This window comes from Canis lupus, chromosome 30 (genome assembly GCF_011100685.1).
Source record: "Canis lupus familiaris isolate Mischka breed German Shepherd chromosome 30, alternate assembly UU_Cfam_GSD_1.0, whole genome shotgun sequence".
NCBI classification, from domain to species: Eukaryota; Metazoa; Chordata; class Mammalia; order Carnivora; family Canidae; genus Canis; species Canis lupus.
Genome location: NC_049251.1, coordinates 5,712,927 through 6,214,220, shown reverse-complemented (window position 1 = coordinate 6,214,220; position 501,294 = coordinate 5,712,927). Strand labels below are relative to the sequence as shown.

The following is a 501,294-nucleotide window of genomic DNA, read 5'->3' as shown; positions in this document are numbered from 1 at the left end:
CAATTCATATACATTGCCATATGTATCTGGCTCTCTCTATAGGAATTCCAGGCTTTGGAGCCAGTGAGTGAGGAAGCTACCTTTGTTTGGAAGAACGACGCTGATATCATTTTGTTATGTGTCCACTTGGATTATAACACTGGCATCCTGGAAAGAAAACAATTCTCCAAACTTCTGTCCCCAGCCACGTGCTCCTGAGCTATGGCAACAAAGCCTTTGCCCTGCCCAGGTGGCGTACCATTGCTCCACCAGCAGGAGATGGATGGGTGGGCTGGGTTAGCTGAGAGCTGGAAGAGGCTTTGAAACTATGAAAGGCCATATAATATCTGGAAGTAGAAATACCCAAATAATGTGGGAAGGGGTCATCCCTGTGGACAAAGAACACGAGACATCCACAAATGTAGTCTGTTTTGGAATAGTATCCATTCGGAACACCATAGTCAGTGAAAGCAGGTATGTGGTGTCCATGTCTATTATTTTAAATCAACCTCAGGGGAATTAGACAATTTGTCAGCATCAGAGAAAGAAGAAAAAATAATAAGAAAGATTCTACTAACTAGAACAAAAGCTCCTGGAGGAGTTTGTCCGTGTTCTCCCTAAAATTTAGTTGTTGGATTGAGTTTTTTTCCTCATTGCCAGAGTCAGGAATATAATACTGGCCTCTTATTCTAAGTCACAAACCTCAAAACACATTTTATTAGCCCCAACTATGAAAACGCAAGAATAACTATCTCAGAAATTCTATTCTGATGGGTCCCATTTTTTATTCTGCTAGAGCTCTTAATACTTCTGATGAAGTTACATGGGCCTCGATCCTCCCTCTCTGTTTTTTTTTTATGCTGCAAAGTCTCTCTTTACTTAACTTCCAGATTCCGAGGTTATTTCTTTCCTCTTTTCTGTGGGTAATTTCAGTTGCCCTTGCTCCCTTCCCTGGGTCTGCTTCCTTAAACTCCTTCAGTATTGAACATCTATCATCACAGCACACACACCTGCATGGGTGCACACCCTCAGAAACACAAAAACACATGAACCTGACAGACTCATGCATTTGAGGACCACACTCAAATCCCAGAGGTTGAGATTGCCCTTGGAAATTATGCTTCAAACAATCCCTCCAAACCTTACAACATTACAACATCTGGTTAAACTTCTCAAGTTTGGACCAATTGTTATGAAGAAGGCCAATGTCATATTAAAAAAAAAAAAAAAGTCTCACGTATAAAATGTCTTTAAGGATATGGAGTTTTGTGTAATTTTTATTTTTTAACTCCACAGGACATATATTAATTGAATATTCTTCTAGAATGGTGCTCTACTTTGTTCAACTTCTCCATAATTAGTAGCCACAGCCTTTAAAAAGTATTTGGATCTTCAAAGAGTTTTCTTCTTAGCAGTTGAGCTTTTTGCTCCTACAATCATATTCTTAGGCTTAATAAACAGTTTCTCCATGTGAATGTTTTTTAAAATAGTAAGTTCATCGCACACCTCTGGAATTACTAATCTCTAAAAGGATTGAGTCTGGATTAATGATGTTTTACCGTACCATTATCTAACTGAAGAGCATGGAGTGCAGTCAAGATTAATAAGATAGAAGTTATCACAGATGCTACTCACTACAGCACTGCTGGGAAGACCAGGATTTCAGGAATGACCTGTCTAGTGTGCAAAGCAAAGAAACAAAGAACCGAATTAACAACCTAACACTATTCACTTAAAAGCTGAAGAAAACTCTATAAAACTCAAAGTCTGATGGCCCCTGACCTCTTTGGAAACTAGTTTAAGGGTGTCCTGGCTGGTGCAGCTCCAGAGAAAGAAAATGGAGAAGAGTATACCTTGAGGCCATCTAGTCCCCTTCAGAAATTCATCATATTTCTGATCAATCTTCTTAGGGATCTTTTTCTCAGCAAAACAAGCTATGAAATTCCACGATTTTTGACATTTATGTTCATAGTAAAAATGAATGTATGCTTTTTATGCATGCATTTTTAGCTTATATATACAAGTCCCTATTAAAAAACAAAAATGACATATTCAAGGTCAATACTAACATTGCTCTTAGGCATTGAGCTGAGTCTTTGCTTCCCTAAACTACAAGCACATGTGTAACACAGAGCAAGAGCTACAGCTGGGATGGTTTCCCTGGATATAGACAATCTTGGTATGTCACTTTTCTTTTTTATTACATGGAGTTCTGCCTTTTTAAATGAATCAAACAACTCAGCAGAGGAGGAGCATATAAAAATAAAATTGCGTACTGCGGATCAATTATGAAGGCTCACCAGACTTTTCAAATAATACCTGATAGAAACCAGGAAACAGAAATGAGATGAAAAGGCAAAGACCAATGCTTTACCACCTGTGACTTAATCTTTTCAAGAAAGACTCAATGCTGTTTTGGTCAAGAGGCCAAGTTAGGCTTTAAAGACATGATGCAATTCTCAGGTTGTTAATGACTAACCTGCAGCCCAGGACAAGTCACTTATCTCTGTGCCTTGGGACTCTTGTGAGTTTAAGACACAAAAATGAAAAGTCTTCTATGAATTAAGTGACACCCCCCATCTACTGAAATCCCAGGAAAAAATCAGGAAGTTTTGGGATTCCTGGCCTTTCAGCCCTGAAAGTCTACAACTGCTCTGTGTTAGTATCCAGTCATGAAGACTGAGTTTAGCAGGTTTCCAGGAGACCCCCACCACCCTTAATCTCTCCCAGCAAAGCAGTCATCTTAAATGTCCATAGGGCCCATGGAGGTCTCAGAGTGCTGGGCTGTCCAGCCATGCCAAGAACAGGGTTCATCTCCTAATGTCAACATTACAATTGGTAAGACCCTTCTGAGTCCCCCAGATCAACACTGGCTGAGATCTGCGTTAAACCTCCTTAAGAAACAACTAGACTGTGCTCGCTTCGGCAGCACATATACTAAGAAATAATTAGACTTCAACAGCTTTCAAAAGGAGTTTTTTAAAAAATGGGAAGAAGGAACCTGGGTAACTAGCAACCATTTCCCTGAGTTCTATTCTGTTTTGGAATGATCCTGCTTTGTTTGATATGTACCTGTAACTATAGCCATGGCCCTCACGGAGCACAGGATAAGAATACGTGCAGAGAAGACAGGTGAAACGTCTGCAAAGCAATGAGCCCTTCCTATCTGTAAGTGGTGGCTGGCCTGCCAATCTACATGCACTTGGAGTCCAGCTAGCATGGTGCCCATGCTTGCTCCCTGCAAAAGGAGCAGCCTTGCTACAGTGAAGGATGAGACCCTAAATACCGGGGGACCAAAAGATTGTCTGAAACAATCTTTTGAAAGATTGTTTCAAAATCTTCTTTTGAAGATTGTTTTAGACAATCTTTTGAAAGCCTAATTTTCTTTAGCTCTGGCCTTTTTCATGTCACTTAACAAAGCTTTAACATTCAGGTACAGCTGCATCTGCCAAATGCAGTGGGCCTTGACTCCATGAGTCAGAAGTCATCTCTGACTCTCAGAAGCCTGTTGCAGGTTTGGGATATATGACCTTAGTAAAGTTGTGGCATAAAAAATATGAAGACTATTGCAGTCTCAGGGAGTTCAACTCCCCGTCTCCAAGGGACAAGGGCAAGAACACAAATATGAGCAGAAGAAAAAACTTTGCCCCAGAGGATGAAGTAGCATGGACATGGTTAAGCAATTTTTCAGGAACATGGACCTATCATTACTCTTTGTAGCAAAAGCTAGAAAGTAGGTGAGCCATCCTACTGGCTGAATCTCCATATAGATGTATGTCTAGCCCCTGTCTGTGTTATAAGTATCCTGGGTAGTTTATCGTCTGACTCTACCTTCATGTACCCCAGGGTTTTAAGAGCCCGATTTGCACCCTTGCAGCTGGCAGAGATGCCAGGCATCATATCAAGTAGAACATAACATAAAAAGTGGTCCTCAAATGTCCTGGAAGAGTAAAAGGAAAAGCAAGGCACTAATGGAAAAGGCATTTTGTGTATCACCTGTGGGTCTTCCAGAGAAGCTGGGGACCAGGAAGAAAAGCAGAAGGCTGAATCAGGAACTTTCTAGCATGGGATATGCTCTGATTTGAGAGCAAGGCAAGAGATGGACACTTTTTCTTTAGAACCAGGTCTGGACCAGAAGCTATAAGTGGGCTGGGTATGACAACAAGGTAGGAAGATACCAAGAGCACTGGATTTCTGGGATGTTCCAGGAAAGGATGGTCCAGGCTGGACTGGACAAAATAATCCAAAAACCCAGAAAAGTAAAAAATCAGTCTTCACTCCTAATTTATCAGGTTAAAAACAAATATCTATATTTGTATTGACACCTCAGGAGGATATTCACACTGGTTGAGAGAGATTTTAATGTTAGAATGCAATTCCATTAATAGCTCAGTCAGGAGAACTTAAAAAAAAAGTGTGACAACAGCTAAAACTCTTTTCACATCAATAAACAAACAAATCAAACCTCTGTGGTTGCAGCAAGAAAGCCCTAAGGAATTAATGCTTTAATCACTTGATCTAATAATCCTCCACTTCTTAAAGATAAAATTGAAGCCCTTAAAAAAAAAAAAAAAAAAAAAAAAAAGGAATCATGGAAAAGAGACCATAGCGGGAATCATGTTTTAGCCCAATCTATTCAGGAACCATTCACATGTCTAGACACACACACACTCAGGAGGTGCCTGTCACGTAAGAACTGATATATAAAGGTAACCAATATAGTAGTAGCACATTGACAAGGTTAGACTTTCCTTTTTCAAATAACTTAGACTGAAACCTTGGGTTAGGGCCTGAAGAAGGCCTAAATCAGAGGTTTTCCCTCCCCACATCAATGGCCAACTCTTTTTAGGGACAATTCTAGCTTGGGCTGGGTCAGGGAGCAGCTGTAACCAGATCAAAATTCTGATCCCTGTGATGCTCTGGTTTATAACTTCTGGTTGATAAGACAGCTGAAAGGTAGTGCTTCCCTGAGGCCATCAACGATATAGGTAATGCTAATGCTGATTACTTATTCAGAATTTCATAATGAGTCATAGACAACAAACTCAACTCTTTGGGGGTGCAAAATCTAATATAATGTGAGTGGGCAGTGTAGCAAATGATGATAAGCTCCAGAATCACATTGTTTTGTAACCCAGATTCACCTTTCACTAGCAGTGTGTCCTTGGGTAAATCACCTAACCTTTCTGAGCCTTAAATTCCCAGGTATAAAGTAGGGACAACAAAGATAAATCATAAAGGTTTATTTGGTGGGCATGAAATAAAATAATGTATATTTATTTCTTGGTAGAGTGGTTGACATGTAGGAAGTACTCACCAGGTTGGTTCATATAATCGTCGTTAGGAATTGAGGGTAAACTGAAAATATGGAGGAAAAAGTAAAAAGCATTCTATTTGATCATATAGGATCTAGCTCAGCATAGCTTCACATGTAAGTTGGCCCTTTTTGGTCTGCTGGTTTATTTCTGCTGCCTACTAGTTGTGCCCAGTGGTGGAGTCCCACCTTCTGCGGTAGCTCAGGGGCTATCAGGCCCTTCCTGGCTGGGCTTCAGGTACAAGAGCCTCGAGTTCAAGTCTGACAGGGAAGCAAGAGGTACTTACATTCTGGTTTAGGACAATGATTCCTTTGTCCCTAAGCTAGTTGGTCAGTAAGTACTACTGTTTTGGTCCTTCTGGATCCTCTGGCCTTGAGTGAGCCTTAGAGCCCCTCATTTTACCTCTCCATCCCAGGCTAGCCTTCACTTCCCATCCCATTTCTCACTTTTCTGCTCTCCAAGTAATCTTTCCTGTACTTTCCTACTGCGTGTCCAAAAGGGACAAACGGAGCGCCTCCTAAAGCTCACTTTGTCCCTTATTTTACACCGACATTTTTCAACAGCCAGAAGCCACTAAAGCTCCTGTAGCGAAGAAAGAGCACTTGGTCCTTCATGAAGGAGCCCGCATAACTCCCAGGGCCAACTAACACAGGAAGTGCTGTGCCCAGAGCCCACAGCACGTAAGCCCATGAAAATGTTTTAATTTCATTTCTTTCAAAATCAAAAGGAAAAAAATGATAAGAATGATATCATAAAATGATAAAATGATAAGTATATAATAATAAATCCAGCCCGGACTATATTCATCTTTATGCTAATGCAATCATAAAATACATTTTAAAAATATAAAAAATATATTTGTATGGAGGAAGGGGCCCACAAATATCAAAATATGACCCCTAATCTGGGGAAGGCCTGAGGCAAACTCACCCACCTTCCATCCCCACCTCCAACTCAACCCATTACCTCCCCTCTGGCTGGTATAGGACAAAAGTTGCAATGACTCGGATTTTTAAGAGGACTTGCTAAACAACTGCCAACATTGATTATATATGACTTGTCTATTTCCATCATAAGTCTAACCTAGATTCCTCACCCTACCCCCCCCCCCATACAAACTTATGACGTCAAAGCAATAATACTAGAGCGAGATCACACCTGCCAGGGTTAAATTAAGACTCAGCATGTGGTAACCTTTCTCAGAGGGCAAAGCCTCACTTCTGGGATGCTTGAAAAATCACACATAAGTGAGCACTGCCTGGATTTATCACAACATATGGCAGTGCTTTTCATTGATTAATTTAAAATCAATTAAGCTGAACACCCAGTTGACTATCTCATTTGACAGTGTGGTCTCTACCCCTACTTAGGAAGCCGTAAGGGAGACTTGTCCAGCTGCACACTTTGTTAGAGTTCAAAGTATCCTCAGTTTGATGCAAGGTACAGGAAAAAGAAAATAAAAAGCAATACGAGACAAAAAAGACAGTTTTTTTCTTTAAAGTAAATTTTGGCTATCATTTCAATGGATGCTGAGGAATTACTTTGACCAAAATGTTTGTGTTAGCGGCCAATTAGACATGGAGACAGATCAGTCCCATCAATACTTGCAGCAAATTTAAGCTTTGAGCTTTGTTTTTTAATCAGTGCATTTCTAATTGTCAGGATGCTCTCCTGGGTGTGACTTTGTTATTCTTGAAACGCACACACTCTGCACTCAGGGAACACAGCTACCCATAAGGTTAAAGATACACCCTTCTTAGTGGGGGCTGCCAGAGACTCTCCTCCCACTTCCAAAACCAGAGGAACCCAGAAGACAGAGTCTTCTGGCTCAGTTTATACTTTCCTAAGGCTGCTCTCTCCCCAGAGGAGCTTTACTCCCTACTCCCACAACAAAGAATCAGACTGAATAAAAAGATACTTCCCATGTGGGGTGGGGAAGCCTGGGCCTTGGCACAGAGCCATGGGAAGGGGTGTTAGAACCCCACCTACTACTGGTAAGTTGTGTGTGAGATAAGTTACATTAGTATTACTTAAATATGAGTAAAGGATGACTTCTTTTAAAGGGAAAACAATTTTTCTTCTAGATTCCTAAGTCTGTGTGCAGATAATCCCAGTTGGAGAAGCATTCACCCGGACTAATTTAGAATGATTTTCTCCACTGCTCACATGCAAGTGCATCTATGAATATTTAGGAGTCTTCACTTCAATACTATACTTATTACAGTACTTTTTTGAGTGCATATTAAACAGTTTTTGTACTCAGAAAACCACATCCTTTGACTGGTCCAGGCCACTTGAATCTTTCTATGAACTTTTTTTTTTTTTTTTTTTTCCAGCTTTCGCCCATGTGTCTTTGTACATGTTAAATTATTAAGTTGCATTATTGCTGGTATGGTGCTGGGTGTACAATAGGAGTTTTAAAAATAGTGGCTACATTACAAAACTAGTTTTAGCATTTAGGTTATTGCCATTCTGTTTGCAATGCCAGCCATTTGAAAAGGGGCCCAGTGTTGGATTTTAATGAACTCTGGGTCCTTCAACAGTTCATGTCAAGCACCCAAAGGCAGACTTGAGGAGTAGTGCTAATTGAATCACACTGAAAGTGGAGGGGATTTAAGGAGCTCACAGGGAACTCTTCAAGGTGTGAAGCCTCTCAGATTCTGCCAAGGTAATAAGATTAAGTCAGACTTGAAAACCTGATTTATGCACTGGCGGAGGTGGGGAGAGTCAGAGTAGGCTCCTGAGTGTTGTAGTTCAGCAAAGCACTAGTTGTTCCTCCTCCTTACTTCCACATCTTCCTTTTCTCTGAAAGACTCTCCCTCCCCATCCCTCCTCCCCCCTCCCCACTCTTCCTTCCTTCCCCCTTGTTCCCACCCCCTTCCTCCCCTTCTCTTCTGTTGGCTCACTATTCAGCTTACCTTTTGCATATTAACCTAGACCTCACTTCCTCTGAGAAGTTGGCTCCCCGTCAATCAAGAGCTTTTGTGTGATCCCTTAGCCCTTACTAGGTTCTCAAAGCATTCACTCTGCGTGCCCGCACCTTGGCACAGAGTCATCACTCAAAACAGTATGTCCTAAAAAAAAAAAAAAAAAAACAGTATGTCCTCAGTGGTTTCTATATGCCAGGCATAGACCATGTCACATCATCCTTCGCAAAATTCCAGGAAGTAGGCCCTGTTTGTACCCATTTTTACAGACATGAAAACTAAGCCTTAGAAAAGTAAACTTGCTCAGGATTACGTTGCCAGGGAGCATGAGGGCTGAAATGCAAAACCAGTGGAACTCCAGAGTTATACTTCCAACTACCATGCCATTCTGCTTCCCAAATACTTGTAAAAAAACATTGTTCGATTTTTTTTCATAAGCCACAACAGAACAGATTCACTGGCAACTCGCCATTGTTGGCCCCAGTCTCGTGTTTGAAAGCCGTGCAGCATGGTCAGAATCTGAAAGTAAGGTCTCTGCCAGAATGATCCAAAATAGGATTTATTTATTGAATAGGTGCTTGTACATAATACAAAAATAAAAGCTATAAAAGGAGAAATGATGAAAATTAAGATTCCCACCCCCCCCCCCATACTCAGAGCCAGCCAGTAAGTTCCCTTTTCCAGAGGTAACTATCAAAATCTATTGTTATCATGACAAGTGGGCTTAAAGCTGTATTTGTAAACTACAATCCCATCCCAGTAATGGATAGATTTAGTGGGTCCTGACCAGAATCCATTTTTTAATGTCATTAAAAATATGTATATTTGAAAGAATGATGTTTCACACAGCTTGTGTTTTGGTTTTACATATAGTGTTAATGTACATCTGAGTCACAGAGTGTAAAATGTTATTTTACACTTCTCATCATGAGGTAATGTCCAAAGCACTTTGAAAGCCCCCGACCTAGTAGACCTAGAAGTTGGAAATTATAAAGGCCACTTTCATAGAAAACCTTCCATAGTTACTTCTCATGAGTCACTCTGGAACTCAGCAACCTGAGTGACCCCATTAAAATGGAAGCCCAATCCCATTCCTCCTCTATTCAAAGCCCTTCAGGGGCACCCAACTGAAGAGAGTAAAAGCCATGAGACAACATGTATTTCTATTTGTTTGCTCTGTCAGTGGCCTAAAAAAATCTACAATCAGAAATACAGGCTGTGTGATATAAACAAATATGACTCTGTGGGCGAGGGGCTCTGGGAAGGGATTTCCCAGAGATGGGCAGCATCCTTCAAAGCAGCTGAAATTAAGAGTGGATACTCACAAATAGGGTCTGTTTTGGGGATGAGCTATACTAAGGATATTCACAAAATCTCCCTTGGAGAATTCTGGGGGGGGTACCACAAGGAGTCCGAATACTGTCCAGGACAGCAGGCGCATAGACAGAGGGGCCCCCCCCCATGCTGCTGCATCCAGGAGAAGATGCCAGGGAGAAAGAAACTAGCAGGAGTCCCACCACAAGCCCCAACTTATAGGCACGGAGGAGCAAAAGGAGCTGCTTTTTGTGTGGGCAATTCCTCCAGCCTTGGTCCAAGGTGAGCAGCAGCAGGAATTTACAGTGTTCGGCGTCCTGTTGTATGGGACAGCCAGTAGCAACATAATGAGGCCAGTTCTCCGTGTCTCAGAAACAGCATCAGCACTCAGCAGGAGAGTCAAGGATGGCTCCCCATTGGCTCCTTCCTTTCCCTCTCCATCCCTCATCACTCTCCTCTGGAGCTGTACACTCCTAAATGTGGCAGCTGTCTCTTCACAGGTCCACATGGGAGCCTCAGCTGGGACACTTCATGGTGTCCCCATCAGAATACGGGTAAGCCAACTCTGAAGTGGCAGCTCCTGGAGATCAAGAGTGTAAAATCGTGGTGTATTCGTTCACTTGTTGACTTGATTACGGTCTGTTAGATTTGTAAGCTCCTGTGAATAAAGATCTTGTCCGTCTTGATTTCTACCAGATTCTCGAGGTCAAGAACAGCACCTGACACCAAGCAGGCAACCAGTGAGTATCTTAAATGGATGAATAAATGTTAGGCAACAGAGTAGAAGCTGAGGTAGCCAATCGGTTCTCCAAGTACACCCAGGCAGATTGTGAAAGGTGGGTTCATAACCCTCTGCACCTGGGAGGTAGCCCCACACGTGCCCTTTTAGGGTGACTTGCCAGTTTGACATGCTTTTGGTAAAACGGTGCCTTTGTGTGTTTACCAGGTGAAAAGAGATGGTAGGCGGAAGGAAGTACACAAGCAAAAGCACCCAGGCTTGCAAGGGCACAGGGCACGGCGATTACTAAGAGTGCCAAGGTGCAACCTAAGAGGTCAGGTGCCTGGGAGGGCATGGCCAGAGGCTAGGCTAAACAGATGAGCTCCAGCTGTGAAGAGGCACAAGGTTAGCAAGTTTGCACTTTATTCTGAAGGCAACTGGGGAGTCCTTGGCAGTTTGGAAGCAGAGAGATGATATGATCAGGTAACTGAAAGCGATACGAAAGAAGGATCAGAGAAGAGGAGGTTGTATAATTGGGGAAGCTAATTATGAGCCTATTACACAAGCCCAGATTCAGAGGTAATGAGGGCCAAGACCAATACATAGCCATGGAGATGGAGAGGAAGCCCTCTGGGACAATTAAAGGAGGTGACCAGTTGGAAGTGTGGCTGTGAATGTAGCTATCAGGGTTGGATATTCAGACTGAGAGGCATATGGGTCCTGCTGAAGTCATGGAAGAAAATAAAAACACCTAATTTGAATAATGTATCATTTAGAAAATCTGATGAAAGCACGTGTTTTTAGTTTCAGAGGCTTTACAGATACCTACCAAGAAGCCAAGTAAAAAGTTCATGGACATCAGTGAAGAATATCTGATTGAAAAACGGAAGAATGACAGAGTCCCAAGGAATGACCTCACCCAAAAAGTGGGCAGTGAAAGACAATGGTCCCCAACCCTTCTCATCTACTTGAGAGACATTGACTATTGCCCATCAGACAGGGAGGAGAAGCAGAAGAGAGAACAAGAGAAAAGGAGAACTTTGTTCTTGAGGTCAGAGGTGCCTCAGACGACATCAGGAAGACTAACCACATGGCAGCAGATGAAGAAGATAGAGCTAACTTCTAATTTTTTTTAGATGTTTGGAAAAGACAAAGTGCTTAAGTAGGAATAGCTAGAAAGCCTCATCAAAGACCTCAGGGTGGGCCCAGACATGGGGTTAGGTGCAAGCAGAATGCAGCACGCTCAGGAAGCCAGAGACAAAGATGCTTTTCAGGCAACAGTAGGACTCTTTGTTTAGAAAAATTCAACGAGGCTCATTTACTGAATGAGTAACTAATAATTTCTAGACTTATATACATAATGGACTCAGATGTGTGCAACTGCCTGCATGTGTGTTGACTACTGTGTGTGTACACCAAATAGCCAATCTGTCTATACATGTAGTTAATATGAACATATTAATATGCATAAAATTTTGCATTAACATAAAGGTATGTTTATCCATTTAACACATATACATATATAGTCTAGAAGAGCTTTATAATTTAATATTTATTAAAAATCCACATGCTCCTTCTATATAATATGGCTGTGACTAGGACTTGGTTCTATTGCCCAATGTTCATGAGGATCCTCTGGAAACATTTCTTAGTGGTCTTACTATTAGGAAGAGTTGATATTCTCTTGAAAAACTGTGTCTGTTTGCTTTGCATGTAACAGAAATTGAATCTTATACAAAGCTCCCTTTTGAACAGGACTGCTAGAAACCTGGGAGACAAGTTATGGTCCCACTTGTAGCCAAGTGTATTGGACTCTATGGGGTGCATTTAAAAAGAAATGACTCCCTTCTGGCTCCATTTTACATGCCTTATTTTTCACTTTTTCTTTCACACACTTCTTGTCGTAGGTTGTGTACCTTTGTAAGTTACCTTGGTGAGCTGCTTCTTCTAGGAGATGGCATATAAACATGAGGGAATTTTACAGAAACACAGAAATCACAGAGGTCCGGAAACATCCCGGCTGGGAAGAGACGGATTATTGCGGCCGGAGTTAAGGCATGTGGCAGTGACAATGGGTGTGATACCAGGACGGCCCCGCGCGACCCATTACAGGGAGTCAGACAGATGTCAGGCCAGGCCACGGTTCCCTCTGCTGTTTCCTAGTTGTGTGACGGGAGGCATGTTCTTCTCTAAACCATCATTTTCTCATCTCGATAACAGTAACCCCTTGAGGCTTAGGGGGGATGGCTCGCATGGGGTAACGTACGGAGGCACCTAGCTCAGCGCGCTCCACCAGTTGGGTGGTGTCATCCAGCCTCCGTTCCGGGCTCGCTGGGCTGGGCCGCCGCGCCTGCCCCGGCGCCCGAGGGCAGCGCTCCCGGGCCTCCCCGCACCTCCCACCCCCGCAGGCCGGGCCGCCTCCCGCCGGGGCTGACGGCGCCTCCAGCGGGCGTGCTGCGGGAGGGCGTGCTGCGGGAGGGCGTGCTGCGGCCGGGCGTGCTGCGGCCGGGTGTGCTGCGGGAGGGCGTGCTGCGGCCGGGTGTGCTGCGGGAGGGCGTGCTGCGGGAGGGCGTGCTGCGGGCGGGCGTGCTGCGGGAGGGCGTGCTGCGGGCGGGCGTGCTGCGGCCGGGCGTGCTGCGGGAGGGCGTGCTGCGGGCGGGCGTGCTGCGGGCGGGCGTGCTGCGGGCGGGCGTGCTGCGGCCGGGCGTGCTGCGGGAGGGCGTGCTGCGGGCGGGCGTGCTGCGGGAGGGCGTGCTGCGGCCGGGCGTGCTGCGGGAGGGCGTGCTGCGGGAGGGCGTGCTGCGGGCGGGCGTGCTGCGGCCGGGTGTGCTGCGGGAGGGCGTGCTGCGGGAGGGCGTGCTGCGGGCGGGCGTGCTGCGGGAGGGCGTGCTGCGGGCGGCGTGCTGCGGCCGGGCGTGCTGCGGGAGGGCGTGCTGCGGGCGGGCGTGCTGCGGCGTGCTGCTCTGGGCGGGCTGCGCCGGCGTGCTGCGGGAGGGGGGCGTGCTGCGGGCGGGGCGTGCTGCGGGAGGGCGTGCTGCGGGCGGGTGTGCTGCGGGGAGGGCGTGCTGCGGGAGGGCGTGCTGCGGGCGGGCGTGCTGCGGGAGGGCGTGCTGCGGGCGGGTGTGCTGCGGGCGGGCGTGCTGCGGGAGGGCGTGCTGCGGGAGGGCGTGCTGCGGCCGGGCGTGCTGCGGGAGGGCGTGGCTGCGGGAGGGCGTGCTGCGGCCGGGCGTGCTGCGGGAGGGCGTGCTGCGGCCGGGCGTGCTGCGGGAGGGCGTGCTGCGGGCGGGCGTGCTGCGGGAGGGCGTGCTGCGGGCGGGCGTGCTGCGGGAGGGCGTGCTGCGGCCGGGCGTGCTGCGGGCGGGCGTGCTGCGGGAGGGCGTGCTGCGGCCGGGCGTGCTGCGGGAGGGCGTGCTGCGGGAGGGCGTGCTGCGGCCGGGCGTGCTGCGGGCGGGCGTGCTGCGGGAGGGCGTGCTGCGGCCGGGCGTGCTGCGGGAGGGGCGTGCTGCGGGAGGGCGTGCTGCGGCCGGGCGTGCTGCGGGAGGGCGTGCTGCGGGAGGGCGTGCTGCGGCCGGGCGTGCTGCGGGAGGGCGTGCTGCGGGAGGGCGTGCTGCGGGAGGGCGTGCTGCGGGCGGGCGTGCTGCGGGAGGGCGACCCCCGCGGCCAAGGTGCCCGCACACTGCCGGGAGGCCGAGGCCGAGGCGCACCCACGCCGCGTGGGGCTCCCTGCCCGCCCCGGCGGCGCTCGGACGTGCCCAAAGGGCCCCGCGAAGGGCCGGGGACTGAGACGCGGGGTCCCCTCCGCGAAGCCCACGCCCTCGGGCTCCCGCCTGCGCCGCGGCGCCCCCAGCCTCGGGGTCGGACCTGGCCCGCGGCCGGGGCGGGGGCGGGGGCGGGGGCGGGGCGGGGCGGGGCGGGGCGGCGCCGCGGGGCGCTGGCGAGTGGCGGGGCGGGTTTCGCAGCGGAGCCCGAGGGCGCCCCACGTCTCCTCCCGCGGGAGCACCGCGCGAGTCAGGTGGCGGGTGCGGCGAGTGCGCGCGCGGGCCGGAGGGCGCGCTCACGGGAACTCTGCCTGCGGGTGCGCCGCGGGCGGGCTCGGCGGCTCGGAGCGCGGCGGGGGCGGCCGGGCGGAGGGGCCCCGCGGGCGGCGGCGGCGGCGATGTGCCGCGCCCCGCCGAGCCCGGCCCGCCGAGCCAGGTGAGGCTGCCGCGGGAGCGCCGGCCGCGGCCATGGGCACCCTGGGCAAGGCGAGAGAGGCCCCGCGGTGAGTAGGGCCCGGGCCCGGGCGGCGCCGCTTCCTCCCTCGGGGCGGGCGGCCCCGGGCGCTCCCGGGCGTGGGGAGCGGAGCGGGGCGGGCGGCGCGGGCGCCTCCGTCTACGGGAAGTCGCGGAGCCGGGGCGCGGGCGGCGGCAGGCGGGGGGCTCGGCTCAGATCCGGGGCGGGGGCCTGCGCTGTGCGCCGGCCGCCCTCCTGCCCGGCCTGGGTGGCGGGCGCCCGGGGCTCCCACTCGCGGACTTTCCGCCGGGTCCGCACCTGCGGCGGGCGCGGGGCCCGGGCAGCGCCACCTGGCGGCGTCTCCCGGCCCTGCGGGTCCCGGCCGGGCCCGGAAGGGCGGGCGGCCGCGCTCGGGGCGAGCCCGCGGAGGTCCCCAAACTTAGAGCTGTCGGGGCGCAGGCTGCACCCCCTCCCGCCCCACTGCGATTCAGGGGGCTGTCCCAGGGGAGCCTTGAAGATGGAGGAAGGGGCTAGCGCGGAGCCTCCCGGCAGGAGAGAGGCCCGGAGGGGTCAGGCGCCGTCGAGCTGTGCCCCTGGAGCGGGAGGGCCTGGCCCGGCTCCGTCCACGTGGACTGATGTGACGGCGCCGTGCGCAGCCCCCACACGGCGGGAAGCCTTACCCTGCTGTGCTTTGTGGAGCCGAGGGTGCTTGGCACCTTCTGCACCCCTCCCCGGGGTGTGGGCTCCCGGGCCGGCCCCTCGCCCGCAGCCGCTTCGAGGTACCCCGCGTCCACGCCGTGGGGCCGACGGGGCTGACGGAGGGCACAGGGCCGGGGAGGCTCCTCCCGGAAGCCGGCGAGAGCCACCTTCCACTGCAGAGAAAGTTGGGGCATCTGTGCTCTCGTCCTCTCTCGCCCCCCCTTACTGTTCTTCGCTAGATTCTGTAAAAGGTTCGACCTGACAGGTGCGCGCCCTCCCCGGAGGCACCTGCGCCTGGAGGGGATTCGGCCTGAAGCAGTGGAGAGTCTGGGCAGCCTCCTGCCGCCGAGCCCCGCCGCCCGCTGCTCGCGGTCTCAGAAAACACCTTCAAGTTAATCTGTGTCTCTCGGGCTTTATTTATTTGTTGTTTGGTTTTTTAAGTTTACGTGGGAACGTTTGGCGACAGCCCTTTAAAAATATGCCTTTGGACTTAGACCACCCTTTCTAGACCTGCCTATGGTGAAACATGTTACGCATCCTTGCCTACAGCCGTTTCACCAGAAGCCAGAGTGGTTCGAAGCTTTGTCAGGAAGCAGCCCGTCAAGAGACTGCCAGCCAAAAGAGCAGAGTTTCCTAGTTACGGGCGCAGAGAACCCCACTCTCCCCAGACCTCTCAGATTGCAGTTTGGTTTTTAGTAGGTTCTCTATGGTGTCTCGAGCCCAGAGCCTCCATCCTCCAAGATGACTTTGCTCACCTTCCCTTCACACTCCTGTCTGCTGGAATCTGCCCCGCTCCCTCTGAGTTCTGGTAGAAGCAGCTACCTCTCAGAATCACCTTGGGGAACCAAAGTGGTTTCCCCTACTGCTGACGTTAGGAAACATGACTAGAATTCGAGCCAGGGCAGTTTTTCAGAGTCCTCGGCGGTCGATGCCACCAACTGAGAGAGAAAATAGAATTTTCCCTGGACCCAGCAGTTGAGAGATAGAGGTTAACACCTCCCAGCCCCAGGGGGGAGAAGCCCTTTGTGGAGACACAGCTCCAATTGCGGTTGCCAGAGAAGTCAATGTGGAAGGCCTCAGAGAAAGAGACTTCACTTTCCTCTTTCCCAGCTTCGCCTTGGGTGGAGGTCTTCACGGTGAATGCGAAGAAACCAAGGCAGAAGGCTGACTGCTCCCACTGGCCACCCAGCACCAGCCTTAGAGAGTTGTCAGTACTTGGCAGGGAGGGAGGGAGCCTGGATGGGGAGCAAGGACTTTTACCAGCTTCCACCAGCCTGGGCACCCGTGGCCAGCAGCATTGCCTTGCTGAAAAGCCTGGATCTCCACATGTATGGAGATGTATGGAGACATGTGGATGTCCACATGTAGTGGACAATGACCGTGGAGAGTCTGCCCAGGTCTGGGGACACTTCCAGGGGCCTGCAGGAGGAAGATGTCTATTAACTAAAGTCAGAGAGGCCCCAGGTACAAATCCCAGATCTAGCACACGTGAGTCGAACAACCTCGGCTCTGTCACTTAGCTTTTAGATTCAGTTTCAACTTCATGAAATGGAGATAACATCTTCCTGGGCTATCAGCTTCAAAAACCATTTAAACCCCCGGTACAGTGCTTGCCATATCCTAGCTACTCAAGTCATTAATGCTCATTATTTTCTCTTGTTTTCAGATACTGATCTGATCCTGGGGTTATCACAGGGCCTAGATAAAAATCAATAATGGTCAGAGACTTGATCAGGTCCTGTAACACCGACTCAATCTTTCAGAAGTCATTTCCTTGGGTTAATAGATTTTCAGTAGCCAGCTGTTGATGCCGTTTCCTTGGGCCACCTGAGGTCAAAAGCAGAGTCCAGTGGCCACTGCCAGACAGCGTGGTGGAGCTAGTGTGAAACAGAGCTCAAAGGGCAAGTTCTTCCTTCTGCCGGTCTGGCTGTGTACTGAGAGTAGCCCAGAGTTCAGTACACTGTCCTTCAGCTGGTTTCCCAAAATCCATGTGTGCCCCAGCTTTTTATTTTAAGTGTTCCAGCTCCTTCTGGAGGAGACTGTATCTTATTGGAGCGGCTTCTCCCAACACTCCACCTGGAACTGGCTCTCTCTCCTCTAAGAACATCACACTCCTTATGCTTGACACCCACAGGACACGAGATTTATAGAGTTGTCTTTTCACGGTCTAGGTCTGATTCTCCAACTAGTTTTTTGAATTAAGAAACTTCTGGTTCACCTTTATGTAACAACATCAACAATTAACATAATGAGTATGTCTTAGAGTTTGCAGAGTGCCCTCACGTAGACTCTTTCACTGTGGTCCCCTTCCCCTCTGGCCTATCACAAGGTCTTGCTTATAGAATAAGCCCTGATTAATTGATGCCATTATGTGTTTATCAAAATACATAGTGAGTAGCTAAAGTTATGGATCAGAGGTAGATATTTTTTTTTGTCTCCTCTTTGGTAGTAAACTATGAAATAACCAAAGCCACAAAATTAGTTATATGTTCAAAGAAGTTACCAGCAACAATACTCATCACTATTAAACCTGAAAAGATTATAGATGTGTATATGTATCTAACGTGTGTGTTTAAATGGGAAGGAAAGTAAAATGCTTAGTTAACTTTCATATTTCATATTTCAAGTTGCAAACAACTTGTCCTGAAACGATGAGATCATGACCAAAGATGAAGCTAAGTGACAGTGGGTGAAGGTGCCCTACTGAACTCCTAAGCCATTTCCAGATCCAGACTTGTTCTTTTACATTCAGTTCTGGAATCTCCCGTTAGCTCTGGGTTTTTTTTTGTTTTTGTTTTGTTTTTATCAGTAAGGACATAGTAGAATCATATTTAGTGGTGAAAAATGACTCAATGATGGCCTGTGTTAACAATGAAAAATGGAATCTTAAATCCAAGATTTGGGAGAAAGGCAGGATTAGCTTCAAATCTAAGCCCCACTCCCATAAATCCTCTCCCCGGCACACGGGTCCTTAGTCCTTGACTTCTCCTACACAGCCCAGAGGTGTTTCTGAGGCAACCGGACCTTCTGCAGCATCTCTGATATTGCTCAAGATGAACAAATTTAGCTGAACATGAGACCGATTTAAACAACCCTTCAGAACCAAGTCAGTGGACTCCCAGCTAAAATAAATTATTGCTAAGGACCGCCAAGATGGTCCTGCCTTCTGCCTCTCCCCTTCAGGAGCTGGGGCCAGCAGGCCAAGGCAGTTCCAACCCCAGGACGAAGAAGAGCCCTTGTTTCATCCCTGAAATTCCACCTTGTTATTTGCTTGGGAGATATCTCTTTAACAGCCAACCAGTCCGTTTGGTGCATTAGCCAAGTGGGAGGGGTATGTCTTCTATCAGCCCAACTCTCAGGATTAATTCGTCTTATCTCTACTCCTTTCCTGTCCAATCTCCCTTCAGAGCTTGGAGCTGCCAGTTTGTCCACTGGCTGCTCAGCTCACACTCACTGCCACCTCTTTTTCCCCAGGAAACCTCATGGCTGCAGAGCTGCCACTAAAGCAAGACTAGAGGTGAAGCCAGCCAGCAGCCCCCTCCACTCCCATCCCAGCCTGGCCCAGATCACCCAGTTCCGAATGATGGTGTCTCTGGGACATTTAGCCAAAGGAGCCAGCCTGGACGATCTCATCGACAGCTGCATTCAGTCTTTTGGTGAGTTGGCTAGCTGCCCACATGCATAAAAATCTCTATATTACTTTGTTCTTCCCCTAAAAAGTTGCTTTGTAGACTAGCAACCTAGATTGTATTTGGGCTTTAAAAATATCTTTTGAGCCTTTGAAATGTTAGAGACAGCGTGCAGTGCCTATGGCACATGACTGTGTGGGTGTAATAGGTCGTGATGAGAGGTGTGATTTCAAGTGAGAAAAGTTACTGAGGAGAGTTTGCATTTCCATTTTTCTTAGGATGAAGGTTTTTCTCATGATGAAAAATCTCATAAAATGCTATCGTGCATCTGGTGCTTGGACATTTTTCTGCTCTTGTGTTGTTAGGGCACGCAAAGACTCAGTTACAGGAGCAAACACTGTTATCGAAAAGAAATTTGAAAGCCTTTGGGTCATGTGGACAATAAAGTTTCATAATTCTCCTTATGATTGGAGAGTAGTTGTGATGGACTAGGGAAGGATAAAGCCAGACTGTCTGTGACCGGAAGATATTGGTTAGTAAGTATTGTTATTGAAGGTCAGGGATCTGGGGAATTGGCAGACAGACACACAGTGACAGTGAATTATCTAGAATGCTGCACTCCGTCATCACCATACTCAGCATGAAGGATGCACAGCTTAGCGTAGCTCACAGGCAGTTACCTGTAAATATGCCCAATTTGTTTTAAATTTTATAAGCACTGTATATTTCTTTTGGATTATTCGTGAAATAGTGATTGAAAACTACTAAATATTGGCTCCCCATAAAAAAAAAAAAAAGGAATGATTAAAATTGATGGAAACTTCGTAGATCTCCAGCATCACTCTTCCCCCTCTGTGCCCTGCTTTGAGTCCCTCTGTTTCCCACCATGAAGCACAGGTGTACATGTGGCTCAGCTCAGAAGGGCATCCTCAGCCCAGGCCCTCGCCGGAGCCTTCTGAGGAGTATAGGGGAGGCTTGACCAGATCCCAGGCAGCACAGAATGTAGACCTGTTAGAATTCAGAACTAGGGATTATTGGCGGGATGTGTTTACTGCAAATCTTATTTATAAACTTAGGAAAGATTTGACATTTTAGTCTCGTCTAGTACACTTTAGTACAATATTGAATAGTTTTGGTGATTTCCACGTCGGTTTAAAGCACTGGTTCTCAAATGTTAGTGCAGGATCACATGGAGGTGTTTTGTTTTGTTTACTAGACTGCTGGGCCCTGCCCCTACCTAGAGTTTTTGCTCTGGGGTTCTGGGGTGACGCCCAAGAATTGATATTTTTAACAAGTTCCCAAGTAATACTGATGCAGCTGATCCAAGAACCCACTTTGAGAATCACCACTTTATTGTTGTAGACTTTTTTCTTTTGTTTTTAACTGGGAAAAGAGGGAATCTTTTTGTTATTAGTGGGTTAACTTCAATTTTTTTTTCAAATTTTAATTAAATTTCTATTTACACTCTAATCTTTCAGTTAAGAATGACTTTGGGAGCAGAGTGAGTGGTTTTCTATTTTTTAAATAGTTTTAGGAAATACACAGGCAGAGAAGTGAACCAGAGGTCAGGACACTGATGGGTATATGGCCATGAGCAGCCATTGTTCATCGTGCACTCTACCTTCAACTCACTCCCAACTTGCATAAACTGCAGAGCTCCTCACATGGTTTTGGGAATCAAACTTACAGGTCTTTCACAGGGCACTGTGACTGTTTCAGGAATAAGGATTTTTTTTTAAATATTTTATCTGTTTATTCATGAGAGACACGCAGAGAGGCAGAGACACAGGCAGAGAAAGAAGCAGGCTCCATGCAGGGAGCCCGATGCAGGACTCGATCCCAGGACCTGGGGATCATGACCTGAGCCAAAGGCAGACGCTCCTCCACTGAGCCACCCAGTTGCCCCAGAATAAGGATTTGTATTCTTTCTCCCTTTTCCTGTTGAGAAAACAGGGACAGAGAAGTGTTATTTATCACACTTTCTTCCTCTTAGCCAATCCAGCAAAGGCCGTTTTCCTAACCTCCCAAAAACCATGACATCTGCCTTAGAAATTAATACCTGACCACTTCGGAAGTCCTTCCCCCCAAAAAAACCAGGCCTGATCCATCCCCTTCAACCAGTCAATCCTACAAGGGCAAAAGATACATTGTTTTCTGGAATATGTTGAACTGAAAAAAAGTACCTTAAATTCCAAAAGCTATAAAAATCCCAATGAGTCCAAAGTCTTTTTTTCCACTCTGAGGAAGCAGTGATTGAGTGCCTCATTGCATCTGACACAGGCTGGGCAGGACACAAGGGAAAAACGGGTGGGAGAGACCCTGTTTCTTTATTAGAGCTTCGAATACCTGAGAGATGCACTGTTCAGGAAAAAATAGCTACACAACGGGGCAGAAATTTATATGAAAAAGGTGAAAAAGAGGGTAGGGGCATCTGGGTGGCTCAGTGGTTGAGCTTCTACCTTTGGCTCAGGGTGTGATCCCCAGGTCTCGGGATCAAGTCCCGCATCAGGCTCTCTGTGAGGAGCTGCTTCTCCCTCTGCCTGTGTCACTGCCTCTCTCTGTGTGTGTCTCTCATGAATAAATAAATAAAATCTTAAAAAAAAAAAAAGTGAAAAAGGAAAGAGCGCCATGTGTGGGGGGAGCAGAGAGGGCACAGTGGTTTTGACTGCTGGGCTATGGTGGCCTTGGGGAGGTGGGGGGAGTGGAGCTTGAACCACCCAGGTGAGCAGAGCAGGGGGAGGATCACTAGCAACCCTTGACAAAGAACAATCCATGGCAAAATGCCTGCTTGTGCTTCTGCAGGTCTCCTCCAAAAATAGTACAGTGTGAGCCTCATGTTTCTCTTGAACCTCATCTTACTGGTTATTTTCTCAGGTTTGTACCAAAAAGTTTTGCTGTACAATCAAGCAATCTAGCTTCGCTTTTTGTTAATGAGTTCAGATGCCTTCTCATTTTACTAATACCTGTGAAAAGAGAGGTAAATAGTCCAGAAATGTGGGAAAACCACTTTGTTTTTTGGTAATTTTGCTCTTGAGACTCTGTCTTCAGCACTTCCCAAACAACTTGGAGAGAGAGAAAAAATAAAAAATGCAAAACCCATTTTGAACAGAAAGGCTAATTCATTAATTTGGACTGCCTTCTCAACTTCACCTTCATGCAGGTGCTTTGAGGGGGTTCGAATTAGCTAGAACTGTGCTGTCCGATATGGTAGCCATTAGCTTCATGTCACTATTTACATGGACATTTCAGTTAACTAAAATTAAAAGTAAAATGTAGGTCCTCGCCTCATTTCCTAGTAAGCCTCACTAGCCATACTTCAGGTGCTCAGTAGCCACAAGTGATAGCCACTGCTGGACAGAGCAAATGGACAATATTTCCATCATGGCAGAAAGTCTGCTGGACAATGGTGGATGGGGTAGGTGGTTGACTTGAAGGGGAAAAGCAACAGAGAGACCTCCTAGGACCTGTAGGGTTTACATTTTTCTAGCATCGCTAGGTAATATTCTGAATACTATCAAAGGCATCATGGACATTTGGGTTTAGCATCTTTACTGAGGCTTCTCTAGCATTATTAACCGTTCATTGCCACCCACACTGTCCTCAGAGGAAGGACTTAACTGAAGTTCTTTGAAGGACGAGTGACCAGCAAGTACAAACTAAGGGTGCTCTTGAAGGCCTCCAGCGAGCCTCCCATTGTCACAGACAAGGTTCCAAAACTGTTATGAGAAACTCAGAGCCTTGAGTCATAGTTCACTGCTTCAGCCATGAAACAATCCACTCCCACCTTCTGGTTAATCAGAGGTCGTGCTTTACATTCTCAGCATATTATTGCTCGTTAATCTATCCCTCAGCTGAGCATAGCGAAGCAAATCATCACAACCTGGTACATTTATGTCAAACATATGTGAATCACACCATCTGTTCCAGGGGTAGAAAAGACCTATGAGATCATCTGGTTTTTAATGTTTTCACTTTTTAAGAGGGCTGCCAGCCTGGGGGGCTAAACAGAAGGCTTCACATGTCCAAATTCACAAAACTCTTCCCTTGTTCCCTTCCAAATGCAAAACAGCTTTCAACAGCATCATAAAGAAAACTGCAAACGTGTCCCAGAGAGGGGCCCTCAGCCAGGAGCCCTCCTGCTCCCAGGTGGGCTGTAGGAGGATATTCAGTGTCTTCGTCATACTTGTCAGTGCAAAGGGAAAGCAGCTTCACTAACATCCTCTATTTTATTGAGGGTTGTTTATTCTTTCTTGGGGTTCTATATGTATTGATTTTCTTTTAAACTCAAAACAACTCTGAAATTGGCAGGTCAGGTGATATTGTCTCCATTGGACAAATGAGAAAATAAATTGGGCCTCTGAGAATTGAGGCCGTTTTCCTCCTGCCCCCAGTCTAGAGAGAGAACACGCTGCTCATGTGCTTTTTTCCCTCTGTCCCCAACAACCACTTGCAACCTGAGCGGGGGTGCACTCAGAGCCCTCTCCTAGGAAGATCTCCCTTTATGCAGGGAACACGACACAGGCCTAAACCCTGTGCCCACATTCTGCAGGCAGGGTCTCCCCCAGATTAGAAATTAAACTCCATTCAATTTGAGGAATATTCATTGGACCCCACGTACATCTGTCTGCCTGAAATTCTATCTTGAACAAAGTGCTAATTAAAATTGCCGTAGGCATTGTACAGATGCCATATACAGAGACCTCCCAAACTAACAGCTATATTTTCTGCTCCATGGAGCACTTAGGTGTTAAAAGTATTTTATAGACCTCACCTTTCTAAGGGCAAAACACTACATCTACTTTTTAAAATTGGAGCCAGAAGGCAAACACATACTTGTTGGGACTGCACATAGTTCCCTCCGTGCAGAGGGACAGCTGTGGTTCCTCACCACTTTACAACTTGTAGTCTGTGAACTAAAGTGAGGGGCCCAGAGGCAACCAGAATGCAAGACCAGGAGCCAAGGGTCATGATATCGAAGGGTGCTCAGACCCAAGAATGGGCAGCTCCGAGGAACAAAGCCAAGTGTAGCGTCAAGAAGGGGCTCAGAACTCTGTTGTGGATGGCTGGTCCTTTGTGAAGAAGGCCAGAGCTGACCCACTAGCCACCTCAGGTGAATGCCCAGATGCTAAGGTGTCATACGTAAGGGATGGTCCCCAGGGCACCCATGTTCTAAGGTTCCTAGACATCAGAGCAGCTCCTGGACGTGACTGTTGCTAGCCCTCCGGAGTGAATTAGCATTTTGTGGTCAAGCTGCTACTTATGCCAAGGAGTGTCTTTGCTGCCTCTCAGACAGGCTGGCAGCACCCAGTGCCCCAGCCTGACGTGTCTGCCCTCTCATGGGTGTGAGGTACAGTGATTGCCAGGCTCGAGAAAGGAGGAGATGAGAGATCCCCTTCACTCTAATCTGTGCTCTCCTGCTGGTGGTGGTCACGACAGTCCTCCCTCTGTGATAGAAAAATGTCCATGGATAAGGTTGACAGTGTCTCAGGATTCCTGAGCACTTTAGTTTAATAACTCCATCCAGAGAGATGAGGGTGACAGCCAAGAGACAGACAGACGGTGGCTGAACACTCACCGTGGGCTGTGCAGGGTATGGGGCCATTACCTGCACTGGGCCCATGAATCTTCACAGCAGCCCCAGCAGCTGCATATTATTTTGCTTTTTTAATTAATGGGGTATTGAAGGGATCCTTGGGTGGCTGGGTGTCTGCCATCAGCTCAGGGTATGATCCTGGAGTCCCGGGATAGAGTCCCACATTGGGCTCCCTGCGTGGAGCCTGCTTCTCCCTCTGCCTGTATCTCTGCCTCTCTCTGTGTCTCTCATGAATAAATAAATAAAATCTTAAGAAAAATATAATAGGGCATTGAAGCTCAGGGATGTTACATGACCTGTGGACAGTGGCCCACCCTGTTAGTGGGGGAGCTGCTGGCATCTGACTCTGGTTGTCTTTTCTCCGAGGCTCTTGTTCTTTCTACACTAGCACAGGTTCTCCAGTTTGAACAGAAGCAGTGATCGTCAGGGGGGTGTGTTCATTCAGATTCTTGATGTCCAACTCCAGGGATTTCTCATTCAGCCTGCCGTCACTGTGGTTTTGAGGGAGGTGACCCATGAATTGATTTTGAGAAATACTTGCTCTCCCTTCTCAGTTGTACAGGCTCCCTCTAAAACTGCCGCCTGTCAATCGTTTGTCCATGGAAATAAACAGTGTGGGTACCTGTGACAACTACAGTTTGGTTCTTTGCGCCCCAAGGCAGCAGTCCTCATCTGCACTGCCACCTTTAAGCCTCACTCGGACCAGCTTACGGGGTGCTTCAGGGCCTTGCTTCCTGCTCTGTGCTTGTCCCCCAGAGGTCAGAGGCCTGGAAGTAGTGGCTGTGCTGGGAAGCAGGAGAGGCGCTTCATCTAAAGTACTTCCCCAAAGTGCCACTTTTCCCACAGACTTTGTAAGGCCACATGTTGACACGAAGGGTATTATGTCCATGATGGAGACACAGTAGGAAATGGTGTGAAAGCAAAAGCACTGTAATGGGTAGTGGCCTGAAACAGCAGTAATTGGGCGGAGACCACGCCCAGGCCAATGTCTCCACAGTGGGACCTTCCCCTGTCTCCCTGGAGCACTCAGAGCTGCGGGGGTACGTGGGCCTTGTCCCGCAGGTAGTTTGGTCTACCACCTCGCTGGGGTTGTCCTAGAGAGGAGGGCAGCAGGGCAAGACGAGTGCAAGGGGGCCAGCATCATGGGCACCACACTCTGTTTGGTCCCATCAGGGTCCTGGAAGTCCTAAGCTGCAAAAGCAGGTGTTAAATTTTCAGGACTTTAAGCCAGTTGTTAGATACAACCACCATTAAAAGTTAAATTGTATAAACTTAACAATTATATTAAAAATGAAGGTAAGAAATCTCAGAACTCATCATTTCCTGATGTCTGACCACATTTTACTATTTTCTATGCTCCTGAGGTCTTGCCTGTTGCATCCACACAGTGTGAATGCTGCATGGCTGTAAGGTGTGGTGGGTACATCTCCTCCCGCCCCATGCTCTGTGAGGTCGTGCTGACAGCTTGAGGCTGCCTGGGTTGGGAGTATTTACACCATCGAAAGAGACAATTGCCGCTAGTCAGGGCTTCCTGTCAGTTGCTACCTCCCCCTCCCAGAGAGGCAGTTGTGCACCATTTCCCAGCATACCCCTTACTCCCAGCCACAGAGGGTACTTACAAAGCAAGGTGTCAGTGGGAAGGAGAGCTGAAAACCGGAAATATCATTTTGCATCACCCAGTTGGAAGATGTAATTATTTGCCATCCTTTGTTTCTTTCATGGATATATCATATAAAACACCTCCATGTGCTCTTCAAAGAAAAGGAACCATTTGCCTTAGAGATAAGGAAAGCCAACATCAGTGAAGTTGAAAATGTGTCTTCAAGTGACAGTGGAACTTGACAATTAAAGCTCGGTGCGTCTTATTCTGAGTTGAAGCCATTTTGGTTTTTGTTTTTAAACTTACCTCCTCTAAAAATTCTCCATGATTAAACCATCCCTTATTTCTGACCAGCCAATCCCCAGGTTTGTGACCTCTGTTCTTCACCTCTTACATGCTGTCTCTGTTTCTGATTCCATCTGTGTAATCCCTTCCCACTACGTGGTAACAGGTACTACATATAAGCCAAGCTTCTGTTGACTATGTTTTCCTAAGTGCATTTGCTAACTATATTTCCAATTATGTGGACCGCTCATATCCTTTACCTATTTAGCACTCTGTTTAATGTTTTTATTAGGTTTGTGAAAACTTTTTATATGGTAAAGCTGTTAACTCCTTGAACAGCATTTGCTACAGACATCCCCTCCCTTCCCTTCACATTTCCACTTTTTATGTCAATTTTGGGATTTTAATGCTTAGAAATTTCACATTTTTATGCATAAGTTTGTCCTCATTTTTTATAAAGTCTTTTCCTTTATTTACTCTAAGCTTGAAAAAAAAATCCATATTACAAAGATGTAGTGAATGTCCCATTGTCATTTTTTAAAAAGATTTATTTATTCATGAGAGACAGAGAGGGAAAAGAGAGAGGCAGAGGCAGAGACACAGGCAGAGGGAGAAGCAGGCTCCATGCAGGGAGCCCCGATATGGGACTCTGGGATCGGGCCCTGAGCCAAAGCTAGACAGTCAACCGCTAACCCACCCAGGCGTACCTCCCATTGTCATTTTTATTGAAGTTTTAGTGAATCCATTGTAGTTCCATATCCCACTCTTATGGGTGTTCAATGAAAGTTTGTTAGTAGGTTTTTGGCAGAGAAAAAGAATCCTCCAGTTTTGTTTCTGAGATTGTCATTGACTTAAAACCAGAGAGCTTGGACAGTCGCTTTGTAACTCAGAGCCTCAGTTTCCCCTTACTGTGATGGTATTGCAGTGATTTTTGAGATTGCCAGTATCTGGGAGAAGATGTCGTGTGGTCTTGATCATGATGTTGAATGTGAATTTTATAAATTTACATATTTGCATATTTAAAGAAAGTACTTTTGATCTCTTTGAAGCTAGTAGTACCCTTTGGGTGAAGACTTAGATAACCAATCAATTCTAAACCCATTTCTCCTAAATTATTAATACAGAATGAGTCTATTGTTCGTACTTTTTTTTTTTTTACAAAACTTAGCATAAAATTTACTACTTATATAAACTTTTAAAATATTATTTTAGTAATAGTTAACTTTTGAGAACATGATATTCACATTAATGTATTTTAGATACATATTGTCACTGAATCTGCGCCCTTTTATCAGTTCCTGTATTTACAAAGATCTAACTGTAACCCAGCCTTCATGTTTACTTATTAAATTTTAATAACTCTAAAAATTATTCACGCTCACTGCAGAAAATTTAGAAAACAGAGTCTAGGAAAAAGAAGAAAACTATACTTATCCATTCCACCACCAAGAGCAAGATAAGCACTATTACACTGTTTGGTTTATCTTTACACTGTTTAATATATCTCCCTAGATTTTCTTCTGTGCAATGCTTACAGGTACTATAATCATGTTAATTTTTCCATGGTAGATTCACTCTCTTTGCTTTCCATAATTCACATTTTCAACAATTATGATCTTACAGTCAATATTAGTATTTGTAAAGAGGTGTGCTAGCACAGAGTTGCTATTTAATCCTAAAATGGATTTTTAAGAAATAATTCTGACATAATCCCTTCAAATGTGGGACATAAAAGTGAAGGTTTGTCTGGCAACTAAAATGAGCCCACTGAGGAATTAAAGGCATTACAAGAAGATTAGCTACTCATTTCTTTCTAATGCTAAGTGCTAATTGTGATAACCCTGGCTGGCTGACCATAGTTGTAATAAATCAAAGAAACAAGCAAAATGCTTCCATGAACTCAAAATTCTAGGTGTATTTGTTTTAATGCATAAAATCAGATGGCTTTTGTTGAAGAGGAGCTTTACTTTCAGAAACAGTGAAAAAAAATCTGATGTCTTTATTAATAAACTTTCTGAGGGACTCTTAAGAAGTAGCGATCGGGAAAGCTACATAGCAGAAACAAGGATCCTACAATTTGGTACATCTCTGATTCTTCTGCAGAGTAGAAGAGATGGTGGACAGTGTTGTGGCAGAGGCCTTGTTTGAGTACTTTGGTTTTTTCCAAAGAGTGGTCTAAGGCTTTGGGGAGATTGCTGAGGTTCTTGCCAAAATCTTAAAGCAGAAAATACTGCCAGGATGGAGCTTTGATTGAGGGACACCAGTGATTAATTTGAAGTAGACAAAAAAAAGTGGGAACCAGAGACACTATTCTTGGTGGGGGAGAGAGAAGCAGAGATTTCCAGTTCTATAGTGAGGAGAGGATGGACTGCCCAGAGTAGTCCAGTGCTCAGAGGTAAAGTCGTCTGAGAATTTCTGGGGTGGAGAAGCAGAGGTAGCCATGTCTGGCTTTTCTTCACTGATCTCTCTAAACCACCTTCCAGGACTTGTTTTTGTAATCTTGTGAACAGCCCCATTTTAAGGGGGCACCCAGGGCATTTAGGAGGCCAAGAAATGTTGTAGCTTTAGCATTTATGAGTCTGTTGTGTTAGAATAGAGTACAGATCTAATGAGCAATTAAATATAGATCTGATGAGCATAGAGGCTTTTTCATGTTCCCTTCTTCTCTGCCTTCCCAGTTCATTAGCATCATCATCATGGGCTCCAGACTTATTCCATCCAAACCTGCTTTGGTAGATTCACCATTTACTTCTACTTTCAGGTAGTTGAGGTCACCCCGAAGTGAGTCACTCTGGCTTCTGATGTGCTGCTTCCTAGAGCATAGTCGTAGTACTCATGCTGCCAGCTGTTGGGCTGTTCAGTTATTGTCAAGGATAAGCTGAGTGCTTGGACTCAGCCAAGTGACTCTGGGGCTCATCTGTTTGGTTCTGCATTAAGCCCTAGAGAAAAAGCTCCCCACACGCACTATGCCTGTGGTTTCCCAACCCTCTCTGTCCCCAGTGGCTTTGAGTCCTGTCACCTGGTCAGCAACCACCAACATCTACCTGAGATGGACTTAGCTTTAGTTAACTAAGAAAATGTGCCCTCAAAATTGTAACACAGGTAGGGGACCACCTTCTGGATTAAAGAGACTTAAGGGACACTTCAACTAGTCACAGTGTGTTAATATTTTTTAAAAATTGTGTGTGTGTATGTATGTATACATACACACATATACTCATTATATTAATACATAATTATTCATATGCTGATTGGGTATTCCATGATATTAGGGAATTACTATTCATTTTGTTTTATACATGTTAATGCATATTTTTTCTTAAGAGTCCTTATTTTTTAAAAATATGCTGAAATAGTTACTGATGAAATTATTTTCAGGGATTTATTTTAAAATAATAGGAGACAGGGAAGTGAGTGGGTTACACATGGACCAAACTTGGCCATGGCTGATCATTGTTGCAGCTGGGTAAGTCCATAGAGGTTCTCTACATTGTTTTGCCTACTGTGGTGTATGCTTACAGTTTTCCATAAGATCTTGGGACGCCTGACTGGCTTAGTAAGTAGAGTAAGCAACTCTTGATCTCAGGGTTGTGAGTTCGCATCCCAGATTGGGTGTAGATTACTTAAAGTCTTTTTTAAAAAATCAAAAATAATAATTTTCCATAAGATCTTTAAAAAGAAGTGTCCTCAAAGCTAAGAAAAATAGATGGTTAAGAACTATAGGAAATTCAAAGGAATGCATTCTAATTTTCTTAGATAATGAAATAGAGTATCATGCTTACATTAATGAGGGAAGTATGGTTCCATACCACCGAAATAATTTATTCATGTCCTACACTTGATTTTCCCCCATCATACTGATCCCATTCCCCATTCAACATAGAGATGTTGAATATCTGATATCCAGAAAGGCAAGAACATAAAACTAGAAACTTTAATCTTCAATCCTACCACCAGAGGTGGGACTTGGAGGTAAGTAAGTGAGAGAATGTAATATTCTCTTCCCCACCCTACCTCACCCCCCCCCCCACACACACACACAGTTTTGATCTGGAATATGCCGTGGCTATGGCACAGCCTGATTTCAGTAAGACAGTAGATTATAGAAGACAGTAGACATAGAAGGTGCCATGAAATACCACACAGCATTCATGGTCTTTGGAATCTACTCCTGACTCTACCATTTATCAAATGTTGACCATTGGTAGGTTATTTTACTATGTTTTTTTTTTTCATCTATAAAATGGATAATAATGGCAAAAAAATGTAAAAGTTTTAGTTTGGGTGAAAACTAAATATGGTTGTTGTAGTAGAAAGCATTTACTTAAATTATTATCAAAATGCTATTACATAGTAGATACTCAAAAATAGTAGCAATCATGAGTACTGTAGGTTTGAATGTTAGTGTATCATTCCCTCAGATTAATGCAAACTGCCAGAAGATCCAAAACCAAATTATAGAGATACAGGATGGAGGTAACTGGCTGGAATGGCCATGTCAAAGAAATTACCAGGATGTTGTCATAATAGACAAACAGGTAGGAGTCTAGTGGAGTGCTATATATACATTTCAAAATTTTATATGCATTTAGGCTATATTAATAGATATTCAGTAAATAGACCCAAAGAAGTCTCTTATTTTTCAAAATATCAGGGCAATATATGTCAAAATCCAACATGAACTATCTTATGGAATATAGTGGAAGGAATACAGTTATTTAATAAAACTGAAGCACAGGAGGAGTATGGGATGCCTGTGTAGGCCTTGGGAACACCTGAAATTAGAACACCATCAGGAGACACTAGACTGTCTCTGTCTCCCCTTGCTCTTCCCCCCTCTTCTTTCTCCCTTCTCTCTCACTTGCTTCTCCCTGCTTGTCAATTAATTATTCTCTTTCATTGGAGATTTGTTTCCTTCATGTACAGGAAATATGGCACTAACAGCTGCGAATCTTGCATCTCTCATCAATAGAGATTTAATTTTCCCTCCTCAAGTTCAGTGAAAAAAATTGCCAGGGAAGAACATTGATTGGTTCACATTGAGGCAGGTGGCTACCCTGTGGTCACAAGAATGGAGTAATTTAAGAATGGAGCATTTCTGACTAGAATCAAATGAGTGAAATTATGTTTCCCAAAGGAAGGCTGCTATTCTGGGCACACAAAACAGTATCTGTCTACTGTACCAAGATCTGACCAAACGCTAGAGTACAAGGTGTTATTAAATTCAGGATTAGTCTCTGGGTCTTAAGATAGGAATGGAATACTAGAGAGAGGACTGAGGAGATATCTAGTTAAGAAATGATATAGAAATACAGAAATAGAATCTATGAGAATAGAAGATGACAGTACCTAAGAAGAAGACAAGTGGCTTTTTCTTTCTTCTTTGTCTTAAAGTGCTAAGCATTTATTTGTCCTGATGGCGTTAAGCATAGAAGAGTTAAAATGAGTTATTTACCTCCAAGAGGACAGATAAAGAGTAAATTGGACTTACATTTTAGCAAAGAACTTCAGCTTCCCATGTATAAAGGTATTAAACATCAAAGTAAGAACTTCCAGTTGGGGCTATAATGAAATATCGGGTATTAGAATTATTTTCCTTCTATAAACCACCATGAAATTGGACAAAATATGTGAAGCAAGTACTTTCAGGTATTGAAAAACAGGACAGATCTGTGATTGTGGATGAAATCAAAAGACATGAGGTAAACTCAAAATTCATCTTGGCTCTCTGTCCTGGGGGCACTTTACAAATTGTGGTACAGAGAACTAGGATCCTGAGAGGAGCATCTTGCCTGGTAGAGGAAACAATCTTTATGCTTCTGGGATGGCTGGTGCTTGTGGAGTTAGGTACTAGAGAGAAGAGATCTCCTTTAGTCTGACTAAATACTAAACTGTGTCTGAATATGGTGGGAATCCATACTTCCTTATGGAAGTCTATGAGTCAGAGGAAGTCTCATGGTTTGGGAAATATTGTGGTTCCAACCACCCAGAATGGAGAAATAGAACACCTTGGGCATTCGGTTGAAACATAATAAAGATTGTAACAGGGGTACCTGGGTGGCTCAATTGGTTAAGTGTCTACCTTTGGCCCAAGTTATGCTCTCTGTGTCCTGGGGTCAAGCCCCTTGTTGAGCCCCTTGTTGGGCTCCCTGCTCAGCCCCTCCCTTGCTGCTTGTTCTCACTCCCTCTCTCTCTCAAATAAATAAATAAAATATTTTTTAAAATGTTTTTAAAAATGCAATATAGGCATTGAGGTACTCTAGAATACGAGCTACACTTGATCCATTCTAACAACACCTAAATCTAAGCCTTGACAGGATCAGTTTAAGGCTCCCATAAATTAAAAGCCTCTGTAAAAAAAAAAAAAAAAACATGATCCAAATTCTCAGCATTATATCCAATGTACCCAGCATGTAATATAAAATTACAGACCTTTTAATAAGCAGGAAAATGTGACCCATAACCAGAAGTAAAAAGGTTAATAGAAATGAACTCAGAGTTGATGAAAATGTTGGAGCTAGTATATTAGGAATTATAGACAGCTATTATAAATATGTTGAAGGGCTTAAAATAATGTGAACAGATGGGTAACCTTAACAGAGAAATGGAAACAATAAAAAGAACCAAATGGAAATTCTAGAAGTGAAAAATATATCAAAAGGAAAAATCCACTGGATAGGCTTAAACCTACACTTGGCATGAAAAAGGAAAGATCTGTGAATTTGAAGGCAACTCAATATCTCAGAACGAAAAGAGTGAAAAGTAAGAAAACAAAAGCTAGAGTTTCACGTGACACAGCTAGAGCTGATAGGGGCATGAAAGGACCTGGGACAGCCAAAACAACTGGAAAAAGAATAAAGTAAGAAATTTTATAATGGCTTATTTCTAGATTAACTATAAAGCTACAGTAATCAAGACCATGAATGGATAGACAAACATATCCGTGGAACAGAATAGTGAATTCAGAAATAAATCCACATATGTAGGCACTCAATCTTCAACAAAAGCACCAAGGCATGTCAGTGAAAAAGGAATGTCCCTTCAACAAACAGTGATGGAACAACTGAGATCCATGAAGGAAAAAAAATGAACTATTACCTATATTTGGTACCATACACAGAAAATAATTGGAGACTGAGCCTGGAACTTGAATATAAAGTTAAAATTTGAATATAAAGTAAAACAATAAGGCTCCTAACAGGAGATAAAGAGGAGTATCTTTGTAAACTTGGGGAAGATATTTTTAGAGTGCAAAGGACTTACCATAAATGATTTATTTAGTAAGTTGGACTTCATAACAAAACAAAACAAAACAAAACAAAACAAAAAAAAAACAAAAAACTTATGCTTGTCAAAGGATACCATCAAAGAAATAAATGGCCAGGCCACAGAATAGGAGAAAATGCTTAGCAATATATGTCTTACAAGAACTTTTATTCAAAAGATGTAAAGAACCATTGCAGCCTTATAATAAAGATGAATGTAATGGCCTGGAAAAGTCGTTGAACTCCCATTTCACAAAGGAAGACGTATAAATGCAAATAAATGCAAGAAATCCTCCACATCACTAGAAAATATGAATTATAATCCCTTTCTACCACTATACACCCACTGGAGAGGCTAACAACATCTGAAGGCCAACAACAGCAATTGAAGAGATGGAGCATCTGAAACTCTTAAACATTACTGATGGGGTTGTAAAATGATATAATTACCTTGAAAAACTATTCGGGTTGTTTTTTTTTTTTTATTTTATAAAGCTAAAGATACATCTACCCTATGGCCCATTAAGTCCACTCCTAGGTGTTTATGCAAGAGGAAGGAAAACATATATCCACATCTGACCTGTGCAACAGTGTCCACAGCAGCTTTAGACATAAAAAAAAATCCCACATTGAAAGCAACCCAAATTATTATTCAACATCAAAAAGAATAAGAAAAATATGTTATTTATTCAACAAAATACCTATCAGTAAAAAAGGAATGAACCACTCATATAGTTAACATTGGTTAACCTCAACAACATTTTGCTTCATTATGCACAAAAAAAATACATACTGTATGATTCCAATATATGAAGTTCCTAAAACAGGCAAAACTAAATTTTTTTTTAATTTTATTTATTTATGATAGTCACATAGAGAGAGAGAGAGAGGCAGAGACACAGGCAGAGGGAGAAGCAGGCTCCATGCACCGGGAGCCCGACGTGGGATTCGATCCCGGGTCTCCAGGATCGCGCCCTGGGCCAAAGGCAGGCGCCAAACCGCTGCGCCACCCAGGGATCCCGCAAAACTAATCTTGGATATGAAAAAGTTGAACAATGCCTTCATGGTGGGTGGGGTTAGAGGAACTGATTGGGAAGATTAGGGAACTTGCGGGGTCATAGAATATACTAGATCTTGAGAGGAGTCTGGGTTACAAGAGTGTATGATGTCAGAAGACATCAAACTGTACATTGAGATAGGCCTCTTTCACTGTACCTCAGTTAAGATAGAAAAAGTTATTGGAAAAAATTACACCACCACCCAATCAGGCTACAAGAAACCTGTAGAATTTCCTCGTGTAGGAGCTTTGAGGGAGAGATCTTTTTACAATCCACATACCTGTAGTAGAACTTGTCAGAGGGCAGACCAGGACTTCTCAGGGCAGCAGTGGATGACCAGTGAAGGTGACTGACTTCCTGTTCACCTGTTTTCATTCTTTGCATTCCTCTGTGGTTGTGTGTGATCTAATATGTAAGGGCCAAGAGCTGAGAGACAAAATGTCTAGTAACTCAGAAACCAGGGCTCCTTTGTTATGACTCCATGGGCAGTGGTGGGGAAATAAATAAGACCCTGCTGGAGAGAGAGAATATCTTTATTTAATCAGGTGACTTTTCTGCTAACAAAATACTCTTCAGAACAACCCAGGAACTAAAGAGGTAAAATGCCAAATTACTTGAAGGTGAGTTCAGGGGACCACACCAGTTTATAGGAGGGGTTCCCTGAAATTTACCAGGAACCCACACATTTTTGTTGTTGTTTTTTAAAGATTTTATTTATCCATGAGAGACAGAGAGAGAGGCAGAGATACAGGCAGAGGAAGAAGCAGGCTCCCTGTGGGAACCCAATGTGGGACTCAATCCCAGGACCCCAGGATCATGATCTGAGCCAGAGGCAGAGGCTCAATCAGAGCCACCCAGGCACCCACACACATTTTTGTGAATCATTCTTTTGAATTTGTTCCAGCTGTTTTACCAGAGTTGCTGAAAAACTGTAACTAGTGTTCAACCCCCCTGTGAAACCTCTCTTAGGCAGAAGTGTTGTTAGTAGTAAGGGGCCCAAGACTTGGGTGGTGAGAAAGAGAAAGAGAAGTGTTTTAATATCCTAGATAAAATGCCCCAGTTTAAACAAAGGAGACCAGGGTCAGTCCTGGGATTGAGATTTTGATGTCCCTTCATTAATACCTGGAAGGTGATAGACACCAACAAACGCTTCCTGGGATACCAGGAGCAGAGGGGAAAAAGCCTACCCACAGCCCACACCCCACCACAGACAAAGACCATTAAGGAGGGCCTATGAAGGCCACAGGAGAACTGACATGTTTATGTTGGAGAGTATGAAGGGCCCTCATCTCTGGCTTCAGGGGTAAGATATCACCTCAACATATGGCTGTGCAGGCCCTATGGAGAGGAAAGCTTTGCTAGTTAGAGTAGGAAACTGCCTGTGGCCCAGATCAGTTACCTTTGGTCATAGGCCTCTGGCTTACCCCAGATTACACATTTCTAATGTATTTCTGATTGTGCTTTATAGATTATAACTAACCAAGAACCCCCCTCCCAGGAATTGGTAATGTTGGTACCAACTCACCTATTTAAGTACTTCCCTTCTGTTTAGCCCTGAAAACAACTGAAGGACCTCATCACCAACTTCTGAAACTGCAGGTGTCCTCATGGGATCAATTAGTAGTTTGTAGACCTACCCCAGGGCAGAGAATGAACTAAATGGTTTCAATCAGCCTACTCAAACTTGATCGATCATCAGATCCCTGAGATTTTTTTTTTTTTTAAGGGAGAAAATGTGCAAGTAGGGAGGGGAAAGGGAGGAGAGAGAGAATCCTAAGTAGGTTCCATGCTTAGCACAGAGCCCAATGCGGGGGCCTGATCTTACTACCCTGAGACCATGATCTGAGCCAAAACCAAGAGTCAGATGCTTAACTGACTGAGCCACTCATGCATCCCAAAGAGATTTTTTTAAATGCAAATTCTGTGCCCCATATATGGGTATCTTAATGCCAACAGACCTGAGATGAGGCCTTGGAGCTATTTTGGAGGAGGTTATCTGGTTGATTCTTGATTGTTTTATTTTCAAGCTACCCAGGAGGTCTTGAAAAAGTCCATCAGGTTTGATAGATTCATTTGCTTCTGGATAAGCCTGAACATATTCATTCTGATATAGAAAATCACTGATTTCCCCATCCCACCACCCCACCCCTTGCCTGAAACTCCTCCATTAAGGCCTCCTCACTAAAAGAGAAAAAGGAAAAAAAGATTCACCCACCAAAGCCCAGAATTTTACTCTATTGCAAACTTTTTCTTTTCATCATGTTATCTTCTCTCAGAATGACTATTATTATGCAAATATGAATTGAAGAACATTGAAGTATCCAACACCTTTACATAGGTGCATCTTTCTTATGGTTTCCATAAGTAACTAAGTGTGCAGAGAGGTGAAAGTGAAAGGGAAGAAAACACACCAAGTGGATAAAGCATCAATGTGCTTACCTGTGTCATGCTCAGTTCTAGAATTATCTGGAATGGCTAAAGGGTATAATTTTACTTAAGTCATTAGCGTGGATTGGGCAGATGTGCCAAATGGTGCTTATGAGGGACCAGAGATGAAGTGACGATGTTTACCCCACATGGTAAAACTCAGCCAAAATAGGTAAAATGAAAGCCTTGCCAACTGTCAGCTCCCCTCCTTGCTGACTTGTTATACATTTAGGGGGTCTGAATGTGTTTGAAAGTGAGTGGCCCAGCATCCTGGTGACAGATCTGGGGAGCCCTAAAGTCTTTGCTCCCTTGTAATCATGAATGGCTTCCATTCAGTTCCTTGGGTTCTAAAGCAGGCAGGGAAGGATGTGGATAGGGAAGGAAATTGGGAGTTAAGGTGCTAGTGCTAGCAAAGTGAGGTAGGAGAAATAATGACTGCAAATAACTGTGCTTCCCCAAAAACAAAATCATTTGAGTTCAACAAAAAACAATATTTTGTACTCTGAAAGGACCACACTGTAACAGCAGGTGCACACACATATACGCTCTCACATGTTTTCTAGCTTTCCCTTGCTGGCTGTCTCTTTGTGGACTATGCCGTTAGGGGAAAATATACAAGTGGAAATTAAAATAAGTTCAAGGTTCTTTAGAAATGATCAGTCTTGAGGGACACATAGGTGGCTCAGTCGACTAAACATCTACCTTTGGCTCAGGTCATGATTCCAGGGTCCTAGGATTGAGCTCCATGTTAGGCTCTCTGCTCAGTGGGGAGTCTGCTTCTCCCTCTGTCTGCTGCTCCCCCCTGTTTGTGTGCTCTCTCTCTCTCTCTCAAATAAATCAATAAAATCTTTTTAAAAATAAAAAGAAATGATCGACCTTGAAAAGAGCCCTCAGGGCCAAAGTTGTAAGGTGCAGCAGTCTGGCAACTGGAAAAGGTGGGAGGACACTGCTTTGCTCCTTCTGTAGACGGTCTACTCTGGCAGTTTCAAGGTAAAAGAGTAAAAGGCAGCTCCCCAGTTTAGTTTGTGAGGTTCCCACCCTGCAACCCCGAAGTGCATTTCCACATTTCTCTCCCTGCCTAACAGTACTTTCTGATCCAACCGAACTGGACTTTACACCTTTTCCCAGATATACTTGTACCTCTCTCATCTCCCACAAAACCATTTCTTCCCCAACCCAGATTATGATCACCTCCATATTCATCTGTCAAAATTTGAGCCCCCTCTCACGGCCCACCTCAGAAGCCAAATCTTCATGGCTTTCCCTCTCCTCCACATGGCCTTGGTGTATTGTTCATACCTCTCTCTGGGCCCTTACTGTATTCTGTACCATATTATAGCAGGTAGTTTCTGGACACTTACTAAGATGGGATCCTGGTTATCTCTGCAACGTCCTCTCCGCCAGTACCTAGCACAGCACTCTTTAAACACAAAACACTCGCTTGATGATGAGAACATCCAAACCTGAAACTCCGACTCTGCTATTTGGTAATGGTGTTATCCATGGGCCAGTTGTTTATCCAGGAGAGAGATGCAAAATATCTAACTGGAATGGCACAGCCCCTCATCAGCCCAAAGAGTTGTCAGTTGGTCAGACTGAACATTTGCCCTGTTGTGCCTGTCTCATCTGTAAGATGTCCCCTTACCTTTCAGTTCTGAAAATGTAAATTTTTCGGTAAATAACAAAATGCTTTTTGAACATTAGTCTAAAGATTTTCTCATGAATTAAAACAAAGGCCTCATTTTCATTATTTTTATTGGAGAATCATTGACATACACTATTCTGTTAGTTCTAGGTGTAATACGTAGTGATTTGACATTTGTATGCATTACAAAATGATCACGAGTCCAGTTACCATCTGTCATCATAAAAGTGATGATAATATCAACTATATTCTCAATTCTGTACCTTGTATTCCTGTATCTATTTGATAACTGGAAGATTGTACCTCCTAACCGCTTTTACCTGTTTCACCCATGCAGCTTACCCTTTCTCATCCGATAACTCCAAGTTTGCTCTCTGTATTTAAGTCTATTTCTGTTTTCTCTTGTTTGTTCCTTTTGTTTTTGTTTTGTCTTTTAGATTCTACATATAAGTGAAATCATAAGGTATTTGTTTTTCTCTGTCAGGTTTATTTCACTTAGCATAATACCCTTTAAGCCCTCTAAGTTATTGCAAATGGCAAGATTTCATTCTTTTTTTGTGGCTGAGAAATATTCCATTGTGAATATACACCACATTTTCTTTATCCATTCATCTATCAGTGGACAAATACGTTGCTTCCATATATTGGGCTATTGTAAATAATTCTGCAGTGAACATAGGGTTGAATATATCTTTTTGAATTACTGTTTTTGTTTTCTTCAGAAATATACCCAGACGTAGAACTTCCAGATCATGTGGTATTTCTGTTTTTAATTTTTCAAGGAAATCTGCTCCATACTGTTCTGCACAGTGGCAGCACCACTTTGCATTCCCACCAACAGTGCACGAGTGTTCCCTTTCCTCTACAGACTCCATGAAAGAGTTGGACGCTCAATCAACTGAGCCACTCAGGCACAGGTGCTCCTTCTTATCCTTTTTTTTTTTTTTTAAGGATTTTATTTATTTATTCATGAGAGACACACAGAGGCAGAGACACAGGCAGAGGGAAGCAGGCTCCATGCAGGGAGCCCGAGGTGGGACTTGATCCCAGGATTCCAGGATCATGCCCTGGGCCGAAGGCAGGTGCCAAACTGCTGAGCCACCCAGGGATCCCCCCCCACTCTTCTTATCCTTTTGATAGTATCTGTTCTGACAGGGATGAGGTGATGTTTCATCATGATTTTGATTGGCATTTCCCTGATGATGAATGATGTTGAGCATCTTCTCATGTGTCTGTAGGCCACCTGTATGTCTTATTTGACAAAATGTCTATTTGTGCCCTCTCCCTATTTTTTTTTCTCCCTATTTTTTTTAATCAGTTTTTGGGATGTGTTAAGTTGTGTGAGTATTTTATATATTCTGGATATTAACACCTTGTCAGGCATATTATTTGCAAATATTTTCTTTCATTCATTCGGTTGTCTTTGTTTTGTTGATGGTTTCCTTTGCTGTGCAAAAGCTTTTTATCCTGATCTAGTACCAATTGTTTATGTTTGCTTTTGCTCTTGCCTTTTTTGGATTGTTGCCCAATCCAAAAAAATATTACTAAAACTGATGTCCAGGTGTTTACTATGTTTTCTTTTAGGAGTTGTATGGTTTCAGGTCTTACATGTAGGTCTTTAATCCATTTTGAGTTTATTTTTGTGTATAAAATAAACCCAGAAAGTGGTCCAAATTCATTCTCGTGCATGTAGCTGCACAGTTTTCCCAACATCATTTATTGAAGAGACTGTGTTTTTCCCTATTGTATATTCTTGCCTCTTTTATCATAAATTAATTTACCATATAAGCATGAATTTATTTCTGGGATCTGTATTCTGCTCCATACTTCTAGATGTCTGTTTTTGTGCCACTCTCATACTGTTTTGCATACGGTAGCTTTGTAGCATATCTTGAAATCTGAGATCGTGATGCCTCCAGCTTTATTCTTTCTCAAGATCCCTTGGCTATTTGGGGTCTTTTGTGGTTCCAAACAAAGTTTAGAATGATTTGTTCTAGTTCTATGAAAAATGTCCTTGGTATTTTGGTAGGGATTGCATTGAATCTGTAGATTCCTTTGGGTATTATGGACATTTAAATAATCGTTCTTGCTAGTCATGAGTCTGGTGTAGCTTTCCATTTATTTGTGTCATTTTCAATTTCTTTCATCATTGCCTTACAGCTTTCAGAATACAGGCCTTTCATCTCCTTCCTTAAATTTATCCCTGATATTTCTTTTTTGATACAGTTGTAAATGATATTGTTTCCTCAGTTTCTTTCTGATGATAGTTTGTTATTAGTGTACAGAAACATAACAGATTTCTGGAAATCAGTTTTGTATCCTAAAACTTTACTGATTTTATGTAGTAATTGTAATAGTTTTTTAGTAGAGTCTTTAGGATTTTCTATATAACATGTCATCTTCACATAGCATCAGTTTTATTTTCCTTTACCAATTGGGATGCCTTTTCTTTTTCTTTTTTTTAAGATTTTATTTTATTTATTTATTCATGAGAGACACAGAGAGGGAGGCAGAGACATAGACAGAGAGAGAAGCAGGCTCCTTGCAGGGAGCCCGATGCGGGACTCGATCCCCCAACCCAGGATCATGCCCTGAGCCAAAGGCAGATGCTCAACTGCTGAGCCACCCAGGCACCCCGCCTTTTCTTTTTCTTTTCTGATTGCTGTGGCAAGGACTTCTAGTACTATTATGAATAAAATTTGAGAAAGATAGGTATTAGCTCATTTTTTAATGTTTGGCAGGATCCCCTATGAAGTCATCTAGTCCTGGACTTTTGTTTCTTTGGCATTTTTTGATACTGGTTTTATTTCATTACTAGTAATGAGTGTATTCAGATTTTCTTTTTCTTCTTGATTTAATCTTGGAAGATTACATGTTTCTGGGAATTTAATCGTCTAGGTTGTTCAATTATTTGGTATGTAATCATTCATAATATTCTCTTATGATCTTTTGAATTTTTGTGGTGTCAGTTATAACTTCTAATTTTTCATTTGAGTGCTCCCTCCTTCCTCTTCTTCCTCCTCCTCCTCCTCCTCCTCCTCCTCCTCCTTCTTCTTCTTCTCTCTCTCTCTCTCTCTCTCTCTCCCTCAATCTGGCTAAAGGTTTATCAATTTTGTTTACCTTTTTAACGATCCAGCTCTTAGTTTCATTGATTTCTATTTTTTTCATTCTCTATTTCATTTATTTCTGCTCTAATCTTTTGTTATCTCATTCTTTCTACTAACTTTGGTTCTTATTCTTCTTTTTCTCTTACCTTTAAGTGTGAGGTTAGATTGTTGGGGCTTTCCTTGTTTCTTGAGGTAGGCCTATATCATCATAAACTTCTCTCTTAGAACTGCTTTTGCTTTGTCTCATGGATTTTGGAACATGGTATTTCCATTTTTATTTGTTTCAAGGTGTTGGATGTTTTTGTTGTTGTTGCTGTTGTATGTTTTTATTTCTTTGTTGACCCCTTGGTTGTTTCATAGCATATCGTTTAGTCTCCATGTGTTTGTTTTTTCCAGTTTCTTTCTTCATTTCTTCTTGATTTCTAGTTTCATGCTGTTGTGGTTAGAAAAGATGCCTGGTGTGATTTCAGTCTTCTTAAATTGAGACTTGTTTTATGGCCTAACATGATCTTCTGGAGAATGTTTGATGTGCATGTGAAAAAGAATGTGTATTCTGCTATCTTTGGATGAAATGTTCTGTGTATATCTATTAAGTACATATGGTCAGATGTGTCATTTAAGATCTCTATTTCTTTATTGATTTTTCTGTCTGAATGATCTATCCATTGATGTAAATGTGGCATTAAAGTCTTCTACTATTCCTGTATTGCTGACAATTTCTCCCTTTACATCTGTTAATATATGCATTATATATCTAGGTGTGCCTATGTTGGTTGCATAGATACTTATAATTATTATATCCTGTTGTTGGAATGATCCCTTTATATTTCTGTGATGCCTTTTTTGTTTCTTGCTATAGCCTTTGCTTTAAATTCTCTTTGGTATTATGTAAGTATTGCTACTCCAACTATTTTTTTGTTCCTATTTTCGTGGAATATCTTTCTCCATCCCCCACTTTCAGTTTGAATGTGTCTTTAGGTCTGCAGGAAGTCTCTTGCAGGCATCATGTAGATGAATCTTGGTTTTTTTATTCCATTTAGTCACCCTGTATCTTTTGGTTGGAGCAATCGACCATGTACATCTAAAGTAATCGTTAATATATATGTATTTATTATTATTTTGTTGTTTTTGTAGTTCATCTCTATTCCTTTTTTCTTTGTCTCTTATACTTTGATGACTTTCTTTAATGTTATTTTTGGATTCCTTTTTTTTTTTTTTTTGGTATATCTTTCAGGTTTTTGGTTTGTGGTTACCCTGAGGTTCATATATAACACCCTATGTGCATAGCACATAGTTCAAACATATTCTAAAAGTACTACATTTTTATCTTCCCTCACCACAAATGTTTTATATATTTGATGTCATAGTTTATATTTTCATTTTATTGAAATGTTTTACCACTCTTTGTTTTATTGTTATTGTTTATTTATTGTTTTATCACTCTTTTAACTTCATACTAGCTTTATAAGTGGTTGAGTCATATATGTTTGCTTTTACCAGTCATATTTTTTCTTTCATAATTTTCTTCTATTTATGGCCTTACTTTTCTTCATAAAGAACTCTCTTTAACATTTCTTGTAAAGCCAGTTTAGCTTTTGTTTGTCTGGGAAACTATGTCTCCTTCAATTTTTAATAGACAAGCTTGCTGGGTAGAGTGTTGTTCTTGGTTGTAGATTTTTTTCCCTCAGCACTTTGAATATATCATGAGACTCCCTTCTGCACTGCAAAGTTTCTGCTGAAAAAAAATCAGCTGATAGTCTCATGGGGTTCCTTTGTATGTAATTAATTGCCTTTCTCTTACTGCTTTTCAAATACCCTCTTCATCTTTAATTTTTGACATTTTATTATGTGTGTTGGTATGGACCTCCTTAGGTTCATCTGTTTGGGGCTTTCTGTAGTTCCTGGACCTATGTGTCTATTTCCTTCCCCAGGCTAAATAATTTTTCGGCTATTATTTTTTCAAATAAGTTTTCTGCCTCTTTCTCTTATCTTTCTGGGTCCCCTTAATACAGATGTTAATGCACTTGTTGTCCCAAAGATCGCACAACCTATCCTCATTTTTAAAATTCTTTTTTTTTTTTTTTTTCAGTTTGGGTGATTTCCACTACTCTTTCTTTCAGATCACTGATATGTTCTTTTGCATCCTCTAATCTGCTGTTGATGCCCTCTGCTGTATTATGGTTCTGTCTTATATTTTCTCTTTGTTGAAATTCTTACCATGTTCATCTATTCTTCTTCTGAGTTCAGTAAGAATCTTTATGACCATTCCTTTGAATGCTTGATCAGAGGTATTGCTTTTCTCCATTCTTTTAGTTTTTTTCTGAGGTTTTTGTCTTGTTCTTTAATTTAGAACATATCTGTCTCCTCAATTTGTTTAACTCTCTGTGTTTGTTTCTGTGTATTAGGTAGATTCACTCCATCTCCTGGTTTTGAAGGACTGATCTTATGTAGAAGGTGTCCTGTGGAGCCTTGCAGCACAATTACGCCTGGTCACCAGAACCAGGTGCTCCACAGGTATCTCTTGTCAGGGCTGCATGCACCCTCCTGATATGGATAGGCTGCAGCTGCTGCATGTGTGGTGGCAGGTGGGGCTGACTGTGTGGCCTAGCCTTGACTGTTGTGGCTACGCTGATGAGCCAGGCTACTCCCTCCACCCCTCACTGGAAGGAGCTATTTCGGAAGGGTGCTGGTCCCAGCCAAGGCCACCTGCTGGGTGTGGCATAGTGGGAACCATTTGGGTGGGGTGCCAGTCCTGGTTAAGGCCAACTTCTGGGTGTGATGTGACAGGAGCCATTTTGAGGGGACACTGTCTCAGTCAAGTCTGCCGGCCAGGTATGGCAGGGCGAGAGCCCCTTTAGAGGAGTGCCTGCCAACACAGGCGAGTGGGGAGAAAGGTCTACAGGGGAACACTGGGGTTTAGTGAGGAGTGCAAGCAAGGTAGATAGTGTCAGAACCAGCACCCACCAGTGTTGAGCCAGTTAGGCAGAAGCAGGGGGAAGAAAAGTGGTGCCTGCAAAATCTTCATTCCTAGAGAAAGTTCCTATATATCCCTGCCCCTTCAGCACATGCTTGAAAACCAGTAAATCTCCTTTACATGTAGCCCAGACACTTTTTCATCTGCTCTGTGCTGGGTCTTGGAGTGAGTAAGATTGTGTGTGGAGCCTTTAAGAGTGCAGTCTTGATTTCCTGTAGCTTTCAAGTTCTTTCAGTGTTAAGCCCTTCTGATGTTCAAAGCCAGACTTTATGGAGGCTCATCTTCCTGATGGTCCCCAGGGTGGACTGTGCCCTATGTGGCTTGAGCCCCTCACTCACTGAGGTCTCCCTCTCACTGTGCCCTGCCACACGGGGAGCGTAGGTCCTACCCAGACTGCATCTCTGCCCCAACTGCCCTTCTTGAGATGACTTTTTCTTTATATCTTGAGCTGTAAAAGTGCTGCTCTGCTCCAGGTCATTTTCAGGGAGAGTTGTTCTACATGTAATTGTAGCCTTGGTGTTATCTGTGGGAGGAGGTAAGCTCAGGATCCTCCTACTCTGCCATCTTGATTGGGTTCCTCGCTTGAGGATATATTGTTCTATTGCACAATGACCTTAAAATTAAGGATTCTTAAAGCTATCTGGGAAGCTCTTATTGTCACTGTGTCAAGGGGCTGCTCTGTCTAGATCTGTAAATGGAATTAAATGCCAGTGACATTAGCACGGATTGAAAGAACAGTCTAGATCTTCGTTCCTGCTTTTTCCTTATAGTTTCTTGACTCTTTTTGCCCTTTCTTTTTTAAAACTGTTAATTTACTCACCATCAGCTCCCTGTATCCTCGCACATCTCCAAGTCCTGGGAATACAAATAGCTGTTTCTTCCTTCTAAAAGCATTTAACTCTTTCTTCATAGTAAGTGTGCACTTACTGTTTTGTAGTTATCAGTGGTTGCTAGTCAATGGCTGTTCTTACCTGCTATGATTTAAGTGGAGGTCATGGCCCCAGTGTAATGGGTACAGCAGGGGACTAGAGACTGCAGGAAACTGGCAGAAGTAAATACACCCTTTTCCTTATCCTTGGATGATTCCCATTTAAAATGGTAATGCAGGCCCATCCTAAACTGAAAACCCTAGAGTCAGGATGATAACCAGAACAGTAGCGCCCCTTCCTCCCACCTCCTCACTTTGGAGCCACCAGTGAGTTATTTTCCCCTCTCTTGAGTGTTTCTTCACATGTGAAGCATGCAGAGCTGTGGTGACAGAATGTGTGTCATGTGGCATCTCCCGCATCTGGAACACAGGATGCTCGGTCCCTGGAGGAAGCCGTTGATGTTGGCATTCTCATTTACCAGGGAAGCTGGCTCCAGCAGCCCTCAGGTGCTGAGGGGACGTTGTCTTCACAGCTCTCAGGATGAGAAGCAGCCGCTATGGTAGAAAAGGCAGGGCTTGTGTCAAAAGACCAGAACTCGAGTGCCAGCACTGTCACTCATCAGCTTTGTGACTTTAGGCAGATCACATCGCCTTACTTCTCCATCTCCTCACCTGTAAAAAGATAAAACTAATACCCGTCCTATAGATGGGTTGTGAGGCTCAAGTGAGCTAGCCTGCAAGGAGACCGTAGTTGGCAAGGAAACACCAATAAATGTGTAAGAGCACTTCAGTAACAGAGTGAGGGTTTCATGTGCCTACGTGACAACTGTCAGGCAGCCTAGATATTCAGGACCCACAAGTCAACCAGATGTCACATGATTTGGACTCAGTTCAGGACTTCATTCTCCCCCAAAGATATCAAAGCTCTTTCCTTATCTTGACCGATCTCCTGATTATCTCTGTCCTGGGCAGGGCAAGAGCAAGCTCTCATTATGCAAATGAGCAAGTTGAAGCTCAGAAGTGATCAGAGTTGTGTCAGGCCTAGGCAGCTTGGGTTCAGGTCCCAGCTCTGCTGCTTCATAGCTGAACTTGGGGAAGGTCATCCCTTTCTGCCCAGTGTCTTCATTTGTCAGGTAACACCAACAACACCTGTTGAATTGCGTAGAGTTGATACTTGTAAAGTCTCTCCTGTACACAGGGAAGCATTTCGTATGTTCAACAAATAAAATGCAGAGAAGGAGACAGTCAGGCTAACTTCTGAATATGGTTCATTTCTTCTAGTCAGATGCTGCATTTACTCCAGCAGTACCGAATATTCCCCCCGGCCCAGCCAGCTTCCAGTTGGTATGAACGTTGGGAGTTTCAGTGTTGCATTTGGGCTATTTCTGTAAGATGGTGACAGCCACCAGTTCATGAGTTGGGGTGCTTGGGAACATTCTTATTTGGCTCTTGGCTTCCGAGTAGAGGAGAAACATCTTCTCTCCTTCAGACTGTAAGAGATTCCTTACCCATCCCTGCAGTTTTGCCTGGATAGTAAGGTTGTGTCAATGTGTAGGCCTGTCAGGATCAGACTTGTTTCCCAGGTCCTCATGCCAATTTCTAGCACCTCACCAAACTCTAAGATATGGATATCTCCTGTCTTGAGGGTCTGAGGAGCAGGTGCACTTCATACCTAGGATCGTGAGGGAGTTTAGAAAGCCCCCAACTAACTCCACCACGGATGTGGGACCATGCTTGAGAGGAAGCCAAGTACAGTCTCGTTGGCCCTGACACTGTGACATACCACAGTGGACAGCCACTCCAAGTCGTGGTTATAGCTCTTCACAAAAAAAAAAAAAAAAAAAAATCATGGTTCCATCGGAGTAGCTAAAGACTAACAGAAGCAAAAAGAAAAACAAAATGGTGCTCCAGATCCAGCAAGGGAAGTAAGCACAGTTCACCAACCATTGTAGTCCTTCACGGTTCACTGAGCCCTCTGCTGTACTCAATCAAACGTAATCTAACCCTAACTACAACCAAGGAGGGTGATGGGAGACTTTCAGAGTAACTTCTTTCAGGTTGCAAAAGGCTTTGCTGAGTTACTTTTACCACACATGGTGATGTGATGATGGCTGTGTACAGGACTGTTCATTGCAGAGAATCATAAGCCCGGAACAATGTCTTGGGTGAAAAACTGCGCTTGGTGAATTTCCATTTTATACAACATATACTAGTTGCTCCAGCCCCATCATGCACCATAACGAGGTTATCTAGGCATGTAGGTCTGTTAGGACCAAGTCACATGTTGAGGAAAACTTTTTGACGAAGGTTGAGCGTGAGGCTCACCTGTCCATCTCAGCTGGGCCTTGTATTAGTTCACCGTGTCCTATTTGGGAAGTTCCCCAACTTACTTCTTATTACCTATTCAAATAGCCTGTCAACGAACATGCAAAAAAAGGCCCACAATTGAACAGACGAGAATGAAGCAATAGGATTGTGCTCCAGTGAGCAAAGAAAGAGTGCTGCCCCAGATTTCTCTCCCTGTGTTGTTTGCATTTGTCTCTTTTGCTGTAGGTCCACTCCCCCTTTGCTGGCCTCTCTCCCGGCCACCTGCTGGCAGCTGTCTGTGTCCTCTGGGGTGCTGGGACAGGCTTCTGCCTGGCACATTCCCATGGTGCTGTGGTGGGGAAGGATCACTATGTGAGCCAAGTAGGCTCTGCTGACAGTAGCTCACCAGAGAATCAAATGGCAGCGTCACTACTCAGGCAGATGGTTTGATTGTTCCCAGGGGGTTTGGCCCCAGAAAGGCGACTGCACACTGTGTTCAGCTGGTGCTCCCTTTCCGACAATGGCTCACAGAGTTTGAGGTCATGGTGTTGTCCCAGAGTCAGATCACTGGGCCTGTCCAGCACCTGTCACACCTTTCCCCTCCGAGCCCAGTTCCTCAATTCCCTTCTCAAGAACTGTATCTAGTATACAGAACTGAAGAGGACAGCTTCCCTCACGACTTGTCAGCCCCCTGATTCTTCAGACGTGACAGGGCCAGATTGAGGCAGCAGTCCCCAAGGAAGGCTGGCTGTCTTGCTCAGCAAAGACGACACAGCTAAAAGCTCTTTTTCATGTTAGGCAATTCATGCACTTGGGTAGACATTTATAGATTGCAATCGCTCATCCAAAAAATCTGGGTCATCATTTACATGGAGCTTCGCGCTTTGGAAGAAAAGCTGTGCCCAGGGAGGAATGTTCCTGCTGATGGCTTGGCCAAGAGAGCAGAGAGAGCACCTGCTGTGTGACGGAGGGGGGAGGTGGGGCAACACAGGAGGGCTGGGAGCTCCCGGGGGCCTTGGCATTTCCACCCACACAGCCACCGGCTCACCACCAGAACCCACCACCCAGAACCCACCGGCATTCTGGGTTCTAGTTGTCCTAGCTCAACGGCGCCAGTAATAGCTGCCTTGTGTTGATGTCACAAAAAGTGGTAGGTTTGAGTGTTAGGATCTCCAGGGTGATTTTTCAGAGAATGAACCATAACTGCAGTGAGAGGGTTGGTCCCTATGGGTGCAGGGCTCCTTGGGGAGAGAAAGGGAAGAGGGCTGCAGGGAAGGGGGTTAGCCTTGTACTATGGATGGCTGAAAGGTGGAGCTCTCTCCAGCATAACCAGTCTTCACCCCATTCGCCTACTCCCTGAGGAGAGACTGGCGCCAAGGAAAGAGCCCTGGGCCTGGGGTCAGAAGGCCATTCCTGTCTGGGAGCCTCCACTCACCAGCCCTGTGACCACGGCCAGGGTGTGACACCTTGTTTCTTCATCTTTAAAAGTGAGCCCACAGTCCCTGTGACAGTATGGAGTTGTCACACTCCCACGTTCAACACAGATGATGCTGTCTGTGGAACTTAAGTGCAACAAAAAGCACTGCTATCAAGTGTTGTCATCTGGAGAGGCTACGCAGTTCTCCATCCGCTGACTACAGGAACGATTTGTGCATGTGCACATTGCGTGCCTATCTGTGTGTGTGTGTGTGCACGCGCGCGCATATCTAGGTGCTGTGCCACTTGCAATGCCTGCCCCTCCGCCTGCCCCTCTCCCTTGCCCCTCTGCCCACCCCACATCCTGACCCAGCAGGATGGAGAGTCAGTGGATTGAAGGGAGGAGACACGGGTGCTTTTCCTCACTGCCCCCCTGGTCGGCCCCTCTGGGACAGAGGATGAGACCAAGCCAGGTTTTCCCCTTCTCTGAGTCACTGGCCTTAGCTGTTGTCAACCCCCCGGGGTTGGGTGGGAGCAGAGGAAAGAGGGGAGCCTGGTCAGCCTCATCCCACCTGGAGAAGGCTCTGCTTCTAAAGGCCAGTGGCCAAAGTTGGCAGTTGCAGCTTGTGCTTAAGTTGAGGCTTATGTATTGTCCATGTCATGGTGCCCCCAGCCACTGCAAGTGAATAATTAAGAGCCAGTTATGACACAGATACTCACTTGGACATGGGATAGAAAATATCCTAGCTCAGCTGACGTCTTCCCGCCCGTGTGGCAGGCCCCACAGCTTTGGCCTGGTGATGCGACACCAGGTTGTCCCAGAGGGAATAAGATCAAGGCTGGATTTACAAGGGAGCGTCCCTTTCCCCGAATTCTCACTTACATGGAAAGTTGTGTCCTTAAATTAGAGCACTGACCACTGCACGAAATCGCCGCTGTGATGTAGATCTCTGAGAGGGTTAGGGCTTGTGGTCCCTCCTCCACCAGAGGAGCGCCTTGAGCTGGATCAACGACTCAGCCCCTGGGCAAGGTCCAGAGGGCATGAGGTTAGCGGGCTGAGCAGTAACATGGCCTCAGGAGCGCCTGGTGGGAAGGACGATGGCGGAGTGCCGGGCAAGACCAGCCTTGGTGACTGGGTGGCCTGCCGAGCCCTGCACCCCAGGCCACACTACACACATCTCCCCCAACCCCACTCTACACTGTAAGCTTGGAATTGGCCAACACGGAAGTATGTAGACCACAGAAATCTGCAAACACTACAAATCACGGTTCCCCTCATGTTCCCCCAGGAGAGCTGTTCTTTAAGCTCCCACCAGCGCAGCCCTGGCCACAGCCACCCTTGTCCCACACCCACCCTGGGAAGGGAGCCTCCATCCTAGAAGATCACTTGCTTTCTTCTGATTGTTCTCCTTCCTCCAGCCTTGAGGGGCTGGGACAAGACACAAGATCAAGGTGGTACCCGACACATGCTTTAAGCTGTGCAGGTCGTAGAAGTTGGGAGAGTTCAAAGCACGCATCACCCCATTCTTTCTTTGCATGCACTTCCGGGCCTGGTGGCAGGTGTTAGCAGAACAAAACAAGAAACGACAGCAAACTATTAACTTATTGTTCAGCTTGCTGATCTCCAAACAGCATCTACTGAATGTGGCAGTGTTGCCATCAAGTAGATTTTATTTTCTTTGGGACATTCATGGGTGTTACACATTCACAATTCTCTGTGCGTCTGTCAGCTTCTCCCTGGATCCTGTCTTCTCAGTTCTGGAAACACTGACCCCCACCAGCGGCTTCTGCTCACCCATAGGCTCTGGATCCAGCTCTGCCTCCGTGGTTTTCTGACCCCTGATTCCATTTTGTGGTCCCTGGTTTTGACACACCTGTTATTATGTGGCATGCCCATAAGGCTGACAGCTTGCCTGCCGGAGACATGCCAATTTCTGACCTTCTGCCTTTGGTACACTCAAAATCCTTCACCTATCAAGAGATTTCCATGGAAACCAAAACAAAGAGGGAGCAAAGACTGTGTTCTGGAGTTTCTTGGGTGTTGGCCATATTTTATGTCCTTTTGCAGCAAGTCATTTATGCCTCCTCCCCAGACAAGCCTTCACTGCAGGAAAGACCCCTCCCTTCAGCAAGAAGTAGTGCCTAGAATGCAGCTGATCGCAAGTCTGCTCTCATGGGAGAGCTAAGCATTTGGAAGTAGTTCATTGCTGTCAGAGACAAGGGGCTTATTTAAGATTAAACCACAGAAAGGAAGAAAAGTGTGTGCAGATCAATTGAGAAGCAAAGGGCTGAATCAGATGACCTCATGAATCTCAAGGTTCTGGGTCACTTCTCCACAGATACCAAGATGCCTCTTGAACCGTCATGACCAGATAGGGCCTCTCCCTCCTCTGAACTTTGCCATACTTCTGTGTGCTCTCCATGGGCTTCACTCTTAATATTTACCACCTGACATTACTTTATGTCTTGAGCATGTGTCCTATTCCCTAACCAGATTGTGGGCTCCTTAATGACAAGAGGCTTTCCTTTGAGCTCCCCAGCTCCTTTGGAATCTAAGACAGTGTCTTGCACAGAGTAGATTAATGACCAGTGTAGGTTAGTTGCATCAAAAAAATGTTTTTAGTTGAAGTAGAGTGGAAAGTCACTATGTAGAATACAGAGTTTTCCTGTCCCTGGAAAACTACAAGGAGATGCTAGATGGCCACTTACCTGTGATGCTTTTAGGAAGAAATAATGCATAAGATAGAAGTTTGAGGTAGAAAATGTTAAAAGTCTTTCCCACCCTGAGAAATGACTATCTAGAAGCCACATGGCTTGCTTTTTGCTTTGTGGGCCAAATAGTTCCCAGGTGGGATGGGTCCTTGACTAGTATACTTCTCTAGCAGCATATGTTACTGCCCGGGTCTAGTGGTAGAGAACAGAAGATTGACATTTTTGTACCCTGATGAGGTTTCAGCCCTTTACAGAAGTCTCCCCTAAAGTGTGAGGAGCAGATGGTACTGAGAAAATATGCACACTTTATTATGCATTGCACATTTTACTTATTAGAATTTTTAGTATGACACCCTGCATTTTGAAAAGCCTAAAGATGCAAACAAAATGAGATTATTCATTGAAATATTTAAATCAGCTTACAGCAATTATATCAAAATATCAAAATTAAATCCTGCAGTCTGGAAGGTAAATTCCCCTTGACCACCCACTTAGAAATCTGACTTTCAAAGGGAGGCGGCTCCTCTCAAAAAGGAAGTAGTTCTGTGAGATGAAGTCAGGAAGGGAATGCACCCTTGATGAGGTCACATGGAGGGCAAGTGGACATGCAGACTTTCTCCTGGTGGAAAAGGATAGCCAAGAAGGGAGTTCTGGGTGTAGGTGCAGACATGCTTCTTCCCTCACTCCATTCCTGTCTCCCTTTGCTGAGTGAGTCATCCTGTCCTGGCCTTATCATTTGCTAGCCCTCACTCCCACAGAGACCATGTGAGGATTAACATGCCATGGTGGGGGGACGGCATGGAACTCTGGAAGAGGGGGTGCCAGGTAAAAGGGGAGAGCAAGCATGGTTTTGAACCTTAAGCACAGCACCCTTTTTTTCTTAAGGGCAACTTTATTGATCAGTATAAATCGGCCAAGGCATATAAGAATTTTTCAGAAATCATCAAGGGTTCAAAAGCTATTTTTCCAAATGAGCATTGGTTCCAACCCAACACCCCAGCAGCATCTCTTAGACTTAGGCCTTAGCACTGGAAGAGATCTCAAAGCTCATCTCCTTCAGTCCCCCATTTAATGCTGGAATTCCCTCTCCCAACAGATGGCCATGGGGCAGGCGGCTGAGTAGAGTGGAGAGAGCTGGAGTTCTAGAATCACGCAGACCTGGAGCCAGATCCAGATCCCAGCTCTTTGTCTCTCTGACCTAGGACAAATTATCCCATCTTTCTATACTTTGATTTTCCTCAGCTATAAGTTTTTAGCAACACCAAAATTGCTGAATTATTTTAAGAATTAGAAATAACATCATTTAAGGAGCTTATTGGCACAGCCCCTGGGATTACTAGGACTTGAGTGAATAATAGCAGCTCCACCCATTAGGGATGTAACTAAGTGTGCTCTGGGTCCCCCTCGTGAGTGTCTCTGTGATAGGAGTGCCTCTGTTGATGGGCAGTCCTGGTGGTTAGACGTTTCTGCCTCCCGTGGTGCTCAGTCCTGTCTCCTCCTCAGCCTCTCTGCTGCTGCCTTTTATGGCCCCGCAAAACAAATCTAAAGCTCCCGTGGGTAGTACTCTAGATAAGTGAAGTCAGTTCTAATAGCTCTCTGTACTTTTCTCTATGCAAAACCTATATCGAATCCTTCCATATGTGACTTGACTTTGATCTCACCCAGGACACTTCTAAGCCCCTTTCCCTAATACATGAGCATCCATGGAAGGATGCTAGCCAGCCACCAAGAACTGTGGAGAGAGCAAGCCTGTCCATACTGAAAAAGCCAGCGACTGTGTCCCATCACTCCTATGAATGTTCAAATGCATACCCTACAAAGATATTTCAGTTTCCCTGCTTTTCCCTCATAGGATACTGGAATATGACCCTACTACCTTGGTGAGGAAAGGAGCATTATGAAAACTGCATTGTCAGAGGCTGAATTGAAAAGTTAGCCCCCTCATAATTGTGGGAGATTTGATTACATTGTTACACCCCCACCAACCCCCCTGCAAGTTTCACCTTCTGTGTGTCTGTGAGATTGTTCATGTGACTTAAAAGTCCCTGCTCTTTCACCGGAGACTGAGCAGCAGGACTTGTTTTGGCAGCAGAACAAGACGGAAGTGTCAGCATGCCAGTTCCAAGCCCAGGCTTCAGAGGCCTTCAGTATTTCTAGTTGCCCTTTGGCCATCACCTGGAAAGAATATACCTCAACCAAGGCAGCCACGGGGCACGTGTCCAAGGCCCCAGCGAAGTCTAGTCTTTATCAGTTGACCTGCCAGCCAGTTCACAGACACTTGGGAGACAAAAATAATTGAGTACCCTTTTAAGTCATTGAGTTTTGGGGTGGTTTGTTACATGGAAGTTTCGTGGCAAGAGGTAGCTATTACAGAAATTGGGCCAGGAAGCAGAGGAAGCGCGACACTAACCAGTGCCAACCAATTTCAACACCACCACCTGTGCAGTAAGGCATTTTCCTACAAGCATTTTCGCTGCGTCACTCATCAGGGGAAAAACACTTTGGCTATAAAAAATAAGATGACACACACACACACAAAAAAAAACAAAACAAAAAAAGGGGATGTTCACTAAAAAGAACATAAGGACATATGAAAAATGAATACCAAAATTTAAAAGCTTTTATTGCAAAATACAACATGTTTGAGTACCTTTAAAATGTGCAGTTGCAGAAACTGTGCAACAATTGAGTGGATTTTGTGTATTATAGCTAAGCACAGTCTTCAAAGTCTTTCATGCTGTTACTTTTTTTTTTTTTTTTTGCTTATGGAATTGTCTCCATGCTAAAATTTCCAATTTCCTCCTTCATTAAGAGAAGTATCCAAACACTAAGATTCGTATTTGTAACAGAGCTCTGTATCGCATTGTGAGAACAGCATTTGTTCTTGGCATATTGTCACACATCCACTAACGGGCACTCCCAAGTTCTGTGGGAAACATGGGTTCAAAATTCAGTGCCACTCTGTAGACCATCGTGAGGGCTAAGATTCATATCCCATAAAAATAAAGGTACTGCACCAGGGAGTCATGAAGCCAAACTGAACCAGGTGTTCTTTTATCTTTTATGTCAAAAGTGCTGTACCGCCTGTTAGTTATGTGGCAAAAAAGCTTGTGGCAAAGATGCTTATGGTGCAAATACCCAACATGATATGGACCCTGCTTCACTAAGTTGAGAAGTCATGAAAGATTAAAAAACTGGGGTGCCTAGGCGGGTCAGTCAGTTAAGCACCTGCCTTTGGCTCAGGTCATGAAATCAGGGTCCTGGGATCAAGCTGCACATGGGCTCCCTGCTCAGTGGGGAGTCTGCTTTTCCCTCTGCCCTCTCCACTGCTCATGCTTACTCTCTCCCTGTCTCTCTCTCAAATAAATAAATAAAAATCTTGTAAAGATTAAGGGAACAGTAACCAGCCTAGCTGAATACTTCATAAAAATGATTTCTCAAGTTGTAACCTTGAGTTTCTTTTGTATTGGCCAAGAAGAAAACAGTATGTGTATTAATGTATATCATCAGTGAAATATCAACATCAAACTCTAGGAATCAATATCAAATACCAAGAACCTTAGGAAGGGTATATACCTAAGGTATAACCTTAACCTTAGGTAGTTTAAGGAAGACCTCTCCGGGCATGTGACATTGAAACTGAGATGGGAATGACATGAAGAGGCCAAGGGCAGAAAGACCACACTGTAGGAAATATCAAACGCAAAGTCTGTGAGTTGGGAATAAACTTGGAGGGTCTGAGGTATAAATAAATAGAGGTCTGAAGAGGAGCAATGTGGTAGGAAATGAAGTGTGAGATATTAGAAGGAGCCAGAACATGTGGAGCTCCACTGGCCGCAGCAAGGATTTTGTATTTTATTACAAGTGTAATGGAATCCATTAACATATATGAAGCACGTGACCTGATATACAGGCTGACTCCTAGCTTCTGTGAGAGTGGACAGGAGTGGAAGCAGGGGGTCTTTGGGGTTACTGCATCATGGTGCTGGCTACGACTAGTATGTGTAATGGCAAGGATGGAGAGAAATGGACAGGTTTGAGATACATTTTTTAAGTAGAATCAAGACCTTGCACTGCTGGGGATTTACCCCAAAGATACAGATGGAATGAAACGCCGGGACACCTGCACCCCAATGTTTCTAGCAGCAATGTCCACAATAGCCAAACTGCGGAAGGAGCCTCGGTGTCCATCGAAAGATGAATGGATAAAGAAGATGTGGTTTATGTATACAATGGAATATTCCTCAGCCATTAGAAACGACAAATACCCACCATTTACTTCGACGTGGATGGAACTGGAGGGTATTATGCTGAGTGAAGTAAGTCAATCGGAGACGGACAAACATTATATGGTCTCATTCATTTGGGGAATATAAATAATAGTGAAAGGGAATAAAGGGGAAAGGAGAAAAAAATGAGTGGGAAATATCAGAAAGGGAGACAGAACATGAAAGACTCCTAACTCTGGGAAACGAACTAGGGGTGGTAGAAGGGGAGGTGGGCGGGGGGGAGGGGGTGACTGGGTGGCGGGCACTGAGGTGGGCACTTGACGGGATGAGCACTGGGTGTTATTCTGTATGTTGACAAATTGAACACCAATAAAAAATAAATTTATTTAAAAAAAAGAAGAAGAAGCAAGACCTTGCTGATGGATTGGAGCTGAGGGAAAGTGAGAAATTAAGGATGTCTCCTAGGTTTTCAGTCTGGGTAACTGAGGATGGTTGGTGGTGTCATTTCCTGAGATGAGAAAGAATGGAGGTGGACTGGACTGGGGTGATGGGAAGAGAGAGCTCAAGAGTTTTGTTGGGATGAGTTAGTTCAAAATTAGACACCTGTGTTGCTTTGCCAAGGAGGACGTTGGACGTGTTAATTTGGTACTCGTGCTGAAGATGTAAGTTTAGCAGTCATCAGCAAATAGATGGTTGTTTTAGCCAAAGGACTAGATGAGTTCACCCCAGAAAAAAAAATTAAATTTTTTAATTTCAAACTTAAGAAGCTTCAAAATTTTAAAATTGATTTTTAAAAGAAGTGGGAGGACTAAGCCACAGAGCTTGGTGACATTTAAACACTCATCAGAGGAAGAGGAGACAGAAGAAGAGTGTGAGAGAGAAGCTGAGACAGTGTGATGCTGTGGAAGCCAAGAGAAGAAAGTGTTCCAGGAAAGAGGGTTGTCAACTTAGGATCGGGTTGGGTTGGATGCAACCTGAATCATGAAGTCAGATGAAGCCAGAGACAAACTCTTGGATCCGGCGATGTAGAGCTGGTTGGTGACCTTGAAAATGAATGGGAGGTGGGAAATTGGTGACAGTGAGGCTCTGCTAAAAAGGAGAACAGAGAAATGGAGAAGTCCTAGGGCTGGTGAGAGGCTAAGGCTTTGTTTCATTGTGTGTAAATGCCGTGGGTGAGAAAAGCAGGAGAGAGAGAGGGACGTTGATGATGCAGGAGAGATTGTGGACAGAGGCAGGATCAGCATCCTTGAGAAGGCAGGAGGCTCTGTGCACAGTGGAAGCCACAGTCTCTGGAAGGCCCCCCGGGGAGACGGGGAGGGCGAGCAGAGAGAGGAACAGAGTGCGTGTAAATCCCTGGATTTGGGGGGGTGGCAGGGTGGTGAGTGGTCCTGCCTGTTGATGTGCAGTTTCTCAGTGAACTGTGACCCTAGGTCATTTGGGGGTGAGCCAGGAGTTCCGAATCCTGCGCCCACTGCACTGCGCCCATCATTGATCGTTACATGCGCTTGGAGAGAGTGAAAATGACAGCCCCTCCTGCATCATGTATTTGTAAGAACTTTGAAATGCTACGGCAAGGAGTGTCCATTCCTTCATCTGATACTTTGCTCTGAATCATTCAAGCTCCCATCAGAGAATCGGATTCAGGTGGCTTAGATGAGAGCGCCTGAGTGAAGGAGCTGCTTGCAGAGATGAAGGTGGAATTAAGAGATGCTGCACGCAGACTGACAACAAATAGAAGTCATTGCCTCCCCCCAACCCATCCATGGGCTGGGGTCACGGGAGATTAAGAGTGTTAGCTCTTGGTAGGAGCTGGAGTCATGGAGGACAAGCCAGCCAGTGTTGTCATTCATCGAAGAGACCTAGAGCTGCTACCAGGGACGTGGTGCCAAAGCAATGAGGGCATGAGAGAGAGGTACCCTGATTCATCTCCCCTGCCATCACTTGTTCATGCTTCTGCATGGCCGAACCCAACTGGCGCTGGCTGGCAAGGGTTATGCAATCCATGGTGAAGGGAAGAGAACAGATCTGGCTGCAAATAGCCAACACAGCCCCTAACACTCACGGCGTAAGTGTTAACAAGATTTTAGAAACCACTCCAAAGGAAATCTGTACACCCAGCACCCATGTGTAGAATGCATCTGACTCTTTGGTACCTGCAGAGATTTGGAAAACCTGGCCAACCATGATCTTTTAAATGAACCATCGCAGATACTTATAACCCAGCCGTAACCTCCACATGTCACGGTTGCCTATAGTCTTCCTCCTTTATTTTCATCCAGTGGCATATCTCCCATAACACTAGGAAAGCTTGTATTTCAGAGCCCCTTCCAAGGCCATGAGGGAGCCCTAGAAATCTATCCGTGTGATCTCATAAGATTTGCAAAAGTAAGATATTTAACTGTAATCTGTTAAAACTGTATTTTTCACTCTGACCCTAGAAAGGACCTCTCCCCCCAATTATATACGCTTTAGGCCCCATAAAACTTGGATCTGTTTCTGCTCTCAACAGAGACTCACGTGTATGGTGCAAGTTTTATCCCTTTCCCAAGAATCTACCATCTTTCAGGTGGGAGGGGTCAATGAACATCAAATGGGCATTTTGGAGAAGGGAAAAATGCAGCAGGAGGGTAAGAAACAGAGAAGGGAAGGGTGCGTGGTGCTCAAAGCAGTGAGAGAAGCGCTGTGTGAAGAAGCCCCACTTGGGCCATCCATCCGCCTCCACCTTCCAGTACTGGAGCGTTGTCGGGCATCCGGGCAGGTGACCCATTCCTCTCAAGGGGCCTCGCTCAGATTCTGTTTTTTACGTTTTCAGATGCAGATGGAAACCTGTGCCGAAGTAACCAACTGTTGCAAGTCATGCTGACCATGCACCGGATCATCATTTCCTCCACTGAACTGCTCCAAAAAGTCATCGCCCTATATCCTTTTAGCACCATGACTCACAGCCCCCAAAGGGTATTCATTCAGAAGTACCTTGAAATTTGAAACATGCTTTCATTTTGATTTGGTCTGGAATAACTCTTCAGTGCTAAATGGGTTCAGATATCCCTTCAGAGGTGGGTTTGTGTGTGTGTGTGTGTGTGTGTGTGTCGATGTGTGTCTGTGTACGCACATGCACGCACACGTATGCATCACTTGTTGGGTAGGGCAGTTTTTATCGATGCTGCTCGCTCAGGCAAGTCATCAAAGAAGTCCACAGGCAAAGGCATTCGGCCTCAGTATGTCTGGCTAGTAAAAAAAAAATCCCTTTCCTGTGGGCTAATGGGAATGTACGTTCCTCCCCTGCAGACTGACAAGGGTGCAGTCATGACTCCAAGGATAAACTGGCTTTCCTGTCTGATCCTTCAACTTGTCCAGGTTCTTTTTTTTTTTTTTTTAAGATTTTATTTATTCATGAGAGACACAGAGAAAGAAGCAGAGACACAGGCAGAGGGAGAAGCAGGCTCCCTGCAGGGAGCCCAACTCAGCACTCGATCCCGGGACCCCAGGATCACGCCCTGGGCCAAAGGCAGGCACCCAGCCACTGAGCCACCTAGGCATCCCTTTCCCCAGGTTCTAAAGCATGCTTTGTGGCACCACAGTTTCTGGAGCATCTGCTGGGGCTGTTATGCTTCAGGCAGAGGCACTGGCTGTTGGCCAAGCAAACCCTGCTGGATTTTAACCTTCTTGGGTGTGAATTGAGTAGGGTGGAGAAGGAGCCTGCCCTTCTCTCCAGCTGGTGACACTCTGCCCTGTGTGGCCCCGAGGAGAATGGACCATAGGTGGGAGAAGAGAGTTGAACACCTGAAGCCCCAGTCCTTGGCATTGAGTCATGCCCGGTGGCTCCTCTAATCCTTCACCCCTCCCTTGACCCCTTCCTTTTCATCTTATGGTGCACAAAAATAAATAAATAAATAAATAAAAGCCATCAGAAGAGACTGAGTCTCTTCTCTAAACCTGCTTATGCATCCTTACCTCTCATGCCACAGGAGGTGTTTCCTGTGGCATTCCCAGGGCAAAGCACTGGCTGAGGTCTGTAGGGTAGGAGCTGCAGGTGACGGGGGTGCGAGTCTGCAGAGAATTTTTAAACCATTACAAAGCTGATTTGGAGTCGGTTGACCTTTTATTAACTCTGTGTGCCAGCAGTCCTAAACAGTGTCAGTGATTAGAGACTCCTTGGTGAAAAGCTTGTTGCTCTAAACTAAATGGAGCCGAGCCCTGGCTGTGCCCTCGCCTCCCTGCTTGCTCCCACACCCCACAGGGCCTGACCTCTCCCTGAGGTCCCTGCTCCTCCACTTCACCTCCCCCCCTTCAAGGACACCTGCCCCTCAGCCTGAAACACATTCAGGTCTCCCCAACCTGCAAATTAACTCTCGGCCATGCCTTCCCTCCACTGTTAGGGTTTGCAGTTTGATGCACAAACCTCCTAAAAGAGGTCTGCACTCACTGTCTCCCATCTCAACTCCCACTCAGTCCTTACCTCAGCTGGGGCCCCCACCCCTGCACTCAGACATCCCTCTGATGTCACCACTGGCCTTCTGCGACTAAGCCCACTGGCTCTTCTCTGTCCTTGCTTCCTCTGGGCTCTGTAGACACCCTCTGCCCCTCCAGGCCTTACCCCTTGGGGCTCCCCTCCACCCTCCCTCGGGCTAGCTTCAAGGCACCCCATCTCTGTCGGAGCAGCATCCCAGTTTCCTTCTCACTCCACCTCCTCCGCTGGGTGATTCCCCACCAGGATTTCCACCCCTGTCCTCCAGTGCTGCGGACTTTCCAGTCTGTATCTCTTTAACCTAAACCATCTTGGAAAAAAAAAAAAAAAAACACTTGGACTCATTTGTACTGCAGACACTTCAATCTTAATATGCTCAAACCTTGTTTCGTTTTCTCACCACTGCCATCCCCAGTTACTACCCACCAATTCTGCTTTGACACCTGTATTTTCAGTTTCAGTTCGTGGTGCCTTGGCCATCCACTTAGCCTAACCAGAGACTTCAGAAGCACTCTTGCCTCCTCCCTCTGCCCTTCACCTCCTCTGGAGTCAGTCCAGTCCTCCACGGCCTGTGTCCTCGGCCACTGTCTGTCCTGGGCTGCTGTTCTCCCCTGCATGCTACACGGTGCTCCCCACCCCCCCCCACCCCCCCCCCACCCCACCCCCGTTCCTGTTCACTGGCCATCTTTGAAATTCCTTTCCTGAGGAAGCAGGTCACATAGGCCATTGCCTCGGAGCCTGTGCAGAGCCCCTCTGCTGCCAGGACAGGGCATCCCTCTGTAAGGGCCTCTTACGATTCCCATGCCTGGAGTGCCTTTTCCTCCCTCACTGCCTAGCAGACCCATTCAAGACCCCTCTGTGAAGCCTTCCCGACGTTTTCAGCCTTGCATGCGCGCGCGCGCACACACACACCCCCCTTAAAATATACATCTAGTGTCCTTAGTGCTCTGAAAATCTAATTCCTCTGACTTTAGTTCTGTATCGCTTGAGTGAGTATCCCTCATATCTCTGGTCTGGATATAATCTGCCTTGAAAAGCTTTTCATCTACGATGACAGAAAGTGCCAAGTGTTTTTATTCTGTTAGTTGCATCCATTGGTCTACCCTGACCGAGTCTGTAAGTCCTGCAGCGTGATATACTCAGGCTCTGGCCTTCACAGGTGATGTGTGGAGTAAACAGCAGAAACTGTGTCTCGCCAGTGTAGTTTGATGTGTCAGGAACATAGAAAGTCACAACAGTACTCAATTAATTATAAGTTACTTTAAGGAAAATAAATAAATATATTTTTAGCATAGGTTTAAAGATGCATACACTGTTAACTTACCCGATGACACGTCTCCCCTGCCAGTCTGCCTGTCGGCGTCAGGAACCAAGGTGGCTTTATCTTTGTTTCTCTAGAGCTTAGCTCAGGGGCCGTCTCCTGATAGTATGCAACGAATGTTGCCTTACTGTGGGTGCAAAACATTGGCTCCTCTTTCTGTATTGGGACTTCTAGGTGAGAAGTTCAGGCTTTGGTGGAGGGTGGAAGACGAAATTCTAAGAAGGGAATCTGAGATAAGACTGCAGCCACAGCAGGACGATTTTCTCTTCACGCTCCGAGTCTCTGTTTTCTGACCTTGGCAGTTCTAGAATTATTAGTTAAATAGCTCATGCTTTCCTGATGCTTCCTGGTTTTTCGCTGTTAAATAGCTTTTAAGACGTGCTCTGAATGGTTCCAGTGCCTAGAAAGTACAGTTAGAACAGTACTGGTCCTTCACCTGCGGAGAGGGAGGCCTGAAGCTTCCAGGGGACAAGAACATGCACCCCGCGGCGCAGCAGGTGCCTGAGCCTCCCATCCTGGCCTGTGTGCTCCGGCTTCGGCCTCAGCCCCTGCTCATGTCAGGCCACCTTGGCCGTGGCTTGGACCCGTTGGCTTGGGGCCTGCCTGCATGCAGGGCCACGGCACGCTGGGCAGGGAGCGGCCTGGTGGCAGCTCCGATAAATGGCCAAGGTGATTTCTATGTCTACTTAGTTGTTTTATGTTTTTACTTAGTTGTTTTCGATGAGAAATATGTTTTCTATCCCTTTGTCATTGAAAAGGAAGAAGAACAAAAATTTTGACAAGTGCATCAAGTGATAAAAATACAGAATCTGGCCCATATGTATCTAGAACGTGCCTTGTGCTTGGAGCTCTTTCCATTGAAGGCAGGTGTTCCCTCAGGCATACGGCCGAGAGAAATGTAAGGTCCTCTTGTTTTCACTCTTACCTTTTATGCCCAGAGAAAGGCAGGCATCAGAGCCTTTTATTTCATAAAGTTTGCCATCACCTGCCTGGGCTTGTTTTTATTGTTATTATCCATGTACATGTGTGTTTTTGTGGGGGTTTTTTTGGTTTTTGTTTCTGAGGTGCTTTTGAGGGCAGATACTACATGCAGTAAATCCATTAAAATTTAGTTTTTAAATTAAAGGGATTTTATTAAGAGTACAAATTTTACAACCAGAGCCCTTTGGGGCTTCAAGTGTAGTTTGCACATACTATTCTTTCTGTAAGTCTAGCATGTTTCACCACGCATTTTTAAGGGGCCTTGAAAAATGTTTGGTTAATTTGAATAATGCTAATTAACTAAATACTTCCAATGGTTTTTAACTACAACTAATGAATCTTATATTTTGAATTATTTTTAAATGCTTCAGATGCCTTCCTGAATTCTACATAGTATTTGTAACTAGTAGATAAAAGTCATAAGCAGTTAGCATCATTTTAGAAGTTCCAAAGCCATGATTAAACTTAATAAAAAATTTCAATTTAGAATTTAGAATCACAAGTCTAAAACAATTATATATTCCAAATTGAAGTTTCAAGGCTATCATTCTAATATGGCTCTTAAACAGTACAGGCATATAAAATCACCCAAATAGCTCAGATTCCTTCCTAATCAAAAGCACTGATCCTAAAATGTGGACTTTCACTGGGCTGTATTTACCCCTACATTTTCCAGCAGTTTAAAATTACACACACCCACTGGAGGAAGACCACTCCCACCCGGTTAACTGAGATCCCTGCCAGCTTGCTCACTGGACACATCACAGGGGTCCTGCTAGAATTCACCTAACCCTGTACTGCAGTCAGGGAAGCGTGGGTTTTAGAAAGGAAGGAGGGCTTAGCCTCACAGTAGACATCGCCCGATTCCTCAGCCTGTTGACCAAAGATAGTAGACCCACCCAGGTTCTCCGCAGGATTTGGGTTTTGCATTTCTTTGGGTTGTAAAATAAAGGAAATATTCTCTCCACATATTTCTAAAGAGGTAAACTTAATAGGATCTCACTGTCCTTTCATATTCTTAGGATGGCGCCCTTCTCATGGAATATTCCAAATGCCACAGATCCTTAAACATGACCTCTGATCGTATTTTGGATTATTCACATGGCCTTGTCTGACTTACTATCACAACTTACGAGGTCCGTCTGCTGACCCCCTCCAGGAGTATATTGCATTTTTCACACTGCTGCTCTTAATTATGACACTATATCTGAATATCCATTCCCTTTTTTTCTAATTTAGTGCACAAATTTGTTTATCCACTCCCCAAAACACTTTAAAGGAGAAGGGGCTTCTCTTTTTCAGTTGTTTCGGTGGGACTCCTAACCTCTTGGGAATGGGCACAAGGTCATTTGCCCCTTCTTCCGTTCAGGTGCTACCTATGTCAGCAGCTTTCCACACTGTTGGCTTTGTCTTTTCCCTTCTGCAAAGGAAATGCTGGGCTCTCCCTCCATAAGCCGCTTTGATGTGGGCTGTGTAGGTCACCAGCATCACTCCTCCGGGTGGTAATAGGCACACAGCTGCATACATCGGGTTAGTTTTTATCCCGTGGCGAGAAAAATAAGAAAACAGTGTGTGTGGGCACGGGGTAGGGTAGGGGCGGGGGGTTAGCAAATACTTCCAAAGATGAGTTGTTTGGTTTCTATGACAGAGGCTCCTGTTTCCCTTAACCACAGCCCTACCTATAAGGATGCCTTGGCAAAGAATTCACCAGGGCTTTGCCTGAAGATCTGCTATTTTGTGAGGTAACATCTCTACGTTCATATGGGACACGTGGAGTGGGGTGAAATGAAAAGACTGAAGCAGGGGCTCCTCGTTTTTGCCTGGTGCTCCCCGCCTCCTCGTCCTATCTGCAGAACTGCCCTGGACACACAGGAAGGGCGGTGCTGCCTGCTGGAGACGCCTTCTCGGAGCGCAGTTCTTGCCAGGGTGCCCGAGCTTGGTGTTCCATACCAAAATGACCTCTTTGTCATTCCGTCTTTATTCCTCATTAGAAAAGTAACGTAGGTCACATTTGAGCATCTTGAAAAGCCAGAAAAGAGTATGACCATGGTAATAGTCATTCATTCCCCCCCCCCCCCCGCCCCGTCCTGAACATTTCCTTTGTTGTTTTTTCTAAGCAGGTCTTCTTAGTGCAGTTGAGATCAAAATCCATTTGTGTGTCCTGTACGTTCCACTTAATTCTAGGTCACAGGGAATCTCCTTTAGTCATTAAAAACCTGTGTGTGTGTGTGTGTGTGTGTGTGTGTGTGTGGACATTATTTTTCACAGCCGTATGTTGTAAGACGTGAGAAAGTGTACCTTACAGACCCGCTGCCCCTACCCCGTCCTTGGGTCTGGCTGGTCTCTAACAGGGCCCCTCGCGATCACCGCCGACACACACGGCGGCGCCTCAGCCCTGCCGCAGCTCTTCCTGTCGCGCCGCGTGCGCCTGTCCTGTCAGCGCGGAGGGCCGGGGCCTGTGGGCCGCCCCGTTTCTTTCCACCCCGACCCCCTCGTCTTCTGCATATGGGACATATATCCTGTATTCTTGGGCATATAGAAGGACCAGCCACCTCCTTTTTCTGGTTCTCCTTTGAGGGGAGAACGCGCCGAAGCAGGAGTCTTTGTCATCAGTTTTGGATTTTGTTTCGACCCCCCCCCCCCCCAGGTACTGGATAACGGAATTCTGGGTCATGTTTAAAATGGACGCCAGCTTGACGGACACCATGGAGGAGTTTCAGGAGCTGGTGAAGGCTAACGGCCAGGAGCTACACTGCCGCCTGATTGACACGACTCAAATGTGAGTATCCGGGTTTTGACGGGTCCCCGCAGAGCACCTGCCCCCCGCCCCCCCCGCCCCGAGGGCGGCTCCCCCCCCCCCCCCAAGCCCTGCAGACAGGCTCAGCTGGGTCCCCAAAGCCTAAAGACTGACGTTGAGCAGAAAAGCGGGGAAGCCCCCGGGGGCGAGGCCGTGAGGCTGTGAGGGGCTGACATCCAGGCGCAGGGGGACGGGAAAGGGGGACGGGAAAGGGTCCCGGAGCAGCGGCCGTCAGGGAGCCCGGGAGCACCGGCCGCTGCGCCCTCGGCCTCGGCCTCGCCCTCGGCCTCGCCCTCGCCCTCGGCCTCGCCCTCGGCCTCGCCCTCGGCGCCTGGGAGCCTGCGGGGCGCTCGGCCTTGCAGGGCGGTTTCCTGCCTCCGACGTGGCGCCCGCTGCGAGGCGGGGCCCATTCTAGCCTGGGAGAGGTCGGTACGTCAGGTGGGAGCAGGACGGCCCGGGGCGCCCCACCCGGGCCCGGGCGCGCGTCGTGCGACCTCCCGGGGAGCGGGGGCTCGGCCAGGCCGCCGGGGCCGCGCGGGGGGATCCCGGGCGCTCTCTGGGCTCGCCGGCGTGGACTCTGTGCTTCTCTGCTTGGAGTCGCCCCGTGGAGGATGCGCGAAGTGTCGCCGTAACTGTTCGGGCGCCAAGACGAGGCGGGTGGAGCCAGGGCAGCGCCCGATTCCCGCGGCGGGTCTCCGGGCTCTCCGCGGCCGACCGCGAGCCGAGCTTCCCTGGTGCGGGGCGGCGCCGTCACACGTCGGGAGGCTGCGCGGGCTCGGAGGCTCGGCCGGGCCGGGGGGCCCCTCCGTGCGGCCTGCTCCGTTGCGGGGACGCGGAGGCCAAGAGGCGGTGGCACCGATCAGCGGAAACGCGCGCGGAGGCGCTGCGGGCGGGCGAGGCCTCCGGGGCCCTCGGTGCCTGGGGACCTGCAGGAAGACGCACGTCGGCCCAGACGGCCGCGCCCGGGGGCCCTTCGCGGGCCTGAGAGGAGACCCCGGTTCCCAGGCGGGTTCGGAAGGTTCGCCCGGAACCAGCAAGGCTATCCCAGCCGCTCGCGGAGGAAAGAGCGGATTTGGGGAAACTGCTTAATGCTTTGCCTCGGCTGAGGAGTTAGCTAAGGGACGGTGTATGTATGTTCTTGTGGGAAGTGTGCATGGATTTACTGGAACTAAAATTTTTGTGGACTATTCGAGCGAGCGAGCGAGCACGAGTGGGGGGTGGGGTGAGGGCGGAGGGTCGGAGGGAGAGGGAGGGTCAGCTCCAGCCCCGGACCCTGAGATCAGGACCTGAGCTGCAGGCAGACTCTTGACCACCAGGGCACCCCCCTGGAAAGTAATTTTTATTTTTCCCCATCTTCTCCCTTTCATGTTTACTCACAAAAGCAATGCCCGTGACTGGTCCAGGAAGCTGACTCAAAGGATAAAATCCAACACCAGCAAGAAACGTAAAGTCTCCCTGCTGTTTGACCACCTGGAACCAGAGGAGCTGTCGGAGCACCTCACCTACCTGGAGTTCAAGTCCTTCCGGAGGATATCCGTACGTGCTTGAGGGGCAGGGGGAGAACTTCCCTGGGTCACTCCAGAAAACAAGCAGAGAAATTCAACAGCCCATCCACCTCCTGACCCTGGAGGGCCCCTCAGGGCTGGTTAGACATGCCTACCAGACTTCATCTAGTTTAGGAAAGGAGCACATTTCCTCGAAACATCTTTGTCGCTCTGCTGTGCTCCCCTTCTCTTATCCTGCGTGCCACCCCACCACTCACTCACGTGGCAATGCTGTGGGCACACACGACACCCTGCACACACGCGCACACACATATATGTATGCATATACACCCATCACGCTTGCAGATTTTTACAAATTTTCCTTAAGAAAAAAAAAAGGAAAGTGATATGTCTTCCCTTGAGTTTTTATTCTGGGATGGGCTTTAAATGGCTCAGGGAAATCCTAAAATAAAGCAGATGCTCCTGGTCTAGCCCAGAATAGACTTTACTTTTTGAAGTCGTGGTGACAGGACCCAGCAGTCCATCATGATTCTAGATCAAAGCCATACCGACCCAAACCTTGCTCCTTAAAAAACTCCATCTACGATACAAAAGAATTTCGGTTCCCTACAAGAGAACTTGTCAGCGTGGCAGATGCCAGCTTCGCATACTGGCCAATATACTTCCCCGGGAAATGACAGCCTTGGGCTGCTCAGTCCCCACCCCTACCAGAGAGGCAGTCTTCAGCTTTGCTCTAAAAGCAGAGCACACCAGTTGCTGGATGCATTTCTTAGAAGGACCTATGTTCCCCAGATGCGGGGATGGGGACCCCTGGGAAGGCAGCCCGAGCGAGGTCACTCTGCCCCCCAGGGTCAGAGCTGGGGCTGGAGTCACATGCCTCCATGTCACTCAGCCCCAGCTGATGAAGTCTGCCTGTGTCTAGATTAACCACAAACCAGGTTTCAGGGTTTGTTTCATCTCCCCTCCCATGTTGCTGACGTCAATCTGATGCCACACAGGTGGCAGGACCATCCAGCCCCTGGCGGGAAGTAAGCTCCATGCATTCATGGGCGCCAGCCCTCCAGGGTCCCCGCCAGCACTCCCAGGCCAACCATAGGCCCCGATTAGGAAGCTCCACCTGGCCATTTATGTTGGGCAGGGCCTCCCCGTGCCAGGGAATGACACTGAAAAGGGCAATGGGTGACACGGGCAATCGGGGCCCAGCAGGCAGGGCGCCTCCAGGATACCTGCACTCAGATCCCCGAGGCGGGGTGGAAATCACTCTAGAACTAGGACTCCGAGCTAGTGCTCCCCAGGTTCAAGCCGTGCTCCCCTTGCCAATGAACACATCAGTTTGAACTTTCATTTCTTATGGGTGGCACGATCCCCTCATAGAAAATGGGGTGGGTTTTTTTTTTTTTTTTCATTTTTCCTACACAGTTCTAAGTGGTTTTCCCAATTAATGTACCTTGATTGCAGTTGGAGGGAAATGTCTCTCTGCTATGAACTCAGTGGCATTGGTTATTTTGTGCTAATTATAGTGTTTAGTACTAATTCTAAAAAATAAGCAGACTCCGTGCTTTACTGACAGTGGGAGGGGTATGATGCATTCACTGGGGTGAGTCCTGGGCACTTTCTCTCAGAACCAGTATGATTGCTTATGTGTGTCCCTCTTGAGGCCTTTTTCGCCCCTAGTTTTCTGCCCGTCAGCGGTCACTGGCCCAACCGTGTCACACGTCCGACTTCAAAGGGGGGCTGGGAAGCAGAGAGCTGGGAATAGCCGGCCACCTGGGGGCTTCCAGGGCCATTGGGGCAGAGCAGCGGCAGGGCAGGGTGGCTGCCGCGGCGCTGGGACAGTGGTCTGTGGCGACAGCCCCGGTCCACAGAGGCTGTTCATGCCAGCCTAGTCAGCCACCGTCAGGTTGGAAAACCATGGTCACTAAACAATAGTTAAGCGCGCGGCCTCCGCTCAGGCTGATGAGCCAGAGAAGTCCCAGCAGCTCTGGTTTAGCCTGCGGTGCCGGCGCACATGTGTAGCACCCCGGGAAGTTAGCGTGCTCTCGTACATTGTTATGCTCCTAACAGTTTCGTGACCTGGGTGGGGGGGATTTTATGATCCACTGTTTTAAGAAAACAGCGGTTCGGGGGGTGAAGAGAGATTTTCTTGGGAGGATTGTCCATTTTTCCCCTTCGCAGTGGAGCGAGAACTAGTACAGATCTTACTCAACTTACCATGGGAGTATCGGGCTCCACAGACCCATTGTAAGTCGAAAATACCACAAGTTGAAAACGCATTTAATACCTCCAACCTACCAGCATCACGCGTAGCTCAGCCTAGCCTGCCTTACACGTGTCCAGAACACTTCCATTGGCCTACAGTTGGGCTGAATCACCTGTCGCATAGCCTATTTGTAATAAAATTTTGAATATCTCTTGTAGTTTACTGAATACTGAGCTGTTTATAGGAGTACAGGGTGGCTGTAAGCGAATCAGTTGTTTATTCCTATGATATCATGTGGCTGCCTGGTAGCTGCAGTTTGCTGTTTCACACTGTGTATGGCTAGTCTGGGAAAAGGTCCAGACTCAAAATTCAAAGTATGGTTTCTTTCGAGCACATATGGCTTTTGCAACACTCTACAGTTAAAAAATCCTAAGTCAACCCATTCTAGTCAGGGACTATCTATACTAGGATTTCTCTTCTATATTGTAGTCTTTAGAATTTAGAAGGACGGTATCATTATCTACGCAGATACAGTGTTTGGATTAACTAGGATGTGCACACGTCCACTTGTGCTAATGACTTCTGATGGAGAGAAACCATGCTGGGGGTAGAATAAGAAAGATTTCCTTCCCACCATTATCATCATCTCCAGGCTCATCAGCCAAGTGGAAGCCATGCAAGAGGAGGGCCAAGAACCTCTGTGCCCCACAGCATCAACTGAACCGAGGTGATGTGCCTCTCGGGCCTCCCAGGACACTAGAGGGGCCGTCCTGACAGGTTTCTTTTTCCCCAGTTCTCCGATTATCAGAATTACCTCGTGAATAGCTGTGTGAAGGAGAACCCCACCATGGAGCGGTCCATTGCCCTGTGTAACGGCATCTCCCAGTGGGTACAACTGATGGTTCTCAGCCGCCCCACCCCGCAGCTCCGGGCAGAAGTCTTTATCAAGTTCATCCAGGTGGCTCAGGTGAGTGACTAGATTAAGAATTTTGACCTGGGTTATGAGGTCAAGTACCCCTCTAACCCCATAGCCAGTGTGTTGGCTGGAGCTGCTTTCCTCTCCTGAACCACTGTGGAGTGTGTATGCTGTAAACTGTCCCAGATTTAGATGCCGTGGCTTTTCTGTTTCCCCCATAAGGGCAATATGGTGAGGGCCATACTGAACTATCTTGGGTTAGGATACACTTTTAGATTTGGTTAGATCTTTTAAAAATTTTTTACATATTTATTTATAATCTTTACAACCAAATGTGGGGCTCAAACCTATGACCCCAAGATATCAAGAGTCACACACACTCTTCTGAGCCAGTCAAGCACCCCAAGATCTGTTTAGATCTTTTAACATTTTCAGAAGATGCTTACCAGCCTACATTGTTTCTCCAAATGTGGCCCCCATGGCAAAGGAAAACCTGGCAGTCTCCCAGGTTTTAGGTCTTTGAGTCTAGATTGTGTTGAATGGCCAGGTTTAACATTTGAAGGCAGCCTTTCGTAAGAGGAAAACAGGTGGTATGAGCGCATAACTGGAATTCCCCAGAGAGTCTTTGTCCTTAAAGATTAAAGTCTGGTTATTCAGGATGAAGGATGTCAAATGCTATTAGCTCTACATGGTCAGGCCGGGTTTGGTACATGGCCCACCTGCTCTGATATTGACTGAAGGTTTATCCCTAAGTTCAGCCCCAGATCCCAGGAATCAGAAGAGTTGCACTTGGATCCAGAAGTCCTTGTGTTAAACAGGTACTTTGGGTGGTTTTTAGAAACCGCTGACATAGAGGACGGCCCGCAGAACTGCTGCAACAGAGGAGGGACAACTTGCTAGACTTGAGACCTGTGGTCTGAAATGAAGCCTACAGGAAAGAACAGGAAAGAACAGTCAGAAAGCTGCAGCCCCTGACCCCTAGGCCGTGGCCAGCATCAGGAAGGATCCCAGGAGAGCACGGAGGTGTGTAACACATGCACGTTGACAGCCCTCTATTTCCTATCTCACAGAAGCTCCACCAGCTACAGAACTTCAATACGCTGATGGCCGTGATAGGCGGGCTGTGTCACAGCTCCATCTCCAGGCTCAAGGAGACAAGTTCACATGTCCCTCACGAAATCAACAAGGTGAGCGCCACTGCCTCCTCTGGGCTCCTTAGCAGCAGCCCCAGGGCCAGCAGCGGGCAACCCAGAGAGCATTTCCAAGCCCTGTAACCCTTCATCAGCTAATTAGGCAAAGTGCCAGAGAGGCAGAACCAAATACCCCCTCCCCCACCCCGCCCCGCCACCCTTGAAGGCCCATAGGATGGGACTGGTCCCAGGTCTGAGAGTGACTGATTCAGTCTGGCTTCTGTCACTGTACACATCCCTACCGGTCAGCGGAAATAATGTGTGCCTCTCTCTACTCCTGTGAACATTCAGTCACTGTCTTTAATACCAATTCTCTTGCTCTAGCACCTTGTTCCAGAACGTTTTCCTAAAAGAAACAGTAGCTCAGTTGACTGTAGTTGTTTGGTGTCAAATATGTATAGTGAGTGACAGATTAGAAGCCTGCCTCCCAGATCGCTTGGAGAATGACATTCTGGACAGCTGAATTTTCCCAGAGTTTAAAATTAACTTTTCAGGTGCCATTTTGTAGCAGTGTTCTCTTGAGGAATAGTCGTCTTAAATCCCCTATGCACTTTTCTACATTCTTAACATTTTACAGAGTAGACTTTAGTCCTTTATAACACAGGGCTGTTACTCTGAATACAAACCACTAAGATATACTGAAGATATGAGTGCAGCTGTGTGTGGTCTGGATTAGCTAACAGCTGCTCTTTGAGCATTTCCACCTCACATGAGAGGACTAAGCAGCCCTGTCTTACTAACCTCAACCCCCCCGTGCCCCCTACCCCCCCCCATCCTCCTGGGCTCCATGGAGGCTCTTCTTAAGGAGACATGTCTGTGCTCCATTGCCCTGTTGTCCCAGGATATTCAAGCTGCTTTTGGTAAGTCTCAGATTCATTGTCCCCGCTGTCACCAACCACCTTTAGCTCCGGGGATGCTACCCCACTCCACCTTCCAGTTCCCTACTAGTTCTGCGGAAACTCAGTGTAACCACTGAAAAGATTGCCCGTGTCTCAGAAGTGACAGAGGGAGACAGTCATGGAGATGAACATGCCCTCGTGTTAGTTCTCTTGAAGCTGGAGCTCGCTCCTCTTCCACAGCAGTGCTTCTGTGTGGGTGGCTGCTTGACCCTCAGGGCGGTTTGCACAGCCAGTTCTTGCAAGCTCCTTCCCTACTTCACAGTCATGGTCACTGTTTGCTAAGAGGTGAGTGAGAGGGAGGCCATCTTGCCAGTTCATCAGGATTGAGGGAGGTGCGCTCCAAACCTCCAGTTCCTCCCTGGGGACAAATGGTACTTGTTAGACCACAGTCTTATTAAAAGGATGTCCAGCAGCATTTAAAATAGTTATTTTGTGCCGTGACACGACTAGTGGAGTCTCTACTTCCCGTCCTTGCCTCTGAGGAAGATGGCCATCATGAGTGGGGAAGGGGGTTCTGCGAACTGCTTGCAGACGTGGACCAGGCGTGTTTGTCAGGAACGCTGGATCCTGATGCTCCCTCTTTGGGCTGGTGAGCAACCTCGCCCCTTTCAGGGCACGGTGTGGGCTCTACTGACCCGCCCCCTAGGGCCTCTGCCTCAACCTCTTCCATGCTTTCTTTTGGGAATCGGTCTGTTACCTGAATATCTGGTTCAGGATTCCGGGCTGTGAACGGAATGTCACACACTTCCTAGACTTTGGCCCATCCGAAAATCATTGTGAGAAGGCCCGCAGAGCAGAGCATAAAGAATGTGCTGTAGACTCCTGATGCCCTGCAGCAATTCCCCGCGCCTGCAGTACAGTCAGCACTTCCAACAGCACACTTCACGTGTCTCTGGAAGCATTCAGATGGCACTAGGGAGGGAAACTGCACGGCTGGAGACAGAGGTCAAAGGGACATTTACTGTTTAATGTATATTCTTGTACCTTTTTAAATTTTTATCTCAGGTTCTCATTTTTTTAGTATAAAAATGGTAAGATCACACTCAAGATTTTTCAGTTACATAGTATAATCAAGTAAAGCCTACCTTGCGTTTGTAGATACACTCTGCATTTGAAATAAGCTGGAATTTTAATTTGGGAGTCACAAACTGCAACTTTTAGATGAATCACCTCCTGCCTGGCAAATTAGGGATGGGGTGAAATCATGGGAGGAGCTGAGAGTACTGCAGACGATACTCCCTGCTTGGTGGGTACCTGTGACTGGGTCTCTTCTATTTTGTAGGTTCTGGGTGAGATGACTGAGCTGCTGTCCTCCTGTAGAAACTATGACAACTATCGGCGAGCCTATGGGGAGTGTACCCAGTTCAAGATCCCCATCCTGGGGGTGCACCTCAAGGACCTCATCTCCCTGTACGAAGCTATGCCCGACTATCTGGAAGATGGGAAGGTGAACGTCCACAAGCTGCTGGCCCTTTACAATCATATCAATGAGCTGGTCCAGCTGCAAGAGGTGGCCCCGCCCTTGGAGGCCAACAAGGACTTGGTGCATTTGCTGACGGTGAGGCTCCTACAGGAGGCAACTACTAAGGACTAGCTATATACCACAAACCACTCCCCACACTCTAGCAAATAGTACCTCAATTAATACTCATAAAAACTCTGAAGTAGATACTATTATTATCACCATTTTATGGATAGGGATTCTGAGGCACAAAGGCATAATTTCTCAGAGGACCACACATGATTAAGCAGCAGAACCTGGACTCAGACCCAGGTGGAGGGACCTGAGATTGTGCTCTTAAGCAGTATGCCCTTAGGACTTCTAGAACTGTTTCCCACCCCCCCTATGAAAGCAATCCTAAACTCACTGGGAGGAGCTAATAGCAAATCAGGATATAAAGCTTTGTAAGAGATGCAGACAGTATATTCCCATTAAAAAAAAAAAAAAAAAAAAAGTAAGGCAGTAAGTGTAAAAAAAAAAAAAAAAAATGGAGGCATTCAGGTCAAGAACAGGCAAACATTTGTGGTGCAGGAGCCCAGGATTTGCGTGTTGGGTCCAGAGTGAGATAAGATGAACTCTCTTCCATACCCACAATTCTATAGTTGATCAGCTGTTAGACCGTGGACATGTAACTCTAAATCTGTTTCCGTTTCTATAAATCAGAGAGAGTAATCTCTGGGATAGCTTGTAACTTCTCTTTCAGTTCTAAAATTAAACAGTTTTTAATCTGCATTTTTGCAGAATAAAATAATTATAGCCTCTTCTCCCTTCACATGATGATTCTGATAGAGCCCCACCGTTCACATCCTAGCCCTTTCACCAACTGGCCAGGTGACTATGGCAGGTCTTGGCCTTAGACATCACCTATAAAAAGATGCACTGATCTTAACACTTTTGAATCACAAATTATGTGGTGAAAAGTGAACATTCTTCCCAAAAAAATATACATGAGTTTTGAACCTCTTGAAGCCATCCATAGACTCTAGGTTAAGAACAAGATTATTTCTAAGATCTCTCTCCTCTAGATTTTATGGTTTAAGATATATGAAATTGATTAACTCTATCATTTAATAATACCTCTTATCATTTAAACTGGGGTCTGTTGTAGAAAACAAGTGAGGTTGGATCATCTGACCAGATAAGTAGGGCCTTTTGCCTAAGCTTGAAAGCTTAAATATTAAATTATATTTTAAAAGAGGACATCTTGACATTTCTCCACAATTTTACATTTTAACAAGAAGGAACTAACGCGACGGGATGAGCACTGGGTGATATGCTATATGTTGGCAAATTGAACTCCAATTTAAAAAAATTGAAAAAAAAAAAAAAAAAAGGAACTAACACTTGCCCTATTGCCCTAGTGTTACATCCTCCAAACATTGTGAATTTTAAAAACAAACTACTAGAAGAGCCAACAGCAGCAGAGGAAGTACCAAGAAAGAAAGAAAGAAAGAAAGAAAGAAAGAAAGAAAGAAAGAAAGCAAGCAAGCCAGCCCTGGGAAAAGCAAACAGCAGCCTAGCAAATAACCGTGTTCTGCTTTGACCTGCAGTTGTCCTTAGATCTCTACTATACCGAAGATGAGATCTACGAGCTCTCCTATGCTCGGGAACCAAGGAACCACAGAGCCCCAGTGAGTTGTTCATATTTTTATGCTAAAATTAGTGCATGTAACAGATACTTTACAAGCTGCTCATCAAGGTCATCATCTTAAGGAACAAAACTGTCTTCAGTGTAGTAAGTGTTATATTTCCACTATGTGCCCAACCTTGTGCTAGGAACAGAGAAAGCTTCAACATTTGTATAAGTAGTTCCTGACCATAAAGAGCCTGAAGTCTACTTGAAGGGATGAGAATATAGGAACGGTAAATGACTATGCGCACTAAGCATACCCCAGTGAGTGGTATGGTCAGTTGGTGATTTACCAAGTAGAGAAGGGAGATAGAGTTGTGAGCCACAGTGACATCGCCTTTCTATTTATTATAAAGGATCCCTGTATCAGTCGTTTCTCTTCTCTGATTTGTTGGTAAGAATATGCATACTTAGAAAAGCCCGATCATCCCATGTTCCTCTGGAATTTGACCTTATACTGAGAAGTCCTCAAAATCCTGCAGTCCTGGTGCTTCATGGCTAGACTTTGTCAGGTTGTCTGGCCCTGCCTCTCCTACAGGCAGGTAAAGATGTCAGTCTTCCTTCTGAAGGACCAGTATTGCCCTCCGTTTCCTGGCAAGCTTCCCAGCCCCCAGACATATAGTACGTAAGGGGAGAGTTAAGGTAGCTAGATTTCATTGTCTCTATGCAGAAAGATGAAGTTCTAGCTCCTGCTGTAATGAAAACTCTTCACTGAAAATATTTGGCAGGTTTAATTTTCAGGGTGTTAGAGGGCATTTCAAATGGAAAGGATACCTTCTCTCATTTTTGGAAGAGATTTTCATTGGGCCAAGTTGCAGTTAGGAATGGATTCCAAAAAGAAAAAACAGAAAAAAGAAAAAGAAAGAAAGAAAGAAAGGAAATGGATTCCATCTTAGCTTGTCCAGGCCTGAGACCTTTTTCCTTGTGTTGTCCCAGCTTTTAGCTATTTTTCTCTTCATCCACATCTTTACTAACCTAGTAAGTAGAGAACGGAAAGGGCATTTAATGATCCACTGAATGGAAAAGAAATTCAAATGATCCACTACTTTTCTGATAGCTTTGACAAAAGGTTTAATGCAGAGGGAATGGAGAATTTTGAGTTATCTGGAGATGACGAGAATAAATGGGAGGAGCACTGTCATCTTTGAAGCACACTTGCATTGGCCAGAATTACAGTTGTTGATTTCAGTTCCATGTGGGCTCTCAGGTCCTTGCCCCTGCTGGGAGCTGAGGGTTGCCAACAGATGTAGCCACCAGCTAGTGAGAAAGGGGGGAGTTGTACGTTGTACTGCATTCTGGTCATTGGGATTTCTCTGAATATTTCATTTTAGCCACTAACACCTTCAAAACCACCAGTCGTAGTGGATTGGGCCTCTGGAATATCTCCCAAACCTGACCCAAAGACCATTAGCAAACACGTCCAGAGGATGGTGGATGTAAGTACAGCTGTGTTTCAGCAGAGAGAAGTAGTGCACCGCCTAGCTTAGTTTTACATGCAAGGTGGTGGGTGGGGCACAGTGGCAGAAACAGAGGTGAGAAACTTGTCCCTAGTGCACACAGGGGACCACTTCTCATATTGGGCCTGTAGGACAGTTCAAGAGTTACATTTTTTGAACATACTTTGGCCTCATGTTACAGCGGGGTGGTATAATAATCGAAAAGTGAGAGCCAACCAATGATAGAACCAGGAGTCGTCGAGGACGGGAGGGAGCATTTCCAGCTGGGCTGTTAGCAGAAGCAACGGAGGCCGAGAAGAGGGAGAGCATCCCCTGGGCAATGAGCTGGAGGACACAGTGGCCAGGGAGATGCTCAGTCGATGCACTTATGATTAGACCCGAAAGCCCCTGGCCCCCTGTAGACACCAGCACAGGGCACACCTGGCATGTGCCCCACTGCTTCCCTGCAGCAGCTCTGGGAGCACGGTTCTGCATTCTCTCACTCAGGCCAAGGAGAGGCTTTTAGCAGACGCTCCAGCCCTTGGTCCTTTGGCTCAAGGGAGAAATGATGGGTTTCGCTTTGGTAATCACCAAAGAAACTCCTTTCTTCACAGTCTGTCTTCAAGAACTATGATCACGACCAGGATGGATACATTTCTCAGGAAGAGTTTGAAAAGATTGCCGCCAGTTTTCCCTTTTCCTTCTGTGTGATGGACAGGGACAGGTGAGCACCTGTGTACAGGAATAGGCGGCTGCGGATGCCTGTCTGGGTTTGGTCTGGACCATGACCGACTATGAAAAACGCATGTGTTTTGAATGCCTCAGAAGTGAAGACCTCGTAAATCTGCCAGTTAACAAATAGTCAACTATCAATAGGAAAACTATGAGTGCTCCTTGCCTTGTTCTGCAGATCATGAGAAAGGATTATATACTACTTTGCATGTTTACTTTTCGGAAGGTTACATAAGCCCTACGTTGGTTCTGTGTATGAAATTGAAGGGATGGCTGGTGGGCTCCAGTTCTGTGTCACGTACTGTCTAAAGTCAGAAACCGCAACGTAAGGCACTTCTCTCCCTATATGGTTTCAATTTCTTTTTCAAGTCTTTAAATTTGCTAGGAAAACCTACTTTAGCCAAAGAACACCTCTGTCGAAATGAATACTGCCCTCTCCCCTGCTGTGACATGGTATCCATGTATCCTTATTTAAGAGCAGGGCTCCCGGAAATAATCCCTGCCACTACATACTGTCCTACCCCACAAAGATAAAAAAGGTGAATGTCAAGGCTAGAAGCCACTCTTGCTACTCAGACCCCACTCACACCTGGTCTGTCACTTGCTGACAGGGAAGGCCTCATCAGCAGAGACGAGATCACAGCCTACTTCATGAGGGCCAGCTCAATCTACTCCAAGCTGGGCCTGGGCTTTCCTCACAACTTTCAAGAGACCACCTACCTGAAACCTACTTTCTGTGACAACTGTGCTGGCTTTGTAAGTTGTTCTTTGAATGTATCAGGTTGAACTTGGGGAGGGGTATTCGACAGTTTAAAGGATTAAGCCAGGCACAGACCTCACAACCTTTACCAACCATCCCAGCTTATAGCCTAAGTAAACGCCCAGAATAACCGCATTCTCAAATGCATGGTTTTTACCTGAACTCATCTTTACCATATCTCCCGGATTTGGATTTATTTCTGCCTCCATTGTATAAGGTCTGGGGACAAATGGTAAGAAAGGTTGAATTGGGGATATATTTTTTTAAGTAATTATATTCATATGTTAGAGAAAAGAACGATGAGACATCCCTGCTCTTTCCCCTTCAAAAGGAACTGCTTTTAAGAAGCCCCATGATTCTGCCCACCTCTGTCCCTCCCAGTCCCTGACCCCAGGGTTCTGTATACTTGTTCTTTAGTTTGGAATCCTGAGAAACCTGTCTGTTCTTCGATTCATCTACTTCAGGCCTCAGGAAGGTCTCCGAAGTCCATGCTAGTGAGCTTCTTGAGAACATTTGACTTTGATCAGCACAAACTCTTCCTGTTTGCAGTTTAAGGTCAGGAGAGTCATGATGGGGAAGATTAACGAGGTTTCCTTCCCACTTGAGGAAGAGAGCACAACAAGGGGAAATAAGGAATGGGTGTCACGTCTAGCCTCCCAGTAGACAGATGACTGACAATTGTACATTCTAACCATCTCTTGTCTGTCTCATAGCTCTGGGGAGTGATCAAACAAGGATATCGATGTAAAGGTAAGGCTCAGCTTTGTTGATTGTGTTGTTTTCCCTGGTCTTAGAGGAAACATTTTTTATCCATAGTAGTTGTCCATTGAATCCACTTCTCAGCACAGTTCACAGCTTCATCCCCAAACTGGCTTTCCTAGAGCACCCATGGAGAGTGACTGCCACCACAGAGAAGAGGAATGCCTGGGTGACCAGTTATGAAGCTCCCCTTTGCGAGGTCCTCTCTCTGTGTGGGTTGTCCTGGAAATAGTGGTGGTGGGTAGGGAGGCTGTTTTCATATGGTCATAAAAAGGTGGGTCCCCAAAGAAAGGCACTTTGGAACAGAAGTATTTACCAATGGCCCTCACCACCTTTCCTTTTCTCAGTCGATTCCTTGGGACGTAACTGTCCTTCCTTAGAACTAGAAAAATTCAGGAGTGAAGGAGAGGAGACTTTTACCACAAGGAAGACAGACAAAAGAGCTGCAAGCGTCCAGGGGATCTCCTTATTTTTTTTTTTAATTTTTATTTATTTATGATAGTCACAGAGAGAGAGAGAGAGAGGCAGAGACATAGGCAGAGGGAGAAGCAGGCTCCATGCACCGGGAGCCCGATGTGGGATTCGATCCCGGGTCTCCAGGATCGCGCCCTGGGCCAAAGGCAGGCGCCAAACCGCTGCGCCACCCAGGCAGGGGATCTCCTTAAAGTAGGCAGTGTATGCAGGATGACTCAGACACCACTTCTCTCCAAGACAGTAGATGCTGCTTCTGATTCCGAGATTCATGATGAGGGTTTCAACGAGATGGTGAGACCCAGAGGTGACCAAATGAGAAGGCTACTAGCTTTGTTAGGAACAGGAGGTGTCCTAGCTCCTAGAACAGGCATATATATCAAGAGAGCACTGCACAAATGTGGTTTTGAGACTCTGGAGAAGAACGCGAAAGACTTCCTGATCAGGGTGTCTTGTCCACAGACTGCGGGATGAACTGCCACAAACAGTGCAAAGATCTGGTTGTGTTTGAGTGCAAGAAGCGAGCCAAGAACCCAGCAGCTCCCACAGAGAACAGCGCTGCTGGAGGGCCAGCATCCAGTCTTTGCTCATTGGGAGCCAAAGACCTGCTCCATGGTAAGTAGGCACAGAGAACATTCCTCTTGGAAAGTGAAGTGGGAAGGATAAAGTTTTCAGGGAGGAAAGATGACCTTTGTCCTTCCCCCTTTTAGTAAAAACCACCACAGACTAGTCACAAAAAATACAAATTTTCATGGGAGAAAGGTGGCAGAGAGCAGTGTGAAGGTCTGGTTGGAAAATGGGATGCACGCATACACACACACAAACTCATAATACTCCAACAAAAAATATTTGTGATATTTAAGTTAACAGTATAGTTATAATTTTGAGCTTTATTTGGATAAATACTTATGTTCCTCTGGGTAAAGGTTAAACTAGGATCCTTATAATGTATCTGGTATTAAACTGTTGATTCAAATTATAAATGCTGACTCTACCAACCTAATGTCTTGGCTACAAAGTTCAGTGATTAAAAATATGTAACATTTTAATAGAAATGCACACTTTTAAAACATCATTTCATTTCCCCCAAATCCTGGAAGGTAACTAACAGAATCTAAAATCTGTACTTATTAAATAAATGTGTTTCTTTGCAAAGCAATAAATTTAGATGATGTATCATCTATCCTACAGCCTAGCAATCATCTCACATATATCCACTCTTTACTCTTCCAGGAAATTACTCCTAATGCCTAATATCTAGGCTGGGTTCTAGGCAAGGGTGGTGGTTGATTTCCAACTGGTGTCACACAAGGGCAATACATTTTGAGGCACACATCCACAAAGCTAGAACTCCCCTCACAGTTAAGCTATGGCCATTGTGCAAATGGGTCCCAAAGAAAATTCCTACCACCACCTGCAATACGACCAAAACTTGAATGCTGAGGGCTAGCTACCACATCCCAGGGTCCACAGAAAATATTTATGGACCATTTCTCTCTAGTGAAGCAGGGGCTGGCCTCAACTATCTGCAGACACTGAAATCATTTGGCAGCTTTTGTGCAAGTAGAAAATGCTCTTTCCTAGGATAGATGCAGCCTAGCAACAGTGGCTTCACCAGTAAAGCCCCTTTACCCCCTAAAGAGGGTGCCTGAAAAGGAATCCACTTTGGGCCTATGGAACTCCTATAACCCTAAGAAAGGTTTTACTTGGAACTAATGTGTCAATCGGGAGTTTCTGCTTTTCTGAGATACAGTATTAATATGTCATGTATCTTTCTACAGTACCTGAGGAAGGACCTTTCACATTCCCTAATGGGGAGGCTGTAGAACACAGTGAGGAAAGTAAAGATCGGACCATCATGCTCATGGGAGTGTCCTCACAGAAGATTTCAGTTCGGCTGAAGAGGACTGTCGCCCATAAGGCCACCCAGACGGAATCATTGCCTTGGCTTGGCAGTGAGGGTCCTTCTGGTCCCTTTCTACTGTCTTCCCCAAGGAAGACAGCCCAGGATACTCTGTATGTGCTTCCCAGTCCCACATCTCCATGCCCCAGCCCCGTCTTGGTCAGAAAGCGAGCTTTTGTCAAGTGGGAGAATAAAGAATCCCTCATAAAATCAAAGGAGGATCTCCGTCATCTCAGACTCCCAACCTACCAAGAGCTGGAACAGGTACTTTCCTTTTCTTTTTCAGACTCTGAGAGAAGTGGGGCTAAACCAGGGAAGAACATGTGAGCGAAAGATTCTGACCAGGTTGAAAGGAAAGGCTTCTGGCTTTCTTTCAAATCTGTGGCAGCGATGTCTCACGTTACATGGGTAGAACAAGATATACTGGGCTCCCTGTTGCCATAGAGGGACCATTTCAAAGTCTGTTCACAATGGGCTCCTTGAAAAAAAAAAGTTTCTACTGATCAGCTTTACCATGCTGACACCCTTTTTTCTAAATGAGACTTCAACACATCAGAGAATGTGCTGATCTTCTATATACATTAGACAGTATATGGCAGATGCACAGCTGAATATAATCTATAAACTGATAAACAGCTCCTGGTAGAGTTAAGTTTACAATGTCCTAATTATAAGGTGCCTCACAGAAGCATTATAAAAGGTAAAGTTTACTGAGAAGGAAGAACGGGAGTTTGGGAACATGGTTCCACAAGGTTAGAGAATTTGAAAAAAGGCATAATGAGAGAAGATGTTAAGAAAGGAAAAAAGACAAAGCCAGTTGCCCAAACACTCAATCCTGTAGAGCCAATTACTAATGTACTTTTTTGTTTAGAATACAGGGCTCAGGGTGAGGGCTGGCTTAGATGGCTTCCTACCAATGATACGTAACTTAAATCGTTTTAGAAATAGGGAATGTGTTTTTGGAGGCCTGGCAATACAAATACAAAACTAACATCCATCTAGCTAAAATTCCTTACATAGCGAAATTGCCCAAAAGGGCCTCAGAATTCTCTGCCTTGTTCTCAGTGTTGTACCTTCCCTGTCATACCCACAGAAACTAAATTCATGTGACACTCTTGGCTTGGTGTCTGGAACAAAGAACATAATATTAGGAGGATCATATGAAAAAATAACATTTTCTGGATGAAAGGTATTCTCTTGCTCACAGGGTTTTTAAGAATCCAGTCAATCAGGTGGCCAGATGTGGGTTACGCCAAAGCCCTTCTCTTTAGCAGTAGAAACTGCCAAAAGCAACTTACAAGCACTCTGGTTTTGGGGACACAGATTTTGTGATTCTAATCCCAGATACTTTTTAAACTAGCTGTTAAACTCTGCCTTACTTGGTCTGCTGTAAAATACAGGGTCGGGATTTCAAGCTATGGTTTGCCTTTAGATCATGAATAATTATCACATAACATTTACCTACCACATAGCTATCTAGATAATTTCCATCGAGAAACAATTCATTGTATCCAAACTACCCAGAAACTGCCTATACTTGCAGGGAGGGAGTAATCAATACGTATAATGTAAGAACTTGGGTTCATAGAGGACTAGAGACATCATCATGGCAAGAGGAGTTGTATCTTTCGACTCTCCCCTCGTATTTACAACAAACATTGTAGAGCACAGGCACATACAAATCTCCTGGGCATGCAAAGTAGGTGGCTGGGCCTCAGATCCAAGGAAGTTTGGTGAGCTGCTCCACTCCATCTTGCCACAATCAGGCAAGAGCAACAGTGGCAAGGACAAACCAGGTCAGGCATGAAAGGAAGGTACAGAAGTTATGGGCGTCCCACCAGTCAGTGCACCATGGGAGTGGAGTGAGACGGAGGAGGTTTGGGGGCAGAAGCTTAGGAGAAAGGAGTCAGCCTCCCTCCCCAGGATGACACCGCAATGCACCAGGCTTCCTTCCTCACAGAGGAACAAGGCAGGTAAGAATAGCACAGGGCACTGGAGGAACACATTCAGCAGGTCTGCCCAACGGACCTCTGGGAGGACCCCGACTCAAGGATTCCCCCGTATCATCCCATAAGGCCGTCCACCTCTGCCGCCAGCACTCTGTACACCAGCTTTTTAAACGTACACTCCCAAGTGTAGCACCAGAGCCAGCTTAGGTAAAAAGAAACCCAAAACTTCAGCTATAGTATGTGGCCATCTTATGAAAAACAAAAGGACTTTAACTGCCAATTTACCCAATTGTAACAGTCAAAATAAACAATTAAGAAAGGTGTGTGCTACTTCAAATAGGATGACAGAGGCATGCTATAGGAAACTCAAGGTAATATGGTATCACAAAAAAAGTAATTCCAGCAACGAAACTCAAAGGCATGGAGTATTGGGATCTAACTGATAAAGAATTCATAATAGCTGTTATGAATTCATGAGATTCAACAAGCTGCAAGACAACATACGTAATTGAATGAACTAAGGAATAAAATTAATGAACAGAAGTTCTTTGCCAAAAAGACAAATTTTTAAAGAACCAGATAAATTCTGGAGCTGAAGAATTCAATGAGCTGAAAGCTCATTAGGAAATAAAGCAAGGAAAGAACTAGCAACTTAGAGGACAGGGATTTAGAAATGATTGAGAAGAGGCTAGAGAACAAAGATTTTAAATAAAGTAAAGAAACCCTACAAGAGCTATCATATGAGAAAGATATAGAAGGAAAATTAGAGAAATAATAGCTGAGAATTTCCCAAACCTGGAGAAGAAATTGGTAAATACAAGTCCAAGAAGCTAACAGACCACCCAATTTTAATGCAACTGTCAAAAGTCACTGATAAAGGATCTTAAAACCTGGGGGGGGGGGGGGGGCGGGAAAGAAACCTATAAAGGAACCTCATTAGCTATCAGGTTTCTCAGCAGAAACTTTACAGGGTAAGAGAAAGTAAAATGACAAAGTGTAAAAAGACAAAAACTGCCAGCCAAGAATACTTCATCCAGTAGTCACCTTTCAAATAAAGGCTTTCTCAGACTGAAAACTGAAAGTGCTCACCACCACTAGACCCTGCCTTGCAAGAAATGCTGAAAGTAGTCTTCAAGCTGAAATGAAAGGATGCTAATTAGTGACATAAAAGCAAATGAAAGTACACCATACTTCAACAATGATGAGAAGCAGAATCAGAAAACTGTAACTATATTAGAATGGTGTATTCAACCTCTTAATTATAGGATAAAGGCCTAAGGAAAACAGCATTAAAGATAACTGTAGCTACTATAATTTTTCAGTGAATTCACAGCATAAAGATAAACTATGACATCAAAAATATAAAAGGGAAGAAATGTAAGAGTGGATAGATAGCACTTTCTCTTTGCTCACCTATAAAATGTCAAGATAAAAAGGGATGTTCTAATTATGAGATGTTTTATGTGTAGGCCACATGGTAATCACAAAGCAAAAAGAAAGGAATCTTGCCACTTGCAACGACATGGAAGGAACTAAAGAATATCATGCTAAGTGAAATAAGTTAGAGAAGGACAAATACCTTATGATTTCACTCGTGGAATTTAAGAAACAAAACAGATGAACATAGGGGAAGGGAAGGAAAAATAAGAGGAAAACAGAGAGGGAGGCAAACCATTAAAGACTCTCAACTACAGGGAACAAACAGGGTTGCTGGAGGGGAGATGGGGTAATGGGTGATGGGCATTAAGAAGGGCAACTGAGGGATGCCTGGGTGGCTCAGCAGTTGAGTGTCTGCCTCAGTAGTTGAGCTCAAGGCATGATCCTGGAGTCCTGGGATGGAGTCCCACATCAGGTTCCCTGGAGGGAGCCTGCTTCTCCCTCTGCCTATGTCTCTGCCTCTCTCTGTGTATCTCATGAATGATAAAATCTTAAAAAAGAAAAAAAAAAAAAAAGGAGGGCACTTGATTTAATGAGAACTGGGTGTTGTATGCAACTGATGATGCTAAATTCTACCTCTGAAAATAATAATACAATGTATTAAATTGAATTTATATAAAAAATTTTAAATGCTCAAAATCATACTTTACAAAAGTAAACAGAACAAAGGGAAAAAGAAAATGGAGATACAAAACAACCAGAAGGCAAATAAAATGGCTGTAGTAAGTCCTTACATAACAACAGTCACTCTATAAATGGATTGGTTTCACCAATCAAGAGGCACAGCCTGGCTAGATAAAAAAAATAAGACCCAATTCTATGCTGCCCACAGGAAACTCATTTCAGCTCTAACGAGTCACATATTGGCTCAAAGTAAACGGATGGAAGAGGATATTCCATGCAAATAGAAACCAAGAGAAAAACGGGGCCTAGCCATACTTCTATCAAACAAAATAGAATTCAAGCAAAAAATAACAAGAAACAAAGGTCATAAGATAATCAATACATCAACAAGCTATAACAGTTCTAATAATATATATGCACCCAACACTGGGCTTCAATGGTGAAATCTGAACATTCAAAGAATTAACACCAATTCTTCTCAAAATTCTCCAAAAATTGGGGAGAGAATACTTACAAAATTATTCTATGAGAAGAGCATTATTACCCTGATACCAGAGCCAGATTAGGACACAACAAAACTATAGACCAATGCTGCTAATGAATACAAATGCAAACATTTTCGACAATATATTATCAAACTAAATTCAGGAACTCATAAAAAGGATTTTACACCAAGACCAACTGGAATTTATCCCTTGGATGCAACAAGCACAGGTCAACATACACAAATTAATAAATGTAACTTATCACATTAGTAAAATGAAAGATAAAAAGAAATCATAGGATCATCTCAATAGAGGCAGAAAAGGCATTTGACAAAGTACAACACCCTTTCATGATTTAAAAAAAATAAAAAGGCATACTAGGTATAGAAGGAACATATCTCCACATAGGAAGAGCCCAAAATGATAAACCCATTAACTAACATACTAGTGAAAAAAAAGTTAAAGCTTTTTCTCTAAGATCAGAAACAAGCCACAAGGAGGCGGACTCTCACCACTCTTATCCAACATACTACTAGAAATCTTAGCTAAAGCAATTAAGCAAGACAAAGAAATAAACAGCATCCAAATCAGGAAAGAGGTAAAAGTATCACTCTTTGCAGACGATATGGGTCTGTATATATAAAATTACCAAAACAACTGAAAAAGTGAACTAATCAAAAATTTCAGTGTAATTGCAGGCTACGAAATCAACATACAGAAATCAGCTGCATTTCTACATGCTAAGGATGAAATATTGGAAAAAAGAGAACTATTCTATTCACAATAGCACCAAAAGCAATGAAATACTTCAGAATACATTTAACCAAGGAAGTGTAAGAGCCAAAAACAAGACTTTGCTGAAAGAAACTGAAGACACAAATGGGAAGATATCCCATGTTCATGATCAGAAGAACTATTAAAATGTCCATACTACCCAAAACCATCTACAGATTTAATGCAATCACTACTAAAATACCAATGGCATTCTTCACAGAAATAGAAAAAACAATTCTAAAATTTGTATGGAACTACAAAAGAACAAAGCTGGAGATATCATACTTCCTGACTTCAAACTAGACTCAAAGCTACAGTAATAAAATCAGTACAGTACTGGCATAAAAACTAACACAGACGAATGGAAGAACAAGGAGAGACCAGAATTACACCTTACGTATAGAGCGAGTTAATATTTAATAAGGGCACCAAGAGCACCTAAGGGGGAAAAGGATAGTCTGTCTCTTCAACAGACACTACCTCAAACCTAAAAGCTTTTGCACAGCAAAAGCATTAACAAAATGAAAAGGCAATAGAGAATGGGAGAAAATTTTTGCAAACCATTAATTTGATAAAGGGTTGATATTCAATTTATATAAAGAATTCACACAACCCAATAACAACAGTTCTTTTAGTTTAGAAGAACCAAAGAGACATTTTCTAAAGAATACATACAAATGGCCAAGAAGTACATAAAAAGATGCTCAATATCACTCATCATCAAGGAAATGTAAATCAAAACACAAGCTATCAAGTCACACTTGTTAGAATGACTACCATCAAGAAAACAAAATACCAAGTGCTTGCAAAGATGTGAAGAGAACCCTCTTGACCTGTTGCTGAGAATGTAAATTAGAGCAGCCACTATGGAACACTATGGAATTTGTAGAGTTGTAAATTTTCGAATTGTAAAGTTCGAAACCTCAAATATTAAAAGTAGAACTATCATATTATCCAGCAATTTCACTTCTGGGTACTTATCTGAAGAACACAAAAATACTAACTAAATACTAACACAAAAAGATACATACACCCTCATGTTTACTGCATTATTTATAATAGCCAAGAGACAAAACAACCTAAGTGTCCATACCTCATCAATGTCCATACCACAGTAAAAATGTCCATACCGTGGAGTATCATTCAGCCATGAGAAGGGAATTTGCAGCAACATGGATGGGCCTTGAGCACATTATGCTAAGTAGAGAAGTGATAAGTATTGTATAACATCACTTATACATGGAATTTTAAAAAGCCACACTTGTAAAACCAGATTAAAATGGTGGTTACCAGGGGAACCTGGGAACCAGGGAAGAATAGGGGGTACAGATGGTGTTTAAGGGTACAAACTTAAAACAACTGGTAAATAAGCCTGAAAGATATAATGCATAGTACAATGAATACGGACAATAATCCTGTACTATAATCCTCAAACCTGCTGAGTCCAGAACTTAAATTATTCCAGTTATTAAAAAGGATAATACTGTAATGAAAGGTACTGATTGTCTTTATAATGGCAGTATTACAACCTATCAAATTAACATGTTGTACACCTTAAATTTATACAATGTCATAGGTCAAATATAATTCAATTTTTAAAACTCAGAAGACTGGAAATCAACTGCCACAGAGAATTGGATAATTAAATCCCAGTTTAGGGGGTAGAATAAAATTCTTTATCAAAGGAGTCCATTAGTTTTCAGTGATTTGGAGAAAAAAAACTTAAACTATAATATTTTGTATGACAGTACTGAGTCACTGTTTTCATACCTCAGACCTAACCAGAGACTCCATTTCTGCTAAGTTTAGATCTCCCACTATGCAGCATCCGCAGGTTTTATTATCCATGTCTTGTCTGGGAATGGTTTATTCCACCTGCTAGCCACCTTTAATTCAATAACAAAAACTAATTGCTGTTTGCACATGCTTACTTGGTATTTAACTTGTTATTTTCTATTCAGAGCAAAATAACTGTCTTGAAAATAGTTTTTAATTCTCAGCCACAGTGAATAGAAAATGCCAATCAAGTGTAGTACTTCCAATGTTGTAACTGATTTGCTATTCATTGCTGCTTTATTAACATGCCTCATTCTCCTTTCCCTTTAGGAAATAAATACCCTGAAAGCAGATAATGATGCTCTGAAGATCCAACTGAAATATGCACAGAAGAAAATAGAAACCCTCCAACTTGCAAGAAGCAATCATGTCTTAGATGGAACAAGGTGACTGTTCTTAGCCCAGAAACTGAAGGAGTACAATGTGTCAAGTCTATCAGAGGTCTCTTAAATAAAACCAGTAACACAAACCCCTGGGGAATCTTTGAGTGTCCAGCTATTTAAAAAGGGTACTTTAAAAGAGAAAAGCAAGTCATTCTTTTTTTTTTTTTTTACTTGAAAGACTCCTAGTCAGTTGAATCAAAGGGTAGGAAAGAAAAAAAAAAAAAAAAAAGGGTAGGAAAGCTAAAGAATGCAAAAATTTTTCCCATTCATACCAAACTTTTTCTTCCCCCCGGGAATAACACCAACAGCTTGATAAAAACATGACTACAGATTTCCGATAAGGTTGGTTCTCCTATGTGGCCTGTGTAGCTACTTCTTCCTTAGAACTAAAATCCCTGGAAAATCTTTTTGCTTCCTTCTGTGGGTATTCTGTGAACTGAGGGGTTTGTTTTGTTCCATCCAAAGCTTGCTCACAATGGAAAGATATATTCTAAAAATAGATTTACTTCCTCTATCTTCCAGCCTTCTTTTCGAATCTGGTTCCCACTTCACTACCTCAGATCTCATCAGTTACATTTTTCCCCACTCCTTCCTCACTAGGCTCATATTCACATGAGGATATCTACCCTAGGAATACACTTCTGAAGATGAAGCCACAGAATGGGGGAGGGGGCACGGGGTAAGTGACCAAGACATTATGTAATTACAGGTCAACTCAGTTTTAGTCTTACCGTTGTTAAGTACGCAAATGAAACATCTGGAAACATAGCTAATACCACCTCATACGCAAATGGCCAGGTACCTTAAAAAAAAAAAAACCCTACAAACATGATGTTTGTCCTTCTATATCTATATTGGATAGAATTAGGAATTTATGGCTTTTTGATAAGAGTCTATTTAACTTTTCATGTGCCATCTTTATCCTTTTTTTTTTTTTTGAAGTAACTATTTTGAACTGAATTTGTGCTATACTGTCTTCACTATTAATATTATTTAGAAATAAGCTAACTGGATCAGAGGCTTCAATAAGACCTGAGAGTGTGTATATGTGTATATATCATGTATATACAATATCAAGTATGCATGTGACTTGGAATTTTGTTTCCTCCTTCATAAAATGTGGAAGTGAATTAAACAACTCTGTCATTTACACAAATCCACAAATATAAAGCTCAGTTTGTTACAAGATAAATTGCTTACAATGTAAACTGTACTATTTAGCAAAATCACAATTAAGAGTCCTATGAGTTTTCTATTAATGAAAGTTAATGATAAATGGGCTCATTTAGTTGTCTGGGCAACTGTTTACAAACTCTCGATCTGTAAAATTTATCAGACTCTTGATTTCTCTAAAAAGTTCATGAAATTTTCTTTTTGAGGGGAACTTACCTTCTATGCTTAGAAAGCTTGGTACCAAGCGGATCTGAAATTCATACACAAGTTGACCAATTGCTAAGAACATAATCTCCACAATTAAAGTTCGAAACCTAAAGCCAGCAATACCAAATCTTAATCAGAATACAAAGTATATATACAGTGTAACTTCCTTGGAGGATTCAGACCATTTAAGAAGTTTCTTTGATGAAGACCAGTTCCTATTTGCATACTGTTAGTGACAAAGCTAGTAAGTAGCTTTCTGTTAGTGTTTTAAAGAATTGCTTTACACAAAAATTTACCCGAATTCCAAACTCAGAAATCTCCATAGCAGGCTGCTTTGGTCCATCACCAGGTGAAGCACTTTGTCCATATAATGTAAGTAACAAACATTAATTTCTGATAATCTTTAAAATTCACATTCTTCATTATTATTCTCTCCCTCTGATATAGACCAAAGGTGGTACAGCTCAATTTCTTCATAAGCATAGTCACATAACACGAATTTTTTCATTCTCCTTCCCTCCATCCAAAATAGAGATCCCAAGTTAATTCTTGTGTACATAATCTGTAATCCTAGAATTCCAAAGGTTAGAGCTCCTTAATCAGTCAAAGTAATATGGCTGGAGGGTCTCAAGCATTCCAGAACTTATCACTGAAATGGATAGGAAGCAGTTTTGTTATAAGTTTTTACAGTCCAGCAAGGGCCAAAGAAGAATAGTATGTTAAATAATATTATTTGCACTGAACTACATGGGATTAGAATCTATAGAAATAATATTTCTGGAAACTTTTGGTTTGTCAAGCAAGCCTAGACTCGAAATAAGTTTGAGCACCTATTTATCTGTCAAAACAAGGACAAATCTTGTTTTGTCAACAGCAACGTCATTTCTCATTTTCTTTGGTAATTAACTTGCCTTTTTACTGACCATTTGTGAATTTCTGTCTAAAGGATGTATAATGTAAAAGAACTGCAAGGAAAAAACAAGTGTACAGATTGTAAAGGTTTTTTTTTTTTTGATATCTAATGTAAGTTTTCTTTGTGTAATATTTGTATGATAAAAAAATTCAGATCCCTACCACATAGCTGTGTTGTTTCTTCTAGTTATGAATATGTAGAAGCTTCTCTTGAATTTTTACTACAATCCACAGCTGACACCACTCCCCCCTATTCTATTAACTGGGTTTTCCTGGAAGGAAAAGGAAAAAATTACTCGGTGTAAGTTTTTCTAAACCTTTTTATAACTTGAAGTAACAGTACAGAAATATTCAACCTTTTCCTATCTTATTGCATAAGGACTTACAGTGGTCCCCAAATACTGTCTATAAATACTTAACAATGAAGGAGATAGATTTGAGGTGGTCCTTTCTCTGTGGCTTTTGTCTTTAATTCCATAGTTCTAAGAAAACTAGCAAGTAAAGAACAACTTTGGAGTTGTCCATGAAATTGGTAGAGGATAGTTCTAATATAGACCCCACCCCCCCAGAGCAATTCATTTGTGTTCATGATTAGAGTGATTAAGAGATGGTCAGGACTTTCCCTTAACTGCCAGCCAACTTTTGTTTAACCAGACCAATGAATAGCGGGGTAAATTCCACTACAGGATGCATTCTGTTATATTTGGATGTGGGTATATTTATCATTTTGGCAATTCTTAATACTTCTTACAAAATAAGTCACATTGACAACCTGATTCTGAAGAGATTAAACTGCCTCCTTTCTTCCATCCCCCGTTTCTCTACTGTGTGTCCTTATAAGGCATATATAGTCTCGTTGCTCAGAACATTCCCTGGTCACACATCTTTTCTGGGTTATTGTACCTTCTTTAGACATAAAATGGATGGGGATACATATTCTTTACATGGTACAGATGAGAGATTCCTTACTTTAATCCAGAATCTCTCAGTAAGGTCTTGTGTTTAGATGCTATAAGATACCAAAGACTAGACCAAGGCAGGGAAGAAAAAAAGGGGGGGAGGGGGAGGATAAATGAGGTAATAGGGAAAAATGAAATTGAGAACCAGGCAAAAAGGAATGAAGAGGAGGTCCATAAAAAGGTTTAGACTGTAGGAAGCAGTGAAGTACCATTCATCATACTCTACATTTGTACCACAATCAATTTATAACACATTTTCAAATTATGGCTATTGATACCAAAACCCCACACTGCCTACTGCTAGTCTAGATATTGCTCAGCACACTCTTCTACCAAAGAAATTTTTACTTAAAAAAAGAGTATCATGAAAATCCTACCTTCCGGGGAAGAATAAGATGTTAGGGTCTAAATCATCCTGCTTTTCATTCAAGTGAAATTTATAAGAATGTGTAAATAGAAGTGATTTCAGGAGCCAGTGATAAAATTGGACAAGATTTAAAGTGAGCAGGGGCACCTTGGGTGGCTCAGTGGCTGACCGTCTGCCTTCAGCTCAGGTCATGATCCCAGGGTCCTGGGATCAAGTCCCACAATCGGGCTCCCTGCAAGGAGCCTGCTTCTCCCTCTGCCTGTGTTTCTGCCTCCCTCTGTGTGTGTGTCATGAATAAATAAATAAAAAGATTTAAAGTGAGCACAATACTCAAGAGCACTCCTATGAAAATACAAGGAAATCTTACAGAAATGGACAAATTAATGTTTCTGCCATTGTTTGCCATAAACCCTTAGTGATAAAAAGTTGAAGGTAGTTATAAACCCCTTTTAAGTCAGTGGTCTTACTCCAGTAGTCTTTGATTACATATTTTTAGAAATTATTTATTTTTCAGAGTTCATAGCTATTGAAAAAAATGTTTTAATTATGGAAAGCCTTTTTTCCCAACTATCACAAATGAAATTAAGTATCTTCATTAAATATAAACACATTTTTAAATTCTATTTTACAAATAACCTAAAGTATGTTTCCCTATCCTGAACAAACTTCTTTGAAGCGTTAGCTTGAAAACTACATGGCAAAGACTGCAGTATACACAATATTTACTTTTAAAGTTTTAACATTGTTTTAGATTTCAGTTCAGGGTTTACTGTAAAGCAAACAACACAACAACAATGACACTGCCAAATATCAAATATGATGTGTCCACTGATAATCAGCTTTCTAGCTGCTGAATTTGCTAGATCACAGAAAGTTGTTACGTACAGGTGTCAACCAGGAGCCCACACTAGGATACACATTTTACAGTGGGAATGAAAAAATATATGTGACTCTCTTATCTAACTCTCTATACTAAGAGGAAAATGCATTACTTAGCCCACTTCTTAAACCATTCACAACAAGCCCTCAATAAATTGCACTTGTAGTTAGATCTTTATGAAACAATCTGAGAAGAGTACAAGTGTCATATTCCTCATTTGATAAATGAGGACAAATCAATCCTTGAGAGCTATGGTCATTTCAGCCCACAGCACCTCTGGGCTAATGCCATGATTCAAATTCACAACTCTATCCCAAATCTTTACTTCCTCCAACCACCAAACTACATGTAACCATTCCCTGTTTCCAAAATCTAGCTATGAATCAGAATTTCCAAGGGATGCCCCAATTCTACCTCCGATGGACTGAAACTGGAAATTACTGTCCTAATCCTGGGCAATACAGCTTAATCTGCTTTTTGATATCCAAACACCTAAAGTGATGGCACAAATGATGAAGAGACCAGTTTAAATGAGTATTTTTCACATCACCATGTAAAATTATTATTTGTCCTCATCCCTTTAGAGTAATTCTGACCTCATTCTTTAATTTTGCTTTGTTAAACAAAATCAGATTTCAAATCCACTTGGAAAATAAATATACATAGCAAAAAATAGGCTTGAGCTTCAATTAATGAACTTTAACAGAATCCTGGTCAGAGGACTTGCCTCCTATAAAAAAACAAACAAGTCATGACAACTACCTATCAGATCAGTTCCGTTCCCTATTTCATGAAGTATAATTATCAAATACAAAACACAGCCACAGGAATACAGATGAGACAATAGTCTATATTCCTTTCCATAACAAGTGGGATAATTTGTGTTTCAAACCTGAATAAAATACAGGTAACAATCTAAATTCAATCATGACAATAAAATACTTTCCATTTTCCAAGTCTGATGGTAATAAATATTTACATTTTTAAAAATAATTTTTGCTCATTTTTTGTTTTAAAAAGACATGCTCAAGAATACACAGAATATGGAAAAATCATCACTTTGCCTAAGAGATCAAATGGTAGTATAAAACAATGCTCTCACATATTAACCCAATTCAAGAATGTTATCAGGGAATCTAACATGGTGTTTACTTCAGAGATGACATTCCAAGTATGTTATTTACAACACTACACCTAATGTCTCTGCCAAGAAGTAAGCACTGCTATCTAATTTTGGTAGTTTTTAATATCTTCTATATCCACCACCACCTCCTCCATATGGATCTCCATAACCTCTTCCACCATAGCCTCCTCTTCCACCATAGCCCCCTCCTCTTCCACCATAATCTCCCCTCCCACCATAATCTCCTCTGCCTTGAAAACCTCCTCCTCTACCTCCCCCTCCCCCACTTCCTCCCCACCCTCCTCCTCCTCCACTACCACCACCACCGCCGCCTCCCCAACCACCTCTTCCACCCCCACCACCTCCTCGACCACCCCCACCACCCCAACCACCCCTTCCGCCCCCTTCTTGTCTCTTTTGCCAAGGGGGCATTTCAGGGGGTGGTGGTTCAATTTCATTTGGCCGTCCTCCTCGGTCAGGCACCCTTCCCATCAGCACCTGTGTGAAGAAACACTGTCTTTCAGTTTCTAATATATTTAGAAATTACAATTTACATAAAGAATTCAACTGATATTGAACTTACTGTTCTAATAAAGAAATAGAAGCCAAATATTTAAGGACATGAAAGTATGAGACATGCAATACAAATTAATACTGAAAATATAAATGTGTTGTATGACAAATTCCTCACAACATGGAATTGTTTTAAAACAATATGGGGAATATTACTGAGACTTAAGGGCTTGTTAATTTTCTCTTGTTTAAATTTGTTTACCAAATTCTGTAACAAATGCAGTACTCACCAAACTAAAATATTTTTAGCAGAACATTTTCAGTATACATAAACTATATTCATTAACTTCGTATCTATTTATACAACTCTAGACTTCCCATTACCATTCACTTGGTCATGGATTATCCAATAAAAGACTATATTCCTAAACATGTGTTATTTTAACAAAGTATGAAGTATATATGGTAACACTTGAATATGAGATGTTAAAGATGAATATAATGATTATAATCCATGGTATCACTCTAGAGATACAAGGATTCTCAATGAACTATTCCTTTCTTATGAAACTTAAGCCCACTAACATTCAGTAATGATACTATATAATTGTACAAAAAATAAAGTCTTGATAGGCTCTCTTTACCATGCTTTACAATACTTGAAGGATAAGCCAAGGAGGAGTTTAAGTTCCCAGCCTGCTGTAAAAAGGAGCTACTTTATATATATCCATAAACACAGACAATGGTGAGGAAGGAAGCTAGACTAGCTTCCTGCTAGTCTCTTTCAGGAAAGAAGGTAACTGCCACAACAAAAATGACCTACAAATCAGATGGGTTCTACTTCCATTGATCCTCTAATCAAAACCATGTTTTAGTAATTTACATCGTAAATTAAAGACAAAAAGTACAACATCCTCCTTACTGTGGGGCAATGTTTGAAGAATGCATTCTTTTAAAGTCACCAATAATGTCCTAATTACCAAATGCAAAAAGCAGCCTTTTTGGTTGTTATTTTCATTGGCCTCTCCACCAAATAAATATGCTATGCTGCTACTCCAAGAACTGATTAAGACTGCTTTCAAAGAGACTATAAGTTATAAATTTGAAAAGAGATGGGCAATATCATTTTAAAAAGTAGAACTCTTAATCTGGCAAGACCAGATCATAACCTGATATAAGATACTAAATAATGTATTTTTAGACAGAATACTTTCCAAAGATAGAGGAGGTTGATCTAAAATGGAAGAGGAAGGAACAAACACTGGTGACTAACAGCAATAATTAACAAGTTGACTTTATGTACAATCATCCCTCTACCAAGATATACTGACTGTATCAAGGACACTGTTTTCATGAGTGAGTAACAATGTTTTAAAATTGCCAAAATCTCTTCTGACTTTTTGCTCTTTTGTGATAAAGTCTGTCATAAAGTGCTCTAAATATAGAACACACGCCAGTAAAACTGATAAATCTAAATTACTGCTATTGCTATTGTAAAAGATTCAGTCTCTTTGAGCTTATTTAAAAGCAGTGTTGGAGAAATGAATCCATACTCTTAATCAGAAAATGGAATCTCCAAAAGATTCAGTAAACTTGCCCGAGGTGATTCATCCATGTAAATGATAGAGCTAGGATGTGAATCCAGATCTACAGGTCTCCAAAGCATGTACTTGTTTTACACCAAGGATATAAGGAATCTGTCACTACTTGAAACAACTACCACAGGATTTTACTGACAAAAATTATAAATACATTCCTGGAAAGAAGGCAAATAATTCTTGCTAAAGCCACTGATAAAAAATTCTTAATTCCTCTAATTCAAATAAAACTGTAGTTTGATTTATGAATACAGAAATTCAAATAAACACACACACACACACACACACACACACACAAAACACATAACAGCCTGGATGAACTGAAATACTTTGACCACTCTCTTTTCTAGTTTACCGGATTGTAAGAGAAAAATGGATTAAAATCTGTAAAAACATCAAATGAAGAGATTATAAATTCTTTCTCCACTGTACTGAAAGAAAAACCAACCTTATTAATGGCACACACTGTCTTCTCTCGGCTGGAGCCACTACTTGTTCTAATGATCTTAGACAGATCTTCACGTGCAGCAAGTAAATGTGCCAGTGTAATTGTTGTCTTGGGCGATAAAGCATAACGCTTAGGCTGGTAAATTCTTGCTATGTCATCTGTTTTTACCTAAATAACAAAAGTTAGGGGTTAAAGGAGCCAAAGAACATTTCAGTGAAAGAACAATGGCAATCATAATCTTCAGAAAGAAAAAAAAGATAATGTATAAGCAAAGAAACAGAAAACAGCAAAACATTTAAATATCTCATCATTTGTATGCAGAATGAAAAAAAAGAGACCAACAGATGCCAAAAGAATACATAACTACAAATAACAAGTCATTTAAAATAATATAAAAAGATTCCATCAATATTAGCTAATAAAATATCTAAAACAAGCTTTAACCAAAAACACATATAGGACCTTTAAGAAGGAAACATTATTAGTAAATCCTATAAAAACAAAAGCAAAATTTGAAGGAATCAAGAGAAATGCCAAGTTTCTGGATAGGGACACGTAGTATTCTTATTTTTCCCCCAAATTAATTTACAGATTTATTTTAATCCTACTGGAATGGTTTTTGAGGAGATGGAGTAAAGGAAAAAAAAAAAAAAAAAAAGGAATCTAAAGTTAATCCAGAAGCTAAATATGTAATTTTGACTAAAAGAATTTTGAAAAGAGTTCTACCAGATATTACTATATTACTATGTAATATGAAATCATCATCACTGTTTTAACAGCTAACATTCCTTAAGTACTTATTAAATGTGACAGGACACTATCCATTTAATCAGTTCTTTAATCCTTAGAACATCTTTTTTAGAGTGGTTGCTTTTATCATCTCCTTTGGAAGATAAAGAAATGAGACCTGGAAAGTTTAAATAGTTTCCCTAAATACACAAAGTCCCAGTTTTGCCTACCTACTAATAAAAGTCTAGCTGACCTCTAGGCACATGTACAGATAATGATATACTATCCTATTTCAGTCTAATTAAATGGAACTTGGAGGAAAAAATATACTAATGAAACAAAATGGGCAATTAAGATTCAGAGCTTCAGGTAGCCCTGGTGGCGCAGCGGTTTAGCGCCACCTGCAGCCCAGGGCGTGATCCTGGAGACCCGGGATCCAGTCCCACATCGGGCTCCCTGCATGGTGCCTGCTTCTCCCTCTGCCTGTGTCTCTGCCTCTCTCTCTAGCTGTGTCTCTATAAATAAATAAAATCTTAAAAAAAAAAGATTCAGAGCTTCATAAGTATATGAATGCAATACATGACAATATCAAACACCAGTGAGAAATGGAGGTGGGGAGTAAAAAAAAAAAAAAGGATGTATTAATTTTTTTTGGATGTATTAATTTTTAAATGATGTTGGAATAAACGGCTATTTATAAGAAAATGAACAATAATAAGGCATAATAGAGTTCACTGTTTAAGGTTTTATTTTAAATTGAACATTTTAACTATAAAGATAAAAATTTCCATATATCAAAAACATAAAACAAAATTTTAAAAACTTGGTGAAAATAGTTTCTACAAATAAAGCAACTAGATAACTTCCTTGCTATATAAAAAGCTCAATGAAAAGGAAAACAGGAAGACTCTAAGATGAAAAAAGACAAAAAGAAATTTCGAAACAAGAGGAAATTCAAATGACTAATAAGCCTATGAAAAAAAGCTGAATTTTACCAATAATGAAAATATACAACTTAAAACAATTTAGTCTTTTTTAACCATCAAGTTAGCAATAAAATTGTCAATATTCTAAATATTAAGGAAGCTAAAGTGAGGACAAAATTTTATTTACCCTACTGGTAGAAGTTTAAATTCATATAAACTTTGCAGAAAACAATTTGGCCATGGGAATCAGAACATTAAGAGTCATAACCTTAAGTCATAACCTTTGACACAGCAAATTTCCACTTAGGAATCCACCATAATACACTTTGAAATGTATAAATAAAAAATACATATATTAATTAATATTCCTAGTGGTTGTTAATACAGGAAGAAATGTCTAAAGAAATTATGGTATCATTATAGGATAAAATATAATGCAGGCATAAAAGGGATACTGAAAAGATTATATCAAAAACAATGGATGAAGCTTGAAAGCCTTAGGCTAAGAAGCCATACATAAAAAAGCCACATATTGTATGATTACACTTACATGAACTGTCAAAATAGCCAAAATGACAGAAAGAGATCATAGTAGCTGCCAGAGAAAGAAGGTAGGGAGTACTGGGAATGACTGCTGATGGGCACATGTTTCTTTTTAGGGTGAAAGAAAGGTTCTGGAACTTTACTAGTCAGTAGTAATGGTTACAAAAATATAGTGAATATACTAAAAACCACTGAATGGTATACTTTAAGATGGTGAATTTTATCTCAAAAAAATTAAAAAATAATTTTATAAAGAATATTAAAATAAAACTTTTAGAGGTATGAGATAATGATCACAATACAATCAGTGAAAAAACCAAACTATAAAATTATACTCACTCCTAGCTCAATACTAGCAAAATAATAAATCAGATTAACTATACTAACATTTATAATCTTTCTGAAGGGCAACTCTCTAGAGTTGCATCTGGAGTATGCATCGAAAACATTAAAATCTATTTACACATATTATTTCATGAAGAAATTCCATTTTAGGAATATATCACAGACATAAACAAAAATTTAGCTGCTGAAGATTTCATTAAAGGGTAAGACAAGATTAAAGAAAATCTCAATATCAATTGAATATACCTATATGATAAAATATTCTGCAAAGAGTTTAAATGCTGTAGAACAATATTTTATAAGTCATTCAACAATCTCAGATACATGAAATGGGGGGGTAAATGATAACGATATATTCAATTTAATAGGGAAACTCAGGGTACAATTGCATGTATTCATATAATCAATTGAACAGGATCAAATGAAAGGACAAAACTGCCCTAAAAATAGCCTATAAGAATTTTTAGACATCATCCAGACTAAGGAATAAAGAATAAAACACAACCTCCTTGACCTAAAACATGATGAAAAAAGATGAAGATGAGAAGATAAATATTAAGGTATTTCTTAAAGGTGTATTTTCTCAAATTCCCTAAGTTTTAAGGCTAGTAAAGAGTCAACATGTCCATACATCCACTCCATTCTGAATGTTCAAAGAAAACCACGTACCAAAACTCATTTTGGATTTCTGTATAAATTTAAGATCAATAGTGAAAACATCCTAAGTTACTATGTTAAGACATTTGTAATGCACTACATTTCACAACTTTCCTTATATTCTCAAATTCCTTTTTCTCACTGAAAGTCTATCAGGTTAAGAAGCACCTGGGTGGCTCAGTCAATTAAGTATCTGCCTTCACCTGAGGTCACGATCTTGGGGTCCTTGGGATCAAGCCTCACATAGGGCTCCTGCCTCTCTCTTTCTCTCTGGTCCTCCACCACACCCCGACTTGTGCTTTCTCTCAAATAATCTTTATTATTTTTTTAAGTAGATAATTTTTAAAGATTTTACTTACTTGTTAGAGACACAGAAGGGAGAGATACAGGCTGAGGATGAAGAAGCCGGATTTGGGATTTGATCCCCAGACCTGGTATCATGCCCTGAGCAGAAGGCAGATGCTCAACCACTGAGCCACCCAGGGGTACTTAAATAAATAATCTTAAAAAAAATTCAATCAGGTTAAACTGGAGACCCAATACATAAACCAACCCTACTCAGTTTCAGAGGCCAAAAGAATTGTTACTTCCCAAACAACTGAACTTTATTCCATTTCTTGAGATCCCCAATCATGTCATCTATTACTTCTTTAGTAACTCATAGCTCTTAGAGTATCTGGGTTCCTTGCATACAACAGTCACTCCAATGACCTGGACACACACACACACACACACACACACACACCTCAAGTTTAACCTGATGCACATGGAGAATACAAACAGGCTTACCCCATCTGAGAAGCTGATTAGTATCACGGATATAAGAATCTTCTGAAAATATTCTATATCTGATCATATAGGGTACTGAACTATTCATCCAGAACCAGGTATATCATAATGCCTGATACATAGAGGTGCTGAGTAAATGTTTATTAAAAGAAAATACATGAATGACAGTCTACAACTCTGCCTTACAGCTATTCTATTACTATGCTAAAAATTTTTTCTCAGAAAAGGGTTCTGACAGTGGCCTAAGAGGATCCTGAATTCACTTCCTCCTGTGGTCAAAACAAATAGATAGGGGGATCCCTGGGTGGCGCAGCAGTTTAGCACCTGCCTTTGGCCCAGGGCGCGATCCTGGAGACCCGGGATCGAATCCCACGTCGGGCTCCCGGTGCATGGAGCCTGCTTCTCCCTCTGCCTATGTCTCTGCCTCTCTCTCTCTCTCTCTGTGTGACTATCATAAATAAATAAAAAAAAAAGAAAACAAAAAACAAAAAAAAAAAAACCAAATAGATAGCTACATGAGGAATAATCTCCTCAGAAAAAGCCCTGAAAACTGAATGAACAGAGACTCCACAAGAAGGAACTAAGAGGCAGCATCAAGAGGAGTAGGAGTGGCAGAGGCCTCTTCTCACCAAAGGTGAGAGGACACCTGGCACACCAGGCATGGCAATGCAATTAGGAAAGAATCTCAAAAATGGAATTTCTCCCTGAGGAGTAAAGGGCTGGAACTCAACACCAGGAACTCCAACCCTTATATCCTGCACAAAAGAGATGAGCCCCCAAAACGCCAGACTTTGAAAACAGATTATATCTAGGAAAACAATAGAGCTACAGGCAACAGAATACCTGTTCTTAAAGGACTCACTGGTCTCAGGACTCAGTGATAAAATGCAAGTTGGAAAAGTACCCAAACCATAGGTAAACCATAGTGTCCACTCACTACACTAGTCCTGGGGTGTCTGCCACAGAGGCAAGCAGCTGCTGAGATATACTTTAGAGATGGAAACAGTGTTGGGTGACATTTTAGAGACCACATTCTACTTTGCTAGTGCTGATACTTGCAGGCAGCATCTTTAAACTCTCAATCTAACCTGCTAATGCTGGCAGTGTTCCACTGAGAGCCTCACTCACTGCAGAGTCCCATAATAGGGAGGCATACACAGCTTACACAAAAAAATGACCCATGAGCATGTGGCTCTGGCAATCAGGAGGGATTTGCACTTCTGGACCCTCCAGGACATCTCTTACACAAAGCCACCCCTTTAAGACTAGGACAGGTAGCCAATTTGCCTAATGCATAGACACAAAGAGACAAAATGAGGAAACAGAGAAATATAATCTAAATGAAAGAACAAAACACAACCTCAGAAAAAGACCTTAATGAAACAGCAGTTATCTATCTAAAACAGTTTAAAGTAATGAGCATAAAGGTGCTCACTGAACTCAGGAGAACAATGGATGAAGTGAAAACTTTAACAGTGTAAAATAGTACCAACCAGAGCTAAAACACACAATAAATGAAATAAAAAGCATATTGGATGATTAAGAACAGAGAGTGACCTGGAAGACAAGGTAGTGGAAATCACCTGATCAGAACACCCGGTGCAGCCTGGGTGGCTTAGCACTGCCTTCAGCCCAGGGCGTGATCCTGGAGACCCAGGATCAAGTCCTGCGTCAGGCTCCCTGCATGAAGCCTGCTTCTACCTCTGCCTGTGTCTCTGCCTCTCTCTCTTTCTCTTTCTTTCTCTCTCTGTGTGTCTCATGAATAAATAAATAAAATCTTTAAAAAATAAAAAGAAAAGCAAGGACAGTTTAAGGGACCTCCAAGACATCAAATATACTAATATTTGCATTATAAGGATCCCAGAAGGAAAAAAGAGAAAAAAAGAGGCAAAAACTTATTTGAAAAAATAATGGCTATGAACTTCCCTAACCTAGGAAAGGAAACAGATAACCAGATCCAGGAAGCAAAGAGAGCCCCGAAGAGATCCATAACACAACGCACTGATAATTAACATATCGAAAGTTAAAAAAGGAGAGAATCTTAAAGACAACAACAACAACAAAAAAAAACTAGTTATATATAAGTCTATCAGCTGATTCTTTTAGCAAAAATCTTGTAGGCCAGAAGGGAGTGACACGGTCTATTCAATGTGCTGAAAAGAAAAATCACAACTAAGAATATCCAACAAGGTTATCATTCAGAATTGACAGGGAAGTAAGAGTTTCCCAGACAAGCAATGGAGTTCATCAACACTAAAAAGATAAGAAATGTTAAAAAGATTCTTTAAGCAGAAATGAAAGACCATGGCTAGAAATTAGAAAATATATATGTGAAAGAAAAAACTCTCATTGGTAAAGGCAATTATATAATAAACACTTATAAAAACTGGTATGAAGGCTAAAAGACAAAAGTATTAAATCAACTATAACTAAAATAATTAGTTATGGGATACATAAAATAAAATGATATAATGTATGATACCAGAAACATACAATGTTGGTGGGAGTGGGAAGTAAAACTGCAGTGCTCCTAGTAGGTGTTCATCAACTCATTCTAAGTGACCATCAACTTAAAATAGACCATTAAATACACAGGTTGTTATATATAAGACTCCTACTAATCACAACCAAAACCCTATGATACACAAAAAATAAAGTGAATAGAAGCCAAACATAACACTATAGAAAGGCATCAAACTACAAGGAAAGAGAGCAAGGCAAGAAGATATGACAGGGAAGAACTACAAAAAAAACAGAAAACAATTAACAAAATGGCAACTAAGTACACACCTATCAATAATTACTTTAAATATTAATGAAATAAATTCTCTAACCAAAAGACACAGGGTGGCTGAATAGATACAAGAACAAGACTCATTTATATGCTACAAGAGACTCACTACAGATCTAAAGATAGAATGGATGGTGAGTAATGGAATAAAAAAAGATATTCTATTCAAATGGAAATGGAAAGAAAGCTGGATACCCACCCTTATATTAGACAAAACAAAGACCATAACAAAAGATAAACAGGTATTACACGATGAAAAAAGGGTCAATCAACAAAAGGATATAACACTTGTAAATATTTATGTACCCAACATAGGAGCATCTAGATAACATAAAGCAAAATATTGACAGACATAAAAGAAGCTAATATAATAATAGTGGGGAATTTTAACACCACACTTACAACTATGGATAGATCATCCAAACAGAAAAATCAAAAAGGAAACACTGGCCCTAAACAACACATTAGACCAAATGGACTTAAAAAATATATACAGAACATTCCATACAAAAGCAGAATACACATTCTTTTCAAATGTATGTGGAACATTCCCCAGGACAGACCAGATGTTAGGCCACAAAACAAGTCTCAAAAAATTTAAGAAGAATGAAATCATCCCATGCATCACTTCCAGTGACAACAGCACAAAACTAGAAATCCATTACGAGAAGCCAACTGGAAAAAATAAACAAGTGGAAACTAAATAACATGTATTAAACAACCAATGAGTCAATGAAGAAATCAAAGAGAAAATTTTAAAATACTGAGACGAGGGCACCTGGGTGGCTCAGTTGGTTAAGTGTCTGCCTTCAGCTTAGGTTATGATGCCAAGGCTGTGGGATTGAGCTCTACATCAGGTTCTCTGCTCAGCAGAGAGTCGGCTTCTCCTTTTCTCTCTCCCTGCTTGTGCTTGCATTTTCTCTCTCAATAAATAAATAAAATCTTAAAAAAAAATAGAGATGATGAAAATGGAAATACAACACTCCAAAATCTATGGGATACAACAAAAGCAGTTCTAAGAGGAAAGCAATACAGGCTTATCTCAAAAAACAAGACAATCCTCAAATAATCTACACCTAAAGGAACTAGAAAAAGAACAAAGCCCAAAGTTGACAGAAGGAAAGAAATAATAAAGATCAAAACAGGGCAGCCCGGGTGGCTCAGCGGTTTAGCACCACCTTTGGCCCAGGGTGTGATCCTGGGGTCCCAGGATCGAGTCCCACGTCGGGCTCCCCACATGGAGCCTGCTCCTTCCTCTGCCTGTGTCTCTGCCTCTCTCTCTGTGTCTGTCATGAATAAATAAATAAAATCTTAAAAAAAAATAAAGATCAAAACAGAAATGCACTAGAGACTAAAAAAAATATAGAAAATATCAATGAAACAACTGATTCTCTGAAGATAAAATTGATAAAGCTTTAGCCAAATTCATCCACAAAAAAAAAGAGCTGAAACAAGGAGAATTAGAGAAATTGCAATCAATACCACCAAAATACGAAGGATAAGAGATTATCATTGAACAATTACATGCCAATAAGACACTTATAATAAATCCCAAGAAACATACAATCTTTCAAGACTGAAATCCTGAAGAAATAGAAAATCTGAATAGGGGATGCCTGCGTGGCTCAGCAGTTAAGCGCATCTGCCTTTGGCTCAGGTCGTGATCCTGGAGTCCTGGGATCAAGTTCCACATCAGGCTCCCTGAATGGAGCCTGCTTCTCCCTCTGCCTTGTGTCTCTGCCCCTCTCTCTGTGTCTCTCATGAATAAATAAATAAAATACTTTAAAAAAAAAAAGAAAATCTGAATAGGATTATTAGCAATGAAATTCAATCAGTCATTAAAATACTCCCAACAAAAAAAAGTCCAGAACCAGAGTTTCACAGCTAAGTTCTACCAAACATGTAAAGAGTTAATAGCTATCTTTCTCAAATTATCCCATAAAATTGAAGAAGATGAAATGTTTCCATACTCATTTGAAAAGGCCACCACTACTCTGAAAGCAAAGACAGTAACAAAAATAAATTACAGGCCAATATCTCTGATAAACATAGATGCAAAACTCAACAAACGATTAGCAAAACAAATTCAATACATTAAAAAGATTATACACCATAATCACGTGGGATTTATTCCACATATAAAAGATGTTTTAACATCTGCAATCAAATGTGAAACACATTAACGAAATGAAAGATAAAAGTCACATGATCGATCATTTCAATAGATGCAGAAAAAATATCTAACAGAATTCAACATCCATTAATGATAAAAACTCAACAAAGTAGATCACATACCTCAACATAATAAAAGCCATATATGACAAACCTATTGTAAACATCACACTCAACAGTGAAAAGCTGGAAGTTTTTCCTCTAAGATCAGGAACAAAACAAGGATGCCTACTCTTGCCACTTAACACAGTACTGGAAGTCCTAGCCACAGAGATTAGGCTAGGGGAAAAAAAGGTTTCCAAACTGAAAAGAAAAAGCAAAACTGTCATGTGTAGATGACATGATACTATATACAGAAAACCCTAAAAGACTCCACTAAAAAAACTATTAAAACGAACACATGAATTCAGTAAAGTTGCAGGATACAAAATTAATATACAGAAATCTGTTGTTTCTATATACTAATAACAAACTATCTGAAAGAGCTATTAAGAAAACAATTCCATTTACAACTGCATTAAAAAAAAAAAAAAAAAAAAACCTAGGAATAATTTTGCCGCAGAGGGGAAAAACCTGTACACTGAAAATTATAAGACACTGATGAAAGAACCTCAAGGCAACACAAATAAGTGGAAAGATATGCCATGCTCATGGATTAGAAGAATTAATATTGTTAAAATGTCCATACTACCCAAAGTAATTTACAGATTCAATGCAAGTTCTATAAAAACACCAATGGCATTTTTCACAGAATCAGAATACTACTACTAAAATAATACTAAATTTCATATGTAACCAGAAAAGATACCAAATAGCAAAAGTACTTGTGAGAAAGAACAAAGCTGGACTTGCACACTCCCTGATTATAAACTATGTACAAACTATAGCAATCAAAACAGTATGGTACTAGCACAAAAAAAACAGACACATAGATCACTTTAACACAATAGAAAGCCCAGAAATAAACCCATGCTTATATGGTCAATTAATATACAACAAAGGAGGTAAGTATATTCAAGGGGGAAAGGGGAATCTCTTCGATAAATAGTGCTGGGAAAACTGGACAGCTACATGCATAAGAATGAACCTGGACTACCTTCTTACATCATATACAAAAATAAACTCAAAATGGGTTAAAGACTTAAAATAAGAACTGAAACCAATATTAAAATTCCTAGAAGAAAACAGTAAGCTATTTGGCACCAATCTTAGCAGTATTTTTTTTTTTTTTTGATCTGTCTCCTCAGGCAAGGACAGCAAAAGCAAAAATAAACAAATGAGACATCAAAAAAGAAAGTCTTAAAAAAAAAAAAAAGAAAAAAAAAAGAAAGTCTTCACACAGCAAGGAAAACCAACAAAACTAAACAACCTACTGAATGTGAGAAGTGATTTGCAAATGATTTGCAAACGATATTACCAATAAGGGTTTTACGTCCAAAATATATAAAATATATAAAGAACTCATACAACTCAGGTTCACTGCAGAATTATTTACAATTACAATTATTTACAATAGCCAAGATATGGAAGCAACCTAATATCTCAGTGGACACTGATAGATGAATGGATACAAAAGATGTGGGAAGGCTGTCTGTGTGTATACACACATATATGCACAAATAATGGAATATTATTCAGCCATAAAAAAAGAATGAAGTTGTCATTTGTAACAACATGGATGAATCTAGAGGGTATAATGCTAAGTGAAATAAGCCAGAGAAAGAGAAATACCCTTGGATTTCACTTATATGTGAAATCTAAAAAGCAAAATAGAGCTTTTCAATGTCTTGCTTTTAAATATGAACAACCAAGAACCATCATGCATTTGAAGAAAACCACCATAAGAAAGAAACTAAGAAAAACCAACCAAAAATTACCCTGGACAAAAGAGATCATTGAAGACAATTTTTTTTTAAATTTTTCATCTCTATTTAAGAAGATAATACATCCATTAACAAGGAAAAAATAGGAAAAAAGTGAAAACTCAAGAACCAAAAAGACTCCCTAGAAATTAAAAACTGATGGCAAAAACAAAGATTCAATATTAAAAGCAAAATAAAATTGAGGACATTTCTAAGCGCAACAAAAAAAGAAAAGAGATGGTAAATTAGAGAAAAAAATAAAGCAACTTAAGTGGATCTATCCTGGATGTTCAAAATCTGACTAACAAGAATTGCAGAAAGAGAAAACAAAGAAAACAAAAGAGAAGAAATTAATGAAGAAAAATATAAAAGCTAAGAGTCTAACAGATTCAAAGGTCCACTTAGTATTTAGCACAATAAATGGAAGACAACCCATACCAACACTTACTATGAAATTTCAGAACTCCAAGACTAGAGAAAAGAGTCCAAAAGTTTCCAAAGAAAAATTGAAAGTCATCTAAAAGGACACAGAAGGACATCAGGTTTCTCACCAGCAGTACTAAACTAGAAAACAATGAAATGATACCTTCAGTATTCTTAGGGGAAAATATTTTCAACCTAGATTTTTATATTTACCCACATTATCAATCAAATATGGCAGCAGAATAAACATATTTTCAGAATATAAGCATTCAGAAAAATCATCTCCTATGCACCTTTTATTAGGAAGTTACTTATGGGTTTACTATAGAAGAACGAGGGAATAAAGAATGAAAAAGGTTGTCACCAGATGAGAGAAATAGTGGAATAGCCAAGGATGGCCATGCAAAAAGCCTAAAATTGCAATAGGGGAGTATTATCTTTTGGAAGGGAAAGTATAGAGAAAATGGAAGACTCGTGAGAATACCTGATTTTAAAAAATATATTAAGAAAAAAGCAGCAGGAGTATAGAAATACAGAAATACAATGCAAGTAAAAAGCAAAATCCAACAGAAGGAAGATGAGATACCTGGTAAAATAAAAAACAGCTTCCCAGAGATGTCGATATCCTAATCCCTGGGACCTGGGAATATGTTACCTTACAGATATCAATGTGATTAACTTAAGGATCTTGAGGTGGAAAGATTATTCTGTATTATCTGAGTGGGCCCAGTATAATCACAGGAATATTTATAAGAAAGAGACAAAAGGTGATAAGAAAATGGAAGAAGAGAAAGAGACAAAGAATGGACAATCTGACACTAGTTTGAAGATAAGAAGATGAGGTCAAGAGTCTAGGTATGCAGGTGGCATTTGGAAGATAGGAAATACAAAGGAAATAGATTCTCCTCTGGAGCATCTGGGAAATACAAAGGAAACAGATTCTCCTCTGAAGCATCTGGGAGAATGCAACCTTGCTAATACCTTCATTTTAGGACTTCTGATCTCAAGAACTGTAAGAGAATAAATATTTATTATTTAACCCACTACTAAGTGTATGCTAATTTGTTTCAACAGCCATAGGAAACCAATACAAGACACCACCACATGGAGACACAGACCACATAAGAACCAAGAAGACAACCAAAGCACCATCGCAATCAGCAGAACTGAGACATACAAGACAACCATCTTGAATATTCCAGCCCAGTCCAAGTATCAGCTGAATGAAGCTGCACAAGTGACCCCAGCAAATACAACGTGGGGCAGAACTCTCCGGTCAATATAAAAATATGATGATGATGATGATGATGATGAGATGATACCTGAGACTAAGAGGCACCAGATTTACTCTCCCACCTGAAACAACTAGAAAAGTGGACAACCCATATGAACCAGTGATTTTCAGACACTGGATATCAAGGAGCACAAAACAGTAATCTCTGAAACAGGGAAATCAAATGTGGTGAGCCCTATAATTGTCCCAGCTTACTGTCTGGAGAGTTTCTAGACTATGATGAAGAGTGGAGCAGGGTACCCAAACAAGGTCTGGGTACAGATTAAAGCCATAAAATGGGAGTGAAGAGAGATGGCTCTCTAGCAAGCTATATATGAAGAGATTCATTATTTGGGAATGCCCCCGGCTTCCAACCTCCTCTTCAACTAGAACACAGTCCATAGCCTTAAGACACTTTTAAGAAGACTTGTTTTGGCATCAGTACTACTTGTGCCTATTCCAAAATTCTGCTGTCTTGACCAGTTGCTTACTATATCTGTCTCATATCATGCCCATTCGTTATGTATATTATTGCATAACTCACACCATCTATGAGTTTTAAATAAATGTGAAAGATCTGGAGAAAAATTAAGATATCTGCAGAGAGGGATTTACAAAAGACTAGGATCATTAGATAAGACTGCTAGTTGGCCTGGGCATGTGCTTCAGACAGAACGGTTAAGTGCAAATATGGCACAGTTCTATAATAACAGACAAGACAGCCTGAAGAGCTGTCACAGAGTACCACCTACAGGACACAACTGGGAAAACAGTCTTACCTTTGCTCTATCAGACCAACCAAAGGACTGCACTGTCACATCTAACCGTTTCATTAGCATCCGCCGGCGGCACTCATACTCACAGGAAAGAGCATCATTGATTCTTTCTAGTTGTTCCTAAAGAATTCAAAAACAAAAATCATAAGCTTTACACTCTTCCTTTATGCGCAGAAAAGAAATTTTAAAACGGTGGTCAACCTTTTTCGCAACGGGCTTGCTGCCAAAACACAGGTGTCATGAAAACCACCACTAAACCTAAACCAAAATGGGAAAGGAAAAGACTCACATCAACATCGTCCTCATTGGACATGTAGATTCAGGCAAGTCTACCACTACTGGCCATGTGATCTACAAATGAGGTGGGATTGACAAAATAATATCGAAAAATTTGAGAAGGAGGCTGCTGAGATGGGAAAAGGCTCCTTTAAGTATGCCTGGGTCTTGGATAAACTGAAAGCTAAACGTGAACGTGGTATCACCACTGATAACTCCCTGTGGAAATTGGAGACCAGCAAGTATTATGTGACCATCATTGATGCCCCAGGACACAGAGACTTTATCAAAAACATGATTACAGGCACATCTCAGGCTGACTGTGCTGTCCTGATTGTTGCTGCTGGTGTTGGTGAATTTGAAGCAGGTATCTGCAAGAATAGGCAGATCTGTGAGCATGGTATAAAACATGCTCTGGTGAGTATGTTTACACACTGAGTATAAAACAACTAATTGTTGGCATTAACAAAATGGATTCCACTGAACCACCCTACAGCCAGAAGAGATATGAGGAAATCGTTAAGGAAGTCAGCACCTACATTAAGAAAATTGGCTACAACCCCGACACAGTAGCACTTGTGCCAATTTCTGGTTGGAATGGTGACAACATGCTGGAGCCAAATGCTAACATGCCTTGGTTCAAGGGACACCAACTCATCCAACTGATAAGCCCTTGCGTCTGCCTCTCCAGGACGTCTATAAAATTGATGGTATTGGTACTGTTCCAGTGGGTCGAGTGGAGACTGGTGTTTTTAAGCCTGGCATGGTGGTCACCTTTGCTCCAGTCAGTGTTACAAGTGAAGTAAAGTCTGTTGAAATGCACATGAAGCTTTGAGTGAGGCTCTTCTTGGGGACAATGTGGGCTTCAATGTCAAGAACGTATCTGCCAAAGACGTTCGTCACGGCAATGTGGCTGGTGACAGCAAAATGACCCACCAATGGAAACAGCTGGCTTCACGGCTCAGGTAATTATCCTGAACCATCCAGGCCAAATCAATGCTGGATATACACCTGTGCTGGATTGTCACACAGCTCACATTGCTTGCAAGTTTGCTGAGCTGAAGGAGAAGATAGATCGTCATTCTGGAAAAAAGCTGGAAGATGGTCCCAAGTTCTTGAAATCTAGGGATGCTGCCATCGTTGACATGGTTCTGGCAAACCTATGTGTGTTGAGAGCTTCTCTGACCATCCTCCTCTGGGCTATTTTGCTGGTTGTAACATGAGACAGACGGTTGCTGTGGGTGTCATCAAAGCAGCGGACAAGAAGGCAGCTGGAGCTGGCAAAGTCACCAAATCTGCCCAGAAAGCTCAGAAGGCTAAATGAATACTATCCCCAATACCTGCCACCCCAGTCTTAATCAGTGGTAGAAGAATGGTCTCAGAACTGTTTGTGTCAATTGGCCATTTAAGTTTAATAGTAAAAGACTGGTTAATGATCACAATACATCGTAAAACCTTCAGAAGGAAAGGAAAATACTTTGTGGACCATTTGTCTTTTTTGAGTGTGTGTGGCAGTTTTAAGATATTAGTTTTTAAAATCAGTAGTTTTTAATGGAAACAACTTGACCAAAAATCTGTCACACAATTTTGAGACCTATTAAAACAAAAGTTTAATGAGGAAAAAAAAAAAAAAAAAAAACTGTGGTCAATACTTCCTACTGATTCAAAAGATATTGTACATGGTGACCACTTCCTGATCCCATGAGACTTTATGGTAAAATTTTTTAAATAATAAAGAGTATCTGATAGGACATTTATGATATTCAGAAGACAGTAAACATATTAATTAAATTCTACAACTAGGGATCCCTGGGTGGCGCAGAGGTTTGGTGCCTGCCTTTGGCCCAGGGTGTGATCCTGGAGACCCAGGATCGAATCCCACATCGGGCTCCCGGTGCATGGAGCCTGCTTCTCCCTCTGCCTGTGTCTCTGCCTCTCTCTCTCTCTCTCTGTATCTGTCATAAATAAATAAAATATTTAAATAAATAAATAAATAAATAAATAAATAAATAAATAAATAAATAAATAAATAAATAAATTCTACAACTAGGAGCATTTACGTCATTTTTAATCAAGCAAGTAAGTAAAACATCTACTTGCTAAATGGTCTGAACTAATAAGGAAAGAAAATGCCCCAAATTTCTACCTTGGCTTTGAACAACTACCTTTTTCAAATCACAACTATACTAACATATTAGGTGCTATACATACTCTTGGCCGACCTATTACTCTCTATGCTATCAATCCATTTTAATTCTCCAAAATAATAAATGCATGCCACTCATTGTAAAATCTAAGTGTCCACTAATAAAATTAAGCCATATTCACTAATTTAATTACATAAAACTAATAAAGGGAGAGAATTTACCGCTTGTTCCAGATTTAAATCAATTTTCAGCAGTGGTTTTCCCACATGATTTTTCTGGACTTTTGAGAGAATATCTTTCACCTAAAAGTAAATATAGAAGATTGTGAAAATGTATATATCTAATTAAATAATCTTATTCTTTCTTAACATGTTGTTTTAAATGTTAAAGTGAAATAACTGAAATATAACTTCACATACCAGGAAAGAATATCACCACAATGAAGAGTATCTTTTTCAAAGAAGCATTAGCTATATGAATTCAAACTATAGCACACCTTTTCCAGAGTAAGAAATAATGTACACAGATGAGTATAGAAAGTAGTTACTGAAAGGTTTTACTATGAAAATCTGTACAGACTTATGTAAAATAATTTTGGGAATTTCTCCTTGAAATGGCACACTCTTATCCACACTCTTATACACATTCCAATTCTAAGCATTCTGATTCCACTGTTCAGCAAGACAACAGGAAAGCAAGCCCTCTAAATTATAGCCACCACATACACATTTCATTACTTTTCCAAAGCCACTAATTTGAATTACTGCCAACACTTTTATTTTAGTGAAAAAGATATTAGACATTTGTCTTTGCTTTCACGATATCAGCCATTCCAATAACAGTAATTTATCCTGAAGAAAATGACTGAGAAATGATAGCCTAAGTTGGGCTCACCCTCCTAACAGAAGTAACTTGATTATCTAAAGGCAATTTCAAAGCCAAATGGCCAATGGCCTATCTACAGTTGCTTAGTTATAAGGTAACTAGGGAAAATAATCAAGAGATTTTTGAGGAACATGAAGCTTATTTAATGTCAGGAGCACTCTTTAAGAATTAAAAATTGTGACCACAGGGACGCCTGGGTGGCTCAGCGGTTAAGCGTCTGCCTTTGGCCCAGGGCATGATCCCAGGATCGAGTCCCACATGCAGCTCCCCGCAGGGAGCCTGCTTCTCCCCCTACCTGTGTCTCTGCCTCTTCCTCTGTGTCTCTCATGAATAAATAAATAAAATCTTAAAAAAAAAAAAAACAAAAAACTGACCACAAAATTAGCTTAGAAACTGGTGGTGGTGATGGTGAGTGACTATAAATGAGCATAAGGTTTCTTTTGAGGGTGATGGAAATGTTCTAAAATTCAATTTGGATGATGGCTGTACTCTCTAAATATACTAAATATAATTTAAAAATACTAAAATTTATCTATTTTGTGTGTGAATTTTATGATATGTGAACTCTATCTTCAGAAAGCTGTATTTTTTTTTTTTTAATTAGCTTGGAAAGAACTCCTGCAAATGAGTGGCCCAAAGCTTAAGTTTTATTAGTTTCGTGGCCAAGTCAGCCTGTTCAACAATGATACAATTCTCACATATTGTTATTATTTTAAGATATTCAATTTCTGTAGATTTCCCAACTATTGTACATACCTCCAACTTTGATCATTTCATATATTACTAAAAGTATGAGTTGTAACCCCTCACTCAAGAAGGATTCTGAAGGCATACTTACAGTTTCTTACACATAATCACATCCAGCTCCATTCCCAGGATTTCAACATTGGACAAGTTTTAGTAAGTTTGAGAATTAAACTCAAATAGAGAGGGCTAAAGGCACACACTCTGGAGGTTGCCTATATTCAAATCTCAAGTCTACCACTACTACTCCAAAACATACTTGTCCCATTTATTAAATCTTTCAGTACCTCAGTCTCCTCATATGTCTGTTGAAGATAATAGTAGTAACTACCTAATCATACATAAATATATATGATGGAAGAATTAAAAGTTATTACATATAAATATTTAGAACAGCAAATACCATATTTCTGCCACTAATATTACTATAATTACATTAGATTCACATTTGAACACCTTCAAGTTAAAAAATAATTTTCTTCCCAAATGATGACAAAGTGTATTCTGAACACATCACATGTACAATAAGGAAATTTCTCCTTTTGATAGGAACTGAGGGGAGAAAAAAAACCTTTTTAGGTAAGTATTTGGCCACAATGACCATAGTAACAACTATCTTATAATTAACCTGCCAGCATTTGAACACAGGCATTATGGCCTACTTCAGGTAGGCAAACCAGAGGTTTGGAGATATTTTTAATACTGAGACCCATAAAAAGGAAAAGCCTCTTTAGGATCAATATATAGAAGCACTGGAAGATTAGAAAGAGCCTAGAAATCTGTCTTAATTTGAAATTACCCCAGACAATTTAGCCAATCCCAGATCATTCTTAATCCAGACAAAAAGAGAAAATAAGTACTGAAGAGAAACTTGTTAATTCCAGAACAATGTTTTTGGGCAATTCACAGAATTTTTCTTTGGTCTGCAGGTTCCACAAAAAGAAAAAATGTTTTTTAAACTGTGTTTTCATTTTAATGATACCAAAATTCTCTTATGTTCAATGAAGACAAAGCTTTTTATTTTTCAGTTCATAAATTATCAAAGCACAAGTATTTTATTTAAGGATTTTGTATAACACAGCATGTCTAAAAATGGCTTTTAGTACATATTCTTAAGAGCAAGAATGTTTTCCTTTAAAATGAATCCTGTATTATTCTCCTAGAGGACTCCTAGGAACCAGGCTGAATTTGGTGTGCAAGAGTAGCATTCTCTCTAATTTATTAGTGGCTCAACAGTCAAGAAGGGTAGTTTAAGAACTAAAGAGAAAATTTCAAAAAGTTTATAGTTTGTGGTTGTTTCTAACTACAGCAGGGTACTCATTCATTCAATCTCTAAACAACGAACACTTACTAAACACCTATCCACTAGAAACTGTGCTTGCTCACTGCCAAAGACAGCCATATTACAATTCTATTAACAATATTCTTTTTTTTTAACAATATTCTTTTTTAAAAAATATAGTTTGCCTTTGACTTTGAAGATTACTCTACTTCTTTCATTATACTACAGTAGAACTTTATTTAGGAAAGGGATCCTTTAACTTGCAAAGTGATTTCTATCAAAGAAAACTCAAAAAAGTCTAAGGGCCCTCACTCATTAAGATCAGATTCCTGAACATTAGCTATAGGCAAATTAAGTCACATGCATATTAATTCAAAATCCAAAATTTAGTTAACAGAAGATAAAGTTCTCTTGAAATGGAACGTACCTTAAAGGAAATATTTTCATTTTTAATACAATATTTATTTATATGTTAGTATTTAATTCCATTTTGAGGAAACAAAAAAAATAAATACAGTACCTTTGATTCCACTTGGTTTAGCATAAGCGGAATGTCAGAAGTTGCTGACTTGGGTACACCAAGAGTATCACAGATAGCTTGAACTTCTTGATAAATTTCACTGTTTTTATCTAATTGAGAATTTTTACGTTTCTTATTCTGCAGTATCTGTGAAGCTTGAAGCTCTGTACTTAAAAATACTATGATAAAAAAGGGAAAAATATACTGTTAAAATATAAAAGAACTTAAAAATCCACTTTTAGGTATATATCCAAAGGACTTGAAATCAGGATTTCAAAGAGATTTGCACTGCTATCCCTTTGTAGTAGGACATAGTGCCCTTCAACAGATGAAGAAAATGTGGTATATACACACAATGGAGTATTATTCCGCCTTAAAAAAGGAAACCCAGCCGTGACTACATGGATGCACCTGGAAGACATTATGCAAAGTAAAATAAGCCAAACACAGAAGGCCAAATACTATGTGATATCACTTTTATGAGGAGCCTAACACAGTCAAACTCACAAAGCACAGAGGAGAATGGTGGTTTTCAGGGGCTGGGGGAAGGGAAAAACTGAAGTTATCAAATATAAATGTTTACAAAACTGGTGACATTTTAATAAGGTCTCAAAATCAGAGGGACCTGGGAAAGTACTCCTAAGCAAAGTCTGATACATTTTGGTCAGTGGTCTCAGGGACCTGAGATCAAGCCCCCCTCAAGTTCCCCACTCAGCAGGGAGTCTGCTTCTCTCCCTCTGCCCCTCTACCTGTGCTTTCTATCTCTCTAAAAATAAATAAATAAAGTCTTTCAAAAAAATTTTGCTGGCAGCCTTGGGTGCCTCAGCGGTTTAGCACCACCTTCAGCCCAGGGCGTGATCCTAGAGACCCAGGATCGAGTCCCATATCAGGTTCCCTGCATGGAGCCTGCTTCTTTCTCCCTCTGCCTGTGTCTCTGCCTCTCTGTCTCTCTCATGAATAAATAAATAAAATCTTAAAAAAAAAAATGAACTTTCACTGTAGTAGTTAAAATACCAGATTTTGTTTAGGTTCCCTGCATGGAGCCTGCTTCTCCCTCTGCCTGTGTCTCTGCCTCTCTCTCTCTGTGTCTCTCTCATGAATAAATAAATAAAATCTTTAAAAAAAAATTAACTTTCACTGTAGTAGTTAAAATACTAGATTTTGGTTTTGTTTAAAGTTATAAATGCACACTACAAAAACATCCTACAACACAGCAGTTTCAACGTCAGCTGAGAAGTATCATCTAAAATTACAGACATACCTTGTTTTATTGCATTTCACTTCACTACACAGATAAATGCGTTTTGTACTAACTGGAGGGTCTGTGGCAACCCAGTGTTGAGCAAGTCTATCAGTACTATTTTTCCAACATTTGCTCATTTCATATCTCTGTGTCACATTTTGGTAATTCTTAAAGGGGACTGAAAGTGCTGCTCCAGGGAACACACAAAGAAGAAAAGTGAAATAGCCTTACTGCTGTATGGAGAAAGTCTGAGTGGTCTGAATAGAAGACCAAACCAGTCACAACATTCCTTAAACCAATCTAATCCAGAGCAAGGCCCTAACTCAATTCTATGATGGCTCGCAAAGGTGAGGAAGCTACAGAAGAAAAGTTTGACGCTAGCAGAAGTTGGTTCATGGGTTTAAGTAAAAAATAGTATTCTGTAATTTTATTTTTGTAACTTTTTAACTCTGATGAATACTGTGCATCTTTTCATGCTTATTAGCAACTCTTTTAAAACTTTTTCTATAGAGTGCCAGTTCATTTCTTTTGTGTTGTACAGATTTTTCCAGTGAGTTTTTATCTTTTTCTTCTTGATTATAAAAGCTCTTCACATAGTAAGGACTTAGGCCTTTTTTCTTTATACATGTTGCAAACAAGTCCAAGAAAAATATCAAGAGGCTTCTTATAGCAGTATGTTTTAAAGAGAGTCAAACTCAAGATAAAGATGGAAGAGATGGTGGTAAGGCTATGAACTGGTATAAGATCTCTGGAGCAAAGTATGGCAACACACAACAAGACTTTATTTTTAAATGTTCAAAATCTTTAAGTAAAAGTAACCCCCCACAAAAAGATGAACAATGAATTAAAAATAGCAAAGAATCTAAATGCTCATTTTATAAAAATGTTATGTCTACAGCATTATGTAGCCAATTTAAAAAAATTAAAAAAAAATAAATAAAAATGAAAGTAATTACTTTATAAGGCTTCTGTGGGAATCAAATTAAATAATACATTTAAAATACTTAGCACAGTTTCTAACATATAGTTCTATAAACAGTAGCTATTATTATTATTATTATTATTATTATTTGCTAAGCATTAGCTATTATTATCACATGTTTGAGAACTCAAACCTGGTTCACAGAAGGCATTTTATTGACTTTCTTGTTTAATTTATATTAACATGAATTCAGCTTTAATATGAATGGAATAAATTTATAGTAACATATATCACATTTCTTGTACAACAGAGAAAGCTCAAAAATGATTTTGTTTTTCCTCTGATAGTGCTGCTTTCATGCAACCCTGCTGTATTTATATATATTCTGAGACTTTTAAGAAAATTGGCTGAATAATTCCACCAAAGGATAGACTTCATTACTAGTACTTCTCCATTGGTTGGTTACATATTGACCTTAATAAATATAAAATATAAACAAGAAAAAAAAATAAAATAAATTATTTTTTTTTAAATATTAAGTGACAGGGAAATGCTCACAACACATTAAATGGGAAAAAAGGAAGAGAAGAATGGGAGAAGATATTTGCAAATGACATATACAAAAAAGGAAGAGAAGGAATTGCATCTATGATAGACTTTCAGTCTTACTTAAATGTATGTGTATAATGGGCACATTATACACATACATTCTATATTATACACATTATACACAGGGCATTCTATATTGGCCAAATATAAGAGAAGAAAAAAATACACCAAGAAGTTATTAATGAATCTCTCTGGGGAATGAGATTATCAATGATTTAGACTTTCAATCTTACTTAAATGTATGTATATAATGGAAAAAGAGAAGGAAAAAAAATACACCAAGAAATTATTAATGAATCTCTCTGGGGAATGAGATTATCAATGATTTTCTTCTTTACAACTCTTTCTACTTTGTAAGATTTCTATAATGAGTATATAATTTCTTAATATGTAAAATTTACCATTCTATTTGTAAGCATACAGTAGCATTAAGTACACTTGCACTGTTGTGAAACCATCACCACAACCCAACTCCAGAACATTTTTATCTTCCCTGATACTGTACCCATTTAACACTAATTCCATACTTTGCCCCACCTTTCAGGCACATATTTTCATAATCAGAAAAATCTGTAACAATTTCTCTTATAGTTCCTCTTTACTTTTACTTGAACCAAAATTTGCATTGCTATTACTGCTCAGATTTTTAGCAGATAATACAAAAAGGGAAACACAATGGAATACACAGTTCTCACTAACAGCATACAAGTTCCTCTAGGCCACTGCTTCTTAGCTTCCTTTCTATCCCAATGTATTTAAGGGTTACTGTGACCTCTCATTATTAACCATGGTTTACTAAATCAGTGACTCATACTAAATGAAAGATGGGGAAACAGTGTAAGAAATGGGGGAATAGAGGCACATAATTTTTATTCCCAATACCCAAAAGGTAATTCAAATGTCAACACTACAATCGCTAGCACTAAACACTTATGATTTCTGTACCAACAAAACAAACATTACTAACACTACATCCTATAAGGAATGTTTCACATGGACCTTTTTATAAATGGCACAGCTTAAAATAACAGAATCTTCAATAATAGAAGACACTAGAAAAATTCTTTCAAATGGCCATTGTCTGAAGAACTTTCAAAATAACATGAAATTAAACTGAATTTAAAAAATTAAAGGACACCAATAAAATAGATATATTATTTATGGTAATTGTTTAGATATAAGGTAATCTATACTCCAAACTCACCAGTGACAAAAACAGGTCACACTCACTAGAATTCAAATGGCCAGAGAATACAATTTTTTAAAAAATGATATAACCCTAGTGCCTAAAGCAGTTTCTTGTACAATAATCAATGATCAGTAAATATTTTTGAACCAATGGTCATTCAATGCCTATCACTAAAAACAAAATCATCTACTTAGCTACCTAGTTTCAGAGAGTTTTAAGAATAAATAGGACTCTAACTGACCAACTTAAGTAATATAATCATAAATGCTGAAAGATGAATTACATGAAGGAAAAATAACTAAAATAATATATAAATCACAAACACAGGGCATTCTATATTGGCCAAATAAATCCTAAGTGCTAGAAATCTTAGCACATTACAAATGTTTATATAAGTATCTCTAAGTCAGCTTCATATTTTAAGTCAAATGTTAAAACCTTTAACATAAAAATTTCTAAAGCTATCACTAATGAAATTTTATAAATCCTGAAAATAACAAAAACCACATCAAACACAAGTTTAAATATCCAAAGAAAGATAACTTACATAGAAGCTTCAAACAGTCATCCTTCTTTTTTAAACGGTCTTTAATATCTCCTGATACGAGTACGGAATACGGACATGCCATTTCTTTTAAAAACCCACTTATCTCAAGCTGGAAGCTTTCTAGATCATCTCTCCCTTTAAAGAAAAATCATAAAAGACTTACTGAGTATTTACCATGTAATATGAAACTGTAAAATCTACCACTAGTTGATTTTACATTCAATTATAAATTTTCAATTTGATACTAAATCCTTACAAGTGTGACCCTAACCCTTAAGTAATCAAACAATTTCTACGTAAATAAAGTAACACTTAAATTTAAGAACTTAAGTATCTAATTATAAGATAAGTATTTTTATATCTCAATCCCTGTTAACTATTTTCCAATGGACTTTCCACAAAATCAGATAAACTGGAAATATTTTGTTAGTAACTGAAATACCAAAAACGTTACTACAGCTATAATTAATTGGCTTCAGAGCAAACGACCTCTTTCTATTGTATTTCTTATAGATTCAGATAAATACAATCATCTAATTAAGCTTCACTGCTTATCTTTCTTTCATAATCTAATTATGTAGGAATTTGTGCCACATGTTTTAAATTCAGTTAATTTTACTTTGCTTCAAGTGAATTCTATTGGATGTGACAGAAAGAAAATAATTTAAAACTAAGGATAGCTTCAGAAGGGAAGGTTACTTTGCACCCTATCAAATGCTCAATAATTTTTTATTTTTCATTTTAGTTCATCTCAAATTCCACCAATTGAAAACCCACAAGGACTCCTGTTACAAAGACAGTAATGAATTAAATAAACATTTCTTAGCTAGCACAGGAGTTTTTGTGTTTTTTTTAATAGTATTCCTATGCGAACCCATGTCCTGAGTTACGGGCTTACAAATACAACTTAAATTACTTTAAAAAAGCAAAACCTTAATTTAAGATAAGCAGTATTCAAAAATTAAACTTTTTAAATAATCAAATTCAGACTCTACTTTTTCTACCATAAGCATTGTTTATAATCTTATGTAAATTTAAGAACCAATTTGAATATAAAATTTTATCCAAAGATATTTATTATCACATGCGGCAGTTCTTCAAAATATTAATGATTTTTCTTTGTAGAAACTTTGTAGATAAAACTATAAATAAAAAAACTATAAATCATAAGCTACCATTTCACTTTACTATTACACAAAAGTAAGGAAAACATAATGGCAATACCAGCTGAAGTGATACTTTCTTCCAAGTTGCACAATGATTTAATCTGAGAGCCTAACCAAACACAGAGCTCTGAAAATTCAGGTGAAGATAGTCCACCCTCTGCAGCCTTGGCAAGGGCTTGCTCTTCTAACAGTGGTCCCTTATACCTAGAAAGGAAGACATAAAAGGTTAAAAAAAAAAACTTGATAGTACTCTATATATCAAAGCCTGCTGCCTATTTTTGTAAATAAACTTTTTGCAAAACATAGCCAAAAAATATATCCATTCAGACTCTCTGGCCGCTTTCACAATGCAATTGCAGAGTTGATAGTATGGTCAGCAAAGCCTAAAATTTTTACTATTGGGTCTATTACAGACATGTTTTGCTAATTTCTGCCCTATTTAATTGACATTTGGCTTTTTTCTTACATTTTATCATTTCTTAGTAAAATTATCAATTTTAAGATAAATATTACAACACTAAGTCAAATAAAGCAGAGTCTAATAACCATATACAAGTTACAAGAAACTGAAAAAAAATTAGCAATAGATGTAAATTTTAAATTAAAGTTGAAAAGGACCTATAAGATCATTTTAACCTAAACCATTTATAATTCTATCCTTTTAAACACTGCTACAAAATATATTTGAATAGAACCTTCAATTTTCTACAATTCATTGAGTTATATACTCAATTTTCTACTCAGTTATATACTCAGTTTTCTACTTTTATTATTCTTCCTGAAACTGAACTTTATTTTTTTAACATTATAAACTTTTAGATTTTAACATATTTGATAGATTTTAACCCACTGGCAGTTATTTTTTCTTTTGATACTTAAATTGTCCCACCTCTGCTTGTTGGGAACACATTCATGTTGGTCAAGGAATCCTTTGACTTGTTACCTGTATTCTATGAGTACTTTCCTTGCTTTCTATGACAAGATGTTCCTGCCTTATACCTAGAATTGGCTATTTCTCCAAAAAGCACTGATTCTTTTTAATGGTACTTAGAATAAACAATCTGGTACTAAAGAGGAGTTACTGTGTGTATATCTTTTTAAGAGAAATTATATCATGAGTTCATATTACTTCTAATTCAAATTTTAAATTGTAGGATATTTACTTATTTGTCTTACATTTTTATTTTCCCTTAGAATGAAAACTGTTTTCTAATGACATTTACAGAATATCAGTATATATAAAAATAGATATAAATTACAGATAGCTTCAGAATAGGAAAACCAGAATTATTAACAAATTGCTGAAAACAATTTTTCCTTTTTATCATTAGAACATATTATTAGAACATATATTAGAACATATATTAGAACACCCAGGGGATCCCTGGGTGGCTCAGTGGTTTGGTGCCTGCCTTCGGGCCGGGGCGTGATCCTGGAGTCCCAGGATGAGTCCCAGGATCGAGTCCCACATTGGACTCCCTGCGTGGAGCCTGCTTCTCCTCTATCTGTGCCTCTGCCTCTCTCTCTCTCTCTCTCCTCTGTCTGTGTCTCTGCCTCTCTCTCTTTCTCTGTGTATCTCTCATGAATGAATAAATAAAATCTTTAAAAAAAAAAAAAGAATATATTCCAGTAAGGATGTGTCAAAAAACAATTCCTTTCTATGTGATGAAACTACCTATTCAATATACTGATAAACACTCCATTTTGCTTTCAACTTTTAGCAATTTATCTCTGTCTTGATTTCATTTTATTTAATTTTGCTTTATAATTATGTAAACCATTCACATTGTTTTAAAGTCTAATTTACCAAACAAGGTACATTCGAAATAATTTAGTTTGCAATCTTAATCTTGTTCCCTCTACTCTGTTCTCCCAGCTCCCCTTTGTAACCATGTTCATTAGTTTGGGGCTGCCATTCTGTGTTTTTAAATATAAACATATATATATATATATTTCTTTTTTAGGTAAAGGTAGTTCACTACTATACACTGTTCTCTTCCTTGGTCTAAACACATACACACTCACACTCACATACATTTTCATATACAGCAGACCCTTGAACAACACAGGGGTTAGGGGTGTCAACCCCCACGTGGTCACCAATTTGCATAAAACTTTCTACTCCCAAAAAACTACTAATAGCCTACTGCTGATGGAAGCTTTACTGACAATATAAACAGCCAATTAACACATACTTTATATGTATTACATACTGTATTCTTACTATAAACTAAAAAGGGATCCCTGGGTGGCGCAGCGGTTTGGCGCCTGCCTTTGGCCCAGGGCACGATCCTGGAGACCCGGGATCGAATCCCACGTCGGGCTCCCGGTGCATGGAGCCTGCTTCTCCCTCTGCCTGTGTCTCTGCCCCGCCCCCCCCCCCCCCCCCCCCCCCCGTGTGTGTCTATCATAAATAAATAAAACTTTAAAAAAAATAAAATAAAAATAAAATAAGCTAAAAAAATCTTAAGAGTTTCACAGTACTGCACATATATTTACAGTAAAAAGCCTATGTATAAGTGGACCCACACAACTCAAATCTACGCTGGGTCAACTGCACTGGAGATCAGCAGAGATACTACTCAATTATTTTTAGGTGTACAGTACTCTATTGTCCGGAGTATTATGTCACTAGTAAAGGACATTTGGGTTATTTGCAGTGTTTTGCTCTTATAAAAAATTTGGCAAATTTTTGTTAGTTTATACCTGGGATAGATTTCTAGAGGTGGGATTATTGCGTCAAAGGGTAAATGGGCATGCAACTTTGCTACATGCTATTAAATATTCCTCTACAGGGGTTGTACCATCAAAGTGTAAGAGTATCCATTCCCCCATAATTCACCAAAGTTGTCAAACATTTAGATTTTTTTCACCATCTGGTATCTCAGTATAGTTTTAATTTACATTTCTCTTAAGAACAAGGATGTAAGTCTTTTCATATGTTTAAAGACCATTTGTTTTTGCTTTTTCTCTGAATTCTCTAGTCATACCTCATGAAGGGGGAATATTTTCAAATCCCCATTTTACAGGTAAGAAATCAAGGCTTCATGAGGTTAAGACACCTGCCTCAAGCAGCTGGCCAGGTACAGTAGCAGACATGCATTAACAGATAAAGATACAGCCATAATACTGATAGTTATATTTATTTATAATTCATTTAGTCTTCACAGCAATGCTTTGAAGTCAGCATGATTGATCTTAATTCTGGAAGATCAGAAGATAAGTAACTACGTAATGATATGAGGATTGAAATCTAGAGTTGAACCCACACACTCCATGTGAACTCAAACTTCTGTCTATGCTAATAAGGAAAGTAAGCAAATAACCTGGCCAGGTGACACAGCCAGGTAAAGGGAGAGCTGTAGACCACTGTCTCTGCTCCTACAGGCAAGACTGATTCTTCTACATGTTACTTTTCCTCCATATCTCACAGTGCCTCTTGAGATTTAATAGTAAAGATCTTCTTTCCCCAACTTGTTTTCATTTCTATAATAAAGAAATAATCATTAGCTCTTGAATAAATTTAATTCATATAATTGGTGATGTTATTTTTAACTGAAATGCCAATTATAACATTCAATAAAATTTTTTAAATCACCAAAAGTATGGAATTTAGAAGGGAATAAAAACCCCACAAACTCTAGTGACTCAGCTCATCAAGTCAGGTAAAAATAGAAAGAAGAAAAATGAACTGAACATCTAATAACAAGCATAATTATAATGGCAACTAACACCAAATACTGCTCTTAAGCTAGGCCAGTGCTGTGTGCTTTATGTGCATTATCTCTCTTAATTGCCACAATTTCCTGTAAGATAGGATTATTATGTTCTTAGTTTTTTCTACGTATTTTTATTTAATTAGGAAAGGGTTACTTATTCCAAACACTGGGGACACTTCCCCTAAACTCCCAGGGCCACCTATATGGGAACCACAATTGCTGGTCTGACACTGCTACAAGCCGGGTGATCCAAATCTACAATCCATTAGGGCTACTGGCAAACCCCTACAGACAACAACCAGTGCCTAATTTGCTTTCTCTTTTCCATTTCCATCAGCCAACATATAAAATATGAGACTCTTTCCTTCCCTGTCATTTATACATCCTACTGGCTTGCCTCTGATCCAGCTCTCCACTTCCAGCTCCCAAACTCTTCCACTTTGTTTCATCCATAAACAACTTGCCTAGATTGATAATCAGAAAGGTTATCCCTACCACCTCTAGCTTTGGTGTTTTTACTCTCTGAAGTTCTTCATGGTCAGATGGTAAGGTTTTTGCCCTCCTTGCTTCCCAAAACAGCATCCGTATGTATCACTGGTCCCCCACCATCTTATAAATACCTCCTTCTCTCTCTAGGCTCAGAGCACACTCTTTCCCTTGTGGTTTTCCCCTGTTAATTGCCTGGACACACCCCAGCACTCCCTGTGCTCGGTCTTCCTCTCTATTCCTATGTCTGCCATTTGTCTGTATGCATATCCTATGCAGTACCCTGAGCTCTCAATTCCTGAACCTTCCCTTTTCTGACCTTTGCCACTACAGGTCAGCGAGCCACCCCTCAGACCTTTCCATCACGGGGAACTACTCTACTTCCAAAATCAATAATTCAAACGTGTCACTCCCTGACCACAACCTACTATCTATCCTTTCAGCTTGCTCTTTTGACCACTCACTTACAACTATCCTTGGATCTCATCTCTACCTCCATTCCATTGGTCACTTCATATTCTCTGTTTTTCCCACCTCCTTGCTGTCTTCATTTTCTTCCATTCCTAATTTAGATTCCAATGTGCATCATTTCATTTTGGTGCTCAACAAATACTTATTGAAGAAATGAATTCTGATACCATCATCTCCTTCAGCTCTACTATCCAAAAAATCACTAAGTACTACAATGTGCACTTTTTTCCAAGTCCACATCCACTGAGCAGTCTTCACTTCTTGCCGTACTAAATTCTCCAACCTTACTGAGGTAATTTTTCAAACTAGATACCTGAACTTTCCCTTTTTTATTTAAAATCCTTCAATCATGTCCCATTGCTATTATGGCAAAGAACAAAATTCACAATGCAGCCTAAAAGGTGCTTCACGCCTTCAATCAAATCTTCCAGTATGTTGGCCATTGCTCTCTGCCCTCCAGCCACATGGGCCTTGTTCCAGTTATTCTAACACAGCAAGCTCCTTTCCACTTCAAGGGCTTTCACACTTTATTCTTACTTTAAGGACACCGTTGTCCTCCTTTCCTATCCAACCTCACCTAGTTTACTCCTGTCTTCCTCCTGTCCTGTCCTTACACAGGTCCTCCTATCATGTCATGTCACCCTGCTCTCTTCCTTTAAAGCGCTTATTACAAATTTTAATGTTTGTGTGATCGTATGTTTCTCCATTGGACTATAACACAGGGACAGGGATCAATTTTGCTCACCAATGACTTCTCAGAAGTTGTGCTCAATAAATAACCAAAATAAACTTCCTTCCATAATGCTGATTCTCAACTAGGCTGTGAAGTCTTTTAAAAATATGCATGCCTATACTGCACCACTAAACATCATGATCCAGTCAGTATGGTAAAGAACAGACTGGAACATTTTATTTTACAAGCTCTATACAAGATTTTGATGCACAACCATGGCTAAGACCTACTCTACAAAATCATAGATGGTCAAAACTAAAAAAAGACTTCAATTCAATTGAAGTTCAATTTTTACTTACAATATGTGTTCAATTACAACACATATTGTAAGTAAAAATTACTTTCCATATTTCATTATCATTGTAAGAAAAATCAAGCTTCAAAAACTCATCCTCAGTTATTACAGGAAAAATCAATTCTAAAGTATATAAACTATTTCAATTTTCATATTGAATAATCTGAAATAAATTTTCCTTGGTAAAAGTCAAGATTATAGCAAAGTTCATTTTTCAAAACACCTATAATAGAAACAAATTCAGGGCACCTGGGTGGCACAGTTGGTTAAGCATCTGACTCTTGGTTTCTGCTGAGGTCCTGATCTCAGGGTTGTGAGCGTGGGCCACTCATGAGGGTCTGTGCTCAGAGTGTAGTCTGCTTAAGTTTCTCTCTCCATCTCCACCCATCCCCTCAGCTCTCTCTAAAATAAATTTCTAAAAGAAAAGAAATTCAAGGAATGAAAAAAAATTCAAGGAATGAAGAGAAAAAAGCACTGACTTTCTGTTTTTCATACACTTTTTTAAGATTTTATTTGTTTATTCACAAGAGACAGAGAGAGAGGCAGAGACACAGGCAGAGGGAGAAGCAGGCTCCCTGCAGGGGACTCAATCCCAGGACCCCAGGATTAAGACCTGAGCCAAAGGCAGAGAGAGGCTCAACCACTGAGCCACCCAGGTGCCCCTCTTCTTCATAAACTATTTACAGAATCATACTACTTTTATCTGAAAGACTTGAGATCTCAAACTACTTGGGGTCTATACACTTCTATTAAGTATTTTAACTTCTTGTTTTGCTTACCTCCTTAACCAAGTTAGGTGAAAATTTCACAGAATAAAAATGCCCCTTAAATAATCAGTGGCTCAATTCTTTCATGTGACAAAACATTTACTCTGGATCTACTAAGTGCAATGCCCTGTAACATTGCAAAGGAGGTGTTACTGGGGTCCAAAAGGAGCAACTGATAGAAGATCAAGTATAGTTCTAGAAAAAACGAAACAAACAAAAAAAAAAAATGGGTTGGGGGTTTCAAGCTTCACAATAGAACTGCAACGGCAGAGCCTACCCCATTCAAGAAACTCCAACATTGGGGGGCTTGGGTGGCACAGTCAGTTAAGCATCTGACTCTTCATTTGGGCTCAGGTCATGATCTTAGGGTCCTGGGATTGAGCCCCGCTTCCAGCTCCTGCTCAGTCTGCTTAAGATTCTCTCCTTCTCCCTCCCTCTCTCGTGCTGTCTTCTAATAAAGAAATAGAAAAGAAAAGAAAAGAAAAGAAAAGAAAAGAAAAGAAAAGAAAAGAAAAGAAAAGACAAGACAAGACAAGACTCCAGCATGTGGCAAGGGAAACCATGCAGATGGCTTCAATCTCTTTAAGTAAGGTGTTTGTTTTGTTTTGTTTTGTTTTTTAGCCTAAACTGTCTGGCCGTATGTCTATGCTGTCTCTTCCTTGAACTTTTCATTCACCCATCCATTCAACCCTCATTTATTCTCCAGACCTCACTGCAGGATGTTGCTAGAAGAAGACAGGTAAGGCTCCTAGTTTCCTGGTGCTGGGGGTGCAGGTGGGGCTGAGGGGTGAGGGGGTTGGCAGCGCAAGAGAGGCTTAAGAAATAGCCAGGACGCGAGAACTCGGGATAAGGACAGCTGTGAGTGCCAACAGGCTGAGGCTGAGGGAGACTGCTCTGCAGGAACGGATCCCCGTGCTGTGCTTCGAAGTATTAACGTCATTCCGGGAGTTCTCGGGGCACTTAGCATTCTTGATTGTCAATTCCGGCAGACGCTTTGTAGCCGCCACTGACTACGTGACCGACCAGTATCCTGGGAACGGTCTTGCTCTGCCTAGCACACAGAGGTGCACTAAGTAATGCATATCACCACCACGCTAATATGCGGCCAACGAACGGATGAAACGGTCGAATGAATGAACCCACAGCTGACTCGGGACACTTTCCCCGGCCACGGAAGCAGGAGATTTCGCGCCACAGGCCGAACCCCGTAGGCAGACGACAGCCCCCAGCCGCAGTCGGGGCCCTGCACCCCCGCCCCAGGCCCGGGGCGCCACAACTACGTCAAAAAATATCACCCGCGCGGCAGGGACGCGCTCCTAGGACGGGCTGGCGGCCGCCGGCTCCTCCGCGGAGTCTCCAGGCCAGGAGTTTGGAAGAGGGGGCCACGCGCCCCGGCTCTCCGGCCCCGCTCCACCCCCAAACGGACTCGTCGGCCGCCTCCCTCTTAACTCCGTCGGCGCCGGCGGGAGCGCGGCGGGCACCGAGGCCTCCACCGGGACGCCGGAGCCCCGCGGAGGCCCACGGGGAGGAGACCGCAGCGGCCAAGCGGGGGCAGAGTTTAGGCTTTCGGGGGGAGGGCGCCCCCGGGAATACCCACCCCAGCGCCTCCAGGGTGTCCAGCACGTCCCCCTCCATCGTGAGCTCGGGACCCGACTCCGGCCCTCTCATGGTCCTCCGGCCCGGAGCTGTACGGCGCTCTAAGAAGCCCGCCGGAAACCCGCGTCACGGCGCCCAGGTTCCGGGCGGAGCCCCAGCCGCGCCTGCCCACGAGCGCCGGAGGCCCGCGGCCCAAGCGTTCCGGCCCGAGGCGAGGAGCGCTCGGGGGCCTGAACCGCCGTCGGCAACGGCAAGTTTTGTGAATAACAGTAAACTACGGTCATAGGAAGGTTTCTTCGTGCTGGGTCTTTTCTGGGTGTTGAAATCAGCCTTAGCAAACGTGATTCTATCAGACTCCGGACCTCTCTCTTTTGATAAGCCCCGAAATGAAATCATCATCTCGGACCACAGCTGGTTTATAATCTCATGTATCTACACATTTTTTTTTTTTTAATGATAGTCACACAGAGAGAGAGAGAGAGAGAGAGGCAGAGACACAGGCAGAGGGAGAAGCAGGCTCCATGCACCGGGAGCCCGACGTGGGATCCGATCCCGGGTCTCCAGGATCGCGCCCTGGGCCAAAGGCGGGCGCCAAACCGCTGCGCCACCGGGGATCCCTCTACACATGTTTTTAAATCGGCACGTGCAGCAATGCTCCAACATTAAAGAAGAAACAAAGGGAAAGTGATACGTGACGCTCTTGTTACCCTGTGAACCCTGGACCCACGAAGTGAGCAGGAGCTGGCGCCCATCCGGGCCCCTCTAGACACACCTACGGACTGCGGGTCCCGCTGCTGGCACAGCATAGGTGAGCTCTGTGGGAAACAAAAACGCCCTAGGCAGGGTAGGATAGTTGATGTGATTTCCCAAAATTGTGACTGACTCTCCATAAAGTTCCAAACAAAACAATGTTTCCTCTGTGTACCACTCGTGGAAAACAGATTCTATCTAAACCATGCAGAAAATGTTTTAGGGTCCATATGTAAAAGAGAGTCAGGATATAGAGTAAAGGGTGAAACTCGGTTTGGGTTCAGGTCATGAACTTAGGATCCTCATATCCAGGCCCCTGTAGGGCTCAGTGCCTACCTAAGATTCTCTCTCTCCCACCCTCTTCCCCCTTTCTCCCTCTAAAACAAAACAAAATAAAACAAAACAAAAAATAGTTACATCACCTACATGAATATCCAGTGGGATTATGAAAAGTTGTGCAGACACGTAACTATTGGCCCTTGTAAGGTACTGTCTCCTGCTTTGCAGAATACAGCATCCCTTGCCCCAGTTCACTTAATAGTAATGCCCTTACCACTCTATTATTCTACAAATAAAAAGCTTACTCATAAAATTGTAAAACTCTGAGGGATCCTTCCCATAAGTTTGAATCAAGTTCACTAATGACTGCTTTAAGGGCAGCAGTGTGGCTCGGTCAGTTGGGCATCTGCCTTGGATTGGGGTCATGATCTCAGGGTTCTAGGATGGAGGCCTGAGGGGTCATGCTCTCTGTTCAGCAGGGAGTCGGCTCCTCCCTCTGCTCCTTCTTTTGCTTGTGCTCCCTCTCTCTGTCAAATAAATAAAATCTTAAACAACAATAACACAATGACTGCTCTACCATATATCTCAGGCTTCAATATAAAATTATTTACAGTTTAATGTATCTGAATTCATCTCTAAACCAAAGGGAGAGAATCTATATTCTGAATGGTTATTGCCTCCTTCAAACAACTGCAGTCATAGAAAATACTATTCTTAGTATTCTTGGCAAAAAAGTCTCTATATACACCAAACAAATGAGGTAACTATTCTTTATTAATATTGATATTGAATGTTCTGCGATTTTTTCTTAAAACTGAGGCACAGAAAAAAGATGAAAAATACAAGAAAAAAGCATGACAGATATATGGAAAAGATAAAAGGGCAGATGCCAGAAGAGATTCTAGACTCAGAAGAGCATTAACTATAAATATTAGAAATGGAAAAAAAAGACTGAAAATAATTATCTAAGTGTGAATCTCAAAAAGCTGAAAAACAAATTAAATCCCAGAAAACAAATAGGTAGGAATAACAAAGAGACATCAATAACAGATATCATTGAAATGGGAGAAAATAGAAACAATTAAGTCAAATTTGCCTTTTTTTTTTTTCTCAAAAACTAATACTATTGACAAACCTTTAGCCACCTTGATCAAGAAAATAAAAGATGACAACACAGGTAATCAATATCCAAAATGGAAAATCAAAAATGTCATTACTGTTCATCAGACATTAGACAGTTAATAAGAAGATGTTAGGAACAACTTTATGCAATAAATTTGAAATTTTTGATGAACCTGATAAATTCCTTGAGAAACAATTTAACAGAAATAATATAAAGTAAAACTTAATATGAATAGCTTCATATCGGGATCCCTGGGTGGCACAGCAGGTTAGCGCCTGCCTTTGGCCCAGGATGCGATCCTGGAGACCCAGGATCGAATCCCACATTGGGCTCTCGTTGCATGGAGCCTGCTTCTCCCTCTGCCTGTGTCTCTGCCTCTCTCTCTCTCTCTCTCTCTCTCTCTCTCTGACTATCATTAATAAATAAAAATTTAAAAAATGTTTAAAAAAATGAATAGCTTCATATCTATTAAAGAAATCAAGTTTACTAATTAAACTTTACCCATGAAGAATACTTCAAGCCTGGATTGCTTTTCTGATGAATATCTCAAAACATTTAAGAAATAAAGAACACCTATCTTATACAAACTTTTCCAGAGACTAGAAGAACATGGAGCATTTTTCAATGATTTTTATAAGGACAAAATTACCTTAACACAGGCATCATAAGGATATTACTAAAAAAGAAAATCTGAGAGTGCCTGGGTGGCTCAGTAGTTTAAGTGTCCAACGCTTTGATTTTGGCTCAGGTCATGATATCTAGGCCATGAGATCAAGCCTGCATCAGAGTCTCTTTCTCTCCTTCTCCCTCTGCCCCTCCCCATTGAGTGCTCACTCTCTCTTGCTCTCTCTCTCGGAAAGAAAGAAAGAAAGAAAGAAAGAAAGAAAGAAAGAAAGAAAGAAAGAAAGAAAGAAGAAAGAAAGAAAGAAAGAGAAGGGAAGGAAGGAAGAAAGGAAGGAAGGAAGGAAGGAAGGAAGGAAGGAAGGAAGGAAAGAAGAAAAAGAAAAAGAAAAAAAGAAAGAAGAAAGAGAGAGAAAAAGAGAGAGAGAAAGAAGAGAAAAAATTCTGTGGACCAATTACTCGTAGGAACAGAGAGCTACACTTAGTTAATTGAGTGTGCAAAAGTCACACTCAGATCTTTACAATACGTGGTGCTGGGCCAGTGGGATAGCCAAATCTTGACCTATATCTCATTCTACATACAAAAAATTAATTCCAGATGGGCTGTAGGTACAAGTTAAAAGATTACCAAAGTTTCTAGAAAATAACACTAAATAGCTTCATGTACTTGGGATAGGCAAAGATTTCTTAAGCCTATTGATTAGAGCTTTTGTGTCTATCTTAGGAAATTTTTGCCTAATTCTACAGGACATGAAGGTACTGTATATTATCTGGACTACTTTTTCTTTATTAAAATCAAATTTGTGAAAAACACCCTATTACAAAGTTGAGAAGATAAGCTACACAAGTAAGGGAAAATATCTGCAATACACACATCTGACCGGGGTTCATATTCAGATCATGTAAAGAAATTCTTCAAGCCACTTAAGACAACTCAAAGGGGACAACTGGTCAAAAGACTTGAATAGGCACTTCACAAAAGAGAGTGTTCAGGGATCCCTGGGTGGCGCAGCAGTTTGGCGCCTGCCTTTGCCCCAGGGTGCGATCCTGGAGACCCGGGATCGAATCCCACGTTGGGCTCCTGGTGCATGGAGCCTGCTTCTCCCTCTGCCTCTCTCTCTCTCTCTCTCTGTGACTATCATAAATAAATAAAAAATTTTTTAAAAAGAGAGTGTTCAAATGGTCAGTGACTATATGCAATAGTGCTCAACCTCACTGTCAGTAAACAATGAAAATTAAAACAATAACTGTCTACAGACATAGAGATCTCTATATACAATTTCTAACTACATAAAGAATGGTTAGAATTTCACACACACAAATAATTGATGATACCTAGTGTCAGCAAGAATGTAAAAACTAGAATTCTCATACATTGGGAGTGTAAACTTTGGCAGGGGTTGGTGATGAATTAAAGAGTATTTGTTATGGCTAAATCTATACAGGCTTTGTGGCCAGCACCAACAGCCATGTGCATGAATGTTCATAGCAGCCAAGGATTAGAAACAATCCAAGTATCTATTTACAGTAGAATGGATAAATAAATTAAGGTATAGTCATACAATGAAATGCTATATGCAATGGAAATGGGTAACCAGCTGCTACATTACAACATCAATGAATCTTACAAACACAATATCGAGCAAAAGAACACAGGCATAAAAGAGTTCTTTATATAAACTGCATGATTTGAAAGCAGACAAATGATAGAAGTCAAATAGTGATTTTCTTTGGAAAGGGATAACAACTAGCAGAAGTACAAGAGAGGGGCTTCTCTGGTGTTGTAATATTTAATATCTTGAACAGATGTTTAATTTACAGAAATTCACTGCACTATACACTTATGAATTCTTTACTTGTTTCTATGTATGCTTAACCTTAACTTTTAAGTTACTTTGAAGAGAGTGCCATACACCTAAAAATGGTTAAAATGGCAAATTTCATGTTATATATATGCTGTAATAAAAAAATAACGTAAAGTGCTTGAAACAATGTCCAGTATACAGTAAACACTTAATAAATGGTATCAATTTTCTTAGCCTGGGTTCCTTAGAAAGCAGAGTTTGAGGCAAAAAGCTTAGGGGCTAAGACAGTATCAGTCCGTTCAACCCTCGGAAGAAGATGGATGGAAGAAGGGAGCAGGGCAGGAAAGGGGAGCAAATATGTGAAGCCAAATTGGCCACAGCTAGGAACAACAATTGGTCAGCTGTCTCTGCACTGATGTCTTATGAAGCAAACGTATTTCTCAGATATCTCTCTGGTTGAGTAAGGAAGACTAGCAGCTAGCTCACGTCTCCACCTGTCCAAGTTTGCTCCATGCAAACAATGACTCCCTCACACTTCCAGGTTACTTGTACACCTCAGCAGCTACATGGACTCCCCAGGGCAGGAAATACCAGGCACATGGCATGGGTGTAACTCTAGAGTATACCCATAAGTGCAGCCATGACAATGAGGCCTACAGCCTGGGGGTGCAAGAAAAGCAGCAACAATGGCCTCCCTAGCCACTTAAAAGCACAAGCTGTTAGGGGCTGCTCTGGCCAGAACCCCATGCATGTGCATGAGCTCTGGATGCTGCATGAACTAAAGCCTGTCCATTTGGCCCTTGCTTCACTCTGAGCCACCTTGCACCCTCTTAATATATTTGGGACTAAATCCCTCCCTTCTTCCCTGACAGGAGAGATGCAAGATAACTGTCAAGGTAGTGGACACTGTCACCTCCTCAAAAGACTTTAAAATGGTTAGCAAACCAAGCTAGAGTCCTTGATGGTCCAGGTCCAAGGTGTAATAGGTGCACATTATCTTCCTCCTCCATTACTATGGTTCCCGCATGCTTGGCAGCATTTCAGTTCATCTAAGTTGGCAGCCATGTTTGCTGAAATTAACCATTTGCAGTCATAAAAGGGACAAGAGCAACAAGAGATGCTCCATTAAAGATTCTGCATTTCAGATAAATTCCTGCCTTCATGGTGTAGCAGCGACCTGAGATGCTCATGGTAAACACCTGTCAGTAGAGTAACTATTGTTTGCCTCCAAGTTCATGGGCAGAAGGAGCCCAAATTACAATAAAAGAATTACTATCCTCAGTCAATATCCTCCCATCCTGGGAATCAGGACGTCTAAGAACCTACAGTTGATGAACCAGTAAGCACAAATTCCATAGGTATGTCTTTGGGAGTGATGGTGAGGGAGCCAATCCTACTTTCTCCCCTTAGTTCCTGGGCCCCTGTATTCTAGCTAATGGGTACACCACTACAGATTGGCTGTTGGTTCAACTCATATACCTTTAATTGGAAATCAGCACCCCAGCCTGCAGGATGTTGAGCCTAAGCTCATGAATATTCAATAGACCATTTTGCCATTCTATCAGGACATTCTTCTCTTGGGTACATGGTAAGTAGCACCTGTAAACACTTTGGAGTTTCACCAATTCTCTCATCATCTTTGCCATAAAACACGTCCCTTATTTCAAGGTAATATTGTCATAGGTAAGATGTTCTGTGAACCCTTAACAGGTGAGGCATGCAGAGAAATTGCGAGCAAAAAAGATAAACTCTAATCCAAATTCACAACCCTCTCCAAAATGGAAGGTAACCAATCTTCCACCAGGTGGCTGGCTATTATCCCTAAGGAAAAAGCCATATTCAGGTCTCCACTGCTGGCATGTTAACCTTTAGTGGAGCAGTAATGTACTTCCATATATTTGCTCTCCTTTCCTGCCCCACTTCCCTCTTCCACCATTTTTGTTTCCCTAGGATCAGACATATCAATAAAATGTTAGGACTTAAGCTTTCACCTCAAACTTTTTTTTAACAGGAATCCAAACTAAGACAATAGATAGCATTAAATGTTTACTATGTACCCAACACCATTTTGAACACTTTACCTGATTTACTCATTTTTAAAGTAAATTTTTTAAAAGAAATTGAAAGCAAAACATATATATGAATAAGTGCAGCCTTGATGAAGGGAAACTCAGGTTTTTTGGGGGAAACAAGCAGCTAGAGGTCCAAAGGGAAATCCAAGGAGGCACATAAAATCTATGAAAAACATACGCATGCAGGATCTGATAATATGTCATGCTGGATCTGACTCTTGCATACCTCTCCAAACCCATCTCCACATCATTCACTACCCTGGCCTCTGATCAGTTTCTCTGTTGAACTGTGTCCTCATTCCTTAGAGAGTGTTCAGTAATAATTTGTGGAACGAATGGAATGGAATAAAACAGAACCATAGTATCCAGAGATACATTGTTCTTGATTCTGCAAAATTCTAAAATTTCTGACTTAATTTAACCTATAATCAGAAGGTATTAACTTCTGTGGCAATTTCTAGATTTCATTCAGATGAATTTTACCCCGAAGACATCAGTAGTAGTCTAGGACATGATTAGGCAGTTACTGAATGGTTTGATTACAGAGAGGAAATGATAGTTCCCGTACTCAGGACTAATTATATATGTTCCAGTCCTGGTGCAAAATGAAAAAGCTAAAAATTTATTAAGAATTCAAGACAGCAACAGTAGAGCATTAAACCAAGCATTGAGCTCTGGTAAGAGCAGATTCGTTTTAAGTTCAGAGGTCACATGCACATTAAGCTGGCCCTCCTTGTACATCAAAAGGCCCAGAGGAGTTTATGAATTCTAACTTTGAACCACTGAAGGCTCTGCAGCAAAAACTGTACTTTTTCATATCAGCCCAGGGAACCTATCTGACTGATCTTAATACAGACTGATATATTCAGAAAAATGGTCTGTGTTCAAACTTACCTTCTGGACCAAGGAAACTATCTCTATCTTACTAGTTGCCAAGGATACGTGCCCCACCCCCTTCGACTGTGTGTATAGAAAAATCCATGGAGAGTGTCTACTGAGCATCACACAAATTAGAGAAAACAATGATAGCCAAAAACTCTTCTTGATACCAGCTCTGTGGGCCCCTAACACAGAAATAAGACTCTAAAAGATAGATATGTGGGACTGTACTTTTGACCAATACACAGTTACTATGAAAAGAATTTGAAGTGGGCCCTACACAAAGAGTATACTCAAGGGGTCTAAGAATATCTTGAGGGAGATACAATATATAAAATTCATTGGAACACTTGCTGTCCTTGAAATTAGGTGTGGGGAAAGCACATTTGGAAAACACATTGAGATTTGAAATAAGATCCTTGACTTTGCATAATAGAACCTAGGATTCAAGATGAATACCTGACTTGAACTAACCAGATGTCTGGAGGTGGGACGTTCTGCTCTCTCCATGACACCAACTGTGATTATTTTCCAGTGCAACTCAAGCCAGACCTTCAACGTGGCACTAGGAACTTGGTACGACGAATGGCTTTGCAAGTGGATGTAGCAGGTACCTCCTTGCACCTAGGACTAAATATTCTGAAATTATGTTATCTTCATTTCTAATAAAAGGTTCATTACCCAAGCTGGGAAGAGATATTATTGTGAACCCCAGAGAAAAATGGGTGGTCCCCAGTTAATGCAATATTATGTACAGTACAGGCTTCCAATTATGACATGAATAAGTTTGGAGAATAAAAGATACAGCATAGGGAATACAGTCAATAATACTATAGTAGTATTGTATGGTGACAGATGGTAGCTACACTTGTGATAATCACAGCATAACATAGATGACAAATCACTACATTGTACACTTGAAACTAATGTAATATTGTGTGTATACTCAAAAGCTTTTTAAATATTATGTATGATAGGGTAAGCTAATTGCTATAAAACCTCAAAATCTCAGTGAATTAAGATAATCTTACATCTTCTTCATGTCATAGTCCTGTGAAGTGTTTGGTGGGAGGGTATGGTATATACATTGTCACCAATGCCATATTCGGTTTAGCAGAGTAACTTTGCCACTCTCCCATCAACAGGTTGAGTTTATTTCTCTATTGAATCAAGGCAAGCCTGGTGGCTACTTTAATCAATAAAATATGGTGGAAATGATGCTGTGCCACTCCAGGTAAAGTCCTTAACTTGTTGGTTACTTCTATTTCCTGCCTTTTAGCATGTATACTTGCAAGAGGCTTCTTCTTAGAATCCAGAAACCAGGCTAAGAGAACTTGGAGCTACACAGAGAGGCCACATGCAGGCAGTTCAGTGGATAGCCTCAGTTGAGTACCAAACAGATAGCCAGCATCAGCTGTCAGTATGACAGCTTGGTCAACCATCTCAGTTGATCCTCAGATGGCTGCAGTCTCAGCCAAGAATGGCCTGCAATTGCATGAGCGATCTCAAGTGGGAACCACAAGGTGAGCCTAGCCAACTCACAGGCCATAACAAATAATAATACACTGCTGTTCAAACCAGTATGTTTGGAGGTGGTTTATTATGTAACAGTAGATAACCAAAACAAGTATTTTCTATACAGTGATTCAGGGACCTAGGATCTTTCTTGTAACTCTGCTATTGTGACATAGCAAGCAAAGTCAGCAAAGAAAGGAAGATGAAAGAATGGTAGATTATACAAAGAATTTCATGGTAATAGCTGGGGGCATCACAATGCCAGATTTCAGGTTGTACTACAAAGCTGTGTCATCAAGACAGTGTGGTACTGGCACAAAAACAGACACATAGATCCATGGAACAGAATAGAGAATCCCAAAGTAGACCCTCAAGTTTATGGTCAACTAATATTCGACAAAGGAAGAAAGACTATCCACTGGAAAAAGGACAGTCTCTTCAATAAATGGTGCTGGGAAAATTGGACATCCACATGCAGAAGAATGAAACTAGACCACTCTCTTGCACCAGACACAAAGATAAACTCAAAATGGATGAAAGATCTAAATGTGAGACAAGATTCCATCAAAATCCTAGAGAACACAGGCAACACCCTTTTTGAACTTGGCCACAGTAACTTCTTACAAGATATATCTATGAAGGCAAGGGAAACAAAAGCAAAAATACACTATTGGGATTTCATCAAGATAAGAAGCTTTTGCACAGCCAAAGATAGTCAAACTAAAAGACAACCTACCAAATGGGAGAAGATATTTGCAAATGACGTATCAGATAAAGGGCTAGTTTCCAAGATCTATGAAGAACTTATTAAACTCAAGAAACAATCCAATCATGAAATGGGCAAAAGACATGAAGAGAAATCTCACAGAGGAAGACACAGACATGGCCAACAAGCACATGAGAAAATGCTCTGCATCACTTGCTATCAGGGAAATACAAATCAAAACCACAATGAGATACCACCTCACACCAGTGAGAATGGGGAAAATTAACAAGGCAGGAAACCACAAATGTTGGAAAGGATGTGGAGAAAGGGGAACCCTCTTACACTGTTGGTGGGAATGCGAAATGGTGCAGCCACTCTGGAAAACTGTGTGGAGGTTCCTCAAAGAGTTAAAAATAGATCTGCCCTACGACCCAGCAATTGCACTGTTGGGGATTTACCCCAAAGATACAGATGCAATGAAACGCCGGGACACCTGCACCCCGATGTTTATAGCAGCAAAGTCCGCCATAGCCAAACTGTGAAAGGAGCCTCGGTGTCCATCAAAAGATGAATGGATAAAGAAGATGTGGTTTATGTATACAATGGAATGTTCCTCAGCCATTAGAAACGACAAATATCCACCATTTGCTTCAACGTGGATGGAACTGGAGGGTATTATGCTGAGTGAAGTAAGTCAATCGGAGAAGGACAAACATTGTATGTTCTCATTCATTTGGGGAATATAAATAATAGTGAAAGGGAATATAAGGGAAGGGAGAAGAAATGTGTGGGAAATATCAGAAAGGGAGACAGAACATAAAGACTCCTAACTCTGGGAAACGAACTAGGGGTGGTAGAAGGGTAGGTGGGCGGGGGGTGGGGGTGACGGGCACTGAGGGGGGCACTTGATGGGATGACCACTGGGTGTTATTCTATATGTTGGCAAATTGGACACCAATAAAAAATAAATTTATTTTTTAAAAAAAGAATTTCATGGTAAGGCCTTGAAAAAACCACATCACTATCTGCTTACAATGCACAGATTAAAACTCAGTCAGTCATATTATCCCAACCTATCTGCAGGGAACCTGGAAAATATAGTCTCCCTGTGTACCTAGAAGAAAAAAAAAAGGTTGGTAAAGCCATTGCATTTTTTTTCTACCAAAATATTCTTTCAAAACACTTATCTCTACAATTAGAAACTTATCTCCACATCTGGCAGAAAGTATCTGACTAAATGCTCTTGATCCCACTTGCTGGATAGACATAACTCTCTCATTATGGCTCTTTCCTGAAAGTTTTTTTTCTAGTACTGTGGATTGTAATACTGGCCTGTGCTGCTGTATCAGCCTCCATATCTCAGAATTCTGTTGTTTAGAAACTAATCTACAAGAAAATAAAAACAAAAACAAATCAGGAATAAAAACTCAACTCAGGGACACCTGGTTGGCTCAGCAGTTGAGCGTCTGCCTTCAGCTCAGGATGTGATCCCAAGGTCCAGGATAGAGTCCCACATCAGGCTCCTTGCAAGAAGCCTGCTTCTCCTTCTGCCTAGGTCTCTGCTTCTCTCTCTGCCTCTGTCTCTCATGGATAAATAAATTAAAAATCTTAAAAAAAAAACACCTCAGATTAGCTTACGTAATAATAGTTTAGATACCTTAAAAGTCCAAGTCTAGGCCTCACACATAGATTTGTCAGAGTGCTAGCTCTAATTATCCATTTCTCCATGAATTCCTGTGCTTTGGCCTCATGGCTAACTTCATTTTCGGAATGATCCCCTTTATGGGCAGTAGGAACGAGGCCACATGCTTCTTCATTTACAAAGGCAAAGAAAGAATGGCTTCCCAAAACCATTGGGAAAAAAAAGAACCAAACTAGAACTTCATCTAATTGAACTTCCAATCATTCAGTACATTGGAGATGATTGGTTGCCTCCCTGATACCCATTCCCCATACATCTTTCCTAATAGAACTTCAACTTAGACATGAACACCTTCTCCATGCAACCATAAGCATAAGGTAAGTTGGTCTCACGTTCTCTCTCTCTCTCACTCTCTCTGCCCCTTCCCCTCTAAAAAAATGTCAAAAATTAAACATAAAGAGAGAATATTAAAGGCAGCAAGGCAAAAGTAACTAATTACATACAAGGGAAAGAAACTCCATTAGGAAATCAGCTTATTTTTCAGCAGAAATGTCACAGACCAGAGCAAAGTAGCATGACATATTCAAAGTGCTGAAAGGAAAAAGCCTACAACCTGGAATATTTTACTTGGCAAGGTTATCATTCAGAACTGAAGAAGAGATAAAGAGTTTCCCAGAAAAATAAAATTAAAGAAGTTCATCACCACCAAATATCAAACATACTTCTTTAGGTGAAAAAGAAAGGCCATAACTAGAAGAAAATCATGAAAGAAAAACAATCTCACTAGTAAAAGCAAATATATAGTAAAGGCATTGGAGCAAGCACTTATAAAGATTATAGAAAATTAAAGACAAAAGTGGTAAAAATCAACTATATTTCTAGTAATTACTTTCAGGATACCCAAAATAAAAAGATGTAGAGTATGATGTTGAAAACAAAATGGGAAAGAGGTGTAAAAATGTACTGCTTTTAGATTTCATTTGAACTTAAGCAACCATCAACTGAAAATAAATTGCTATATACAGAGTATGATATATGAACCTCATGGAAGTCACAAACCAAAAGCCAATAACAGACACACAAAAATAAAGAAAAAGGAATTCATGCATAACACTGAAGACATCATATCACAAGGGAAGAGAGCAAAAGAAGAACGAAACAGAGAAAAAATACAAAATAACCAGAAAAACAACAAATGGCAGTAAGTACATACCTATCAATAATTACTTTAAATGTAAATGGACCAAAAGCTCCAATCAAAAAACACAGGGTGGCTAGGTAGAGTTAAGATGGTGGAGGAGTAGGGGACCCTAAGTTTTTCTGGTCCTTCCAGTAGAGCTATATAGTTATCAAATCATTCTGAACACCTGCGAGATCAATCAGAGATCTGAGAAAAGAAATGCTGCAATTCTACAAGTTGAAAAGTGATCACTTTTTGGAAGGTAGAAGGTGTGGAGACTTGAATCCAGGGTGATACATCTGAGGACATGGTGGCGGGAGGGAGCCTGCTTAAGGAGGCTACTGCAAAGCGTTACAAGCAGCAGAGTGAAAAGTTGGAACTTTTAGAGGTCTGCTACAGTGGATACATCCCTGGCTTAAAGGTGCTCAGGTGGCAAGGCCGAGCAGAACCCCAGGTGGGACAGTGTAGTCTCAGGACTCCCCGGGTCACAAGAAGAACAAGGGTGCCTGAGTGGGGCAAAGCTCCCAGGCCTCAGAGTGAGAAAGCCAGCTAAAACAGCGAGTCTAGGTGCTGGCTGTCTGCTTGGTGTCGCCATAAATTGCAAACTGCTGCACTGTCATGCCACTGCTTTCCGAGCAGGAGTCTAGCAATAGGCAGAAACCCCCTTCCCTCCTCTGGAAGGAAAAGCATGGGTTGCACTGCAGGAATGGGTAAAATTTGGAGTTTTGAAACTCAGTCTGAGATAAAAAGGTTTGGTTCCAGGCCAGGTGAACAGAGTTCTGACAGGAACCAGGGAGACAAGAGCGACTGACTACTTTTCTATTAGGGCTCCCTGAAGAGTGAGGGAGAGACCAGACCAGGGTGCTACCATATTCGTTTTGCCCATCAGTGCTGAAAGCCTTCAGGGAGCAAAACATCACCACATGGTGGAATCCAGAGCCACTCACACTGAGCCCAGCCCCCTGCCAAGGGAGGTGCATTTCCACAAGTGCAAGGGCACCTGAGAATCTGCATGATAGGCCCCTTCTGCAGAGGACCAGCAGGTGCAACTGGCTAGCACCAAGTTTATTGATCATAGAGGTCTACAAAGCTTCAGGTCTAGGGGAAAATAGTATATAACATTTTTTTTATTCTTTATTCTTTCAGTATTATTTTTTCAGTTATTTTATTTTTTTTGACTCTTAAAATTCTTTTTTAATATTTATTTATATATGTTATATATATTCATTTTTTATTTCCTTTCATTGCATTTTATTTTATTTCATTTTATTTTTGTGTATAAGTTTTTCTTTCTTTCTTATTTTGGGATGTAGTTTCTTTTAACAAGCAGACCAGGGACACCTGGGTTGCTCAGTGATTGAGCATCTGCCTTCAGCTCAGGGCATGATCCTGAGGTCCTGAGATCAAGTCCTGCATCAGTCTTCCCACAGGAAGTCTGCTTCTCCCTCTACCTGTGTCTCTGCCTCTCTGTGTGTGTGTCTCACAAATAAATAAAGTCTTTAAAAAAAAAAAACAGGCAGACCAAAATACATCTAGGATCTAGATTTTTTGAGGGGGGTGTCTTGTTTTGTTTCTTGTTTGGTTTTTTTTTCTTGTTTTGTTTTGTTTTCTGGTTTCTTTTTTTCCTATTGTGTTTGCCATTATTGTTGGTTTTTTCTCTTTCTTCTTTTCTGGACGAAATGATGAGATGGAGAAATTCACCCCAAGAGAGAGAACAGGAGGTAGTATTCACTACTAGGGATTTAATCAATAGAGATATAAGTAAGATGCCTGAAATAGAATTTAAAACAATTATAAAGATACTAGCTGGGCTTGAAAAAGGCATAGAAGACATTAGAGAATACCTTAGTATAGAAATAAAAGAACTAAAATCTAGTCAGGTTGAAATTAAAAATGCTATTACCAAGATGCAGTCTGAAATGGAGGCTAAAAAATGAGGATGAATGAGGAAGAAGAGTGAGTCAATGATATAGAATATAAAATGATGGAATATAAAGAAGCTGAAAAGAAGAAAGATAACTACTAGATCATGAAGGGAGACTTAGAGAACTCAACAATTCTATAAAACAAAATAATATCCAAATAACACAGGTCCCAGAAGATGAGGAGCAGGAGAGAGGAGCAAAAAGTTTATTTGAAAAAATTATGGCTGAGAACTTCCCTAATCTGGTGCAGGAAACTGGCATTCATGTCTAGGAGACACAGAGAAGACCCTTCAAAATCAATAAAAATATGTCAACACCTCAACATATAATACTTACTGAAACTTGCAAATTTCAAAGATAAAGAGAAAATCCTGCAAGCAGCTCAGGACAAAGAGGTCCTTAACCTACAAGAGTAGAAACATATGGTGGGAGCAGACCTATCCACAGATACTGGGCAGGCCAGAAAGGACTAGCATGATATATTCACTGTGCTAAATGGGAAAATTATGCAGCCAAAAATACTTTATCCAGCAAGGCTATCATTCAGAATAGGAGAGATAAAGCTTTTCCAGTACAAACAAAAACTAAATGAATTTCTAAACACTAAACCAGCCCTGCAAAAAATAATAAAGGGGATCCTTTGAGTGGATAGAGACCCCAAAAGTAACAAAGACCAGAAAAGAAGAGAGACAATCTACAGGAACAGTGACTTAAAAAAAAGATGTTATTTATTTATTCATAAGAGACACAGAGAAAGAGGCAGAGACACAGGCAGCAGGAGAAGTAGGCTCCCCACAGGGACTACTTGTGGGACTCAATCCCAGGATCCTGGGATCACAACCTGAGCTGAAGGCAGACACTCAACCACTGAGCCACCCAGGCACCCATGGAAAAGTGACTTTACAGGTAATACAATGGCACTAAATTCATATCTTTCAATAATTACTCTGAATGTAAATATACCACATGCTCCAATCAAAAGACATAGGGTATTGAATGGATTTTAAAAAAGACCCGTCAATATGCTGTTTCCAAGTGATTCATTTTAAACTCAAAGAGACCTCCAGATTGAAAGTGAGGGGTGGGGAACCATTTATCATGCCAAAGGACATCAAAAGAAAGCTGGAATAGACATCCTTAGACAAACTAGATTGTCTTAAAATTTTTTAAAGATTTTATAAATTTATTCATGAGAGAGAGAGAGAGAGAGATAGCATGAGTGGGGGCGGAGTACTGAGGAAGAGAGAGAAGCAGACTCCCCACTGAGCAGGTTGCCTAATTCGAGGCTTGTTCCCAGGACTCTGGGACCATGACCTGAGCCAAAGGCAAATACTTAACCAACTGAACCTCCCAGGAGCCCCAGACAAACTAGATTTTAAACCAAGGACTATAATAAAAGATGAAGAAGGACATCATAATAAAAGGGTCTGTCCAACAAGAAGATCTAACAACTGTAAATATTTATTCCCCTAATTTGGGAGCAACCAAATATATAAGCCAATTAATAACAAAATTAAAGAAACTCATTGATAATAATACAATAACAGGAGACTTTAACAGCCCACTCACAGCAATTGACAGATAATCTAAGCAGAAGATCAACAAGGAAACAAGGGCTTTGAATGACACAGTGGACCAGATGAATTAACAGATATATACACAGCATTTCATCCTAAAGCAGCAGAATACACATTCTCCTTGAGTGCACATGGATCATTCTCCAGAATAGATCACATACTGGGTCATAAATCAAGTCTCTACGGATACAAAAAGACTGAGATTAAACTATGCATATTTTCAGATGACAATGCTTTAAAACTTGAAGTCAACCACAAGTAAAATTTGGAAGGACCACAAATACATGGAGGTTAAAGAACATCCTACTAAAGAATGAATGGGGTAACCAGGCAATTAAAAAAGAATTTTAAAAAATACATGAGAGCAAATAAAAATGAAAACATGATAGTTCAGAACCCTTGGGATGCAGCAAAGGTGATCCTAAGAGGGAAGTATATAGCAGTATGGGCTTTTCTCAAGAAACGAAGTCTCAAATGCACTATCTAACCTTTCACCTAAAGGAGCTAGGAAAAGAACAGCAAATAAAGCCTAAGTCCAGCAGGAGAAGAGAAATAATAAATATTAGAGCAGAAATCAATAATATAGAAATCAAAAAATAGTAGAACAAATAACAAAACTAGGAGCTGGTTTTTTGAAAGAATTAATAAGATTGATAAACCCCCAGCCAGATGTATCAAAAAGAGAAAGGACCCAAGTAAATCATGAATGAAAGAAGAGAAATCACAATGAACACCAAAGAAATACAAAGAATTATAAGAGCATATTATAAGCAACTTTACACCACCAAATTAGGCAATCTAGAAGAAATGGATGCATTCTTCGAGGTGTATAAACTACCAAAACTGAAACAGGAAGAAACAGAAAACCTAAACAGACTGATAACAAGCAAAGAAATTGAATCAGAAATAAAAAATCTTCCAACAAACAAGATTCCAGGGCCAGATAGCTTCCCAGTGAAATTCTACCAAATATTTAAAGAAGAACCAATACCTATTCCTTTGAAGCTGTTTCAAAAGATAGAGAAGGAAGGAAAACTTCCAAATTCATTCTATGAAGCCAGCATTATCTTGATCCCAAAGACAGACAAAGACCCCACTAAAAAGGAAAATGACAGACCAATACCCTTAATGAATATGGATGCAAAACTCTCACCAAGTTATTAGCTACTAGGATCCAACAGTACATTAAAATGATTATTCCCTAGGACCAAGTGGGATTTATTCCTGGGCTGCAAGTGTGGTTCAACATCCTCTAGTCAATCAACGTGATACACCACGTTAATAAAGAAAGGTCAAGAACTATATGATCCTCTCAATAGATGCAGAAAAAGCATTTGACAAAATACAGCATCCTTTCTTGATAAAAACTCTCTCCCATGTAGGGATAGAGGGAACATACTTTAATATAATAAAAGCCATATATGGAAGAGCCATATATGAATATCATCCTCAATGGGGAAAAATTGAGAGCTTTCCTCTAAGGTCAGGAACACAATAAGGATGTACAGGATGTACAGTCTCACCACTGTTGTCCAACATGGTACTGGTATTGGGAGTCCTAGCATCAACAACCAGACAACAAAAGAAATAAAGACATCCAAATCAGCAAAGAAGTCAACTTTCACTCTTTGCAGGAATGATACTCCATGTAGAAAATCCAAAAGACCACCAAAAAATTGCTACAACTGACACAGGAATTCAGCAAAGTTGCAGGATATAAAGTCAATAAACAGAAATCAGTTGCATTTCTATACATTAAGGTAAAAGAAAGAGAAATCAAGGAATCAATCCCATTTACAATTGCACCAAAACCCATAAGATACCTAGGAATAAACCTAACTAAAGAGGTAAAGGATATGTACTCTGAAAACTATGTAACACTTAGGAAAGAAATTGAGAAAGACACAAAGAAATGTAAAACATTCCATGCTCATGGATTGGAAGAACAATTTTTTTCATATTTTATTTAAATTCAATTTGCCAACATATAGTATAACATCAAGTGCTCATTTCATCATGTGCCCTTCTTAATGCCCATCACCCAGTTACCACATCTCCCCAACTACCTCCCCTTCTACAATACTTTGCTTGTTCCCCAGAGTTAGGAGTCTCTCATGGTTTGTCTGGAAGTATAAGTATCATTAAAATGCCTATACTCCTCAAAGGAATCTATACATTCAATGCAACCTCTATCAAAATACCATCAGCATTTTTCACAGAGCTGGAACAAACAATCCTAAAATTTGTATGGAACCATAAAAGATCCCAAATAGCTAAAGGAATGCTGAAAGAGAAAACTAAAGCTGGAGGCATCACAATTTTGGACTTCAAGCTGAATTACAAAGCTATAATCATCAAAACAGTGTGGTACTGGCACAAAAACAGACACTTGGATCAATGGAACAGAATAGAGAACCCAGAAATGAACCCTCAACTCTGTGGTCAGCTAATCTTCAACAAAGCAGGAATGAATATTCAATGTAAAAAAGAGTCTCTTCAACAAATGGTGTTGGGAAAATTAGAAAACCACATGCAGAAGAATGAAACTGGATCACTTTTTATACCATACACAAAAATAAACAAAATGGATGAAAGACCTAAATGTGAGACAGGAATCCACCAAAATCCTAGGGGAGAACACAAACAGTAACCTCTTTGACCTTGGCCACAGCAACTTCTTGATAAACACATCTCCAAAGGCAAAAGAAACAAAAGCAAAAAATGAACTATTGGGACTTTCATCAAGATAAAAAACTTGCACAGCAAAGGAAACAGTTGACAAAACTAAAAGGCAACCTACAGGTTGGGAGAAGATATTTGCAAATGTCTTATCAGATAAAGGGCTAGTTTCCAAAATCTATACAGAACTTAACAAACTCAACACCCACAGAACAAAAAATCCAGTCAAGAATTGGGCAGAAGACATGAACAGACATTTCTCCAAAGAAGACACACAAACGGCAAACAGACATTTAAAAAAATGTTCAGCATCACTCAGCATCAGGGAAATACAAATCAAAACCACAATGAGATACCATCTCACACTGGTCAGAATGGCTAAAATTAACAAGTCAGGAAACAACAGATGTTGGCAAGGATGCAGAGAATGGGAGCCCTCTTACACTCTTGGTGGGAATACAAACTGGTGCAGCCACTCTGAAAAACAGTGTGGAGGTTCCTCAAAAAATTAAAAATAGAGTTACCATATGACCCAGCAATTGCACTAGTCAGTATTTATCTAAAGGATACAAACATAGTGATTCAAAGGAGAACAGCAACCCCAATGTTTATAGCAACAATGTCCATAATAGCCAAACTGTGGAAGGAGCTGAGATGATGTCCATTGACAGACGAATGGATAAAGAAGATGTGATAATGGAATATATATATATATATATATATATATATATATATATATATAATATATATAATGGAATATTACTCAGCCATCAGAAAGGATGAATACTTACCTTTTACATCAACATGGATGGAACTGGAGAGTATTTTGCTGAGTGAAATAAGTAAATTGGAGAAAGACAATTATCATAGGGTTTCACTCAAATATAGAATATAAGAAACATAGCGTAGAGGATCATAAGAGAAGGGAGGGAAAACTGAATAGGAAGAAATCAGAGGGAGACAAACCATGAGAGACTCTTAACTATAGGAAACTGAGGATTGCTAGGGGTGGGTAATTGGTGATGGAGTAATTGGTGATGGGCATTAAGGACAGCATGTGATCTAATGAGCACTGGATGTGATATGCAACTGATAAATTATTGAACACTACATCTGAAATTAATGATGTACTATATGTTGGTTAGTCGAATTTAATTTTTTTTTAAAGAGGAAATGTGCAAAGAACTGGAATTGACATTTTTTCCAAAGAAGATATATGAATGGCCAACAGATACATGAAAAGATTCTCAGCATCGCTAGTCATTAGGGAAATGCAAATTTGAAACACAATGAGATATCATCTCATGCCTGTTAGCATGGCCATCATCAAAAGCACAAGAGATAACAAATTCTGGCATGGGTATAGAGAAAAGGGAACCCTTGTGCACTGTTGGTGAGATTATAAACTGGTACAGCCCTACGGAAAATGGTATGGAAGTTCCTCAAAATTTAAAATAGAACTACTATATGACCCAGCAACTCCACTTCTGGAAATATAAGAAAGTGAAAATACTAGCTCAATAAAGTATCTGCAGCCCTGTGTTCATAGCAGTATTATTTAGAATAGCCAAGATGTGGAAACAACCTAAGTGTCCATCAATGGATGAATGGGTAAAGAAGTTGTGGGATGTGTGTGTGTGCATGCACCTACATGTATGCAATATAATGGAATATCATTTGGCCATAAAAAATGAGGAAATCCTACCATTGGAACAACATAGATAGAACTTGAAGCCATTTTGCTAAGTAAAACAAATCAGTAGAGAAAGATAAATACTGTATGATCTCACTTATATGTGGAAGAAGGAAGGAAGGAAGGAAGGAAGGAAGGAAGGAAGGAAGGAAGGAAGGAAGGAGCCACAAAACTCATAGAAAAAGAGATCAAATTTATGGTTGCCAGAGAAGAGTGTTGGAGAGGGGGAATTTGAGGTAGGTGGTCAAAAGGTACAAATTTCCAGTTTTAGAATAAATAACCAGAGATATAATATACAACATGATGACTATTATTTTCACTGTTGTAGGATATATAGGAAAGTTGTTAAGAGTAGATCCTAAGAGTTCTCATCACAAGCAGAATTTGTTTTTCTTTTCACTAGACCTATTGCAATCATTTTACAATATGTGTAAATCAAACCATCATGATGTACATATTAAACTTACACAGTGATACATGGTCAATTATTTCTCAATAAAACTAGGGGGGAGAAGAACACAGTTGAAGAATTAACACTACTTCATTTCAGGATTCTCCACAAAGATACAGTAACTAAGATAGTGTAGTATTGTAAAGAATGGTATATATATCAATAACACAAAATAGATGGTACGCAAACAAACCTACATAGGTATACACCTTTGTCTTTTGACCAAGGTGCAAAGCCACTTCGGTGAAGAAAGAATAGATTATTTTTACAAATGGTACCAGAACAACTTAAATATTCATAGGCCAAAGAAAAAAATAACTTTGATCTATACCTTCCACTATATAAAATTTAACTTAAAATGGATCAGAGACTCAAATGTAAATCCTAATAATAAAAAACTTCTAGAAGAAAACATAAGAGAAAATTTTTGTGACCTTGGTTTAGACAAAGATTTCTGAGATATGACACCAAATGGACAATCCAGATAAGGAAAAAATTGATAAAGTATACTTCAGGAAAATGAAATTTTTTTGCTCTTCAAAACAACACCATTAGGAGAATGAAATGCAAGCCATATACCTCGAGAAAATATTTGCAATTCAAACATCTAATACAGGTCTTATATGCAGGACATTTAAATAATTCAACTCAAAAAAGAAGAAAGCAATTCAGCAACTCATCATTTAAAATGGGCAAAAGATAACACAGGCAGTAATTTCTTTGACATTGGCTGTATTAACTTTTTTCTAGATTATGTCCCCTGTGCAAGAGAAACAAAATCAAAGTTAAATTACTGGAACTGCATCAACATAAAAAGCTTCTGTACAGTGAAGGAAATAATCAACAAACTCAAAGGCAACCTAAAAAGAATGGGAGAAGATACTTGCAACTTACATATATAATAAAGGGTTAGTATCCAAAGCACATAAAAACTCAACACCCAAAAACCAAAATGATCCAAGTAAAATAAAAAGGGGCAGAAGATATGAACAGACATTTCTCTAATGAAGACATCCAGGTGGCCAACACATGCTTGAAAAGATGCTCAACATCACTGATCATCAGAGAAATGCAAATTAAAGCTATGACAAGATATCACCACACACTTGTCTGAAGGTCTTAACTCAGTGACATAAGAGACAGCAGGAGTTGGTGAGGGTGCAGAGAAAGGGGAACCCTTATGCACTATTGGTGGGTGTGCAAACTGGTGCGGCCACTATGGAAAACAGTATGGAGATTTCTCAGAAAGTTAAAAATAGAACTACACTACAAACCAGAAATCATACTACCAAAGAATACAAAACACTGGTTCAAAGAAATACATGCACCTGTGTGTGTACGGCAGCATTATTTACAATAATGAAGAAATGTAAACAACCCAAAATAGAGGAGTGGAACTGTTGCATGGAATGGTATTGCATGAAGTATTGAATCACTTCCAATAATTACTCCTGAAGCTAAGACAACAGTGTAGGTTCACTGGAATTAAAATAAAAACTTTAAAAAAAATAAAAATAAAAACTTTTAAGATATGGTGTGTGCGAATGGAATATTATTCAGCCATAAAAAAGAATGAAATCTTGCCATCGCAACAACATGGATAGAGCTAGAAAGTTTAATGCTAAGTGATATAAATCAGAGAAAGACAAATATCATATAATTTCAGTCATCCGTAAAATTTAAGAAACAAAACAAACAAAGAGTAAAGAGAGAGGGACCAAGAAACAGACTCTTAACAAGAGAACTGATGGTCACCAGAGGGGAGGTATGTGAGGAGACAGGTTAAATAGGTGATGGGGATTAAGGAGGGCACTTGTCATGAAGAGTACTGGGTGATGTATGGAAGTGTTGAATCACTGTATTGTACACCTGAAACTAATATACCACTGTATGTTAACTGGAATTAAAAACTTTTTTAAAATGAGCAAAAGGCGCCTGGGTCGCTCAATTAGTTAAGTGTCTGACCTTGATTTATGCTCAGATCATGATCTCAGGTCGTGCGATTGAGCCCCAAGTCAGGCTCCTCACTCAGCATGGAGTCTGCTTGAGATTCTCTCTCTCCCTCTGCCTCTGCCTTTCCCCTTGCTCACATGTTCATGGTTTCTCTCTTTCTCAAAATAAATAAAATCTTTAAAAACGGGCAAAAGATTTGAACAATGACCTCACCAAAGAAGATATATAGATGGCAAGTAAATGCATAAAATTATGCTCAGTATCATGGTCATAAATACAAATTAAAATAACAGTAAGATACCACTCTTTATCTTTGAGGATGGCTAATATTTACAAGACTGACCATGGCAAACCATAAGAGACTCTTAATTATAGGAAACAGAGTTGCTGGAGGGGAAGTGAGGTGGGGGGATGGGGTAATGGGTGATGAACATTAAAGAGGGCACTTGATGTAATGAGCAATGGGTGTCACATGCAATTGATGAATCACTAAATCACTAAATTCTACTCCTGAAATTAATAATACACTATATGTTAACCAAATTAAATTTTTTTAAAACATTTTACTTATGTATTTGACAGAGAGAGAGAGAAAGAGAGAGAGCGAGTACACATGCAGAGCGGCAGAGGGAGAGGGAGAAGCAGGCTCCCCACTGAGCAGGGAACCCAATGCGGAGCTCAATCCCAGGACCCCAGGATCATGGCCTGAGCCGAAGGCAGATGCTCAACCAACTGAGCCACCCAGGTGCCCAACTAAATTAAATTTAAATAAAACAAAAGACTGATCATACCAAATGTGGGCAAGATGTAGAGCAACTAGAATTTTCACATACCAGCAGTAGGAGTGTAAAATTGTACAATCACTTTATAGTATGGAGGCTTCTTAAAATATTTAATATACACCTACCAGCTGGGCCTCCATTCCACAACTAGACCTTTACCCACTAGAAAGGCAAGCATACGTACAGCCAACATTTGTAGGCTAATGTTCATAGCATTGTTTGCAATAGCCCCCAAATGGGAATCATTCAAATGTCAATCCATGGTTGAATAGAATGGATAAACAAATTGTGGTACTCCCATAAAAGAGAATACTACTCAGCATAAAGAAATGAACCACTAATATATGCAACAATATGGATGAATCTCAAAATAATTATGATGAAAGAAGCCAGATAAAAAAGGAATACATAGTATGTGATTCCATTTATATAACATCCTAGAAAATGCAAAGTAATCTACACTGACAGAAAGCATATCAGTAGTTGCCTAGAGACTGGTAGGGGTGTCAGGGTGAGATGGAGGATTACAGAGGAACACAAAGAAACATTTGATTGTGGTGATGGTTTCATATATGTGTAAACAACAGGTCAGTGTTGATTAAATTGTACCCCTTAACGTGTGTGCCATTATGTCAATTACACTTTAATGAAACTGTATTTTCAAATTAATTTATGTGATACAGGTACAGCATGGCAGCTGTCACCACCCTCTTTGTACACCTATGACTTTTATATCAGTGGACAATCACCCAGTCTGCTAAGCCTAGAGTGGAGTTCATCATTCTTACCACAGCTCCTTTTCTGAGCTCTGTTACTCTGTGAGAGCAAACAAAGGTGAGGGATGGGAGGAAGCAAAGTTACCTATGTAAAATGATAATAAAATATTATGAATTCTATCTTACACACTTTATATTTAAATAAGATGATCAATTCAGCTAAATATTTTGCTCTTCTTTTCACTGAACACTTTAGCCTATGCCACATTTAGGACTCTGTGCTGCAATCCCTGAGATTGAGAAATCTCAATCCAAACTGGCTTAAGCTACAATGGGAATGTGTTGGCTAAAACGAATTTATACAGTCTAAGTTTTTGTGAATGGGTTGACCCAGAGACTAAATAGTGTTACCAAAGCCTGGGCTCTATTTCTCTGCTTTGACCTCTGCAATGCAGGCTTTGTCCTCAGCTTTGGTTTCTTGCCTCTTTACGTCACAAAGGAGGGTTTCTTCTGGGGATGCTCTCAGAAGGAGAAAGTTGAAAGAGAATTTCTCAGCCGTATCTCCTTGCTTCTCATTGGCCCAGTCTGGGTTCTGTGCCCATTCTTGCGCTAATCCCTGAGGCCAGACAGAAAGGTTGTTCACATTGATTTAAGCTTATCAGGCACAATCCCTGAAGCTGACAGTAGGGTAAGCTTCCTCTTTACACAGGGGCTGTGCAGACCTAGAAAGAGGATACCCAAACAGCTAGGGAAATGTTCCTGACAGGAAGGAGAATAAATCCTGGGCCACCTAAACAGCAAAGTTACCTTGATGATATTATATTTATGCTTTTTTGTCAAATTATAATATAAATATAGAATATATATATATATCCGTATACAAAGTCAAGTATTACATGAGTAAATGTCTTATAGAACATTGTATGTTTTTCCACATCTGTAGTGAGATACACTTGACATATAATAATGAGCAAGTTGGAGGTGTACAATGTGTTGATTTAATCCACTTACATATTGCAAAGTAATTATGACCATAGCATTAGCAAACACCTGCATCTTATCTCCTAAATACTATTTCTTCTTTGTGGTAAGAACATTTAATATTTATTCTCCTGGCAACTTTCAAGTATATAAAAATATATAAAATGACTATTAACTATAATGACTATGCTGTACTTTAGATCTCCAGAACTCCTTCATCTTGTAACTGGAAGTTTGTAGTCTTTGATCAATATTTCCCTCATCCCCCAGACTCTGGTAATCACCATTCTAATCCGTGCTTCTATGTGGTAGGCTTTTTTAGATTCCACATATAAGTGACATCATACAGTATTTGTCTTTGACTTACTTCATTTAGCATAATGTCTTCAAAGTCCATTCATTTTATGGCAAATGACAGGATGTCCTTCTTTCTCATAGCTGAATAATATTGAAATATATATATATATGTACACAAACATACGTAGACTCACACACTCTACACCCTCTTTATCCATTCAACTGTTGATGTACACTTAGGTTATTTCCATATTTCTGCTATTGTGAATAATGCTGCAATAAATATGGGAGGGTAGAAACCTCTTCAAAATCCTGTTTTCATTTCCTCTGGATAAATATCCAGAAGTAGAATTGCTGGATCATAGAAATAGTACTATTATTATTTTTTAAATGTTACCATATTCTTTTTATTGAGATTTGATATAAAATATTGTATTAGTTTTAGGTATACAACATAATCATTTATGTATATATTATGAAATGATTACCACAGTAAGTTTAATTACCATCTGTTATCACACAGTTACAAACTTTTTTCTTATGAAAAGAAAAATGCTAACTCTGGTATATGATTTATTAACATTGGATTGGTTTTTAGTTTCAATCATTTATGATGAGGAAGAAGATCCTGTTCATGATCATGAAATACATAAAGTATTTGCAGAATACTTTGTATTTTAACCCATATAATTTGTTCCAGCTTCAAATTTCAATCTGCCTTTTAGAGGGGATGATATTCTTCCCTGGGTTGGTTCAACTTCATAAAATCTTCAAAGACAATGTTGTATAACTACCATTTTACTAGGATCTTTGGTGAATTGTGATGCCTATCTTGTGAGCAACACTAACAATTTAAAAAGGAAAACAATTTCAGAAATATTACATCTAATAATATTCTGTTTTCCCAGAAGGAAATAATTTTATTATCTTTGTAAAAAACAAAAGTCCATCATTTCTCCCTCCACCGAACTGCTTAGCTTTATGCTTAGAATTCAAAAGCCTTACTTGCTTCTAAAAGTTTTGGATGAAGACCAATAAAAATTCCTTTAACACTAAAGTGGATTATCCCAGAACACTCCCCTAGAAAGTTCACCAAATAATCCTTTTTTAAAAATTTACTGACATTATAAATATACTTAGATGACTAGAATCAATTGCATTTGTTTCTGCTGTAATCTAGTTACTGTTCCTCTATGCCTTGTGTGATCAGAGTCCAAAACCACTCATTAACTGGTTCCATCTTTGAATAATCTTCTCCCACAGTCCAGAGATTCAAATGATCAGAACTACTGATCATTGAGTAAGCACCTTTCTCTTTAATTAGCACTTTTCTCACAATGAAGATAGACAGACTTTTCATTTTTGCTTAACTTTATCCCAATGCTCAACTAAAAAGGCATTGTAGCAGCTCACAATGGAAACCAATGCCATTACTCAAGTAGCTCTATGGGACACAACTTTGTTTTTCAGTCCCCAGTTAAAGTTAATATGAGTTAAATTCAACTCTTTGAAAGAATACTTTTTTCAGTAAATTCAGTTGTAGTTCAATCTAAATGTGAAAATATCCTATGATCTGTATGTCCCAAGACAGTAATGGGTTCCAGAAAGGATCCCTGTATTGACACGACTACACCACTGTAATTTATGTAGCATATTTAACCATGTATTGAATATGGTAGAAATCACCAGGATGTGTATCAAGACAGAAGGGGGAGGGCGGAGGGGGGTAAGGGGTGGGAGGTAATTATTGTAGTCATTAATTGTGGCAATTTTAAAACATGCCCACAAATTCTTTAACTTGTGTACCACTAAGAGGTGGAAGCTATATCTTCCCCCTTGAATGGGGGAGGACGTGTGACCAACAGACCAATAAAGTACACTGGAAGGGATGCTATACTCTAGGCTATGCCATCAAAGGCAACACAGTTCATGACTTGTCTTTTTGAGACACTGAACTTTAGTGCTTTCCTCTGCCATATAAAAAGTCTGAGGCCATTATGGTAAGAGGAAGCATAGTCCACCTGAAGAAGCATTCTGGCCTAGAGCCTCAGCAGATGTCCTACCTAACAGTCTACGTCAACTTCCAGACATGTGAGGGACAAAAACCTTCAACTGATATTTGCTGCCCAGAATCATTACCCCCAGCTTTTGAGTCATCTCAGTCAAGGTCCCAAATATTGTGAAGAGAGATAAGCCATTCCCATTGCATTATTTCTGAATTCTTGACCCAGAGAATCCATAAAGATGATGTAATAGTTACTTTAAACTAGTAAGTTGGTTTGATAAGCAGGATAGATAACTTGAACTTAGTAGTAAAGGAAAAAATTCTAGAAAACAGATAATCAAATAGATAAGATCTATATTGGGCCACCAACAGTCACTCTGTCTTGGTCTACTGTATTCACTTTTCACTTGACCTTCAATATCTGCCTTTCCACATTCCTATATACATTAGGTTTTTGCACTGAAAATTAGTTATACAGAATTGGGACTGGTAGGACAATGTAATCTTGGCTTTCATGTGATGCTAGATATTAAGGGAAGATGTCCTTGGTGACACAAGCTAAAAGCATTCAAATCCATGTGGAGAGTTTCCAGTAAAAATGGATAGGTACTGCATAGCACAAGAAGCCAAAGTCCCACAAGAAAATAGAATCAGAAAACATTCTCCAAGGACTAATTTAGGATAAATATTATAAACTCATTCCTCCCATGTCTCTGTTAAAATTTAGCTAAAGACCACAAAGCACAAACTTATAGTCTGAGAAAATCAGATGTATTGATTTGCAATGAGAGAGTACACTGCAGAGGAAGTGTATTAGTCAAGATTCTCCAGAAAGCCAGAGTAGGATTTCTAGGTGATATATATAAGATTTGTTATAGGAATTGGTTTACACGGTTATGGAGACTAAGAAGTCCTACAGTCAGCTGCCTATAAACTGGAGAACCAGGAAAGCCAGTGATTTAATTCAGTCTGAATCTGAAGATCCGAGAACCTGGACCTCTGATGTCCAAGGTAGGAGAAGATCATGTTCCCGTTCAAGGAGAGAGAGAGAGAAAGAGAGAGAGAGAATTGGCTCTACTGCATTTTTGTCCTATTTGGGCCCCCAATGGATTGGATGACACCTGCCCACATTGGTGAAGGTGGATCTTCTTTACTCAGTCTACTGAATCAAATGCTAGTCTCTTCTGGAAATACCCTCACAAACACACTCAGAGATAATGATTTATCAGCTATCTGGCCATTCCTTAGCACAGTCAAAATGACTAATAAAATGAGCCATCACAGGAACCGTGTCATGCCACTCAACAAGAAGAAAACATCTTACATAAGGTATGGGTTGCACTAAAAGATTCTAAGGCTGATCTGGGAAGTGGCCATCCGTTCTGGATTGGTTGCTGTTTCTGAGATTGGGATTAGGAGAAAAGCAGATTGTCCACGGTTTGGGTGCTATCATGAGGTGTCCCCTGCAATATTTGAGTATAGTAAAACAGGTCCAAGGGCATCAGTGGTAAGAAAGAAGTGGTCAAAGAGCAGGTCACCATGCTGCTGGAAAGCAGCTGTTCTCTGAGACTGCTGCTCATTTTAAGACTGCTTCAGCCTGGAGTTGCCAAGGGTTATTTTATCATCACGTAGTAGAAAGAAATTGTCCAAAGAGGAAACAAACATGGACTAAATCCGAGCTGGGACACACTGGAGCTAACTAATGTGCTGCGCTAACTAGCTAGCTAGCTAACTTCAGCTGTGTCTGAAAACCTCTCTCTTGAATTCCCCACCTCAGAAGCCAATACATGCTTGCTTTTGTTTAAGCTACTCCTTAAGACCTACTCCAGACTAATAGAACCCTGATAACATCTCCTAAGGTTCTACAAATCAGACTGATCTCTAGACACTCCTTCACCTGACCCCAGAGAGAAGTTTGCAGTCTGCATGTGTGCATTCATGTGTGTGCGAGAGCCTGTGTGCATGCATACATGCATAGATGGGGTGGATTTCATAGTACTTGCAATGCTTTGCTTTAGTGTAGGATTATCACTGCAGTCCAAATGCCCTTGACATTTACATGAGATTATATTTCTTTTTTTAAATAAATTTATTTTTTATTGGTGTTCAATTTAACAACATACAGAATAACACCCAGTGCTCATCCCGTTAAGTGCCCCCCCTCAGTGCCCATCACCCATTCACCCCCACCCCCCGCCCTCCTCCCCTTCCACCACCCCTACTTCATTTCCGAGAGTTAGCAGTCTTTTTTTATAATAAATTTATTTTTTATTGGTGTTCACTTTGCCAACATACAGAATAGCACCCAGTGCTCATCCCCTCATGTGCCCCCCTCAGTGCCTGTCACCCATTCACCCCCACCCCCCCGCCCTCCTCCCCTTCCACCACCCCTAGTTCGTTTCCCAGAGTTAGGAGTCTTTATGTTCTGTCTCCCTTTCTGATATTTCCCACACATTTCTTCTCCCTTCCCTTATATTCCCTTTCACTATTATTTATATTCCCCAAATGAATGAGAACATATAATGTTTGTCCTTCTCCAATTGACTTACTTCACTCAGCATAATACCCTCCAGTTCCATCCACATTGAAGCAAATGGTGGGTATTTGTCGTTTCTAATGGCTGAGGAATATTCCCTTGTATACATAAACCACATCTTCTTTATCCACTCATCTTACGATGGACACCGAGGCTCCTTCCACAGTTTGGCTATTGTGGACATTGCTGCTAGAAACATCGGGGTGCAGGTGTCCCGGCGTTTCATTGCATCTGTTTCTTTGGGGTAAATCCCCAGCATTGCAATTGCTGGGTCATAGGGCAGATCTATTTTTAACTCTTTGAGGAACCTCCACACAGTTTTCCAGAGTGGCTGCACCAGTTCACATTCCCACCAACAGTGTAAGAGGGTTCCCTTTTCTCCGCATCCTCTCCAACATTTGTGGTTTCCTGCCTTGTTAATTTTCCCCATTCTCACTGGTGTGAGGTGGTATCTCATTGTGGTTTTGATTTGTATTTCCCTGATGGCAAGTGATGCAGAGCATTTTCTCATGTGCATGTTGGCCATGTCTATGTCTTCCTCTGTGAGATTTCTCTTCATGTCTTTTGCCCATTTCATGATTGGATTGTTTGTTTCTTTGGTGTTGAGTTTAAGAAGTTCTTTATAGATCTTGGAAACTAGCCCTTTATCTGATACGTCATTTGCAAATATCTTCTCCCATTTGGTAGGTGGTCTTTGAGTTTTGTTGACTTTGCTGTGCAGAAGCTTCTTATCTTGATGAAGTCCCAATAGTTCATTTTTGCTTTTGTTTCTTTTGCCTTCGTGGATGTATCTAGCAAGAAGTTGCTGTGGCTGAGTTCAAAAAGGGTGTTGCCTGTGTTCTCCTCTAGGATTTTGATGGGATCTTTCTCACATTTAGATCTTTCATCCATTTTGAGTTTATCTTTGTGTCTGGTGCAAGAGAGTGGTCTAGTTTCATTCTTCTGCATGCGGATGTCCAGTTTTCCCAGCACCATGTATTGAAGAGACTGTCTTTCTTCCAGTGGATAGTCTTTCCTCCTTTATCGAATATTAGTTGACCATAAAGTTCAGGGTCCACTTCTGGATTCTCTATTCTGTTCCACTGATCTATATGTCTGTTTTTGTGCCAGTACCACACTGTCTTGATGACCACAGCTTTGTAGTACAACCTGAAATCTGGCATTGTGATGCCCCCAGATATGGTTTTCTTTTTTAAAATTCCCCTGCTATTCGGGGTCTTTTCTGATTCCACACAAATCTTAAAATAATTTGTTCTAACTCTCTGAAGAAAGTCCATGGTATTTTGATAGGGATTGCATTAAACGTGTAAATTGCCCTGGGTAACATTGACATTTTCACAATATTAATTCTTCCAATCCACGAGCATGGAATATTTTTTCATCTCTTTGTATCTTCCTCAATTTCTTTCAGAAGTGTTCTATAGTTTTTAGGGTATAGATCCTTTACATCTTTGGTGAGGTTTATTCCTAGGTATCTTACGCTTTTGGGTGCAATTGTAAATGGGATTGACTCCTTAATTTCTCTTTCTTCAGTCTCATTGTTGTGTATAGAAATGCCATTGATTTCTGGGCATTGATTTTGTATCCTGCCACGCTACCAAATTGCTGTATGAGTTCTAGCAATCTTGGGGTGGAGACTTTTGGGTTTTCTATGTAGAGTATCATGTCATCGGCAAAGAGGGAGAGTTCGACTTCTTCTTTGCCAATTTGAATGCCTTTAATGTCTTTTTGTTGTCTGATTGCTGAGGCTAGGACTTCCAGTACTATGTTGAACAGCAGTGGTGAGAGTGGACATCCCTGTCTTGTTCCTGATCTTAGGGGAAAGGCTCCCAGTGCTTCCCCATGGAGAATGATGTTGGCTGTGGGCTTTTCATAGATGGCTTTTAAGATGTTGAGGAATGTTCCCTCTATCCCTACACTCTGAAGAGTTTTGATCAGAAATGGATGCTGTATTTTTTCAAATGCTTTCTCTGCATCTAATGAGAGGATCATATGGTTCTTGGTTTTTCTCTTGCTGATATGATGAATCACATTGATTGTTTTACGAGTGTTGAACCAGCCTTGCGTCCCGGGGATAAATCCTACTTGGTCATGGTGAATAATTTTCTTAATATACTGTTGGATCCTATTGGCTAGTATCTTGTTGAGAATTTTTGCATCCATGTTCATCAGGGATATTGGTCTGTAATTTTCCTTTTTGGTGGGGTCTTTGTCTGGTTTTGGAATTAAGGTGATGCTGGCCTCATAGAATGAATCTGGAAGTACTCCATCTCTTTCTATCTTTCCAAACAGCTTTAGTAGAATAGGTATGATTTCTTCTTTAAACGTTTGATAGATTTCCCCTGGGAAGCCATCTGGCCCTGGACTCTTGTGTCTTGGGAGGTTTTTGATGACTGCTTCAATTTCCTCCCTGGTTATTGGCCTGTTCAGGTTTTCTATTTCTTCCTGTTCCAGTTTTGGTAGTTTGTGGCTTTCCAGGAATGCGTCCATTTCTTCTAGATTGCTTAATTTATTGGCGTATAGCTGTTCATAATATGTTTTTAAAATCGTTTGTATTTCCTTGGTGTTGGTAGTGATCTCTCCTTTCTCATTCATGATTTTATTAATTTGAGTCTTCTCTCTCTTCTTTTTAATAAGGCTGGCTAATGGTTTATCAATCTTATTAATTCTTTCAAAGAACCAACTCCTGGTTTTGTTGATCTGTTCCACAGTTCTTCTGGTCTCGATTTCGTTGAGTTCTGCTCGAATCTTTATTAACTCTCTTCTTCTCCTGGGTGTAGGATCTATTTGCTGTTTTTTCTCTAGCTCCTTTATGTGTAAGGTTAGCTTTTGTATTTGAGTTCTTTCCAGTTTTTGAATGGATGCTTGTATTGCGATGTATTTCCCCCCCAGGACTGCTTTTGCTGCATCCCAAAGATTTTGAACGGTTGTACCTTCATTCTCATTAGTTTCCATGAATCTTTTTAAGTCTTCCTTAATTTCCTGGTTGACCCTTTCATCTTTTAGCAGGATGGTCCTTAACCTCCACGTGTTTGAGGTCCTTTCAAACTTCTTGTTGTGATTTAGTTCTAACTTCAAGGCATTATGGTCTGAGAATATGCAGGGGACAATCCCAATCTTTTGGTATCAGTTCAGACCCAATTTGTGACCCAGTATGTGGTCTATTCTGGAGAATGTTCCATGTGCACTTGAGAAGAATGTGTATTCAGTTGAGTTTGGATGTAAAGTTCTGTAAATATCTGTGAAATCCATCTGGTCCAGTGTATCTCGTTTCTTTGGAGATGTTGTGCTTAGAAGACCTATCAAGTATAGAAAGAGTTAGATTGAAGTCACCAATGTAAGTGTATTATTATCTAAGTATTTCTTCACTTTGGTTATTAATTGATTGATATATTTGGCAGCTCCCACATTCGGGGCATATATATTGAGGATTGTTGAGTCCTCTTGTTGGATAGATCCTTTAAGTATGAGATAGTGTCCCTCTTCATCTCTCACTACAGTCTTCAGGGTAAATTTTAGTTTATCCGATATAAGGATGGCTACCCCTGCTTTCTTTTGAGGACCATTTGAATGGTAAATGGTTCTCCAACCTTTTATTTTCAGGCTGTAGGTGTCCTTCTGTGTAAAATGAGTCTCTTGTAGACAGCAAATAGATGGGTCTTGCTTTTTTATCCAGTCTGAAGCCCTGCGCCTTTTGATGGGGTCATTAAGCCCGTTCACGTTCAGAGTTACTATTGAGAGATATGAGTTTAGTGTCATCATGATATCTATTCAGTCCTTGTTTTTGTGGATTGTTGCACTGAACTTCTTCTTAAAGGGGAATTTTAAGAGTCCCCCTTAAAATTTCTTGCAGAGCTGGTTTGGAGGTCACATATTCTTTCAGTTCCTGCCTGCCTTGGAAGCTCTTTATCTCTCCTTCCATTTTGAATGAGAGCCTTGCTGGATAAAGTATTCTTGGCTGCATGTTCTTCTCATTTAGGACCCTGAATATATCCTGCCAGCCCTTTCTGGCCTGCCAGGTCTCTGTGGAGAGGTCTGCTGTTACCCTAATACTCCTCCCCATAAAAGTCAGGGATTTCTTGTCTCTTGCTGCTTTAAGGATCTTCTCTTTATCTTTGGAATTTGCAAGCTTCACTATTAAATGTCGAGGTGTTGAAAGGTTTTTATTGATTTTAGGGGGGATCTCTCTATTTCCTGGATCTGAATGCCTGTTTCCCTTCCCAGATTAGGAAAGTTTTCAGCTATGATTTGTTCAAATACATATTCTGGCCCTCTGGCCCTTTCGGCGCCCTTGGGAACTCCAATTAAACGTAGGATTTTCTTCCTCAGGCTGTCGTTTATTTCCTTTAATCTATCTTCATGGCCTTTTCATTATTTTGTCTTTTTCCTCAGTTTCCCTCTTTGCCATCAACTTTTCTTCTATGTCACTCACTCGTTCTTCCACCTCATTAGCCCTTGTCGTTAGGACCTCTAGTTTGGATTGCATCTCATTCAATTGATTTTTAATTTCTGCCTGATTGGATCTAAATTCTGCAGTCATGAAGTCTCTTGAGTCCTTTATGCTTTTTTCTAGAGCCACCAGTAGCTGTATAATAGTGCTTCTGAATTGGCTTTCTGACATTGAATTGTAATCCAGATTTTGTAACTCTGTGGGAGAGAGGACTGTTTCTGATTCTTTCTTTTGAGGTGAGGTTTTCCTTCTAGTCATTTTGCTCAGTGCAGAGTGGCCAAAAACAAGTTGTATTGGGAAAAGGAGAAAAAGAGAGGAGAGAAAGAAGGAAAGAAAAGAGAAAAAGAAAAAAAGAAAAAATGAGAAGAAAAAGAGAAAGAAAGGGAAAAAAAAGGGCGGGGGAAGCAAACAAATCAAAAAGCAAAAAAAACACAAAAAACAAAAAACAAAACAGAATCTTCTGATTCTGTGTACTTTAAGTCCCTTGACTTCCCCTGGAACTGGTCCGTCTAGCTGGTCTTCTGGGGGAGGGGCCTGTTGTGCTGATTTTCAGGTGTTAGCACTTGGGGGAGCTGCTCTGCCCCCTGCCTGGTGCAGGGCTCAGTGGGGGTTGTTCACCCCGTGAGGCCCCAGAAGGAACAACCCCAGTGGCTGCGGCAGCTCTGGAGCCCTGGAGTCAGCCCCCGCAGTCACCACGGAGCTCTCCGTCTGCAGGGCCTGGAGGCTCCGGGGCGGGGCCGCTGATCTGCTCAGCTCGGGGCAGGAGCGTCCTCGCTGTCCTGGGCCCTCCCGGCCTCTGCCTGTCCCGGGGGAGGCCGGATCCTGGGTGTGTCCCGGCGCCCTGTGCTCCGGGGCCTGCGCTGGTGGATTCGTGCTCCCGCCCCGCAGCCCCCTCCGCGGAGCCGCCCCCGAGCCCCCCGAGCCGCTCCCGCCCCGCCTCTCTTCTCGGAGCCGCCCCCGAGCCCCCCCGAGCTGCTCCCGCCCCGCAGCCCCCTCCGTGGAGCCGCCCCCGGGCCCCCCGAGCTGCTCCGGGTCCCGCCGTGCCCGCTGCAGCCCTTAGGGAGCTCGGCGCATCTCCCGGGGCGCAGGTGTCTGTTAGTGTCCCCGGGAGCCCGAGGGCATCCCCGCCCTCCTAGGTCCTGCTCCACCTCCCCGCGAGCCCCTTTCCGCCCGGGAAGGTCGGTGCAGCTCCTGCGTCTCCGGGACGGGGCTCTCCTGTCCTGGGGACACTCGCCCCGGCCTCAGCCCGGCTCCTCGCGGGCCCCTCCCCCTCGGAGGCCTTTTGTGTCTTTATTTCTTTTTCCCGCGAAAAAGAAGCGCAGGAAATGAAATAGAAAATAGAAATGTTTCTATTTCTTGATAGAAGCGCGAACTCCTCTCACTGTAGCGTTCCAGCTGGTCTCTCTTTAAATCTCAGGCCGAATTCGTAGATTTTCAGGATGATTTGAAGGTTATCTAGGTAATTTGGTGGGGACGGGTGATTTGGGGACCCTGCTCCTCCGCCGTCTTGCCCCTCCTCTCGAGATTATGCTTTTAAGTAGCCAATAACTAAGCACCTAATATTCAATAGATTCCGTTGAGTACACATTTTGTAGAAGGTACTAACTATACCCTGAGGAGGAATGAATAGTAATCCAATATCATCCGGGTCTTCAAAGATCTAAGTCTTAGTCAAAGCCAAAAGTCATATAGGCAGTGAGCCTCAATAGTACCTGGGTGGGACCAGAGACCCTTATAGGCTGGCAGACACAAAGGGAACTCCCTACTAAGCACAAGAGAAGGTAAGATTTAAACATGGGTAAGAAAAGAAGATATTTTGGAAGAGACTCAGATGAAGAGGTATAAAACAATTATGGAAAGAATAACTAGAACGGTTTGGGACAGGAGAAGAGCTCCTAATAGGAGAGGAATGGAACATAAGTTTGGAAATGGAAGTTCAGATAAGTCTGCTGAGACTCTGAAATACAAGACAAAAGATTAATGTCTTGTTTGGTTGGAAGTGGCAAGTCATTATAGATTTCTGATTAGAGTAATATCAAAACAAAAAGAGGTGTTTAGAAAAATGTGTTTGGCAATTTGATGTTTTTGATGGGAAGAAAATGGAGAACACTGGATCCTGTTGCTATTGTCTAGTTGTAAGGTGATGAGGTTGTGAATGAGCCATGGGGCAGGAGGAATGCAAGGGTAGGGACAGATAGTTTACTTACTGAAATGGAAGAAGAGGTGATCTTACCACTGATACAATATGAGAAAAGGGAAGAAGGAAGAGTCATAGATGAGGTAGTACCATTTTTTAAAACTGAAGAGCACTTGGAGATTATCTAGACCCATTTCGCAGGTGAGCTGTTAACTCAGGGCAGCTGAGTGACTTTTCCAAAATTACACATGCGATTCTGGCCACTACCAGAGCTGAGGAGCTGCCATAAAACCCAAGCCTATCCTTCTGTCTCCAACCTCCTCTGGGTGAAAACTCGGTCATCAGGACATCACAGGACAGAGTGATGGAGGAGGCTAGAAAGACTCCAGAGCAGAGCGGTGTGACTAGTAAATCACTGGTAAACTACAAGTAGATGAGATAATAGCCCAGGGAGAAGAGGCTGCAGGAGGTCATATTGATCTAAGCCTCCCTCCACTTCATTTCTAATATGAAGCCATCAAGATATCAGGGAGTGGAGCCTCTACTAGAAGTAAAGGAGTTATGAATATCTGAGAGCTGATAGGGCTGGGCCTTCCGAGAGATCTGTGTGAAGAGAAGGCATTTAGAAGCTCACCTGGAGAGAGTAGGGCCCTGGAGAGAGGCATCTAAGGAATGTTACTTAGTTTTAACCATCACCTTTCCTTCTAGCTTGGTCCAGCTTGGTTCACCAGGAAAGATCAATAGTTAAAAATCCATGCTGGTACCTACTGTCTGAGAATAAGGATCACATCTAGAGCATCAAGGGCTTTATGTCCCAAGAATGAAGGAAGGAGAAAGGTGGGGGCAGTAGATGCCCCCTAAAGGCAGCTTCCTGGCTTCTTGGTTCTGATTCCTGAGAGCAAGAAGAACGGAGATGTTAGCAGAAACCCAGGAATCCCCAGTGGGAAAGCCAGAAGAAGAAAATGAAACACAGTTTTGTAAATGCCACCCTCACAGCCCTGGGGGTTCCTTCCCAGTCTTCTTTCAGCCAGCGAGAGGATGCAGCTCATCTCCGGTACCTCTACCTCCCACATTGCCACCAAATGGAGTAATTCCAGTTTATCTTCTTGCTGGTCTCCATTTTACAAACAAAGCTAACATTTCCTTGAAGATTTCTAGCCAACATCGTTGAGGACCACTACTGCAAGGCACAGCCCCAGCTGCATTTTGGATCCTAGCTTCTCAGTGTTATTTGATGAAAAATGTGAAAACACGGGGACTTGATTTACTTCACCTGCACTCGCCCAGAAGCAGGGATGTCTGTTACTCAGAGTCACCTGGAGGGCTTTCTCCACAAACACATATCCAGGCTCTATCCTCAGAGATTCTGATCCAATGAAAGAGATGAGGCCTATGAATCTGTGTATTTTAATGTTCTTCAGATGATCTAACGAAGACTAAGGTTTGGAAACGACCATTGTACTAAACATTTACATATATTTTGAATTTAAACAATAGTATAGATCAGCTAGCTTCCCCTTTGAGTTGTACATTTTAAGATATTAATAAATAGATTTTTAAATATATTCCTGAGTGTGGTAGAGCAGGGAAAGGTGAAGAGACTCAGTGAGTTACCTTGTATTCTGCTCCAGTCTTTTTGGTTCTCGAACTATTGCACACATACATCCTTCTCTCACCAGTTGGTCATCACGTGCAACTTTTATGGCTTCTGATCTCTACTATTCCAGTAAGCCACCACTTAGAGTGCAGGTAATCATCACACCTTTGATACTTTGCCTTGTCTGGTTTTCTCCAGTCTGAGCCACTGCTGTAGCAGCTGGAGCCAGGCTTTTACAGGCTACTCAGGTGATGCAGATGGTCGGCCAGATTTGGGAACTGCAGCCTAAGTGCTGTTTTTGATAGCCTACCTTAGCTCTCCTGAACGGTGTTGTGTCCCTTCCAGGTGAAAGATACTAAAGGAGATACATCCTACTATTCCTTTGGAAGGTTTTGAAACAGATCAACAAAACATTCAGATCATTCATAATCTGAAATACATTTCTCTACTCAGATATCAATAGAGACTCACAAACATCTAAGCCCTGGATAAGTGTGTCCATTAACACCTATTTCCCCACGCAGAAAAGAAGAAATAAGACCTTCTTAAGGGTGGGTTTGTAAGGAAAGAGGGATTCAAGTTACAAGATTTCCTACACTTGAGTAAGGAATAATGTGAACAAATAGATTAAAAGCACTCTTTAAATTTCACTGGATAGTTCTAATCTGATGGGATTTATAACTAAAAATTCTATAAACGCAGCAGTTTCTGAGTTCAAAATATTGCTTAAAAATGAAACAAGAGGGCATCCTGGGTGGCTCAGCGGTTTGGTGCTGCTTTCAGCCCAGGGCGTGATCCTGGAGTTGTGGGATTGAGTCCCACACCGGGCTCCCTGCATGGAGCCTGCTTCTCCCTCTGCCCGTGTCTCTGCCTCTCTCTCTCTCTCTGTGTCTCTTATGAATAAATAAATAAAATCTTTTAAAAAATGAAACAAGAAAATGCTATCATGTATCAACTGAAATTCTGCCCAACCAGCAGTAACTTCTAAAACACCTGTTTGGAGAGCTTTCTAAAACAAAGGGAAGAGGAGGAGGGCAAGATGGTGGAAGGGTAGGGTCTTCAACTCATCCGGTCCCACCAACTCACCTAGATAACTTTAGAAACATCCTGAACACCTATGAATTCGACCTGAGATTTAAAGAGAGGACAGCTGGAACGATACAGAGAGAAAAGTAAGTAAGCAAGCAAGTAAATGAAGGGAAGGGAAGGGAAGGGAGGAGAGGGGAGGGGAAGGGAGGGGAAGGGAGGGGAAGGGAGGGGAAGGGGAGGGAAGGGGAGGGAGGGGAAGGGGAGGGAAGGGGAGGGAGGGGAAGGGGAGGGAAGGGGAGGGAGGGGAAGGGGAGGAAAGGGGAGGGAAGGGAAGGGAAGGGACACCTGGATGGCTCAGTGGTTAAGTGTCTGTGATCCTGGATCTCAGAATGGAGTCCCACATTGCGGGCTCTCCGTGGGGAGCCTGCTCCTCCCTCTGCCTGTGTCTCTGATTCTCTCTATGTGTCTCTCATAAATCAGTCAATCAATCAATCAATCTTTTTAAAAAATAAAGCAAAGTGAAATTTCTGATCAGAAAGACTTCATTAAGGAGATTTTTGTGTGTTCTTGGGGACCTATCATATATAAATAAACATTTTTCTCTCAGCTTTTAGGATATGGAAGAAAAGATTGACTTTTTCAACAAATATACAATTTGATTCCCTCAACTGAAATAGCCATCAGATTCAAGAAAAAGATAAAAAGTGCAAGGATTTTTTAAAAATTTCATGCTAGGTAAAAAATATTTTGAGCTTGTGCTAGTGATGGGAAAGGTCTGCTAGAATTTGGTGCAAGTTATAAAGATATGTACTAATCAAACTCTAGGACTAAGGCATGGGTCAGGTTAAAGAATGGTAGTTGGTCATGGTTATTAAGAAAAATACTACAGAAATAAAGAAATATTTCTTTATAATGTGGCACTGCACAAAGATAAACAATAGATCTAACAGCAGTTTCTTTCAAGGTATGGGTTGTAGACTGTAAGATTTTCAGTAATCTCAAGATATTTTAAAAAGTAAGTAATAGAAAGCAAGAAATAATGTGTTCATAAATTAGTCCCTTAACAATCAACACATGTGTTCACAATGACTAGTGTTCACAAATGATTAGTCCCTTAACAATCAACATGTTAACAAAAGACGAAACTAGATAAATTGGACTTCATCAAAATGAAAAACTTTTGTGCTTCAAAGAACACTGTCAAGAAAGTGAAAAGATGACTGATAAAATGGGGGAAATATTTGCAAATCCTATATCTGATATGAAACATGTACCTAGAATATATAAAGAACTCTTACAACTCAACAATAAAAAGACAAATAACTCAGTTAAAAAAATAGGCCAAGGATCTGTGCATACATTTCTCCAAAGTAGATGTACAAATGGCCAATAAGCCCAGGAAAAAATTATGGACATTATTAGTCACCAGGGAAATGCAAATTAAAAACACAACCACTAGAATGCCTATAATCAAAAAGCCAAATTATAATTCCCATCCTATATATTCATCTGTTTTATTTCTTAAATTCCACATAAGAGTGAAATCATATGGTATTTGTCTTTCTCCAACTGACTTATTTCACTTAGCATAATACTCTAGTTCTATCCACATCATTGCAAATGGCAAGATTTCATTCTTTTGATGGCTAAGTAATATTCCATTGTGTGTGTGTGTGTGTGTGTGTGTGTGTACTATATCATTATCCATTCATTAGTCAATAGGCATTTAGACTCTTTCCATAATTTGCCTATTGTTGATAAATATCAGGGTGCATATGTCCCTTTAAATCTGTATTTTTGTATACTGTGGGTAAATACCCAGTGGTACAATTGCTGGGTTTAGGGTAGTTCTATTTTTAACTTTTGAGGAACCTCCATACTGTTGTCCAGAGTGGCTGCACCAGTTTGTATTCCCACCCAGAATGTAAGAGGGTTCCCCTTTTTCTGCATTCTCACTAATATCTCGTTTCCTCTGTTGTTAATTTTAGCCATTCTGACAGGTGTAAGGTGACATCTTATCATGGGTTTGATATGTATTTCCCTAATGATGAATGGTATTCGGCATCTTTTCATATGTCTGCAGCCATTTGTATGTCTTCTTTGGAAAAATGTCTATTTAGTCTTCTGCTCTTGTATGTGAATGTTTGTAGCAGCATTGTTCCCATAGTCAAAAAGAGGAAACAGAAGCACCAACTGATGAATGGATAAACAAAATTCAGTATTGTCATACAGTGGAATATTATTTGGTCATAAAGAAGAATGAAATGCTGACACATGCTATACTGTGGATGAACTTGAAAATATGCTAGGTGAAAAAAGTCATAGAAGACAGTGTATGATATGTATGATTTTACTTATATGAAATGTCCAGAATAGATAAATCCATAAAGACAAAAAATATATTAGTGGATATTAGTGGTTACCTAAAGCTGGCGAGAACAGGGAATGGATTTGGGGAGTGATAGCTAAAGTGTCCAGGGTTTCTTTTTGAAGTGATAAAAATAGTCTAAAATTGAAGGTCAGAGGTCCCGCATTCCTAAGTGTGTTGGTACAACTTGTTTGTACAACTCTGTGAATATACTAACATACACTGAATCGTATACTTTAAGTGGATGAATTGTATGGTGTGTGTGCTATATATCTCAGTACAGTGGTTAAACGCCCCCCCACACACACACAAATTAAAATGACATGTTGAATTTGAACTGCCCGAAGCAAAAAACAGATTTACCAAGGTCCCCATGTGTAAGTCTAATTCAGAGATGGTGTATCAGTAAACCCACTTGGCCACACATTGAAAACCACACTGTCCAATCAGCTTTATTAGGCAATAAAGATTTTTTTAGGGGTGCGTGGGAGGCTCAGTCAATTAAGTGTCTGCCTTTGGCTCAGGTCATGATCCAAGGATCTTGGGATGGAGCCCCAAGTCGGGTTCCCCGCTCAGTGGAGAGCCTGCTTCTCCTCTCCTCTCTGTTCCTGCTCTCTCTTGCTATCTCTCTCTGTCTCTCCCTCAAATAAAATCTTTTTTTAAAAGATGATTTTTAAAATCTACATCTTTATAAGTCCTATATATGCACCTTTCACCTGCTCCCAAACTCTGGGGAGGAAGAGAGAGGTGTAATAAGGCTGATCATTAAAACTTCAGTATAGTATTTCAGCTTTTTGTTCAATTCCATGAAGCTATCTCCCAACTGTCCAAAACATTATTTTTAATTTAAGTTACTTTCTATTTGCTTGCCACCAACCAGAGCAAAGGGAAACCTCACTCAATAAGTATTTAATTGAAGCTAAAATTTATAGTAAAACCAATTTAATTTAGGAGTAAATGTTATAGAATAATATTTAGATGCATTTAAAAGGAAAGAATCCCTTTATCCAGAGTCCTTTAGCTGCTTCCTATGACTTCAAAATACCCTAGAGTCCAAGTCCTGTATAAATTATACTGTTGACGGCGGACTCATTTTTCATTCCATTCTCATCAATCCTATTTTATTACCTTAAGTTGCCAGGTTTCTCCTAAATTATAGCCAATTCCATTCATTACTATTTTGTGGTTTATTTCAAATTGATTACAAGACAAATTTAATGATCATTAAACTAGAAGGGACCATGATTAAGATTTCTGAAAGTAAATTTTACCTGGAGTCTGGATGTGATATCTTTTAACATATAATTTTTCTTTCCCCAAAGAAATAGTATCAAATTAGTCCTTGCTCTAATAAATTATTACATAAAACTATTTTTTAAGAATCAAGTAATTTTCATGTCATTCTAAAGTGCATGCTTGAAAAAAAATAGGTAAGATTTAGCACTGTTGGAAATGCAGTAGTCTCTCAAAACAAAATTAGTATCTTTATACCTGAAATGAAAAAAAGCATAGGTATGTCACAAGTCCCCCCCTTTTTTTTGTATAATTTGTGACAAATTTCCAATGGTTATGTTTTCTTGAAATGCTAAGATAGATGTTGGCCTTGTTACTTAGAGTGATGAGGTCATATTACATTGTGTGCTGCAAACCAGGAGTCTGAAATAAAATGGATAGGCATTGAAAGGACACTCAGGATATGAGATCACAGAAGAATCTGGGAGATATTTTTGAGCCTTGTTTTATGTATATATATATGTATATACATACACACACACACACACACACTCACTCTATAAAGCTCGATTTTTTACAAGCAGGGAATGCTAAAATGCTGATTATCCATATAGAGTTTGGAAATGCCAGGCAGACCCCAGCATTCCAGCCCCCATGTCATCCTCACCCACTTGCTCATTTCTAGAATTCCACCAGACATCTTGTGTCAGTGTTTTGGCTTGACCTCGTGTCAGTCATTGAGATACAAAGGCCACCCAGCTCTGGGATTCATAATGGTTTAGAAACTGGACAAAGTGGGAAGAACCTGTGTTTTAATCCTCAGCTCATCACATGTTAGACTACAGAAACAACACGAGGACTTAGCTGCAAAGACTTGGCTTGCCATCGTACCTGCCACAGTACTGAGTATTTTATAAAAGCTCGTTGAAAGAGAACAAATGCCCCAGCATTCTGCTCCCGCAAAGAAAGCATCAGACTCTTACAGGCCTCTCTGGGACCAATCCTTTAAGATCACCACCTGGCCACTCCCAGGAGAGTTGGGACCTTTGCAAAAACTCAGACCATCCCAGAGCCAATGCCACACTTGTCCACCAACCGCATCCCCATGCTACTTTAGGGCAATTTTACTTCAAAGGACCTTTAGCCAGGGTCCATCTCAGTGGTCCACTCAACAGGACTCCCTAACTTTGACTCTTTCAGGGTACAGAGTTTGGGATATCAGTTCCTTCCACCCCAGGAGACCCAAATCCCCTTATGACAATTGTTCCACTTTCTCCCCTGGGGCTTTGCTTTCCGGTTCAGACCGCTTCCCAGTTTTCCGAGAGCAACAACAATCTGTGATATTTGGCCAAATCATAGAACTTTATCTGAAGACACAGGGAGCACTTTGTTATGAACTGGTGACAGACTTTACTAGATAGTAGAGGGTGTTCCTTCTATTCTCACCACTCTTGTTCCACTTTAGCAAGGTAGCAGTTGGAGTGGAGCAGATCCAGACAATGCCAGAACAAAAGTGGGGAGGGGAGCAGAAGGGGGCTCTTCTTGCGAGGGTCATGCCATGCCAGGGGTGGGGCATCTTATCTAGGAAAAGCAATGCCTAGCAATGATCCCAGAGCCATATGACAGAATGGGAGAGGAAAGGGATGTGAAGGTGGGTGGCAAGAGGATGCTGGAATGTAGAAGCACGCATCAGGTATTCTAGCACAGGAAGGAAGCAATTTCCTGCGAAGACTGGGTCAAAGGCTATTGTTTAGTTGCAGGATACATAGTCTTTCGTTTACATTTTTAATTTTTAAAACAAAAGCTGAGATGATTGGCTCCTAAGACTAGAATATTTTAAAATCTAGAGTAAGTACAGCAGACTCCTCTAACAGAGTTGGCAGGGAGCTTAGAGTTATTCAATTCTCCAATAGCTCCCTGCATTGAACTTGCCCTCCAGCCAGCGACTCCCACAGCCCCTCCTTGGACACCAGTTCTCTCACAAGGCAACATATCCTGATCGTTGGACCAAATTATTGGATTGGCAGGCTCTCTATCAGACTCCAAAATGGATGGATTCAATGTCCCCAAATCACTACTATTCACAGATCTGCATCCTAGATTAAAACAAACAATGTTACAGTCTATGAGGTTTCAGTTCATCTCTCAAGAAGGTTTTTTTTTTTAAAAAAAAGGAATACTTTGTTATTGAACAAAGTGTTTATCTCTTCGGGGACCATTATCAGGAATCCAATGATTCTGAAGGGAGAGTAGCCAAAGGAAATAATGCATTTTCCCTATGAAACCAGATGGGGTGTCATATACACACAAGTACCTATCCATTGTTTTATCCAATCAGCACATACTAAGGACATACTATGTGCAAGACTTTATGCTCAGAAACAAAGGAGTCCAGCACTCGATGAGCTAGTCTACAACTCAACAAAAGAAATTTCTAAGACCCCAGGGCCCTTAAAGATACCCAAATTGCTTTAAGAGGTTAAAAGAACTGCTTTGGTTCTCTTGTAGGGCTTTGGAACACAGATCAACAGAACTGTGCTCAAAGCGAGCTGGGTTTCCCACGAGTGGACCTTTGGAGGTGCTGTGTCCCAAACCCTCATCCCCGATGTCTCTGTATGCCTCGCTCATGTTCTCTCTGGGAGAACAGGGGAAGGATTCATCTGAAGAGGGTAGGCAACTTACAAAAGGGGAAACGAGGAATTTCAATTACCTACTGTTCCCATGCTTCTGGGACTTCTTCTCATCTGAAGCCATGCAACATAAAACAAAAAGCCCTGAATATAAGTGATTTCAAAGAGATGCAGAACTTGCTATGATTCTCTAATTCAAACACACTGGAGCCACCAGCTGGCAGCCAGTGCAGCCCAACAGAATAAGGAGGAGGCTCTAGGAGGAGAAGTGGCCACTAGGGGGGACCGCAGCTCCAGGGAGCAGAGGGAGAAGCCGCAGGGACATTGCGAGGGTATCGATTTCAAAATTCTTACCCAGAGGATTTGTGCCTCTTCTCTGAAATATCCACTAGCAGGAGAGCACCCAGTGCTGCATTTACACATTAAAAACAACCGATAGAAACAAAAGGATATTAAATACAAAGTAATTGAGGTCTCCATGAAGGGTCAGGAAGTTGAGAGTCTCATCTCAACCTGTCCTTTTAATTCTATCATAATTTTTTTTTTACTTTTTTAAAATTGAAGTATAATTAACATGCAATGCTGTATTAGTTTCAGGTGTATGACATACTGATTCAACAACTCTGTACGTTACTCAGCGCTTACCAAGACAAGTGGAGTCACCATCTGTCACCATATGAGTTATTACAATATTTTTGCCTATATTTCCTGTGCTGTACTTTTCATCTCTGTACTCATTTATTTTATAACTAAGTTTGTACCTCCTAATCCTCTTTATTTTTTTCATCTGTCCCCGTACAAGTCTCCCCCCAGGGAACCACCAATTTGATCTCTGTATTCAATAATCTGTGTTGGGGGTGCACCTGGGTGGCTCAGTCTGTTAAGCATTCAACTCTTGATTTCAGCTCAGGTCATGATCTCAGGATTGTGAGATTGAGCCTCACGATGGACTCCATACTGAACGTGGAGCCTGCTTGAGATTCTCTCTCCCTCTCTTTCTGCCACAACCCCTGCCCCGATCCCTGCTCACGTGTGTGCCCCCCACCAAAAAAGGAATTTGTTTTTTATTTCTTTGTTCATTTGTTTTGCTTTTTAGATTCACAGTTTTAGCACGAACACAAAACAAGAGCTAGACGAGATAGAAGGGGGGGAAATCTCATATGTTAAGGGGCAAAGATGCTCAGACCTAGTAATGGGATCGTGATGGAGAGTAGAGTCATCGCCCCACCCTGCTTCACCGAGGTCAAAAACTTTCAAACTGTACAGACTGGCAAAGGTAATGTTTTAGAGGTGAGAGGCATTTCAGTTACTTGCATCTCTTATCAGCTCAAGAATGTGACGCCTGCCTCTCCCTGAATAAGACAGGTGCCTCGCTGAAAACACCCAAGACAGGATGGGCTCAACTTTCAGAAAATTCACAGTAAATTCGAGATTGGATGGAACCTATAAAATAACAAGATACAGACCTCTATTCATGTTACAGATGTGCTCACATTACAAAAGCACTATCACTTTTTAAAAGGATGTGCTTGTTGTGGGTTTTCATTTGAATAAAATCTTCCTAGTATATTTAAGATAGGTGAAATTGCAAAAATTTAAAATATGTGAATTGCCAGAATTTTAGAAACATACCTTTTCAGCAATGTATTTATGGCACGCTGAATTACACTCATAATAGACAGAGAAAGCAAATCTTTATATGAAAATCAGTGCCATTGCCATCGCTTTTTTATTGAGGTTAGTCATATGCACAACATAATTATCTAATAATGGTGGTAATTAAAATATTAGATGCAAGACATTACCATTTAAATTTGCGGAGGAAAGATCAATTGTTCAAAAAACATGACAGACACATAAAGGGCAAGCTTAAGAGCAACAGGAACAAAATCTCTACTCAAATTGTTTTCTCCTTTGTTCCTAAATATTTAGCACTTCAACCACTTACTATTTAAATGCGAAGATTTCCATTCTACCACTGAACTGGAAATTGCTGAGATCTTCAAAAATATAACTTACAAAGGGAAAGAAAATGTGCATGAGCCCCCACATTAAATAAAGTTATGGATATACATTTTTCAGGAAAGATTTGAGCTTCTGGTTAATCATCTCTGCTTCTGACTAGAGGTACCATAGGCTCTAAGAAAAGATGGAATACGAGGAACTTGAAAGGCCCATCCACCCTAAAATAGCATCTGTTCCTCCCACCCCCTGGCAACCAGAGTGTCAGGCAAAGAACACCTCTGGCAGCGAACCGAACCAGTAGGGTCTAAGTTTTGCACAGGAATGACCCAGACCCAGGAAAGCGAAACACCCAGCAGCTGGGCCTGCAGGTCTGGGGTAGGCAGCGGGGGGTCAGGTTAAGCAGCTGCGCCCAAGTCTCTTGCCTCCAATCCAACCCAAGCAGCTACATCTGTTTACAAATTGGGCTTCCAAGTACGATTTTATTGGAAGAAAAGATTTTTTTGCTGCTAAAAAATATTAACTAGAGGACTTAAAAGTGCTGAAGACTTCTCTCTGGATGATTTTTATTTTGGGGATCATCAGTGATTATTCTCCTATTTTTGCATTCCACATCTGCAGGGCATCCTCATCAGGTGGAGGCCAGCAGGTAGTGACTAGCAGCGTGGTGAAAGAATTCACCAGAGGCAGAGCAAAGGAGATAGAAGTTTATTGAATACACAACAAGGGAGTGGTCGGCGGGACAGCAAAGGAGAGACTGTCTGTCCCAAAGAAGGAGGCAGTCGGGGAGGGGGCTGGAGTTAAGGGGGAAGGTGAAAATGTGTGGGAACGTACTGAATTCTCCTTCTGGGTTACGTGTGCCATGCTGTAAGTAGCCCCTTGGCTACCAGTAGCTCGGGCTCCTGGCTATTTTGAGGTGGGTGACCCAATAAGCCTGTCTATTTTGTGAGTGGGGTCCCTGTGGGCCTTTCTACCTGACTCAGGCTTCCATCATTCAAGTTGTTTACCTAAAAGCGGCCTCTCCAGCATCTTCCAAATTTTCAACCATGAAAAGTCTTACTTTTATTATAAAACCACACACAAAGTTATATCAAAATAAAAGAATAAGTTTTGCCTACTTCTCCAAAAAAAAAAAAGTGCTGAAAACAGGCTTTCCGCTAGGATCAGGGCATTTTGAATGTGAGTTGCAGTTTTCAAACATAAAGCACAGCTGTTTTGTCTCTTACCCTGAAGCTGTGAAAAAGGGGAAAGATTCTGAAAGCAGGAACAGGAAAAGACGATTGAGAAAAGTGGCTGCTATTTCTAGGCTAATGTCTCCCTGGCAACACTGTTCTCAGAGGCGATGCCTTCTTACACGGTCTTATTGGGATTCATGAGTGATGAATCCAGAGGATTCACTGGACCCAAAGTCAGCAGAGACCAGGAGAGATTTGAGACGAAGCAGGGAGTCAGAGCAGGCCGGAGAGATGTGATAGACCGTTCACTGCAGGCGGTGCAGCCTCATGAGCAGTGCAGCCACCTGGTCCCCAGAGACAGGCTGTGAGGTAGGAACAGAAAGGTCTCACTGGGCTGACAGCCATGCAGGTAAGGATGAGGGTTCCTGGGATGCAAGAGGGTGGAAGACCTCAGGGACTATGGCTAAAGAAAAAGTGCAGCTTCAAGAACAGTTACAAAGAGCAGAAGGTGAGCTTAGTCACCAGTTGGCCCATACAGGAAAACTGAAGCATCATAAAAAAGTGGTACTGGAAATCGGGAGTAAGAAATGATTTAGAAGTGAGAAATTCTAAAGCCAACGCCATCCAAAAACAAACAAACAAACAAACAAAAAAACAAAAAAACAAAAATCCCACCCACACAAAAACCCTAAGCCCAGGGCAATTTTAGAACAAAGTGCAACAGATAAGGCTAGTCCTAGTTTTCCTGACTAGATCACAGAGATTCTCTGTTCATTTGCATAAGGCAATACATGAATGCATGAATGCAAGGAAACAGCGATACACCAGAGATTTAAAAAACAAAAACAGGAAACTTGCATCAGAAAAGGCATAAAAAACATACATAATGGAAACTGGACTGCACCTGGTACAGGGAGAGCCTGAGTGCCCTTGGTAATCATACATCTGAAGCAATGGCTCTCAAAGGACGGTCCCCAGCCCAAGAGTTCCAGCAGCACCTGGGAGCTTGTTGGAAATGCAAATTCCCAGGCTCTGCCTCAGACCTACTGAACCACGAATCCCCCCCCCCCTGCAGTGAGGGTCAAAAGTTTGCTTTAACAAGCCCACCAGATGATTCTGATGCTCACTACATTTTCAGAACCAGTGGTCCACAGGCATTAAAATCATCAGGAAAAGCTGACTATTGAACACAGCAAAGCAAGGAAAGCAAGCAAAGAGCATTATGCCAAATGCAGCCCCTCGAGGACTGTGACTCAGCGCTCAGTCCCCATGGCTAGAACGCTTACCAGTGTCTCTACCCTAGTAGTTCAAGTCGCCACTCTCGCCTGGACTACCATCGCAGCTCAGTGACCGTCTGTCCTGGTTTGGCCAGGGAAGTCCCGGCTGGAACCTATATGGTCCTAATGTAAAAGGTCTCATTTTCACTCTCAAAATTGTCCAGATTTCTTTTTTAAAGATTTTATTTATTTATTCATGAGAGAGAGAGAGGGAGAGAGGCGGAGACACAGGCAGAAAGAGAAGCAGGCTCCATGCAGGGAGCCCAACGTGGGACTCGACCCCAGATCTCCAGGATCAGGCCCTGGGCTAAAAGCAACGCTAAACCGCTGAGCCACCTGGGCTGCCCTGTCCAGATTTTAAATATTATATGGCTCCCCTAGTGACAGCCTCCTGATCACTTCTGCTGCTTCTACCTTCGCTCATCTTCAACGTGTTCAACATCTTTCCAAAAGCCAAAAGTATAAATTTTCCATGTTATTCTTCTGCTACAAAACCATTCAATGACTTTCCATTGCTTTGAGTTAAAACTCAAATGCCAGGGGATCCCTGGGTGGCTCAGCGGTTTGGCGCCTGCCTTTGGCCCAGGGCACAATCCTGGAGTCCCGGGATCGAGTCCCACGTCAGGCTCTTGGCATGGAGCCTGCTTCTCCCTCCTCCTGTGTCTCTGCCTCTCTCTCTCTCTCCCTCTGTTTCTATCATAATAAATAAATAAATAAATCTAAAAAAATTAAAAATAAAAATAAAACTCAAATGCCGGACAATGGCCCACAGTGCCTACCTTCCATCTTCATTTAATTCCGTATCACTCCATGCTTTCTTTGTTCCAAGTACATTAGCCTCCTACCAGTACCTTCCCAGGCCAAGTTCCTGGACCTCAAGGCTGGTCCTTCTTCCTGGAGGGTGCCCCAATCTCCATCCCTCTTCCAATGTAGGCTCTTGTTTTCATTTAAGAATATCTCAAATGGGGCAGCCCCCGTGGCGCAGTGGTTTAGCGCCGCCTGCAGCCCGGGGTGTGATCCTAGAGACCCGGGATCGAGTCCCACATTGGGCTTCCTGCATGGAGCCTGCTTCTCCCTCTGCCTGTGTCTCTGCCTCTCTCTTGCTCTCTCTGAATGAATAAATAAATATTAAAAAAAAAAAAGAATATCTCAAATGATTTCTCAGATATTCTTTGAAGGTATTATTTTAATAACTGCATAATTTCCCATCATGTGGACGTGACATGATTCATTTAGGTATTCCCTGATATTGTTGATTAAGACTCTTCCCTATGTGTTTGCTATTATTAAAAAAACTGTTGTATGAATTAGTTATGGTTCTTGGTTGCAACCAACTCAAAGTAGCTCAGGCACAAAGGGAAATTTATTGAATATTAGAGTTTCTCCATAAATGGAACAAGGGTTAAACAATGAAACTGCAGGAAAGGCAGGGTTAGAAGTACATCTGGGACCAAGGACGTAAATGTGTACCAGGACACACTCAATAGATGATTGATAGATAGTATGTACATGTGCATATACACATACACACACACATATACATATATGTACACACACACCCATATATGTATATCATTCTTTCTACTTCCAACTTCAAAATTCCCCAAGGAAGGATTCTAATTGGCTCAGCTTGGGTCAAATGCCCTCTCTTGGATTAGTCAGCTTTAAATAGCATCTGTACAAACCCCATGGTTACCGAGGAGGATGAAGCCCAGAAAAAAGGGACTGCTCTTCCCAAGACAAAGGCAGAGAAATTCTGATCAAACACAATTATGAACATTTACTAGAGGTAAAGATATTTTCTGTAAGGAAACGGGAGAGGGTTTTTTTAAAAATCACATGCATATTTTTAAATAACTTAAAAGTCGTAAAAGGAAATGGTTTTTAAAACCCCTAATTTCAATCTCCTAAATGTCTTTTATTTTTTGCTATTTCCCCTCAAATATTTTCTCACATGTATAACAGTTTTAATCAATTGCATTCAAATTAAACAAAAAAATTATATATTAATGATTTAGCTATTTAATATTTTATCAAACATCTTTTCACACTTCTGCATTTTTTTTTTCCTGGCTTTTCTTTTTATCTCATTATAAAAATATATTTGCCCACTTACTACTACTATTAATACTAATGACTAAAAAAATAAAATAAAAAATACTAATGACTAACTTTTGTATGTTATAGCTTGTGTGCTGGACACTGTCCTATACACATTATTATATTTTAATGCATTTAATCTTGGCTCACCTGCCTTAGTCTTGACTTCATGATGTGGGTGCAATTACTATCACAATTTGTTGGGAAGAGGAAACCAAGCACTGAGAAGTTAAGTGACATGTGCCCCAAAGTTGCAGAGCCAATCCCAAAGAGGCCAGCTCTTAGATCATCCACAGTAGCAACACATAGAGGAAGCTGGAAAAACACCACATGTGATCCTGACTCCCTCAGGCTATGTCTATTTACATTTTGGTATAACTTCCTCACCTCTCTGTTTTGTTTGCCTTCTCCTTAAACACCAACAGGATGGATGGCAAATATTTGGCAGGAGTCACACCATTTCCTCCCCTGATCCCCATCCCACCCCAAACAACAACACCCCATGTCTGCTTTCATTCACACCATTCTGCCCACTGAGTTCAGATATGGCCTCAAAATCTACCTGAAAAAAAAAAATTAAAAGGACTGACTCATCATCAGTTCTGGTTGATAAACAAGATAAAACTATATACAACTCCTGTAGGCTGTAGTACATATCATTCTGATTCTTGCAGAGCCCCATGTTGCTGAAGATCTTTTAAAAACATCACTTTTAAGCCACTTTTCCATTTCCTAAAGATGATCATTTAAATCATTTAAGTATTTCCCTATTATTAATAGTATTTAAAAATAGGGCTATTTTTAAATAATACATAGGGCTGGAATGAATAACATAAATTTTGTCTTGACTTCTATTTTTTTTTTTTTTTTTTTTTACTTAGAATAGGTTCCAGTAAGAAGCAGAAATGTCAGACCTTTTATATCACAACTTCCTCAATTTTCAGTTTTTCATTTGTACTTATTGTTCAGGCAGCTGCACTGGGGCGGGGGGCAGAGGGGCAGGAAAAGGAGGTACAGATTGATAGAGCAAGGGAAAAGGAGATGCTTCTTCCTTACTCCTGATATCACCAGTGGAACACCTGGCCCCCTTCACACCCCCTCCCTCACTTTTTGTGGGTGGGAGTGAGAGTGGAGAAGTTTGGGTCTAAAAATCAGGCATGTTTGGAATTGCCCTATTATTTCTGAATCAAGCCTGCCCTCAGGAAGCATCTGTTATGCTCAGCCCCTGCATGCTGAATGTTTACCAGGACAGACATCCACGTCAGGGAGATATTTGTGGGTACGGCTATCTCATCCTAGCCCTCAGTTAGCAAATCCAGTAGTTCATAGACACAAGCCATATTCTCCAATAGGAGCTTTGTCAGTAACATACGGGGAATATTTTAGCCCATCTGCCCAACTTCTATTTCTAAATCAGCTCAGAACTTGGGCACAAAAGATGGGTGCTGTTCACTGTTCCCCACATCCTCAATAAGTTGGAATACTTACAGTAATTTTCATATTTTCCAAACTCTAACATATTTTAAACTATCTTTGCATTTTTATATACAGCTATGCCGTGCCTAAACTTACTTGTTTATGACCATTTGCCTCAAAATTTTGGCGATTTTGCTACATTTGCACCTGGCCTTTTTGTTTCACAAGTGAAAGATCTGTGGCCGGCCTGGGTGCTGTTTCTTTATAGGTAATTTTGCTCCTGCATGAATGTTTTTAAAATCATTTCTAAAAATTACTGTTGATTTTTCTAAATTTCAGGTTATGCTTAAAGATGACTTTCTTTTCACTGATTTTGCCTGGAATGTGGTAAGCTAGTTCCATTTATATATCCTATTTATTTGATTTTACTTTTTAAGCTTAGGAAAAAATATCTTTATCTTTGGTCATGGTATATGCCCCAGTCATCCTTGTTTTTATTTGTTTGTTTGTTGTTTGTTTATTTTAATTACCAGAAACATCTATTCCTTCTGGATTAGACCTCCAATTCTTGTCCTCAATGTCGTTCATCTTCTCAGCCACATTCATCTCTTTGTTCTCCCTGCATTTTTTAAAATCTTCTGAAGTTTGTCTTCTACATCTCCGATTTAATTTTTACCATGTTAACTCTGCTCCTTACTACTTCTGTTTCTGTGCTTGGCACATAGGTGAACATTACATATTTTCTGAACAAATAACAAATGAATGATTACTACTGGATTTCAGTTTTTCTATCTGCTCTCTTCTCTCCTCTCATGTATCTCTTTTCATTCAATGCCACTTTTCATGTAAGCTATACTTTTCCTAGTTTTTTGTACACATTTCATAGTCATGTCTTCCTATATCCTAGAAGTACTCCAAACAATTTTCTCCTGGTTCTTATGATAAACCATTTTTCAGTTATCTGTCTTTTCTCTGAATCTTGAGAAAGATGCTTTTTTCCTTTTATTCAGCAATACTTTTCCCCATGAGACCCACATTTCACTCTGTCTTCTCATCCTAGAATGAGGTGCGCTCCATTGAGAGCTTGTGTTGTCTGATACCTACATGGAGTGCATGCTTTTCACTTGGCCCCACTCCAGGTGGGGTGCATTGAGTACCTTCTCAGATCTACACTTGATGTCTGTGGATGATGAGTTGATGCACACAATTTTTAGCTGGCCCCCAATTTCTGGCAGGATTTCATCTAATTAGGGATAAGCTGAAATGAAATAGAATCTTGCCATGCCGCACCGCATGAGTCCCAGATGCTCTGAACAGATGGAATTCATAAAGCACGACAGTCCCCATGCACCAACAATGCTTCCCGACCACTCCCACCGCAGCTCTTTACTTGTGGGAATCAAACCTCCCAGGATGAAACTCAGTCCTCCATTACTTCCTGCCCAGTTGTTTCCTGAAAGTGTGTTATTCTGCTGAATACAGAAAAAAGAGGTACAGATGGGAAACAGGGACAACACAGGCTGCTTCAAAAGAAAAGTGCCAACACAGGAGAGGGAAGTCTGCCTATTTTTTCATTTGGTACAGATCTTCCATTTCTGAATGACAGATGAAAAGTGGCTCATCTCATCTTTGTTCTGGTTTGCATCATAGCATGTAATAGATGACCAATGGTGTCCTTAAAACCAGCTACCTGGCCTTTATAATTGCTATAAAATTCTTCCAGATTCTGACACTGGATTGACTAGTAGTCAACCAACATTAGGAGGTGATTTTCATAATGTAAGCTTCCAGAGTCAGAAAGGCTTCCATTTGCATCCTGGCTTCACCATTCACAGGCTTGTTGACCTTGAGAAAAACTCCAAGTCTGGTTGGCTCATCAGTAAAATGGGGATGATAATAATGTCCACTCTATGGACAGTATGTTTAAGAAAATAATTGAGTTAAACATCTATCACATGGTAAATGCAGAGACTCTTAGTGCTGTTGTGTTTCCATCTTTGTATCTCCACAGGCTTTACCAACTAATTTTTCTGTCTTATAGAATTAATGGATATTCACTGTATAAGATTTGGAAAATGTTGTCAAGCAAAAAGCAAAATAAATATAAATCACCAAGAATCATACCATGCAGAAAAAAATGCTTGGACATATTGTGTGTTTTTTTAGTTTTCTTCCCATGAGTGTTTGTGTGGTGGGGTAGATGGGGGGAGGTGTGGGTGCATATACACAAAAGCAAGCCAATCCTATTTTTCTGACCATTTTTTCACTGTTTTCTATAAATGTTTTCTCTGTTACTATTCTTTGACATCACTTCTGATTGGCTGCATAATATGTCATTGTGACATATTATGGCAGAGCTTATTTAATTTAACTTACCATTGGACATTTAAGATTCCTGAAATTATTTTACTATTAGCAACATATAGAAGGACATTCTTATAAACGTCTCCTCTTTATCTATGTTCATTTTCCAAAACAAATTCCTATAAGTGGAAGTGTTGGGTCAAATGACAAATGATTCATAGGTTTAGTAGGTGCCTCTTACATATTGCCAAATCACCTCTGCAAAGTCCATAGTGGTCATTAATAAGTATTACCTTCAACAGCACAAAAATGATAACTCCTTTTTGGTATAATTATAAAGAATGAACATTTTAATAAGTTTATCAGTAGTTTAAATTTCTTTTCCTTTTTTTTTTTTTTTGTAAATTGCCTACTTGTGTTGTTTTCTGTTTTTAATGAGACCTTTTTTCATTGACTTTTAAGAGAGCTCTTTATTTAGTAAGTACTTTAGTCCCTTATCAGTAGGAGATATTTCTTTATTAAATGTTTGGCATAATTCACTAGTCAAGTTAAATTAGCCTGTAATTTTCTCTGTGGGAAGGTTTTTAATCAGAGATTCAATTTCTTCAGTAGGTATAGGACTTCTCAGATTTTCTAATTCTTTTTGAATCAGTTTTGTTAAATTATGTTTTGCTAGCAATTTATGCTAACCCCATCTAAAATTCCAGAGTATTTACCAGAAATGACTTTATAATATCTTTTACTTTTTTAATTTGTAAGATATATATTGATGTCCTTTTTTTCATTCCTATTGTTAATAATTTGTGATATCTCTTTTTCCCTTGATTAGTTTTGCGAGAGGACTATCCATTTTCTTGGTCACATTGCTTTTACATGTGTTTCTACTGGCAGTGTATTGATTTACAAAAGTTTTATATTATTATGTAAGTCCATCATTTTCTATCTTTGTAATTACTTTTTTTCATGTTTTCCCCTCTCAAAATCAGATATTTATTTGTGTTTTCTTTTAGTTGTTTTTATTTCTTTAGTAGTTATTAAATTAAAATTTTAAAATAAAAATATGACCATATTTAAATAAAACATACCAAATGGTTCAGAAAGGTAGAATATGAAGAGTTACATTCTCTTCACCCCCACTCCCTATTTTACTGGATAGGATTTGTGTAATGGGTTCTTGTGTATACTTCCAGAATTTATTTATGCCTAGACCAGCATATATGTGTGTGTGTGTGTGTGTGTGTGTGTGTATTATTTTAATGCATTTTCAAACAGACATGGGACTCAAGAATCTGCATTTTCAGAAAACCATCTGAGGCAATTTATACCATCCCTGCATGTTATGATTCTGATCTGGGGACCAGACAACTGGGGAAAAGGTTGCTTTTCCAGAGGAAGCAGGGAGAGGCATAATTTTTAAAAAGTAACAACAAACTGAAATAGGTGGCTGCCTATCACTAACAACTATCATTGATTAGACACCTCCTAGGTGTCCTGCACTCTTTCACCTTTTACCCCCTTTTTTCCTCACAATGTTATGATAAAATGGGGCAGCAGAGTTGAAAGAAGTGCTAGTAAGTGGTTCACTGTGCTGTGAACCCGTGCTTTCAAGGCCTATTCTTTTCCTGTTCTGTGCTGCCTCCACCATTGCTTTACCTGCATGACACAGGAGGTAGATGAGTGCACTCCTATCCATGTAGTGCCCATTGAATGGAGGGGTGCTGATAGTGGCAGAATTATTGGTGCTTATTATGTGGATGTGCCAAGTGACAAAGAGGAGAAGAATGGCTGAGTCCTGTGGGCATCTGGTGATATGGAGAACCAACCTGAACAATGAGAGCTCAAGTAGTTCTCAATCTAACTTGGCAGATTGGCCAGTGGCAATGCCTCATTCTCAGGCAACTCTTCAGTCAATCAGCCTGTGAGTCACCATCACAAAAAAACACTGAATGTGATTATAGAAACCCACCAGGCACCCAGAACAGTTAAGCATTTGGAGTCTGGGAAGGCCCCAAACGAACATTGCCAAGATCTCCTTCCTTCTAATTTTTAAATCCATGCGTGCTTCTTGGAAAATTTAATCCAAGTGTTTGGGGATCATTTATATTAAACCCATCAAAATGTAGTTTTATAAGACCCACTTGAAGTCTGAGAAGCCTGATGTACTTTCTCTCTCTCTCTCTCTCTCTCTCTCTTTTTTTTTTAAGATTTATTTACTTATTTTATAGAGAGAGAAAGACAGACGGCATGAGTGCAGAGTAGAGGCAGAGGGAAAGAGTCCCAAGCAGACTCCCTGATGAGCACAGTGCGACTCCGGACTCCATCTCATGACCTGAGATTATAACCTGAGCTGAAATCAAGACTTGAACACTTAACCGCTTAACCGACTGAACCACCCAGGTATGCCCCTCTTTTTTTTGTTGTTAATCCTACACCTCTAAAAGCACATCCTTTCTCACTCCTACCCCTAGCTGGAAGTTATATTTTGTCAATAAAAACCAAGCCTAGAACCTGAAAACAGGCAACCTCAAGCCTAACCTAGTGTATGAAAAGTGACAAGTTTTAAGTCTGGACAAATATGTTCTCTCATTTCCCAGAAAAGTCCCCTAGCAGCTGTGGGAAGAAAGCCCACCATGCTGCAGATTCAGCCTCCTCCACAGACAGCCCTGCGCCTGGCAGGGGAACACAAGATGTATTCCAGACCCTTGTTTTTAATTCAAAGAGCACTCTGCCCACTTTTCTCAGGGCAGCATTCTGAAGCCCAACAGTGATTCATTCCAGTGAAATCCACAGGATACCAAACCATGATGAATAGACTTCAAACTGTTTCTGTCTCACTCTCATGGAAGTGTTTCTTTGGGAAGACCATCCCAGCTTTTGCCAGGTGCTGATCACCCAGAGCCTCTTTGGGGATACCTGAAATAGAAGGAAAAGAGTGAGCATTATCCTCAGCACAGTTCCAAGTAGGGAAAGAGTAATTATATCCAAATCCATTGTTCATTATTTATTTCATATGGTTTTTCCCCTTGTGCTTTGCTAAGTTGGTTGTAATTGCCATATAGTTTTTCTAACTTGAGGCTATTATTAAATTACTAATATTTAGACTCTGTTTTCAGCAGTCTTCTCAAAAGCAAATCCAAATCCTGGGTGAATCTTTCCCTATCATGAGATTCCATTTAAAGTTAAAAGGGATAAATTGATAAAAAACAGTGTGATGATTCCTCAAGAAATTAAAAATAGAATTACCATATGATACAGCAATTTCATTTCTGGGTATATATCCAAAAGAATCAAAAAGAGAGTCTCAAGAAATATTTGTACATCAATGTTCATAGCAGAATTAGTCACAAAAGCCAAAAGCAACCCCAAGTGTCCACTGACAAAAAATGAATAAACAAAACATGCTGTGTATACACACACACACACACACACACACACACATATGCACATAATGGAATATTATTTAGCCTTAAAAGGAGGGAAATTCTGACACATGCTAAAACATGGATGAACCTTGAGAACACAATGCTAAGTGAAATAAGCCTGGCACAAAAAGGACAAATACTGTCTGATTTCACTTATATGAGGTATCTAGTGGACACAAACTCATATAGACAGAAAGTAGAATGGTGGATGCCAGGGGCTAGGGGAAGGAAAATGGGGAGTTAATGTTTAATGGGTTTTACAAGATGAAAAGTATCCTGCAGGAGCATGTGGTGGCTCAGTCAGTTAAGTGGCTGGCTCTTGATTTTGGCTCAGGTCCCCATCTCAGGGTCCCGGGAATGAGCCCTGTGTTGGGCTCTGCCCTCAGTGGCAAATCTGCTAAAAGATTTTCTCTTTCCCTCCCCCCTTACGCCTTCCCCAACTCTTGCTCTCTCTCTCTCTTTCATAAATAAATAAATTTTTTAAAAAAGAGTTATGGTGACAAGTGGTGATGGTTGCCCAATAATGCAAATGTACTTAATGCCACTGAACTATACACCTAAAAATGGTAGGATGGTAAATTTTATGTCTATTTTATCATTATTAAAAGAAAAAAGGAATAGATTGAACTCAATAGGTAATGAGTAGTTATTTATTGAAGTTATTTTGTAACACATCAGCATGTGTTTTGGGAAGTGTAATCTTGGAAAAAGCCTGAGGGATAATAAAGCCTTCTAGAATAGGTGGGCAGAGTGAAGTCAGATATTAATTACATCCTTCAAAACCCAAGAAAAACTATCCATAAATAAGCAGAATCAAGTGAGAAATATAGGCGCACAATCTTTAAAAAGTGGTGACCAAAAAAAAAAAAAAAAGAAAAAGAAAAATGTAGAAGCTAACTTAGTACTCCTACCTCCCCCTCCAACATAGCCCTCTAAATCAGTGGTGGCAAAAAAAAAAAAAGAGTGGAAAAAAGTCCCTGAACCAATGAGTTTAGAGGTGGGTTGTACTTTTTTACTTTTAGGTGTCTTATCCTTTAAAATACAGTTATACTCTAGAGTTATGGCAAAGAATGATAAACAATCCCTTGATTTTTTTTGACTTGGACATTTATCTTCATCTTTAACATTTTGAATGAGACAAGAATTTAAACAGCCCTTGTAGGAGAGAGATACTGTGTAGAAACAGATACTGTGTAGAAACATCTTTTCAAAAAGATGGGGTAGTAGGTACATGCAAGTTAGGATAGAAAATGTGTGACAATATATAGGGGCTCTAGAGACTGACCTCTTGAAGAGGAAGGGAGCAGCTCAAAGAAAATGTGGGCAAAAGTTTTTGATCATAGATGAAATCCTGGAAGACAAGCATGCACATTGTTACACTTGTCTTGCGATTACATGTCCGGAAATGTGAGGTACAGACCAGAGGGACTTGAAAGATGATCAGGGGAGCTTTTGGTGGAAAAATGAGAATTTGGATCTCTGCCATGGGAGAAGTTCAAGGGATGACTGATGGGAGGATCCCTGTGCATTCTCTACCATACAACCGGAATAACATTGAAGCTCTCCCACAGTGAGTTCCATCTTGGATATCATATCCAAAGAGAGAAACCACAACCTCTATTTGATTCTTAGCCACTGCCTGACCAAACAGGAAGCTTGTCCTAATGTCTACAGAATTCAAAATGTTTGTGGAAGGTGGAAGTCTTGCCAGCACACAATGAGTCAGCCGCCATTAACCAGAGGAGTGAGTTAGGGCAACCACTTTGGACAATATGTTATTTTGGAAGTGAGGATTTCTTTTACAACATTTGAGCCTGGGAACATGGTGTGCTTTATATAAAGCAGAAAATAAATAAAAGATTTCAAGGAATTCCTCTCCCACATGACCAATTCAAAAACCCAAGCTGACAAAACCAAGTACTAAATAGATTCAATGAGGACGCATTTACTCCAACTTTAAAAATACAATACACATGAAACTATTTTAGAGGTTCTTTCTCCTAAAAAGGGAAGTTCCTGAAATAGAGACAATTGGCCACAATAATTTTGTTTTTTATCAAGTGTGGGCTTACAAATGACATCAAAAAGGAATACCAGAAAGAATTGGTCTTTTTCCATAGAAGGGTTAGGGATCATGAGTTTGATGTGATGTTAGAAAGCCAAAAATCAGTCCTATCCAAAAGAACTGATAATAGTTTAGCATTGGTGAGTGAACTATTTAAGAGTATCTTGTTTTGGGGCAGCCCCGGTGGCACAGCGGTTTAGCGCCACCTGCAGCCCAGGGCGTGATCCTGGAGACCCTGGATCGAGTCCCACGTCAGGCTCTTGGTGTGGAGCCTGCTTCTCCCTCTGCCTGTGTCTCTGCCTCTCTTTCTCTCTGTGTGTGTCTCTCTCATGAATAAATAAATAAAATCTTAAAAAAAAAAAAGAGTATCTTGTTTTTAGTTTGGGAAGGGGGCACTAAACACTACATTACTTCTTGTTTACTATTATAATGAGAGTTCTTTTGTGGCTGAATTACTTTTCCCCAATTATCCACCTTCTTCTCCTTCCATAATAAAACCCATGATTTTTAACTAAGCCCATGGCTGCTTGGAATAAAGACCATTGGTGTGGTCATGTGACTAATTCTGGCTGATGCAAAGAGAAGTGGTATATGCAACTTTCAAGTGCATCTTTAAAGAGAGGAGGCAAGCTCTGCTTTGCTCTCTTCCTTTGTGTAAGTCAGGATTCAGATGTAATGAGTCAAGTACTAATAATAAGTTAAGGCCATGGGATTCCTGAGAATGGAAGTCATGCTCAGTGAAGCAACACAATCAAAGGAGCCTAGGTCTCTGACACTATGCAGTGCCACAATTGTCCTGGACTGACAATCTCTAGATTCTTAGAACATGAAAGGAATAAATATCCACACTATATAAGCCATTGTTATTTTAAGTCTGTCTGTTACTTGCAGCCAAAGCTAATCCTAGCTAATAATCTATTTTAAAAATGTTTTGCTTGACTAGGGGAGTTGCAGAGAAGTCTAAATTCTCTAATATGTACAACTTAAACCTGGTTTTAAGATGACATGCTCATTATCAGCTACACTATCCCGGTCTATTATTTAGGCATTTGATCCTGTGGCTTCCAACACCTATGAGAGAACTGGGAGGGCTTTGAAATGGAACAGTTAAGAACAGTGAGGTTCTCCACCAAGAATAGATACAATATAGGCCAGATTCTGTATTTTGAAGGTAAAAAGGACCTGTGATTGCTCACATTTGTCAGGGAAAACTCTGACTGAACGAAAAATCCTAACGCTCCAGCTTGACATCTCATCACTAGGGTTTTGTTTTTGTCTTTTTTAAGATTTTATTTGTTTATTCATGACACACACACACACAGAGGCAGAGACACAGGCAGAGGGAGAAGCAGGCTCCATGCAGGGAGCCTGACACCAGACTTGATCCCGGGTCTCCAGGATCAGGCCCTGGGCTGAAGGTGGCGCTAAACTGCTGAGCCACCGGGCTGCCCAGGTTTTGTTTTCTTTAGGTTAAATCTTTAGGTACATTTCTCTTTTAAAATACAAACTCACTGAAAGGCAAGAGTAAGTCCCTTACACTTTAGTGTAAAGCTTATCCTATTTCATTACTGATTTTAGAAAAGTCTTTGAAAGATAAAAGATAAGTATGTTGGAGGAGAGGAAAGAAAAATTTGAAAATTGGGGAGTTGGAAGTAGGAGAAAAAAGTGACTCAAAAAACTATCTTCAGAGATTTCATAATTATGCCAAGCAACCACCATTCCCTGGGTGTCTAAAACCATATAGTAAATAAATGACAAGACAATTCTGTGGAATATGAATCACATGATCTAAGCTGCGATTTTGCTCAAAAAAGTGTAAAGAAAAAAAATAAAGAAAAAAAGTGTAAAGAGGTTAAAACTCAGTAGGAGAAGGAGAGTGAACACAGGTATTGGTAGGTTGTATGACATTATTCAAAACAATCCATTTGGAAGTTTCAGTGTTCACTTGACAGCAACCATTGAGCAAATTAATCAGCTGTGCTTTCCAACCCCTAATGAAATAATGAAGCTAGACAATAATCATCGATGACTGCTAAAACTATTCATTAAAAGCTAATAGGGATTATAAAATGGATGGGTCAAGCTGACAACATCAGAAATCTCTGATCAATCTTAACATCACAAATGAGAGACAACAAAGCAGTACAAGCTTCCTGATGTGATAGAGTAGCAAGTACATGATGCCACCTAGGAAGACTTCTTGCCAAAATTTGGAACCTGAATCTGATCAAGCTTCTGGCTCTAACTACTCATTTCCTGGGAAATTCAGGAAGTACAGAAACATGGTGAAGCTCTCTTGGGGATGCAATCAACAAAATCTAGGATGTGGGAAACTCTAGAGATAAATGAATGGCAAGGAAAAAAGACAACAAAAGGAGGACCTCTTCGATTTAAAGAGACTTGAGAGACTTATCACACAGATGCAATTTATGGTCTTTGCTTGGGTTCTTTGGTCAAACAAACACCAATAACAAAAAGACATTTTTGAGATCATCACAGAAACTTGGATATTGACTACAAATTTGATAATATTAGGAAATTGTTGTCATTTGTTTAGTTGTAACAATAGTATTGTGACCTTGGATTAGGCAGCAATCCTAAACATGACCCCAAAAACACAAGCAACAAAGGAGATAATAAAATGGAGTTCATCAAAATTTAAAACTTTTGTTCATCAAAGGACACCATAATGAAAGCAAAAAGAAAGTTCACAGAATGGGAAAAAACAGTTATAAATGATATTTCTGACAAGAATCTTGGATCCAGAATACATAAAGAACTCTTAACAAGGCAACAATAAAAAAGATAAATAACCCAGTTTAAAAATGGGCAAAGCACTTGAATAGACATTTCTCCAAGAAATATCTATAAATAGCTAATAAGCACATAAAAAGATGTTCAACATAATTAGTCTCTGGGAAAATGCAAATCCAAACCACAGTGAGATATCATCTCATACCTACCAGGATGATTATAATTAGAAAACAGATAATAACAAGTGTTAGCAAGAATGCAGAGAAATCAGAACCACACACATGGCTGATGGGAATGTGAAATGGCACAGCCACTTTGCAAAAGAGTTCAACAGTTCTTCAAAAAGTTAAACATACACTTATCATACAATCCAATAATTCCTCTTTCTCTCTCTCTTTCTCTCTTTATATATATATATATATATATATATATATATATATACACACACACACACACACACCACAAGAGAAATTAAAACATACACTCTCACAAGAAGTTATATGTGAATCTTTATGGCAGTGTCAATCACAATCCCAAAAAGTAGAGGTAACAACCCAGATCTCCATCAACTGATAAATGGATAAACAGAATGTGGCATAGCCATACCATGGAATATTATTCAGCTACAAGAAGGAATGAAGTACTGATAGCTGCTATGACATCAATGAACCCCAAAAACATATATGCTATGTGAGAGAAGTCAGACAAAAAAGGCTACATATGATAAAATTCCACTTATGTGAAACATCCAAATTAGGTAAATCTATACAGTCAGAAAGTAGACTAATTATTGCAAGGATGCAAGAAGCATAGAATTGGAAGTGACTGCTAATGGGGTCCTGGAAATGTACTGGAATTTTCTGTGCTCACTAGGGTGAAGGATAACTGTAAACAATAATACTAAGAGCAATTGAATTGTATACTTTAAAATGGCTAAAATGGTGAGTTTTATATTTTGTAAATTTTATCTCAATAAAAAATTTTAAATAGTAATAAATATAAAGTCTTTAAAAAGAATCCTCATCCATTAAAGCTGCATAGTATGTTTATGAATGGCATGATGATACCTTGGATCTGCTTTTTTAAAATCTAGTGGGGTGGGGAGTTGGGGGTTGCTTGGGAACTAGAAGGGTATGGTTGAAACAAGATTGGCCATGAAATCATATTTATCATATTTATTGAAGTGTTAAGTACATAATAATCTGTTATATCATTCTCCCTATTGTTGTATGTGTTTGAAATTTTTCACAAATAAAGAGTCAAGTCAACCTATTGGTTGCTATTGGATCACAAATGGGTTGGCCCTTAATAATAGTGGCAAAGTCCTAGCATGTTAGGCATAGATGGGTCCTTACAGATCATCTAATTCAGCTTACTCTTTATATTTAAGTGGAAATTGGTACCCTGGGAGAAAAAAGTGTTGGCCCAAATGGGCAGAGATAGGTTTAGAACAGAAGTCTGCAAACTGTGAGGAGACATATAGTAGATATTTTAGGTTTTGCAGGCCAGTTTCTGTTGTAACTAATAAACTCTACTGTTAGTATAGAAACACTACTCTCCCAAAGAGTGAAAACACTAACTCAAAAAGATACCTGTACAATAAAGTTCATAGAAGCATTATTTACAATAGCCAATACATGGAAACAACCTAAGTGTTCATCAGTGGATGAATGAATAAAGAAGTTGTGCATACAGTGGAATATCATTCAGCCATAAAAAATGAGGGAATCCTACCATTTGCAACACCATGGATGGAACTTGAAGTGAAATAAGTCAGGCAGAGATAGACTAATAATGCATGATCTCATGAATATGTAGAATCTAAAGGAACAAAAACAAAACCCAAAGTCATAGAAAAAGAGATCAGTGAAATGACAGGACACCTGCACCCCAATGTTCCTAGCAGCAATGTCCACAACAGCCAAACTGTGGAAGAAGCCACGATGTCCATTGACAGATGAATGGATAAAGGAGATGTGGTCTATATATTCGATTGAATATCACTCAGCCATCAGAAAGGACAAATACCTATCAATTACATCTACGTGGATGGAATAGGAGGGTATTATGCTGAGTAAAATAAATTAATCAGAGAAAGACAATTATCATATGGTTTCACTCATATGTGGAGTATAAAAAATAGTGAAAGGGAACATAGGGAAGGGGTGGGAAGACTGAATGAGGAAAAATTAGAGAGGAAGACAAACCATGAGAGACTCCTACCTCTGGGAAACAAAGGATCACAGAAGGGGAGGTTGGTGGGGGGATGGGGTAACTGGGTGACAGGCACTAAGGAGGGCACTTCTTGGGCTCTCTTTATTAAACTATGGTTGCTATTATTTAAACCTCATCTACCAATTATACATTTTTGTGTGTGTGGGTGGGAGGAAAGAATCTGATTAGTAAATTTCCATGCTGTTGCTATTGGGCAAAAATTGAAAGATGTTGCATTTTTGTATTTTTAACAAATGGCTTCAAGACTCACTGAAATTTTTTTAGCTACAAAAATTTAAATAGGCTAGAAAACTATGATTCCCACTTTTAAACTGCTGTGCAGATGAGAGATTTTTACAAGTGCCAACCTGATATCATTTGCAAAACCAAAATCTTGAGGTGATGGAAATGTTTTTCAAACATTCCTTTTTCAAACATTCTCCATAGCACAAATTTCTTTTAGAAAGTGGTTCCTTGCTTACTGTTAAATATCATCGTTACTTTAAAGGAGTAGACCACGAATATTAGTTTTTTTAAAGCTGCTAGGTAATGTATAGACTTGTCTAATTACTATGCTGTATACTTGAAACTAATGTAACATTGTATGTCAACTATAATTTTTTAAAAATCTGTTAGGCAGCATACTATCAATAACCAAATGGCATCAGAAAAAAATATCAACAAATTTAGTACACTTCATCTTTCACAAAACAAATCTTGTACTTTGTCCTCCCTTTCAGTGGAATTCTGCTTCCATCTTTGGTGGACTAGGTTGCTTCAGAACTACATTCCTATTTAAAATAACTAGAAAAATTAAAAAAAAATTAAAAATTTATTTGAAAGTATTAGAGAGCCACTTAAGGTGGTAAGGAATTGTGGTCCAAGACACAAAACAGAGTGGAACCCAGAGGTGGCCCCAGCATTTAGAGCTGCTTTTTTTCCTCTGGGCAATTGCCAGTCTAAAAAGTGATGGCTGAAAGGCTAAGCAAGCTTCCAACAGATTCATAGGAGGAGCCCTGGTAAATATTTCACAGGCTAAACCTCTAAGTACGTTGAACAGAAATAAATTATCCCTCTCAAAGACTGAAACCTAGCTTTGAAGCATGTCAATTCCTTTTTGAATTAAGGTTATATGAAGTTGCCAGCATCCCTTACCTAGATGACAAAGCAAAAGGAAGATAACATAATCCAAAGCTTTAGAATATTTCTTCAGTGTCAAGATATCAAAAAAATAAAAACAAAAACGGGCATACAAGAAGGTAAGGCATAACTGACAATCAAAAGAAAAAGCACACTATAGACACAAATACACCAAGGATCCAAATAATGAAATTTTCTTATACAACCTTAAAATATAGATGATTAATATATTCAAAGTAATTTAAAAAACAAATCTAAGAATAATGGCAGAGAACTGGAAAGTGTAAAATATAATCAAATAAAAATTTTGAAATGAAAAAACAATACATGAAATTAAGACTTCAAAGGGTGGATTTAATAGCAAATTAGGCACAGCTTAAAAAAACTTGTAGGCTGGAAAATAAGTCAGGAGAAAATATCTAAACTGAAGTGTTAAGAAATAAAAGGATAGAAAATAAAGGAGATAGACAAGTACAGACATACCTTGGAGATACTGATGGTTCAGTTCCAGCCCACCGTAATAAAGTGAATACTACAATAAAACAAGTCAAATTAATTTTTTGGTTTCTTAGTGCATACAAAAGTTAAGTTTATACTCTACTGTAGTCTATTAAGTGTGCAATAGCATTATGTCTAAAAAAATCAATGTACATACGTATTAAAAGGTACATTATTGCTAAAAAAAAAATGCTATCATCTGACCTTTCAGCGAGTCATAATTACTACTCACAGATCACCATAACAAATATAATAGCAGGCAGCCCAGGTGGCTCAGTGGTTTAGCACCACCTTCTGCCCAGGGTGTGATCCTGGAGACCCGGGATCAAGTCCCATGTCAGGTTCTAGATTCTAGGGAACCACCTCACTATTTTGAAAACTAGTAAGTTGAGGGAAAGAATCAAGCATCTATCCTGCCTGTTTGATATAAGCCTAATGGTAACCCAATAGTTGCTGAGAAAACTTCCCCTTCCTGGAAGCATCCCAGTTCATAAATGAAGAAACAGAAGAATCGGAACAGCATCATTTTGTAGTGCTTAATGAATTATTAGAACCAAACAGTGAACACTGATGGCTAATAATATCACAAAAAGAAAAACAGCCATACACCATCTCCTAATAGAAGCATGCCACCCATGAATTTATCTCACCAAGGAAAAACAAACCTGCATCTGACCAAGACTCTTGATCCAATTTCCAATTCCCACAAAATACCAGGTACATACTGGGGGATGTTAAATCACCAGAGATATAATCAGTAAAATCCAGACTTTGGAAACTACAAAACAAACAACGTCATTTGATCTTCAACAAAAATTTGCAAGGCAAGGACACCTGGGTGGCTCAGTGGTTGAGTGTCTGCCTTTGGTTTAGGGCATGATCTTGGGGTCCTGGGATCAAGTCCTACATCAGGCTCCCTGTATGGAACCTGCTTCTCCCTCCACCTATGTCTCTGCTTCTCTCTCTCTGTGCATCTCTCATGAATAAATAAAGTCTTTTTAAAAATTTTGCAAGGCAGAAAAACAAAATAAATTAAGAAAGACTTAAGAGATGTATCAACTAATTAGAGTGTATGAAACTTAAATGGGTCCTGATTCAAATAAGCAAACTGTTTTTAAAAAATTATGAGACAGACAATGAGATATGAACATCGACTTGGATATTTATTTTAAGGAATTACTATTAACCCTTTTTAATTCTTTATAATTGTATTGGTTATATTTTCATAGGAGTCCTTATTTTTTAGAGACACATATTGAAATATTTACAAATTAAATGATAGAGATCCAACATAATCCTTTTAGAATTTTCTTTAGAATATTTGAGATAGGGAGAAAGTTAAAGTATAAATAAATAAGATTAGCCATGAGCTGATAATTGTTGAAGATGGGTGATACGTATTTTGGATGCTTCATCTTATTTTTATCCCATCTATTTTTGCATAGGTTTGACATTTTCATAATAAAACCGCCCCCCCCCAAAAAAAAACTAGTGTGCTATCTCAAACACAAGACCTCCACAGATGGTATTCACAGGGCACCAACCAGGCTAACAGGATGACTGCGGACAGAAGTCCAGCCCTGGCCTCTCTTGCTAAGCCATGTGTCTTGGAGGGCAGCGGTGTTAGCAGGAAGAAGGAACATATGTTTTTTTAATGGTTCATTTAGAGAGATCATCTTTTTACTCTTCATAGAGGGGAAATTATCATTGAAAAGCTCGCACAAAGGTGACTACCAGGTAGCTCTAGAAAGGGGTGGCATTGAAGAGGTGGCACCACTGAGTAGTACAACCTCCTCTCTGTTTGGAGAACTGGCAGTGGAGTTCTAAGAGCAGCACCGACATTGTACCAGGAGGTGCTTTGGTAAGATCAGTTGAGAGAGAAGTGCACCAGCTGCATTCTTCCATGCATCTGCAGAAGGGGACATGGCTCCTATGAGCTCATGACCACTAGGAGGTGTATTATGCTCACTGTAGCCTTGGTGATAGGCAGGGATGAAAGGCATTCCTAGTTCTGGAAAGTGCTTTGCATGAGGCTCAAAGCATCCAGCTTGGAGTTATACTCCAGCCCATGTCCCTAGGATGGGGTAGCCTCAGGAAACATAGGCCTACAGAACACATGCACACATACCACCCTATCCCAATGCATTAATAGGTTCTTGATACCCACATGATGCTGGCTAATACGTCAGAGGTGGCCACTCACAGATTTCAGGCAGCTATGTGAACCTGTGTCTTCCCAACCTAAATCTATGCTTATTAGGTAACTAGACATTAGGAGCTTAGTTTTCAATGGGTGCATTTCTAAATGGTGATTGGCTTTGCTTCAGGGCACTATTATTCCAGAATGGCTAAAAATGTGTTTAAATTGCAGGCGGTCAATTGATTAGAAGTCAGTGTCATCACACTGCAGCACATGGTGACTTTCTCCACACCACTCCTCACACTCAAGCATGGACACAGTCTCCACACATTCCCACACTGCATGTGTACAGACGAGAAAATGTCCGTTTTCAGACTCGCCGCATGGGGAGCCGACTTGTCGGCTTCCTCCCTGGTGATTTCCCAACTTGGCTTTCTGCAGGAAGCAGATCTGCTTTTCTCCCAGAGGAGGCCAAATGTCATAGAGAGGAAAAGGCTGCGAGCAACAAGGGGGCCCCAAATGAGAGAGCAGGAGAAAGGTTGGACCCAAGATCCTGAACAGATCATTTTACCAGAATGGAGAGAGAAAAATGGTTTTTCTAGGGCTGATTCATTTACTCCACACACTTCTCATCCTGATGTCTCTGCATTCCTTCCTGGATTTTGTCCCCCGCTCCCATATAACCCCTTCATTGCTAGTTTTGGAAATCAGTGAGTGATAGGTTAGCATGGTGATCATCCCATGGTGTCACCTAGCAACATGATGTTCATAAATAGCCACAATCATCTTTTCTCCAAAAATGGCTAAAACTTCTTTTAAAGACATCAGGAAAAATGCTTAGCTCTTTCAGAGCTGGTATAAAATATTCCCTTGTCTCAGCCCTCCCACTCCCAGCCTTCCTCTTCCCCTTCTCAAGTTGACCTCCCAGTATGTTTATTGTTTATACTCTGCTTTTTTTTTAATGCACATTTCCTTCTACAGGGTCACATAACAGCTGTTCATGTAAGAATCTCCCAGTAGTTTTGTGAACTTCCTTTAGCTCAAAAACAACTCAAAAGCCAAAAACAGTCCTTTTTTTTTTTTTTAAAGATTTCATTTATTTATTCATGAGAGACACAGGCAGAGGGAGAAGCAGGTGCCCTGCCAAAAACAGTCCTATTTAACCCTCATCCTTTGCACTGTAGAAGAATTCAAATTAACAGTCATAGATTACTAAAGCTGAGGAAGAATTACGTCTAGGTAAGACCATATCAATTAGATGACACTGACATACAGTGACACAAAAGTCTTACACTTTTGGGGCAGCCCCGGTGGGGCAGCCCCAGTGGCACAGCGGTTTAGCGCTGTCTGCAGCCCGGGATGTGATCCTGGAGTCCCAGGATTGAGTCCCACGTTGGGCTCCCTGCATGAAGCCTACTTCTCCCTTTGCCTGTGTCTCTGCCTCTTCTCTCTCTCTCTGTTTCTATGAATAAATAAATAAGTAAAAAATCCAAAAAAAATAAGTCTTACACTTTTGTTAAGAGTGTAAATATAAAAGAACAAAAAGGGTTCCTTTAACTAGACCAGTAATCAGCAAACCTTATTAACTCATAGATCCAACACATATATTTTGGGTATCTACTATGTTTCAAATACTGTGCTAGATAATAATACAAAGATGAATAAGTTTACACCATTGAAAGGCTCAGTGTGTTGAGAAATGGCAGGAAATGTTCATTGCAGATGGACTACACAGCATTCAGCTAATTCTGTGGGCATTAAAAATGGAGAGCTTTAAAATGGAGGGCACAGATGAGCAACCTTTACATAAAAGGTGAGGACCCAACAAAATGCCAACATTTTATAATAGTATAGAGTCTCAGGTCCTTGACTTGAGCAAGGGGATGTATGCTGGTACCATGGCTCAATGAATGGACTATTATAAGAGCATGGGCAAGGAGAACAACAAGTGGTGGTGAAGCTCCCTGAGACAAACCACAGCACAGAAGGTTGATCAGCTCTGTGCCTGAAGGGACAATGGGAAGAAGGGTGGGCTTACCAGAAGCCAGAGAGAATAGCTGTGGTCACTGGAGAGGGCCGACTCTGATAGAGGGTACTGTCTAGCCATGGTGAGCAGGCAAAGAGGAAGACAGGGGAATGCACGCTGGACCTCACTCTCCTCCTACCTTCCCATCTATTGCCAATGATCCAATATCTTTCCCAAAGAAAGATAGCTTGGTGATGCATAATGCATAATGCCTAATGGTCAGCCTCAGAGAGACGGCACAGAACAGAAAGGAGATGGGAGGAGAGTGAATCTAGATGGGAAAATGAAAAACATCTGGCATTGCATTCAAACGGAGATGTTAAGAAGGTTCTTTTGGTTATTCCAGTCTAGGATTCAGGGAGGGTTAGACTCGGAGATATAAATTTGGGAGCTCTTCAGTTAAAAATGGTAATGAAAGCCATATCCCCGATGAGATTACTCAGAGAAGACAAAAAGGCTGGGGCCTGAACCCTGGAGCACAATATAGCAGCTTAGCAGAAGAAGAGCTAGCAAAGGGGTCTGAAGAGGAGAAACTGGACAGTTTAGGGAAAACCAGAAAGTGGTATCCTTAGAGCTAAAAGATGCATGTTTCAGGAGAAGGAGGAGAAGTCTAGTGTCCTGAATTGTTTTTCACATAGAGATAAAAGGATAAAAAATACTCCACAAAAATGTACTCATTTTGTTGAATAAGTGGAACTTTAGGGCACAACAAAAAACAACTTAATCCCTTTCTCACAATTGCCTTAATAATTCTTTGAGTGGGCTAATTTTGCCTCAACCAGAAGCATAGAATTTAGGCCAGGCCCATGATTTTTCTGGTCACTCTCAGATATAATTACTTTAATTATTCATGGCTTCCTGAATGTTCCTTCTGTTGGCTATCAAACCCAGACAGGCCCTTCGATCTCAGGGACCAGTGGGCAGATGCGTTCTGTCCCTACAGGATCTCCAAATAGACAAACCCACATGCAGAAGCAATCCCAGGTATCAGGGGCAGCAGGGATGTCCTACCTAATCTTCAGCCCTCTACATTTCCTCTTCCAGGGGTCACTCACTCTCTGTTGCACTATTGTGGATCCAATGATGTCAGTGCCTTTCTGGGTGATTACAGACACTGAGGAAAACAGATCTACTAACTTGAAGTGATCTAGTCCTGAGGTACTTAGGCCTCGAGATAACCTAAGAGGAAGAGGGTAATGCTTAATAGTATTCATTTATTTTAAAAATATTTATCAAGCTCCTACTCTGCTAGGTGCTAGGGATTCAAATGACGAACAAAAGTAAACATAGTTCCTGGTCTAATGGGAATTATAGCTTACGATTTATCAAACAATCACATGAGTAAATGTCAAGTGCGTGCATAAAGCCATGAGAGAGCATAACTGATCAGGGAGTCCAGGGAAAGCTTTCTTGAGGAAATGATGCTAGGCTTCTCGAAAGGTGAATAGGAGTTTGTCAGGAGAGGAGGTATAGTGAGGGCTGTCAAGCTGGGGACTGCACAAGCAAAGGCCTTGTGGTGACAGTATGGATGGAAAGAATGAAAGAAAGCCAGAGGAGCTAGAGCCCTGAGGCTGAGGGGCCTGTAGAGAGCCTGCAGCACCATTAAGGGGCCAGTGGGAAGCCATGCAATGGTTCAGACCAGGGGAGGCACGTGGTCAGATCTGAAATGTAGAGAAGGGGTTGAAGGAGATGGGCCAGGGCACAGATGAGTGTAGGTGGCATAGTCTGGGTGAGAGGTGATGGCAGCATGGCCCAAGGAGGTGGTGCTGAGCTGTGATCCCAGGAATGGGGCTGCAGAACAGAGTGGATCTGAAGGATGCTGGGTTTCTAGCTTACAGATTGGTCTGATGGCAATGACAATCACTGATTCACAGAGCAAGGCAAGGGTAGAAGACCACAAGTAATGTGAGGAATAATGCCATCTCTTGGTAGAACCTGCTTTCAGCCATTTCTGTCCTTTCTGGGCTACCATCACTACAAAATAACCACCAATTTTGTTAAGGAAACAGTAAGCTGCTGAATGTAGTATTTCACTCTTCAATATGGGCAGGACTTTGCATAAGATGCCTAAACATTTTCAAAGCATGTTCACAACCAGCATTTTATTTTATCCTCACCATAATTTCATGAGTTCCCCCTACTCATCCTTATTTAAAGATCAGTGCGTTCACAATCTCGATCCAATTGTGGTGTGTATTTCTGGGCACATCATCAAAAACCTGCAGCTGCTAAATCCATTCTGAAATCTTAGAGTCTCAGAGGTTTAAGGGAACATTAGCTCCCAGTTACTTCCAAACCACTCATTTTACTTAGGCCCAAAGAGCTAGCTAGAGACCAAGCCAGGATGATAGTCAAATAAAACAAGTACACATCCAATGAATACTCACAATCTCTGATAGTTACTATATGACTTTCATCTAGGGTTAAAAAAATACATAGAAAAGTTAAGACTTACCTAAGCATGTCTCCATCATGCTAACATGACAATCCAGTTCTTCTGGTCGTCATCAATCAGCAAAAGGCATGTGGCTCCCTGCAATGTGCTATTGGCACAAAAAGACAAAAAAGGCTCAGTCCCCTCTCCTCTGTCCCTCCTGGGAGGGGGCTGATCCACACTAGGCACCAACTGTCCTCTTTTAGAAAGCTGCCCCTAGCCCTAGAACTTTGATAGAGACCTTCCCAAAGGGTGAATAGGTGAATCAGTAATGTCCGCTCTACCAGGGACCTGGGGTAGTTCTTTGAAGGTATGCTAGGGTATTGTAAATTGGGTAGTTGCCTGGAACTTACTGGTTGGGGATTTGAGGACAAGAAGACAGATAAAGGGATAGGAGATGATTTTTTTTTTTTAAGAGTTGATTTCTTTTTATTCGGGAATAACTATGGTCAACTTTCATGAAGGTAGAAGTTGACTGAGAAATGTTAAGAATCAAAGTGTAGAATAAAGCTGATACCCATATTTAACATTGTAGTTGGCTTTCAGTTACAAAATATTTAGAATTTCTCTCCCTAAAACATTCACAGCAGAGGTGTTCATCTCACTTGCCTATTTCACCTCTAAATACCACCACAGTTAACTGGGATTGTGTGAGGTAAAGAAACAAACCCAATGGCTATTAACCCAGCATGGCTCTCTGGAGTTCTGACAGAGAAGCTGCTTACAGCCAAGTCTTACAAAGTGCTTAAAGCTCAACCTAAGACCTTAAATAAAGCTAAAATCACTATTGCCTGAGTCAGTTGCATGGTGGTACTAAAACAAACAAGTAAACCAACAGAGCTCCACACATATAAAATGAACCCCAAAACTCCTAAGACCACAACAGTATTCACAATGAATTTTTGTGACTCCTTTACTTTTTGAGTTGCCCTTGATGTTTATTTGTATCTGATATGTTCTGCAGGAAGATGCTAGAAGCAAGAAATGAGAACGTTCCAAACAGAGGATTGTCCCAAATTTAAATCTGATCTCTCACTCTCAGGACTCCCTCTGCCTCAGGTCACTTGTTCAGCCAAGATTCCTTGAGTTCTCGTCAGTGCTAGGCTTCATGATAGGATCTGAGATCTTGATACAAACATGGAAAAGACACTTTTCCTGTCCTCCAGGGGAGTATAGTCTAGTGAAGATCCAGACTGCTCAACAGATAACACCATATAAAGATTGGTGCTCATTGGCACAGGAACCAGGAGAGACATAACAAAGGAGATGGTGTTTCACTGAAGTTCTGGAGTACATATAATTCGACAGGCAGCTAAGAGTATCCTGGGAAGAGGAAATAGGGTATACACAGGGCACAGAAACATGGAACCACGGAGAAGATACTGTCAGGTGATGGTAGGAGATAAAGGACCGGAGGCAATCCACCTCAATACATTCTATATATGCTCAGGGTGTTGGCACACCCTGTAGAAGCTCATTTTGCTACAGTGATGATGAAGAACAATAACCAGAATCTCAGTGGTTTGCAGCAACAAACCATTCATGTTATGTATCAGTAGTAGACCACCTGAGATTCAACAGCTTTGTGACACTGAGGTTCTGCTCTAGGTTGCAGGTGGAATGTGTGTCAGCCCCACATCTCTTCCTGTTCTAGGACTCAGGCAGACTGAGCAGCCCATCTAGGATACTCACTGTTCTTATGGCAGAGGGCATGGAGCAAAGTGCCCCCATATCCTTAAGAGCTTCCACTTAGGAGTCACGTCTACTCACATTTCCATTGGCCCAAGCCAAACAGAGGAATAAGGAAGTAGACTTACCCTACAGGAAGTTATAACAAGGATGGTAATGTAAAATGTTCCTTCCTTTTGAGGGAAGGAACAGATGATTGGAAATGATAACACAATGTGCCACAAATGGATTGAGAAGGAACAAGGAGAGGTTGTTGCTGTAGTGAAAAGTTAATGGCAGTGTTGGCTGCATAACAAATTATTCCAAAATGTAGCGGCCTAAAGCAACGACAGTCATTTTATTATTGTTCATGGTTTCTGTGGGTCTAGGATTCAGGAAGGGCTCTGCTGGTTGGTTCTAACTTGGGGGTTTATAATGTACTTGCAAAAGGAGTTCAAGTGGACTGGAATAGCTCTTTCTCAGGGGCTCTCCAAATCATCTGGTTTGCTTTTTTCTACAACATGCTGACGCCAGGGCACTCAGTCTGCTTATGTGGTGGCTGAAGCCTTCCAAGTTCAACACTGCAGTCAATAGGAGAGAAGTGCACTACCTTTTATGATCTAGCCTAGGGAATTATATAACATCACTTCTGTTGTACTCTAGAGCAGGGATTGATAGATAGCCTTTTTCTATACAAGCCCAGACAATAAATGTTTTAGGCTTGGTGGGCCATATCATAGGTATCTGGCACAACCACTCATAACTACTTACGTTGACCACTGTAGTACGAAAGTAGCAATGGTCAATTCAAATCGAGAATGATTAATTTATGGAAAATAAATTTGAATTTCATATAATATTTATGTCATGAAATATAATTCTTTTGACTTTTTTCAACCACTTAAAAATGAGGGAAACAAATTCTTAGCTTGCAGGCTATGTAAGAACAGACATCAGGTCAGAATTGGCTCCCATACTATAGTTTACCAAACCCTGCTCTACTGGGGAGGTGTCCAGTTGGTTATGTTCACAGGCAATTGGAAACACAAGTTTTACACTCACAATAAATACTGTGACCAGCATTACAGAATTGGGTGTCACCTGCATATGAGTGGCAGCTAAAGCCCCTAAAACCAATGCGATTTCCCCAGAAGTGTGCACTTTGTAGGAAGTCAAGATATCCTGGGATGGAATCCTCAGAACTCAAGAATTCAAGGAGTGATTTGAGGATCCAATAAAGAAAGGCCAGAGTAGAACCACAGCCCAGCCTCCCTTTCACCTTTTTTCTCCACTCTACATTTCAATATTTTTGTCTCCACCTCCCATTCCTGTCCCCAACACCAACTTTTCACTCCCAGACACTATTTTCAAAGTGCGAGTTAGACAGCAAGGCATATGACACTTGTAATTTGGAGGAGATATGCTTCACACTCCTTTCTATCCCATTCACTCATGCAAAAAAATGTAGTAACTTTATTTATGAAATCATGTATTATTTAAGTACTAGGTGGCATTATTATATGTTAAAGATTTTCTTAAAGCTTGCATAGTTACAAACCATAATGTTTACCAAATATAGAAACAGACCAACAACTTTAACCATATGAATTAGTATTATTAGTATTATTTGCACTTTATTGACTGAGAAGGAAAATAAATTTCTGTAGAGGAAGCACTAAATTGCAGCCTTTTGAAAGACTGGAAGTTGCTTAACTATGTTTTCTCCACTTTAATCTTCAAAAGTCTGTTCAAAACTTCTTCAGAGGAGGGGAGCTAAAACCAGGTAAATAAATAAGGTAATGAACCCACTTTCTATCCAGTGTTGAGGGGGTAGAGAATGATAGATTTCTTGGTACATAAAATGTCTGTACAGAACAGGAAGTAGTATTTGATAAGCAAGGTATTAGAAGAGAGTACAGATAATTTTGCAAATTGAGGCCAAGATAAAAATGACAAAAAGAATCATTAGTATCCTAATGTATAAAAGTAAAGTAGTATCCTAATGCAAAAGTAGTACAATCATGTGACAAGTTCTGAGAAGACAGGTTTCTAAGTGTGGTGAGTTAGGAATGTGGGAGATGGGACCCTTGGGGACCTTCCCCTTTCTGTGATTCACTGATATTGTTCCATGTGGCTTTAAATAACATGTAGCCAATTATTCACTTATTCAGCAAATATTTAGTGAACTTCTAAGCCGAGATATAAATCAAAATGAAGAGTACTCTGTCAGGCTGGATGATAAACAACATTTAAATAACATTCAATCCCTGCCCAAGGGAAATTATACCCTGTTAGGGAAGATTCCATATGTACATGAAAGGATTGCAATAGCTGACCTCCTTGTCTAGGCTGAGATTACTGGAAACTCTGCCTCAGGAAACTGTCATTTCAAAGTCTGGTTTGCTTGTGGTGCTGATGGACATTGGTACCCTTGTTTAAGAAAACACCCTAGAGATGGGGTGCCTGGGTGGCTCAGTTGGTTAGGTGTCCAACTTTTCATTTTGGCTCATTATCTCATGGGCCATGGGGTTGAGCCCTGCCTTGGGTTCTGGGCTCAGCCGGGAGTTTGGTAGAGATTCTTTCCCTCTCTCTCTGCTTCCCCATCCTTGCTCATGTGCATGCTCTCTCTCTCTCTCTCAAATATACAAATCTGAAAGAAAAAGAAAGGAAGGAAGGAAGGAAGGAAGGAAGGAAGGAAGGAAGGAAGGAAGGAAGGGAGGGAGGGAGGGAGGGAGGGAGGGAGGGAGGGAGGGAGGGAGGGAGGGAGGGAGGGAGGGAGGGAACCCCAGACAGTGTTTTTATGCAAATCAGGTTCTGGAGCCCAGTCTGCAAGACTAAACTTTCCAGCCAAATAATCTAAGAGATTATCTGCTATCTCCTTGACAGATAGGGGAAATTGTTGCCTAACTCTGAATTGCTAGAGGTTACTTTAGAATTTATAGTATAAATATTTACCAGTCAGCCTTCAAGTTCTAACATTTCATATACAGTCTTAGAACCATATAATTCTGTTTCTCTCCTCCCAGCTTTTGTGCTATTGTCATAAATTCTATTTCTACATCTTTATAAACACATACTACATTGTTTTTTGGTTAAACAGTTAATATTTTTGTAAAAAAATTAAATATGAAGTATTTATTTGATCATGTAGTTACTACTTCTAATGGTCTTCACTCCTTTGTTTAGATCCAGATTTCCATCTGGTATCATTTTTATTCTGGCTAAGACTTCTTTTCACATTTATTATAGTGTGGATTTGCTAGTAATGAATTATTTTGGCTTTTCTATACCTGAACAAATCTTTATTTCACTTTTGTTTTTAAAATATTTTGCTGGATATAGAGCCTTGATTTTATTTGTCCCTTTTTATTTGGTCCAATCTTTCCAGAGATTTATCAATTGTATTAGTTTTTTTCCAAACCAACTTTTAACTCTGTTAATCTTCTATATTGTATGTTTTTCAGTTTATTTAATTCCTACCTTATTTTCTTCCTTTATAATCTTTCTTCAACTTTATTATACTATTTTTCCTATTGGCTCTTTAAGTAGCACATTAGTTTTAAGACTTTCTTCTTTTCTAATATTAGAATTTAAAGCTATACATTTCTCTCCAAGTATTGCTTTAGGTACATTTTACATGTTTTGACATTTGATATCTGTAATATTTATTATTGCTTTGGTCTAAGGAATCTTAAACTTTTATCATAAGTCCCTCTTTGAACCATAGGTTATTTAACAATGTGATTCTAATGTACCTTCTATGGTTTCCTTTTTAATAATTATAGTTTTATTCCCTACCTTCAATGAGATCAGAGATCTGTCTGTGATCAACCTTTTAAATATACTGAAATTTGTGTTATGGCCCAATATATAGTCAATTTTTGTGACTTTTCTAAATGTACTTGATAATAAAATATGCTCTGCAATTTTGGGGTACAGTATGTGTTCATTAGATAAAGCTTACTTATTATGTAATTCCTAATCCTCTGAGCCCCACAAAATGAAAACTAAAGGTAAAAGCAAAATAACATATACCAATTTTACAACTCTAAATCTGATTGCTCCTTAAACTAATTTATATATTTAAGTTCCTATTCAACATCTCCATTTGGATGTCTAATAGTCACCTTAAATGTGATATGGCTTTCTTTTCCACCCCCATCAAGACTTGCTCCTTCCCTAAGCCTACATACGTCAACATCCCTCTAGACTTAAGCCCAAAGATTATTCTCTTTCATTCATTCCCTCCTCTCACACACTCCTTTTAGTCCATTAGGAAGTCCTTCTGATGCGTCCTCCAAAACTGCTGTGGAGTCTGTCCACCTCTGTTCATGCTTCCTAACACTACCCTGATCCAAACGAGATAATTCATGAAGACTACTATAACAGTCTTCTAATTGGCCATCCTGCTTTCTGTTTTGCCTTCCTCCTCCTCAATCATTTCTCCATAGAATTACCAGAGTAATCTTTTAGAATTGTAAATTATAAAATGTCACCCCCCAGTTAAAACCCTTTCATTATTTCCTCTCATACTTAGAGTAAAGCAAAGAGTCCTTACCTCAGTTTACAAAGCCTTTATGATCTGACCTCTGTTTTCCCATGCTCACTCTACTCTTCTTCTGGTCTTCTAGCTCATCCTGAAAGCTACAAAACTTGTTCCAACCTCAGGGTCTGCATGACACAGGATAGGATAGGTTATGTTCCTGCAATATAAAATCCCCAAGTCACACAAAATATCCGGTGGGGCTAGGCAATACCATAAGACAACTGATGTCCATGATGAGGACTCAGTAATTCAGGCAGCCTCAATCTTGAGCTTCCACAATTTCGGTATGCAACTTCATCAATATCTATTGTAGTAGAAGAGAGGGTCATACATCAGCCAGAAAGTTGTTTCTATCACTTTTTCTCATAACCAGTTTTCCAGAACTTGTCCATTACCCCATGTACTTGCAAGATGGTGGGGAAGTATAATCCTTTGTATGTTAAGGAGAAGCAAGTCAGATAGGAGTTCCAGAACTGTTCTCTATTCCTGGAATGTACTCTTCTCATTTTCATATAGCTGGCTTCTTATTGACATTTGGGCCTCATCTCAATAGCCAGTCTCTTAGGCTGTCATTGGCCACTCAGGTACTCTGTATTCCAACTAAATATTGAATTTCTGTACACAACTTTCAATCCTCTGATTTAGTTGTTTATTGAACACTCTCTTCCCTACCTAGAATATAAGATGCATGAAAGCAGGTAACACGTCCATCTTGTTTATCCTGGTATTCCCTTAATAAATATTTGTTGAATAACTTAAAATAATCTCTTGGGGCATCTGGGTGGCTCAGTCGGTTCAGCATCTGACTCTTGATTTTAGCTCAGGAAATTGTACTTAGGGCCCATCTGCATAACCCAAGACAATCTATCTCAAGATCCTTTTGTTAGTCATACCTGCAGAGACCATTTTTTAATATAAGGTAACACAGGTTCCAGGGACTAGGACCTGTTATCTTTAGGGACAATTATTCAGCCTATTACAGTAACTTAAATCTTTTTTTATTATCCTCCATAACTAAATCTGAAGTGGGCTTTTGGAGGCTATACAGCTTTCTCAGCTTCTTGTTGGTGAAAGTTCAGTGGTCCAAGGATTGATTTAAGTCTTGAACACCACTTTCCCAAAGTTCTTGTTCGATTCTTCTTAATTGATTTCTTCTACAATTTTCTAAATCAGATGAGAAGCACAGGAGAGTTTGGAAATTAGATACTGCTACCACTAATAAATAACAATTTATTTCTGCTTTAAAACACTATCATGGAGCAGCCCAGGTGGCTCAGCAGTTTAGCGCCACCTTCAGCCCAGGGCGTGATCCTGGGACCCTGGGATGGAGTCCCATGTCGGGCTCCCTGCATGGGGCCTGCTTCTCCCTCTGCCTGTGTCTCTCATGAATGAATAAATAAAATCTTTAAAAATAAATAAATAAAACACTATCATGTATCATTAGATTTACTCATATTAAAAATTGAAAAAAATTAAAAGCTGAAGAAAAATATTCATATAGACAAAGATAATTTTTAAATGTTGAAAAGGAGAAATTCTCTATTAAGACACACAGATTAAACCAAAAATAGAGATGGTTTTAATCAATTGTGGATCAAACTACAGGAAGAAATGGATGAGTGCCAGTATTTATTAAGCACTATAGACTTAATGTTATCCCATTACCAGGAAGAAAATAATGGCCTCTTTACCAGAATGTAAGGCACTGCAGACATATGCTACTGAGGCTCAGCCTGACTTCCCAATTAGTCATCTTCTAAGTCTTCAAGACACAACACATATGCAGACTTAATATCTTTTTTTTTTTAAGGTTTTATTTATTTATTGGAGAGAAAGAGCATGTGTGAGAAAGCATGAGGCAGGTGGGGCAAAGGGAGAAGCAGACTCCTCACTGAGCAGGGAGCCCAACACAGGGCTCCATCCCAGGACCCGGGGATCATGACCTGAGCCAAAGGCAGATGCCTCACTGACTGAGCCACCCAGGTGCCCTCAGGCTTAACATCTTTAAATGGCTTTTATGTAGATAGCAGTTATGAAACTAATCCTACAGACGGCCCTTTGAAAATCGAGTATTGAGTATCATTTGTGGATAAGAATAGATCAGTGAGTATAATAAGAGGAAATGCAGAATGTGAGAGAAAAAAACCCGAGTCAAGAATTTGAAGGAAAAGAAGGCAGAATAAGCAAAAGCAATAAAGGAATATAAATCAAAGTTGAGGAGAAACCAGGGACTTCAGGAGGGGACAATGGAGGAAAACCCCCCAGAGGCAGAACAGTGCCAGGAAAGTGGGAGTCAGAAAGAACAGGGTTTCGATTGCAGTTCCCACTATTAAAAAATGTAGGTAAGTTTCTTAATTTTGGTATGCCTTCAGTTTCCTAATTTGTGAAATGGCAATAATCATACCTACTGCAAAAATTATGGAGAAATTAGATAATATATGTGAACCTCTTCAACACAGTGCCTGGCACCTAATAGGCATATACACATCAAGTTCGCTTTCCTTATTACCTGACCACAAAGTACAAGTGGGAAAGAAGAGGAGATAATTGTCATTATGAAAAGAATATATCTGAAACTATGATAATGGAAAACACAAATGTTCAATGGACAGAAGGTAATAAATCAATTCTAAAAATAAGAGACCTGAGAAGAGAAAGAGTGGAAGCAGGAAGCTGTCACGGAAGTACAGGTAAAAGGTGAGTGAGGCTTGGACTAAGATGGTAGTGGTGCACATGACGAGAACCATTCAGATTCAGTCTATCTGAAAATCTTTGATGAGGAAAAAAGCATTCCTTGAGCAACTGGGTAAACGATGATTATTTCTTAAAATAAGGCAGATTGGAGGTAGAACAGGTGTGGAGCGGGAGTCAAGGGTTGTTGTGGTCTCATGGAAATGGAAATGCCAGAGATACCCATGTGGAGATGTCAAGTAGAAGACCTAACTGTGGATACCACTAGCATATGTATGACAGGTAACTGGGACTTAGTGAAATCTCCTTGGGGGGAGTACTTCTAGAGAGAGAATCGATTACTGTATCCCAAGGAATTCCAAACTGTAAAGATTGGAAAAGGGGGGAGGATATTAGCAAAGAGAAGAGGGACCAGTGAAACAGGAGGAAGTCAGGATAGTGTAGTGTGAGAAGGAAAGATTATGTCAAAAGCTGTTCAATGAGGTGAGGTCTATCTAAGAAACATCCATAGGATTTAGAAACGAGGTTGGGGAGAAACGTGAGTTGGTGGGGGACTTTATTGAGAGCATTTCAGTGAAGTGGTCAGGACAGAACTTGAGGTAATACATGACAGCCCAACATCCAAAACCAGTATTGAGTCTTCTATTGAAAAAAACAATTCACTGGGGTGCCTGGGGGCTCAGTCAGTTAAGCATCTTCCTTTGGTTCGGGTCATGATCTCAGGGTCTTGGGATCGAGCCCCATGTTGGGCTCCCTGCTCAGCAGGGAGTCAGCTTCTCCCTCTACTCCTTCTGCCCACTCCCCTCCCTCATGTGCTCTCCAATAAATAAAATCTTAAAAACAAAAAGTTACATAGGAGGCAGACCACTTTTGATGTTTCTTTAGGGAAAAAGTCAGTTGTAAAAAGCAAAGAAATCCTTTTGAATATGGGCTCACCTGATTATGGAGCTACTCATTTACTTACGATGTGATTAGCAGTAGGATCCCAAAGGTTTCCAGCAATGGACTCTTCTTTCATCTAAGCTCTTATAAAATGACCACCACCACCACAAATAGATGAGCTTTTATTATGGCAGGGGGTGGGGAGGAAGCTTTAATAAAAGGTGAACATACAGTTTAAAGTTTATCAGTTTTGTAAGTTCGTGCCTTACAGTTCTGTTGCTCTTAAGTCCCTAACTGGTCCTAAATGCCAAAGTATTCTTCAAAGTCCCTATCATTTGATGCCTTAATCCCACCATAAAGCATTTCTTTTGTCTGAACCCGGGTATATTTCATTCTAGATGTCTACTTTTTATCATCATCTTGTTGCAGCCTAAAGTGCTTTGCCTTCTAATCGTATTTTAAAATATAGACCATCATTTTTTATTAAAAATAAAAATGTACAAGGAATTCAATGCCTAATCCCCAACTGATGTTGGCATCAGTAATGAGATGATGTCTACTAGTATAGTGGCAGTGACAATAGAGAACACAGGTTTGAGGGACATGCCACAAATAGAACTGTAAAAAAATGTGAATTAATGGTGGAAAGTAAGAGAAAATGAGAAACTGATGATGACCAGGTTTGTAGCTGAGACTACTGCATACACAGTGCTGTCACTACCCATCAAGAGAGAGAAGAGATAAAAAGGTTTGAAGAATGGAGGTATATCAGTTTGGCCCTTACTGAATTTGAGGTGCCGGCAAGAGATACACTTCAAGAAGCAGGATGCATGGTTTTAAAAATACAGGCTGTGTTATTGAGTGAATGACCTTGCATCAACAACTTAACCTCCTTAGGCCGGTTTCTGAATTTGTAAAATAAGCGTGCTGTGTGAATCTGTAAAAAGGGATTAGTATAGTCTCAATCCTAAAATGTTAGTGACCTCAACTTTATCAGCAATTTTAAGTACTTTGGTTTGCATCCTTTTTTCCTTAAAGTTTTGGAGTATTATCCTATGTGCATTTCACCTTAAAAATTTAATAATAACTTTAATAAGAACCATTAACTAGCTAGGAGTTCACAAATTAATACATCTTGTTTTCTCTTAAATTTTAAGTGATAGTCAAACGCTGGTTTCCCTTACTGATGAAAGACCTATATTTAAGCTTCCTGGTCATTCCTGGGAAGAATATAAGCATTTTAAAAAGAATTGTAATATACTGCTGAAATTTCTTCTCCATGAATTTTTTTTTCCCCTCATGAATTTGGAGAGGTTGGAGACATTCCTATAACAGGGACAAGGAGGGAGGAAAATGCAGAAGATGCAAAAGGGGTTTATGTTAGACAAGTAATACCCTTAAGATATTCTCTATCACATTTTAAAATGAAAAAAATCATTTAGATAAGTATCTTACAATTTTACAATGCAAAATTAAGAATTAACAGAAATGAAAATTAAACAGGTCTCCTTAAAGTTTTATCATCCAGAAAGATCTTATTGCAGTATTAAGAATTGTGGAGCTCTTCCTGTCCTGTCTTCCTGTCCTTTCCAAATTGCACCCAACCTATAAACCAATATAAATTATTTCTAGGTTAAAATGAAGTTTGAGGGAAAGAAAGGGGACACTAGCCTCATGGTGACCCGTGTGTCAGTAGCCCTGACACTAAATGCAACTCTGGTTCAAAGACCAGCTTTCTGAAGAGTTGACATACAAATGGCTCACTATTTGAAAAAAGGAGTCCAGAATCCAGGAGAAGACTCATTCTGAGAACATTGTTTTCTACTGCCTCAACAGGAACTATCACTGCTTTGGTGAAAAAGAATCCCTCAGATTCAGAATCTTTAGGGAAATGCCATCCAATTGAGCCAAATGAACAATACCACAGGCTGGACAGCATGTATGTCTTCAGTACTTTCTATTGGATCAGCACAAACTGATCTATCTTGATGAAATGTTTAAGTACTATCACAATCTTATTCTTTCAATTTTAAGGATGCCTACTGGCCAGTTGCATAGTGCACCACAACTTAGTGAGGTAGATGAATAGTTCAACAAGAACTGAAACAAAAAGAATTAAGTTATTACTTATAAAATTTTCCAGTTTACAGAAAATTTCATTTTAACAGAAAAAGTAATTCTGTTAAGTACATCTGTAACCCTGATTACACACAATTGAAACACACAATTGTATTGTGACTAAAAAGTAAGACAATTTGGTTCGAATCCTGGTGCCTCTAATGTGATCTTGGGAATATTTTTTTAACCTCTTGAAGCCTAAATCTCTTTAGTAAAAAAGAAAAAAAAAAAAAAAAGAAAAAGAAAAAAAGGATCATTTAAAATATATTACATAACAAAAATAAAACCTGTTAGACAAAAGAAAACACCATTTCAACTATGATTTTGTTAGACTTTTATTATGAATATATTTTTTTGAGCCATCATTTCAAAGGATCTCTATAAAACTGCAAATCTTAAAGCAGTTAATTTTAAGAGTCAACAAGTTTTATTAAGACCAATGTTTTTTTTCTTTCAGGACCACTGTGAGCATGGACCACTATGATGGCCAAGCAGAAACCCTAGTTTTCAATTTCTCTAATGTAAAAACTATTTTACTTACTTGTGGATATTAACTTGATTGTGAAGAATGTAAAGCAAATTTCTGAAAATCTGTAAATAAACACGAGACTACATTTCATAATTCATGGCAAACAGTTAATTCTTGATTCTTCAAGTAAATATAACTGTAATATAGTAATCCAAAAGTTACTCTGGTGTTGAAATAAGCTATTATTTTTGAGTACTGTCCCCTTATTAATTTATCATCTAGATTATTATTTTTGTATATTACAAATGCAACTCTGAAACCGAGTAGGACACACAAAAAATCAGTAGTAGTCTTGGGCTAAAAATTTCCCACATATCATTCAAGGATTATCATTTAATCCAGATTTAGCAGTAACACGTTCTCAAACCAATAAATATAACGTGTATATTTATTGTATGTACCTATTTATAGGTACCAGACCATAATAAATCTGGATACAGTTAAGGATGAATAAATGTCAATAAAATGAACTATATACATGAATTTTCAGTTAAAAATATACCTTAAAAAATGACCAAAATAGTCCATTTCTACTGCTTTCTCCTTAAGTAATTATTCTCTTATGTGACAGTTACCCTCTAGAAGAGTAAGAAAAAGTCCTTTCATATTTAATGATAGGTTTAATCAGGTAATTAAAAACAAATTCTTATGATATCATCTGATATGTCCAATTACACGGGTATGATGTAACAAAAACAGTTACAAACTTATATATGCATATTTACATTATATATCCAAACTATCAAGCTAATCAACTATATCTAAGGAGATACATCATGACATGAGTTAAACAATTTTTCATTGCTTATTAGAAAGAATGCAGTCAGGCTTTTAATGGAATATACAAGTGAGGCACTTCTGAGGTCAAGAAAAAAAAGCAAATGACACTACATACTTGCAATGTTCACAAAAATCTCTGTGTATCTTTAATACAAAGGTTTTTCAACTAGATTATTCTTGAAAAGTTTCAAAACTAGCAACTTATGCAATTTAAGGAGCTTTCAGGAACAATGGCTAACATCAGTGTATCAAAGCATATGAAAGTTTTATAACCACCTGGCTGCTAGGCAAACAGTACCTTAATACCTTAAAGCCCTTCTTTTGTTGTTGTGGATTTTTTTTTGGGGGGGGGGGAGGTTATATAAATCATCTCAGGTTGTGATTGCTTAATGTTTTGACTCATTCCAAACACCTTATGGTACTATTATTATCATGGTTTATAGGCCAATTTTTTTTAAGTGCAACAACAATGCAAGTTTCTAGTGCTTTCCCTTCTACTGAGAAATGTGGTCCTGGAACTCAAATTAAGAATGAGAATATTTGGTGAAGAATCTGTTTTCTAGGTAACTAAAGTTTTCAAAGTTTTATATGTCGAAATATGTTACACTTGCTTAAGGTATCTTTGGGCTAAAATTAAAAACCCAATCTTCCCGCATATTCCAAACAGTAATACCCGAAACCTAAATTTCAACAAAAGAAACATCCTCTAAATTGCCCATCTGGAAGAAAGTACGTTTTCTGTACTTTGTAGCTTTGTATGTATGTTAGAAAACACCTCTGTGGTATTCAATTAAGGGGGGGGGGGCAGTGGGGAGAAAAAGAAAAGAAAAAGCAAGACTTACCCAAGGTATCAGATGGCACTATACACATGAATTGAAAGTGCATTTGTATTACTTCAAAAGTTCATTTTAGGCACTGCTGAATAACCAATGAAAATAGGTAGTTTCAAGTTTTCCCCTTTAAATTTTAACCCCTGTCCCAACATCATCCCAGAGACATACACACACTCTCTGAAGTTGTCATGATCAAATATAGGTGACGTTTATTTATTTTTTAAAAAAAACTCTCCCTGGCTGGTAATGGGAGGAAAATTAGAATACCATTTTGGTAATGGCTTTTGCAAGTTAAAAGAATTGGTTTTATAAATGCTTCGGCACATCCATTAAGTTTGATTGCCAGTTCTGAATATCAATAAATATTTTAAGACAGAATATGTAAGAAAAAAGTGCTTAAAATCTTTCAGTGACCAAAAGACACATTAGAGAAAAGGTTCATTTTACAGTTCCTTTGAGATATTTAACTCTTGCTTTGTTTGGAGGTGGCCACTACTTAAATAGCCCTTTTTATTGGTAGTAGTGATGAACCTGTCAGATCCTAATTGCCACCTTATGTCTCTGGTCTATGAATCATCCAGTAGGTGGTGCTGAAGTTCCATACCTCAGATTTCTTCAGAAGTCAAATGATTCCCCTGTCAAGGCAGGAGGAACATCATTTATGAATTATTAGTTCTGAACACAAGAAGCCTTCAGACCAAAGTCTTTGTTATGCCATCTAGACGATTTCGTTTTCAATATTTACTATAACTTAAGCTGGTTTAGCCATTTGTTTATGCTACCAGATTAAAAGCAAAGAGAAAGGTTTCAGAGGAAAAGCCAGTTGGCAGTGCCAAAACTGTCTGCAGAAGAAGAAAATATTCTTGAACAAACCTATACAAGTTTTAAGAATGAGGAATTTAAACTATCCTTTTTACACATTCTAATTCACTCAAGAGAACATTTTGACATAGGGATTCAGGTAACATTATATTATCAGTTAGTCTTCTAAACTGGTTTGGAATCTGAGTGTGTTAATTATAAAGATCCAAGGTGAAATAAAAAACATTTCATCACTATAGTTTTTAATGAAGAAACTTGTTTAAAATTGTAAAGGAAAAAAATGGGAATGGGATGGCAAAATCTTAGCAGCAAAGTGGTTAAACAAATTGAAAATATTAATGCACAAACATTAAAATATTAAAGCATATATGTTGCATATAAAATACAGTACAGAACCAGGAGTTGCACTATACTGATTAGTGCTTAACAGAAGAAATGATTAAATTTGTTCTTCCCAGAAGTATATACACAGTTCATTTCCACAGCATATTCCTATAAACCCAGCAAGTTATTTTCTTCAGTTATTCACACCTTGCTCAAACCTGAATTATGAACTCAGCACTTACAAATAAGAAAATTCATTCACAAGGAAAATCAATATTTCCATTTTACCAATAAAAAGTAATTTTGAAAGTTAACAGTCTATTCTAGGAAACCAAGTTTAGCTGAAAACTTCAGGGATGAAGATCATCTGATGTAGCAGTGTTCAATTATATAAACAGTAAAAATAAGTCTTAAAACTGCTGCTACAGTGTCATATTTTGGATTTAGTTCATCCAATTGATTTTTTAATACAAAACTAGAAATAACCTCTTCTTCATAACATCTATAGTTATCAATATATTTTTCTTCTTTTCAATGTGAAATAATACTTCAAGATGATCTATATACACAATGTTGTCAGTTCAAGCTGTCATATAAATATAAATGCTTTCTTAAAAAAAAGTATTTTACAGACAGTGTTATATACATTGTTCAGTTTGATCTGGGGCAAAAGAAGAAAGCTAACACAAGCTTAAATATGGTATGTAAAAAGAATGATACATAAATGACATTTTAAAACCTGCATAGAAATGAGCTTCAAATGGTAGTGTGATTTTAATCTTATCACTTCTGAAACTTCAAGCCATTAAAAAAAAGGCACACTTCTCAATTTTATCCCTCTAAGGGAATGTTCTTAAAGAACCTTTACTTGTTAGAGTTTTAATGTAACACTTACCAAAAACAAAAACAAAAAACCAAAAAAACAACAACAAAACACCCAACCAGACAAATTGAACCCAACTACTTCAAACAATCTGTTGGAACATTTATCCAACTACTTTGTAAATAAAACATCCAGCAATACAATGCTCTGCAAAAGAAATAAAATTATATGTACAAGATATTTCATTCACAATGTTGGATTAAATACTTTCCTGGGATAGTTTAGTATTTATTTTAACATAAAATAATTTTGCTTTTGGCAAGTTTAAATAAAGTAAAATGCAACTGGGAAAAGTTATTGTTACATGAATAATATAAGCACTGAGAATGAAGCTAAAAGATGATTAACACAGCTGAACATATTCTAGTTTAGCAGAATGATAAATGGAGATCTCAGGAGAAAACTTTTACATGAACTATCCAGTTACATTTTTTGCTTTGTAAAACATTTGTAAATGCAATATGATTTTTTTTGAAGGAGGAAAATCTGAAAGAAAACAACTTGCTGGTTGAATACCACAAAAAACAAAACAACAACCCCAAAACCTCACTTTTTTCTATGTTTACTCAGTCTTTTTATATAAAAATAAGTGTTACATTCCCATCAGAACATTAGACAATTACATCTGTGCTTAAAAAAAAAAAAAATTGGTCACTCAAGGCTATTAGAATATTTTTAAAGGTTTTAGATTACCAGAATGTATTGAGATAGAACTCAATATAAACTGTAGCCAAAGGGAAATAAGGATGAAAATATCAAATCATTCACATGGAATAAAAACGTTATTAACTAGATGAGTAAAATATTCAAAATATAATGGAATGTGACAGTAGATATATGTACATCTACTCCAGAACTAGGAAGGGGAAGAAAAGTTTAATATGTGATAATTCGTACCTTATATTTAGTTAAATATAAACATTTGTTATTTATACATAAAACCGCTTTCAAAAAACAACTAATAAATGATTTAGTTGTACTTGTTTTACTTCTTACAATTCCCAAGTGTTAACTTTTCTTAGACTGAAATCAACTGTCCCCTAGTGCACTTTTAGTTCATGTCTTAATGAATTCAAACCTTTAAAAGTCCCATCACCTAATGCATAAATATACAAAAATGCCAAAAATTAATCCCTTTTAGTTGGATATTTTATGCTCACTTTTTATAACCAATAATCAGAAACTGTTTCCTTTTGCAAATACTCTTTACAACCTGTAACAAAACATGCCATGCACTGAAGGGAAAAAGTTAGGCATGGCTAGCATCTGTGAAATGCCAAGAACTAACAAGTTCTGCTTCCTCCACGTGTGGCCCCAATGATACCAGGCAAGATTTCATATTGCTTGCCAAAAGCTTCCACAAATCCAAGTTATCTAATTCCTGGAAACAAAGATTTTAAGCTCATTTTGGCACTGGATCCTTTCATCCAGCAGCTTTATGTTTCCCGCCACAGCACCCACATGCCTCACCACAACGATGGCACATTCTCAAAGGGACATAGCAGCACATACATGGTACAATGAAAGACAAAGCTACTAGGGCTAACCATCGTAAGCAGAACTTGTCATCACTAGTGTCACATGAACAGGGATCAGAAAAATCTCCCTCTGAGTCTGACATACAATGATATAACATGCTCTCTGCACAGAGCATGCAACTAACTTGATATATGCATCTTTTAATAGGGTCTGGAGCATCCTGACATTTTCCCCTGCCATTTTCTTCATGATTAAACCTTTCCTGGCAGTATACGCAGCGGGAACGTTCACCATCTTCTTTTCTTCGTTTTGACTTCTTAAATTTTAACGAGGAAGGCTGTGTCTTAAATACCACAGAGTCTTTGAGTGAACTTAACTTAGTCTCATCCCCACAAGAGTACAGATAGTCTGATTTTTTACTGTCTGGTTTTGAAAATTGAATATTGGAATCAGTATCATCTCTCTCTAAGTCATTTTTCCACATGTCAGGATGTCTGTAGTCTGCATAACGACGTATTAAGATATCTCGAGGGTTTATTCTGACAATCTCATCCTCATCTTGAAAGCTGACATGTCGGATTGATTTCAAAGGGACCTTAAAAGGAAAGAAATGAAATTGGCAATAAGAATGGTGAAGGTTAATTTTACCTGTCAATTTGGAGGGGCTGCAGTGCCAAATATTTGATCAAACATTATTCTGGATGTTTAAGTGAAGATGTTTCTTGGATGAGATTAATCTTTAAATTCATGGATTGTGAATGAAGATTATTATCTTCCACTACATAAGCAGACTTTGTCAATTAGTTGAAGGCCTTAACAGTATAAAGGCTGACCACTCCCAAGCCAAGTCAGAATTCTGTTAGCAGACTGCCTTTGGATGGGACTGCAACTCTTCCTCAAGTCTCAGGCCCGAGAGCCCACCTGCATATTTTGCATATGTACTTCTATTATTTCATGAGCCAATTCCTTAAGATAAATCTCTGTGTATATATACACACAACTAGTTGATTCTGTTTCTCTGAAGAACCCTGATTCATTATAGATTCTAGTACCAAGAATTGGAGTGTTGCTGTTAACAAGGACCTAAAAATATAGAAATGCCTTTGGAGCTGGGTAATGGGTAGAGGCTAAAAGAGTTTTGGGGTGCATGTTACAAAACAGCCTGAGGAGACTGTTGGTAAAATATGGACATTAAATGTGCTTCTGGTGAAGGCTTAGATGAAATGACACTGGAGGAAAGGTGATACAATAAATTGGTAAAGAATGTGGATGAATTATATGCTAGTGTTCTGTGGAAGACAGAATTTGTGAGTGATGGACTTGGATATCTGGCAGAGATTTCTAAGCATAGTGTTGAAGGCACCCGGTTTCTCCTTGTGGCTAATACTAAAATGTGAGAGGAAAGGGATAAAGTGAAGTAGAAATTTTTAAGCAAAAAGCAGATCTTAAAGAGTTGGAAGTCTACGGATAGTGCAAAAATTGAGAAAGCACGTTCTGGAGAGAATACCAAAGGTGTGGCTGACCAATCATATAATAAAAAGATTACGATGTGATTCCTGAATCTAATCAACCATCTCAGTGACAATGCTGCCACATGGGACTACAGGGAACAGGTAGGATGAAATGAAGAACAGCTTTTGCACTTCTAGGATTTACAGGACTGGCAAATAGAGCTATCTGACTGGAAACATGTGCTATCCTTTAAGAATAGGAAAGAATGATCCCAAAGGTGAGGCTCTCTCACTTCCACAGGGCAGGGTCAATTCTCAGCTTCAGTGGATCAGAAACCTGAAACCTTGGGTATGAAGCTATATTACCCACTGTTGAGGGTTTGGGATCACCACTCTGCTGGGCCCACAGGACAAAGCATTGAGCCAAAGCCAAAGAGGATTATTTTCAAGGTTTTAGACTTGCTTAGGACTCATGACTGCTTTCTTCTTTCCAAGATTTCTTCCTTTTCAAAAGGGAGTATCTATTCTGTCTTTCCCATCATATTTTGAAATGCTGTCTTGCTTTACAGGTTTCCAGGTAGAGAGGAATCACATCTTAAGTCTCATCCACATTTGAGCTAAGATAAGATCCAGGACTTAGAATTGATACTAGAATGGGTTAAGACTTTAAAGGCTGTTGTGAGGGGATGAACCTGAGAAACCAGAGGGTGGGATGTTATGGGCTGAACTGTGTACTCCCTAAACCCCAGTACTTCAGAACGTGACTACATTTGAATACAAGGCCTTTAAAAGGTAACTACATATAAATAAAGTCTTTACAATGGGTCTTAATCCAATTTGACTGGTATCCTCTCAAGGAAATCTGGGGGCACCAGGGTGGCTCAGTCATGTAAGTATCCGACTCTTATTTTCAGCTCAGGTCATGATCTTAGAGTTGTGAGATCGAGCCCTGTGTGGAGCTTCACACTCAGCCAAGAGTCTGCTGGAAATTCTCTTCCTCTCCCTCTAACCCTCCCCCTGCTCACAAGTGCTCACGCTCTTCCACTCTCTAAAATAAATAAATAAATCTTTAAAAAGAAGTGGGAGTGGGGTGCAGCCCGGGTGGCTCAGCGGTTTAATGCCACCTTCAGCCCAGGGCGTGATCCTGGAGACCCAGGACTGAGTCCCTCGTCAGGCTCCCTGCATGGAGCCTGCTTCTCCCTCTGTCTGTGTCTGTGTCTCTGCCTCTCTCTCTCTGCCTCTCATGAATAAATAAAATCTTTAAAAAAAAAAAAAAAAAAGAAAGGTTGGGGGAGGAAAGAAAGAGAAATTTGGACATACAGAGAGAGGCACCAGAAATTTGGGTACACAAAAGAAAGACCATGTGAGGATAGAGCCAAAAAGTAGACATTTACAAGCTAGGAAGAGAAGCCTCAGAAGAAACCAAAGATGCCAACATCTTAATTTTGGACTTTCAATTTTCAGAATTGTGAGAAAATAATTTTTTTGTTTAAGCCACTCTGTCTGGTATTTTGTTATGATAGCCCTTGCAAACTAATATATAGACATACATGTATACAGCTTGGCTATATGAATCTCTGAAAATGACTTAAAACACACTACACTCACTTGTTCTCATTTCCTCCCTTTCTGCCTTCTCCCACCCCCTTTCTGAGTAGACGTCTTCCTGAGGCCAGGGAGCAAATTAATCTTTTTGGGGATAAATCAAATGGAATCTAAGTCAAAATAACCTTTCCCTTTAGTTTATACAAGTGGGCTTCTTGTAGTCACATTTGTATTTCCTAGTCCCAGTCCCTGGACACAGTGACTGGCCTACAGGATAGCACCTGATCCAGGTTGAGACAAACTTCCATTCTCAAGATATTTGGAAGTGGGGCTAAAAAACACCTTTAGATCTGGGCTAAAGGTGGAATGATGGATACAGTCTATTCAATTAACAATATATAATTCCTATTGGCTTTATGCAGTGATAAATACACAGTGGCAATTCCCAGGCTCAAACCAGAAATTTAAATGAAATTTAACTAATAATGTTTATAAACATGCATGTAGCAAATCTATACATGAAAAAAAAGTTTTCTAGTATAATTCAGCCACATGGAAAATAGAAGGACTAAAAAAACTTCACTTGTATGCTAATTATATTCCATATCAGAAGATAAAACTAAGATCACTTACCCTATTTTGGGACTTTAGGCTTCCACATTCCTTGGATATTTGCCGTTGTACATATTCTATACTTCTGTCCTGAATGTCTAGGCCTGGATGACTGAACATTATCTAAAATATAAACAATTTCTACTTCAGTGACAAGAGAATGTATTTATTTTTAATAAAACTATATACAGTGTGTATTCCACAACTTCCTAGCCTATTAGTAGAGAAGTTTTTCAAAATAGTTTTAATAAAAATCATTTGAATCACTCCATTTATTATTTAAAGTCGGGTCATCTGTTACACATTTAAACTTTAATTTCGAAAGTAACATGAACTTCTGGTTTCTGATTCTGCATGTAAGGAACTTAGTAATGCTACTCTGTCCTAACAAGTAAAAGATCCAAATAGAAAAAATTTCACCAACTGTTCTCAGATCTGTAAGAGAGAGGAGTACACAGCACAAACCACTGCTTCCAAGACTGGAGAAAGACAGGAAAATAAAGGGAATCACAGCTCACTAGAGCAGATTCATGAGCAGAAACTGCAGCAGAAACCAGTGCTAAGGTAGGAAAACCTGAACTGTAATTGATGAGTTGCCGGAGCTCAAGGTATATAACTCAGGGTCAAAAACTCTAGGTGGACCCAGTCATGGTGAAGCTCTCAAACTTCTGAGTTACTGCCAAGAGCTCAACCAGGTTCTTGGGAGTAAATATCAGAAAAATCCCTGCCTGCTTTCCAGAAGGGGGAGGGGGATAAGGAACCATTTTTGAACTGTGCTAGAATACTCTGGGTATTTTTGTTTGTTTTACAAGGTCTGCCCTCAGAAGAAACTAGTTAATCAGAGCCTGACCTACTAGAATATTATCAGACCCTACATGACCTAGGAGAAGAGAAATAGCCAACTCTAGTCAACTCTAACCACCTGACCCAACTAAAAAGTTAGAAAAAAATGTGAAATACTTCTGGAGTTCACAGTCTAAAAGCAAAGGCTCATTCTAAAAGACTAGTCCTAATCACAGGACTACAGAATGCTTCCCCTCCCCAGCCATACCTCACTACCACATACTAACGCCCTATTTATAGCAGTTCCTTTTACCCAGTACATCATGTCTAGCTATTAAAAAAACTGTAAAACATACTGAAATGCAAAAACACAATTTGAAGAGAAAAAACAAGCATCAGAACCAGACATGGCAAGGATGCTGGAATTAACAGACTAAGATTTCAAAACAACTATGATTAATATGCTAAAGGTTCTAATGAATAGATAGCATGCAAGAACAAATGAGGAATATAAGGAAAGAGAGTAAATTCTAATAAGGAACCAAAAAATGCTAGAGACGACAAACACTAAGAGAAACGAAGAATGCCTTAGCTGAACTAGACTGGACATTACTGAGGAAAGAATGGGAAGTTATTTAAAATAGTAACGACTGAGAATTTACCTAAATTAATGTCAGACACCAAGCCACAGACACAGGAAACTCAAAGAACACCAAGCAGGATAAATGCAAAAAAAAACCCCAACCAACCAACCAACCAAACCAAAAAAAACAAAAAATAAAACAAAAAACAAAAACAAAACAAAAAAAAAACACACTATACCTAAGCATTTCATTTTCAAACTAGAAAAAATCCTGAAAAATGACAAAAAAAAAAAAAAAAAGACCTTACTTATAAAGGAATAATTACATCTGACTTCTCCTCAGAAACCATATAAGAAGGAAATGGAGTGAAATATATAAAGTTGGTGAAAGAAAAAAATCTGCCAACCTAGAATTCTGTGCCCTGACAAAACAAACAAACTTCAAAGGAGATACAGACTTTCTCAGGCAAATAAAAACTGAAGAAATTTGTTGCCAATAGGTCTGCCTTATAAGAAATATTATGAAGTTGTTTAGAGAGAAAGAAAATAATACAGATCAGAAACTCAGACCTTCATAAGAGTAAAGGAATATTAAAGAAAGAATAAAATAATTTTCACAATAAAATTTTATTTTTTCTTATTAATTGAGCTAACAGAATAGCTTATTCAAAAATAATAACAACGTATTCAATCATATATGATAATGTATACATATGTATGTATATATATAAAGTGAAATAAATAACAGCAATGATATAAGAGATGGGAAGAAGGGATTAGGATTATTTTGTTATTATAAAGTAATCCCAAAGCTTGTAAAGTGGTTTAGTGTTCTTTGAAAATGAACACAGATAAGTTTAATATCTTACATACTGCAAACCACAAGGCAACCACACAAAAAAGGTAAAAACAAATATAATTTACATGCTAAAAAAAGGAGAAACTGAAACCATATAAAATGTTGACTTAAACCACTAAAGACAGAAAATAAGTGAAAGGCAAAAATAGAAACAGAGGACAAAGGTGACAAATAGAAAACTGTAAAAAAAAAAAAAAAGGTATTAATTCCACTGTTTCAATAATCACTTTGTTAATGTCCTATAGGTATCAGTTAAAAAATAGAGACTATCAGAGGGAATAAAAAAAGCTAAGACCCAATTACAAAAAAATACTGTAAGTATAAAGACACACATAGAGTAAAAGTAAATGAATGGAGAATACTACACTATACTAACATTAATCAAAAGGAAGCAAATTTAATTCATTTCAGACAAAGCAGACTTCAAAGCAAGGAAAGCTATCGGTCAAAACAAAGGAGCATTATATAATGTTATGAGATTAATTTTCTAAGAAGACCTAGAAATCCTTAATGGTACATGCTTAAGAACAGAGCATTAAATTACACAAGGCAAAACTTGATAGAACTGCAAGGAGAAATAAATGTACCTATTACCACAGCTGGAGTCTTCAATGCTCCTCTATCGGAAATGGAAAGACCCAAAAGGCATAAAAGCAGTAAGGATCTAACTGAACCCAACACCATCAATCAAGTGAATATTAAGTGAAACCTATAGACTACTTAGCAGCAGTATTTTCTCAAGCTCACATAAACATTAACCAAGAGACCACATTCTGGGCTATAAAACAGACTTTAATAAAATTTAAATGAATAGAAATTATACAATGTTCACTCTTAGACCACAAAGGAATTAAATCAGAAACCAGGGCAGCCCGGGTGGCTCAGCGGTTTAGTGCCGCCTTCCGCCTAGGGCCTGATCCTGGAGACCCGGGATCAAGTCCCACGTCAGGCTCCCTGTATGAAGCCTGCCTCTCCCTCTGCCTGTGTCTCTGCCTCTCTCTGTGTGTCTCTCATGAATAAATAAATAAATATCTTTAAAAATAGATAAACAAACAAACAAATAAATAAAATAAACCAGAAACCAGCAACAGAAGGGTAAGTGAAAATTCCCCAAATATGTGGAGATTAAACAAAATAACAAATTTCCAAATAGCAAGTAGATCAAAGAAGAAATCAAGAGAAATTAAGAAGTATTTCGAACTAAATGGAAATGAAAATTGTGGGATGGAGTGAAGGAAGTGCTTAAGACGGAAATTTATAGCATCAGCTATGTATATACATATTAGAAAAGAAAAAGCTATAAACAATAATCTAAGTTTCCACCTTAGAAAAAAACAGAAAAAGAAGATCAAATCCAAAGCTAGAGTTTCTAGCTAATTCAATAAGAGGAAATAAAAAGCATATAGATTGAAAAGGAAGAAATAAAACTGTCCTTGTTCACAGATGACATAATCATCTATGTGGAAAATCTGAAAGAATTGATAAAATAACTCCAAGAACAGCAATTATAGCAAAGTTGCAGGATACAAGATTTATATAAAAAAGCCAATCACTTTCCTATATACGAACAATAAATACACAGTTTGACATTAAAAACATGATACTATTAAAAAATAAAAAAATAAAAAAATAAAAACATGATACTATTATTCACAGTAGCACTCCCCAAAATGAAATACTTAGGTATACATCTAACAAAATATGTATATAACATCTGTATGAGGAAATCTATAAAATGATAATGAACAAAATAAAAGAAAATCAATGCAGAGATATCTCATGTTCACGGATTGGAAGACTCAATATATCAAGATGTCAGTTCTTCCCAAATTGGCCTATAGATTAAATGCAATCCCAATTAAAACCCTAGCAAGTTATTTTGTGGATATTGACAAACTGATTCTGAAGTTTACAGAAAGGGGTAAAAGACCCAGAATAGCCAACATAACACTGAAGGAGAATTAAAGCTGGAGGACTGACGTTACCTTACTTCCAGGCTGAAGTAATCAAGACAGTGTGGTACAGGCAAAAGAACAAATAGATCAGTGGAACAGAAAGATAACCCTGGTTATGGCAATGACTTTTCGGATACAACACAAAAGGCACAATCCATGAAAGAAAGAACTGATAAGCAGAACTTCATTAAAATTAAGTCTATGTGCTCTGCAAAATACAATGTCAAAATAAGAAGAAGACAAACCACGGACTGGGAGAAAATATTTGTAAAAGATATCTAATAAAGGAATGTTACCCAAAATATACAAAGAATTCTTAAAAAACAATAAATAAACTACCAACTCAATTTAAAAAATGGGCTAAATATCTCAACAGGCACTTCACCAAGAAGATACACAAATGGAAAGTAAAGAAATGAAAAGATGCTACATACCTTAAGTCATCAGGGAAATACAAATTAAAACAATGAGATTTCACTACACAACTAGTAGAATGGCCAATATTCAGAACACTGACAACACCAAATGCTGGGGAGGATGTGGAGAAACAGAACCCTTACTGACTGACTGCTGGTAGGAATTCCAAATGTTACAGCTACTTTGGAAGACAATTTGGTAATTTCTTGTAACACTAAACATATTTTCCCCATATGATCCAACAATTGCACTCCTTGATATTTATCCAAAAGATTCAAAACCTTATGTCCACCCAAAAATCTGTACACCAATGTTTATAGCAGCTCATATTTGATTGCTAAAACTTGGAAGCAACCAAAATGTCCTTCAGTAGGTGATAAAGTGTGGTATACCCAGACAATAGAATATTATTCAGTATTTAAAAAAAAAAAAAAGACGTGGAAGCATTTTACATGCATATTACTAAGGGAAAAAAAAACAATCTGAAAAGGCGATATACTTTATGATTCCAACAATATGGCTTTCTGATACAGGCAAACTATAAAGGTAATAAAAGGGTAAGTGGTTGCCAGGAATTGTGTTTTTGTGGGGTAGAGAAGAGGTGAATAGGTGGGACACAGAATTTTTAGGGCCATAATGATACCATAATGATGGATATACGTCATGTATTTGTCTGAATCCACAGAATACAAAACACTAAAAGTGAACTCAAATGTAAATTATGGACTGTGGGTGATTATGATGTGTCAAGGTAGGTTCAACAATTTTAACTTTCCACTGGAGATACTTTTCACTTTGGCACTATATATTTACATACACACTCATGTATGTTTGCATTTATGTGGATCTTTGAAAATTTAGTGCTTCCTTACACTTGTTACATTATAGATACGTTTCTGTTTGATACATAGAGCTTTACCTTATTTCTTCTTAATATTCCATTGAATGAATGACTTAATTTATGTAACTAGTCTGATTAATATAGTCTTTCCCCAGCTTTTGCTGTTATAAACACAGCTGAACAATATCTTTATACAATAACTTTTAATACACATGTTCAAATATATTTGCATCACAAATTCCTAAAAGTAAAATTGTTGGATTAAAAAGTTTGTATACTTTAATTCAAAAATGAATTTAAATGGATATATCCAACTTGAACCACCTACTTAGTAGTGTCTTAAACAAAAAAGAAGTTTAATAAAAAGTTGAAAAAAATAAAAAAATAAAAAATAAAAATAAATAAAAATAGTTAAGGATTCAAAGAGGTTATTTCATTCCCAGCCTTGTTTCTTACTGTTTTATAATTTTACTTTAATTAGCACTTTAATCACATAGTAGGACCATAAAGAGAACAGAAGCAATCTAATTTTAAGCATGAGGTAGGACTAGAGGATTAATGTAGGATGAAGTACAGTTTCTGGATTATGGTGTTTACTCTCTCTAACCTGTCTTTATTATGCATTCTCCAATGTCTACCTTCTTCTATCTAGTGGGAAAAATTATGAGCTACTATTTCCCAGTTTTCCTTTTAGTTTCAATATATTCAACTCTATTTGATATCCTAAAAAATATATAGTACTAGGCATTATGGGAAGCATGATGTAGAAAAAATGGTTCTTAACCTTACTGACATAAACTTATGTAATTATAACTTAAGGTGGAATATGTAAGAATTCAGGAATTAATGGGAAGAAATCACTGGATTCAATAGTCTGGGATGGTGTCATGAAGAAAATGGGACCTGAAGTAAACACAGAATGAAGTAAGTATTTGGGCAGATTTAAAAAAAAAAGGATCTAAAACATGCAACTTGATATATGAAGATGCAGCACAGCTTATCAGTGGGGGAAGTAATTCAATAAATAGTATGAGGACAATTAATTATCTATATGGAAAAAAATAAAACTGGTTCCCTACCACAGAAGAGGAATTAATTTGAAGTGGGTTACAGATAAAACTTTAAAACTTTTAGAAGAGGGAGAAAATCTTTGAGATAAAAATAGGGAGAAATTTGTAGAAACAGCATCAGGAAAAGAAGGGTAAATCAGTTGCATTAAAATTTAGAATTCATCAAAAACACCTTTAAAGAGAGTGAAAAACTACCATTAACTAAGAGATATTGCCTATATATAAAACTCAAAATGGGGAAATATCAATGAAAATTTTATTACTTGGATTGCTTGGGAACAAGGTCATATAGAACACTACATAATGAAAATCATTTTATAAAGGAAAAATCATCTATAATTTTGCAAATGCTCAATAAATATCTTAGTTATAGAACACATGAATCCTATATGCTAATTTGTCTAATTTGTCCAGAGTCTTCTGTACACATCAATGTCAAAAGCCCATTCTTATACACCTGAAGAAACTCTTGCATATGAATAGTTGGAACAAGAAAGTTTGTACTAGCAGTATGTTTAATAACAACAAAAATATGGAAATTACTGAAATATCCACTGGCCAAAGAAGAAGAAATAAGTGGTGAAGATACCAAGAAAAGCACAGGAATGCAAAGCAAACAAAATCCAAGGTAATGGTTACCTCTAGAATGAAGGCAAGGGGATAGGACTGGGGGTGCTCCTCTCTTTGTTTGCTGGTTTCTACATATATTGTTTTCTATGTATTAAATATGTCATAAATTTTCTATCAGAAGCTCACTGATACATGTGCCTTTATTTGTCCACAATGAAATGACCTTCAGGAACTTGAAAGTAAGCAAAATCGAGTAAAAGAGACATAATGACTTCTAGGCCTATTAGACCTAACTAATATCTGACTGAGAGCATTAGCATTTTGAAAGAATGTACCTATCCATCAAAAGGATTTAAATAGCCCATGGAAGCACAGAAAATGAGTCAAAGACAAACACAATGCCTACCTAAGCATAACTTGAGGAAAAGCTAGTGTTTTTTTCAGCTAATGTTAGGTAACAATTCTCCATAGGTCTCATTTCTGCACATCTAATGAGGAAAGATGCCTCTGTTTCAGACTATCTATGCAAAGATGGGTATAAAGCGAAACCAATGAAAGATAGTGTCTTTCCTGTTTTCAGTTAGGTTTGTTTAATATCCAATATGACTATGACACTGTGTCTTCCCTGGCAGAAATCAGGCAAACCTTACTATCCTTTATAAAAGACTTTGGGTTCCCTAAGCCCAGGGTTCCAATGCTGCAATGCAAACCAGAGTGTGCAACATCCACCCTGAGCAGCTTAGCACCATCCCCGTGGGACTTGGAAGTTCAGGGGACCAACACAAACATGAACCTCATGCTACTTCATTGTGCTATACAGTAATAATGTCCTTTGTCTCTCATCTACCAGTCTTGTCTTCTGTCAGCATCCATACAATTGGCAGGTTAACCTGTTAGCCAGGATAAAATCTCAGACTGTTCATATTTCTTGACAGTAAGGAAGGAGTCTAGACCTTTTGGCAAAATTGTTCTTCTGTTGTAGAGAAGAAGGCTCCATCAAGCTACCCAGTCAAAGGCAATTAAACATTCAAAGCACATAAGTACTCTGCTGAGCATATAAGCATGAAGCTAGATTTGGGCAATGATCTACATCTCATAAAAGACCTACTTTATGTAGACAATGTACTAAACAAGTTACCTCTAGTTCTACAATCCACAGGATGGCTTAAATTTTACATTCTAATTTTTACATACCATTTTCTTAAATTTAATTATTTTAATCCATGAAAGATGACTCCAGTCTTAACATCCTGACAAAATATGGTTTCTTTTTTTTTTTTTTTTTTTTTATGATAGTCACAGAGAGAGAGAGAGAGAGAGAGAGAGAGAGAGGCAGAGGGAGAAGCAGGCTCCATGCACCGGGAGCCCGATGTGGGATTCGATCCCGGGTCTCCAGGATCGCGCCCTGGGCCAAAGGCAGGCGCCAAACCGCTGTGCCACCCAGGGATCCCTAAAATATGGTTTCTGACCTTCAAATTTAAGGACACGTTCTGTTGTACTATGGGAAATTCACCATGTGAGGCCTATTGGGTGACATCCAAATGGAGAAATTATGCCACTATAACAGGGCTGTGCCAAATACAAGTGTGTATTATTCCTGTTAAGAAATTTCTGTAATTACTTATTAAATTCATAGGTAATATCTACCATAGCTTTAAAGGAGAATACGTGCTATATTCTAATTCCTAATAAACTGAGTTTGCTTATTTTAACATCAGCAAATGTGTGTAATTAAATGTCTAGTTCTACAAACTCATAAAACGTAACTCTTGTTTCTCTATGTCACATCAATCTTGGAGATAAGGAAAATATTGTAAAAAGCCTGGAATTTAGACCCAGAAACCATGTTCAAAATCCCTATGCTAAGAGCTTCCTGCCAAATGTTGTTTATTTCCCGGTTTGCAGTTTTCTAGCATTATTTTGTACTTTTCTTCATGTTGACCACAGACTTCAACCACTCCCACCACTATCATTGCCATTTTGGGAGAAGGGCTCAGTTTCTTCCCTTCAGTCAAAAGAGTAGCTTAAAGTTTATAGGTAGCCAAAAAGGTAGGTCAAATAATTCCCAGGGTCTGGGATCATAAATATTAGTCTATTATAACTTTGTGTTACATTCACCACGTTTTTTTTTTTTTTTAAGATTTTATTTATTTATTCATGCGAGACACAGAGAGAGCGAGGCAAAGACACAGACAGAGGGAGAAGTGGCTCCCTACATGGAGTCTGATGCGGGACTTGCCTGGGATCATGCCCTAAACTGAAAGCAGACACTCAACCACTCAGCCACCCAGGGGTCCGTACATTCACCAAGTTTTTTCTCACTGCTCAAACTATAGGAATCACTTGTCTAGTTCAGGATGTACATATATCCACTCTCTCCTCCACTGGTAAGTTTCTTCTGCCCATCACTCAAGATACTAGAACATATTTTGTATTTAAAAGTGTCAAACTGGGTATCTCTAATCTTAAATATCTTATTTCCTAGGATGTCTAGAGGGTGCTGATCAAATATAACTCCAGATGGATTATTTTGATTCCAAAATCCCTGGAACAGTGTAAGTGAACTATTTTCAGCCTCTATTTTTGCTATTATTTTTTCTCAAAGTAAGACAGGCTTAAAATTACTTTCTTCCTTCTTGTACCAATATTTTAATGTTTTTCTTAAATTTCTTATAATATTTCATAGTAAACTTAGAAAAAAACATGCACAAACTATAGACAATTTCTGTCCCCCAAATGAGGCAGTTTGCCATAGCAGTTGTTGTGAAGATCAATATGAGTTATATAGTGCTTTAAACAGTACTCAGCATATACTAGGGACCAGCTATGATAAGAATTAATAGGCCATACTTATCAGACTTAATGAAATATAAAGCTGCTTGTTTGCCATAAAACGAAATATTTTAATCTGTGCTAGAATACAAAAGGAGGAAAAAGGATGAAGGTAGAAACATTTAACATTTGTAAATAATCTCAGAATTCTAATAATTCAGTAAGTATTAATCTAGTGACTTTGTTAAGGTATTTAACGATCCTATGCATGAATTTCTTCAGTGATAAAAACTAAAGATACTGGCTCTGCTAAAATGAAATACTGGAATCAAGAGCAATTAGTGAAGTACCAAAAGACTATAAAAATCTCTTAAATAGTCTTCTTGATTTCCTAAGACAATTACAAAAGTCAGATAAAATTATTAAACATGAAAACACATATAACACTTTAACAACTAATCTGCAAATAATTAAATATGAGAAGGAAAGTCATCTTCCAAAGTAAAACCAGGATGATTCTCAGAAATCTGAGTGTTGCTTTCAGTAAAGTTTTTTTATGTATGCAAAACATCAGGAAAAAATACTAACAGGTCTAAAAAAAAAAAGTAATAGGTTTCATTATGCCACTTCTACTATGATATTAGAGGGGGAAAAATGTAAAGAGTATCACTATAATTGCAGTTGTACTTTCTGGGGGAACAGAGACCCATGTTTGACAGAACAAATTAAGACAATCAAACACTATCAAAGAAACAAGAGTCTTATCTTCTGAGAAGGAAGAAAAACCCTAGCAATAGATGATATTTGATAAATGGCCAACATGAACATGAAAGGAGCTATAAAATCTGAAGTCGGTGGGGAAAGTAAAATTTCAGTTAAGTAAACAATTAAAAACTATCTGATAAAAAAAAACCTATCTGATCACAAGAAATGTTTAAGATCCATCTTTTACCACCATGAGATAATCATGGCAGTTTATTTAATCATGATACTAGTCATTGAGAATATAAAAGCCTACATGTCGTAACATACAACCTCTGAATATTAGGCAAATCATCCACTGTGCTCTCTGACAGGACTGAGAAGTGGGAGTGGTTTCAGAGGTAACTCTCTCAGTCTTCTCCATCTCAGATAATGGCAACATCACTCATTCAACTGCTTAGACCTCAAACTCAGAAGGCATCCTGGACTCTAATCTTTCTTCAAGACTTTTTTGGTTTTTCCTCCAGAATTTACTCCTTATGTAATCATTTCTCATCATTTCTGTCTAGTCCAAATCACCAAAATCTTTTACCTGGATAAAAACAATAGTCTTCAAAATTGGTATTAATTCCACTTGTGACCATATCCTAACTGTCTATTCTCCGCACAGAAACCATAATGTTTTAAAAATGCAAATGAGACCTTTACTGGAGGTTTAAAAACCTTCCAACTGCTTTTCATTGAAACTAGAAAATGAGTCCAATTCTTCCCAATAGTCTGTCCTATCCAAACCTTATCAAATTCTCTCTTAACTTGTAGTAATATACTACACCTTTACTCACTAAACTGCAGCTCTATCAGCCTGTTTCTCTGAAATACCAAGCTGCTGCTTGGATAACCCGTCCCTCATCCCTGGATTTTCATATGGCTATTATGTTCGTTTTGATATTATTCATATCTCCATATAAAAAGCTCCCCAGAGGATTTTCCCTATCATTTTATTGATCTGTAGAAGTCCCCCTTTATATTCATACTATTCTACTTCCCATTACTTTGTTTCATAGCACTATCACTATCAGAAATATTATTGGTTTAACTTATTTACTGCCTGTCTCCCTTACCAGCATTTCTATCTTTCATGAGGCTAGGGCTCATACCTTTTTTGTTGACAGCTATTCTCAGGGCTTAAAATAGGGCCCAGCACATAGTAAGTGCTCTGACATTTACCACATGCATATATCTCAAATACATATCAATGCATCAATCAGTGATCTGCTTTAGCCCCTAAAATAATACTATGGGAGTAAGTTTTATTATTACTGATATTTACATATGAGGAAACAGGAAGATGGAGAGCATTAGTTTTGTAATTGTAAGTAAATTAAAAGGACGAGATTTAAAACTAGATCTGCCTGCATCTGAAGCCCAAGATCTTACCCACTGTTGGAGACATTTCTGTCCAGGGAATAACTTTTCCCCAATGCCTAGTTTGGGTCTATTAAGCAAACAGACCTTATGCAAAATGGAAAAATAACAAGTTTAGGCAGGAAATATAAAACTCACGGCTTAAATTTACACAAGACAAAAAGAAACATCTCCTTGCTCAAAGGTTGCCATGATTCGCCTTGCCACTCTGCCCATCAGCTGTAATTAGGATTAAACCAGGATTTGGCATTTGACCCAAAGGCAAACCATATACTTGTAAGATAGCCTAGAATAAGAATGGCAATGTTGGATGGAGTGTGCATCATTTTATCTCTTCTTTACCTAATTGGCCCATCTTGCAACCTTGGAATGGACAGCCATACAGAATTTATAAATAAACTTGCCCTAAGTTGAGCCAATCACTTCCTTCTTATAAGAATATGGAATTAGTTTGGGACTATAGGGATCTAGGCTGGAATGTCAGTCATGTCAACTAAAGAGCTGAGCCTGACACTCTGATAGTCATAATACATTACTAATCAATGAAGCAACGAAGAAGCTAGGCCACAGAGAAAAAGAAGAGAAGGGATATGTAAAGAGAAACAGAGAAAAATGGCCATGCTGAGTTTATATGAATAAGATAGAGGGCAAGGGTGGGAGTAGGGAGAGAAGCTAATGCCTAGCATCTCAATAGCTCTAGCTGTTATTTATTCTAAAATGAATTCTGAGGAATGCCACTGAGTCACTAAAATAAAGTCCATTTCCTTAAGCTACTTTGTTTTTTTGTTTTTTTTTTTTTTTTTAAGATTTATTTATTTATTCATGAGAGACGCACAGGGAGAGAGAGAGAGGCGCAGAGACACAGGCAAAGAGAGAAGCAGGCTCCATGAAGGGAGCCCAACGTGGGACTTGATCCCGGGTCTCCTGGACCACGCCATGGGACAAAGGTGGCACTAAACCGCTGGGCCACCCGGGCTGCCCTCCTTAAGCTACTTTGAATGGATATGTTATTTGTAAAACCAAATGATCCTAAATGCTGAATGATAGGACCAGGAATAAACAGAGTCCAAACATCATTTGCTTCCAAGGTGATGCTGTTAGCATTTATTCATTGTCTCATTCAATAACCAGAGGCTCACTTCATTCAGAAACTTCTGGGTTTCTAAAGTTATCAGGGAACAAATAAAAAGTACAAACAGAAAAATAATAAAGTCAGGAAATGATAAGTGTTATGAAGAAAAATAAAGGAGAATAGGGATATAGAAATAGAAAAGTTGCTATTTTATTTAGAGTGCCCAGGAAAGGCTTCACAGAAGAAGTGACCTTAAATCAGGAGCAAACTCGGTGAAGATCTAGGGGAAAAGTGTTCCAGATAGATGGAAGAGCAAATGCAAAGTAAATTTCTTCCCTAACAAGCTGCATGTTTGAGATCGCTCAAGTTAAAATGAGAATCATTAAATGAGAATCAGGTAGGCTTTAGTCATAGCTATTATGGCCCTGGACATTGATGCATCTTATAAATATCATCTATCAAGAAATATTTTATTTTTTGAGAGAGAGTGTACACATGCACACACGAATATGAGAGAGGAGGGTGAGAGGGAGAAGCAGACTCCCCACTGAACAGGGAGCCCCATGAAGGACTCAATCCCAGGACCCTGGGACCATGAACCAAGCTGAATGCAGTTGCTTAACTGACTGAGCCACGCACGCACCCAAGAAGAATAAATATTTTAAAACATTTTTTAAAAACCACTTTGGTTGGCTTCTGACTTTGTAGACATATACCATAGGGTATGGTTTAAACCACATGAGTTCACAAAGAAAACAACTAAAATGCTTATTTAACAATGAAAGCACTTGTTAATACCACTAAGAGAAATGGAGTCAAGAATGGTCTGACAGATTTGGTAACATTTGTGAATGGCATGAAAATAGAGTTATAGCCTATCATTAAGGTTTCCTTTTGAGATCAAGCTGGAGCAATTAGAAGGTTGAATACCCAAAGGAAACACTTTCACTGAGCGGATTTAGGAGTACATTATTAGTATGTGAGGTGAAGCTACAAGAAACAACTCTATGAAATTTATCAATGTATTTGCCACAGATATATTTGCTTGGGATATTTTTCATAGTATCTCTGATCTGAGAAGTTTCACGTAAAGCTCAGGAAACTTTTGGTTCCTAAGAGACTGAAATGCCTTTTTCTCCCAGATAATGAAAATGTAATATACTTTCTTTTTCACTTTTGTCATCAAAAAATGTGATGTCAAATTTATGGTTTGAGTAAGTCACATTCTCCTTAGATTTTTGTTTATTTTGTCTAATAAAAGGAGATGGTCTTAATGTCCTTCTCTAATACATCCAATTTCTATACATATGAATAACACACTGAAAAGTATTTAATCTTCTCACCTGATTGGCTGGGTTTTGCAAGTAAACTCTTCTGGCATTCAGATCTTCAAAGGCAGAAGGTCTTGAGCTTCTATATGGCTCACTGGTAACAACTGTCTCTTGCTGGAAAAGATGATCTTTCACTAGAGAACTGGAAGTATCCTCTTCAGTTGCCTAAAGGGAATAATCCCCAAAATTCATTAGTTGCCAGAACATAAACAAAAACAAACTAAGATCCTTTCAGTCTAGCAAGTATTTAGCAAATCATTATTTACCACTACCATCACATAAATGGCAATTCCCCAAACTCAAACAATCATGATTAGAGGCCAGGTCAAAATAAAATATTAATAATAAATCAGCTTTATGAGCAAAATGGGCTTCCTAAGAGAAAACTACATAGGAAGAATTAGAAACCTAACTATGGCTCGTGAGAAAGATAATCTAATTAAAATAAAGCTTTAAATTTTAACCAGAAGTGATACACATACACAGAAAATAAAGAAATTATTAGAGAATACAAATCAACTGGAAGTGTTATCTCACAAGTTAAAAAAGTATATACCAAGGACTGTGCTGTGCTTAAGATACAGGGGATCAAAAGAGAAAACAGCAGTCCATGACCTCACTGAATGAAAGATATGGGATATGCCCAATGACAGTCCCTAATGACATGCTTTTTTTAAAGAAATGAGATCATTATTTGCCATTACTTTTCTTATTACCATATAATTATTTGAAAAGATTGTGACAGCCAAATAAAAATGACAGAAATACCTTCACTGGCTTAACCTTAAATAATTGGAGTAATTACAACAGGAGTAATAATCTTAAAGGTATAAACCTTTATGAGCTTTAAAAAAAATTTTTTTTTTTAATTTGGTGCTCCAAAACGGAGCAATAGAATTCACAAAATAGCTAACATATTTTAGTTTATAAATTCACGTTCTAGTCCTTTGCTCTGGAACAAAGTAGGCTTGTGACATTTAATTTCTTTGGAATTGGGGCACCTGGGTGGCTTAGTCAGTTGAGCATCTATCTGCCTTCAGCTTGGGTCATGATCCCCGGGTCCTGGGATGGAGCCACATGTAGGGCTCTCTACTTAGTGAGGAGCCTGCTTCTCCCTCTCCTCCCTGCTCATGCTCTCTCTCTTGCTATCTGTGTCTGTCAGATAAATAAATAAAATCTTTTAAAAAAATAATTTCTTTGGAATTGGTTTTCTCAATTACCAAATACTTTTAATATCTATGCTATTTTATTACATGGATTTTCTTAAGGATTTAGTGAGATGATAATAAATGTGAAAATGCCCTAAAGCAATTAAACCTTTAAAAATATATTTGAGAATGTGTTATCATTGAAAACTAAATATGTTAAACCCAGTTAATTGTTTTTAAGTTAATTTTCATCACAGTTGTCCCTATGTGTTGATAGTTAATGCTAAATTAATTACTGGAAAGAAGTTGGTTAAATACTTATAACCAGCAAACACACTCTTTCAAAATGCATGATCAAAACTGGAAACAGTAAAAATTTCAAGAAATATATTTCCATGTTCTAGACACTTTTGAAAATAAATGACTCAAGTTAATTGTCTAAAATCATAAGCAAACTGAATAAAAGAAAAACATGAGAGGTGGGAAGGTTAACATTTAAGAAATTAACTTCTCTAAATTATGGGTTTATTATAAGTTGGTATATTTGTACTAATAACTTTGGGGTTACCTGAGATACTCAGATTAAAATCTATAAATAAGCATGAATTATTACTGTAGTTGTAGTAGTAGAAGTAACATCAGTAGCAATTACAAAATAATTATAATGGTGACAACCATTTGGATCAGGTTGTTTTTACTGAATTCCAATCTGAGGAGTCATTTAAGATTTGTAAGGTAAGGGCAGCCCTGGTGGCTCAGCGGTTTAGCGCCACCTTCAGCCCAGGGCCTGATCCTGGAGACCCGGGATCGAGTCCCACGTCAGGCTCCCTGCATGGGGCCTGCTTCCCCTCTGCCTGTGTCTTGGCCTCTCTTTCTGTGTCTCTCATGAATAAATAAATAAAATATTAAAAAAAAAAAAGATTTGTAAGGTAAAATAAAGCCTACTGAAAAATCCGTATCTGAACAACAAAAACTTGTTACATGACACAAGTATTTTACTCTACTGACTTGGGTTAATTCTACTTATATTCTGTACATTAAGCAAAACTTTTTTTTTTTTTTAAAGATTTTTATTTATTCATTCATGAGAGACAGAGAGAGAGACAGAGAGAGAGAGAGAGAGAGGCAGAGCCACAGGCAGAGGGAGAAGCAGATGCCATGGAGGGAGCCTGATGCGGGACTCAATCCCTGGTCTCCAGGATCATGCCCAGGGCTGAAGGCAGTGCTAAACCACTGAGCCACCTGGGCTGCCCGCAAAAACTTATTTTTGATTAAGAATTCATTTACTTTTTAAAGGCAACTATCAAGAGTGTTATTTCATTATTAAATAAATAAAAATGTGTTTATTGTTTGGGTAACACATGATTTAGCTGGACTTAAAAATGTTTGACAAAATAGCTAGAATTAACCTAACTGCAGTTCATATAAAACAGTAAATTTATAACTATGCACCTAAATGGGTCTCAGCTAATAAATAACAAAAACATCCTTCAGGTGTCTCATATGGTAAAAGCACCCCCCCTCCCCCACCTCAATCTGTTGTAGAGTTTAGAACTTACAATATTGTGAGAAACAAACTAACATTTTTATAGAATCCTAAACTGGGAGAATATTTTCCTACTACTTAATTATACCTCCTTCAGCAGTTTATAAATTTAGATGTATATGACAAAGTTTAAAAAAAAAAAAGTGGTGATAAGTAAAATGGCCATTCTTATTCATTCCTAACTCTATATAGACAAGTAAAATCTGGAACAACCATTTATGAAAAGTGATTTTAGTAGAACTATCAAAAACTTTTAAAACAAACACTTTGAAAAATTCTTGAATCTAGCAAAAAAAAAAAAAAAGTACTAAATGGAAGAAGCTTTAGGAAAAAGTATTGTTCTCAGAATTACTTTTAAAAGCAAAAATGAAGAAATAACCCAAATGTCCCCAAAATAAGGGAATGGTTACATAAATTATGGTATGCCTACTTTATACTGAGTGGTCATTTGAAATTAAGCTTATGAATAATATCTGCTATCTGGGGAAATGCTTAATGTTAAAAAGTCAATATGCAAAATTTTATGTACAGTATTATCATAATCATTAAAAATAAAAATGAAAGGATATAAAGAGGAATGTTAATACCTATGCTTGCTGATGATTATGAGTAATTTTCCAATTTTTCTAGAACTTGCTTACTTTTATGTTGACCACAATTTCTCTTAAAATCTAAGTATATACTTTCTCCCTTGTTTGTGATACAGAATTGTCATATTTTGAAATATATTCTATTAAAATATCCAAGTAATTCAATGAAGGAATTAGTCGTATGCTTTTTGGCTTAAATATATTTTTCCCTGACTCTGTATCTGAAAAAATCAATTAAGACATTCTTCAACCCTTGCCCCAACCCCTTCTGGATTCGTGCAAAATACCCATCGATTAAAAAAAATTATTTTCTAAGCAAGTTCATCTTCTGAGTATCTTTCAAATCCATTTTTTCTCATGCAAGCCCTTACTATCTTTTTTGCGTATCTTATTTCAGTAGGATTTTAACTGATCTCCTGGTTTCCAGCCTTGGGGAAGGCTATTCATGCAAATCTATTTGATTTTTTGCTCAGAACCCTTCTAAGATTTCCAATTATCAAAGCTCTGTTGGGGAATCCTGTACATACAAGATAGGAAAGTAGAAGGGAAGAAAATCAGTATTATCTGAGGAACATCTTTTTTTTTTTTTTTTAATAATTTTTATTTATTTATGATAGTCACACAGAGAGAGAGAGAGAGGCAGAGACACAGGCAGAGGGAGAAGCAGGCTCCATGCACCGGGAGCCCGATGTGGGATTCGATCCCAGGTCTCCAGGATCCGCTGCGCCACCCAGGGATCCTCTAAGGAATATCTTCATAAGAAATGTAATTTACACAAATCTGTAGAAGTGCCCCCCCCCCAAGACAACACTGACATGCAAGATAAAAGTCCAATTTTATTTCATAGAGGGGAAAAAAGGAAATAAATACGTGAAAAGATTGAGCTTCATTTCTAATTAAAGTCATAAAAACATAATGCCAATTTTTTTATATAGACTAGAAAAGATAATACTTCGTGCCAACAAAGACATGGGGAAACAGGAATATTTTTGCACTGCTGGTGGTAGTGCAATTCTTTGAGCAAGTGATTGTATACGTAGATACACACACACACACACACACACACACAAATTATGGTAGCACTACTTTAACAAAAAAGAATAGGAAAAAAAAGAAAACATCCTTTGGTTATATCAGCAGAGGGCTGGTTAAAAATTATAAATACATATACACACAAACACACACATATGTATGAATGGTGGAATTCTATACAGTCAATAAAAAGATCTATACACAGCACTCACAACAGCTAAATGAAAGAAAGGTATAGAACTGTCAGTAATGACATGATCTCGTTTGTCTGATAGAATATTTTAAAATTTTTTCAGTACCAGGATAGATAAACACTGATACATATTTGGTATTTCCCTAAAGAAATATTTTCTATAAAGAATTACATATACATAATGACTTAAAGAATGAAAAGAATGTGTATACTTGTTACTCAACTTTAGAAAGAGAATATAACCAATAACATAATGGCTGCTATCTGTTTCTCCATGTTTTCATCCCCTACTTTGATTACCAACAGGAAAACACAATCCTAAAGTTGTTTTTTTTTTTCATTTTCGTACTCTATGGTTTTACCACACAAGTGTTCTTGCTAAAGAATATTTAGTTGCAGATGCTTCTGAATTTTATTTGACTGATATGATGCTATAAGGGACTTACTTTTGGGGGAGCTAAACTCATTCATGTTGACATGTATAGCAATAGCTCATTCACTGTCACTTCTTGGTAGCAATGATAACTAACACATATTGAGTATCAGATATCGCCCCAAGTACTTTCCATGAGTTAACTCATCTATATCCCCACAGCAACCCTTCAAAGTAGATAGTATTCCCTCTCTACAGACCACATAAAGAAATTAAAGCTCAAAGAGATGATACAGGGGTGCCTAGATGACTCTGTCAGTTAGGTATCTGACTCTTGATTTAAAGTCAGGTCATGATCTCAGGTCCAGAGATTGAGCCCTGCCTCCTGCTGAGCATGGGGCCTGCTTGGTATTCTCTCCCTCTGCCCCACCCCTTGCTGTGTGCACTAGCATATGCATGCAGCTTGCATGCTCTCTCTCCAAAATAAATAAATAAAATCCTTTAAAAAAGGAGAGAGATTAAGTAACTTGCTTAAAATGAAACAATTAAAATTTTCTGCTATTTCAAACAATGATGTTAAGAACATTCTTTTACAGATCTTGCTGTATATATGTACAAGTTTTTTTCTGGTAAATATCCAGGAATAAAAATGGTAAATTACCTACGTTCCAGTTTACATAATAAAAATTAGTTTCCAAGGCAGTTCTAACAATTCACACATCTACATTCTCACCAAACCCAGGCGTTATCACTCTTACGTATCTATCTACTATTTATTTCTACAATAATGGATCAGTCTTACTAAAAATTACATAGTATTTTCTTTCTGCAAACAAGAAATTCTAAGAATGAAGAAAAGAACTAACAAAAGAATGCATAGGTTTGTTATTTTACCATGGCTCCTAATACTATTTCATCCTCAAATATTTTGGTTTCAAAAATATTGATGCACTTGTTTCTTACCATCTTATCACTTTTATTCTTTGTACAGGTCATTTCCTCTGCCCACAATGACTATTTTCAATTTTTCCACAAGAAAAACTCTTTGTAACATCAGCTATAAAATCTCTTAAAAAGTCTTTGTTGATCCACTCCCAACTTAATCATTCCTTCCTCTAAAGTTACTCAAATATACTTGTATCTATCATCCTATATACTAAGTGTTCTTTTCTTTATTTCTACCCACAGTCAGTAATGGGAGACCTTGCCTAGTCTAGAGACATTTTATCTCTAGAATTTATAATTATGCCTATCATACAGTGAATATCTCTATGAATAATCTCTAATATGTAACCATCCACAAGCCAGATCACATTATAATAATATGAAATCTCGGGAGTAAATTTGGCATAACAGGATAAAAAAAATGTAGAAAAAGAACTCCTTAACAAAAAAAACTTCACCCACAAATGAAATAATTTTAATAACTGTAAAAATTCAAATTACACAAAAAAATTGTTCCCATAATCCCAATCCCAAGGAATAACAGCTACTATTATTTGACACAGAGCTTTCCAGACTTCTTCATGCATGTACCTTGGCTCATATCCTATGTACAAATATGATTCCATTTATATTGTAGACATTCTATCTGTGTGATGCTTTTTTTTCACTTCATAATATATCATGGGCCTCTTATCGCATCAACATATAAAGATGTATGTACCTTGTGCTTTGAAATGCTTGCAAAGTTCAGTATTTGTGTGTGTCAACTATTCTCTAAGCAAGACAACTGATGGACTTTTAGATTACTTACAACCTTTTGTTATATATATTGCAATGCACGTCCTTATACGTATATCTGATGCAGTGGTAATATTATTTCTTCAGGATTAATTCCCATAAACAGAATCCCTGAATAAAGAATATGCATATATTCCCATTATATTACCAAGCTACTTTTATAGGGAGCTTATGTATTATTTGAAAACCACTCAATAATATACGACTGAGGGACCATTTCCTCACATCACTGTTCACACTGGGTTTTACTACTTACTGATCTTTTGCCAATCTAGTAAGAAAAATATTTTGTTATTTTCCAAAAACATTACCTGTACTATTTTCCATATTTAAATTAATAATAACCACAACACGTAAGTTGGATACAAGTAAGTATTCACATTTAGTCAAATTTGAATGTTTTTAACTGAATTACAACCCCTTAAAACTAACAATTACTATGGGAACATGGACATTTTCTAAAGTTGGTTGGTGAGAAATGCCAAAAATCCTTCACAAAAGCAGAAAATTTAACACGATACACACATTTGCATGATCTCCAGCTTTAAAAAAATTATCTATAGCAGTCATATACATTCATATTCAATGTTTTTAGGATTGTGCTGGCATAGGCTTATCTGTATTATCTATATAGTAACCTATGCCAATATTTGATGTACAATGGAAATCTGTTTCACTCTCAGAGGCTAGTGTAATAATTATTCTCCTATGGTTGCTATGAGATTGTTTAGCTTTTTCTTCTTCTAAGACTACTAAAGCAATTTTATGTGTATAGGCAAAAGGATGCTGGGTAAAGCCAATAAAATAATTCCAGCTGTAGCTCTCTATCAGGACATAAGGCTAGATGACAGTTGCATAGAAAACAGAAACAGACTTTGCTTCTCTTCCCACTTTGTCCCCTCTTACTGTGTAATTCTGAGTAGAGACAACTTAGCGTTGTTCTGCAAACCTTTTTAAATACAGGACTCCAACAAATAATTAGGTGTGAAAAAAGTATTACCAGTCTACCTATTGCTCAAGAACTGGACTCTTGTAGTTGTGTATTACAAAACACAGGTTTGAAAATGCATGGCTGGGTTATATCCAACAAGAAGATTTTAGTAATTATATTATTAATTTTAACATGATGAAAGAATTTTAAAATGTTCTTTGATAAGGATGTCTTAAATTTTAGCATTGCATATGTTAAAAATGCTACCAAAAGTGCTATTCCTTTGGTATTTAAAATTATATACTCAAATATGCAAACTTGGGAAGCACAGAAAAAAATTATAACTATTCCACAAGCCCAGTAAAATCACCATTAATATTTTGGTACAGCACTCAGTACAACAATTCATTTTAGATTTGAACACAATTATCTTCTATTCTGTTCATTAGATTCCTTTAGTTCATTTGATTAGCTTAAGGGTAAGAACACACTAAACTGCGGGGTTTTTAATCTTGCATTTGTCTATGAGCTTTGTCTAAAAGCATTAATAGCACATATAGAATCTTAGCACAGTAAGCAGTAATGAAACAATATGGAAAGAATGATAAATGTATCAAGATTATGATATCTTACAAAAACAGAAAAAAGTAAACAAGTCCTCCACCCTAGATTAATCAACACACAAACTAAACTACTTTTTCTAATAAAGTTAGCTTGACTAATACCTAATACCAAATGTGGTATTATGTTTTCAGGAATTATTGTCTGTAAATTTGTTTTTTAGTTATGAGGCAGCAGTTACATAGTTCCTAGTAACTATATAAATCTTTACACAGTCCTTTAACTGATAAATCTATTTCTAGGATTCTATCCTAAGGTCACACTTGGAAATACCAACAAAAATTAAGGTTAAGAGTCTGTGGGAAATAAAATAAATGTTCAATAAAACATGAATGGTTAAATAAATTGTTTGGCAACAGTTACACGATTATAATGACTAAATACAAAAACTCTGAAGTTGGACTTTGTGAGTTCAAATTTTAGGATTTATACTACTTACATTCCAATTACTACTATCACTACCGTCAGCAATGCAAATGAACGCCTTTCAAAACACAATCGAGGGGTACCTGGCTGCCTCAGTTGGTGGAGCATGAGACTCTAGATCTTGGGGCTATGAGTTTGAGCCTCACACTGGGTATAGAGACTTAAAAGTAAAATCTTTGGGCAGCCCCAGTGGCGCAGCGGTTTAGCGCTGCCTGAAGCCCAGGGTGTGATCCGGAAGACTCGGGATCGAGTCCCACGTCAGGCTCCCTGCATGGAGCCTGCTTCTCCCTCTGCCTTTGTCTCTGCCTCTCTCTCTCTCTGTGTCTCTCATGAATAAATAAATAAAATCTTTAAAAAAAAAAAAAGTAAAATCTTTAAAACACACACACAATCAATCAAAACAAAGAAGAGACTGATTCTCATGGTACTTAAAAAAAGAAGTATGCATTCGAATACAATACAAAAGAACAAAGAAAAACCTCGGTAGAAGTATCTAAAATATTAATAGTGGTTATTTCTGGGTAGGAATAAATGATTCCTGATTCCTTCTTTACAATTTTCTAACTATCCAAATATTCTACTTGAAGAAGTATTATTAGTCTAAGAGTCAAGAAAAAAATGTAAATAACAAAACATCACACAAAAAGGTTATACAGTTCTTTTGCTCCCTTGTTAGATAATAAAATTCAATCTGAAGTATACTAAGGTTTTGGGAACTCAACCATGAGCAACTACTTAATGTAGGATGGTGATAGTCACAGTAATATAACATCCATTTGCTAGCTAACTAATGCCTATTCACAGGGTGTTGTGGTGGGTCTATTCATTGGGTATCCGACTCTTGATTTTGGCCAGGGTCATGATCTCAGGATTGTGAGACTAAACCCCTAAGATTTTTTTAAATCTTAAAAAAAAAGTGTATATCATAATCTCTTAAATCATTTTGGCTCAGAAATGATACTATCAAATTCTAAAAGAGTAAGTTAGTCAAGTATTTCTCAGTAGCCAAAAGAAAGAAGACAATTTTCACTTCAGATCAATTAAGTGTCATCTTTCTTCTTCCCAAAAACATGAAATCTGAGATCTTTTCTTCTTAGAACCACAAGCCTGTTGAAAGGTGCGTCTTATGGGTTTTGTGACCAATCTAGCATATCTAAACAAAAAGAGCTGTTCTATGGTCGGAGAAGCACTTTAGAAATGTTCTTGTAACAAATATGAGCTAGCATTTAAAAACAAAAACAAAAACAAATCTTAACTGGCTCATTAAAATAGTCAAAGAAAAGAACCAATGAAAACAACATTCATACCTTTTTTTTACAGCTGAGGTTAAAATCCTAAGTGTGAAGGTTTTTCTTTAAAAAACCCTACTTGGGTACCACATAGGTATATGATCATCACTGTACTAAAAACACGAGGGATAAAAGATGAGAAAGATGTGATTTTAAATCCAAATGATGATGTATTTCATATAACCCTTCAAAGACAGATATGAAATAAAAAGGTAGATGTCCTTCTGTTGATTTATGATAAAGACACTCAATTGTTGAAAGCTGAAAGGTGACCAAGGGCAAAGAACTAAATGTCTAGTATAGCTATAGAACAGAAAAGGTGCTCAAGTAATTGTTGAATAAATTAATAAATAAAATGAATGGCACTAAGGTAACTTTTAGAGTTTCCTTAGGCAGTTTTAATTCTGGACATCGGTTCTTTAATAAACTTTTCAAATAGGAGGTTCAGAAAAATTTATCTCACATATTTGCTAGCATCTCAATATCCCCTACTCCTTTCTTGATATAATTAGGGTTAATATATTATATAATCAGGTCAGACTTTTTTAAACAATAAAGATGACTTTTTTCCTACCTGAATATACTCTTTATTATAGAAGGGCTATAAAAACTAAGATACAACACAATTTTCTATTAAAGACAGAATTCAGCATAAGCTAGAGATCATCTAAAAAACTGAGAATAAATGAGGATTAGGGTTAAAGGAACATGATAGATATTAGCTTTTGTTCTCCTATTTCCTTTCTGTTCATGTATTGGTTAGCTATTCCTGCACAATAAATCACCACAAAATAGCAGCTTCAAAGACCAAACATTTATTATCTCACAGTTTCTGTGAGAAATTTTGAAGCACCTTAGCTGAATAGTTCTGACTCACAGTCCTTCAGAAAGTTGCAGCAAAAGTAATAGCCACAGCTGCAGTTATCCGAAGGCTTGTTTGGAGCTGAAGGAGTTTCTTTCAAGCCTGACCTGTTTCCTTTCTGGCTGCTGAAACAAGGTCTCAGTTCCTCACCAAATGGATCTCTTCACAGAACTGTTCAAGTGTCCTGGCACATAGTAGCAGGCTCCTCACCTGGTGAGTGATCCAAGAGAGTAAAATGGAAGCCACAAATGTTCTTAGGACCTACCCTCATTTCCTTCACATTTTATTTGTTAGAAGTGAGTCACTAAGTAGAGGGACACTCAAAAAAGCCAGGAATTAAACTAAAGACAGGAGTATGAAAGAATTTGTGGACCTATCTTAAAACCACTATTGTTCACCACTCTTTGGAAAAATAATTTACTGTTTTCTCACATGCAAAATACACTCATCCCCATCCCCAGACTCCCCAAAAGTCTTATCCCTTTAGAGCAACTTCACATCCAAGGATGTTGCTATCTAAATAGATCCATGTATGGATGAAACTTCCCAGGTATAGTTCCTTAAGACAATCCGGAGTATATTCTCCCCCAACATAAAGACCTGGAAACTAAAGTGACAAATCATCTGCCCTACACACACCCAAAATACAACAGTAGGACAGGCAGAGGAAAACTGCTATAACACCATCCTGTACAAAATAAAAGAAAATGGGAAGCACAAAGAAGTCACTGATCCAAAATAATTCTGAAATCAAAGTAGAAACATCTTACAAGTTGCTGGAAGAGAACCTGGACCTAGGAATAATTCTCCACGGCTCCTGGCTCTGCCCTTGGAGATTTGGTCTCTGATTTCTGAGTCACCCTTCCATTTTATGAAAGGTAGCCCATGTTGTATACATACATGTGTATAGAATGTTTTAACCTGCCTCCTACCAGTAGAATATTGGGTATCTAAAGGGTCCAAATTGATGATACTTCTGTCAAAATAACTCTTTGAAAACACTGTGGATCTCTTGTGATTTTTATTGGAGTTCACATCATTAGATTAAAAAGCACTGTCAGATATCTGAGATAAACTCTTCTCTATTTTAAATTTCTGCTAAGGGACACCCTAATCTGATTATAAACCCTATCACTTTGATGGAAAGGGTCTTGAAGGCACACTTTAGATCTTTCTGAGGTCGTAAGAAAGGATTTTTTAAATCATACACTTGGATTAATCTTTAGACAAAGCTATTCTGAAAGCACCTTGGATTTGACCTTTGCCTGGAAGCCATTTCCTAATTTTAGCATAGTTTGATATACTGAGAGGATGAGCAGGTCCTGGCTCCATTTTGTTTAGGAGCCCTTCCTTACCCTATATACTCTAAGTAAAAAGAAGAAACCAAGCAACAGTTTTAACCTTTTGCTTGAAAATCTCCTTGATCACCTAGCTGATTCAATACATGTTCTAGGGCCCACATTACATTTTTATGTATTACTGCAGATGACAGTGTGCTAACCTTTCTGCCACTATATAGTGACTCCCTTTCTTCCAGTTTCCAATATGGTTTTCATTTAAGCCTTTACTAGCAGTCTCCTCAAATGCTTGACATTAAACTTCCCATCGACTGTCCAAGTTCAAAGTCTAACCTGCATTTTAAGTATTTGATATGGCAGCACCCCATTTATGGGTGCCTAAATCTGTATTAATAACAAATTACCCCCAAACTTAGAGGCTTCAATTAACACTAACATTTTATAATTTTCGTAGGTCAGAAATTCAGGAACAGCTTAACTGTTAAATAGGTTCTGGCTCACAGTCTCCAATGAAGTTACAGTCAAAACATCAGCTATAAGGGCGCCTGGATGGTTCAGTCAGCTGAATGTCTACCTTTAGCTCAGGTAATGATCCCAGGGTCCTGGGACTGAGCCCCACAATGGGCTCCCTACTCAACGGGGAGGGAGCTCCCTGCTCCCACTCTCCCTCTGCCTGCTGCTCTGCCTGCTTGAGCACTCTGTCAAATAAATTAATAAAATCTTAAAAGAAACAAAAACAAAAAATACATCAGCTATGGCTTTAGTCATCTAAAGGCTTGTTTAAGAGTAAATGACTTGCTTCCCAGATGGCTCACTAGCATTGTTATTATCATAAGACTTCAGTTTCTCACCACATGGACATCTGTATTGGATTACTTGAGTGTCCTCATTCCATGACACTTGTCATTTTCTAGGACAGGTAATCCAAGAGAACCAGAAAGAAGCTGCAATGTCTTTTATGACCTACTCTTAGAAGTCCAAACATGTCACTTCTACCATAGGCCTATTTGTTAAGAAACAACTAAGTATAATGCATACTCAGGGGGAGAATTAGATTTTATCAAAAGGAATATAATTTAAGAATCCATTTTAAAAACACCACAGAATGTAAAACCAAGAATTAAAACTTGACATAAAAATTGCTCTTAGTAAAATTACATTTAAATGGAAGCTTACTACTATAGTCTCTAGTAACATTGCATATTTTCTATCTTATTATGAAAATAAAAAACCAAGCAAGTGATTTAGTCTAATAAAGCTAAAATATAAATAAATAACTCTTTTAGGGTGGTATACGTGTAACATTTTGGATTAAGGGCATTAGAAACATCTTACTATGAAGTAGCTGTCCCAAAGAGCTAGGAGAATAACTATCCTTACTGCTTTTCGTTATATGGTAACTGTACTAGACTCTTCCTAATTTTAACTTTTTACTCTTTCATCTGCTTCTGCGATAAATTTATTATTCTTCACTCATATCGTCCCCATTTTTTACTCATATCAAAACTTTGACAGGTACAAGTAGCAAATATGATCATGAAAACAATAGTTTTTTACAAAATCCATTGACTGTTGTATGTACAAAATGGTATACAAAGAAATGAGGTGAAAACAAATCACAAGATATAATGTCATTTTAATATTCTTGTGATTGGTTTCACCTCATTTCTTTGTATACCATTATGTAAAGGAAAAATTACTCCAGAACATAATTGTTTGCAATACTTTGTACATGAGTGCTCACTTCAGCAGCACATATACAAAATAAAAACGTTAAAAATTATAAACTTGAAAAAGGACACAGAAATAGTATATATTTCAGTGGAAAAAAAGACTACAGTATAGTGATATAATAACACACATACATACACATTTACGTGTATACAGAAAAAATCCCAACGGCTGTATTTAAAAATATATGGTCATCATGGATGGTAGTGTACTTATGTTTGTTTGTTTTTTTTTTCTTTAAACTTTGCTATCTTGCCCAGCCCCAGTGGCTTAGGTGTTTAGCGCCGCCTTCGACTCAGGGCATCATCCTGGAGATCCGGGATCGAGTCCCACATTGGGCTCCCTGCATGGAGCCTGCTTCTCCCTCTGCCTGTGTCTCTGCCTCTCTCTCTCTCTCTCTCTGTCACTAATAAATAAATAAAATCTTAAAAAATAAACAAACTTTGCTATCTTTCTCAAATTTTCCAAAATAAAAACATTTTCATTTTCTGATTATAAATGCACATAAAACATTTTGCCATATTTTTAGGTCATAACTATTTTTACAGTAATATAAATAACTGATTATTAATACTGGGTATATAAAAATTTGGGTTCTTTTACTGTTCTAATATTGTTATGAAGTATTAATACTACATCAAACTTGAAAAATATGGAAAAGTTCTAAAAAGAAAGTCATATAAGCTCAGAATCCCACAATTCAAAAGTAATAAAAATATTTAACATTTTAGTGGAGTAGTAACACCATATAATTTTTATGTTTTTATTACTCAGTATATTATAAGTGAATTAATAAATAGTTAAATGTTTAATGATTGCATGATAGATATATTCTAATTAATTCAATCATTCTGTTTCTCCTACTTAAATGGCTTATTTTTTATTATCAATACTTTAAATACACAAAACCAAAAATCTGTGTGTAAAAAATCTCTGTGCAAGAAAAAAACAAAAACAAAACAAAAAACCCAAACACTTTGTGCATTTCTATTCCTTAGTATAAATTACTGAAAATCTGTTCACTAGGGTCAAGAGGCTTTCAGGTTTCTGTTTTGAAGGCTTTTTTTTTTTTTTTTAATTTTTATTTATTTATGATAGTCACACAGAGAGAGAGAGAGAGAGGCAGAGACACAGGCAGAGGGAGAAGCAGGCTCCATGCACCGGGAGCCCGACGTGGGATTCGATCCCGGGTCTCCAGGATCGCGCCCTGGGCCAAAGGCAGGCGCCAAACCGCTGCGCCACCCAGGGATCCCCAAAGGCTTTTTAATATATACTACCAAACTGCTTTCTAGAAAGAATCTACAATCCACATTTTTTTCCAGCAGGGCATCAATCTGTCAATCTCAGAGACAGTACCGGGCAGTGTCAATTTTTATTTTATTATTTTAATTTTTAAAAGATTTTATTTATTTGAGAAAGAGAGAGAGAGAGAGAAAGAGAGAATGAGAAGCAGAGGGGTAGGGGGAGCGACAGGCAGAGTCCACACTAAGCATGGAACCTAACACAGGGCTGATCCAGGACCAGGAGATCACCACGGGTTGAAACCAAGAGTCAGATGCCTTTCTTTTTTTTTTTTTTAAGACTTTATTTATTTATTCATGAAAGAGAGAGAGAGGCAGAGATACAGGCAGAGGGAGAAGCAGGCTCCATGCAGGGAGACTGATGTGGGACTGGATCCCGGGACTTCAGGATCACACCCTGGCCCGAAGGCAGGCACTAAACCACTGAGCCACCCAGGGATCCCCCAAGAGTCAGATGCTTAACCAACTGAGCCACCCACACGCCCCTAGAGGGGAGTGTCCATTTTTAAACCTTTATTTCATAACTAAAAAATGTTAATTTACACTACCTGTTGCTTACCATAGTTCATATGTGCTTATTTTATTAACAATTTGCAATTTCTTTTCTGTGATCTCAGGGTCCTGGGATCAAGCTCCCCGCAGAGTGGGGCATCTGCTTCTCCCTCTGCCCCTCCCCACCCCCATCTCATGCTCTCACTCATTTGCTCTCTCATATAATTAAATAAAATCTTTTTAAAAAATATTGTGCAGGTATTTTCAGATGTGACTAGTATTTAAATCAGTACATTCTAAGTAAAAGATATTACCCTTCATTAAGCAGACAGGTCTCATTATGAAAAGACTTAAAGACTGAGGTTTACCAAAGAGGAAGGAAGTCAGCCATGAGATTCTGCCTTCCAACTCAAAACTGAAACATCAAAGTGTATCAAAATTGTGGTACATGCCTGCCTGCCTAACCTGTACATTTCTGACTTGTCAGTTCCCACAATCACTGAGCCGATTCCTTTAAAAACAAACCAAAAAAACCAACCACCACCAAACCAATCCAAGGAAACCAAACAAAACCAAACTTTCTATAACACATGCATACCTATATACATGCCCATATATCCTATTGCTTCTGTTTCTCTGTATTTCTTGACAAATACAGTGTCTTAGAAATTTATGTAAGTTGCTTATTTATTAAAGATAGTGATTTCCTCCCCACCCTTTATGTTCAGAAATTCCTTTCAAGGCAAACTACTTACTTGTAAGTCATCTTCTGCTCCTCCAGCTTCATTTTTAAATGTTGGGCATCCTAAAAAAACCAAGCAGATGTTAATTAAGCAAAGAATTTTTGTCTTAGGTTTTAGTATTATTGACTAATTGATTGAATCATAATACTGTAGAACTGTTCAGAGATCATTCTGGGCTGCCTGGCAAAGTCAGATGTTGGCTACCCATATCTGCTTCTTTGTTAGAAGAATAAAGTGATTATTTCCTTCTTCTACGGGTATATTTCTAGTTATTTATGAAAGAGGTTTTCTTGAAAGTGTGCTATCTCTAGCTAGCCCTGCCCCTGATTTTTCTAAAATGCGCAAACTGCTACACAGAGTACACACATTACAACTCCTCTTGTGTTTAGATGACAGTATTTATTCTATTTTCTAAATATTCTTACACAGAAAATACCTCAAGATATTAGTTGCTTTTTTAAGAGAGAAAACAAGCCTTAAACCACGATTGATAGCCAATAACCAATTGTTGCTATTGATCTTTGTGCATCAATGTTTCTCTGCACGTTTTCATGCTGTTGAAGAGTGCGTTTAGTTTCAATAAATAAGGAAGGATGTCTTAGCAAACTATGAGTTTATGCTAACTTTGAGAGACGTAGGTAGCATCGAAGATGAGAAATCTGTCCTTTGGAAAGGGTTGCATGGTTTATTTTTATTGTCATGGAAGACTAAGAGAGATTTAATGGGATTGCTGAAAGTCTACCAGTGGCTGGTAATAACAGTAATCAGTATGTTTTAAAAAATGTTCAAAAATAATGAGACAGATTAGTACTATAGCCTACTCTACCTGGCTAGGAATTTTAAGCTCCTCCATATATATCTAAACTGTCCTTTAAAAAGTGAAACCCAGGGACACCTGGGTGGCTCAGCAATTTAGCACCTGTCTTTAGCCCAGTGCGTGATCCTGGAGTCCCGGGATCAAGTCTCACATTGGGCTCCTTGTGTGGAGGCTGCTTCTCCCTCTGCTTATGTCTCTGCCTCTCTCTCTCTCTCTGTGTCTCTCATGAATAAATTAAAAACAAAAACAACAAAACCCCATGAAACTCAATCTATTTGATACTAGTGAAAAGAAATATGCTTTTATGAAGACATGAGTGTGGGCTTATTAAAAGCAATAAATACTTTAGGGAATACAAACTGGTGCAGCCACTGTGGAAAATAGTATGGAAGTTCCTCACAAAGTTAAAAATAGAACGACCCTACAATCCAGTAATTACACTACTGGGTATTTACACAAAAAATTCAAAAATACTAATTCAAAGGGATACATGCACCTCTATGCTCACTGCAGCATTTTTTATAATAGCCAAATTATGGAAGCACCCCAAGTGTCCAATGATGGATGAATAGATAAAAAAAGAGGTGGTATACATACACACACACAAACACACACACACACTGGAATACTATTCAGCCATAAAAAATTTGCATAACATGGATGGAGCCAGAGAGCATAATGCTAAGCAAAGTCAGTTAGAGAATGATAGATACCACGTCTTCATTCATACACAGAATTTAAGAAACAAAACAAATGAGCAAAGGAAAAAAGAAAGAGACACACACACAAACCAAGAATCAGACTTTTAATTATAAAGAACAAACTGATTGTTACCAGAGGGGAGGTGCTTGGGGGATGGATGAAATAGGTGAAGAGGATTAAGAATACACTTATCATGAGGAGCACTAAGCATAGTATGGTTCAATCACTATGTCATACACCTGAAATTAATGCAACACTGTGTGTTAACTACATTGGAGTGAAGATAAAAAGCTTAATTAAAAAAGGTAAAAATAAGTTAAAAATTCTAGCAGCCACAGATAATGATTGTCTTTTTAAAGTACTGGATCTTGGACACTACCTAAATATCAGAGTCAACTGGCAAACTTTTAGAAAATATACTGGTACCATAGTATATTCTCAAACTGGTATTGTCAGAATCTGGGATGAGGCAAGGCATAGGACATCACATATTTTTTATTTCTTGCAGTGGTTTGAGAACCACACCACTACTGGAGAATCTCAGGAACTTCCCCCCCCCCCCCAAATTCATTATATTATCATTTTGCAATTTTCCATCACATCTGAAATAGATAGGAACGTGAAAGAAAGAAGAAAGAAAGAAAAGAAAAGAAAAGAAAAGAAAAGAAAAGAAAAGAAAAGAAAAGAAAAGAAAAGAAAAGAAAGGAAAGCCCCAGCTCCCCTCCCTAGATAGACAGACTTGACTAGTCTGGAGTGGGGACCAGTTTTTCTATTTTCCAAAGTGTCCCAGGTGACTGAAATGTATAGCAAACAATGAGAACAATCTAGAAAGAACTTATAGGTTCCTGTCATAAAGCTAAAATGACTGCTACTATTCCATGGAATTTTTCTAAACTGTAAATCACTTTGTTTACCAATCATTAATCCCTGAAAATAGATAAATAGATTATTTAAGCACAGGTTCATGCACCAGCAGTACAGATTTATACTAAGCCTTTCCATGTTCTTGCCTATTGCCAGTCTCATAGTTCATTCATTTCTTCTAACTTTCCTATTAAAATATCTTCAAAATATACAAATCACAATGCTAATATATTTTGATTATTACTTTATAAGAAGGTTATTTCTATTTATAGAGACAATTTTCCTTCTTAATTAGAAAAACAAATCAAGCCTTAATTATAACCTCGTTGTGGGAAAGAAATGGGCCTTAAAGTGCTTCTTTTTGCTTAATTAAGCAGAGGCCAGTCTTACACGTAAATACATTCTTCTTCCTTTTAAAACCTGCAAGCTTTAGAGTTAATAATCTTAACAGACTGGCAAAATATACAAAGAGGTAGATGGGGCTGTGGTCTCTGCCAATCCTCAATAATGAAACCAGAAAAAAAAAAAAAATGAAACCAGGTAAAAAGCTAAGAGTTTCAAGAAAGGGTTCGCCATAGGAAAAAATAGAGTCTACATATGAAAAAGAGAAAATTTCTAATAACCCAATTCAATTGAACCTTGAACAATGCAGGTGTTAGGAACACCCACCCCTGCCCCGCCCAAATGCAGCTGAAAATCCACACATAACTTTTGGTTTCCCAAACACTAAATAATCTACTGTCCACTGAAGCATTATCAGTAATATATACAATTAACACATATTTTGGGTATCATATGTATTATATACTGTATTCTTAAGAATAAAATAGAGAAAAGAAAACATTACCAAGCAAATCATAAGGAAAATACATTTATAGTACTGCACTGTAAAAAAAAAAAAAAATCCACATATAGTAGACTGGCACAGTTTAAAACAATGTTGTTTAAGGGTCACCTGTTTTTGATTATTTAAATTTTTCTTTTTTATTACCAAAACAAGGATATAATTGATATAACAACACACAAAGATTTTCAAAGTTCTGACCGCTCCCTCTTCTTCATGCTGTTACTTAGAACCATTGGAATCATCTGAAGTCTGTACTGATGAGTTTGAGGTAATACATGTAAGTGGTATATATTATGATGTGACAAATATAAAATGGATTTTAAAAAAGCATGATTTTATCTTTGCCTAGAGTGAGTTTTCAAAGCTAATTACATAAATCACAAAAGCTGTCTTGCTTAAAGTCACTCTACTCTACCATATAGGTTAAACAAATTAAGAAAGCAGTTAAGAAAACCTACCTTGAGAAATATCTTCTATAGCTCTTCGAATGCCTCTATCAAAAGCCCTAGCATCAGCAGGACTTTGAAAGGTAAGGCCAAATTTCTTGTCATCAATCTTCCAGTGGTGAAATGTTGGAGTGACCTTATTGTAAATGAGGTCTTTTTTAAGCATACATTCCAAAACCACCTGCCAAGAGTTAAATGCCAAAGATTACTATACTTATATCACATAATCTAATGTAGCTCTTAAATACAAATGGAGGTGAGAATAAGAGCTATTTTAGTAAATGCATTTCCCCCTTCTATTAATACAGAGGTCTTGCTAGTTAATCTACTTCATAAAGTCACTCAATACAGAAATCAAAATGGGATTAAAGAGGATTCTGGAAGATGACAAAGTATGAAGGAAACTTTCTCCCCACTTAGACAATAATTACATTGGCAGAATCTGTCTGATGTAACTATGTTGGAAATCTGAAGTCTGTTGAAGGTTTGAACTCCCAAGGGAAGACGTGGACAGCAAACTGGGGTTAACTTTGGTCAATCTCTGCATTAGTACAATAGCAACTACCCATTTCCCATGGCAGGAAGATATGCACAACATATTCCTGGAGCACCCTGCACATAAATCACAGGAGCCAGGGTGGGTAAAAAGAACCCTGTCCTCCACATATCAGGGATCTGTGCTCTGATTACTGATGACTAACTCTGATCAGATAGGTGCAAAGAAGGGGATAGCCATAGTTGTTATATCTTCCCTTACTGTTTCAAGTCCCTCCTCAACAGAATCAAGAGATGTCTAGGTTATTTAAAGGATCAGCATCCTTTTTTTACCTATCATTTATTTTTTCCCATTTGGGGTGCTAGACATTAAAGACCAGGACATTCAAACAAAATTACATTCATGGGGAAAATTAGAAACTGACTATTCATACCCAGGGAAATACTCAGAAAAGACATGAGAAGATCTAAATTTATACGTTAGGCAGATCCTCAGCATAGAGACAACCTACAACGATTAAAAAAATAAATAAAATCTTACAGAAGGGACAACCTGACAATCTGATTTCCAGAGTTAGCACACTATTTGATTTAACGTTCAGTGTTCAACAAAAAAAAACTTAAGGCACACAAAGAAACAGTAAATTCATTTTTTCCTTTTCCCATTGTAAGAAAAAAAGAAAATCAACAGAAACTGTCCCTAAAAAAGGCCTTACGGCAGATTAGGCAAAGGCTAAAAAAAAATCCCACAAAACTGTCCTAAGGAGAAAGTCAAGAAAATGATGTACAAACTAAAGTATCAATAAAGAGACAAAATCTAAAAAGAAATTCTGGAGCTTTAAAGCATAATAAATGAAAAAAAAAATTACAAGATTTAAAGCAGATTTGAACAGGCAGAAAAAGATCTATGTACTTGAAAACAGACAACAGACATTACTGAGTCTGAAGAACAGGGGTAAAAAAGATTAAAGAAAAGCAAACACAGCGGGAACCCTAGGTGGCGCAGTGGTTTGGCGCCTGCCTTTGGCCCAGGGCGCGATCCTGGAGACCCGGGATCGAATCCCACGTCGGGCTCTCGGTGCATGGAGCCTGCTTCTCCCTCTGCCTATGTCTCTGCCTCTCTCTCTCTCTCTCTGTGCTCTGTGTGACTATCATAAATAAATTTAAAAAAATTAAAAAAAAAAAGAAAAAGAAAAGCAAACACAGATTAAAGGACTTGTGGGATACCATCAAGAGGACCAACATAGGGGTGTCTCAGTTGCTTAATGTCAGATTCTTGATTTTGGCTCAGGTCATAACCTCAGGGTCATGAGATCAGGCTCTGTGCTCAGCATGGAGTCCACTTGGGATTCTCTCTCCCTCTCCCTCTGCCGCTCCATTATGTACCACCCACTCTCTCTCAGAAAATAAATGAATAAATCTTAAAAAAAAAAAAAAAAAGAACAAATACACTGTAGGAGCTGCAGAAAGAGAAGAGGAAAAGGGGAAGAGAGTATTTGAAGAAACAACAGTTTAAAACTTCATACATTTGATGAAAGACATCAATATTAACATCTAAGAAACTCAACAAACTCCAAATAAGATGAATTCAAATGAGAGCCACATATCAGACACAGAGAGAATCTTGAAAGCAGCAAGAGAGATGTGAACTGTCACATTCAAGGGATCCCAAAAGAGTATTAGCAGATTTCTCTTTAGAAACTTTGGGGGACAGAAGATACTGGGCAGATATATTCAAAGTATTAAAAGAAAAAGAAGTCAATCAAGAATCCTTTATCTAACAAAACTGTCCTTCAAAAGTAAGATAGAAACTAAGACATTTCCAGATAAACAAAAGCTGTCCACTAGACTTGTCCTACAAAAAAAGGTCAGAGAAATCCTACAAAGTGAAATGAAGTAACAAGAGACAGTAACTTGAGGGAGTATGGAGAAATAAAGATGTCAATAAAGGTAAGTGCATGAGCACTTTAAAAAAACAGTAAAATTGTAAAAATACTGGTTTGTAACTGACACATAGTAAACCTTCAATAAACAGGAATGGAAATGGTGATGTTAGTCATCAGGTGATACCACTAATTCATAATACAACAATTGCTATGAAAAACTAGGAGACCATTACTTATGAGAAGAGACTTTTTTTAATAAAGGAGGAGATATTTGAATGATAAATAAAGGCATTCAGGAGCTCAAAGAGCTTATGGGTAGATTCTGAGAAGGTGAAGTCAACAGATTCTAAAGCCTGTGAAAAATTTCAATCTCTGATGCTTTTCCTTCTTCTGAAAGAAATTTTAGGGTATTTTATAGGGGAGGGGGTGAAGAAAAATGCCACAGTCACTAAATAACTAAAACTTCTGAAGATATATTCCGAGTTATTTTAGGAAATATAGAGCAAAACTCCTGTCATAAAATTACTGGACTGTTTGCCAGAAGTACTTTAAATAGACCAAGTCAAAAATGGGTACAAGTGCATTTTTGTTTCATTAATAACAACTAACAGTTTGGGAGAGCAGAGTAAAATTAAATATGTACTTTCAAACTATGTACTTTATTATAGTTGCTACCTTACAAATAGATAATTACATGTTTACAAATTGTATTATCTAAGAAGTAGTATAATTCGTAGCTAGACAAATTTTTTTCAGCAGTAACTTTCTGAAATATCTTTGACTCTAAGGAAATATCATTCCATTTTTGAAATAAAAATGCCAAATTCAAATTAAATTACTCCTAACCAAAATCAGTAATTGGTAGCTCATATAGTTGTTTCATATTATGAGCCTTAGTTTTCTGGATACAAAAGCTAGTATCCTTCATAAAGACACCAAGAAATATGAAATTATGCATATTATCAAATACATAATTTTACTAATTATCTATTAATAAAAATTTATCTTTAATGCTATGCTCTGAGTTGAGTTGGATTTTAGACATTTTTATAAAGGAACAGAAGGAGCAATGGCAGTGTTTCTCACATAACAGCAGTTCAGCGAAAACAGAAGGGAGGGAGCCAATATTCTTTAAATATATGCATGTCATAAAGGAGACTGGGGAACTGCTCCAGATTAAAAGAGAATAAAGACATGTGACAGCTAAATGCTATGTGATCTTGTACTGATGGAACAAAAAAGTTATAAGAATATTATTAGGACAGTTGACAAAACTGGAATATGGACTGTAGATTAATGTAGCATGTTTATGTTAAACTTCTTAAATAGGATAATTAAACTATGACCTTGTAAGAAAATATCCTCATTCTTATTTTTTATGATTTTACTTATTTATTCATGAGACACACAAAGAGAGACGCAGAGACATAGGCAGAGGAAGAAGCAGCTTCTCTGTGGGGAGCCCAGTGCAGGACTCTATCCCAGGACCCTGGGATCACAACCTGAGCCATAGGCAGATGCTCAACCACTGAGCCACCCCAGCGTGCCAAATACCCTTTTTCTTAAGACAAATACACTGAAGTACTAAGAGGTAAAAGGCAGAATATATGCAATTTACTTCAAAAAGTCCAGAAACAGGGATCCCTGGGTGGCGCAGCAGTTTAGCGCCTGCTTTTGGCCCAGGGCGCGATCCTGGAGACCCGGGATCGAATCCCACGTCGGGCTCCCGGTGCGTGGAGCCTGCTTCTCCCTCTGCCTGTGTCTCTGCCTCTCTCTCTCTCACTGTGTGTCTATCATAAATAAATAAAAATTAAAAAAAAAAGTCCAGAAACAAATAAGCGTGCATATGTATGTGGGTGTGTACACTGGGGGAAGGAGAGACACTGATAAAACCAACATGGCAAATGTTAAAAAATTGGTGTATTTGGAGGAAAAAATTCGGTGTGTTTGGGTAAAAGATGCACAGGAGATCTTATACAATTCTTGTTAGAAGTTGATTCTTTGCAAATGAGAAATGAAATGGATAAACAAAAAAGGCATAAAAGCACAATAAATGGGGGTACCTGGATGACTCAGTCTTAGGTGTCAAACTCTGTTCCAGCTCAGGTCATGATCTCAGGGTCATGAGACTGAGCCCTATGTTGGGCTCTGTGCTCCTCTCTGCTTAAGGTTCTCTTTTCTCTCTCTCTATGCCTGCCCCACCCGCCGTGCACTTTCTCTAAAACAAATCCTTTAAAAAAAATACAAATCATCAATATTCAGGAATGAAAAGTAAAACAAAACAAAACTGAAATCACAGCAAAACTTTAGAAAGAAAGAAAGAATACAATGTAAGGTTTTATAAACCCAAATTTGAAAAACTAAATGAAATAGCCAATTTCCTAGAAAAACTGTAACTTAATCAAAACTGGTTAAAAAGGAAACAGAAAGTCATTAGAGACCTGTAACCATCAGAGAAAATCAATAGGAAGTGAAAATAAAAGGGGATGAGGGATTGTAAAATGAGATATACTGTGATTCCTTCAGCACCTCTGAGAAGTCAGGCACTAGAGACCACAATCAAAAAGGTTATCCCCTGTAGAGAATTTAGGAGGAATTACTATCAGCAGAAAGAGGAGAAAACTGTAGTCCCTGACTTCTAATTAAGACACTGTTCTAGGGCCAGCCCTGGTGGCGCAGCAGTTTAGCGCCGCCTGCAGCCCAGGGCGTGATCCTGGAGACCCTGGATCGAGTCCCGCGTCAGGCTCTCTGCATGGAGCCTGCTTCCCCCTCTGCCTGTGTCTTTGCCTCTCTCTGTCTCTATGAATAATGAATAAATAAATAAAATCTTTAAAAAAAAAAAAAAAGACACTGTTCTAACTCCCGGTGCCCACACAAACAACAACATGAAATTCTTGGGCACAGGCAATAATCCCTGCTTCTTCACCTGGCTCTTTCTCAAGCCCCCATAGGCGGTTAGATGTCTGAATTGCCAGAGTAATACTAAACAACCTTAAATAATTCTCTTCTCCCTCAACTGGTTCTGCATAATTTGGAGAGGGGCCCATACAACTTTGAAGAAGCCATCTCAATGATCTAAGGATCTAATAGCCATGAATCTTTATTAATCAATTTATACAGCAATATCTATATAACATAAAAACCATTTAGAAACATAAGAATATTCAAAAACATAATAATAGTTGGAGAGTTTCAGCATCCTTCGAGCTGAAGTAGACCAAAACAGAAGAGAAAGGATATGTAAGAGTTGAAAAATTTAATAAACAAGGTTAAACTTTATAAACCCAAATCTTTATATTACAGTGAATTGAAGCTTTTCAAAAGGCTATGGACATTGGAATGTGGAAAGGTCGCAAATCCATAACTGAAGTTCCTCCCCAAGAAACTAGAACAAGAAAAACAGAGGAAACAGAAGGAAGAAAATAATAATAAACAGAAACCAATCCATTGAAATAATCAATCAGTGAAAACAGAAAAAAAAAAAAAAAAACAATGAAACAAAATGCTGGTTTAAAGAAAACACTAAAATTGATTAATCTCTAATAAGACTGACAAATTAAAAATGAACACACATCACCAATTTCAGGAATGAAACAAAGGATTTACTAAAGATCTTGCAGCCTTTAAAACTATAATTGATGTACTAAGAAAACTTTTCCTTCATAAATTAGATAACTAGAAAGAAATGACCCAATTCTCTGAAAATTGTGTATTATCAAAACTCGATCAAGATAAAAGATAACCTGAATAGTCCTATAACCATTAAAGAAATTGAATTTGTAATTAAAAGCTATTCAAGAAATCTCTCTATATTAAAATGATTTAACTGGAGAATTCTACCCAATATTTAAAGATGAACTAACACCAATTGTACAATATCTCTTCTAGAAAACAGAAAAAGAAGGAATATTTCCCAATTCATTTTATGAGGTCAATATTACTTCAATACCAACACCAGACAATGATAATACCAAAAAAACCCATAAACAAACAAAACTACAGACCAATACCTCTCATAACTTAAATACAAAATTCCTTAATAAAATAGTAGCAGCAAATCAGGACACCTAGCTGGTTCATTTGGAAGAGTATGCAACTCCTGATCTCGGAGTCATGAGTTCAAGCCCTATATTGGGTGTACAGATTACTTAAAAAAGTAAATAAACTTAAAAAAAAATAGTAGCAAATCAAATCCAATGATATATAAAAATATTATACATCATGACCAAGCAGGACTTATTCTAGGCTACAAGGCTGGGTCAACATTCAAAAATCAATCAACAAAATCTGTCGTATCAACAAGCTAAAGATATGATCATATCAGTTGCCTACAAAAAGCATTTGACAAATTCTAGCAACTATATATGATAAAGAATATCAGTAAGCCAGAAATAGAAGAATTATCTTAATTCATGAAAGAGCACTATAAAAAAACTGTGCAGTAACATCTTACTCAAGGGTAAAAGACTGAATGTGTTTTCACTAAGATCTAAACAAGGCAAGGACGTTTCCTAATACCATTACTCTTGAACAAAGCACTTAAAGTTCTGGTCACTACAATAATCAAAGAAAAAGAAATAAAAAGCATACAGATCAAAAAGGAAGGAATACTACTGTTCCTATTTGTAGATGACATGACTATCTATATTAAAAAAATCCCAGGGAATCCAAACACCTCATAGTTCAACAAGATAACAGGACACGAAAATTAACCACATCTCTATATAATGAGCAAGCAGAAATCAAAATTATAAACACCAATACCGTTTACAATTGCTCCAAGAAAAATAATACACTTAGCAAAACAAATACAGGAGTTACATGCTGAAAATCACAAAATGCTAATGGAAGAATTCAGACCTTACTAGAGACAAACCACATTCATGAGTTAGAACATTCAACATAGTAAAGATGTCAATTCTCCCCAAACTGACCCATAGGTTTAATACAATTCCTATTAAAAATCCTAGTAAGGATTTTGGTAGACATAGGTAAGATTATTCTAAAATTTATATAGAAAGACACAGACCCTAGAATAGCTAAAATAATCTTAAGAAAGAAGAATAAAATGAGAGAAATCACTATCTTATATACAAGGGAAGGGAGGGCTTAAAAAATAACTATAGTAACACAAGTGATACTTGTGGAGGCGATAAACAGTAAATGGTGCTGGATAATCTGGACATTCACAGGCAAAACAAAACCCACTTTTACCTTAGTATTATACCTCATATAAAAATTAACTCAAATTTGACTGAAGACTTAAATATAATATAAAATATAAAAACTATAAAACTTTTAGGAAAAAAATAGGATAAATCTTTGAGACTTAGGACAAGACAGAAAGTCCCTGAACCGGACACTAAAATCATGATCTGTGAAAGGAAAAAAATGATACACTGATCATAAAAATTTAAAACTTTGGCTCAGCAAAAGACCCACGAAGAAGACAGAAGAAAAGCTACAGACCGGGAGAAAATATTTGCAAGCCATATATCCCAACAAAGGACAAGTATATAGAAAATAAAAAGAACTCTCAAAACTCAACATCAAAAACAAAACAAAACAAAACAACAAAAAAACACACACAATTCAATGAGAAAAATAGCTAAAGGACATGAATATTTTTCTGTTCAAAAAGCACATATAAAGATATTCAACATCATTAGCCATTGGGAAATACAAATTAAAACCATGATGAGCTCTCACTACATACCTATCAGAATGACTATAAGAAAAAATAGTAACTACACAAAATGCTGGCAAGAATGCCTAGAAATTGGATCGTTTATACTTTGCTAATGGAAATGTAACAGCATAGCCACTCTTGGAAAAAATTGGGCAGTTTCTTACAAAACTATCATATACTCAAGAATTGCACTCTTGGGTCATTTATTCCAGAGAAATAAAACTTAGGTTCAGAGAAAAACTTGCACATGAATGTTCAGAGCAGCTTTATTTTCAATAGCATAAAATTGGAAACAGCCTAGATGTCCTTCAATGAGTCAATGGTTAAACAAATCTGGTACAAAGACATCACAGAACACTAGCCAACAATAAAAAGGAAGTATTGATACACTCAACAATCTGAATGAATCCTCAGGGTACAACAGTGAATGAAAAAAGCCAATCCTGAAAGGTTACTTATTTATGATTCCAATTATACATTTTTTGAAATTACAAAATTACAGAAATGGAGAATAGATGAGTGGTTGCCAGGCCAAGGAGGAGGTGGATGTGGTTATAAAAGAGTAACAGGAGGGATGATTCTTGTGGTTACTGAGTTATTCTGTATCTTTTCTGTGGGTGGTAAAACTGTATGGTTCTAAATACACACCAATTTGTACATGTAGGAAAATCTGAATATGATGACTTGTATCAATGTGAATATACATTCTGATTATGATTATACTACTGTTTTGCACAATGTTACCAATGGGAAAGCTTGGTAAAAAGTAACAGGATCTCTTCATATTATTCCTTACACCAATTAGTAATCTATAATTTGTCTGAATAAAAATATCAATTACAAAGTCTCTGGAACATACGCAAAACTAGATTTCAAAAAATGAATATCAACTTCCATGAGGGAACATAAGAAACATTAAGGACACTTTCTTATAATAAAGGATATCTGAAAGCAGTAAGTAAATCATACTTGTGTCTGCAACACTAGAAATTCCATTAAATTCACAAAGAAGCCAACATTAGCACAAACATTTAACCTTATTCCGAAGTTCTAACTATACAATGCTATACAAAAGGAAGATAAGTTGCATGAATGAGCTTTAAAGGATATCAGAAATGATCTCCCCCCCCAAAAAAAATCATTTACAACAGTCACACATTTTTTATGTATGTAGGCAAAAAACTTAAATGAGTGTACCTATACCAAAAGAAAAATTGTTTAATGTTCTGAATGAGCAAAAAGGGTAAAGACGAATAATGAGGGGGGAAACTAGTATTAGCAGATATTAAACTCTACATAAATTAAAAGTAGTTAAAAAGTGAAATATTTGCTTAGCAATTGACAAACCAGGAGAACTGAATAAGCACTGGTATGGATTGAACTGCATCCTTCTGAAATCAAGAAGAAAAGCTCTCATCAGAAAATGAATCAGTTGGCATCTAGATCTCTGACTTTGCAATAAATTTCTACTGTTTAAGGCAGCTATCTGTGGCATTTTGTTATGGGTGCCAAACAGACTAATATGAGAAGTCTATACTTCTTCTTAATATAAGAAGACTTCTTAATATAAGAAGTCAAACCCTCAGACTGCATATCATAAACTTAAAAAGTCTAGCAGATAGAAGGCACTCAAGTACCTGTTGATTGATTAAAAGAATAGTATCAATCAACTAATCAGTTAAAGGTATGCTACATTATATTTAGATTCTAATAAAGCAAAAGTAGTTAGGAAATGTTTATAGCTGAAGTCAATAATTTGGGGTCCAAGAGTTTGAGCTTTAATTTAGCTATCAGGGAGGCTATTAGCTATTGTTAATAGTTTAATGGCAGTTAGAATGTAATGGAAGGGATGTGCAGTATATCACCATCAGGTATAAAGCAGAAATATGAAGCCAAGATAATCCTGATGAGCCTGAAAGACCATATTAACCAGTATAAATCAATCATTAAAGAATGAAATATTACTTTAAAACTAATAATTAAATATTAAAGAGGAAGTATACTATAGGTAGTTAAAGAGAGTGCTGAAGCAAGTGTTAAGCTGAAGTTTTCTGAAAAGACAAAATAAAAGCAACCAGAAAGGTAATGTGGGACATACTCCAAATCTTAATTTTCAAGGAACAGCTATTGCTCGGCTCCAGAAGAGAAAGAATAGAAATGACAACAGGCAGCTTTTTTTCTCAAGGAATATTGGCAAAGAATAAAGAATTAACTCTTTAATTCTTTCTCTGCTGGGAGAAAGTCGCAAAATTCACAGCAAGACATATAAGTCATTAATAGTACAATTTATTATCTTTTCAATGGATTGACCCTAAAAAGAATTGGTAATTTTGGATTAGATGAATATTATTAGCATTTCTTGCATTCCAATTCTTCCCAGGAAAACTGGTTTGCCCAAGGTGCTTTCTCTAACACAATTTTCCTGTTTTTTCTATCTGTGACCTTACCTGTGACAATAAAAAGGCAATTGTTCCTTCTGTTACCATTTCCTCAGGACTCACAAGCTGTCTGCCTACGTTCTCTATTCCATATAAACTCTTAACATGCTATCTTTACAGTTATTTAGTTAATGTAAAAGAAGGGAAGGCATTTCCATAATTTCAGTACATGCTTTTGGTGAATCATGAATGAATAATGCAACATCATGAAAAGGGACTGCTTTGGGCAATAGGCAGATAAATTCAAGACAGCTAGGAAAAAAAAAAAAAAGAAAAAAAAACAAGTAGTGACCAGATTATAATTTTTTTTGTGTTGAGATAAGGAGACAGAACTGTCTCAAGGTAATTTTTGGATTACTAAAGAAATATTAGACCCAGGTTTTATAAGTTCAGTCTGATAAGCAATATAGAAGCTAGAGAAAGTTAAGTAAAACTGGGCCATGAAAATTATTAGGAGCTTTATCTACAGGAATACAGGCAAGACAGGAGAATAGCAGAGATGAAAAGAATGAAAGAGTCACTTTTTATTTAAAAACCACTTTTTTTAATAAATGGAAGAATCGCTAATTTCTAGGTCTACGACTGTTACTGTTGAACGATATGAATCCATTCACCAAGTCCACAAAAAAAGTTCAAGATCTTGCATAGTGTAGCATAAAGTCTCAGCCAAAAAATACAGATTCCTCTACTTTAAGGATACTCAAGACTTGAAAATTCAAACATATAAACTAAACATAAGGCCTTATCCAAATAGAAATCTTTACTCAAATGTTACCTACTTTTTCTCAATAAAACCTTCCTTGGTTATCCCTACCTAAAGTTTTAACAAGCCTCCTTACAAAAAATTCCCTATCTCCTTTCCCGGATTTGTTTTTTCCCCTTAGCACTTAGAACTGTCTAGCATAGTATTTGTTTTGTTTATTATAATATTTCTTTGTCTCTCACCAAATGCATATTGCCTTAAAAACTGGGATATTGTTTATTTACATAACCCAGTGCCTAGAACAGTGTCTAGCACTAAGTAGCTACTCAATAAATATTTGTTACATGAAATACTCACTTTTACAAAGAGAGTATTTCTTTTTAGTAGTGCAGGATTCAATGAAGTTCCTTAAGTGCAAGGTGAGCCAAGAACTCAGCACATACTGGCGACTGAAATATGAATGAGCGTGGTTTGAATGATTGACAAGAAAAATTTAGACTGGCTTAAAAAAGAAAATAATAAGAAAGATACTGAAGCCAGAAGGAGTCTAGTGAAATCAGGAGAAAATTGGAGGTACAAAGTGATACAGTAAGCAGAACACCCTAAGAGCAAGAAAAGGGGAATAAAATAGAAATGACAGGAAATTGTAAAATTCCTCAAATAGAACAGCTTTGAATAACAACCAGATCCAGGAAAGTAGGTTGCTGAAATAAAGACCAGAAGGTCAAGACTATGCAAAGAAAAGCCGCCAAAAACAATGATGAGGCTCAGATGTGGAAAAGTTGGCTATGCAAAGGAACTGCTACGGCCAATGGATGAAAATGAAAGCTAGAGAATGATCTGAATGGCATAGTGTCAACAGAGGGATGTATATACATGGATGATCGAGTAATATTCTACATAAGAGGAATAAGGAGCAGTAAAAATGCTGAACTATATCTACTCCCACTCTTCCCCCTAACTCTGTGGTATTATGGTTATGGTGAATAGAATCAGTAGCTTTCAAGAGACAGAGCTCCTGAATCCTAAGAGAAAAGCTAGTTAATTTAATTGATTTTCAGAGAAGGAAAAGTTCTCTAGAAGGACTGAGGTTTCACAATGGAATAACTCACAGAGGCACAGTGGGAAGGCTAAGCAGAAAATCGTTGTTCTGTACTTTTATAAAGTTCATTCCAGGGCAGAAAGATGATCAATCTTACAAGGTTTCCAAAGGTGGAGAGTAGGGGAGTCTCATTTTTAAAAAAGCCACTGCTATATATTAACCACTTTATTTTCTTCCTAGGAAACAAACATTCTAATTTTGTTTTAGGCTCTAGTAACCAGAAGGAAACCCCATTTTAAAAATGTCTTTTAAAACAATAAAACCATTATCTTATAGGCATTTTAACTTTTAAAACCATTTCTATCCACAACCTATTTACTTATTAATCCAAAAAACAATTTTGAAAACTATTCCACCCAACCCCAAGTGTCTAGAAGAAAGGTAACATTTCATTATCTCAGGCTACAATACCAAAGCCTGGTGTTTCTTTTTAATTCCTTCTCAATCACCAATAAAGTATGAAAGTCAATGTAGAGCAGAACTTCCCAACTGCTTCCTCAGGCATACTTAGAAAAAGAACATTTGTAACACAACCAGGAAAGAGGAGGAGCAGCTAGCTGGTGGTGAAGAGGCAAGGAGTCTAGAGGCTCCAGCCACTTTAACCTATTCATGGCACACAGGTTGAAAAGCTCTAATTTAGAGTATGAAAGGGTAGCCTGAGAAATAAATTCTACCTTTGTAAGCGTCATAAAAACAGGCAAGTTATAGGTATGCATCATAGTAAACAACTTCCAACCTGTCTGAATGAACCAATAAATGAATGAATGAGTACTGACCTAATTACACAAAATGCTACCTTCCTGATAAAAATCCCAATCAGCCTGCTCTTTATTCATGCTCTCTCATAAAAAAAGGTGAAATATAACCCTTTGCGAAGTGTAACAAGACATTTTTAGTACAAGTAAATGTAAATCAAATGCTGGAAAAAAATCTTCTACCAAAGTGTTTTTTACCCTTGAGAAAAGCCATCTTTCTTCTTCACTACTATTAATGAAATCAGTATTCTGACTTATATTCTTTTTTTGTTTTTTAAGATTTTATTAATTTATTCATGAGAGACACAGAGAGAGAGGCAGAGACAGGCAGAGGGAGAAGCAGGTTCCTTGCAAGAAGCCTGATGCGGGACTCGATCCCAGGACTCTGGGATCACGACCTGAGCTGAAAGCAGACGCTCAACCACTGAGCCACCCAGACGTCCCTATGCATACTCTTTAAAATATTACCTAGTATTTCTTTAATTAACTATACAAGTGGTCTCAGATTACTAATTACTGATTCTTTCTTAAAGGACACAAGTTTTTTTAATGGGGTATGAAAGGCAGGTATGTTACTTCATTTCTAGAATTCATGTAAGGTAGAAGATTCTAAGATGTAACATAAAAAATGGGTACAGAACACAATGTTTACCAAGCGTTGATTAACTATTACATAGGGACAACAGTAAAATGCAGTTTACTCACCAAAGATTTTAAAGTCAACCATCATTAACCTGGGAAGAATTTTTAAGCTTACAGACTTGATAGTCATAAAGTACTTTTTTTTTTTTTGATAAATCATGAAACTAGAATCCAGAAAAGTGGATTAAATAAAACCAAGCAATAAAAATATCTACAGATAAGGATATTAATGATCCCAAAATGTGGTGATAATGAAAAAGATACATACTTCAATTCTATTATTGTTTTAGAAGTATCTTGGTCAGATGTGTATTACCCAGGAGAAGGGGCCAAATAATCTGTTTATTTCAATGTCCCTGTCCCATTTGTCTTGAGATTCCACAAAACTTTGCTATTTTCAATTTATATCCATGCATTACTTCCTCTGCCTTTGGTCACACAGGTCCCCATAACTCTAAAACTCTTTACTACAGCTAATCCCTATTAAGTGGCAAACTTCCAACTGAAAGTGATTTTCCTTTAATGTCTATACAGAGATACACTTATCATCCCTGTCTCAAAAATAACAAGATTCCTCTAGGTGAAATGGTCAGGTGAAACAAATGTTCTGATTCCTAGGTCAGTGCTTCTTTCAGAAAAACCTATTTTCTTGTTAATCTATTATTATGACTCTATACCCTAGGATTAGGTTACGGCCTCAAATTAAGTCCTGACCTAAGGAAATAAGTTTTGTGTGTTCTTTCTGAATCCCAGTTTTATTCTCAGTAGCTTTATGTCAAAGCCACACTCTGAACAACCATCAATCAATCAATCTGAGCTTTCTCTGACCAACTTCACTCCTAGTTAATGCAGATTTAATCCTGTATTGAATTATCTATCCTAAAGTAAACTATCCATTTTTATTAATGTAATTAATATTCTGTTTCACTCTGATTTTCTTTTCTCTAATTGACATCAAGGTCATCATTTCTTTGTATTTATGCTTTTTCTAGCAAGCTTTTTTCTCCAACTCTTTCTCCATCTTTGACCTCTCTTCTTTTTTCCTAAATTAAAACATGCCTTAAATCTTCACTATTTCATTCAGTTCCTAAAATCTACAACTTCCCCAACAACACCCGTTATTATGAGCTCAGACAAGCATAAATTCCAAGGGAGGTGACCATAGGTTCTTGGTTAAAAGTTTATATGGCTTATTTAAAGAAGCATTAGTATATGCCATCCACCATCTTATGCAAGGTCAAAACCACCTTTAAATATTTAAACTTTTAGAGATGATAGGTTAAATTTATTATATACACTTATGACTTCAACTGGGGTTTCCTACAATCCTAAAACCACATTCTGGTTAATTGAGAGACATTATCAGGAATGCATCATAAACTCAAAAAACAGAGTTGGAAAGCTTTCAAGAGCATTTACAGTAACTCCCCATTTAACTGAGGCAGAAACTGGGGCATAGGCAAGTCGGGCAACTTGCTAAATAACTAAAGGGATTCAGTAGTAAAAAATAACTAGAAACCAAACCAGAATTAAAAGTAATTATTTAAAACGTTTGTGTATTAAAAGAATTATTTGGAACTTAAAACACATTTTCAATAGAATAACATTATTGATGCTAAGTGGGCTCACAAACTAGTCCACAATTGTGCATTGAAAGGAAATTCTAGTTATTTTCAAGAGTCTTGGAAATTCTTGGCATTTTACTCTCATTTTGCTTCGAAATGCATGCTTTCCTTTTGCTTGATGCAAAATGACATTAACATTACTCAGCTTTTCAGGTATGATCACAGTTGAGTTTTTTTGAGGGAGGCTCAGAAATGAAAGAAAAAAAAGAGCTTTCTACACCAATTAAAAGAGAGTAAATGCCTAACACTATCAAAGTTTAGACTCAAATTTTAAAATACATGGATAGAAGAAAATACTCATCTGAGTAGAAGATAGTAGTGTAAAAACTAGGCTGGCAATCAGTCTTATAAGCCTAGAATAACTAAATTAATAGAGAATTAAGAGAAAGAACCTGAGAAAACAGAGTCCAGGGTAGGAGCCAGTAAAATTTTCCATGAGGGTCCAGATACTTATGGTCTCTGCTGCAACTATCCAGTTCTGTCATTATAGTATAAAAGCAGCCACAGATAAAATGGAAGTGAATGAGCTAGGTTATGTTTGAATAAAACTGGATTTATGGACATTGAAATTTGAATTTTATGTAATTTTCATGTGTCACAAAATTATTACTCTTCTTCAGTTTTTTTTTTTTTTCCAATCATTAAAAAATGTAAAAACCATTCTTAACTCATGGGTCATACAAAAACATGTGGCAGGCCTGGGTATTTCCTAATACCCAGTGGAATATAGTTTGTCAGCCACTAGTCTTGGGGGGTAGTGAGAAAGAAGGAAAGGCAGAGGGTAGCTGGTTTAATAGCTGGGGGGACTATTCATGCATTAAACCTAATTTTTAAAAAAATGCACCTTCCTTCTAACACATACATATTAATGAGTACCAGTTGGAAAGAAAGAGGCATATTTCTCCGTCTTTAACATTAAAAAAGCTTAGAAACATAATCACTGATCCTGGGCAAAAATCATTTTCCTAATGGTATACTAATCAAACTTTAAGTAGATAATTCATCCTATAGAATCTTAAAATTATAACAGTAGACACATTATTACCATTTTGTCCCTGAGTCGCTCTCCACGGATAAAAAAGTCAGCACAGCCATTCTCTTCCTGATGAGGGACTTTGAAGACAGTGACGCAGCTTAGTCCACTCCCTCCAAGTGGTAACCATCCACCACTTGAGTCATCCCGGGTCATCACCACAGCTCGCACTCGTGCATAACTATTACTAAAACAGATGCAAAGATTAGAAATTAGGTTTCCCATAAACAAGAAACAGCCAAACTGTCAGTCTTATTTGAGAAATCAAAGACATTAATTAATGTGTGGTAACTAAAATGTTTCCTATTTCCTTGATAGTCCACAAAGTAACCTACTTAAAAGAGGTAAAAGAACCAGAAACTAACTTAAAAGGTTAATCTTTATTTTGAAGACAAACCTTACAATCAAAGACTGCAGATCTCGTGTTTCAATTCATCATTTGAGTAGTTCAAGCACATGTGATTGCCATGGAATAAGTAATAAAAGATCCCCACAGATAAATACTGTAAAACTATATAGACCACCATCAAACGTCTATTTATGTCCACCTGTTGCAATATAACCAAGACAAATCACTGCTGTATTTTAGCACATTTAATTGTGACATCTCTACGTTTCTAACATTTCTAGACCATAAATAAAATGCTGAAACAAACACACTTAGTGCAGATGCCACATTTCCTATTTCTTCTAACAACTTCTAATCACAGATCATATAGAGACAAATGTTTTATTTCACGAACTTATCAAGCAGATTCATCTATAGAAACTCGTCATGCTCTCTTTTTAACAGACTCTAAAGAGACCACTTTCTAGTTCTAGCCAATATTAACCACAACTGTTCTTTATGTAAAATCTAAGAAATGCATCACATAAACTAATATTCTAGATTAATGACATCTAAGTATTTTAGTTCCAAACTTTTAATATAATATTAATGAAATCCTTTCTACAAGTGGTGTACCTTGATGACTTCTTAGAAAATTATATTAACTATAGCTTAAACTTATCTTGGTTATGTGCGTATCAATTGAGGATCTATATAATAGTTCTATGCTACTTAGTGTCTTTGCATGTTCAAAGTGTTAGGATGCTGGCTTTCATTTCTGTTGTCCTAGTCCTTGTCTGAAATCTCCTCCTAGCTTTTTTTTTTTTTTCCCGCTTTCCATATTTATTTTGCTGAGCTATACTTTACATACAATAATATACTGATCTTAAATATAAAATTCAACAAATTCTGACAAATGTACACATCTGCATAACCAACATGACAATCAAGATATGGAACATTTTCATGACTCCAAAAAATCCCCTTAAGCCTCCTACTCATCAAATAGATGACCACTGTTCTGTTTCTAACAAATAACTAGTTTTGCCTGTTATGGGCCTTCAGTATCTACAGAATCATACAATCACCATTTGTACCCTTTTTGTCTGACTTATTGGACTCATTATGTTGTCGTATTAGTTCACACTTTTTTTTACTGCTAAATAGTTTCCTCACTGAATAAATACATCACAATTCATTTATTCTTTCTTACGTTGATGGGCATTTGGATTGTTCCTAGTTGCCGGCTATTACGAATAAAGCTGTTAAATATTCTTGTAAAGGTCTTTTTATAGACAACTGCTTTCATTTCTCCTAATTAGAGGAATGGAACTGATGGGTTAACAGGATAGTATGTGTAACTACAGAAGAAATTAACAAACTGCTTTCCAAAGTGGTTTTACCATTATACATTCCCATCATAATACATGATAATTTCAGTTGCTCCATATCCTTGCTGATATTTGGTGTTTCCAGTCTTTTAAATTTTACTCATTGTAGTGAGTTTGCATATATTGAGTCTGCAGTGGTAACCCATTATGGTTTTAATACCAATTTCCCTGGATAACTCCTGGTGTTGAACAACTTTTCATATGGCTATTGGCCATTTTTATGCCATCCTCTTTTTAAGTCTTTGGTCATTTTTCATTATGCTTTTATTACTGATTTTTAGAAGTTCTTTATATATTCTTCACAAAAGTTTTTCATCAGAAAGATGTATACTTTGAAAGTGTCACTATGTTGTGGTTGAATGAGGAGTCTAAAGTCGTATTGTCACAAGTTAGATCCTGGCTCAGCAACTTACTAGCTGTTTGTTCTTGAGAAAGTTACTGTATACACTTTCAATAAATGTAAGCAATGCCTGACACATAAACAATACAGAAGTACTAATTATTAATACTAAAACAGAGAAATAAAATTGTAGTCATCATCCTGGTAATTCAAAGACCTGGGAAAAAATAAAATGTACACAGTCAACCAGAATTCTCTGTTATTGGAGTCAAACTAATTCTTTAAGGGAAGTGCTACAAGTCTTTAGCTTTACAGGTTCTGTTCTAAAGTTTTTATTATTCAGTTATTTAGAGGCCCTGATTCCTCTCTAGACCCCATTCTTACCAATCTTCAACTCAAGAGAACTGGTTTATGCTGAGTACATTGTGTAAAAGCTGGTCTGACAAAGGTATCAAATTGGAATCCTCCCCAGGATGGATGGGGAGGATGAGATCCCATCTTAGGATGAGACAGAACAAGTACTTCTACCATAAATAAGTATGACATGTATACCAAGAAGCCAGGGAAGCCTGTTACACTGAGAACCAGCTTGGAGGGATAGAATCAATACTAGACAATGGGCGTTTGGATTGTTAACTATTTAACCTAAGGATTCCACAGAAGCATAGCACATAACTTAGAAATATTAGGTTCAGCTTAAATGTCTGTGAACTATAAACTCATTCATTTAAAGGTCAATACCTTTGAAGTTTAATGAAGTCACAAACGTAGAACTTGGGTAAAAACCAAAATTCAAGTTCTCAACAAGCATTTAAGTATTTATTTTACTGTAAGATCCTGACTCTTCCTTATCTAATTATGCAGTAAACTGGGACATTTAAGAATTTTATCCTAGGTTCTACAAGACTTAGAAAACCCAAGGAGTAAAATAACCCATTCAGAAGCTCAGGGTATATTTTGATTTTAGAGTATAAGAGTAGTTAACTTCTTTAGAGAACAGACCCTTATTTTTTCATCTTTGAATCTCACTAATTCTCATTTACAATTTGTATAATGTTTCTCGGCATATTTTTTATTTTACAAAAATGTTTGTAAAATAAACATACAAAAAAACTCCATAAATAAAATTACTAGAAAAAAATATAAAAACCTTAGGTAGCTTTTTGGGATGGTGAAGTAAGGTATTTTCCCTTCAATTCTGTTTCTTCCAAATTATTTTATAATTAATATCTATAAATTAAAAGTAATTTAAATATAAAATTTATATCTTAACTATCTTGGCTTTACTCAAGATACTATAAATATTTTAGAACTTTTAATGCATTTTTTTTAAAGTATCCCTAACATTAATTCGCTTTGCTACCCTGATTACATTTTCTACTTTATAAAGTGCCACCTAGAAGAGATGTATTGTCCTTTCCAGGAAAGTCAAATAAAACAAAGATCATTTTAGGTAGAAGAGTAAGGCTGCCTGATTCACTGTTCATTTTACAATAAAAAAAGTTTTAAAGCTGATCAGTAATTTATATACTTTTTAAAATCTCATGCTTTCAACTATACCAAATATGTCAGTTTCCCTTATCTATTCAAGCTGATCCTTCAAGCTTTAAAGTATTCCATGAGCTTATATAAATAAATTTGTATTCCCCCCACCACAGCCTTTATTAGTTTATAATTTAATAACAGCCTCCAGCTTCAAGACCTAATATTAGAATATGTACCATAAAATTTTTCAAGTTGTTCCATAAATGTGTGGGGCAGGGTTTTTTGTTTGTTTTTAAAGACAGGCCTTCCTTCCTGCCAATGTTAATCTTTTCACCTGTGCTTCTAATTCTTATAATCTATTTACCTTTCTATAATCTATCTACTTACAATCTATTTACCTTATAATCTATTCAAATGTATTCATCCCAAATAAAAGTAGTTAACTCTTTTGTCTAAAATATGTAACCTCATCTAAAGAGTAATGGCAGCTCATACAAGTTGTCATATCTGCCTTGTAGCATAATAAAATTTGTACTTGTCATCCTCTCCTTAGATAAAAGTGACTTTAACTTTAGAGCAAGGAACCAAATTGTATTATTCTATTCAAATTAACAAAAAAACATTTTTCCCTGATCATGTAAACAGAAGCCCATTTTAATAAATGTGGAAAATAAATAAAAATAATACTTGGAGTTAAAATGCTAACAACTTGCTGGATTTTCACTCTCTCTGTGTATCATATTTGTAGTCTATCACTCTTAGACAACAGCTATTTATGATGACAACTTATTCTTTTTGCTAAGAACGCACAATTTCTTTCCTGAGCTGCTTTAATACTTAGTTGAAAGGTACTTGTTTTTAGTGATTCATGTTTTTATAAAAAGTCTATCTGACAATAATTAGTTCTTTAATATAATTTTCTGAAACAGTTCAAACTAAAGCTCTATTCTTCCCTGTGGTGGTGGACTACATAATAAACACTTTTCAGATTAGCTTTTATTCTAATTAAATTTAGAGGCTCTTATTGTAAAACATAGCTGGGTTTCCATTATATTCTTCAAAATCTAAATTGTATCTCAACTGCTAATCTCTGATCTCAGCTGAACAATTGTATCAAATATATTCTTTCTCCTATAGTCAGCAAATTAGAAAACTAATGCAGAAGTCCAGGTGAGAGGTAATGCTGGATTGGCCTTGAGTGACAATAATGGACACAAAAGAAATGAACTGATTTGGGATCTATTTCAGTGAAAGAGCCAGGAGGACTTATTGACTGGGTTAAGCAAGTGTTCTAAACTATCTAAAATTCTTAGTCACCACCCTTTACTTTCTAGAATTTTCAACTGGTACTTCAGTAAAGTTAAAGGCAAAAGAAGAGGACCAAACACGAAGATAAATTTTGCCTGTCTTACGTTGATCCATGTGGTTTCTTCTGAAATAGCAGTACTGTGTTATACATATTTCAGAATAACTCTAAAACTGTACATTATTGTAGTTTATGGTAAATGCCTATTACAGTTGCATTTTCAAATTTGCACATTGGAAAAAACATTTATCAAATCAGTACAGTTATGGAAAATCCTACAAGCCCCAACACTCTAATATACAAAATATCCTTGGCCTAAAAATGGCCTTCTTTTTAGTTTCCCATCTCCCTTATAGAATACTCTTGCTCTGTTATTAGTAAGCCTATTATATACATCGACCCAAATGCCTTCTTGCTCTCTTCATTCTTTCTATATTATCTCTGATTTTCAACTGAGTTGTCTTTCTTCTACTGATTTGCATAAATTCCCTATATAATAGATGGTAATCCTTTGCCAATTATGTGAATTATAAGTATATTCTGATCTATGGCTTTTTTAATTTTTGTAATGTCTTTCAAAGAACAAAGCTTTTCTTCTACCATGGTCAAATGTATTTCTCTTCCTTTATGATTTGTGCTGGTGACTTTCTATAAGATATCATACATACCTATTTTAATTTTAAAATCATTTAAGCAAACAATTCTCTACTTCCTATGAAAGTAAGAAAGTCCTGAAAATCACCATGTCTGGAAGTACAAATATTCATGTATCTACTGAATTGTATAGCCCATGACCACTGATCAGAAATTAAATCCAACTTGGTCTTTGCTTCTCAGACTTCTGTTCCCCTGGGCATGGCAATCAAATCTGCTGTATATAGTGCTGGTGAATTGAGACCTACCTTTATTAATTTCTTTTTCTATCTAGGGTCCACTCTCGTCTAATATGGATTTGTACCAGAAAATTTCTCCATTCCATTTCTTTTTTTTAAAAAAAAGAAAAGATTTTATTTATTTATTCATGATAGACATAGAGAGAGAGAGAGGCAGAGACACAGAGGGAGAAGCAGGCTCCATGCAGGGAGCCCGATATGGGACTCGATCCCGGGACTCCAGGATCACGCCCTGGGCCAAAGGCAGATGCCAAACTGCTGAGCCACCCAGGGATCCCTCCATTCCATTTCTAAGCTTAACCCAACCTCTAAATCTTCCTACCCTTCCATGCTTTACCACTTCTAGGTGTATCTTTTTTTTTTTCAATTTCACCTTTTCCATTACTTCAAATGGAGCTCAATTATATTTTCACCAAAACACTGCCCAATTATTACAATGATGTTGCCAATATACATCATTTACGCCCTTACCTGAGAAGGTTCCTACCTAAAGAGGATTTTTCATATATAAACTTATAAAGCAAAAAAAAATTATAAAGCTTGAAATTACAGAAAAATGTTTAACAAGGAGAGAATGGTTATTACTGAGGAAGTTATTATAACAAATTTTACATACTAAAGTACCTTAGTAACTATATTTACATAAATAATTCTGATTATCACTTTGTCACAATACCACAACCTGTAGTGGAATGTGGGAAATGAAGTCTATATTTCCAGTCTATATTTTCCTGTGTGCCCAACTAAAAATTGGGAGAGAAAGAGAGAAAGAAAGAAAGAAAAAAGGAGAAAAGAAAAGATACAAGGGACTATCAGCAGTCTCTAGCAGAAAAGAGGGGGAAAAAATCACAAACACTTAAGACCTTGGAACCAAACTGTTCTCAGAATGAAGTCCATTAGGAGCACTGGGATCGGACAGGAAAGAAGAAAGAAGAGAAGGACAGAGAGAAAAGGAGAGAAAAAGGGAAAGTATTTCAGAAATGATAACTTTAAGAATAGTCAGTTAGACCATTAATGGCTGACCAATAGGCAATTAGAAAGGTACACATTTAGGAAACAGATCTGAGAAAAAGCTAGAACTGTACAAGTAATTTTGTTTGTTCTGTACAGTAATGGTTCTTAAATTGGGGACTCAGGGTAATCACTGATACTACTGAAATTGTGATTAAAGCTACAAACTATCTCCCCTGAAGAAGATACATATATAGCTTTAAAAAAATCATATTTGAATACAATTTGGGGGATTCACAGTCCCTTCCAAGAGGTTTACAAGCCTGAGATTAAGAATATTCTATCTAAAGGGCAAGGGCAAAGATGCTCCGCAAAAGACTTTTAGGCCCCATAATTTACAGATTTGTGAAGATGATATTTCCATAAATGAGTTAACCTGAATGCTGGTTAGGTGGAGTTACATTATTCTCTCTTAAGCAAATCATAAAAATACCATGCTTCCAGTATATTCCATGAAATACACTAACATCCAGAAAACAAAAATGAAACTAAAGATCAATTGAAGTGGGAAAAGGGGGCAGAAGAGGAAGTCAGAATCAGAGATTTGAAGATACTATACTTCTTGGCTTTGAAGATACAAAAAGGGGTCATGAGACCATGAATGCAGGCCTCCAGAAGGCTGGAAAAGCCAATGGAATGGATTCCCTAGATCCTTCAAAAGGAATGCAGCCCCACTATACCTTGATTTTAGCCCAGTGAGATCTATTTGGATGTCTAACTTTCAGACTACAATATAACAAAACTGTGTTATTTTAAACCACTAAGTTTGTAGTAATTTGTTATAGTAGCCAACAGGAAACTAATACAAAAGATGAGGGCAAATCTTCCTGAGGAGATAAAAGCAATTCACACACAGGAGGCAAAGATAACTATTTTCCATTCCCCTCCAAAAAAAACACAAAAACAAAAACCAGAATCCCTTAAGATTTGTTCAGTACAATAAGACTTTATATTTTTTCATAAGGATATATTTACAGTGACCAAACATTCCATGTCTTCAAGAGTATATTTAAAGTAAATACTACTATCCAGGTATTAAATATTATTACAGAGGCTGAGTATAAGAGTTAAAAAGGAAGCATTTAATAGAAGTAAATTACAATGATATAGAACTTCACAGTATAAGTACTTGTTTTCTCAACTATAAAACATGCAGATGATATTCACACGATAATCCCATTACTACCCATTCATCTATTCACTTATCCAGTAAGCATTTATTCATATGCCTCATACATAAACAAAATTTAAAAGTTATGATCTCTTCCTAGAAGCTCAAAATTTAGTGGGAAATGTTAACACAAAATGGGAAGTATAAGAGATAGCTAACATTCATATTTGATGTGGGTTTTTAAATTTTTTTAAAGATTTATTTATTTATTTATTTATTTATGATAGAGAGAGAGAGAGAGAGAGAGAGAGGCAGAGACACAGGAGGAGGGAGAAGCAGGCTCCATGCCGGGAGCCTGACGCGGGACTCGATCCGGGGACTCCAGGATCGCGCCCTGGGCCAAAGGCAGGCGCTAAACTGCCGAGCCACCCAGGGATCCCCTGATGTGGGTTTTAAACAGCAGTCTATCACGTGGAAAAAAAGCTAATGACACTCCACAGAGGGTACATGACATAAGTATGTCATGTTTAAGGACCAATATTAAGTTAACTTTCTGGACCTTTCTGTATCAAGTCTTTCATACCATACTCAAGGTTAGTACTCTATTTTATCACAATAAAGAGACCACAGGGTGACAACTATCAACAGAGTAGAATACTCTCATCTATGTTTCTAAAAATCTCTCTAAGACCAAGAATAGTAGAACTTGACTGCATCAACCCTAATGAGATAGGCTATTTCAACATTTTACAGATAAGGATATGAAAGACAGAGTTGGATTATAAAGATAAAGGTCTCGAATTACTCATTTGTATTAACAATTTTAAACTTGGAGCAAATATTATTTTCCACAGTAATCACCAAAGCATCACATGGCAATTAATAGCATTGTGTTTAACAGTCAGACTTCTTAGATTCCAAAGGCATTTGCATCATTTAAAAGCTATAATCTTGAGCAAATTAAATTATTTTGCTCTCCGTACCCCTAGTCTCCTGGTCTGTAAATGGGGATAATAACTATCTACTGCTGTGTTTGAAAAGTGAATAAGGAAATCCAAGTAAAGTGCTTAGTATTGTACCTGGCTCACAGTTTGCTGCCCAATAAATATTACTATTTTATAATGCCTTCACATATTAAAACAACTATATGATGTTAAAATATCTGCATTATGAAATTGTCTAAATTTCTCATTCTGCATTTATTTGTTAATAAACCCAGGAGATAGCTTTTTACTTTGAGTAAGAATTGTTAGCCACAGCTAAGTATTAAGTACCAGTTCTCTAGCTCTTGCACATACTGCTTATATGATGGAAGCACTTCCAACCAAGACATAGGCATCTAGGGAAGTCTTCCAGAAAAAGGAGAAACAAAACTAAAATCTAAAAACGATAAAGGGTTACTCACAAACTATCCCTGTAGAGTCAACTACTCTAGGTTCTGCTAAACAGTATCATCAACCTACCAAAGTAGTTTAAAACCCTTACAACTTTGTATGTCTCCTGCTTCTGGACCCAACACTGTTAATTCTCCCGATTCTTTAATCACCAGCACTGATGATATGATTTCATCTTTTGAAGTACTTTGTTAGTATTTTGTTAGAAGACTTGAACTATAAAAAATAGTCATTGTCACTAAGAGATCAGAACACAGAAGACAGGGAACCAACAATACCAGAATTTGTGATGAGATAAAAGCATTCAAATGAAATGAAATGAAATGAAATGGTTAAGTTTTAAAATAATCTTACAGGGCAGCCTGGGTGGCTCAGCAGTTTGGCGCTGCCTTCAGCCCAGGGCATGATCCTGGAGACCCGGGATTGAGTCCCGCATCGGGCTCCCTGCATGGAGCCTGGTTCTCCGTCTGCCTGTGTTTCTGCCTCTGTGTGTGTGTGTGTGTGTGTCATAAACAAATAAAATCTTTAAAAATAAATAAATAAATAAAAATAATTTTACAGCATGAAAGGCCTAAGATCCAGAGGCCATTACAAAATAAAAGGATAAATTCAATTATAAAAAACAACCCTGCATAGGAAAAACACCATAAACAACATAGTAAAAAAAAGGAGTAACAAAATGAGAAAAAAAATGTATAGCATAGGGGAACATAAGTGGTTCAGCAGTTGAGCATCTGCCTTCAGTTTAGGGCGTGTCTTAGGGCATGACCCAGGTTCAGGGATTGAGCCCTGTATTGGGCTCCCCGCAGGAGGCCTGCTTCTTCCTCTGCCTTTGTCTCTGTCTCTCTCTCTTATTAACAAATAAAATTTTTTTTAAAAAAATGTATAGAATATACCTATTCATTTTCTATTGTTTCCATAATAAATTACTGAAAACAGTGGCTTACAACAACACAAATTTATACAGTTCTGTGCCCTGGAAGTCCAAAGGGCTGCACTGAGCTATACTTAAGTTGCTAGCAGCTTTGTATTTCTTTCAGGATGATAAAGAAGAGAATACATTTCCTTGTCTTATCCAATTTCTAAAAGACACCCACTTCCTTGGATTGTGGCCATTCTCCAAGCCAGGAACATTGCTTCTCTCTCATCCTTCTGTAGTCACATCTCTTTCTGACCACAGTCTCACTGTCAGGAAAAGTTTTCCACTTATAAGAATGCAATACTATTTAGCCATGATAAAAATGAGGAAGCTCTTTATAGTGTCAAGTAAGCTGATCTCTAAGTTCTATTAGGTTTGGGGTTTGTTTTTTTTTTTAAGGTACATGAAAAATATCTTAATATATCTTTGCTAAGGTTCATTAAATATACATTTAATAAGGTACCTTATTAAAAATAAGGTTCAGGTATCCCTGGGTGGCTCAGCGGTTTAGTGCCTGCCTTTGACCCATGGCGTGATCCTGGAGTCCCGGGATCAAGTCCCACATCGGGCTCCCTCCATGGAGCCTGCTTCTCCCTCTGCCTGTGTCTCTGCCTCTCTCTCTCTCTCTGTGTCTCTCATGAATAAATAAATTTTTAAAAATTTTTTTTAAAAATGTATTTACCAAACTCTTAAACACACACATATGCACACTTTTTGAAGGGCTATGATCTCAAAATGGTACTTGTCTGTAACAAGAGCTAGCAGTTTTTGTACACTTGTCATTATACTACAACAATGAATTTTTAGCAGAATGCAGATTGATTTTTAACAGCCTTGTTGCCCTCCCTGATGTCAAAACCTGCCCGGCTCTGCAGGCTGAATCCCTCCCAAGAACCTGAAACAATCAATCTTTGTTCCCATCTATTTACAATGTATAGTTCTCCCTAGAAACAGACTTGTTCAAATATAGCCTAGCATCTCAGCCTCCTCCACACATTTCCATAGAACAACCCACAAATTAAATTACATCATATGCATGTATTTCTTCTAAAGATACTAAGCTCATTAAGGAAGTAAGGTTTTGCCTGAAGAAAGTTGGATACTCTCATGTTGGATATATAAATAATAGATATATTATAAAGCAATACAAACATAGAAGGTGGAAAGGCAGGGGAGGGAATTCCTTAGTCCTCCTAATATTTCACCCCAGATCAAGGTTTTGTGAAGGAAAGGCTTGAGAAGGATTCCAAGCAATAGAAGAAAAATGATTTCTACCTTTGAAAGCAGACATAGCTTTAGCAGAGAGGAATTCTTACAGACTCCAAGGTGAACACGGGCAATCTCTAATGACAGTACATTATCTGTATTATTATAGATATTATTATATTTCTTACTTTTCAAAAAATCTTCCCTAATGCCTATCATTAGGCTGAGGACCTTTTGTAAATGCTTCCATCATATAAAGTGTGAACAGAAGACTCAACATATTTCATACTTGATAGTTAGCTATGATTAATAATTCTTCTTTAAAGCAAAAAACGGTGACACTGTCCCATTTTTCTGATTTAGGTAAGGTACATGATATCCTTGTGTATATCCCTATGTAATTATATGAGAAGTTCCTTTTTTTTTTTTTTTTACCACACAGAAAGACACAGTAATCTATTTCTCTCGTTTCTCGTTGTCTTTGGTAAATTATATTGCCTGATCTTATCTGTGCTACCAGAACTATTAATGAAAAATTTGTGGGTTTATGACTAAGATGAAGTAATTCTCATCTAAGTACATCAGGTCAATAGCAAGAACATCTGGTAAGAGATTACTCCTCTTCGGTCAGGAAACAGATGCAGGGAGATTCAGATGTCACTCCTGAGAAAGTAATTCTTTCATTGTCAACATAAATAAGATGTTTTCACTAAAGAATTCAGCAGAATCCTTTATATTAGGATCTCCAACTTTTTAATATGTTGCCAATTCCTTCTATATGATTTTACACATGTAGCCTTATTTAGTAGAAATGTTGAGCATTTACTTTTTCAAATACATCTAGAGGCAAATATTGAGTGAAGCTTTACCCATGCTGAGAATGTATACAGTGCCTTGGCATTTAATGGCAAGGAACCGAGGAATAATGAGGATAAGCTGACAACTCTGTTTATCTAGGATGCCAATTCTTCACTGATTATGCAAACAAGGTGAGGATGCTATAAAGTTATGGAGCCAGTGGTAGGGACCAAAATTAATCAGCAGAATAATCTCCTGAGAAAAAGGAAATCTCTCTCCATACAGTTATTTTAAAAATCACCAAAATAAATATCTAATGGTTCTGGATATGCCCAACACTTGAAAGTCCTAAGAGTACCTCCATAAAGCAGATATTTAATAAATGCTTGTATAATTGAATCCAGAAATAAAAAAGAAAATCAGATGAAGAAGCACGAAGAATGCTCAGAAATTCTCATAAATATCTATCAAGAGTGTTTCTGGAAAAAAATCAGACAGCCCAACTTGACTTAAACACTTAATCAGGGGCGCCTGGGTGGCTCCGTCAGTTGGGCATCTGCCTTCAGCTCAGGTCATGATTCCAGGGTCCTCGGATGGAGTTCCACATGGGGCTCCCTGCTCAGTGGGGAACCTGCTACTCCCTCTGTCTGCTGCCCCCCCCTGCTTGTGCACACTCTCTCTCCTCTCTCTTTCTCTCAAATAAATAAATAAAATTTAAAAAATAAACAATCAGATGAGAATCTAGTCAACATTTAGGAACCTTCAATAATGTAGATACATAATTACACAATGTTAATAATATTTCATCCTATAGAAGTTTAGAGGTTCCCTAAAAATGCCATACTAGTAGTCTGAGAATTAAAAAGTATAATGGCAAGGATCCCTGGGTGGCTCAGCAGTTTAGCGCCGGGATCAACTCACACATCAGGCTCCCTGCGTGGAGCCTGCTTCTCCTTCTGCCTGAGTCTCTGCCTCTCATGAATGAATAAATAAATAAAATATCATTAATAAATAAATAAAATCTTTAAGAAAAAAAAGTATAATGGCAAATAGCTAATCCTAATTGTGCAATTGCAGGACCTTTGAGAATTTCAGACATTACTTCACTGAAAATGTAATACCTTACGGCAGTGTGGTCTAATAGAAATATAATGCAAGTCATATATATAATCTTTAATTTTCTAATAGTTACAATTAAAAAGCAGAAAGAGTAGGCTGACCGTGAAAACACCAGAGAAGGTTAGCTCCAAGGGCCGACCCCCTCAACAGAAATACTAAGAAGCAAAGCAAATAGAATCAACTTTGTCAGAACTCTAGAAAATAGTCAAAGATTTACAGCAACCAAGCAAATGTTACATCTAAGGGCAACTTAAGAATGGTAGGAAAGCTTTGTGGCACTTGCCCTTAGTCTAACCCCATCTCCAAGGTGGTCTTAAACATGGCAACCTATGTTCTCAGCATGGGATCCTGGTCCCTGGCTCTGGAGAAAGTAGAGCCAGACTTCAGTCTCAAAGAACTACATCTGGAGGCACGTAAAGGTGCCTGCATTCTTCAAACACATCGTAAGGCAAACAAACCATCAGCTGCTGTCAAGGGCAAAATATTACAGATGGCCAGTAATAAATGTACCAAAAACCTGGGAGGAAAAGCTGGAGAGACAGTTTTAAGTAATTAGAGCAATCAAAACTGATGTTATAGACTGGGGAATTTAGAAAACCACATGCACACCCAAGGCAGAGAAGCTCTAAAAGACTTTAAAAGTTTGAATCTCGGGCTGAACCTCTAACCTCAGCACAAGTGGGAAGTAAAGGGTAAGGCAGCTATAAATGGCTTGGCTAAGCATTGAAGAAGTGCTCTGATAAAGAGATAATGTGACAAGACTGGGAGAGTTTTTCTGTCTTTCTCAGCTCCTAGAGTTCAAGGAAATGTCAAACATGAGATGATCCCAGGTTATAGGAAGAGAGACTTCAGAGACCACACACAGCAAAGAATAAAGACCTTATAGTTTAGAAAATTAAACAACTACAGCCCACAACCAGCAACAAATTCTGAAGAGTGGGAAGAACCTGATTTCCAGAGCTATAACATCATAATATTCAAATTGTTCAGTTCATCAAAAATTTACAAAGCATAAAAAGAAATAGGAAAGCCTGGTCCATTGACAGATGAAATTAACAGAAACTGTCCCTGAGGAAGCAAAGACATTTGGACTTATTAGACAAGCATTTCAAATAAACTGTCATAAATGACCTCAGAGTAAAGAAAACCAGGAAAATGATTAAAGTTATGTATGAACAAATAGGAAATATTAATAACGAAACAAATTATAAGGGGCACCTAGGTGGCTCAGTCAGTTGAGCACCTGATTCTTGATTTTGGTCCAGATCATGATCTCAGGGTCCTGGGATCCAGTCCTGCATCAGGCTCTGGGCTCAGTGCAAAATCTGCTTGAGGATTCTCTCCCCACCTTTCCCTCTGCCCCTCCTCCCACTCGAAAGAAAAGAAAGAAAAGAAAGAAAGGAAGCAAGGAAGCAAGAAAGAAAGAAAGAAAGAAAGAAAGAAAGAAAGAAAGAAAGAAAGAAAGAAAGAAAGAAAGAAAGAAAGAAAGAAGAAAAAGGAACCACACAGAAATTCTGGAACTTATAAGTATAGCAACTGAAATTCTTAAAAAATTCACTAGAAGGTTTAATAGCAGGTTTAAGTAGGAAGAAGAATTAGTGAGCTTCAAGGTAGGTCAACTGAAATGATTCGGTCTGAATTGGAGAAAGAAAAATAAAGAAAAATGAACAGAGCCTAAAAAATTTATGACGCACTATCAAATGTACCAACACACATTAAATGGAGAATCTCGGAAAGAAAAAAGGGAAACGGGAAGAAAGTATATTTGAAGAAATGGGAAAAAAAACATTTACAAATATGATAAAAGACATAAATCTACACATCCAAGAAGTTAAACTCCAAAAAAGATAAAGAGGTAGTTTTGAAATTCAAGCACATTATAATCAAATTGTTAAAAGACCAAAAGTATTGAAGTAGCTGGAGAGAAACTACTCATCATATACAGGGATTCCTAAGGGATTAGCAGCCAATTTTTCAAAGAAAACAATGGAGGCCAGAGGCAGTAGAATGACTTAAAGATCTGGGGAGAAAATGTGAACCAAGAACTCTATATATACAAACTATCCTTCAAAAATGAAATTAAAATAACTAAAAAGCTGAAGAGTTGCCCCTAGTAGATCAGCTATACAAGAAATGCTAAAAAGAATCATTCAGGATGACATAAAAGGACACTAGACAGTAATTCAAAACCATATGAAGAAATAAAGAACTGTTGTTACCACTTAGGTAAATATAAAGCCATTAGTATTCTATTTTTGGTTTGTAGATTTTGTTTCCAATCATTTTAAATCTGTATTAATGGGCCCACTAATGTATGAAGATGTAAGCTGTGACAATAACATACAGTGAACCTGTATAGAAGTACAGCATTTATGTGCTATTAAGACTAAGCTAGTATCAATTTAAACTAAGTTATTATTATTTTTTTTTAATTTTTATTTATTTATGATAGTCATACAGAGAGAGAGAGAGAGGCAGAGACACAGGCAGAGGGAGAAGCTGGCTCCATGCACCGGGAGCCCGACGTGGGATTCGATCCCGGGTCTCCAGGAACGTGCCCTGGGCCAAAGGCAGGCGCCAAACCGCTGCGCCACTCAGGGATCCCTAAACTAAGTTATTATAAATTTAGGATATTAAATGTAATCTCCATGGTAACCACTAAGAAAATATCATATATACATATATATACATATATACGAAATCAAAAGAGAATTAAAAATACACTATAAAAAAATAAAATGCACAAAAAAGGGGAAGAAAGAGGAAATGAGAAACAAAAGGTGTAAAACTACAGAAAAATGGCAAACAGGCAGAAGTACTTCATTATCAGCAATTACATGTAAGTGGATTAAACACTGCCAATCAACTGGCAGACAGGAATTTTAAAAAACATCATCCAACTATACACTGTCTACAAGAGACTCACATACATTGTCTACAAAGGACTCACTTCACATCCCAAACTACCAACAGGTAGAAATGAACATATGGGAAAAAAATATTCCATGAAAGAATAACCAAAAGAGAGATGGAATGGATATATTAAAATCAGAGAAAATAGTTTCAAAGTAAAAAAAAAGTTACAAAAAGAAGGTCATTATATATTGATAAAAAGGTCAAGTCATTAAGAAGGTCTAACAATTATAAACATACATGCACAAAACAGCAGTCCTAAACTATACGAAGTAAACTCTGACAAAATGATAATCTGCAGTAAGAGTTGACTTGAAAACCAAACTTTTTTTTTTTTTAAAGATTTTATTTATTTATTCATGAGACACACAGAAGCAGAGACATAGGCAGAGGGAGAAGCAGGCTCCTCACAGGGAGCCCAATGTGGGACTCGATCCCAGGACCTGGGATCACACCCTGAGCCAAAAGCGGACACTCAACCGCTGAGCCACCCAGGCGTCCCAATATTACATTTTTAATATTGAATATAACATCATCTATAAAAAAGAATTAAACACTGATATGTAACAATGTGCAACCTCACAAATATTACTCTAACTTAAAGAAGCCATACACAAAAGGTTACATATTGTATGATTCCATTTATATAAAATATCCAGAATAGGTAAATCTATAAACAGAAAATAGGTTGTTGGCCTTCAAGTTGGGGAGTAGCTGCTTAACATATATGGGATACTTTCTCAGGGTGATGAAACTATTCTGGAACTAGATAGAGATGATGGTTGCACAACACTGTGAATGTATTAAATACCATTAAATTGTACACTTTAAAATGGTTAAATATGTGACTTTTTCCTCAATTTAATAACAGTAAATTTTAATTAATCCAACATATCAAACATAACGCCATTTTAATAGATAATATAAAATAATGAGAATTTTCCATTTTTTCATACTAAGTCTTTGAAATTTGGTGCACATTTTACATACAGCACATCGATTCTGACTAGTGCTCTACAGTGATGTATGACTAAGAGCTACCACATTGGACAAGGAATCTAACAAGACTAAAAAAAAAATCACTGTCAGGTGAGCATATATTGAAAGACATTCTTAAAATCTGGAATGCTCACTTTTTCTCATACAACACTCGCAGCTAATCCCCGATGCCTTCTTTTGGTTACAAACTGAAGTAGTCACCAAATACATTAATATATGCATATTCCTACCTTTCATTTTATTTTCTCTTCTGGAATGCTCTTTACAGCAATACAGAAGGCTTCTCCTTCTGGTGAATTCTGTGTATTTATTATCTTTATCTTTCATTATGCAGTTACTAGTTATGATTCCTCTAACAGTGCCTTATATCATTTAGCATTAAACTTCACCCATTTACCCTATCTTAAATTTCCCATTCCACCCATAGTGCCCTGTAAAGACCAAGAACTTGATTTGACATTCAACATCTTCCTGTTCCATCATGAGTCTACTACAACTAATGAATACTATTTCATCTGCAGGTAATGATAAAATCAAAAGAACATCTACAACACTTCTCTAACTAAAGTCCACACAATGTGAATTAGCTATTTAGCATCCTTAACTCAAGAAGACACCGCACAGAAACACAACAGAGCAACTTCAAGACATTCTCTTCAGCAAGAGTCCCCACAGCAATTCAGGGGCAATTCTTTTGCTCCTTAACTGATAGTTCAGTTGTGAGGGAATAAAATCCTATGGGTATGAAATCATGAGCGTACAGAATCATTCCTAGTTTAAAAGCTCCACAAAGGAACCAAAATATCTGATAACAGCACCACGCACATAGCTTTCTAAATTCCTGGAAAGGGATATGCCCAAGTAAAAGAATACATACCCCATGCTCAGGGCAGAGTAAAGCTCTGGCTTTCTCCCCCGATATATAGCTTATTCACTATTTTCCCAGTCCAGATGTTATTTACCAATCAGCAATGTTGCCTAGTAACACAACTCACATTCCAGAGGACGAGAGCTTAAGAAATTAACCCCAAATCATTTTCCATCCAGAAGGAGAATGGAGGGGCACCTGGCAGGCTCAGTCAAAAGAGTGTGCGATTCCTGATCTCAGGGTCGTGAGTTTGAGCCCTACACTGGGCACAGAGATTACTTGAATAAATAAAACTTTAAAAAAAAGAGAGAGAGAACAGATTTGGTTAAGTTTTTACTATTATCGAAAACAGATTAACTGCCAATTAGACAAGGGCACGCATATATACTGTTTTATTTAAAAAGGTGCTAGGTCGGGGCGCCTGGGTGGCACAGTCGGTTAAGCAACTGTCTTCAGTTCAGATAATGATCTCAGGGTCCTGAGATCAAGGGTCCCCACATCAGGCTCTCTACTCATCAAACAGTCAGCTTCTCCCTCTCACTTGCCCTCTGTGCTTGCTCTCTCGCAAATAAATAAAATCTTTAAAAATAAACAAACAAAGAAGTGCTTGGTCACTGTAACTCATTCTATTACTATCAGCTATCAGAATATGGATATTGCCTCATTATATATAACTTACTCACTGTAATATTCTAACTGTACAAGAATAGAAGTCAATAAAACAGGACTTTAGTACACTTACACATGTTCTTTAACAATCTGAGTCATAAATCTAAAAGCATTGCTGCTGCTCTTAACGAATAAGACCTACTCTAACAATAGATTATCTAAAATGTCATTGTTTAATAAAGGGAGGAAAAAAATCCAGTAGCATTTTATTTAAAAAGTGGACTGTGAAAGAACCTTTTGAAAGAACAGCAAATATGTACCTGGAGTTGTGGGGAGAGAACAGGAGAGGAAGTTCACAAGACCTGTCAGTCAATTTATACTGGAACTAAGTAGATTTTTAAAAGTGGGAAGACAGGACATAGGCTCCTCTGAATCAAGCATTCTGAGGAGAAAGTCTGTCAGCCTACAATGAACCAAAAGAACAGGGACCCTTTTGGGGATCAAAACAAAGACACTTGATAACATTTCTCTGGTTAAGACTAAAATAACTTGGGACGCCTGGGTGGCTCAGCGGTTTAGCGCCACCTTCGGCCCGGGGCCTGATCTTGGAGACCTGGGATCGAGTCCCACATCAGGTTCCCTGCATGGAGCCTGCTTCTCCCTCTGCCTGGGTCTCTGCCTCTCTCTGTCTCTCTCTCATGAATAAATAAATAAAATCTTTTTAAAAAAAACTATTTAAAAAAAAGACTAAAATATCTTGGATTCTATTGTAGAGCTAGTTTTTCTTACAGTGAGATTTCCTTAAACCTTCATTTTTACCATACCCAACTAAATAGATAGTGATAGAGCAAGGTTTCAAATACAGGTCTGGAGAGAAAGCCTCTGCTTCTTATCATCATTACAACCAAGCCAATGCATGGTTAATGTAACTCACTGATAAAAAAATTGTATTCACATTATTAAGTATACATCTACTCAAAAATACATTTTTATCTCAAGGTTCCAAAAGCTTTAGGATTCTCACAGAGTAAGTTAAAATACTATTTATCTTGCACATGTCCACATACACACATGTGCATACACACACCCCTGCCTGCATGTGGCTACAATATAGAACTGCCAATATGGGAAATTTAGGATTCCTGCTATTATACTGTTTGAAGTATACTAACAATACTTGAAATGAAAGGGGTTTTAATTTTCTAAAAAGTGATGTCATTTTAAAATTGGCTCTAGGGGCACCTAGGTGGCAAAGTTGGTTAAGTGTCTAACTCTTGGTTTCCACTCAGGTCATGATCTCAAAGTTGTGAGACTGAGCCCTACATTGGGCTCCACGCCCAGCACCAAGTCTGGTAAGACGTTCTGTCCCTCCCCCTCTCTCTGCTCCATCCTATGCTCACTCATTCATGCTCTAAAAAAATAAAGTTGGACCTAGTTAAGATTCCTATTTATCTCCCTAACCCCATTAACTCCAAATTCACAAAATCCTCATAGTTGCAGCAGAAACTGCCTCTTCTGAGTTCAAAAGTCCTGGAATTGAGTCTCATTCTCTCTGATTTGCCTAACTTGGGGTATTGGATAATTCCTAAATGAATCATACCCATGGAAGGTCATGTAACTCAAACCAAAGGGCCTCAAAGTAAAGAAGGGATAATTTGCCCCAAAAGGTAGGGAGCTCTTCTTGTAACAGAAGAATCAAGTTATGGTTGGCATACTAAAACAATGGATGGCCATTACAAAATTAAAGAAGAAAATACGGGGATAGATTCAAAGTAAAAAAGTCATTTAAAGTAGGTGGAACATGATGAAAAAGACTGAGTGAGTGTACAGTGTATATGCTATTCTTGTGTGAGTTGGAAGATTACTGAAGAGGAAACAAATTAGACTAAATAGGAATCCTATTGGTGATGGCTCTGCATATTCAAAAGGGAACTGTTTTCTAGGCTTCTGTGCCAGGGGCAAATCATTGAATTGGTATTGAAGAATAATTATATTAAAAAACAGAATCAGGAAAGCTTGGAAGAATCAGGAAGCAAAGACAGAAAGGCAGCTAGGAAGATGCTATATGAATATAAATACTATTTCAGTAATGAACTCTGGGAATACAACAACGTCTTTACAGATAGAAGTACAAGGCAGAGTCCTAGAGCCATTCTTTTAAACAAAACTCACAGAACAAATATTATGAAAGTAAGAAATAGAGAATACAAAAAATACAGGAGTCAAACATAATCTCCAGGATTGTAAACTTGTAAAGATTCAGTCTAGTGGTGCTGCACGCAGTGCAAGGGATGCAGTTGTCAATCTAGAGTAGGAGTTCCATTGTCAAGTGTAGTAAGAACATTCAAGGGAAATAACTAAAAAACCATGGAGAGCATAAGTAATTCAACAGTTCCTAGCACATAACAGATAAGAAAAATCAAATAGATGCATGGATGGATTGGAGGTCTTTCACAAGCCAAATAATATAGTGAGCAAAAAGTATCCAAAATGAATAAGATACAGTCTTTGTTCTCCAAGAAGTCACAATCCAACTAACCAGAATAAATAATAAGGGCAAGGATTTTTTTTTAAATAGCCATTAGGGTTCAGAGGGAACAAATGATTAATTCTGGAAATGAACTTTGAAAGTGAATCCAAAGCCTGTGTAAAAGATAAGTAGAATATGCTATTAAGACTAAGCTTTAGGAGAAATATTCCTCCTTTTAGGAGGAAAGGAGTCAGTGATTGGGGTCACAGTACTTAAAGTAGGCAGGAAATTCTGAGGAATAAAGTGTAATGAAAGCCAAGACAATGGTTTCGGTCTTAAAATGTGAAAGAGAAGTCTAGTTTATTGAAAGTATGATTTGAATGCAAAAGTACTAATGGATTGATACAATAACCGTGGAACACAGAGAATTATTATTCAGATTCTGTTAATATCTTTTTGTTAAGCCATATCATTTTAAGTAAGACAGTCTGCCTTTTATAAGGAATAGCTATAAAATAAATATTTGAATTTTGTATCTCTTCTTTCACAAATGAGACTCAGATTCAGTCTATACTGATGATAACTGTAACACAGGTTCTTAAGCAGAAATCAAAACAAACTGAAATAAGAAAGATTACTGCTTTTAAGTGCTTATAATACTTGCAGTGGTAGAGATTATGTCCATCTAAAGGGAACACTTGACACTCCACATTCTACTCCAGCAACTGCCTTACAGAAATGTAGGCTCAGTATTATGAGAATGTTTTGATCTTTTTTTTAGAGAAACTGGAAATCTTGCCTATATGAAATCTGAATTCAATACTGGTTTGTTTATATATGGACTAGTTTTACCTAAAATTTTCGATTTCTGTTTTAAACAAATAACAATTCTTGAGTTCAACAGAAATATAAATTATTTTTATCCATTTTTACCAATACATTTCTCTTTCCTTTTTAAACTAGAAAACTATACAAAAAATGTAGCATGGGGATGCCTGGTTGAGCGTCTGCCTTTGGCCCAGGGCGTGATCCTGGAGTCCCAGGATTGAGTCCCACATCGGGCTCCCTGCATGGAGCCTGCTTCTCCCTCTGCCTGTGTCTCTGCCTCTCTATCTCATCTCTCATGAATAAATAAATAAAATCTTAAAAAAAAAAAAAAAGTAGCATGTTTTCCGATCTCTTCAACAATGCAAAAAGAGCAATTAACCAATCAGTACTTTATTCTTCATTCCTTAAACTGACACTTTTTTTCCTTAAACTGACACTTAATACATTTTTCATTTTAAAGCACTAAATACACTTTGCTCTTAAATATGAAATATAAAATTTGTATAATCTCAATAAATTCAATTAATAATAACCAAACAGGTAACCAAAAACCACGGACAATCTTGTTCTAGATAAAAATTTCATTGGTTCAAAGACTCCACAAATAATCATCCACTTGTGTCCTTTGGTCAACTAATTTTAACTTGGGGGAGGGACTGCAGAAGAAGCAACTCTAGTGAAATAGCTACAAAGAAGTAGATTCTTAAAATCCAAGCAAACCCCCCAAAATATAGAACTTTTCTCAATTATATGTCATTCTAAGAAGACTACCCGAGTGATGAGTCTTTCTAGGAACCAAGTGTACTCTGGATCCTAAGAGAGTGAAGGATGGGTAAAGGCAAATTAGAGACTGAAGGTAGAGGGTAGTAAAGGAAGGGAAAGAAGAGTTTCCTGAAAGACTACTTTATGCAACTGAGACCACTTTCTTCAAGAAGTTCATCATCTAAACAGCATTATTAAATGGCATTACAGGGGCACTAGGGTATAGCTCAGTGGTTGAGCACCTGCCTTTGGCTAAGATTGTGATCCCAGGATCCTGGGATCAAGTCCTGCATCAGGCTCCCCACAGGGAGCCTCCTTCTTCCTCTGCCTGTGTCTCTGCCTCTCTCTCTGTGCCTCTCATGAATAAATACATAAAATCTTAAAAAAAATTTTTTTTAAATAAATGGCATTACAGACAGTACAAGCAGCAACATGACAATGTGCACATGAATGAAAATACAGAGAAACATAAGGAGCTAAATCTTAAATATAAATTTGATAAATTTAATAAAGTGAAAAATATTATTTTTAAATAGGTATTTACATATTATTTTATATCCCAAGATTCAAATGCTGAAAAAAGAAACTACACTGGGAATCAATAGTTTCAGAAAAACTTTACTACCTTCAATAATTCTTTTAAAAAATTTTTAAAAATTCAACATCAATTCTTGAAAATACACTTTGTAAAGAACTGTTAGAACGGTACTTCCTAGTGTGCCTGGGTAGCTGAGTCAATTAAGCGTCTGCCTTTGGCTCAGGGTCATGATCTCAGGGTCCTGAGATCAAGCTCCCCTTTTGGGCTTCCTCCCTGCTCAGCTCCCCTACTCAAGCACGTGCACAAGCACTCTCACGCTCACTTTCTCTCAAATAAAATCTGAAAAAATACTTCCTTTAAAAAAAAAAGGTACTTCCTTAACATGGGAAAGACTATTAAAAACTCAATAATTGGAGTAGCAGAGTGGGGGGGCACCCCTCGATAATTATTACCATACCACAAAGTGAAACACCTGGGGCATTTCTATTATAGTCAGATACGAAGATATTACTGAGGAGGTTAAAAAAAAATTAAAGTTACAATATTATGATCAAAGAGGAGGGTAGAAAAAAATAAGCATTGATTAAAAATTAGCATTATTTGCAGATTTTATGATCACTCACCTAAAAAATATAAACCAAAATTTTTATTAGAAAAATAAAAAAGTACTTTAGGTTTCTACTCCAGCCTAAAAGTTGCTTTAAATCCACTAGTGTGGGGCAGCCCGGGTGGCTCAGCAGTTTAGCACCTCCTTCAGCCCAGAGCATGATCCTGGAGTCCCCGGATCCAGTCCCATGTCGGACTCCCTGCATGGAACCTGCTTCTCCCTCTTGCCTGTGTCTCTGCCTTTCTCTCTGTGTCCCTCATGAATGAATGAATGAATGAATGAATGAATAAAATCTTTTTTTAAAAAAAATCAATCAATCCATCAATCCACCAATGTGGGGCAGCCCGGGTGGCTCAGCCGTTAGGCGCCACCTTTGGTCTAGTACATGATCCTGGGGACCTGGGATCAAGTCCAACGTCGGGCTCTCTGAATGGAGCCTGCTTCTCCCTCTGCCTGTGTCTCTGCCTCTCTCTCTCTGCATCTCTCATGGATAAATAAATAAAATAAATTAAAATAAAATAAAATAATAAAATGAAATAAAATGAAAAATAAAATAAAATAATAAATAAAATAAAATAAAATAAAATAAAATTAAATAAAATAAAATAAAATAAAATAAAATAAATCCACCAGTGTGTGCAAACTGAAAAGTCAACAACTCTTCCTGAGCTGTAAAAGAAACGTAGTCACAGACCAAACCACTGCCCCCAAAATTGGAGACAGGCAGATAAATACAATGAATCACAACTTACTGGAACAGAAAACTGAGAGAGACCTCTGCAGGAAACTGCGGTAGGATAAGGAAACCTGACCTGAGTTGTGACAGACAAATTACTGGAGGCTCAATGTGAACAACCCTGAGATTAAAAACTCCAAAGGCAACCAGACACTAAAGCTCCCCATACTTTTTGAGTTTTACCTCTCGGAGTTCTACCAAGTCCTCATGGTGAATATCAGAGAAAAATCCCCTGATGCTTCCAGAAGAGAAGAGCACCCTGTTCTTCCTAACAAAATTTGCTCTCAGGAGAAATTATTTAAGCAGAGCTTAATTGACCTCCTGAAGTTTTATCCGAACCAAAGTGACCTAGGGAAACGGAAATCCAACTACAGCTCTCCCAGTCACCCTGTCCTATTTAAGCAGGGTGAAGGGTAAAAATCACTTCAGTTCACAGTCCATAGGCAGCCCTGGTGGCACAGTGGTTTGGCGCCACCTGCAGCCCAGGGCGTGAACCTGGAGACCCGGGATCGAGTCCCAAGTCGGGCTCCCTGCATGGAGCCTGCTTCTCCCCTCTCCCTCTGCCTGTGTCTCTGCCTCTCTCTGTGTGTCTATGAATAAATAAATAAAAAATAAAAAATAAAATTTCTTTGATGGTCTCAAAGACATTAATAGACTAGATGTAGCTAAGGAATCTCTAAGTTTGAGGATATCTCAGTAGAAATCTCCAAAACTAAAAAGCAGAGAAAAAGGTCTAAGAACTGTGAGACAATTAAAAACTGTGTAATAACAGAAAGAAAACTGAAAAACAGAAGAAACATTTGAAACAATAAAGACTGAGACTTTACCCAAAATAATATCAGACACCAAATCACCGGTCCAAGGAGCTCAAAGAACACCAAGCCGGATATAAGTGAAAAAAACTCTACCTAGGCACATCATTTTCAAACTACAGAAAATCAAAAATAAAGAAAAATAATCCCAAAAGGGAGAGAAAAACAATTTACCACTACAGAAGCAATGATAAGAATTGTATGACTCCTCCTCGCTAAACCATACAAGCAAAAAGAGACTGGAGTGAAATATTTAAAATGTTGAGAGAAAAGAAACAACTGGCCAAAAATCAGTACCCTCCGAAATTATCCTTCCAAAGTGAAGGAGGTATAAAGATTCTTAAGCAAACAAAAATTGAGAGTATTTGTTGCCAGAAGATCTGCTCACAAGAAATGTTAAAAGAAACTCTTCAGATAAATGAAAACTAATATAGGTCATGAAAACTTAGATCTGCATAAAGGAAGAGAAGTGAAAATAGAGTAAGTGAAGGAAAAATAAAATCTATTACTATTCTTTTTTTTAATAAATTTTTTAATTATTTATTTATGATAGTCACACACACACAGAGAGAGAGAGAGAGAGAGAGAGAGATAGGCAGAGACACAGGCAGAGGGAGAAGCAGGCTCCATGCACCGGGAGCCCGATGTGGGATTCGATCCCGGGTCTCCAGGATCGCGCCCTGGGCCAAAGGCAGGCGCCAAACCGCTGCGCCACCCAGGGATCCCTCTTATTACTATCCTTAACTGATCTAACAGAAGTTTAAAATAACGATGTATTTAATTATATATGTTTATCCCTACGTGGATATGTGTATGTGTAGTATATATATGAAACAAAATTATATAAGTCAAAGAAATCTTAAGACATTTAAACATATTTTTAATTAAATAAAAATTAAAATGAATTTGTCAAAACTTGTGAGATGCAGTGAAAGCAGTGCTTGGAAGAAAACTTAGAATACTGAAGGCATCTATAAGGAAACACCTGGGGGATCCCTGGGTGGCTCAGAGGTTTAAGTGCCTGCCTTGGGCTCTGGGCCGTTTCCTGGAGTCCCAGGATCAAGTCCCATATGGAGCCTGCTTCTCCCTCTGCCTGTGTCTCTCATGAATAAATTCTTTAAAAAAAGAAAAGAAAAGAAAAGAAAATCTAAAATCAATTACCTCAGCTATTAAGTTAGCAAAGTAGAAGAGCAAATGAAATACAGAAAAAGCATAAGAGATGAAACTAAAAGTTAGAGCAGAAATCAATTAAATTGGATGCAGAAAATTAGCAGAGTAAATCAGTAACACCAAAAGCCAAAAGCTGGTTCTTGGAAAAGATCAATAAAATTGATGTATCTCGCCAAGCTAAGAAAAAAAGAGAGAAAATAAAAATGATCAATACCAGAAATGAAAGAGAAGACATTGCTATAGATTCCACAGACATTAAAAGAATGATAAAGGAATACTCTGAACGACTGTATGTCCACAAATTTGATACCCTAATGAAATAGATCAATTCACTGACAGACACAATCTGCCAAAATTCACATTAAAAAAGTCTGAAAAGGCCTAGATATATTTTAAAAATTGAGTCAATAATCAGTAACCTGCCACAACAGAAACCTCTAGGCTTACTTTGGTTCACTGAATTCACCCAAACATAAAAGAAACTTTAAGAAAGTATACCAGTTTTCTACAATCTCTTCCATAAAATAGAGAATACTTCCTAACTCAATCTATGACATCAGTGTTACCCTAACATCAAAATTAAATAAAAACTACAGACTAATATCTCTCATGAACACATAAGCAATATGTAAAAAAAATGTATAAAAAATTTACAATATGTGAAAAAATATTATATACCACCACCAAGGGATTTATCCCAAGTATACAAAGCTGGTTCACCATTTTAAAAAACTCAATTAATATAATGTATTGTGTCAAAGGCTAAAGAATAAAAAAATCACATAATTTTATCAATAGCTGCAAAGCATGTGACAAAATCCAACAGCCATTCATACATAATCAAAACTGTCAGTAACCTAGCAATAGATATGGAGTATCTTAATAGAGAATATCTACAAAATACTACTGCTAACATTATACTTAATGGTGAGAACCTAGAAGCTTTCCATCTAAGACAAGGAAACCCCATCTCACCACTCGTTTTCAACAATATATTTTTTTTAAAAATTTTTGTTTATTTATGATAGTCACACACAGAGAGAGAGAGAGAGAGGCAGAGACACAGGCAGAGAGAGAAGCAGGCTCCATGCACCGGGAGCCCGACGTGGGATTCGATCCCGGGTCTCCAGGATCGCGCCCTGGGCCAAAGGCAGGCACCAAACCGCTGCACCACCCAGGGATCCCCTTTCAACAATATATTATAGAGGTCCTAGCCAATGTAGTAAGACAAGAAAAGAAAATATATACAGATTTCCTAACACTATACCTGAATTTCTAGATAATTCAGTTAAGACAAGAAAATAAAAGGCATTCAAACTGATAAGGAAGAAATTTTAAAAACCATGACTGTTCACAGATGATATCATTTATGTAGAAAATCTGAGAGAATCAGCACTTAAAACTTCTAGACTGATAATTATAGCACAGTTGCAGGATACGAAGTTAATGTACAGCAGTAGAGAATATAAGAAAAATTAAAAATTAACTGGCTTTTCTATTTACAGAGGAGTTAGAAATTGCAATACAGGGGATCCCTGGGTGGCTCAGCGGTTTGGTGCCTGCCTTTGGCCCAGGGCACGATCCTGGAGTCCCGGGATCGAGTCCCACGTCAGGCTCCCGGCATGGAGCCTGCTTCTCCCTCCTCCTGTGTCTCTGCCTCTCTCTCTCTCTCTCTATGTCTATCATAAATAAATAAATCTTAAAAAAAAAAAAAAAGAAACTGCAATACAGAAAGAGCCAATTCACAATAAAAAAATACAAAGTTATTAGAATAAAATGTACAGATCAATATGAAGAAATCTATAAAGCTTTAATGAAGAATATAAAGGACTTGAAGAATAAAGACTTCCGTTATTTTTTTTTTTTTAAGATTTATTTATTTGAGAGAGAGAGAGCGAGCATGAGCAGGATGGGCAGAGGGAGAGGGAGTGAATCTCAAGCAGACTATACACTGCTAAGCGCAGAGGCTGACATGGGGTGGATCTCATGACTGAGACCATGACCTGACCTCAGTGGAAAGACTCTGATGCTAACTGATTGCAACACCTTGGCGCCCTGATGTCCTAGGTTTTCTAAAAGCAAAACTCAGTATTATAAAAATGACAATTCTAAATTGTATGTATTAGAAATACAGTTTAAAATACCAGTGGACTTTTTTTGAGAAAGAAGGTAGCTTTAAAAAAAAAAAAAAAAGTCTTAAGTACACCTAGAAGCCAAAAACTTTTGAATGGTCTTTTAAAAACATAAGTCAGGGGGCACTTCAGTGGCTCAGTTGGTTAAGTGTTGGATACTTGGTTTTAGCTGGGGTTGTGATCTTAGGATTGTGAGATCAAGCCCTCGGTCAGCAAGACAGCACGGAGTCAGCTTGAGATTCTTTCCTTTTCCCTCTGCCCCCACCCCATTGTACGCACTCTCTCTAAAAGAAAGAAAATTTGGGGCACCTGGGTGGCTCAATGATTGAGCATGTGTCTTTAGCTCAGGTCGTGATCCCAGGGTCCTGGGATCAAGTTCCACATCAAACTCCCCACAGGGTGCCTGCTTCTCCCTCTGCCTATGTCTCTGCCTCTCTCTGTGCATCTCTCATGAATAAACAAATAAAAATCTCTGAAGGAAAAAAAGAAAGAAAAATCTTAAAAAAGAAAAAAAAAAAGTAAGGTCATATGATTCTTGCTTAAAACCCTGTAAAAGGGACAGCCCCGGTGACGCAGCGCTGCCTGCAGCCCAGGGTGTGATCCTGGAGACCTGGGATCGAGTCCCACTTTGGGCTCCCTGCATGGAGCCTGCTTCTCCCTCTGCCTGTGTCTCTGCCTCTCTCTCTGTGTGTGTCTCTCATGAATAAATAAATAAAATCTTTAAAAAAACAAACAAAAACCCTGTAAAAGCAACATTTTTCATTCACAGTAACAGGCCAGTCTAAAGACCCAGTTTTGGAGAAATAAAAAGATAAAATGTGTACAATATGCCATAAAGAAAAAACAATCTGAAAAACTTACAAGTAGCATTTGGAGGTGACCTTTATTTTCCTCTTTTATAATCACAAAAACAAACTACCTAAAATGAAACAAAGTAATCCAAGCTTTTAATAACACTTAATAGTAAACATTTGTCTAGGTCTTATTATCTGCATAGCCTACTTTGGGTATTTGTTCAAAGATATCTTCCTTAATTCTGAAAATACCTCTGCAAAATGGTGTTATTCCATATCACAGCTGAACAACTGAAGTTTCAAAATCTTAAGTGACTTGCATCACTTGAAAGTACTGAGCAAGGATTTAAAACCCATGCTGTTATACTTTTGCTCTGCAACCTAAGTCGCTGTGACTATAAAGGAAAAAAAGTCACTCTTCATAGTATTTAATATTAAGAAATATTTGGAGTAAATATTCTCTATCAGTTCTGTTTTTCAGTTTTCTACAATTTCATAAGCCTCAATGAAGCTCACAGCATCTACTCAAAAAAACAGGATTCCACAATTATGATTCCCCCTCCTGCACAGAGCAAATCAAAACCCTATAACCCTATTCCAGGAAGTAAACATCTCCACCTTGACAACACATCCTTTATATAATGCTCCTTACACCTTCATCCTCCAGCCCAAAAATGTTCAATTAACCCATGGAAACACTAAAACTTAGAAAACACTTTTTAACTGTGAGCAATACTGGATTTAAATTGGCATCATGGTCCTCATACACAGTAGTTTAAGAAAACACTTAACAAAACCAGCAAGCCAGTAAGGACATTACAAACCTACAAACCATGGTCCCTACATGGAAGAAAAACACGGAATGGTGAAATAAAAACCATCATGAGGCAAGTTTTAATCATCATCAGACAAATTATAATCTATCAACTTTAATTTCATAAGTCTTTTTTTTTAATTTTATTTATTTATGATAGTCACACAGAGAGAGAGAGGCAGAGACATAGGCAGAGGGAGAAGCAGGCTCCATGCAGGGAGCCCAACATGGGATTCGATCCCGGATCTCCAGAATCGCGCCCTGGGCCAAAGGCAGGCGCTAAACCGCTGCGCCACCCAGGGATCCCTATCACCTTAATTTCAAAAGTTGTAATGAGGGGTGCCTGGTGGCTCAATTGATTAAGAAACCCACTCTTCATTTTGGCTTAGGTCATGATCTCAGAGTTGTGAGATTGAGCCCTGCATCAGCAACCTGCTTAAGATTGTCTTCTCCCTTTCCCTCTGCCCTCTTGAAGGAAAATAAACAAAACAAAACCTGGCAATAGGCAATAAGTAAAAGATTACAGTAAAAATGCATAGAGGTACGCCTGGGTGGCTCAGCAGTTGGGCGCCTGCCTTTGGCTCACCCGGGCTGAGTCCCACATCCGGCTCCTTGTATGGAGCCTGCTTCTCCCTCTGCCTATGTCTCTGCCTCTCTCTGTGTGTCTCCCGTGAATAAATAAAATCTTTTTAAAAAATTAGAAAGCTGTATAGAACACATTTCCCACCGACATTAGGAAATAAGTAAACATGAAAATTTTCAAGAGGTCCCAAGATTCGAAAACTCTAAGCATTGTATAATACCAGTAATCCATTTTGTAGCTTTTATATCAGACACAGCTGGAATGAATCCATGGCTTCTTGGGCAGAATAAGGAATAAGGAATGCTTAATACCTATACAGTAAACCCACACCCTTTCTCAAAAAGACTTTATTTATGGACCATGTAAGCAATATTATAGACCACGGATGATCTCAGTAGTTTGGTGTCGACTGGAATATGACAATTCAAGGCTCAATCATTTAAAATAAGTGAAAGCTTTTTCATTCCCATAAATAAACCTCTTATAGATATATGTAAGTTTATATATATATATATATATGTCACAAAAATGAGATTAATGGGGACCGACAGATTTTTCTTCATCTATAAATCTCAAACTACAAGTTTTGTTTGAAAGGTATGCATTTTATATATACACAAAAAAATATGAACCTTTCAGAAGGTGGAAACCTCAAAACCAGGGTGGTGTACTAAGTGTATAAAAATGAAAAATATGGACTCAGGAAGTTATAAGGAATCTGAAAGACCTAGACTACCCTGACACACAACACAGCACTCCTTTCAACAAGATCCATAGAGATGGATCCTTTCTCAGTCTGAAAATAACAAGAAACCCCAGACTTCATGAGACAGTCCATTTCATTGTTAATCAAATTATATCATTTAGGAAGTTTCTTTTGTGTAAAACAAAAATTTACATCACCCTTTAATTTTCACCCACTGCTTCTAGTTTTACTAGAAGGAACAAAAGAGTCTAATATATTCCTAATATCTTATGAGGTTTATCAAGTATTTGGAGACAGCTAATATTTTTCATTGATCAACTCTTCTCCAAACTCAGCCTGGCAAATTCCTACAACTTTTTCTCATCTAACCTAAATTCCTAAATACCTCATCATACTAGTAGATTATGAAGTTATCACAATGGTTATGTGCATCTAAGAAAAAAACAAACAATAATCTTTTATTTTTTTAATATTTTATTTATTCATGAAAGACACATAGAGAGAGAAAGGCAGAGACACAGGCAGAGGGAGAAGCAGGCTCCATGCAAGGAGCCCGACGCCGGACTCGATCGCGGGACTCCAGGATCACGCCCTGGGCCAAAGGCAGGCGCTAAACGCTGAGCCACCCAGGGATCCCCAAGAATAACCTTTTAGATATGGATATTAGGTGATGGGCTAAGCTCACTTGGCATTTAATGCTCTCCCTTTTAATGTGCCATCCATTCTGCAATTATATTCCTTTTTTTATTTTTTATTTTTTAAAGATTTTATTTATTTATTCATGAGAGACCCAGAGTCAGAGAGAGAGGCAGAGACACAGGCAGAGGGAGAAGCAGGCTCCATGTAGGGAGCCCGACATGGGACTCGATCCCGGGTCCCCAGGATCACGCCCCGGGCCGAAGGTGGCGCTAAACCACTGAGCCACCCGGGCTGCCCTATTCCTTTTTTTTTTTAATAATAAATTTATTTTTTATTGGTGTTCAATTTGCCAACATACAGAATAACACCCAGTGCTCATCCCGTCAAGTGCCCCCCTTAGTGCCCGCCACCCAGTCACCCCCACCCCCCGCCCTCCTCCCCTTCCCCCAACCCTAGTTTCCCAGAGTTAGGAGTCTTCCATGTTCTGTCTCCCTTTCTGATATTTCCTACACATTTCTTCTCCCTTCCCCTCTATTCCCTTTCACTATTATTTATATTCCCCAAATGAATAAGACCATATAATGTTTGTCCTTCTCCGATTGACTTATTTCACTCAGCACAATACCCTCCAGTTCCATCCACGTGGAAGCAAATGGTGGGTATTTGTCATTTCTATTCCTGAATGATGGTCAAGAGATCACAATTTAAGCAGTTCTTTTAACAATTGTTTTTGCTTATGAAAGAAAATGTAGCCTGCTGATCCATATACTCATTAACTTCATAAATATAGTGTCCAACCAAGTGTCCTAAATAACCAAGGTGAAAATACAACATTTTTCATCTCTTAGTCTATCTTTAGATAAAACAGATCTAATAGCATAACTCAACCATAATTACCACCATGAAAATAATAATAGATTAAAAAGAAAAAGATGTTAACAGTGATTTTGGATGATAATGATACACATGAATGTTAATGTACTTTGCATTTCTCTTTGTGTTTTAAATTTCTTTAAAAAATACGTAAGCATTCACCCAAAAGCTATTTCTCACTGAGACCCTATTTGATTAACAGGAGAACCTAAACAGTGTTTTTAGAAAAGCTTTTTCATTGACCTTTTGCTCAAAGGGATTCTTCTGATCAAAAGCAGTATTATGCTCTTATAGGCTCTGAAGGCAAATGAGACATTTCTCTTTCAAATTACACTGGTTATATTTTAGGAATCAGTGTTGATTACTGGTATCAATGATTCCTAAAAATAAAGAAAAAAATTACAACCCTAATAAATGATCTCCTTAAGAGATTGGGGTTTCCATGAACACTGGGAAAAACATCAACAGGAGAAAGAACACAGAACAGTCACAAAGCTAATTTCCACTGAGACTGACATATTGCAACTGCAATATTTTGGGCAAGTTATTTTATCATTCCAGCCCTTAGTACCCTCATCCAAAAAAAATCAGAGACACAAGATGCTATTTAATCAAAATCTTTTCTCCTTCTAAATTTCTCTGAGTCCATGACATACACAAGGCTTCTAACATATCACAGGTAGCATCCCATAAATAAATACTCAACATATTAGTGTTTATTCTATGGTATGAACTTTTAATGTTCCTTTGCAATGAATTACTACTTCTGCTAATAATAGTATTAGGAGGCAGCTAACACTTCAGTATTTGCTATGTGCAGACACCATACAATGCCTTACATGGATTACATTTAATCCTCACAATAACTTTTCAAAAGAGATATAGTTATTACCCTTTTACAGATGTCCAAGATCCCAAAACTGGTAAGTGACAGAGCTGGGTCTCAACCTTGGCAGAATGAACTCAAAACCCCAAAAGAGGTATATAGAACAGACTTGTTCACCAAATCTTCAAAATCAGAACTAAGGGACACTCTGAAAGCCTAAATAAAATACATATAGAACAGGAACAGTATTTCACATAGTAAACAGTACAAAAGCTGGATTTAAATAACCTTATTTTTATTAAGCTTTATAACCTCAGGCAAGTCACTCCATTTAAGTCTCTTTGCTCATTTGGAGTATGAGAAAAAAAAAAAAAAAACAAGATCTACTTAAGATGCTATTGTAAGAATGAAAAACAACATAAAGCGCTTACATGTGATTAGCAAATACATCGTGTAACGGTTGCCCATTATTAAAATTATGAAATGACAGTGCACTGAAAGAAGACACATAAATACATGTAAATCTAAATACTACATACTTATGTCATACATATTTATCTGTAATACATAAATCACTAAGCCTTTTGGAACCATGGATAAGTAATTTACAATAGCTATACCACCTGTCCCTCTCTACCCCTTAACCATATATTAGGGGAGAAAAGTCACAGTAAACAAGCAAAAAAATGTTCTCAGCAAAATGTCCCCTCAAAACAAGTACACACATAAATACTACCAATGTCTACGACAAACTTACCCATATCAGGCATATAATAAATATTTGAGATTGTAATGACTATTTTCTGTCTTGAAATAGTTATACCTATTACTGTCAAATAATTTTCTTGAATATTAGAATTAGATTATGCCCTGCTCTTGCCAAGAAAGACAAATAACAAAATTAATGAAAAAACCAGTGTAAAAAGGAATATTATAGTAATATAAGAGAGTAAATAGAATCTGTACCCTGGACTGAGAAGGCCTAAGTTTATGTCCCAACTCTATCACTTTCATCTGGGTGTTTTGAACAAAACTTTTAACTTTCATTTTAGTTTTCTTCATCTGTAAAATGGGTACCACCAACCTCATCCTAATGCCAAAGAGCACACCTAGCACTGGGATAACAGCTTCTAAATATAATTCTCCAATAAAAGGAACCAGAGTTCTTTGCATAAATGGAATTACTAAAGCTGAAGTGAAGAACATGTAAGATGAGCCTGGAATATTTTGTGAGGCCAAAAAGAAAAGTGCTCAAAAAATAAAGGAACATGTCAAAAGGGCACAGAAGCCAACCTGATGGGGCTCCCACTGGCCAAGTATAGGTCAATAGAGCACCAAAATCATTACTGCAATACTGACAGAAATACTTAAATAAATGTAGAGAGAAGAGAAAGCTTCTCTATAGAATTCCATAGTAGTAGAAAGAGTGATGGAAATAGAAAATCACCCTTGGCAATCATCACAATAATTGTTGCAGGCAAAAAATCAACAGATGTCAAAAAAAAGTAGGCAAGTATGTGATAATAGGATATTTATATAGTCTCAAAGTATCTCTTCCCACAATATGCTTATTATAAAAAGAATTTACCAGCTGAGAAATCTGGCAGACATCACCTTAACCAAATGATCAAAGTTCATTATTATCAGTATGGGATATATCAACATCATGGACCTTCTGATTTGAAGCATGAGGATATCACCACTCTATAGCAGTGTTGCCAGAAAGGCTCACCTTGAATTTAATCACAAGTGAGCATCAGACAAACACAAACTAAGAAACACTCTATAAAATACATGGTCAGTATTCTTCAGAAATTTCACAGCTAATGAAATAAAGACTGAAGAGCTGTTCTAGGTTAAAGGGGACATTAAGGGGATCCCTTGGCTCAGCAGTTTAGGGCCTGCCTTTGGCCCAGGGCGTGATCCTGGAGTCCCAGATCGAGTCCCGCAACGGGATCCCTGCATGAAGCCTGCTTCTCCCTCTGCCAGTGTCTCTGCCTCTGTGTGTGTGTGTGTGTGTGTGTGTGTGTGTGTGTATCATGAATAAATAAAACCTTTAAAAAATATAAAAATAAAAAAATATAGGGACAATACTTCATATGTGATGCAAGAGTATATCCTGAACTAGAAAAAGGATATCTGTGGCACTATGAAACTTGAATAATATTATATCAATGTTAAATTTCCTGATTTGGCTATGTAAGAGGTTAACATCTTAGGAAGCTGACTGAAGAATATATTTTTTCCTACTTGTAGGTCTAACATTATTTCAGAGTGAGTGATATGTATACACATTAGAATTTTCTGAAAGAACACAGCATTATAAGAACTAGGTTATACTTAATTTACCAGTAGTTGCCACATATCTTTGAATGACAGCCCTTCAGGATATAATAGTGAAAAACTTTTCAAGATTACATAGGATGGTAAGAGGCACTGACACACCAGCATGTTTATACAATCCTTTCAATGCTCCTACCTTGACCTCTCATCCATAAAATCTCCAATTTTTAGTACAAATAATTGGGAGGAAAGGAAGAAAAATTATGGTTCAGTAGATTAATGACAAGTTGTTTATGGAGTTTGGAACCACAACCATGTACTTCACCTAAAATGCCCCTTAGTCTTTTAATCAGAAATCTGGGCTTGTTTGGACCATTTATCTGATTTAGAATGACACATCTTATGCTCTCATATTAAAGTCTGACCCAAGTGGGCTAAATAGTTACCAATTACTCATTAGCAAGCTCTTCTTAATGAAAGAAATTATTTTCTAAAAAAAAATTAAGGTCCTACACATTCTATAAATAATGAAGTATCATCCATATATAAAGTTTTATTTATAATAAAGGCTAAAGTTATAAAAACACTAAGTTCACAATATCTGATGCTAAGCTCTAAGTTCACAGACACTGCATCTTTTACCTTTCTTACAGAATCAATACTGCCACACAAATTTCAAAGTCAATCCATAAGACTGTAGCTACTTTGTCACATTACAAGACCACTGAAGGGTCTATAAAGTTAAGCATAACACATAAAAATGCCTCTTCAAAATGAAGTAATTTTTACTCTGAACAGTTTTTCTCACTCTTCTGGGAAAACTATATTTTTTCCTAGCAGAAAAATCATATTTCCAAGTCCTTCATTACCAAAAAACCACTTATTTCTAATACCAGATTGGGAAGTGAGGGAGGGCAAAAATATTGCTTCTACTCATCTACTTCCCCAAAGCCTACTGCCTTAACACCAAGAACACACTAAACCTCAAAAATGTTAGTTTCAAACCTTTCTTTGACATAATATTCAATAAATGTTTGTTGTAGCTATTTCATTCAATATCAACATTAATGGGTGTGCCAAACCTAAGAGCATTGTAAAATCCAGGAGAGAAACTAAATTTGACTAACACTGCAACATTCTGATCTCTGTTTGGTGCTTCTATCAGCCTATCATTCCACGGCACATGTGCATTGTTCCTCTTGGACCCACTGCACTAAAACATTGAACTACCATGAAAATATGCAGCATACACATAATGGATTTGAACTAAAAGATTTTTCCTTACTGAAAAAGGCCTAAACACTGCTTTCACAAAACCTAAACACTTTAACATCTGAACAATAAATAATACCTTATTTTGGCAATGTACATGAGTAATTAGGTGTTTATTATTGGGTTTGACACTTTGTCATTCAAAAATTATTACGCCAATAAATTATCATCTATCACTAGAATTATAATTTTAAAATAATATTTTATCTCAGAAAAACTCAGTACTTAAAAGATAAAACAAAAAAACCCAAAACATCTACTAAGCATGTAGCAGGTGATAAAAATGATTGGCTTAATAAAGAACTATCTCAAGGACATTACCTAGAAATGTTAAAGGAAAGAATTTCAATCTGTTCAGGAGATATATGTACAAAAGCTTATGTGGAGATCAGTATACACTCACAGCCACTCCGGAATTTTTTTAGCTGCTTAATACATTAAAAATATTCTATAAAAAAATTAAGAGTTAATATAGAATTATACAATGCAATAAAACATACTAAATTGTTTCACATTTTAATACTACAAAGAGAAAATACAAATAACAGATTATTCTAAAATTAAACTGTACAGAAAAATCAAATTATAAAACATTAGAGCCAAAAATGCTACAAATCATCTGAACCATCTTACTATAGCAATGAAGAAACCAAGCTTTTGTGAGAAACTGCTTTTTAAAGGGAAGACCACACAATAGACAGTGCTAACACACAATAAAAGGACAAAATAATCAACACTCACCATTACAAACATGTATAGCCCAAGAGATTGATGGAAGCAGGGGAAAAAGAGAAAAAGAATATAAATGCATAAATATGAGTATTTAAAGAGTTACAATATCACATCAGTTAAGAGGCTGGGCTCCACAGCCTGACTAATCTGAATCCCAACTCTTTCATTTACCAGTTTAACCTCAGTTTCCTCACTGGATGTAACAGTACCTACCCAACAGGGGTGTTGTGGGATTAAAAGAATTTATTAACTCATGCATTTTTATTAATTCATGTATTTAGAACAGTATCTGGTACACAGCACTGAAAAACATTTTACCAAAAATCATTAGATAATAATAAACTAAAATTTTATATCTGGTCTTATATTGCTAGTAGGGAGTACAAACTATTTGGGGACACAATTTGGCATGACCTTATAAATTTTAAATCCACACATACCTTACAATCCAACTCTTTTACTCCTACCTATATACTCAAGAGTACCTTTAGCATGTATGTGTCAGAAGCATATGACAAAAATGTTCATAATTGCAATGTTCATGATTGAAAATATCTGGAAGCAACTCAAATACAAGGGTGTATAAATTGTGGTCACTTCAAACTATATTACAAAGCTGTAGTTATCAAAATAGTGTGGTACTGGAACAAAAAAAAAGACACACAGATGAATAAACAGAATAGAAAACCCAAAAATGGACCCATACCTCTATGGTCAACTAATCTTCAACAAAGCAGGAAAAGAATATCCAATGGAAAAAATAACGATCTCTTCAACAAATGGTGTTGGGAAAACTGGACAACAACATGCAGAAGAATGAAACTGAACTGCTCTCTTACATCATACACAAAAATAAATTCAAAATGGAGGAAAGACCTAAACGTGAGACAGGAATCCATCAAAATCCTAGAGGAGAACACAGACAGCAACCTCTTTGACCTTGGCCACCAGTAACTTCTCACTAGACATGTCGCTAGGCAAGGAAAACAAAAGCAAAAATAAACTATTGGGACTTTAAGAAGATAAAAACTTTCTGCACAGCAAAGGAAACAATGAATAAAACTAAAAGGCAGCCTATGGTATGGGAGAAGATATTTGCAAATGATAAAAGGTTAGTATCTAAAATCTCTAAAGAACTTATCAAATTCAACACCCAAAATACAAATAATCCAGTTAAAAAAATGAGAAGACATGAATAAACATTTTTTCAAAGAAGACATCTAGACAACACATGAAAAGATGCTCAATATTACTCAATATCTGGGAACTACAAATCAAAACCACATATCACACCTGTAAGAATGGCTAAAATTAGCAACACAGGAAACAATAGATATTGATGAAGATGTAGAGAAAGGGGAACCCTCTTACACTCTTGGGGGGAATACAAACTGGTACAGCCACTCTGGAGAACAGTATGGAGGTTCCTCAAAAAATTAAAAATAGAACTACCCTATGATCCAGCAATCGCACTACTAGGTATTTACCCAAAGGACACAAAATACAGATTGAAAGGAATACACGCACCTGATGTTTACAGCAACATTATCAACAACAGCCAACCTATGGAAAGAGCCCAAAAGCCCACTGATTGATGAATGGATAAAGATGATGTGGCACGCATGCGTGTACACACACACACACACACACACACACAAAGGAATATTACTCAGCCATCAAAAAGAATGAAATCAGGATGCCTGGGTGGCTTAGCAGTTGAGTGTCTGCCCTTGGCTCAGGGCATGATCCTGGAGTCCATGGATCCGGTCCCCAATCCGGTCCCCCATTGGGCTCCTTGCATGGAGCCTGCTTCTCCCTCTGCCTGTGTCTGACTCTGTCTCTCATGAATAAATAAATGAAATCTTAAAAAAAAAAAAAAAAAAGAAGAATGAAATCTTGCCTTTTGCTAACACATGGATGGAGCCAGAGTGATTATGCTAAGTGAAATAAGTCAGTTAGAAAAAGACAAATAAAAAAATAAAAAATAAAAAATAAAGAAGAAAAAAGAAAGAAAGAAAGAAAGAAAGAAAGAAAGAAAGAAAGAAAGAAGAAAGAAAGAAAGAAAGAAAGAAAGAAAGAAAGAAAGAAAGAAAGAAAGAAAGAAAGAAAAAGACAAATACCAGATGCATTCACTTATATGTAGAATTTAAGAAACAAAACAGATGAACATATAGGTGGGGGGGGGGAGAGAGAGAAGGAAGGGAAGCAAACCATAAGAGACTCTTAACAGAACAAACTGAGAACTGATAGAGGGAGGTGGGTGGGCAATGAGCATTAAGGAGGGCTCTTGTTATGAAAAGCATTGTGTGTTATATGTAAGGATGAATCACTCAATTCTACCCCTGAAACCAATATTACACTCTATGTTAACTAACTAGAATTTAAATAAAAATTTGGAAAAGAAAGTCAAAGAATTTATTTTCCAGTATGTGCTTTCAGAAGTTTAAAAACCAAAATGATTGAATTTCCTGATGAATAACCAACCTATAGTAATTCTATGATTCTCATCGTTATAAATTTCAGTGGATACTAATTCTAATATTTAATTTTAATATTATGATCAGGAAAGTACCTCAAGTCATACGTTACAGAGGGGTATAAATAAAAATTCTGATTAGAGACATTTTAGCGATATAGTCTTTTCTCCATGTTATACTACTAAACAGACAACTATTTTGACACTTTTCAAAATAGTGTGCAGAGAAGCTCCAGATATAAAAACTACAATTTAAGGGGTACCTAAGTGACTCAGTTGGTTAAGCATCTAACCCTTGGTTTTGGCTCAGTCATGATCTCAGGGTCATGAGACAGAGGCCCACATGGGATTCTGTGCCCAGCACAGAGCCTGCTTAAGATTCTCTCTCTCTATCTCCCTCTGCCCCTCCAGCATGCACAGGAGCTTTCTTTTTCTCTCTCTAAAAGTAAATAAATAAATCGTTTTTTAAAATTTAAGAAATTTAAAAATTGCAAAGGTGCATTCTGTACCTTGATAGATAATTGTCAGTAACATATGACTAAAATTAACATTCACATTTTTGATACATTAACATCAAGTGTATACAAGTCAAAGCATTTTAAAGTCATACCGTAAATTCCTTTTGTTCTTATACCCATTTGTTGTGTAAATCATCATGAAATTATTTGATTCACAGCTGCTGTAATCATCTTGCTAAGTTGCTAAAATGATTCATAATTATTTTATGATAGTTTTCTTTAAATGAAATAGTTAGATATTCCAAATACATTTTGTCATTGTATTTGACTGCATTTCAAATCATCTATTAAAAATGGTAAAATGTCATCTATTTTTTAATGTCATCTACTTAAATGGATTGTTCTTTAGTATAAAATCTTTTGTACACTCTTCCTCTGTGCATTTGCATTCACTTTAATTTTTCAGTGAGAAAGCTTCATCACAATTTTTAATCACATTCAAAAATCACCTATTGCTATTAATATTGTATCTTTTATAATTTGGTTACAGAGCAATCAAAAGACAGTATATAGGTCACATTTATAAAAGCCAAATGTATTAAATACTCAACTAATAAATTTAAAATTATGTAGTGGCCCCTTAAATATCCTTTTCTTGCTCTGATCTTTATTCTTAAGAGGTCTTTTACTTCTGTCACTAAAAATGTTTAGATATCTCAATATTGTTGCCATTCACAAGAGATATGAAATCATGATTCTCACAGTTTTAGTCATACTAACTAAAGACTTCCTCACTTTAAATTGTTTAAATAAATGTTAAAGGAGGGATGCAAGGGTAGCTCAGCGGTTGAGTGTCTGTCTCTAGCACAAGGCATGATCCCGGGATCCTGGGATCAAGTCCTGCAACGGTACCCCCATGAGGAGCCTGCTTCTCCCTCTGCCTGTGTCTCTGCCTCTCCTCTGTATCTTTTTTTTTTTTTAATTTTCATTTATTTATGATAGTCACAGAGAGAGAGAGAGAGAGAGAGAGGCAGAGACACAGGCAGAGGGAGAAGCAGGCTCCATGCACCGGGAGCCCGACGTGGGATTCGATCCCGGATCTCCAGGATCGCGCCCTGGGCCAAAGGCGGGCGCCAAACCGCTGCGCCACCCAGGGATCCCTCTGCCTCTCCTCTTTGTGTCTCTCATGAAAAAAAAATAAAATAAAATGAATGAATGAATGAATGAATGAAAGAAAGAAAGAAAGAAAGAAAGAAAAAGAAAGAAAGAAAGAAAGGGAAAAGGAACTGGATATCAATTTTTATTTACTGATTGGATTCCAAATTATGCACTTACTTTTACTTACCTTAAATCACTTCTATAATTTTTATAAGACTTTTATTAAATAAAAAGAGGCTTAAATAATACATTTTTATTAAATAAATTATATTTCACTTTCCCTATTCCCCAAACTGATCTTATACTCAGTGTTAATAAAAAGCTAGGTAGAAGACCTAGCTTGAGGTAGAAGACAGAGCTGGGGGATGAAGCCTAAAAAGGGTTCCTAAAAATAAAAGGGAGGGGAAGTGTGGGGGAAATCTAGTTCTGGTTATCACTCAAAAAATTGAAACGTCTACTTTTTCGTTCTTTTGTTCCTAAACTGTCCCCTTTATTCCTCAATTAAATACAAAAATTCAGTGAAGGGTTAAAGTGTGCTGAGTATTTATCACAACCAAGGAAAAGCAAGAGAAATAAATTCAGGTATCTTCAACTATGTGTAGTTATGTTATACACCACTTAGAGATGGTGAAATCTGACCATCACTGATTTTAAAAACAAGAAAACTGACACATAAGAAGATGAACTGATTTCATGGTGACGTATAGACCATCAGTGATACCACCCTAAACGCTAAGCTAAAGTATTTGACTATCTTGCAGTTTGGAAAATAAACTTCCAATTTAAATAAATAAATAGGGGATCCCTGGGTGGCTCAGCAGTTTAGCGCCTGCCTTTCGCCCAGGGCGCGATCCTGGAGTCCCGGGATCGAGTCCCACGTCGGGCTCCTGGCATGGAGCCTGCTTCTCCCTCCTCCTGTCTCTGCCTCTCTCTCTCTCTCTCTCTATCATAAATAAGTAAATAAATTTCAAAAATCTAAAAAATAAATAAACAAATAAATGAATTAACTGGTCACTCCACACAGTGGAATATTATACAGTGGTACAAAGAAATAAAAACGTATGCCAAAAAAACAAATACATCTTAGTATTACTGAATATAAATAAATAGATAGATAGATTAAAAAAATCAAGTTCCAGGAATTGACATATAGTAAATATATTCCCTTTGTTAGGCATACACATATATGCGATAAAACTTTTTTCTTAAATAGGAAAGGAATAGTAAACACATAACTCAGGATAGAGTAACTAACCTCTGAAAAGAAGTCAAAAAAATATGATCGAAACATATTAGGTGAGTGCTAGTTATCATTAATGTCCTGATTCTTGGACTGTTCTGTATTTATCAAGTAAATGAAAAATTAAAATAATAGGCTACAAAGGTCCATACATAAACCAATGATGATAATGTGAACCAAAATAATGATTAGGCCAACTCTGTGCACCCAATTTTTTTTTAAAAAAAAGGAACAATAGTTATGTGTAAACTGCTTTGGAGTGAAGTATTAACTGAGGTAATTCATGTCAGACATATAGCAAAATGCTTAATACATCTTACCTTCTGTCTAAAGTGGCATGCATTATCAGTTATTATAGCATAAAATACACTTAAAAATGTAAATCTCTGAAACTAATACAATACTGTATGTTAACTACACAGGAATTAAAATTCAAAAAAATTTTAAATCTCTTCTCATGGGCAGCCCCAGTGGCTCAGCGGTTTATCGCCGCCTTCAGCTTCAGGCGTGATCCTGAAGACCCGGGATCGAGTCCCACATCAGGCTCCATGCAGGGAGCTTCTCCCTCTGCCTGTGTCTCTGCCTCTCCCTCTCTCTCTCTCTCTCTCTGTGTCTCTCATGAATAAATAAATAAAATCTTAAAAAAAAAAAATCTCCTCTCACTCTAAACCAACCTCTTTCCTATTTCACCAAAGCATTTGGAAATCACACCTAAAAAAGACAGAGTGCCTCAGCAAACTAGTGTCACAACAGGGCAACTGATTCTCTACCAATTCAGCTCTCCTTGCACTAGAGATCAGTATGTCATACATTTGTTCTTCTTTTGACATTCACTACCATCATCAATTTTTCACCTTAAATGTGGTACCACATATATTACCCAAAAAATGTTCCTAAAAGATTTTAATCACTACAGCCAATTTAAAACAACAAATCACAAGCATAAATAGATAGTAACTGTAAAATGTAATACAGTAAAACTCAAACTGTCTACCGGAGACTGAGGCTGATATTACTCCTTCCTTATTAAACACACACACACACACACACACCATTTTTCTTAATTAAGATGCAAAAAGTATTGAGAAAGGAATAACTTTTCAACTTAATGTCATGTTTGTAAAACAACTAAAATTATCTTACATACCATACTTTGGAAGATTACCTCCCTATTTTAAAAAATTAGAGAGTTCTTCAACAAACTGGCTAAGATTGAATACAAAACATGTCACTGTTTTCAAAAAATCTGCGGAATTGAAAGATTAGAAATTCTCAGGACCTATGCTATCTAATACAGGAATTACTAGTTACAAGTAGCTATTTAAATTAAAAATTTAGTTCCTCAGTCCCACAAGCCACATTTTAAGTACTCATTAGCCAAAGAGCCACACAGTAGCTACCATGTTGAATAGCTATTACAAACAGAATCTTTCTACTATCACAGGAAATTTTATTGGAAATGATTCATTAGATTCTAACTAAGTGCCATATGGTAGCAAAGGTAATAAGGAAAATTTTAGGGGAGAAAAAAGTATCCTTCAATAAAGTAACAGAATCATTTACAAAGAACTGTGCGAGGGATGCCTGGTTGGCTCAGTGGTTGAGCGTCTACCTTTGGCTCATGGCGTGATCCTGGATCCCCGGATCAGAGTCCCACATCAGGCTCCCTGCACAGGCAGGATACTCTGCCTGTATCCTGCCTGTGTCTCTTCCTCTCTCTCTCTCTCTGTCTCTCTCATGAATAAATAAATAAATCTTAAAAAAAAAAAAAAAAACCTGTGAGATACAATGAATTAAAAAGCAAGTAGTAAAAATATATTTTCTTTTTCTACAATTCCTTTATAGTCTGATAATTTCAAAGGCTGGACACATACTAAAGCAGGCAGGAATCCCTCTACAACTAAAGAGAAAGCTGTTATTGCAAATGAATGAACTTTAAAATTTAAAATATAAAGACTGAGGCCATACCTGAACGCATACTGGTAAACAGTGCCTACTGTGTACCAAATACTGTTTTAACACATGAGCCTATGAAAACTCTTAAAATAACCTCAATTTCATTAATAAAGCAATAAGGAAGCTCAAATAACAGAATGTCAGTAATATCTCTTTTTAAAATAATGAGTCTTGTATAATGAATTCTCATCTACCATCTCCTGATCAACTTAAAAATGTTTGGGAACTCCCTACCTGCCCTATAGGATCTCAACATCCTTGTGAATTTATTGTTTTGTTGTAAACAGTGTTTTAAAAGGTAATTTTTCTAACCCATTTGATACACCACTCAAATGTTCACTTTAACTATGCAGATATTTTGCAAAGCTTCCCAATATATAGATTATATAACCTTTCACTTACCTAACAGACTCCTTACACAGATCTCAGTATCTTCCAGAACAGGCTCAGGCTCATTTTCCTTGCTTTCTTCCTCTCCCTAAGGTTTTGCTAAAAACCTTTTATTTTTCTGTTTGCCTTTCACTTTACCTCCCTGTTTTATTCCAATCCTCTAGAAAACCCTCCTTTTACCCTCTATGTAAATCAAAACTCTTCTGTAAATAAATCTGCTTATTTACAGTTTTCACGAAAAAGTATTTATGGATGAGAAAAGATTACTGTCCTCATTAGCACAGACACTAAAAGATTTTTTTCTAAGTCACATAAGTGGTAAAAATAAGACCAGAATCTGAGTTTTCTTTTCTTTCATATGCAGCTTTGCAGATTTTCTAGAGTGCCAATTAGCACAATTTTATTCTTTCTAATGCAGGTAATTTACTGTCTATATAAATTGTATGATCTACCTGATGTTTTTATAAAAACCAAAATTTTTTTTAAAGATTTTATTTATTTATCTGACAGCACACATGCACAAGAAGTGGGAGTGGCAGGCAGAGGGAGAGGGAGGATACTCCCTGCTGAGCAAGGAGCCTGATGCAGGGGCTCCATCCCAGGACTCTGGGATCATGACCTAAGCAAAGGCCAACACATTGTGATTGAGCTACCCAGAAGCCCCTAGAGAAACTTTAAATTTAAGATCACTCTTATATATTGCTGCCTTTATAATACTTTAACTATAAATAAGTGCAGAAAAGAACATTTTTCAATGGATAATTTCCCATTGTCTTCCCAGTTTCCTACAATGTAATTATATTGCTTTTGTAATTCAGAAACTTTATATTAACTTTTGCTGGGTCCAAAGGCTCCTACTTGTTTGAAAATGGCAGCCACTATAATTATAGGACACAATCATGCCCTTCACTTCGGACCAACACCCTGATGTACCTCAAACACTGTCTCTCAGCAGAACACACTTCCTCCAAGGAATGTGCCACACCAGATAGAAACACACACTGCCTCAGGATATAAACATGCAAAGATTTGATGGTTAAAAGCTTTCAACTTTTCTCTAATATAATCAGAAATATCTCATACTGGAAATACAACTATAGTATTGATTAAAATGCAAGATTTACATGAATCTTTGAGATCGATTACTAGATTTCAAAACAATTTTATACCTTTTAAAGGCTGCTTTGGGATGCATTCCCTTATCATTTGGAACACTTCAGTGAAGAAATCTAGCAAGGACGTAACACTTGTTACCTATAATCTAGATAGAGCAATTCAAATATGAATTCCTCTGAAGTTCCTCACAACTTGACCTTGAAATGCACTCCACTGAGGATTCTATGCCTTTCAGTATTATCTTATTTTCATGAAATAATAAGCTGAACATAAATGTAAATCTTTAGTAACAATACATACATCCTCAGAGGACATCCTATATGCATTGTAGTTCAGAAGTGGGAATTTTTAACTACAAAGTCTTGACCAGCGTTATGTTTTTATACAGAATAGGGAGTGGGCACAAAGGGATAAAGCAGAGTAGGAGGTACAGGTTTCCAGTTATGAAATGTGTAAGTCACAGGGATGAATGGTACAGCATAGGGAATACAGTCAATGGTACTGTATGTAATAGCATCGAATGGTGACAGATAGATGGCAGCTACACTTACTGTGGTGAGCATAGCATAACATGTAGAGTTGTTAAATCACTATGTTGGACACCTGAACTTAATGTATTAACAATATGCGTCAACTATATCTCAATTAAAAAAACAATACAAAAATTGACTTGTGTCATCACAGTATGTCTAAGCTGTTCTACGAAATGATATGTCTATCTGAATGTATGTATGTATGCATGTACTTTTTACTGCCACAGTCAAAAGTTTAAAAGCCTATTTCAGGGAACACACTTTAGAGCCTACCAGCTATGTAATCTTTGCCAAATTCTTTAAGTTTTTGATAAGCTCCTGTTTCCTCGTCTTTGTAAATGGTAGTATAGTAATTGTAACAACATTTTAAAAAAAAAATTTTTTTTAACTTTTATTTATTTATGATAGTCACAGAGAGAGAGAGAGGCAGAGACACAGGCAGAGGGAGAAGCAGGCTCCATGCACTGGGAGCCCGACGTGGGATTCGATCCCGGGTCTCCAGGATCGTGCCCCGGGCCAAAGGCAGGCGCCAAACCGCTGCGCCACCCAGGGATCCCTGTAACAACATTTTAAATGGTTGCTGTGAAGACTAAATCCAGGGACGACTGGGTGGCTTGGCAGTTGAGAAAAATTATATGTATGGAACTAAAAGCAATTGAAAAATCATGCTGAGTTTTTTCTTTCTTTCTTTCTTTCTTTGAGGTAATTATTGCTCCTTGTCCTCCTCAAAACAAAGAAAAGTCAATGTCTTAGTCCATTCAGGCTTCTATAAGGAAACTCCACAGACTGGGTAACCTATAAACAACTAAAGTTCTGGAGGCTGAGAGGTCCTAGATGAGGGCGCCAGCATGGTCAGCTGAGGGTCTTCGGCCTGGTTCATAGCTGAGGCCTTTTCACTGTGCCCTGACATGGTAGTCAGGACTAGGATCTCTCTGAAACCTCTTTTTTAAAAGGCGGAAGCCTTCGGCTCGGGTCGTGATCCCAGGTCTGGGGATAGAGTTCCACATAGGCTCCCTGTGAGGAGCCTGCTTCTCCCTCTATGTCTCTGCCTCTCTCTCCATGTCTCTCATGAATAAATAAATAAAGTCTTTAAAAAATAATAATAATAAAAGGCACTAATCCCATTCAAGGAGGGCTCTACCCTCTAGATTGTAAGCACCTGCCAAAGTCCCCACCTCCTAATATCATCATCTTTGAGGGTTAGGATTTTAAGATGGATTCCCAAAAGGACACAAATATTCAGACCATACCAGCCAATTAAAGGATTCAGCTCAGTTTCACCATTTTCCTACTATTACCTAGCTAAATCTGAGACAGGGTAAATGCAAAAATGTGACTTAAAGTTAGCCAGTAATTATAAGTCTAACTATTTTTACGTGGTGTAGGCTGCATGCAGCCTTGTACACATGACACAGGTTCAGATTCGACAGCAATAGGGTCTATATAGTCAGATAAATTATTTTTTTTTTTGGCTCACTTAGAAGCTAAGTTTGCTCTCTCCTGAAGGAGCAAGTAGAGGAAGAATTGCTAAGGAAAACTAAGGTGGTTAGAGGCTAGCTTGTCTCATTCATCTGTTTCTCTCCTCTTCCTTTTCAAATTTATCAAATAAGGAATGAAGAATATCTTAATCTGACATATTTAAAGTTATTGGGCATATGTTCTTAACTTTTACTAATTAAGTCTGGGTTTTTGCATTAAATAATTCTCAAGAGAAAAAGCATATATAATTTTCATCATCATTATTTTTAAGTTCCTGATTATGTTCATTCAAGACAACTTCAAATTCATCCCTAAATCAAGTTTCAGTACTTATGTATCTAAAGCAACTATTTTTTAATTAACAAATTACAGTTTCAGAATAATAAGCTAATTAGGCTACATGAAAATATAAACAGACTTTTGCTTTCGTTTTTGGTAACTAAAACAAACTAAGTTTACAGACCTTTAGTGGTCCAAATTATAGGTAACAGATGAAATCCAGAGCTAGCAGATTTAGTCTATCTCATCTAGAAAGTAGAAATCTTAGTTTGACTACAGCTGCAAAAAATTAAATGTCTAAATCTTTAATAAGCTGAAAAAAATCTTCCTCTCCACCTTCTCTCCTACAAAAGTAGATTTTATGCCTTCCATATAATGATATTTTCCTGAAAAAGATGACTTTTTCCATTGAAAATGACACATGTCAAATCTACTCATACTTCCAAAATGTACTCAGGTATTAAATTGCTTTAATTAACAAGCTCTAGAAATACACTCCTTACATAATTAGTAGTATTAAGTGTCAAACAAAAAACTATCTAGAGCCAGGTCTTTGCCTGGGGTCTTGCTCAACACTTATTTATTTTTTTTAAGATTTTATTTATTTATTCATGAGACACATAGAGAGAGAGGCAGAGACACATGCAGAGGGAGAAGCAGGCTCCATGGAGGGACCTGGATGTGGGACTCAACCCCAGGACTCCAGGTTCACGCCCTGGGCCAAAGGCAAGGCGCTAAACCCCTGAGCTATCCAGGGATCCCCTAAACACTAGTTATTAACCTAGCTACCTCTTCTCTCATTCTTTGCTTAGAATACAAAAGAAGGGACGCCTGGGTAGCTCAGCGGTTGGGCATCTGCCTTCGGCTCAGGGCGTGATCCTGGAGTTCTGAGATCTAGTCCCACATCGAGTTCCCTGCATGGGGCCTGCTCCTACCTCCCTGCCTGTGTCTCTCAGCCTCTCTCTCTGTGTCTCTCATGAATAAATAAATAAAATCTTAAGAAAAATACAAAAGAAAATGTTCACAACATAGATTTTTTGCTTGTTGGAATTTTTTTTAATTTATTTATTTATTCATGAGAGACAGAGAGAGAGAGAGAGAGAGAGGCAGAGACACAGGCAGAGGGAGAAGCAGGCTCCATGCAGGGAGCCTGACGTGGGACTCGATACTGGGTCTCCAGGATCACACCCTGGGTTGAGGGCAGCGCTAAACCACTGAGGCATCGGGCTGCCCCTGCTTGTTGGAATTTTTAATGTTTTTCCAAAAAGGGGCTTCCTTAACATTTAATTTGAAGTACAATTTTTCCAGCAGGTCAATAATCCTTTTTAAAAAGTAACCCTACCTTAGACTAAATAAAAATGAGCACTGATTAGTTCACGGACATAGTACGTTTCTTCTCAAGAACTAAAAGTTCTTTTTAATATTCTCTTATCTCTAATCAGAAAATGTTTGGCCAGTGCGTGAGGTTACTTTACCTTAACATCCCTTGAAGTAGTGACATATTATCCTGGTTTTACAGATGGAGAATCAAGCACAAAGACATGTTATGTGATTTGCCACTCTTAATGTGGCAGTCAGCAGTAACTGCAGGACCATGTTAATTCTGAATACCAAGTTAATATAGAAACTTAATTAGTGAATTGTTTTTGAAACGGACTTTCTAACTACATTATAACTAAAATACCCCCCCAAAATACAAACCTTTTGCCAAAGACAGATGTATCTGGATAAAACACTACAGTATCCATCAACATCTTCGTTAGGCTCTCAGAAAAAACTTCTCAATAAAAGTTCTCAATAAAATCCAAATCTGGAAAATTTATTCACATATCTATCTTCCCTTCTCTAAATCCCAACATCCCTCATTCCTCATTGCACCATTATTACAGGAGATCCAATCATTTCCAATACTCTCAACTCTTCCCAGCTAGACCCTTCCCTCTCTTCTCCTCCCACTGACACCCTCCTTCTTCAACTTCCAATCCCCAAATCCTTATTCCAGTCTCTTCAAATCGTAGAGGCAGATGTCCTACTGTAAGTCGCTCAATGCACGCGCACACACACACACACACACACACACACACACACACACATTAAATGCATTGGTGCTGGCTCAAGATTCCTTTCCATCTCAACTCCGGATACCATCCAACCTAGCAACTTCAACAGCCATATTGTGGACCTTTTTTATAAATATCCTAGCAGATCCTGGTTTTCTACTTCAACAACCTTTTCTACTTTAATATTCTCTCATCTATCATTACACTCTGGAGTCTATCTTCTCTGATCAGTATTTCCTTTTTGATTTTTTCCACTTCCACTCTACATGCTCTTTAACTTTACCAAAACTTCCAGTCCCTCAAAACAGCTGTCAATTATATGCATCACTTCAACCTTATTTTTACTTTAATATCAAGTCTGGCCATTAATGGTATGAGATACAGTGTGATACAAATACAATGCAATTTGGATCTCACTTCAACTACTTACTCCCTTGTGTGGCTATGAGCAAGTTACTAAACCAGTCTTAAGTCTCAGTTATCTCCTCTGTAAACTATGGATAATACTTAGCTCACATGGTCGTTAGAAGGATTATATCTAGCACAGCATATGACAAACGGTAAAAAAGTTTGATAGACTTCTCTTTCCTGGACCTTGTTCTACCTTTTGCCCAATCTTTCCTTAAATGTTTTTTTCTCTTCCTCTCCACTATTAACATCACCTCAACAATAATCTCATCCCCCAATTTTCCCAAATGTACCTCTATTTATTCATTACTTCCCATTTTGTCTTTAATACTTTCTCTCTAATCTTTCCTACCTCTCAAGACTTTTCTTTTGGTGTCCTTTGGTGTCCGTTTCTCACTATTCATCTCTCCATTACTACTACTAAATATTCTTCTTGGGTAATTTCTCCCTGCTTCAACTATCACATATGCTGAAGACATCGCTTCTAACTCTACCTTCTCAACCTTCTTTGGACATCAAATCTATATTTAAAACACCTTATGAGACATCTTCTACCTTGATATCTAGAGGTAGGCAAGTTTTAAAAGGCCAAATTTGAGATGTTCTCCCATTAAAAACCTCTGCCTCTCTCACTTCATTTAAAAGCAACAGAGACCCAAATTTAAAACTCTGAAGTCATCTCACACTCTTCCTACTCATTCCTTCACATCCAGTCAAGTAATCATCTAGACACCTGAAATGCCCCACAAATTCATCCTCAACAGTTCCAAATGCACTATTTCCTGTTTTGCCTTGATTATTCCATCTTCCTTATCAATTGTAGTTCATGTTCTTCTCCCTCCAATCAACTGTCCAAAGGAGTCTCAGTATTCAGCTTTCTACACAAATCTGATACCACTTCCTCACTTAAATTAACAGTTCCGCACTGCCTACCTGGTAAAGACTTAAACTGGTGCTTCTCATTAAGTATCCTTACTGACCTAAGACTTGCAGTTAGGAGTAAGAAAGGCAAGAAGCACAAAGAACAAATTTTCTTTGAACTCTCAGTGCATTATCTGAAAAATTAATGTGAACTCTTCAAAATTGTTATCACTGACAAAATAAATGTTCTCATCTTGTCAAGAGAAACTGGGGGTGCCTGGGTAGCTCAGTCAGTTAAGAGTCCAACTCTTGATCTCAAGGTTGTGAGTTTGAGCCCTATGTTGGGCATTCCATACTGGGTGTGGAGCCTACTTGAGAGAGAGAGAGAGAGAAACGGATTTTCAGGAACTTCTTTCACATTCATCTTGTGTGGGTCATGCTCCTGGGCTAGCCACCATCCTTTGCCCTAAGGATGCTGATAAAATTTAAGCACAAATCTAGACTTCTCACAATCGCTTCCAACATTCTTCTCTTCCCACCACTCCTGAAAATAAGCATATCCAAAAAAGTACTGCTTTTCTCTCAACTTTCCATTTCTCCTTCATGCTTGTTCTTGTTTTGTTTTTCCCCCTCCCTTCTTGAAATGCCCTCCCCTTTTTCATCAACCTTATCTCTGGCTGACTCCTAAAATTCTACCTCTTTTCTGGAGCTTTCCTTCAGCCAGCTCCTACACTGCCAGGCATAATCTTTTTCTCCTTGAGCCTTGAAGAACTTCATATGCAGAACACACATCACATTTCAGACATTTCAGAGGAATCCGGTTTCCTTGTTGGATAGTGAAAGCAGTTATCAGGTTTACTTATCTGTGTATCTCCAGGGCTAAGGAAAAGTCAAGTACCTAGCAGGCACTCAAATGTCATTGCACTAAAATTCTTGAAGAAAAAGTTACTAAGGTATCTGTCCAGAAATACCAAGAAATTCATATATATAATGCAAGCAACTGAAAGTCTGAAATGCTTTTATATATTATTAAGAGGGCAAACCCAAAACTGACCCCTAAAATTGATGAAAACATCAATGTAATTCACAACAAAGCAGTATAAAAAAGTTTGGTGACTTCATGCCAAATAAAACATTCTGATATGGTAAGTTATGATAACTGATAAAGTGTATCAGAAAAGTCACAATTCACTAAATTCCATCTAAATTTTTGTGATCCTACTACAGGATGTTAATATTAGAGAAGCCATCAACAAAAACTGTGTATTTGTTAAAATAATCTCTAATCAGGTGAATAGACATCATGCATCTAATCATATGCAATAATATTATTAAATATTCCTAGGGAAACAATTACAATCTACATTCCCAAATCATAATGGCCTTTATCTAAACTATTATCCCTGTTATATACGATTTAGAAATAAAATTATAAAACAGGAAATATATTAAAATTTAATTTTCAATTACTTGAATGTAAAAAAGCTTATTCTTTGCCTTCGAATGTAAAAAGAAAATGCCTTCCAAGATAATTCAAGAGGTTCAGATACAAGGTAACTTCCACCAGTCAATCGTACCTTTATGAGTAACAGGAATGATACATTAAATGTGAATTTCAGAAGCACAAAGAATATTACTTAGAATTCTAGAATTCTTATACCAAAAACTATCCTAAAGTTGACCATATCCAATACCCTCGTTTTAAATGAGAAATATTAAGTCTATAAATCTAGAAAATAGAAAAGTAATATAAACCTACAGTTATGAATACACACTATAAATCTATAAATTATAAACATTTACATCCATATTATGGGCAGAGACTCAATGACAATACTGCACTTTTGGCACTTAAGACTGTATTATTTCTCTTCCTTAATCTTCAAATGTAATAAACTACATCAATTTTCTCACATTAATCTATTCATGAAATGTCAAGATAAACCCAGTCTGACTATGAGGCCTTGTTTTGTATTTAGATCACTGAATTGGGTTTGATTTGCTACTTCTTGAAAATTCTCAGCCATTATCTCTGAATATTTCCTCTCCTCCATCATCTCTTCTTTTGGAACTGTTTGATGTATGTTGGACTTCATTTTACCATTCATGTTTCTTAATCTTCCAATTTATAATTTCTATCTTTGGGTTCAGCCTTCTGGGCCTCTGTCTACAGCAAGAGATTTTAACCTTTTGTGCCAATAGACTTCTTTGGCCATCTGATGAAGGCTATGCCCCCCTTCTCAGAACAGTATTAAAGGCCTAAAACAAAATACACAGGATTACAAAAGAAATCAATTATACTGAAATAATTATCAAAATATTAATAATTTTGACATAGTAATATATGGGGTTTATTAACATTAAAATACATATAAGCCCTACCCATGTTTAATAACTGTAACTTCATTTATTTATTTTTAAGTAAGCTTTACACCAACAGGGAGCTTGAACTCATGACCCTGAAATCAAGAGTCACGTGTTCTACCAATTAAGCCAGCAAGGCATCCCTACTAGAACTTCAAAGTAATGATGACTCCAAGCATTACTTCAATACATCTATAACAAATGAATAGCAATTGTACTATAACAAAAAAAATCTGATCTATATTGGTGTTATAAGTTGAATAGTATCCCTCTATTAAAATATGTTGAGTTCTAACCCTCTATCTCAGAACATGACCTTATTTGGAAATAGGGTCACTACGAGGCAAGAGGGGGGTCATACTGGAGTAGAGGTGGCTCCTAATCCAGTAAGTCTGGTGTCACATGACCACTTGAAGATACAGACACACGGGTAGAACATCATGTGATAGATGAAGGCAGAAAATGGAATTAGGCAGCTGCAAACCAAGAAATGCTAAAGATTGCCATCAACCACCAGAAGCCGGGAAGAGACAAGGAAGGATTCTCCTACCAGTTTAATGGGAACACGGGCACTGCCAACACCCTGATTTTGGACTTTCAACCTCCAGAACTGAGATAATAAATTCCTGTTGTTCTAAGCTATCCAGCTTGTAGTACTTTGTTACATTAGGGCAGTCCTAGGAAACTAACTACTGTCACAAGTATCTGTAATGATGCTATGGTTTGTTGGAATTTCCTTCAATTAAGAATGTAAACAAGTTTCGATCAAAGATTAGTAAAAACACTCTTAATTCTAAGAACCCTATGTCTAAAGCAATGTAACACCTCAGTCTAAAATCCACTACTAATGAACTATGTTTCAACAAAAATAATGAACTACATTTAAACAAAAATACATGAATAGATCTTTCTCATTTCAATCCACTCTAATCCACAAAACAGTGCCACAAAAACATCTTCAGGGATTTGTAATGACTTTGGCTCTGTATTCTAAAACGAGATGCAGCTATAACATAAAATTTGTCATAAATAGTGAATTAAATATATTAAAGAAGGGCAGCCCCGGTGGCGCAGCGGTTTACTGCCGCCTGCAACCCAGGGCATGATCCTGGAGACCCTGGATCGAGTCCCACATCAGGCTCTCTGCATGGAGCCTGCTTCTCCCTCTGCCTGTGTCTCTGCCTCTCTCTGTGTGTGTGTCTCTCTCATGAATAAATAAATAAAATCTTAAAAAAAAATATATACATATATATTAAAGAATGAAAAATTCATTATCTGTATTAAATTAATTAAGTGTAAAATTATCCCTAGTCTTAGGTTAATATAATTAGTATGAATAAATAACCAATTGAAAAGCCTTACTTTTGACACTTCTTAGCCGGTAAGTAAAGCATGAGAGCAGTCTCTTACAAGTATAGTAGTCTTTTTAGATCTACCCAAGTTGGCATTTAAGCCCAATAGCCTTTTGCTCACTTATTCATCCAGAGGCTATATTTATTTAAAAGGAAAAAAAAAAAAAAAAAAGGCAGTACAAAGAGCTCCATCTGTGAGGTGTGTGTGTATACACACACACACACACACACACTCACACAATTAAAGACATGTGGTTATTAAGCCCAAAAAATAAGATCCTAAAAGATTATGAATGTACCGTCTCCAAAATGTTTTATCTTGGCTCTTCAACATTCATGCTTTTACTTCAGCATCCTACCAAATCTCTACTGGAAATCTTTCATTTGCTTAAATATGTCAAAAACAATATAATAAAATTTATCCAAAAAAAAATTAATAAAGACATATGTTCCAAGTCCGTGTCTTGCAATGTGCCTTTCACTGTATTACTTTAGGGTAGTTTAGTACAGGAAGGGCCAATAATGATGCTTAGCTCAAATTGCCTAAACGAAATGAGAAAACTGAGGCCCACAGAGGTTGTACTTGTCCAGAATCACAGAATAATTAGTGACAGCGAGGACAGAAAGGCATCTCCCAATTCAAGTTGAATGCTCTTTACATTATACCATACTACATAAAAACTGGTAAGTTAAGTAAATTATCTGCAAAAGGCTTTTGTATGATCATTTTAATTCTATTTGCAATACAGTATTTTTTTTAATCTTTTTTTTTTTAATTTTTATTTATTTATGATAGAGAGAGAGAGAGAAAGAGAGGCAGAGACACAGGCAGAGGGAGAAGCAGGCTCCATGCCCCGGGAGCCCGATGTGGGACTCGATCCCGGGACTCCAGGATCGCGCCCTGGGCCAAAGGCAGGCGCCAAACCGCTGCGCCACCCAGGGATCCCCTGCAATACAGTATTTAAAAACACTCTGGCTGCCCAAAACAATCTAACAAGTTTTGGGAGCTTTTTAATCAATTTCATTTTCCCATCTAGCACATTTTAAAAATAGGAATATTGATCTCATTTCCACCTTCAAAATTGGCAAAAATGTTTTCAAAGAGAACTGGACAGATCCTTTAAGACATAAGCACACTCACATGAGTTTTTTCTTTTCTAGAGGACAATTTAGCAAAAAAGACCAACTTAAAATTTGCATCTCCTTTAACTCCATTCCTACACTATCTTAAGGAAAGAGTAAAAGATTTGGATGGGGACAGAACTCAGGATCAAATGCAGCACTGCTCAGGAATAACAATATCCAATAGTAGACTGGTTAAAACTAACCTCTGTTATGCATTGAACATAATGTAGCCATTAAAAACTATGTTCTAGGAAACAGTCAATGACACAGGAAAAGAGTCACAATATATTTGGGTATGAAGTTTCTACAATGCAATTCCACTCTATAAAGAATATATGTACATACATAAAATAATACAGGAAAAATTCATCATAGTGCATGGCATCTAGTAAAAATCCAGTCAGCGAATAGGACTCATCATCGACATCATAGGAAAGGTTTGATTATAGTATATCAAATGTTAAGACTTAATATCTGAGTAACAATACACAAATAATTATTACTCCCTTAAAAGATTATTTTGGGGCGCCTGGGTGCCTCAGTCGTTAGGTGTCTGCCTTCAGCTCGGGTCATGATCGCAGGGTCCTGGGATCAAGCCCCACATCAGGCTCCCTCTGCCCAGCCGGGAATCTGCTTCTCCCTCTTCCCCTCCTGCTGCTCATACTCTCTTCTCTCTCTCTCTCTCTCTGTCTCTCAAATAAATAAAATCTTAAAAAAAAAAAAAAAAAGATTATTTTGAAGATTATCTGAAATTCCTACTTTTGTAAGGAGGAAAGTTGTTTGTTTTTTAATTAACACTTCAAATCAGTTCCAGTTATTATTGAAGGATGGAAAAGGGACTTTACCAACCCTTCCTTAAATTTGGCACTGTGTAAGATCAAGTCTTACATGTAAAAGATCCCTCATTAATTATCGATTAAATATACACTAAGAATCAACTTTTGGTCTATCTATTTCTCCATACAGAACTCTAATCTCAAATAATAGAGCGTGTATTAGAGGATTTCAAAATGAGGCCTCTAAAGCCCTTACTGGATTTTACCACAATGGTTACCCAAAAAAGTTAATAGTTTCCCCAAGATATTGGTGATTTTCACTTTTTAAAAGTTGAAATCAGGTGAAAAAATATTCAAGTGTTAAGAACAGTCTCTAATGTAATTAAATTCCTATTGATTATGGCTTCTAAAAAAAGGAGAAAAGAAAGTAGAAGAAAATTTATGTAAGGCCCAGATAAAATCCGTATTACAGGGCAGTTTTACTATGCTGAGGCTTTAAGGGCATCTACCATAACATACATTTATCTTTTGTGTCTTCATACTATATACAATTACAAGTAATCAATTGCTATTTCAAAACATTACATATTAAAGATAAGGTAAATTATGGGAACAAAAACTACATTCCAAAGAAATTCACACTTTGTGGTTTAGGTAATGTACAATGTTGGCTCTAAAAAAAAAACCCGATTATCAGGTGAACATATCATTTCCTAAAATAAAATAAAATAAAATAAAATAGTAAAACCCAAGGATTTGTCCCCATGAAGATTCTGTATCTCATTAAAAAATACATAATCTAAAACATTTTTTTTTCCTGTTCTACCAAAACTAACATAACAAAGCCCCTCGGGAATAACTTCTTAATAACGCAGGATAAATTTGTGAGAACAGAATTCTAAAGGTCTGGGTGAAGTGAAGTAATATACTTTTAACTACATTTAAATACAGCTACATTTAAATTAAAAAAAAAAAAAAAAAGGAACTCTCCCACCTTGTCATTTGGTGTCTCAAATATCAACATCTTCGTTGTTAAACTACTGGGAATGTTTACTCATTTCCAGCTTAACAGCAGTATCATTCACCAATATCATCAGTTCATGAAAAAACTTGCATTCTTAAGTCGTCCATGGCAAGTATTATAAAAAGAGCCCACTTAGAAACAATACATTTTACAGATTTGTCCATTTACATTCCCTCCTTTGTTTTTCTATTAGATGCATCCGAAAAGGGAACACTAATATTTTGCTTTAGTATGGTAATTCGTCTTTCCTCATCAGTAAAACAGAATTTGACATTTTGATCCAGGCTACTTTCTTAAAAGATACCGGTAAAAATTACCGTCCTCCCGTTCAGGATTTCTAGCAGTTTTCCCCCTAACTAAGCGTTATCTGAGATACTTCTTGATCTCTCTCAAAGTAGGTCTAATCTGCGGAAGGCAGTGAGACAGTGTACTGCACTGTGAATGGACAGCCAGGTATTTTATGAATGGAGGCGATCACGTGATCCCAGCACCTCCCCGAACTGATATTTCCCACATAACTGTGTCAACATTCTGAGAACAGGGGTAGTTGTTTGTGTGTGCGCAGGTTTTTGGATTTAACCTGTAACTTCGAATTCTCCTTGCTCCCTGAACTCAAAAACGTACATGCAGACAGACAGTCAAGCTTTGAGTTTTTGTCCTGGGAAATCCTTTCAAGATGTCCAAGGTGATGGATGTTTAATTATTTTTTTATGAATGAAGAGTGTGCTATGCAAATGAGGGCGATTCACAAAAAGAGAGAGAACATGGCGGCCACTTCTGCTTCTGGACTGCACTGACACTGCAGCGAGCTACCTTCTCCCACACCCGCTCATCAGAGGAGTGTGCTGGGGGAGGGGTGGAGGCTGCAGGAGGAACGCCGCCTGGCATTTCCCAAGCTAGTTTACGCTAAGCAGGCCTGGGCTTCGGGTTTTAAAGTTCGCTCAGAAAGGTCTGACTCGAGGAATGCACTTTATTTAAAGGAATGCATCCTAGGACTTAGTCCTGACTCCCCTTAACTCTTTACAACCCTCAGAAGATAAACAGAACTTGAACTTCGTTACGAGAGAACGGGCGCAAATGCCCGGCAGGGAATTAAATCCGGTCTCAGGAAAAACTGTTACGGCACCATTATTCTTTCTGGAGGCCGTTACGTTAAAAGCAAAACACTTAAAAGGCGGCGTCTGTCGTCTGGAAAACACACAGCCCAAACAAAAACAAGAACTCGAACGGGGCACGCCAGAAGGTAATGAATGAAGCCATCAACACAGTCAGCGAGGTAAACACTGTTCAATCAAGGTAAACGGTTTTCTCGACACAGCTGAAGGGTACAAATTAACATTCAATAGTCCTCAGTGCCCCTGATAAAGACCTGCCCAGCATTCGCAAAGGTAAAATGTAACAGCCGTTCAACAGCTCCCCCCCTCCAGGTGCCCTTAAGGTCACTAAAATCTCAGTGTTTCCCTAGTCCCAATTTTTTTTTTTTTTTTTTTTTTTTACAAGACGCTTACAGGTCATAAGTTTAAAAGGGGGGGAGGGGAGGTTTAATCGGTATTTAAGAGTCACTGACTCATCGAATCTTAAGATTCAAGAGCGGTTGCTGCAGGGGGTTGCTCCCACACAGTAGTTTCCAAGTAAAATAGCTATAAAGGAAGCGGAGTGGATATTCAGCAGGGCACGCCGGCCGAGTGTGCTAAGGCGAAAAAGGGCAGGCCAGGGGTCTTCCCGGCGAAGAGGGCACTCGGGCCCCGCCACCACCTCCACCCCCCCACCCCCCCCACCGGCGTACACTTGCCACCCCGCCCGCCGAGGTTCACTACCCTCCCCCACAAGTAAGCAACTAAATGCGGGGGGTGGGGTGGGGTGGGGTGGGGTGGGGGTGCTGCCATTAAATAAAATGGCTAAAGAAATCAGAGGTCCTCTCCGGAACGAGATGCGCCGAACTCGGCACCCAAGTCCCGGAGGGGTCGGAAGGGCTGGGGTGGGAGGCGGGGGTGCTGGCCAAGACCGATGGGCGCTTACTCGTTGTCAGAAGTCGCCGTCTCCTCGCTCATCTTTCCCTCACCGCGATCCGATCTGGAGATGGAGGAGCGACAGCGGGCGGAGGAGCAGCAGCAGCACCGAGGGGCGGGCGGCGGCGGCGGCGGCGGCGGCCGGGGGGGCGCGGGGGCAGCGGCTCAGGGGCCTCACCATGGTGGACGCCTCACCCGGAGCGGTGCCCCCCCAGCCGGGAACCCCGGCCGCCCCCGCAGGGGGGTGGCGGCAGCCACCTCCGCCGTGGCGACCCCAGCCTCTTCCTCCGCCTCAGCGCCCGGCCAGGGGACCCGAGGAGGCCCGGGAGGGTGGGTGCGGAGGGAAGGGGACGCGGGGCTGCGGGGCGCGGAGGCCGACCGGGGAGCTGCTCCTCGCGCTCGCGCGCCCGACCGGGGTGGAGCGCGGCGGGGTCCGGCCAGGAAGGAGCGGGCGGGCGGGCGGAGGAGCCGGGAGCAGAGGCGGCGCTTCCCTCAGGGATGCGGCGAGGAGGAAGCGGAGCTCCGCTCGGTGGGGGCCGGCGGGAGGGCGCCGAGCCCAGGCTCCGGGCGGCGGCGGCGCGGTCCCGCCGGAGCCCACCCCACCATCTCCCACCTCGCCGCCGGCGGCCCGCTCAGCGCCCGGCGGCGACCGGGGCGGTGCTCAGGCACGAGCGGGACCGGGCGCGGGGGCCTGGCGGCGGCGGCGGCGGCGGCGGCGGCGGATTCCTGCAGACACGCTCCAGCCGGGACGCCTCCCGCAGGGGAGGAGGGGGCGGCGGGGAGCGCGGGGAGCGCGCGAGGCCGGGGCAGGCGAGCCGACCTCCCCGCCCGGCGCACAGGGTCCCGGGAGGCCGCGGGGAGCGACGAGAGCGGCCGCGGGGCCCCCGCCAGCCGGTGCCCACCAGCAGCTCGGCGGGGCAGCTCCTCGCACCCGCCGGAGGGGAGCCGCGAGGGGGCGGCGGAAGCGCTCACGCCGCCCGCTCCTTCCGCCGCCGCCGCTGCCCGAGCCGGGGGCGCCCACGGGAGACGGAGGCGAAGTAGTCCCTGGCGACGGGTCCGGGCCGCCTGCCTCCCCCGGGGGCCGCGGCGGGCACGGGGTGGGGCTGCGGAGCGCGCCGCCCGGGCTGCGAGGGCGTGTGGGGAGGGCTAGAAGCCGCGGCCTCGGGCGAATCACAGCGACTCCAAGTCGTGTGCGGCATAGCAAGTTTCAGGAAAGTAGTTCCCTCCTCCCTGCCATTTCCCAAATCGCCGCGGAGCCACCGAGCGGGGAAGGGAGGGGAGGCGGAGGGATACGCCAGGCCCGCGCTCGGTGTGCGTGCGCGCGCTCCAAACTCTTGGCACGCCGCGGAAGGGGCGGGGGTGCGAGCCGCCGGGGAGCCGCCGGGGAGCCTGCATTGTTGCGCCGCGCTGCTCCCCGGCGCTCCCCGGCGCTCCCCGTTACTCGCCTTGGAATATCCGGGTCGTTAGAACGGGGAGGCTAGGATGACAGTGTGCTCGAGGGGGAAATTGGAGGCTGCTTTGTTTTGTTCTGCAGTGTGTGTGGAGTGTGTGTGTGTGTGTGTGTGTGTGTGTGTTTTCCTTGCAGAGCAAAGAATGGAACTGGCACGAGTTCATTTTTTAGTCGGTGGGGGTTAGAGGGAGGGACCGTACAAAGAGAGCTCCGCCTGCTGTCCCTCTGCTTGCATTGCTGCAGTCCCTTAGCTGCCTGCACAACGGGAGTGTGTGCGTGTGCGTGTGCGTGTGTTAGAGTTAGTTTTAATACCTTGGATTCTGACTGCGCAAGGGGTATGCTGTGCAGGGCATTCATCTCCGAAAGCTAGGGTGGTTGTTAATGGAGAACGACTTCCATTGAAGCCCGGAGTAGGCGTGTTACATGAATCTGGCGCAGCCAGAAGCACAGGAAATAACTCCCGCTGCGAGTGAGGTTGCATAACTATAGCGCAGAAGATGCCTCTGTGGCACGAACTGCTCTGAACGGAGGCGGAACGGTTCTTGAATAGGCAGCTGTCACTTTTGCATTGTTAGAGGACAATGTATGCATTCATCTCGAGAGGTTTTTGCACAGAAACCTGCTGGGGTTCCAGCCGGGAGTCTAGGGTCTGCGGGACCGGAGAACTCACAGCTCCTGGCTCTGTAAATTCTGTTACTTAGCCCTTTTCTACCTAGAAAGCCAGCCTGTATCCCGTGCGGCGGGGGACTGAATCCGAAGTTCCTGACGCATCTCCCTAGCTATTGGTCTAGCTTTGTGTACAGTGCTGTTCTCTTCGTTCTGGGGCTTGTGTGACCTGAGAGTAAGGGTTGCTGCTCCTGCCGCCTTGAGGGATAGAACGGTTCCCCGGGACAAGGAAAGTGGGAAGACGCCCCCCCCCCCTCCCAAACAGGCCAGCCCTCCTCATCTGCCCTACGTCTCCAGCAGGTTTCAGGATTGCTGCTTTCTAGAATGCATGTACACTAGCCTGTTAACAGTGTTTTACACATAGTCGATGCTTAATAAGCATCGGAATAAAGGAGCCAAACTACTCAGGTGGCCTCCCCAAAAAAAGCCCGTTGATTTCCAAGGTTTCTTTATGTAACTCTTGCTTCTTGCGTGGGCAGCAGCATTGTCCTTGCTGAGAGGGAGAAAAGGGCAGTGGTGGTGGCTGGAAGACGTGAGGGGATCTGTGACAGAAGTTACCCCCTGAACCCTAACCATGTTTTGTTGTTGTTGTTGTTGTTTTGTTTTATCTTGTTCCTGGGAAGACCCTGTTACTGGGAGTGTTGGTACTGGCCTGCTCTCCTTCCTACAACTGCTGCCCACTTTGGCTTCTCAGATTTGAATCAAGTCCCATCAGTTATAATTTGTGTGTTCCATGCAAGTTACCTGAAGTCTGCCTGTGGAACATGGGGATAATAGTGCCTAATTCATGGAGCTGCTGTCCTGATTAATGAGGTGATAATATACATGAAGCACTTACAACAGATTAAGAGCTCAATAAATCCTAGCTCTTACTCTGATACTGTAAAATGGAGATGATGGTACACTCACTCCATGATGAGATCGTGCCAGTGGCTCTGAAGGTGAAGCGCAGCTTCGTTTGCTCATTCAACAAATAACTATGGCTTTTCTTCTGTGTGCCACTCTTGCTAGACACGTGGCCTGGCCCTTAGCAAGCTATCAGTAAATGATTGCCCTGTGAGAGTCATGATTAAGTACAAGGAAAGTTGAGTCACTTGCAAAGGCCTCCTTTCCTTTTGAAGAAATTTGCATCTGCTCCAGGTTCAGCTGCATCAGGGAAGGTATCCATTACAGGCTTTGGGAGAAAATACGAAAACCGTCTTGGCTGTCCTGTGCAAGGAACTGTGCTGGCCACTTTCACGCACATTGCTTACCTGACGGGGCAATATATGTTCACTAGTCCAAATTAATGAGTTTTAGATTGTTCCCAATCCTATAACCAAGACACAGGCCTGAAACTTTCCTTGCCTTTGGTGTCCCCCATACCACTCTCAGGACATTTTTGTGCCCTTCTTTTGAAGGTTACATTTCTAGCCCTCACCTCTCACCTAGTTGTTGAAGATCTTACCAGATTTTTTTTTAGAAAATTGTCTTGGTCTGGACAGAGAATTCTACTTTCAAATAATCGGAAATGGTCCTATGTCAAGATTCAGGGGCCACTTTCTGTCAGCAGCTACCGTAAGCTCAAGAGGCCGCATCGCTCTATCCCAGTGTCTGCACCTTTACCAGTACAAGAGACAGAGGGATCCAAATGCAACGTGTGGATCCTGATTTGAACAAATATTTTTCAATTTGAGATGATTGGGGAAACAAATGCTAAATGGAGATTGATGATGATAAGGGACTTTTTAAAATATTAGTGTTGTGGTTGTGTGTTTTTTATTTAGTCTTCATCTTTTTAGAAATACATACCGAAATATCTACAGATGAAATGATATATCTGAGGTTTGCTTCAAAATCCTTCAGTGGGGTGAGGAGTGGGAAGAAATAGGGATAGAGATAAAACAAGATTGGCTATGGAACAACAATGAGCACATTCTCATTATTATTTCATACATTTGAAATTTTCTATAATAAAAACTTTTTTAAATATACTGCAAGAATTGCTTTAATGCAGATTTCTTAGCTCCACTCCCAAGATTGTGATCAGCAGATCTGTAATGAAACTGACAGATCTGCTCTTCCAGAAGTATGCCAGGTACTTGGTCCTTCTTAGCCGTTCACAGTCTTCTCCCCTTTTCCTTGCAACTACTTTTCATCCTGTCTCCAAACACATCCCTACCTAAGAACCTCCGTTCCAGCAGCACACAGGAAAGAATGGCCCAACATATATCATAGGCTAAGACAGATCAAGGCCAAAGAGTTGGTTCAGCTAGGGAAGGGGTATCTAGTAAGACTTGAAAAGCTGTGTGAGAAGATAAATACAGATACAGATCACAGTTTCTACCTGAAATTCCAACTCCATTCAGTTGGCACAGCTACCAATGAGCACTAGTCAAAATTCTGTGGCCCTGTCATGGGTCACCAGGGCTGAGGTGTGCTTGTATTTACTTGGTTGTGTTTTCTCAGGTGGGTCTGAGAAAGAGGCTGGTCATGCTAGCTGCTGCTCACAGGTGGCTCTCATTACTATTGTCATCAGTTTTAGGAATTCACCACGACCACTTACAAACTTGTTAAAGATGATTAATTATCAAAAGCATGTATGGGCCAACAGTACAAGTGCCAAGTAACTGCTGGGATAGGACATCATCACAGTTAAGAAGGAACAAGTGGGGGACGCCTGGGTGGCTCAGCAGTTGAGCACCTGCCTTCAGCCTGGGATGTGATCCTGGGGTCCTGGGATCGAGTCCCACATCGGGCTCCCTGCATGGAGCCTGCTTCTCCCTCAGCCTGTGTCTCTGCCCGTCTCTCTCTCTCTCTGTCTTTCATGAATAAATAAATAAAATATTAAAAAAAAAAAAAGTACAAGTGGGTTCTGGGTCCTAGGTAGGTAGGGTTCAGACCAGGGTTCACAAGGTCAGCAAAGGTGGCCTGTCCTCACAGAGACACTGGCAGATGGCAGGTAGCACTCCAACTCTTCCTCAAGGCGCTCTCCCTCTTTCCAGACTGCTCAGTCCATGGCGATCATCTTTCTTATGAACCCAGATTGTATCTTCTCAAATTTTTTTATTTTTGCCTGTACTGTTTTACCCTTGTGTTGATAATTCTCTCTCTCTCTAATCAACTTGTTCTGGATTTATGTTGGTTTTCCCAGTTAAATTTTAAGTGACTTGAAGGCAGGGGCTGCATTTCATACATTCCAGCAGTTGTTTTAAGTATTGAAGGCTTTTCCGGTGAAATATGATCCCAAAGCCCCTTTATGTATAAAAATGAAGCTGTATTGACTGACACAGTGATGGAAATTCAGAGCCCCCACCCCCACCCCTCAGCTACTTACTGCGACCTGAACACTACAGCATTACAGCAGTTCAGCATTTCACACCCGCCATCCCTTGTGCTAATAAGCTCTCAGCAGAGATTCGTATACTTGAAAAGCCAAAAGAGGAGATAATCGTGCCAACATGTGAGGTTCTAACAGTGCATAAAATACATATTCACATTTTCATTTCTAAACATTACCCCTGCCTGAGCAGATGTTTTAAAATTTTAAATTTGAAAACCATAGTTGAATGTGCCTAAATCAAAGGGGGTTGATTCTATTTTCATGCTGTACTTTAATGAACAATCTTTTCTTCATCTTCCTTTTTTTTTTTTTTTTTTTTTTTTTTTTTTTTTTTAAGTGTAACCAGTGTCTTGGCTAATGAGCTCTGCCTCTCAGTGGAATTACTAAATGGTAACCATGTTTCTAAATAGTTTCCTTGCCTCTGGCATGGGTCTGTTTCTCCATCACTAGGGTTTCCATGTTCCTCCAAACTAATACAAAGTATAAAGGATAAGTATGCTATTTTATTTTTCTCCCAAAGGACTACAATTGTTGGTCTGGCAGTATCCGGTGAGTGTGAAATCAGTTTACTTTTAATGCTATAACTGCCTTTTACAGGAAGTTTCCACAAGATTACAACCAGTACAAGGGAAATGAGCAGTGTGCGATTTCCTTTTTTTTCAGCATAATCTTAGCAGGGAGGATGCTTACCAGGCTCCACGCTGCTAAATAAAGCACTTCTCCTTTACCATCATTCTTCCAAACGGATTTGTCATGCATGTTCCTTGAAGGTTATACCCCATTACAGTAAATCTAAAGGATTGAAATATCTGTTACATAACATTTCCAAGGCTATGTGCATGCAACAAATTCAGTACAACAAACGGTCTAGATGATTCCTTGGATTTTGTTTTAAATATGGCATTTGACTTCCCTTTTAGTAAATAATACTTAGTCATTGTATACAACTATGAAATCTGGAATGTCCTTTAGGAACTTACCTTCCTAACACCTTTGCCTACTAGGTATTATCACCAATTCCAATTTACAGAAAGAATTAGGACCTGACGATTAGAGAGTCTAGATGACTTACCAGAGGTCACATGTTCGTGAGGCTGTAGCTAGAGCTCAAACTAAAATTTTCTCCATGAAAAACCTGTGTGTGTTTTCCTTTTTTTTTCCCTCTGTGTGTTTTTGTGTGTGTGTGTGTGTTTGTGTGTGTGTGTGTGTTTTGCTATTAGATATAACTTCTCAAAGATGAGGTCCTTGGTGGGATGGATATGCCTTCTATTTCAAGTCGTTATTACTGTGGGTGATGACTTGGCAGGAGAACTGGACTTTAGAAAAACTGAGGAGTAAATCCCTTGGCTGTTATAGCTGCCTTTTATGGTGCTCAGGTACATCAATTCCCTTACACCATCAGTTCCAGAAGCAAAAACATCTGGTTGTCTTTTGGTTGATGCTATTAGCTCTCATGGTCATTGTAGCCACTAGCTATGAGTGGCTGTTTAAATTAAAATCAATTAAATTCAATAAAATTAAAAAATTGGCTCAGTGGTTGAGCATCTGCCTTTGGCTCAGGGTGTGATCCTGGAGTCCTGGGATCGAGTCCTGCATCAGGCTCTGCCTATGTCTCTGACTCTCTCTGTGTCTGTCATGAATCAGTAAATAAAAAAATATTTTTAAAAAAAGAAGTCAATATTAAAAAATTCACTCAGTGGTCATACTAGCTACATTTCAAGTGCTTAACTACCATGGGTGGTTAATGGCTACTATTCTGGAGTTCAGATATAGAATACTTCTACCATCACAAAAAGTTATTTTGGGTACTTTCATGTGCAGATGTGTTGCTTAAACAACACAGGTATTTATCTTGTTATTAATATAGACATCTAACAATGATGCTTTCAAATATGTTATTAGTTTGAACTGTACATTGTATTCCCTCTTTTAATCTAAGATATGTCTTCGTTGCCATCAACTGAGTTTAAAAAAGAGGATAATTTCCTACTTAGAGCCTTTGATAAACCCACAGAAGATATCTATATTGAGAGGCAGTAATGCATTTATTTATGTATGTATGTATGTATTTAATAAAAATGCTTTAAATCCTTATGTTAAATACTGTATGTAAATCCTTGCTACTCAAAACAGCATAGCTTCCCCTGGGAGCTTGTTAGAAATGCAAACTCTTGGGCTCCACCCCAGTCCTGCTGAATTATAATCTGTATTCTAACCAGATCCCTAGTTGTGATTCAACTGCACATTAAAGTTTAAGAAGCCCTGCTGTAAATCATCTCTGTCTCTGGCAGGTGGCTTTTCCTAACCTTGACTAGGTGCATCATTCTCCAGGCTTGTCTAGCATCAAAATATATAAAAGCCCTTGTTCCTGCTCCTTTTCCCCCAAAAGAGGATTTTGTTCCTATTTTCTTTTATCCTCTTCTTTCTGGTCTAGAATTTAGACCACTCAGCATCTTCTCTCTGCTCCCCCTAGACCAAGTCCAGAACACTCGGAGGCTCCACATAGTTCCATGACTCTCCGCCAGGGAACTGTGCCGTGAGGGCTGCATGTCTCCTCCTCCCTCCTCATCTCACTTTTCTCTTACATCTCCCTACTTCCCTAAAAAGCATTCCTTTTTTCCAACTCTCTTTTTCTGACTTACCTGAAAGCTTCCTCCTCTTTCTACTCTGCAATATCATGCTTTCCATGAGACTTCATCACACTCTCTTGGGCATGTTAAAGCCTGGCAGTTGTCCACAAGCCACTCAGGGGGTCTGAAAACAATCCATCTTTGCTATAACTTCTATTTGCTCTATTCTGACTTAAAAACAAAACTTAAGGACGCTTGGGTGATTCAGTGGTTGAGCATCTGCCTTCAGCTCTGGGCGTGATCCTGGGGTCCCAGGATCAAGTCCCACATTGGGCTCCCTGCAGGGAGCCTGTTTCTCCCTCTGCCTGTGTCTCTGACTCTCTGTGTGTGTCTCTCATGAATAAATAAGTAAAATCTTTTGAAAAACAAAACAAAAGTTATGACCTGTCATTTACATACCGAATTGGCCCTTCCAGCCCTCTACCTGGGATGGTAATGTATGTATATGTTTATATATATAATCTATATTGTTTAGCAGTTGTAATAACAAGAATATAGAAGTTTAGGTGATGGGGTGGGAAGAAAGCTATAAAGGAAATGTCAGTATTAGAGGGAAAAGATAGCAGTTATTTTTATTACCTGTTTTGTATACCATCTTGTGTTATCTAAGTGTTTCCTTTTGGTTTTCTGTGTCTTCCTAGATATGTCGTAAAATTTTGGAGACCAGCAAAAAGGCTGTTGCAAAGGTCTATGTAAGAGATAATTAGGGTATTAGTCAGGGGCTAGAGAGAAGAGGATGGATGAAAGATATGTAGGTGAGAGAATATTCAGGGCTACTTAGATACTAGGAGGAGGCCTGCTTTCCAGAAATCTACAGTCTAGCTAGGGAGACATGAAAAACCAAAAGGAAACATTTAGAAAAAACAAGATGTTATCTGAATCAATGCCATGACAAGTAATAAAAATAAGTGCTGTTGTTTTCCTCTAATGACACTAATCTTCTTAGCATCCCCAAATACGTCCATTTTGGAATTCTATGACAGTATCTTTAAAGGTCTGGGTAAGAAAATCTAAATATACGCCATATTGAAGAATGCTACATTTAAAAATTCTTAGATGCGAAAATAAAATTATTAGATGTGGAAAAATTCCATTCTGGTTACATCTGGCCAGTCCTTACCTTACCAGACAGAGATGTTTTCTTTCTCCCCAAGATTTTAAATCCTAAGAAGACACTGACCATCCTTCATACTACAGAATGCCACCCTCAGCCCTAAAGCTCTTTATCAGGAAGCTAAAACACTTCACACCCTTATTGTCTTCTGGGTCTTAGCCAATCTTTGTTTATTTCAAGTTTCCTTCCTTTGTTGAATCATCCCAGTCTTCCTTCTGGGGCCCCTGCCAAGCTGTGCCAAGGACTTAGTCTCTCTTAACCTGCCTTATTGTACTTGCTTATTTTAAGTGTGTCTCCTGATATTTTCCATGGAGCTTTCTAGAATTGATTTGGGAAAACAAAATTGCTTGCTACACCCTACATTATTTGGTCTAGTCTACATCCTAGAAATGTGGTTATTCTTCCTACATCCCATGATTCTATTCTTAACTGTGTATTTGTTTAATGTCTATATTTAGTTACCCATTATTTCCAAGTTCTTCTAAACTCCAACATACATCTGTGTCAAATTATTTTTGCATAATAACTTATAAAGTGAGATGTTTGGTAGGTGCTTATTAACTGTCATTTTATACAGTACTGGTAATTGATTGCTCTTAAAGGACAACTTTTAATTTATATTTTGTATTTCTATCTCTGAAGCTCCTACTCATTCAAATGTATAAATGATATTAGAGATTTTGGCCAAACTTTCATTCAAATTCATAAATTCTATTTATGTATTATCCCAGGTTGTCCTTTGCTTTTCATGTAGCTACAATATCAAATTTCCTTGGAAATCACTTGAATGTAACTCATTTAATTCTGACAATAACCATTTCTTGTTTTGTTTTGTTTTTTAATTCTTCCTCATGGTGTTCACTTCTGATAGAGAGCTTTTACAAAACCAAAGTACTTAGTAAAAGATAGAACTTTCAGATAACTATCATTAGGATTTGTTAGAGAGTGGTCCTTAGGAGCAACTCTCAAAGGATCCATCTTTGATACAGTCACAGACGATAACTATTATCAGAAGAATTCATTAACTAATTAGTTACTGAAATATGCCAGGCTCAGTACTAGGGATGAAATTAAAGCAGCACTTGACTTCAAGGAGCTTGTGTCCAGTGAAGATGTAAATACATAAATTCCCATTCCCATGGGAAGTGCTCTGTGTTATGAGTGAAGTGCTATAGGAGCAACTCATTTGCTTCACAGAAAATGGAGGATTAACAGTAGGAGAGCGTTTAGGGAGAAACTTAGTATTCCCCCTTTTGTGTAGGGGAAAAGCCCAGTTCTGTGTTTTCTCCCCTGCGTGTCTCCTTTACTTTTACACAACACACTTCACTTTGAGGCAACAAATAGGTGGAGCTTTTTCCCCACACCAAGTATTTTCTTGCAACACCAGCTGGGCATCCTACAATTTAACTCATTTCTGATACCATCTACCCCAAAGTGGCATCAGATTCCACAGGTTAAGGCCCTCAGTCCCATAAAACTGTCTGCCCCTATCCTCCCACCCCCACCCCGATCCTGACCACTGCCCCTGCTTTTGCCCCAACTTCAGAAGCCAGTCACAAAAAAAAAAAAAAAAAAAAAAAAAAGAAAAAAGAAAAGAAAAGAAGCCAGTCACAATCCCAGGCCTTCTAACCAACAGGCTCTAGATCAGAGGTTCCAACAACACCCCCCCCCCAGGTTTGTTTAATTTGCTAGAGTGGCTCACAGAACACAGGGAAACATTTACTTACATTTACCAATTTATTTTAAAAGGATATGATAAAGGATACAGATGAACATCCAGATGGAAGAGATGAGTAGGGCAAGGTATGTGGGAAGGGGTGCAGAGCTTCCATGCCCTCTCCAGGCACATCACTCTCCCAGCACCCATGTGTGTTCACCAACCTGGGTGCTTCCTGAACCCCTTACTGTTGGGATTTTATGGAGACTTCCTCACGTAGACATGATCAATTATTAACTCAGTTTCTAGCCTCTCTCCCTTCTGTGGAGAATAAGGGGTATGGCTAAAAATTCCAAGCTTCTAATCATGGCTTGGTCTTTCTGATGACCAGCCCCCACCCAGAAGCCATCTAGGAAGCCACCCAAAGTCACCTCATTTGAACAAAAGATGCTCTTAATGCTCTTATCACTCAGGAATTTACAAGGGTTTTAGGAGGTCTGTGTCAGGGACGGGGTCAAAGACCAATATTAGAACAAGAGATGCTCCTAGTGTTCTTATCACTTAGGAAATTACAAGGGTTTTAGGAGCTCTGTGCCAGGAACTGGAAGCAGAGACCAATATATGTACTTTCTACTTTTTCACAGTGAGTTACCATAAAACATTACTGTGAAACATAAACAAGGACAATGAAATGAAAAACCATCCTTGAAAATGGCTTCACCCATGTGTTCAAGGAAAGTGTGAATAGGAAAAACAAAATGCTGATGACTGTTTTATTCATGTAACTTCAACCTCTAAAGGGACAATTGGAGCTAAGAGAGATCCGATCAATGTTTGGTTCTTTTTTGCATACTTACAAAAGAAGGTCAGAATGCTGAAGATGAAGCCCCCTCTAAGGATGAAGTGCTCACAGCCACTCCCCACCCCTCAGTCTGTTTAAATATGTAACCCCTTTCACCAATACCTATCTTCATTTTCCTGGGGAGAACGTCTGATAAACTATGCAGTGATCTGATGGATATTTATGTGGCTGGCTTATTTATTTTCAGTTGTATTATCTGGAAGTTATTTATGGTTGGTTTATTTCAACAATCTACTAATTAGTACCAAAATGCTCCAAGAATATAATCTTTTACACAATGCACTTTGTTTTGATTCACAGTTCAAGAACCGTCTATGGTTGCTTTTTGTATACTAAATGCCCAAGGCCACCTGTCCTGCTTCTTATCTCATCCATCCCAATGTTGTTCCCACTGGACTTTCCATTTCTCTGGTCTCTCTACTGAGTGCATGTAAAAATTCTCCTGGACATTATTCTGTGTCTATTTTAATCCACAAAGTGTTCTTAGGTTCCTAGGGTATGTCTTGAATATCAAATTAAGAAAACAGAAGTTCTGCTTTCTAAGATTTCTTTTATCTTCCCAGAATGTCTAGTGTTGTACCCTCAACGATGTTGAGATGGAAGTTGCCCATTGTCTTCCCAAAATCTGAAGGGAGCTCATGTGAACCTGGGTCATCGTGAGCAATTAAAAGCAGTAATATTAAAAGGCATGAAATAATTAATATCAAGATGAAGAAATCCCAAGACTTAATCAGCTACCTCAAGCCAGATATATTGGAGTTGAAGTTTACTACAGTGAATTTAATATATATATATCATCACAGTAATCCCCAAGTGCAAAGACACAAATACCAAACTGCCTTTTTTGTCTTTTATTTTTTTTAATATTTTTTTAATTTTTATTTATTTATGATAGTCACACAGAGAGAGAGAGAGAGAGGCAGAGACATAGGCAGAGGGAGAAGCAGGCTCCATGCACCGGGAGCCCGACGTGGGGTTCGATCCCGGGTCCCCAGGATCGTGCCCTGGGCCAAAGGCAGGCGCTAAACCGCTGCGCCACCCAGGGATCCCTTTTTTGTCTTTTAAAACTAAAACAAGTGCTTCTGGCAAAAACTTAGAACTCTACAGGAAAGCAGTACAGAGTAAGAGGACTCCAATTTCATATGTCTCAAAGGTGACTACTATTAATAGTTTAGAATATATAATTTTAGATGCTTTTCTATGTATTCACACATACACATAATACAAACAAATTTTATATATTATTCGCCTTCCTTTTTAACATACCATGTACATTGTCAATTAGTATTCTTTTAAATGGTTATAAAGTATTTTATAATATATTATAAATTATGTATCTATTTTTCTCTATCAATGCACATCAGTCTGATTATTTCCAGATTGGGGTGTTTTTTTTAGTAGAAACAACACTTCAATGAGCATCCTTGTTTACTTATCTATGGGCTTAGGCATCAAGATTTCTCTCAGAAAGATTTGTTTAAGTGAAATCACAAGGTCAAAGAGAATGCACATTTTAAATAAGAGAAGATAATGCCAAATTGTCTTCCAAAAACAATCTTCCATTTTTTTAATCAATTATCTTCTCAGCAAGAATGTATGAGAGTACCCTTTTCTCTACACCCTCAAAGTGGATATTAACAATCTTTTCATTTTTGTGAGTGTAAGGCCACCCAATATGGTATCTTACTGTTGTTTTATTTTGCATTTCCCTAACCACTAGGTTTCATGTTAGTCATATTTCTTCTTCAGTGAATTCCATAATCCATCTGTTTTTCATTAATTTATCTGTCTCAATTTCCTGAGATGTACTCTTAGCTGAATATTGTTGTGAAGTAACCTTTATGAATATACTTATTTCTTAAACATGGTTATCAGTGGGCCACTTTCTTTTCTGGCAAAAATAATAAAAAGGAAAAGTATTGTTTATAATGGCTTTTCAAATTTTTCTTTCCTATATTCAATATTCTATTTTTTTTTTCAATATTCTATTTTTAATTATGTACTTTTATTTATTTTTTTAAGATTTTTTTTAAAAGTATTTATTCATGAGAGAGAGAGAGAGGCAGAGACATAGGCAGAGGGAGAAGCAGGCTCCGCGCAGGGAGCCCGACGTGGGACTCGATCCGAGGTCTCCAGGATCACGCCCCGGGCCGAAGGCGGCGCTAAACCGCTGAGTCCCCCGGGCTGCCCTATTTATGTACTTTTAAAATTCGCTTTTTTTCCAGTCACACAGAAACACTGTATACGATGTACTCAGACTAGCAATAACAACACATATACTCTAGGCAGGAATTCAATGGAAGTGCATATGATCTATTACTGTAAAATATTAATTTGTCCATAATGATCCCCCAGCACAGCTTCCCCAACACAAAGGTGTTAACCAAAATTAGCATTATTCCTATTATGAGGAATAACCAGCATTATGAGGTGGATACCTAACTTTCTCCTCTCCCAGGCTAATAATAATAATGTACAATAACCCTTTCGATAAATACAAGTAGGCAAATGTTGCTGGACTTTTCTATATAAAATTGTGGTACAGTTTTCTTCCCTGGTGGAGGACATGAAGACCCTCATAATAGCTAACATCGGGTGCTTACTGCATATGCCAGGCTCTGCTTCATATGTTTACATATATTAATGCTAATCTCATCGTGGGATAGGGGATTAGTATCATCTCTGTTTTAGGAATGAAGAAATGAAAGCACGTAATGCTAAATACCTTGCTTGAATAGATTGCACAGCAAGAACGCAGCAGAGTCCTGATTCAAACTCAGGCCATCTGATTCCAGAGCCCCAGTCATAGCCAGAATGCCTGGCTTGCATGATCCGTGTTTGACTAGAGTAGTAACAGAGGAAAATGAACCATAAGATAAAGGACATGGACAAGGGAAGAAAGCAAAGAAGTGAAGAATAAGAGAAAGAAAGGAAAAGAGAAAAAGAAAGAGAAAAAAGATAAAGGGAAAGAAGTAAAGAAGAGGGAAAGGAAGGAAGGAAGGAAGGAAGAAAAGAGAAAAAGAAGAGAAAGAAAAGAAAGACAAGCTGAAGCAAAAGAAAAGGGAGGAGAGGAGATATGCAAGAAAGAACCCAGGGAATTAGCCTCCCACCCTCACGCTACCAATTCAATGGCCAACTGACTGGGCCTTGGTCACAGTGTCACTGATGAAATGCACCGCGTTGTGGGTCTAGTGTTTCTTGAGCTCCCTAGCCCTTGACCCAACTACCCGTTCTCTCTCTCTCTCTCTCTCTCTCTCTCTCTCTCTCTCTCTCCCACACACACACATGCACACACACATGCCCCATGCAGACTTTCTTCTTCCAACTTGGAGACTTATCCTGGTTTGCCCTTGCTGTACTTCACGGAGTCACAAAAATTGTAGAGATAGTGGCTCTTACAAAGAAAGGTGGGATGGCCTCTACACTGGTTGTCTGATTTGTGCTTTTAGGCATAATACAAGCAATAATCAAATGTTTACAGAGTGTGCCCTTAAGACAATTCTAGAAGAAACACTGTAAAAGCTGGATTTGGATTTCAAATTCTAATTCTTTAGACTCACTTCATCTTGAATACAATAAAAAAAGATAATGGGGATGTGCTATGACAGTGGTTCTCAACTGTGGGCGATTTTCCCTTCAGGGCACCCTTGGTGATATCTGGAGACATTTTAATTCAGTGTCACAACTGGGGTAGGGAGGTAGGATAAGGGAGGGAATTCCACTGGCATCCAGTGGATTGAGTCTGGGGATGATACTATGAACAACCCCTCACACCAAAGAACAATCCATTTCAAAACATCAACAGAGCCAAGGTTAAGAACCTCTTTTCTGAAAGGCAATGCTACTCAGGTCAAATACAGCTTCTCTTCAGTGGTATGGGAATTTGTTCCCTAACAGAAATACAAAGCAACTGAAACTTTTCCTTCCACCCAAACTCTACTTTTTCCTTACAACTCCTTCCTTCCTGCCTGGCCTAAGGCCAAGCCTTCATGGAAAAACAAAATGGTGCAAAACAAAAATAGTATAAAGGTCTAGTCCAAAATATTTGAGTGCAATTTCTTGCTAGAGTTTTCTACCTCTGGCCATGAAATATTTTGCAGAAGGATTTTATTGATGACGTTATTTCGATATTTTTTGTAAAGCCATGGATTGAAATGAAACTAAGTATGTGTTTTGAGGGCTAAGTATAACAGAAGAAAAGAAAGGAAATCCTTTATTCTAATGAAACTAAGGAATAATTATTACTCATTAATTAGACTAGGATATTTGGGTTTTCTCAGTGCATTTTTTATTTTTAAATTTGAATTCAATTAATGAACATAGAATGTATTTTAGTTTCAGAAGTAGAGTTCTGTGATTCATCTGTATTATATAACACCCAGTGCTTGTTACATCATGTGCCTTCCTTAATACTCATCACCCAGTTACCCCATCCTTCCACCGCCGTCCCTTCCAACAACCCTCAATTTGTTTTCTAGGATTAAGAGTCCCTTATGGTTTGTCTCCTTCTCTGATCTCATCATGTTTTATTTTTCCCTCCCTTCCTCTGTGACCCTGTTTTATTTCTTAAATTCCACATATGAGTGAGATCATATGATAATTGTCTTTCTCTGATTGACTTATTTTGCTTAGCATAATATCCTGAGAGGAGGATATTATTCGTTATCTTAAGAAGAATATTCCTTATCTTAAGAAAACTTATTTTACAGATTTGAATATTGCCTTATGTGTCAACTAATAATGTGATATATTTAGAGAGCCTAAGAAAATAATCGATTAATAATCAATTTAAGATTTATATGCTACTTAAAATTTTATGTATCAGATAACTGCTTAGTCCTATGTTGGTCATCTCATGTCAGCCTCAGGTACCCATTTAGCAGATGTGGAAAGTGAAGGCTCAAGATGGTGAACTTATTTGCCCATGTTTACAAAGCTGGTAAGAAGCAAACCAGGATTTGAATTCATGTTCTCATGCTCCAACCAAATCTAGAATTATTTGTACAAGATGTTTCTGCTTTGGGACGCCTGGGTGGCTCAGCGGTTGACTGCCTTTGGCTCAGGTCGTGATCCCGAGGTCTTGGGATCGAGTCCCACATCAGGCTCCCCGTAGGGAGCCTGCTTCTCCCTCTGCCTGTGTCTCTGCCCCTCTCTCTGTGTCTCTCATGAATACATTAATAAAATATTAAAAAAAAAAAAAAAAAGATGGGCAGCCCAGGTGGCTCAGCAGTTTAGCGCCGCCTTGAGCCCAGGGCGTGATCCTGGAGACTCCGGATCGAGTCCCACTTTGGGCTCCCTGCATGGAGCCTGCTTCTCCCTCTGCCTGTGTCTCTGCCTCTCTCTCTCTCTGTGTCTCTCATAAATAAATGGATAAAATCTAGAAAAAAAAAAAAGATGATTCTGCTTATCTCATCATCCCTGTTTCTAAGAGCATTCAAGAAATGGAATATAGTCCTATTGTTGATTTTTGAAATACAGTCCCAAATAAAATCAACACATACATTATATACATATACTACTATATTAATATATTATGTTCATTATAAAACATGCTCAAATAAAATTTTTTAAATGGATGAGATATAGAACAAGTAGAAATAAAAGTTCTGATACTGTATTCCTACACCTCCCTGGATGGTCGTCTTTAATACTGCCTGGATTCTCCCACCTCCTTTGGAGAACCCTGGAATAATAGGGTCAGCTCCTCTTTGCTGTATGCATCAGACTAAGAGACCTGGCCTGTATCAGTGCCTCCTCAGATATCCCATGAGAAATGGCTTTCGTCAGATCAATATTAGAGTCCAATCCCAGTTCAGACGCACACTTAAAATCAAATAACGCAACAGTGACAGGAGAGTACAACTTTCATCCATGAGAAAAGTGTGTGCAGAATGTGGCAGGAAGGGGACTTCTGTGCCTTTATCATCACCAAGATAACTACGTCGTCTGTGACAAGGCGGATACACTACGCACAAGATTGAAAGCTTCCCAGCACTGGGTCCCGAAGCCCTTTATCTCAGAGTCCCAAGAAAATAGGCTTATAATTCTTCTCCAGTGCTTCCTGCATAGAAATCATTCAATAAAACATGTACTGGGGCCACTCAGTGAAAATGAAAAATGATTCTACTGTAAAGAAATCTTGAAAAAAAAATAAATCTTGAGGACATGAATTATAGGCAGAAAGGCAAATTCTAAACATGCCATTTAGTTACGTTATTTAATTTGACTGTGAGACGTCACTAAAGCTTCTTGAATTTTCTCCTGTTTTACTTCTTACCAGTACCCTCACTTCCACCCTTTGTGCCGATGGAGCCCTATCTCAGCTGGGACTGAGGTAAGGTGAATAAAATATCAACATTTTAAAAAAGATTTTATTTATTCTTAAGAGACACATAGAGAGAGGCAGAGACACAAGCAGAAGGAGAAGCAGGCTCCATGCAGGGAGCCCAATTCAGGACTCGATCCTGGAACTCCAGGATCATGACTTGAGCCAAAGGCAGGGGCTCAACCACTGAGCCACCCAGGTGCCCCAAAATATCAACATTTTTAATGACAGAGGAGTCTATCATTTAGCTTTCCTGGGATTGTAGAAATAATATCCATTCTATCTCATTTCTCCGGTTAGGCAAGAAACTACTTTATTTAACTCTCTGATGTCCTGAATGAAAGTAATCCTTTAACCCCACCCCAGGTAACAGATATCCTGTTTTGCAGTCTGCTCCAGTGAAAACACTTTATGTCAAAATATAATGCTTCTATTTGGCCACCCTGCAAGGTCCATAATCCCTAAAATCTTTGACTCCTAGAAATGAAAGAGATAGTACATATATTGGATGTAATTATTTTCATCTCAATTACTAGATGGTTTAATGGCTAAGTGGCTAATTTAGTTCTTTTAAATGGGGAATGTAATGTGAGGATTCTAAGATATCTAATTACACAGAGGACAGGAATGCATTGGGCCTAATTAAGAATCATGGATTTAAAAGTTGTATCTGTCATTCTGTTCGACTTCTGTGTCAGCTTCTTTTCTCTATCTATTGGCAATTTCTACCACTCAGATCAATTTGGGGGAATTTGGCCAGCAACCAGTAGCAGTTTGTATAGTCCCAGTTTCAGCCACCAGAAGGCTGATACTAATATTTTGATTCCAGTTCTAAAATTCCATGAGGAAAAAACCTCATATTGGCCCAGCTTGGGAGTTCCTATGCCTGGACCAGTCAACACTGGTCCATGGACAGGGTTAGATTGTATGGATTTGGTGATTAGTAGTATGGTCCCACTGTAACCCCACATATGATGGAGTCGAAGGAGGGCAGATCCCCTACTAAGTGGGAGCCTGGCAGGAAAAAAAAAATCTGTATCTGCGCAGAAATAATTTAGGCCTAAGTCTTTCATATAATAAATGATGAAAATGAGGCTTAGACAGATGGGTTGACCAAGGCTAGTCAGAAAGCCAGAACTGGATCCCAGGTCTTCAGAGTGCCAGATTCATGTTCTCTTATTCAGTAGACCTTTCCTGAGCATTCAGTGGTGCCAGGCCTGGTTTCAGGTGCTCTGGTGGATTACAAGAGTAAACAACAGCCACAAAAATCTTTGTCCTCACTCTACTGCTTGCTTGTTAGACCCATCAGATTATCTCCAGATCTTCCTTCTTCTGAACAGCTTCTTTCTTTATCGCTGCCCCAAATCTTCCTTACTGAACACTCCAGAATATATCTGTCTCTCTGCCTCTTCATTGCTTTCCCATATGCCAATTGCTTCCAACATTAGTTTTTTCTAGAATCCACATGAAGAATGACTACTCTGATTGACACCCAGTCATGAGGTGCATATTTAAACATACACAAGGTCTCTGAAAAGATAGGGATGTTTTCACCATATAGGAGCCATGTTGTAGGTGGAGAGGAAAAAAATAAACACCTTTAGATTGTAGTTATAATGCCTCATTTACTACTTTCCCTCAAAGAATGAAAATTTATATGTAACAGCTGCAAGTTCTTTGGGAATTTTTATGCAACTTCAAGAAGGAAAGAAAATTAAGGAACAGATGTTAAATTGAGTCTTGGTTTATAGTCAGACATCACACTTTCCATTTGCTAGTTACGTGACTTTCAGGAGTTCATTAAACTTCTCTGTGCCTTAGTTTCCTAATTTACAAGATTGGGGACGAGACGGTTTACTGAAATTATTTATACTTTGTTTTCTTGCTATGTTCTCAAAAAGATTGGAGAAGCCAATGAACTATAGAATCCATTCCAATGTCAAAATTCCACATTTTCATGAAAGCAAGTCTTTTCACTATGCTTTGCAAAGATGAATAGCCCTTGAACTTTACCATTTGTACACAGATCCTAAATGATCTAACTATGTTCAGCAAATCAACCAGATTTCTTAAAACAAGATGGCTTTGTCTTCCAAAACCAAAGAAATGTCTATTTTGGTAGCCAAGAACATCTCATACTGGTCTTATAAGGAAAAATGCCACCTTTCCAAATGATTTCTTCTGTCCCTCCCTATATTAGAAGGCTGAGATATGGTATAAACAAATAAGTGATATTATTCAGCATTCTCCACACATTTCATTCCACAAAAATCTAAGAAAAGAGCAGTGGGGAGGAAATATATTTCATTATTGCTCCCTAGATAACTCCAATATGCCTACCTGATTAATTTTTTTAGGTCTGCTTTATTTTTTTTTTTAAGATTTATTTATTTATTTATTTATTTATGATAGAGAAAGAGAGAGGCAGAGACACAGGAGGAGGGAGAAGCAGGCTCCATGCTGGGAACCCGATGTGGGACTCGATCCCGGGACTCCAGGATCGCGCCCTGGGCCAAAGGCAGGCGCTAAACTGCTGAGCCACCCAGGGATCCCCTGCTTGAATTTTTTGAACCTGGTCAATGCATATTATTTTTTGTCTGGTACCAAAACATTTTCATTTGAATTCTATAAAAAAATAATATTGGATCCAGCATTTCCACCCTGCCTTGGGTTCCCTTGACTACCAGAGACAGCAATGCCTTGATGGGCCCTAAAAGGGACGGTATGTGAAATGTGCCAGTTCCCAGAAGCAGCATAGAGCCCCTGTGGCTGGATCCTAGATAGGCATTCCTGGAAGCAACCACTCAGGAGAGCTACTTTTAGCAACAATAGCAGCTAAGATATGATACAGGACATGAAGCTGTATCTTTTCTAAGTATCTTGAATGAGCCACTGTTTGTGGGTGCCTCCTGAGCTGATGGCTGAATGCTAGTCTTCATGTAACATAGCCATCAGTGTTCCCCCACTCAAAAGTAGCAACAGAGAAAAACTTCTGGAATGGCATCTTGGCAACAGAGGTCAAAAGTCTTAAAAACACACAAAATTTATCTCCATAATTCTCCTCCTTAATAATTTGTCCTAAGAAAATAAATATGTAGTATAATGGCTGACACATAGGAAACATGCAATAAATGTTATATATTATTATAAAAGTCATCACAGCTTAGTTTATAATAATGAAAACTAGATTGAACCTAAGTGCCCAAGAAAGAGAGATTGATTAAATAAATGGTATCATGTCTATATAATATACTTTTAGGGCAGCCATTAAAAAGTATGTCAGTGGTTTCCAGATTTAGGTATGCATCAGAATTGGCTAAGGAACCTGTTAAAAATGAAATTTCCCAGGCCCCATCCAAGATATTCTAAGAATAACTGGAAAGATCTATAGGTAAGAGAGAAATTAAGTTTCATATAAAATCAATATATTTAATTATACAATATATATTATTTAATATAAGGAATTATATATTAGGAATATTAATTTTGCTTGAAGGATGATTATTTATATGAAAGACTTGATGACTTGTCTTAGTTTCTCTCACCAAAAAATCCATCTATTTTAAAAGGAGCCATTTAGATCCTTCAGGTGATGGAAAATTGCTTTGACTTGAAAGGTCTATCTCATTCAACACATTTCTTTAAAGGGGCATTACTAGAGTGCCTGGGTGGCTCAGTCGGTTGGGCTTCTGCCTTTCACTCAGGTTATGGTCTTGGGGTCCTGGGACTGAGTCCCGCATCAGGGAGCCTGCTTCTCCCTGTCCCTCCTCCCCCTCATAGTGTGTCCTGTCTCTCTCTTTCTCTCTCTCTCTCTCTTAATAAAAAATCTTAAAAAAAAACAAAACAAAAAAAAGAACATCACTATAAAATATTTATTCCCCAATCCTCCAAATTATGTAATCCTGTCTCTCTATAGATAGATAAATAGATAGATATCTTTTAATAAAGTAATAACATTTTCCTTCAAGAGCAGAGTCCATTTGGAGTAATATTTCACATTTGGGACCATCTTTCAACCTGCCTTCTCTGTGTATGTTTCCATAACATTTGTATTACAGTGAAAGGTAGTTGGAAGGCTGTCATTGAGTATAGTAAAAATGTCTATCACCTCTGAAGATTGTTCCAGCCCTAAGATAAATAACTATCTATAATTCCTGTTTTGCTCACAGAAATATGAACGCTAAGAAAATGGCCAAAATAGTGTTAGATTGATTAAACAAGGAGGCCATCAGACTGAAGTGGTTCTAATGCCTCATAGTACCTGCTGAGGCAAACTAAAACCTAAGCCTGAAATGCCTCAAGGTTAAAAAATCAAAACCAAAGGACAACCACCTACAAATAGCCAACGTGGCTTTTCCAAATAAAGCAAACACTTAAGCTATAGCCAATCAAGTCATTTTCCTGCTTTGCTTCTGCCTCTCTGTAGAGTTTTTCCACTAGCTCTTGTCGGTAAAGCACTCTTAACCACTTCCGGTTTGTCTCTGCCCAATTTGAATTGATTTTTTTGCTCAAATAAATGCTTAGAAACTTAATATGCTTCAATTTACCTTTTATTCTTTTTTAAAAATATTTTATTTATTTATTCATGAGAGATACAAAGGGAGGGGGGTGGCAGAGACACAGGCAGAAGGAGAAGCAGGCTCCATGCAGGGAACCCGAAGTGGGACTCGATCCCAGGTCTCCAGGATCATGCCCTGGGCTGAAGGCGGCGCTAAACCGCTGAGCCACCCAGGGATTCCCCCTTCAATTTACCTTTTAGCAACAGTAATCGTTTTCTTTTAGACATAAACCGTCACTCCAAAAATTAATATAATGATTCTATTGTCATTGGAAATTCCAGGGTATTCCTTTTTTTCCTGGGTATTCCTTGCCTGCTTATCATTAGTATCCCAAAACAGGGAGTTGACCCAAGAGCCTCAGAGTGACTCAGGGAGTACTGATTTTTCACGTTTAGGAAGAGTGTTAAAGTCCTAGTTTCTTATTCCTTCCCACACAACTTCTGCAGTAGCAGCTTGCAATGATACAAACATTTATTACTTAGTTCTAACCCTGTAAGACAGCAGCCCATTTTACAGATGAGGAAATCTCACCCCAAGAAGGCTAAGATATTTGCCCAAGGTCACACAGTTACACACAAATAACCCATAACCACTCTAACAGCCTTCACGTGTAACCTCTAATCCCAGATTTTTTTTCCCCCAGCTCTTAAGTATACCAATTGGGGCTGACCTGTGTCTCAACTACCTGAGAAGCTATGGGTGAGGGAGAGGATACAAGGGACCTCCTTGGTAGAGGGAAGTGCCTCAGGATAAAACAGGAGAACATTCTTAAGGTGGTTGGGAATGCTGCTTGGGATCCCTGGGTTGCTCAGCAATTTAGCACCTGCCTTTGGCCCAGGGCGTGATCCTGGAGTCCCGGGATTGAGTCCCACATCGGGCTCCCTGTGTCGGGCAGACCTCTCCCTCTCCCTGTGTCTCTGTCTCTGTGTGTGTATGTGTCATGTCATGAATAAATAAGTAAAATCATAAAAAAATAAATGCTGCTCATCTCTGCCTGTGACTGGCTAATGGCCCTCAGAAAAGGTATTTCATTTTCCTGAACCTTAGTTTCCTGTTCTGTAAAAAGCTGATAATTCCACTTTCATTATGTCCTCATAATGAAATAAGATAATATATGCACAATAGACATAGAGAAACCTTAGCTGTCGTCTGTCCCCACCTCCAATCAAAGGAAAGAAAGTTGAGATCTTTGAACTAACCAAACTGAAAACCAGGTCCCTGAGTAGACTTTCCTAAGGACTGGAAAAACAAAACAAAACAAAACAAAACAACAAAACAAAAACCTAAAAATAGATGGCAGTTGTAAACAATACTTTTAAATATACTTTTACTACATTTTTTTTTTTTACTTTCTTCCTTCTCCTTTTCTTCCTCCTCCATGTTCTTTTCCCTTCACTTCTCAATACAATACTTTTTGAAAACCTCCAGCTTTGACTCCACTAGGAGGGAAGAGGAGGTTTTAACTGAGGCCAGAAATCTATGGAAAGCAGAGTGCCCTGGGGGACATCCCAGCTGCAAAACAAAAACACAAAAGCTGGCTGAGCTGGGAGATGAATATTCTAGAGGGAGGAAGTGTTGGGGATGAACGAAAATTGCAGATTCCTTCCAGCCTGGGATTGACTTTCCCAAGTTCTACTTTTCTTAGACCGTTGATTTATTTACTGGAAAGTTGCCCTTTGCCTAGGCCATCTTACACTTCACTTTGTATTCCCTTAGACTCATTTCTATTGTTTCAGGCACATGTGGCTCACTTGCCATCCAAATTGCTGGTTAGAATAAGAAAATGCATCTCTTCCTTTAGTTCTATCTTTGCTGCGAAGGGGAGGAAATTGTGCTTTGGGGACAAAGAGCCCTGGGCTAAACTTCAGCTCACTACGTAGACTGGTGAGTTTGGGCAAATCACTAGGCCCTCTAACTTCATTTGTAAAGTGGATGTAGGAATAGTGACAACCAGAGGCACCTGGGTGGCTCAGTTGATAGAGCCGCTAACTCTTGGTTTCAGCTCAGGTCATGATCTCAGGGTCCTGGGATCAAGCCCTGCATTAGGCTATGCTTGAGGATTTTTCTCCCTCAAATAAGTAAATAAATCTTAAAAAGAAGAGTGACAGCCATAGACGTTTGTTTGATTGAGCTAGCACATGTAAAGCACTAGCAGAAGAAGGGAGCCTGAGAAGTATTTATGTACTGAGTACTCAGTTTAATACGAATTCAATAGATGAACTATATGAATGAAATGAAGATATACCATCCGTCAGGGCAAGAGATACAGCAAAAGCCTTACTTCTTTCCAAGAGGTTGAAAAATTTTGATGTTTGAGGTTATGTTTTAGACAAGAAAAGGAAACACAGAAACATGAAAATAAATACAGTGGGATATCCTGAATAGTTGTCATTGTGGTTAAGACATCTTATTTACATAAATGATTTTTGATTGTCTTAATTACCTTAGCAGAGTACCATATTATTTAATAAGTTCAAACAAACAAACAAACACAGGGCTTGGTTCCCATGAAACTAAAACAAGTAATTTGAAACAGAACAATTCCATTTTAAAGACTGAAGGAATACTTAGATTCCTCCCCTTGAATTAGCAACTTTTTAGGTAGATGAGGCTACCTAGCAGGTACATTTTTGCCTCTACGTAACTCTTTATTTTCATTCTAAGTGACTTGTTATTTCATAATATTTAAAATACTAAATACATATTTTATGCATATATCATGTACGAGGCACCTGGGATTGAAAAATGTACAAGCCACTGTTGTAACACTGGAAAATAAAAATAAGATTGCAAATGTCTTGAATGCATGGAAATTGCTACTCAAGTAATGTAGTCCTGCTCACTTGTATTTATTATAAGGCTAGAGTGTGATCAATCTGATCATTCCTTACTGTGTCCTGGTAATGGAAGGAACTCTGCGTCCATATGTATTTTCCAGGTTGTTGGTTTACTAGGTTAGGCGGATATTTATTTTCCAACTTGTGAATGACAGCAAAAATTTATGCCCTAGAGTCAGAAGCTTGGGTGAGCCATTTGCTAGGGCCCTGAAAACCACCTTTCTCTGTCACACAAGCAGTTGTTGTAATCAAATTGGCACTATGCCTAGAGCAGGCTGTGTGACTCAGTGACAGTTGCAATCAGAGCATGGAGTTGGAGACAAAGAAGTCATAGATCAGGAAATCACAGTGACGATGCCCAATTGGGATTGGATGGTTTTATATGAGTGGAGGGGTTTTTTTAGGAATGTTTTTTCTTTTATATCATTCATCAAAGACAAGTTTAATCCTGTTACTTTTGTGTGAGATTTAAACTACTTTTTGTCCTACTAATACTCTATTCGAGTGATTCTGTGCTAAGAGAGAGCCCCAAATATTATAACAACCATTCAGCATTTCCAGTGATTTCAGATCCATGCTTGGTAAGGGCATACATGCCTACTCTTACTTGAATTAGATCCACTTCTTGAAATTACTTTGATTTTAACATCCACCTCAGGCTACATCCAATTCATTCTAGTGAAAATAGAATTAATTTCCAAGAGAAATCTTAAATCAAAAGTTCTCAAATATTTTGAAGTCTACAATGTGTATATTTTATTAAAAAACGATCAAGCACTTAACGTTCATATCTAACTAGTTATTGTAGTTATAAATATATATGGCAAGTGATAATAAAGGTAGTTTTTTAAAAGATTTTTTATTTATTCATTCATGAGAGACAGAGAGAGAGAGAGAGAGAGAGAGGGAGAATGAGGAAGAGAGACATAGACAGAAGGAGAAGCAGGCTCTCCATAGGGAGCCCAATGCAGGACCCAGTTCCTGACCCCGGGGATCATACCCTGAGCCAAAGGCACACACTCAACCACTGAACCACCCTGATGTCCCAATAAAGGTACAGATTTGTAACTATTGATTAACTGCAAGGGGAAGGTGTAAAAAATTAGAGAAAAAGTGAATAAGGGTGGGAAGTTGTGGTTATAATACAATTTATTTCTTCTCTTCTACAATACCAGTTATATGGTCAAACAATGTGTAACTACTCTGGTAATCTCAGAGGCATTGTCCTTACCTGGTTGGGAACTGCACTATAGGGTAAGGATGAGCGTAACCTGGAGACAGTAACAGAGAGAGGTGCTAGATTCTGAAATAATATCTTCACATAAACTTAAAATATTAAACATGGGAGCAACTACTTCATACTATACTTGGTGTGCTTCTGGTATGAAAATGCTCTCATAACCCCTTATCATGGCTGTATGGGTCAGACTGAAAAAGCCATTGAACAAGGCCAGGGGAATTGTAATGCAATTTGAGACAGATGTAATTGTGTGAAGATTAGATCATATCACCTCAAAGTGAAGAGATATTACTTGGGGAAAGAATTGGAGTGATCACTGTAATTCAGTTGACCAGGTACTTAAAATGAAGACTTATGTGACTGGATCACTATATCAGGATCTCCCACCCCAAGAACCATATACCATAATAAATTTTATTTTTCATTCCTTCCTCCCAAAGGAATTTGTTTTTGTACTGGTTCATTGTTTGAAGATGGAAATTTTGTATTTTATTAGGAACATACTTGTCTGCATTGAGCAATGTATCAATATCACTTGCAGAAGCACCATTCAATCAATATTTATTGAGCAACTATTATATTCTAGATACTTCTTCTCTAGGTTTTGGAAGACAATGATGAATAAAATGGATAATGATGCCTCTCCCAATAGAACTTATATTTTAGCATGGGTGTTTGACAATAAATACTAAGTCTAATAAGTAAGTAAATTAAATAGTATGGAAAAGTAAAACAGTATAACAGGATATAGGCTGAGAGGATGGGCCTCACTGAGAAGGCAACATGAGCAAAGACTTAAAGGAAGTGAGAGTTAGACTTGTAGCTATCTGTAGAAATGGCATTTCTAGAAAGAGGGAATAATCAGTGCAAAGGTCCTACAGTCCTTATTTTCACATGGCTCATTGTTTACTTAAAGAGTATGGCATGCTACTCACGGAGAGGTTATTTTATTCTACTTTATGGAATTGGAAGAAAGATAAACCTTTTCCCAGCTTTCTATCTGGGATTCATAACCCCTGATGCCTTAAATAATTTTTGGCTTGAAAAGTGATTGTGACCACTCTTGGTCATATTTTATGGAGTTTGCCCGCCTCCTTCCTTCAACATGTATGGCATAGGGAACCAATTTGATTGTGGGGTATTATTTTTTTTTCCTGTTAAAACCTTTTGGGAAGGAACAATCATTGCATACCATCTATATCTATCAACTATAAGATATATGTATTTAAGAATAATTGTCTCCCCAGAAATGTAACTGAACTTGGAAGCATCATAACTACATTAAAAAACGCTGCATAATAAATGATTGATATGGAATACACACACCCCATATACATTTTTTCCTATGTGACATTTTGTTACAAAATTTTGTTTTTTTTTTAAAGATTTTATTTATTCATGAGAGACACACAGAGAGAGGCAGAGACACAGGCACTGGCAGAGGGAGAAGCAGGCTCCATTCAGGGAGCCCGACATGGGACTCAATCCTGGGTCTCCAGGATCATGCCCTGGGCCAAAGGCAGCGCCAAACCGCTGAGCCACCCGGGCTGCCCACAAAACCTATTCTTGGTAGTATTTAAAGTACGTGTGATATGTGATGTATTGGTACTGAAGGTTTATTATTTACTTTAAAGATTTTATTTATTTATTTGAGAGAGAGAGAGAACAAGCCAGGGCGGGAACAGAGGGAGAAGGAGAAGTAGACTTTCCACTGAGCAGGGAGCCTGATGCAGGACTCGATCGCAGGACTCTGGGATCATGACCTGAGCCAAAGGCAGATGCTTAACTAATTGAGCCACCCAAATGCTCTTGTCTTAAGTATTTAATAAGCAATTTCAGATGCAGAAATGCTATTTCATGCCATATAATATTGTGGCATCACTGATATAAGTGAATCAATAATATAAATAATTGATATAAATAATTATACATATGCATGTGTGCTCATGAGCACATACATGTATAAGGAAATAAAAAAGAGACTCATTCCAATTTAGGAAATATAAATAGAAACAAAAGCACACATATCACTTGCCCAGACAGAAAAATGCATTATTAGGCAAACCACAGAGATCATTAACAAATATTTAATGGGCACCTACTCTTGGTGGTCCTGTGGCAAGGGTCCTTGTTCTACTGCAGAACTTGAATTAATTCTGCTTCCATGGGGAACACAATGTAACCACCACTACCACCATCACCACATACTGAGTGCTTGTTACTTATCAGGGAATGTTCTAAGTGCACGTACTTGCATTATTGTATTATCGCAATATTGCATCATTTAACTCTACACAGTAGGTACTATTATTGTCAACCAATGAGAAAACAATGGTTTGAAGAAACTAAGAAACTTGTGTAAGACCTCAGAACTAATCAATTCTAGATCAGGGATTTAAAAGCAGGTATTGTTTCTAGGACTTGCAGTCTTAACCACTGTAGTGTGTTGCTTGAAAAGGATCTCAGAAGTAGTGTGAGAAGACTGAAGTTAAATGAGACCCAAGTTTAAATCTTATTTCTGTTTCTTATGTGGCCGTAGACAAGTTATTTAATCTTGGAGACTAAGAGATTAATAGTATGAATACTATCAGCTAATGTATAGTATTTGTAGTGCTACAGTATCTATATCTATAGATATGGAGATCTATAGTACTCCTATTTAATATGATAGATAATAATATTTTCTTTGCCCAAATTATCATAAAATTAGAGATAATGGACGTACCTGTCACATGGTTGCTACTCAATAAATGACTCAATAAATGATAGTTGTGATTTAACTGTTATCTCTGAGTCTAAATAGAGTCGCAGAAAAAAACTAATCCAAACTCAGAGTGCACCTAACTTTTCCTTTTTTTCACTAACCAGAGCTACTGGTGGTGATTTACTTGGTAATTTCTAGAATCAAGTGTAACCATTGCTGGAGGAAAGACCAGGCAATGCATTTGCCTCCGGCATTTTGCACGACTTAGAAAATGAAGACCGTTAATTTAATTTACACCAGAGTTTTGGCACGGTGTAAAGTCTTCCTCTGGAGAAAACAGACAACAAGCTAATGTCCCAAGGAGGGAGAAACAATTAGCTAATTCATGAACTAAGGTTGTAGTTACAGTGTACTCTTTTAGCCAAAGATAGTAATTTGTTAGCTTAAATAACACCAAACCAAGATTACCAATGTTACTAGAGAAAGTGCTCCTTAAGGACAGGTCGAGGGATCCCTGGGTGGCGCAGCGGTTTGGCGCCTGCCTTTGGCCCAGGGCGCGATCCTGGAGATCCGGGATCGAATCCCACATCGGGCTCCTGGTGCATGGAGCCTGCTTCTCCCTCTGCCTGTGTCTCTGCCTCTCTCTCTCTCTCTCTCTCTGTGACTATCATAAATAAATAAAAATTAAAAAAAAAAAAAAAAGGACAGGTCGAGCCCTACATAATGAAATTGAAATCCAGAAATGTTTGGGATGCTCAAAGATGTTAGGATTTTCACAGATGATTTTGCAATAAAGATAGAATATTAAGCCTGAAACAAGTCATTATCCTGAACAATAGGAGTAGAAACAGACCCTAATTAATGGGTGGGGTTTTTGTTTTTGTTTTTTTTGAGGTGATAATATGATGTCAGAGCTGGAAGGGTTTTCAGAGCTCCTTTATTCACACACACACAAACCGTTTTTGTTTTGTTTTGTTTTTTAGTAGAAACTGAAAACCAGAAAAAGGAAATGCTGGAGCCAGTTCCATACAATACAGTAAAATATTTCTCATCTTGATTCGCTCCTGGGTGAGGTGACCCGGCTTAGTGAGAAGCATAGTTTATAGGGGCTCTTAAAGCCAGGGGCCTTGCTAAATTTAGACTTGGTTCCTGCTTATGTAATTTTCCTTGTGTTTTCAATTATTTATACGAATATATTATTTATATGTCTGGAACTTGTGCTTTTAGCACTCAATAAACAGGAATAATTTATAGGATTATGGAGTGCTTCCTGTCCTTACCTTTCAGAATATGTTCTTTTGCATAGTTAATTAATTGTTATATTAGGTTGTGCACAACTTCCTCTTCCAGCAGTCTTGTGGTGATATTTAACCAGCCAGAGAGAGCTATATTAGAATCCACCTTTATTTTCATACTCAGATTCCAAAAATCCAGGTTAATCATCCTATCAGCCATTTCCCTAACAGGCTATCTACGGGGTTCGGGGGTGGGGGGGCTGAAGGGGGGAGGGCTCAATGACATGACCCAGCAAATCACGTTCCTTAAGGAGAATCAGACCAGATTGACAGATCAAGCAGACTTCTGTTTTTTTGTAAGATTTTATTTATTTATTCACGAGAGACACAGAGAGAGAGAGAGGCAGAGACACAAGCAGGTTCCACGCAGGGAGCCCGACGTGGGACTCGATCCTAGGTTTCCAGGATCACGCCCTGGGCTGGAGGCAGGCACTAAACCGCTAAGCCACCCAAGGATCCCAAGCTTCTGGTCTTAAATAGAAGCTGCTTCTGCTTCAGGTTTTTCTTCATTGCCTCCGCTTTTTTTTTTTTTTTTTTTTTTAATTTTTATTTTATTTTATTTATGATAGGCACACAGTGAGAGAGAGAGAGGCAGAGACACAGGCAGAGGGAGAAGCAGGCTCCATGCACCGGGAGCCCGACGTGGGATTCGATCCCGGGTCTCCAGGATCGCGCCCTGGGCCAAAGGCAGGCGCCAAACCGCTGCGCCACCCAGGGATCCCTTATTTATTTATTTATTTATTTATTTATTTTTTAATTGAATTCTTGACATGCTCCTTCCTCTGTCTGCTCTCATCACTTGTTATCCTTTTGCTGCCTTGCATCAACCATGGATACCAATGTCATCCTGGCTTGTGGGCCTGGGTCTGGATTGTCCCAAAGAAAAGAATTCCTGATTTTTTTCCTCTTTCCCTACACTTCCAAGATTCCCTATATCTGATCCCCTTTGTTCTTGGTTCTCACCTTGTCTTGGATTTCTGAGGGTCTTGCCCTGTAACCCACATGACTAAACAACAGCTGCTAGGAAGAACTTATATGGAAAGAGGTTAGGGCTGGGTGAGAGGCCAGTGTGCGGCCTCTGCTTTGCCCCCTTTTCTTCATTACCTCTTCAGCATTTCCAGAGCAAGTGGGAAGAAGTCCTCAGGTGTTTTTTCCAGAGCCTGGAGGGTTACAGCTCTGTAATCAGTTTTTAGGAGAGTAAATGTCAGCTACCTAAACCTTCCCTCTGTGGAAAGGGAGGACAAACTGAGATGGGCTGTCTCCTTTGCTACTGTCTCTCAGAGGCATGATGAGGTCTTCGGCTCTGGCTTAGGCCTTGGACCATGGGGGCCTTTCCTGGCTTTCTTCCATCTCTTTGATGGAGCCACCAGGTAAGCAGCCCACTCTCAGACCATTTAATCTGAAGGCAAGAAGTAACCTTCCCACAGTCATGAGTGTTTATGAGGATAGAGATCAAATATGTCATTGACATGAGAGACTACTGCAATATAAATGAAATAATTCTTAGGAAAAGTGCTATCGAGGGAAATTTCTTTCTTTCTTTCTTTCTTTCTTTCTTTCTTTCTTTCTTTCTTTCTTTCTTTCTTTTTTTCTTTCTTTCTCTCTTTTTAAAAGATTTATTTATTCATTTTAGGTGGGAGGAGGGGGGGTGAAGGGGGAGGGAGAGAGTTATTTAAGCAGACTCTGGAACCCAAGGAGAAGCTTGATCTCACAACCCATGAGATCATGACCTGAGCCAAAATCAAGATTTGGATGCTCAACTGACCGCCCCATCTGGGTACCCCCTCTCTTTTCTAAGCATTGCCAGTAATTTGTTTTCTACCTTGTGACATGAAGCATAGTAGTCAATCATAATACTAGGTGTCCAAATATGTTGAATGAGGGATCAGTGGGTAGATGAATGAGCATCTCACTGAAGATGTGGAACTCTCCAGACCAGAGCCTGTTCACACTGGGAACTTCTTGTAATACTTTGTATACATGTCAGGAGCCCTGACAGCAACTTTAAAACCATAAGGGATGCATCTGGCAAGGTACTTCCTTGTGTGGGACTGACCGGCCATGGCACTGGATGTCTGGAGCCTACACTTGGGGCTATTTGTTCTCTAGCATATTTCATGGATAGATGCCAGAAGGTTCTGGTGCCCTTTGGTGCCAACTAGGTGGCCAGGGAACCCGACCCAGTCCTAACTGATTAGGCCTTGTAGGTGGTAGTTAACTGTGTTAAAGGAGAAGGAGGGACACCTGGGCGGCTCAGTGGTTGAGCATCTGCCTTTGGCCCAGGGCATGATCCTGGAGTCCCGGGATCGAGTCCCACATTGGGCTCCCTGCATGGAGCTTGCTTCCCCCTCTGCCTGTGTCTCTGCCTCTCTCGTTTTCTCTCTGTCTCTCTCTCTCTGTCTCTCATGAATAAATAAAATCTTTAAAAAAAAAAAAGGAGATTGTTCTGAGAAATATAAATGCCCTGAGGCAAAGAATTTTCATACATTAATCTGACTACAAAATGTGTTTTAGCTCCATATTTAAAACATCTTAAATTTTAAGAGTGATTTATGTTTATCATAAAAGATGCAAAAAGTATGGATGAATAATAGTAAAGCCCGCCACCTGTGTAAAGCCCTAGTCCCACACCTGAGGAAGCTCAGCTGACAGTTTCTTGTTGATCTTTTCAAAAAGTGTTTAATGTACATAGAGGTGTATCAAATGGGCTGAACGAAATGATGGTGAAATCAGAAAAGTTGCTTTATTCTTCGCCTCACATACACCCTTCAAACATGTGCTACAAACCCCCTTGGATGTTATCTTGGGCAGATCCTGTAGCTTCTCCAAACAGGTGTAGAGTTAAAAACAGTCTTTCATTTTCCAATAGATTTAAAAGGTCAATCTGATCAAAGTCACAAGTTGCTTCTGGGGGTGCAGGTGGCTCAGTCAGCTAAGTGTCTGGCTTCGGCTCAGATCAGCATCCCAGAGTCCTAGGATAGAGCCCTGCATCCGGCTCCCTGCTGAGACTGCTTATTCCTCTCCCCTGCTCGTTCTTTCTCTTCAGATCTCTTTCTCACACGTGCTCTATCTCTCTCGGATAAATAAATAAGTTGCTTCTTATATCCAGTTAAAATTTTTCTTTCCTTCCCCTAAGTTTAGACCCGATTCTGGTTCAGAGGCCTCCAAGGAGAAAGAGTATGGGATGTGGCTTTTTACTCCCCTTCACCCTGCTTTTTCACACCCCCCGGGCCCCTTGCTGAACCTTGCTGCCTCCAGCCCTTCCAGGACAGGGCTGCGGAGGCCATATGAGAGGTAAAAGGACAAGGCCTTGCTCAACAGATGCCGTGTAATCAGACATCTATGCCCTCTGGTAGTGGATACCTAAGGCTGGCTGCTTCTTGCGTGGGGTGGTTCTAAGGATTTATTCAGACGCTCTCTCCGCCCGATAAGGGACTCTGCTCTCTGTTCTCTGAACTATTCTCTGTTGTGGAGATGCTCTTAGCCTAGCCTCTCATGACTCTCCAAGCTCTCAGATTCCAGCTTGCTCACGCTGGGAACTCATGCAATACAGTTCTGTGGCTCCCCTCCTCTCCCAGAATGTTTCTTTGGGGTTATCTTGCCCCAGCAGGCAGGGCTCTGGGGCAAGATCTTTTCAAGATGGCACTAGCCTGGCCACCTTCTAGGGTGATCACTTGGCCTCTGGGAAAACCTGACATTGTTGCCCTACCGAGCCCTAGAAGAATGGCCACTCCCACTGCAGCCCTCTTTCTTTGCTCTGCCCTTACACGTCATTCTAGACAACCATTGGCCTTTAACATTTCCTAGACAAGAGGCAGCCCCCTCATTCTGTTCCCCTGAGTTCTAGGGAACACAGATTAAGCTCACTTAAGGGCTCTCTCAACCACGTTCTATGAAAAGAGAGGCATGGAGGGACCTTTTGAACTTTTGCAGATTATCAAGCAATGAGATGGGGGTGAGAGGTTTGTTTTTTTTTTTTTCCTCTGTCTGGCAAGACTTTTCCTCTCTCAGGGGGTTTCTTTCTTCTCCCTGTCTTGGCACTTCATTCAGCCTCCCTCCTAAGAAACAAAATCCATGGTACTAAATACTATTAGACCAAAAATGCTTCTCCGAGCTCTCCTTTTCTTTCTCACTCTAACATCCTCTTAGATAGAGATTGAAGGTGGGTGATGAGCTAAGAGTCACAGTATATTTTGTTTATGTTTTTGGAGTTCTGAATGGATAATATAGTATCTCTATTTAGAATATGGGATGGGAATATGTCTCTTATTATTATGAATGTTGAAACCTCAGCCCAGATTCCGATAGAATAGGAAGTCTAACACACACACACCACACACACACACACACACACACACAGTTCTAGGTATTGTAGATCTTTTCTTGACCTCAAATGGGAGTGTAACTATGTTTATTGTTATAGAGCTTTTCTTAAGGACATGTCTTAGACTATGGGACCACTGGAGGATTGCATTATATGGCTGTTTCCAGATTTCTGTTATGACAAACGATGCTAGAGTGAAGAGTCTTTGTATCCTTTGAGAGTGTATCTGCAGAAATAAATTCCTAGAAAATGAATCATTTTGAATTCACAAGTAAAATTTTGATAGATGTTGCCATTTGCCAACTTTTATGTTTTCACTCTAACCATTAGAACATAGAATGCCCATTCTCCACACTTCTACTAATCAGGAGGTTTAAGAAGCATTTATGTATTTGTCAGTTTGGATAGGTAAAAAATTTGGCATATTAACATTATTTCAGTTTCTACAGTTTCTTTTTTTTTTTAAGATTGTATTTATTTATTCATAAGAGATAAAGAGAGAGAGGCAGAGACATAGGCAAAGGGAGAAGCAGGCTCCCTGCATGGAGCCCGATGCAGGACTCAATTCCAGGACTGCAGGATGACACCCTGAGCGGAGGGCAGACACTCAACCGCTGGGTCCCCCAGGTGCCCTAGTTTCTACAGTTTTTATTTCTCCAATTATTAGCATGATGGAACGTCTTTCTATACATTTCTTTGTCTTTCAAATCTTATTTCTGAATTGCTTATTTATTTCCTTTGCTCATTTTTGAATTCCTGATCTTCATATTGATTTTTAAAGAGCACCTTCTATGTTAAGGACATTTGCTCTTTTCTGATAAGTGAAATGAAACATTCATTGCTTCTAGTTCTTCTTTGACATGTTGACTTTGTGTGTATCTCTTATTTTTTTCCTGTAAAGAAGTTTTACAATTTTATGTAGGTTTTTCCTTTGTAGCATCAGGAATTTATGACATCTTTGAGAAAGTCTCCAAGTTTCTAAAAATATTCACCCATTTTCTTCTAGTGTTTTTATGCATTTTTTAAAATATTTAATTATTGATCCTTTAGGGTAAAGTGTGAGCCTCATTTTGCATCTAACAAAGCACACTTTTTCCTTTCTGGATTTCTTTAGCTCCTGTTTCTCTTCTTCATCTCACTGAACGAAAATCGAAGTTATACTCAGAGCCCCTCTTCAAACACATAGCTTCTCACATAGTTAAACCCAAAGACAAATAAAACAGGCAAAGCATTTTTTGTTTGTTTGTTTTGTTTTAAATTATGCCACTGCCCACTTTCCAGGATTCTTAGCCTATCTCTTCTAGGCATCAGTCCCTTGCACCCGTATGTATTTTCATGACAGTTCTAATGTATTTTCAAATCCAATGGTGAAAGAGGTAAAATATTTGCTCCTCCCCATTTTTACAGTGGAAGCCAAGAGAGGGGAAGCAAAAGGCCCAAGGTCACAGAGCAATTTAGGGTGTTGAAATGCAAGGTTCTGAGCCATCTAGCCAGTTGCACTAACCATCAGACAACATCACGTACAAAGGACAGGTAGAAAGCATTCTTCTTCTGATTGCATCATGCACCGAATTACATAATCCACAACAAAAACAGCTAAAGGGCATTGGACAGGGTAAAGCTTAGCCCATTAAAATGCACAGATGTTTCAGTGAATTGGGGAAATGGCCTGCTCGTAGAGATCATATATAATATTTGACAATGTGAGTCAGACTTGGGCATCATTCAAGATTAATTTTGTGCCCTTAATGAAATAGCTGATTGTTTTGACTTGTTCTTCTCTGCTTGTTCCGAGTTGCCTGACAGTGTGTTACAGAGACAGTTTTGCTGTTCTGAAGCTCTGTTCTCAAACGCTGAATTATGGAGTCCATTTACAAGTTCAGAAGATCTGTTTGGAGAGGCAGGAATCCAGTAAAGCTTCTAATTTTTCCATGATGATTGATGGATTTGGAGCACTCTTAAGGGGCGGCTGTATAATGCTAAGTGTTTAGCATGTGCCAGCTTTGTCACCTTATGTGAACCCTGTAACCACCTTTTATTCCAACCTCATCGTCTCAGGCTGCCTCTGAGGGAAGGAGAATTTCTGACTTTGGATGTTGGAAGAGACCAGAGGGAGGGTGGGCAGGGGTGATGAGGAGGCACTAAAGAAAACTTGTCTGTGTCTTAATTACCTGGCAGCTTCCCTTGCTTTAGTCTCAGAGGTCATTGGATTTCTCCCAGAAAAGTTGTTTTGTAAAGGGTGTGTGGAGTAGTGTAGGCCCTCTGGTGAATAAGATACTCCTTCCCAGCAACAGGATATGAGAGAGTTCAGCACCAGGAAGATCCCCGTGTCCAAAATGGTGGGGAGAAGTCGGAAATGGTCTCTGTCTGACCAGCTGCTATTTTCTCTAAAATCAAGTGGTTCTGGGGATTGGCTCCCGCACCTCATAATACTGGGAGACAGTGTTTAATCCTAGGTGCCTGAAGTTCTTCAGTTAGTCTGTGGTTTATGTGGTCAATGCTGACAGCACCAGCTAAGTTGGAGTTACAGGCAGTGATTTGCTTGTCACAGAAATGGTTCATTCCTTGATGTACTTTCAAGCACTATGTCCTATGAATCCTGTTGGCAAGAAAACTATCCTCCACCCTAGCACTTAGTTAATAAATATGGCTTGAAAAGCAGCCAAAAATGCATATGTTTTCTGTGCTGTTAGATTTCTTCATGAAAGGGAAAAGCTCTTCTGAATGTGATGCACAAAAGATTCTATTAATTAGGAGAAATTTGAATGTCTCCCTATAGAATAAAACAAAAATAGTAGCCTACATCACTATTCTATCAGTTCCTTTGTTGGATAAAGTTTATTGCTCTTGCTTTTAGCGGAGGGATTGCCTCTCTGAGCCCTCAGTTGTCTTTCTTATCCGTGCACTGTGCACACACAACTATTCATTAATGTCAACAAGACTTATGAGAGCATATCCGGTGGGGTGGAGGCAAGGGGACTAGATCCCAAAGTCAACATCTTCGCAATACATTCCAAGATGAAAATGATCAGAGTCCCATTACTCTTCAATGACTACAGAAAACAAAATAGAGCATTGAGGACACAGGTTAAAGATGGTGCAGAAGACTTTCATTTTCTCCCCCTGAATTGTGTCATATATATGCCAGACTCTAAAGCATTCCAAGCCAAACTTTTCTCAAGGTATTGTAGGATAGGGTCATGAGAGATCACTTGGAAGTAGAAATTCTCAAAAGAAATGTAAGCTTCCAGGAAGCTGAAGGAGCAAAGAGCAGCCACTCAGGCAGGAACCAGGTGCTAAAGATTCTGAAGCACACATGAGGGAGTAAAATCAGCTAAGGAGATGTGTGTATTGAATGAAGGTACCAGGGAGGGGTCTTTGTGTCTCAAGGAGACAGAGTTATTTCTTAGCTACTTTCTGCCTTGATGAGTTTGTAGTTATACTGAGGAGGGCTCCTAAGAAAACCTTGTCCCAACTCTAAGAACAATGCCTTCGGTATACTCCTTTCCTCCTTTGTTCACTCCACTGTAAATTTTGCATGCCCTTGAAGATTGACACTACACCTTTCTCTACTCTGAGCCCTATGTGGCTGATGTCTGTGGACTAAATCACCTGGGCTCCCTTGCCTCTGGCTTCTATTTGGGTTTGGCTGACAGGAGGGACTGGCAGGAAGTCAGAGGGAGGCAGGAGAGAGAGGTGGATTTGCTTATTCCCCAGTGCCCTTCCTGCCAGGCCTCAGGTTATTAGTGGCTGTGTTCTTCTAGAAAAGGTCACAGCTCCTGTTGAGAGACCCTTTCCTGCCATGCAGGTCTCACTGGGATTCAGCAACCACTTCCTCCCAAGGCCATTCGGGCCTAGGGTTGCTGGTGGTATCCCTCTCTCACTAGCCCAGGGATGTTTCACCATCCTTTGTCAATCTTCCTTACCCGTAATTATTGTCTTACATACCCATTGAGTGGGCCATCTGTTTTCTGCTAGAACAATGACATGTACATCTATCCATATCAGCAAGGCTGCTTAGAATAGGGAGCAAGTGGCCAGCCCTTGACCTACATCCAACAGTCATACTCTGTAGGAACTGTGGATCCCTGGTAGTTGTTCTACCTTTGGAGATGTTGTTCTCAAGCCCACATTTTTAAGTTGTCACTTTGTGCCATGCTGTGCTTCTATCCTCTGGCCATGTTAGCTGTTAAGTGGCAGTCATGGCCTCTCTGCTCTCTCTCTCGCTTTTGATGATCTAAGTGTTTCCTACAGGGCAGGTACTGTGCTGAGCTCTTTATCTATTTTATTTAATTTTCACAATAAATCATTACTACCTTTATCCTCATTTTGCAAACGAGGAAACTAAAGCTCAGAAAAAGTTGCTAAAGATCACACAGCTGGGAACTGTAGGGATTCAAATCCTGTTCTGCTCTAAACTACCAAACTGTTGGGCAGCCAAACTGTGGCTCAGCAGTTTAGCGCCGCCTTCAGTCCAGGGCCTGATCCTGGAGACCTAAGATTGAGTCCCGTGTTGCGCTCCCTGCATGGAGCCTGCTTCTCCCTCTGCCCGTGTTTCTCATGAATAAATAAATAAAATCTTAAAAAAAAAACAAAAACAAAAACTACCAAACTATGTACTAGCTGATCCTCCGGCTTGGTTCTCAGAGCCCAGTGTAATTGCATGCCACGTTTCTATATATATTGGTGCTTCTTCAGTGTTTTCTAAACCATGGAGACATCCTAGCTGTTCAGATTTCTCACTGGGCTTCTAGTCCTGGCCCATTTTCTGCTCCTCCCAATCTAGAACTTGATCTCTGTTTTAGTCTGCTAGGGCTGCCATAACAAAATGCAACAGACTGCATGACTTAAACAACAGAAACTTATTTTTCATAGAAGTCTAAGATCAAAGTGTTAGCATGATAGGTTTCATTCTGAGTTCTTCTCTGTTGGCTTGTAGGTGGTCACCATCTTGCTGTGTGTTCACATGACCTCTTCTTTATAGACACGAAGAGAAAAAGTGAGCTCTGTTGCTTGTTCTTCTTATAAGGACACAAATTCTATAGAATTAGAATGACCGTACATAAACTCTGTTACCTCTCTAAAGCCACATATACAAATATAATTACATCGTGGCAGTTTGAGCTTCAATATATGAATATGGGGGTGGCAGCAGAGACATAATTTAGATCATTACAGTCTCTCTTCCTGGGAACCTAGACTTATCATTGATTCCTGACCCGTAATGTCAAAAACAAAAATCAGACCGTCTTTGGTAGGAAAAAATTCCCTATCTCTCATACCTAGAAGGAAATAAATCTTCCCAAATTTTTATAAATGAGCATAAATATTTTTTTAAATGCCAAGATTTGGGAATATCACTTAAATCAAACTCAGTTTAAACTATATACATATGAGGACTTTGACAGAATATTTATAGTTAGAACATCATATCCTAACTTCAGGCAGAGGAGCAGCATTACATCATCTTGATAAGATGTGATCTGTACCATACTTAACCATTCTGTGTTGATTTTATATGCTCCTGAAGAATCTAGGGTTTACTTCTACAGTGTGAGAAGGGTGTGGGGACAAGAGCTGATAGTCATGGATAAAATGGATTGGAGGTGCTTGATTAGGGAACCGAAGAAAGGAAAACTGTGATGGTGGAGAGACAGAGGTAGATGAAATGTTTTGTCCTTTGAAAAACATTTTTTTGTGGTAAATCATATGATATAAAGTTTGGTCATGTAATCAGTTTACCCCCCCTTTCCCTAATCTTTTACCATTCCATTCCATTCCATTAAATCTGGCCAGCTGTTTTGTTTCTGCTGAGTTCTACCTCTATAGAAGTCAGTCAGATTTTATATAAATATAAAATATATACATTTTAATTCAGCATGTATAGTTATAGGATGTGTCTCAACACAGTTAAATCTTTGTGTTTTGTTTTATTACAATATACACTACAGAAAGGAAATCTAGTTTACACTTGTGGTACTGGCCATTGAAGGGGGGGCCACATCTAAGAGTATGCAGTCCAGACGTTTGTTTCTCCAAAGTCCTGCATATATTTTTAAACTGAGAGGTTAATAGAAAGAAGGAAAAAACTGGGGGTCCCTGGACAGTTACAGGTCTAGGGCAGCTGGCTTCTGAGATAAAGGAGACAAAAGTCCTTCCTGAGACACATAAATAAGATGTTTAACACACTGATGTGTCCTAATTTTACTAGTGTGGATTATCCTGATCTGTTAGGACTCTGATTTTTTCAGAAAGCAGAGTCCACAGTCTCCCTCATTAGGCCCATTTAGTTTATACTTCTCTCAATCACACAGATCTCTAGAAGTTCAATCACCGATGCTAAGTCTAAGCCATTGTGTCTTGTTCCATCAACAATGAAGCTAAAAATCAGCTAGTCTGCATAATGACTCTTATTCCTGAAAATGTTCTCTTCACTTTTTAAATATGTTGCCCCTCTTCAAGCTATACAAAGACAAGGGAAAAAAAGAAAACAAAACATGGGTGTGACATTAGATCGAATGTCCTTAGAAAGTCCTTTTTAAAAAAAAATATTTTATTTATTTATTCATGAAAGACACAGAGAGAGAGAGAGGCAGAGACACAAGCAGAGGGAGAAGCAGGCTCCATGCAGGGAGCCAGACGTGGGACTTGATTCCAGGTCTCCAGGATCACACCCCGGGCTGAAGGCAGCACTAAACTGCTGCCACCCGGGCTGCCCTAGAAAGCCCTTTATTCCCTCCAAATTCTCTGACTTTCACCTTTTGCTTACTTTCTTGAATAAGGGGATACATGGACCCAACATCAGAGCATGTTATTTTTTTTTTTCTCATGAGCAGAAGGGAAGGGTTTTGCAAATTAAAAAAAATAAAATGCTAACGCCATGGGGAAATCATGGCTTATCATCAGTGTAGCCAGTGTGGTTAAACTGTAATACAAAACTCCTATTTCTTCACATAAGCACCAAAGCATCACAGGGAAGCTACTTACATGAGATATCCTTTTTATCTTTCTTTTATTTTTTAAAATATAAGAGTGTGGGAAAAGACTTTCAGCCCTTAGATATTGGCCTTTATAACTTCCTTGTTGAAATTGTGAAATTTCGAAGTTAATGTTTCCCTCGGGGAATTTCCTTGACAAACTAAACAGTTCTTGCCTTATTCTTCCAATGTGGGACACTGTCAAGAGGGGAGGTCTCTCAGCCACACCTTTTTACAGAACATCTCATCATTCCACTCTGGAATGTGCCACCTACAGGGTCTGTGGAGGTGGGAATCCTGGGGACCACAAAACCCATTGTGCCTCTTCTGAAACTGTTTGGTCTGTTCAGAAACTGTCTAGATTGAGCTGGTGTCCCAACGGAGATGCCATGATCTATGGGAGCAAGTACATTTGGGAGTAGATCCCACGAATATTTGGATTAAGCAATTTGTTCTTCAAAACCCAGAAGGATCAAAACCTCACTTATTTATTTGTACCAATAGGTACTTGCAATGGTTAATTTTATGTGTCAACTTGATGAGGCCATGGTACCCAGGTATTTGCTTGAACATCATTCTAGATGATACTGTGAAGGTGGTTTTTTTTTTTTTTTTTTTTTTTTTTTTAGATGACATCAACATTTAAGCCGTAGATGTTGACTAAAGCAGATCACCCTTCTTAACATCTAATCAGTTGAAGGTCTCAATAGAAAAAAGATTGACCTCTACCAAAGAAGAAGAAATTCTGCCAACAGTCTGCCTTTGGACTCAAACAGCAATTTGTCCCTGGGACTCTACTCTGTCAGCATTCCCTGCAGATTTTGGATATGCCAAGCTTCTATAATCATATGAGCCAAGTCCTTAAAGACGTCTCTCTCTCTCTCTCTCTCTCTCATATATGTGTGTGTGTGTGTGTGTGTGTGTACAGTTTTATTTATACACACACATCCTATCAGTTTTGTCTTTCTGAAGAATCCTAATATGGGAGTATACATACTATAAAACTTAACACATTTTTGTGGAAGAGAGTGATTTGTATTATGCTTTGATAAATTTATGATACTGTTCTTTTCAGGCTGTGGTTCCCCGTGAGGCTGATATGAAATATTCAGTCATAGGAGACACTGCAGGTATAGTGATTTACTCTTTACAACTTGACTTTCTAAAACTGTTATGTTATACTTATGCTTAAAATTCTTTACTGCTCTCAAGATAAAGGTCAAAATGATTATGTGGCCTATGAGTAGTGTGATCATATAGTTATCCAAAGAGGAACAGTTTTGAGAATTAAAGGGAGTGAGATTAATAGGATCACACAGTATCTACAAGACCTTGTTCTGGCTCCTACCTCCTCTCTTCTACTTCCGAGTTCCACACCATTCACCCTGCTTGGGCACCATGCTTCTTCCTGTCTTAAGGCCTGTGTACCTGCTGATCTTTCTGCCTGAATACAACCCCTGCCAAGTACCCATAACTCTGCCTTGCTAATGCTTCCTCCTCTTTTAGATCAGCTCAACATCATTCACTTATGGACTCTTCCTTGGTTCCCTGAATGAAGTTGACATGATCTCAAAGCACCATGTACCTTACTTTTGTCGCACTTCCCATTTTGTGACTACCTTTTCATTTTTATTTATTCATTTATTTTTATTTAGGTCATTATTGGATTCAAGTTTGTCTACCCAACTGGCTGTAGATATCATCAGGACAGGGCTTTTATCTGTAGTTCCAATGCTTATGTGCTTGGCACACAGTAAATGTGCCACCCTAAATGTTTCTTGAATAAATAAATGAGTGAATCCTAACCACTTGAACCGCATATGAATGGTTATTTTCACAGGTTATAGTTGAATTGGCTTCATTAAACACTCTTGGTCATACAGTGGTAAAATTAAGTCTGTAGACTCAGAGCCCATGCACTTTCCACTACACCAATCTGCCTTTCTCGGCAGCCTGCAGAAACCAAAGGCAGAATGACTTAAGGAAAACATTTCAATCTGTGGTCTTCCCTTTCTGCTTCATCTCTAAAAACATGTCCCAATTCATGATACTACTAAGAGAAATGAGAAATCTATGTGTGTGGTTTAGAGAGGAACCAAACCTAGAGTATTTGTCTGGCAATCGTGTACTTATTATGTCTGAATAATCAAGCATTGTAGTGAAGCATATCACTCACTTGAAGGTGAGAATAAACATAGGAAAATTTTTCTTTTGTACCAGATTTTAGAAGGTGAAAAACTCACATAAAGGAGAGAATCAAACATAATGTATAACACCTTCACATTTCATAAAAATAGAGATTGAAAATCACATCTCAAATTTTTATACAATTCAAAGGTATTTTAGATATGATTCCAAATGATCAAAGCAACTGATTTTAATTGATTCCTAAATAACAATACTAAACCTGTCCTGATTGTCAGGTAGGTAATCCCATTTCATTTTAGAAACACAACAGTTTAAGAGTTGTGCAATCTTCCTTGGGTATCATGTACTGAGCAGACAGCTCAGACAGGGAAACTTGCATAAATCTAATCAAAATGGCCTTACAAGGCTGTCTCCTGAATTTCAGACCCACAGGGCAGTTTCACAGCCGAGTCTGAAAGACTTGAAAAAACAGGGTTGAATTGGAAGTGCTGACACAAGCCCAGCAGAGAGAATGGCCTCACTTTATTGCTACAACAATCTGAGCAAAAATGAATAATTTGGGGGGTGTGCATTAATCTTCAAGCTGCTTCTACGTGACTTGAGAATATGCCACCGAAACCAACATAACTCGGCCATGTAAATTGTGTGTACATTCCTACTGAATAGGGCCCTTGATCACATTCCTGACAATTATGCTGTTCTCAAAAAGATCTGAACTAAGTCCTAACATGTTAAGAATGCTCAGGGGAAAAAAACAACAGTGGAGAATTTTGCTTCTCTGTTACAAAAATAGAAGAAGGAGGGGCTTATGGCAATAGCAAATTAAGACTTTTTCAAGAAACTGTGCCTGACATGAAGTAAGCTGATCAACAAGTTATTCTTAGGTGAGCTTAGGGCTAACATGATGGCAAAGAACGACAGGTACTATAGGAAAAATTATTTTGGTAATACTCATGCTTCCACAGGACTTGGTATTTCTCTTGAAGCATTTATCTCACCCTGGGCTAATAGCAGACATTTGCATTTTTGCTTTGCTTTTCCATGTCTGCACTCCTGCCCCCAACTCTTAGACTTGAGTTGCTAAAGGACAACTTTTAATCCCATAAAGCACTCAGTAAACTGCCGTGAACATAGCAAATGCAAAATATTCATTAGCTGAGTTCAATACTACTTAGTAACTGGTGACCTGTACGAAATGAAATATGGGCAGAGGAAATATATCCTGGCAGATAACATAATGACAGTTCTTGAATTTTATAGAGCCACCTGGACCTGAGATTGTTTGCGTGTTTTATTATTAGCCTCTTGAACACTAGAGCTCGTAACCTAGACCAGGTCACCTGTCAAACCCAATTGGCGGCATTGTTTTTTCCTTTGAAGGAGCATTGAGAGCTTGGAGTTAACAATACCATCACCATCACACAGCCTCTACTGTTCGGGCAAATAAAGATTTGAATCCCAGTTTTGCCAGTTCCTGACTGTGTGACCTTGGGCAAATTTCTTAATCTCTCAAAGGGAAATGGTCTAGACGAATTCCAAATTTCTATGGCCAGAGGGTGTTTCATGTGCTTGCAGCATGAGTTTGTGTGGGTGAGCTGGGTTCATTTAAAGGCAACAGGACAGGACCGATTGGAAGCTATAATCCACAGCAGGGAATCTCGAGAAGAATGGGGTTTGGAGACTCGTCTATGACTTGGGCATTATCTGCTCTTCTAATTTTATCTGGAGAAGTAGGGTAATAATGACTAACAATCAGCCACTGTGTCTGGATTTGGAAATTGCTTCTTGTACATTGAAAGTGTATGGCAATTCTGCACATATACCATATATAATCCTGAACCTCTGCTATGGAGGCTGCTGCCGGGAATCCCAGTATTATCTCCATACCATTGAACTGTAAAAGAATTCTGGAAACCCCCAGATGTTACTTCTGTTGCATTGACCCATCATAGGAAGCTACCATGCTGTGTGAACTTTTCAGCTTTTTAGGATTGGGAAAATGGTCTGACATTTCTGAGAAGTTCCTGTGAATCATTCTAAAAATTCCAGGTTGCAGGTTAGCTGTTGGCACCTCACAGTGCTAATGCTTTTAAGCACTAGCCTACGCAGTTTGACACTCGGTATACATTTATGTGGTTGATGAAGTGTCACCAGTGGTACAGTTACGGGGGCTGCTCCTGGGAAGACATTATTCTTATTTTAGAGTTTAAAAAGGACACCTTGAAGGGAAGCTTCTTGCCCAAGGCCATGTAGCAGGAATGCAGTAGAGGCCGTAGTCTCAGGATTTTAAGTCCTATTGATTTGATGTCCCTGAAAACTCTTCTCAGGACTGGAAAGGCTGCAGCGTGGCACAACCTTCCCGTGGTCCCTCTCTCTGAAATGGGTTGCATCATCTGATTCTCTGAAAGTAAGTTTCCTTTAAAAAAAAAAAAATTAGTGGGAACTTTTATTACAAAGAGTGCAGCATGTTAACAACACTGTGTGATTCAGTGAATCATTTCAGAGACTACTTACATCACAGGGATTTCCCTCAGGCCATGCCAGTCATGGGATAGAGCAGGGATGTCCTACTGTAGCAAATCAATTTTTCTGCTCCCCTTACCCGTGCCCTGTGGGAACTTCGAACTCAGTCCAGTCCTTCACTCTGCTCAGAAGGGGTGGGGAATCCTTGAGGTGAGGGGTGAGTATCTTAGGAAGTGCAGTCTTTCCTACACACTTCATCTCTGGGTCTGGTAATGCCAGCGTTTCCTGACCTGACCACAGAGCCATGTGCCTGTCTTGTCTGCTCTGTCTTGGATGCCTCAACATTCCACCTGTCAATCATTCCGCCTTCTCTTCTTTATTTCCAGCAGATGTGACCATCTTCCCTATTACAGAAAGTGAAGAGGATGACTGACCCCATGTACAAGAATCTGTCAGGGATTCTTTTCTTGCATCCCATGTCAGCCAGTCCCCTGTAGCTCTCCTCTTTTAGGAGTGAGGACCCTAAGAACCATGCTTGTCTGTCCTCCTTTCTTCCCTTCAGGACAGTGTCAAGACCTCTTCTTCTAGCAACTATTTCTTCCCACCTCTACTAGTGGATTCCTTTCAAAATAGAACAACTAAGGTTTTTTTTTTGGGGGGGGGGGCGGTTGGTGGGAAGGATGGGACAGGTGGCTTTAGTTACACTTGCTTGAAAGGATAGCAGTATATGAAACAAGGAAATTATCCAGATATATTTGAAACTTTAGTTCTAGTTCCCTATGAGGTTTTTGCTATGCTTCAATTAATAGACTTGATTTTTTTAGAAAAGTTTTGAGTTTACAGAAAATTGGGCAGATAGTACAGAGAGTTCCCATATACACCCTCTTCCCACTCTATGAGGTTTTAGGCACTTAGTTTTGGAACTCATGAACTGCTTGAAGAAGAAATGCCATCTTGCAAGTAAGCACCACATTTCTAACATGCTGAACCACTGAGAGACATGCAGAGAAATGAATAAAATCAGTATTTTAAGTAGATCACTTATTGTCTTGACCTACAGGCTATTTGTAAAGGCAAATTACTAAAATATACTAATTACACAGCATTTTTAGTTATTCAGATAAGAAGTACAAATAGTGAAGTTTTTTTTTTTTTTAAGTTTAAAAGAGGCACAATACAATTGGGTATTATTCTAACAATAACTAGAATTTTCTTATTGCTTATCTCCTTTTTCAGTTGCTTCTGTTCTGGGTTCCCATTCTAGTCAAGCCCATTTGTCCAGAACCACAAATTGGTTCTTAAAAGCTACCTGTGGTTGAAGTATGGGAGCAGAGTGGGTGCTCTATTAACTGTGTGTGGTTTCATCTTTCTGCAGCTAAATCCCCAAAGCCTTTAAAAGGGCAGGGAGTTCGAAGTCTTCTCTAATGATCTACTAATGGTTGAAAAAGCTTGTTGAAAAGGTTGTAAATATTTGTTGATTGATTGTCAATAGAGAAAAAGGCTTTTACTCCTCCATGGCAGCTGAGCTGAGCCGAGAGAGTGAGGGAGGAAGCTTTTACACACCCATTTGAATTCAGCTTTTTTATTTCTCTGCTTTGAGGTCCTAGACATGGATTTTTAAAAAAAGATTTTATTTATTTATTCATGAGAGACACAGAGAAAGAGGCAGAGACATAGGCAGGGGGAGAAGCAGGCTTCATGCAGGGAGTCCATGTGGGACTCCATCCCGGGACCCTGGGGTCACACCCCGAGCGGAAGGCAAGGCAGAGGCTCAACTGCTGAGCCACCCAGGCATCCCCCTAGGCATGCATTTTGACCATAGACCTTTTCTTTCACCTTCAAAAAGAAAAATTAGAAAAAAAAACCCACATTTTTCCTAGGTTTCATTTTATAACACAGGGAAAATGTACAAATCGTGTCACCAAGTTGGACAAGGCTAAGCACAGCTCCTCATGAATAAGAACGAACTTTTTAGTTTCAATCCACTGAAGGGAGATGGAGTAGGTGGAGTAGGCAGCTGCTGATGTCGTGAGATGTGAACATTACCAAGACTTGCCTGCACAAAAATATCTTTCCCCTGGGTCTATCCTAGTTACTGAAAGGCAGCCAGCTATTGGAACCGCTCTTCTGGATAGAGACACTGTCTCCATTACGTGCCATTAAACACACCTCTATTCCTCAGGAAAGGTAAATGTTCTACATTAGAAAAGACTTAAAATGTGTGTGTGTGTGTGTGTGTGTGTGTGTGGACTTTTTATTCTGAGATCATTGTAGATTCACATTCAGCCAGAAGCAGTGATACAGAGAGATCCCCTCTACACTTCACCCAGTGTCCCCACTTTGCGTAGTGACAATAGCACAACCAGGAAACTGACATCCATACAATATGCAGACCTTATTCGGATTTCTCCAGTTTCACATGCCCTTATTTGTGCATGGGCGGAGTTGTAGAAGTTTTGTCATATGTGTCATACATATGCTGGTGTAGCTACCACTGTAGTCAAGATACAGAAGATCCAATATCCAAAGTCTATCACAGGGTCCATTGGGAGCCCCAGAACAAAGTTTTCCTTTCAGCAGAGTCCTGCTACAAGCAGCAAGGGCCCTGCCTTAATTCTCTTTCTGAGCTCAGTCACCGGTTGGGAGCAGCCTGAGGGGAGTGTGGTCTCAACATAAACGCTGCAGGGGCCAATTCAAAGATGTGGCAGCTGGAGGCTATAGGCCAACTGCATTCCTCTAGGCAGGTTCTTTCTTGAGAGATAGGACAGGCACATTGCCAGGACTGTCATTTCTTGGTCGTTTATGGCATTGATATTTTTGAAGAATATCTTCCTTCTATTTTAATAGAACATTCTTTTTTAAAAAAATTATTTATTTATTCATTAGAGATAGAGAAAAAGGCAGAGACACAGGCAGAGGGAGAAACCTCCCTCCACGCAGGGAGCTGGATGTGGGACTTGATCCCGAGACTCCAGGATCACACCCTGGGCTGAAGGCAGGCGCTAAACCACTGAGCCACCCAGGGATCCCCTGGACTATTCTTCATTTGGGGTTTGTCTTATGCTTCCTCAGTGTTTTACAGACATTTTTTCCCGAACTCTTTTACTGGTAATTACCTATTAGCATCCCTTTGAACTGCTACTCTATGGAACAAACTTTGGGAAACTGCACATGTTGCTGTTGCTGCAGGAAACAATCTTTCTCCTTTTTTTTTTTGTCTAGTGACTTTCCCCCTCCTTCAAAATTCATGCATTCCACAGTAGTAGGTGGGCATGCGCGGTTCCCACAACACACTGTGCCTCTCTCTGCCGTCGTACCTATCAAGGTTGTCTGTCATCGATTGACTTGTCCAATTTGCTTGAAACTCATTGAGAGCATATTCAACAAATGAATATGTGGAGTACTGTGCTATTTCCAAAGAATAACATTTCTAGTAATGTTAACATGTACTTAAATTTTATTTATATAGAACCAAAATATAAAGTGCAAATGATTTGGACAACTCACAAGAAACTAAAAAGGAGAGGGGCGCCTGGGTGGCTCAGTCAGTTAAGCACCTGACTCTTGATTTTGGCCCAGGTCACCATTTCAGGGCTGTGAGATGGAGTCCCACGTCAGGCTCTGTGCTCATCAGGAATTCTACTTGAGATTCTTTCCCCTCCTTCCCTCTGTTCAGGCTCTCTCTCTAAAATAAAATAAAATAAATAAATAAATCTTTAAAAAAAAACAAGAAAGGAGAATATAGTACAAGAGGAGAGAATACAGCATATCCTCTTACACTCTGGTATCAAAATCTTATTAATGGGAATTCTTAAGGAGTTTTTGTAGTAGGCCACTTATGGCTATAAATACAGTCCAATGAAGATGCTACTTGGCTACAGAAGCTCCAGTCCTAATATTGTTGGTGAGACTTGAAGCCCTGAGAGTTTGTGTTGAATTCAGAGCTGGAACAAAGCATGTGCATGTCCTGGGCAGGCTAATAAATTGACATGCCCACAGTTCTATTTTCTTTAAATATTTATGTAGAGGAGAGGCTGAGCACTACAAGGGAGAGTGTAGAAGAAAGGTCACTGGAAGCAGAGCTCTTTTTAGGTCCAAGCATTTTTGTACTGTCCTCAACTCACCAACACCATGCAGCAAATCAGAAACCCTGAAGTTAACTTGACCCACCTCTTTAGAAAATGGGGCCCTCACCATGCTCCTTTGAAGGTCTCATACCCCATCCCAATAGTTGCCTTATCCAGGTAGCAGTAAATGTTGGCTGCTCCCTAGTATGTTGACTTCCCATAAAGTAGCCGGACTGTCAGTCCCTTAATCTGACTCTGAACTTGGGGAACAGAGAGATATTATCTTGGCACCTAAATTTCTACTTTTTATTTATCCTTTGTTTTAGGTCCCAATATTAACCTCCATTTTCATTTTAAAATAATTACCTACTGAATACATGTATTGAATACAATCTTTATTTTTAAAGATTAAAATTAAGATTAAGATTAAAGATTAAATTAAGATTAAGATTAAAATTAAGATTGCTCATTATCTTTAAAAATAAAGATTATATTTATTTATTTATGAGAGAGAGAGAGAAAGAGAGAGAAAGAGAGGCAGAGACACAGGCGGAGGGAGAAGCAGGCTCCATGCAGGGAGCCCGACGTGGGGACTGGATCCCGGGACTCCAGGATGATGCCCTGGGCCAAAGGCAGGCCCTAAACCGCTGAGCCACCCAGGGATCCCATAAATACAATCTTTAAAAAAAAAAAAAAGGAAAATTCTTTCTGGTTAAAATATATTTTCTATTGACTTACTACTAGGTTTTAAGTTATTTAACTAAAAAAGAAATAAAAGTAATACATTGGATAAAAATAGAAAATTCAAATGAGCAAGAATAATAAAAAGTAAAATACTGCCAGGGTGCCTGGCTGGCTCATTCAGTAGAATATGCAACTCTTGAGTTTGAGCCTCATGTTGAGTGTAGAGATTACTAAAAGAAATAAATGAATTTTAAAAAATTGAAAATAATCTCGAAATACCTGCCAGAGGTTTTATAACACAACATTTTGATGTATATCCTTCCAGGGTTTTCCTAGAAGGATATGCTTATGAAAAAAGTATATGTATATATATGAAAAATATATTTATGAAGATCAGATGGTTCTCTGTATTATGCTATGTAACCTACTTGTAATATTTTATAATATATTATCAAAGAATTTTCATGCCAATAAATATATATTTAACATAGCAATTATTTGCATATTATCCTATGAGGTAGATTCTTAGCTATTAATTAATACACTCTACTGTATGTAACCATTCCCTGATTTGGGGATATTCAGATTATTTCCAAATATTCATTATGATACCTGGCATGTGGTAAGCATCTACATTGCACCCATCTTTGAGTTCAGTTGTTATCTGTTTTTTTTTCTCAGAAGTCTAACTGGTGGGTCAAAAGGTTTTCACTTTTTTTTTTTTTTTTAAGATTTTATTCATCTCTTCACTAGAGCCACAGGGAGAGACAGAGACATAGGCAGAGGGGAAAGCAGACTCCCTTGCAGAGAGCCCCATGCACAACTTGGTCCTGGGACCCCGGGATCATGTCTGAGCCAAAGGCAGACGCTCAGCCACTGAGTCACCCAGATGTCCCAGGTTTTCACTTTTTTAAGTCTTTTGCTAAGTATCACTGATTCTTGCTACTATTTTTTTGAAAGTCCAAAGATCTCGGTCCCCAGAAAAATCCTAATAGCTATTTGTTATTGGAAGGGAGACCTGGAAGGAATAATTAATTAAGCAATAACCAGGACCTGTGGAGCAGATTGGCTTTGGGACTCTGGTGAAACTAGGTGAACTCATCATTTTTTAAATGGAGAGGGCTGAAGGGATTTTTAGTAGACCAGAAAGGTGAGTGAGTAGTTATCATAGTAGCCTGTGCTGTTAAGTGTGGATGGAGCAGGAAAGAGTACTAATGGGAGGTGTGTGTGTGTGTGTGTGCACATGTGTATGTGTGTGCACATGCGGAGAGGAAGGACTGAGTACAGACTTCACTGTTTTACAGTTTTGCCTGCTGCATGTCTTGGAAGAGAACAAGTATTTCTACTAAATTGGTCATGTAAAACTAATAATGTGTGCCTTTCTTTGTGAAACTTACTTCAGTGTTACAGTAATACATGTCTGCAGGTTATTTTTTCATACTTTGGGGTCTGTAACACCTTTATTTTCCACCTTATCCATTTTTATTTGTTTATTTCTCTTTGTTTTTTTTTGGTGGTTAGAGGTAGGGAAGTATTGATAAAAGGGAGTCTTGAATCTCTCACAGAGAAGTAAAGAACACATAACCTTGAAAAATTGTCTCTACTCTACTTTAGCCATGCAATCATCAGCAAGCTATTGAGCATGAGAACATCCAGAATTGATTATTATTTAAGTTAAGGAAAGAGTGAGGTCTCAGGCAGGGAAATCAACCGGGGAACAAACTGTGGCATCATCAAGGATAAAGCACCTTTTGGGGAGTAAAAGAAGCTGCAACAAATGCCAACTGTAGGACTACTTACTGATTACCTAAAAAAGTAACTGATGATATCTCGCCCTGAATGTCCAGTTGACCATTCACTGGTGAGAGGTGCTTGAACCAATACTCACCATGTCTTTTCTATGCTTCTCTGTCTCAGTCTGTAAAACAAATGCCCTCTAGATTTCAGATCATTACTTGGAGACTTAGGAGAAAGATAGCCTCTAAGTTAAAAATATAGAAAAACTTGGTGTTATTGTATTAGAACAATAAGGCTTATGTCAGATTTTATTTTCTAAAAATAGGCCATAGCAGTATTTCTACAGCTACATGCTTCCTTCAGAACCAGGAGCCTTCAGAATCACTTTGCCATCAAGAGCTAGAGTTTATTTCCACTTTCTCTGAACCTGGGTGAACTCATGACTTCTCTGACCAGTAGAATAAGGCAAAAGTGATACTTTGTGACCTCAAAGGCTAGGACATGTTAAGGACACAGCTTATAGCTGGCTATCTTTTTTTTTTTTTTTTTTTTTTTTTTTTGCAACCACAATATTGCAAAGAAGCTCAGGCCACACAAATAGGCCATGTATATGTGTTTCAGTCAACAGCTCCTATTAAGTTCCCAGATGACAGCTAGCATTAATTGTGAGCAAATGAGCCTTCACATGATTCCATTCTCTGTCTTCAAGCATTTCATCATCAGCCATCCAGTAACAGATTTAAACTATTTCTTCTGTGCCCTGTCCAAATTCCTGGCCTACAGAATAATGAATAATAATGTTTGTTTTAGTCCAAACGTTTGTTTATCACCAAATTTTCTGGTAATCTTTAATGGAAGCAGAGTGAATAAAACAAAGCTATTGGCCAAATTCAATATTGTAATCGGTTAATCACTAAACAAACAGGTCTTGTGAGCCTGCTCTAATCAATGTACTCTGCTAGACCTGTAGAGTTTGCAAAACGAAAAAACAAAAAACAACAACAAAACATGACATTCTTTGTTCTTGAAGAGTCCTACAGGAATCCACATGTGTAGCTGCAATAAGGTGGCTAACAATATGTAGTAAGTGCCAAGTGAGATAAGAAACACATGCTGTAAAGGTCTTGGGTGGAGGGAGACTCTGGATAGAGCAGAAAGACTGGGCTTCATTAGGTAGCGCAGCATCCCGGTGCACAGTAAACACTAAGGAACTGGTCATGTGGGATCCCTGGGTGGCTCAGTGGTTTGGTGCCTGCCTTTGGCCCAGGGTGTGATCCTGGAGTCCTGGGATCAAGGCCCACATCAGGCTCCCTGCATGGAGACTGCTTCTCCCTCTGCCTGTGTCTCTGCCTCTCTCTCTCTCTCATGAATGAATAAATAAAATATTTTTTAAAAAAGGAACTGGTCATGTGACCAGAGAAGAAGACAAGTTAGGGATTGAAGAAAGAGTGTCAGGTACTTGGGGAGGAAAATGAAAGTATTTTAAGCAGATTGGAACACAAACTATCAAATCTGGAGTACTGAGGTTTGAATAATAACAATAATGCCAGGGTACCTGGGTGGCTCACTGGTTGAGCATCTGCTTTTGGCTCAGGTAGTGATCTTGGGGTCTTGGGATTGAATCCCATATCAAGATCCCTCTGCCTGTGTCTCTGCCTCTTTCTCTGTGTCTCTTATGAATAAATAAATAAAATAGTGTGTGTAACAGTGCACACGCTACCAAGTACTTCCACAAACATTACATTGAAGTCAGTTACCTCATCTCTATTTTATGAATAAAGAAACTTAAGGTCAGTGGCCTCGAAACCACTTTGATTTTATCAGAACTTTCTGGTAGGGGTAGCAGTAAGTGCAACAGTGCATAAAGGGAGCTAATGTCTAATGGGCACCTATCAAATGCCAGGCATTTTGTTTGATTATTCTTTTAAGATTTTATTTATTTATTCATGAGAGAGAGAGAGAGACAAAGAGAGAGAGAGAGAGAGAGGCAGAGACAGGCAGAGGGAGAAGCAGGCTCCATGCAGGGAGCCTGACGTGGGACTCGATCCTGGGACTCCAGGATCATACCCTGGGCTGAAGGCGGCACTAAACCACTGAGCCACCCGGGCTGCCCTGATTATTTTCATAATTTACTTAACAGCCTGAAATCCAATTTTATAACAACTTTGGAAGTAATCGTTAGTATTCTGATTATATAGGTGAGGAAATCGAGGCTCAGAGACATCAAGTTACTTTCTTAAGGTCATACAAGTGGTAAGTTAGGACCTAGGGACAGACATTTCCAAATGTGATGGCAAGTTCAGCAAACCTCCTACATTCCTGTGGGACAGAGGCTCTCTGCTCCCCTCTGCATAGTTTCAAACAAACCTCCCTTTCACATTTCCACAGAAACATCTCGATGTTGCCTGTCTAAAGCACTCAAGGCATTAATATGGGAATGACCAATAGGTTTAGCACCTTCCCAAAAAAAGGAGCTAGTTGTTAACCTCAAAGAATTTCTAGCTGGTAGAATATGAAAGGGAAATCTGTCTCTGTCTCTGTCAAATAAGCAGGGACACTGATGATATACCCAGAAGTTCAGCAAAGAGCTAGGAATATGGCCTTGAGCGAGCCACTGAAGTCCTCTGAGTCTGAGCTTCCTCACCTGTAAAATGAAAGGTTTGCTGGATGGTCTTCAAGGTCTCTTCAGAAGGACTGTTTTATGTTTCCATAAGCCCAGAACTAAGATGTAAAATAAGGAATTCACTTTTTTTAAAAAAGTGACATCATTCAACCTTTTGCCTTTGTTTACCTTTGCAAAGTGAGTCTGTTCCACTCACCGAGAATCATAACTGAGAAGATGGGGTCTTGGCTCAGTGATGTTCTGAAGAACTTAATATGCAGCAAATCCTCTCTCTAGGAGTGGTGTTCCAGACCACCAACATTTCACAGATACCTGCAAGCCTATGGTCTCAAAGTTATTTATGTAAGACTGTTCTACCTACTGAGGTGATTTCCCAAATGTTGCTATTCTAAGTTTTCATCTGCTAAGTACATGACTGTTTTTCAGTAGAAGCTTTTGAGACATTTCTGTGAGGTGAGATTGCTCCAAGTTCCAACCATTTGTTCTCATCAAATGGCAATAGGTTCTGATTGCATAAAAGTAACCACTAAAAAAATCCATTGCAATCCCGATTTGATAAAGCTATTGAAATTATGATGTTAATTGTTCTCTTCCACTTTATCTCTGTGTTAATTGCCACTGATTATTGCCACTTCCCAGGGAATCATAGAATCTGGGGATTTTAGGTAGGTTGTCCTCCCTGTCTATATTAAACCATTTGTAATAAAAAATGAATATGCAAGAGCTGGTAGGCAAATCAATTTATGGCCTTAATTTTATTGCTTGGATTAAGTTCATGTGTTCCCAAACTGTTTTTTAATTGCTGTGTCTCTGTCTATTTTTGAAAGCTTGGGCAGTTATAAGTTGTTACATAAGATCTAATGATTGGTAAAACTTCTATCTCCAGAAGTTGACTTATTATTTGTATTCTCTTGCATTTATACTTAGGACATGTCAAACAACTCAACACCAGTACACTTCTTGGTGATTTTCAATTGCTCATGAAACAACAGATTAGCATGGGGCTTCAAATAGGCTACAATTGGGATCCCTGGGTGGCGCAGTGGTTTGGCGCCTGTCTTTGGCCCAGGGCGCGATCCTGGGGACCCGGGATCGAATCCCACGTCGGGCTCCCGGTGCATGGAGCCTCCTTCTCCCTCTGCCTATGTCTCTGCCTCTCTCTCTCTCTGTGACTATCATAAATAAACAAACAAACAAAAAAACAAATAGGCTACAATCAAGCAAATGATTGATAGGTGCTCTATAAAGATTATGAAACCTAATTTCATTTTGCCTTCTACTTAGGGGCTCAATCTTTAAGGAAAATAAAAGAATGCTGTTTCCTTTCTAGATTTCAGTTCACATAGATAGCCCTTGAGTGCTGCTGGTCTTAGGCCCCAAAGGAAAGAAAATTTAATTTTAAGAATAGTAATTTCAGAATGATCCCCTGGATAGCATGAATATTAATTGTTTGCCCCCTGCAAGTATAAAGGATTGACACAGACTTACCTATCACACTTTATTTCCAAGTGCTCTAAAAAGCCCCTTCTGGAACTCCCAGCCCTCCATGGTTACTCTCAAACCCTTTGCCTACAACGATCACAAGCCAGTTGTAAAAACATTCAAAGCTACTGAGATCGTGACTAACAAGACTGTCATTATTTGATGATGTCCAAATCTGTCCCAAACCGTGTTTCCTGTAGTGATGTTGACCATCTGATCTCTATGAGTACTGACTTCAATAATTTTTAAGGACTTGGAAAATAGGTACTAACATAACTGAAGCTGGCAATTAGGTTCATTTCAGGCAGGCTCATCTCCAGAAGCACATTTGCAAACCACAAACAAGAGGGTTGGTGTAACATGTTTTAATACTTTTGGAAGAACACAACAATGCCATAGACCACTGTTGACTAAACATGGTGATGTTTTGTAAGTTCCTCAAATTTGGGATTGATTGAGCTTCTCCAAGGTAGGGAGAGTGTCCTATCAAACTTGCTTTTATTACTTATCATTATCACTGGTTTTCTTATTGTGGTTGTTTCCAGCAGTTTAAATCGGAAAATGAAACCCTTATATCTAGGTGGGGAACCCTAAGCAGAACAGCATATGAGCACAGGAAGTAGCATATAGGCCACACAAACATTTCCCAGCTTTTGCTGCCTAGTAGGACTATTATTCTCCATCCAGGCTACACATCATAATCACCTGTGTGGCTTAGAAAATATTACAGGTTTCCAGGCTCTGCCATAGTTATTTTCATTCAGTTGTTCTAAGGTGGGATCCAAGCTTCTATAGCTTTAAAAACTATCACAAATTACTATGTGACTTGGTCAAATTACTTACTTTCTTAGCACTTTATAGTTTTCATTTGAAAAAAATGGGGATGGGTACTTACTTGGGTGGCTCAGTTGGTTAAGCATCCAACTCTTGATTTTAGCTCAGATCATGAGCTCATGGGTGGTGAGATCCAGCCCCGTGTCAGGCTCCTCACTCACCAGGGAGTCCGCTTAAGATTCTCTCTCTCCTTCTCCCTCTGCCCCTCCTCTGCCTCAAATAAATGGATAATTTTAAAAAATATTTTATTTATTTATTCATGAGAGACACACAGAGAGGGGCAGAGACATAGAGGAAGAAGTGGGCTCCCTGCAGGAAGCCCCACGTGGGATTCCATCCTGAGACCCCAGGAACGTGCCCTGAACCAAAAGCAGACACTCAACCACTGAGCCACCCAGATGTCACTAAATGGTTAAATCTTATTAAAAAACGGGAATAGTTGTTTCCAAATGAAATGGTGTGAAAATTAAATGAGATAATATATGCCCAGTACTTCCCATGTGCCTGGTATAAATATGTACTAAAATATAGCTGATTTGGTTTCTCTTTAGGTGTTTAATCTGGAGAAACTTGCACCTGAGTAATCAAAATATACCATTAAAATTTGAAAGGCTACTTTATCTCTCTCTGACAGTAAGACTAGTGGACCTTTGAGGAACTAAAAATTGATGTCAACCTGGCAGTTGACATCAAAGCACTCGGAAATCAAAGGTTGGTGGCTTTTCTGATAGAGAAAAATGAAAAACAAAAGTCAGCCTTCTTCAGTATAAGGGGAGATGCCTAAAAAGAATGGTTCTCTGAAAAATAAGAAGTGATGGCTACAGGTTGTTGGCCAACTTTAACCGGAGAAAGAGCTGATCTCTTCCTACTCTAAACTCCCATCCTGGGAGCAGGAAGGCAGGTTTTTTTTCCCCCTATTCTCCTTTTGCTTCCATGGTTATTCTTACTCCCTTGCCTTGGCTTACTCCTTTTCCTTCTTCCAAAATCACTTAGGTCCGAGGTCCTTTTGTTTACTTTGATTTGCCCTACCTTTCCCCCCAACTTCTGAACTTCTGCTGTCTCAGCTAACAACTTACACTGTTTCCATTTCATTATTTTATGGATGTTAGTTATATCTTTCTGAATGGACTTCAAATTTTCTAAAGGGTAAGATATTCTTAACCTGCCTGTACATCTTTTTCCTTAGTCCAGATCACAAAACCCTTGGCATAAAAAGTTATCCCATAAAAATGGCTCAAGTGCCCAAGTGCTTTTACATGTGAAATAGAGAGCCAGTTAGGCCATCTTTAATGTTTGGTGTGCTAATGACTGTAGGTTCAATTTTACTGGCTAGTCTTTGCTTTCTAACAGAGACATGTAAAACAGATTATTGTAACTGTTCATTGACTTTCCTTGTTGATCAATTCAGACTTAGTTTGTTTTTTCTTCTTTAAATAGTGATTCTCAAAATTGTTTACATGTTTAAATCATCTGGGGAGCTTTAGAAAATCTTCATGTCCAGACTACACCCCAGACCAATTAAATCAGAATTTCTAGGAGTGAGGCCAACCCATGAGGAGTTTTTGTTAAAAGCTTCCCCAGGAGATTCCAATGTACAGCCAAGATTGAGAACCACTGTTTTAGATCAAATTATGTAAAATCTGATTACTAGAGCCCCAGACTGGAAACAGATAATAAACTTCCCGGAATGGGATTTCTTAATGGAGCCCCCCAGACCAATGGACTCCCTTCTGATTCAGTATTCTTTTCCTAAGGGGCTTTAAGGCACACTGCTTAGTGGACCTGAAGCTATATTTGAGAACAAGTGTGGGTAAGAAATGAAACTCATTGCTGCAGCAGGGTTCATGTACCCACTATTAACAGCTCTTGTATTATCCATATTGCTAACTGGCACCCATCATTTAAATCTCGAATTGAATGTCATTTCCTAACAGAAGCCTTCTCTGACCACTTTCACACTTCATCAGTATAGGAAGTACTAGTTATACTTTCTCAAACACCCTGCTTTCCTTTATAGCATCCAAGGTATATTGGCAATTATTTGCTCCGTGTAGCACTGCCCCTTCTATTACAGGATTTTAAGCCTAGTGATGGAAAACAGCATATCTGCCTTATTCACTGCTGTAGAGCTGGCACACATCACAGTGCATGTCGTAGGAGGTTAGTAAATACTTGGTAAAGGAATGAAAATCAGAGTATTAGTTTTTGATGGGCATTCGTTTGGGTGGGGGATGGGTGAATTCTGTGGCTCACTGTAGAATATTCTATCAATAGTGGTGGGCTTCCTTGGTCAACCAATTTTGACCGGCGATTCTCAAGTATGACATGCTCATGAGAGTTGCTTGGACATTTGTTGAAAATACAAATACCTATGCTTCATCTTTAAGAGATTTGACTTCTATTGAAGTCAGAAGTATAAAGTCAGAACTAGTAGTGAGTTTGCCAGCTGATTCTGATGCCCTGGGCCACATTCCAGTGTTTAGAAACTACTGCCTTAGGCATTGCCCTGAAATGACTTTTAGAAGCACAGTCCAATTTGAAGGCTGAAGCCACCATAGCTCAGTTATTCTTTTTGTTCTGTGATAAAACTGTGAAAGTGAGGTTGAAGGTTTTCTCTGGAGGCAACCCACATTGCTTTATACAGCTGCCGTGGAGAGAGAATGCTTTCCTCCTGCCCCCCAAGTCATCCACTCTGTTTAGTAGTGTGCCTAGCTAAACTTATGGTTTTTAAGAAATTGATCTAGCAAAATCTGATGATAATATAAAAAAATGCATCAAAGTAGTACTTTCTCCAAATGCTTGGGAAACCTAACCATGTTAGATATGGTCAGTGCCTAGGCTGACCTTTCTATGATGATCAGTATTGGTCATATTTTTATATACTTGTATCTATTTTCAGAAATAATTAACATAAGAAGTATCATATTAAGTATTCCTACCTTTTGCATTTATGCTAAGAAAAGATACACAGATTATAAGACTGTAGATGACCTATAGAGATCCTTCAACTAGCAAACTCAACCAGCCAGATAGAGCAAAAAAGAACTCCATATACTAAAATGGGTATTATAAAAACCATGTAATTAAAAGTGATTTTTTCATAGGAGATTCTATTACCCAAAATATATTTGCCGTAATTTCAAACATAATCTAATTGCTTTGGGAAACCATGATTCACATACAATAAATACAAAAACATCAAAATCATAGCTACATAACACATCCTGGGCTAAAACTGTCCTCTATTTTAGTATCTGCATTCTTATATCCAATAGCTATGTTAACATTCACATATGTTAAATGATTATATAATGTAATATTTATCATAAATTATATAATTTGACATTTATCATAAACAATGAGAAATTCAGAGAAGATATTCCCATTTTATAGATGAAGAAACTGTGTACCAAGGAGGTTGAAGAACTCGATAAAGTAATTGTTATCCCTAATCTAAGAATCTTTTTGTTGCAGTAGGTTACCTTGTAAAATATAGAACAATCCTTAATAATCATAAATTTAATATGGAACCATCAAGCAACATTTATAAGTTTAGCACATTCAGTTAAAAAATATAGAACAACCTACAGTATTTTACAAAAATGCCCATTACCAGAAGTTAAATTAAAATAACAATATTTGAACTTAGCACCCAAAATCAAATAATCCAATTAAAAATGGACAGAAGACACGAACAGACATTTCTCCAAAGAAGACATGCAGATGGTTAACAGACACATGAAAAAATGCTCAACATCACTAATCATCAGTGAAATGCAAATCAAAATCACAATGAGATATCATATTAAACCAGTAGGAATGGCTAGAATTAGAGACAAGAAATAACAATTGTTGGCAAGGATGTGGAGAAAAAGGAACACTCATACACTATTGGTGGGAATGTAAATTGGTACAGCCACTGTAAAAAATAGTGTGGAGTTTCCTCAAAAAATTAAAAATACTGGGTATTTACCCAAAAAGTCCACTACTGGGTGTTTACCTAAAGAAAACAAAAACACTAATTTGGAAAGATGTATGCACCCCTACATTTATTGCAGCATTATTTACAATAGCTAAGACATGGAAGCAGCCCAAGTATCCACTGATACATGAATGGATAAAGAAGATGTGGTATATATGTATAATGGAATATTACTCAGGCATAAAAAATAATGAAATCTTGCCATTTGCAACAACATGGATAGACCTAGAGAGTATTATGCTAAGTGAAATAAGTCAGATAGAGAAAGACAAATACTGTATGTGGAACCTAAAAAACAAAACAAATGAATAAACAATAAAAAGAAGAAACTGATGGTTTTAAGAGGAGGCAGCTAGGAGGATGGGTGAAATGGGTAAAGGGGAGTAGGACATACAGGCTTCCAGTTATGGAATGAATAAGTCATAGGAATAAAAGGTACAGCATAGGAAATACAGTCAATAGTATTATAATAGTATAGCATAGTGAATGATGGTTGTTGCACTAGTGGTGAGCTGGGCACAACACATAGAGAAACTGAATCACTATGTTGTACACCTGGAAACTAATGTAACATTGTGTGTCAATTATACTCAAATAAAAGAAAAATAATAAAGTTGGTTAACCTCCCCAAAAATAAATTAAAATAAAGTAACAATGTTTGAGTGTACGTAAAGGAGTGTTTGTTATATAAAAATCTCCAGGCACTTGGTGGCTCAGTCAATTAAGCATCCTACTCAATTTTGGCTCAGGTGCCTTGCAGGGTCATGAGATTGAGCCCCAAATGGGCTCCATGCCCAGTTTAAGATTTTCCCTCTCACTCTCCCTCTGCCTCTCCCCACCACCATCCTGCACTCTCTCATAAATAAATAAATAAATAAATAAATAAATAAGTAAGTAAGTAAGTAAATATTTAGAAATCACTTCTGTGAAACCTGCATTTAATAGGAATTCAGATGAAAAAGAAATATGCACAAACACACTATTCTTTTGAACTTTTTTTTCCCATCTACTATGAATTACCACCATTTCTTACATGCACATATTCCTTATGTGGTTTTGGCTATGTATTATTAATGTGATCTGCAAATCATTCTTCTGTGCTCAAAATGGCCCAGGAAAGGAAGGGAAGAAGACAGCACGGTCAATTAAAACTAAAGAGGGATTTTTAGCAGACAGATAGTATATACCTGAACTGGAAGAGAGCTAAAACACTGAGACTAACTTCTCTGTAGAACGTGTTTAGAGATCTTAGTTCGTGCTAAAGTTCTGCTTAGCAGTATATAAAATAGGGCTATTACAATAGATTATGTAATTTATGCCTTTTCAAATTCTAACCTTGCACTTTATCTGCTTAATTCTCCAATCCTAGGATCAGACATTTAGCTGATATGAATTGGCAAAGAAAGTAATTCCATGTGCTCCCAGTCCTCCACCCAAAAACCCAAAAATGCACAGACTGAAGATTTTCTTATACAGACATTTATAGAGTTATTGTAATCCCTGCAAGGATGAAGGTGCTATTATTTTGCTACTATTTTATTTTCTTTTTTAATTTTTTTTATTTATTTTTTTTATTGGTGTTCAATTTACCAACATACAGAATAACCCCCAGTGCCCGTCACCCAATCACTCCCACCCCCCGCCCCTATTTTATTTTCTACCTTATCCATTGATAATATTTTACAGTACTGTGCTGGCTATTGGCCTTTGACCTTTAAGGATTTGGTATTTTTTCCTAACGTATTTGCAGGTATAAAAACATTTATAGGGATCCCTGGGTGGCGCAGCGGTTTAGCGCCTGCCTTTGGCCCAGGGCGTGATCCTGGAGACCCGGGATCGAATCCCACGTCGGGCTCCCGGTGCATGGAGCCTGCCTGTGTCTCTGCCTCTCTCTCTCTCTCTCTCTCTCTCTCTCTCTCTCTCACTGTGTGCCTATCATAAAAAAAAATAAAAAAAATAAAAACATTTATAAACATTACACCTCTGCATCTCTCTTGATATTAAAGAAGTAATCTCTCCAGATACTAATCTATTATTTCTTAATTACATTGCTCTTAAACTACAGCAGTTATTTTCCTTCTCTATTCTATTTTTATTTTTATTTTTTAGATTTTATTTATTTATTCATGAGAGACAGAGAGGCAGAGACACAGGCAGAGGGAGAAGCAGGCTCCCTGTGGGGAGCTGGATGTGGGACTCGATCCCAGGATCCCAGGATCACTCCCTGAGCCAAAGGCAGACGCTCAACCACTGAGCCACCCAGGCACCCCTTTTTTTTCTATTCTATTTTTTTAAAAGATTTTATTTATTTATTCATGAGAGACAGAGAGAGGCAGAGGGAGAAGCAGGCTCCCTGTGGGGAGCCTGATGCAGGACTCTGTTCCAGGACCATGGGATCACGACCTGAGCCGAAGGCAGACATTATACCACTGAGCCATCCAGGTGACCCTCCTTCTCTATTCTAAAACTAGGAAAACTTATTTAGAGTCACTACATCAAATTTTTCCTCATCCTCTTATCCATTAATTTGTTCATTGGTTATGCTCTGGTTTTAAAGTTTGTCCACAAATTCTTTGACACAATTGCTTGAAAAGGTGGAGAGTCTAATTCTCTGCAACTTAAATGTGGGCCATATGTATGGGGACTTCTTTTAAACAAGCAGAATGTGACAGAAGTCATCATTTGGGACTTCTGCGACTAGATCATTAGAAAAATATTACCATTTCTACTTGACCTCTCTTGGATTGTCCAGTGTGGGGGGAGGTTAGTTGTCATGTTGTAAGAATAGCCAAATAGCCTTGAAAGAGGCCCCCATGGAAAAGGACCAAGACCTCTGTCAACAACCAGCATGAACTTGCCAGCCATATGACAGATCCACCATGGAAGTACATTCCCCTATCCTACCCAAGCCCTCAGATAGCTGTAGCCCTGGCTGATGTCTTGACTGCTATCTTATGAAAGACTCAACCAGACCACACAGCTAGGCTACTCCCAAATCCCTGACCCATAGAAATTGTAATAGATAATGTATAAGTATTACTGTTTTTAAGGCATTAAGTTTTGTGATGATCTGTTAAGTAGCACTAACGCAGTAACCTTGCCAAGACAAGATACTGTTGCCTTTATTCTTTCAACAAATACTGACTGCACATGTGATTTGTGTCAATCAGTCTGTTGGGTTTTAATTGAACTAAAATAAATAGAAGAGATATAGTTCCTCCATTTTTTTAAAAAAATATTTTATTTATTTATTTGAAAGAGAGAGGGAGATAGCAAGAGAGAGCATGAGCAGGGGAGAGAGGGAGATGCAGACTGCCCCTGTAGTAGGGAGCCTGATATAGGGCTGGATCCCAGGACTCTATCTAGGATCAGGACGTGAGCCGAAGGCAGTTGCTTAACCAACAGAGCAACACAGGCACCCCTACTTCCTTGCTTTAGAGAACTTAGAATCTTGTGATGGATACAAACTCAAAGAGATGATTATACAATTTTTAAGTTACTATTAAGTCTGAGGGGGAATAGCTGGGCTATGAGTACCAGTGATCCTCAACCTGAAGGTCAGGAAAGGTTTCCTTGAAGAACTTCAGTTAACTGAGTAAAGAGGAAAATGGAGAATGGGAAAAGCTTTCCATGCAGAGGGACATGTAGGTGACGGCCTTTGTGCAGTGGCCCCACCTAAGACATTTCTGTGCTAGAAACTACAGGGAGATTTGTTTTCATTTATTCAATTTCTTCAAAGAAATACTATCTGAGCACCTACTATGTTAAGCACTATTCTAAGCCCTGAGGGTACAGTGAACAAATCAGGCGTAAATCCCTGCCCTTATAGAACTTACCTTCTGGTAGGTGAGGACAACAAATGCAAAGAAATGAATAAAATACATGAAATGGACTTCTGGTTTCTGGCCCAGCATGTAAAGAGCTTGGAAATTGTCTCCCTCCTCCACGCAACAAGGAAAAAGCTAACAAACGACAAAACACACACACACAAAAAATAAAAAAAATAAAAAAAAAACAAAAACAAACGACAAAACAACTCTTCTTAGATTCATCAGAGAACTGAGATCATTGGACAAACCGTGGCTTCCAGAATCAGAGAGGCAAATAGGCAGATAGAAAGAATCAGAAGCTCAGCAGCAGAAAACTCCTTAGGAACCAGTGCCAGGGTAGGCAAGCCTAATCTCTAACTGACAAATTGCTGGAGGCTCAGTGTGGACAAGTCTGAGAGATAAAAACTTCAGAGGGGCTCAGTCTTAGGTAAGGCCCTCACACTTCTGTGACTTTTGCCTCCAGGAGACTTATCTGGTTTTCAGAGTGAAGATCAGAAAAATCCCCTTGTGTTTCTTGTGAGGGAGAGGGAAAGTAGCCCTTTTGAAATATGCCTAGGGCATTCTGTTTTTCTTAAGGCTTGCCTCCAAGAGAAACTCTGTTACCAGAGCTTAACTTACTGAGGTTTTACTAACCTAGTGGAAAAGAAATGACCAATTCTAACACCCTTTAGCCTTCCTATCTGTCCTAAGGGGGAAAACACAATAAAACAAAACAAAGAGAAGTACTTGTGAAGGTCATGGCCTAGGGGTGTGTTCTCACTAAAGACCGGTCCTGATAACAGGACTATAGAATGCTTCCCCTTCCCCTGCACCTTGACATCACATCAATAGAGCTCCTTTGTAATAACAACTGAAAGAACCATGCATCTCAGATGATATTCAAGAAGTCCCTAGGAAAACCCAAAAACAGCAAGAGAGACAAAAGCAAGGACACCAGAGGAAAATTTAACCTCTGACCCCTACAGCTACAGTGAACAGTAAGTAAATAAGGCCTAATCCCTAGTCAGATAAACAAAATATATGATATGGCAGTTGGTGATAAGTATTGAGAAGAAAACTAAGCAGGTAAAAGGGATCCGGTGTGTTGCTGGAGAGAGAAGTTTGAAATTTTAAGTAGGATGATCAGGAAATGCCTCCCAGAACAGGTGACATCTGCGCAAAGATCTGAAAGCGGCAAGGGAATGAGTCATGGAGATAGCTGGGGAAGAGCAGAGGGAACAAGTGAAAGGTCTGGAGGAAGGAATGTGCCTGGTCTGTTGAATGAACCACAGGAAAACCATGTGACTAGAGCAATAAATGAGGGGGAGAGTCATAGGAAATGAGGTCAGGAGGTAAGGCTTGGGGCTAGGTAGATTGTGCATGACCTTGTGGACCAATGTAAAGACTTAGGTCCTTGCTCCTATGAGAATAGACTACAGGAGAGCAAGGGAGCCCACTCAGGAGGTTTTTGAAATAATTGAAGAGAAGGACGCCTGGGTGGCTTAATGGTTAAGCTTCTGCCTTCGGCTCAGAGCATGATCCCGGGGTCCTGGGATGGGGTCCCTCATTGGGCTCCCCACAGGGAGCCTGCTTCTCCCTCTGCCTATATATCTCTGCCTCTCTCTGTGTGTCTCTCGTGAATAAACAAATAAAATCCTTAAAAAAATCATTCAAGAGAATGAAAATGATGACTTGAGTCAGGGAGGAAGTAGTAGCAAAGGTGAGAAGTCATCAGATTCTAGATACATTTTGAAGATAGACCAGACAGATATTGCTTTTGGCCCAAGCTGTAAGACAAGAAGAGGAATCAAGGTTGACTCCTTAGTCTAAGCAAAAAGAGGAAGGCTGAATGAGGTGCAAGTCTTTTATGAGGGAGGTCAAATATTAAGTTAGAGACGCCCATTATACATTCAAATGAAGAGGTCGAGTAGGTAGTTGGGCATCCAGGACCTCCCAAGCCTCTCTCTATCCCTGTGCGGGGAGAGATCTGGGCTGAAGGTACAAATGTAAGAGTCAATGTATGGATCAATATGGATAGAATTTTGGGACACTTGGGTGGCTCAGTGGTTGAGTGTCTGCCTTTGGCTCAAGGCGTGATCCTGGAGTTCCAGGATTGAGTCCCACATCGGGGTCCCTGCATGGAGCCTGCTTCTCTCTCTGCCTGTGTCTCTGCCTCTCTTTTTGGGTCTCTCATGAATAAATAAATAAAATAAAAAATATGGATAGAATTTTAAGCCATGAGGACAAATGAAATTACTAAAGGAGTGAATCTATATGAAAAGGGGGCTGAATCCTGAGACCCAATGTTAACAGGTTGATGAAGTCAATAGAAATGAGCAAATAAGGCTTGGATGTAGGAGGAAAACCATGAGAGTGTGATGTCCTGAAAGACAAGTTAATGAAGTATTTCCAAGAAGAGAAAGTGAACAATGGTGATAAACATTACTGAGGAGTCAAATAAAGGAATCGGCCATTGGATTAGCAATGTGGACACCAATGATAGACGGTAGTTTGGATGCTCAGAAGAGGCAAAAGCTTGATTAAAGGGGATTCTAGAGAGAATGGTAGAATAAGGTGTAGAGATATGAGTATAGGTAATTCTTCAGAGGAATGGCCATAAAGAATGGAAATATGAACTTGTAGCTGGAGGGCAACATAGATGAGAGAAATAACATGTTGGAAAAGGATTGGGATCTAGTGATCAGGTGGAGAGTTCAGCCTTAGATGGGAATGTGGACAGTTCATTCCTGGTAACAGGAGAGAAAGCAGCATATAGGCCCCAGATGCTGGTGGGCGGGTGGAGGTGTTGGTGGGAACTTGTGGATTGTTTCTATTTTCTCAGTGAAATAGAAATCAAGGTCATGGGCTGAGAGTGAAAATGGGGGAGGAGGTGCTGAAAGTATGAGGAGATAGGACAACATATGGAATTGTAGTTCCTAGGATTGTAAATGGACTAGGGAAATGCACTATGACTGCTGGGCAGCATGATGGGCACGCCTGAAATTAATAGTTGCCATGAATTGAAAGGGAGACCTGTCATGGACAAATGTTTTCTTCTAGCTCCATTCAGCTGCATACATTCTGATTAAGAGAAATGTTTCTCCCAGTAAGTATAACATAGTTATTTGTTCACATCTAAGAATCAGTTACTAGGGCAGCCCAGGTGGCTCAGTGGTTTAGCGCCGCCTTCAGCCCAGGGCCTGATCCTGGAGACCTGGGATTGAGTCCCACGTCAGGCTCCCCTGCATGGAGCCTGCTTCTCCTTCTGCCTGTGTCTCTTCCTTTCTCTCTCTCTCTCTCTCTCTCTCTGTGTCTCTCATGAATAAATAAATAACATCTTAAAAAAAAAAAAAGAATCAGCTACTAAAGGAATCAAGAAATGACAAATTTGTATAGAATTTACTTCATTTAGCACTCACTGTTAGAGAATGGGAGGTCTCTGGTTAATCAAATATTTTAGATAATTAAGTCCATTATATCATATATGAACTAATTTTATTTTTATGAAATCTGAATATCATAAAAGTTTGGGGGTAGTAACAAATGCCTAAATATCTAATAGTGCTTCAGTGTCATAGTGAAGACAAGTAACAATCACTGCATATCCTAGGGAAAATCCTGATTATTTGATTTTTCTGGCAGTTTGGAATCTGGGTACATTATATTGAGAATTTAAAAAAAATACAAAAATGAAAAGGGATGTCATTAAATATAATAAAAATATCTTCATGGAAATCCACCTATTGTGTCTTGGTTGTAATGATAGTATTAGAATAACTTTCTTTTTCTCCTCTCAATTGCCTTTTTCTTGGCTAGTGAAACACTAAAGATAACATAATTAGATTCCAAATCTTTGGCAATGGCAATAGAATGCCAATGTCAGAGAGTATGATTATCTAGACTTGCTTCATCTTTGCTGCAAGACAGATTTATTTCTTTCTCAGCTACTTGTGTTTTCTAGTAGCTCAAATTATTCTTGTGAATCTGCTTTACATTATTCACTTATTTTTAAAAATAACTGGCTGATTATATAAGCAACACATATTCACTGAATCTAACTTGGACAATATGGAAAGGTAGAGAGAAGAAAATAAAAATTATTATCTCACTACTTAGAAATGAACGCGATTAACATTTTGGCGAATTTTCATCTAATATTTTAATTCATATATGTATTTATGTAGAAAATTTATATCAAGCTGTATATTATTTTATATACTTTTTAACTTAATATTTTATTGTGAGCTTCTCCCATGCCATAGTCTTTGAAAACACAATTTTATGTATTTTTTTTTCTAATTTATTATTTAAATTCAAATTGCCAACATTCAGGATAACACTCAGTGCTCATCCTATCATGTGCCCTTTTTAGTGCCTATCACCCAGTCACCCCATCCTCCCAACCCCATCCCCTTTCACAAGTCTTTGTTTCCCAGAGTTAGGAGTTTCTCTTGGTTTGGAAAACACAATTTTAAATGACTAGATAGTAGTGTATTGTATGAATATACTATAATTTATTTAACAACTCTCCCATTATTGTGTATTCAGGATGTTCTAAAACTTATACCATTAGATGAGCATGCTTGAACATCAACCTTTTTTGTAATGCTGATTATTTTCTTAAGGTCGATTCCTAGAAATGGAATTATGAAGTCAAAGGGTACAAACAACTTAAAAGTTAGGTGTACGGGGCACCTGGGTGGCTCAGTTGGTTGGTTAAGTGTCTGCCTTCTGCTCAGGTCATGATCCCAGGGTCCTAGGATCAAGCCCCACATCATCTGGCTCCCAGCTCAGTGGTGAGCCTGCTTCTCCCTCTGCCCCTCCCTCTGCTCTCTCTCTCTTAAATAAATAAAATCTTAACAAATAAATAAACAAAAATTATGTGTACATTTTGCAGCTGCCCTCCTGAAAGATCACACTTTTTGCAGTGCCCTGGAAGTGATCACGGAAGTCCGATTCTCTGTACCCTTGACAATTCCATAGTCTACAGCACCTATCTGTACACCCTACCTATGTTCACTTCACTTCAGTTGAGTTCTCAAATGAGCTATTCCATAATGCTCCTAAGGGATTTTCCTGATCTTACCACTAAAATATTCTCCATGCTCCTGTCATTAGCACTTTCCACACCACTGACCTTGACACTTCCCTGGTAAAAACCTTGGCTCCTCCTGGGTTCCAGCAGGTCATATGGCACTACTGGAGGCCCTTCCCAGTTGGTTCCAACCTCCCTTTTCAGCCTGGTGGACCATTCATTTCTAAGTCCTCTGACAAAGCCACACAGAATGTCTTTTTGTATACGTAACATACAATGCTACTTCATGCCTCCAAGGCTTTACACCATTTCACCCTGCCACCTTTCTTCCCTGAAACTGAATTCATCTTTTTTGACACAGAGCAAAGGTCTCCTTTGGCTATTCTTCCCTGACTTGCCAGGGTGAGGTGGTTGAGCATTGGCAGCACGTTGCATTCCTACAGCACCATACCCACATCCATACTACAGCCCTGATCACTCTGCCCTGCAATTATTTGCTTACCTTGAGTTTCCCATTGAGTCCTTCAAGGACCTTGTCATATTTATTTTTATCCTCAGTTCTTAGCTGGTTACAAAGTTGATGATCAATAAATATTTATTGATTCAGTGACTAAAAGCCAGAATTGGTTTGACTATTCTGTCATTAGCTTGGAAGTGTTGGATTTCAGGGGTAGAGTGTACCATTACCAACCAGTCCGCAGTAGTCTTGTAAGCAGCCTTCCCTTAGCTAGCATCTAAGCATATAGTCTGTCCTGGGCAGTCTTTGATCACAGGCTTCTGTCCATTCTTCTATCTCTTCCCATTATTTATCTTAATTGCGTTCTGTGGTCCACTCTCCCAATTCTTTCACTCTAACCATCCTGTTTTGATTTCGCTCATCTAACAAAGCTCGGTGCTATGAGCAGCTAATGGCTCTACTTCATACTTGCTTCTTTGTTCTTGCTGTTACTATTTTCTGATCCTTGGTATAGGTGGCTGAGTGTTGACTGGAGAAACACACAGAATTGTGCTGCCTAGAGCATCCTGCTTGCGAATTCTTTTCTATATTTATATATTTTCCCTGCGTCTCATTTATTTTTTATGGTTCTTTTAGTTTTTACTGTTCTTTTGTATGCCCTGCAAGCAACCTCTACCCTCAGTTGAACAAGGCAGAGTATAAGTGCATACATAAATCAGTGTGTAAATGAATAAGTATGTGCTGATTTCCATCACTACACACTGCATGCCCTCAAAAGGCCGTTGGGTGCTCCTTGCTGCTCACCTATATATATATTGGTTTGTCTTTTCATACAACTCCTCAGGATTGCTGTTTCACATCTTTTTGTGACTTGGCTGCAAGTTGACTTCAAAAATAGAAGCCATCTGAGGAGATTTTCCTCAACTTCTCTCTCTCACACCAAGGCCTTTCTTTCAGGGCAGTCCAGTTGGGCATCTCCAGGGTACCGCCTGTGTCATGGTGTGCATGCATGGTGCTTCTAACTGTACTTAGTAGTTTCTGAGGTCCTTGCTCCTCTGCCTACGGACCTGTCCACAAGCTGAACTAACAACTTGCCTCTCTGTCCTTTGTATAATACAACTTAATTTCTGACTCAGAGCCCCATTCTACTGATGTGGTTAAGAAAATATTAACAGCTTTCCTTCTTTGGGTTCACTGCCCCCCACCCCCGCACCCCCACCAGTGGAATTTCCGCAGTAGGATGGCTTGTGAATGGGGGGAGAATGAAGAAGGGAAGTGATGGGTCTCTTGTTCCTTGGTCCACTGGGTCATGATGCTCAGTCTGTTTCCACACTCCTTGGGGCATGGACATCTTTGCTGATCCCGCCCAGGTCCTGAATCCCCAGACAGGTCACCTAGTGCTTTGTCTCTCGGGTCCAGTCTCCGGTGGGGCTGCTGGGAGGCAGAGTCTCTCCCCCTTCCCCCCGCCTCTGCCCTGGGAATCTGTGGATGGCTTTGTCTCTATTTTTCTCCTCCCACCTTGACTATGAAAACCCTTGTCTGTGGGAAATATGTCTCCCTTCATTTTTCCTCAGGAACTGATTCTTTAACCACAAATTCCCTAATTTTTCCTAAGGGTTTAAGAGTTGGGGAGAGAAAAAAAAAAAAAAAAAAAAAAAGCCAAGACTTTTGAGTACAGACAGCCCTGACTGCTTTAAAATATCAGAAGGAAAAACTCATTGACTAATATCTCAAATGGTATGCTCATCACAATAAACAAAATAAATACAAGCAAACAAACAAAAAAGTCCCTGATTTTTTCTCTTCTTACTCTCATTCTCTTCACCATTAATCTTTCTGAAAAAGCATCTGCCTCCATTGTCTCCATTGTCTTCATTCTGTGTTAGCCACACTTTTCACCACTTGCAATCTGGCTCTTCCACTCTCTAATCACCAACCTCAACTGTTTTTAGCTTTTTCCTCCTCTCACTTTTACCTCCCCTTTTTTCCTTCCAACCTCCAGCTCTTCCTCTGTGTTAGGACTATTCAGTTGTAGGTGCTGTGCTATGCACTGGAAACAAAAATGAATTAGACATTTTGTGTTTTTAAGGAATTTAGGAACCAGTGAGGTATATAGGTAACAATCGAGTACTTCACAAAAATGTGTTGTGTCTGTGTTTGATGCCAGAAAGGCCCTGGCCTTCCTTCTGCTATTTGTTCCTGTTTCTAAGTCTTCCTCCATACATTTCCTCATCCTTTTTTTTTTTTTTTATTTTTTTTCACTAGCTCCTCTTAAATTTTCCACTCAGCAAACTCTTTCTGAGAGTCTGCCTTGAGTTTCTTCTCTCTAGGCTTCCTCCTTTAGAGAAATTATTGGTATCCATGGGAATGAATCCTAAAACCTCACCTTGGGTTGGCTGAACAAATTTACATAGATGTCCTCTTAACATCACTGTTAAAGACATCACCACCCTCTCTCAATAAAACTTAAGAGCATTACCACTTTTTCTCTGTTCCCAGCATGCAGCCAATTACCACATCCAAATGGTTCTTCCTCTCCAGGCTCTCTTTCATTCAGCTTTAACTTTCCTTTCTCCTCCTATCACTTGATTGGTACCATTGTAGCACTAAGAACATTCTGCTGTGTTCTTCATGCCTGGAATGTGGACCTGTCCCCTAAACAATCAAAATATCCTGGAAATTTGTCTCCCTGTCCTAAACTTTTTATGTATCAGAATAAACTTTCAAAAGAGCCACATCTATAATCATTTCACAATATATACACATATATCATTGTTGTATACCTTAAACTAATATGTTACTTGAAAATTTAAGGATTCTTGTATGAATTCCAAGCTAGGGGTGAAGGGGTTTCCACACCATCAGGCAATTCTCTGCTATTAGCTGAGTGTCCTACCATTCAACTCAATTCTGACACTATCTTCTGGAGACCTCAGTCCTATAAGCCTGTTCCCCCATCCTACTTCAGATGCCTGTCGAAAGTTCAAGTTGTTCCCTAGGCTTGTGACGGACTGGTTATAAACCAGAGGTTCCAATGATCCCTTCCTTGTGTTTGATTCATTTGCCAGAGCTGCTCACAGAACTCAGAGAAACATTCTACACGCTAGATTACTGGTTTACTATAAAGGTATATAACTCAGGAAGAGCCAGGTGGAAGAAATGTATAGGGCAAGGTATGAGGGGAAGGTATAGAGCTTCCATGCTCTCTCCAGGAATGCCACCCTCCCCAAATCTCCAAGTCTTCACCAACACGGAAGTTCTCCAAACTCTGTCCTTCAGGTTTTTATGGAGGCTTCATTATATAGGCATAATTTATTAAATCATTGGCCATTGGTGGTCAACTTCCAGGTCCTCTTCCTTCCTGGGAGGTTGAGGAGTGGGATTGAGTTCAAACCCTCTAATCATGTGGTTGGTTCTCCTGGCAACCAGCTCCCATCCTTAGGTACAGTCTAAAAGTCACCTCATTCGCATAATGAAAGACACCTTTGTCATTCCCAGCTCTCATCACTTAGGAAATTCCAACCTTAGGAACTGTGACAGAAACAAGGACAAAGACCAACACTACAGTCCTTATTTTAAATCACAATATCACACAACTTTAGATTAATAAAAGTCCCACATCTATCTTGTCATTTCCTTGCTCCAAATCCTTGTCTCTTTATCAACTGGATTGTTTGAATTCTTTACCCAGTGCTCAGTGCTTCTAGGATATACTCCAAATTTGTTTCTAGCTTATCTCCAAGTAGACCCTTATGCTGATACTACAGCATACGTGTACCGTTCCTCAGATGCCAGATATATTGCCTAATTGCTTTCGCTGGTACTTTTTTTTTTTTTTTTTAAAGATTCTATTTATTTATTCATGAGAGACACGGGGGGTGGGGGTGGGGCAGAGACACAGGCAGAGGAAGAAGCAGGCTCCATGCAGGGAGCCCGACATGGGACTCCATCATCCCCTCACCCCCACCCCACCCCACCCCTACCCCCCACCCCACCCCCACCCCCACCCCCACCCCCCCACCCCACCCCCACCCCCACCCCCCGGTCTCCAGGATCAGGCCCTGGGCCGAAGGCGGCACTAAACCACTGAGCCACCCGGGCTGCCCCTCGCTAGTACTTTTATAGCTAGAATATACTACTGTCTATTGCTACTTGTGGAACTCTTAGCCATCTTTTAAACTTCTCAGATGTTTTATTCTAGGGGTGCCTGGGTAATGCAGTTAGTTAAGCGGTCAACTCTTGATTTCAGCTCAGGTCAGGATCTCAAGGTCCTGGGACCAAGCTCCACGTCAGGTTCTGAGCTCAGTGTGGAGTGTGCTTAGGATTCTCTTCTCCTTCTGCCCCTCCATCCCCATGTGCACTCTCTCCTCTCTAAAATAAATAAATAAAACCTTAAAAAAAAAAGTTTTATTCTATGAAGCTTTTCAAGTCTTCCTAATAGACATCTTTTCTGGCTTTGATTTCTTCATTTGAACTTCCTGCATGGTCGTTATCTTACTCTTTCTTGTATTATGGTTATTTTCTACTTCTCTTATCTCCTTGTTAAACTTCAATCTCCTTAGAGATGTGTCTTTTCTCATTCATGTTGCAGATTTAACAGTGTTTATCATTGTGCCTTCTTTATAGAGGGATCTAATACCTATTCTCTCTGTCTTGAGTAACAGAACTCCTTTTTTTTTCTTTTCTTTTTTTTTTTTTTCAGATTGATAATGTGCTCAACTAAAAATACTACTTACTCTCCAAATTCTCTTGCAGTCAGGTGGCCAAATGAGTCAGTTCTACACAAGGAGATGAAATTGAGGGTTTCTGGCTTTCTGGATATGGGCACCACATGGCTTTCTGCTTTGTTCTTTGTGCCTGGAACATGGCCACTAGGCTAGTCTTATGGCCGTTTGGTAATAAGCTTCAAGGTAGAGGTTAGCACATTGATTCTTTCATTCAACAAATATTACTGAGGGATGCCTGGGTGGCTCAGTGGATGAGCGTTTGCGTTTGGCTCAGGATGTGATCCTGGAGTCCTGGGATGGATCGAGTCCTGCATCGGGCTCCCTGCGTGGAGCCTGCTTCTCCCTCTGCCTGTGTCTCTGCCCCTCTCTCTCTCTCTCTCTCTCTGTGTGTGTGTGTGTGTGTCTTTCATGAATAAATAAATAAAATCTTTAAAAAAAATATTACTGAGTGCCTACCATAGTGCCAGGCACTATTATAGATGCTTCAGAAAGTGGCAGAACAGAAGGATAGAAAGAGTCTGCATCCCAGATGGCATCATTAAACATTGAAACAGCTTTAACTGCCTACCTCTAGACTTCATGAACCCCCTTTACTTTGAGCTTTTACTCAGTTTTGTTATTTTCTGTTATTTTTAGCTGAATGCATTTTGTATTCATACTACGCTGTTAAATTACTTTTTAATTTAATTTAATTTTAATTTTTTAAAATATTTTATTTATTTATTCATGAGAGATACAGAGAGAGAGAGGCAGAGACACAGGCAGAGAGAGAGGCAGAGAGAGAGAAGCAGGCTCCATGCAGGGAGCCCGATGTGGGTCCTGATCCAAGGTCTTCAGGATCACACCCTGGGCCGAAGGCAGGCGCCAAACCACTGAACCACCCAGGCGTTGCTAAATTACTTTTTTAAAGCCTAGAATTTTAACTGAGACTGACTCGTTTATTTTTCTATCGAAATAATCATATGGATTTTCCCCCTTATCCATTAATTATTATTGTTTTTCAAATTTTCCATTCTTGAAGTAAGCTCTACATAACCGAGATATTATCCTTATTATCCTTATTATTATCCTTATTTTTTATCCATGACTTTAATTTAATTTAATTTGCTAACATTTTGATTGAGATTTTTGTATAATGTCCATGACAGATACTGGCCTGCAATTTTGCTTCCTTGTAATATTCAAGTTAAGTTTGATACCAAGGTACTGCTGGCCTTACAAAATGATTTGGGAGGTTGTCCTTCTTTTTATTATCAGAAAAGTTTGCTGAAGATTATTCTTATTCTTTAAATGTTTGGAAGAACTTACTGGTGAAGCATCTGGGCCTGGGGTTTTCATTGTTTTAATTATGAATTCAAATTCTTAAATAGAGGCCTGTTAAGATTTTCTGTTTATTTTTTAGTCATTTTTGATGAAATATGTATTTCAAAGAATTTGTCCATTTCATCTAACCTCAGATATAATTATCTGTTTATTATCTTTAATGTCAGTAGAAACTGTAGAGAAGTTCCTTTTTAAATATATTAGTAAGTTTTAATTGTCTATTTTTATTGATTAATTTTTCTTGAGGTTTATTAATTTTAAATTTTGTTTTCAAAGAGACATCTTTTTGCCTTTGTTAATTTTCTCTAGTGTATGTTTGCTTTCAATTTCTACTATTATTTCCTTTAAGTTTAATTTGCTATGTTTCTCACCCTAGTTTCTTGAGGTGGAAGCTTATAACCTTAATAGTTAACTTGCTTTCTAATATGTGCATTTAAAGTTCTGTATTGCCCTGTCAGCATTGCTTTAGCTATAGGCCACATGCATTGATATGTCTTCATTATTATTTAATTTAAAACATTTTCTAATTTTCATTGTAACTTCTTCTTTGATCCATGAGTCATTTAGAAATATACTGCTTAGTTTAAAAATATTTTGGGATATTTTAGTTACTTTTCTATTATTTATTTTAAGGTTAATTCTACTGTGGTCCCAAAATTTGCTCTGTGATTGTATCCTTTGAAATTTATTTTGACCTTATGGCCCAGCATCAGATCTAGTTTAGTAAATGTCTCATGCACATTTGTAAAGAATGTATATTACAAAGTTATTGGGTATAGTGTTATATATGTATTAACTATGTAGTTTTAAATTATATTATTAAAATTTCATATATCTTTACTGATTTTTTTTTAATTTACTTATTTATCTGAGAGAGAGAGAGAGAGAGAGCAAGCGCTCAGGTGTGAGTCAGGGCAGAGGGAGGGAGGGAGGGAGAAGCATTAGAATCTCAAGCAGAGAAAAAAAAAAAAAAAAAGAATCTCAAGCAGACTCCCCACTGAGCATGGAGCCTGATGTGGGGCTTGATCCCAGGATCCTGAGATCATGACCTGTGCTAAACTGAAGAGTCATTCGTTTAACTGACTGAGCCACCCAGGTGCCCCTCTTTACTGATTTTTTTTACTGATTTTTTTTTTTTTATACACCAATTTTCTTTTGGGTAAAGCTGGCATGGTATGTCATTACCATACTTTTACCTTTAACTTTCCTGTGTCTTTATATTTAAGGCTTATCTCTTGTCAGAGTGAGTTTGAATCACAGCTCTAGCCCTTACTAGCTAAAGCTCAATTTTCTGACTGTGAAATGGATACACACACACACATACACACACAAATAATAATTACTATTAACTATTGTAGTTAATAGATATACAACCTATCTTTTTAGATATAGCTTTTTTTCTTATTTTTATTCCAATTAAATATTATTCAAGTGTATTAAATACTATTTGGGTGTACTATCATTTTGTATTAAAATAGGAAGAAAACACCTCTCTACTTTTGTTTGAGTTTCTGATCCCTTGTTATGAAGCTAAATCTGGGGAAAATATTCATGCAATTGTATGCTTCCTTCTTTGTAACACTGCTTCAAAGAGGAAAGTTAAGAAAGTCCTAGTATTTGACTTCCATGACTTAGTAGGAGATTTTCTAAAACTTTTCTTGGTATGAAGACCAAAAAAACAAAATAGAACAAAAATAATTATTAACTATGTATAAACAAAAAAAGAAGTGATTCACTAAAGATCATTTACTTTAATTTGAAGATCTTCCTATTTATACTCTCACCATCCATTCTTCCACACATCTATCTAATCATTAATTCATTTAATGTATATTGAGGGTTTTGTAATGTACTTGGGAGTATACTAGGAGTAGCAGGTGTAAAATGAGTATGACGAAGTCTCTCCTTCTAGAAGAGAAGTAGGAAATTCTAGTAAGAAGGAAGATAGATATAAGGAAAATCTTATATTCTGTGATATATACAGTAATAGCAGTATACAGCATGCCATGAAAGTATATAGGAAAAAATGTAAATTTGTATCTGAAATACCCCCTCTGTTTTTGGCTATTCTGTGGATGACTCAGATTTCCTAGATGAAGGGGCATTTGAATTGGGGTTTATAGAGCGACTTAGAGGATGAAACTGACAAGTTTTTGTGTGGGAAATAATAAGGCACTCTACTACATATTTTAAATGGAAAGGGATTAAATATAGGTATATTTGTGCTTAGGAAATTATTGGAAGAGTTAGAAGAATGTGCTCTAGCCTGAGTCTTCAGTAAGGACTCACAGAATGCCTCCTATTCTGGGAGCTGCTCTCTTGTCACATTCAGGTGGTGGGAATCAAGAGGGTCATTGGTGTGGTGCCTGGGTGGCTCAGTCATTTCAACATCTGACTCCTGGTTTCAGCTCAGGTTGTAATCTCAGGGTTGTGGTATCGAGTATCCCATTGAGCAGTGGGGAGTCTGCTTGGGATTCTCCATCTCTCCTTGCCCCTCCTCCCACTCATGCTCTCTCTGCATCTCTCTCTCTATTTCTATTTCTCTCTTGTGAATAAATAAGTCTTAACAATTTTTTTAAAAAAGAGATCCACTGGACCTCCTGATTTATTTTTTTTTATTTTTTTTCTTTTTCTTTTTTTTTTATTGGTGTTCAATTTACTAACATACAGAATAACACCCAGTGCCCGTCACCCATTCACTCCCACCCCCCGCCCTCCTCCCCTTCCACCACCCCTAGTTCGTTTCCCAGAGTTAGCAGTCTTTACGTTCTGTCTCCCTTTCTGATATCTCCCACACACCTCTTCTCCCTTCCCTTATTTTCCCTTTCACTATTATTTATATTCCCCAAATGAATGAGAACATATAATGTTTTGGACCTACTGATTTAAAAAACATGATACTGTAATTGACACCAATGAGTCAAGAAGCTGGACACTACTGCTGTTAGCACCCATGAAGCTGGAAACTTGTATTGGAATGTAGAAATATCCATATCTGCTTTCCTTGTCCATAGGAAATAAACACAGGCTTCTCCTTTATTTCTATCTGCTGATCTTTGAGAGACTGCATCTGATTGATGAAGCCTAGTTCACACTCAGAACACCAGAGTAAGGGAGTCTGAGAAATGTGATTTTTTAGCTTTGTAGGTTTTTCTATACAAAGGAAGGCACAGTAGGAGGAGATGGAAAGAGATGCAGAATGCAGATCAGCCATCAAACATACCAGGTGCAGATGAGGTGAGAGTAGGAGGGTCAGATGGAGGAAATAGTATCTAAAATGGAGGCGAAATAACACAGAAATTTGTGGGAATTTCTGAGATGTCTGGAAAGGAGAAACAATAAAAGATAAGTCTGGAGACAAGTATCATTCAGGTGATAAAAATGGACTGGGAGAAGGTGGCAAGAAGAAGAATATTGAACTTAAGTAGACCACCCAAGAGGTTATTGCATTAATCAAGCTGAGTGGCCATGGTGGCCTGAACTAAGGCTACAGTGATAGGAAAGGAGGGAAGAGACAATTGGGGAGCTAGTCAAAATAGCATGATCATTGTGGAATTAAGAAACAAAACAGATTAACATGGGGAAAGGAAAGAAAAATAAGATAAAAACAGAGAAGGAGACAAACCATAAGAGACTCTTAACTCTAGGCAACAAACAAGGTGGCTGGAAGGGAGGTGGGTGGGAGAATGGGATAATGGGTGATGGACATTAAGAAGGGCACTTGATGTGAGGAGCACTGGGTGTTTTATGCAAGTAATGAATCACTAAATTACCTCTGAAACTAATAATATACTATATGTTAATTAAATTGAATTTAAATTCAAAAAGTCAAAAAGAAATATCATTTTTATCACATACATTTCTTTTTTAATGGTGACTTTTCTCTCTGGAAAGTCTGTTTTGTTCTAGTTTTCACTTGTTTTTGTTTTTGTTTAAAGATTTTAAAATTTATTTGAGAGGGAGGGCTAAGGGAGAACAAGAGAATCCTCAAGCAGACTCTTCACTAAGTGTGGAGCCTGACCCAGGGTTTGATCCCAGGACCCTGAGATCATTACCTGAGCCAAAATCATGAGCCAGCCGCTTAACTGACTGAACCACCCAGGTGCTCTTCACTTGTTTTAATTTAAGCTTACAGACTGTATTATTGTGGCCGATGGGGATTCTCTGTTTACTGAGCACCTGCAGCACTTGTGGTTAGTGCTTTTTTGATCCTCATGTAGTTTCATATGTTGGTTGCCTTTCCAGTTAGAAATGGGACTTTTAAAGAGCAGAGATTGTGTTTTATACCTACTTGATTTAATAGGATGTAACATTTGAAAACTTTAGCTAAGACACAGAGTTCATAGATATGTTTCCTGGAGAGGTTCCAGATCAAAATGTGAAGTTTCAAGGGATGTCTTAAAACCAATTACATGACTTATAACTTATACCTAGCATTGAGGGTCTAAAAGAATAGGATTTAGGAAGGATTTTAAAGAGCATTTCTTTGGAAAGAGCTGGGCTGGGATTTTTAACTCTCCCTACAGGGGCAAGCTGAGGTACGCTCAGTACAAGGGACTTATGAGAAGCACTTACTGAACTTGATGTAAAATTAGGATACAGAGAAGACCAGAGATTTTCTCCTATTTGAGAAATCTAAAAGGCATCTGACAGGCGGGTTTGCTTTAGATGGATGAACTGGAGGAGTGTGTATGACTCATATCAAGGGAATCTCAGATGAGAAGTCCTCACTGATGGGGTTCTTTCTAAGAATCCACAAAATAGCTCATAAGAGTCAGTGTTATTTACCAGAGAGTACAGGTCCATTTCCCAATAGTACTAATTTGGTAAGCGTTTTCTTGTCTATCCCATCCTCTCCTTTGTCTTATCCCCACCCTTTGGCTTTAGAAGAAAGGATCACAACCAGATTAACAAAAAGAAGAAGGAGGAAGGAATTCCCCTCCCTTCATCCAACCCCTTTCCTAAATTCCTACCCATCGAAGTCTTGCAGGAGGGGAAAAGGGAAGAATTTCAACTCCAAATCCCGTTTGAAATTTTAATTATTGCATTTAATTAGATACTCTTAAGTATGAATTTGAGACAGTATTTGCAACTTGAAAGCACAGTTGAGTTTTTTATTACCTGAATGATTAGAACAATCATGGGACTTTAGGACTTTGGAATTTCATCCAAGTCAGAGGAAGAATGTTCCCCATTGATTAACCTTTAAAGGGAGAGTGTGAAACAACATAAAGATGCTTGGTGATTATGCCACATGAATCCTGTTTGGTAAACTACTGGCTAAACTTCGCCATTTCCAGAGAGTCTGCTGGTACAATCCTAGACAGTAAGTAAAGGCAACATGGTTTGGTACAAAGAGCCTTCTGCTATGTCATAGCTATGTGACCTTATGAAACACAACTAATTCCTATAAGTCCTGGTTTCCTAATTGGCAAAATAAAGTGCATACATAATATCCACTTTTTTTACTTCGCAGTATTGTTGGACAGATCAAATAAGATTGCACACTTAAAGGGCGCCTGCATGGTTCAGTCAGTTAAGTATCTGACTCTTGATTTTGACTCAGGTCATGATCTCAGGATTGTGAGACAGAGCCCTGCATCTGACTCCTTGCTGTGTGTGGAGCCTGCTTAAGATCCTTTCTCCCTCTGCCCAGCCCCCTTTCTCAACAAATAAAAAAATAAAAATAAAAAAAGATTACATAGCTGAGAATGTTTCTAAATTCTAATAGGTACTCAAAATCAATTAAATACTTGGTGATTAGTGTACTGTGACCAGATAGTACTTCAAAAACTCATAAAGTCTTCCCCTCTTGTCCATAGCCTGAGCCATCCTAAACCCATAGCCAAATAAAAACAATTAAAGAAGAAGAAAGCTCCAGAGAAGGATATTCTACAGAATCCTCAGTGGCCCCTTTCTATTCCTAACACTACTGGGATAATCTGTTCTGCCTGCGTATTCTTAGTGTTTTATCACCACTTACAAAAATCACCAACAATTTAGCGCTAATGAAAGTTTTCTTCCTTCATCAGTTTTTCAGCACCTTCTCCAACATGAGTGGCGAATTACTGGCCAATTATCTGGAAACTCAAGTGAGCCCAAGAGAGTCAGTGAATTACTAAGAAAAGTATTTACAGAGGGAGGTAACATCGACAGAGAAGATTACTTGAAAAAGCGTCTTTGTGTGTCTCATAGAAGGTCTAGGAAAGTAGAAGAGGGCATGAGGAGGAGCCTGGGGGACATCTTGACTCATCAACAACAAGAGAAGAGTGTGAACATCTCACAGACAATAAAATATCTGTCCATGGTTATGGCATGGGATCTCCCTGACAAAGCCATTAGGAAACTGGCTGCCACTAATTAAAAAGGGTTCTAGCAGTGCTTGAATGTCACAGTGTTCTGCTGTTTTGTGCAGAATAACAAAAATAGAGGCATTTGTGAAGGAAAATGGACCATGAAATCTAAGTGATGCTGGAGTTTTGGCAGGAAACCATTCCTCATCTTTCTCTCCCCAGGATGTTTCCAATTTAGATTTTCAGCTTCTTGAATCAATGATGATGGTTTCTACCACCTTCACCACCACACCCTATCTGCTTTTTCTCCTGTGAGTGATGCCATTTAAAAGAATATAGACCACCTCTCTCATTGCTTCCTTGGAGCTTATGTTTTAAATGAACTTTGCATTCATAGACCAGTGAGGGAATAAGTGGGTCAAGGAATGGAAATGACAGATAGAAAGCCTATTTTAATGATCTTGTGTTCAGATGTTAAAAGATATATTTGTATATACCTATTGGAATGAGTGAGGAGTAGAGGGTAGGGTAAAGGAGTTATTTTAGTTGTTGAAGAGATGGGAATCTAAAGTCAAAAGAAAAATAATATACTTTATAATATTTAAAGTTCTAACATTAATGATGAAAAGAACTAAAAATAAATGAACTCTCCAAACTAGGAAGGGAGGGGGAAGAAGTAAAATTGAGTTAAAGTGTTTCATCCTTACGGATGCCTGGGTGGCTCAGTGGTTGAGCATCTGCCTTTGGCTCAAGGTGTGATCTCGAGGTCCTGGGATGGAGTCCCACATCTGGCTCCCCACAGGAAGCCTGCTTCTGTCTCTGCCTCTCTGTATCTATCATGAATAAATAAGTAAAATCTTTTTTTAAAAAAAGTGTTTCATCTTTTATGGTGGGTAGTTAAAAGATACTGTCTAAAGTTAAATCAGGAAACGGGCAGCCCAGGTGGCCCAGAGCCTGATCCTGGAGACCCAGAATCGAGTCCCACATCGGGCTCCCTGCATGGAGCCTGCTTATCCCTCTGCCTCTGCCTCTGTCTCTGCCTCTCTCTCTCTCTCTCTCTCTCTGTCTCTTGTAAATAAATAAATAAATAAATAAATAAATAAATAAATAAATCTTTAAAAAATCAGGAAACAGAATTGCAACATATTTCTTATAGTAATGAAGTGACTGTCACTGGTTATAAACACAAGAGCAATGGCTTTCCTAGGAGGCTAAAGCAAGGAAGACTTCAGGGGACACTATGGAGCAAAATGCATATAGGAATTGGGCTTTGCGTTCTCCCCTCCTCTATTCAACTAGAAAAACTCTTGCTACTTATCTGTTTTACATCTTGGCTTGCAGTGAACTATTTAGCTGGGGAAAAAAGTTTCTTTGCTTTCAAAATGTTTGGAAAACATCATCCTGGGACAAGAGGCATCTGTTACAAAGATCTGGATTAAAATCCTAAATTCTGGAGGGCCAAAGAAATTATAGGTAAATGTAAATAGCTTTTATAATACAAATCTTGGTGTATGATGGATTTAATTCTGGTAAACCCATCATAAGTTGAAATATAAATTTTTTAAAGATTTTATTTATTTATTCATGAGAGACACAGAGAGAGAGAGGCAGAGACACAGGCAGAAGGAGAAGCGGGCTTCCTGCAAGAAGCTTGATGTGGGACTCGATTCTAGATCCCCGGATCACACCCTGAGCCGAAGGCAAACACTCAACCACTGAGCCACTCAGGCATCCCTGAAATATCACAACTTAAAAATGCATTTAATACACCTAACCTACCCAACGTCATAGCTTAGCCTAGCCTACCTTAAACATGCTTAGAACACTTAAATTAGCCTATAGTTGGACAAAATCATCTGATGCAAAGCCTATTTTATATTTACATGTTGAATATCCTGTGTGATTTATTGAATACCATACTGAAAGTGAAAAATAGAATGGTAACACGAGTACAGAATGGTTGTAAGCATATCATCAGTTGTTTGCCCTCATGATGGCATGGCTGATTGGGAGCTGCAGCTTGCTGCCCAGCATTACTAGAGAATATTGCACCACAACTTGCTAGCCTAGGAAAAGATTCAAATTCAAAAACTGAAGTACAGTTTCTGCTGAATGTGTATTGCTTTTGCACCATTGTAAAATTGAAACATTTTAAGTCAAGTCATTGTAGTTGTAGATCCTTTGTTTACTACATATCCATATAATGTCTCCTTTGAACATGGATTCTCATCTACCCACAAGCTCCTCCAGAAACCCTGATTTCCTACCTAATTAGGCCATAGCTTATTGAACCAACAGTGAAGCCCACTGAAGTTTGAAGTTTTTAAATTTAGATTCTTAGGTCCTAGACTCTGAGATTTGAAATGAGTTGATACATACTTGGGAGCTGGGGTGAGGCTGTCTTTGCTATTTTGCAGATAAATAATAAAGAAGGAAGCAAATGAAGAGGAGGTGAGGAGGTATTAAGGAGTCCTAGAGAGAAAACATTTCCTCTCCTTTGCATTTCATAGTCCCTTATCCCTGATGAAACCATTAGATTCCATTATCCTAGATCTTTCCAATAAAGCTTCCATTATGTTTCTTAAGTGTGCATGGGTTTTGTTTCCTTGAATCTGTAAAGAAAAAGGCTTTGTTTAACATATAGAAGAGAATGCACAGAACTTTAAGGAGAGAACTTAGAATGATGTGAATGTAATAGGAGCAGATAATAAAATTAGTTCAGGAGAAAATCATTAGAATTTAGAGAAGCTCAGAGGACAGAGATTAAAAGAGTACAGCCCATGAGCATCAGAAAGGTGACTTAGTGTCTGGAGCTCAGAGAACCTGTTGAGATGAGGATCTGGTGACTGGGAAGACTACCTGTAACAAAGGAGTCTATCAAAAGCATCCATAGAAAACCCCTTTGCTTCCCTAGGGACAGAGAGAACTAAGGGAAGTACCCTTCCTTTGGGTTGGGTTTAGAAGTAAGGAGAATAAACAAATAAGAATATTTGCAGCTCTAAGTAGAGATAGCTGTCTAGAAGTGGTGATAGTAAGCCAGGAGTGACTAGCATGGGCTAAGTACCTCTTAAATCAATCAAAAGAATTTTTAAAAATCTGTTTTGAAGTAACTTACCTAACTTGAACATGACTTTTATCATGGCATTCCTATAAAGCACAGTGACAAAATAATTTAGCAAACCAGATGCTGGGGCTTCCTGGTTCCATGAATTAGACTCAAGTGAACCATCCACATCTACCAAGTTTCATTCCTAAACACATCAAGGTTCTTGGCAGAAGGGTCTTCTGGTTAACAGGCTCCATTCAGAAAGTATTGCAGGGACAGACAGCAGGCATTTGCTCTTTTTAGGAGTATCTGTGTGTTACTTCCAGTGAATTATGGGGGAAGGAGAAGTTTGTTTTATAAAAGGAAATATTGAAGGCATAAATTACTCATCTCAGAAGACATGAACAGACATTTCTCCAAAGAAGACATCCAGATGGCCAACAAACACATGAAAAAGATGCTCAACATCACTCATCATGAGGGAAATACAAATCAAAACTACAATGAGATATTACCTCATACTTGTCAGAATGGCTACTATCAAAAACACAAGAAATAACAAGTGTTGGCGAGGATGTGGAGAAAAAGGAACCCTCATGCACTGTTGGTGTGAATGCAAACTGGTACAACCACTGTAGAAGACTGTATGGAGGTTCCTCAAAAAATTAAAAATAGAACTACCCTATGATCCAGTGATTGTACTACTAGGTTTTTACCCAAAGAAAGCAAAACGCTAATTCAAAAAGATACATGCACCCCTGTGTTTATTGCAGCGTTATTTACAATAGCCAAATTATGGAAACAGCTCAAGTGTCCATGGGTAGATGGATGGATAAAGAAGAGGTGGGATATATATGCAATGGAATATTACTCAGACATAAAAAAGAATGAAACCTTGCCATTTGTAACAACATGGATGGAGCTATGAGAGTAGAATGCTAAGGGGAATTAGAGAAAGACAAATACCATATGACTCCAGTCATATATGGAATTTAAGAAACAAAATAAACAACAAAAATAGAGAAAAATGAATGGACTCTTAACTCTACAGGATAAACTAGTGGTTACCAGAAGGGAGAGGGCGTGGAGGATGCATGAAACGAGTGAAACAGATTAAAGAGTGCACTTATCGTGATGAGCACTGAATAACATATAGAATTGTTGAATCGCTGCATTGTACACATGAAACTAATATAACACCGTATGTTAACTATACTGGAATTAGAGTAAAAAATATACTCATGTCAGATTTTCTGTGTGTAGAAAAAGGTGTTGCTATACTATACCATGTACCTCTGAGAACTTTTCTTTTGCCTTACTGGACCCTCTTTTTTCTAATGATACAGATGACCCTGATAGAGTTGGCATAGCATTTCTCAAAGGATCTGAACCCTAACCTGAATTCTTGAGATAATTATCTACAATGTAGCAATTTTGATCAAGTGCCAAATATTACCAGTTCATGAATATATCCACAAAGACCACTGCCCTTAAAGATGTAGAAATATAGTGAAACATCTTTATTTTCTTTTTAAAATTACAAGCATAATAATGCTCCTCTTAATTAAAACCTAATGCTGCTTTTCTAATCTATGGATTTATGGAATTCTGTAAATTCCTCCATGATATCAATTGCATAAGCACTATTAAAGAAACATTTGGTTTAACCCTGCAAAAAGGTTTCTCTTTTCTGATTAATAGAAAAGAAACTCCTTGTATTTCTTATTTGGTGGTTACAAGCCTATATGCACACACCTATTTACTTAAGAGCATTTTCCTGTTGCCCTGAAGATACGTTTTCTTTTGAAATCAGTAAGGTTCTCCCACACTTTTATTATTTTGGTCAATATGCGCTGTTGTTCAGCAAAACCTTCAGGAGTGTAGGTGGTGTTGGAGAAATCATATGGTTTAATGGACAAGCAATCTGTGAAACTACACTCGTGTGCTATATTACATTTCGTAATCCATGTTCTTGCATAGTGCCATGGCTCTTCTCTGAAGGAAATTTGCATTATTGTCCTTGGGAATAAGAATAGATCAGAATTTGCTGTTATGTAACAATGATCCATTATTAGATGGTGTCTTTCATGCATGGTAACCAAGCTCCAAATGAACTTTATATCTATGGTCCCTACTGCAAGATGACAGAGACCAATCTGTTATACCAGGTTTTCTCTAGTGTGATCCACAGCCAACCTGCTTGGGAATCACCTCCCCTTAGCTCTACTGAATGCTTCACCATCCCAGCTACCCACCAGTTTCTCCACTCTTTGGGGTAGCATTTCTTAAACTTGGCTGCACATTGGCTGCATGTTGGAATCATTAAAGAATAACAATGCCTAGTTCCATCTCCAGAAATTTTGAGTCGATTGGTCAGTGGTGTGGCTTGAACATTAGGGTATTTGAAAGCTCCCTAAGTAATCCTAATATGTAGGCAAAGTTTAGAACCACTGCTCCAGGGCCCCTTAGACTGGGAGAGGAGAGTCTGGATATTTCCATGTCACTTCCCCTCATTGTGCTTGGCTTCGGGGCCTCAAGTTCTTCGGAGAGAACTTGTTCAGGGATATGTTGATGTGCAGATACTACAGGAAGTACCTCATTTCTCACTCTTCGTAGGTGGAGATGGTCTCAATCTTTCAAAAGGTTTTCTTCAGTATTGATGATCTTTGCCCTCTAGAATGCTCAATTGCCCTTTCCTCTAAAGTCCTGCAAATGGTATTAGGAGTAAACAGTCTAAGAGGTTGACCTATTCACAATCACACTCCAGGCTTCCATAGCCTCTGGACTATAACTATATCTTAAATGATACACTATGCACAAAATATAAAGAAATAGTTAGGTATACTTTGATATTGTTGACAAAAATTCTTAAGTCTTTTAACTCTTGTTCCTTTTCTTCTACCTCTCTCAAAAGTTCAAGAAGAAAATCTATGTGTCCCTCTTCTAGCTTCTTGCCATTCTTTCTGCCTTCTTGCCTTTGCTTTAAGCTCCTGTATTTTTGAAATGCCTTTCTATCTGGTGAATTAATTTAATTGTGCAATTTTCCCAAAAGCCGTTCCTCTAAATAGAATAAACATTTCTATGATTTCAAGGTACAAATCTCTAGGTGTAGGAGGAAAAAAATACTGTGATTTGAATTCATTAGATTTGGGTTTGACGAACAAGGGGTGGTGGAAAGGGAGGTGGGCAGGGGGTAGGGGTGACTGGGTGACAGGCACTGAGGGGGGCATTTGATGGGATGAGCACTGGGTGTTATGCTATATGTTGGCAAATTGAACTCCAATTAAAAAAAATAAAAAAATACAAACAGTTTGAAAAAGGAAAAAAAAAATCATGTTGTCCACCTTAAAAAAAAAAAAAGATTTGGGTTTGAACCTAGGCTCTATTGTTTATTAATTAGATGGTTAAGTTACTTCTTACCCTGAGCATTAATTTCTTTGTGACATGAGGATAAAAATGGATAGTTCATGTGGTTGTATGATTAAATAAAATAATGCATGTAAAAAGCACTAAGCACAGTGCCTGACACATAAAGATAATTTAGTAATTACATTCACTTCTATACACTTTCAAAAATTAAAAAAATTACAGGTTGCTCCAAAGCCAGAGGAAAAATGCCAGAGGATTTTTGGAGCAGACTCACCAGTAGTATCATTCTGCAACTTGCTGAGCTTGTCAGAAGCTGAAGAGTTAATTCCGCCCCCACCCCCCCACCAATTCCCTCTCCTAGTTTATACACCCACCACTTGGGTTCAGACTGTCCCTGTGAAGAGGGTGAGCAGAATTCATGGTCCTTCTCCTATGCTAACCTCTCAAGGCTGGCTGCTGGAAGAGTGCTCATGATTTCTTTCACTCTTTAACACCACACAAGGCCAGCTGGAGAGAAGAAGCTTGTTTCATCTGTAGTTCAGTAAATATCTCAGGGCTGGTCAGAGAGCAAGGACTGGTTAAATGAAAGAGGAAGGGCTTTGTGATTCGTGTCTGGCTCCCCCAAATCCTGAGCAATCTGTTCCTGTTTAAAACAAAAAGCAAAACATGTTTCCTCAAACCAGTTTAAGAGAATAGTGATGACTAAGACAGTATATTTATTTCAGCTGTCCGAGGAGGCATGGATTCCTGGATTATTATTTTAAAAAATTCTTCTATATTTTTGAAAATGCTGCTTTCCTTCCTAGGGACTCTTGACAAGTAATTCTTTTTTGGACATTAAGATCCAGGGGGAACAAGTTCTCAATTCTGAAACATTTCCTTGTTCAAAAAGATTAGAAAAGTTGGTTTAGAAGAATACAGATCTAAAGATGGTTGAGCAATTCTGTATGTTGGCAAATTGAACACCAATAAAAAATAAATTTATTATTACAAAAAAAAATAAAGATGGTTGAGCAAAGTTAAAAAAAATAATAAAAGGACAAGTGGAAATTGTACTCACTCATTCCATAAATAACTATTAAGCATCCACTGTGCACCAGAGACCACTGATATAATTCTAGGTGAACAAAGCTAAACAACAGGTACCTGACTCCTCATGGTTCTTAACAGCCTAGGGTGTCAACAAGAAAAGACATTATTACAGTCCAGTGTGGTAAAGGCACTGATAGTGCAACTGCAAGGAGGTATAAGAGAGGACGTAGAGATCCAGAGCAGAATTTAGCTAGGTAAAGAGAGTTGGGTGGAAAGGGTATTCTAGACAGAGGGAACAACATATCTTAAGGCTTAGACACAAAACAAAGTGGAGTGGGTTTGAGGAATTACATTCATTTCAAGGTATGTGGAGCATGAATGTAGCAGGAGGAGTAGCTAGAGATGAGGTTGGTGGGATACCCATATTCTTCCATTCAGCAGCTTGATGCTGGTAAAATGTATATTTAGGATTGAGAGGAAAGAAAAACTCCTTGGAGGTATTGGCCCCAAGGCAAACGCTCCAACTGAATCTTGTCAAGATATATGTGTAATGTGGTTTTCCATTTTGCTATTGTTTCAGGCTGCTTATAGGCTCCTCTTGGGGTTGCTTACCCTCTAACAGGTTTGTGGATATTGGCACTACCTCAGATCCTATTTGAGCTTTCTAGATCCCTTGGGATAATATAGTTGGCCCCACTTGTCACCTTCCTTTGGAGGTAGCCCTACTGTTTGCTTAGTTGCTCTTGCCCTAGGACTGTTAGTTCTGGCCTCTTAGTCTTTCCTCACCAACTCACTGAAAGTTCTAATTGTCAGTGTATCGCCTATATTTCCTCCTTGGTCATTGTACATCAACTCTGTTGTTCTTCCTCTATCACTTGCCTACCCTCATCCTCTAATAGTTATTTTGAATGCATTTCTTTCTCTATAAATCCCCAAGATTTCTTTATTTACCACTGCAGAAATACTGACAATCCCACTTTTTTTCAGCAGGATTAAGGCTATTTTTGATCTTTCCTTTAACACATCTGTATTTCTTTATCTACATTTTATTCTTTCTTCCAGGAGCAGCTGAAAAGTGACCTTTCTCTTCACTTGCTTATGAATTGTTCTTCTGGGGCTCCTTAACCAAGTATTTGTTTGACTTAAAATTGTTTTTTTATATACTTGTGGGCAAATCCAATTACATCCTACTTCACCCTCCACAGAATGGACAAAATGAGATCTCTTCCCTTCTATATACCTTTTTTTCCACTTTGCAGGAAGAAAGAAAATACAATGTATTGTATTTATTAACTCAGCTGCTAATAATTTTCTGACCTTTTTTCCATGATACCTCTAAATAGAGTGGTGGGCCTATAGAACACACTGAAATGCTGACATTACTGATCAATTGATAGATTAAAGTTGTGCGTGACTCTTGTTCAGCTCCACTTATCTTGTCCTTTTAAAGAACAACCATGTTCCTGGCATAGTTCATCTTGTCTGGCTAATTATCGCGATGCCTGATTTACCTTTTTTTTTTTTTTTTTTTTTTTTTTTTTTATGATAGTCACACACACACAGAGAGAGAGAGAGAGAGTCAGAGACACAGGCAGAGGAAGAAGCAGGCTCCATGCAGGGAGCCCGACCTGGGATTCGATCCCGGGTCTCCAGGATCGCGCCCTGGGCCAAAGGCAGGCGCCAAACCGCTGCGCCACCCAGGGATCCCTACCTTTTATTTTTTTTCTTTAATCAGTTATCAGTCTTCTCTGGTATTTATGATTAGGAACTCTTTAGCCCATGAACAGGCTCTTGTAGTTAAATCAGTTTCTACCAATTAGCTCTTAAAACACAGTTCTTAAGAAATCAGTAGAAACTTTATTTTTGCAGCCACCTACAGAAAATTAGTGTGCAAATATTCCACGCCTCAACTGGATGGATTTTTTTTAAGATTTATTTATTTGTAAAAGAAAAACACAGAGAGAGAATGAGCAGGAGAGAATACCAAGCAAATTCCACCCTTCCCTAGGCCCCCTACCAAGCATGGAGCCCCATGACCCCAATACCCTGAGATGAGCTCAATCTCATGACCCTGAGATAATGACCTGAGCTGAAATCAAGAGTTGGACACTTGACTGACTGAGCCAACCCGGTGCTCCTGAATGAGTTTTTTATTTATTTTATTTTTTTTAACTGTTTTTTTTTTTTTTTTTTAAGATTTTATTTATTTAGTCATAGACACAGAGAGAGAGGCAGAGACACAGGCAGAGGGAGAAGCAGGCTCCACACAGGGAGCCCGATGTGGGACTCGATCCCGGGTCTCCAGGATCACACCCCAGGCTGCAGGCGGCACCAAACCGCTGCGCCACCGGGGCTGCCCTGAATGAGTTTTTTAATTCACAATATTTCCAGGAGTTTTTCTTTGAGTAAATCACTGTTTGGCAGCTTGAGCAGGGCTCAATGTTAGAGGGCTAATCTATCCATGTTGCTGGGTGACTCAGTTAACCTCTCATTATTCCACTGATATTTTTGATAGATCTCCACTGCCTCCCAGTATTTAAGATTCTCGACTATTGGATTAGATAGTGAGCTGAACATGGATTTTGATGTAATAGCCAAGATATTTTTAATGTCTTGGGAAGATAAGGTGGAATAGCATTAAGAGTACTAAGAGTACTTTGCTGAAAATCAGGAAATTCTGAGTTTAGCCCTAAATCTGACAATTACTTGAAAGTGAATTATCTCCTTAATCTCTCTGTGTCTCAAGTTTTATCTTCTAAAACATGAAGTTTCCTTTAAGTTAAACATTTCATAGTTCCTATGTTCCCAGTGCTACTATGAAGGGAACATCTTAGGGACATTTCTTTATCCCCATTACTCCATAATTTCACTGTAGTGGACGTTGCTATGGGTCTTTGTTAGGTCATATTTAGGCAATTATATAGGCACTATCAATTTGGAGACATGTCTCAGAATTTTTCTCATATTGCCTAAGCCTGAGAATTTTAAAGGAGCTTACCCAAAGTCATATACCCTGGAAATATAGATTTAGAGACTCTAGCTTATATAGAAGATGAGATTAGAAGCAGTCTTGGAGAGGGAATATTTGAAGGGAAATTGGCTGAGAATTCTTCTGAACTAAGAGAGATGATATATGAATCTTTAGATAGTGTATTTCAAGTTTCAAGTACCTTAAATAAAATGAATCCACCTTAGAGTGAACTTGCAGAGTATCAAGGGTAATAAGAAAAATCTCAAAGGCAAGCTAATCCCAAAGAAAGACTGTCTACCAAGAAAATTATATTTCCAGTAGACTTCCATCTGTAATCATCAATTTTATTTTTTTAATTTTTTTTAATCATCAATTTTAGAGGACAATGAAGTAAGCACCTTCAAAGTCCTGAGGGAAAATAACTGAAAACCTACAATTCTACTCTCAGCTAAATGGCTATTCAAAGGTAAGAGAAAACTGAGGACATTTTCAGGCATACATCCCACCCACATGTCCTTTCTAAAAAAGCAACCATACCAATAAAGATAGGAATATTCAGAGGGGACGGGGGATGTAATAAACAACAGTGAGCACAGAAGTTGAAAGGAGTTGGTAAATTTAAGAAGAACAATTGGATTATTAAAAATAATAATATTATTATCTTGTGTTAAATAATAAGAAACCAAAGCTATAAAGTAATAATCTTATGGGTATGGGACATGTTTACATGTTTTAGGGTCATTGTCTTGTTCAGGTGGAGGAGACACTGAATAATGTAGACTTTGTTAGATAAACATAGATATCTAAGTACATAGGTTAGGGAAACCACTAGAAAAATAGAAATATAACCTATAGCTTCCATGTCAACATAGAAAAACCTTATATTCCAACTGAATACAGGAAAGGAGGGGGGCTAAACTAAAACACTAAACAAAAACAAAAACAAAAAAAAGATGAATAAGTCTAAATATATAAGGAATAATGATTGCTGAACATATATTATTTTAATCATGAGTCTTATTTTACAGAGTTTTGAATTACTCTAGATTTCCTGTGGGATTTGGGAGGAGGGGGGAGGTGGCAGGGGGATGGAAACCATCTAAAATACCGGGATTATCAGCACTAATTTACTCTCTTATCCAATCGTTAGCATAAAGTTGAAACTTTATTTCATTAATATTATTTACAACATAATTTCAGACAGATTTCCAGATATTTTCTAGTTTATATGAAAACCATTTTCATTTAATACTGAGAAGAAAATGCCTTTTCATTGCCTCTCAAACACCTCGAATCTGGTGTTTGATTCCACTTCCCAGATGGCCTCCTAATCCAGCTCTTTGGCCTCCAACCCATAGGTTAGGATCGTCAAATAGTGTGCTATGATTTTAGAAATTGTTGTCTATGTTTACTATAATTATGGAGGTAATATGAAGCTTTTGCATTTTGCCATTGGGAGAAAAAATAGAAGGATATGGAGTAATCAGTTGTTACAGACACATCTTGAAGTTAAATCAAAGCTATGTTTAGTTTGCTTTAGCACAGTCTGATTTCAAAAACAGCCTGGGTTTTTGAAAGTTGGATATTTGTAAATATTCTATATTCAGTTGCTTATGTTCCTCATCCAGCTACTGACCTTCAAAAACTAGGAAATCATTAGACTATGCTTTGTATATACAGTGAGGTTAACAATCTCAATCTAACCACCTATTTTGGTTCATTTAATCAGCAGCTATTCTAGTCTTCTTAGTATATCAAAAGACCTTTTTCTTCCTTTTTTTGCTTGAGCTTGGGGTGCTTGAGCTTAAGTTTACTTTATTTTGTTCTCAAGTCAAAGTGTAGGTCACTGAGATACAAGTTTTAGTAATCTTAGGAATTCCTTAGTCCAAACTTTCATTGCATAGAAGGTGACTCACAAAGAGGGTTGAAAAGGAAGTATACTACCCTAAATTCTTAGGACTCATTAGTGACAATGAGGTATGGCCTGAAACCTAGGTAATCTGTGGGTTGTTTTTTCAGAGCTCTTCATACCATATTGAAGTTGAATTCAGTTTTGGCTCATAAAGTGAGAGGCAAAAATTAGTCTTTAGGGGAGCTTTTCTCTTTGTCTTGGGAGGGGTTATTTTGCTTTCAGGACTGTGAATTTAAATCATGGACCTCTCTACCTGCTCGGAGATATCTGAGGGCAATGGAGTAATGTAAATATAGTCACTTCAGACTGGTTTGTAAAATAATTTGTTAAATAAATAGAGTGCACTAGCACAATTGTAGTCCAGCAGAATTAGATAATTTTCTCTTGGAATTTGAATGGAGGTAACCTATGGACAGAAATGGATTGTTCCTTGATTATTTGTATATTAATGTACTTTTGAAAAACGTGCTGTTTATGACTGTTTCCTTTTCTTTTTTTTCCTTGAGCACAGAGCTAGACTATACTTCCTAGCTTTCCTTATAATTACTTGTGACCATGTGATTGGTTCTTGTCAAACTATGTAAGTAGACTGTTGTATGTCACTTCCAGGCCAAGGATGTTAAGAAGTGGATAGCCCTTGCATATGCACTTTTTCTGTCTTGATGGATACAACTGACAGAGTCAAGAGGAAGGCAGGGCCCCGAGATAAAAGAAGCCTGTGTCTCTGAATTGCCTCAAAAAGAAACACTATCTGGAGAAGCTAGGACACTATCTCTGATCATTAAAGAAAAGAAAATAAACCATTTTTTTAAAATTTTGTCTTATTTGTTACAGCAGCTCACATTACCTTAATTCATACAGTGTTCTTGTCTATGTGCTTCTTTTGTTTTTGTTTTTGTTTTTGTTTTTTGTCTATGTGCTTCTTCATAGCAAACTGGGGAATTGGACTTCTACTACATAAGCACATAGGCTCATCTCTATTTAACATGTGAGGAGAGACTGTTAAAATTCCTTTATGGAATTTGGAATCTAGTTAGATAAAACATATAGATAGATAGGTAGATAGATAGATGCATACATACATTAAAAACTTTTATAGATATGCATATTCTTTGCCAACATATGTGATAACTAAAATTCTGTATAAAAGTAATTTATTGTTATATTATGCATTTTTCAAAAATGCATGAAAGATGGCTTAAAGAATCTTGAATAAAAAATTCCAGTTTTCTAAAATTAGGACAAGAGACTAGAGATTTAATAAAAGATATTAAGCATTCACTTTAGGGGAAAAAGTTTTGGAATAGAAATTTCTGATTCTGCAGATGTCTCAGAGGAGAATGATAATTGTGGCAGAGATGGGATGGTTGGTTACAAACCAGTTTCTTCTTTTTTCTGGGCCCACAATGAGACTGAAGTTCTCAACTTTCCTTGTGGTGAAACATTGTCATGTGTCTGACAATAAAATTTAAGCAGACATGATGTGCACCATTTCCAGATCTTGTCCATATAAATTTTCCACATGTGATCTTCTATACTCCTTCTCCTTTTATAGCTCCACATAGATGAGTATGATAACATTGCAAAGTGTATGTTAAAGGTGTTTTGGAAACTATGGCAGAGTTTGAAGATAAAAGAAGCCTGGGTGCCCAGTCTACCATTTAGAGGGGATCTGGCATTTAATCAGGAAGACTTGCCACCCATACTAGATCATTTGGTAAGCAAAAGACATAAATTTTTACTTTTGAAGCTATTAATATTTTGGGGTAAGTTATTATAGCCACCCATGTCCCTCAATGTAACACAATGATTTATAGTAAGAAATTTGGTTTATGGCCACATTATTTACATATAAATATAAATAAATATAAATGTATATGCATATACACACACAGCCCTTTCTGCTGCTTTCCAACATGATCCAACTGTAATTTCTGGTCAGTGATTCCAGGTTTTGAATAATTTCTTTTTTTTTTTAAAGATTTTATTTATTTATTCATGATAGACATAGAGAGAGAGAGAGAGAGATGGGCAGAGACACAGGCAGAGGGAGAAGCAGGCTCCATGCAGGGAGCCCGACATGGGACTTGATCCCGGGACTCCAAGATCATGCCCTGGACCAAGGGCAGGAGCCAAACCACTGAGCCACCGAGGGATCCCTGGTTTTGAATAATTTCTAAGTGTTCAGTTTTTTTTATCTGCTAAGAATTGAAAAATCACATTCTCTGTTCAGCTATTTATGTTGGGATCCACATTTAGTTTTATAAGCTTTCCCCTGTTTTTAGTTTAGTTTTGGTTTTTTAGCTCATTAATTTTATTTCTGTTTGTAGATAAGAAATGTAAGAGTGGAATGTTAATATGTGTGTGTGTTTATGTGTTCAGAGGTTTGTGGTTAATAAATGAAAAGTGGTTATCTGAGATCACATGATTCAAAATTAACACAATCATCTTCAGATTCTCAGTTTTCTGATCCCCAATCTAGTGAAGGTCAAAGGCTTAGGAATCAATGAACTTTTAGAGGTTTTCCAATCCCTTGTGACACATTTAAATAAGACTCCACAAAATAGATTAAATCCAGTTAGGCTATTGATGATGAATATTGGATCATAACTTTGCTATTAACTTGAATATCAATATACCATGTCAAGCTATCCCATTCAACTTTTTATTTTAATATATTTATCAGGATACCCAAACTTATTTAATTATATATATTTTTTAATCAATCCATTTTTTAAAGATTTTATTTATTTATTCATGGAAGACAGACAGAGAGAGAGAGAGAAAGGCAGAGACACAGACAGAGGGAGAAGCAGCTCACTGCAAGGAGCCTGATGTGGGACTCATCCTGGGTCTCCAGGATCATACCCTGGGCTGAAGGCAGCACTAAACCGCTGAGCCACCCAGGCTGCCCAGTCAATCCATTTTTTAATTTTTTAATTCTTGACATCACATAACTAAATTGAAATTTATTAATATTCCATATTTATACATATTTGCATGTGTGCACACACACACATTAATCCTATTCACAGTGAACGTGGTACAGGAGAAGGGATTTACACTTTCCAGCTTTTAGTCTTTCTCATTATCTGAATTTTTTTTCAGGGATTTCCATGCTTTAAAAATAATAAACCATATGAGTCCTCATTCAAAACCAGGGAAAGAAATTACAGGAAGAGAAAGCTATAAGTCATAAAATATAGATGCAAAAATCCTAAAAAAAAGTTAGGAAAGCAACTACAGTAACATATGAAAAGAATTTATACTACGATCAAGTGGAGTTTATCCCAGAATGCAAGGTTGGCTTAACATCTAAAAATCAGCCAATGTGATAAGCCATATAAATAGAATAAAAAGAGAAAGTCCACATGATCATGCCAATAGATGCAGAAAAAGCATTTGACAAAATTCAACACCACTTCATGATAAAAACACTTAATAAATTAGGAATAGAAGGGATCTTCCTCAACTTGACAAAGAGCATCTAGGAATAAAACCTACAGCTAATGTCATATTTAATGATGAAAGACTGAACGTTTCTCTTTAAAAGTCAGGAAAAAGACAGGATATCTGCTCTGCCACTTGTATCCATCATTGCACCAAGTTTCTGGGTGAGGAAATTAAGAAAGAAAAGGAAGTGATAAGGCACCTAAATTGAAAAGGTGAAAGTAGAATTTTCTCTATTTTTAGATGACATGATCTTATATACAGAAAATTCTAAACAAACTCTTAGAACCAATAAATGAGCTCAGCAAATGGCAGCATATAAGGTTAATATACAAAAGATAATTGTATATCAATATATAGCAACAAAAAATCCAAAAATGAGATCAAAGAAAAAATTCCATTTATAATATCATTTAAGAAAATAAAATATTTAGGAATAAACTTAACAATGTAGTACAAAACATAGCCACTGAAAACTACAAAACATTGTTGAAAGAAATTAAAGATCTAGGTAAGAAAGAAGAAAGAAAACCTAAATAAATGGAAAGATAACTCCTGTTTATGGATTGAAAGACTTAATATTGCTAAAATAGCAATAGTATTCAAAGCAATCTACAGATTCACTTAAATCTAACAAAATTCTAGCTGCCTTTTTTAAACAGAAATTGACAAAAATCTAACAAAATTCTAGCTGCCTTTTTTACAGAAATTGACAAGCTGATCCTAAAATTTGCAGATATGTAAATGATCCAGAATAGCCAAAACAGTCTTGAAAAAGAACACAGTTGGAGTTCTCACATTTCTTAATTTCAAAATTTATGACAAAACTACAGTAATCAAGACAGTGTAATACTGTAGTACTGGTATAAAGATACGTATATAGATCAATTGACTGAAATCCAAAAATAACTGTCATATTTACAATCAATTGATATTTGACTGGGTTGCTAAGATAATTCACTAGGAGAAAGAATAGGGGTGTGTGTGTGTGTTTTATTTTTTATTTTTATTTTTATTTTTTTATTTGTGTGTGTGTGTGTGTGTGTGTGTGTGTGTTTTAAACAAATAGTGATTTATATACCTAAGGGACTTGTAGCTAAAATATGTAAAGAGATTTTACAACTCAGTAATAAAAGACAAATAAACCAATTTAAAAATGGGCAAATAATCTGAATAGATAGTTCATTCACAGAAAATACAAAAATGGCTACTAAGCACATGAGAAGATTCTCAACATCATTAGCCATCTTGGAAATGCAAATGAGAACCACAATAAGATATCACTCCCCCCGCCCCCAGTAGGATGGCTAATACAATAATTTAAAAAGCAGGTAATAATAAATTTTGCTGAAAATATGGGGTAGGCAGAAGTCTTACACTGCTGTCAGGAATGTAAAATGGTGTAGCTGGTTTAGAAAACTGGCAGTTCCTTATAAGATAACATAATGTTGCCACATGATCTATTAAGTGTATTACTGAGTATATACCTAAAGGAAATGAATACTTATGCCCACACAAAAACTTAGGTGAAGTTTTGTAGCAGCATTGTTCATAAGCCAAAATGTGGAGACAACCTAAATGTCCATCAATGGATGAACAGGTACCCAAAATATGACAGAGGAATACAATGGAATGTAATTCAGCAGTTGAAAAAGAATGAGGTAATGGTGCCTGCTACAATGTGGATGAGCCTCAAAAACATTTGTTGATCAAGTGAAAGAAGCCATTACAGAAGGCCATCTATTGCATGGTTCCATTTACATGGAGTGTCCAGAATAGACAAATCATTATGGATAGCAGGTAGATCAGTGTTTGCTTAGGGCTAGGGGAGTTGAGGGGAAACAGGTAGTGACTGCTAATGCGTATGTGGTTTCTTTCTGATTGATTAAAGTGTTCCAAAACTGATTGTAATGGTGATTGTGTAACTTTTTAAAAAATTATTTATTTATTTATTCACAAGAGACACATAGAGAGAGGCAGAGACACAGGCAGAAGGAGAAGCAGGCTCCATTGCAGGGAGCCTGATGTGGGACTAGATCCCAGGTCTCCAGGATCACGCCCTGGGCTGAAGGCGGCGCTAAACCACTGAGACACCTGGGCTGTCCCTGATTGTGTAACTTTTTGAATGCACTAAAAAACATTGAATTATACACTTTAAATTGGCAAATTATGTAGTAGATGTGTTATATTGCAATAAAGTTATAAGAAGGGATCCCTGGGTGGCGCAGCGGTTTAGCGCCTGCCTTTGGCCCAGGGCGCGATCCTGGAGACCCAGGATCGAATCCCACGTCGGGCTCCCGGTGCATAGAGCCTGCTTCTCCCTCTGCCTGTGTCTCTGCCTCTCTCTCTCTCTCTCTCTCTCTGTGTGTGTGACTATCATAAATAATTAAAAAAGAATAAAATAAAGTTATAAGAAATAAAACATTTGCATGTGTGTGTCCCAGTGCTTGCTTTCTCTGTCAAACAAGGAGCTAAGATATATGGTTGATAGTTTTCTTCCATTTCTGCTTTTCTCTAATTCCATGGTTTTGTGATTTCCAACAGACATCAATATTGTCACACACACGGTGTTTTGACTGACGAATGATTTTTAATAGTTCTAAGATGATCTTCAAATTATTTTTAGAAGTTTCTAGAATATAAATAACAAACCCATGATCATGCCATTTATGATCTCACAGAGTAAAAGCCACTGCTTTCCTATACCATTTGAATAGTCACCACTGGTATATGTATTGAGTCTCAAGATAACTAGATTTCTATATTATCTTGAGTAAGGAAAATACATAAATTCAAATTTTTCATCAGCTAACATTGTTATAAACTATCTCTTAGTTAGCCTGAGCAGCAGATTTAATACATTGATTGATCAAGCACTAGAAAGGCAAATTGAATCAAAATGTAATGTCATTTGGGGAAGAGGCAGATAAAAAGTTTGCAGACCTTACAAATCGAAGATATATAGAGCAGTGGCAGTGATTAGAACAGGTTGTGATTTGATCCAGACCTTAAATCATGCTTCTTGAAAAAATATGTTTGTTGTTGTTGTTGTTGTTGTTTGTTTTTTACAAATATCTTTGACCACAAAGTGACAAAAACCAGACAACACAAGCCAATATGAAGTTCAAAATGTAATCAGCTGCCAAGGCTTAAAATGATTTTCATCATGTAACTGTTCTGGATTATGCTGAAGGTAGAAGAAAGCAGGCTCCTCCAGCTTTTGGGGCTTAAAAAGGGTTCATGCTATGAGTGGGGTGGATAGATGAGCTTCCTATACCACAATTTCTTTCTTTCTTTTTTTTTTTTAAAGATTTTATTTATTCATTCATGAGAGACCCAGGGAGAGACAGAGGCTGAGACACAAGTAGAGGGAGAAGCAGGCTTTCCGCAGGGAACCCTATGTGGGACCCAGGATCATGCCCTGGGCCAAAGGCAGGGGGTCAACTGCTGAGCCACCCAGGTATCCCTATAGCACAATTTCTAAGAATGTTTCTCACTGGTAGACTGGGAACCAATAGCAAAATTTGGCTGGTCTGACTTAGAACAGTAAGAGAAGTGGCTTTCTTAAGCCAAAGACACAGGCTCATAACCACTGGAAGTGGTGACATCAATAGTGAACAAGGTGCTGCAGAAAGTGTCATCTTTATGTGAGTAGCCTGAAAGTTGAGGGTCACCAGAGTCTATTCAGAAAGGCACCACAAACAAACAATAACACTAACTGCCATGTCCTCTTTGGATGTGAGAAGCATTCTATGCAGTTATCCAGAAGTATGGCCATAATTAAAATGAATGCTACTTCTAAAAACAGAGCTAGTTGGAAGGACAAAAACATAAGCAAATTAATTTAAAAGGGACTTCTTTGAAGTTAGAGGGCTAGAAAAAAGTATAGGTTAAAACTAAACAACGGAACAGACAAAAGACAATGAATTTTAGAGCTAGATGGAACTCGATTATCTTATCATGCTTTGTGTTAGTCAGGATAAGATAAGCTATATTGAGATAAACTCAGAAATCTCTGTGGCTTAACACAATAGAAGTTTATTTTTTAGTTTGGTTTAGTAGACACTTTCATTCATCAGATCATTCAAGGTCCTAAGCTCTTTCTATATCATGATACCTCCATAGCCTCCACCACAGTTGCTGTGATGAGAGAATAGAAAGATGGAAAGGGCACACAAGCTTTCCCCAGAAGTGATACATGACCTGTGTTCACATTTCATTGGTCAGAATTCAGGCACGTGACTCCCACCCAATATCAGGGAGAATGGAGAAATGCAGCTTTCCTGTGAAACAGTTAGGCAAGTCATAACACTGCTTCCAGGCCACTATTATATACCTCCATCTCTCCAATTTTTGCCATACTCAGTTACCTCTTGAATCTGCTTACTAACTTAAGTGAATTCTAAATCAATTCACTTAAAAAAACCTAATCACCATTAAATAATCTACTAATTAGATTAAAATATAATTTCAGCTGGTTTGATGTAACAATTACACATTTTTCTAGTGTGTGTTAAAATCAATATATACTTACTGAGAATATTTTATGGTATGTCTAAAATCCTCTCCCATATTAGCAACAGTAGGCAAAACGCTTTAGAAAAAAAACTAATCGAACCCTCCTATTTTAAGATGAGAAAATGGAGGCCCAGAAGATGACCCAATTCCCACTCCGAGCCCAAATCACATGGGAAGCTGAATGACAAAGCCAGAATTAGAGTCTAGGTTTCCTTTCTGCTATACCATGTTTCCAATACTCAAAGTTTGTGGGGAAAAGGTGTGGGCACTATAAAAGCAAACTGAGTCACTGCAATTAGGGGAATGAAAAAGAACACAGGCACAATGTACAAATACTTAAGGTTAAAAAAAATTAATAGGAAGAGTTGTGAGGCTGCAAGGCAGGTGGGGTCTCAGAAAACATAAATCCAACACAAATCAGATTTGGGTGCCTGATTATCTAAAGGCTTTTGAGAATCTGGTTTTCTGAATTACTTAGACTCACTGATGAATAATTATAGGGGCCTTGAGAACCATCATGAGATTTGAGAGGAGTAAATGCAGCAGGAGGGGCCACTGGGACAGCTGCTGGGTTCTGCATGTGAAAGCACAGGAAGTGCCTCCCATCTGTTTTACAGATTACAGTCCTCTGGGTGGGGAGAGGGATGCGGGTACAGACCCTCAGAAGCACACTGCTGATATGCACAGGGAAGAGCATCACTTCCCTGTGAATCAAAATAAAATACAAAAGGATTTGGATAGGAAACTTCTGGAGGATTACTGGGAGTTCCTTAATATTCTCTAAAGCAGCTTTGCAAACAAATTCCTGTCCGTGAAGAATCACAATAGATGCTCGGCAGATTTAGTTTTACCAATTAGGACCATAGGATTTGTCAACTAAGGACATTTTGGAGGCCATCTACTATAGTTGTATATTTCCTTTTGAACTACATGAAAATTGGAGACACCTGAGTGGCTCAGTGGTTGAGCGTCTGCCTTCGGCTCTGGGAGTGATCCAGGGGTCCTGGGATCCAGTCCCACATCAGGCTCCCCAGAGGGAGCCTGCTTCTCCCTCTACCTGTGTCTCTGCCTCTCTCTCTGGGTCTCTCATGAATAAATAAATAAAATCTTTTTTAAAAAAAAAGAAAAGAAAGGAAGAAAAAGAAATCCATGAAAATTGGTTCTTCAAAATAAGCTTTGTGGACAACTCATTACACAAAACTGGTAGAAGCAGAACTTTACTGGTTGGGGGAGTATCTTAGCTTGGATGGCTATAATAAAACACCATAGACTGCAGAGGTGAAATAATAGACATCTCTTTCTCACAGTTCCAGAGGCTGGAAAGTCCAAGATTAGGGTGCAGCGTGATCAGGTTCCAGTGAGGAGCCTCTTTCTGGCTCACAGATGGCTGCCATCTTGCTGTGTCCTCACATGAAGAGAGAGTGGACTCTGGTCTCCTCCTTGCCTGATAAGGACTCTAATCTCCTCACAGGAGCTCCATCCTCATTACCTCATCTAAACCTAATTATCCCCGAAGGTCCTACTTCCAAATACCTTCACCAAAAATATTAAGTTTTTAACACATGAATTGGGGTGATATTCAATCCTAAGCAAGGAGAAGGGGTTTTGGAAATTTGCCAGCTTGACTCCTCTTACTACCTTCCTCATTCCACCCACCCTCTGAGCACAGGTAGGTAACATGATGCCCCTTCACCCCTCCAATGCCTTCATGTTAGGAATGCAGAAAACTAGGCTTAGAAGTATTTTGCTGATTTCTGATTATTAGAATCATAGCTTTTTGATTCATGGTGGACCTTTCTGTGAGATTATTATGGTAACAGACAATGATAGTGTGATTTATAGACATAGGTCTATATTTTCCTTTATAAATAATGTCTAAAAATTGCATACTACTTGAAACAGATTATACGATAGAGTTCTATCCTATCCTGACTTACTGAGGTATAACTGACATAAAACAAATGCATAACATAAAATTGGCATAAGATAAATATTAAAATTTACATTTGATAAGTTTTCAAGTAAGTTTGTACCCGTGAAATAATTATGAAAATCAAGATAATGAACATCGTTATTAGATCCCAAATTTTTCTTGTGTTCTTTCAATCTTCCCCACAACCTTCTCATCCCAAGTCAACAATTATTCTGATTTCTGCCACCATATATTAGTTTATAGTATAGGAACTTATATAAATGGAATTATAGAATATGTACTGTTTTTCTTTTGTGGTTGCTTTCTCTTAGCATAATAATGTTGAGACTCATCTATGATGTTACACATATGAAGTGTTCATTCAACTGTATTGCTGAGAACGATGGCATTACATGGTTATACCACACTTTGTTTATCCATTCATCTGTTGATGAACATTGCGTTATTTTCAGTTTTTGACTATTAAAAATAAAGCTGTTTTAAATATTTGTGTACACGTCTCTGTATGGGCATTTCTTTTGGCTATATACCTAAAAGTAGAACAGTTGGGTCGTATAGTAAATGTATAATTGAAGAAACTTTAAGAAACTGACAAATTGTTCTCCAAAGTGGCATTCCACTTTACATCACCATTGGCAGGAGAATGCCAATTGTCTACATACTTGGTATGGTTAGTCTTTTTAAAATTTTGGCCTTTCTAATAGGTATGTAGAGATAGTTCATTGTGGTTTGGTTTTAATTTAATTTTCTAATGGCTGATGATGTTGACTAATGATCATTTTATGTGCTTATTTGCTACCTGTATATCTTTTTGGTAAAATGTCTGTTCAAGGGGCCCCTTGGGTAGCTCAGTTGGTTAAGCATCTGCCTTTGGTTCAGGTCATGATCCCAGGGTCCTGTGATTTAGCCTGCATCCGGCTCCCTGCTTAGTGGAAAGTCTGCTTCTTCTTCCTTTGCCCCTCCTCTCTGCTCATGCTCTCTCTCTCTCTCTCTCTCTCAAATAGACAGTCTTCTAAAAAAAATAAAATGTCTGTTCAAACTTTTTGCCCAATTTTTAAATTGGATTGTTTTTATATTATTGAGTTTTTAAGTGTGCTTTATATATTTAGGATACAAGCCCTTTGGCTTCCATCAAAAAGCGGAAGTCCTTAATTTTGATGAAGTCTAATTTATCAAAAATTTTTTCTTTTATGAATTGTGCTTCTGTTGTTGTACCTGAGAAATCTTTACCTAATCCAAGGTCATGAAGGTTTTCTTCTGGAGGTTTTCAAATTTTAGGTTTTATAAATAGCTCTTTGATATAGGTTTAGTTAACTTTTGTATTACTGGGAGGTATGAACTGAAATTAGTTAATTTTTTTTGTATATGGATATCCAACTGTTCAAGTACCATTTGTCAAAAACACTGTCCTCTCTCAACTGAATTGCTTTTATACCCTTGTCAAAAATCAGTTGTCCATACATGTGTGGATCTATTTCTGTATTCTCTATTCTGTTGCATTGATGTATATGTTTATTTGTAAATCAACATCACACAATCTTTTTTTTTTTAAGATTTTATTTATTTATTCATGAGAGACACAGACAGAGAGAGAGGCAGAGACACAGGCAGAGGGAGAAGCAGGCTCCATGCAGCGAGCTCGATGTGGGGGCTCGATCCCAGGTCTCCATAATCAGGCCCTGGGCTGAAGGCGGCGCTAAACCACTGAGCCACCCAGGCTGCCCAACATCACACAATCTTGATTACCATTGCTTTAGGATCAATCTTGAAAGATATGTAAGTTTTTAAACTTTATTCTTTTTAAAAAATTATTTTGGTTTTTCTAGGCCCATTATATTTCTATATGAGTTTTAGAAACAAAAATGCCTGCTGGGATTTTAATTGAGATTGCATTGATATTATCCGTCAATTTGGAGAGAATTTACATGAACAAAAGTGAATCTTTTGATACATGAACATGGTATTTCCATTTATTTATATCTACTTTCTTTCAGCAATGTTTTGTAATTTTCAGTGTACATGTCATATACATCTTTTGTCAGATTTATCTTCAAGTACTTTTGATATTGTTGTAAATTGTGTTTTTAAATTTAAATTTTCAATTTTCTAATACCATTATGTAGAAATATAATAGGCTTCTATAGATCTTATATGCTATAATTTTGCTAAATTTATGTTAGTTTTAGCAGTGCTTTTGTAGATTTTATTGATAGACAATTGTACTATTAATAGTTTTATTTCTTTCTTTTCTATTAATAGTTTTATTTCTTTCTTTTCAATCCAGATATTTTTAAATTTATTTATTTCTCCTTATTTCACTGACTAGACACTCCAGTACAATATTGAATAGAAGTCATGAGAGTGTACATCCCTCCCTGCCTTGTTCCTAATCTTAGAGGGAAAGCATTCAGCCTTTTATCATTTAAGTATGATGTTAAGTGTATATTTTACATAGCTGCCATTTCAAGTTTTAAAAGTTTCCCCCATTTCTTTCTGACAGTTTTTATCAGGTATGGATGTTGAAATACGTCAAATGCTTTTGTACATGTATTGGAGAGATCTTTATTAAAAAAACTTGTTAACCATAGTTACTTACATTCATTGATTTTCAAATGTTAAACCAACCTTACATTCTTGGAATGTATTATTATTATTTTTTGGAATGTCTTATTTTTAACATATTGTTGTATTTAATTTCGTGAAATCCTAAGAATTGTGGACCAATCTTTATGCACAGTATAGGTAGTAATTTTCTTTTCCTTTATAATTTTGTCTCGTTTTGGTGTCAGGGTAATGTTAGCCTTACCAGAATGAGCTGGGAAGTATTACATATTTAATTTTCAGGAAGATTTTATGTGGAATTATTATTTTTTCTTAAATATTTGGTAGAATTCCTCAGCAAAGTTATATTGGCATGGAGTTATCCTTGTGGGAAGGCTCTTAACAAATCTGAGAGCTTTAATAAATTTTGAGTTATTCAGGTTTTCTATTTCTTTTGAGTGAATTTAGTAGTATGTGTCTTTCAAATGTCCATATTATCTACAAATTCAAATTTATTACCATAAAGTTGTTCTAATATATCCTAATTTCCCTTTTAATATCTGTGGAATATATGTTATCCCCTCTCTCAATCCCAATAATACTTTTGGTTTTCTCTATTTTTATCCTGTTAATTTGGCTAGAGGTTCATCAATTTTTATAGATATTATCACAGGTAATCATTACGATACTGAAATGGCTTCTTGATTTCTCTATTTTCTTATTGTAACTCTAGTTCCTGTATCCAGTGTCCCCATACTACAAAGGGATGGTCTTTTCTCAAGGATAAAATCCAAACTCAAAGTCATATGTAAGACTCCCTCTGACATCCTGCAAGTGCTTATGCTCTAGTTATAACCAACTACTAATAATTTTCTTAGTATACCAAACATGTACTATCCTTGTGTTTTACACAGGCTGTTTCCATCTTTCCTTCTTCTTTCCCTTGCTCCTGGTCATTCTTTAAAATTTTAATTAAGAATTACTTTTTTCCAGTATGCCTTCTTTACCCCTTACCCCCTCACCTGGTTGGGGTTTGTCCCTCGGTGTTTCCCTAGCACTTCATGCATGTAACTTTACAGAATTTACCATGTTTATATTATTGATGCTCTTCAACTAGACTGTAAACTCCTAAGTGCAAGAAGTGCCTCACTCATCTTTGTATCTTCACTGCCCAGGTCAATGACTACCACAAAGTTAGAGCACAATAATGAGCCAACATTAGGCAATATCCTTCAGTTCAGTGGTTCTCAAGGTGTACTCGCTGGATCAGCAACATCAATACCATCTGGGAACTCGTTAGAGCTATAAATTCTTTGTCCCATCTATCTTTACTGAATCACTCTGAAATATTCTGGAAGTCAGACCCACCAATCTATGGTTAATAAGCCCTCCAGCTAATTGTTGCTAGGGGGGCAGCCCTGGTGGCTCAGCGGTTTAGCGCCGCCTTTGGCCCGGGGCGTGATCCTGGAGACCTTGGATCGAGTCCCACGTCAGGCTCCCTGCATGGAGCCTGCTTCTCCCTCTGCCTGTGTCTCTGCCTCTCTCTCTCTGTCTTTCATGAATAAATAAATAAATAGTCTTTTAAAAAAATAATTGAAAAAAAAAATAAAAAAATAAAAATAAATAAAAATAAATAAAAATAAAAAAATAAAAAAAATAATTGTTGCTAGGGTTTGAGAATCATTGGTTTAGTAAGCAGGAAATGATGGGGGAATCGGCAAGATCCAGTCTGAATCCTGCTTATGTCAAATTCTTTGACCTGGAATAGCTTACTTAATCTTTTTAAAGCTCATTTCTCTCATATAAAAAGGGGACAGTGTGAGCTCTTTTATAGAATTAAGATTTTTTTAATGGTTCACAGGGAATAACAGAGTTTTTCCAGGTTACTATTTTTTTCTTAAGATTTTTATTTATTCATGAGAGACCCACAGAGATAGGCAGAGACACAGGCAGAGGGAGAAGCAGGATCCTTGCAGGGAGCCCAATGGGGAACTCGATCCCAAGACCCCCAGATCATGCCGTGAGCCAGAGAAGGATGCTCAACTTCTGAGCCACCCAGGAGTCCCAGGATTAAGATTTAAATGAGATCTAAAGCTTCTAGTGTAATTAATATCCCATGATATGTGCTCAATAAATAACTATGAACAGAAGTTAATAAAATAATAATATGATAATTTGTAATTTGTACCTGATGGAAGCAGAAGACTTGTGCTACACTTCTCTCTATTTATTACTTTGATCCAAATTGAGAGAAAAAAACAGTTACAGGGAAGTAGAAAAAAATTATTCTTGGAATCAAAGTAGTCTAAGAAATAGCAGAATCAAAGGGGGGGTGGGGAGAGAAAAAGAAAAAGAAAAAGAGTGAGGGAGATGGATTTATTTTAGGAGGAGAAAAATCTGATGGAATTATTATTTGAAAATGTGCTATTCGTATTTTGCAATAAAATTCAAAATTACAGTGCTTTGCTTGGTGAGAATAGTCAGTCATATTCAAAGTCTGAGTGAACTTAATTTGGAAATCATGATCTTCTTTCAGTTATAACATTCTTATTGAGGGGACCCTGGGTGGCTCAGTGGTTTAGCATCTGCCTTCAGCTCAGGGTGTGATCCTGGGGTTCAAGGATCAAGTCCTGCATCGGGCTCCCTGCATGGAGCCTGCTTCTCCCTCTGCCTGTGTCTCTGCCTCTCTCTCTCTCTCTCTCTCTCTCTCTCTCTCTCTGTGTGTGTGTGTGTGTGTGTGTCTCATGAATAAATAAATAAAATCTAAAAAAAAAAAAAAAAGACAACCAACACTCTTATTGAACAGCAACCACAGCAAAGGCACTGTGCTAGATACTGGGATACAGAGAGAAGGCCAGAGTATTCCACACCTAAACTAAGGTGGATTTAGTGGCACGTCTGAAACAGATTAAGCAGATAATTTCTTTCTGATTTTAAATTTTAAAATGGGAGCAATGTAAAGAGGAAAACCTGCTTGGGCAGCTAAGATGGCTCTCAGTGTTTATCTGTGAACAAAGAGCAAGAGATTTCCTTCAACATCAACGATTCCTTAAGTGGATATTTCTCATGGGGTTTGTGGCTCTGATTTTGTTGGTATTTCCACCAACCTTGGTCCATGATACACTTCCAGACACACACCAAGAAGATGGTAAAGAAACCAGACAAACTGTATTTTGTTGTTTGGCAGAATTTTGAATGTGACTCAATGCTCCAAACATGTGTTGGTTACCCATACATCCAAGACACTACACTAGGGAATGCCAAAGATGAATAAAATGTAACCTCTGTCCTGAAAAAATTTCATTGTCCACTGAGATAGATGCATGTTCATTTGACCACAGTACGGTTTTACAGCTCCTTATACTCGACAAACCACTTTCAAATACATGATCTTAAATGATCTTCACAGTAGCCTTATGAAGTATTATTGGTCCATTCTACAGATAGACGATCCGAGTAAAAATAATGCCTCTCATTTGTCCGGAGGCTTACACCACGTGAATTCTGTCCTCTATCTTCTTGCCCCTGTGCATCCATCACCAAGTTGTATTGATTCTACCACGTAAATGTCTCTGAAATTTTTGCTTCCCTGACTATTTCCACTGCTGCTGCCTAGTTGAAATAAGCTCCTCTTTTCTTGCCTGGGCTATTTCAATAACCTCCTAATTGGTCTCCCTGCCTACGAGTTCTGCCCACTCCAATCTGCCACCAGAATTATCTTTCAAAAACAGAAATGATTATGCCACTCAGCTGAAAAAACCTTGCTGGCTTCCCTATCCATCAAAAGAAGTTTCAAACTCTGCAGCATGGCCTAAAGGCACGTCACAAGTTTACCCCAGCCAACCCTCCAAACCTCACCCTTGATGTCCATCAGTTCTGACCTCTAGTCCTCTACACACACCTCGAATGCTCCAGCCACGCTGAGTCTATGCTCATTCAAGCCTCCATCTCTCTGACTGATGGGCTATTTATCCTTTAAGATCAAGCTCAAATGTTACCAACTCTGAGAAACCTTCATGACCAACATTGCCTTTTTGGGTCACCCCCTTGTCTTGGGATTCTGGACCTCTTTGCATTTTCTGCTTTATAATTGATCACAGTGTAGTATGACTGCTTTTTCCTCAGGCACTACACTGTAAATCTGGCTGGAATGGTTGCGTTTTCATCAGCTTTGGGGGAATCCTGAAGACTTTGGTGCTAATGGGGAGAACCCTTGCTAGGGTTCTGAAATTAATCAGCAGAATGCCCAGATAAGTTTGAATGTCAGATAAATAATGAATGATGGTTTGGTATAAGTATGTCCCAAATATTGCATGAGATATGTATATATTAATATTTTAAAATTTTGAAATTCAAATTTAGTTAAATCTGGGAATCCTAATTCCTGGAGACCTAAAATCCAACTTTGAATCCCCTGGAAAGGGGTAGCCCCGGTGGTTCAGCGGTTTAGCGCCACCTTCAGCCCAGGGTGTGATCCTGGAGACCCAGGATGGAGCCCCACGTCGGGGTTCCTGCATGGAGCCTGCTTCTCCCTCTGCCGGTGTCTCTGCCTCTCTCTCTCTCTCTCTGTGTTTCTCATGAAAAAATAAATAAAATCTTAAAAAAAAAAAAAAAAAAAAAGAATCCCCTGGAAATTCAACACTGCTACAGTTGCGATGTCTAGTAAAAACCAAAGCTGTAATTTCTGCCCACCTTTGTGGAGCTTCCCCTTTAGTAAAGAAGTCACAAAATCTATTTATAGAATCAATTATTTAACACCGAAAAGCTCTGTGATTTTGACAAACACCAGCGTGGTAAACTACATGTTTAAGGGCACATCTTAATATTCACCATATGGGAGAAAAAGAATCCAGTTCTTTCAGTTGTCTAAGAATATATTGAAGGGAGTCTGGAAAGCTTAGTTGAAATGGCTTGGTTGCACTTTTGATCCAAACATCACAATATTGAGATTAGCATAACCTTGGTCAAATTGCTTAACTCTTCTTTACTTCCTTTTAAAAAGTGTGCATGGGGAGGGAGCTTATGGGGCAAAGAGAGTAACCAAACTCTCTTGTCTAATGAAATGACTGTCAAGTTAAAAGTGTAACTTCATAATATGCATTCAGATAAGGGCAGAGGCAAAAGTCAGGTCAGGAGCATTACCAAGTTTTCAGTTCTTGTTGCAGAATGCACAAACCTGGAATTGGAGCCAGGCAATTGCAAAAATGATTCCAGATCTGCATGGTAACAATTTAGACTGACTTCCACTCCTGCCTGAAATTTAGCAGCAGAGGAAGTTCTTTTTCTGGCTGTCTGCCTTCTCCCCGCCTCCCCCATCCCTCAGTACCTCAAGGCTGCTCACTCCCCACATCTGTTTCCAAGCCTTAGAGAGTTGGGTCACAGCATGGCGCAATAAGCAGCATTAGCAGGCAGCATGAATCAGTGGTAAACCTTTGATTTTAATTCCTTGCCTCTCCTAGGGAGGAAGTGTGGTCTAGTGGTTAACCCACTAAAAAAGCAGCGAGGAGGCAAAATTCCTGGTCTTCTCCATCTCTGTGTTCTGTTCTTGTTCGGACACCTTGCCCATCAAACATATTTTTCTTTTCTTCCTGACTGTTAGTCTATGATGTTTTTCCCTGAAATGACCTCATCCTAAGACTCACTTGGGAAACATGTTAAATGATTCCTGAGACCCATCCCAGAATCTCCCGAGGAAAGTCCTAGGAATTTCTATTTTTAACAAATGCCACAGATAAGTCTTCATAATCAGATTCAGCTCAGCTGTATGCTGGTTACTCATGACACAAATGACAAGAGAGAGCTAAAGGAAACCATAGCAGGAAGGCTAAAGTGCAAAGAGCACATCCACCATAGGGGTCACCTGTACAAGCTCACCTGCGATTAAAAGGCAAAGGACAAGGAATAAAAAGATGCAGATTCTAGTTCTGGCTCTAGATATTTAGAGTTGTGTGAGGTTAGGCAGGTCAGATAACCTCTCCTGATTGCATTTTCATTGTTTTAAAAATAAAAGTGATTAGATCATCTCTTTCAGTTCTGTGATTCAATGAATTATTTCTGCAATTTCACAGAAATGCCAATATGGACTCAGAAAAGCTCTTTTCCTGAAAATGACAGTGGGTACAGTCACAGAGGTGTGGGCTGGCTTGTTTGGGGTTGTGGGCAGACAATGGAAATAAGTGGCAGCCAGGAGGTTTGGGGCCTCGGCCACAAGGAGATTTCTCCCTAACTCCCCGCCTTGAGGCTCTGCAGCTGGCCTATTTATGCAAAGGCTTTGGCTCCTCTTTGCTTTTAAAAGCATTTCTGACTCGTAGATTCCCCCAGGAGCAGAGAGATTCATCGTTTGGGGGAGAACTTGCACATGCTTTCCTGAAAGGAAGAAAAGAGGGAGGAAGCAGAGGGCTTGGATGGATCAGCGAGTGGGCTAGGATTGCCAAGAAATGAGTCTCTTGTGCATGATTAACATAGACCCATCACATCATTAGCTCTGCATATGCCTAGCAAAACCCTTTGCCCCACTTCCACGATGCCTAGGAGTGTGTTCTCGTTAGCAGACTGGACACCCGCCTAACTTATCTGCCTCTGGAGCATCTGGGCATTCTTCCACCCAGAACAAGTGGGGGGTGAGTTTGGAGGATGAGGGGGGAGCCTTGGAAGTCACAAGTGAGTCATGATGGTAGGAAAAGGATGTCTTACTGAGCCAACGCAGAACTAGCTTCCTAGAAACATCGTGACAGGCCCCATAAAGCCCACGGTTTGGTTCTAATTACAGCATGCCCACATTTGAGCATTTTCACAGTCTTCCCATGGCAACAACAGGGTTTCTGAGGAAGAGGACTTTGACTCAGATGTGTTCTCTACTTCTAATAGTGGGAGCTAGTTGGACTTTCAAAAAAGTTATTTTTGTAATTTTACAAAGGCGATATTATTGGTTTGCTTGTGCCTGTGAATACATCTATAAACTGGATTTAAGCACGTTGTACTCTACAAAAAGGGCAAAATGAGCCACATAAAATTAAAAGTTGTTTTTTAAAGGGCAAGATGAGCAATTCAAAGAAAATCAGAAAAAAAATAGAGACCTCCAGTGGAATTTGTTTCTCCTCAACTTGAGGCAAACGGCAAACTAAAAAAAGAGAGAGAGAGAGAGAGAGACAAGGATTTAAAATGCAACTTTGTTTTATTTTTTTAAAGATTTTATTTATTTACAAATAAATAAAGAGAGACACAGAGACACAGACAGAGGGAGAAGCAGACTTTCTGCGGGGAGCCTGATGTGTGACTTGATCCCAGAACCCCCGGATCACGCCCTGAGCTGAAGGCAGACGCTCAACCACTGAGCCACCCAGGTGCCCTAAAATGTAGCTTTAAAAAGATGCTATAGTGCTCGCTTCGGCAGCACATATACTAAAAAGATGCTATAAATGACTATACTTTATTCGCCTATACTTTTTGCTTCTATTGAACAATAACTGCTCTTCCTGGGGACGGTCACAGAATACAGCATGCGTCTTTGAAAAATCAAGTTATGTTCAAGTATGAATTTTTGTATCATAGTATTTTCTTCTATTCAAAAATCTTCAAAAATTGCTAATTCTGGAAAACTTACTAAGGCCAACTTTTAATGACATCCCAGCTCTTGATCATTTTAGGTAAATAACATTTTTATTTTTATCGATGCATTCTTTCCCACTTTTCATTATTTAGATATCAGAGATACTGGTCAGAACCTAGGCAGCTAAAAATAAAACATTTTCATTCTCCAGGAAAACAGATTCCAGGGCTGATTAACTGGATCTAGGGGAGATCACGAGGAAAGAGGGATTTCCTAGGCTACCCTGGAGATGGAGCTGAGAAATAGCGTGTGCACCTGCTTGGAACCAGCTTGGGGCTGGCTGGAAATTCTTTTAACATTTGTAAAAGCTGGCATGTGTGGCATTTAGAAAGGAAGAGAAGTACTGCCTATCCATTTTTGCAAGATTATCAAATGAGGCTTCACTCTGTAAATCTCAGCAGTTACAAAAGTTGGTGTGGTCTTTAAACCCCACCACAGGAAGTAGGGATGATCAGAAAGCATGTTAGCAGTGTTTTAAAAATTTTCCACAAGTATAAGACATTCTTTTCCTGTATAAACAATAACGACCTCAGGTTTAGCAACTTCTTAGGAAACGATTAAGACAAAAGATAAATACTTTCCTCAATACCTCTTACTTTCTTCAGATAAATTCTTGAAATTTTATACGATGAATTCAGGAAGTCAGGATAGCTTGTTTTTATGAAAAAATGAAGTGATAATTTATGCATAATTTCTTCTCAATTTTTAGCATATTTGCCTGTTTTTATAATAAAACACCTTTTACCAAAACGGGGGCAAAATATCAAATATGGAGAGGAGTAATGTTTTGAGAAAGGACCCAAATATATTTGGGTGGATATTATAATTAATTAAAATAATCAATGGTATCTGGCAAAGCAAAATATAACTGTAGCTAATTTTTGTACAATTTATATGGCATACAATGCATCAGGCACTGCTTTAAGTACCTTAAAAAAACAGCCAGTAGTTGTAGTTAATTCTCTCAACAACCTTCATCCCCATTCACAGATGATAAAGTTGAGGCACAGAGAGGTTATGTAACTTGCCTTAGGTCACCAGATAATAAGTGGAAAACCTGGAATACAACTGTGGCAGTCTGGCTCTTGAATCTGTGTTCTTAATCGCTATGTGATATTGCCTCTTAGAAAAATGAGCAAGGGCCCTTATAGAAAATAAAGTAACTTGGGATGTGTTCAAAAGATTCAAACTCTTGATAGTTAGCCTCTAACTCAGCCAAGCACTTTCTACAAAATAGTCTAAGGAATGTGCTTCTTGCGTCAGTATGAGGAGATTCTTGGCATGCCTGTAGAGTATCTGTTCATGGGATATTACTTGAATGGGTTGTAAGAGAATAAAGACTAGCAGATGAAATGTTCATCTTTATCAACTAGAATATTGTGCCTACGAAGTGTTGTAAAAATGTGTTTCCTGTCTATATGGAACTTGTGGTTTGAGAAGACAAAGGTAATTATTGACATTCGATAAGCCCTTATTGCAAAGCTGCTATCTAGAGAGTATATAAAGATAAATAAGCCATGATCCTTGCTTCAAGGTGGTTGGAGCCTCAGTGGGGAGATGGCCAATCACCACAGGGTGTGTTCAATGCCATAGTAGGTGAAAGAGAAGGATGCTGTGAGAGCAGGAAAGGGCTTCTAACCCAGGCAGGTAATTCCAGGATGGCTTCTAGGATACGATGCCTGACCGAAATCCTTTAAATTTTTGTTTCCCATTTCCACATTACTTCTCATCTTCTCATACACATTTGAATTTAAAAGTACTGGCTTTCAGGATACCATCGGAAGGGTAGTAGGATGGATAGGCTTCCAGTTATAGAATGAGTAAGTCACAGAGATGAAAGGTACAGGATGGGAATATAGTTATCTGTGTGGTAATAGCATTGTATGGTGACAGAGGGTGGCTACATACACTTGCAGTGAGCATAGCATAATGAATAGAGTTCTTTAATCATTATTCTGTACACCTGAAACCAATGTAGCATTGTGTCTTGTCCATTATACTCCAATCTTATCTTTAAAAAAAGATAAGATTTGTTCATATTCCCCAATCATATTTCTTCCTTCCCATTAACCATCCTTCCACGCTGGCTAAATGCTAAGATTATTCTCAACAAAATATATGGCTAAGAAGCCTTGGACAGTTTCTTGTACAGTGGACAGGACCAGGACAGCTGACTGTCCAGAATGGATTCTTTTTGCATCTGATGCTCTCCATGTGTTTTGAGACAGGACTATCTTAGCCTCCCATGCAGGCAGACCTTCTGTTTACTGGTCACTTCCCTGAGCTGTATCCTAGTGTTGAGCTTCCCTATACTTTTGCCTTTGTTAACTTTTTATATTCCCATATACCCATATGATTTTATTTCTGTTTCCATACTTGGTTCCTGTGTCTTTGCTATCTCTGACATTTGATTTATGTTTTCTTTTGGACTTGCTGAGCCATGTTGAGACATCTCTAGTTCCGATGTACTTCTGCCTCTCGGTTCATACACTTCATGTTTCTTGCTTTGTGCACTCATATATTGTACTATTTCAGTTAGGAATTAGAATCGTGACAGTAGATAGAATTTACTGCTAGATACTCAAGAAGAGAGACCAAAGTAAAATATAGAAACCTAACTGCTCTCCATTAACCAGAGAAAACTTCTGGGAGAGAAGTATTTTCAAAACCTTTGACCGCTGTTACCTATGGGCACATAGCCTTTTGATGAAAGGGGAATATTCTAGACTCAGGTAGGCAATTTTAGCTGACAGTTATGTGCATTCCTTTAGCTTTAAGTGAAATTAATAGTGATGTGTGAACATGCAAGATGATGTTCAGGTTGCTATCACCAGTTGCCCTTACCCATTGCCAAAATCTGCCTTGAGTTCCATGGTAGGTATGTTCAAAATTCTTCAATATGCTATAAAAAGGATTTGATTTGAAGACTCAGAGAAGGACCCTAGGACCAAAGATCAAGAAACGGCAAGGTTGGGAAACTGAATATTGCCTTTTCTTCTTTTCCTGCTCTGAACTAGCTCATCTCTCTAGAATCTTCTCTACCATCTTCTCATTAAGCAGTGACAAAATAACCATTATTGCACACTGTGCCTAGAGGAAGACATGAATAAAAATTGGCATCAGAAAAGCCATGTAGTGAAATGTAAAGACAAAAAAATTAAAGCTTGTGTCCTCCTTTCTAACTTTATTGTGTTATGGAATACATAAACACTCAAGGAGGACATTTTGGAAATAGTGTATGAGGCAGTTTATAAACTAAAGCTAGTAGGTTGGCATTTCTGACTCAACATAGGACAATTTAGTAACTCAGGATGCAAATTTCTGGGTTTAACCCCAGGTTTACCTAATCAGAATCAAACCCAAGATATCTACATTTTTAACAAACATTCTATGTGATCATATGGGCCATATGGGAACCATTACTTTAAGACTGTGCTTAAAATAGGCAAGAGTCCTGTAACTCTGGTCAAATAAAATCACACCTGGCTCCAAGTAAATCAATTTAAACTCTTTGACTAGTGGACAAGGAAGAAGGGGGTGGTGCGGTGCTTAAAAAGAATTAAGTGGAAAAGGATCTTTTTGTGATAGGGAGAAAGGAGGACAGCCCTTTTATGGTCTCAGTGGCATCGTAGCAACACAGATTGTTCCTCCTCTGCCTGTGGAGAAAGAAAGCAAAAAGTATGATCTAGACCACCTGTGTTCATGACCCAGCAAAGCATGACCTTCTACTAAAAGATAAGCAAGACTTAACTGGAGTCAATTCAAGAGTATTTGTTTTTTTTACCCAAAAAATGATTTGGTGTATGTTGATGGCAATTACCATTTAGCCAAGCAGAGAAAAAACAGCGTAAATGGTGGTTCTCAACCTTTTTGTGTCTTCTGCACATGTTTGAACATTAGAAGTTTGGGTAGTGCACTTGAAGGAAATAAAACGTTTGGAAGACCAAGGGCCATGTCTGGCTGCCCTAAGAAGCCCCACAGCTACTACTATCTTCTCACTTGACTAACCTCAGCAGTCCACTACTATGTGGGGAGATCCAATTGTTCAGTGCCGTTTCTGGGCTCTCTTTAGGATCACTTGGCACCACACTGTGCCCCTTACCGCTATACCTTGCTTTTCACTGTGTCCCAGAATCTATTTGACAGAATGACATCTGATAGACATTGCTATAATTAACTCTACACACTTAGTAACAGCCCAAATAAAAGAGCATTTAAAATTTTGCAGGAGGCCTTCACCAAGGAGGCGGCTGGCTGAGGAAGATGCTGAGGGTGGCTGTGGCAGTGAGGATGCGGCAGCCCCGTGGTCTCACAGCAGCTCCACGCAGACACCCTAGGAGGCACCAACCTCTCAGGTGGACTGAAGGCCAGGTGCATCAATAGCCACGGGCCTTATGTAGTCTCCTTGCTCTCGCTTCCGCTCATCTGCTCCCCATCAGACACATGGCCCCCTTGGTTGCCCGACATCAGGACACAGTCCAACCTGGCTTTCCTGTGGTGACTGCCTTCTCCTCCTCAGAATCTCAGAGACCACCTCATCAGAGAGGCCTCTTCTGACCCTTTATCTACAAGACTGCCTCCAGGCCTCTGACGGAAGAATGACACAGGACTTTCTAGAGTGGTGCAAGTGTCTTCTGGTGGGGGTGTTGGTGATACAGCTGTATATGCTGGCCAAAGCTCACCAAAGTGAATGTGTTCAGTCTGTGCAGTTCAAATCTGTACATAGTTTGACCTGTGCCTTATGTAATTACACCTGATTAAAATGTGCAATTGCAAAAAAAAAAAAAAAAAAAAATTTGCAGGACCAGTCTCTAAGAATAAAGTACTGATAGATGCTACAATACAGATGAACCAGGAAAACACTGTGCTAAGTAAAAGAATTCAGACATGAAAGGCCATGGATTGCATGATTCCATTCACATGAAATGTTCGCAACAGGCAAATCAGTAGAAACAGAAAGTAGATTAGTGGTTGCCAGGGACCAAAGGCAGGAGGAATGGGGAGTGACTGCTAATGGACAGGAGACTTCTTTTGGGGGTTAGGAGAATTTCTAAAATTTGACAGTTGGTGTGTGAATTTTATGGTATGTGACTTATACCAATAAAGCCATTCTTGAAAAATAATTTAAAACATTTTGAGAGGCTCCTGTGAAAATTTCGGCACATCAGTTTGTTGAGATAGATTAAAATTAAGTTAAGCAATTATCAAATGATAAAGTTGATAAAGTGCTGATGGTTTATTTGAATATAGAGTTTTCTTTAAATCTTAAAGTATATTGTATCTTTTTTATTATATCTAGCAACACTATTTTTAAAAACAGTTTTCATGTTTAGTACAAAATCTGAGAGTGCTTTGATGCTAAATAAGATCAGGCCTTTTGGGAGACAGATAATTCATAGTGATGATTAAGTTTATTTATTTATTTATTTTTTAATATTTTTTTTTTAATTTTTTTATTTATTTATGATAGTCACAGAGAGAGAGAGAGGCAGAGACACAGGCAGAGGGAGAAGCAGGCTCCATGCACCGGGAGCCCGATGTGGGAATCGATCCCGGGTCTCCAGGATCACGCCCTGGGCCAAAGGCAGGCGCCAAACCGCTGCGCCACCCAGGGATCCCAGATGATTAAGTTTAAATTAGAACTAGTGAGAAGGATGCCAAACTATACCATTGGCATTCATTTCTTTTCAAAGTTGTTTCACAAGATATGTCTTATTCTCATTAATGGTTAATCAGATTATTAAAGAAAGGTTTTTTTTTTATTTAGGTAAAAACATTAACTGGAAGAGAAAAATCTGCTTTGTCAATATCTCACACACAGTTTTGGTTTAATCTAGAGTAGTTCAAGTAGTCTTGTTGGTTGTAGGTCTATGGCAGGATCAGGATTTGGGAAGAGGGTATGGATTCATTGGAAGGATTGAATTGGTAAAACCAAGTCATGAAAGTATATAGTATGTTACTTCATGTTCAGTGTTTGTGATATAAACTAAAGCTTCTGGTTGTTAACCGTTCTTGTCAGGTACCCTTTGTGAATGTGAATGAAATTATGGACCCCTTCCACTGAAAGGTACAAATACAGATATCAACTTCTTTTCTGTTGAATTTAAAGGAGAGCCACTCTGAAGTCTATTCATAAGCTCTTTATCCCATACTGAGAACTCCATGCCTATGTAAAGAATAGTTTAGTCCACACTAATGCTTATCTTTTTAAAAAATATTTATTTTATTTATGTATTTATTTATTTATTTATTTATTTATTTATTTATGATAGTCACACAGAGTGAGAGAGAGAGAGAGAGAGAGGCAGAGACACAGGCAGAGGGAGAAGCAGGCTCCACGCACCGGGAGCCCGACGTGGGATTCGATCCCGGGTCTCCAGGATCGCCCCCTGGGCCAAAGGCAGGCGCCAAACCGCTGCGCCACCCAGGGATCCCCACACTAATGCTTATCTTGATCAGTTCCAGGTATTCTCAATAATTCCATATTTGCCAAGATGCAAATTTTCTTTCAATGTATTCACACAGTATGTTGGGCAATGGACAAAGTGTGTCAGTTCCGAGGTTGGACTTTATTTATCACCTCTTTGGGATATGACAATTAGTTGGAGGAAGTGGGACTGTGTGAGCTGATCAAGTATTCAATCCCCCTTCCCAATGAAACAAGAAGCTTCCCTTAATAAATGGCCTCCAATGCTCTTTCTACTTATGCTTTAGTGAGCTGCTCTGCAAATAAACCTTTAAGTAGAATCTGAGATGTTTTCCAAATATGAGTGCTCCAACCCTCCAGAGCATGCCCAGCCCCGACGTACTGAGACTGTGGGGAATTTGGGCAATTACCGAGGTTTGGTCTGAATTCTCCACAAAGAAGCCTCAATGTTTTCACTTTGTTGACCATAAGTGATATATTTAGTTATCCAGAAGGGTAGTCAATCTGCCAGGGAAAATATCCTGAAGAAAATGAAGCGGGCAATTATGTCAGGCAGACCTAGGAGTTAGTGTGGATGGGCCTTGTTTTAAAACAGATTCCTAACTCAGTCAAAAAGTCTCATGTCCATGTGTTTTCCTGGGGAGAAACTTCCAAGGCGGTGATGTGAAAACTAACAGACTTGATGAAGGGGTGTGTAGCCATCTGGTTTGCTCACAAGCAGAGTTGCTCTTTTTATCGGAATTATTTTCAGATTTTTGTGTGGGGGAGGAGTTGGCTATCTTGAACAAAAGTCAGTATTAACCCTCTCCTTAAGCAATTCTATTCAAAATTCTCCTGATAAGGATATTGGCAAACTCTTTTCCCCCTGAGTGAGGGAACAGAGGCCTGGTGAAATCAGGTAGCCAATATCTAGGGTGGGGGCGGGGTTGATCATCTGTGGCATTTCTTGTGTGACTTCCAAGGTTTAAGAACAATGTATTCCAAAGACTGGCTGCTTGAGGATGCCCTTACTTCAGTCTGGGCTTTCCATTTAGATGGAAATAAGAGTTAGGGGATACTAAGGTGAACTTCAGTCTCTTTATTTCATTTTTTTAAGACTTTATCTGAAAAAAAAAAAAAAAGATTTTGAGACAGAGAGTGAATGAGAGGGAAGGGGCAGGGGAAGGGGCAGAGGGAGGGGCAGAAGCAGACTCCCCATTGAGCAGGGAGCCTGATGCTGGGCTCAATCCTGGAACTCTGGGATCATGACCTGAGGGGAAGGCAGATGCTTAATGGACTGAGCAGCCCAGGTGCCCCCCCACAGTCTCTTTAGAATTGATCTTTTTTTCTTGGAGCCAAAGCCGTTTTGTTCTCCCCATTCCCATAGCTGAGGTAGGTGAAGGAGACCTTTGGATAATGGGTCATATAACTTTGCCTGTTGCAGAGTTGAACACAGAACACAACCGTTTTGCTCCCACTGTTTTTGCTCTAATCTCACGTAACACTTCCCTCCTAGAATTTTGAATATTTAACATCCACTGAGAACAGCTTGCCTGTAGGTTTCTGTTGGGGACCAAAAAAAGGGTGATGGTGTTGGAGGGAGAAAGCTGAATTTATTATTCTCACCCCCTCACACTTTTACCCGCCCTGGGATTCTACTAGATACACTCATCTTTATTTTGAGCCAAACGGAAAGACGGGTTTCTTTTCATTTCCTGCCTCCTGATCGGAAAAAGGTTTCATAGTTGACTCTTGGTAGGAATGCCCCAGTATCAGGAAAGGCCACTAGAAAGTGTCAACACTTTCTAGTATGACCAAGAGAGCAAATAAAAGGCAGCAGCTACCGGCTACTATTACAGGCACCAGCATTTCCCTGCTTCCATGTAAAGAGCAAGATCAGAAGAAAAAGGCACAGCCCAGGTTATTGTTGGAAAGTTGACTTCAGAAGAAAAACTGAAAAGCACTGTGTAGGAACTTTTCTTTTTCTATCTTCTTGGTCAGTGTTAGGATAAACCAGTGGGGGTGGTTAGTTTTTACTTTTCAGAGGGCTTCCTTTTTGTTTTCTTGTGGTTCAGAGTTAGCCTTATTCATCGAGCACATGTATTAAGTTCTGATTCTTTCTTTTAAAAGAAGAATAATAGTAATATAATTTTAGAGGAATTCTACTTAGAGTGTTGTGACCTTGGGTTCCAAAGCCAAACAAAGAAAAAAACTGAACAAACAAGGCATATGCTGCTTCTAAATTTCTGGAATTAATCTGAATTAATGGCTTTATATATACCCTAATTTTCTCAAATTTAAGATGAATTTTTTTGTCTCCAAAATTATTTCCCAGAAAGAAGGAAGTCACCTTCAATACACAACCTAATGAAATCATCTTTGGATACTCTCTCAATAGCTGAATTTGGAACAGCAAACTACTGTTGGGGGAAGATGCTTTGGGGTGAAATGATCTAAGTTAATGTCTGTTTTGGATGTTTATGGAGGTCATCTGCCAGAACTGGTTACAACAAAGAGGAAAAGAAATTTATCACTGATGTAGTCATTATTCTTGAAATTATTAGCCCTGAAATTTTAAGTGTTAGATTTTTTTAAATAGACCTCTTAGAGAACACATAGAAAGCAATTCAGCAACTGGCACATTATGGAGATTACAAATATACATCAAGAAATGAAAAAAATGACCAAGTACTATACAAATGGGTGACTTCAGATATTATTTCTAGTGACAACATTGCATACGGTCCCAAAAAGTGTTAGTTTTCAAACAACTTAGAAGGAAGTGACAATGATGTGTCTAATAAACTGCTGAATCAATCGTAAAACAGCAGTGATGAGGAATAACATTGTTTTGTGAAATGACAGTGGATGAATACATTATTTAAAAATCAATATATTATTTTATAAATGTACTTTTTTAACAAGATTTTATTCATTTACTCATGAGACACACACAGAGAGAGGCAGAGACACAGGCAGAAGGAGAAGCAGCCTCCCTCTGGGGAGCCCGATGTGGGACTCGATCCCAGGACCCCAGGATCACACCCTGAGCTGAAGGTAGATGCTCCACCACTGAGCCAGCCAGGTGCCTATAAATGTACTTTTAACTATATATGCATAACAGAACTTTTGAGTAGACATTTGAATTATATGGCCACATCCCTAAAAGTGTACATCTCCATGGCCAAAAGATTTGTTCAGGTTGTCATATATTTATTTTTTTAAAGATTTAATTAATTAATTAATTTATTTAGACTGGGGGTGAAGCAGGGGCAGAGGGACAGAATCCTTAAGCAGACTCCCCACTGAGTTTGGAGCCCAATCTCATAGTCCATGAGAGTGACCTGAGTTGAAACCAAGAATCGGACACTTGACCAACTGAGCCACACGGGCACCCCCAAACTGTTGTATATTGAGACATGTATGGCCAGTAGATAGTTCACAGATCTACAAATCCTTTGGTGAGCATGTGGACTAGGGGAGACTTGCCCATTTTACAGATGAAGTAACTAAATGAAGTTATCAGCTCAAGTTCACCAAATTGGTGACAGAGGGTAGTCTGAATGAGGCTTGTCCTTTCCATTATGATATATCACTCTCTCACTTTGGTCTTTCCTTCAGAAAACTACCAAACCCTGATGGAGAAGAAAGAATAGGAGAAATGATTCCAAGGTCTCACTTTGAGGATGAAACTTCTACCTGCGAAAAGCTACTTTCCCCTAGACAGACGGACACACACACACACACACACACACACACACACACACACCAGGTGCTATCAGTTACTGACCTTCCTCTATGAGAATGCTGGAATCAGGTGGGAGTTTCAAGTGGCAGCAACCATGACTGTTGATTCCAGATAGAAGGACGTCCCGCTCAGCCAGGGTTTCAAGGATCAAGGAGGTGGTCAAATGGATATTTTTTTCAGTCAAAGGCAGTCACTCTACAATTAGCTAGATTCTAATCACGGTTATGTATCTGGAGAAATTTCTCTCTATTCTCAAATAAATCACACATCTCATTGTGACAGTTTCTCTTTTTATAAGATTGTTGTTTGGAGTGCTTTGCAATTCCATGTGAATTTGAGTGTTGGCTTTTCCATTTCTATGAACAAAGGCTATTGGAATTTTAATAGAGATTTCATTGGATCTGTAGACTGCTTTGGGTAGTACTGTCATCTTAAGACTGTTGTCACCCAGTTTACGGATGTGGATATCTGCCTTTCCACTGATAGAGGTCTCCTTTAGAATTTTCCCAGGGGTGTTACATAGTTTTTAGTGTATAGGTCTTTCACCTCCTTGGTTAAGTTTTTTAAGTAGATATTTTATTTTATTTATTTTTTTGGATGGAATTGTAAATGAAATTGTTTCCTTAGTCTCTTTTTCAGATTGCTCATTGCTGGTGTATAGAAGCACATCTGACTTTTTTGTGTTGATTCTGTACCCTGAAATTTTGGTGAGTTCATTTATTAGCTCTAGTGGGTGTTTTTCATTTTGTTTTGTTGGATCATTGGAATTCTCTATCTATAGGATCACATCACTTCTCAGTAGAGGTCATTTTACTTCTTCTAATTTAAAGCCTTTTATTCTTTTGACTAATTGACCAATTCTGAATACCTGAAGGCACAAGCTCCCATGACTATGACCATTCTTGAATTTACCATTTCTAATACCTGTATATACTGTATTTGAAACTTTGTAATCTCTTACCAACAAAGAGAGGTTTTAAAACAATATAAATTTTGAATGAAGCATCTCAAGACAGTTACCCAAGTCAGTATCTTATTCTCCCCTTTCCCATTTTGTCCTCTGTGGCTCTTGACATTGACAAAATAAATCATATTCAATTAAACAACCAACCAGATGTTTTTAAAAAGATGTATTTGAGGGAGAGCAAGCATGTGCGTGCCAAAGCAGGGGGAGGGGCAGAGAGAGAGAAACTCAAGCAGATCCTGCTGAGCGCAGAGCCCAACACAAGGCTCAATCCCACAACCCTCAGATCATGACCTGAGCCAAGACCAAGAGTCAGACACTTAACCAACTGAGACACCCAGGCACCCCAACAGCCAACTAGATTTAAACTAATTTTTACAACCGTCTTTCCCCAATCAAGACACAAAAAATTAAGCTTAAGCAAAACCTATGCAAAGCACTCATTGTGACTGCCTGTTTCTAGTATCTCTGGTTCAGCATTTATTTTAAGTGGAAAGGGCTGTCTGCTGATGCAGAGTGCACCTGATGGGGATTCCAGGCACCTGAATCCTTACTCTATCCTGGACTCACTGAATTCCTGGGTAAGTTGCCAAACTTATCCTCCATCTTTTGTATAAAAAAAGGACCATAAAATTGTTGTTTTAATTACTGAGTGAGAAATATGGTGTCAGTGACTATGAAATACTTTCCTAATGTTTCCTTAAGGGTGGGCAAATATCACTGAAAACGAGAGGGAAGTTTTTGCACTGTTCTGTCAATAGCACTGCTTTTGCACATGTCCTGTCATTGGCACCCGTGGAGTGGAGATCGGGTGGTTTCTCTTCTATTTGCTTCCTTTTCATCTGCTGGGTAGTTTGAATATAAAGTACTGTGGTCCCTGGATATCTATAAGCTTTTTTTATTTATAGAATCACACCAAAATTCAAAACAGGCATTACGGAACATGGCCTGGAATTAGGCAGGGAAGTAGGCTGAGGGATTAGCCATGGCACGGCACATATTTGTTGACTGCTATAGGAGACCCAGGACCTTTGATTGTTGTGGATCATATCTCAAACATAGGGTGATGGATGAACAGGTTGGGAGATGGTGAAGTATTCCTGAATTAATGGTTCCTTATATGTTTTCTGCGCTGGACTTAAAAGTTGCCCCAGATGTCTCCACAAAGACTTGTCAATGAACGTTCCTAGCTACTTTATTCAGAATAGCCTCACACTGGAAACAACCCAAGTATTCCTCAACAGCTGAATGGATAAACAAATGGTGGCACATTCATGCAATAGAATGCTACAGCAGCAATAGACAAGAATAAACAGACTTTTACAAGCAAAACTTTTGCATTTGTTTTCTGTTGTTGCACAACAAATTACCACACACACAGCAGCTTAAAACAATACCCATTTATTAGTTCACAGTTCTGTAGGTCAGATGTCCAAGCACAGCATGCCTGGCTCTGTTGCTCAAGGTCTTGGAAGACTGAAATCAAGGTGTTGGCCAGGCTGTATGCTTTTCCGAAGACCCTGGAGCAGAATTTGGTTCTGAGCTCATTCAGGTTGTTGGATGAATCCTCTTCCTTGTAGTTGTGGGACTGAGATTCCTGTTTACTTGCTGACTGTCAGCTGGGGGCTATCCCAGTTCTAGAGGCTTCCTTTTCATGTTCCAAATCTTTCTTCAGGAAGAACCTTGCCCCTTTAATAGGTTCATCTCATTATGCCAGCTCTGCTAAGGATCATCTCCCTATATTAAGATCAACTGATTTGTGACCTTATTTACATCTGCAAATGTCTTCACAGTAGCACCTGGATTAATGTTTGATTGGATCCCTGGGTGAAGATGTGTAAATACCACGGGCTGGGAGTCTTGAGAGCCAGTTTAGGCTTCTGCCAACTGCAGCTCTGAAATTCCTCTCTTTTCTGTCAAAACACAGGGCATAAAGAAAACTGCTATAGACCTGGAGCACTGAGTCCAGTACCCTCACTTTAACTGCGCCAGCAGGGGGCATCCAAAAGATCGTCCATATGCTCTCGCTTTTGGTGAAGGAGAGAAACTTTTGTAAGGAGTAGCACATATATACATTTGACTAGGTAATACAAGGGACCACAGTATTTGAAAATTAATAATTTTAAAAATAATTGCCAAATGTCCTCCAATAAACATGTGCTACTTTTTTTTTTTTTAAGTGCAACTACTTGATTTGCATAGCTCACTACAGCCCAGAACTCATGGGTTCAAGCGACCCTCCTACCTTAACCTTCAGAGTAGCTGGGATTACAGGCACCTGCCACCACACCTAGCAAGCATGCACTATTCTAGTAACCAGACACAAACTGTTATTTTTTTAAGTAAAGTATATAACTCTATATCACAATTTTTCATCGTTACTTCTCATGGATTTATCACCAGTGATTTTATCCAAGCCATTGGTAAGAGACTTTTTTTCATGAAGGTGATTTAGGGGAAAAAAGGGTTTTTATAAGCTGCATTAAAAAAATTTGACACAGGGCAGCCCTGGTGGCTTGGCGGGTTTGGCACCGCCTCCAGCCCAGGGCGTGATCCTGGAGCCCCGGGATCGGGTCCTGCATAGGGCTCCCTGCGTGGAGCCTGCTTCTCCCTCTGCCTGTGTCTCTGCCTCTCTCTCTGTGCGTGTCTCGATGAATGAATAAATAAAATTTTTTAAAAATTTAACACAAATTATTTTATTATATAAAATGGATAACTGCTTGGCTTATACCTATTGTCACCTACTGAATTTAAGAATATCAATGAGAAAATTTACATCCCTTTATTGAATTATTAATACTTGGACACTTGAGAAATGAAAACGTAGAACTAAATTTTTCACTATTCAACCTTCATTTATAGAGCACTTTAGAATTTCTGACATTCATGTGTATGTTCTATTTCATTGCAATGAACAATCTCATTTGATCTTTGATATTCAGAGATCTGTTATACAAAGTGAGTTAGTGGCTGAAATGTGGTTGGAATTAATTATGGGGTTGTGACAAGTTCTTCCCATCTCTACCTATTCTTATAGTGGAGACCAAGAGTAAAGGAGAGATAGAATATGTCTATCCGGAATTGAAAAATCCAGGTAAAGAACTTTAGAGTCTGCATGCTATTATCATGAAAAAACAGCCTTGATAGGGCTATATATGAAATTTTCTTTTTCTCCTATTTATTCTCCTGTTGAGGATCCTCTGCAAAAGGGTGCTAGCCACTTAATTTTGGTGTTCAATGAATATATTTTCAAATATGTACATGTCAATACTGGTAAAGAATCACAAACCTCTCTTTCTTGTCTTCAGAAGCACCTCATTCCTTGATTCTGGGTGCAAGGGTTAATGTATTCTTCTGCCATTTTATTCCAATAATCCATAGTCAACCAAGCTAACCACATCTGCTTTGTCTATTTTGGCCATGATGTCAAGATCCTTAAAATTGCATGCCTTGGTTTGGGACCATGCCTAGTGGTGAAATCCTATACAGTTTTATTTCTTTTGTTTGCAGTTTGTTTATGGTCTTTTCTAGGAGATGTGCTGGAGCTGAGTAGGGGAAGTTACATCAGATTCATGGTTTTCTTGATTATATCATTATAGACTCCAAAATAAACTACCTCTTATGAAGTACAGCTAAATATTGGCAGATAGTAGGTAGTTTTTCTTCCCAGTCCCTTGAAAAGAAGTCTAAAATCTTCAGTAACCTTTAGTGCCAAAGGGCACACATGGTAGAAATTAAGTTAAGCCATCCTTTAATTTATATAAATAATTGAGAAATGGCAATTGACTTAGTTTATAGACCAATTTAAATCTATTAACATATGTAAACTTTGTATGACAAAAGTACATCTACCTCATGAATGTACCATCAGCATCTTTCTGATTTCAGACCCATGAAGGATTTTGCTCCCTGGACTGCAGACAAACCTAGTCCAAACTAGATGATTTGGAAGGCTTAGGATAATCGGACAGGTAATGAAGTTTTCTTGAAAAACTCCATTCATCACAGTTGAGTTTAAGGAAGTGGAAATTACTTTAATTTGCAATAGCTCATTAAATTAACTCTCCAATTATAGAGGCCTCTGTAATGTGGTTCTTAATTAAAGCTAGTGATTAATTCATGGCACCAATAGGGGAATGATGGCCCTTGTTTTGCTTTCAAATGAAGTTACAGATATACACAAAGGTTCTTGTGTATGACCATGCTGGGGAGGTTTCTGGACAAAATGATCACTATATTTGACAAAAGATGAAGTGACTTCTTTTCTTGATCCTCTCCCAAAGTTTCAAGGTAACTTTCCTTTTAGAAGTCTGGAAAGTCAAAAGTAATCACTCATATTCTATGTGAAGAAATGTATCTTGGGTAAGTCGTACTTGAGTCTACCAACATAAATTTCAGTTACTCCATCTTTAAGATCTAATTCAAGTCCATCATCTAGGTTAAAATTCTTTCAGAAGAGTTATCAGTTATTAACTAATAAACATTATTGTTATGATTGAATTTTTAGCTAATAGGAATGTAGAGCTTGACTCATGTGGATTTACTTAATCTCATTTAAAATTGTTTCATATTCTTCATAGCAATTCTATGGTGTAGGTACTATTATTGTGTTTATTTTAGAGATTGGACAACTGAGGCTCTGAACGTTTGAGTACCTAGTCCAAGGAAACACAATTTATAAGAGGATGGTCTGGAGCTTGAATTAATCTTTCTTTGACTTCAAAGCTGAAAAGTTTTCATTTGCTGTATTAATTTCACCTCTTTTTTAAGTATGGACTGCTTAGATAAAATCTTTTATTAAAAAATAATTTATTATCTCTGTCAGTTCTTAGCAGGAAAGAGATGGCATACCCAAATTAGGATGATTCTAGGAGAGTTTACTACCAAGAGATTGTTTAAAAAGGTGTGTGCTGGAGGGGAAGGTGGAGTAGAACAACCACAAGACATAGTGAAGCAACCTGAGGCTAGGAGCCGTGGATGGAGTGTTACTACACCTGTATCTGATAGGATGAGGGGAGGGAGCAGTTGCTGAGCCAGAAAAAAAGGCTGTGTGGTGAAGGTTGCCTGGAAAGGCCCATTGATCCTGGATGGAAGGGCATGGACAACCCAGAGCCACCTCCAAGGGAAGGACCAAGGGGAATACACACCCTGATCTCATGCTTCTCTACCCTCTGATCTGTTGCTAAAACTCATATTGGCCAAACCCAATGGGAAACCAGAGAACATGGAAGTCATGTGGTGGTGGTGGTCCTCACTGATTAGCTTAACAAGGTGCAGAATAGAATGGAATAGAATGGGGAGAGGGTATGGAAGGACAAATAAGCTATTCAGCACAATGACACACATTGAAAAATGCACTGACAGCAATTATAGATGGTTGGCTTTTTCTTTCGATAAAGATGTACCTTAGAAACACAGTTTTTCTTAGGATGTGAGAAAAGTCACTGCAAATTTGGCTTTTTGGGACCTATCTCTTGTGTGGTTTTAAGCCTGATGTTGGGCAACTGTATCTGTTACTGTCAGTGAAAGACTGTGCTCCTAGAGCAAATCTTCAGCAAGGGTCACAAACTAGGTCACCTCCAGATTAGAGTTACTTCTTATTCCCCTTTGAAAAAGGCAGCTTCTTTGAAAGGTCACCAGGAAAACATCTGTTTATTCTTAGCATTTACTGAGAAAAGGCAGGTATCTACCCATTTAGACATTTGCCAAGAGAGTTTGAAACAAAGAATTTATTGGTACATTTCAAAACAAAACAAACAAACAAAAAAATAAAAGAAGAAAATGGAAGAATGAATATTAAGGTGTGAATATTGAAGGATTCTGGAAAGGTTTTGAGTGGGAAGAAGTTTTGTATCAGTGTTGCAGGAGGGAGAAGAATAAAGAAAAAGTATAAGGAACAAAACTTGTTAGTGCCCAGCTTGACTATTCACATTTTAGTTCATTATAGAAGATATTGGCATACCATATATTTGTAATATTCACATATTTACATTTTTTTCTGCCACCAAACAACCATAAATACTTCTGCAAACATAAATTGACTACACTTCAGTTTTTTATAAATGCAGAGTGTTCCAATTTAAATGTTTGCTCCTGTATTTCTCTTCTCTTTTGAATGCTGTGCATTACCCCTTTGCTAAGTTAGACCCTGAACTTGTATGTAGCTACCATCTCAGCATATTCATTATCCCAGAGAATCTTTTATCCCATATTCACGTTTTCTCTTTCAAAAGCTCACTGCCATTTCCTTCATAGCTGTAATCCACCCAACCATGCCCCCATCCCTTTAAACCTTTAAGCAAGTAGATCTAAAGATCTCTCATATAAGGTATTCAGAAAGCAGATGTTGCAGAATCTGCTCCTTCATCTGTTCCTTTCTTTGGGAGAAGCTAATTTGGTGTGCCCATAAGTTCCACCAAAAAGAAGTTCTGTTAGGTACATTTCACAGGTAATGGATGGGATATTGGACGTGAGGTAGGATAGTGACTCACCCTCTCTATGCATCGAGTCCAAGGTGCACCTTGAACCATAACCTCAATAAAATGCTTTTTATTATTATCCATATTTTTGTTTAGCATATTTTTTCCTTAACTGTGAAATTCATGATAGCCTAGTTACAGTTTCCTTATACAAACCTTCTGTTTTTGCTACATTCATTCACCATTCCTCATGCTTTCTCTGTGCTTCTGTTTCTCTTAGAATTCTCTCATTCTCAATGCCTTTCCAAATTCTATGAAATTTAACTACTACTGTCTTAGTGAAACCTGCCCTCATATTCTAGGTGACAGAAGACTGTCTCAGTTCTAAATGCCTGCAGTGGTTAGCTGTATCACTCCCTTTCACCTAATAAGATATAGTATTGAATTAGGACTTAATCATATTTTTTAAAGTTTGTATTAATTTATTTTAGAATTTGTTAATATATACGTATTTTGTCTTTCAGCTCATGTATAAGCTTCATTAGAGCTAAGAATATATGTTCTACTTCCCTGTATCTCTTACTATTCACAAGTAATACTCACCCTGAGAGAATATTGGTCAAATAAATAAATAAAGCATGGTGGTAAGGGGAGTGAGGTATCTGTAGCCAACATTGTAGAGACAATACAAGAGTCATCTCCTCAAACTTCACTGAAATGATAGTAAAGAAATGACAAGGACAGCCTGGGGGGCTCACCGGTTTAGCGCTGCCTTCGGCCCAGGGTGTGATCCTGGAGACCCGGGAATGAGTCCCACGTCAGGCTCCCAGCATGGAGCCTGCTTCTCTCTCTGCCTCTGTGTCTCTCATGAATAAATAAACAAAATCTCAAAAAAAAAAAAAAAAATAAATCTCAAAAAAAAAAAATAAAAAAAAAAAGAAAGAAAGAAATGACAAAGGTTTAAATCCATTCAACAAAGTGATATAAAGGGCAAAAGAGATGTCATCAAAGTTTAGAAGACTTGATGACTTTGTAAAGGGGGAAGGACAGAATAATCCTGCAGGAGAGAGAGGATTAAAGAAAACTGATGGATTCATCCTAACGAATTTGAGTGAGAAAAACTCGGGGAATTGAAAGCAAGCTATTCTGGAAGTAGGTGGAGCTGAAAATGGGAATCTATGAAAGAAGCATTAGATGCCCAGACTCTCTCAAATCAGTTCAGCTGTGACTCTCTTCTCTTCTCTGGTAGAAGATTCAAATAAAGGCAAGGCTTTGAATTGGAGAACACAAGGAACATGTGAAGATATGTGTGAGAAGCAGTACTAAACAATGGAGGATTGATGCCAATTTGCATCCTGAGGAGTGTGCTCCCTTGTCTCCTTTCCCACATGGCATGCAAAACTACAAAAGCCAGGCAGAGGATAGAGGGATTATTCTCTGCGATTCTAAACTAGCCTAGGAAAAAAGACCTATAGGCACTGACATCTGGCATATCTGTAAATATTCCTGATCATACTATAGTAAGGCCCACCAGTTATCAAATCCTACCCAAACATTAATTACTCCAAATGCTTTTGATCAGTTCTTAAGTACTTTGTTTAAATATGAACAGAGGGACCCCTGGAAGGCTCAGTGGTTGAGTGCCTGCCTTTGGCTCAGAGCTGATCCTGGAGTCCTGGGATCAAGTCCCACATTGGGCTCCCCGCAGGGAGCCTGCTTCTCGGTGAGGTAAAGTACAGCCATTTCTCAGTTGAATGTTACAGGAAAAAAATATCCTCAGAAAGATAAAGGAAGGAGTTGTTCTGTGGAATATGTGAAGAGGAAGGAAAATTGTTTGTAAATTGAAAATATGAGAGCAGAACTAAAAACATTCAAAATAAGGGTTAAAATAATGTTGAAGAAATTTCCCAGAAAAATAAGTGAAAAAATGAGGGCATAAAGATAAAATGATTGAAGGTTCCATCCAGGAGATCCAGCCTCAACCAAAATAAATTTCATAAAGAGAGAGTGAGGAAAATAAAGGGGAAGAAACTATCAAGGAAATATTATAAAAGAACTCTTCAGAACTGAAAAATATAAATCTCTAGGTTGAAAGGCTCTACAAAGAGCCTACAACAGTGAATATCAAAACGCCACATCATTGCTACTTTTCTGAATTTCAGGATCAAAGAAGAAAAATAAAGACGTCCTAAGGAAGGCAAAAAACTCCCCCCAAAAACCCAATCCCAAATACCCCACAAATGAACAAGAATTAGAAAAACATCAGCCTTTGCAACAATGACATTAGAAGCTAGAGAAAATGGAGCAATCTTTTAATTTCTTTATAAAAATTACTAAATTTCTTTACCCAAACTACCAACTGAGTAGAAGATAGAACAAAGACATTTTAGGCATGCATGTGCTATTTACATCTCATGTGGTCTTTCTGAGCAGCTTCCTGGAAGACATGTTACCTCCAAATGCAGGGATAAAACCATGAAGAAGACATGGTACTGAACATAGAAGAAAAAAGGAATTTCCAGAATGATGGAAAACCCAGATGACAATTGCATAGCAGGTCTATAGAGTGAGTAGTCCAAACTGGAGCAAGAGAGGAAGGGGCTTCAGAAGGGATAGATCCTCTGGGAGGCAAGAAGGAATTTATGGATTCTCTGAGGCGTTTGACTATCCAGAGAGGAGTTTTATCAGTTAGGCATGGAATAGTATGTGTACTGAGAAAACACCAAAATAGTAAGAATTATCAACTCTAAGAAAAACAGAGATTTTATAAGAAAGAAAATTTGACCAAAGTGCATGACATAACTTATGTGTGAAAGATATTTATACACTTATAAAAAAACTAAATACTTAAGTTGATTTAGTGAAAAACTTAATATCAGGTGGATAGAAAATATGAGTGTGTACTTCATCAGTGGTTTATGTAAATGTGGAGTTAAATTCTATTGTCTCCAACAGGAAGCCAATAGATCATCTATAAAAGAGAACTGAGAAATAGCAGTATAAGAGAATTATTCAGAAATATGAAGTAAGAAGCAGAAGAAGAAATGATTGAAAATAGAAAGTAGTAGCGTCTGAGCAACAGGAAGGTGGTTGCCTCTGGAATTGAGACAGAAGACTCACTGGTTTTCATTCTAAGACCATAGTATATTTGACTTTTTATGTAACCTAATACACATATAGTTTTGATAAAATATAATTTTAACTTTTAATTTTTAATAAAAAATGTTAAAAGAAAACTGAAGAGGAATGGCAGTATGTCACACACACACACACACACACACACACACACGTACAGGTATACGATGGAGTAGGAAAGAGTCCAGAGAGATGTTCTTGTAGATGGCTGACGGCAAGGCACAAATTTCCTCTCCTCCACTGTGTTTCAACAAATTCAAGTTCATAGGTATGTGCCAGTTCATCAAAGATTGAGAATGCTGGGTCAGTGTCTCAGGCAAACTGCAGTGTAAGGAAGGATGGAATAAGGAAGTCTGAATGGAAGGGGAAAGATTCTTACTGAAAGGCTTATTCACTTTAATACTCAGGCTTTAGCAGGAGGTAGGGTTGTGGGTGAATGGCATCTCCAGGGAACATGATAACAGTGCTGAATGGCTGTGATGAATCAGATTTCATGTGATGGGTGTGTGGCAAAAATGTACATGAGAACACTGATAATAGTCTGTTACAAACCACAGAGTGAAAATCAGCCTCCTGCTCGTTATCCAAGACTTACTAAGGTTTTAAAAAGACCCTGGAACACAATTAGCAGCTATGACAGTTTTTCTTCTTATTGATATTGCTTTATTACTGCCTTTCAAACTATTAAAAGTCTGTGTTATTTCTGCTCAAGCTGAAAAACTTCATCAGAGTGTCTCCTGAGAGTTCCAGGCCAGAGATGGGATTGCAATATGAATGGAGCATCTGTGGTAGAATTTCTTTCCTTTTTAGTATTTAAACTTATCTCACATTTTTCAGAACTAGAGTTCCCTTAAGCAATTATGGGGGATGATCAGATAGTGCATATGTGTTCGTATACACACAAATATATATGAGAAAGGGAGAGCCAAAGAGCCAAATTAGATATTCATTTTTGTTTGTGTTATATTGGTAACTTATTTTTTTTTAAATATTTATTTATTTATTTATGATAGACAGAGAGAGAGAGAGAGAGAGAGAGAGAGAGAGGCAGAGACACAGGAGGAGGGAGAAGCAGGTTCCACGCTGGGAGCCTGACGTGGGACTCGATTCTGGGACTCCAGGATCGTGCCCTGAGCCAAAGGCAGGCGCCAAACCGCTGAGCCACCCAGGGATCCCGGTAACTTATTATTTAAAGAATATAATCTAGTCCTTTAAGGAAAACATTTTATAGCCAGTCACACAGGGCTTGTTGATCCTGGATTCCTAATGAGGTATTGTAACTTGGGTAATAAATCAGAGTCAGAGACTCTGAATTCTACCCTAAGTTGTTAAAAAAAATCTAAATAAGTCTCTTGCCTTTTCCATGCTTACGTTTTTTTTTCATTAAGGAATGGAGTTGATAATTTTTAGCCCTGTTTATGTCACATGATGATTATGAAAGGTCAATAATACATGTGAAAATATTTTGAGATCATGGGGGGAGATTTGCAATTAAGTTGAATGAAATATTATAGCTTTGTGAACAAATTCCTTAAAAAGTCCAGATTTCTTTCTTTTTTCTCGTACATTTGATTCAGCTCAGGAAAAGGAGAGAAGCATACATTTATTGTTTACTTATCATATGCCAAGATTTGTGCTCACTTTGCTATGTATATCACAGTTGAACGTAAAACCAAAATATTTTTTCTTGGTAACAAGAATATTTCTTTGAGTGAAGAGAGCATTTGTAAAATAATGTTTCTAATAGTAAAACCCCCAGTTGGCTATCCTAAATATCTTTAATTGAAAAGTAGAATATATCCAAGAAAAACAAACATGGTTGGTGTGGTGGACGTATCACTTCCCTGATTTATTATCAATCTTTTAAAAATAGGAACCCATTTTCCTTTTAGAGCGGAAATTTGTGCTAGAGAAGACAAGAAAGATCTTCTGTTATATCTGATTGATCCGGCCTGGTTCAAAAGCCACATTCAGCAGTTCTAATGGGAAAGGATGTGAAATTGGAGGTGTGGCTGGTCTGCTGAGCATCTGCTTTTTGATAGTGTTGGTGCTGGTCAAAAGCTTATTGATTTCCATCAGAGGAAATGAGTAAGCAGGCTTCAGGATGTTCTCCTTCTCTGTTTAATGGTCTTTCACTATCACTCTTGCACGAATTCCCAGAGCAGAGCTTAATAAGGCCACGTGCATGGTCATTGGGGTTATTATTTTGAATGCATATTGGAATGTAAGTGACACTAAAAATGCTCAATTTAGCAAGTGTGTTTGAATGCCCTGGAGAGTCTACAGCCATACCACTCTGAATGCATCCAATCTTGTCTGAAAGCCCTGGAGACTAATTTTGTTGGTGAATATAAGGCCAATTAACTCACTTTTTTTTTTTAATTAGCTCACTTTTGGTACTCCAATTCTTCACAGATTCCCATAACTGGCAACCAAATATCTTGAAAGAATTAATGAAGCTACCAATATGCAAGTAATTTATCCCATGAATTCTAGTCTTCAAGTTTCAAAATACTAACTACAAAACCAAACAAGATGTGGACCAATTGATCTCTGCCCTGAATGAATATTCTTCCCAAAGGAACCTCACAAGTCAAATAGCTCTCTTCTTCAAGTAGTTTGTATAAGAGTAGGAGTTAACATCTCAGAATTAGCATGTAAGAGCTGGAAGAGGCCTTATAGATGGCCTAAATGAGGAGTCCCAGATAGTAACAGTGAATCATGCAAGTTTACACATTGCTGGTTAGCAGTGGAGGCTGAGTACCCTGAACCTTCATAGTCTATTAATTTTTCAACTATACAAAAAAATTATCTTGTTAGTATATATGTATTTTTTCCCCAAGGGACAACACTAAAGAATATTTGATAAGTTCTCATGTTAGTAGAAACCAACTAGGAGGAGAAAGAATTCCCAAAGGTTTAGCCTAATGGTTTTTCCATTTGTCAATTTGTGACCTTTACATTTTTAAATATTTTTCAGTGAGAGGGATAACCAGTATCTTCCCAGCTTCCTCAGGAAGTGGAGCCCCAGAAGCCATGTTTATACTGTAAGACTCTGCCTCTCTGTATCTCCACTGACTCAGTCAGAAACAGAGAATTTACCCATTTTGGGCCAATCTGACTGTTTCTCAGAAGTTTGCAACTGAGCTTTTGGTTAGACTCTGATGATTGAAAGGTGGTCTTTTGTAGCTTGTGCATGGAGAAGCAAAGCAAGTGCTTCTGCTGACAGGCAAAGCCTCAGAGAAAGGTGGAGATGTGAAACTCTGTGGGGAAGAAGGAAGAAGAGAGAAAAAGAAGAGGGAAAGAGAGAGTGGAGGAAAGAAGAAGGATAGAGAGGGAGCAGAGTGGTGGGAGGGAGAGAAGGGGAAAGAGAGGAGGAAGGAGGGGCAGAGAGAGAGAGAAAACGGAGATGAAGGGAGGGATGGGGAGAGAGAGAAAAAAAGTATCATTGTCTTAGTTCCTGAGAATTTTCTGGTGTCTGACTGATCCTCATAAGGCCTTTTCTCCCTGCCCTGGGGATCCATGAGATAGCTTTACAATACACCCATTCCTGCTTTTAATTAAGTTGGTTCAAGTGGACTTCTGTTATTTGCAACCAATGAGATTTACATAAAACAAAAACTGCTTTAAGATATGTGTTAAATCCCTATTAGACAGCTCAAGGTTACAGCTTGTGAATATTGGAATTTCAGTTGAATTCCACTCTGAGGCTTTGGTCAATATTTGGGCTTCTAGTAAATGACTGCAGCCTTTCTTGGTGAAGCAGCATCAGATCCATCCTCTAGATCTCAGGCTGGAATTTTAATGGCTGGAATGATTAACACTCAGCTTTTCTGTGGTGGATCTCATGAAAAATGTGATTGGACTCATGGATTATTACTACCTTTTCATTCTGAGAAGGATTATTCAGTTAGTCTGATCCCACAGGATCCCAGTCAAATTATACTAAATCAAAGTATTTGTTTAGTGCTACCTTTGAGGTTCACTGACAGGCATGGTGTTCATTTTCGTAGTAGTGGTGCCATTTCCAGTTTTTGTGATAGCGAAGATGTTTGGAGATTGCTTTGGGAGATGATGGGCAGATGAATATTGACCTCAGAGTTAGAAGGGTTTCAGAAATTTTGAGGTGTTGTAAGGGAAAGTAAAGTGACCAAAATGAAAGCAAAGCATTTGTGATATTGTGGGCTCTAAAAAAATATTTGTGGGTGGATGTTTCCTTGTTTTATGAGGCTACTGTTGTTATATTTTCCATGTTGGTTTCCAAGATTTCCATCAGAAAAACAGAGCTGCCTATTCTAGGTCAGGTAAACTATGTCCTGTCCACAAGGGCAAAATGAAGGTTGTTAGTTCTTAGCATTCCAGACTTAAAATATCAGTCTGTGGAGAGAAGCTTATGGAAGCTAGCATTCCTCTGGGTTTCGAGAGTCAATACCATTTAAAAATGAAGAGGTGATAGAATGCATAGTTTTCCTCTCTTGCCTTACTTTGGCAGGACTGGCCCAATAAGTAGAATTTCAAGTGACCTACTGGGAAGGTTCTGAAAGATTTTTGGCGAATCTTTAGCAAAATTTTGAGCAGGAGAGAAACCCTTCTCCTGCTCAGGTGACATATACACCCATCGGAATGATGTATTTGGGAGAAACCCAGGAAGGCTTCTTTTTCCCAAAATATCTTCCCCACCAGTAACATGCCTGTAGTTCTGTAATTAGAGATTCAGTTTAAAGAATTGCTGCATTAACACATAAATAGCCCTGAGATGTGAACTATGAAATTAATATCTAGCTAAACCCAGTGATTCTCAAAAGAAGTCACTCAAGGACTATGAATCAGAACTGGGGACTCTTCCAAACCACATGTTTCATCTTCCTTAAAATTATGATACAGTCCTTCTCCTCTCCTCTTTTCCTACACTTTTCCAGGTGTCATATATTCCAGGTAGTGTTGGGGGTTGGGGACAAAAAGATTGAGAACTACTGATAGAACTCTTGGTGTGATTTTCTGGAATTGCTTTCTTTGGTTACAGCTAAATAAGATTAAAATATTAGGGGACTAAACAATTGGATGAGGAAACATAGGGGAGAAGATAAAACTTTGATGTTGGGAAGAACAATTTTGAAGGAATAGTTTTGAAGATGCTTTGTGGTGGGTAGGCTTGTGTGGATACTGCAGTAGAGATCCTGAGCTGCCTGATGTCAGTTTTGAGGACTCTGGGATACAGGCACAAAAGTTCAGATTCCTTTAGGCAGCAGGAGGATGGGAGAGGCTCAGAAAGAGGAGAGTAGAAATACTTGAAGAGAAGTTTGGTATACTTAACAATTTATGCTGGGGTTTTTCCTGCTTCCCAATAAATGGAAAGGACAATCTCTTGGAGTGCTCACAGAAATTTGTTCTGCTTTTGAAAATTATTTTCCTTCCTGGATACTAACAGGGTACGCTGAACTCTGTGGTGGGAGCAAGCTAGACCCTCTTAGGCCAGTGGTTTTGATATTTGACAATTGAATTCACCCAGGTAAACCAAATTGTATTTCTCAGTATCTCCTTCCTGAATCTAGCCACGCTGCTGCTGTTGAATCTGATTGTGAAGGACCTTGAACTTGTGCGATGGATTTGAGACAGTCCTGTGATGTAGAGCTCCGAGCTCCATGATTGATCTTGGCAGGCTGGTGGTTACCCCAAAATGGTCCTATCTTGAATGCACATATATTTTCTAGAGTGGGACTTCAAAGAAGCTTCGTAAACTTGAGAGAATCCACAGGGTCAATGAACAAATGTTTCAACAGTTGCTTAATTGCCACTACACTAATGGAAACTAACAATTAGTTTTCTACCATTCATAATTCCAGTTGATCATCAGAATTGACCATGAAACCTTAAAAATATAAAAGCATAAAAAGAAAGAATTTTTACAGCAAACTATGGTATAAAAGGTTACAAATATAAAAAGTAAATGTTACTTTCCTCTGTCCCATCCCCAAATATCTCTATCCCTAGATGTAACTATTTTTTATAGTTCCTTCAGAAATTTTCTGTTCATAGACAAACAGAGCAGATAGAGGCAGATGATACAGTTTACTATATAAGGGATATCATGCCATTCATACTATTCTACATGTTATTTTTCATCTTAGCAATCAGTAAATATAGATGTATTTTATCCCTTTAACATTGCATGATCTGAACTGAAGAAAGCTCATATGGCTTTGATTATCTTTTCATCCTGGAGACTGGGAGAAATAAAGACATATATGCCATTGGTCCTCTAACTTCACCTGAAGAGCTTGTTAAAACAAAGACTGTTGGTTACACTCTCCCCACTCCACCCAGACTTTCTGATTTAGAAACTTCTCAATGGCGATATTCTCTATAAGGAATATGCCTTTTTATCTTCAGGAAAGGCATCACTCTGATGCCTTACAAACCAGAGGAAACTGCACTGGGCAGTCACAGCTACTCATTTTCCCACGGTGCAACACAGGAACACATGCTCTGAATGTGGTCCTTCTTGTCCCTTCTCTTTTTTTTTCACAGTTGGTTTCTAATAAGCAAGGACAGATTTACTGAATGGGGAGGAAGTGGATGAGGAGCCTTCAAACTTCCTCTTTGTACATGCTCCCAACCTCTTTCTGTGTTCTTTTGCAATCCCTTGAGTAGTTTCTTCATATGACTAGCATTTTACTGCTTGAGTTCTTCTTACCTATCTTCCCCCTTCTTACCAACCTCTTCCTTCTTCTTTCTGTGAGAGAGTGCTCTTAAAGATTTGAGTCCTTTAGTCCACTAAGAAATGGACTGAGATAAGCTGTTAGGGAGGCTGCTTTATAGGCTCTTTCAATCTGGAGGGATTAAACAGGATGACCTCACTGAAAAAGAAACCACACTTAATAGCTTTAAATGGGACTGCTCTTAACTGGGTCACCCTGAGCCACTGCACACACTTCTTGTTTCAAGTGAATGTGGTGGTTTGGGCCAGAACGGGTTGTCAGCAAGATAGTTTAAATGCCTTTGTCTTTCAGCAATGAACTAACACCTTATAATGTAAGCAGAATGAGGAAATATGTAATAGGCTATCTGACATTAAGTCCCAAACCTTGGATCCTATTGCTGGGATATCTGGGGAAACACAATTTCTCTTCTCTCAGCAAGGCAAATGAGAAATCTATGGGACACAGTTCTTCCAAATGGAAACTCCATCCATGTTTCAACTATGTTTATCCTGAATTAGAGGTTTCAGCTGGACACAGTATAAAGTGACAGTGAAGACTGTGTCCTTTAAGGCAGAAAAGATCAAATCTCTACTCCTCACTTCATCTCAGGGTTGTTTTGGGGAGTGAATACTAACTTTATCACAGTACTTACAGAAATATTTAAAACATCTTAATTTTTTGTTAGCTTTTACCCTGAAATCGAAGCTCTTTCTCTTAATAGCCAACATAAAGAATTCAGGGACATGTCCCAAAACATGGGGTTCAAATTTTTAACTAAACCAAGACTTCTAGAGGTAATTTTTCCTAAATCTTTTTGATTCTCTGAGTATACTAACTTCCAGTAGTTTGCCTTCTCTGTCTTCGAAAGGGGAAACAGATTTTACCAACATTAGAAGTCTTCATTATTAATAGTCATGGTTTAGCGCTTTCCCCCTGGCCAAATCGCTGACTCACTACTTGCTTTAAAAAAAATGGAAATAGCTGAAAGGCACCTGTTAATGAGACTGACGTAACACAGTATGGGTGTATGTGTGTATGAGAGAGAGAAAGAGCTAAATCCCATTCTTAAAGTGGCTATGAAAACCATCATATAGATAAATGAAGCTCCTTGTGGATCAGTTTTCCTAAAATGCTTAACTTTTATTTTCCCCTCAGTATGCTTTTTTATTTTTGCTCTTAAGAAGCATCTGGTAAATAAGTGAACTATTATTATAATGAAAAGATTTATTTCCCATAGGTTTCTTGATAATTAAAATTATTTAATTGGATAGTCATCACTTTACGAAGTTCCGCAGGATTATATCAAGTTATGTACCAAAGAAATGAGGGATCCCTGGGTGGCACAGTGGTTTAGCACCTGCCTTTGGCCCAGGGCACGATCCTGGAGACCCGGGATTGAATCCCACGTCGGGCTCCCAGGATGAAGCCTGCTTCTCCCTCTGCCTGTGTGTGTCTCTGCTTCTCTCTCTCTCTCTGTCTATCATAAATAAATAAATAAATCTTAAAAAAAAAAAAAAAGAAATGAAAAAATGTTGTAAATGTGTTTTACTCTAACTTAGACCTGTTTCTGAGCATAACCCTTTCTGGGTGAGGCCTGTGACCTTAAAGAAAGGCTTCACACGAGGCAGGTTTCTTCACTCTTTTATTAACTTAATCAAATGTATAATTAAAACACATTTATTAGGTGCCCGCTCTGTGCCAGATTTTGTGCTAGAAGGCAGAGAGATAATGTAGGGAAAACCAGACATAAAGAGGTAGAACAGGATAGATTCTATATTAGAGGTAAGAGCAGAGAACTAGAGGAATGGAGGAAGCAATGACTAATTGCTTGTGGTCAAGGAAGGCTTCAACCAGGGGAACTGACTCCAAACCCTGTCAAAACAACACATTTTGTGGTATGACATCAACCAGTTCCTGTATTCTAATTCTTGATTGACCCAACTTTACTTCTGATTATTTCCTTTGCTTGGTCAGTCTATTTGAAGATTATATTTTTTTCATACTCTATTCATCTGTATATTCCCAGAATCTAGATCAGGATTATATGCTGACACATAATAGATCCCCATCTGCCAGGGGAGAAGAGATTAAGTTCCCTAAAGAATTAAAAGGAATCACCATTGTAGTCAGGTCTTACTGAATACACACAGCTGATCATGCACTGTGCAATAGAATTAGAATTAGAAAACTCTAATTTTCTATCTTTTCTTATACTGGCTGATTAAGGCCAGCAATTTCCACAGGATGTATCCGAGAGGAGACTTTTCACAGTAGGTCTAAAATTTCAGTATAAAAGCCCCAATATTGTCCACTGTCTCTAAACATTCCATATGGTTTCCATTCTTTCTCAAGTCATCTTTTCTGTCCATGAGAACAGAAGTTCCCTGAGGGCAGGGCCTTGTTAACTGTGCTCAACAAAAACCTGTAGATTGTGTATCTGCAAGCTGCTGACCTTGACAATCTGAAACTCTTTAATTTATTCCTTCAAAGGTAACTTATTTCAAATTGATATGTCCTGAATAGATGACGATGATGATGATGATGTTGGCGGTGGTGGTGGTGCTAGTGTTGATGATGATGATAAAGATAGCTAGCATTTACTAAGTTAAAGTAGTTTATTAAATTATTACAGTGGCAAAAAAATAATGGCCCTCAACGAATTGTAAATCTTAGTATCTACTACAACTGTATAGTGTGCTCCTACAATGACTCTGGACTTGACCATGTGACTTACTTTACCCCATAGGACATCAGCAAACATGATGCAAGAAGAGGGTTGATAAATGACATGCATTGAGCCTTGCCCTTTGGAAATACCACTGTGGTGAACAAACCCAGGCTAACCTACTTTAGGATGAAATACCATAAGGAGAGAGGCAGCATTTAGAAAGAGACCATTCCAACCATTCTGGCCTTTCAAACTATCCCACGTAAGTCTCCAAACATGTGAGTAAGGACATCCAGGACTGGTCAGCCCCAGCCAACAAATCAACTGACTGTAAATGCATGGAGGAGTCCAGCTGTTGCCATGTGGAGAGGAAAAGCTACCCTGATGAACCCAGCCCAAATTACCAGTCCACAGAATCATTAGCAAATAAACAAACTTTAAGCCACTAAGTCTTAGGGTGACTTGCTATGCAATAAGTAATTGATACGGTTACTATTAGCACTAAGATAATTAAAGTATTGTCTCATTTCACTTACAGGATAACTCCCTAAGGTATATACTATTATTATCTCCAATTCATAGATAAGGCAGTAGACATTTAGAGAGGTTAAATAACTTGCCCAAGCCAACAACATAGTTAACTAATGAAGGAGCACAGATACAAACCCAGTTCTGACTGATTCTAGACTAGGGTTCTTAACCATTGCTTTTATACTGCTTTAGTGATGACCTTTGTCAGTCTGGCCACATCTAGGATCTATCTCTTCCTGTTTCCTTAAATACATGTATTCTACACTTAGGAGCTTGCTACAACAACAAAAAATTCAATCTTTGATACTTGAGATGTTTTTGGATATAGAGCAAATAGAGATGAAGTGTTTCAGGACAATTTATCTTACAAATTATCCCATGATATTGTCTGCTAAAGTATAAAGAGCTTAGTCTTTGCTTTTTTGATTAATTTATTTGAGAAAGAGAGAGAGCATGAGCAGGAGGAGGAGCAGTGGGAGAGGGAGAAGCAGACTCCCCGCTAAGCAAAGAGCCATGACCCAGGGCTCAATCCCAGGACCCTGAGCAGAAGGTAGAGGCTTAACTGACTGAGCCACACAGGAGCCCCAAGAGTTTAGTCTTTATTATTTTTGCATTATTTTTTCTTTTTTTGTATTTAGTATTTATAGAGTATTGTTAAATACCAGAGGCAAATGTAATATTATAAAGTAAATGAAATTATAGGCAATACAGATGATAGGTTCTACAAGTCAGCAAAATATTAAATATTTCTGTTTTAATGCTTTCAATATGCCTAATATTAGTAGCATAAATTGTGCTCTAAAGGGCTATGCAGTCTTGCAACATTTTTTTGCTATCAGCATTTTAGAGGAAATAAACAAGCTGAGATTGTTCATCTTTCTAAAATGTATTGGAGGTAGGTTGATATTCTATCAGCACGAGAATTTTTACTTTGAAAACCAGGAAGTTGTTTCAGGGTCTATGTGGGGGCATTTCCTAGTCTTCCTTATCAGGGAGGCACACAAGTTTTTTTTCTAGGACTATCACTAATCTTCAAAATAAGAACTTCATAACTAAGAGCCTTAGCAAATAAATGCAGCATTTAATTTAAAAGTACAGGACCTGTCAGGGATAAAACTAAAACCATGATTCCCAACACTGTGGGAGTGATAGAAATCTTTCTAAAACTCTCAGTAGGGAACTATAGATCAATAGAAGCCATCTAGTGCTTGAAAGCTATTCTTTGGAGAGTTACCCCAATGTGGGAAAGGCGAGGTATCTGGAAGTCATTGGGAGAGCTATGGGCTTTTGGAAATGATTATTAAGAAAAAAATTAATCACATGTTTACTTGTTTCCATCCAATATACAAAGCTTTCAGGGGCAGCCCAGGTGGCTCAGCGGTTTAGCGCCGCCTTCGGCCCTGGGTGTGATCCTGGAGACCTGGGATCGAGTCCCACGTCAGGCTCTCTGCATGCAGCCTGCTTCTCCCTCTGCCTATGTCTCTGTCTCTCTCTCCTCTCTGTTTCTCATGACTAAATAAATAAAATCTTAAAACAAACAAACAAACAAAGCTTTCAGGAATGAGTTTTTATAGCCTTGGAAATGTTAACAGGTGACATGAATATTGCTAGATATGCTTTTAGTTTTATAATCTCAGAAATTGTGGGGACATTAGAAATTATGTCATTCAGCCTATTCCTAAAGCTTTTGTTTTCCCCATAGGTCTCTGGCCATTTAATTACTCTTTAAACACTTCTGTTGAAAAGGAACTCATCACTTGGTAAGCCAGTCCATTTCATTGTTGGAAAGCCTTTGTTGTTGTAAATTTACTCCATCTAGTAAGGTCGAAACTTCACTTATGTCTACTCTTTGGAGTGTTCTTTAAGAAGCCCAATTTTCAAAAAAAGAAAAAAAAAAAGAAGCCCAATTTTCTTCCACAGGGGAGTCTTTTCCCTTTATCATTTCAGACATCAGCCTCTGGACTTAAAACATAGGAAGTGGTCTCAACTGTGCTAATAGAAAATAGGCTACATTATGGTTCTATAACCAATAACTCTGAAATCTCAGTGGTTCATTCCACATGGCCATTTGAGGTTGGCTGGGAACTCCATGTTGTCATTGTTGTCTTTGCTCTAGCAGCCAGGTAGATGAGATTGTCACTATGCATATGTTGCTGGTCATGGTGGCAGAAGGAAAAGAACACATGGCAAATTTATACTAAATCTTTGGTCCAAGACTTGTTCTCCTGGAATAAGTAAGGGACACATCTGACTTCTGCTTATACTTCTTTGGCTAAAACAAATCACATGACCAGGACTGAATTCAATAAAACTGAAAAGTCTACTTTTTCCTTGTGTCCAGAAAGAGAGAGAAAGAGAGACACAGAGACATAGAAATATTTGTGAGTTGCCCAACACAGAATAAAACTAAATACAACTAATCTAATAGGAATAGTAGAGTCTTATGAACATAGTCAAAGACTTATTCTTTTATTATTCTAAGCCATTTTAAAATTGTGGCTTTTATATTTGCACTCTTGTGACACATTTGTTGGCATGAGTTACTGCATCAGTGTGGATTCCTAATAAGATCTAAACAACTGATTCTATTTTGCATTGATCATTGTTAACTTCATCTTGTTTATTTCAGCAGGGTGTGTATTTCCCTGTTAGGCATCCTTTCCCACCTGTGGTCAGTATAACCAGCAATTTGCTGATGCTTCCATTTAAATCAGAATAAAAAAAATGTTGAAAAGAGGAGCTTTGATTGTAGAACCTCGGGATGGGTCACTAGCCTGAATGAGGTTGGAATAGATCGACATCAAATAATCATCCAATCTCCTCTTGGCATAATCTTTTAGCTGTTTGTTAATGCACTTTAAAGGACATAATCCAGGCCATATTTTCCATCTTAAAGAAAAGATGGTTGTTTCATTTTGATTTTGCGTATAATGCCACATGATAACACTTAACATAGGTGATTTAATGTAAAGTGGGCTTGCTGCTTTTTTTCATCCTTTGGAATTTTTATTGGTGTAACAACACAATATCTTATAAATGTTCCAAAAGCATAAGAAAAGTTACTTACTTAGATGTTTGGTAAAATCTGTAGTTTCAATCTAGTTTAGAAAGGACTTTTTATAAGAAGGCAGATTTTTCAGGGAAAATAAAAGAAGCAAAGATTCATGTGATCTTTTGACAACACTAGTGAGAAGTAGATCTGACCTACTCTACCTCACAGTTTGGGTGTCAGGGAATCAGTAGCACCTTAAAAATAACTGCAACAGGATAAAGATGGGAGGAAAAAATAAACACTGTTAACAAAATAGTTTATTAAGGAAGGAAGTAAAATGAAGCACACTGAACCAGTCATGTGCAGAATAAATATAGAACAGCACATTTCCAGAGACACACTAGGAAAAAACCCAACCCAAATATACTGAAAGGAATCCAAGGATAGAATTAATAGCTAAGTGGGCTGAGATATTATCTATTGTTCAGAGGGAAGAACCTTGCACAGAAGGATAAATGTTGAAAACAGAACTGAACACTAAAATGGGGAAGAAACTGCTTTGACCAAAATATGTATATATAGCAGCAGATCAGACTCTTCAAAATCTAAAGTGGTATGGGGAGGCCAACCATGTGTTTTGAGGAGTGACTGGAGGAATTTTTGGCGGGTGTTAGAGTGTTACCAATTTTCATTACAGCCACCATGAACAGATAATTTAAAGGTTTAAGAAACAACCGTTTATTTGGCTAAGTCCTGCATGACTCTTCTCTTTCTTGGCTAATGTTAGATACCCTTGAAGCTGCAGGTTTAAAAGATTATGTAATTTTGTAGCAGCATTTCAAATAGATATGTTTTTTCACACTCCTTTAGACCACGGTCAGCACACCTTTTCTCTAAAGGGCCCAGTAATAAATATTTAGGCTTTGTGAACCATGTGGGCTCTACTGCAGCTACTCAACTTTGCCATCATAGCACTAAATGCAGCCAGAGATAATACATAAATGAATGAGCATGGCTGGGTTCCAACAAAACTTTATTTACAAGGTGGGAGACTGGATTTGGCCTGTAGACTACAGTGTGCCAACCCCTGTTCTTGATCATACGTTACTTCCAGGTGGTAAAATAACTGATACCTGCTTTCTAGTCTGTTCGTCCAAGATGAAGAGTCCTTAGCATCAATACTGCTGACTTTATAACATTGATTTGTTCTTAATGGATCAGTTGAGCTGGGCACTTTCAGAGAGGAAAATATCTTTTCTAAGATAGGCTGGATTTTTCCAGAGAGGGCTTCAATGTCTTGGACATGTGAATTAACAATTTACTTATTAGAGGTTTAAAGACGCCACCTTGTCTGTATTTCAGTAAAAACTAGTATAATTTGGTTTGTTGAGCTCCATCTTTATCGCAGGTTGATTCAGAGGAACCCATGTCTCAAAATCATGGCAACGTGACATTCAGGCTGACAGTGTAATCCTACTCTAGAGAGCTCCTGCCAGTCCAGTGGCACAGAGCAAACCTTAGGACATGGTTTCGTCCTTGTGTGAGTTTACAAAACTACTAAGTTACAGCTATCTTGTGGTTTCTTGAATAGCCTGGAGTAGAATTTTGAGATACAGTGGACCAGATGGGACTGAATTACCGTTCTTATGTTTATGAAGGGTCAGGGGCTAAAATGTCACTCATTTTAGCTATACTTGTCATTACTTTTTAAAAAATTGTTATTTATTTGAGAGAGAGAGAGCACCACATTGCAGCATGAGGTGGGAGGGGCAGAGGCAGAGGGAGAAGCATATTCCCTACTGAGCGGGACCCTGGGATCAGGACCTGAGCTAAAGGCAAACGCGTAACCGACTGAGCCACCCTGGTGCCCTTATCTTTATTTCTTTTGGATTATGGTATGCCTGGATTCATCAATAGGAACAACCATTTGGTCTTGTCAAATTTTGGAGCTTATCTCTTGAAAAATCCTTATTCATCATGCTTTTGTTGTTTACGTGGCACTTGGCAAATTAAGTTTGTCCCTACTAGCTCCCCTTTTTATTTCCTTTTTCTGAAAGGTTTTTTTTTTTCTTTTGCCTACCCTTTTATTTTCATCCAGCTCTCAGCCTAAGAGTGGTTAGAAAAGTCTGTGGCTTGTCTTTGAATCCTCCATGGCATCTAGCACTGCCTTGCACAAAATAAATTTTCAGTAAATTTTTCTTAGAGTCCTCCTAGATGCCTTATGTCTTCAGCTTCATGAGATATCCATTTGTTTGGAAGTGACAGATTACAACATTTAGCAGCATACTCCTAATCCTGTATTTACTTTCCAATGGAGTCCCTGCATTACAACCTGCCTAGCAGTTTGATACATATAGACAAGAACTGATACAAGAGGAGCCCTTTTTCTTTCTTAGGTTTCTTTTAGATATTGGTCTCCTAAAACTCCTTTCAATCCTTAAATAATAACAATGTATTTGAAAATATACCGGGAGGCCTTAACTTGCAAAGTTTGAACACTGAATGAGAAAAATGAATTAGGGATATATCTAGAAATACCTGCATTTTTTTTCCTTATGACTAATTTGATTAAATTTGGCCAAATCCCTTATATTATACTGATATGATAAGTTGCATTTTCAGAAATGTTAAAGGTTTCTCTGGTAGGCTTCTTCTGTTTAAGAATGTTCTGTGTTAAAACATAGTATAGAAGAATGAAATTTACAAAATAAGTAAATAATAGGAGCAGTTTTCCTTTGCAAAACAACTCCCTGAAGAGTTTCTGTTACATACTGTCCTTCTCTTGTCCCTCAGTGGCACTACACATTTGTTTCTAGACAATTTTTTACTAAATGAGGGATGAGGAAGCTGGGTAGAGAAAATCTGGCTAAATTTTTAAAAGAGACTGTTAATTGAAAACCAGTCTAATAAGAGATGGCTTTAAAGCAATAATGCAATTAAAAGGAAAATATTTTCTGTTGGCAAATTGGATTTAAATAAAATACCTTAAAAATTAAAAAAATAAAAGCAAAATATTTTCTATTTTCCTTTTAGGAACACAATAAAAAATATAAGAATAAAATGCATTGGTATTTTCAGCTTCTCTGCTTGTACACCACTCCACAGCCCCTTAGTTTATCAATGCTAGTTTGTGTGCTGGTTTTGAGCAAGAGTGAAATAATAAATATCTTACATGTTAGCACTAAAGGGTAGTCTACTGCTCACAGCAACAGGAAGTGTTTGTTTTTAGACTGTAACATTATCTCAAAAAAAAAAAAAAAAAAAAGGAGAATAGATAAAATAAGATTTGCTATTCAAGTTGCCTGAACCCTGCCTGTATCCTATAATTTCCTCGACCACTAGAATTCTGTAAGAAAGTTTTATATTTGAAAAGACTTTGAAAAATTCTTTGCAAAGGATTATTTCAATATTGTCTTTTCCACTCAATTATCTGTTTTTAGGAAATTAGCATTAGTTTAGCATTAACTAAAGGAAATAATAAACAAGTAACTAATAGGAAAAGCATTATTTCTATCAAGAAATGTTTTCATTTTTTAAATTTTACTCATGTTTGGTCACCAGATGTGTATCTGTAATAAACCAATGGAATTTAAAATGAGTGAAAAGGAAATATAACCAAAAACCAAGCACTTCAAGAAGAAGAGAAAGCTATAACATTCTCTTATTTTTTTTTTCTTTGAACTTATAGATAACCAGTTTTCTCTGACTGCAGTGATTTACAGTTTGTTTCTTGGCACCTGCAATTTTAAGGTCATGTGGAGGTAATGATCTTGAGGAGATCCTGAGGCAAAGGCAGAGGGAAGTATCAAAAGCTATTAATTTGATGCCTTTGAAAGTAGACAAAAATCTGTAAATTCTTCAAGATCATTCTTATTTTAAAAATGCCAGATATACATGAGATAGGGTCTTAGATTTAACATCCCACAAAACCAAGCAAGGAGACAAGCTGGAAAATGGAGCTCTTTATATAGGGAGGAATGTTTGTCAGTTTGTTGATAGGGTAAAAATTTCAAGAGGAAGAGATAGTCCTAGTTAAACAACGCACCAAATGGCATCCCCTCCCATCTGCTCCATCCATCTTGTATCTTCTAACTTCTTCTATGCTGAATTCTTCCTCTCAATGTGTAAACATTTTCCAGGCCTCTCCCACCCAGAAAATCACTGTCCCTTGATCCTGAATTCCAACTTAAGCTATTATCTTCCTATCTTTTCTCCTTTCCTGTCAGCTAAGCTCCTGGAGAGAGAAGTTGTTATGTAGTCTCTACCATCTTACCTCCTCCTCACCTCCTGTCTCTCACCCCTGGCCTGAGAAATTTTTTCTGCAATTGCCAAATCTAGTGGGCCCTTTCCGTTGCCCCTTTTTGTTAACATAGAGAGACATGTGCTGCTTCTTTTGTTAACTTTATCCCGTTGCCAGACTCGATGAGTTATTTGCATGCCTACCCCTTTTGGAAGAATGTAGGTGGGGGTTTTGGGGAGGGCTAGGATGATATTTAATTTGAAACCTTAAGATAATTCCAGGAGCTGGCCCACATAGGTACCCAAGAAATGTATGTTAAATAAATAGATTTTCTTTATTGGACTTCAAATGATTTTCAGGAATTTGGGAGTAACAGGGCATTTATAAAGACTTGTATTATTGTTGGTTTGTTTAAATGATGTGGCCTGTCTCTCCACATGGTTTGGGTTTGAGGAACTCATTTCCTGTTTCTTTTAAATGGTTTCTTGCTCTGAAACCCCCCTGCCAGCCCAGTCCCCTCTCTCGGAGGTCTTGGGCTTTCAGGAGGCCTCCCAGTCAGGTCTGGTGGTGATGCACGACATCGCATTGTTTGCTTAGCCACCCGGGTGGTTCCCTGTTTGAGGGCGGGTAAGGAAGCAGCCCGAAAAAAACCCTGAGGAACCCAAATGTGGTCTCCACATCCAGGCAAGCAGGGCTGGCTCAAGTGCAGCAACGGCCCCTGGGAACTTCTCAAAGAGCAGCTGCTACACAGCTTTCCCGGCAAGGATTCTCATCAGATGTGTCCTTTGCTTTACTTAATGTTTTTTTAAGATTATTATAAAGCGATATAACCATATTCTAAGATTCTGGAAGATTAAAGGAAAAAAATGCTTCTTTTCTCCATACTGGATAGTTTTTATGGAGTCCTCAACAGTCCTTTCTGTAATCATTTTGAAAAGTGTGATTGTCATCCTTGTGTCTGCTATTTTCACTTCCTGAATTATAAGCTCTCTTCCCTTTGCTACATAGTCCCAGAATCATTATTTTAAATCAGGCCACTTTTATGCATTACAGTCACTGAATGGGGAAATTGTGAGGTATACATATTATCCTGAAAAAGGGTTTTGAAAAGTTTGGTCCCAATGTTGTCCTTGATACTGGTGGGCCAGATTCCTGTGATGCCTGGTAATTAGGCTTTTGCTAAGTACCTAGTCTATGTTTGGTTTTCCACTGGTAAAGCCTACCACATAGGTCAGATTGCTTTTCTAGAGCACACTTCACACTGTTTTACCTAGTGATTCAGCCTCAAGAGATAAGCATATATGTAGATGGAGATTTTATGTACTGGAATATTTATTAACATTTAGTGCTATCTTTAATATTTAAGATACTGTTAAAATTAATAATGGTCAAAAATGCCCCAAGGATAGTGGACTGGCCAAATAAGAATATAATAAGATAATCTGAGACTGAATATGAGCAGAAGTCAAAAAAGAGAAATAAACGAGCATTTCTGTGTAGGTCAGTCAATCAGCAAGGTATGTGTCAAAGGAACTCCAGATGAGATTTGAAGTGTTCAGAACACAAGGCAAGTTCATCTGAAATGACTTGGGGAGTGTTGAAGAAGTTAAGAACCATTTTTTTTTAGACACAGCTGAGCAAACTGGAGGGGTAGGGAGGCAAGAATGAGAATGTCGGTGACGTTTCCTGTCACTACAGGCAAGTTTCCTAGAGATTTTCTTAGTTCCAGGTCAAAACTTTCTTTTGCTCTATTTTCTGCTTCCTCCCACTATGAACCCCAAGTTGAGTAGGCCAAAGGGGAGCATTTTGTTTATGTTTGTTTGTTCTTGCCGCCCCCCCCTCCCCCCCACCAAAAGGGAAGATGGAGTCCTAAGAGTTCAGAGAACACCTTTGTAGCCTGTTGCAGCCTGCAGGTATTGTTCAGTCTCATCAAAACATGACTCCTGAGATCACAGAGCCTTCTCTGGTAAACCTGCTCTAAAGTCTCATGGATTAATTAGAAGTTTGGAAGTCTCACACACACACACACACACACACACACACACACACACACACAATGGTTATCTGCTATCCTAAGGAAGAAGATTAGCAATTGTTTACTGAGTATGGTGGGAGTCATTGGTGATTACCAGCGTTTTCATCCCCCCATCACACTCCCTATCCTGGGCACATGGTGGAATTGCACTTTCTGGCCTTTAACTGTAGTTGGGATGCAAGACAGGAGGGAGTATATTAGTTCTGGCTGATGAGTAATAAGGGAAAGTGATACGTGTTACTTCCAGGCTGAGCATTTCATTACTAGTATGATTACTCTCCAGTGTTCTCTTGTCCCCTATGCCATGAAGACAAGCATGGTTTGAGTTGACAGGCACAGTATCAGGTGAAGAGCAGAGGTCCAGCTATCTTGAGATGAACATATAGTGAATGAGAAAGAAATCTATATTGTTACAATTAAGATTTTTTAAAAAACCACAGTATAACCTAGTCTACATGCATTGATACATATGCTCACTGTAGGATAAATACTTTAATGAACATTTAAATAATTTTACTTAATTCTCACAACTCAATGAGTTAGACATTCTCATTTTCTCCAGCTTCTAGATGAGGAAACAGATTCATAGTGCTTAAAGAAATTTCCCAAAGTCTCATCTTTTGGAAGTGATAGATCTGAACTTGAACCCAAGTTTTGTTTGATGAAGCAAATGGAGACATGGTTATGCTTTACTGAGCATTGCTTATTTGCGCAGCATATAATATATTTGCAATAAATAAATTTTTTTCTCTCCTGAAAAAAAAAACCTCACAAGGCAGCTCAGGATAGGTAGTGACTATTAACTCACAACATTTTGCATTCTGAAAGGGAAGTTTTAGTGTTAAATCAGGAAGTCCTTAGGGGGCCCTCTCTCTTTCCAGACAAGGCAGGATGAAGACTCTCCTTCCTATAGCCTTTGGGCATATCTTTCCAAAGTACAAAGACCTATGTTTGGCTGGAGCCTCTCTGGCTCCCAACTCCAGACCTCTGTGTCCAGGGTGTTCCCATGTGTTTGTACATAATGTTTCAGTAAAGCCTAGTGTGAAAGAGATCCAGCCCAGGCAACAGACTGCCTGGATTGGCCACTTAACATTGGTGTGATCTTGATAAAGTGCAAGTCTCCCGGCCTTGATTTCTTTTTCTGTAAAATGGGAGTAGATTAATATAGTAAACCTCAAGAGTACACTTATCCTGATGGAAAAAAAAAAAAAGGTAAATCTCACAGGTTGCTGTGAGGATTAAATGAAGTAACGCATGTCAAGCACTTAGAATAGTGCCTTGTAACTGGCAAGCACTCTTTCCCCTCTCTCTGGGGTATAACTGATTTCATTTGTACATTTTCAAATAACCATTGCAAAGTAACCCTATCTCATTTTAAGATTCTGAAGGGTTTTTTTTTTTTTTTTTTTTTCCAGCAAGAGGAAAGGAGTCTTAAAGTGGTGAGTAACCAGTTTTTATTTTGTTGTGTTTTTTAACCACATCAAGGATGCAATACTTTACTTTGAGGAGAGAGGTCAGCAATGTTCAAAATGCAGGAAGTAAAAGAAACACAGGGAACATTCTTGTGAAAACACTTGCAGAATCTCCTCTAATCCTCACTTGAAGCCTGGGTTCTTACCTTTTTTCCCAACCGACTCAAAAGAAGGCCCTGTCTGAGACAGAGGGGGGAAAAAGGAAGACATAAATAAATGCTTTTTGAACGATACATTTTTTTGGACTTTTCTTGTTGAAAATCATTTTTAAGCTTATTTTGAAAGTTTGCTTGAGGGCACTTTTTACTAAGATGAACCAGCTTTCTTCTGAGGGTGGGCAAGTCGTTTCCCCTCTCAGATCTTATCTGCTTTTTATCTGTAAAATGAATGCTTTAGGGTTGATACGGCTCCTTATTTTATTATCAGTCGTCCTTTGATCCTGCCATTCCCTATTTAATCCGCACCCTCGGAATGTGGATGTGGAGCGTGTTTCTGCTTTAGGTTGGGGACCGGGCATCCCGCCCCAGCGGCCTGGGAGCTCAGGAGCGAGGGCCGCGAGCCTTCCCCGCTCTGGCTCTGCGCGGCGTTGACCTGTCGGGGACCGAGCGGGGCGGAGGCAGTGAGCTCGGGGCTGTGAACGCGGGTGGGGACCAGTGCGTTTTCTTCTTTCTTTCCCCAGGAGTGAGATGAGCTGGGGGAGGAAAACAGTGCTCTTTGTTGGGAAGCCACAGTGCCAACTTCAACCTAGAGGAATGTTCAAGTCCTGAAGGGGAAAAAGACAAAAAGAGCTCCGGAGAGCACTTGCAGTCATGTGCTTAGTCACAACAAGGGGCAGGAACTTTCAAGGCACCGGATGGAAGAGACACAAAAGTCAGCAAGTGCCCTGAGCTCGGGGAACCCCGGACCGCACCACGGCCGGCCCGGGCGGGGGGAGCGGGGCGCGCGTGCGGGCGGGGGTGGGAGCGGGGTTCAGCCGGTCCCCACGCGGGAGCCCGGGCCGCAGCCGCCTCCGGGGCCGGGCCCAGTGCGGCCGGGGCTGCAGGACGGTGCGGGGGCCGGCCCAGCTGCGGCCGCGAGCCCGAGGAGGCCGCCGGCATGAATGCGGCTTTGTTCGCCGGCAGCCGCGCCTGCCCTCGGCGGGCCGGGCCCGCACAACGGAGGCTGTATGCACGGGGAATGGCAATGAGCCTGCGGCCCTCCCGAAGGAGCCCGGCCCCGGCCCCGGCAGCGTCCCCGGCCCCGGCCCCCGCCCCCGCCCCCGGCCCCGGCCGCGCCGAGGGGTGCTGGCAAGCCGGGCAGGAGCCCCGCCGGGAACCCCACTGAGAAGAGCCCTCGGACGCAGGCCCGGGACGGGGACGAGCCGGCGGGCTCCTCTCTGCCGCGAGCCCGTGTGACCCGCGTGCGCGGGCGGCCCGGGGAGCAGCGGGGGCGCCCTCTCGCAGACGCTCCGTGACGTCACGAAGCCGTTCGCAGCAGCAGGTGGGTTTCCGCCGCGGCTGGAGCCCCGCGTGGGTGCGGCCCGAGCGCCTGCCTGGAGAGGCCCCTTGGCGCGCCTCCCACCGCCTGCTTCGCTCTGAAGCGCTGGGCGGGCAAGAAAACGGCGCTTGCCTCTGCGGTCACCGCCCCCATTTCCCGTTGCCCCGGAGACGCAGTGGGCCGGGTCGCAGGTCCAGAAGTGGCCACAGCCTGGTCTGTGAAATCATGTAGCTTCCAAACGCCCAAGGACGAGGATGCGACAGCGACGTCAATATGCGGATTCTTAGATTCCCCAGCTTTCTCCGGGCAGGCAACTGTGTGGCCCCACGGAACCCACGCAGCCTCTCGAAACTTCATATTTTTCAGTTGTTAAAACGAATATTAAAAAGGCCTGAGGGCTGACACCATAAAGATCTGGGTGCTTGTGGAATTCTTTCTAAATTGGAGGTGAGCACCTTATCCACCGGCACTGTGGATAGACGTACTAGGATTGGGAACTCAGGTAAACGTCTGTGTAAAAAGGTCCTACGGATTCCTGTTCTGTTGACTTCGGACCACTTATTCCTCGGGCTAATGGTCTGATGTCTGTCTCTCTCCACTAGAATATGCCTCCTTGAGGGCATGAACCTATCCTTTGTGTTCCAGTGTTTCCCCAGCCCAGAGGAGTCCCTAATCATCATGTCACTAACAAATATGTTGAAAGAATGAATAAATCCAGGAATGTAAAGAATTAATACTAACTTGCTGGCTGTTTCCTGTCACTTATACATGTGAAACAAGAAGTAGAGGGAGCGAGGTGGGTACTGGGGATCTTTGGCTAGGACAGAAGTTAAGTAGAACTTTGAAGAGTAGGAAAACATTTTTGAGAGCACAAACATGTTGCAAACGTTTCCCGAAATGACCCAAAGGCAGAATGGGGCACTTAGGTGAAGGAGTCATTCTTTCCCAAGGAGTGGGCATTTAATACTGGCAAACGTGAATCACATATTTCATATTTGCAAGGAGTGTGCATAGTCCATCCTTCATTCATTCTCTAAACATTCCATGGAAGTGGAACAGTAAGAGTAATGGCTATGCATGATGGGTGTCATTGTTCCTTACATGTTGATCTAAATATGTCTCCATGGTTCTTGTTATTTTAGGTCTTGTTTAGACCTCTAACTTGAGTGTTTTCCCCTGAGGCCTTGCAATACATGAATGTTTTTCCCATTAAAAACAACAACAACAACAACAGTAATAGTACATTCTGCATCTCAATCAGGAAGCTCATAAATATGAAATAGTAGAGAACATCCTTTAGATATATCTGCAGGTATCTGCAGGAAATACCACTTCAATGACCACATAAGCAAATGAATGCTCCGCTCATATGCCCTCCCCATTCCCACACTATGCACACACACACACACACACACACACACACACCCAATAGGAGTAATATAAAGTCCAATTTAAAGATGGGACCCAGTAATTTCTTGTTTGTGTCAGAGTACAGTGTGCCCAGCATACAGTTGCCCACAGCTTTATTTCTTGTCATGTAGCTCAGTTTGTCTGTCATTCTGGGCATCATAATGTCTTAATGTTATTATCATCCCTGACAATTGAGACTATCCAAACTGTCCCATTCCTGTGTGTTTAGCCCGGTGGACCCAACCCACATCAAATCCTGTATGTAAAGTGATTCTAGGATAGAACCAAGGTTGTACTACAGTTATCGGTAATGGTGCTCCTCCTTTGCAGAACTGCTGAGTTTTCTTCAAGTTATTATTTGTTTCCTTCTGATTTACCAGATTTTTTTAAAGAGCAGATTTATCGTCATTTCTGATTGCTCATTAATAGGCAGCAGCTTGGATCAATCTACTTGACTCTAGCAAAAAAAAATCAATGATAAAAGGGAACACCAAAGGCCAGAATTAAATTAAAGGTTCTTGTCTGATTACATTGGTGAAATAAAGAAATCCCATGTGAACAATCATGTTTTATACATTTAGATTTATTTATTTTTTAAATCAGACTACACCTATTTATTTGGAAATACTCGGGATTTGGTAATACCTTTTATTTTAGAAACCTAGAATTGCACATGCCTAAAAATCATTGGTGAGGGTGAAATTTGCAGACCGATACCTGAAGTAAAGATAGTGAAGACTATCATTCTCTGTTGCAGGTTAAGAAATTACTTCAGAGAAGTAAAAGTGGCTTGTCTATGGTCATGAACTCTGGAATTACAATGGCATCTCTATTCTCTTGATGTCCAAGGTAGTCCTCAAGGTCTCTGGTTTTAATGCTAGGGAAGCCTGCAGTTTAGATAGTTACCAGACCCTGGATCCCAAAGGACATATGAAAGCTAGTTCATCTAGTTTGATAGGATCAGATTAGCTATATTACATACTGCTTTTTCATTTTTGAGAAGACTTAAAATATTAACTCAACTTCTCATTTTTCCTGTCTTGTGATTTGCCCAGTAGCCAGAAAAGTGAAAAGAAGACCTCTCCTTTATTTATTTACCAGATGACCCATGGCCTTCTTAGCCAGGGCTCTCTAGAAGTTAGGGTGGAGACTTTTATTTGTCAGGTCTTTTGGGCAATAAAAGGGGAGGGGACGCCTCATTCAGCCAGTCTTTGGCTCCTAAAAAACCAAAAAGCAATGCTATTTACTCAGTCTCTGGGCTTCTAAGTGCTGGGGTGGCTCCTGTTGACTCAAATTGGAGTCCTTGCAGCTAGGTGGGGCTCTATAGAGCTGTTAGTCATGTGAGGTTGCCAAGGCAACCTAAAGTCTCCTGAGTTGGAAGGCTTCACTAAGTACAAAGAGGAGGCTGCCGGGGCACATTACAACTTAACTGCACGTGTTCAATAACATGTCATTTTTTGGGTAATGGGGCTTTTATTTTTATTTTATTTTGTGGGATTGAAACATCAGAAGCCGGAAATTGGCTGAGGAGGATAAAGAAAAGGAAAACTTAAAGAGGGGAGGGCACTATTTCTGTTCCTTATGTGGGTAATGGTTGAACAAGGAGAACATCTGGTCCTGGAGCAGGTCGCTGTAGTGCTGCTTTTAATTACCCGGTCATTTGGTCTCAGGCTAAATTAGTGACTGTGGGAGCATCTCAGATCTCCAAAACTGACAGGCCCAGAGAGCTCAACTTAGCCTGCCACATAGTCAGAGGGGAAACACGGAGCTTCCGGTTTCATATTTAAACCAGGGACTGACTCATAATTGTAGCTGTCAGGAGGGTGATGGAGACATTATGTAATCTGGTTCTTACGGTGATGTGTGTTTAAGATTTCTGTTCTGTGAATTCCAGGGGAAATTTTGTGTCCATTGAGAGAGAACTCTCTGACTGCTCTGTGGTGTGCCCCGCAGGATAATGACGGTGCTATTAAAGGTTCCTAAGCCCGCCTGAATCCAAACATGAATGAATTCCCCCCTGAAAGGCCCTCCTGTTTTTCCATAGACTTAAATGTGGATGAGGTTGGGCAAAATATGGTGAACTGCGAAGAGGCAGTCTGTTGACCCAGCAGGGAAATTTAATGACAAACCATTTAGGTCCGCAGACTTTTTTTTTTTTTTTTTTTCTTTTCTGGGCCACATAGTTCCCTTTACTAGTTCCCATTATTTCCAGCCTCAGAGATTCTGGAAGTGGACATCAGTTGCTCCGGGAAACAAAGCACTGGAGCTGTGGATCATTTGTTCCATTTTCATTCTGCTTGTTACTTGCCTCTTGGAGGTCTCTGTGGACTGGTATAATGGTATAAATTTGCAGGGCAGCCAGGGAAGGCCTGAGACAGACCCAGTATTTGCAGCCATTAAAAAAAAAAAAAAAAAAAAAAAAAAAAAGTCAGATGAGGCTGTTTAATTTTAACTTTGAAGGGATGTATTCTCAACACTTCTGCGGGAGGAAGGCTTGTGTTTTCATTTGATTGTTCTCTGAACCCAATATGTTTTACCTACATGATGAGAACGATTCATCAGTGGAAAGTAGTATTTATATTAGAATAATAGTGGAGGCTAAATAAAAACCATGTGAACTGAGGGTGGATTCCTTTGTGGAGAATAATGGTGGTCTGGCAAGGGGAGGACTGAAACCTTCCAACACACCCTGGTTGTGGGTCTGGCTGCTTCAGAGTTCTCATCTCTATTTCTACACCTTTCCTTCCTCTCTTGGGGAATCCTCTGGTCTACCAGTATTTGGGAGAGTTCTGGCTCTGCCTTTTCAAGTCCATCAAAGAAGACAATGGTATTTATAAACTAGTTTTAGTCTAAATTAATAGCTAAATCTGTAAAAATGTGTAATTAAATGCTGGCTATCATCATGAGCTGTTTATAAAGTTTCATGTGACTATTATACAGTCACTATAACATAGGACATTATCATAGACTGCTGGAAGATGCAGAGATAGATAGTTTCTAGATGAACTGTCTAGCC

General features: G+C 39.2%; 3 protein-coding genes and 7 long non-coding RNA genes across 16 annotated transcripts; 6 read left to right on the top strand and 4 right to left on the bottom strand.

Moving 5' to 3' along the window:
* The first annotated feature begins 14,370 nt into the window (after positions 1–14,370).
* RASGRP1 (RAS guanyl releasing protein 1) lies at positions 14,371–89,253 on the top strand. The gene is given in 18 exon segments (XM_038580013.1): positions 14,371–14,514; positions 18,639–18,820; positions 59,092–59,197; positions 64,729–64,791; positions 65,697–65,828; positions 67,229–67,382; positions 70,345–70,518; positions 71,538–71,654; positions 73,839–74,114; positions 75,608–75,688; positions 77,019–77,123; positions 77,738–77,847; positions 78,467–78,611; positions 79,329–79,365; positions 80,308–80,460; positions 81,627–82,012; positions 89,124–89,227; positions 89,229–89,253. Coding segments are annotated over 18 exon segments (2,385 nt in total). The 5' UTR covers positions 14,371–14,479.
* Positions 72,416–89,411, bottom strand: LOC119866865. Its single transcript, XR_005381458.1, has 3 exons — positions 88,111–89,411; positions 73,254–73,489; positions 72,416–72,914 (listed from the first exon to the last, which is right to left on the bottom strand). It is a non-coding gene; the product is annotated as an uncharacterized LOC119866865 (long non-coding RNA).
* Positions 89,412–93,331: 3,920 nt separating this feature from the next.
* Positions 93,332–130,434, bottom strand: FAM98B (family with sequence similarity 98 member B). Its single transcript, XM_038580014.1, has 8 exons — positions 130,301–130,434; positions 122,291–122,436; positions 121,067–121,201; positions 116,557–116,735; positions 113,347–113,427; positions 110,706–110,822; positions 97,417–97,584; positions 93,332–95,355 (listed from the first exon to the last, which is right to left on the bottom strand). Exons 1-8 carry the CDS (start codon positions 130,369–130,371, stop codon positions 94,978–94,980), a joined length of 1,275 nt encoding a protein of 424 aa, XP_038435942.1. The 5' UTR covers positions 130,372–130,434; the 3' UTR covers positions 93,332–94,977.
* A 23-nt stretch (positions 130,435–130,457) lies between these two features.
* On the top strand, positions 130,458–169,843 carry LOC102155638. Of its 3 annotated transcripts, XR_005381456.1 has the most exons (5): positions 130,458–131,107; positions 138,364–138,438; positions 138,974–139,062; positions 154,615–154,765; positions 167,762–169,843. It is a non-coding gene; the product is annotated as an uncharacterized LOC102155638 (long non-coding RNA). The 3 variants fall into 3 exon arrangements; XR_005381457.1 differs by lacking the exons at positions 154,615–154,765; positions 167,762–169,843 and adding an exon at positions 153,732–153,788 and having other exon boundaries at positions 130,462–131,107; XR_005381455.1 differs by lacking the exon at positions 167,762–169,843 and having other exon boundaries at positions 130,463–131,107; positions 154,615–156,302.
* A 408-nt stretch (positions 169,844–170,251) lies between these two features.
* Positions 170,252–177,951, top strand: LOC119866864. The gene is made up of 3 exons (XR_005381454.1): positions 170,252–170,414; positions 175,789–175,949; positions 176,502–177,951. It is a non-coding gene; the product is annotated as an uncharacterized LOC119866864 (long non-coding RNA).
* Positions 177,952–188,461: 10,510 nt separating this feature from the next.
* Positions 188,462–214,833, bottom strand: LOC111093408. 2 transcript variants are annotated; one of them, XR_005381450.1, is made up of 7 exons: positions 214,707–214,833; positions 211,447–212,215; positions 211,263–211,355; positions 211,064–211,176; positions 204,859–204,946; positions 198,223–198,271; positions 188,462–189,057 (listed from the first exon to the last, which is right to left on the bottom strand). It is a non-coding gene; the product is annotated as an uncharacterized LOC111093408 (long non-coding RNA). The 2 variants fall into 2 exon arrangements; XR_005381449.1 differs by having other exon boundaries at positions 211,263–212,215.
* A 3,038-nt stretch (positions 214,834–217,871) lies between these two features.
* Positions 217,872–338,234, bottom strand: SPRED1 (sprouty related EVH1 domain containing 1). 3 transcript variants are annotated; one of them, XM_038580010.1, is made up of 7 exons: positions 338,085–338,233; positions 276,756–276,930; positions 260,388–260,556; positions 256,712–256,761; positions 240,393–240,545; positions 226,022–226,123; positions 217,872–222,987 (listed from the first exon to the last, which is right to left on the bottom strand). In XM_038580010.1, exons 1-7 carry the CDS (start codon positions 338,114–338,116, stop codon positions 222,337–222,339), a joined length of 1,332 nt encoding a protein of 443 aa, XP_038435938.1. In that variant the 5' UTR covers positions 338,117–338,233; the 3' UTR covers positions 217,872–222,336. The 3 variants fall into 3 exon arrangements, with proteins under 3 accessions (XP_038435938.1, XP_038435939.1, XP_038435940.1); XM_038580011.1 differs by having other exon boundaries at positions 276,756–276,924; positions 338,085–338,220; XM_038580012.1 differs by lacking the exon at positions 226,022–226,123 and having other exon boundaries at positions 338,085–338,234.
* On the top strand, positions 337,838–459,204 carry LOC119866863. 2 transcript variants are annotated; one of them, XR_005381453.1, is made up of 4 exons: positions 337,838–337,894; positions 381,112–381,166; positions 384,512–384,591; positions 458,310–459,204. It is a non-coding gene; the product is annotated as an uncharacterized LOC119866863 (long non-coding RNA). The 2 variants fall into 2 exon arrangements; XR_005381452.1 differs by lacking the exon at positions 458,310–459,204 and adding an exon at positions 386,740–386,836.
* LOC111093369 lies at positions 432,071–434,771 on the top strand. The gene is made up of 2 exons (XR_005381448.1): positions 432,071–432,584; positions 434,640–434,771. It is a non-coding gene; the product is annotated as an uncharacterized LOC111093369 (long non-coding RNA).
* Positions 435,590–444,419, top strand: LOC119866862. Its single transcript, XR_005381451.1, has 2 exons — positions 435,590–435,747; positions 443,306–444,419. It is a non-coding gene; the product is annotated as an uncharacterized LOC119866862 (long non-coding RNA).
* Positions 459,205–501,294: the final 42,090 nt, after the last annotated feature.

Excerpts from the sequence above, each read along its gene's own strand:
- FAM98B (XM_038580014.1), bottom strand. The coding sequence starts at position 130,371 with ATGAGAGGGCCGGAGTCGGGTCCCGAGCTCACGATGGAGGGGGACGTG. Across the intron at positions 113,428-116,556 it reads TAAACCAAGTGGAATCAAAG|GTGAAAGATATTCTCTCAAA; the intron begins GTACTGTATTTA and ends ATTTACTTTTAG. Across the intron at positions 110,823-113,346 it reads ATTTAAATCTGGAACAAGCG|GAACAACTAGAAAGAATCAA; the intron begins GTAAATTCTCTC and ends TGAATTCTTTAG.
- SPRED1 (XM_038580010.1), bottom strand. The coding sequence starts at position 338,116 with ATGAGCGAGGAGACGGCGACTTCTGACAACGA. Across the intron at positions 256,762-260,387 it reads TATAGAAGATATTTCTCAAG|GATGCCCAACATTTAAAAAT; the intron begins GTAGGTTTTCTT and ends TGGTTTTTTTAG. Across the intron at positions 226,124-240,392 it reads TGCAAAACCCAGCCAATCAG|ATAATGTTCAGTCATCCAGG; the intron begins GTGAGAAGATTA and ends TTTATATTTTAG.